Genomic DNA, 428,861 nt, shown 5'->3' with positions numbered 1-428,861 from the left:
TCAATTAAAAGGGAAGGATAGAATTAAAATATCACCATTCTGTGACTCCTGATGACTGAATAGATGTAAACATTGATGGTCAACAGCTTTCAACATGGAGATAGCCTGGTGTTATTCGTCACCAATAGAAAATCACAACCCCATCTATCTAGTAGTCTAGAAAGAAAAATCAAACCTGAATTATTATCAAGACTCTAAATCTAACTTCTAATTTTTAGAAAGAGACAAAGGAACCTATTAAATGACACCACTGGAATACAAATGGTGAAATTCAGACTATAGAAAATTCTACAGAACAAATGACTCAACTTCTTCAAGAAATAAATTGAAAAATATAAAAGGGGGGCAAGGAAAGAAAGAAGGAGGGGAAGAGAGGAAAGAAGAGGGGAAAAAGAAAGAGAAGTGAATCTATCAATTGAAGGAAACTTTACAGGCATGATATACCCCATCTTTTTAAAAGAACAAAAAAGAAACATTTTTTTAAAGAACTTTTTTTTTCTTTAAGAACATTTTAAAAGAACAAAACACTTTTGAAGTATCCCCTGTGAGGTGAGAAGAAAGAGTGAATCAATCACAAATAAACTTCTATGCCTTGGGAAGAAATTGCATAGTCTGACAGTTTGGGGAATTATTTTTCTGTTGCTGAGGTATAGTTAATGACTGGTATAAGTTACAGGTGTACAATATAGTAACTCATAATTAATTTATTATGAAATATTGGTTATATTCCCTGTGTTATTCAATATATCCTTGTAGCTTATTTTATACGTAAGTTTGTACTTCCTTGAGAACTATTTTTTGAATAATAAGAAAAAAAAATGTGTGAGCTTGTAATTTTCTGGCCCTTGTAAAAGAAATGCTGGAGTTCCTACTGTGGTGCAGGCGAAATGAATCCAACTAGTATCCATGAGGATGCAGGTTCAATCCCTGGTCTTGCTCATTAGGTTAAGGATCTGGTATTGCTGAGCGCCTCAGTGTAAGTTGCAGACGCAGATTGGATCCTGCATTGCTGGTAGCTGCTGGCGTAGGCTACAGCTCCAATTTGACCCCTAGTTTGGGAACCTACATATGCCTTGAATGCGGCTCTAAAAAGCAAAAAAAAAAAGAAAAAGAAAGAAATGCTATCCATGCCCAACTTAAAGAATAGTTAGTATAAAATAATAGAGTTAGTTCTTGGAACTCAGATGATATTAATTAGTGATACTTTATTTTCCTGTTTGTAAAAATGAAAGGAAGTGAAAATGTCATTAATAAGCATTTTTCTTAGCCTCATATTTTTTAATGTTACAAATGTAGTTGGCTAGAATATAGACAAAGCAAGCTTATCCTCTGTGTGAAAGATTTGTAATTATTATCTGCTGCATTTTTTTAAAATATAGTTTGCCAGTATGCAAATATGACTAAAAGATATAGTTTCCCGATGTGGCACTCAAATTTAAGGCATGAATAAAAAGTCTCTCCTCAGTGGGTGCTGTGGACAAGTTTCTGGGTAATCTCAAGGCAGGATTGCTTCCCCCAACTCCCCCAACCCCCCACCAGGACCACGCAGAAAAGGTCTTTCCACCTGCAGCATATGGAGGTTCCCAGGCTAGGGGTCAAATTTGAGCTACAACTGCCAGCGTATGCCACAGCCACAGTAACATGGGGATCCAAGCAGCATATGTGATCTACACCACTACCAACACCAGATCCTTAACCCACTGAGCAAGGCCAGGGATCCAACCTGCGTCCTCATGGATACTGGTTGGGTTCATTACTGCTGAGCTACGACAGGAACTCCTAGATCAGTCTTTTTTTTCACTTTTCTTCATAGTAATACTCAACCCTCATGATGTCCACAAGAACACAGCTCCCTCAGGGTACGCAACTTATACAACTCATTTAGGACCATAGAATCATAGACTAAAACATTTAAAAAGGCTCAAATTCTATTACAGTGAGAAAAAATGTCAGAATACAAGTTATACAGTGTTGAGGTAATTTGTAAGTACACAGTCTCACATTCCTCAATAAACTTGGCACAGGTTTAAAGCTTTAAACAGTTTGTTCTTGGATGACTTCACTTTTATTCCCCTTAGAGACAGCTGGCCCCTCTTTTGGCCTTGACTCAGCATCACTGTCCTTTCTTGCTAGATCTACATTATTCTGGGCCTCCTCTGAGTTTTACTTCTACAGATTAGCTAGACCCTTAGAGAACCAGGCTCCTTTCCAGCTCTCTGCACTCACATGAAAACTGTTCTGGTAGCTCCAAATGTGAACTGAGAATTTTCAAACAACCTTCCTCTTTGGTCTGGGCAATGACACAGTTTCCCTGAGCTAAACATCATCCCATGATCAAAATGTTCTGGGTTTCCTCTTAACTGTTTTACTTTTTTCCCACTCTCCTTCCGTTGCTTCAAAAAAAAAAAAAAAAAAAAAAAATTGGCCATACCCTCAGCAGGCATGTGGAACTCCTGGGCCAGGGATCAAATCCACACCCAGCAGTGACATTGCTGGATCCTTAACCAACTGTGCCACAAGAGAACTCCTAAGCCTTAATTTTTTTTTTTTCTTTTTCTTTTTAGGGCCGCACCCATGGCACATGGAGGTTCCAAGGCTAGGAGTCTAATCGGAGCCACAGCTGCTGGCCTACACCACAGCCCACAGCCACAGAAATGCAGGATCCTAGCTGTGTCTGTGACCTACACCACAACTCATGGCAATGCTGGATCCTCAACCCACTGAGCAAGGCCAGGGATCAGACCCACAACCTCATGGTTCCTAGTCGGATTAATTTGCACTGCGCCACAATGGGAACTCCCTAAGCTTTAAATTTTTAAAGAACTTGTATTATCCCTTCCTTCCACTCCTGATCATGTACACCCAAGGATCCCTCAACACCACCGTCCACTCCAAATTCTAATTACAGTACCTATGAAAATGCCCAAGCTCTAAATGCATCCTTGGACTTATAAATTCAGCCTCACAGCTGACTCCTTATCCGAAGTGTTCTGTTCCAGCAAAACATGGAGAATCACATTGACAGCCATGTATTACACACATCCCTGGGGATCACCCAGATCCCCTTGGATCCTCTTTTCAAGAAGTGACCTCAAGGAAATTCCTGTAGTGGTTCAGCAGGTTAAGGACCTGATGTTGTCTCTGTGAGGTTTCGGGTTCAATCCCTGGCCTCACTCAGTGGATTAAGGATCCAGAGTTGCTGCATAGGTTGCAGATGCAGCTTGGATCCTGTGTTGCACTGGCTGTGGCATAGGCCTCAGCTATAGCTCCATATTACATATGCTGTAGGTGTGGCTGTAAAAAGAAGGAAAAAAAAAACCTGACCTTGAACTGCTGGAACCCCTTCTGTCTTTGTTCTTTGAAGTTCTTAAGAAGCACTAAATTCCTGGGAAAACCTATAGCTAAGTACTGACTCGCATGGGAGATTAACAGCCCATCCTTTGCCTCAAAGTGGACAAATCTCAAGTAATTTATGATCTGGAGTGCCCTCTGGAATCCAAGGCTGAGAAGTCACTGGAAATTTCTCCCTTGCTTGTCTTCTTCCCACTTTTTAGTCCTGCTTGCTCCATCCACTTCTCCTGAGAGCACTTCCTTAATAAATCTCAAATATTGATAACATGAATCTTTATCTCAAGGTCTGCTTCCAGAGAATTCAAACTGAGTCCATACCATAAACATGCCAACATTTAATTACAAACAATCCCCAGAATTCTACAAAACTGATCATTCCAGATTTACCAAAATATGAGAGGAAAAAGTTCGTACCTCCATTCTAGCCCTGTAAAATCTAGAGACAAAATTATCCCCTGCTAATTTTTTATAGTGTATTACTTTCTTGGGTATTGGCTTGTTTGAAAACTCGTGTTCAATTTTCATATTTTTAAGACTCATAGTTTACCTATGTGGAGTTTTTTTAGTATAAATTGGACAGAAAAATGATGGATTTATCTTATCCGTATAGTAAACTGAATATATCTCTTGACCTGTATCTTTGCTACCAAATATTTTGGATTATTTTCCTTTACACCACATGGTTCAGAAATGCGGTCAGCTCCAGAAGCCATCTCAAACAATTGATTTGGTTTATATTTCAAAACTTAATGCATTTCCAAGTTTATTACATAATATTTCAACCAGGTAAACATGTATATAAAAGTTCACAATTTGAATTTTTTTTCACTTATATTATATCCTTAAAGTTTTTTTATGTTACATATACATTTTTAAATGCATCAAAATCATATTATGAACACACATTTTTATGGTGAATAAATTCATTTTAATTTTAATCATTCCAGTTTTTCTGCTATGAATATAATAGAATATAAACATTTTTAAACTATGTCTAAAAAATCTGGAAGTAAATACACTTAAATATTTTTATGTTAGGATTTTTTTTCTACTTGTCTATATTTTTGGGATTATTATGAGAATATTTTATTTTCATAATGATAAATGTTAAATACAAATGGATAATAAAATCAAAGAAAATAGAAATGTTTAAAAAGCAAAACTTGCTAAAACATGTAAGCTCACATAATTTTTATAGATTTTTTAAAGACATCTCCTACACTAACCCAGGAAGGAAAAAATGTCTGCATCTTGACTGTTTATATTTAAAATCAAATGTATGCTTCTCCCATCTAGTAGATTGCTTAATATTAGAGCACAATTCGTATTTGCTGAAAACATATTTTATGGTAAAAAATAGCTTTAATTTAGCTTTGTGTTCATTAACTGATTAAGTGAGATATTTCACAATGAGCATCGCTACAATATGAGGCAGGTTTTCTAGTGCTTATACAACAGATCAAGATTCAGAATTCATATTCCCATGTGAAATCTTTCATCAAAAAAAGAACATCTACTTACATAAGCAGGTTGAACATTAAACAGAACCAAGATGCAAGAATTTAATATTTGATTCCCTATATGCAAAGTAAAGATTTCTGTTTGAGATTTATACTTATTGGTAATCTGGCTATTATTTTACATACTTAGTTACTACTTTTAATATCACAGTTCTAAGGAAAGCTTTTATCCTGGAAAGTGCTTTAAATACTGTTGAGCACCTTTGATTTCAATTTCAGACTCCTCATAGTTCAAATGTGAACTTTTCTTAATCCATTGGAAAGAATGTAGAGATTTATGGAGCTAATTTAAGAAATAGAGCACTTCTACTGAGAAAAGAGTTTTCTTGTATTAACACTAGGTAAAAAAGGACTTTGTTATAAGAATTTCAGCCATTTGTCATTAGTAGGAGTTTCCACAATTATTCTTCCCTTAAATTTCTTTCAAATAAATTAAATATGTGACATCTCCATCTCAACACTCAAAAAGCATCAAAGCATCTAAAATAGTAAAGTATCACCAAACTTTAGCTCCCACTCAATTTTCACTCAGTAATCGCTGTCATAGCATTTCTTTTTTATCCAGCTGTTCTGTCTGCCAAGAGCAAAACCATAGCAAGAATGAGTATAATTATTAGTAACAGAAATTAGTCATCAGATAAAGTTTCATAGAACAGATGACCAAAAAAGGGGGGGGGGCGGTGGGGGAAAGTGGTGATTAACACGAGACAGCTAATCTACTATAGCAAGAGGCACTGGACAGTTGGTCTCAGGGTGGGCGGTGGGGGGTGCTGAACAATAGAATAACTGTCACTGTGTAGTGGACCCATCTGGATTCAGGCTGAACTGTGTCATTTCTTGAAGACCTTTCCAATAGCATGAGCTTGTGTTTATTCATGGAGGAAACTTTTGTGTCATCTACAAAATTTGACCTCTACAGCTTTAGCTTTATGGAAAAAGTGAGACAAATTTATTTTCCACGTAATGATTTAAGAAAGAAGAATACTGATGAGGTACTAGGTTGTGATGTCTTGCAATTTTAGGTACAATAAGTTTTTTCTTCACCAAGGAAGTATTTTCATTGATTCAGATAAAAATATATAAGTAGTTAAATACACGTGTTTATTTATATTGAAAGGAGAGTTAACATTTTCAGAGCAAACGTAATTAATAATGTCTTGCATGAACTCAAAGCAAGAAATGTCAGTGTGAATGATCTTCAAATTGAAAAAAGGCAGGCTGACATGTCCTCAGTAACTATTTTGACTGAATAAAATCTGAAACAATGAAAGAGGTTTCAGAGTTCTTTTACAGAAGCCATAGGCCTCAATATAATTAATATAATTGTGCAGTGAAATCTTGGGAAGAATCATGGGAACTTACTTAGATTAAAATATAACAACTAGTAAAAACAGTATTCTAGCATTCATGCACAGCCCACCTTTGCCAACTTTGTGAAGCAAGACTAAACCAAAATCTTGTTCAGTATTTATTCGAGTAATTTTCATAAGCTATAACTAGCGTATGAGAACATAAATTTTTTTCTAAGATATTCTGTCATGCCCTTTATTTACCAGCCAGTAAATATTCCTTATATTTACATATCAAATAATCTTTTCCCTTAGTTCTCAGAAATATGAAAGTAACTACACGGACCAAAGACAGTGCCAACCTTTTCTCACTGTCCCTTATTTATTAATCACATATGAAACATTTAGGGCATTTTGCTAGTGAAGAGTAGCACTTAGGTTGAAATCCTGGCATGGTTCATTGCCACAGGGATGAAGTGCAGAGCACCCCAGGGACCAAGCATTTCTCCCAGCATGTTAAGGCCTGCTGTAGTATTCTTTCAGCTTTCACTATTTATTCGATATAAGCAAGTATATAAGCAAGTAGTGAATAAAGCTCATACTTGTCCTTGGCCAGTTTCCTTTGCCCTTTGCTGCTCTCTGCTTCTTAGAGATTCACCCCATCTGCCTCTTCCAACTCTAGTCTGAGGAGTGCCCTTTGTTGCCCTGGCTGCACACCAAATTTACCCAGGAAAGGCCAAAACAAATAGCACCATTGACAGACATTACAGAATGTCTGTCACCTTGCCAGGAGCTTCAGCAGACTCACAAGCCCCCCCCCAAGGGGGTTTCCAGGGGTGAGCTGAGTCTAACATACAAATCTCCAGACTTTCTGGAGCTCTCTGCTGCTCTTCTCATAGATGGGAGGTGGTAATGATTTAAGGATGACTTTTCTGACTCATTTACAGGTTTGCCCATGGACTCTGAGTAGAGGGAGGTAAAGACAATGTCCCTTCAAAAGGAGGCAGGTAGGTAAGTAAATGGCTGTCTAGTCACATCAGGAAAGCAACAACCATTCAAGCTATGCCTGTCCACTAAAAACCCATGGTATAGTATTTTTAAGTAACATAGGACTTTACTAACAATGGAAAACCACTGAGGGCTTTGAGAAGACGAGATGTGTTGTTAAAAGGTTATTCTGACTGCTCTATAGAATATAGACTAAAGAGGGTAAGGATAGAAGTCCAGAGTCCACTGCCATGGTGTAGGGAAGAGAAGATGGTGACTTGGTTTAAGTTACCGGCATGTGGGCAGGTCTATAGGGAAACAGTGTTCCAGTTTAGAAGAGTTTATCTGAGGATCTTCTTTTTGGCAATAGTTGTATAGCAGAGTTTATCATGAAGGTTACTTCTAGTACCCCAAAATACAACTGTGTCATCTCTATGTAACAGTGAGTCTATTAGTTAATCTCTCTATGCGTCAACTTGTTCTTGCCTAAAATGGGCTAATAGTACTACTTTCACCTATGAAGTTATTTTGAGAATTAAAAGCATTAATACCTATAAAGCTTTTAGAACAGTTTTTGCACATAGACAGTACAAATAAATACAGCTAATTATTATTAACTTTCTACTTTCTGTATTACAGAATGACAAGTGGGAGGGCATAAATCACAGTCTTTCAGTCATTATGATATAAAGAGATGGACAAAAAGTCAGCCTTGCTTTATCCCACTGATAAATATTATCTGATTTATGATGAGCTAGTCCTTCTACTTACTGACTCAGGTCTTGTAGTACTATGAATGTCTCTATTGAACAGAATTTAGTTTAGCTCATGGCTGATTCCTGCCCTTAGAGTCAAAACACAGGAGTCTTTAAAAGACATAAGCAGGATTTTGTTATTGTAACAGAGTTTGCCTTACAGGGAGAACATGATATTTCTTCCCTTCTCCCTTGTAGCCCAAGGAATCTGACAGTGCCCATGTCTCTTCCATTGGCTCCAGCTCCTGCTAATAGTACCCTTACCCCTGGTATCCGTGATCACTGGTCTACTTCTCATCATGTTACTGGCTCTAATCTGAGTCCAGCTTCTGGTTTCTGGTAACCACACATTCATCTGCTGTCCTTCTGGTCTGAGGTTGATCAGAGATTCTCTGAGTTGCCTTCAATAACCCTTGTCTAGCTTCTCTGTTTTCCATCAGCTGGGTAGTCAATTCCCTGTATTCTCTCTCTTTCAAAGATTGAGTGTAGTTTCTGTCTTCCTGGCTAAATACTAAATGATAGAACATTCATAGAGTTGATGTATTCATGGAGTTGATAAGGTAGAGCACACTATTCACACAATTACATAAACATTTGGAGGCAGGAAACTTGGGAGGAGGATACTTTACCTACCAGGAGGTTGTGCAATAATTTTAAATGATGCTTAAACTTTTGTTAGAAAGATTATAGGTGCTTATTTTAGGAAAAAAATGGAAGTGTAAAAATAAAAACTTTTTATTAGTTGTAATTAATATACTTCTCTCTTGTACTTGTGTACTTCATGGTAGTATTTGCAGTAAGGAATGGGAGAAGCAATATTTCTATTTAACCAATTAAATTTCAGTTTGTTACATCTGAGCTATTTAAGGTAAGGTAGATAGGAGTTTCTGTCATGGCTCAGCAGAAACGAATCCAACTAGGAACCATGAGGTGGCAGGTTCAATCCCTGGCCTCGCTCAATGGGTTAAGGATCTAGCCTTGCCGTGAGATGTGGTGTAGGTTGCAGACGCGGCTCAGATCGGATCTGGCATTGCTGTGGCTCTGACACATAGGCCGGCCACTACAGCTCTGATTCGACCACTAGCCTGGGAATCTCCATATGCCGCAGGTGCGACCCTAAAAAAGATAGCGTAGATATTAATTTAGTGATGATCTATGATAGCAGAGTTTAATCAAGACTCACTTGACCACCCCCACCCCCCACCCCTGCTAAATGGAAAACCAGCAGGAGGCAGTAACAGTTACTAAAGGGGAACAAGCAGGCTTTGTAATCCAGGGGCTTTTTGCAAGCCTGGATCAAGAAAACAGGGAAGGAGGGAGAGAGAGATTCCTCCTTCCAGGGGCAGAATAGATAAATTCCTTTGAAATACACTGAGGTATTCAACCTCCTACTCCAACCTAATTCCTAAATAATCTCTCTTCGAAGACATATCTCCTGAGCTTTCTCTTTCTAATAGAGAGCGCAGTTTGTACACTGCATCTAAGATACCAGCTCATGTTGACTTTAATTAAACATTAACAAACCAAATCAATTATATTCTACATGGTAATTAATATATGCCAAGGGTCTCAAAATATAAATTAAATATCCAAAATCACTCAATCTGAAAGAATTTACTTCAAAATATAAAATATTCTAGAATTTGGAGTTTCTGTTGTGACTCAGCGGTTAGAGACCTAACTAGTATCTATGAGGATGTGGGTTTCATCCCTGGCCTTGATCGGTGGGTTAAGGATCTGACATTGCCATGAGCTGTGGTGTAGGTCACAGATGTGGCTTGAATCCCGAGGTACTGTGACTCAGACGTAGGCCAGCAGTTACAACTCCAATTAGACCTCTAGCCTGGGAACCTCCATATGCCGCAGGTGCGGCCCTTAAAAAAAGACAAAAAAAAAAAAAAAATTCTAGAGTTTGAAAGAATATAAAGAGTTTATCCCATCTATCAGGTAGCCAACCAAGAAAGTTTATATCCAAACCAACAATCATTATCAACTCATCTACAAAACTCATCATTAAGATGCATTCCTTAATTTCTCCTCATTACATGCTTTCATTAGTCAGTATCTATTCTGTCACCTTAAGATTCCAGGAAGGGATCAAATAGCAGATGAAGGTCTTTTCCTCCAAGGGAAGAACTAACTTAAGTTTTACACAGGCTGCAGACAGCCCGCCTTCTGGGCTGGAGCCAGAGAAGAGTGAAAAAAAAAAAACTCACTCCCCTGTTGGTAAGGCGGAGTTGGCAGCTCTCTCTTAACAACTGAATCCCAAGGCCAAATAGCACTGCAACTTCTTGTTGCATCAGCTTCAATCCCATGGAGCACATTTGGAATGTCCTATTTTTTAAAAGATTTAAAATGATAATAGATTTTACAACTTTCCGCCTATAGTGGTTTAAAATCTGAACGTGTTATCAAAGCCCACTTCAGTTTGAAGTTGATAATAAAACATCAAAATTATAAATTAACCAAGAGAAGGCTGAGAAAAAAAATGGTATAGAGTATTGACTGTGTATGAAAGAAATTGGTTTAATTATATTTCTTTTCTGCCTGAAAAAATACATTTTAAATTCTTTCCACATTAATTCCTAAGTAATTTCTCTTCAAAGACATATCTCTTGAACTTCCTCTTCCTATCAATAGCACAGAGCACTGTTTGTATACTGCATAGGAGAATACAAGGAAATTACTCACATGTCTTTAATTAAATATCTCCTCTTCTCCTTTTTATTTCATGTATCTTCCTTTCCATCCCCCCCACTTCCTTCTTCAAATTTCTTTATTTAGCACAAACCTGGTCTCAAAATTCCTCTAATTTCCAACCCCAGACCTGGCAGGCACACTTTTTTTCTTGCCACACAATACCTTAACTTTTTTTTTTTTTTGCCTTTTCTAGGGACGTACCCGAGGCATATGGAGGTTCCCAGGCTAGGGGTCAAATCAGAGCTGTAGCTGCCGGCCTATGCCAGAGCCACAGCAACGCAGGATCTGAGCCACGTCTGCAACTTACACCACAGCTCATGGCAACCTACACCACAGCTCATGGCAACGCCAGATCCTTAACCCACTGAGCAATGCCAGGGATTGAACCCGCAACCTCATGGTTCCTAGTCGGATTCGTTTCCACTATGCCACGACGACGGGAACTCCATACCTTAAAATTTTATCTGCATCACTCTTTAAACTGCTTGAAATCAAGATTTTATTACCACATTTTAAAATTTCAGTTATTTGTGAGAATTAGTGACAACATCCCAGTATCACTACCAGTTTACAAAATTGACAATAACACTATTGTAGTATCCCTAAGAAAATTCATCAGCTATTGGAAACCAATTTTGATGTACAAAATCCAAAATGTAATCTACTTGCCTCCATTGCATCACTCCCTACTTTTTTGTTGTTTTCTTTGAGACAGTGCCTGGTCTCAGTTGTGCAATGCATAATTAGGAAAAGATTATGGAGTAAAGGGGTAGTGAGAGCAGCATTTCTCCCCACCACTAACCCCCCACCTCCACCCCAGTGTGGAAATGGGCAGAGTGGCAGTCTCAGCAGCATCAGAGCACCTAGGGGAAAAATGAGGAGACTTAGCAGATGAACCAACCAGAGAGCCTTGTTTCTAAGCATCCCTAAGGCGAAAAACTGTGAAATTTGCAGGAAGAGCTAAGGCAGCTGATTTTGATAGACTCATTGGGAGCGCATATCAGTATGGTTTGGGTTACACGTAAGTCCCTAACAAATATAAAGAAGATTAAAACAAATTCATATACAGCTCAGATAGTAGAAAACTATACAGGGATTTTTATGAATTTTAATCAAACACGGTAAACATTCATTCAGTGTTTTTTTGTTGTTCTTGTTTGTTCGTTTGTTTGTTTTAGGGCTGCACCCCCAGCATGTGGAAGTTCCCAGGCTAAAGGTCGAATTTGAGGGGCAGCTGCCGACCTATGCCACAACCACAGCAATGTGGGATCTGAGCTGCGTCTGTGACCTACACCACAGCTCACGGCCATGCCGGATCCTTAACTCACTGAGCGGGGGCTCCAGAGGCTAGGGGTCGAACCCACCACTTCATGGTTCCTAGTTAGATTCATTTCCACTGTGCCACAATGGGAACTCCCCTTTCAGTGTTTTCTCTGTGTAGGGAAGGAAGGAAGTTATGGACTATGTTCTTAAGAAACTTACATTCTATAATAAAAATTCCAAATAAAAAGAGGAAATCCTAAGGCCCAGAAACTGGTATTTCATGGGAGTATAGAAGAAAGAAAAATGTATTTCTGAGATGGGCATTCAGGTAAAATTTAAATGGATCCATGAAGGATGCAGTGATGATGTAGTCTAAAGGGGAATCTGGGTGACACAGAGCCAGGTACAAAACCCCTTTCCATCATGCACTAATGAGGAATTGTGTTCAGGTATAAGCAACAGAAAACAGAAGGTATAAATTAAGCAAGTTAGGCTTTCATGTTTTTATCCAACAAAAATTTCTGGGTGGGTGACAGTGCAGTAGCAACCACCTAGTACCATCAATGTCCCAGGCTCTTTTCACTGTTTTGATTTACTGATTTTAGTGTTAGACTCTCAATCTGATAGTTCCAAAATGGTCCCTGCCTCCCCAGGCATCTCAGCTCTGCTTCCTACAGAATAAGGAGGAAGGAAGAGACATGGAAGAGACAATACAACATTGCCAGAATCCCCAGGAGACTGTCACGTAAGTCTTCCAGGCTAGAACTACATCAAAAATTCACACTTTGCTATGTGCAAAGTTGAGATATGTATTTTTTTAATTTCTTTTTTGTTTTAACTGGCCACACTTACACTCTTCTAAAATAAATAAATATATAAATAAATAAGGTTCTACTAAAGAAAAAAAAGGAAGGAAGAGTATTAAGTTGGTAACTACCAGGATGTGTCACATACCTTTTACCTATTGTGTAGCCTAGGGCACGAGTCACTAACACTTCTGAAAGTCAGTTTCTTCACCTGTAAACTGGTTATCATTCTATCTTCCTAGCAGATATTAGGGTGGGGATTAGAGTTTATGTATTCAGGATGTTCAGTATTATCCTGATGTGCTAGGAGCAGAGAATAATATGTAGATGCTTTTATTATTTTATTATTTTTTGGTTGGTATGTTAGTTGCTTGGTTGATTAGGAATTGAAGATTCAGATTTCAATAAGTAAATATTGGAAGAATATAGTTTTGTTTGTTTAGTTTTGGGTTTGGTTTTTGTTTTTGTTTTTTTGCTCTTTAGGGCTGCACCCACAGCCTGTGGAAGTTCCCAGGCCAGGGGTCGAATCAGAGCTACAGCTGCTAGCCTATACCACAGCCAAAGCAACGCTAAATCCAAGCCAAGTCTGTGACCTACACCACAGCTCATGGCAATGCCAAAGCCTTAACCCACTGAGCAAGGCCAGGGATTGAACCTGATTGACTAGATACTAGTCAGATTTGTTTCCACTGAGCAACAGCAGTAATTCCCTGGAAGAATGAAATTTTAGACGAAGAAAGTAAGATTCTGAAAATATAGAATTAGGAAAAATATGCACTAATAAAATATGCACTCTAAAGAAATTTAGAGTGTGCTCAGAAAGTTTTGTATAGTTTAGGAAGACTGTCATCCATGTGAAAGAGAATAAAAGGGATGGTAAAACTAGAAAGTTAGGTTGGAATTGGGTCATAAGATGAATGTTGGCCTGGGAAGATAGTGAGGAATTACTGAAGGTTTCAATGCAAGACTAAGTCTGAACTGTGCTTTGTACTGACCACTTGGATAGCAGAGCATAAGATATGCTTGGAAGCTGGAGAGGAATCAAAGCAAGAAGAAGAGTAGGGGAATTAATTTATATCCAAGTAAAACATAATAAAATCCTGAAGCAAGATAATGGCAACAGAATGGAAAAGGAAGACTGATTTTCATTTTCAAACTATTAAAATGACAGAATTTGGCATCCAATAGAATAGAAAAGGTCAGGGGGAAAAAATGGTGCCAAGGACGTGAGCTAAACTTCAAGTTTAGTGGTGTCATTACACAGGGTGGAGGGTAAAATGCAGGCCAGGGAGAAAGAGGATGGAATTAAAAGGTAAAGGAATAGAAAGGGAAGTTAAAAGGAGGGGAGAAAGAGAGAAAAATACTAAGAGTAGAAATGTTTATCCATGTAAAGTAAGATGTATAAAAATGGTTATTTTCTGGAGTTCCCGTTGTGGCGCAGTGGTTAACGAATCTGACTAGGAACCATGAGGTTGCGGGGTTCGGTCCCTGCCCTTCCTCAGTGGGTTAACGATCCCGCGTTGCCGTGAGCTGAGCTGTGCTGTAGGTCGCAGACGCGGCTCGGATCCCGCGTTGCTGTGGCTCTGACGTAGGCCGGCGGCTACAGCTCCGATTCGACCCCTAGCCTGGGAACCTCCATATGACGCGAGAGCGGCCCAAGAAATGGCCAAACAAAAGACAAAAAAAAAAAAAAAAAAAAAAAGGTTATTTTCTATGGGGTTTTTTAATCTGCATGAAGAATTTTCCCAGGCAAATTAATGAATTTGCCTAAACTAGATGCCTAAACCTAGTTATGTGCTAATTTAGCCGTGTGGGGAACACCCCCCCATGCACACTTTAGAATGTTTACTTGCAGTTGCATCTGCATTAGCATAGAAATAGTCAAAAGTATGCCAATGAGTTTCTGAAGAACTCCTACTCATTAGTTTTTCACTCTCATTAGGATGCAAAATTATCCCTCCGGAAATATTTGGGCACGGTATGTCCTTCCTAGAGGCAGAGGGATGAGTTAATTTACCTCTTTGGTATCACTTGCAATGTTCATTCAGATCCTGTCATTACTGGTTCTGGGCTCAGTTTCAGCAGTTAATGGTCAAGTGGAAATCCAAGGAGAAAAAGTCCTGGGGAATCGTTGCTGGAATCAAGGCACATTGTCACTTTGAGAACATTCAGGAACACAAGCAGTCTATTGACATAATTGTTTGCTTATCAGTTTTAGCACCAGACACTTAAAACTGGGCAGGAAACACCTTTGAAAAACGATAATCCCAGGTTAGAATTAATAGTGTGCTTTCATCTCTATTTCTGGAATTTGGGGTTATTTAGATGTTAATATTATATGTAGCCTCAAATCATCTAAATACATTCTTAAGGATGCAGAACTAGATTCTAGAATCATATTTTTGAACTTATTCTGAAAAGTGATTTTAGTGAAATCTTTATACAGACATAATCCTTTTAATTAATTATTCACTATTATTTTAAGTAAAGTGTTGGTTCATTTTAAACTTCAGAAACCCCTTTTTAAAATGTCATCATATGTTTCTTCCAGTGTTTTGACTTACTTTATTTTTTTATTTTTATTTTTTTGTCTTTTTTAGGGCTGCACCCACGGCATATGGAGCTTCTCAGCCTAGGGGTCCATTTGGAGCTACAGCCACCAGCCTATATCACAGCTCACAGCAATGCTGGATCCTTAAGTCATTGAGTGAGGCCACGGATTGAATCCGTAACCTCATGGTTCCTAGTCAGATTTGTTTCCGCTGTGCCACAACAGGAACTCCTGGTTCAGTTTAGTAATAATCATTTCTCCCTAAATGAAACTCCACAGGAATTTACTACAGTATTTAATTTAGTACTTGCTCTGCCTCAGGCACTTAATTAGCACTGATATAAAAGGCATAATTTTATTATCCTAGATCATCTCACTTGTAATGTTTGATTAGGACTAAATAGTTTCAGGAGTCAAAGTGATTTTAAATAAATTCATATTAGAGGGCTGACTAATGAAAAATTATGTTTTTCTCATCTTTTTGATGTTTATTACATGAGAGATTACAGATCCCATGAGCTTATGGCACTTAACCTAAAAGCAGTGAAAGCGCGAAAATGGGTATTATGTGGTATTCGTAAATCAACTTATAATAATAAAAAAAAAGCCTAAAGTTGGCAGTCATCTGCAATGAAACTAAGCAGTCTTCTTTCTGCTTCCAGATTCATGGAAGTACTCTCTTAGTCTTTGAATCTCACTCTGAAGTTCCCAACTGCTAAAGTAACAATGTCTGAGTATGTATAGGACCTTCCTTGTAGAGTTTCTGGCATAAATACTAATGAAGGAAATAGAAAATATCTGTTATAATCTTCTTCTACAGTGCCTTAACCACATATTTTATAGACTTAAAAAGTAAGGGTTAAATCAAGGTCATCCAGTTAGAGATTAATTTTTTAAACACACAGTCTAGTGTTCCATTCATTACCTTATCTTTATTACCTTAAAAATCACATTCAGCATGTATAATAAGTTTAAACTTTGTAAGACACAGATTGGTATCTGAACCAAAGTATCCTGCCTTACAAGTAGTTTGCTTATTTAATAAATCCATTTGCTCAGCACATAATGCCAAGTTAAAAGAATTCAAAGAACTCATATTTGGTTGCTTTTAGTAATTCTCATTATGACCTACTAACTTAAATTACAAATTGCAATGCAGCTGAAATAACTCTGTAACCAGTGCTGTTATGGCTAATGAAAAGGTTTCAATCTCTAACACTCATCTCCAGAACATTTATTTCCATGAAAGTGTTCCATTTGCCAAGTACTAATGAAACATGTGTAGGGCCAAAATCTTGCCTCTGAATTTTTAAGAAAAATCACAGCACCAAACTTAAAGAAGTGTGGGGATACAGATGGGGCTCCAATTAGTGTAATTCCAATTAGCACTGATTTCAATTAATGCTATTAACCTTCAACTACTTGCCAGAGACTGTGCTAGGCCCCTTCATGAACACTATGACATCTAATTCTTTCTCAAACTTGGTGGGGTAGGAATGGCAATCTCCACCTCACAAATGATGAAATTTCAGGATCCTGAAACATAGTTTGGTGTTTTGTCCATAAGCTTCAGAATAGCAAATAAGTTGATATTGTTTGCATCTGGCATTGGGGCCCACATGTAAAACAATATATAATGAAATTTTAATATTTATCATGAATTGGTTAATTCATTTATAAATTTGGCTGATATTATTAGCAGACAAATGAATTTATACTTGAATAAAATGAAACCGGTTGGGCTGTGGTAATGGAACATATTGTAGAACTTTATATGTTTCTATATTGTATAAATGCTTATTAGAGTAAATATTAATTATAACTAAAACAAGTAAAATATAAGAAAATGGTTAACTTATTAGATTTCTTTAAAATATGGCAATATCTACTTGTTTTAATTAGATACTGCATCTTCCTAATATGTGTGATGGAAATTGATAATAATAATAATAATTGCAAACATGTATATTTTACATGTTTATATGCACACATATTATTACATATGTTCCTTATTTTATTAGTTTTGGGTTTTTTTTTTTTTTTTTTTGGTCTTTTTGCCTTTTCTAGGGCCACTCCCATGGCATATGGAGCCCAGGCTAGGGGTCGAATCGGAGCTGTTGCTGCCGGCCTACGCCAGAGCCACAGCAACACGGGATCCAAGCCTTGTCTGCGACCCACACCATAGCTCACGGCAGTGCTGGATCCTCAACCCACTGAGCAAGGCCAGGGATCGAACCCACAATCTCACGGCTCCTAGTCGGATTCGTTAACCACTGCTCCATGATGGGAACTCCTACATATGTTCTATATATGTCAACTCATTAACTTTTTCCAACTCCTTGAATTGGAGATTACTATTATTTCTATTTTGAGATGAGGAAATTGCAAACACAGAAAAGTTCAAGAACTTTCCATATTTACACATGTAGCAAGTGACGCACAAGCCAAGCAGTATGCCTCCTAAATACAAAGGTTTTATTCTTTTTTTTTAATTTAATCATCTCAATTTTTTAATTAGCCTCAAGACTGTCAAGGTTTATTGCATTCACATTTTATTTTGTTACCATTTTCCCCACAGTTATTTAGACTTAAGTAAACTTTTTTTTTTTTTTTTTTTGTCTTTTTAGGGCTGTTAGGGCCATGCCTGCAACATATGGAAGTTCCCAGGCTAGGGGTTGAATCCGAGCTGTAGCCGCTGGCCCTACACCACAGCCATAGCAACACAGGATCCAAGCCGAGTCTGCAACCTGCACCACAGCTCACAGCCATGCCGGATCTTTAATCCACTGAGTGAAGCCAAGGATCGAACCCCCATGCTCATAGATACTAGTCAGGTTCCTTCTCACTGAGCCACAACAGGAACGCCCATAAACCTTTTACTCTTTATTGCCATACCTGTTTGAACTCCCCTATAGTGTAGCTCAATGACTATAAGTTAGGAGATCATTTTGATAGTTGTGTTTTGGCAATGAAGTCCTGAATTCCTACCCTATCAGATTTAGTAATTAGAAAACCAAATTACATTCAGTTAATTTCAACACATATTTGTTGAGACCTGTCAGATGCCAGACAGTCTTTTGGATACTTAGGATGTGTCAGCTACCTTTGGACAATTGAAGTGGTAAAAGACAGGAAAAAAAAAAAATTCTTCACCTTAATTCCCCATAAAGCAAAGCCCATGACCAAGGGTTAATTAAGTATAAGTGCTTAATTTAGAAGTATGATCTCAGTGAACAGGAGTTAGAAACAGAATGGGATAGAATGAAAGAATGGTGGAAGAATCAATTAATGGTTGCAATAAGTTGGCCACCACTCTGGTTGACTTGGTGTTCTATCCCAGGGATGGTTTGTACAAAGCATCCAGGAACATTGGCTTGAGGGAATAAAATGCTCTCCTCCCATTGGCTCAGGCTAGCCCTGCAGGATTAACTCCCTCACCTTCAAGTTACACTAATTTTGAACCCAGAAGGTTCCTAAAGACTGCAAAGAAGCCCTTAGGCAGGAATTTAAAATGTGAGTCTGCAGTGAGGCATGAGGCACATTCAGATTTCAGACAAGCCACTTGAAGCAGGTCAAAGCCCTCAGGGAACCAGTGTCCATGGCCAAAGCATCGTAAGTGAGGCCAGCAGGATGGAGAACTTTGCACAAGCTGTGTTCATTGCATCAATGAGCAAATATTAGTAAATTATATAGTATTTGAGAAATTGACAAATGCTAATGATAAACAAAAATTAAAATAAAGCAGTTTAAGGAGATTTGGAATAGAGAGAGTGAAAAAAAGTTCTGAAACTTGAATACATTGGTCAGAGTATTCCCTCCTTAAGAGGGAAATAATTGAGGGATGAGTTAAAGGAGGTAAAGAAACAAGTCACACAGGTAAATGAAATTTAAAAATAACCTGAGTACTATCAATTATTAAGAATCATTGAATAATTTCCATCTGTAAACTTTTTACTTCAAGATCTCTAGTGGGGGGAGGGGCAGATTTTAAGTGTTCATTCAGATCCGTTATTAACCAAAAATTTTAGTTTGGTTTTCAGGGAATCCATTAATTTCTTTCAATTTTACTCTGGTTTTGTTTCTTTCCTATCAAATAAGGTAAGCTTTTATTACTCTTAGGTAATAAATTAAGACATACAGTAATAACATAAAGAATGTTTCCAAGCCCAACCTCTCCCTTAGATTCCAGACCTACAGATCCAATTGCTGACTTAATATCTCCACTTGCATATCTAATAGACATTTCAAAGTTATCATGTCCAAAGTTAAGCTCCTGATTGCCTCCTCATCCCAAATGTACTCATTTTATTTTCAGTTCAGTACAATTCCATTTTTTCAAGTTTTCTGTACCACAATCCTTCCTTCTTCTTTTACTTTCCATATCTGGTTTGTTATCAAATAATTTCAAAATATATGTTTCCATATTTCAAACTGTATCCAGAATTCAGCCTCTTCCTCATAGCCAGAGGCCTGATTTAAAGCACCATCATCCCTTACCTGTATTACTGCAGTCACTTCCAATAGTGTCCTTGCTTCCCCCCATTACTCTCCTACAGACTATGAAAACCTGCTTCAGATTACGCCATTCCTCACTTAAAAAGCTGCTGTGGCTTCCTGACCCACCCAGAGTAAAAACCAAAGTCCATTTCTGACCTGCAAGGCCCTGTATGTTCTGACTACTCATTACCTCTGTGACCTCATGGCCAATCCTTTCTTGTTCCAAGCAGATACACTTCCTGCCCTTAAGTCTTTGAACTTGCTATTTTCTTCTGCCTGAAATGGTCTTCCCCAGATACTGGATGATGAAGTCTTTCAGTTCCTTCTGATTTTTCTCAACTATCACATTCTCAGTGAGGCCATCCCCCAATCCCATCTCACTTGACCCCATGCCTACCCCCACCCTGGAGAACAGCACAACTTCCTCACTCAAGACTTCAGTTGCCCCTCTTTGCTTCATTATTCTCCTTAGTATTTATTGCTTTCTAGTACCTTCCTTATCTCTTTGATTTATTGTCTGCTTCTGCCACTAGCATGTCAAGCACCTGAAATAGTGCCAAGTGTGAAACACATGCTCAATAAATTTTTGTTGAATGAAAGAATAAACAAATGGTTTCAGAGGCATCCATTTGCCTTCAGGATAGTTATAATGATTACAGTAGAAATCCAGAGGAAAAAAAACATTCAGCTGTTGACACCAAGGTATAATTTTTTAGCTCGTGAATAGGATTGAATGTCAAAATTTGTTGAGAAACAAAATATTTTCCAAATTTCTTTAGCTCCCATTAATGTATTAAGAACAAAGTTGAGCAAATTAGATGGCAGGCTTTTATTACAGACCACAGGGAAGAGGAAACCCATGATTGGCATAATTAGCATTAGAAAGCAGGAAGAAGCAGAAAGCCTTTCTCTTCCAGGAGAGGTGATACTGGGAAGGAAAGGGGAGACAGAGAAATCAATCCTTCAGATGTATATTATCATCTACGTACACCTCTCAGGATTAAATCATTGATTAAGTACAATATTAGTTCAGTTGAAAAGGAGAACTGGGAGCAGGAGCTTTGGCCCCATCTCCCACTTCATACTCTTGGAGTAGATACCATGAGACCATCCTCACACTGGGGCAGGGAGAGGGCAGTTAACAGTGATGAGGCAGTGGATGGAAAGGGTTAAAAGGTGGTTACAATGAGAAAATAAAAGCAGTCCTTATAGCAAAGAGCTTTAAGGCAGGCATCCAGACCAGAGAGCACACCCTGAGAACTAGAATCAAGACAGTACACAGAGGGAAACCAGTTAGGTTCTGCCCTAGTCAAGATAAACAGACCATAATTTTCTTGCCATAGATTTCAATGATGAACACTGGCAAGACACACTCAGACTGGATTAGACTGGATCAGAAAAGTCACTGGATGTCATTCATCAACCACTGCAAATCCAGACCAGCACAAAAATCATAATGAGATCCTCCTTCCCTCAAATGACGACCCTAAATTTCCCCTCCATCTAGCTGCCTTCTGATTAAGGAAGCAGGCACAGGACAAGTAGTCCTCATTTAAAAAGTTGATTTGTGAGTTGACTAAATGTTTACCTAATCAAATTGTTTTTACTGGAAAGAAAGTGTCTAAGCTGAAAGAAAACAATATACCTTTAACTGGCAGGTTGAACTTTTGCTCTCTACCCCAATTATCCCCACTGAGTGAACTGAAAGCTCAGAAAAAAAAATGTATCTGTAATAGATAAATAAAAAGCCACATTTTTTTTTTGCACATCTGTATAATAATGAATTTTCAACCCTACAACTAAAGTAGATACATTATCCCTTACCACCCCAACCAGGAATTAAAATATTGTGGTTGATCTGAAACCAACCTAATTAATCAATTCTTCACATGTTACTTCACATGGATCACTATAGGGACAGAGTAGAAATTCAACTCTGTCCAAGGTCTTAGGGTTTATACTTCTGAGAGAAGATATATGGACAAGAAAAATAAGCTTTTGTAATAATGGAACCGTTGGCTCTCAACATAATATGGAGTGCATCAAATATAAAAATATGTATGTAGAAAAAATATATATATAGATATATATATAGTTTAGTCTACTTTCTTCTTCTCCCACAGTTCCAGTGAAATTCAAGATATATTTTCCTATATATTCATCATGCAGTCAACCAACACCCAGCTTAGGAACTGACACACTGAAGTGTTTCCAAATGGAATAATGACCAAGTATACAGTCATGTGACTGCAGGTAAAAAGTACAAATCAGGATATCCCTTAATAAATGTAATATTTATGAATATAAAATATTAAAATATTTTATTGGAAAACAATGTAAAATGTCTTTTTTTATTTAATGGCGGTTTCTTCCTTTAACTCTATGTTTACCTGGGAAAGACTAGTTCAATGACATCTAAAACAGGATCTCGGCTTTTGCATTGATATGTAATAAATAAATTTAATGTATCATTTGCTGTATTGAATTGCTATTTTTGAAAACAAAGTAAGAAGTTATATCCTGTTGTTGTTTTTGTTTGTCAGTAACTGCTTAGGAAGAGTTTCCTGGCTGAACAATTAAGCTAATAACATAGTAATTACTTAAATTATAGATTGGTGTCTAAGACTTACTGGGGAAAATTTATGGTCATGAAGATGTATTGACTAACCAAGATCAACTATCTTATTTATTCATCTTATAAAATCTCTATCCAGAATAAGGCAGCAAGAATAATTTAAATATTACTTGACAATACATAATTTGATCCAGGTATTCAAGTCTTTTAAAATATTGTACTGTAACTGGTTTTATTGTGTACATAACAATGAAAGACATTCTATAAAAATTCTAAAGGTAAAGCAAAATGTATACATATTTCACTGTTCTTTTTCCATGTACAATTTACTAAAAATAGTTAGCTCCTTTTCCCTATGAAAAGTAATTTAAACTTTAATTTCTTTCTGTTACCAAATCAGGTTCCTGCTGCTCGCTGCTTACAAAATCAATACTCAGAAATGTCGATAGAAAGGAAAGTTGCCTTTAACCAGAATGCTGGCAATGGGAAGATGATGGACTCAGCATCCCCCCAAAACCACTTCTGAAGATTCTACTCAGCCAGGAAAGCCAATGAAACAGGGAAGTAACCTCAGGTAATCATTAAGATGGAGGTCAGAGTAATTACCATCCTCAACAGTGTTCAGGCTTGTCTGTTCCTCCTGATCTTTCTTTAGATGCTATCTTGTTCACACAGCTTGCTCGTGAGATTACTGAAGGGGAAGCTAGAGAAGAGGCCTGGTCAGCTATTACCTATTCTTCATTTCTACTTCTTTGATCTACAGGGAAAACTAACACGTTAGGCAAAGTATTGTGTGGTCAAAAGATGTGAAAGCTGTACTAGGGCTGGAGGGGTGCCTGGTTTAAGGTTAGTGACAAGACAAAGGGTGCCTGCTGCAGAGAGAGCTCTTTCCCACAAAGAGCTTTTTCTTGCCATAAGTTGCTACATTTTCACTGCTACATCATTACCTGCCTATTGCTCCTATTGACCACATTCAAAACTCAACCTTGATATTTACCCCTCTTTCTCTAGTACCAGCTCTCACACAATTACAGTTGCTCCTAAATAAGCAGCATATCATTCTCAAAAAGCATGCTCTCTCATTTTTCTTTAATGTAAAAGTGGCTAGAAGAGAATGTTGATAGCAAAGCAATCGGTGAATTTACTAATTAGAAAATACTGTTATAAACTTAAGACAAGTAAGACAATGATAAATTAACAAGAAATACAACTGGTGATTTTTAAGTTCAAACAGAGTGATAACCTATGTTAGCCAGTCGACTTAGAGAAACACAGTCTTTTCATCTCATTTAACATTACAGAAATTTCCAAATGCAAGGCAATCATCAAATTACAGCACTGTGTTTCCTTTAAGATTTTAAAAGCTAATGGTTTAAAAGTTAGAGAAGTTAAACAATCTTTATGTTGGAGTAAAATCTCAAAGTTAAAAATTATAAATCAAAATAAAATTTTAGGAATTCCCTTGTGGCACAGTGGGTTAAGGATCTGATGTTGTCACTGCAGTGGCTTGGGTCACTGCTGTCTCATGGGTTTGATCCCTGCCCCATGAACTTCCACATGCCATGGGCAAGGCCAAAAAAAAAATAAATTATAAAAAGTTAACTGTGAAACTTAAAGTGGACTTAATTATATTTTTTGATAATGTATCATTTTCAAAAAGTTGAAAAGATGACTATAATACAAATATAGTATCAACTGAAGAAAAATGCCCAACCTAGAAGTTGCAAATTATGTTGTATTCAGGGACCTTATTGAGGACTATAGCCCAGGAGAGAACCTTTCAGATAGCTCTGAGGAATTGCGCCAAAAAAGCAAGGGGGAGCTGAGATATATAGATTTTTTGCTGAAAAAGCAAGACAAAACAAAACATGTAGTGAAACACACAAAGATTACTGCTAATCACAAAAGACAGACATCTCAAGTTAGTGATTTTAGTGCTTTTCTATATAAGGGGAGAAGCAAGAGTCTAGGCTAATTGAAATTATGCCTTAGGTATGCATCTGAACCATCTAGGACCACTATCCTTTTTCCTCCATCTTGAATTCCCTCCAGGGCTCACCATCAGGGCTGGCTGCAACAGCTAATTGGCTTGATGCTGAGCAACATTCATTGTTTCCTGGAATGGCAGGCAACTTTTTTTTTTTTTTTTGAGTCCACAATAGAATAAACATGTGTCAAAGATTTATTTAGTTCATTAATTAAGGAAACAAGATATTAAATCTGGTTCCAGGGGCAAAAATACCAAAAATTACCAAATCAGATCTCAAAAACATCTTCTTTTAGTGGGTATAAAATATTTTCCAACTCATTTGAGCTCACAAATATACAAACAAACAGAAAACAAATAATCCGCCCAAATTATTGCTGGAAACAAAATAGGGTTGTCTCATTATATTTGACATGTGGCTATAGCAAGAAATGTTAATTAACTAGCTAAGCCTCCTTGCTGAGGTCAGCTCATCTAGAGCCAAACAGCAGTGAATAACTACCCAGGACAGAAAATTAACTTTTCTAAACACTTCATAAAGAGTCTAAATTGCATTTTCAATAGCCTCTATTTCCAGATACAGTCTTGAAATTTCTTTTACTGTTTTATTTGAGGCTATGAAACAAAACTAAGAAATTCATCTCAACAAAGTTCAACCTGTAAGATCTGTAAATTCTTCTCTTCTCAAGGTCTCTAAAGTACAGTAGTATTTCTGACCTACCAAGGAGTTACGTTATTTACAGCCTGTAAGCTCTAGAATGCATATCAGACCAATCTTCTGGGACTGTTTTATGGGTATTGGTTTCACCTTTGTTCTTTCCTGGTGGGCTTGCCAGACCTAATGAAGTAAGGTTTATTCTCATATATGACACTTCCAAGTATGGTCTTGGTTGCACAATCAATTTATCCAATTATGTCCTGATAAAAAAGGACAGATTTTTATCAAACTAGTACAATTAACTATCATTGACATGATAAATGCTAAAAGACTTAGGAAAGTATTTGTTCCTGAATTCCAAAGCCTTAAGAAAGTTACCAGTTAAAGAATGTTTCATTTCAGTTTGCAAAAGCATAGTCTGCTAAATTGAGGACTAGGGAAAGATCAAGGAAAAGAAAAAAGATGTCCTTATATACTTAAATGGAGGAAAAAGAACGCTAAAAATAATATCAACAATTAGATTTCTTTTCTATTTGAATCTTAGGTATTAGGTCACAGCCAGTCAGTGTGATTTCGTGCAATTGTCCTCTTCAGAACTAAAAAGAGTATTGAGAATTCTAACATTACATTATTTTTTATAGTCTTTAAGTACCATATGACAGTTGTCCAAATGTTGGCAGTTTAAGATCCTGCACCCAGAAGTCTATATCTTGAAATATCAACAGTTAAGATATGTGTGCAATCTATATTCATCTTCTGTTGCTGTGCAAAAAATAACCACAAATATAGCAGCTTAAAACTTTCTGTTTGTAATCTTACCATTCTGTAGGTTAAAAGTCCTGGTGGGCTTTATCGGGTTCAAGGCTCAGGATCTTACAATGCTGAGATGAAGATTTTGGCTAGAATTCGCTCTTAACTGGAGGCACTGGGGAAGAATCCTACCTAGGTTGTTGACAGAATATAGTTTCATCAACTGTAAGTCAGAGGTCTTGTTGGCTGACAGCCAGGGTCCACTCTCTGCTCCTAGAGGCTGCTTTATTTTCTTTGACCTAGTCTCCTCCAGCTTTAAAGCAACAACGAGTTAGTTGAATCATTCTCACTCTTCAACTATTCCTGATTTTCCTTTCTTCTATCAAGTAGAGACAACTTTCTGCTTTTTTATTCATTTGACCACACCCAGGGATCATACATATGCCACAGCTTCCGACCTGAGCTGCAGCAATAATGACACTGGATCCTTAACTCACTGAGCCACATGGGAACTCTGAAAACTTCCTGCTTTTAAAGAGCACCTGTGATTTAGTTAGGCCCAACTAGATATTCTCCCTATTTCAGATCAACTGATTAGTAACCTTAATTACCACTTGCAAAATCCCATTTGTCATGTAACATAATATAATCACAGATCTATCAGTTCATCATTTTCATAGTCCTGAGGATTAAGAGGGGAAATGAGGGCTGGTGGGGAGAGGTAGCATTTTAGGATTTTAACTACCACATAATCCTTTTCACAAAGCTCTGAGACCTTTTTATCTAGCCTATAGTTTAGAGAAGAACCTCCAGAGAAGGAAGGTAGGAATGGAGAAGCCACATGTTGATGATATGCCTGAATGCTTGAGGTTAGTTTATTATAATAACGAACAATGTCCCAATAGAAGAGTAAAATTCTTTATTGGGATGCCACTTATAACTATTTCTATGGATTTGACCAAAGTTTCTCTTAAGAAAAAGAGCACATTATGGACAATGTGGGAAATGACAATTCTACATTTAAATATTCTAAGTGTTACAAATAAATAACTACTTCATAATTTCACATTCATACTCCTTATCTATCCTTACCTAAATGATATTTTCAGGGCAATTGGAGTCATTAAAAATATTAGTGTGAGATTTTTATGTGTTTCACATTGTTCTCAAATCTCTCTCAACTTCATGGAAGATGCTGAGTTTGAACACCAACCTCTTTCCCAATTCACAGCTTCCTTCCTCCAGCCTCTTTTCTGCCACCTCCACCGAAGACTTTAAAAGAGAAAAAGCAGTCAAAGGTTTAGCTACACTCCATTTTCTTTTTCTTTGAGTTTTTGATATTACGGTCACACCAAATCATTATTTTCTTTTGAAAAACCAACCTAGTAATAACAATGTCTGTTCTAGACCAGCTTCTTTGTTAAAAGGAAGAAATGTTGCCCTCCAAACTCCTATTTGGTAGTCTTTTGTTCTGTTCTTTTCTTGTCAGTGTCTCTCCTTTTTAATTCACAATAGTATTATCCTTTCACATCATCCCCAGAACACAAAATGCCCTACATTAGGATAGAACAAATATTATTCTATTATATTGCATATATTATTAAAGGCATTAAAAACAAATTGCTCGTATTTATTGAGAGCCCACAAAGTAAGAGGTGTTTCAAAAAAGGTGTCATCTTTGTTTTCATCTTTGTTTATTAATACTCTCAGTTGGACAGTCAACAGTAAATTATTACTCAAACAGTGCTGATGAAATTACACAAATCCATCTACAGTTTTATAGCCTATATTTTTATGACTGCTGTCCAGAATTCTCTGTGAAGTCAAAGATCATGAAACAAGGTGATCCATGTGAGGTAGAATCTGTAGCCTAGTAAAAAATATGCAGCACTGGATGAGTTCATTGTCTTTCCCCAGAAAAGTATATTCCAAGCCATTCTGTCTATGAAATTTTTTAAAAATCAGATTTATAGAATATAAACAGTAAAGAGGAAGTTGCTCTCATGGCTCAGTGGAAACAAATCTGACTAGTATCCATGAGGACGCGGGTTCAATCCCTGGCCTCACTCAGTGGGTTGATGACCTGGCATTCCTGTGAGCTGTAGTGTAGGTTGCAGATGTGGCTCAGATCCCACATGGACGTGGCTGTAGCGTAGGCCGGCAGCTACAACTCCAATTCAACCTCTAGCCTGGGAACCCCTAGCCAAACCACAGGTGAGGCCCTAAAAAGCAAAAAAAAATAAATAAATAAAAAATAAATTACAGAGAAAATTTGTTACGACATATTGGTATGATAATTCACTATAGCAGATATTGGCAAATTTTCTGAAAGGAGATAGTGAATATTACAGGCTTTGTGAATCATACAGTTTCTGTTACAGCAGCTATTTGACTCCATTTCCCATGAATGTTGCCATAGACAATATACAAACAAATAAGTGTGGCTCTGTTCCAAAAAAAAACTTTCTTTAAGGACATCGAAATTTTAATTACATGTAATTTCCGCATATCACATTACATTATTTTTTATAGTTTTCAATTATTAAAAAAATGTGAAAACCATTCTGACTTACATTTTGTTGAGCCCCCCACATACCATGTATTAGGCAAACTCTAAGTGTGCTTCTCGAGCTAGCATCAAGGAATCATGGTTAGAAGATGCTCTCATGGCACATTGCAGCTACAAAACTCAACCTCTCTTCAGATTTAGGTTTAAGAACAAATTTAGGAAGTCTGTCACTCCATTTCTTGGGTCTTTTTTCTTGTATGGCAAATGTTAGCCATTGCTATTACTATATTTGTTATTTATTCCTAAGTATTATTAGCACTTACCATGTACAAATCACTATGGTATGTTCTTTGCCTATACATACCCTTGGTGTGTGTATATATATATGTATGTATATATCAAAAAGGAATATGGGAAGTACAAATAAAGACAGGACCAGACATAATAAACTGAGAGACTGGCAGCTAACAGGAAGGCAAGAACTCCTCCGTTTGTGATGAAGGCTGCCTGAAGGAGGTATGATTTGACCTGGGCATATAGAAGTGAACAGTATCAATATTAAATATTGAAAAAGGACATTCTGTTTATAATTTAGCTAATGAAGTCACACAAAAAACCCTGTACAGGAGTTTCCTGGTGGCCTAGTGGTTAGGGATCTGGTGTTGTCACTGTTGTGGCTTGGGTCACTGCTGTAGCACAGGTTCAATCCCTAGCCTGGGAACTTCCGCAAGCTGTAGTCACAGTAAAACAAAAACAAAAACAAAAGCCTGTGCATATGTCCAGATCCCCTCTTTTCTTGACAAATAGTACTTACTCACTAATAATCTATGAACTCAAATATAAAACACAAAGAAATATTCCAAGTTTCCTAAAAATCCTAAAAAGCCTTTGTCTATTTATAAAAGTTACTAGTGTTTACTAATCATAATACCCAGAAAAATCTATTTCCCCTCTAAATTCAATCCAGTGTCTAAACCAATAAATTTCCATCTGCTCAACACTTCCACTGTGCTTCAATTTGCGTTGTGAATATTTAGTACATAAAAAGCTCCATGGGGATATTTGTACCAAGAAATATCAATAAACTAGGTGCTATGTTAATAGAAAATCTTTTTCATCTGTATATTATGTATTTAATTTTGCTTTATAATTAGATAAATTGAATTAAAAATTCACAAAAAATCAAACATCTGGGTATAATATCACCTTTTTTTCACTGACTTATAACAGCATTTCAGAGATAAACACTAAAGAAAATTTATCCCCAAATGTTGTTACAACACATTTAATCCTAGCATTTATTTTAAAAATCCATCTTTACTTGCATATTATATATATTCTCAAGATTTGCCTATATTTCTCCAATTTAGAGAAAGTAGCTATCTTTTGAAAAATCCAATGAAAATCAATCATCCTAAGTTATGCAACAGTAGGTAACAACGTTAATTTCCTGTATACATGTTAGCTGCATTCAACAAATATTCATGTGATATATTTTCATTAACATAAAGTTTAAAACATCTTCTAATTTCCCCAGTGATTTATTTTTTTCACCCATCAGCTATTTAGAAGTGTGTTAATTTCCAAGTACTTAAGATTTCCTCTAAATATCTTATTGTTACTTATTAATTTCTAGCTCGATTCCACTGTAGAGTATACTCTGTATGACTGCAAATCTTTTAAATATACTGAGGTTTGTTTCATAGCTCAGCAAATACTTGATATTGGTGAACGTATGCACTTGGAAATGGTATTTTGCATTTGCTGGGAATTTTGGGCTATAGATGTCAACTAGGTCTTAATGCAGTATTGTACAAATCATCTATTTCTTGATTGTTTGGCTGGATCCACAGCATGCCCAAGTTCCCCGGCCAGGGATCCAACCTACACCACAGCAGGAACAACGCTGAATACTTAACTGTTAGGCCACCAGGGAATGACAGATCATCTATTTCTTTATCTATTTTTTTTCTACCTAATTAGAACTAATCGTGATACATCCCCCTCACTCCTTTTGCCCAGGTAAATTCTTATAGGTGCCATGTTTTCTTTTCTTTTCTTTTTTTTTTTTTTAAGGGAAAAAACAATATAAGAGAACAAAAACTAGCTTTAGTCAGAGTTTAGAAGAAAAAAGAATGATTCATAAAGTTGTTGAAAAATGGCATTTTGCTTTTGTGGTTTGGTTTTTTGATAAGAAGCTGGCCACCATTGGAGTGTTTCTTAACTAAAAAAAGTTTAACAACTGAAGATATCAGAGAGAGCCACCCTCGTCTTGTCAGCCAAATCCTTCCTCCCAGTTTACAGCCAGCCAAAACACATCAAGTTGAAAGAGGATAGTTTTTAAAACGAGGGTGAGGATGGAAACAACTACACGGAATCAGAAGTTTGGGTACCAATTTCCTTACTCCTTTTTTTTTCTCTCCAGACTGAAGCAAGTGGTAATTGATCATCCCTTCAGCTGCCCTGTGAAGAATAAGTGCATTCTGTTTGATGCCTCTGTGTGCTCAGTGGATGGATGACTGAATCATTCTCATCCTCATTAGCTCCCACCTCTGAGTGGCATGGTAAGAAGTGGTGAAGTCATCATGCTGCTCCATGTATCATTTTTAAGTGATTCAGTCTCTTTCAAGTAAATGTTCAATTTTTTAGATTTCTACCTCTACCATGTGGCTTCTTGGCATGTAGGGCCTTATGTGATCTCGTGGCATAAAGAGATAATGGTGCCAGAGATCCACCCATATGCAGTCTCCTGGATCCTACTGGGTCAGGATGATTCCTATACCTATTACCACGATGACGTAACAGGATGCTTGTTGCCTTTGAGGCATTCTCACTTACTAGCACTCTGTCCATACCCCAGGCCAGCCTATATTAGCCCTCTGGGTCTTTCAACAATTTCTAAGACCTCCTGGCCAAGGAAACTGGCATGACGGAAGGAGTGCTGTGTTGGTCTTACTTACCTCGCCAATTCTCTTCACCCATCCTTTTCACCGTTGCACCAAAGGCCTCAGGATGCAGGCCATAGGCTTTTATGTCCTCAGGTTATCTTACACTTACCTGATTATTTCTAATATATTCCTTTTTCTGGTCTTTGCACCCTTGAAGAAAGGAGATGAAGATATACAGAGCCCTCTGTCATTTTTTCTTACCCACTTCCTTAAATTCCAGGTGCTCACTAAAGGAAATTGGAATGAAGCTGATGGAGGGAGACCAAAGAGAGGAAGATATGGGAAGGGGTGATATCCATAGCAATACGGAATTGATTTATCTCTTTTGTATCCCAGACTATGAATTCTTCTACCCTATCAAGGGCCGGGTCTGGGGCCACAGAGAAGGGGCAGAAGACATCAGAGGGTACTCAATTTATGAAAGAGTGATTGACCCTGTTGTTATTAGGCTTATTTTATAACTATTTTTGTATAAATGTTCAATCATTAACATTAAAAAGAAACCTGAGATACACAGGAGCTTGTAGCCACCTAATCTGAAAAGCAGTTTTCTAGTGACACTGGCTGTTTCTGCTTCATTGGTTTGTTGATTATTTCATCTTTATATATAACAGCACCGTTACATAATCACAAGTCCTAAGAGTTATCTAAACTGTAAGTCACCTTCTCATGTGTTTGTTGTTCTTTTTGTTACAAGATAGAATAAATAATTGAGCTTAAAACAAGATAAAGGATCTAAAAGTTGCATGTATACTTATATGCCATATATATTCCATATGTAATATATTATAAATATATATGGTATAAGCTACTCGTCTGGTTTTGGCTGAATAAAATCTTCAGTGTTATTCCTGAAGAAGTAAGTTAATAACTAAACAATGTGGGTAATTTTTACACAGGAGGCTATTATCCCAAACTATAGTTAAAGTTATAACAGGGTTAGCTGTTGGCTGTATTAAAGTCATTTATGGAGTAAACATTTTCATAACCAGAAGGCAAACAAGACAGGTTTTCTTGGTACATATGATACATATCAGACTTGGCCTGTTTTCCTTGTGTGACTTCTCATATTCTGAATCATGATTATTCATAATTATGTTAAATACCGTAATCATAAATTGGCAGGTATAAATAAGTAGTGGCATGACTATGATTCATTTTGATGTGTGACTTGCATATAGCAGGAATCTTTTGGTGGGAGGAAATGTTTGAGTTGGCAGAGATACAGGGTATTAAACTTTAGTCAGAAGCATCTACCTGAATTTATCACTCACTTGACTTTATTCTTAATCTTATGAATAAATTTTGGGAGCTAGACATATTTGCTTATTTATTAAGTATACAATAGTAAATATAAAATCAAACAAGAGTTGTACGACTTGGTTCTCTAAAGTAGATAGTAGATAAATATCATATTGCTGCAATATAACATGGAGAAAAGTTACCATAATCTCTCTCAAAGAAAGCTTTGTCTCATATATATATAAAATAACTATACATGTACAGTCATTTTTCTTGAATGAATGTTACTTTTCTTAACAGGAAGAATGATTACTCATTTCCTTAGTGAAAATAATTAAAAGAAAAATAAAAATTACAATTAAAAGAGAAGGTATTGGAAGTTCTCACTGTGGCACAATGGGTGAAGAATCTGACTAGTATCTGTGAGAACATGGGTTTGATTCCCAGCCTCACTCAGTGGGTTAAGGATCCAGCATTGCTGCCAGCTGCGGTATAGGTGGAAGCTGTGGCTTGGATCCAGCATTGCTGTGGCTGTGATGTAGGCCCACAGATGCAGCTCTGATTTGACCCCTAGCCATTGGAACTTTCATATGCTGCTGTAGTGGCTCTGGTCACTGTGAAGTTTTGATCCTTGGCCCAGGAACTTCCATGTGCCATAGATACAGCCTTAAAAGAAATAAAATAAAATAAAGGAGAAGGTATCTACATGGCTTTTTGTGTGTGTTAGGAGGAAATCTGTAAGTATAGCTTATATTTATAAGCTGTAATAAAAGGACATAATTTCCTGTAATTGTACAGGTCCAATATGGAGATATGTGAATGAAATTTAAGACAAATCTTGATAACACAAGTCCAATAACCCCTATCTTAAGTTGTAGGTTTTTTTTGTTTTTTTTTTTTTGTCTTTTGTCTTTTCAGGGCAACACCCACGGCATGTGGAGGTTCCTAGATTAGGTGTCTAATCGGAGCTTCAGCTGCTGACCTACGCCAGAGCCATAGCAATGCCAGATCCGAGCCATGTCTGTGACCCACACTACAACTCACAGCAATGCTGGATCCTCAACCCACTGAGCGAGGCCAGGGATCGAACCCGCAACCTCATGGTTCCTAGTCAGATTCGTCTCTGTTGTGCCACGATGGGAACTCCCTTAAGTGTTAGTTTAAAAAGACTAGGCCTCTCTAATAAAGCTCAACAATTTGAGTAATAAATCAGTGCAAATAAAGATTGCTCTGATAGTCTTTAAAAGTATCTTTGGACAAACTTTAAACGTATACTGTGGTAAAATTGTACAATATGTTCAGTAAAAATCAGAGAGCTTTAAAACCTATCTGAGGGCACTAAGACCAGAATTACACAATAAAAGTTCATTTACTTATTTAATTCAAAAATAAGGAGTTTCTGTTGTGGCGCAGCAGAAACGAATCCGACTAGGAACCATTAGGTTGTGGGTTCGATCCCTGGCCTCGCTCAGTGGGTTAAGGATCCGGTGTTTCCATGAGCTGTGGTGTAGGTCGCAGACGCGGCTCGGATCTGGCATTGCTGTGGCTCTGGCAAGGCCAGTGGCTATAGCTCTGATTAGACCCCTAGCCTGGGAACCTCCATATGCCATGGGTGCAGCCCTAAAAAAAAAAAAGAAAAAAAAAGGAAAAAATAAGTTGGGAAAGAATAAATGTCATTCTTTTCCATTTTGTCTACCAACACTTGTTTTATTTAAATATCTTATGTAAAGGCAATCATGGATATTTGCTAAAAAATACAGTTGAATGAGCGTGAGACAGAAATGAAAAAGACTAGTGAAAGATCTGTCCTTTATTTGTCTGTTATGGGCCATGGTCTTCTTTTCTTGGATGTGAAAAGCTGTGAGTCAGTATTGCTATTTATATAGAAAATAAATAGCATCTTCTAATAAGAGCCTGTTATAGTGCTGTGCTACCAACGTTACATTCGTGAAAAAGATACTAGTGGCTCATCCTTTTTACACTATTAGACTGTATTGTGAAGTGCTTTTTGCAAAGATGACCATGAGTTTTCTCATCAATAAAAAGAAGGTAATAATGTTAACTACACTGTGTTTTTACAGCTCTTAAATAACATCTACAAAGTGCTTAAAATAGTGCTGGGAACCTGCTGTCTTAAATATATGGTGATTAGTTGCTATTGTTTTCTTGGCATCTCTGTAGAAGACTTGAGATCGTTTGTTTGAAGAAATCCAAAAGAGTGCTTAAAAAATGACTGCAAAGAAGCCAATTTAGAAGATTTAAATACTCTTTAGAGTTTAGAGATATTCTCCCTGGTGCTGGCAGCACTATCTATTACACTTTATTATGCACTTGTATTGTTCAGGGTTGCATCAGAGCTGAATGTTTCGACAAGCAACTCTTTCAAGTGCAGAACCGGAGTTCTCTGAGTGCAGCCACATCACTGAGCACATAGCTGGCCAAGGAGGCAAGTCTGAGTTCTTTAATAGAGGCACAGCTGTGACATATAAAATTAGTTAAACTGAAATAGAATTGTCTTAAGTGAAAATTCTCCATTATTTTTTTTCCAGGTTTTTAAATATGTTAAGACCATGCTAGCTAAGAAATAAGACTTTTATGAAGACGGCTTTGCTTTCTTTCCTTAAAACTTTCCACCCTAGGAATCATTGTATAACCTGGGTCAGAAACTAATATGTGCAGGCTACTGCCTCTCTTAACTTCAAGTTCATCTCAATTTCAAGCGAGAAAAATCTTTGTAGAGTCTACATAGCTAGTTTTTAATATGTTGTGGTAAAGAAAATGTGAATTTGTACCTTCAGAGGGTCATCTTATGGAGTAGTTTACTTAGGTAGCAGTCAATGATGATCCAGAGATGAGAAGTAAAAGGGTGAATGTTAACAGTGGCAGAGACATTGAGGTAAGGAAAGACCTAGAGTGTGTGAAATTCAAAAACATTATGGAGAATATCATTTTCTATTTTAAGGCACTCTAAAGAGTACTTTCTTTTCATTTCAACCAAGACTTATATAGCAATGAAAATTCATTTTTTTTAAATTTGTTGGCCACACCCACAATATGAGGAATTTCCAGGGCCAGGGATCAAACCAGAGCTGTAGCAGTGACAATGCCTGGATAGCTATGCTGTAGGCCACCAGGGAAGTCCAGAAATGAGAAAAAATTCTGAATTTTGTCTCACCATTAGTGTACACAGACTAAAAGGGCAACATTATTATACTCCCTCCCAAATGCCTGCCTTGGGAACCTGGCAATTTTCCTTTGTCCTCTCTTGGATATGTGTAAAACTATCAAGACTATCTCTGAATACTGGCTGTTAACACTTTCTTAAAAGTATCACTCATCAAAGGAACTTGGCCTTTTATGTGATATATATACATCCCATCATTGAATTCAAAGTTCTCTTTTAGTTTTGACAACATTTTTTTTCAGTTCTCTAACAACAAATGCCCTTCTAGAATGGGCCCACAATGGCTCTCAAACTGAGTTTATTCCAATCACTACACATTAGGCCAACCTGTTTTCACAGTGAGGAATACTCCTGCATCTGTGTTTTATCTATCTAAATTTACATTTATCCAGGCCTCTCTCTTCAGCAAAGGCTTCCACAGATTTCTTCCAACTCAGAACTTCTAGAGCACCTGGTTTCTGAGCCACCTGTTTGCAGGTAGGGATATATGTGTATTGCTGTCATTTTAAGTGTATACATTTAACTCCACCCAGAAAAGGCAACACACTGCTAGAAGGCAGGAATCTTGTTTTATTCTTTTTTTTTTTTTTCACTTTATCAATTCAATTAGTGTATGATGGTCCTTGGGCACACCAAACTGTGCCAAGCCCTGGGGATACTGAGTACCTTGAGAATTTCTATGTACAGTCAAGAATCTCATAATTACTCAGTATACCCCCTCCCTCCATTTTTTTCTCAGTAGAGACAAATGAGGGGCAATTTTTTGTTTTACTGGCTTACCTACAAGGTTCTCATATTTTGAGCTGTACTTTATACTTGGGCTGGAAGGGCAGGGGGGTAGAGGATGGGAAGACTAGGAATCAATATTTGTAACATGTATACCAAGTGATTATGCTGCTCAGCCAGTGTAAAATCCTCTGCCATTGAAAAAGACCAAATCCTAGAAATGTCACAGAATTACTGAAATCCATAATTCAGCCTTTTCTATGTACTTTTAACCTCTAGCTTAAAGCAGGATTTTAATAATATAATTAGTGGTAGAACATTTTGAAATTAAATACTGGTTCTATCCCTTAAGCTAGGGGTTTGGGCATGAAATCTTAAACTCTTGGAGAGCAGTGAAAATGGGGATTAGACTAAAAGAAGTCCTTCAGGATTTTTGTCAAGTCTGTATATGAATTTTGATATTACTTATTGATATAAATAATTATAGTAGGCATTTATCAAATATTACATAGTATATATTATTTAGGTCTGGATATTAATTTGCTTTAATATATTTTCATTTAACACATAAAAATGGTAAATAAAAAATGTAAGTAAATGTAAGTAAATAATTGTATAATGTTAAATAGTAAATATGTAATATTATAATAATTAAATTTATAAATAACATGAAATGTATAAATTGGATAAATACATAATACTAAATAATAAGTGTATATTACCAATAACATAAAAATATTTACCAGACTCTGCAAATATTTCCATTCACTGTTCACCTGGGTATTTTTGTCTGTCTGTTTTTGACCATATCTGTGGCATGTCGAGGTTCCTGGGCCAGGAATTAAACCAACACCACAGCAGTGACCCGAGCCACAGCAGTGGCAGCACTGGATCCTTAACCCACTGAGCCACCAGGGAATGCCTAAAAATAATGTTATATTCCTTAAGTAATTTAAAAATTGTTCCTGGAGTTCCTGCTGTGGCACAATGGTTAACAAATCCGACTAGGAACCATGAGGTTGTGGGTTCAATACCGGCCTTGCTCAGTGGGTTAAGGATCTGGCGTTGCCATGAGCTGTGCTGTAGGTTGCAGATGCGGCTCAGATCCTGCATTGCTGTGGCTCTGGAGTAGGCTGGCGGCTACAGCTCCAATTCAACCCCTAGCCTGGGAATCTCCATATGCCGCGGGAGCAGCCCAAGAAATGGCAAAAAGATAAATAAATAAATAAATAAATAAATAAATAAAAATTGTTCCTGGATTTCTCATTGTGGCTCAGTGGCAGGAACTCAACTAGTATCCATGAGAATGCAGGTTCGATCCCTGGCCTCTCTCAGTGGGTTAAGGATCTGGCATTGCTGTGAGCTGTAGTATAGGTCACAGATGCGGCTCAGAATCCAACTTGCTGACTGTGGTGTAGGCTGGCAGCTGCACCTCTGATTGGACCGCTAGCCTGGGAACTTCCATGTGCTGTAGGTGCAGCCCTAAAAAGAAAAATAAATAAATTAATTAAAATAAAAATTGTTCCTGGTATTAAGGAAAGCTAATGTATCATGTTCTTTACTGAAATTAGGAGACTCGAATACTACTCTTCCACTGATTTGTGTTTCCTTGGGGCAATCCTACAATAAATTTGAGCTATATTTTGTTCATCTTTAATGATGATTAATTATGCCTTCTCATTGCCTGATAAACATGTTGCAAGAATTAATTACATCTTTTAAATATATAGAGCCCTCTACCGCTTTGCAAGTAAATATAACAAATACCAAATATACGATTATTATAATATTAGCATTAGATTTTCTTTCTTTATGGTATGCTAAAAGGTACCATGTGTTGTATTTGCATTCTTTTTTTTTTTTTTTTTTTTTTTTGTCTTTTTGCCTTTTCTAGGGCCGCTCCTGCAGTATATGGAGGTTCCCAGACTAGGGGTCTAATCGGAGCTATAGCTGCCAGCCTGTGCCAGAGCCACAGCAATGCAGGATCCGAGCCACACCATAGCTCACAGCAATGCCGGATCCTTAACCCACTGAGCAAGGCCAGGGATTGAACCCGAAACCTCATGGTTCCTAGTCGGATTCATTAACCACTGAGCCACGAGGGGAACTGCTGTATTTGCACTTTTTTTTTTTTTTTTTTTTTTGTCTTTTGTCTTTTTAGGGCTGCAGCTGAGGCATATGGAGGTTTCTAGGCTAAGGGTCGAATCGAAGCTGTAGCTGCCAGTCTATGCCACAGCCACAGCAATGCCAGATCTGAGCCCCGTATTTGCATTCTTTTTTTTTTTTTTTTTTGTCTTTTTGTCTTTTGTCTTTTGTTGTTGTTGTTGTTGCTATTTCTTGGGCCGCTCCCGCGGCATATGGAGGTTCCCAGGCTAGGGGTCGAATCGGAGCTGTAGCCACCGGCCTACGCCAGAGGCACAGCAACGTGGGATCCGAGCCGCGTCTGCAACCTACACCACAGCTCACGGCAACGCCGGATCGTTAACCCACTGAGCAAGGGCAGGGACCGAACCCGCAACCTCATGGTTCCTAGTCGGATTCGTTAACCACTGCGCCATGAGGGGAACTCCCGTATTTGCATTCTTAATGCAGTCTCTTTTATAGAATTTTAAGATATTTTATAATTTATTTTATTTTATTTATTTTTATTGAAGTATAGTTGCTGTACATCATGTTATAAGTGTACAACAAAATGATTTACAATTTTTAAATATTATACTCCATTTATAGTTATTATAAAATATTGGCTATATTCCCCGTGTAGCTTATTTTATACGTAACAGTTTGTACCTCTCACTCCTCTACTCCTATATTGCTCCTTCCCTCCCCGCATAAACCCTATGTTGTTCTATACAAGATCTTTTATTTTTTTACCATGTTTTCTTTTTTTTCATATTTCTAAGGAGTACTTTTATAAAAGAAAATTATAATTTGGAGTTAGCTACAATTACAACTCTTTCTAATTGCTCTCAAAAACAAAGATTCTTAGATTTGGGAGTTCGCATTGTGGCTCAGCAGGTTAAGGACCTCACCTTGTCTCTCTGAGGATGCAGGCTCATCCCTGGACTCACTCAGTGGCTTAAGGATCTGGTGTAGGCTGCATCCAATCTGAACTCTGGCCCAGGAATTTCCATATACCACATATGCAACCATACAAAGGAAAAAAAAAAGGATTTTTATATTTGGAGGGTATCTAAAATTTTGATCCAACTTCCCGCTCGGTATAAGTATCAGCTTTATAACCCGCCTGATAAATTAACTTCTAACCCCAATTTGACCTTTTCCCAGTAAATACTTCACAAAGCAAAGCACTGCATTTAAACATCTTGGGGAAAAAATGGAAATAAACATTCAGGATATCAACAAAACCAAAAATTGCTTATTTCAAAAGTTTTATAAAATTGACATAGCTCTGGCAAGATTAACAAGAATAAAAGAGAGAACATATAAATAAACATCTTTGGTATGAGACTTAATTACAGCTTTTTAAAAAGTCTAAACAAATAGGATATTATAAACTTTATGTTCATAATTGTGAAAACTTATGTGAGATGATTAAATTATAAATTTACATGAAAAGGGTAAATTTACTCAATGAGAAATAGAAAAGCCTTAGTAAGAACTTTGGGGCACATGCCCTCACTAAGTGGGGCAACTCAAGAGCCCTGCCTCAGTTTCCAGGAAGCCTCCATGTAGCATGCCTGTCTACCCCTCTGTAACTGAAGATGTTTAGTGTACCAACTCCTCAGTGCTATTTAAGCCTTGGATTTGTTGGAGTTCCCATTGTGGCTCAGAGGTAATGAACCTGGCTGGCATCCATGAGGACACAGATTCGATCCCTGGCCTTGCTCAGTGGGCCAAAGGACTTGACATTGCCTTGAGCTGTGGTGTATGTAGAAGCAGTTTGGATCTGGCATTGCTGTGGCTGTGGCATGGGCCAGCCGCTACAGCTCCAATTCAACCCTTAGCCTGGGAACTTCCATATACCATGGGTGAGGCCCTAAAAAGGCAAAAAAGAAAAAGAAAAAAAACCAAAAAACAAAAAAACCAAGCATTGAATTTATGTTACACACAAAAATGAATAAAGGTAGCTTGTGATGAGAAAAATATAAGTGATCATCTAAAACATCAATTTAGATCAGGACAGAGCTATAAAATGGTACTAACATTCTAATTCTTAATTGTTCAGAGCTAAGATTTCATGACACTTAAAAATTAATCCTGACTAGATGTATTCAGAAAACATGCATAGAGGAATAACTGCTATTCAGCTCTGGTTAACATGTCTTAGCAAAAATAAAAAAGAAACACTGATTTTCAATGTGAGCACTTTTCAAATTCTAAGAGAATGAAGTAATTCAATAACTAGAGTCAACAGATTCAAAGGTTTCCATTTCAAATGATGATTTTTAGTTTCTTATAAAATTATGGTTAGGGTATATGGTTATTTTGTTTTCTAAAACATTCTGCTAAAAACTTAGTACTTTGTAAGAGTTTTCTGTAAACTCCTTAATTATTTAGATTCTATTCCTCATCAGTGTATAGTTAACTGCATACCCTTTGAAAAGAATTATGATACCTCTCTGGGTAGGGTTGTTGGATAAAATATAGGGCACAGAGTTAAATTTGAATTGCAAATGGTAATAAATATTTATTTAGTATAATTAAAATTTACATAGGACATACTTATACCAAAATCATTGTTTACCTGAAAGTCAAACTTAACCTGGCATCTTGCATTTGTTTTTATTAAATCTGGTAACCCTATTTATGTCTGTTTCTAATAAATATAATTGATGGTTTGAGTGGACAATCCCTAAAGTCTTTCTCAGAGTTAACATTGTATAATCTGTATCTATTACAGTCAGACTTAAAAAAAATTTATTCACAATTTAAACCTTGCAACATAAAGTATCATATTAATTTATTACCATCTTTGATGATCAAACTAAAAATTACAAAATTATTTTCCAAATTTTCCTTCAGATATGGAATTATGAACTCCCACCAATAAAACTATGATAATTATAAAATAACTAGTTTCACTGAATTGACTTAAAGTTTATATGGAAAGATTGTATTCCAAAACTACCATTACCATGTTAAATTCTTAAATTCCTCAACTTCTTCTAACATTGTGGGGGAAGAAAGCTGAGATAATTCAGAAAGAATTGGAATGAAGCTCTTGGGTGTTGAAATAGTATTAGCAATAACTCAACTTGTTCTATATCATTGACAGATTGCAAAATTTATAACATGCACAAGAATCATGCTGGAGTTATGAGGCAACACTTAATCCAAATCAAAATATATAGAGAGAAATGTAGGCTTACATTTGCCGGTATAAAACTATGTTTTAGTAACACCAAGTAAAAGGTCCCTATGTAATCAGGGAATTAAGAGGTTAAAACTGATATGGTTGTATGTCATTTTCATTAGCATCCTCAGAAAGAACATCTTAATCCCATTTTTATGTTTTTATTCCAAAAGTAACTTCATAGTTATTTAGAGCATTCCCAGATCTCTGTATGAGAATATTTGTGCCTTTCTGACCAAAGCCATCCACCATATTACAACAGAAAACTGTAAAGATCTAGAGAATACATATTATTATCCCTGAAATTTACACAGTAGCTCCTATAAATATGTAATCATATAAAACATACCAAATAGGAAAATAACTTTACTCAAGTAATCTAATTTGCTCTCTACTTGTCTTGTGATGTGTGATAAATACTGTAAGCCCAGGAAAAAATATTTCAATCAAAGGTGACCTGCAAAGTTCTTTCTAGTTCCATTTTTGGTTGTAGACTTAGGCTAGTATGGCCAGATCTGCTGCAGCATGTCCTCTGTATGTTAGACATTCTACTAGGTCTGTTAATGAAATAGGCATTATTTTTTCCATCTACTAAGTAAGCCTAAAAAAAAAAAGACAAAGTTGACATACTCACCTGTATCTAATTAGTTTATAATCCCATCCTTTTCTGTTTCCCTACCATATTTTTCCACTTCTGCTATAGTCACCAGGGTGTAAGAGCTAAAATAGGCAATAATTAATGTTCAAAAAATGTTTTTAAATCCCTGATATGTGCTAGACACAGTAATTTCTATACATGAGATGGACTTTTGGTAGTGTGTGCTTTCTGCCACACTATCAGTATCCTAAATATACATTTTGTGATTATTTTCCTTGTCTGACTTTCATGTTCCCAGATAAATTTTTATTTTTTGTAAACATAAGAAAATATGCAGTATAATTAATTTAGCTGAAAATCTTTCAGAGGATGGTTCTTGATAAGAATACTGTGATCTCACAGTAGAGCATGCATTATTAATAACAAGATTTTACATTTTAAGCAACTTTGTTCTTCATTGGTCAAGGGTACCTCACTCCAGAATGCATCTGAATTTCTGATCATCCTTGAATTTTTGTGTTCTGCCTTCCAGACCTTCATATTCTTTGGCTAAAACTGGAAACATCCACAATCTCAAAGTCTCTCCAGACTAAAAGGGGTCCTTTGGGACAAGGCAGGGTTAGGTAACCAGTACCTTTAAAGCTGACCTAGAGTTCAGAGATGGGAGAAGATATTCAGCATAATGTTTACATAGTAGCATTAATTCGCTGTTGAATAACTTTTTTTTTTCTTAAGGTGCTATCCTTGTAGCAAGATAGCTGTAGTGTCACTTTATTTTTTTTTATTTTTTATTTTTTATTTTTTTTGTCTTTTTGCTATTTCTTGGGCCACTCCCGTGGCATATGGAGGTTCCCAGGCTAGGGGTCAAATCAGAGCTGTAGCTGCCGGCCTACGCCAGAGCCACAGCAAGGCAGGATCCGAGCTGCGTCTGCAACCTACACCACAGCTCATGGCAACGCCGGATCGTTAACCCACTGAGCAAGGGCAGGGACCGAACCCGCAACCTCATGGTGCCTAGTCGGATTCGTTAACCACTGTGCCACCACGGGAACTCCTGTAGTGTCACTTTAAAAATTACAAAATAGAGGAGTTCCCATCATGGCTCAGTGGAAACAAATCTAGCTAGCATCCATGAGGACACAGGTTCGATCCCTGGCCTTACTAAGTGGGTTAAGAATCCAGCATTGTGGTGAGCTGTGGTGTACATCACAGACAGAGCTTGGATCTGGCGTTGCTGTGGCTGTGGCGGAGGACTGCAGCTACAGCTCCCATCCGACCCTTAACCTGGGAAGCTCCATATGCTGTCAGTGTGGCCCTAAAAAGACAAAAAAAAAAAAAAAAAAAAAAAAAAAAAACAAAATACAAAATAGAAACCGGAAGAAGTGACTTTTGAACCTAGTTTTGTCTCTTCACTCATATAGTAGCTTTGGGCAAGTCATTTGCTTTAGTTCCCAGAATAGTAAAGTAGAGATGTGGTGTCTATCTCTGCAAATTTTGAAGGGCTCAACGCATACTCAATAAATGAAAGCATTTTGCAAGGCGTTACAATGAGAAGTCTTGTTCTTAATCATTCACACATAAATATCTGATAGTTTTCAACACAATGATCTTGATTATTCTACATAGAGACAAAAAGAACTCTAAGATCATAGAATATTTATAGATAACATAATTGAAGATTCCCTAGTTGAATTTTTTGACCAAGAATATGATAAGCACAAGGAGCCAGAACTCTCAGGAGAAAAAGATTTCTGCCTCAAAAACGAAGCCATAACCAAGACACAGGTGGCTCCCATTTGTAACATTATTTAAGAAAAGGGTCTCCAGGAGTTCCCATTGTGGCTCAGTGGTAAAGAACCTGACTAGTATCCATGAGGATGTGGGTTTGATCCCAGCCCTTGCTCAGTAGGTTAAGGATCTTTAAGGATCTGGCATTGCCATGAGTTCTCATGTAGGTTGAAGATGTGACTTGGATCTGGCGTTGCTGTGTCTGTGGTGTAGGCTGACAGCTACAGCTCCTATTTGACCCCTAGCCTGGGAACTTCCACATGCCATGGATGTGGCCTTAAAAAGACAAAGGGGAGAAAGAAAGAAAGAAAAGAAAGAAAGAAAGAAAGAAAGAAAGAAAGAAAGAAAAAGAAAGAAAGAAAGAAAAGGGTCTCCATTACCTTCACTGGACACTTATTTTATCTTCACTGGTGGTTTTTCTTTGCTAGGAACGTTAATGTCACCCAGATAGTAAGTTGCCAAGCCAGGGATGTGAACTCAAATCTACCTATCTCCAGAGCCTGAGCTCTTAACCACGGTGGTACTTAGTTAACCACACCCATGCTCAGCCTTCCAAGAGAAAAGGCAAGCTCTTCAAGAAGGAAGTATGCTGAGGCATCTTAGATTTATGCCCGGAAAGCCAGAGTCAGTGGCTGCCTGGCTCAAAGTTGTACATTTTGATACTCAGAAACTGATAAGCAATTAAGAGTTTACCAAGCTCTTTAAGACTTAGAAAGGGAGAAATGTAGCTCCCAGTTATAGTTACAATTTAATAGGCAGTATTAAAATGCTAAATAAACACCACAATTTTGTTAATTGTTATATCAAATAGATATAATTTAAATTGGTTTTTCATCCTTAGTCTTTATTTATTTATTTTTTTTGAGAGGAAATATCCATTATTTGAATAGTGTTTTAAGTCACAAGGGTATTTTTCACAGTGCTGAAACTTTAATGTTATAAAAGGGCTTATTCTCTTCCAATGAGTAAGAAACCTACTGCCAACCAGTAACAGATTATATAATCCAGAAAAAGAAATTCATTTTGACAAACAACTTAAAGAGGAAAGAAGAAAGTGGATTTTAGACAACTTGGTGCCGACATATCAGAATCAGTGTCTTAGAATTTAGATGGGCACTGAAACCTCGGCCCCCTGCATGCCCATTGTACTAAATATTTTACATGTCTGCATGCCCATGCATGTTTCTTTAGGGCTCACTTTTATCCTGGAATGTGTGCATGTTAATAAGAGAGTCTGCCTAGAAATGTATATGATGATATAGAAATATAGTGCCATTTATAAAAGACATAGCTTATTAAACAGGCATTTCTTCTTTTGATCATTTGAATTGAAGATACATTTGACTTTATCTTTTGAAAGAGAGATAGAGGATCCTACACTGATTATTGACCAGTTTCCTTTAATTTCACTTTCTTGAATACCACAAAATTACTATTGATTCCAGTGGTCTGAGCCCCTTCAGGGTAGAGGCAGTATCTTTGCTATCTTTGTTTCCTTAGCACAATGCTTGGTATTGAAGACATGCAATAAATATTCCCCTTATCAAAATAAAATTTAATTCATGAATGCATAATATATAATCTACTTGGGAAGTCTATTGTAAGAAAATGTTCAGTGATTATCCAAGTTTCAAGATATAAAATCTGATGAGTTAAAAGCTAATTGAAATTTACCAGAAAGAACATTTTTCTATACTTTTAATTTTTAGAAATGTGATTTTTTTCCATTTTAAATAATAAACCTTTTCTGTGGCACTTATACTTGAACAAAAGGATATTTAGGTATTTAAAAGGTTTTCAGTGTTCCAAACAGTTTACAAAAATATTTAGACATACCCCAATTTCATATTCTAACAAATTTTGCATTCCCACTTGAACCAATGTATGTTTCTTTTTATATAAGTGCTTATATATTTAGGTGTGTAAACTGCTTTCCCTTTTAATATTCTCCAATAGAAATCTGAAACCTAGATTGTCATGCAAAGAAATGTATAGCTAGATAGACCTCTCTACTTGGTGTTTTTTGTTTTTATTTTTTGCCTTTTCTTGAGCCGCTCCCGAGGTATATGGAGGTTCCCAGGCTAGGGGTCTAATTGGATAGCCACTGGCCTATGCCAGAGCCACAGTAACTCGGGATCCAAGCCACGTCTGCCACCTGCACCACAGCTCATGGCAACGCTAGATCCTTAACCCATTGAGCAAGGGCAGGGATTGAACCCTCAACCTCATAGTTCCTAGTCGGATTCGTTAACCACTACACCACGATAGGAACTCCTTTACTTGGTGATTTTGAAACTAACTCCATCAGGTAACCATGTAGAGAATAAATCTCTCCTTGGTAGGACAAATTCACCTCTTATCTGTTCCATTTTAAATGGTTAACTGCCCCCTTTGGATTGAAAAAGACTTCCCTGACGTGAGGTCCCACTTGCCTCTTAAGTTCCCTGAAGAGTGGAGTCCTTAAGGATTCCCTCACTGCTTAATTCCTTCCGCAAATATGTGCAGAGAGCTTCTTGTGTTCTAGGCTATGCTTTAGGGACATAAAGGATAAGAGGCAGTCCCTTAAACCCTCCAACACTGTTATTGTGTAATGAATAAATGAAACAAAGTGTCTTGAGGCCTGGCCTCACCTCATAGACTTCTAAGGGGGATAAGAGAGGGAAGAGCTAATTCTCCAAGTGCAGTATGGAAAGTCCTCCAGAGGAAATAACACCTAAGCACATAAATTAAAAATGATTGGATGGAGTGGGCAAGGGAGAGTTCCAAACAGACAGAAATTGAGCAGAATCTTGGAAACGTTGACAATTTTGCAATAGTTAAGCAAAGAGGGAAGGACTGGGCAGGGGGCAGTTTTTCACTATTGTGTACAAAGATTTATAGCAACTTGATTACTATGTTGCTAATGAGCTGGGCAACCATCAGAATAGGGGTGGGGGGGGGAATAGTTTAGTAATTACCATGTGAGAACTCTGAGCTTAGCCTATTAGAGATTCTGAAAGTCATCAAATATAATTACAACTAAAAGGAGTTCCCATTGCTTCTCAGTGGGTCAAGAATCTGACTCTATCCATGAGGATGGGCTTTTGATCCCTGTCCTCTCTCAGTGGGTTAAAAGATTTGGTGTTGCCATGAGTTGCAGTTGTAGGCCTCGACGCAGCCCGGATCCTGTGTTGCTGTGACTGTGGTGTTGGCCAGCAGCTACAACTCCAATGTGACCCCTAGCCTGGGAACTTCCACATGCCACAGGTGTGGCCCTAAAAAAGAAAAGAAAAGAAAAACAAAAACAAAAACAAAACTAAGGCAGGCTAAGAAATGCTGGACAACAAACCACTCCAGTATTTTAGTAGCTTAACCCAACACAAGTTTATTTCTTGCTTTATGCTAATTCTGTTGTAGATCCTGGGGCTCTCCAGGGCAGCTATGCCCAGTGTAATAGTACAGCATCCCAGGATCTTTCAGTCCTATGACACCTCCAGCTTAATGTAAATCTTTGTGATTGCAGCAGCAAGGGAAGAGAGCATGGAAAGTCAGGCACTGGCCCTTAAGGAATTCTACCAGGAAATGAAATATTTCGTGTCTGCTTACATTTACTTATCAAAACCAGTTACATCACCATACCTAATTTCAGTGGGGTGGAGAGTGTAATCCTCTTCCACACCTAAAACCAGGAGGAGGATAGGAAAAATTGGTAAGCATTCAAAAAGCCTCCAGCAATTATGAAATGTTATGGTAACATTTTATGTTTCAGATTAGACTAATGGAGTCAATAAAATTACTAGCATGTCATAAATTAAGGTTGAAACTAAAGTTTAATCTTCATTTGGTGACTGAAATTTATAGACTTTAGGTTTCACTATTACTCAATGTTTACATTATTGTCTGTGTGAGCAACTGTAAAAGCTAGTCATTTAGAGGTATAACTGGTTCATGAAATTGTTTGAAGACTAAAATCCAGATGGATTTAACTGAATTGACTAATATATTAAGTAAAATATTAAACAGCAACTTTTTCTGATATGACTCCAATATTGTAATCCAAATAAGCTACTTTTTCCCCTTTTCATATGTAGAAATACAATGAAAGGAATATATTATGCATAGGAAGGAATAAATAGTAATTACGGTCCATAAGAGACAAAAGGCATATTGGGTATTTAGTATGTTAGTTTCAGCAATCCTCTGGGTTGCCACAGTGGATATAACTTAAAGAGCCTTAGTCAAACTTTGGTTTAGTCAAATGTTGGTTCTAAGTATCAGTTTAACCCACCTACCAAACTTTATTCTATCAATAGGGTGAAGTGGTTAATACAGATGGGTTGTTTTTAACAGCGCAGCAGAAGCCTCCTAAAAGATGGTCTTTCGTCTAATCTCTCTACTGGTTTATTGAAGTATTTCCGTTTTAAAGTGTAAAGTTAATTTCTAATTTCAAGTTGTATTCCTGAATGTAAGCTTTTGGACCAATCAAAAATGGCTTGCACCTTACAACAACTGGCACACAAGATATGCAAATATACCTGTTTGTCAGGTGTAAAGGATCATCTAAAGGCCTTGCACGTGGGAAAACGTGCAGTTACACAATTGTGTCTGATTTCTTCCTGTAAAACTTTCGAGGTGAATAAAACCTATCATTTGAATCTTAGTTCATAGATTGTCACCAGATATACGTCCAGGCCTCACGTCACAGTTATTATAGGCTTAAAAATAAAAAAAAGAAAGAAAGAAAGAAAGAAAGAAAGAAAGAAAGAAAGAAAGAAAGAAAGAAAGAAATATGCCTCTGAAGACAAGGCAAGCTTAAACATGCCACCGCGTAGAAAAATCACAGTGTCACGGGTATGCTTTTAACAGAAGAGCAACTTTAGAAGTCAGGTTGGAAAAAAACAAAACAAAGCAAAAAAAACCCACCCTGGATGGGGGAAGGTGAGACTGGAAGGGAGGGCAAGCTGCCGGCCCGGTTCTTCGAGTTTCTCCCGGCACTTCCACGGCTCCTGGATCCTCCCCTCGGCTCCTTGCGGGGCAGGTACCCTCCCTTCCTCCCCACCTGTCCGGCCCAGGCGGGCCAAGCTTCCCAAAGCGACACCCTAGCGGTGGGAATGAGAACACACTGCGCAGGAGCCTCCTTTCCGTTCGGCTTCCCCAACTGGACCCCAAAGCCCTTAAGCCCCAGGGGAAGGAAATTACCACTCGGTCCTCGCCCACCCCCCACACTTTTCTCTCTCCGGCTCGCTGCTCGTTTCACTCCGATGCCGCCGAGCCCCGTCGCCACTTCTGAGTGGCCGACTGGCGGAGGCGGCTGCTGGCTCCCGGGCTCTGGTCAGGGAAATGGGGCAGGGTGAGTGAGCCGGCCCGGGGAGAGGCCAGGCGGCGCCGGCACCCGCCGGTGAGGTAGGGGATGCGAAGCTGCGGTCCGGTCCGCGCTGGACTGAGCCTCGGAGAGGCAGCCGCTCTCTCCTCAAGCCCTGGCTGGAGAGCCGAAAGCGAGCGCCGGGTCTAGAGGAGGGACATGTGGGAGAGGAAGCCGTGGGAGAGAACAGGGAGCTACTGTCTCCTTTTGAAAAGAAAGTAGGAGCCCTGGGTGGGAAAAGAGAAATGAGCCCTCCCAGCTTTTTCTTCGTGAAAAGCTTCCCCAGGGCGTTTTGTTTGTGCAAACTTGGCCGAGGGGGCCCGGAATCGCACTGCCGGCGTGGCGACGGCGGTGCCTGTGCGCCTCGCCCCTCGTCCCGTTCCTCCTCCTTCCAGCCCGGGCAGCTCCGCTCCCTCCCCGAGAGGCGCCGAATGGCTACCCAGTAACCCCAGGGGCGGGGGCTACTGCGCCGCCTCCCTCCGGCCGCTAGACCCAGCGGCGCGCCCACAGGCTGGGAGCCCGGCCCGCAGGTGGAAGCGCACCCGGGAGGCGGGCGGTCTAACCCAGGGCTCGGGCGACTCGGGCGGGCTCTTGACGCGCCGCCAACCCTGCTCAGGCCTCGGGAAGGCGTGCGTCCCGCCCTGACCCGCCGGCCTCTCCCACTACAGCAGTGACGCGCCGCCTCGGAGCCAGAGCCCGCGCAGCACCCAGCAGGGCGATGGACGGCGGAGTTCCGAGCGCGCAGGACGCCCTGGCGGCGCCTCAGCCGGCTGCCCCAGCAGGGTGAGTCTCCAAGGGCCGACCCGGGAGGGAGAGGACGAGGTTTGCCCGGGCTCCAACCAGTTACCTGGCTAGCAGCTCGCCACCCAGTCGGCGGCCTGATTCACCCGCAGTAGGACACGCGGCCAACGAGGCGGCTTCCTCCAGGCTTCCTCGGAGGCCGCCCGGGGACGGGGCTCGGGTAGTTTTTGATTGCTTTCCTACCGGGGCTTCTCTGAGTAGCTGAAGGGCAGCTGAATGCCAGGCATTGGGTAAGAAGTCCGGGAGCAAAATGGTAACAAAGGGCCCATTGTTGGGGCTGTGGGAGAGAGGCGGAGGATACCTGTAAGTGAACTCCTGGGAAGGGGAAAAAAGTTTTCTTGGCCAAGGGCTGAGGCCCAGCAGGTGAGCACTGTCAAGGTGACTGTAGGAAAGGGGCCTTCGGCGACCGGGTGGAGGGCGACAGGAAGGTGTGCCAGCTGTCAGTCCGCATGACAGTTCCGGGACGGGCAGGTTGCGCGCCTCGGATTGGGGGTGTGTGTGCCTCTAGCCAATTGCTGGTGCCAAAGCCTAGCGCAGAGTCAGACTGCAAACACGATACTTTTCTTTGTATTCGTACACGTTTAAGAGAGGTTGGAGGGGAAGGGGCTGTCACATGGTGAGTTAATATTAAATGGAGCACGTCTTCTTGCCAGATATGCTAATAATCACCTTGCTCTGTCTTTGGGTAAACAGTAACGAGAACAGGTAGTTCTGCAAGAGATGGGGAGCACCGGAAAATAACCTTCGTCTTGGTAAACAGTGAAAGTTTAACACAGGCGCTAGTTGAGCTTGTGAAGTGGGAAGCCCTTTTGTAGAAGTGTAACTTTTTCCTTCAAGTGTCTCCCCCCAGCTCAATTTCTTTTCTGATAGTTATTCTGAACACAGAAAAGCATCCAAGAGAATATGAACAGACACGCTAAGGAAGAATCGACTGTGTAACTAATGAATGAGAGTTGTATAGTTTTCCTCATTTAGGAGTAGAGAAATCATTTTCCCCTGGAACATGACATGCGTTTCCTTAGAAGCAAGTCACAGCATGTTTATTCATCAGAGACCATTTGAACATTGGCAGTTGTCTAGAGGAAACATGGAAAAGTCTCAAAGCAACATGACTAATATAAAAGATATTTAGTATAATGCTTACGTAGAGGAAACATGTAGTGTATGAATTAATTCTTTCATTTTTTTGTTTCAATTAGTTATCTTCTCCCCTTTGCAAATAGTCATATTTCTGTTGACTTCTGTTTCTAATCTTTCCCCAGTTTTTTTATTTAAATATTATCATATATTCTTTCATATATTGTCACGTTAGGATGTATGAGGAAAGAAATACATTGTCAGGAAGAAATTAATCATTAAAGCGTGGACCTCTCAATGGAGCTGCAGGAATACAGAAATGTACTCAGGTACCCCCCAAAAAAGATAGTATTAAATTTGTGGATTTGCAAATGGATTAGATGTTCAGAAATCAAATAATATTTGTGGGTAAAGTAGGTGAGATCGGATGGCTCTGAGATGAAAGAAATAGAACTTTCTAGTGTTAAGCACCACTGTAGCAAGATACTTCAGATTTTACTTGTGAGAATGTAAAAGTTAAATGGAAATTCTGTTTAAAAAAATGTACAAAATTGCTTTAGCTGATTTCTCAAATATGAGGAAAATACTTTTTAGGAGTTTTGCCCTGCCATCTCCAAATCTAAAGAAAGACCCGGAAGAATACTTCTGCATCTCATCTAAAATAAAACCCCTCACTATATCATTTTGCTTTGGATTATTCTATTCAGAGAAGTTAAAAATATCTGAAAGGTATAAACATTTTAAAAATTACTTCTTTGTCTTCTTTCATTTGTTTGTATTGTTCCTGGGCATATCCCAAGTGCCTATTATATAATACCTGTTGAATATTTAGTATTCAGTGTTGCCTTTTTTTCCCCTGAAAACCCCAAAACATTTTTTTAAAAAAGGTTTTAATTGTGGGAAGAAATTATCCTAGATATGTGAATTTGGGAGGTGGCAGGGAGCAATCCCAATCAGTATGTTATAATAAATTGTTATATCTGGAAAATAAATTCTCTACCCTAAAAGTAATTAAATCATGATTTGTTATTCTTTTTTTTTTTTTTTTTTTTTTTTTTTTTTTTTTTTTTTTTTTTGTTGTTGTTGTTGTTGCTATTTCTTGGGCCTTTTTTTTTTTTTTTTTTTTTTTTTTTTTTTTTGTCTTTTGTCTTTTTGTTGTTGTTGTTGTTGCTATTTCTTGGGCCGCTCCCGCGGCATATGGAGGTTCCCAGGCTAGGGGTTGAATCGGAGCTGTAGCCACCGGCCTACGCCAGAGCCACAGCAACGCGGGATCCGAGCCGCGTCTGCCACCTACACCACAGCTCACGGCAACGCCGGATCATTAACCCACTGAGCAAGGGCAGGGACCGAACCCGCAACCTCATGGTTCCTAGTCGGATTCGTTAACCACTGCGCCACGACGGGAACTCCCCATGATTTGTTATTCTAATAGCCTATGAGGCCTTAACTATGGATATTACTGCTCTAAAGAATCCCTTTGTATGTAATTTTCCAAGTTTTACATATTTGTAACAGGTCATTTTAAAGAAATGTAGTACAACTCCTTATAAGAATCCAGAGATCAGATACTGAGTGATTTTACTGAAGTCCCAGAGCAAATTAGTGGCAAAATCTGAAGGACTTTAGTTGCCTAGTTTATTGCATTAATTGCTTTTAATCTTTTCCTGACCACAGTATGAGAAATTTTAGAGTCCGCAGGATACGTTATCTTTAGAACTATCAGTACTGGTGTTCTTGCTTGATGGAACAGATATATAAAATATAAATTTTCAGGAATGGTTAGGGTGAAAAAGCCTATTTCTTTTGTAGCTTTGGAGCTATGAAGTTAATTGAAGGGTAGTAAAAATTAAATGATTAAGCAGCTGCCTTAAGCTTTTATTTGGATGTGTTATTGGTTCTCAAATTTTGCTGATTGTATAAACTGAGTTCTTGTTAGCTAACATTTATTTATTGAGGCTGCACCTATGGCATATGGTGATTCCCAGGCAAGGGGTCTTATTGGAGCCACAGCTGCCAGCCTATACCACAGCTCACGGCAACGCCAGATCCTTAACCCACTGAGAGAGACCAGGGATCCAATCCGCAACCTCATGGTTTCTAGTTGAATTTGTTTCTGCTGTGCCACAACGGGAACTCTTTCACTTATTGACTACTTAGAAGTTGAATGCTTTTGCTGAGGTTTCAACGTAATTACCCAGGTGTCTTTAAAACTAATATCCAAGCTCTCACACCCCTACCTATTCTAAGTTTAATTGACCTGGGAGAGGATAAGGGCAGAGAGAGGTTTAAAATGCTGTTAGGTGTTTCTAATATGCGTTCAGATCTGCAAACCTTTCATTAAGTGTCACCAGCTGAGATGGAGGTGAAGCCATAAATGGAATGGAGGCTGTTATTAACCATTTTTAGGGAACCCGATATCCTAACTTTCACCTCTATTTTGCCTTTTGAAAGTTTCCATGAAAGTATTGTACAGTATTTAAATTGTTTTTCCTGCTTATTTTTAAGGAAGTATATAACTCCGTTTTAAAATTTTGGAGCTGAGACTTAGAGAACTTAATTAACATACTCAAGGCTATATAGCATTAAGGGATGCAAGTATAATAGAGATAGAGTTGATTCTCAATATGCTCTTCGTCACTAGGCTTGTTACCCAGGATATTTGCTACCATGGATTATACCTAATGGATTAAGTCGCTTTATGGGTGCATTGTCTTAATTCTTCTTACAATTTTGTTTACAGTACACTTAAAAAAAAAAGCTTCTATAAATTCAAATGCGAATGAAAAAACCCAATGTCTAGCATTTAAAAGGAACTTAAATATTTGGTTTATGTCTTTAAAGTCATATTTAATACTTTCATGATTTAATTTAACTCATAGTAAACTGACCTTCTTTTGTCAGATGACAGATGTCAAATCTGTACTTATTTTCTGCTCTTAGGAAACTATTGAATTTATTATAGCATAATTTCAAAAGTAGGGTTTTTGACCAAATAAGAAAAATACAATTGTTTACTAAGATAATGCCAGACATTTTGTTCAAAGTCTGATTTCCTCTGAATATGTTAGAGAATAATAGAATAACATCACCTAACCTTATTATTGAAGCACCAGGTGTATTTATATAATAATAAATGTCAAGCTTCATGTTATTGAGACAGGTGTGTTGATGTAATTAATTAGTCAAAACTTGTGAGCCCTTATTTTATATAAAACACATTTTTTTTCTAGGTACTGGGATATTGACTTTTGATCTTAAGAGCTTTACTTATACAGTAATAGTGCAGAAAAAAAAATGAAGGAAGGTGATATTAGCATAGATATGGTACTTTGATATATTAACTTTGAAACATTCTGGATATGCTTAGAACTTAAAATGCGGTATCCTAGCTCATTGATCAGCAAACTTTGGCTGAGCAAACTATGTCCATAAAGTTGAAATGAGTCCTCCACCTCTTTGGCTTTTGTTTTCTTTTTTCTAATTTTTTAAAATCTTGGCATAATACACATAAAATTTCCCATCTTAACCATTTTAAAGTGTACAATTCAGTGGTACTAAGTACATTCATATTGTTGTGCTGCTATTATCACTGTCCATCTCCAGAACTCTCTTCATCTTGGGTAACTGAAACTCTGTACCCATTAAACAGTAACTCCCCAGTCCCTCCCCCCAGCCCCTGACAAGCACTATTCTACTTTCTATCTCTGATTTGACCACTCTGATTACCTCATATAAATGGAACCAGACAGTCTTTGTCTTTTTGTGACTGGCTTATTTCACATATCATATCCTCAGAGTTTACCCATGTTATATCATACGTCAGAATTTCCTTTTTGAGGCTGCATAGCATTCCATATTTTGCTTATCCATTTATCTGTTGATGGACACAAGTTGCTTCCCATAGTTTAGCTATTATGAATAATGCTGCTGGAAACATGGGTCTTCAATATCTCTTTGAGACCCTGCTTTCAGTTCTTTTTTTTTTTTTTTTTTAAAGGGCTGCACCCCTGGCGTATTTAAATTCCCAGGCCTGGGGTCAAATCAGAGCTGCAGCTGCTGCCCTACACCATAGCCACAGCAACTGGGATGTGAGTCGCATCTGCAACCTACACTACAGCTCATGGCAACACCAGAGCCTTCACCCACTGAGCAAGGCCAGGAATCAAACCCACATCCTCATGGTTACTAGTCTGGTTCCTTACTGCTGAGCCACAAAGGGAACTCCTACATGCAGTTCTTTTGTAGTAGAATTGATGGATGATATGGTAACCCTATTTTTAATTTTTTTGAGGGCTGCCATGCTATTTTCCATAGCTGCTATTCCCCGAAACAGTGCACAAGGCTTCTTTCTGGCTTCTCCACATCCTTGCCAGTACTTGTTATTTTTGTGTTTTTTTGACAGGGCTGTCCTAATGAGTGTGAGGTGGTATCTCATTACAGTTTTGATTTGCATTTCCCTGATGATTAGTGATGTTGTATGTAATTTCATGTGCTTATTGGCCATTTGTATATCTTCTTTTGAGAAATGTCTATTCAAGTCCTTTGCCTTTGTTTCAATTGGGTTGCTTTTTTGGTTGTTTAATTTTAGGAGTTCACTTCATATTCTGCATATTAATCCTTTTTCCTCTACCAGTTTCTGTAGAGTTTTGTTGGCACACAGCTGTGCCCCCTTATTTACGTATTGTTTATGCTTGCTTTCATATTGTAGTTGGCTAGTCCAGACAGAGATATTATGCTTCTAAGCTAAAAATATTTACCCTCTGTTCATATGCAGAAAAAATTTGCTGACACCCCCATAGGCTAACTTATGACATTGGTAAAGGAAGTAATGATTATTGAATTCAAAATTTATTTACCAGGGGAGGCATCTAGGTACTGAACTTAAATATAAATTGTAACAAAATGACATTTTATTTGCATAAAGCAAGATATTTCTTATAGTAAGAGATTTTGTAGAATGGTGATTAGTGGTAGTTGTGTTCCCCCCACAGGCAAACAATATAGAATTTTAACATTTATATGATATCAGAATATATTTTAAAGAGAAGTTCTAAACTTGTGTGCTGGAGACACTTTCATCAATAAATGACTGAGGCATTTAGAACCAAGGAGCTGGCCCAAGGTAGCAGGAACTCCTAGCTAGTTTTTTTTTCCTTCCAGTTTATACCTATTTCACGAGTTACACAAACCGTCTTTACAATTTTCAGCAAATGTTTTTCTTATTGCTGTTAAATATGCTTCAGGCATACCCTTGTGGTGCAATGGGTTAAGGATCTAGTGTCACACAGTGGCTTGAGTTGCTCCTGTAGCTTGGGTTCAATTCCTGGCCACGGAACTTCCACATGCTGTGAACAAGGCCAAAAATAGAAAGATATTTCATATCCTTAAGGTTTTAGTTCTCTAACATTAGGGTGACAGTTATTATAAGACCTTTTTTTATGACTTCGCTAAATGTTTTCCCCATCTGTTACAGTAAAAACAAACTAAAACTATGGGAGAAAGAAGTTTCCCATGACTATTTATAAAGGGCCAAATGTCTTCAGTTTTGCATACAAACTTCATATCTGAGGAATGAATCCCTTGGAAAAGACTCTCAAAGACTGACTAGTCTTTGGAAAAAATGCTTGAGTGAGCTTGGTTTTTGTTTTTTTCTTCCTCATATACTTTAAGTTCACAATGCTGTTTATAAGTGTAAAGAAGTTAAACCTATTTATTGACTTCAGACATAAAAAGAGCTGTGGAGTTGAATTGCAGAGTAGTTTGAGAAAAAAATAATTGAGGTGGCCATCTCATTATTAAGATGGCGGAAGAGGGGAGTTCCCGTCGTGGCGCAGTGGTTAACGAATCCGACTAGGAACCATGAGGTTGCCGGTTCGGTCCCTGCCCTTGCTCAGTGGGTTAAGGATCCGGCGTTGCCGTGAGCTGTGATGTAGGTTGCAGACGCGGCTCGGGTCCCGCGTTGCTGTGGCCCTGGTGTAGGTCAGTGGCTACAGCTCCGATTAGACCCCTAGCCTGGGAACCTCCATATGCCGAAGGAGCGGCCCAAGAAATAGCAAAAAAGACAAAAAAAAAAAAAAAAAAAAAAAAAAAAAAGATGGCGGAAGAGAGTTTAAGTTCAACTTAGAGAAAGCTGAAAACCTAGAATTATTTGTAACTTTTAATATATTTTAAATCGTTACACATCTTTACAAAGATGACACTTTCCAAGTTTCATAGGGAATAAATGAAGGTATTTGGGTTTCCAGTATGTATGGTGTCCTGTATTGGGCAACATCTTCATATCTGTGCCTTTTCATGCTGCAGAGCTCAGGGGTGTAGCTCAAGGCAGGTCTTCAGGGATTTGAAGAGAGGAAAGCACAGTACATTATGGGGCTGAGTCATTTTCTTCACTGTCTCCTCTACAGGAAAAAAAAAACAAAACTGTAGTCCCATCAAGGTTTTCAGGTTTGCGGTTGTGAGGCAGTGAGGATGGAGGTGCGCCGTGAGCAGAGAGAAGAATGACCTCTGAATCCCTCACTTTAACTTCCTGTGGGGACTCTTGTTCCCTTCCTATTGAGTGCCCCTCCCCCACTGAAGTCAGAGCTTTAGAGGTAATACAATTATTTTTTTAAAGAAGAGTATGGGTTAATAGGACAAACGTTTTCCTTTGTCATTGCCTCAGGCTTGTAGAAAATTACTTTGGATGGAATTAAAAGAGTGAAAATACCATCCATATTTGGGGGGATTTGATTTTTAAAAATAACCAGAGTGGTTCAGAGGCAAGACTCTGAAGTAGGGTTGAAAAAGAACCTGAGATAAAATAGTTTGTGTCCAAAATGTGGTTGTGCTTTTAAAAGAACGACTCCGATTTCTTGTGTGGGGATGTAGGTTAATTTTAAATAGGGTTGAATGCCATAGGAATCAGGTTGTTTTTTAAACGATAATATCACTAGAAAAAGTGCATTGTTTTGCAATATAATTAATTTGAGAGATTAGCACTAATTTGTATGTATTTTGGTGTATTTTTTAAGAATTAAATACACCATTTCACTCTGTAGCCTACCATTGCAGCTTCTGTACTTAGACCAATATATGTTTGTAAGGAAGTAGAGTTAAGATGCACAAGTCTGGGTAGGATGTTTATCACCTCCTGGAGGAGGACTTTTGTTTCTAACCTTCACACCTGCTATTACATGCACATTCACACATGCTGTTATTTCTGGAGAAATGGAAGTGAGGAAGTATTAGATAACCCCAAAGGGAATAGCCAGAGTTTTAATAGCTGCTACAGTCATGTATCAGTTCAGTTGTGCTGGAAAAACAGGAAATTGAGTTGCTAAATCTGAAAATGGCTACCATCTTGTCATTCCCAGATCTGATGGATGTGCTGTAGTTTCTAGAGGGATTGCTCCCACAGTAGTCAAGATGATTATACGAGCCATTGAACTGATTTTCTTCTTTGTACTAAAGTGGATGCATGCTATACACAAAGCAGAAGTGGCAGGGAAAGGAGCAACCCTTTGTTTCTCTCTTCTTTTGCATCTGCTAATCAGGTATCTCTGCTCCGGTAGAATTAAGAGGCAAGGTCCTTGTCTTACAGGACAGCATCTGTGTTTTCTGGTTTGAGGCAGCTCTCAATATTCTCAGGTATTTGTAATTCAGTTAGTAGTTGGCAGCAAAACTACTGAGCAAAATGTCTTTCCAGATTATGGGAGTGGTTTCTTCCTGTCTTTGGTTTTACATAAGGTGCCCATTCCCAGGAAGCAGTTAGATGCTTTAACTTAAAGCAGAAATTGTTATTTGCTGGGCTTCAGTAGAGTAAAGATGAAAGTGGCAAAGAATGTTAGAAGGTAGAAAGAAAATACAGTCTGGTATGAAAGGAACAATGTCCAAGAGTAGTTCATATTGTCTACTCGTGATCCTATATGTATGTAGAAGTACATAGGAAATTCACTTTTAGATGCTGCTGAGAAAATGCAGTCCCCAAATTTGTGCTGGTAAATTTGTGAAGGCTAGGAACGTGTTTCCACCTAATTTAGTGCTTATAAGAAGTATAGCCTAAAATATTAAATGAGTATAGGAGTTCCCGTCGTGGCGCAGTGGTTAACGAATCCGACTAGGCACCATGAGGTTGCGGGTTCGGTCCCTGCCCTTGCTCAGTGGGTTAACGATCCGGCGTTGCCGTGAGCTGTGGTGTAGGTTGCAGACGTGGCTCGGATCCCGCGTTGTTGTGGCTCTGGCGTAGGCCGGTGGCTACAGCTCTGATTCAACCCCTAGCCTGGGAATCTCCATATGTCGCGGGAGCGGCCCAAGAAATAGCAATAACAACAACAACAAAACAACAACAAAAAAGACAAAAGACAAAAAAAAAAAAAAAGGAGTATAAAATGTATACACTTCATGTTAAGTACCACTCATATTAAAGGAGTATAAAATGTATACACCTATGGGCTTTTTTTATTTTTTGAGTTTTCTAATCAAATTCAGGACTACGTATGTATGTAATATATGTGTGTGTGTGTGTGTGTGTGTGTATTTGGTGTGCAACACTGGGATTTTCATCTTTCTGTGTGACTCACTTATTTAGGACAAAAAGCAGATTATCCAATCTAGATTTAGTGGCAATTCTAAAAGTTATCTGATGATGTTGAATGAATATTTGCTGTAATTTTTGTATTCTTCCAGGTACTAAGTACATCAAAAGTTGAAGTTGGCAGTAATGAATATTTGAATATTGTGAATCTGGGGCATTCACAGTTTCCTTATATCACTGTAAAACCTAAGCAAGGTAAAGACCAAGTTTCTAGAACCCACAGATAATGGTAATGGTGTGAACACAAAAATATCTGAAGTACCACTCATATTAAAGGAACAGCTTTGGGTCACTGGGAAATGATGGGTCATGCTGAAACACACATGGTTTAGGAGGCAGGGCATAGTGTAGCAGTAGCTGTTTAATTCCATCCTTGATACCTTTACCACTCGTCGGTCTTCCCAGGGGATATCATAAAAGTTCCTGTCAAGAAACAATTTTGAAAGAGTCTGGCACTTAGCCATTTTGTTTTTATAGTTCAAGTTTATTTAGAATGGCTTGTTCTCAAGTCAAACCTAGTCAAAGCTTCTGTTTATTGTGATGAGCCTTCATTCTGGTGTGTGATTTGTGTGACTGGTGGGGGCCTGTCTCAGGGGCTGAGCTTTGCACACATTATCTCTGTGATGCTAGGAAATTTTTTCCTCAGAATGATAGTCACCAGCACAGCCCTGTGTCAAACGTCCTTGTGGAAGTGGAAAGAGAGTGAGTGAGAAAAGAAAGGGAGTCCTTAGATGTTGAGAATGGAGGCATTTTCCTTCCTGGATCCTAGAGAACTAATTAGCTTAAAATCAACATTTCTAATGGGGAACACTGAAGCTGTGGTTTCGGGCCACGGGGAAGTTCCCAAACTAGGGGATCAAATTCACGCTACAGCAGAGACAATGCCAGATCCTTAACATGCTTGGCCACCAGGGAACTCTGACATATGCATTTAAAGTTCTAAAATTGGCTATATCAAAGCAGAAAAAAATGTTCAAGGTGTTTTTTCTTAAGATAAAAAGGAGGAGTTCCCATTGTGGCTCAGTGGAAACAAACCTGACTAGTATGCATGAGGACTCAGGTTTGATCCCTGGCCTTGCTCAGTGGGTTAAGGATCCGGCATTGCCATGAGCTGTGCTATAGGCCACAGATGTGGCTTGGATCTGGCCTTGCTGTGACTGTGGCGTAGGCCAGCAGCTACAGCTCCAATTCGACCCTAGTCTGGAAACCTCCATATATCATGGGTGCAGCCCTAAAAAGACAAAAAAAAAAAAAAAAAGGAAAAATTTGGGAGAAATGGTAATATCCTGTACATACGCAATTTTATTTTTTATTTTTTGTTTAAATACTTCAAGTGTACCTCAGCTGTGTATACAATACTCATTACTCACTTTCTTTGACCCCTTTGTAATTTGCTTATATTTTTACAAAAATTTGCTTATATTTCATGGAAAAGTTGAATTTCATGGATTGGGAAGGGGAGAATTTTCCTGATATTTTTTTTTCTTTGATTAGCCAAGTAGATGCACTCTGTGCTAAATGGATATGTAAAGTTAATTATAATTTTATTTATGGATGTAAGTGCACAAAGGAATAGGAAAACAGGGATAATATATTTAGTGACCAATAAATGAAAACCAGAATAGTCTCTGATGGCAGAAGAGGCAGTGGGGCAAAATTGCTAGTCTATGTGGACACTAAACTAGCAGTTTGAGGTTTGAATTTTTTAATCTCTCATGTTCAGTTGGTAACTCTAGCACCATTAATTTGTGAAACACTTCTGTGATCTTAGGTTATTAGAAAGCATTTTCTGCCCCAAACCATATATAACCTCTTCAAAATACCATGTCTGCTTTTTTTGTGGGGGGAGAGTCCATCCAAATTTAATTGGTAATTATGCCAATGATAGTAATTCCCTACAGTGGTGTTTATATAAGACGCATCATTTTAGTCATTATTTTTCTACTTGGCAATATATTCAAATGGCTCAGAATTCAATAGGAAGAATGACGGATAATGAGAGATCTTCCCCCTCTCCCACCCCACCATGCCCCTTGGTTCCCATTCACCCAGATTTCTCTCCAGGGGCAATCAGGGTTATGATTCTTATAAATCCTCGAAGGATACTCAGTACCAGTACTGTCCAATGGAAATACAATGCATGCACAAATGCAATTCAAAATTTTCTAGGAGCTAGATTAAAAAATTCAGTTTAGGAGTTCCTGTCGTGTTGCAGCGGAAACAAATCCAACTAGGAACCATGAGGTTGCAGGTTCTATCCCTGGCCTTTCTCAGTGGGTTAAGAATCTAGCATTGCCGTGATTTGCGGTGTAGGTCGCAGATGCAGCTTGGATCTGGCATTGCCATGGCTCTGGTGTAGGCCCGCAGCAACAGCTCCGATTAGACCCCTAGCCTGGGAACCTCCATAGCCACAGGTGCAGCCGTAAAAGGCCAAAAGACCAAAAAAAAAAAAAAAGAAAGAAAAAAAAATTCAGTTAAATGATATATTACCTAATGCAGTGGTTAACATGCTTCTAATTCTACAAAACAATGAAATTGTGTTAAACAGAAAAAAAAATTTTTTACATGGTCAGATTTGAAATTTAAATAAATTATGTAAAATTTAAATGTCAGTTTCTTAGTCACATCAGCCACATCTGGTTGGTGGCTATTTCATTGGACAGATTACCTCCTTATAGCCAGGAGCAAAATGGCGTGTGTGTATGTATAATTGTTTCTTACTCTTATATACACAGCTGGTGATGCTTCGTACCTTGCTTTTCTCCTTAATGATATATCTTTTATTATTACCTTATTATATAAAGGGCTCCATTCTTTCCTCTATAGCTGTGTATTATGTCTTTGTAGGAATGAATTATAATTTATATAACAAGTCACTTATTGATGGATAGTTGGATTTATTTCTCCCTCTCCTCCCCCTTTGCTATTATTAAGTGATCATTTTAGCATCCTTTAAGCTATATGTACCATCTGTTGTACTAATATTTATTTTGGTGTGTTTGATTAAATTAACTAGATTTTGAAGCCCTAGAACACAGAGACCACATTCCTTTTTTTAAAATTTTATAGGACTTAAAAAATTATACATAAAGTTCAGAAATCGTAAACAGCTCAATGAATGTCTACATATGTAAACATGTAATCAATCAGATCAAGATACAGAACACCTCTAGGACCTTATAATCCTCCCTCTTGCTCTTTCCTAGGTCAGTACTTCCCAAAGGAATCCACTGTTTTGACCTCCATCGCAATAGATTAGTTTTGCTTGTTCTTAAACTTCATATAAATGGAATGAAATCATTCTTTCATGATTGGTTTCCTTTCCTCAACTCTTCTGCCCATTTTTTGATTTTTTTTTATACTGAGTTACATAAGCTCTTTATTTTGGATATTAACCTCTTATTGGTCATATCATTGACAACTATTTTCTCCCATTCAGTAGGTTGTCTTTTCATTTTGTAGATGGCCTCCTTTGTGAGACTATATTCTTAAACATTGTTCTTGTGTATACTGCTGAGTTTAATACATGAACATACCTAGACTTATGCTCACTTATTGGATGGTTATTATTTGAATTGTTTGTGTGAATCTGAGCAAGAGGTCAGTGTTGGGGATACAGACCAGCAAATTACTTGTCTACTAGAGTGGTAGAACTTTAGGTATGCAAGAACTGAGTAGTTAACCTTCATTTGTTAATTTGAAATCCTCCAGTGATTTTAATTGAAGTGTGGTTGAAGTACAATGTCATGTAAGTTACAGGTGTACAATATAGTTAACATTCATTTTTGTAGCTGTTAACCAATGAATTGTTGCTATACCCTTAAAAGTGCTATTGTAAATCTCTCAGCCCTCCACTATAAAACTCTGCTCTTGGTTTGAGCGTCTGTTTTAGCATTAATCCTTACATGGTACTTATGAATGAAATATGCATTTCATTAGTAGCATAAGCAAAAATTCTAAGTAATGACACTTACATCTCAAACTTCCATGGAGTTCCCGTGGTGGCGCAGTGGTTAACGAATCCGACTAGGAACCATGAGGTTGCGGGTTAGATCCCTGGCTTTGCTCAGTGGGTTAACGATCCGGCGTTGCTGTGAGCTGTGGTGTAGGTTGCAGACGCGGCTCGGATCCCGCGTTGCTGTGGCTCTGGTGTAGGCCAGTGGCTACAGCTCCGATTGGACCCCTAGCCTGGGAACCTCCATATGCCGCGGGAGCGGCCCAAGAAATGGCAAAAAAAAAAAAAAAAGTCAAACTTCCAGAAAACAAAAACTTTGGCCATCATGGGTGGAGTTGTTTAACAAGACATAAGTACTATATTATTATTTGCAGCCTAAATAATCCTATTTGAATAATGATAGAAGAGTAACATTTGATTTACAGCATAAGTTTTAGGTTTGGGATGTTAAGCAATTAATCATTAATTACATAATTAATTATTATGCAAGAATTCTCATTTGCATCAACACCCCTGAAATCTAAACTGTCAAGAGCCTTGCTATTTTTCTATTGGTAGAAGAAATTAGCCTTTTTTTTTTTTTTTTTTTTTTTTTTTTAAGGGCCTCACCCACGGCATATGGAGGATCCCCGGCTAGGGGTCAAATCAGAGCTGTATGACCTCTGCCATAGCCATAGCAATGCAGGATCCAAGCTGCATCTGTGACCTATACACCACAGCTCACGGCAATGCCAGATACTCAACCCACTGAGCAAGGCCAGGGATCGAACCTACATCCTCATGGATGCTAGTCAGATTCGTTAATTGCTGAGCCATGATGGGAACTCGGAAATTAGCCTTTTGATGTGAACATTAATAGCTAAAGAGTAAGACCAAATAATAGAGGGCATATTTTTCCAGCTCATGAAAGAAGAGACTGAGAATTTAGAGGTGTCATAAATGAAAAAAATTACATTGTTAAAATAGTCACCTAGGAAAGAAAAACCAGTGAGTGCTCCTTCTCCCAGTGTTTTTGACAGTTGCACTTCAAAATGAATACAAAACTGCAAATATAGTGGAAAGCAAGTTCATCAATTTTTGGTTTCTAAGAATGCTTTTAGCAACAAGTTGGCATTTTACATTGTTTCAAATAAGATGAAATTCTAAGCCAGAATTAATTTGGGAAAAAAAAAAAAACCAAACCTCTGAAAAGTGATCATTTGGGAGTTCCTGTGGTGGTTAGGCAGTAACAAACCTGACTAGGAACCATGAGGATGCAGGTTTGATCCCTGGCCTCATTCTGTGGGTTAAGGATCCGGCATTGCCATGAGCTGTGGTGTAGGTCGCAGATGCAGCTCGGATCTGGTGTTGCTGTGGCATGGGCTGGCAGCTGCAGCTCCGATTCGACCCCTGGCCTGGGAACTTACATATGCCACAGATGTGGCCCTAAAAAACAAATAATAATGATAATAATAATAATAATAAATAAAAAGTGATCATTTAATGCATGGGCAGGCAATAGAACATTCCATAAAGCATTTTAAGCGAGCCTGATACTCTCCATTTAACTCGGCAGCCTACCTTCCTGTAGTCTGATGCAGTGAACCAGTATACTTGGCTCTCTGGCATTTAACAGCATTTGGTTTTGGTTTCAAATAAAACTGGTCCAGCCAGAAGTTAGAATAAGCATTTGGCAGGCAGCTGTAAAAGGGAGCTGGAGGCAGAAGACCTGGAACCGAATCTCTGCTCTGCCACTTGCTGGCTTAGCTACTTCCTTTCCTCTTGCTGGGCCTCAGTTTCCTCCCTGGGGGAAGAAGATGAAAACAGTGTGGAAACAACACCAGTGCATGGCAGGCATTCAATTTATGTTTGTTAAATTTTAAATATTATCTGCTTTGTTGGATAACAGCTTTTGTAATGCTGGCATCATTATTATATGTGGAAACCCCCAGAGTGAGGGTGCAGGCCCCGTTCTTATTTTTCTCTCCCGGGACGTGGATAATGGGGTTGGTTTTCTTCCTAAGTCCTACTGTGAAAGTCCCTGTGCCAGATGCAGGGAAGTTATTCTTGAAACGCTGAGTACAAAATGGGTACTAATCATAATGAAAATCACATTCCCTTTTAAAGGAAAATAATGCCCCCTCTGAGATTCAGAATATGCTACCAAGGTAATTATAATGCTGATTGTTCCCTAGCTTCACCATTGTGGGAATTGCCTTTTAGTATTTTACTTTTCTTCTAAGATGAGAGTAACTCTTAACTGCATTTCTTTGATTTTATTAGGACTGATATGTAGTGACTGACAATTTTCAATTGTAATATTATACACAAGAACATCATTATTGAAAAGAGAGTTGGAGCATGAGCACCATTCTAATCATAGGCTGTCATATATAGAAGATAACTTTTTTTTAAATACATTAGGTTAAAATAAGATCTTTTGCCTCTTGTAAACAAGAAATTGATCAATTATACACTACCTCAAATGCTGTAGAATAGACGTGGCAGTCTAGAAACTAACTTTAGTTATTGATAAGAAAAGAAAAAGAAGCATCTGTAACTGCTGACTTCTTCATCCTTCAGGATGCTCTGACAGTATCATTTAGTACAGAGGCAATGGCTGGGCAGTATTTGTCCCAATGTGTAAAGTTATAACTCTTTAGATTCTGGTGGCAGCATGATGGCATAGTCTGAAAATTAATCCAGCACACCCTTGACTAAGCTTTCCTTATTTATCTGCATTTGCTCTTTTATGGTGGAAGAATACTTTCTGTATTTTGGAGTTAAGTTTTAATGTCAGAGAGGAAAGACTAATTTAAACTTTCTTAACATAATTAAGATCCACTTTTTCTTAGTATAATGAAAAATTTCAGGCAGAATAAATTATACCTGCATGCACAGACTCTGCACTTGGAAAGTTTCTTGAGCAGTAAGGTGTCCCTGGTAAATTTACTTCTAAATAACATGTTTGACAAGATAGTATGTAAAATCATATGGAGCCTTAATTGCTTCAGTGGTTGAATGCATTTTTGTAAATTTATTCAAATTTCCACTGCTTAAAAGGATCAGGGTCACAGTTGTTTAAGAACACTGGGTGATGGCTTGAGTGACTTTGGTTATACAAGCAATGAGCATTTATAGAACACTGACTAGTCACAGTTCTGTGTTAACGTGCTACTGCATTTAATAGTCAACAGCCATTCTATAGAGTCAAGGTAGTTGTTTTCTAGATTGTGCAGAAGAGGAAGCTGAGGCTAGCTGAGCTGCGCTGAGGGTAACCTCCCAGGGTCGCATGAGCAGGCAGTGGCAGATCTGAGGGTGGAACCCATTACTTTGATCACTTTACATTATACTTTCCTCCCCCTTCCTCCCTCCCTGGAACTGCCAGGGGTGGCAAAGCCAATATAATAAATAATAGTAGGAGTGACATCAAGTGGGACTAAACATTTTTTTTTGTATTTTATTTTATTCTATTTTTATATTATTTTGATTAGCAAATTGACATCCTTGTTACAGAATATTTGAAAATAGGAATATATGTAAAGAGAGATAAACATTATCTAGGCCACCCGAAATAACCACTGTTAATGTGATTTGCATTTTAGCATTTCCCATTTAGCTCTTCTAAATAAGAAAGAAGTTACCATGATTTTTGAAAAAACAATTTCCATGGTCAAATAATTTTAGGAAAGTCTGGGTTAAACAGAAACTGTTTTCCTTCCCTAAAGCTCTTCTCAGAGATTTTACTATGCCAATATGCATAATAGTCTTCCAATATGGAAACATGGAAAGTAATATTTTTCAAACTTACCTATCAGAAGAACACTGATTTATATTTAAAAACCAGTATTCCATAAGGTATACTTTAAGTAGAATGCATCCTTCTAGATGATTTTTTTTTTTTCTTTTTAGGGCTGCACCTGCGGCATATGGAAGTCCCCAGGCTAGGGGTTGAATTGGAGCTGCAGCTGCTGGCCTACACCACAGCCACAGCAACACCAGATCCTAGCAGCATCTGTGACCTACACCACAGCTTACAGCAACACTGGATCCTTAACCCACTGAGCAGGGCCAGGGATTGAACCCACATCCTCATGGATACTAGACGGTTTGTTAACACTGAGCCACTACGGGAACTCCCGCATCCTTCTAGACTTTTAAAGAAGCGCTTAGATTTTTAACTGCAAATATTATTTTTCTATTCCTTTTCTCCAGGATTGTATTATAGGTTATTTTGGTTATTTAAAATTCATTTTAAAATGCTTTTTGGAATATTGTATATCAAATCATATATGGGTCTCATATGTTTGCATTTTTTTGGCGGGGGGAGGATCTGAATACATGTTGTGTCAGGGACACAGGGGCAGGGGCCACTTCACTGCAGTATCCTGAAACAGTGCCCAGAGCCTTGGAGCTGGGGAGGGAAGGTGGGAAATCTGTGTTTTCGGTTTTTTAATTTGTTGTTAAACCTTTGGGCTATTTCCAATGAAATCATTAACTTTGATAGGTTATGAGTTTCAGGCTTGGATGAATGAGATTCCAGAATTGAAAGACTGCAAAGTCTGCCACAGCGAGAAAACCAGCTCAGGGTTTGTTACAGCTAGAAACTGTGAAAGCCGTTACAAGTTTCAGAGAAATCTATGTGGGATGGCCCCATCTGAGAGAGACATGTCAAAGAAAGGACATTCTTAGGGGGAAATAGGAGTAGTCCGTTATTAGAACAGGCTGAGAAGTTAGGTGTCTGAGTATGTAATTACCCACTTGGTTTGAAAGAATGCATTTCTTCAGATGCAGCTTGTGTGGTCCCCAGGCCAGGCCTGTCTCCTCCGAACAGCATGGGGAAGCCTGGACATGTGGGGAGTTGTGGTTGTCAATCTGCTGGGGTCAGGGGGGTGAGAGGGTTGGGGCTCTCAGGCTCCACTGAGGGGTGACGAAACTGGGCTCATGGGCAGGTTTGGATTTTGAGAAGGGGGGTTTTAAACATGGATTAGTTGGGAAGGATTGGGTTTGAATCAATTTAATAGATAACCCATTTTAATAGCAACAAGAATGAGAAATCTCCCTCAAAGAATCAACAGTTCATTGATTTTTTTTTTTTAATTCAAAAGATGCCTATCAAAGGCTAATTATGTGTTGGGTATCATGTTGGGCATTGACAGCTAATTGTATTGAAAATGTATGTACATGGACATTATATATTCATGGAATTAAATCACTTTAGTTGGAATGAAAATGTGATTCAATCTTATTAAAAATACACATCTTTGAACAACCTCCAAGGCAGTGTAAACAATACGGTCTCTGTTTTAAAATAAGGAAAGTCCAAACCTCTGAAATGCCAGTTCCTATGCAGTTTCAAATACTTTTTTTTTTTGCTTCGGTTAACATAACATCTGGTTCCTCATATGAACCTTTTTTTTGAATATAGAATTTGTAACTGTGTATGTGCCCTGCCCCTACTCCCATTTAAATTCTCCTGAAATTAATTCTTCTCACTGGACTCTGGGAAGTTGTTAGCCTTGACTTTTCTTAGTCAGAACCAAGTATCAAACTGTCTTTCTCAGGCTGGGATTGTTGATGGCAAGACTAGAGAATGCCACCCTCACTGGGGCTGTGGATTGCAAGGCAGTGAGGTGCCAAAGGGAAAATTCCTAAAGGGAATATCCAGCAGCCTTGAGGCTTGCAGATCGTTGCCATAGCAGCAAGAGGTGGTTGGCTCTGGCCTGTTCCTTCCCTGCCTGGGGCTCCCCAGGCACAAGGACAGAGCTGCCAGTTTGACATCAGGCAACAGTGGAGGTTATTCTTTATCGGACCAGACTCCAGCAGTCACCTTTGTAGCCTCAAACTTGTAACTTATATCTATGTGAAGTGACAATCAAGAAGCCCTGGGAATAGTCTAAGGGACACAGACTTGGCATTTCAGAGAGAAACCGTACCCTGGTATTGTACCCTGGCTTAGCCACTGACCAGTTGTTAGGAAATTTTGGACAAATTATCTATCTCACCCCTTTGCACCTGTTTTCTTTTTTCCGTCTGAAAATGAAGCTAACTATTTTTTTGCCTGGGATTAAGGGGAAGTATTTAAATGTGAAATCATGCAATATTGACAGAGGAATAAAAATCACTGACTGTGCTTTAAATTTTACAATTAAATGTCTGTACCTAATTTATTAAAGCTTTTGAGCATTAGCCATATGAAAGGTTCACGAGATTGATTTAAACTGCTGACTCTTGGTGTTTAATAAGTAAAGTAATATTTGATATTTGGTTAAGAGTTACTATTTCCCAAATATAAATCATGCTGTTTTGTAATTTGTTAGTTCATGGAATGTGATTCTCTGCAAGCAGGTTTGCTGGCCCTTTACAATCATTAGAGAAGCCTCTACCTGGTAAGATGTAGAGATAGTGAGCACACAATGTGTGTATTGTAAACCTTTATTCCTCTTTCCTCTGAAAAAGAAAATAACCAACCAATCAAATGTGTTCTTTCACTGGGCTTTATTGTTGGCAGTGTTTCTGACTGAAAAGAGCTTATCTTTGAGACTCTAAGACAGTTCCCTCACATGTAAGAAGACTAGTTTTTTATTTTGGACCTTCGCTGACCACTGCTCAGGTTTCATCCCTTTTTCAGGAAGCTGCAATAGCAGAAGACAGGCCAAGAACCTCTTACTAGGTGGTCACATTTTTGCACATCTGTACACTATCAATAACCCCTTTTCATTAAAAATGTATGTAAGATGAGGACAGCTTATCAATTGTTTGTTGATGATATGTCTTGAAGTGATTTGGTTGAATGGGTTATATATTTCCTTCCTAAATTCTTGATGAGGTTAGTTCATTTGACAGCCTAAATTCTCTTGGGTGTGGAGTGTGAGGTGACATCTGCATGAGGTGGAATTTCTCATCAAGCTTGCTGGTGCCATATTCATGTCATGCCGGTTTCATTTCCATGTGCGTACTCATTAAAAATTGTCAGTGGCATTTCTAAAGAAAGGCAGATTATTACTTTGATCATAAAGTGAATGGCTACATTTTTTTCTCACTAAGGTATCCCAACCAGGTTACCATCACTATGGAAAACTGGTGAGAACCCTCAAGGCATGAAAAAAAAAAAGGGATGGTCATGAAAAAGGGTAATACACTGTGGTGTGTTTTCAAAAAAATTACAAACATTTTTATTGAAACTGGCCATTATTTGAATGGCATGAACACTTGCCATACATTACTATTTTGTGATTTCAGAGAAATAGGTATTCTTAAAGATTGATCAAGCATCAGAGTTCCCTTCATGGCACTGCAGAAATGAATCTGACTAGGAAACATGAGGTTGCAGGTTCAATCCCTGGCTTTGCTCAGTGGGTTAAGGATCCGGTGTTGCCGTGAGCTGTGCTGTAGGTCACAGATGCGGCTCAGATCTGGTGTTGCTGTGACTGTGGTATAGACCAGTAGCTCCAATTCGACCCGTAGCTTGGGAACCTCCATTTGCCATGGGTGCAGCCCTAAAAGGACAAAAGGACACACACACACACACAAAAAAAAATTTGTCAAGCATTGTTGAGTTTCCTGGTGGAACTTGTATGTTTTATGAAAACAACAGCATCTTGTTCTTTTCACCAACCTATTCTGAGTAGAGAAAGTGTTCATAACATTAAAAAACTCAGTTTTAAGTGGAGTGTAATCTATAAAGATACTGAATTGCTATGTTGTACACATGAAACTAATGTAGTATAAATCAACTCTGACTTAAAAAAAATCAATGGGAAAAACTTGCTGTTTCTTTTTACCCCTTTCTGAAATAACCAAACAAAAAATATTTAAAAATCTTTGATCTTTTAGAGTCAAGGACACACTTTAAATGAGGGTCAGTAGAAACCTGGCCTCAAGATTACTAACAGTAGACACATACCCAAGTTTTTGAACAATTGTTTCCTTCTCTACTTAAGATTTACTTTGTGTTTGACAACTTGGCATCTTTCATGATGTCCCTGAGCCTTTACTGCATTTTTCCAGTTTTCAGTTTGATTAAAAAATTCACTTTTGGAGTTCCCATTTTGTCTCAGTGGTAACAAATCCGACTAGTATCCATAAAGATATCAGTTCGATCCCTGGCGGCCTCGCTCAGTGGGTTAAGGATCAGGCATTGCTGTGAGCTATGGTGTAGGTCACAGACACAGTTCAGATCCTGTGTTGTATAGACCGGCAGCTGCAGCTTGGACTCAGTCCCTAGCCTGGGAGCTTCCATATGTTGTGGGTGTGGCTGAAAAAGACATTAAAAAAATCTTGGTAGTTCCCAGTTTAATAAGGTATAATATTTTTATTATTTTAAATTTGTATTTCTTAGATCATTCATGATGTTAGAGGAATTCTTAAAATGTTTTTTTCTCTTAAAAATGTATTTCATAACCTTTATCTCATTTGTTTCTATGTTCCTCATATTGAAAGATTTTGTGAAAGCTTTTCTATGTATTTTGCTCTTTTTTATTTTATTTATTTATTTTTACATTTTTTTATTACTCAAATGAATTTATCACATCTGTAGTTGTATAATGATCATAACAATCCAATTTCACAGGGTTTCCATCCCATAACCCAAACACATCCTCCCACCCCCCAAACTGTCTCCTCTGGAGACCATAAATTTTTCAGTGTCTGTGAGTCAGCATCTGTTCTGCAAAGTTCAGTCTGTCCTTTTTTCAGATTCTACATGTCAGTGAAAGCATTTGATGTTGGTGTCTCATTGTGTGGCTGACTTCACTTAGCATGATAATTTCTAGGTCCATCCATGTTGTTAAAAATGCTGGTATTTCATTCCTTTTAATGGCTGAGTAATATTCCATTGTGTATATGTACCACATCTTCTTGATCCACTCCTCTGTCAATGGACATTTAGGTTGTTTCCATGTCTTGGCTATTGAAAATGGTGCTGCAATGAACACCGGAGTACATGTGTCTTTGCGAGTCATGGTTTTCTCTGGGGAGATGCCCAGGAATAGGATTGCTGGATCAAATGGTAATTCTATGTTTAGTTTTCTGAGGCATCTCCATATTGTTTTCCACAGTGGTTGCACCAATTTACAATCCCACCAACAGTGTACTAGTGTTCCTTTTTCTCCATACCCTCTCCAGCACTTACTGTTTGTAGACTTTTTGATGATGGCCATTCTGGCTGGTGTAAGGTGATACCTCATCGTGGTTTTGATTTGCATTTCTCTAATAATGAGTGTTGTTGAACATCTTTTCATGTGTTTTTTGGCCATCTGCATGTCTTCTTTGGAAAACTGTCTGTTTAGATCTGCCCATTTTTGGATGGGGTTGTTTGTTTTTTGGTATGGAGCTGCAGAAGCTGTTTATAAATTTTGGAAATTAATCCCTTGTCAGTTGATTCACTTGCAAAGATTTTTCTCCTACTCTGTGGGTTGTCTTTTCGTTTTGTTTAGGGTTTCCTTTGCTGTGCAGAAACTTTTAAGTTTGATTAGGTCCCATTTGTTTATTTTTGTTTTTATTGTCAGTGCTCTAAGAGGTGGATTTGAGAAGATGTTGCTGTCGTTTATGTCAGAGAGTGTTTGGCCTATGTTTTCCCGGAAGAGTTTTATAATGTCTGGTCTTATATCTAGGTCTTTAATCCATTTTACGTTTTCATGTATGTGTTAGGGAGTGCTCTAATTTCATTCTTTCCCATGTGGTTGTCCAGTATTTTTGCTCTTGATATGGAAAACATATTGACTTTTTATGTTTTACGTTCTATTTCCTCAGTTTTATCATTTATTATGCAGCTATATGGAAGCATTTTTAGCATTCTATTATTATTTGAGAGGCAATTCCATGTGTTTTCCTTTCTTGCTCAGAAATACATGTGCTTGCTTAGAAATGCAATGTAAGTCTTTAAAATATTCCCTTATCTTAAATTTATAATCGATTTTTTAAAATAACATAAAGTTTGTTCTTTTGTATATGAAGATAGGCTCTCAATTTTAAAAGTAATTGCTTCGATGTTATCTATTGAACAATTGATCTTTTCCCACTGATGTGAAATGGCACCTTTACATTAAATTTATTTTTCTTTTCTTTTTTTTTTTTTTTTTTTACAGCCACGCCTGTAGCATATGGAGGTTCCCTGGCTAGGGGGCAATTGGGAGCTGCAGCTGTAGTCTATGCCACAGACACAGCAACACTGGATCTGAGCCACATCTGTGACCTACGCTGCAGCTTATGGTAACACTGGATCCTTAACCCACTGAGCAAGGTCAGGGATAGAACTCATCCTCACAGAGACAGCATCAGGTTCTTAACTCACTGAACCACAACAGGAACTCCTTAATTTATTTTTATTTCTATGTTTGTTAATGGGCTTTCTATTCAGCTCTGTTGATTTTTCTGCTTTTCTATCAATCCAAAATATTTTACTTTAATACATTGTGTCTGTTAATATATATTAATGATCTGGTAGAGAAGTCATGATGGTCAGTTTTCTTTTTAGAAATTCTCCTGGCTGCTCTCAGGCCTGTTTTTCCATTTTGAATTTAGAATTGGGAGTGAGAATTGATTACTTGCATTCAGTTTCCATGCAAATTTTTAGGGAGTCAGTATTGCCACTATATTGAATTTTCTCATTCAGGAACATGTCCTCAGCACTATTTTCTTTTTCTGTTGTCTCACCTTATGTCATACATAGGACAGCAGATTTTACTATTGGGAAGGTAAGCCTTCTTAAGTCCTCTCTGTTAAGAGCAAATCATCCTGAGGGCAATTGAATTAACCAGATATCTACAATTAAGTAACTTACTTTATCATTATGGTATAATGTTGTGGGGCCCCTGGTTCGCAGTGTCACTGTGACTGGGAACTTGATAGAAATGCAGATTTTCAGACCTACTTAATCACAAGGTCTGAGGGTGGAGTCCTGTTTGAATAAGCCCTCCAGGTGATTCTAGCCAAAGGAAATGTTGAGAGCTGTAGACATAGTTTTGGAATCCTACAGTTGACTTTGAACACAGGTTTGAACTGAGTCCACTTATATGTGGATATTTTTCACTAAATTCATTCTGTAGTCATACATGATACCTGGTTGGTTGAATCTACAATGTGGAACCAAGGATACAGAGAGCTGGCTGTAAGGTATACTTGGATTTCAAACTTTGTGGAGGGTTGGTGCATCTATCCCCATATTGTTCAAGGGTCAGCTGTAGTATATAAATTCCTACATTAGCCCTTTACTTCAGTGAAATTTCAGGGTAAGTTATTTGTATATTTAAGTCTACACATCCTTATCTGTAATATGGGTTGTTAGAATTATATGTATCCATAAGAAAAGGGTATAGATACTGAGTAGCTATTATTGTTACCAGATTGCTTTCTAGTGCACAGTATGAGTATTAGATAGTACTGGTGCTGTCGAGGGGAATGGAGGGAAAGTTCTGGAAAGCAAGGGGTGTTGATGGGTTCTAGATAATGGGTGATGCCTAGAAGGGCATAAAAATTCCTGGTGTGAGACAGTGAGGATAAACAGTTTTAGTCTTGTTCAGGGTTGGTACCTATTAAGTGGGCAGACACAATAAATAGCCTACTATTATTGAAGTCCCTGAATTCCATCTTAATGAAAAGGCTAAATTAATGCAAGGCTAAATTATTGCAGCTTCACTGCAATAATTGAGTTATTGGATTCATTGTATTCAATATATTTGAAGTTACATCAAATGCAATAAAAAACTTCTGTCATATTGCTCTAGTTTTAAAAAACCAAATTTCTAAGAAGTTGATGGGGGATAACTAGCATATGCAAGTGAAATAAGGATTAATATCTTCATTCAAATGGTAAAGATTAATTACAAAAGTAAAGAAATACATAATGCCTTATCCAGTTACTGGGAAAAATTGGAAGAATGTTAATTTACTCAACATATAGATGAATTACTTTGTCAGAAACTGGGCTAGTAGTAAGCATAAAATAATAATTAAGATTTAGATCTAGCTTACAAGTGGTTCATAATTGGGTGGTATAAATAGCCAATTGACGTGATATTATTGGTTGTAAGCCTAGGAATAAAGGCACACAGGGATAGCTGGGAGGGCCCTAAAAGTTTCCTGGAAGAGAGAACTCTGGAGCTGATCTTGAAAGACAAGTAAATCCTTCTCCAGGAGAGGTATGTAGAAAAGAACTCACCTAGTGATTAGCTCTGGTGGATAGCACTAGAGTTTTTATGGTGGAGGTGACTTAAAGGATGAATGGGAGTTGCCAAGCCAGGAAAGGAAGATGGATATGTAAATGGAGGTGAACATACACCAAAATGCCCTGAATATTGGAGAATGCGGAGTAGTCCAATGCGAGCAGAGGTGAGGCTACTAGTGAAGCTGGGCCCAGTTTTGCAAGTTCTCCTAAGGTATGGTGGACTGAAAGACTTTTTGTTTTTAATACTTATCTTATTTTTAGATAAAGGCATTTTATCTCAGTGGGTGTTAGGTCTTTTTTTTTTTTTTTTAACCTATGCCATTACAGTAGTATCACATTAGAAATTTAGGTTAGGAGTTCAGAAAAACATTTGTATTATGAGTTCATGTTCATATAACACAATTTTAGTTTGGATCTTATTTGGCCTTTCTCAGTATTAAAGACTTTAAGCTTGTGGGTTCAAATGTTGGTTGGTTTATTCAGGCAAAGCCTCTTCCACCCTTGGTCTAGAATTATCCATGCTACCCAAAGTGCCACTGTTAAGTGTGCTGACAACATCCATCTACTCAAGCCTTCCCCGGTGAGCCTGCAGATGTTTCTTATGCCTCACTGGAGTCCTGCCTTGAATGGCAGGCCATTTGGCTGGGCCCTGACTCCCCAGTTAGCTAATCTTTTCCTCTTGGATTTCAGTGTCCTTAGTAACTAGTTTTGAGCCTATTATGAATCAAAGAGACCCATCAGGAACCTTGACCATATCCCCAACCTGACTTCTACACATACAAGTAACTTGAGTGATACCTTGGCTATAGCATTTCATACACCAACGGATACCCCTCTATTACAGTATAGATCCTCTTATAACCAGTATTGAACCTATATTTAGCAACTTTTCGGGGTTATTTTGACTTTTGGTCTCACATGCTGGTCAGCCCCTCTCATTCCAGCCCCACTTAGCCTACTTTTAACTTTTATCCTGAGTGGAAGAAATGTATTTATACATTACAAGGATTAGAAATTACTGAATCCTTTGGACTCTTACAATATCATATCCTTTTAATTTTCCATTTTTTGATGTTCTAGTTTAGGCCTGGGCTATTTTGATAGCCCCTTATTGCTCTAAGTTTTTATGTTTTAGGATTTAACATACTCTAGGGATATTTCCAAAGCTTGAGTCTGTTCATTTCAAGCTCCCTTGCTCTCACCAAAAAGGTCTTTGCTGCCTGTATAGTAAAGGTCAGACTGTACTCGGCTTTGGAAATGCATGGATGCCTGGTCTGAACTTTCCTTTCTGGCCTCATCTCCCATCATCTCTCTCCACCCACATTCTTTTCAGATCTGGGAGACAGACTATGGCATCCCAAAGTACTGGGAAGTTTCACCTTCCTTGCTTTTGTCTCATGTTTTTCAGTGTGGAATTCTACTGGCCCAGAGGAATCCACACTTTTTTTTTTTTTTTTTAAGGCCCAGTCACAAATACCACCTTCTCCTTGAAGCTTATATAGATCCATGAGCCAGATATATTTCTTTTTCCCTTTTGCTTTCATGGTACTTTAACTCTGTCAGAGCATGTATTACTGTCTGTCTTCTATTTTTGTTTTGTTTATAAGGTTGTTTCTCACTAAGTTGTAAGCTTCCTAAGAGCAAGATTTAATCATCTTTTTATCCACAATAGCACTAGCTCACATTTTTTTGTTCACAGTGGATTTTCAATTATTGCTTTTTCCACCTCAGGATTTTGGTGGTCTAAGAAACTTTACTTTTTGCAAAGAGGGGTGCAGTAGAAGAATTTGTATTTTTCCAATAGCTGCCTATTTCTTCCTGTCCTTTCCCTTTTCTCTTTCTTGTACATGTCAGATACAGGAATCTGGGTGAATGCTTGAGGTGGCAAAATGAATGTTTTGGGAAGAAACACTCCCCCTGGGCCTTTAACTGGTTAAGGTGATTGTAATGTTTTGTTTTTTTTTTTTTGAAAGTTGCTTGAAAAAACATCATAATCCTTATCATCTATTGATATTATTAAAACCAAGGACTGTGGCAGCATTTTCACCTACACTGGCTCACCTAGTCCCTCTCTCCCAACAACCCTGTGGGGTTCTTGTTTTATTGCCTTTTACACAGTACACTCTAAGGCACATATAGTTTTCTTAACTGAGATTAAATAAAGTCTAGAACCAAGTTTTCACATCAGATCTGATTCCAAAGCCTATGTTCTTCATCACTGTGCTGTCCTCCTTTACCTGAGCATTTGAAAAATTTGCACTTCTCACCCCACTTTCCTGCTGTAAAGAATCAAATCAAGATCACTGGGCAATGGAAAAAAATGATTCCAGTGTGTGCCCTTCCCCAAGCTAGTGCTTAAAGTGTCAACAAGGTAGATTAATCTATCAGATTGAATTATAAAGAAGATAAGTTAAAAATATAAATATTAACTCAAAGACATTTATACCAAGTAGAGTCAGTGGACAAACACAAAAAATTGATTTTGTCTCTTCCTTCTTTGCTGTATGATTTAGAGGACTGGTAATTAGATCCTATTGGAGAGTGGTAGAAGATTTCAGAAGATAATGAGAATTTATACATTTTTCTAGAGTTCAAGGTTATTACTTTTAAATGGAGGGAAAAAAACTGAACTGAGATCTTTTTCGCATGTATATCTGCCTGGGTTTTCTTTACATGATGTATTGAAGTTCTTGGTTTTGTTGTTTGTTTGTCCCTTCCTTCCTTCCTTTCTTCCTTCCTTCTTTCCTTCCTTTTTCTTTTATTTTTCCCTTTCTCCTTAACCAAGTAGGACTTCCTATGAAGAATCATTTGTTCTCAGAGAACTTTTGAATCAAGGTATCATTGTGAGAAAAAGAAATCAGCAAAAAGGATAATTTTAATTTTACTGTCCATTCGTATTTATGCATTGAGATAAAAGTGAATGGAGGGAATTCTCCTGTGGTGCAGTGGGTTAAGGATCTGGTGTTTTCACTGCAGCAGCTTCGGTTGCTGTTATGGAATGGGTTTGATCTCTGGCCCGGGAACTTCCACATGCAGTGGGCATGGCCAAAAAAAAGTGAATGGAAAATTATTAGATTTATTTATTCAATGACTGTTGAGCACTGACTGAATTCCATGCTCTCTATTAGAACAGGGAATAGGAAAGACCCAGTGGCTTCCTCTGAAACCTCACAGTTGATGACCCAGCAGAGAGTAAAGATTTATTTTACACATGGCAACAAAAGTAATGTACAAAAATTGACCAACATTGGGGAGTTCCCATCATGGTGCAGTGGTTAACGAATCCGACTAGGAACCATGAGGTTGCGGGTTCGATCCCTGCCCTTGCTCAATGGGTTAAGGATCCGGATCCGGCATTGCCGTGAGTTGTGGTGTAGGTGTGGTGTAGGTCGCAGACGCGGCTTGGATCCCCCATTGCTGTGGCTCTGGCGTAGGCTGGCAGCTACAGCTCCGACTAGACCCCTAGCCTGGGAACCTCCCACATGCCGCGGGAGCAGCCCAAGAAATGGCAAAAAGCCAAAAAGCCAAAAAAAAAAAAAAAAAAAAAAAAATTTGACCAACATTTATTAAGACCTTATTAGATGCTGGGTCTTATGCTAAGTATGTTAAATATATTAGAGTATTTGTCTTTCTAACAACCTTTTGTGAAAGATACTACTATCTTTTTTCTTATTTATCATATGAAAAAACAAAACAGCAAAACCTGGGACACTGAGAGAGAAAGCAACTTCTCTAAAATCATACATATTTGGTACCTTATTGCTGTGATCCTTCCCAAGTGTGTGTGATTTAGTATAAACCATGTGAAAGACTCCCCCACCCCCCCCAAAAAAAAACTTCTTAAAAAATAACATTCCATCTACCTATTCTTTTTTTTTTTTTTTTTTTTTTTTTTTTTTTGCTACACCCACAGCATGTGAAAGTTCCTGGGCCAGGGCCAGGGATCAAACCCATACCACAGAAGCAATCTGAGCTGCTGCAGTTATAGCACCTGGCCTTTTACCTGCTGTGCCACAAGGGAACTCCCTTCCTCTGCATATTCTGACTTTGTCATGTGGACTCAAGTCTGAATTGAAGAAATGCCATGTTCTTATGGGGTAATCTTAGGCAAGTTACTTAACTTCTCAGAGCCTCTGTTCCCTTGCTCATAAAATAGAGATTAAAACATATTTCATGTGTGTTAAAGCACACGGTAGTAGGACCCTAAACTCTTAGTTCCCATTCCTTTTTCTCTTTTACTTTTCCATAAAATGACTCAAAACAATCATGAGACTATATAAAAAAGATATTACTAAATTTTTAGCTTGACCACTAACAGTTTTCTTGTAAATAACTTGAGGAGTTCCAGCAGCCCAATAAGTTCAGTTGTGATGTTGGAAATTAAACATTGGACTTGAAAATTGCAGGTCCTGTGTTTAGTGTGCTACTTTGTTGTCCATTTCTTATTTTAGGAGTGGTGGAAAAGCTTTTATTTAATAATTACCTCATGACTTTTTACTACTTGTTGATGTTTGAAAGGGCTACCAACTCTCCAGTCAGGCAAAGAGAAATCATCTACGCCCTCCATGTTCCATTTGGATGGTGAGAGTCAGTTACATGATGGGAATGGTGCTGTTTCTATCGCTTAAGCTAAACTAAACAGCTGTGATTCTCGATAAAATCTCACCTTGGAGTTCCCGTCGTGGCTCAGTGGTTAACAAACCTGATTAATATCCATGAGGATGCAGGGTTCAATTCTTGGCCTTGCTCAGTGAAGGCTCCAGCATTTCCCTGAGCTGTGGTGTAGGTTGCAGACACAGCTTGGATCCCAAGTTGCTATGGCTGTGGCCAGGAGGTACAGCTCCAATTCAACCCCTGGCCTGGGAACCTCCGTATGCCACGGGTGCAGCCCTAAAAAGACAAAAAGACAAACAAAAAAATCTTGCCTCACATTATGATAAGCTTCTTGAGTGCCCAGTTTGACTTTAATAATTTTGAAACATTTGGTTACCCCCATGAGGTCTTTTGAAAGCACATGGTTGTTTATCCAATGGTTAAAGCAAATGCGTGACTACAAAATCTTTGTTGTTGATTAAACAAAGATTCATATGAGAGTGTGGACTTTATTTAGGGTGTTCTGTTTAGCTGTGCTCAAACACTAGATTTAAAGTAGCAAGTGACTGCAGTAAAGATGTGTAATACTGTATTAATTTAATGTTTCCACATATATCAGTCCACTTAATGATATACCTATATGCATCATAACTAGAAGTATGTGTCACTTTTTAAAATATAATTCTGTAAAAGTTGTTTAAAATAGTTTTTTTTTTAATTTGAAAATTTGATTTTTGGTCTTAATATGTACTGAAAGAAGTTTTATTTAAAGAAATCAAATTAAAAATTTTGGTAGGGCATGGAGTTCCCGTCGTGGCGCAGTGGTTAACGAATCCGACTAGGAACCATGAGGTTGCGGGTTCAGTCCCTGCCCTTGCTCAGTGGGTTAACGATCCGGCGTTGCCGTGAGCTGTGGTGTAGGTTGCAGACGCGGCTCGGATCCCGTGTTGCTGTGGCTCTGGTGTAGGCCGGTGGCTACAGCTCCGATTTAACCCCTAGCCTGGGAACCTCCATATGCCGCGGAAGTGGCCCAAGAGATAGCAACAACAACAACAACAACAAACAACAACAACAAAAGACAAAAAGACAAAAAAAAAAAAAAAAATTTGGTAGGACAGATAATCAAGCTCTAATTTATTTGAATTTGTGTAGATGAAACTTATTGGTTTATACCACATATAGAGGGAAAATACAAAAAAGACTTTCTGTCTTGGTACACACCTGGTTACCACTGCATAATAAAACTTAAACAATGAGCTCTTAAAAATAAGGTCCATTCTTATTAAAATTATGAAAATGAATCAGGGCCCTACATCTTTTTTTTTTTTTTTTTAACATAAAACCCTGGGGTTCCCATTGTGGCTTAGTGGATTATGAACCTGGCTAGAATCTATGAGGTTGCTGGTTCCATCCCTGGCCTTGCTCAGTGGATTAAAGAATCTGGCGTTGCCTTGAGCTGTGGTGTAGACTGCAGACACAGCTTGGATCCCACATTACTGTGGCTATGGTATAGGCTGGCAGCTGCAGCTCTAGCTCAAGAACTTCCATATGCCATAGTTGTGGCCCTAAAAAGCAAATAAAGAAATAAATCCTGGCTAATAATTATGGCGTGCTTACTATGTAAGCCAGGTATTGCACCAAGAGTTTAACATGCATTTTATTTTTGTAGCAACTTAGAGATGAGTGCTAAGGTGCTTATTTTACAACTGGAGGAATTCAGGCAGAGAAAGGTGAGATCTTGGCAACGTTAGAGACTTAGAAGATGGTGGGAGCAGCAGTGTGAACCTGTTCACATTCACATTCTCTTAACCATTAGTCTACCTAGTCTTATATGATATTACAAAAATGTTCCCTTTTTTACGAAGGTTTTTTTTCCCTTAAATGAAATTTATCGTTAATATTTTATTCCAGAATATAAATAAATAGTAGATGTGAACTAAATAGATTATAAAAGTTTAGGAAAACAGGGGCAATGTTTGCCTAACCTACTTCCTTACATAGATCACAAATGCCTGGCACACAGTAGGGTAGTTAATTCATTTTAAAAATTGAATTAAAGGAGTTCCTGTCATGGTGCAGCAGAAACGAATCCGACTGGGAAACTTGAGGGTGCAGTTTCTATACCTGACCTTTCTGGTTAAGGATCTGGTGTTGTGGTGAGCTGTGGTGTAGGTCACAGAGTTGGCTCAGAGCTGATGTTGCTGTGGCTGTGGTGTAGGCTGGCAGCTGTACCTCTGATAGGTCCCCTAGCCTGGGAATCTCCATATGCTGTGGGTACAGCCCTAAAAAGCAAAATAAAATAAAATAACATTGTAGTATAGAGATATGAAAAAATTTTGTCTGTGAAACAGGCGTTCATGATAAACATATTCAGTATTCTTGACTGACTGATATACATGTCAGAAATTATAACTACCATGAGATACCACCTCACACCAGTCAGAATGGCCATCATTAATAAATCCACAAATAACAAGTGCTGGAGGGGCTGTGGAGAAAAGGGAACCCTCCTGCACTGTTGGTGGAAATGTAAACTGGTACAGCCACTATGGAGAACAGTTTGGACATACCTTAGAAATCTATACGTAGAACTTCCATATGACCCCACAATCCCACTCTTGGGCATCTATCCGGACAAAACTCTCCTTAAAAGAGACACATGCACCCGCATGTTCATTGCAGCACTATTCACAATAGCCAGGACATGGAAACAACCCAAATATCCATCGACAGATGATTGGATTCGGAAGATGTGGTATATGTACACAATGGAATACTACTCAGCCATAAAAAAGAATGACATAATGCCATTTGCAGCAACATGGCTGGAACTAGAGAATCTCATGCTGAGTGAAATGAGCCAGAAAGACAAAGACAAATACCATATGATAACACTTATAACTGGAATCTAATATCCTGCACAAATGAATATCTCCTCAGAAAAGAAAATCATGGACTTGGAGAAAAGACCTGTGGCTGCCTGATGGGAGGGGGATGGAGTGGGAGGGATCGGGAGCTTGGGCTTATCAGACACAACTTAGAATAGATTTACAAGGAGATCCTGCTGAGTAGCATTGAGAACTGTGTCTAGATACTCATGTTGCAACAGAACAAAGGGTGGGGGAAAAAAATGTAATGTATACATGTAAGGATAACTTGATCCCCTTGCTGTACAGTGGGAAAAAAAATAAATAAAAAAATTATAATGGTTTTATTCTCTTTTATTTGTGTTGCTACATGTTGGTGAAAATAAGTCCCAAAATACAGTTAGGTAGTTGTGCTGTCTGATAAAATGCTACCACAGAGGATTATAAATTTAGATTCACAGTTGTAGGTAGATTTCTAGAGTTTGACCTGGAGAATATAAGCAAAAACTTTTTTTTCCCTCAACTTTTACAAACTTTTGTTCAGATTCTTGATTTATTCTTAGCTTTAACTTGCTGACAGAAATTTAGACTGACTTTTTGGATGTGCCATATTTTTTAAACTTCTTGTTGATTTTCATCCTTTTATCTGTTTTTCAGATAAGAAATTTTTAAAATGTAACTTTGATTTTTTTTCTAGAATATCTCTTCAGAATTTCTTTTAAAAGTAGTTATGAAATTGAGAGAGAAACTAGTGCACATATTTGCATTTGGGTATGGAAAATCTTAACTAATATAGAACACTGGTCACACATGATAGATTTTAGCCCTCTAATAGACAATCTTTAAATGTATTACCTTTCATTGAATCTAAAATGCCATCAAATTTTAGATTCGTCATTACTTTATGTACCACTAAAAGAAAAAACACTGCCAGTTAAACTTGTACACAGTTCCTAATTTTTTTTTATTAAGGTACAATTTATATATGGTAAAAGTTACGTAGTTTAATATTTAGTTATGCAAGTCTTGACAAACAAATGCAGTCATAACACCATCCCAACCACCATCAAAACTGAGATATAGAAAAATTCCATACACAATCTATTACTACTTAGTTTTTATATTATATTTAAAGAAGCTTAAATGGATTTTAAATAAAGTTGACACATTGTCATTATATTATTTTTGTGCAGTCATAAAAAGGAACATGTAAACAAAATAATTTTTTTTCTTAAACTTCTTCATATTCTGTGTCTGATTCTCCTTTTGAACGCAGAGTTGTCAGTGACTGTTATTTCACTGTCTTGTCCTCTGCAGTCAAGACTGTGAAAGACAGTATAGCATTTCTGGGAATATGTTCTACTATTGCTCCTAGAATTTTCTTTCAAGTTGATTATATCCATTAGTTAAGTTTGGGCTACTATTTTCTTATTTGACTAACTCTAGGTTTTATGTTTCCCTCAGACGAGTCACTGGAAGTTAAGCATCTTCTGTTCAAAGTCAGTAGGGACTTTCTCACACATCGAGGCTGTGTCAGTCTTGCTTGGATGCTTTGAGTCACTGGTCTCATCAGCTGTGTGTTGCTTTCAAATATCTTCATCTACTCTAGGGCATTTGGTAGTTTCTTTGCCTCTTGTTGTTTTGCTTGGTTGGCAGTACCAAATGTGTAGCTGCAACAGTGCACTTAATTCTCTGGGGTTGATGACAACACTGGACCACATGTGGACATGCCTGCCTGGCATCGTGGCTGTCACCAGGCCAATAGCGCGTGTAAGGTGTCATTGAGTATAATACACAACTAGATTGCACACTTGTTAAAAAGTGAGGAAAATGTGGATTAGAATTGACAAAACGTGGTTTTATGTCCACCACTGCACAGTTTTATGCACGAGGAAATCGAGGTATGCAATTGAGGTCATAGAGCTCTTTGGGAGAAAGGCCTGGAGCCAGACCTTGGATTTCTGTCTGCTAGTTTGAAGTTCTTTTCATAATACTCCTGGGAGAGATGTTTAGATCTGACAGGAAGTTGGTGTGGTAGCAAATGTATTGGCTTGGTGGTCAGATAGGTGGGTTGTTTGCATTTCCATTCTGTGCTTACAGACCTGTGATTCTGGAGGTTATTCGCATTCCCTGTCTTATTTTTTTGTCATCAGAGAAATGGAATAATGATGATAGCTGGCTTTGGAGAATTGTTAAAATTAATGAACACTTGCATAAAAAATTGACGTATTACTTCTATTTTTTTTTTTTTTAGTATTGAAAGAATATTATTCTTTTCTCTATACTTTCTTCCTTTGTATAAAATTAAATCTATGGTCCCAAAATGTATGGTTTATAACTCTTGAGACTTTTAAGTTTCTTTGTCATCATCTAAAATGCTGTAGTTTCTGCATGTAAATGCTGTAATAGTGACAGAAAAGTCCATGAGTTTGACCATTCACATGAAATATACACTTGGTAGTTCCTTCTTCAAGTCATAGCAGCTACTTGATTCACTAAGTAAGACACATTAAAATTTTCACCACTCAGAAATCATTTAGTATTTTTTATATCATTTTACCATCCTTTTTAAAGACAGAAATCATTACAGGTAAGTCCCCTTTAACCACCAGTCCTGTTCTAGTTACCCTGAAGAAATGCTTTTCATATATTTCTTTATTTTTCTTTATATTTCTTTTTAGACAACTTTTGTTTAGGATAGTTTTATTCTTTAAAGATCCCACTGTGAACTACATTTCTGACATCTGAATTCCATTTAGGGAACTGAATAAAATTCAACAGTAAGAATTTTGAGCTTTGGTGATTTTGGAGAATTATTAATTTTCAAAATCTATTCTTGGCATACATAGGTAACAGTAAACAATTAACTTCAGTGTTACCATAGGAAAAAAAAATCAAATATTTTGATGTTAGGGTATTTTCTTTAACTTTTAACATTTTAGATCCTGTATTTTTGACAGTCATAAACTCTTCTATACTGCTACAATAGTAATTAAAATTTTAATATCTACCTTATATTCTGTTGTGTTGCTGTGTCATTTAACTTATATGGTACCTGACTCATTATATAGTTACTTTTAGATTATACGACTTGAATTTTTAGAAATCAAGCTTTAAAAAATTTTTTTCCTGATGGAAATATGCTATATGACATACTTATATCTTGGGAATATAATTTCTCCCCATCCCAACTTCAGTTTTCAAATCTGTTTTAAAAATATTGAATATATCCCAAATATCAGAAAAGGAAAATATTCATTAGACAGACATCCAAAAATATGTTTATTTTATTAGAGGTATAGATAATGAAAATCTTATGATATGGATTTACATTGAGATCTATAAAAATGAGTAATTCATTTTTTCCTTATCCAGCTATTTTTTCTTTCATTCATATGAGACTATATCTAGTGATATGAATTTGATATTTTACTTTTGCTGAGATAAGTAAAATTTGCTGAGCATCTCAAAGTAGAATGAGATGATATGTAACGAATTGTTTGGGATTTATTTTAAAGAGAACTTTTTTGGTTAACATGATTTTCTAGAGCATTTAAGTGAATGTTACTAGAATTTTGACTCTTTGGATACAAAATGTAAATATATTTATAGCATGAAATTTTGAACTGAAGTATAGGTAAAGATACCTATATTAGATTATATATCATGATCAGAACAACTTACAGTACTAGAAAGATACTGACTCTAGGTGTTTAAAAAATAACAACTGATTTTGTGGTGTATTTAATGAAAATGATTATTATAGTCTTTAATCCGATGAGTTAGATACTTCAAAAAATTTTGTATATCATTGAAGGTCAATTATATAACAAATAATATGCTATGTCCTCTCTGTGTAAAGTTGATAATAAGTGACAGATCTCTGAATGAAAGGGTTGCAGGTTTGTTTTATCACTATTTATGTTATTTAAAGCCCCAAATCTGAAATTTACTAACTGATAAAGTCCTTAGTAACTGGTAACTTAGAGGTTAAATGTTGTTGTTTGTTAATACTCTGAGATTTGGCTATTAACTTTCCAAGGAACAATTTTATAGTTTTGAAGTATTTTACCTTTCCTTTGGGCAACTAATCCTGTAGAATTTTAGACCACAAAATTATTTTTAATATTAAAACTTCTGATCTTATAGATGAAGAATAGAGATGCCCAGATGACCTTCTCAGAAACAAGAATTTGCTGTTTAGAGAAATTTTATTATATAATATAGAAATAATTCATCATTGTATTTTTTATTTAATAGTGAATATTTATTTCCTTTGTACTTAGGTATTCATACCACATGGTTTATATGAATGTTATTAAACATACCTCCTGGAATAGTAAAATATATAAGCTGTATATATCTTTCAACTTTGTAGTTTCTATAGAAATATGGGAATAGGTTACTTAAGGTTAATTCTTTTCTCAAAATTTTGAGTGTAAATTTTATTCATATCCAATTAAAATGATGGAATTTATTTGCAAAGTCAACAAAATACTATTTTAGACAAGATGGGAATATAAACTACTTAATATATTGTTCTTTGAGGATGACATAGTCTGATGATTAAAGAATTATGTAAGTGTGGTATAATAATGTTCTCTAATGTAGGTACATTGAGACTATTTAGTGAATGTTGTAGAAAATGCCACATTGTTTAGATATAAAAAGGAACATTGTTCTTTCTTTATAAGGCTGTGTGAGTGGAGCAACAAACCAGCTATTTCTAGTTGAAATGACTTCACTTTACTTAGTGATGATCTCTTTCAAAAGGCAGTGACACAGAAGACACTATACTTTTCAAAGACTGTGGACTTCTGTGCTCTGTACTTAACACAAATTTTAAAAGATAGTGTGTAGTATTTTATTTTTTAATGTACTTAAGTACTTTTAAAATCCTTAATAATAAGATACATAAGTACTTTAAAGTATTTTACAAATCTCTAAATACTGGTTGAACTTACACTGAACCTTGGAGAACTAAACTGAGAACAGGTAAGTAAGTAAATAATATAAGGTCAGAGTAGCTAAAGTGTATGTCACAAAGGTCAAGCATTTTTCTCAAAGGGCACTGACAGATTCCTTTCTCAAACCTTATCAGATTTTATTTAGCATCTATTCCTAACAGATGGTACTATTTGATTTCAAAACCAAAGGGAGATGCTAGAAATGGTGTGTAAAATAGTGGAGCTAAACTACTATAAGTATGACACACTAATAGCAAGTAGTGATGGCAGAAAGAAAGAGGCAGAGGAGTTCTTGTTGTGGCCCAGTGGAAACGAATCTGACTAGCATCCCTGAGGACACAGGTTCAATTCCTGGCCCTGCTCAGTGGGTTAGGGTTGGTGATGCTGTGAGCTGTGGTGTAGCCCAGCAGCTACAGCTCCAATTCGACCCCTAGCCTGAGAACCTCCATATGCTGTAGGTGTGGCCCTAAAAAAACCAAAAAAGAAAAGAAAAGAAAAAGAGGCAGAAGAACTATTAGAACTAGATTCAAGGACTCTGCAGACCTTATCATGGGAGCCCATGCATATTGATAATCCCCTAAATATTATATAATCCAGCAAGGACAGAGCACTGAAAATAATACTTACCAAGTTAAAAGAGACCATAAGGCATCAAACTAAGATAAAAATATGCTTTTTATGTTTAAGAAGGTTGTAAAACTAATTATAGACTGGGCCAGAAAGAAAACGTAGTTTTATTTCCATAAGTGTGAGTTGGACAGTGACATTCTTTGACCCAAAGATATTATTTAAAATAAAGTTCAGACAAAAACTGCTTAACTACATGGAAATAATAAACGAATTCTCCTAAGCTCTTAGGGTAACAAAGATGAAATCAAAATAACAATTATAGACTAATAATAAAACAGTGCTAATAGAATAATAAGCTATATTCAGAATAAAATGCATAAGGATATATACTGTATTTTCATTATTAAACTGGAGAATGAGAGATCATGACATAAGAACTTCAACTCATGATACTAAGACAAAGCAGAAGGAGAAGTAAATAATACATTAATAAGCAGGAATTAATGATTTAACAAACACAAAATTGAAAAACTATTAAGTTTTTGTTGGGGTGGGCAACACAGCTCTCCTGCAAATTCAGTGAAAAGGGAACAAATATGTTATAATAGATTCCAAGAGTTTTTAAGTTATAAGAATAATAGATACAGTAGTAGTTTAGAAATTCTAGATCAAATGAATGATTTTCTACATAATATGTAAACTAAAAGTTAAATCAAGAATTAGAGCTGTTGAATCAAAGTATTATAGAAAAAAATATGAAAAATGTTATCAGAGGACTATCCTTCAAAAGACTCTGGGATTAGTCATGGAGGCAAGTTTATAATAAGATCACTAAGGCTTTAGGTAGTGAAATTTTTTCCTTATATTTAAGGAAATACTTATGTCATTAAACCTATATTGTAGGAAAAGCTGCATGGTTAATGACTGGAAAGTAAATATAGGATTTGAAGGGGTAGGTTATTATCTGGGTTCTACAAACAGGAATGGACAAATGGACAAAGAGCTGGATGTTTCATTTTCTTTGCCAAACCCCTTTTCCCTTACCTTGATCTTTTCAGGAAAGCACTCTCTTGTGTATAAAAGTGGGACCTTACTCAAGACTGTTTTCGAGTTTGGTTCTTCTTGGAGCTCTTGGCACAAACTTGCAGCAGTAGGAGCTGCTGCCTTTTTTTTTTTTTTTTTTTAGTGGCTGCACCCATGGCATATGGAAGTTCCTGGGCCAGAGATCGGACCTGAGCTGCAGCTGGGACCAGTGCCACAGCTGTGGCAATGCCGGATCATTTACCTCCTGCTCTGGGCCAGGAATTGAGTCTGTGCCTTCACAAGGACTTCAGCCACTGCAGTAGGATTCTTCAGTGTTTGTTTACTTTATGTTCACACCTGTAGCATTCAGAAGTTCCCAGGCTAGGGGTCAAATAGGGGCTGCAGCTCTTGCTTACACCACAGTCACTGGATTAGAGCTCCATCTATGATCTATACCGCATCTTGCAGCAATGCTGGATCCTTAACCCACTGAGCCAGGCCGGGAATCAAGCCTGCATCCTCTCGGAGACAACACTGGTATTTCAAAGAATGAAACCCGCTAGTATTGAAATAAAACTATCTCAGAATTTTACTTTAATTTCTTGCAAATTTCCTATAGCCTACACCCCTGGACATACTCACACCCTAACGTCCTTCATCATGTCATCCAATGGATCTTACTTGAAAAGTAAGTGTGGTCTGATGAATGGTGCAGTGGAAGCTGAGTGTACAACCTCCTCTTGACTTCAGTAACCCCCACCCTCGCTTTTTCCTGCTATGTTGGACCAAATGAACACAGTTTTTCCACAATTAAATCAGTCCCTGGCCTCACATTTATTACTGGCAGGTTGTCCCACGTGTTTGTATTCAGTGCAGAGGTACATGTTTAGTCTGTGGGCCTTATGGCGGATTTTCCTTTTTATTCAATGATAGTTTACAGAATTAAGAGTGTTTCCCACATGCTAGATAGTCTGCTGAATGTGAGGTCTACAGAAATACAAGTCTTTCATTTTTTTTTTTTAAGATTCTTAACTTTCATTTCCCCACAGATAGGCTTTTCTTTTTTGTTATGAGCATTCATTTGTGAATGTTAATCTCATGTTATTTAGTTGCTAAACTCTGTATTTCCAGGTTCTAAGCCAAAATGAACTTAGTTAAGTGTAACTACAGATAATCAGGACAATACATTATTATGTTCCTTTCATTTTTCCTTCTGAATTCTCAAGAAATAAAACATAGTTCAGTTGACTAGCTGAACTAGTATGTACTATAGTCCAATCTCCCTTCAGCCTCTAGAGCTCATCATTCTGCTAGAAATGTGCTATACACAGAGAATGGAAATTAATGTATATTTCTTGTGCAGTTGCATTCTCTTGTCATGGATATTTTTACTTTAGAGTTGATGCAGGAACAAATCAAAAATTATGTGATAGTCTGGGTATCAATAAAGGCCATTCTATTAAAAATTTTTCCATTAACATAAATAAAATGTGTACTTATTGGGTGTACAATTCTTAGAATTTTGACCCATGCATAGATTCATGAAAACTTTACTACAATCAGAACACAGAGCAATTCCATCCTTCCAGAAAAAACTTCTTTGCAATCAGACCCCATCCCCAACACTGACATCTAGTGACTACTTATCTATTCTCTCTCATCATAGTTAGGCTTTTTAAGAATGTCATAAAAATGAAATCATAACCTATTGATACCATCTTCTTTCACTCAACATATTGCCTTTGAGACTCACTCAATTTTTATGTGTATCAGTAGTTCTCTTTTACTGCTTAGTGTAGTATTGATGTACTACAGTGTGTTTATCTACTCATCCATTGAATGCTATTGGGTTGCTTCCAGTTTTGAGTCACTATGAATAGAGCACTCAACATACAGCTTTTTGTGCAAACACTAGGTTTTCATTTCTCTGCGTCTAGGAAAGTGATTGTTTGGTCATATTGTAAGTGTATGTTTAACTTTGTGAGAAGCTTGCAAACCATTTTCCAGAGTGGCAGTACCATTTTGCATGAGAGTTGTTTCCTCTGCATAATCACCAGCACTTGGAATATCTGTTTTAGCCATTCTGATAGGGTGTGTAGTGATCTCATTTTTTAAAATCTACATTTCCCTTGTGGCACTAGGTGTTGAACTGCTTTTCATGTGCCTTTTGTTGATCTTCTTTAGTGAACTAAGTGCTTTGTTGACTTTTAAAATCGGGTTATTTAGTATTGTTGAATGTTCAGAGTCACTTATGTATTCTGGATAAAAATTCTTTGTCTAATGTGAGTTGCAAATATTTTCTCCCAGACTCCGATTTGTCCTTTCATTCCCTTAATGTGTATTTTATACAGCAAATTTTCTTATTTATTTCAATAGGGTCCAATTTGTCAATTATTTTCTTTTATGGATTGTTCCTTAGTGTCTTATCTAAGAACTTGTTGCCCAGCCCCAGATCATGTTGTCTTTTTTTAAAGCCTCATAGCTTTTCCTTTGTAATTAGATCTGTTATTTGAGTTAATTTTTGTTAAAGGTATAAAGTTGGTTCTTTTTTTAGTATACAGATGTCCATTTATTTGAACATCATTTGTTGAAAAGACTACACTCTGTCTACTGAAATTTAATCTGTGTCAAGAATGAGTTCTTCATAGTTGTGTGATTTTCTTTTTAGATTCTCTGTTGAGTTTCATTAACCTATGTGTCTATCCATTGTCAATACCATACTGTCTTGTTTACTGGAGCTTTATAGTAAGATTGAAATTGAGTAGTGTGTGTTCTCTAGCTTTTTCTCCTCCTTAAAAATCCTTCCTATTTTCATTCCTTTGCCTCACTATGTATTTTACAATCAGCTTGTCTATCACTAGACAAAAATTCTACTGGAGTTTTAACTGGAATTGTATTAAATGCATGGACCAATTTGGGAAGAATTGACCTTTTTATTTTTCTTTAACTATGTTGAGTCTTCTAGCCAGGAACATTGTATGTCTTTCCATTTAGTTATGTCCTCTTTGATTTCTTTTAACAGTGTTGTGTAGGTTTCAGAATATAGATTCTGTGTATATTTTGTTGACATTATAAACAAGTAGTTCATTTTTGTGTTGTTTAAATTTTTTTTCTTGGCTGTTATGTAAACATACTTTTGAGTTTTTTTGAAAGGGAAATTTAAAATATATTTTTCTTCTTTCTATGCATTAAGAGACCACTTTCCTGCTCTTTGACCCTGAACTACAGGGTTTCTCTTTGTATCTATTTCCTGCTTCTGAGTTTGAGGCTGCCTTGAGTCCTGGCTGGGGTATACTGAAGGACAAAAATGGTTAATTCATCACCAATTCAGGGGCACATTAAATTCTGGTTCTCTTCATTCCACTTGCTCTAATTTACTCTGAGTTCTCAAAGTGTTGTGTCATGCTTTCTGTCCAAGTTTTGTAATTGTATTCCATTTGTGAGATAGAGTGTGCTTACTTCATCTTTTCTACAGCTACAACTAAGAACAATCTTTTTGCAGTGACCGTAACTAAGCCTTTTTAATCATACCCCAAATTTTGTTTATTATTAACAGTTAATCCACCTATGTGTTGGGATCTTATAACATTTCTCCCTTGTCTGCTCCCTGTCAGGAAAATTACATTATAACTCTTTCTTAACTCTGAATATGCAACTCCTATTTATAGTTTTAAAGTATTTATTAAAGGAAAATATAACATTTTTTTGGCTTGAGTAATTGGAGTTGAATGTATGATGTCAGAATGAAATATTTATGACATTTTTCCTTAAAGATGAAAAGTCATGAAAAATTATGTTTGAGTTACTTAAAACTGCTTCTGTGGTAGCTTTGGCACATGTTACGATTGGAGAATTGACATTTTAAAAAAAATCTATATTAGGAAATAAATTGTAGGAAATTTGATGTTACACATTTAAAAAATCTTATACTAATGATGACGGAATGTAGAGGCAGGTATTTTAAAGAGGGAATAAACTTCCTTAATTTGCATAGGAGTCTGAGGTTTTAGTTATTATTTTTATTCACTGCTGATTTATCTCTTTGGAAAGTCTACCGTGAGAGCATTGACAATTTTTGTGTTGAAGTTGGGGTAAATACACTTTCTTTTAAATTTGTTGGCCACTTTTGTGTTTAAAGTTTGTTTCAAGAGAGTTCCTATCATGGCTCAGCAGTAATGAACCCGACTATTATCCATGAGGATGCATGTTCAATCCCTGTCCTTGCTCAGTGGTTAAGGATCCAGCATTGCCCTGAGCTATGGCATAGGTCTCAGACATGGCTTAGATCTGGCATTGCTGTGGCTGTGATGTAGGCTGGCAGCTGAAGCTCTAATTCAACCCCTAGCCTGGGAACTTCCATGTGCCATAGGTGTGGCCCTGAAAAGACAAAAAAAAAGTTTGTTTTAGGTATGCTAAGCACAAGCCAATATAACCATCAATTTCTGACCTCATCTCTGGTAATAACTTATTCTTTCAATGTAAATTTTAATAATTCTATAGCCAAGCATAATCATTTAGGGGTAAAATTAAAGAGTTTCAGTTTCAATCTGGTTTCCCCGGGAACTGAAACTATTCAGTAACATTTGTTATCTGTTATAGCAGTTCTTACTTGGGTGGGGGCAGGGAGGAAACAAAGGAGAGGTCAGTCCTTAGTAGTGGAAGAAAGTACTCACTAGCTTTTTCAAAAGTGGGCAAAGAGCCCTCTATATTCCCTCCTGTTTTTCTTGGAAGCAAAATATACCTTCATTCAAAAGAATATAATCAGAACATCTGGAAAAGACTAGCTGACAAAATATTTGAGTTATACCTCCTTTTGATGAAGGACAGGCATCTGAAGGGAGGATGGTCATGATGAAATGAAAGAGCATAGACTCTGGGATCAGAAAGAGCCCATAGAGGATTTATTTATTTGGGCACATTTGTCTTCAGGTGAGCTTGTGAAGGTATTAGACTAAGAACAATAAAAAGTAATAGGTCAAATGGTGGGAGTCCTCCTTGTGGTTCAGTGGGTTAAGAACCCAACCAGTATCCATGAGGATGCGAATTTGATCCCTGGCCTCGTTCAGTGGGTTAAGGATCTGGCATTGTCCCAAGCTGTGATGTAGGTCACAGATGCAGCTCAGATCTAATATTGCTGTGGCTCTGGTGTAGGCTCCAGCTGCTGGTGTGGCCCTAAAAAGAAAAAAAAAAAGTAATAGGCCAAATGATGATTATATGAGTTTATTGCTGCCTGTGCCTGAGAAAAGTGACCATATTATTCAGTATCTGTAGTCATCTGGGTCTCCTAAAGAGATAGAAACCACACAGGTTAAATGGGAAATTTAATATAAAGATTTATTAACTATGATAAAAAAAGTAACTATAATATAACACTACATAGTTTCCTAGGGCAGAGGGAGAGTGAAGGAAGGACAGACTCACAAAGGGTTCAGTTCACCTTAAAGATGTGGATCAGTCCCCGAGAGCAGAGACGCTTGCTGGCTTAGCCAGGCTAGGGCTGCTCTGGAGCTTCTACGCAAGCGATGGGCCACCCTCCACAGTGTAGGCCTGGAGCAGGTGTAGACCTGCAATGTGAGTGATGGAGGATGGGGGGGCATAGATCCTTCCTAGTACATGGGATGGTGGGAATAGGGCCAGAGGGTGTGGTGATGTGGTTGGTGGAATGTAGATGAGCTTAGAGTGACTTTCTGGGCCACAGGTGATGGTGTACAGGCCTCAAAGGGCCCTTGCTCAGTATAGACACCAGCACAGGCAGGAGCCTTTCAGGGCGTTTGGTCATGGCGGAGGCTCAGAAAAGTTATTTTCAGGAGGAGGCAGCAAGATCACCAGGAATGGTGTTCTATGCCTCTGGCTAGGACAGAGTCTACCAGATGTCTTTACTCATACACCCCTGGAAATTCCAAGAAGCCCCTTCCTCTTCAGCGTCTCAGTGCAAAACCTCAACCTCATGCCTACTCTAAGGAAGGATGCTCAAAGGAATTTCATCATTTTTCCCAGGGCCTGTATTGAAGGATGCATTTGGAGCTAAGAGGCAGTGAATTGGTGCCTCACACAGCATCTCTTGTGAGGGGTTATGCCAGCATACCCAATCTAGAAATTATGTGAAATATAACCTGATACTCATTTTGCCTTGCTTACAATTTCCTATCTTCTAAAGGAATGATGTATCAAACTTATGAGAACTGAAGTCATACCAGTGGTATATGAAAGGCTTGCTGAACTTTGATCATAACATCCCTTAAATCTGCTAGAAGCAATTTAGTTTTGTAACAGCTTGTCTCAAATTAATGATGGTCATCTTGGTGGCAGAGGTCGTTTTAGGCTGCAGTCTAAGAGAAGAAGCTGCAGGCCATGTCTCCCTCTCTGTTACCCTTTATCACTCCTTCTCCCACATTGCCTGGCAGATTTTAGCCAGCAGGGACCCAATGTTAATACCTGCACACGAAAGGACTTTCAGTTTCATTGATGTTTTACCCATGACTGATGACATCAGCAGGATTCCTAGAAGTAATGTCTCATTTTCCTTCTAGCTTTATGAAGAATGTTGACTTTTAGAACCTTTATGGGTGATACTAGATGTGAAAGGATTTCAGTTAATTTTTTTCCATCAGACTGTTTTATTAACTAAGCCCTTTTCCGTTCTTTTTGGAATGCCATAACTCCATCTGTCATTACACACCATGAAATTTTATGAGATTGCTTACCTGGACAGAAACGCAACCTCTTTTTAAGGTTTTAAATTATAAGATTATGTTAATATTACTGTATCAGAAATATCCATTATAGAAAGCTAGAAGATATTAATAAGTGAAAGTAAGCTAAGGTGGCATTCTCTCTTTTTTTTTTTGACATTCTCTTATCTAGGTATTATCTCTATTTACTCTTCATGATCAAAATATGTTTATTCCCACACACATTTGTTTTTACCCAAAAGAAAAGCTATTCATGCTGGTTTATCAACTGCTTTTTTTCTATTAATGCTCTTTATCTTTCCACATCAATATATTTTCATTTTATGTAATACTTAGTCCATTCTCACATTGGCTCATTTGCCTCTACAACATTTATAAGTACTTTGTTCTAATTAGGCTCTAATCTGGGACTCTGCATCCAGTTATATCCTATAACCTTCTCAAGTGATAACAACTGGCTTTTGAAAGTACCAGGCTATTTGTCCTACAAAATACTGCACTTTCTAGATTTTTTCCATTGCTTCCTTGTGGTGGTGTTAGCTTGTTCTTGGATCCCTCTGTATGACAGAGTTAGATCTAGGCAACATGGATTGAGGTTAAATGGTTTTTGACTAGAATATATTGTAGATGTATATTGTATGGCAAGCTGCATTAGGAGGCACAATGTCCAGAAGGACTATCATTCTTGTGGCATATGCTTTAGATCATAATGTCAGTGTTGCTTTCTAAGTCTGCCAAGCTTCTATTTCTTTAATCTGGTATCACTGCATATTGAAGTTCACAATTTTTTCACCCTGATTAAAAAAACCTTATGCATTTCCTTTAAAAGTTTTTTTTTGGTCATCTTGAGTGAAAGTTTGAAATAATTTTTAAGGTTGTCAGTACACTATTTGCTTTTCAGAGCTCTCCTCAAAATTAAGCATGTATTATTTTAAACTTCTTCCTGTAGGATCTTTGATCTCAGCAAAATAGTAAAGTATCTTAGATGTTTTAGGTGTATGTTCCATGCGATTTTTTTAAGAAGAGATATAATAAGACAATTTAAAGCTTTTTTTCCCCTCCTTTGTGACATCTTTATTTTTTCTACTTGGTAGATGAACAATGTGAACACAAGTCAGAAAAATCAACTACATTGAAACACTGAGCCCAATTGTAAAACAGAAGGGGCCATGGAGGGGGTGGGGGTAGCAGTTTTACACCAGCTTTCCCCAGAGGGCTTATGGTCCAGGCCCAAAACCAAGGGTGTTCCACGCAGGACTTGCAGTGCAGGCTCTGGGCAGGAGGGACAAGAAGAACGAGTCACAACAGGGAATGCAGACAGGCATGAGTTTCTTGGCTTCTGGCCTCATGCTCCTGCCCTGATAAAGTTAATCAGCCCATTGGTGGAAGAATCATGAGAAGTCACTGGGCTTCTGCCATCAAGCTCAGGCTTAATTTTCTTAGCATGCAATCCTAGATGGAGCTGATTTAACTGGAAGGTGGTAATTGGGCAATTTATCCACTCCAGGTACAAGAAAGGTTTAGAAGGTATCTACAGTGGTAAATTTGATAAAGTGTGATGAATAAATGGAAATGATTAGTAGTAATGTCATGAAAAAAATTGTGACATTTAATTCACTTTAATTTGCTAACTCCTGAGGGAATGCATATTTTTATCAAAAATAAAAAGTACCACTTTCCCATTACAGTTTCTTCTCTCTGCCTCTCTCTTTCTATGTGTATATGTTTGTGCATTGTATATATTAACATGCATATGCATATATTCCTCTTTTACTGAAGAATTTTCATGAGATATCCTTTTAGCCTTGCGAGTGCTCCAAAATAGTGTCACTTAAAAAAAAAAAATTTAAGCATGTTATTATAAAGGAGAAACTTTAAAAGAAACAGCTAGGGTAGTTTCCCTTTCAAAATAAACATATTTGATTACTTGATATGTGGAAGCAACTTTTCCCTAGAGATAGAGATGAGAAGAGTCCTAGAAGGAAGTGGGCTTAGTGAAGACTGGTAACTGTGATAAGTATTTCTCACAATTCACTTTTGTTTGTTTTGGCTCTTGCTGTTGGCATTGATTTAGGAGGCTTAAAAATTCATATTCTTGACTTTTTTGAACAATACCAGGTCTTAAATACTAATACTTGTTGGGTGGGGAAAGGATTTTGTGAGTTTAACAATGTCTTTTGCTTTTATGTATAAAGGGTATTGAATTAATGAGAAAACATTAGAGCAACCAAAAGCAGAGAGGGTGGAGTGCAAGGGGAGGTGTCTCTTTGAACCATCACACTTTGTATAGGGGATGAAATTTCCTTGTGATTCCTGGGAGCTTAAGTACCTGTGCCATATCTTTTCTAAGCCTGGTCAGTCCTATTCTTTCTCCTCCATCTCTGACTGCACTATTCAGGAGTGTGCACCTGACTGAACAGTGGAATTTGCCAAATGGTATGACATTGGTTGGGCCATCACTATGGCTAAATTAAAGGGTCACTGAAATGTCAGAGTTCTAAGTATGGCATCATAGGATTTTTAAGGACTTCAGCATTTTCCTCATCTGATTTTTGTCTTCCCTACCCACCCCCTCTCCCAAATCACCTGAAATGAACTTTTATTTGTATACTTCTGAAAATTCTCCCAGGACCTCCCCCAGGTTTAAGATACCTCTGAAACTCAAGAGGCATTCCTTCTACCCTTCATATGTAGCATTTAGACAAGTGCAGGTTTTTTATCTTACATCTATGGAATGATTTGGGTATGCATAATTTAAGTCTTACAATAATGTTAAGAATAGGTACTATCACCAGGATACAGATGAGAAGGCCGTGGCTCAACTTCAGTTTTGAGATTTGGATTTTTCCTTTCAAAGAAATTGGCACGTGAAAAAGGCAAACAATTCTTTTGCTTAACAAAGAGTTCTGCTGTTACTTCCTTAAAATTCATTCTGAACTGGTGCTTGTAAATAGAAAAACCATATGATTTGGGGCAGGGGGAACCCTAACCATGATTGAGTAAATAACTTATGTAAAAGCTGTTTTAACAACTTGAAATTAAAAGTCTCATTAGCTAAAATATATCACATTTGTAAAAGTTTTGGTTTTGATGATGCTGTAATGTTAAGTATAAATCACTTCTTTCTTTTGTTTTTTAAAGAAAAGTCCAGAATCTTTCTCTAAAAAGGTTTATAAACCACTGACCTGGAGCAGAGTTTTGTTCCACCTGCAAAAGCGTTCCATTTATTTCTGTAATTTAAATAGTGTACAAGTCACCCCAGAAAGGAATAAACCGGGTGTTCCAAGACCTTAAACACATTCTACTTGGGGTGGGTTTCACTCATAAGGATAAATTTAAGAGTTTCTGCCCCTTGGTGGGGGGGTCTAGGAACTTATTACCCCTAGACTGCTTTTGGAAATAAGAAGCAGAACGTAGACTTCGTGATTATTTTTCACCCTGGGCTGAGTAGTGATCCCTGATAGGAAAGGAGTTTTGTGGTAAGAGTGTTTATGGGTGGGAACTGCAGGGTGTGTCTTCCCATGGAATGTCCACTCCAAGGAAAGACCTGGCAGAGAGTAGGCCATGGAAGGGATTAACCCTGGGGTGGAGCAGCAGCAGGTCATTTAATCTTCCCAAATACTGATTTCAGGGCAGGAGTTTGCGGAGGGCAGGATCTCCACAGAAAAAGAGTATGTGCTTAAAGTGTTCTCTCCATACACAAAGCACTAGTAAAACATGGACATTTCAAAACTTTAAATATTCCTGAAGGTTCTTTTTTTTAGGGCCGCATCTGTGGCATATGGAAGTTCCCAGGCTAGGGGTCAAATCAGAGCTGTAGCTGCCAGCCTACACCACAGTCACAGCAACGCAGGATCCAAGCTGCGTCTGCGACCTACACCATAGCCCACAGCCACACCGGATCCTTAACCCACTGAACGAGACCAGGGTTCGAAACTGCAACCTCATGGTTACTAGTCATATTTATTTCTGCTGTGCCACAGTGGGAACTCCATTTTGGAAGTTTTATTGAGCCAAAAGAATCTTTAATTGACTTGAAAAGAAAATTCTTTTCCTTCCCATGACATCTAATATTTAAGGGACTTTACGTATGTAATTTTAATACATAGTGTCGAGTAGTGTTTCTGTGTGGTTAGTGCTACTCTACTTGAACACTGAGGAAATCGAGGCTCACAGAGATTAAATAATTTGCCCAGGGTCACATTGTGAGTAATGGAGTCTGAATTTGGCCCTAGGTCTTTTGAAGTTGTGTGTTTCTTAGTCCTGTTTTTAAAAGCTGACCACTTTCAATTATGAGATAACTGAGACCCTAACTCTTCTTTCAGGAACCAGTGCAAATTGGCTTGGAAAGTGAATCTGCTCCTGAGTTAAAATAGCCTCTCTCGTGTGTTTATTCAGGAGAATTTGGGATTAAAAAAAAATTGAGCACTTTTCTTTTTAAATATCTTAATACTAATGTGTATTATCAATTTTCAGGTTTAGAACATGAAAGAAAAACTAGCTGTTTTAAATAGGAAAGAAAAGGGAATATACTTGTAAAAGTGTTGGCAGTTTAGAGACTCAGGACCTAGGCTAGGCCTTCAGGTGTTGGAACACTGTTTATCTGGCCTGGTTGTGGGGTGGGGTGGGACACTGCTGCCTCTGCCACAGTCTGGAAGGTGGAGAAGCTGCCCTTGGAGCATAGCTGTAGTCCAGGAAGCACAGTAACCTCACTGCAAATGGTTGCTCAAAATCCTCTCTCTGTATATTGGATTCATGTTAGCCAAACAAAAACAAAAACAAAAAAGCTTCCTATGCTTTGCTTTTTAACACCCATGAAATTAGTTACTGGATCATGGGTGTTGTGGCAGCAAATCCCAATGTCTCAGAACCTTGCCGAGCCCACTTTCTCCTTCCTAACCTCATGTCTGAGTACCTCACTAGTGGCCCCTTGTTGCAAGGGATCCTGGAAAAGAAATGCATCAGGTTCTGTCATACAGGAAGAGAGCTGGTGTGGAGGCTGAGTGCCATTATATCTATCATACCATTAGTACCATTAAAAAAGGATCACCGGGGTGAATGAGATCTTGCTTTGTGTTCCATGACCACATTTCCTGACCTTCCTCGCTCTGACCCTCATTAAAATATTCCCTTGGGCCTTTCTGGTCCTGTGTCCTGTGGAAGATTTTTTTATGATCTTTCCAGTGTTTTGAGAGGGTACATATACAGGTGACAAGATTTTTTTTTTTCTAACAATAATTTAATTTCTGAGAAACTGCCATCATGTATAATCAGTTTCTGGATATAATTTGTTTGCTGTTAGGGTGTTTATTCATTGTTTTTCCTTCCAATTTTATTGAGATACAGTTGATGTATAGTACTGTATTAGTTTAAGGTGTACAGCATAATGATTTGACTTAGATACATCATGAAATGGTTATCACAGTAGATTTAGGGAGCATTCATCATTTCATAGATATATATATATGTATAAAATAAAAGGAAAAGAAAAAATATTTTTCCTTTTGATGAGAACTCAGGATTCTCTTTATAACTTTCATATATAACATAGAGAGACATTAATTATATTAATCATGTTGTACATTACATCCCTAATACTTATTTATCTTGTAATTGGAAGTTTGTACCTTTTGACCACCTTTACCCAATTCCCCCCTCCTCCCACCCCCACCTCTGATAACCACAAAGATCTTTATTTAATCATGCCTTTAAAGACTTTCAGTGAATAAATACTTTCAGAAGAAATATTTGAGGAGTTCCTGTTGTGGCTCAATAGGTTAGGAACCTGACACATCTCCATGAGGATGCAGGTTTGAACCCTGGCCTCACTCAGTGGACTAAGGATCCACGCTTGCCCCAACCTGTGGTGTAGGTCACAGGTGTAGCTCAGAGCTGGTGTTGCTGTGGCTGTGGCATAGGCCTGCAGCTGCAGCTGCAATTCAACCCCTAGCCCAGGAACTTCCATATGCTGCAGGTGTGACCATAAAGAGAAAAAAAAATTTTTGATTAATAAGTGCAGTTATACTTTTTTTTTTTAATTTTGAGAGGTTGAATATTACAACAAGGGGAACAAGGGATGCTAGAGCTAAACTCTAGTTCTTAATCCCAAAGTACCAGAAAAAAAGTAGTTAGCGATATATCTCTAGAAGTGTCCTAAATCTGTTTTATCTCTAGGGGAGAATTCTTCAGAGTAATTTTTCAGAGGTAAACTTCAGAGAATAAAGTGTGTGTACAGTATAAACTTGCTTATTTATATACCTTTTTTCTCTGAATGGAAAGTAATTTAGATGTGAGTTTTCCTAGAGATTTCTGTTGGGAGTTATCTTTTGGAAAGTGCATTACAAGGCAATAGTTTAAGTTATGCAAAAGTGTGGAAAGGAAGTTATTTCTAAGCTCAAATTGTGTCTTTTGGCATTGTTTTCAGATTAAATGCCTAAAACTGTCAAAAGCTGAATTGGCTTCTAGAGAGAAGTAGAATGTCCTCCAAGACTTTCTCTCAGTGATGGATGCTGTGTTATATAAGCCATGTTTTCTTTTCTGGAGTTCCTTGTGTAGTCTTTCCATTTTTTTTTTTTTCCTCTCTCTTCCTAAGAGAAAAAATTGAATATGGAGTCTTTGGTTCATGTTTAATTATAGAGAATTTGTATTCATATTTTTATCTTGAAATTTATATTTTTTTCACCTTCATCTGTTTCCTTTCAATGCATTTGAGTATAAGAAAAAAACATCTGGTAAGCTAAAAAAACAGCTGGCTGTTTTGGAAGTATTCACAGTTATGTAATTGTCCCAATATGTATAAAATATCCATCAACTCAAGGGCAGGAAAGTAAGTAGTAATCTTAGCAGAGAATTATCAAGTTGCACTCAGTTATTACTTAGTTTCAAAAATGTCTTGTAAAAGGAGTAATTGCAGAGAGAATATCTGCAATTACAATCTAGATTTTGATGTGAGGAATAGGCTTGCTGATTACAGGTTTTCAGGTAGGTATTTAAGTAATAATTAAATTAATCTTCTCACCTATTCTGAAATCTGAATAGAAGTAATATGATGCTAAAAATATATAGACTTTTGGAGTTCCCCTCGTGGCTTAGTGGTTAACGAATCTGACTAGGAGCCATGAGGTTGTGGGTTTGATCCCTGGCCTCACTCAGTGAGTTAAGGATCCAGTGTTGCCGTGAGCTGTGGTGTGGGTCGAAGACACACCTTGGGTCCCGTTGCTGTGGCTGTAGTGTAGGCCAGCAGCTACAGCTCCGATTCAACCCCTAGCCTGGTAACCTCCATATGCTGCAGGTGCGGCCCTAGAAAAGACCAAAAAAAAAAAAAAAAAAATACACATGTACACGCACTTTTGAGAATTAATGGATCAGCTAAGTATTCAGCTGTACCCTCTGAACCTGTCTGCTTGGTAACACATACAACTTTATACCTTCTTCTACTTGCCACATTATTCGTGTTCTTGAAGAGCATTGCATTTCCTTTGGAAGACAGTCATTCGCCTGAGCCCAGAGGTCATATTCATATTAGCCTTTCCCTGTGCCCTATTTTTGATTCATATTATTCTATATTCTTGTCAGAGGGAATATAAAAAATCAAGAAACCTCAGTGCCTTGGAGATGGACACCAGTTTCCACCACCTTGCAGATTGATGCCATTTGGCCAATCACTTGACTACATTTATAGTTGCCCATTTCCCACCAGTTTTTTCTCAGTTCCCTCTAAGCTGTCATCATGATCTCTATTAAGATGGTGTATTTGACTCATCCAGCACCCTATTTTAATGTTTTGTGTCTTGTTTTAAATTTTAAAAACAAAAATACCCCCTCTCTCATAGTCCTGCCAACCATCTCTCTTGTTGCTAACTGGTATGAGCATACCTCTGAAAGGATAAATACAGAAATTTCACTCACTCTGTAGATTCTTATCCTCTTCTCTTTCCTACTCATCTCTTCTTCTGCTCTTTACATCTCTTGAACATTTTAATACTTTTTTAGTTATCTGAGTTCTTATGCATTTCTTTCTTTGTTCTACCTAAACCCCAGGGTCAGTCACTTTAACTCCCTTCAATAGCTGTCTCCAGTTTTCTCTTCTTCCTAGACAAACATTTGCTCAACATGCCACCAACCATAACACTGAATCAGCCCAAATTATAGCACCTCCTATCTCAGTCTTCCAACCAGTGGGTGCTACTGGAGGGAGAAAGTGGGCTCAGGTAACCTGATGGCATATTCTCTGCGTCTATCTCATGTAATTTTCCTAATCTCCATGGAAGTTACTGTTATCTTTTTTTAGATTTAAAAAAAAGGAAGGTAAAAAGTTGATTGGAACCCCAGCTTTCCAGTGCATGGTAGCACAGTGGATGCAACATTTCAAATGTCACATCTGCACATCAGTTTTTCTTGGGGAAGAAAGCCTCTTTTCCCCTGATTGTCAAAATGACTCCTGGGCTTCACTCTGGACCAGCTCTAAGCCATGGTCTCCACAGCAGTTCCTATGGCCAGAGTCACACCAGCCTCAAATTGGTTTGGGCCTGAGTTATTGCCAATCCATAGTAATAAGGTTGTGAGATTTTGCTACTTGTTTTAGGCCATTAAGGCCCACTTACATGGCTAGCTGTCAGGAATCAATCCCATCTAGTCACCAGAACTGCTTAGCTTAAACTGTACAGAAGTATGAAGTGGTTACTAACAAAGCCACTAACAAGAGTCTGTTACAGTGGCTGCTATTTTATTCCATGTGAAGAAAGGGCTTCTTACATTTTCAAATTCTAATAGTTTATTTCAGATTTTGTTATAGAAATTAAGCCTACATCATAAGAGAGGATACTCTGAAATCAATAGTAGAACAATTTTGCAGGGTTTACTTTCTTCAGAAGCCCCTACAGGAGTATAAAGTATTATTATAGTAATTCCAAATTGAGATTTTATGAGCCATAAGCCAGGAGATCAAGGATGCAAAGTAATGGAGATTGTAGGTGGAAGTATAGTTCATGTGATTCACCAAGAAGTCTATGGTGGGAGTTCTCATTGTGGCTCAGTGGTTAACGAATCCGACTACAAACCATGAGGTTTTGGGTTCGATCCTTGGCCTTGCTCAGTGGGTTAAGGATCCGGCATTGCCGTGAGCTGTGGTATAGGTTGCAGATGCGGCTCAGATCCCGAGTTGCTGTGGTGTAGGCCGGTGGCTACAGCTCCGATTCGACCCCTAGCCTGGGAACCTCCATATGCCACGGGAGTGGCCCAAGAAATGGCAAAAAAAAAAAAAAGAAGTCTATGGTGATGGCAAGTACATGAGGCTATAGCATTTATTTGAGGGATTAAGTTCACAGAGTGGGGGACTCAGCAGTAGAAGAGTTATAAGAAATTATAATCATCGGATAAGGTATTAAAGTATATCTGATGGGTCAATCTTTAAGACAGTGATGAGTTCCTGTGGTGATGGAGTACGGGTGTAAGGAGGCTGGTGTACTAGAGTAGGATGTTGAATGAACCATCACTATGGGCACTGACATTTACAGAGAGCTGACAGCAAGAGGAAGGGCAAGTTTACTATGAGCCAAATGTCAAATTTCTCAGGAAACATGGAGAAATGGATAAAGTGGCAATACACCTAGTTGGGAGAAACTTGGAAGAAGAGGCGTGATTGTTAATGAACTAGAGGAATATGTTGGTGTTACGTTAGTGTAGAAGCTGCAGAAGGGATTCAGGAAAATGCTAACTCTGGTCCCTTTTCCTCATCTACAGAGTCAGGGAGAGAATCAAGTTTGAGAAGTTTATGGAGATGGCATAGTTGGGGAAAAGGGAATATGTGTTAAGGCAAAGAATTCTCTCTAGAAATTGATGTGTGGAAGATATTAAGAACGGTGTACTGTGCTCCTTGGGAATTAATTAGATAGCAGTTCCCAAAGTGCAATAGAATGGTGTCTGGCTAGGAATTGATAAGAACCTGGGAGAGTGACATTCAAGCCACTCTAGGTAGTGATTATGGATTATGGGCCTGAGAGAGATGAACCTGTTAAATAAAGACCCTTCGTTAGGTCTCTCTGGTGTGATTCAAGACTAGTTATTATTTTTATGAGTGTTATCACTAGCTGTTGCTTGAACTCTTCCTCCTAGACCACCCCATAAACAAAGCTGATTGCTGTTCTCCAAGCCCCATTTATGCCTGCCTCTGCTCATGCCTAGGACATCCATTCAGTTTTCAAAAGGTCTCCCTCAGTCAACCTCAACGTCTCACATTCATATCTAGTAAGACCTTGTCAATCCTCACCTCCTCCAGGATGTTTTTCTTCATACTTCTACCCAGACATATACACTGTTTTATTTGGCATGACTTTTAAGATGCTTTGAGGTCATGTTATTTTGTGCATTTATGGCAGGACTGCATATTTTAATATACTTCCTGTACTCTCTAACGCAGTGCCTCATCCTTTGCATGTGTAAAAATAACTTTGTGAATATGACAGTTAAAAGGGACACCAAATGTAGCGTAGAGAGAGCCCTCCAGATTCGAGGAACCATAATCCATGTGTTCAAATATTCTTGATTCCTTTCTTCATGCAGCAAGGTCGACTTTGTTAACTAGAATTATTGCTATACTTAGGAAAACGGTAAACTGAACTCAATATATTATATTCCTCTGAAAAGTTATATTTATTATCTTTTTTAATGTTACTGCTTCACTTCAGTCCCTTTATCACCCTTAGCTTTCTCTCTTATCCTGGCTGGTGTGAAAATTCCCCCTTTTGGGAAGAGGGGGTTAGGATGTTCTCTAGCTATTTTTAATGGAGAAAGGCCTCAGCTGTGGCCCGTATATCAATTTCCTGTTTTCTGGAAGAAAGGAGAATAAGCTTCAGATGTTATTTTTCCTTTCTTAGGCTCAAACACCACTGAAAACCCCCCATCAAGTAGGGAGCATAGTTAAATGATGACTGGACTATCTGTACAAGGTTTATTTTTGCTACCATAGTAACTACTAGCAAGTACATTGTCTCTCACTGTTGGAGCTCCTAGCTCACATAATAATGTTTGGTATAACTTCCCCTGCTAGAAGTGTCTCTCTCCCTATTTCATCTGAAAGAGCTTTGCCCATTGTTTTTGTTTTTATTTTCTGGTTTTTGTTTCTTTCTAAAAAAAATCCTAACAAAAACCCAAACAAAAAACCCAGCTCTCTACTTCTTTGACTACTTCATTCATGAGCTTCTCTAGAAGTTTTCTCATGAATGTCCAAATACCCTTATTTTTCTGATACCAATAGAATTGAAAAATGAAAATGACAAATTTCCTGCCCTAAAGGTATCCACAGTGTAGGAAGGGAAGTAGATAAATGTGTAGTAAGTATCATGTAGAGCTTTTGCACTCTGATCACCAGTGAATGGCCTCCTCAAAGTACTTAGTAAACACAGGACAGGGGCCTACAATCTTCCAATGGGAGGGAGGGGGTGAGATTAGGGATGTCTTTTTAGAGGAGTTAACATTAGAACTGGTCTTTTAGAGATCCAGCGCTCTGGACAATGGTTATGCACACATCACCAAGGAATTTACGGAAGCGGCTGTGCAAAGTAATTATGTATGTGGATTGAGCACCTCCTGTATGCTTTAGCAGTGTGTAAGGAACTTGGGGAACTGAATTATTTTTAAAGAACAGAACTAAAATTTAGTTAGAGATACAAAATGCAGACATGAAAATAGAACAAACAGTAAGACAATCTAGGATTATAAACATTGCAAGTGCCTATGGTGTGGCTTCTACACGCTGAGGCTGTGGTGATAGCACTGTCTTCTTTAAGGGTCTGAAAGTCTATTTGAGAATATAAAACATGTAGAAATGAAAGCTTAGCATTTTAGTCAGTCCTTAAAATTAAGTGCTGTGAGGGAGTTCCCACTGTGGCTCAGTGGAAGTGAATCCAACTAGTGTCCATGAGGACACGGGTTTGATCCCTGGCCTTGCTCAGTGGGTTAAGGATCTGGCATTGCTGTGAGCTGTGTTGTGGGTCATAGACTCGGCTGGGATCCCACGTTGCTGTGGCTGTGGCATAGGCTGGCAGCTGCAGCTCCAATTCAACCCCTAGCCTGGGAACTTCCATATGTCACAGATGTGGCTTAAAAAGAAAAAAAAAAAAAAAAAATTAAGTGCTGTGAATACTATGAAATGAAAGGAATCATGAATTGAGGAGAGAAAAGAACCCTGAGAAGATTACAGTGGTCCACTTGGACCTGCTGCTTCTCCTGCCTGAACCCAGGTCTTGCTGTCTCCTCTTCATGGCCTAGCTTGGCACCTGTGGAAAGAATGTGACAATATCCATTTCTATCAGTAGTGTTTGATGGCTTGAACTTCCTTTTTATTTCTTGCTTACAAGATTAAAGTGTCTGATGCTATTATCTCTGAATCTTGGATGTGTTTAGAATGTTTGGGAAGGAGGACGAGATTTTAGTGTTTGGATCTGGCCAGCCCCACACAGGACATGTGTTTCTGACACTAATTGACTAGATGGCCTTTGTCAGGGCCACAGCCCACCGCCAGAGAGGTGTACATCCTGCTTTTTTGAAACACCTGTGAAATTTTGGCATTTGTCGTTGGATTATTGCCGTGGATGTCCAAAAATACATAGTCATCATAATCACATACTAAAAGCTTAACCTTTGTATAACATAAGGAAAAATATTGGAAAGTAAACAATCTACTGAACTATTGATAACATTTTATTTTTTTATGTTTATTTTTTTGCTTTTTAGGGCCACACCCGCAGCATATGGAAGTTCCCAGGCTAGGGGTCAAATTGGAGCTATAGCTGCTGGATTACGCCACAGCCACAGCAACACAAGATCTGAAATGTGTCTTCGACCTACACTGCGGCTCACAGCAATGCCAGATCCTTAACCCACTGAGCGAGGCCAGAGATCAAACCCACATCCTCATGGATCCTAGTCAGGTTCTTTACCACTGAGCCATGATTGGAACTCCCTGATAACATTTTAAACTTAACCATTTTATTTTAAATATAACTTCCTTTGGGATGTTGTGATTTTTTAGGAGATAAAACCTGCACTCGCAGTGGATTTTCTTACTATTTCAAACATGCTAGTATGATCAACTTTTGTTAAACATTATTTAATAAGTGATATATTAATAGACATATAACTTATATCCTAATTGCTGTTATGAATTATAAATCTTGTATCAGGAATCTACTTGTTATATTAACAGTCTTAAAATATTTGGCTGCTTTTTTAAAAATTGTAATGAAATACACATAACATAAATCATATTTTAACCATTTTATTTTACATTATTTTTTTAGGGCTGTACCCACAACATATGGAGGTTCCCAGGCTAGGGGTCAAATCAGAGCTGTAGCTGCCAGCCTATACCACAGCCACAGAAACTTGGGATCCGAGCCGCATCTGTGACCTACACCACAGCTCACAGCAACACCAGATCCTTAACCCACTGAACAAGGCCAGAAATCAAACCTGAATCCTCATGGATGCCAGTCAGATTATTTCCACTGAGCCACAACGGGAATTCCTGTTTTAACCATTTTAATGTGTAAAAGTATTGTAGCATTTAATACATGTACAGTATTGTGCAACCACAACTATCCAGCTCCAGAACATTTAATCATCCTCACAGGAAACTCATACCCATAAAGCAGTCATTCCACATCCTCCCTCCTCCAGCTCCTGGCAACCCACTAATCTGTTTTCTGTTTGGTTTTTGAGGTATACACTTTGATGTCATACCTTGCAAAATAATGGAAAAACTCTGGTTTGATCTTTATTGCTCAGTTTATATAGTAGTACAGTAATACTTTTCTATTCAGTTTGTTAGACTCATTTTCTGATCAGTGAGTATTTTTTAAAAAATATATTAACCAACAGAAAGTTTATTTAGGGATGGGAAGCTCTGCCTTAGAAATTTTCTATAATATTAAAACAGTAATTGTATTAATGGAACAAAAAACTCACAAAATTGGAAATAAGTAGGCCAGGCATTTTCTTAAACTTTTATAATACTGAGCATGAATGGCTATAACCATGCTTCCCATTAAGATTATTCACACTCTTGTAATCTGTGGAAATCTAAAATTGTAAAACATAAAAGTAAAAGGCAATGCAGAGTAACAGAGGAATTAAAAGTATCATCTAAATGAAAAATGTTCTAAAGTACAAGGATAAGCCCCTCGCCCCCTTTTTTTCTTTTACTGGATAGTCTTCTGAATACCTTGCTATGCTCTTGAGATTTATTGAAAAGAGGTCTATTGTATTGGTTTTCTCTCTGTGTGTAGTTCCTTTATGGTTTCTTTCTTTCTTTCTTTCTTTTTTTTTTTTTTTAAAGTTTTGACCATAGAGTGCTTAAAGATAAGCTATCTCACAGAGAAGCCCTTTGAAACAAAATCAGGTTGGAAGACTTAATTTGGAGCACATTTGGAATTAAATCTGACTTTAAGTTTAGTGGATAAAAGTATAGGTCTGGAGTCAGACCGCTTGGGTTCAAATCTGGCCCCTTGGTCGTACTACTTCACTGACACTTACCCCTGAGCATCTTGCAAATAAGCTGAATGCCCTTTTGTGGGTGGTTGTAAGGAAGAATGAAAGTGGGCCAGAGGTGCACTCTGCAAAGAACCTGCTCTGCAGTCAGTGTACAGTGAATGTGAGCTGCTGCTCAGAGCCATGGTGAAGCCAAAGCATCCTTTTATCTGAAAATTAAAATGTCAGTCCAACACTTCTGCAGCTCATTAGGAACGATTTTATTTTCGACCACCTTACACAAAACTGTTCCTACCCCTCTCCTTAAGTATCCACATACTTTGTTCCTTTGAACATGGGCCACTGTTGTGATGTTTTTGTATATGGATATGAGGCACCTAAAAGAAAAGACTTTTTTTTTTTTTTTTTTTTTTTTGTCTTTTGTCTTTTTTTTTTTTGTTGTTGTTGTTGTTGTTATTGTTGCTATTTCTTGGGCCGCTCCCGCGGCATATGGAGGTTCCCAGGCTAGGGGTCCAATCGGAGCTGTAGCCACCGGCCTACGCCAGAGCCACAGCAACGCGGGATCCGAGCCGCGTCTGCAACCTACACCACAGCTCACGGCAACGCCGGATCGTTAACCCACTGAGCAAGGGCAGGGACCGAACCCGCAACCTCATGGTTCTTAGTCGGATTCGTTAACCACTGCGCCACGACGGGAACTCCAGAAAAGACTTTTTGATTTTAAAAAAGTCTAATAACTTTTTTTTTTTTTTTTGTCTTTTTGCCATTTCTTGGGCTGCTCTGGCAGCGTATGGAGGTTCCCAGGCTAGGGGTCTAACCACTGTAGTGCCCAGCCTACGCCAGAGCCACAGCAACGCGGGATCTGAGCCGCATCTGCGACCTACGCACAGCAACACCTGATCCTTAACCCACTGAGCAAGACCAGGGATTGAACCCGCAACCTCATGGTTCCTAGTCGGATTCATTAACCACTGAGCCACGACGGGAACTCCCAAAAAAGTCTAATAACTTAATGCAAGGAAGATAAATGGCTATTCTCTCTGCGTTATTCATGGCGAACTACATAGACGCTATTGGATCTTACTTTCATGTTTTTGATTTTAAAGTAGTGGAAATTACATTTACAATTAAAATGCAATATTATGAGATTCAGGATATTATAGAAGAAAACACATTACTCACTGCTGGTGAAATTCTGGAGAAGCATGTGTCTATTTAAAATTCTCCCAAGGGGAATTCCCGTCAAGGCGCAGTGGAAGCGAATCCAACTGGGAACCGTGAGATTGTGAGTTCTATCCCTGGCCTCTCTCAGTGGGTTAATGTTCCACCGTTGCTGTAGCTGTGGTGTAGGCCAGCAGCTGTAGCTCCGATTAGACCCCTAGACTGAGAACCTCCGTATGTCATGAGTGAGGCCCTAAAAAGCAAATAAATAAATAAATAAAAATTAAAAAAAGAAAATTCTCCCAATATGAAAGAAAGACCCAGGTGAAAATATGCACAGCACAGGCAGGGTATTCTTAAAGGGTGTCTGTTCTGGAGTTTGACCAAGTGGAAGAGCAAATTATTGACTGGGAATGATATTTACCTCTTGCCCAGAGACCTCACAAGGTGACAACGTGTCTTCAGGAAAACACAACATCTGCACTGTCTTTGCTTACCCTGCCTTTGGATTTCCACTTAGCCCAGCAGAGACACTGGCAGCACCACCCAAGGTAAACAGTATTTGGCTTCTAAATAAGGCACAAAGTTGAAAATACACAAAAGTGGAGTGGTTGCTAAATCAATAGGAGTCCTGCTTCTCCTGTTCATGCTTTATGCTGACGACACTGTTGTTTTTGTAAAACTCATAACCCAGTATCGTGGGAGACAAGGAAAATAATTTTTAACTTTTCTACTAACGTTTAATTATTAATTATTTTCCAAGAGGAAGCCACACTAAGAAAGTTGGTCTAGAAAAAGTCCTCATGAAAAATCTCAAAAGTTTTCCATGTGGCTCTCTCAGAATCCTTTACACACACACACACACACACCCACACACACCATTTGTGTATCTTTAAATTGACTAATAGCTTGCAAATTAAAATATTTTAACTGATTTGCCTTTTTTAAGGGAAGGATTAATAGAACTAATTTCACTTTCTAAATTGTTTACTACAAAGGTCTCCTTATGTTCTCTTTGAGGCATTAGAACCCTCAATAAGTGTAGCTATTTCAATGCTGCAGGCATTGTGCTGAGGACTTTCTCTATATTACCATTAAATTTTCCCAGAAAAACCCTTGAGTAAGCATCACTGCCACCCCATTTCACAGGTAAGGATCTAAGACAGAGTGAGGGTAATTAACTTGCCCTGGATCACATAGCCGATTACTGACTAAGCTGGGAATCTGCCCAGGTAATCAGCTGTATCTTGCTAGACTGCCCACATTTTGCAAAAGCGGCACTTTGCTTGGATTGTAGGACAGGGAAATGATGCTGTAATTATGTATCTAAATTGCAAAAGGAATAAAAGTAATCATACATAGTTTTACCTTTTAATATATGAAAAGTGCACAAGGAGAGCTTTGCTCTCAACAGGCCTTACCTAGGGCTCAGTGCAACATACAACTTTCCACAGGTGGAAGCCTGACCAATATTCACCACTTGCAGATCTCCTACTCTGCTTTTAATTTTGCACATGAACTGGTATCACTCTATTCCCCTAAGGTCTTCTTTCCTCTCAAGGAAAGAATTGCTGGGACAGTGGCTTTTGGAAGAGCCCTAGTCTGTGAGGTCTCTGCTGAGAAGCCAATGGGTTTTGTTAGCAAAGGTCCTCAAAGGGAACCCTTCTGCTCTGAAGGGTCAGCCTGTCTGGGCCCCATTGTCTATGGGATGCTGAAAGATATCCTGTAGTGAAAAGACCCACACAGTATCTCTTCTCAGAATTTAAATTCTGAGGGGAGCTGGCTTTGGAGAGGACAGACAGACCAACAAAATACATAAGAAAAAAATAAACAGTGATAGGTGCTTCATAGAGAATTAAAATAGGGTGATGTGATAGCAACTGGTTTGCTCCTAAAGACAAGATCCCTGAAAGTCTTTATGGATCTCAGTGATGAGGAAAGCCGAAGGGGAAAAGCATTCCAGGTCTTGAGAACAGCAAAGGCAAAGCTGCTAAGCCTGGGAGGGCTCGGGGATAACATGCCAGGGTTGTGAGAACACCAGAAAGCACTGTGAGAGCCTGAGAGGGTCAGTCTTATTGAGCTTCATTCACCAGGATGAGACTTTCAGATTCATTCTTAGAGCCATAGCAAGCCTTTGGAGGACTTAAAATGTAATCAGTTCATTCTCAGTTTTTTTTAAATGATCACTGTGGAAGTCTTTGGAAGTTTTGGTTGCAGTGTGAGCACAGAGGCAGGGAGACTGTAATGGTAGTGTGGGTGGGAAGGGCTGATGGGTTCACCTGGAGTGGCTGCAGTGGAGATTAAGTATATGGCTTCAGCATCTATTATGAACTAAATGTAGGCAATGAGGGAAAGAGTTTAATTCTTAGATTTTTGGCCTTAGCGAGGTTGTTTATTGTGATGGGAAAGACTAAGCAAGGAGAGACGAAGATTTCACTTAGGCATTGTCAGGTTTAGGATGCCTAATTAGATAGCAAACAGATGTAAAGAAAAGGGCAAATACCCTGTAGGGTGACCAAGCAATTGATTGTGCAACTGGGGATGCCTCTGAGAATGAAAGGAGGGTGGAGTAGGATTTGGGTTTTAAATACTAAAGCTGGGACAACAGAGGAAGATTGGGGCTATCTTGGCAAACAGGAATGCATGATATGTGGGAATTTGCTTCCAGGCAAAGATTTCAGGATTGACATCACATGTTTAGAATATTGCTAAGAAGTCAAGTGAGATAAGAACAGAGAAGTCTCTTCTCCAATATCCACAATAACATGAGGGTCACTGCTGATAATAAAAACACAGGACGGCCTTATCTTAGTGGGATTTGGGGATGGCAGTCAGATGGGTGTGAACGTCTGACTGGATATGAAGTAGGAAATAGAAATGGAAACTATAGATACCCTTTTAAAGATTAGGTTTTGTTGTGGGGAGGGACATGGGTGAAAAATACCTAGAGCTCTTAAGAGACCACTGAGTATCATCAAAATTGGAAAGGAAGTCCCAGTGGAAGTTCTTATTTTACTTTAGGCTGTAGCTGTATCAGATTCAATATTGCACACATGGAAGAAGAAATAATGCTTCTTCTTAGTGAAGAGAAAGGGGCATATAATTTGGGATCAAAGTTTTATATTGTTTTTATTTGAATAATCTGTATTTGGTTTTGAACATCCTAGAAAAATCTGTGTTGTTGCCAAAGATGAGCTTTGATTTATAAGAGGACCAACTGTGAAATCCACTCTTTTGATTCCACTTCATTCACATCAGGGTTCATATCATTCTGGACCAGTGGGGCGAAGCCGTGTCACTCAAGCATCAGCTTCCATTGGCTGTATCAGGGTTTCCATGGTAGAAAATGGTGCTTGCCTTGAACAATTGGAGTATCTGCAGGGAATTGACCTGTTTCATTTTTCCTTCTTACAAAATTAAATTCCTAGTCTTTTCTTTAAATCTGATTTTCATATACCCAGCTTTCTTCATACTATCTACAAATAATTTTTCCTTTAATATTATATAGATGTGTTTCTTAACACTAGCATTTAGTGATAAACTAAATTATCTCGTGAGATGTTGCTTAACATTTGCATAAACTTATGTTGAGAATCTGAAAGCATTTATAACTTTATAAAGGTGACAAAAGCATTGAATTCTCTAGTTTTTAAATTGCTTAGAAAGAAGTTAATTTTTAAAACTACTATGTAAAATATATTCTCTTCAGAAAAAGGACCTGTGAAAATGTTAAATGGTCATTCCTGGAATGATTTTGTAAGACCAGTGAATTCCTTCTTTTACATATTTGCCAGAGGTTAGGAGTGCCTGGCACTTACAGACATGAAAAACAGTAGAGTTAGTAATAGAACAGGATAGTTGGTTTAGCATTTTCCAAGTATAAATTGCCAAAGGAACTGTACTGCTTCATAGAGACTTCTGAAAGAATTGTAAGTATATATTATTCATAAAACTTTTAAAATAATTTCACATTTTCTAATTGTCTGCTTTTAAAAAGTCTAATATTTTCTTTTGAACTATTATTACTCTTAGAATTTTTTTAACATGTGTGAAAACTCAGTCAGAATTTTATAGAAAAACTGAAGAATTTATGGTTTTTAGAATTGATATTTTGGAGAGTAAATTACATAATTTATTTTCCTTGACACATTAAATATATGCACAATGATGTAATTTATGCTTGCTAGAGAAAAATTTTAGTATAATACTTAATTCATTAAACTGTTTCTATGTAAAATTAGTTACTGCTCTTCATTTCTGTCCTTATTTGGTAACTTTCAGCCTTTAAAATGGGGTGAAAGTTTCTTCAGATTATCCTGAACTTTTTTTTAAATCTTTTTTTTATCATGGACATTTCAATAAGCAGTATGATAATTACACTTATCTAGTGTCTTCACAAGAACACTGTAAAGTAGACTTTGGATGTTTTCTTCATTCAACATCAGTAAAACAAGAAAGCTGAGATTCAGAGGTGTTAAGTTACTTAACAGAGAAATTCAAACTAGAGTGAAGCATTTTGATGCTTAGATTTGTGCTCTTTCCCTTATTCCATCCTGGTGTGGGTCCTCTCTGTATCAATAGCCATTTTTTAGGTGGTGAGTAAAAACAACATTTAGTCAAATTTACATGAATTAAAACACACACAAAACAAAACCAAAAAAAAAAAAAAAAGGTTAACATATTACTTTTAGAGCAGACCCCAAATTAACTGTCAGCATGTAAGTGAAGAAGTTGCTAGTGGAAATTCTGACTTGGCTGGCACTTGATTACATATCACTTTGCTTGCTTAACTAACCAAAGAATGCAAACTGATTTATCACTTTGCTTAGAATACTATGTTTCTTTTGTAAAACTGTGTGTCCCAGAACTTCATTCTGTTTTTAAAGACCAGACTAATCTTATCCCTTAAATAGCTGCTTGATATTATGTAATCTTAGGTGAAATATGAGAATGAGTCTTCTTGTGTATGCTAAAATTTGGGGGTGGAATATCTGTGGAGGTTTGGTGACTTAGAAAAAAGTAAAATGAAGAAAAAATGTGAGCTAGCATTGCCTTGCGGTGGAAAGTATTTTTTTCCAGCTTTATTGAGATACAATTGACATAGAACATTTATAAGGTTAAGGTATGCAACATGTTGATTGGAGGCGCTTGTATATTGCAAAAAGATTACCACCATAGTTCTAACTAACACCTCCATGACATTGTATAACCACTATTTCATTTTTTATGGGGAGAACATTTAAGATCTCTCTTAGCACCTTTCAAGTATACAATAGAGTGTTATTAGCTATAATCACCATGCTGTACCTTAGCTCCCCAGAACTTATTCATGTTATAACTGGAAGTTTGTACTCTGGCCATCATCTCACATTTTCTTCACTCCTTAGCCACTGGTAACACTGTTTAGTCTCTGTTTCTCTGAGTTTGACTGTTTTAGGTTCCACATGTAAGTGATCATACAGTGTTTGCCTTTCTTTGATCTGTTTCATTTAGCATGATGCCAATATGGTCCATTCATGTGGTCACAAATTGCAGAATTTCCCTCTTTTCTCCTAGCTGAATTATATTCCATTCTCTCTCTCTCTTTCTGTGTGTGTGTGTGTGTGTGTGTGTGTGTGTGTGTGTGTGTATGTGTGTGTTTGTATACCAATCTTCTTTATCCATTCATCCATTGATGGGTTGGTAGACACCTGGGTTGTTTCTTAGCTATTGTGAATAGTATTAAAATGAACACATGGGAGTTCCCATCATGGCGCAGTGGTTAACGAATCCGACTAGGAACCATGAGGTTGTGGGTTCGGTCCCTGCCCCTTGCCCAGTGGGTTAACGATCCGGCGTTGCCGTGAGCTGTGGTGTAGGTTGCAGACGCGGCTCGGATCCCGTGTTGCTGTGGCTCTGGCGTAGGCCGGTGGCTACAGCTCCGATTCAACCCCTAGCCTGGGAACCTCCATATGCCGCTGGAGCGGCCCAAGAAATAGCAACAACAACAACAACAAAAAGACAAAAGACAAAAATAAATAAATAAATAAATAAAAATAAAATAAAATAAAATGAACACATGAGTACAGATATCTCTTTGATATCCTCTTTTTATTTCCTTAGGATATATACCAAGAAGTGGGATTGCTGGATCATATGGTAGTTCTGTTTTTAATTTTTTGAGGAACATCCATACTGTTTTCCATAGTAGCTGCACCAATTTACCTTTCCACCAATGGTGCATAAAAGTGTTCCTTATGATATAGATATTCAGTATTTAAAGAAGTCTTCAAAGACCATAGAAAGTAGAGAAGAAATAACGGTCGTTTGTTCCTAGGAAAGATTTTGTGTGTTTCAAATTATAATTCAACTTGTTATCATAAAATGTACCTTAAATCTGGAAAAGAATTTGTTTAATAGAATCAGAGTGGTTACATTTTTTAAACAAGGGCTATGTTTCTAGGTAGCATTAGAAATACGCCTTGCATAATTCAAATTTAGTATTTCTATAGAAATAAATGTTATATATTTTTTCCAAATTTCACTTGCAAAGAAATTTTATTTTACTTTAAGGTTCACATAGGTCAAAACAATAGAAAATGCAATATCGTCATATTTTATTTTAAAGATCAAAAGATATATCAAGTTATTATCTCCCTCTGGTTAATTGCTGCTAAGCACACGCTGAGGATTAAAAACTAAACAAATCCATTTATCCATGTAGGCCATGAGGTTAGATAGACGAGACTATAAATAGGCAGATTTAATGATGCCATTAATAAGGAAGAGGAGAATGTACTTCTGGGGTGTCTTGTTTACTCCCACTAAGCATATGTTCTTTAGAAAGCAAATTACTGAACCAGATGGAATAAGGAAAAAACTTAAGGTGAGTAATAGAATTATTTTACACAAACTCATTATACACTCAATAGAAAGAGTATAATTATATTCCATTTTTATATTTGAATGATTATGTATTAATCTTCAGAATTAAATTTGGGTGAGTGTTTTCTGCAGAATCTTGGAGTTACCTAGCTATGACTTTTAAATGGAGTGTGTGGATGCCTTCGAATCACACACTAACCCTGTCAAGGATAGTTATTTGTACAGACACAGATTGAGGTGGTTAGTCTATAAACTATGTATATGGAGATGGACAACTAGACCTACTGTGTCAGCCTTCTCAGAGAATTGGTACTGACCCATCTCCTCCACCCCCATCCCCACCCCGACTTTTTTGCCTCCAGCCTATTGTCACGTCGTCGTTAAACTCTCAAGACATAAGGAAAGTTCACTCTGATGATTCTATTTGTTGGGGTAACTTGTTAATGGTTTTCATTTTGTAAAAATGTACCTGCCCAAACTCATTCCCCGCCCAAGAGAAACTCTTTAGAAAACAACATATAACTGTTGTTAAACAAAAATTGAATGGAGTATTAAATTGCTGACTGGTTACATTTGATTGAGGGCTTTTGGGGGTTTTGTTTGAGAATTACTCTTGTAGAATCACATGAAGATGATCTTCCAGTTTTCATAGTGAATTGTAAAAAACGCTGTTGGTTAAAATTCGCTGTTATTTCTTAAAGTACAGATGTATTTTAAAATATCGCAGATACATTATAATTCATGAAAATATGTAGTAGTCCATCAAAAGGAAATAATTAGAATAAAGGATTAATTTGGCTTTTGAGATAAAATATAAATAACTTTATCTTTTCTAGTTTTTATTTTTTACTTTGTTTTCCTTAAGAAAAGTGGTATAAGGAGATTGAGAAAATAATGATGGGAATGGTGCTTATGAAATTTGGGGGACAAAAAGGAGAATGGAATGAACTTTCTGTGAGATCATTGCAATACATATATCTGATTAGTTTTTATTTTAGGGTCAAAAAGTGAATGTGTCATTATTATTTTAGCTTCTTTATCTTGGCATTTATAAAAATAGGACCACACCTATTATACCAGAATTCTTGTGCTATAAAAGAGTTGTTTTAATGGCTTTGATATTCTAAGAGCTATTTTTGAACAAAATCTTTGCTAAGACTTATGCTGTATTGACCATCAGTACTTGGCATGTTATATGTGCTTTGTTTCCAGTTCCACCTATTTCCTCAAGGAAAGTTTATATAAATGAGACTACTGTATATTTCTTTGTCATTTCCTTCTGTTGTTTCTTGGGAGGAAGAATTGTACAGTATTTCTACACTAGATTAGCTACCTTTCTGTGGAAATGAAATACATGGTAGTTGGGAGGGGCAGGAATAGTATTTTAGGTAGCTTAAACCAGACAGATGACACAAAATATACTTTTTAGAATGTAGGTGATTTCCTTTATTTGAAAGGACTGTAGATTTATAGAGCATAAAGCCATGGGTCTGATGAATTTGTCTTTAGCATATACATGTCTCACGGTTTTCTTCTGGTGAGTCAGTGCTTCTTTCAGATACTGTTCCAGAGAAAATAACAATAAATTATATTGATTAGATAAGTTCACACAGTGTTGCTTTTTTTCTTTCTGATGTGTCACTACAAATAGAATTTTAAGATCTCCATTTGTGATTTCGCCAGTGCTGGATGCACACAGTAGGAGATTAAGCAACAGAATGGTATTGGGAAAAGGAGATAGACTTAGAAATGAAATACCTTGGATTAAAACTTAGATCTGCAGTTTATGTGACTGAGGACAAGTCAATTCTTCTCTTGGGAATTTGTTCTTTTTGATGTAAAATACAGATAATTGCAGCTCACAAGGTTGTTAAGAATGCATACATAGCTTGTAGCTTAATAGATAGCATCGTTGATATTAATAATGGGTGCTCATTGATTGATGAAACTGAAGACACCTAAAGAGAAAGGGAGAACAAGGTAACATTTGGGACTTTTATGTGTGGTTGAGTAAAATTGTACAATAATTATTAATTTTTTGAGTACAGGAACTGATGTATTTTTTTTCTCTATCCAAAGTTAGTTTAGGTGCTGAACGAATGCTTGGGGTGGGGCGGAGCGGTGAGTAACCAGTGTTTCATTCCTTTTGGGTTCAGAGTTCTTTCTCAAGTATCACTACCTTTAACTCTGTATGATTACTCCATTAAGGGAGCTCATTTTAATTAGTCTATAATTTGACCTTTTCCACAAACAGAAATATAAAGCACTTTCTTATTTGCCAAAGATTGGAGGAGAATATATATAAAATAATTTCTTTGAAAGTTGTCTAATAGTGTAACTTTGGAAGCTGTCTAACAGTACTTTTACTAGTGTGTAAAAGGTAAATGACTTTATGTTAGATGGGAGGAGGAAGAGAAAACTGTTTTAATGGGTTATAGATGTTAAGGATTCTAATGGTTGGTTATTTTTATATATTGCTTAAAGACAACCGGATTTTTGTATGACTGAGAATAATTTATTCCTTGTGCAAGTTTTCCTTGTTTTCTGAGAATCAGGGTCAGGTCATGAAAGGAAACTGTCATTTTGTACCAAATACATCGAATGTCCTATCCTAGAGTGCTTCCAAGAAATTAGAGGCGTTTTCTTTTTTTTTTTTTTTTTTTAATTTAATTGAGAGAACATTTGAGGACCTAACTCTATGTATGTGTGTGTATCTATCTGAGAGAGAAAATTCATTCATTTAACAATATTTTATTAAGCATCTTCTTTGTGCCCCAAAATATTCCAGATCCTTCAGGATATGGCACTAAACCAAAAAGTTAAGGTGCCTAGACTCAGTGAGCTTCCAGTCAGTAATAAGAATTCATTAACCCAAACTAATCATTAGTCACTTTGCAATAAGCCGCTTGAACATTATTGTCACTGTATGAAAAGTATAGAGTATATAAACTGGGATCTCTTATACAGTATATAAACATTGTCACTGTCTGAAAAGTATACAGTATATAAACTGGGATCTCTTTGTTTAGTATACCATTATGTGCTTGCAATAAATAATACCTAAAGATCATTAAAGAAATAGGAAGGCGGAGTTCCCGTCGTGGCGCAGTGGTTAACGAATCCGACTAGGAACCATGAGGTTGCGCGTTCGGTCCCTGCCCTTGCTCAGTGGGTTAACGATCCGGCATTGCCATGAGCTGTGGTGTAGGTTGCAGACGCGGCTCGGATCCCGCGTTGCTGTGGCTCTGGCGTAGGCTGGTGGCTACAGCTCCGATTGGACCCCTAGCCTGGGAACCTCCATATGCCGCTGGAGCGGCCCAAGAAATAGCAACAACAACAACAAAAGACAAAAAAAAAAAAAAAAAGAAATAGGAAGGCCAACTCTTTCACAGAGATTTTTATTTGTCAGTATTCATTGTTAATAAATATTATTTGGTTTTCAATTTCACTGTGATTTTTTAGTTACGATTGCACAACTAAGTTTTTAAAAAGGTTTTTACTTCCTTTTATTAACTTATTTGGGGATTGAAAATAGTCATGAAAGCATTTAATTAATAAAAATAGATTATGTCTAGAAAGGGATAAATTGGGAATTGGGGATTAACAGATACACCCTACTGTGTGTAAAGTGGATGGACAGCAGGGACCTGCTGGGTAGCACAGGGAACTATATCCAGTGTCTTGTGGTATCCTGTAGTGGAGGGGAATCCAAAGTAGACTAGATACATATATAAGTGTCAGTGGTTGAGTCACTTTGCTGTATACCAGAAGCATTTTGGGTCAACTATACTTCAATAAAAAGGTAGGGGGTGGGGAGAAATGTATTGTTTCAAGTCATTCTTCTTTGGATAAAAGGGACTATTTCTATAGAATGTTAAAAGTGATGGTTTTTGGAGACATATGTTTATGCATTTATATCTTACTACTGCTTAGGTTATTATTCTATTGAATTATTAGTATCATTTTTGACATGTGAGATCTGATTCATGATGTACCCTTTTTTTTTTTTTTTTAACTATCTTATAAAATTAAGAGGTAAATTAAGAGGTAGCTGGTGTGTGTTTTGCTTGGCCTGCAATTGTTGTTTGGATGAACTAACAAAATTGAATTTTGGGGCAACAATTTCTTAAAAAGATTTATCAGTGTATGTATGGATCACTGTTTTCCAGCAATCCTATGTCTAGTCTAATACTGTAGAAGCTCTTAAATTTCATTCTGTTCATTCACTGGGTCAAATAAAATTGCCATTCCCTTAGTAAAACATGCTAAATGCCTGTCCTTGGCATAGTGAACCCCTCAAATCAAAAATCTGTTATGAATATTTCCCAACCTGTTAAGACCTGTTTTTATAATTATTGTAATAATGTAATTAACCTAAGTATTATAAGCATATGATTTGAATTCAATAAGAGAGTTGTTCTAGAAAAGCAGAGTTAAATATTTCCAAAAAAAGCTTTGATGAGCTGGTTACCTCAACCCCCTCCCCCCAAAAAGGTAACATTGAATTATGTGTGAATGAGATACTAAAATAAATACTAAAATCAAGGAATTTGCATTCAAATTGCTTGTGTCAAAATCCTTGGCTTACTTAAAAAAAAATGGAAGTGGAAGGCAAGTCATTATGTGCTACTTATGCCAGAAGTACAAGGTGAAAATTCAATCATCAGGTACAATTGCAAATATAGAGATTTCACTCTATGTCAAACATCAATGAATTAATGTATGTGTATTTTAAGTTAAGATGCTTAATGTTTTCTTGAGATTTTGATTTCCTACTTTAAATGGCTTTTTAAAATAACCTATTGATTAAAAATATTAGTTTTGTTTTATTTGCATTTCTTTCCTAAACCACTATTTGCAAACTATTTTTTGTAAGGTAATATTAATATCTATTCTGTTTATAGGTTTAAAAACAGTAGATTTTTTTCTCCATATGAATTTATTTAAATTTATAGGAAAAACACTAAAAACACTTATTTAGTTTAAGTAATTAAAACAAACTGTTTAAAACTACAGTTTTGAGCAGTTCCCTTGGGTCTCAGCAGATCAAGGATTTGGTGGTGTCGCTGCTGTGGCTCGGGTCGTGTGGCATGTGTTCAGTGCCTGTCTCAGGAACTTCTACATGCCATGGGGGTGATCAAAAATAAAAATAAAAGTACAGTTTTGAAAAACACATTAATATATAAGCAATGCTTATAGGGGAACCTTTTCTAGGTTTAAGTAGTGAAGTTAGTATAAATTAAATGCAGTTATGCTGTGTTTTCAATTATACTGTCTATCTTGTCCTTTGTTAGATAATGTTAGTCTATTCAGTGATTGCTATTTTGTATCTTATCTTAAAACAAATATGTTTAATTATTCATTATGGTTATTGTATATTTAATATTTCTATTAACCCATTGATCTGTAGTTGAAAGAAGAATGGCTTACTAGAAAAGCAGAGTCTTGTGCTATTTTAAGTATAATCAAAATGTTTCTTGGATCATCAATTTGTGTATGAAGCTATGTTTTATATAATCTAAGTATGACATAACTCTTGAATATGTATTGGTCTTTCATGAATATGCAGTAATTTTAAATGCCAGTGACTTCAGATAACTTTGGGGAATCATGATTTTAAACTATTTCCATGTACCTGGTGAGAGACAGAAGGATTATTTCATTGGATACTAGGAAGAGGCTATATTAGTTTTGTTGTGGGGTATGAACATGAATGACATCCCAAGAAGGGATGTGTATAGACTTGCATGTAAATGTTCATAGCAGCATTATTTACAGTAGCCAAAAAGCGGGAACAACCCACTGTCCATCAATTGGTGAACAGATAAATAAAATATATTCGTACAATGGAATTTTCTTGGGTAATAAGAAGTAACAAAGTATAAATACATATTACAATGTGGATGAACCTCCAAAGCATTATGACAAGTGAAATAAGCCAGTCATGGAAGGATATATATTATATTATCTCATTTATATGAAATATCCAAAAAGACAAGTATATAGAGAAAGAAGGTTGATTAGTGGTTGCCTAGGGCTTGAGATGGGTTAGAGTTAGGGCAAAGATATTAGAAAGAAAAATGGTGATTTTTGCTTACTTGAAGCACTTAATTAGGAATATTAGAGTGGAAGAGGTAATAAGGACTTTTGTTTTTAAACCTGCCTCCTGTGGTATTATTGTACCTAACAAAACTAACAATTCTTTCTGACACTCAGTTTTTATTTAAATTTCTCTAACAATCACTTTGTCCAAATTTGATTCAGTTTTGCACATTACTTTGGTGGTTATGTTGCATAAATGTCTCATTCTGTATCAGTTCCTACCCCCTTTCCTTCAACCCCACCCCTCACCTTTTTCCCCATATTGTCAATTTGATAGAGAAACCAGATAATAGACTATCCACATTCTAGATTTTGCTAATTATTATGTTTGATAATTATCACAAAAAAACAGCTAAACTGTTTGAGCATATTCAGAAAATAATTAATTTTTCTTCCAAAAGAATTAATTTTCCACAGAGCTGAGAGCACATGAATGAGCTAGCATTTAAGAGCTTGTAGCAACTGTTTAAGATAGAGATTAGCAGTCTTTCAGAAACTGATAGAGATTCAGCAGCCTCAGGTGTTCTAAGATTTGATTTATTCTCTGTCATATTGCTACATTTCTCCTGGTAATAAGATGAATGGAAGGCAGTGCGAAACTGTGACTCATTCCTCAAAGAGGAAAGGTCAAAGAGGCCTAGTAGTGTTAGGTGCTTGTCACAAAGACCCCGCAAGGTAATTGCAAATATGGTAGGTCTGGGGTTTGAAAGTTGTGCCACTTAGTGAAGGGCTTCTTGGGAGAAAATAATTGAAGGAAGTCTTAGCAAACTTCCTGAGATTTAATTCTTATTTTGTTGTATATGAAGTAATGTCTAGGTTGATCTTTTAATAATTTCTTTCTTTTTTTTTTTTTGTCTTTTTGCCATTTCTAAGGCTACTCCTTTGGCATATGGAGGTTCCCAGGCCAGGGGTCAAATTGGAGCTGCAGCTGCCAGCCCACTCCAGAGCCACAGCAATGTGGGATCTGAGCCCACTGAGCAAGGCCAGGGATCGAACCCACAACCTCATGGTTCCTAGTTGGATTTGTTAACCACTGAGCCACATTGGGAATTCCTCAATAATTTACTTCTAACAAAAGAAGCTTTTAGATCAAATGCCTTCATGCTTGTATTTATGTGTGTAGTTTCCCAACAACAGTGATTTTACGTAGATGCACAAGTAAGGAACTTTAATAAACATTTTAAAATGTAACCTTTGTTTCTTACTGAGAATGTTTTTTTCTACATGCCTTTGTTTTAATAACATTTTTTTAAAATCAGCATTTTCACTTCTGTACTGATGTAACATTTGTGTCATGAATAATGGTATTTGCATTTTTAAAATAGATGAAAAATTTTCATTTGTGTATCTTTCAGTGAGTCTCTTGGCTTAGCAAGATAGTCTATGAATAAGGGTCTGTGTAGGTAGGACTTCTTTAGTAATTAGCCAGCCATTAAATAGAACAATATATATTGATGGAGATCATCATTTTTCTTTCTAATACCTTTGCTTTTATTTTAGTCCACTGGTTCTCAAACTGTAATGTGCTGATCACTAATACATATTACCTGGACCACATATGCAGATTCCTTTTAAATAAGTGGGGCCACCCAAGCAGATTTGTATTAGTAACAAGTTCCATAGGTGACTCTAATGCCCATCGAATTTTGAGAATTACATCCTTACATAGATTTTTATTGTGTTCTATTTCTAAATGGTTTGATTTGGAATAAATTGCAAAAAGAGTGCAGAGTTTCCCCTCTGCCTTCCCCCACATTTCCCCCCAATAATAGCATTTTACGTAACCATAGTACATTATCAAAACCAGAGAAATGACTTTGGTACAATAAGTACGGACCTTATTTAGATTTCATTGACTTTTACATGCATTCTTTATTAATTAAAAAATTTGTTTTGATTTACCATTCTTTGAAATTTTATTCATGTGTAGATTTGTGTGACTTCCCATCAGAGTACAGAACTGTGGCATCCTGCAAAGGAACTCTCTTACTTTACTCTTAATAGTTACACCCTGCCTCCAGCCTTGGCAGTCCGTGATCTGTTTTCTATGATCTTAAGTTTGTCACTTCAGGATTCATAAATAGAAGTCTACAGTAGCCTTTTGAGACTGGCTTTTTTCACTCAGCATAATGCCCTTGAGATCATCGAAGATATTGAGTGTATCAAGGCTGGCTTTTTATTGCCGAGTAGTATTCCTTTATATGAGTGAATCACAGTTTGTTTACTCATTCTCATGTTGGAGCACATCTGGGTTGTTGCCTGTTTGGGTTTGTAACAGAGAGCTGCAGTAAACATATGGGTTTGGTGCAACATAAGTTTTCATTTCTCTTGTGTGAATACCCAGGACTAGATTGCTGGGTTATGTGGTATGTGTATGTTTAGCTTCATATTACGCTGCCAAACTGTTTCCCAAAGTGGCTGTACCATTTTGAGTCACCTTGTTCAAGCCGCACATGAGAGATCTAGTTTCTCCGCATTCTTGTTTGCACTTGAGCTTGTAGTTTTGATTTAGGTGTGCAGTGGTATTTTGTTACAGCTTTAATTTGCATTTCCCTAAGTGGATAATGATGTTGAACATCTTTTCATGTGCCTGTTTACCATTCTTACATCCTCTCTGGTAAAGTGTTTAAACCTTTGTCCATTTAATGATTGAATTCTTTGTTTTTGTAATATCAAGTTGTTTAGAGGGCTCTCTCTATACTCTGGATGTAAGTCTTTTAATTGGCTATGTGACTTGCAAATATTTACTCTCAGTCTGTAGTTTTGTCTTTTTAATCCTCTTAACTGGGTCTTTCACCGAGCAAAAGGTTTTACTTTTTGATAAATTTCAGCTTATTGACATTTCAAAAAATCTTAAAGATTGTTTCTTTGGTATCATGTCTGAAATCCTTTTGCCTAAGCTTTGGTCTCAAGGAGTTTCTCCTATGTTTTGATCTAAACATTTTTTTTAATTTAAGTTTTACATTTAGACCACCTTTAGGTTAATCTTTCTATAAGGTACAACTTTAGATTTTAATATTTCTGTACTGAGATACTATTTCCAAGTGGGTTTTTTTAAGCCAGTATTTGACAAAACTGTAGCTAGGAAAATTAATTTGGAAAGTTCTCTAAGGAATTTTCTTTCAGAGTGCAGTGAGTGTTATCCTTTGAATATGGCTTATTCCAGCACATACCACTCCCCAGCATATATTTAAAACTTTAATAGAGGCTAATTGACTAAATGCTGTTTGGTATTGACCAAAGTACATATTTGTGTAAATTAATGAGATTGTGACTTGGAAGCAATTTTTGCTTTCATTTTATCATTGGTTAATCCAATAATGTGTTTGTTTGGCTGACATGTATATTCTCACTAATATATGTGTGTGCGTATATTTTAATAATTATAACATCCACATTTAATGTTTTTCACTTACCTAGCAGGCTTTTGAAAAATTGAAAAAACATTCCCACTAAGAACTCTTTTTTTTTTAAGACAATGTTTTTAGAGCAGTTTTTTAGGTTCACAGAAAAATTGAACAGAAATTACAGATTTCTCCATATATGCCATGCTCCCCCACATGCATAGCTCCCCCACCCCCATTATCAGTATTCCCCACCAGACTGGTACATTTGTCACAGCTGATGAACTTATACTGACACGTCCATAACCATCCAAAGTCTACATTAGTAATCACTCTTGATGTGGTACATTCTATAGGTTTTGACAAATATGTAATGACAAATATGTAGTATCATGTAAGTTATTTTCACTGCTCTAAAAATCCTCTGTGCTCCACCCATCCATCACTTCCCAAACCTCCTGGCAACCACCGGATCTTTTTATTATCTCCATATTTTTTTTCTTTTCTAGAGCGTAATATAGGTGGAATTACACAATATGCAGCCTTTTCAGCCTGGCTTCTTGCACTTAGTCATATGAATTTAAGGTTCCTCCGTGTCTTTTCATGACTTGGTAGTTCATTTCTTTTTTAGTGGAAAAAATGAAAATAATGGGGTAATATTCCATTGTCTGGATGTACCATAGTTTGTCCATTGACCTACTGAAGGATATCTAGGTTGCAAACTAAGAACATTTTAACTTCCTTCTATAGGTGAAAATTTCTTTTTGTACATTTACTGTTTTGTAGTTTCAAAAAACATAAATAAAACAATACAAATATGGATGATTTTTTTGTCTTAAATTTAATAAAGTATTTAACTTCTTTTGAAAAAAAAAAAGGAGGTATAACTTTATAGGGTTTTTTTATATTTACTTTTAATGTGGCAAAGAAAAAATAAGCCCAAGAAGTTTTGCATAGTTCTCTCTCATATTTTTGTTAATCATTTTTTAATTTTTAAATAGTAGTATCAATCACATTTTTTAATTTACCTTTCAGGCTAATTTTCATAAACTGCACTGACTTTCCCATACACATTGCCTGCAAGGCCATAAATACAAAGTTCAAAGGAATCTTCCAGTAGATGATGCCGAGTCCAGTTGCCACTGACATTTCTTAATGAGCAGAAGGCCATGCACAGAGTGAATGGAGCAGAAGTGAGCACTGGATCATGGCTTTGGAGTTTCAGTTCGTTTTTGAGAAAAAGTATTTATTTGCTAATCTCTATAAATGTTTATGAATGTAATAAGATACTTTTTTTTTTTTTTTTAAGGACTTGTTAAGGGATTATCTATGTAGAGCATTTGCACAGTTCCTGGAACTAGATAAGTATTCAGTTAATTTAGCTTTTGCAGGGTCCATTTAGGATAGCGTGACATTGTTTGGTTGGAGTCATTTTATTTTTAAGCTACTGGTATCAGAGGACCTCATGTGGTATTTCTTTAATTTACTCAGATTCTTTCTATAGCACTGAGCACACAGTGGGTACCCAATAAATGTTGTTGACTGTCTTATGACTCATTGTTTATATTGCTTTGAGATCTGTTTTTTCAACTTCGCTCATTTGTTTTGATGAATTTTTGATCTTCTCCTTTGATACACACTTTTCTACTGAAGGCTTTCCTCATCACTCTTCTTGTTGACATTTGACTCTCTTAACAGTGCATAAAATAAACATCATACATAAGAAAGCCCAGAGACAGACTGAAATTGTAACATTTATGGTACAGATAGGAGAAATTTAGCATTTAATTTTTAATTTATTAGATACATTTTCCTGCTCTTTGTGTGGTGGGTCCTTGAGTGTGTATATATGTGTAAAAATGTATTCACTTACATTTGTAAGTGTATAAATCATAACTCTGTATAAATTGTAACTCCATGAAAGATAAGAGAAAGTTATATTTTCCTTCCCTCCATATGGAATTTCCTTCTTAGGTAAAAGGAAGCCAAATATATGTGTGTGTGTACACACACACATACATATATATATACACATACATGTATATATAATATAGTTTATATATATATACATACACACATATATAATTTTTATATATATATATAAATTTGGAAAAGTTATTACTAAGCTTTGGGTTTACATTTAAGATTTGTTATCTTCAATGATTCTGAGACCTTTCTGAATGTATACAAACTTGATTGACCTAGGTAGCAACCATCAGGCAGTGTTCCAGAGTTTACAAAGTTCTTAGGAAGGTAAATCATTAACTCTAATTGAATACCTCCTATCTATCAGCCGTTATGCTAGACCAGTGGTTCTCAAACTTGGCTGCACTTTAGAATCATTTGGGGAGATTTAAAAAATCCTTACAAGCCAGTTAAATCAGAAGTTCTAGGAGTGGGGACCTAGGCCTCAGCATTTTATAAAACTCCTCAAGTGAGTCCATTCTGTAGTCAAATTTAAGCACCGCTGGGTGAAGTATGGACTGAGATGTGTGGAGATGGGCATTGGCACCCTTTCTGAGTGTTCAGAGAATACCTCTACAAGGAGGAAATATTTGTTCTGAAGTCCGAATGAGCGGAGGGAACAGAAAGTTTGAAGGTCGGTGGTTAAGGACATTTGTGGCCGAGGGAACAGTTCTGCGTGTCCCTCAGGTGGGAAGGAAGGGAAAGAATGCCGGTGTGAATTACATGGGGAGTGAAACTGAGTGGTAAGCAGGGGCTCAGAGGTGGGCTGGGGCTGGCTCGGTGATTTCTTAGACTTGAGCACACATCACAGTCAGTTGAATTTTGTCAAATGTGAATTACAAAGCTCTATCCTCAGTGTTTCTGATTATCTAGATCTGGGATAGGGCCTGAGAATTGCGTTTCTAACAATGTCCCAGATGCTGCTGCTGCCCTGAAATCACACTTTGAGAACCATCAGGCTGACTCGTGTAGGGCTTTCTAAACCAAGGACAGGAGTATGGGGTTTTATTCTCAATGCATTTGGAGAAGAGTGAAGGGTCAGAGATGTAATGTGCTCTCATTTAAGTGTTTAAAAGATCACTCTTGACCACTGTAGAAAGTGGATTTTATGGGACAAGAGGAAAAAGGAGAGAGACCAGTCAGGAGGCTATTGGAGCAAGCAGTCCAAGCAAGAGATGATGGTTTAATTGCCAGGGTGGTAGAAGAAGAGCTGGTGGAACATTCAGGAGATGTTTTAGTTAAAAGCCCCTAAGACTGGATAATAGAAGATAGAAGTAGAGAGGAATCAAAATATACCTACGGTTTTTTGCCTTAGTTAAATTTTTGCTTTAGGGTGGTTTGTGTGAAGCCATTTGTAGAGATGAGGGATACTAGGGGAGATTTGGAGTTTAGGGGTAGAGGGGAGAATCAGGAGTTTTGATTGTGAGATACCTATGGGACATTGAAATGGAGAAGACCATGAGATGATTGGGCATATAAATCAGAGCTCAGTAAAGAGGTCAGGGTTGAGGTGTGAGTTTGAGAGTCAACTTGTAGTGGTATTTAAAGCCATGGAGTTTCATGAAATTACATGGAGGTGAGTACTGTAGAAGGAGAAGGCAAAGGAGCAGACAAAGAGCCCTGGGTGCTTCAAGGCTTAGACATCAGGCAAGGAGATGAGGGCCTTGAGATTGAGGAGTGGCAGTGACAATTGTGATTGCGTTTCCAACAAAGAAGCCAAGGGGGAGAGAATCCCAAGTAGAGGGATTGGGCAACTGTGAAATGTGTCCTTATTGGAATTTAGGAGGTTACTTAACTGTGTCTGAGATGAGATGTATGGTTGTCTATTAGGTTTGAACACACATAGATGATTGGTGACCTTGACAAGAGAAACATCTGAGAGTCATATAATGCCTTGGGTCTCCCCTTGTTGCCTTTCATCACTGCTTATCCTTGAAAGCCACTCTGATATATTCTCGCTGATTAGATATAAGGTTCATCATGAAAAGGAACCTTTTGTTGTTCTTAATTGCATTCCCTCAAGCACATAGCACCCTGTTATGCCTACTTTGGAACAAATTTTTGTTTAATAAAATCTTTCCTTGCTTCATTAAACCCAGAGAGAAACACTAATAAATTATTTTGAGGAACTGATCTCCACTTTATAGTTGAAATGCATAGGTTAAGGGCCATCAAAACATTTTCAGCTATTTTGAAGGACTACCTTGTCAATAGTTATTACCATAAGGCAACTAATGTTTGGTAGCCCTCTGTACTGACAGAGTGGCTGTTAAATATCTTTTTGGGTCATTAGAATGTAATACTTAAAAACCTACTGTTTTAAGACTTATTATTCCTTTCTTATATTTTGTCTTTAATATCAAAGCTGTATTGTATAATATTTCTCTAAGTCTACAGGATATCATATAAGTATAGCAAACAGATGAGATTCCACTGGACTTGAATAGCTTTTTAAGGATGCAAGTATATCTCCTATGCAATTGAAAGCTTTTTCTTTCAAACTAAAAGGAATTATTTGAGTAAATCTCTATTGTTTTGCTGAGCTTCTCTTTTATTACTTTTCATTTATTTTAAGGATATTAATATTGACAATAACAAAATTAAATTAATGTCACCCAAAGCCAAAGATAGTTTTTAGCAAAGAAGTTTTTAGCATAACCTAAGCATAGGAAATTCTTGTACTGCAAAGTAACATATCAACATGCAATAACAACTATAATTTATGGCCTAAGAACACTAGTTTTCATTAATATATTAATGCCATTGAAGTCCCTCCATTCCTTTTAAATAGGCATGATGTTGGAGCCAGTTTCCTACTCAAGGGATTTTTACATAAGCTCCTCTTCACCAGTGGCCTAGTTTGACTTTCTGTTTCACTTTCTCAGAGGCCACTACCTTCAACAGTAAAACAGCTAATTTATACAAGAGTGGTAGAGAGAAGGTTATACTGAAAAGATATTTGAGATAGGAAACATGATTACAATGGACACAGGATTTGGAAGTGCTTTGTGAATCAAGTGATAAAAAGATCTGTCAGTTGGAGTTTTAGTATATCATTTGAATTCTATGTTAAAGTTAAGTTTGAGTATTTTAAAGATGTTGCATGATGTGAAATTGTACCTTAATTTTCATTATGAAAAATTGAATATAATATTGAGATCATGAATAAAATAATGCTTTACTTAAGCAATAATTTACTGTGGCTGCTTATTTTTAAGGCCTGATGAATGAATATTTGCCTCATCACAGAAAAGTTTCCTATCTCAAATATCTTTTCAGTATAACCTTCTCTCTACCACTCTTGTATAAATTAGCTGTTTTACTGTTGAAGGTAGTGGCCTCTGAGAAAGTGAAACAGAAAGTCAAACTAGGCCACTGGTGAAGAGGAGCTTATGTAAAAATCCCTTGAGTAGGAAACTGGCTCCAACATCATGCCTATTTAAAAGGAATGGAGGGACTTCAATGGCATTAATATATTAATGAAAACTAGTGTTCTTAGGCCATAAATTATAGTTGTTATTGCATGTTGATATGTTACTTTGCAGTACAAGAATTTCCTATGCTTAGGTTATGCTAAAAACTTCTTTGCTAAAAACTATCTTTGGCTTTGGGTGACATTAATTTAATTTTGTTATTGCTTCAAAGCATCTCAACTAAAATTTTAAAACATTGACAGAAATGTGAGTAGGTAAAGGTATTTAAAAATTTTTGCTGGTCAAGTAAGTTAAAGTCTTAAAACTATTTAGGATTCAGCTCAAATCCAGGCCCCTACCTAGTATTCTTTTCACTAGACTACAGATGTAAGAAGCAAACTTTAACTAGATAAACACATTCCTGAGTTTAATGTAAATGGATCACAGTTGGGAACCAACATATAAATGACCATCCAGGCTCCACCTGCCTAAAAACTACTTTTGTTTCAAGAACTGAGTCACTTATCTCTTCTTTTTGAAGAAGATACCTTGATACCTGCCTTCATACTCCCCACAGAGTTCATTTCAGCTTGCTCTCATTGCTCTGAATTTTCAAGGTTGCCCATTTGTTTAAACATACTTCCTCTTTTTTTTTTTTTTTTTTTTTTTTTTTTTTTGCTTTGTATTTGTTATTTAATTACTTATATTTGCATCTTCCCTGTTGGATTTCTAGTTCATTGCAGAAGGATCTTGGTATGGTTCCCAATACACTTTTCAATTTTCAGGACCAAAGGTGACAAATGCTTTATTATAATAATAGGGAACACTAAGATGTTCTTAATAGACATTCTATGGAAATAATATTTCAATTAGTGCTTTGTTCTGCTTTCCTTTTTTTTTTTTTTAAAGTCGGCTTATCTCTCATAATTTAAGATGGTTTTCATCATAGACTCAAAGTACCTTAGGAAATAAGACAGTCAATCATACACAAAACTTTACAACTGTTAGAGTTCATTGTAGTGTGCAGTCAACAGGGAAAATGTCCCAAGGAACTGTGATTCACTGCAGACCTCAAAGGATACATAGTATATGTAAAGGCAGAGAGAATGGGGAGGGCTTTCAAATGGAGACCAGGAGGACCAACACTTGGAGATGGGAAGGTGCCCTCAAATATAAAAGCAGGGGATGGGGAGGTGACAGTAGCAGCATGCATTCTATGGTGCCTCTCTTCTTGAAGTCCATTGTGGACAAGGTTGTTTTAGATGTTTTATCTCCCTGTTTGTGATAGGCTTGTCTTCTGACCTTCCCCATGAAATTCTTCTAAAACCCTAAGGTCCCCAGTTACCCTTTGTTAATAAACCGAGTGTGTGCTTTTCAATACACGTCATCCTAAAAATAAAATATAATCAATTTCTAAAATCCAACATAGGTAGGTACTCCTGAAATACCTTGGCAGTGAGGACATTTTTCCTTCATAATTATATGCTTAGGAACCTCATATGTGTGGGATCTATTCATTGAATTCATTCATTTGGTAAATATGAGTGCCTACTGTGTGGCAGACATTGTTGCAGGGATTCTGTACATTAGCAAATATGTTTTGTGTTCCACAAAACAATGGAAACAAATCTCTATACCCATGGGATTAATTACTCTGATGGAAGGAGACATGATAAACAGGTATGTCAGTTGCTAATAAGCCCTCAGGCAAAAGTAAAGCAGGGAAATAGAGGTATTATCTTAAGGTCTGGAACAGATCCTGTAGAGGGATCAGAGTCAGGATTGTTCTAAGAAAAAGGCAAGAGTCAGTCATAGGACTGGAAGGCAGCGAGCCTAGGGAGAAAGTGGGGGAAGGGAGACTGGTGAGGCTAGAGGTAGGGAGGCCAGATTATAAAATTCAAGACCTCATTTTGGGGAAAATCGGAAGCCATGGGAAAGGATGTTCTGTGACCAGTCTTAACATTTCGAGGATCACTCCAGCAGTTATGTTGAGAATAGAGTGTAAAGTGACAAGGTTGGAAGTTGGAAGACCAGTTAGCAGCTTGAACAGAGGTGTTCAATAATCAAGGTTGTTGATAGATTCTGGGTCTATTTATAATATAGAGCTGGCAGAATTTGTCAATGGATTGGATTGTATGTGTTTGAGACAGAGATTTTTGGCCCAGGCAACTGAAAGAATTGTGATTTACTGAAATGGGAAATCTTGGAGAGGAAAAAATTTGCTTTGGAGGAGCTTGGAAAGAGGCATTGAAAGTTAAATTAAGCTGGAGATTCCAGTTAGTCATCTGAGTCAGATGTCAAGTAGGCGTTGGATTTACAAATCTGTAGTCGAAGGGAGAGATCCAAAATGAATATTTGGCATTTAAGATTTTCTTCATATAAGTTTTGCAAAATTCTTGTTATATTTATTGTAGCAATTTAAAAAATTCCTTTTTGTTGCTAAAGTTTTTTCTTTCATTATATTTGGTAAGTTTTTGCTTATGTTTACATAGGCTATTGACATTGGCATGTTTACTTTGTCCCAAGCCACCTTGCTGAATTCTCTTATTTATAAAAGCTTTTAAATTGATTCACTGATTTCTCCTTTTACTTCCCTGGAATTTTACCAGATTCTTCAATTCTGAGGAGTACTACTTTCTTTCATGTCTTAATTTGCTTGCCTCTGCCTAAAATATCAGTTATTCCTTGTCTTTTCCTGTGAGTTTGTATTTGTTCTCCAAAACCCAATTCACGTTTCCTATCTGTCAAAAATTTCCATATTCTTAGGAAACTTTCTCTTCTTATGAGCCTCAACTGTACCATCTACGTACCTGTATTAGAACAATCATCAAACTTTTAACTTTGTATGTACCTGTCAGTCTTTCAGGGGTAGGAGACCTGGGTCTTACTGTCTTTACCTCCCCAGTATTTATTGTCTGTTACGGGATAGATATTTGTCGAATAGGTGAGTGGTCAGTTTTGGCAGGTGAAAAACATTTGAAAATTGGATAAAGTTTTTCTTCATATAGATTTCTTAAACTTGTTATATTTATTGAAACACTTAAAAATCACCTTTGTTGCTATTCTAAAAGAAATCTTTTCTAAAATATAAAATAGCTTGCAATGATACTCCCAAAAACTAAAGGCCTATTATTTTAGAAAATTAATATACAGGGTACAAAACTTGTTTCTGTTTTTTCACAATACTGAGTGCAACATAGATGCTTGGATTTGTGAGAGCTTAAATTTTGAAAATACCAAATGGCTGGATGTTACATATTTACTTACAAAGAAGCCCTTTTATCTCGCTTGGTATTTATTCTTGCCTAGGAATAGGAAGAGGGAGAAGTTAAAATTCGTATTTTTCTAAATAGAAAGCAGAAGTATTTGTTCTTCCAAAAGCAATCTGGGGGTGGGCAAAATAGGTGAAGGGGATTAAGATGTGCAAAACCTCCAATTATAAAATAAATATGCCATGGAGATGTACTATATACCATAAGGAATATAGTCAATAATATTGTAATAACTTTGAATGGGGACAGATGGTTACTGTCCTTATCATGGTGGTCATTTTATAATGTATGTAAATGTCAAATCATTACATAGTATATCTGACACTAAGATCATGTTATATGTCAACTATATTTAATAAAAAAGTAAAAAGTAACATTTTCATAAGCTCTAATTTGCTTTTGAAATATGTATATGTGCTTATAGTTACTTTATTTTTTATTTTCATGTCTCTTTTTTTGAACTCATCAAATCATTGAATTGGCTCATGTGACTTTTTTTCAGAATATCTGCCATTGTTTCTATTATAAATCAGTTAAGGGATGGTGCTAGTGACACTGAAACATATTTACTAGAATACTTATTTGCAACCTTTTTTTTTTTTTTTTTGTCTCTTGTCTTTTTAGGGCTGCACCTGCGGCATATGGAGCTTCCCAGGCTAGGGGTCTAATCAGAGCTGTAGCCGCCGGCCTTTGCCAGAGTCACAGCAACACCAGATCTGAGCTGCGTCTGCGACCAACACCACAGCTCACGGCAACGCCAGATCCTTAACCCGCTGAGCAAGGCCAGGGACTGAATCCACAACCTCACGGTTGCTAGTTGGATTTGTTAACCACTGAGCCACGACGGGAACTCCTGCAACTTTTTTATTGAAACAGAAACATAACTTTTAAAATAACCAATCACAGTTTGGGGTTCATTGCTAAGCACAGTGAGAAATACAGCATACTTCTTTCTTACAGGGAGTAATGAATGTAGGTAGAGAGAAGAAACTGGTAGGTAGGAGAAAAAATGTTACATTTATGGGAGTGCCATATAGAGAGACAATGGACATAAATGGGAGGAGGGTGGCTTCAGCTAGACTTTGAAGGTTAGGTAAAGTTTATCTAGATAGAGAGGCAAAATACACTAGAATCAGGGAAAAAAATAGAATAAAAGGTACAAAGTAAGAGTTATTATGAGGTGTAGGAATGAGATACTGATGTCTACTCTGAGACAGTAAGGATTTTTATAGTTTATCCCATGAAAGGAAATGCGATATTTTTGCTATAGTGAACACACATTAGTTGCATTTAATGAAGGCCGATATCTAATCTCTGTTATCATGTTTCTTTGTATTACTAAGTAATGTGGGTATATTGTTGAAAACAAAAATACTAATTTTAATAGGCAAAAAAAAAAAGCTTAATGCCATCATCTGTAGTAAACTAACAACATTTTGGTGCATTTTTTTTTCTAGGTGTGAAAAACATTTATACTCACATTTTGTATTTTTGTTAAATTTGATAATATTAGCAAGTTATTTTTAAGATGTGTATATTTTATTCTCTGTGTTTTGCTTTTATTTTAGGAGAAAACCAAAAGCCAAGGCACCACTTCCTCCAGCTGAGACCAAATACCTTGATGCTTCTTCAGTTGATGATTCTGTAGAATCCTCTGCTTTTATCATGGAACAGAAGGAAAACATGATAGATAAAGACATTGAACTCTTAGTGGTTCTACCTGGGGATATTATCAAATATACTACTGTTCATGGCAGGTACGATGGGGTGAATGAAATACAAGGACTTCCCTTTCTTCTTCTGTAACTGAAAACTTCTGTTGTGTATTTCTTGATTTTTTTTTTTTTGATAGAATATTTCATTCATCACTCAGTTTGGTTATCTATTTAAAAATGATAAAAGGTATTAAAATTTTTCTAACAATGTTTTAAATATTAAATTTATGAATTCTACAACCCCAGTGAAGTGACTCCTGAAATTGAACTATTTTACATTTTGTTAGTCATTCGATAAGTCCTTTTTAATAGGTTTTCTCAGAGGAACAGTCATGAGTTTTATTGATTTTTGTAAGTCAAACTCACAAAGCAAGCCAGGGACTCATAAGAAAACCCTTTCTGTTCTTTTCCCAATTATTCTTTCTCTTTTAAGCTGCTTTTCCAAATTTTATTTTGTAGAAGTAACTAACTACTTTTAAAAGGTAATACTCTCTTACTTATCAAAACAGATAAACTATCTATAAAACTAGCTGGATTTTTCACATCATTGAATGATTTAATAAATTTATTAAAAATGTGGATAAATTTAATAGAAACATAAAGTTAAACTTTAACTCAGCAGAAGGAACAGTGTGATTTAGGAGACTGATTATTTTTTAATACCTGAATAAAAATTGGAAAAATGGAATAAAGCCGAGTGTAATTTTCCATCTCATTCTGAAGTGGAAAGTTACATGAGTTATATACGTGGTCTTGTTTCACCTTTCACCTTCAACTACCCATTTGTTGTCAGGAGTCCTGTTTTAGAAATTTAAGCTGTTTTTAACATTAGAGTTTTGTGTGTATGTGTGTGTGCAGAACAAAAGAATAACTAAGCAACATACTGGGTATTACCTTTTTGTAATATGGTTTTAAATAGAGGAAACTCAAAAAGATAACATTAATCTTAGGATTTATCTTTATGAATTTAAAGTACAGGAAAATAGAAAAGTTGAGCATCAGCAAACAACACATAGTATTGTTTACCAAATTCTCATTAAAGTAAGTTGCAATTTGCCATTTATTTTGTATTGAAAGTAGTTTTGGAGGTCACACCTTGAACCATATGTAGAAGGTTGGGAACCCCAAGACTGGCCTTGTGGGATTCCACCCCAGACGCAGGTAATCACCTTGGTTGTGCCTCTTCTGAGTGAGGGAAGGCATCTTGTAAGTTAGAGACAATGGCCATCATAACATCTTCAAGTCTTGAAATCATACCATTAGCCTGGCTTTGAAATAGTAATGATAACAGATGTGGCTGGAGTCAAAAAGGGAAGTCCTCTTATGTTCCCTGAATTTAAGGTAATTTTTTGTTAAGTCAGTATTTTTCTTAGTTCTTCACTGATGCTCACAGGTAATGGCATCATCAGTACTCCTCGGAATTTTTTCTTGAATCTACCAGTCATCTGTTTATATTGCCATCTTCTCTACCGTCAGCCTTCTGGGTTCTTTAGTTTTGTACTTTTTTTTTTTTTTTTTTTTTTTAACCTCAGTGGTTTCAGTATTAAAATCATGGGTTTCCTCTCTATCCTGTCACCCATCATAATTAGTTAGACTTTCCCACATGCTACGCTGAGCTAACTTTTCTTCTGTTTCCTGTACTCTGGGAAACTACATCCATAGTCTACTGCCCCATCCACCTGAGGGTAGAATCATTGCTTTGAAGTTGTCCCAGTACTGAGGTCTTAGGGTTCCCTCTTTGATTAAAACCTTTTTGAATAACTTATCCACTTTCACTTTCTTGATTGGATTGGTTCTTCATCCTCCTTATAATTCTAATTAAAGACTTCTTTTCCAGTTGTTGCATTTTTCTGCATATTTGGCTTGGATTCTGTGTCAGTCAATTCTACTGCATTTGTACTGACAAGGACCCTAGATTTTCCCCACCCTTTTGAAGTTCCAGCATGTTTACCTCCCAGGTTCTTAGAGTAATTTTCCATCAGTCCGCTTTTTGTTTCTGGGCTGACAACTGTTGAATTGCCTCAGTCTTCTTATCTATAAATGTGTTTTATAACTGAATTGTTGTTGGGATTAAATGAAATACTATCAGTGCCTAGCACATACTGGCCCCCCTCCATTTTCTGTTGAGAACTGTTTTCCGTCACCCCGGGCTCTCTCCATTCATTCTCCACCCTCAGGTTAATCTGGGTAAAACATCCCTCTGTTTGTGACACTCCCTTTGATAAAGACTGCAGGGGCGGCAATTCAACAACAAAGTAAGGAAGTCCAAGGTACCAAGCTTGGCCATTGGGTACCTTCTTTTCTTCTTCCTTGAAGTTATGCAGGCTTCCCCTCACTACTCCCCTTTGACTATTTTAAGCATCACCCACATGACTCTTTCCTTCTACAGATACTCTACTTTTTCCACCCCCATACTTTTTTGAAAGTTTCTTCATCTGCAGTACCTTACCAGCGAAATTTTCTCCAGTTACTGTATCTCAAGTGATGTTTTTTATATAAAAGCTCCCTCATCTCCCCAGAATGAACTGTTGCCCCTGACTTCCAAACGCTTCTGACACTTTATATCAATAATGGTTATCACACATTGTTCTATGCTACAATTTATATGTATGTCTTATCTTAAAACTGTAAGATCCATGCAGGTATCATGACTTTTCTTTGTGGTGCTTAGCACTGTTTCTGCAATGTTGTAGGCATTTAGTAAATTCAGAATATTGTCTCCCTAATTCCTAATATGTTGATGGAAGTAGCAACTTCAGTGGTGTGTCTTGAGGCATTTGGATAGGCTCTGGTTGCTTTCCCAGGATCTTTTGTTTATTTTATTTTTTTGTCTTTTCAGGGCCACACCTGCAGCATATGGAAGTTCCCAGGCTAGGGGTCAAATTGGAGCTGTAGCCTGGCCTATGCCACAGCCACAGCAATGCCAGATCTGAGCCATGTCTACGACCCACACCACAGATCAGGGCAATGCCAGATCCTTAACCCAGTGAGTGAAGCCAGGAATTAAACCCGTATCCTCATGGGTAATAGTCAGGTTTGTTACTGCTAAGCCACAATGGAAACTCCCCCGGGATCTTGTAAATAAAGATATTTCCTTCAGGTAGAGAGCAAGGCAAGAATGCCTTAAATTCTGATTGCTTTTTAAGATTTTGTTTGTGACTGAAAAACTTTTCTGAGAATAGAATTTGTTTTGTATCAGTGTTTTGACTAGGGTGTTTGATTTAGGAACTGTGTTTTATCATTGAGGAATGACTCAAGTTGTAGATATGAAGACTAATTTTTTAATATTAAATGTTTATGATGAAAAGTGGCTTTGTGATTCTGAATATTTCAGGAGTATGATTGTGGATATCTTAAGAGTGATTCCAGTTATTTTAGAGTGTGATGCAGAATATCTTAAGAGTGATTTAGAGTGAAGGCTGCAGCAACTTCTGGCTCATTGCTTTAGAAAACAAAAACAAACAAAGAATTTCCAGGTAGCTCAGCAGGTTAAGGATCTGGCATTGTCATTGCTATGGTACAGGTTTGATCCCTGGCCTGGGAACTTCCACATGCTATAAGTATGGCCAAAAACAAAACAAAACAGCAAAAAACAATATTTAACAATAAAAACAGAATGTACAAATAGAAAGACATACTCTACTTTTGAAAAATGTTAGCTACCTAATGTGAAGACCCATGATTGAACTTAAATTTCTTCCTGGCTTTGTTACCATAAGTGAAATAGGAAATTTTTCAACAAAATGATCCTGAAATTTAGTGGGGCACTATAGAAGAGAAATTTTAAATAAGACATAAAGTTTTCTCAGCTAAATCAGAGTGGCGCATATCACTGTGAAGGGTCTCTAATATAATTTTTTGAGACCAATCTATCTAAATATTCTTTGCATACTTTATTTTGATAGTATTATTTATACATATTTTTTTCTGAAGAATAATATCAATATTAGACAGAAATAAATATTTAGAAAACATCATATACTTCATTTAATTTTTCAGAAAAGTTTTTATTTCTCAAAATATATTCTTGAGGAAGATTTTTAGAAAGTTCCCCTTTCTCTTCTTAAACAACTCATGCAGAGGTATGCTCAGAATGTTCCATTTTCAAGAATGTAACATACAGCATTATCTTCAGAAGAATGCATTTGTTTGTACATTGATTTTTCACCAAAGAGCTTATTCAGATTAGGGAACACAATAAGGTTGGAGGTGGTAGTCGACTTTATGCTCATGGGGAAATGGAAAACTCGTTATCTTTCTGCAGGCTTACCAATCTTTTGGTACCAGAGCTTAGTAATATTGCCTCTTTAGTGACCAGAAGTCACACAATGTCTGTCACCCGATGTTTGTGATCCTTTCCTTACACTAACGGAAGCTGCAGTGTTAGCCTGAAAACTTTTGGGCATTTCTGTGTCTTCTGCTATCATGGATGATTGTATTGAAAGGAGTATAAGATATGTGTACGTATATGTGTCTCTGTATGTATATCTACATAAGCCTGTGTGTGCTAGTTGAGTAAACAACCTTTTTCACAAGGCAGAGCAGCTCTGTGCCTTACTAAAAGTGAACATTAAAGAATACTGCTATTGGAGGCAAGCTACCCAGGGTCTCAGCTTCTCAGAAAATGCCACGTTGCATACGCCATAGCATGAGTGGTGGTGGCTACCAGTACTTGGGGAAAGTTAATTTTTAATGAAAATGAGTTTATTAGCTAAACTGTTATAGACACTACAGAGAAAAAAGAAATATGTGGATATGTTTCTATATCATGCTAGGTCCTAACCTTGTAGTCAGGTGTCTGTCCAGTACCTAATTATTCCTCATCGAGGAAATACTTATTTCTTTTTCCTCTCTTCTCTTTCTCTGGGGACACTTGGCAGTTTTCATTTGGGTTAATTTGATAAAAGATTGACATTAATCCTCATTGTTAGCCTATAGGGAGAGCATCCTATGGCTATATTAGCATACTTTCTTTCCTATAACTCATGATATTTTATACCCTGAATACCATAAATAAGATTTTTTTTTTTTTTTTTTTTTTTTGTCTTTTTGCCATTTCTTGGGCCGCTCCTGCTGCACATGGAGGTTCCCAGGGGTCCAATCGGAGCCATAGCCACTGGCCTACGCCAGAGACACAGCAACACTGGATCTGAGCCGCATCTGTAACCTACACCGCAGCTCATGGTAACGCCGGATCCTTAACCCACTGAGCAAGGCCAGGGATCATGGTTCCTAGTCGATTTGTTAACCACTGAGCCACAACGGGAACTCCAGAATTTGTTTTAATTTGAGCAAATCTTAGAGTACCAGAAATGGAAACACAGATAAAGAAACTATAGAACTTGAAGTTAGAAATCTCAGACTATAGTTTATTCCATAACTTTCTATATGACCTCAAGCAAGTCACTTTGCCTCTCTGGCCTTTATGACCAGAATTTTGACTGGCACAGAGAACTAGTATAGGAGCATTTTACATGGATTACAGTGCCATCTATTGGGAAAAAAGTAGACTGAAAAATGACAAGCTACTACTGAATCAACATGGGTCAATTTTGTTTAAACGAAAACAGAAACAGAACAAAACAACAAAACAAAACACAAAACCCCAAAGAACTGGTAATACCATAAACAATATGGATCTCAGAAGAGTTTCAGAATTTCATATCATGATTATGTTTATTGAAAAGTGTCAAAGGTGTGGTAAATACAGATGTGTGTATAAATACATTATATAAGAAGCTGATAGATTTCAAAACACACTGCTGAAAATCTATTGTATGGGACACTCATACTGAACTCCACAATTTTGGTAACCATCTTGCCTGAGTTTTTACCTAGCTATCATCCTGTACTCTAGGCTTTAATATTGCCCCTGTCAGCCCTGAGCCAGGGAGCACGTAAGCCTCTGCTGGCTGATCGCTCTCCTGGTTGGGAAAGGGTAACAGAATATTAGAAAATGCTCTCCAAGTGTCACTCCTAGGAAGGCCACCCTCTTCCCTTTCCTTTCCTGGCATTTATAGCAATGACCCTGGTTAATTTAATTTTTAATGCCTATAAATGTTTGGATATTACAGAGAGTAGGAAAATACAGACAAGCCAGAAAAAGTATTTAAAACACCATGTCACTTTTTTAAGGAGACAGATCAAGCTATTAACATTGTAGTATTTAACCTTTTACTCACACAGGCATATACACAGACACATACCGCACATACACACACAAGGGTATATCTACACACATACCTATATAGGCACCTTTTCCTCTTTTGCCAATATAGCATCATACTGCATGTGCTATCTTGTAACCTGCCTTTTTTTTCAGTGAATGATCTCTAACTTTCATGTCAATAAAATTTTATTTTATCCTTTGTTCATATTTGAATTGCCCCAATTGCAGTGAGTTATATTTGTAGTATTTCTCTTTTTATAGGCGATGTATATGTGTGTGTTTAATAGATATGTTCCTAAATCACAGTTTTTATAAAGGTAATTTTTCATAATTAGCTTTGAATATAACATCCAAGATATATGATCAAGTAGAGTTTAATCTAAGGTGGGGAATTTCAACTTTTTTTTTTTACTTTGAGAAATATCTATTTTCAGTATTTGATATGTCTTTTAAACTATTTAATACCATCCTGATCTTCAAATTTTAATTCTGTGTTACTTTCTTCAAAACATTTCCTATTGCATAATTCAGTAAGCACTCTCAACTTAGAGATTAGGTTTATTTGTTTTATGTTCCTGATCCACTTCATTTCATGCATACAAGCATAGTTTGAGAGCATTCCTGAACTCATTACTCAACTCATCGTGAACTAGGTGGGTTAGCTTCATTCCTGAATTCATTACTGAACTACATGGGTTAGGTTAAGATAAATAAACATCAGTAACAAAGGGGAATGTTCTAATGGTTCCTATATTGTCACCGGTAAATTTAATGGAGTTGTTGGTATGCCTTTGTAAGGGACACCTGGAACCAATTTAACTCTACTCAGTTTTGAGGATGCATTGAAAATGAGTAAAATAGTCTGTTGGATACTGGGGCAGATTTAAAGAATCATGCTAAGGAGGAATCTTATTCACTAGAGTTCAACTCCTTATTAGATGCGTGAAGTCAATCTAGTCATAATAAGTACTTATCATCATGCATCCTTATTTTCCTCTGACAGTCCCTGTTTGTACCTGTCATTCCAGAGTAATAACTGGTAGTGCCACCTTTCGCTCTCAGTTGTCCCAGATGGGATGATAAGTTATATAACAACGCTATTTTTTAAATTATTTTTATTTTTTCCATTATAGCTGGTTTACAATGTTCTTTAAATTTTCTGTGGTACAGCAAAGAGACCCAGTCATACATACATATATACATTCTTTTTCTCCATCATGCTCCATCAATAAGTGACTAGATATAGTTCCCAGTGCTATATAGTAGGATCTCATTGCTTATTCATTCCAAAGGCAATAGTTTTTATATATTAACCCTAGATTCCCAGTCCATCCCACTTTCTCCCTGTCTCCCTTGGCAGCCACAAGTCTGTTCTTCAAGTCCATGAGTTTCTTTTCTGTGGAAAGGCTAATTAGTGCCATACATTAGATTCCAGAAATGTGATATCATATGGTTTTTGTCCTTCTCTTTCTGACTTAGATTTCATTTAGTATGAGAGTCTCTAGTTCCATCCATGTATATAGCAACCCTATTTGTGACTTTATTTATGCACCTCCAAGGTTGGAAAATTCACTAAGGCAGTTGTTGGAGATCATCTAAAAGCTCTTTGATAAACTGTGATTTGCATGTTTTGTACCCAAGTGGATCAAACACAAAATGGAAGTTTTTATCTTATCTAGCAGGTAGTAAAACTAGGACAAGAGTACCCTTAATATGTGTCATGAATGCAGGGAGGGTCACTGGAGGATTTTGGGGAATAATTTATTGATGTCATCAGTCTATGAAGTAAAATGCAGCAGATAGCCTGTTGCAAATCATCCACCCTATCCTGAATCCTGATTCATGGGATCATGAGGCTAAAATGTAGCTGGCTTAGTAGTCATGACATTTTCATCCTAATTGCATCCTAATTCTATTCTTGCTCTTCATAATTCATTCTGTTCATATAACTTCATTCTGTTCATATAACTTTTCAAACCACATATTTTTCGTTCATAAAGTGGGAGTAGCTTTTGTGGTTGTAAGCTCAAATGAGATGATACATATGAAACTAATACAAGGGATTTTTGTTTATTTCTAAAAGGAGTGGGAAATCTCATTGGGATTTCTTCATTTCAAAGAAGAGTTTTTAAAGGTTTTTTTAAATTTTTAAAATTTTTTGTTAATCTGCCCTCTGGGAAATCATTATTTTACAAGAGAAAAAAAAATCTGTAAATAATTTAATGCAAGGCAGATTCTGTTAAATAAACCAAAATTCAAAGTAATGTGGTAGCATAGAGGGAGAAAATATTTTCTTATTTAAATGAGAATAGGATAATCAAATTCAGCCAACCCTTTTCAACTTTTAATTATTTGGCTCCAGTTTCAGGTGGACTGCTGGCATGTGCTCCCATCTTAACAAGCAGGAAAACAAGTGTCCTTCCTGTTGTGATCACGTGGTTGAACCTTTCTGCTAACTGCTGTTAGATGCATCAGTTTAGGACAATTATCCTCAAACCAAAATTACTGTTTTTGGTAGAAGTAACTCAGCATTCAGGTGGATAATTCTAAACTACAGTCACGAGATGATTCCATTTTCTGTGGGAGCACTTTGTGACTAGTGAAGCCCCAACGCAGCCCCTTTGCATGCAGGAGCTGCTTAAAAGTTATGCCCTGCTTTTTTAGTATTATGGTTCCTTTATGGTAGAGCCTGACAGTCAGTAATTCCCACCCTCAAAATCGGTTAGGTCAGGGTCATCTTTTCTGAGCTTTTACTGCTTTTACTGCTGAGCCTTCAATTGAATACTTCAAGCAGTCAAACTGGTCTGAAACTGTTTTTGGAAAAGGTCTTGGCCCAACTTAATGCTTACATACTACTTCTGTGTAAAAATGTACTGGCTTTCAATACAACAAAAACTGAAACTGCTTTCTCACATGTGAGGTGTTTTTTTTTTGTTTTTTTGTTTTTTTTTTTTTTTTTTAAAGCATGTAAAACTCCTTTCAACAATTTCACCTTTTCATGCATCAGACACTGAACAGACATATCAAATACATCTTGTCTGCTATGTATTTGAGCTCATGGATGTTTAAGCAGAATTACCAAAGAGATCAATAATCATGGGTTCCCATAAATTCCTCATTCACTGACACTGACCCTACTATGTACCTGCATTGTATTAGGACCTGGAAAGAAAGACTGCTGAGAAGTGGTCCTGCTAGAGAGGAGTTCACATCTAGATATAAATGGAATCCAGACAACATCATTAGGTCATTCTCCTCTTTAAAGCCTCTGAAAGATTGGCCTGAACCCTATTCCACAAATACCCTTTATAATATTATTCTAAATTCCCAAGGGTTTATGTTCTTCCAACCACCTCTGTCTTGGACTTATATTTTTCAACTCTTATTTTTCAGTCTCTGTGTTTAAAATTTCATTTCTATCCTTGATTTAACCCCTCTCAAAGCTACCAGCACCATTGTGATGGTTTGTGAACCACCAAAGGAGAGGTTAGTAAGCATATCACATACCAAATAACTTAAATTAGCATTTTAAGAGTTCCTTTGTGGCTCAGTGGGTTAAGAACCTGACATAGTGTGAAGATACGAATTTGGTCCCCGGCCTCACTCAGTGGGTTAAGGATCTGGTGTTGCTGCAAGCTGTGACATAGGTCACAGATGCAACTCTGATCCCGTATTGCCATGGTGGGGTGTAGGCCTGCAGCTGCAGCTCCAATTCGACCCCTAGCCCATGAACTTCCCTATGCTGCAGGTATGGCTATAAAAGAAAAAAAAAATGAGCATTTTAGGCCTGTTGAGCCTTTCAGCAGCCTTGCCTCTTGGTAGTGTCCTTGCAGTCTTGGCTTCTTTCCACAGGCTGGCTCCTCTTTCTGTCTCTTGTGTTATTTTACCCTTTTCTTCCCGCATTAGATTTAATCCTATTACCTCCTTACAAAATATCCTGGAATCTGAATAGAGACAGTCAACCACTGTCTCTCACCTAAATTTTTGCAATAACCTTATAACTGCTCCCCCTAGGCTATTCTGAATACCACAATCAGAATACAATCCTTTTAAAGTAGATCACATCACTCCTCAGACCCCTTCTGTGGTTTTCTCACTTCATAAAAGTGAGAAAAAGCACTAGTCCTATCAGCCCTGTAAGAAAATGACTCTGATATATCCTATCTACTGTTTTCACTCTGTCAGGCTAGTTTCTGTTTTTCCTTAAACACAAGGAGCATACTTCTGCCTCAGGGCCTTTGCACTTAGCTCTGCCTGGAATGCTCTTTCCCCAGTATTCCATTCCATTTAGGTCTCCATTCTAATATCATTTTTTTCAGTTAGGATGTTTTCTAATCTCCTTCCCTGTCTTATTTTTCATCATAGCATTTATCATCATCTGATATATAATTTACTTCTTTATCCTCTTCTCTTCAGATCACTGGTGAGAAAACTATACTTATGTTTCAGCTGGAGTCCTATGCCTCATTCCAGAGTTTCTGATTCAATGATCTGGACAGGCAGTTGAGAATCTGCATTTCTAACAAGTTTCCAGTGAAAATGATGCTGCTGATCTGTGAATCACACTTTGAGAATCAATGCACCAGAGCTACTCTGTCCAATATAGTGGCCACTTACCGCATGTACATTTAAACTATTGAAATTGAATTTAAGTGAAATGAAATGAAAAATTAAGTTTGTGAGTCTATTAGCTTAATGTATTTCAAATACTCAGTAGCCATATGTAGTAAGTGGACACTGGATTAGACAGGACAGATACAGAAAACTTTCTTCACTGCAGAAAGCTCTACTGGCCAGCACTGTCCTAGAACATAAACTACATGAAGATGGATTTCTTTTCTGTCCCCCCCATCCCAGAGTTATAGTCTCACATCTATATAGCTATAGTCTGCTCAGGCTTACTTTAGTGTAAGGAATAAGGTAGACATATAACTTTTTATTTTTCATCAGATTTTCCCCAATACCAGTTGGGAAATTCACTTCTTTCCCCAGAAATCTGAAATATCATTATCATAGACAGTATTAAATCCGCATCTGTATTTGTGTCTGTTGCCAAACTTTCTGGTTGGTCTTTTGCATTTATCTGTCTGGGAATAGGAATATTTTCTAGACAAGATTGGCTTCTGGAATTATTGAATAAAAAATTGAGACTGGAATTATAGAATGAGAATAAAGTCATAAGGAAGATCTGTAACTTTTAGTTGCCTTTCCAAGAGTCATTTTTATTAGAAAATGTTTAGGCAGTAAGTTCAGAGGTTCTAGTCAGCATGCAACATTTTTGCTGTGAAATCTGGTATAGCATGCAAAGATTATAGATGACCATATTGACTAAGGGAATAGGCTATATTTATAATATTTTTGGCCCATTATCCATCGGCTTTATTAAATTAGAAAATTTATGTGTCACAAAAATACAGTAATTCATTAAGGCATATAAGAAGGATTAAATAGAAGTATACATAAAGAGTGTCGAATTGTCCTTTAAAAAGTTTTTAAATATCTTTTTCCTTAAAAGTTTATGTTTATACATAATGATGAAAAGTGTTAGCATGAGAGTAGGAATTAATAAAACAAAACCAAAACTTGAAACGCTCATCTTGTCTTGTTGACTTTTAGTGTGTATTTCTGGCAGAGATTCTAAAGAACTGAACATTTAAGAAGTAAAAGATGTTTGAAGTGAAAAGTTTAGAGTTTTTACATATATTAATTGGCACATTTACATATAAAGAGAAATGTGATCTGAACATATCACCATTTACTCATAGACCACAGTGGACAGCTCTCCATTTAGCTGGCAGTGAAAATTCTCTCCTCTTCCAGCTTAACTGTATTTATAATTATATTTTATTTATCTAGACATTCCCTAATCTTCTTAACTTTATTTCCTATCAGAGGAAGAAGTACCATTTCCAAATCTAGGATTGGTATATAGCATCAAGTTGCTATCATAGTGTATATATACTATGTTACCAAAAAATGAACTTCAGCAATACCATATGCTAGTCTTTCTCTGGATGAAATTAAATGTGTACTATCCAAAGCCAAAACTGGGGCAATTATAGACAATTTATGTGTGAGCATACCAGGTAGCTCAACTAAAACTCATAAATATTACCATGCAAGCATTTATTAAAAGCATAAGAAACATATTTAAGAGACCAATTTTACTGAGGAACTTAATCTTTTATTTCTTTTTCTTGGTATATGTGTAAGAGGTACAACCTGTATATGGAAGAGAGAAGGGAGGTGAGTGTACCATTACGAATGGGCAAACAACCACAGAAGGTAAGGGTGAGGTAGAGAGCTGAATGCAGGGAATGGTGTGAAAATCTATATAAAGTGTTTGATCTCAAGACCACACAGCATCCGACAAAAATCCTTCCCCAACAGGTTACTGCTTTTCTGGAAACTCTGAACCAGAGAGGCTACAGACCTGGGAACTCCATTTAAGAGAGTGAGAATGAGGTGCATATGAAAACACATGTACTAAGTTAAAAATAGCATATTGAACAGTGAGATTTTTAGCCTTATTTCCCTGTTTAGTTTCTAGAAAACTGATAGCCATGTTCATATATCTAGTCAAGAAATTGGAGAATTGTTTTTATTGACATTTATATCTCCCACTAGAAAAAAAAAGTTGGCCACGTAATTATCCTCAAATGAAGCCTACCAACCCAAATACCTCATCTCATGAAAATAGGACTTTTACATGGTGTATTAGGGCCTTAGTCTTAAATAAGAACGAATAGCTTAGCATCTCTAGACTTTTGAGGAAAGCACATAATACAAAAGATTTTTTGGTGTACTTTCCTTTTTATTTTTTTAGGGCCACACCGCTCCACATATGGAAGTTCCCAGGCTAGGGGTCAAATCAGAGCTGCAGCTGCCAGTCTATGCCACAACCACAGAAACATGGGATCCAGGCTGCATCTGAGACCTACACCACAGCTCACAGCAATGCCAGATCTTAACCCACTGAATGAGGCCAGGGATTGAACCTACATCCTCAAAGATACTAGTCAGGTTTATTATTGCTGAGCCACAAGGGTGGCTGACAAGGAAAGAATTGGAGACCACATGTTCTATAGATGGTGTGAATGCAAACACAAATCTGTGTCAACAGTTGGGAGTCTGTAGAAAGGGAGGTAAAAAATAAGAAGTGTCTCTGAATCTCAAGTTGGATTTGCAATTCCCTCTAGAAATAGGCTCTGTATTACCAGTTAGTATTCAACACTTAACCACTATTGGAAATTGTCTCACACATTTTCTTGGTTATTTTTTCATTGTCTACCATGAGTCTATAGCATTTTCTGTCCAGAATCAGATAGCAAATATTAGGCTTTGTGGGCTATACAGTGTCTGTCACATCTGCTCAAATCTGCCATTGTAACACAGAAGCAGCCCTCCATACTAGTAAACAAATGAGCATGGCTGTGTGTCAGTAAAACTCTGCCTATGTAAAAACAGGCTGTGGGTCCATTTTGACCTGCAGATTGTGGTTTGCTGATACTTGGTCTAGTCCCTCTAGCAGAGTATTAGATCTATGAGAGAAGGTATGCCTAACACTTGTACTGTGTCTTTAGTGCCTAGAATATAGTAAATGTTGTTTGAATAAATTAAGAAATATGTACGACACTCTGTAGCATTTTTTGGGGTTTCCTCTTGTAGATACTTTCTATGCTATCTAAAGCCCAAAGGGTGGTGGTCATTTTTAATGCTTCATTCTTAGGAGAACTTTGAAATATAACCAGTTCCTAAGCTAAATACTGCTCATATTCCAAATGGCATTTTAAAGGATCATCTGCTAAACTAAATGACTGCTTTTGCGTAAGGAAAGGACTTTCCTTTCTCCTGAAATCTATAATATGAAGACAGTTTGGCAGATAAAATATACAAAAATTTTAAACCATCACAAGGATCCAAGCTATCTTGAATACTATTCAGAGTTTTTAAACTATGATAATTTTGTCTGCTTAAATATCTTGTTCGATTTTTAAACTGCTTTCACAAGTAATATTTTGTAGCCTTGTTTTATCTACTGAAGATGAGAGGCCCTAGGAAAAATGCTTAAAACAATAACTTTAACAGTTAATGAAATTGTTCTATGATCAGAATTACTCTTGCTTTACAGTAAACCTATGATGGACTTGTTGATATTCCTCTGTGCAAAGTATCACTTAAATCCATCAAGTCACACAATTGATCTGCTGTCAGCTGAAAAGAACCCCATTAAATTTAAGCCAAATACACCAATAGGAATGTTGGAGGTAGAAAAAGTCATTTTAAAGCCAAAAATTTTGGATAAGAAGAAACCTACACCTATAATACCAGAGGTAAGATTTTTCACTGTAGAGTTTGACATTTCACAGCCAAAATACTGGGTTGATTTTTTTAGTCATTATCTACAGCTCACTGTAAATGAAAAAAAAAAATGCCTTTTCTCATCAAATTCGATGTACACATGGCTATCATGTTTTCCTGGGTCACTTTTTTTAGGATTCACTTGGTTGTTTTTCCTTGGATAAGCTAGAATTGGGGGAGTACATGAAATTTTAGATGTTCTAAAGTGATGTATATGATAGTATCAGAAACTGACGATTATGAATGATCTGTATTTTAAGCTACTCAGAGTATTTTGCATTTTACAAAAGGCTTTAGAATCTTTTAATACAAATTCATTTAAGAATTTATTAAAATAATTTTTTGGCTACTCTGTATTTGGTAAGTAGTAGTTGTAACTGATTAACTTCTAAATTGTTTGAGCTATACAATGGCTCAGTTTTCCTTTTTTGTTTCGTCTTTTTGCCTTTTCTTGAGCCGCTCCCGCAGCATATGGAGGTTCCAGGCTAGGGGTCTAATCGAAGCTGTAGCCACTGGCCTATGCCAGAACCACAGCAACGCGGGATCCGAGCCGCATCTGCGACCCACACCACAGCTCACAGCAACGCCAGACCCTTAACCCACTGAGCAAGGGCAGGGATCGAACCCAAAACCTCATGGTTCCTAGTCAGATTTGTTGACCACTGCGCCATGATGGGAACTTCCTAAGTTTTCTGTAATGTATTAATTTTGAGCAAAAAAATTTTAACCACAGTGATTCTAATATCATTAATTCTCCTTTATAAATTTTTTGTTTCTATAAGCAATAGGGATACAAGTTTATGGGTTTCTAGAAATACTCTTTCATTAGGAGCGACATCAATCATTTTTAACTTCAGAAAATATATAAAGGTTTATATATTCATTTGTATATGATTTACTTAGTATATATATGTATTCTTTTCTCCATGTTGTTATGAAGCTTTTTTACAAAAAAGTTAACTTTATTAAACAATGCTAAAACATATTTTACTTTCTACAAAGTGTGATTTTGTATTAAATTTTTTTTTTTTTTTTGGTCATTTTGTCTTTTTAGGGCCGCACCTGTGGCATATGGAGGTTCCCAGGCTGGGGGTTGAATCGGAGCTACAGCTGCTGGCCTACACCGCAGCCACAGCAACATAGGATCCGAGCCATATTTGCGACCTACACCATAGCTCAAGACAACACTGGATCCTTAACCCACTGAGCGAGGCCAGCAATTGAACCCACAACCTCATGGTTCCTAGTCGGATTCTTTTCTGCTGTGCCATGATGGGAATTCCTATATTAAATATTAACTGGGCTCTTTTCTATCAGTATATGTATACTACTTATCTAGATGGAAATAGTTATGCTATAGCATGAGATTATATATGGTCTTTTAGTTTTATGAATACGTGTTAAACTTTGAGGATCTACAATCTGTAGGCTTCATCTAGCATGGTCACATGTTTCTAAATTCCCCATTTATATCCAGGATTTAATTCAATTACATTAAAATGTTAAGGTGCTTAAAGTCTTCTCAATAATTTTGAATTAGTGTTAAATACCTAAATTTGGAATATTTTAATATTCTTTGCTAATATATTACAATTAGCCAGAGTACTAAATAATAGTGGCAACAACAACAGGTAGGCATAATTGTTAATATTTATTTATTGATAGTTTACAATGTGCCAGACACTGTCTTAAGTTCTTTGTGTGGATTAACTCACTTATCTCAAATAGAGAAAAGCTCAAACTTTCAGTGTTCCCATTAAAAATCCCTTTTTTATTGAGACAACTGACAAACCATTAGAAAGATAAATATTTCTCAAGCTCCCGTTGTGGCTCTGTTGTTAGCAAACCCTACTGGCATCAGTGAGGACACGGGTTGGATCCCTGGCCTTGCTCAGTGGGTTGGGGATCTGGCGTTGCCGTGAGCTGTGGTGTAGGTCACAGATGTGTCTTGGTTCCTGCATTGCTGTGGCTGTGGCACAGGCCGGTGGCTCCAATTGGACCCCTAGCCTGGGAACCCCCATATGCCTCCTGTGTGTTCCTAAAAAGACAAAAAAAGACAAAAAAAAAAAAAAGACAAGAAAGAGAATGAAAAATACTTCTCAACTAAAAAATAGAATAATAAAACATGATAAATCTATTACTATGTATGCTTGCTAATTTTAAAGTAAATATTTTAAGGAATAAAGGAAAAACATTTGTAGGACTAGATATGAGGCTAGTTTCTATTTGGATTTAAATCTTCTTACTGCTTTACAAGACTTATGGATTTAATATAGATTATTTAACAAGCAAACTGCTTCTAAGAATCTGGTTTGGATTTAGGGAGTAACAGTAATAAAAAAAAATTTATACCAAAATAGAAAAATACTGTTTATTATGTGAATATGTACTGATAGATTATCTCATTATTCTAGACATCACTGTAGAAAGTTTCTGTTAATTACAGCATAACTCTGGCTTTAATCTGTGTTTCAGAAAACTGTGAGAGTAGTGATCAACTTTAAGAAAACACAGAAGACAATAGTGAGAGTTAGTCCACATGCGCCACTTCAAGAACTTGCCCCCATTATATGCAGCAAATGTGAGTTTGATCCATTGCATACACTGTTATTGAAGGACTATCAGTCTCAGGAGCCTCTCGACTTGACGAAATCTCTTAATGACCTGGGACTAAGAGAATTATATGCCATGGATGTCAGCAGAGGTAAGTAAGATTTTCCTGTTATTCATTTGACAGGATGTGCACATACGTGTGTTTATGTATAAGGGTTCTTAAGTTCATAATGGCATATCAATGGATCCTATAAATAGATGTCAATACATGTCATTGGAGATAAGAAAAAAAAGTAATAAAATTTAACAAGTTCAGTTATTAAAATTGGAATGAAAACTTGTCTTCTTTAGCTGTGATCCACATTTTATACTTTCTCATCCACCTATGAATATTTTGGGGTATAATATAACTTAATTCTCGTGGCTTCGAGATATAAACAGAAAATTAAAATTTACATGGAAATTCATTCTTGTTCTATGAAGTCTGAATTATGATAGACTATCAATGGTTTTATGAGTCTTAATTATCTTTCAAATTTGTAAGTTTCTTGACAATTTTTTTCTAAGTTCAGCACTGAAAATAAAATGGCTTATGAAATAAATCAGTCAAATTATAAAAATCTTCTAAGTAGGAACAGCTTAGAGCATTAATCTATAGAAATAATGTATTAAAATTTGGAAAATTCAGATAATGTTGATTTCTATGATGTCTAATAGATAAATGCAAGCTTATTTATTCAATAGAATAATTCTGTTTTATTAGAAATAAAATTTTAGTAAAGAAAGATACATCCTCTGTGTATAAAGAACTTCAAACTTTATCCTGAGATTGTGGCTTTCTATAATCCATAGACAACTGTTTCAACTCTGATGTTTTATACTTGAATAAACAATATCTTTACAGTCAATTTACCATCCTTTATCCCCTCCTTCTGTAGCCACTTCTGTTACTGCCTTCAATAAGTCATCTTTACAAGGTAAGATTTATGAATCAAGAGAAATAAATTGTAATGTGAACTCTCCATTGGGCAAAGTGAAAATAAGCTGTTAATTTTACATGTTTTCTTAACATTACTAATATGTATATTCTATGTGAGTTTTGTTTTTGTTTTTGTATTTTTAGGGCTATAACTGTGGCATATGGAAGTTTCCAGGCTATGGGTCAAATTGGAGCTATAGCTGTCAGCCTAGGCCACAGCCACAGCAACACCAGATCTGAGCTTCATCTGCGACCTACACCATAGCTGACAGCAACGTCAGATCCTTAACCCACAGAGTGAGTCCAGGGATCAAACCCACATCCTCATGGATACTAGTCGGGTTCATTACCACTGAGCCACAATGGGATCTCCTCTCTGAGAGATTTTAATTTTGAAAATTTTCGGTTTTTATTTCCTGAACAATAGTTTAGGAGCCCACTTTGATTTCCAAATTTAATACAGTAATTACATTTCAATAATGGTTTGAAAATTAGTATCATTTTAAGAATGAGAAAAACATATTCTTGATTTTTAGACAAGAAGAAATGATTTTGCTAGGATCTTTATTGGATACATACACTGATAGTTAGGCGAGTCCATGGAAGGGTCTCAGATTATTTCTTTGGAAACAATTATTCAGAATAATCAGGGTGTACTCATCATAGGAAATTTTTGCATCCATTAAATTGCTTATGAGTATTTTGTAATAACACCAAAAGTGCTTATGCTAAAATCAGCTTTTAAAGCATTTAAATGTTTAATACAGTAAGGTAAAAAAAAAAAAAAAAAAAAAACTTTTACATGAAATTTCTGAAAAGAAATATAGAACAATTTTAAAAGTGGATACCTTGGGTGGTAGGAGTGACTTTTTTCGTCCTTCTTTATGTCATAGAATTTTACATTGGAAATGTATTACTTTCATAGAAGAAAACTGTATTAAAAATTAACCAATAATAATAAAGTCTGGAAGTCTTTCCACCATTTAAAGGGATAGGCCTAGATAATTGATTACTATAATAATTACCACCCTACTAAAAAAAACTTAATAAAATATATACATTATGTTATTAGATTATTGGAATCTTCTTTACCACTTCCAATTTTTTCATAACCCAATGAGCCTCTCGATTCCACAAATTAAGTCCATATAAGTAATAGTGTGATTATTTTTAGTGCCTTTTATGAAAACTAGTCTAATCAAGAGAGTTGAAAATTTTTATGACTGTTAAGTGTACACTGGCTTATAATGAAAAGATAGGTGTTTTAATTCTGACACTACATTGCTGTTCAAGCATATTTGGTAAGCTGATAGGGCAAATGGATCTATCTGCCTGGATCTTACCTTCCACTTCTACGGTAATAAAGAGATGGGGAAAGGCTGTTCTCTGGTTCTTTCCAACAACATTCTTTTTCTTTACTTGGCTTTTGCTCCTAATCTTGCCACTCTCTACACATATAACCCAAAGCAAATTCCATAATTTTATTGGCCTCATTTTGAAGGTATTGAATGCACTGATTTCTAATATCCTTTCCAGCCAAAAAAGTTGTGGTTTATGCAGAGTATTAAATATTGTGAATGTAATCTTAAGAGATTGGAATAGGAAATTTAAAAAGCCCCTTTCTAGGTCTTCCCTTGTAGCTCACAGAATAACTACCTGGCATTTCTCTGCAATGGCTCTGGTTCGATCCCTGGCTGAGGAACTTCCATATGCTGTGGGCCCAGCCACATGTTTAAAAAATAAGCAAACAAAAATAAATAAAAAGCTCTTTTTACAGTATCAGAATCTACTAAGTCAATCCACATGTTGTAAATTCTACTGCCTCCCTATTTTGTCTGGTATTATCAGAAGGCTTAGAACTTTGTGTGAAATTATTTACAGCCTGTCTTTAGGAAACAGGAAACTACAGAATCAGAGTTACTTATTTCTAAGTAAGCTCAAGTGTTGCTTGACTTAGTGTTTGACTTACAGTGAACCCTGAAATTGAGCTTTAGTGAAAGTGAAGATTTAGGAGGTGACAACTGCAAATGATGCCTAGGTGCCTGGAAATTGCTTTACCAAAAATAACTACATGAATACTCAGGTTATAGTTATTGCATTGCACCACTATGTAAATTTTCTGTCTACTGTCCACTAAATTTAATCGCATATCTACATTCGATTAGTGGAGGAGTCTATCTTAAAATGAAATAGTAGCATTTCTTACAAAAAAATAAAAAGTCAGTATACCTCTCCTTAAATGGATGTTTGACTTAATTCTACCTTTTAATGTCTGTTTTGGTACAAGTTATTCAAACTCTCTAGTGATCACCACCAAGGCCTTGGATGTGTAAAGAGACAGTACCATCTGCTTCCATTTTTTTACATTCCTCAACTTAGAAAAAGGTCTCAGAATAATAACTTATGACACCCACTTCACAGGATTGTTCTAAGAAATCAATTAGGCATGTGAAAAAATCTTTAACCATAAAGGGCTGTCCACATGTCTATTATTATTAGTTGTAACATTGTCAGCAAACTCATTGTATAAAATGCATAGTGCTTATTTAATATTTGAAGCATCTAATTTAAGAAATTTAATTTGTGAAATATAGTTCTCTTTAAAGTCTCACTGAGGCACATTGTATTAATATATTTATTGGCATTAACTATCTTTGTTTCCCTGGAATAATCCTTACTTTGTCATAATGTATTTAATTTTTTAAACATTTATTTTAAATAAAAAGACTATAATTTACTCTCAAGAGAGGGATATATATTTATACATTGAGCTGTAAGTTCTGCTATGACTATATCCCACAAATTTCAACATACAGTACTTAGTCTCCAGTGTCACTAAAATTATATTGTGGTTGATCATGAAACCCATATGTGTTTAATAGGAGAAATATTTTTAAAATTTACAGATCCCCCCTCCTATATCTATCTTTTAAATTTGCTATTTATTTATTGAAGAAACCAGGGCATTTGTCTTACAGTATTTCCTACATTCAGAATTTTGCTGATTCCATCTTTTGTGCCACTTAACATATTTCTTTATCCTATTTCCTATAAACTGATAAATCTAGAGACTTAATTAGATTTGGGTGAGATATTTTTGGCAAGAATACTTCATACATGATATTGTGTATTTCCATTAACAGACATGTAATAGCAAGTTATCTTTTTTGATGTTAGCCATCAATAATCATTGCCTATGCCTATGTTAATTAGGAGTTAGGAAATAATTATAGTGTTGCAAATATGCCTTTAATTATCAGTTGATATATTTCTAAAAAAAAATCAAATTTCTTTATGACAGCTATTTGTCTACCTAGATAGAATTCATTCAGAAAATACAAGACAAAGAGTGTGGTTCTTTCCTTCAATAAGTTTTTAAACAGTGGAAAATGAAAATAAGGCCTTTTGTTTGTTATCATTATGATCTCACATAATTAAACATAAGTGCTATGTTTCATTTGGCTAAGTTATTCTTATGATGCCCCAATTATCCTGACTTTGGCCAAGGAGAAACCATATCAGACTGGTTCCTGAGACGGTTCCTGGATTTTTTTTTTTTTTTTTTTTGGCTTTTCATTTTTTTGGGGGCTGCACCTGCAGCATGTGGAAGTTCCAAGGCTAGGGGTCCAATCAGAGCTGTAGCTGGCAGCCTATTCCACAGCTACAGCAACTCAGAATCTGAGCCACATCTTCGACCTACACCACAGCTCACAGCAACACCAGATCCTTACCCCACTGAGCAAGGCCAGGGATTGAATCTTTGTCCTTGTGAATGCTAGTCAGATTCGTTAATCACTGAGTCATGATGGGAACTCCCCCTGAGATGGTTCTTTATAGTGGAAAAGGGTATTTAGAGCAAGACAGTCTGGGCCAGGGTGACTCAGCACTGTTGGATTTGTCATTGTTTGTAGGCCCTTGCAGGTAACATTAGGAAGTAGTTTTTGGAAAATGAAATGTCATGTATGCAACCTTGAGGTTTGACATTTCCCATTCCGATTAAAGTATGGTTTCATTTCCGCACTATTGACATTTGGGCCTGGATGTCTTTGCTGTTGGGTGGCTGTCCTGTGCACTGTAAGATGTTAGCAGCATCACTAGCCTGTACCCAGGGGATGCTGGTAGCACAGGAGCATCATTCTGCTCCTAGTTGTGACAACCAAAATTGTTCCTAGACATTGTTTAAAGTGTGTCTATGCAAAATCCCCTCGGTTGAAAACCACTGGATTAAAGAAATATTTTAAAAACATTTAAGACAGCACTAAGTAATTATAATGAATCATGTTTTGGAGAATTAAATATTTCATAATAGTTTAGTTCTGGAACAAAAATTATAATTCAACAAAGGGAATACTGTATGATAGCAACTTCATACCTCATTTAATTCAGAGTCATTTTTACTTCTGAAATATTGGTAATTGTGTCTAAAACAGACTTTGAGTCACAAAGAATTGGGTTTATGTCCTAGCTGTCATTTCCTGTCTGTTGGCCTGATTATGTATCTTAGTTTTTTAAGCTTCAATTTCCTCTGTTGTATAACAGGTACAATAATACTACATTTGCTTGTTGCTTTGAGAATTAATTAAAATACAAGATGCCTTGCAGAGTGCATGGTTCATAGTATGCCGTACTTCATAGCTTTTATCATTAGGTAAAGTTATCAAGGGAAAGAAATTGAGAGAAAACTTGAAGATGAACATATAGCCTGTGAACAAAAGTAAGGTGCTTTTCTTCTATTTTTAGAGTCCTGCCAAATATCACAAAACCTAGACATTATGAAGGATAAAGAAAATAAAGGGTTTTTCAGCTTTTTTCAACGCAGTAAGAAAAAGCGGGAGCAAGTATGTATTTCCTTATGCAGCATTTTATAAGATTCTTCTCATCTGTTTTTAATTGCAATGTGCCGTTAATATTAAAATTACCTGTAGATTTTTCCTTTTCATTCTTTACTAGACTGCAAGTGCTCCTGCAACTCCTCTAGTAAGTAAACATCGTCCAACTTTTCCGAAGTATAATACCGTTTCCAAGCAGTATATTTCAAACACCCTGCCATCCGATGCACCCAAGAAGAGGCGTGCACCGCTGCCTCCAATGCCGGGGTCTCAGAGCGCCCCCCAGGACCTTGCCCACATCCAGGAGAGGCCAGCTTCCTGTGTGGTGAAATCCACAAGCCTGGATGAAACAGATGAGGTGAGTAAGTCTCTATTGTCATTTTAGGATGGGGCAGGGGACCATCCATTTTTCCTCTTCCTCACTTGTCTTTTTCCACATAGGCTGCTGATAAGGTTAGTAACAGTTACTAATATGTAGTAAGATGAGTAACTAGTTACTAGTAATGTTGGTACTATGAAGAAATTCTCTATATAGGTACAATTCTGCAGTGCATGAAAAATAAATATGTCCATTTTAAGTAGCTTTTATATGCAAACGATAAACCTGAAAGTCCTGGTTTATTAAGGCCCAAGCAAAGGTTCTTGCTTGATACATACATTAGGAACGGAAATTATTTTTTTTTTAATTTTTAAATTTTTTTTCTTTTTAGGGTTGCACCTGTAGCATGTGGAAGTTCCCAGGCCAGGGGTCCAATCAGAAAGGCGCTGAAGCTGCCCACCTTTGCCACAGCCATGGCAACACCACACCCAAGCTGTGTCTGCAACCTACGCTGCAGCTTGTGGCAACACCAGATCCTTAACCCACTGAGCGAGGCCAGGGATGGAACCTGCATCCTCATGGATACTAGTTGGATTCTTAATCTGTTGAGTCTCAATGGCAACTCTGGAAATTCTTATTTTTGAACAGTAATACATCCTTTATATTGCATTCATGGGTTTCTAACTAGATACAGTCTGGTATTCTTGACCTGATTCTCAGATTTTCAGGGAAGAAACCCTTGTGTCTGCCTGATGCATACTCTATATTTAAAAAAAAAAAAAGAGGAGTTCCCATTGTGGCTCAGCTGAAACAAATCTGACTAGCATCGATGTGGATGCAGGTTCGATCCCTGGCCTTGCTCAGTGGGTTAAGGATCTGGCGTTGCCCATGAGTTGTGGTGTGGGTCGCAGATGTGGCTTGGATCTGGTGTTGCTGTGGCTGTGGTGTAGGCCAGCAGCTACAGCTCTGATTTGACCCCTAGCCTGGGAACCTTCATGTGCTGCAAATGAAGCCCTAAAAAAAAGAGACAAAAGACAAAAAAATGAGTCTTTTTATACAGAATATATTGCAGTTACTATCATATACTTATATGTTCAAGGCAGTTCTAGATGTCCCTTTTTACCAAACATTCTCACTGTTACGTCTAATTCCAAATTTTCCTGGAGCATGCTGCTTTGTAGAAATCCATTTGCAAACAACTTTTCATGCCTATAAAGTCTGTACATTCCTTACTTTATTTACATGACTTATAAATGATTTTAAGTAAATGTGATTGAACGTGAGACCATATATTTTGTTGCCTGTAATCAGATGATTTAAGTAACTCTGAGAGCAAATTTTATTTTGAGATATTTGAGACTCTGGAAAGTTTTCTTGTATCTCGTTGAAAGGTTTTATTCCTCCCTTGGAAACATGAAGTAAATTCATCAATGCTTATATAAATTAATCCTCCCTAACCAACTCATAAACATTTTTATACTTCTTTAACCTTAGAAAAATTTTAACTGTAGTTTTTTTAATTGTAATATATAAGCTATCATATGTGTCTTTATGAAGTAGCAACTGGAGTAGATAAAAATGAACCCCCCCCAAAAAAATGCTGAAAAATGCTAAGTAATTACTTGGAAAATCATCTATTAAAGCTGTCTTCTTATTTCTGTTGACTTTCTTATCTAACGGTTGTGGTGTAAAATCTTGTCTTACCAATCAGGAAGATAGTTATTTTTTCAAATGATAGAATAATTTACTACAGAGTTTTCCAGGGTGACTGCTTGCTAGTCGGGTTCAGTCTTAAAAGCCGTGTGGGAGTGCATCAGTTGGGAAGAGGAACCCTTCGAAAGATGCAGAGAATGTGAGGTCTGTGGCAGGCCCAGGCATGAGCTACAGAGACTGAAACTGAGCGAGTGAGAGAAGCAGAGACCAAGTCGGGACTCCAGGAATTTCATTTTGTGTCCATAACTAGTTTGCATTTCTTCCTAGTAAGTCATTTAAAAGACAGCACTTTTAGGATTGTTTCCTATTTTTAATTACCATAAAACTGCATTATAAGAGTATAAATTATTATTCCCTGGAGTGGTTACCAGGGTCTTTTTCTTTATGTAGGTATAAATCTTAGCCCGGCTCACAAGCTTTTGTGCCAGCTGACTTCATCCAGTCTATTCCCGTAAATGTCCTTTGTGTTTGGATTCCGAAGAGGTCTGAACTATCTTTCTAATAGTCAGCTTCTTAAAATTCTGGGCCATGCTACCAGTGACCTCACCCAAAGCCATTTCTTTTGAGTCTCACCCTCTGCTCTATGACCAGTTGATGCCCCCAAGTTAAATACTAATCCTTTGCTTTTTAGTCTGTTGCCTTTGGCAAACTAGACATTTATATAATTTTCTAATTATTTTTTCCTTTGATCTGGACATCTGGGTAGTTCTTTGATGTATTGTTTAGTAGGACCCGGAATTATTTGTTTTTCCCTAGAGCAGCTGAAGAACCATTTTAATAAATGTATTCATTACAAAAATTCTTAACAATTAAGCTGTAGTTCTGTATGTGATTGTGTGTGTGTGTGTACACACAATGTACCTGTGTGCTTATATGAATTCATGCTTCCTAGGCATCCTAGCACTTATTTCCTTGACTTCTTTGCCGTATTTGGTGGGGTAGATCAACCTTTGATTGTGATTTTTCTCTCCTCCTTGGTCTTAATTCTCTTCTTATATCTCACCTTTCTTCCTTTTTTTTTTTTTTTTTTTTTTGCTTTTTTTTGGCTACCACTTCCTTTACTTATTTTATAAATTTAGAAGTACCTGAATCCATGTTCCTAGCCTGTATTTACACTCTCAGAGACTACATCTGTCTTTGTTGAGCTCTCAACTATAGTGTTTTGAATAGTGTCCTCCCAAAAGATATGTCTAGGTCAAGGATCTAGAGATGAAGTAATGCTGGGCTTAAGTTGGGCTCCAGTCCCATGCTGGTGTTGGAATTAGAGTGGAGACACAGGCACAGAGACACAAAGGAGAAGGTCATGTAGCGGCTGAAACTACAGTGATGCTGCCATAAGCCAAAGAGTGTAGGAGCTGCCTGAAGCAGGAGGAGGCAAGGAAGGATTTTCCTTCAGAGGAACACAGCCCTGCCGACACCTTGATTTGAGACCCCTAGCTTCTAGAGCTGTGACAGAATAAGGTTCTGTTGTTTGTTGCAGCTCAGTCCTGGTAATTTGTCATGTGTTGTGGCAGCCCTCGGAAACAATACGTCCGCTTTGTAACCCAGTTGCAATGTTGTTCCACTTGCAATTTAAACCCACAGTTGTTTATTGACTCATCACTACCTGGAAGTCAGTGTATTTAAAATCAAACTCACTTTTTTCTTTTCCTCCCAGATTGAAAAGCTCAAGATCGTCTTTGATGTTTTTTTTCTATTTCTTTCCACATCCAATTAGTGACTAGCCCTTCATTCAGTCTCCCTTCACAGTGTCTCCTTGTTCCTTTTTTCCATTCCCTCGGCTCAAGTCATGCCTCAGGGAAGCCCAGGGCCAGGAGGATAAGGAAATTTGTACTTAACTTGTCTTGCCCCTTCTTGTTGTCAGAATACAAGAACGTGGCAAGCTGCTGCATTTATATATTGTAATTATCACTTCCCAGTTCAGAAATTTTGGATAGCTGGCTGGTATTTTCTGTGTTCAAGGCTCTCAGCAAACATCACAATTGGGGGTGTGCGGAGAACTCTACTTTCCTTCCTTCCCTTCTTCCTTCCTTTTTTCCTCCTTCCCTCCCTTCCTTTTCTTTCTTTTTAGCTTTATTGAGATATAATTGATAAAAAATGTAAGCTATTTAAAGTATGCATTGTGGTCATTTGAAATACATACAATTGTGAAAAAATTCCCCCTAATTAACACATCCATCAGTTCGCATATTAGTTTTGTTTTTGTTTTTGTAAGAACATTTACATTCTACCCTCTCAGCAAATTTCACTTATATAATGTCGTCAGCTATACTATGATCCTATACTCACTGTACTCACATTAGATCCTCAGTTCTTATTTATCTTATAGCTGAAAATGTATCCCTTTTTACCAACTGCACTCTATTTCCTCCCACCCCCTCGTCACAGTCAACCTCTTCTACTGTTTCTATGAGTTTGACTTTTTTAGATTCCACATATAAGTGATACCATGCAGGAGTTGTGGTTGTGGCTCAGCGGTTAAAAACCCGACTAGTATCCATGAGGATGCAGGTTCAGTCCCTGGCCTCTCTCAGTGGGTTAAGGATCCTGCATTGGCATGAGCTGTGGTGTAAGTCGCAGACACAGCTCAGATCTGTTGTTGCTGTGGCTGTGGTGTAGGCTGGAAGCTACAGTTCCAATTCCACCTCTAGCTTGGAAATTTCCATATGCCCTGGGTGTTGCCTTAAAAAAAAAAAAAAAAAAAAAGAGGCGTAAGTGATACCATGCAGTATTTGCATTCTTTGTCTGGCTTATGTCATTTTGTGTAACACTTTCAAGGTCCATCCATGTTGTCACAAATGGCAGGATTTCCTACTTTATCATGGCTGAATAATATTCCATCATGTGTGTATCACATATACATATTTTTAACACTGCACATCCTTCTTTGTCCATTCATCCATGCATGGACACTTACATTGTTTCTGCATCTTGACTATTGTGAAAAATGCAGTAAACATGAGAGTACAAGTATCTCTTCAATATTCTATGTTTATTTCCTTTGGATGCATACCCAGAAGTATAATTCCTTGATCATATGGTAGTTATGTTTTTTAAGTATTTGATGAAACTCCATGCTATTTTCCATAGTGGCTACACCAATTTATATTCCCACCTGGAGTGCACAAGAATTCCCTTCTCTGCACATTCCTGCCAGCACTTATCTCATATATATATATATATATATTTTTTTTTTTTGTCTGCTCCCACAGCATATGGAAGATCCTGGGTCAGGGGAATGAATCCAAGCTGTGGCTGTGACCTACCCCCCTACTGCAGCAATGCCCGATCTATAACCCACGGCATCAGGCTGGGGATCTAACACTTGCCTCCACAGTGACCCATGTAGTCAAATTCTTAACCCACTGTACCACAGCAGGAACTCCTCAATTCTGCTCAGTTTTGATTGCACTCCCATAAGTTTCTCCTCAATCTTCTGCCCTTTCCTTCTTGGAGGACATGAACTGATAAAGGGTTCTGTCGAGTCCATGAGAAGATGCTAATTTCTGCTTTGTTTTCCCTATAAAATAGACCCCAATACCATACAAGGTTTTGTTTTTGTTTTTGTTTTTTTTGTCTTTTTGCCTTTTCTAGGGCTGCTCCCGCGGCATATGGAGATTCCCAGGTTAGGGGTCTAATCGGAGCTGTAGCCACCAGCCTACACCAGAACCACAGCAACTCAGGAGCCGAGCCACGTCTGCAACCTACACCACAGCAACGCCGGATCCTCAACCCACTGAGCAAAGCCAGGGATCGAACCCACAACCTCATGGTTCCTAGTTGGATTCATTAACCACTGCGCCACAAGGAGAACTCCTCTTATATTCTTGATGATAGCCATCCTAAAGGTATAAGGTGGTATCTCATTTCAGTTTTGATTTGCACTTCCCTCGTGACTTATGATGTTGAGTACCATTTCATGTACCTGCTGGCCATTTGTACATTTTGGAAAATTATTTATTCATTTCTTCTGCCCAATTTTTGTAAAAAAAATTATAATTGATTTACAGTGTTTTTCCAATTTCTGCTGTATAGCAAAGTGATTCAGCCATGTATGTACACACACACACATACATATATACACACAATCCCTTTCTTATATTATCTTTCATCATGGTCTAGTCCAAGAGACTGGATATAGTTCCCTGTACTATATACAGTAGGACCTCATTTCTTATCCCTTCTAAATGTAAGTTTCCTCTGCCCAATGTTTAATAGCAATTTTTTTTTTTTTGCTATTGAGCTGTATGAGTTCTTTATATATTTTGCATATTCCCCTCATCAGATATATGATTTGCAAATATTATCTCCCTTTCTGCAGGTTGCTTTTCATTTTGTTGATGGTTTCCATTACTGTATAAATGTACAATTTTATTTTTAAACTTTAATTCCTCATCATTTTCAGTATGCTTCTAACTCTAACCAGATTTGACACCACTTGTGCAAAAATCCTGTTTCCTGTCCTTTCAGAATAGAATTATCCCTCAGCTCTGTCTCTTGCATTCTTACCCAAATTATACTTGTTTTTTTACTTGCTTCATAAAGAATTTTCTAAACATGCCAACAAAGTGATCTTACTTTCTCTGAATTTGTCTCTCTTGTGCCTTTTTATTTTAATTCACATACGTGTAGGTATTCATATGATATGTATTTCTAAAGATAAAAAGGTAAATACAGTGATAATTCTCCTTTCCTACCCTGCCCCCAGTCAAATTCTTCTGCCTGTGAGCAACCAGTAACGGTTTCTTGTGATTTTTCCAGACATAATTATTCATATTTAAGCCATTACTCATCTTTTATATGATTTTTTCTTAGATGATCATATGTTTCATGTACTTTTGTTATACCTTGCTTTTTAGAACTGTAAGATGTATTTTGGATATTTTTATCAGTATATAAAAGGCTTCCTTCTTAAAGGTTGCATAATATTCCATTGATGGATAGAACATGCCACGTCTGCAACCTACACCACAGCTCACAGCAACGCCGGATCCTCAACCCACTGAGCAAAGCCAGGGATCGAACCCACAACCTCATGGTTCCTAGTTGGATTCATTAACCACTGCGCCACAAGGGGAACTCCTCTTATATTCTTGATGATAGCCATCCTAAAGGTATAAGGTGGTATCTCATTTCAGTTTTGATTTGCACTTTCCTCGTGACTTATGATGTTGAGTACCATTTCATGTACCTATCCTCTAGAGATAAACATTAAGGTTATTTTATTGCTTAAAGCTTATAGCATTGTTAAACTCCCCCCCCCCGGTTTTTTTCTCCCCAACCAGATGGCAGGAATTGTGTTTGCCAGAAAAATTCTTAGGATAAGTAAATTTTAACTACAGCTTTCACACAGTCAGGTAGTGTGTATACATGTGGGACTCTGTCCCACAGAATTTTAGCATTTCATATGTGGATCTGATAAATTTCCAGAAGTACCTGAATACCTTCAAAATTACATACATTTTTTTTTTTTTTTGTCCTTTGTCTTTTTGTCTTTTGTTGTTGTTGTTGTTGCTATTTCTTGGGCCGCTCCCACGGCATATGGAGGTTCCCAGGCTAGGGGTTGAATCGGAGCTGTAGCCACCGGCCTACGCCAGAGCCACAGCAACGCAGGATCCGAGCCGCGTCTGCAACCTACACCACAGCTCACAGCAACGCCGGATCGTTAACCCACTGAGCAAGGGCAGGGACCGAACCCGCAACCTCATGGTTCCTAGTCGGATTCGTTAACCACTGCGCCACGACGGGAACTCCTACATACATTTTTAATAGTAATTAGTCCAGGTGGTTCTTGGCAATATTTTCATTAAGCTTTTACAGAAAAGCCAGGATTTTGGCAAGGTTGTATTGAAAGCTTAAGGACCAACAACTAAAATGTAGCAATCATTATGTAATGCCTATAAATCAAATTGACCCCTAAATTGAAATTTCTTATATAGCCAGATGAAAATATTCAGGAAATACAGCAAAATATATATGTTTAGGGGTGAATTTTACTTATTTTACTGCTGGCTTCTTTTAAATTTAAAATCAAAGATAGTCATTATCACTGTAGACATTTTATATCTGTTTTAACAATTCAGTTTTGAATTAAAAAAATTTTTAAAGGCACTGTTTTTACCGATTAAAAGTAATACCAAGTTGGGAAAAAATTACTGGGGGAAGGGGGGAAACAGGACAAAATAATTTACAAGTCCATGAAGAATTTTGGATACATTCTTACCCTGTAACTTTTACAGTTTAGGAGATAAAATAAACCACAAGGGTGCGCTGTTTAACAGAACTACAGCATCCAGATTTTTCCAGGTTTTTTTGGTTTTTTTGTTTTTTCTTCTTCTACCCGAAGCATCCTTTCAATAAAGCAGAAAGAAAATATTGGAAGTAGTTACACATTAGAACTAGCAAATTCTTATATCTAGTGGGTAAGTTCCAGAAAACAGAGCTAGAGAAATAAATATCAGAAATGCATGTGATTTATAATAGCACAGTTTTATTCATTTTGAGCTTTTATTTTAATGTTTTTTAAGTAATCATTGATATTATATTTGCCTTATACAGGCTTACAGATAAGTCAGTCTATCTTCAGCTTGGAAAAATGTTGTCAACCACATTTATTTTATACTTTTGGGCTGTCTATATTTACTAATTTGCCTCATTCCTCAAAGGCATTTCTCAATACTGGCAAATTAAGGTATCTGGGTAGTGACTTTGGAGCTTCAAAATAAATGTTCACATAAAAGGCTGTTGATTTTCTGAGCTAATTGTGGCAACCAATTGTGCAGTTTCCAAAGAGGATTCAACAATGATCCCAGTTAGTAAAATAATTTATCCTAATCCTTTTGGAGAACATTTCTGCATCTAAAATTATCTCTGTCCACCTAAAGAATATATTTTAAAGAATATGTAGTTTACTGTCATTGTGACAGTGTCTTTTGCACTTCCCTGAATTTTTTTCTATTCTTTACACATGGTTTCAGGTCTTGTGTCATTTTCCTTATAAAGGTGATTATACAGTCTTCTATGGAAATGTTCATTTGGAAGAGAAAACTATCCAATTAGAAATTTTTTGGCAGTTTTTCTTGGTACTTTCAAAGCATTTTGTGAATATGGTTCTGCCTGAAGATGTGAAATGCCATTTGTGCAACAACATATGTAAGAGATGGCTCCTGCTGTCATTTATGTGGACTAGATCTCATGTATTACTGCATAAAATGTGGACTGTTTTTTACATAAGACTGTCATTATTTTATACATGACAGAAGTCAGAAATGCATTGACTTAAAAGTGACATAGAATTCTGGGATTGAAACTAGGTTCAGAAATCCAGTTTCTATTCCATGTCTGCTGACCAAGTACCTGTGAAGAGCATGTTTAATGAAATCAGTGGCCAGAGGATGTCCTAGTATTATTGACAAACTAGCCTTTTAAGCCTATTTTTTGAGGAAGAAGAGTTGGACAGAAACTGTGTGATCTTGACCATAGAATTTACAATCCTTTTGGTGAATTCTTCATTTTTGCACTTTTGCTGTGGCTTTGTTGCTTGGAGTTATGCACATATACAACAGAGTACCCCTTTTCCTGGGCTACTAGCATGGCATCTTGTTTTCTTTAGGATATTGACTTTTGGCTGAAAACACAAAAAGGAATGCTCTTATTTGGGCATTTCACTTGGTCTCATTTTGCATTCTGCTGCAGAAAACACTCAAGTGTTGAGAAATTGAAATTCTTTGCCATACAGTATTATGCAAGTGAAATTTAATACTTAGAGTGTTAGTTTTTTAACAGCTGATTTTTTTTAATATTTGGCATTATTCATCTTTTACCCAATTTTATCTTCTAATATTTATCATGCTTTATGAACAGATAAGATGATAGATTGTGATATGTTTATGGAATGTATAAGTACATATTTGGTCTTAGCTTCATTTAATGAGTTTAGCAGTTATATGTAGAGTCATTAAGGTTGTCATAATGAAGCATGCATTTGCAGTTTTTAAGAAATATACCTCCTTTTAGTTTTTTCTACAGGTTATCACATAACATTTCATTTTCACCTCCACTCTCCAGTTATATTTATTATATAGAAAGTGGACACACACATAATTCTACAATTGCCTAGGAACAGTGGTTGCCATGGCATCTTCAGCTTGATATACGGGATACAGCTGTCTGTTCTTCCAAAAATATGACTTATTTCATTCAGTAGAGAAATGCACCAGCACAGTATAATATTTAATGTGCTTCCTTTTTTAAGGCTTTTCCAGATATAAAACATAATTTGTATTATAGTCTTCATCAGATTTTCAAAGGTCCATAATCACACAAGAGCAGAAGTAATGACTAACGTTTCTATAGCACTTATAATATTTCAGACAAGGCTCAATCACATTATGTATTTTATACTCACAAAAGTCCTGAGCCCTTACTTTTTAAGTTTCTGCCAGCTTTACCTCTGACCTAAATGTAGAGAACTATGCTCATTATAAAGTTGTTAAAATTTGGAGGAGTTCCTACTGTAGCTCAGCGGAAACAAGCGGGTTCGGCACCTTGCCTTGCTCAGTGGGTTAGGAATCCAGCATTGCTGTGAGCTGTGGTGTAGGTCGCAGACGTGGCTCAGATCTGGCATAGCTGTGGCTGTGGTGTAGGCCAGCAGCTATAGCTCCAATTGGACCCCTAGCCTGGGAACTTTCATATGCCACAGGTGCAGCCCTAAAAAGCGAAAAAATTAAAAAATAAAAAAAAGAAGAAAAATAAGTTGTTAAAATTTAAAGAAGAACAGGAATAGGTTATTTACAGAATTAGTATGGATTTCTATTCCTTATATAGTAGTTTATAGAAGTGTACCTCTCTGAAGTACATTAGTTAATAAGATATCATTGAAAATACTCAGTGTTAGGAGTCTTCCTTTACAAGTTCTCAGAGTATGAAGTTTACTTAGTCTTTCTACTACTGTGACCTTTGGGACCTCATGGTCCCAAAGACATGCCTTTCTGGAGTTCCCATCATGGCGCAGTGGTTAACGAATCCGACTAGAAACCATGAGGTTGCGGGTTCGGTCCTTGCCCTTGCTCAGTGGGTTAACGATCCGGCGTTGCCGTGAGCTGTGGTGTAGGTTGCAGACGCGGCTTGGATCTCGAGTTGCTGTGGCTCTGGTGTAGGCCGGCGGCTATAGCTCCGATTCAACCCCTAGCCTGGGAACCTCCATATGCCGTGGGAGCGGCCCAAGGAATAGCAAAAAAAAAAAAAAAAAAAAAAAAAAGACCAAAGACATGCCTTTCTCTGGTAACCAGAATTTACCAGAGGTCAGGGCCGAGAGAAGCAGGCTTCCTTCCTGGAGCAGCAGTGAGAAAATTGTCAGGTCGCTTGGATAATTCCTGCTGTTAGCCTTGACTCTTTTTCTGGAATGAACTGAGTTGGCTCCAGTTTGTTCCTTTACTCTGGTACAGGCTCTAAATCAGTTACCTGTGGATGTTGAGTATCCTCCTGCCCTGCCCCCAGATACCCCTCTGTCTGGATCACTGTGACCTCAGAGAACCAAGGTTCCCGCCATCATCTGTCTTTTTAACTTGAGCCTGATCTCTGATCTCTGCCTTCTTCTGGTTCACCTTGTCTTTTTTTCATTCAAGTCATATCACTCAGGCCCTCATCTTTGGGTATTTAAATAATGTTATAAGTAAGGAATTAGCACTAGCAAGACTTGGTTATATGCTTTCTCAAAGTATGGGAGTGTTGATGAAATGAAAGCAGACTGCCTCAAGAAGAGAAATGTAAAACCCTGTGTTACATTTTGGGTTATCTATCATTTAAAAGAGGCAGAAGATATGAAATGTGTGAAGAAGATATGTTCAGGTCAATGAGTTTGTTAACCAGAGAAGACAGATGTTATCGTTCACTAAATGGTGAGTTTAAAACTAGATAGTTTTGAGAGAAATTAGTGAGAAGCCTGGCCACTCAGAATCCTCTGAAGAGATTTAACTTTTTCTTAGTAACCCAAAACGTCTCAAATTAAGAGTGGTAGTGGTCATTTAGATAACTATTAGTGAATCCCACTCTAATTTTATTGCTTCTTCTCATAGAATTTGTTTTAGAGATTGATAGAAACTCTTAAAATTGGCAGAAGAGATGACTGCTTTCACAGTGTGGCTTAAGAACTCCAGGCTCTGATACTGCTGCCCAATGTCTCCTTTCCTTAATTACAGTCATTTGGCACCTAAAATTTGTTATAGCCCTTCACTGATAATGACTTTCTAAAGTCTAGGTTGACTTAAGGAGGATAAGACTTTCAGTGCTAGCAATGAAGGATCTTAAAACAAGCTTATGGAGAGAAAAAGAAAAGAGAATATACAAGACCTAGAATTTTAGGACTAAGGAGTAAGTGCTGCCCAGGGGGAAAAGAGTGTAGAACAAGGAAATTCAGGGCAGCAAAATAAACTTGCTTTAGACCCACTAAAAGACAGCATGCTATGTGAGAAAACATCATAAACAAAGAAACTGGTATGTGCGCTTTCATCCAATACAAGTCAAAACACGTGTGCTCGCGCGTGTGCCTGTGTACAGGTATAAGGAAAAAAGTTAGACACCAACATTTCTATGAGGTGACCTATATTTGCTAGGATTTAGTGATTTTCCTTTCCCTTTTTCCTCATCAATGTATGTTCGAATGTCATAGGAGATTGTGCTAATTTTATGATGAAATCAGTAATAAAACTGATTTCACTGTAATAAAAACTTAGCTTCAGACCTTTGCCTACTTTGACATTCAATAGAATATATTCCACTTCTATATTATGTCCACTGTGGTATAATATGTTTTGAAGCTTAAGAAAACTGATTTGTTGTTTAAGTTGTAAAATTATTTTAGAATTCTTCCATCAAAAGTTAGGAGTTCCCATTGTGGCTCAGTGGGTTAAGAACCCGACTAATAACTATGAGGATGATGGTTCAATCCCTGGCCTTGCTTAGTGGGTTAAGGATCCAGCATTGCTGTGCTGTGCTGTGGGCCGGCAGCTGCAGCTCTGATTCAGTCCCTAGCCCAGGACTTCATATGCTGCAGGTGTGGCCCTAAAAAGAAATAAACAAACAAACAATAGTTAAGAGTTAAAGCTTGATCTTTAGTTACATGAAAGTTGGGTCATTAGGATACAATTCACTGTAAATTAGGGAAACCTAATGTTAATTATAAGATATTTTATAATACTCTATAGCATTTATTGAGACTGTCCAGGATGGAAAAGGATTATGGGCGTCTGTCCCTTAAGAAGAAAAGAAAATTATATGAGTTTTCAGACAATTTTAAAAGGTTTCTTTGGTTCTTTTTAACCTCATTACCCCCCCCATGGAAATCATATTATAAACAAATGAAAATCCAAAAGCTTCTAATAGAAACATTTAATAACATCATTGAAATTGGGCCACTGTATTTCTATCCTTTGAATCAGTCTTTTAAAAATTATTTTCCTATTTGTATTCTTTTAACCAGAATTTATTGATTTCAATGATCCATATCTTATATTTCAACTATGATTAATAACTGATCTAATAACTAGCACAGAGCTAGTCCTAAATAAACCTACTGAATGCCATTCAATTCTATTTCCTTCAGGTAAATTTAGTTCCTTTTTGTTGTTGTTGTTGTTGTCTTTTTGCCATTTCTTTGGGCCGCTCCCGCAGCATATGGAGATTCCCAGGCCAGGGGTCTAATCAGAGCCGTAGCCACCCGCCTATGCCAGAGCCACAGCAACGCGGGCTCTGAGCCACGTCTGCGGCCTACACCACAGCTCACAGCAACGCCAGATCCTTAACCCACTGAGCAAGGCCAGGGATCAGACCCGCAACCTCATGGTTCCTAGTTGGATTCATTAACCACTGAGCCACAACAGGAACTCCTAGTTCCATTTTAAACCAGTGAATTTTGATCTGGATATGAATTATGAGGGATTAACTATCTGTCATGTTTTTCACCTTGACCTTGCCACTTTCATTAGTGAATTCTATTTCTTTGTGCAATATTTTTCTTTTCACAGACCATAAAATTCAGTGCTGTACATTCCTGTTAGAGGTGCAGTTTTCACTGAAGGCCAGCAGACTTAGTGACTTTAACTAGAGTAAATAATTGAATATGTCTAATCATTAACCAAAGTGTTTTTAACATAGTAGAAAGAAACCTCTCTGTTTTCTTGTTTTGTAAATCCTTTGGACTTAAATATAATTTGATCTAAACGCCTTTTAAAAATTTTAGTCATAATTTGACTAGAGGAAATGAGCCTTGCCTTGGCAGTTCTTTCATTTTAACTGTTCACCTTAAATTTATGAAAAATTTATGAAATATTCAAATTTGTATAGGGAGGAGCTCCCTATACTCCTCACTAAGATTTAACAAGCTACTATTAAAGATATTTAGCTTTTATTAAATTCCTTTAAGGTAACATGAAGCTGCCTGAGGTGACTTAAAGGTGGGGTTTTAATACACAGTGAATTTGGTTTGTGCAGTGGACTAAGCACACATTGCTTAAGTTGTTTAAGATTGATTATAACTGAGGTTGACTCTAATAGGACACCCACTACCACTATCACTAAAGAAAGTACAGTCTTAGAATTCTTAGAAAAAATGTCTTAAGAGTGAAGAGATATTTAACTCTTAGCTGTCTCCTTTTATCGTCACATTTTACTCTAACCTCTACATTATAACCATCATTTGCTTATTTTATTTATACTTTCATTCACTTGAAAATAGGCCAATTATATGTAATTAACATTAGCTACTATTTATGGAGTGTGTACACATGCTAGAGGCAGCACTTAGTGCTTTACCCAGGTCACTTCACACAAGCAGCTGGTCCCTATGCAGCGCATACTCTTACTTTTTCCTATGTTGTGGAGAAGAAGGCAGAAGGTTGCAGGGACAATAAAATAAATGCCACATTCCCTGGTTCAAGCTCTGGCATCGACCCCAAAGTTCATGTGGTTGGGTAACCATTTCGCTGGCTGTCGTCCAACTTGAAAACCCTCTGTAAGCTCCTGTCCAATTAGACAGACTCAGACTCAAAATCCTGGTAGCTCAGCCCTGACGAATGCAAGTATAGAACTATTGGTTGCCTGTTAGGGAGCATATTCCTGAAGTGCACAGAACAAAACAGAGTTTAGCAATGCATTGGTGGCCTTCCACACCTTTTTTTTTTCTTTTTTTCAACATTTATGTGGGAACTCATGATATGTTTACTTAATAACGATGATAGTTTAGTACGTCTGCTTTTTAGCACACTTGTGTGCTTGATCCATATATTCTACACGCATTCCACAGAACATACCAGTTTTCTTGGCTACAGTCTATTTAGGAACACCTAGATCTACCTTAAAATGCCCCCTCTCTTCCTGCAGGCTTCTACCCTAGAGATAGATGTTTGCAGTAGATATGAGGTCCCAGGGGTTCCTCTATTTTAGACTTAATAGTGATGTTTTAGTTATCACAAAATAACTCCAAGTTTGATTTTCTCTAGGCTGCTGCTTAGCTGATTAAAATTCTTAAGTCTCTTTAAAAAAACCAAAAAACAAAAAATAAAATTAAAAACACTTGTCTCTCTGTCTTATAGGAAGCAAGAAGTGTATATTAAGGTATTTCCTCAAATGCCAATACTAATGTCACTCACATCTCAGAACAAAACTTAGATTCTTATCACTAATCTGCTGATTATCCAAATTCACCATTCTCATTCCTGCCTTGGCCCATCTCATGTCAGTTGTTACATTTACGTTTCTATCATAAAGTTAGTAAGTTCGAACCATTAATTACAGCATGGAATCTAGTTTTGCAGGGAACAAAGTTGACCTGGTTGCACTTGGTGGCAGTCATGTTCTCTTCAAAAGTCTTTGTTCTTAGTCTTTATGGTCCAGTTGCAGGTCTGGAAACATAAATCCATTTTCTTTCATGACCCACCCACATGATAGAGTAAGGGGGTAAATTTTAAAGAGTTAAGGTTATACAACATGGGCTCCCCCCAGGATGTTCATGGCTTTGCCCTTCTAACATGAATTCCCTCAACTATCTTCACAAATGCTATCAAAATATTTTAGCATTTTTAACATTGAAATATTTGTACTTTGAAAAAATGTTAATGCTTTGTCCATAGAAATATAAATATCCTGTACCAAAAAAAAGTTAGCTTATTTTAAGACCTCTAGAGTGATAAATGAAATATATGAGTTTATTTTTATCCTGTCTTTGAGTTATTAGGGCCATATAAATGTGTGAGCCCATGTATATACATTCCTCCCTTTTTTATTTCTTTTCTATCTGCTCTATAATATCTCAACCAAAATTTAAGAGCTCCAACTCCTAGACAGATACTGTTGTCTGGGAAACTCATGTTGTGGTTTATCAGGTCATAGAAAAGACCAATAAATGTTAGCGGCTGGGACTCTGACCTACAGAAGAACCGAGTTATCACAGGCTACATGATGGCAATCAGTCAAAACATAGGAAGCACATTTTAGGCATGGAATTAGGAGGAAAATCAAATGCTACCATGACTTCATGCATTCACAGTTACTTACTGATCACCTACTGTGTTCCTACTGGTAATAAATTAGGTCTGTGATAGCAACATGGCATGCTTGAATAGGGCTTTACAGAAGTAAACTCATCAAGAAATAAAATATTTTCTACTGCCTTTGATGTTCTAGATCAATATTTTAAAAAATGGGGTGTCACATTGTTTCAGGAGAGTTTTTGCTCTTCTACCTAATGATCCCTAAATTTCTTACTTTTTTTAGATAGCAAGTGAAAGTTTCTGAACACAGAGACGTATCATCGGTATGAAGGTTTTTATTTAAACTTTATGTTCTACTCAAAATGATATTTAGATATTGCCGATCCACCACTACATTTCTTTCTCAGCTCTTTATCGCTGAGGGTGCTTCTCAAAGTCCAAATAGCAAATGAGGACCCACCTATACACCCACCCAGGTGGGGTGGGGAGAACCCTCTTATTTAATCAGAATTGGCTTTAGTGACTGAATCAAAATCTGGGTTTGAGTGACAGGCTTTAACTCTTTTCATGCTGGATTATGGAGATGTCTGTAGGAGACACCAGAGCAATGAGTGGAGCATGATGGCTGCAGCTACTGACCAGCTGGTATGGAAGTTGTTTAATGTTTTGACTACTGATAAGGCTAGGCTGGTGCCACCCTATCCGACCCCCTTAAAAGGTGAGTTAACCTTGGTGAGAGGTATGTTCTGCCAGGTGCCTGCCACTGTGGGCCCAACTCTGCTTCTGTCCCTGTGAGATGAGCTGCCTTCCTCATTAGTGCTTCACACAGCTGGCGGTGATGACAACTAACTCAAACTTGTCTCTGGGAGGGCAGGCTTCCTTTCTTCTTTGGCAGAAATATTACAATATTACAAAATAGTAAATTTGCTAAATTTTATGTAGTGTGTAGCAGGTCATAATGACTGACAAATACCTTATGAACTATGTCACTTCCCTTAGTTATATGTACATTGTCTCATAAGACTGAAATGGCCCAAGCTTTACAATAACTCCCTAGTCCAAGTTTATCAAGGCTTTTATTGGCAAAATAAGAAGGAAATATTTTGTTCATCTCTTTCATTCACTCAACAAATATTTATTGAGAAACGTCCATGAGCCAGACATTGTTCTGGAAATACAGAAATGAGCGAAATAGGAGGGGAAAAAAATCCTTGTCTTTAGAGTCAAACCTGGTGGAAGCAACAATAAATGAGGTAAATAAGTCATCTCTGTGTTAGAGAGTGATTAAATCCTGATTATAAAGATCCATTTGGGAACAGGGATAGGGAGTATTGGGGGGGGCAGTCAAGGAGGAGCTCACTGAAAAGGTGACAATTGCGAAATGACCTGAGGAAGATTAGGGGGTAAGTTATTAGAAGAGCATTTCCAGGGACAGGGAACAGCAAGGGCAGCCAACCTGAGGTGGGAAGACTCCTGGCACATTTGAGGAGCAGCATGAAGGCTATCGTGTTCAAGGACTAGATGAAAAGGAACCAATACAGAAAACAGAGTTTAGATCTATACAGAGTTAGGAATAATGCCTGGAAGTAAGAAAAAGTAGATTTTGCAGGGTGGTTAGCTCTGTTTAGTGCTGCTAATAGGTAGGATAAATGAGTTCTAAGAAGTAACCACTGATTTAGTCATGGGGGAGGTCATTGATGACTTTGATCATGTAAGGGGAAAAACTCAGTTTGTACCCATGTAGGGAAACACCCAGTTGTTCCTTACTCTGTGTTTTTTCCCTGTGAGTCGTCTTTGCTACTCCCACAAAACATTTCACTTCTTCTCACCAAACATGGGGAGGTTTTTCCCCATCCTCCTAGCAATCTTTAGGCACCAGCAAAGTGTCTAAGAAATTCAATTAAATTCCAATACCATCTACCCAGAAACAATCAGATTCCACAGGATAAGGTCTCAGTTCCACAGGACTGCCCTCCCTTTCCCATGCACACTGCAGACATTAACCATGAGTCCAGGTTATCAGCTGTGCTCCTGACCTGTGGCTATTGATTAGAGGTTCCAATGACACCCCTCCTTGGACTTGAGATACCAGTCACAAGCCCAGATTGTTTCCTACTTCTGATCAACAACTGGCTATAAGTTAGAGGTTCCTTTGACTCCCTCCTCAGGTTCAGTTAAATTTCTATAGCTCACAGAATTCAGGGAAACACTTGCTTACATTTACCAGTTCCTTAAGGGATATGCCAAAGGATATAGATGAACATCTAGATGGAAGAGATGTAGAGGGCAAGGTAGGCAGGAAGGGTCATGGGGCTTCCACAGCCTGTCCAAGTATGCCACTCTCCTAGCACCTCCAGCTGTCCAGCAATCTGGAGGTTTTGTGAACTCCATGCACTTGTGCTTTTATGGCAGCCTCACTTACGCATGACTCATTAACTCCATTTTCAGCCCTTCTCAAGAGAATGAGGGCAGGGCTGAAAATTCCAAGCTTCTTGTCATGACTTTCCTGTGAATAGTCTTCATCCAGGGGCCCATCCAAAGTTACCTCATTACAATAAAAGATATACTCAGGGAATCATAAAAGTTTCAGGAGCTCGGTGTCAGGAACTGGGGTCCAAGGCTGATATTAGAACAAGGGATACTTCTAGTTTTCTGGCCACTTAGGAAAGAAAAGGGTTTTAGGGGCTCTTTGTCAGGAATGAAGGCAGAGAACTTTATATATTTTCTATTATGTCACAGATAGGAATAGTTTTAACAGATCAAAGGCTAGGAAAAGTCTGATTGGAGGGGGTCAAGTGGGAGATGAGAAATTGGAGACAAAAACTATGAATAACTCTTTTAAGCAGCTTTGTTGTTAAGGGAAAGAGCAAGGTGACATGGCAATGAGCCAGGAGGCACCAGCCAGCCAGCTGACAGTCACATGCTCTGAGCATTAGATGTGTATAGAGTCAACGACCTCAAATGACCTTGCCTTGGGTAGACATAGATTTTTGAAATGTTTGTCATTGACATATTATGCTAAAAAGAGATCCTTCAAGCCAGACTTAATGTACAAATATTCTTCCCTTTTTCACATTTTACTTTAAATCCAGTATTTTCTCCAGATTTTTCTTAACTGTGTTGCCTCTGAGTCTTCCACATTTTAATTAGCTGTTTACATGCTGGCCTCCCATCCTAGCCTAACTTTCTTGAGAAGGACCATATTTTATTGTTCTTTCCATATCCATCTCTCGCATGTGGCAGATACTCCATAAATGCTTTGTGAATGAATGACCTTCATGTTCCATACTGGCCTGTGATATATCTGATGTAAAGGTCAGTGTCTTCAAGTTTGCTGTGCATTTCTAAATAGAAATTATGTTGGGTCATTTTGCTTTCCGTAGAATTCCTGCGGAGCAGGCATAGTGAGGACAGGCTCTCTGCAGCTCAGTAGCAGATCCACTGGGAATTCATCTTTGAAAAGGACAAAGCGAAAAGCACCTTCCCCACCCTCCAAAATAGCCCTGCAACAAAGTGATGAAAACAGTCACGTAACTGGTAATGTCTCTTTTCCCGTTAACATTATATTTGTGTTGTCTTTTTTTAAATATAGACAATAAAAATGATACAGGTTATAAATCTTTTCATTAAATAATAATAGTATTTAGGCTTTTTTTTGCTGTTTAGGGCCACACCTGCAGGATATGGAAGTTCCCAAGCTAGAGGTCAAATTGGAACTGTAGCTGCCAGCCACAGCCACAGCAATGATGGATCCGAGTCACATCTGTGACCTCCACCACAGCACATGGCAATGCTGGATTCTTAACCCACTGACCAAGGCCAGGGATCAAACCCATGTACTCATGAATACTAGCTGGGTTCATTACTGCTGAGCTACAACAGGAGCTCCCTAAACTTAGGCTTTTGATTAATTGATTATAACAATAATACTTAGATAATCCCTGATAATTCTACCTATAAACAATCTGTAACTTAACAAAATAAAAAATTTTACAGCTCCTTTATCCTAAAATGAGCATGTTATAATTTTTGAATCTATTCAGAAAGATACTACCTTTCCAGGATTGACTACACCTAGGAATGGGAATCTAAGTTGATTTTAGTTGTGTCACAGCTGGACAAGTAAAATAACAATTTTAGTAAGGTTGGTGCTCTTTCTGAATTAAATAAAAATTGCTAAATTAAGCCACTAAGGAATTGTTTCATTTCTGAATGTGACTTGCTTATAAGCTGTGTTTCTTCTGTCTTCTAGCCCTGCAGTCAGTACCTGCAGTTCCTCCAGACAGTGTTTTAGAAGCAAACTCTTCCGAGGGCCTGTCCAGCCCAGGTATGACACCTCTATTCTGTATCATGTAACTACTGAGAAAGAATTTCCAGGACAGTTTAGAAATGAATCTAGTTCTAAAGTGCTGTATATGAAAGAAATACAGATGCTTTGACTTCTCAAATGTTGTGTAGTATGAAATGACAAGTATACCGTATCTTTTGAGTTTGGAGTGTGAAACACAGAAGTCAAAATTTTAGTTCTGTAATGATACCTTGATTACTTTTCCTACTAGGTCTCCTGCTTTTCCTTATGCAATGCCAGGTTTTCCATTTTTCAGTCTTCTTCCCAAGAAGAATGGCATATCTTAGTTAGGAATGTCCCTTGGTGTGTTCAGAAGAAAACTTATATGAAGGTGTAAAGTACCATTTGGATGCAGCTGTCCTAGGTGTGTTCATATTGTTCTAATCCAATGATAAAAATTTATTAGGAAATATTTTCTATTAAATGATTTTATTTTGGATTCTCTCCAAATAAGTGAATTTCCACTAAAAATAATTAAATTTAATATTGCTTCCTAATGTTTAATAATAGCTATTTAGTAGCTATTGTAAGAATAAATGTAAAATTTCTTAATCCCTAAAGTTAGTTATACATGAATATGAGAGACAATGTTTAATCAAAAATATAATATTACTATATGTTGGTACTTTAGCATGGGGATAGTTTGATAGGTATAAAAAAATTGCCTAATGTAACTACTAATTTTTATAATTTATATTCACAAATACAGGAAAACTCAGAAGCACCCAAATGCTCCTGAATCTTTAATCCTTAGGTGATATTTAGGAATTTAAGATTTTGACACAGAATTCTTTTCCTCTGTGATTAAACACACTACCACTAGATAACCACTACCACTAGATAACCAGTAATGATTTTTCTCAAGTCTTACCCAGAATATCAATGATACCATTCTGTTTCACAAAGAAAATTAAATAACATCAAACTATATAAATGAAATGAGAAGATTCTGAAGTATTAGAGAAAAGTGGCTGCTATTCAAACTTTGCTTGTTAGCTCTTTCTTATCCTATTTTCTCCTTTTAGCTCTTGTTTAATGCATAGCTAATTGTGAGCTCACAAATCTGATTTCTTCTGAAATGCTTCCTGGTCTCTGCTTGCCTTAGCCCTGTTGTTGAAGTGCCATTTCTACAGATTGTACTTTTTTGGCAGAAGTGTCCCTTGGCCCCGGGCTCCCTCGTCCTGAACAGGGCACTGTACCTGAGCTGCTGGCGGGAGCACCTCTCTCAGAGCGCCCTGCAACACCTGAGGCAGCCGCCGCATCTCTGCCATGTAGGTGACCTGACTTTCCTGCCTGCTGCTTTGTTTAAGGCAGATTGAGATGTCTTCACACATAGATTTGGTTACTTGGTAATTCCTTGTGTAAAAATGTCTCATAAGAAAATAGCAGGGAGTTTCCATCACGGCTCAGCAGTAACAAACCCGACTAGTATCCATGAGGACCCAGCTTTGATCCCTGGCCTTGCTCAGTGGGTTAAGGATCGGGTGTTGCCGTAAACTGGGGTGTAGGTCACAGATGCGGCGTGGATTCCCTGTTGCTGTGACTGTGGTGTAGGCTGGCAGCTGCAGCCCGGATTCGACCCCTAGCCTGGGAACTTCCATATGCCACAAGTGTGGCCCTAAAAAGACAAAGAGAGAAAGAAGAGAAAGAGAGACAGACAGAAAGAAAGAAAAAAGTAGTTTCTTATCACTTGAAATTTTTAGAGTTTGAGGTTTTTCTCTAATCACACAGTAGATGAATATGGCAACATGTAAGATGAATAAAATAAGTGGCTCTGAAGGATTTCAGCTTCTATTTGGCTTTCTGCTTTTGGGCAATACTGTTTGAACTTTATTATTTTCAGTGTACAAATATAAAAGAATATATATATTTTCTTTATTGAACTACTCTTTTGTTATCTAAACATGCTTATTTTCTATACCATTGCTTTTGATTGGGATTTTTATTTTTAAATTAATTAGAATTATTTTGTTACCAGATGACAAAACTTCATAGTTAGGTAAAGTTTGATCTGAATCCTATCAGAAATAATTTTACTCAATTTCTCAGTGACTCAGAGTCCTTATCACCTCAAACCAGTTATTGAAAATTAGTATACTATCACACACTACTTAAAGGAATGAAACATCATGTGGCCGGTTTGGGAAATATTTTAGCAAGTTTTTTCTTTTTTTTAATAAAAACAAGGATTTATTTTCTGTATGACCTAGAAATCCCACTCCTAAGAATTTTCTCAAGAAAAATGAAAACGAATGTGCATACAAAAACCTGCATATGAATTATTATAGAATTTTTATTTATAATTGCCAAAAATAGGCAACAACTCAATGTCCCTAAACTGAGGAATGGATAAACAAAATATAGTCTGTCCAAACATTAGAATACTATAACTTAGCTATAAAAAGGAACAAGAAGCTAACACACAAAACAGCATGGCTAAACCTTAAATACATATGTTAAAGGAAGGAAACCGGGCTTTCCTAGCTTGATGCTGGATGATTTCATTCATCTCACATTCTTGCAAAGACATAACTATAAGGATAGTTGTTGCCAGGGGCTGGGGTTAGAGAGAGGAGCTGATTACCAAGGAGCATGGGGGATTTGGAGGGATGATGGAATTGTTCTACATCTTGATTGTGGTGGTAGTCACACAAAGATAGATCAATCGATGTCAAAACTGAACATTGCTGAATGTATTCCAAACATGATGAATTTTTCCTGAATGTAAATTGTATCTCAGCTTTTAAAAGGAAAGAGAAAACAACTCTGGCAGCAGCTACAATGGTGTCTGACACAGTGAACATTTTTTTGAATGAATAACTTAAAAAAAAGGTATTTCACCAGAATAGAACAGATTTAATCTAATAAATTGTTTTAGCAAAGAATAGTATTTATCAATTTTGCCCTTTTGACCATCTCCAGGAAACCTACAAAAAGCATCTTTGAAAAATTTAAATTTATTTTACACATACCACACATTTTGTGGATTTTAAATAATTTTAAAATTTATTTTTAGGGAGTTCCCGTCGTGGCGCAGTGGTTAACGAATCCGACTAGGAACCATGAGGTTGCGCGTTCGGTCCCTGCCCTTGCTCAGTGGGTTAACAATCCGGCGTTGCCATGAGCTGTGGTGTAGGTTGCAGACGCGGCTCAGATCCCGCGTTGCTGTGGCTCTGGCGTAGGCCGGTGGCTACAGCTCCGATTCAACCCCTAGCCTGGGAACCTCCATATGCTGCGGGAGTGGCCCAAGAAATAGCAACAACAACAACAACAAAAGACAAAAAGACAAAAGACCAAAAAAAAAAAAAAATTTATTTTTAAAGTTAATTTTGCAATCTTTAGAAGGAGTTAAAAATTAAAATAAAGTGTTCAAATTATATAGAGCTAAGGGTAAAAAATTTTAATAATTACACTTTCAAATTATGTTTTTTATAACTTTTAAACATAGTTTAGTTTGGAAGTTATTATATCTAAAAACTACACTAAGATTTTGCATACTCTTATTTCTTGAAAGTGAATTTTCTTAGAACATATGAAGCTGAAAAATAATAGTTGCAGTATAACATTTGTGAAAATTACTCATTGTTCACAGCCCCCAATTCATTTGTTGTTGTTGTAATTCTAAAATTTGGACATAGTTTAATTGTGTTAACATATATAAAGCAAACTTGATTTAATATTTAAAGCTTGGGAAAATTGGTACTAGTCAAACAAAGTGTGAGAGTGTTCTTGGATGATTAGAATTTTTTTAAAAGAATCACAGTCTTTTCTAAGACTTTTAACAATAGGAATGCATTTCAAATATATATATATATTTAAGGACTTGTAACTATTAAGTTATAAATAAAACCCCAGAAAAATAATTTGCAAAGATTTTTTGAAACATGTGACTCATTCTTCATACCTTAAGATCAGTTTCTCAGCAAGTACCTCATACTTAAATTTGTGTATCTCTGAAATACTTCTGATGGTCAAGAGAGAATTAGGAAGATCAGTAGTTTGCTAAATGTTACCTTAGTTAATGTAATTGCCAAAAGAGCTTAATATATACCAAAGAGCCATATATAAAATACACTTGCATATAAACCATAATAGCCTTTCATTTTTCTCAATAGTTTTCAGATCATGTAAATATACTCTAACTATATAGATGTAATATGCTATTGTAAAGAAATAATATTGTACATTGGCATCAAAATGACTATTTCAACATGTCATGAGATAAAGCAAGATTTATATATATAACATGTAAATTAAAGTCAAATTATTTTTTCTGTAATAATTTAAATTATATTTTTAAATTTATAACAAAAATGTCATTAAATTCCCTATATTTGTATATTAAAAAGCATAAATAGCCTATATGCTTAAAGATAAAATTAAAGAAATACATTTTAAATATTTCAAATGTTCTTTAAATATGTTAAATCCTGTATTAAATTTGTAGATGTGTTGATCACTATAATCCAATGCTATACTACCTTCCCCCCCCTCAACCCTGGTAAAATTCAACTACTATTGTATAAGTAGAAGCACTGGATTATATTTAAATAAACAAAGATCTGGAACCTCATTCTTTGGTTTATATTTGCTGTCACAGCTAGTATGGACACCAGCTGCTTAGGATGTCTCCTCCTTCTTTACCGTGTTGGCCATTTGTTGTCTGTGCTAAGGAATAATAAAACACTTTTATACAATGAAATACTAATGGACAGCTATTGAAAAGAGTCACACATATACACACTCATATGTTGATATGGGACAATCTTTAAGATATAGTTAAGCGGGGAGTTCCAGTCGTGGCTCAGTGGTTAACGAATCTGACTAGGAACCATGAGGTTGTGGGTTCGATCCCTGGCCTTGCTCAGTGGGTTAAGGATCCGGCATTGCCGTGAGCTGTGGTATAAGTTGCAGATGCAGCTCAGATCCCGTGTTGCTGTAGCTCTGGCGTAGGCCAGTGGCTACAGCTCCGATTCAACCCCTAGCTTGGGAACCTCCATATGCCGTGGGAGCGACCCAAGAAATGGCAAAAAGACAAAAAGACAAAAAAAAAAAAAAAAAAAAAAAAAAAAAAAAGAGATATATTTAAGTGGAGAAAAAAAAGTTAGTGGAAAACATCAAGTATATGCTTTCATTTACATTAAGTAAACCAGCAAGAGAAGAGAGGAGGAAATGGGAGTATGCATATCCACTTATATGGTATATGTTCATTATACCTTATGATAATACAGAGAAAAAAACTGTTAAGAGAAGTTATCTCTGAGAATCTAAGTGAGAATTAAAATTAATTTTCATTGTGTAATACTTATTCTGTGTCTTAAGTATATTAAGCATCTAAGTACAATAACTTACTCTGTATCTTAAAAAGTATATTAAGCATTTAAGTAAATGGCTTTTAACCCTGGTTGCACCTAGAATCACCTGAAACCTCAAAAATTCTTGGTCCCACCATTAGAGATTCTGGTTTAATAGATGTGCAGTAGTGTGAGCATCAGTATTTTTAAAAGATGATCAGATAATTCTCAATCATAGTTGGTGCTAATAACTACTGAGTCAAACTTATAAGTACACTTGTAGCCAATATAAAAATTTTGTGTTCTTTTCATTTACAATTAAAGCTATCACATTAAGGTAGAAGTCATTTAATTGAAAGTTGTAGTCTTAAGTGAAATATATAACTTGAAACCTAAGAGCTTAAGTAACTTTTTTCTAGCATGAATAAAAACCTGTAGTGATATATTATTTTTAGAAATGCCTGTCTGCGATAGTCTGATTTTATGTTAACGTAATTATTCACCATTAGAAAAGTATTTTACTATTAGCTTTGAATCAGAATTTTTAAAAGTCCAACTAATTATTATTTTGAAAATTCCTTCCTTGCCAGGATTTCATAGGATGAATGAAGCAAATTAATATTTAGGATTGTATCTTCATTTCTTTGCAGCTGGAATAAGCTCTGATTATAGCCTTGAGGAGATAGATGAAAAGGAAGAACTGAGTGAAGTGCCTAGAGATGAGGCTGAAAATACTTCTCTGAAGTCACAAGATATTCCTATTGGTTCTTCTGATATAATAAATACACTGAAAAATGATCCTGACTCAGCCCTTGGCAGTAGTACTGGAAAGTCCTCACAAAACTCCAAAGAAGAAAAACAAGAAAGTAGAAACACAGATGGACAGTAAGTAGTCTGTATGCCAGAAGTGCTGGTGCTGGTTTGTTTGACTGATACTAGTCTTCTGAAATACAGAACTGTATTTTAAACTCAAATATAGTCATTTCTTTATACTTTATCCCTTTTATCATTATAAAAATGTTCATAAAGTATCTGTTTACATGGGATTGTTTTTAAACCATAACACATAGGTACTTGGTATGGCAAATAGGGCTTTTGTTTGTTGTATTTGGTTTGCCTATTACTTTTTTGGCCTAAATGAAGTATTTAATTTTCAATTTTCACCAAATGCTCCTGAAGAATTTTTACTAAGTGGTATATAAAACAATTCCGCATATTAGAATATGATGTAAAATCACTAATATTTTTGTAATCAACTTCATGATGCAGAGAATGCACTTTCCCCTTGGTCCTAGGAATCAAAAGTCATAGTGCAGTACACTTCCGTTAAGTTAGAAATGCCACAGCATAAATGAAGATGAAATCAAGTAGGCAAAACAGACCATTTCTATCAAAGTTTTGCTTTAATTTGCATGGGACTGTCTCCAGGTTAAACTCTTCTATCACCAAAAAGACCCAATGAGGTCAATTCAAATTCTGACTTGTCAGAAGCTGACCTTGCCAGATGCAAGAAAAAATGTCTGAGAGTAAATTTCATGTAGTTGCTTTTTCTTTAAAAGATAATAATTGATAATAACTAAAGACACTGTTTGGGGGAAGGTGTCTATTTTACCAAGCTTCATACCTCTTTCTTTGTAATGGGGCCACAGCATTTCCTCTCAGTTGCATTTTTTGTTGTTAAATTTGCAGTATTTAGCAAAAAAAGATGATTATTCCAGTCCATCTGTCTTTGGAAATTATTGCCTTTTTTCTCCTCGTGTGTGTGTTTGAATAGTATCGATATATAACATACAATATTATATGAATAGTATCAATATATAACATACAATATTATATTTTACAGAGGACCACACATTATGGTATATAATGCAAGCAACGAAGAGAGCATAGTTGATGGTGTAAGAAACTTGATGTCACTGGACCCAAGCCAAGAGAAAGGTGAGTTATATAAATACCAATAGGCAACACTTTCATAGCACTTACTATGGGCCAAGGACCTTTCTTAAGTTCTTTATATGTGTTGTCTCATTTGTGGGTATTATTATTTTGCAGATAATTGAGCCACAAAAATATTATGTAACTCACCTGAGGTCCCACAATTAGTAAGCAGTAGACCTCAGATTTAGACTTGGGCAATATGTGTTCATTCCAAAATGTGCTTCTAACCACCATGTACTCTAATTTTATTGTTAAATTTTAGAGGTTATTTAACTTACATCTTGGAGCTTGAAAATGGATACTCTATGTATACTTGTGATCGACTTCTTTTTTCTGTCTGACTCCCTAGGCCTATTTAACTCCACAGTCAGTTTACTATATCTTGGGTAAAACTTGTCTGATTTTACAGGCACAAACCATCTAATTATGCAACAGTATTTACCAGTACTTCCCATTACCCACCCCCAACTCTAGACAGTTTATTCTCCTGCTAATGATATATGTCACTCAGTTCTATCATTAGGGCTATGCTCATTTTTATCTTTGCCTGGAAAATAATTTTCCATCTATCTCAACTATTCAGGTATTGTCCAAATCATGCCACTTATTCTGTTACTTGATTTCTAGAAGCCATGCAGTTCTCTGATCTTGACTCAACTAAATTGGAAAGTCTTGGATCAGAGAAATATCTGGTACTTTATTTGAATTCCTTATAGCACCTAGCAGAATACTAAGATACTATTAAAGTATATATTTAGGGTTGCATTTCAGCAAAACATGATAGTATACAAATAGAAGAGGCAAGGAATGCACAGTGGTATTTTAAGGTGATATGAAGGAAGTGGCTTATTCTCATTGTCTAATATGTTAATATATAAAACTAGGTTAAGATTCACAGAAAATAAAGTTTATATATGTATATATATATATATCAATATATGTATTATTTATAGATATGTATGTTCCATTTTAAAATTATATATTTACTATAGGAACCTTATAAAATAATAGAAAATAATAACCACTGTGATCAAATAATTGTGCAGTTAGGGCAAAAGCAAGAAAATATTTTTTAAAAATTGTTTATAAATTTACCTGGCAACATGATTTTTTGGCATGCATATCTTTTTTTCTTCTTCTTCTTTAACAGAACTATTTGAAATAGCTTATGACATTTGGGCAGTGAAATTTATCTTATAGATGAAAATGAGTGATTATAAAACTATAGAGGAATGCTTAACATCCTATCACAATTTGATTTCCAAGGGCCACATTTCACTTGAACTATGCAAACTATCTTATTTGAAAGGAGAGGCCACCAAGGCTAGCTGGTTTTTCAGGAGAAATGATTCTTTGTGGCATATGACTAGAGGAGGACAGTATCTAAGTCACTTGGCTCCATACAAGACATGTGGTGTACATTCATAAATCTATTTTCTTCAGGATGCTTCATTCCAGCTCTTTGCCATCATTTTGTTGGCTGGCAATGGCTGCTTTGTTAACCTAGGCACTGGCAAATGGTTTTCAGGAGGTCTGAATTAGAATTAAGAGGAAGGAGTTCCCTGGTGGATCAACAAGTTAAGAATCAGGTGTTGTCACTGCTGTGGTTCAACCCCTGGCCCAGGAACTTCCATATGCCACAGGCATGGCCAAAATAAAAAAGAATTAAGAGGAAAAGTAGTGCTGGGGAGAGGGGGGTTGTTTTCCCTACCTGGATTCTGACATGAGAAATATAAGGATGTCTTTTTCTCAGAGGAATAGCAAGCCCACATTAAGTGTTTTTATGTAGTTCAGATCACCCATATTATGACTGAAAACAAAGTTTTCTTAAAGTATTTAGCAAAAACACCTAATTAACAAGACAGCCAACTTTGGTTCTATTTTTACTTCAACCCTTAAAGGTAAGATTCTGTTGTCTGCTTTAATTAAATTGATAGAATCTTCTGAGATTATTTCTCTTTTAATGTTAGGTATGAAATATAAACAGGGTAGGGGTTATAGAAAGACAGAATCAATGCATAAACAATAGGACAGGTATTTTGTTTGAATTTGCCAATGTCTCTGGTCATTCTTTATTTTTTTTATTTTAGGGCTGCACCCATGGCATATGGAAGTTCCCAGGGTAGGGGTTGAATCAGAGCTGTAGCTGCTGGCTTACGTCACAGCTCACAGCAACACTGGATCCTTAACCCACTGAGTGAAGCCAGGGATTGAAGCCATGTCCTCATGGATGTTAGTCAGATTTTTTACCTCTGAGCCATGATGGGAACTCATCATTCTCTTTATTTTCGGATTTTTTTATGTCCACTCCCACAGCATATGGAAGTTCCGGGGCCAGGGATTGAATCCAAGCTGCAGCTGTGGCAACATCGACTCCTTTAACCCACCGCACAGGGCCAGAGATCGAACCTGTACCTCCTCAGCAACTGCAGTTGGAATCTTAACCCACTGCACCACAGCAGGAACTCTCCCTTTTTCACTTTGGAGGAGGAAAGCATTGAAAACTTAAGGTTTTTCCTTTTTTTCATATACCTTGTTATTTTTTTTTTCTCTAGACCAAAATGAAATAATTGTCATTCCAACAAACACAGAAAATAATATGGAAAATGGAGTGAGAACAGAAATCAATGTAGGAGGTATTGCCAAAAATAACAATGTGGACATGCAAGTTGACAGACTACCAAATTATCAGGCATATAAAACTGATACTGCTAGAAGTTACAAGGAAAATCATCTTGCTACTTCATCAGCACCAGATCAAAAAATGAGTGAACCTAGTACAGAAAAGACAAAAATGCAAGATGCAGCAATTCAGACTATCCCTTCCTGTGATAGTTTTGATGGGAATCACCAAGATCATAATTTGTCTGATGTTAAAGTTGATGAAAGTGTGCAGACTTCAGGTAACAACAAATCAATTCAACACTCATCTTTAAGTCCACAGGATCCTATAGATACCTCAGGAGAATTCAGGAGTCAGGCCCCCTTGCCAACTGTATATTCAGAAGAGCTACTCCCCAGAAAAGATCCAATTTGTGCACATGGTAATGATGATCTTCTGTCTCCTGTAGATGGGACTGATAAAAATTCAACAGCTTCTTACATAAAGAATTCTCCACTTTACAGACAAGACTACAGTCCCAAGCCAAAACCTTCCAATGAAATTACAAGAGAGTACATACCCAAAATTGGAATGACTACTTACAAAATAGTGCCCCCCAGATCCCTGGAAATATCAAAAGATTGGGAATTGGAAACCACAGGGTATAAAAATGATCAGGAGATAAAGATTTTAGGAAAAAAGGACACTCAAGAGAATGTGAAAGAAACTGCAATCCAAACAGAAGATCTTGTCATTTCTGAAAGCCTGAAGGAGCCACGAGAAGACCTGAAACCAGAGCCTACCCTGAGAACAGAGCATCAGGTGCAAAGGGAGGAGAGCTGTACCCGAGGCACAATAGTGAATCCTCTGAAACCTACTCCCAGAATGACAAGAGACACTGGCACGGCTCCTTTTGCACCAAGTTTGGAAGATATAAACAATGTTTTGGAGTCTAAACTGAAATCTCGAGTTTCAAATCCCCAGACCAAACCAAGTTCTTTTTTCTTGCAGATGCAAAAAAGAGTTTCAGGTCACTATGTGACATCTGCAGCTGCCAAGAGTGTTCAAGCTGCCCCTAATCCTACTCCCAAGGAATTAATAAAGAAAGAGGTAGAAAGTGATACAGTACCTCCTCCAGAGCCAACTCTTTCTCCCTTAAGTAAATCTCCTCCACAGCCCCACATTAAAAATACTGATGATGACAGCATTAAGAAGCCCACAGAAACCTCTCCCCCTCCCTTAGCCTCTCCCCCACCAGTAGCCCCTAAACCTGTTCCTCTTCCCACAAGTCAGTCAGCAGCACTAAATCTGAAGACTCTGAAAACTTTTGGTGCCCCTCGACCATACTCCAGCTCTGCTCCTTCACCATTTGCCCTCGCTGTGGTAAAACGGTCACAGTCTTTCAGCAAAGGCCGTACAGGCTTATGCAATGAGGAGGTCGACAGTGCATCCTCCCCAACTCCGACTGACACACAGGAAGGGAAGATTCCTTCTGTAAATACATTTGTGGACATCCCACAACTAAGTGTGAGTCGTAAGGTAAATGTAACCTTCTAAAAGTAAGGGATTCTTACATAACATGGTTTAAATGGGGTTAACAAGCATGTCCGTATGTTTGTGTGTTACTTAACTCTGAATTCATATTAATCTATTGCCAAGCTACATAAGATAAAAAGAATGGCAGTACATGGCATCTCATTATTTACCCTCAGAATATTATAATTAATATAACTTCATCAGGTCATCATTATGAAACTGTACCATTAGCAAATATTTTCATTAAGTTTCTTTGCTTATTGGAGTTCCTGTCATGGCACAGCAGAAACAAGTCCAACCAGGAGCCATGAGGTTGCTGGTTCGATCCCTGGCCTCGCTCAGTGGGTTAAGGATCCGGCATTTCTCGAGCTGTGGTGTAGGTTGCAGACGCGGCTCGGATCTGGCATTGCTGTAGCTCTGGCGTAGGCCAGCAGCTGTAGCTCCGATTCGACCCCTAGCCTGGGAACCTCCATATGCCACAGGTGCGGCCCTTAAAAAGACCAAAAAAAAAAAAAAAAGTTTCTTTGCTTGTACAGTTGTGTAGTGTGTTATTTTATAGTTCTGACTCTAGTTTTCTGCGAATTGCTTATCTCAATTTGTTTATAACTTTTCTGGATGTCTTGGTTTATTTTTCTTCTCCAATCCATAATAGCAAAATAAATAGTTTTAATTATATAGAATATAAGCAGTATCAAAGACATGATAAAATAACCAAACATCTCTCAGTTATGCATTTTCTATTACATATACTCAACCTCAGCTTACCAAACATTGTTACACAGAAATAATTTAAGTTGAACCCAGAGTTTACATATGTAATTTTCTTAATATCCCACAACATCCCATTTTATTCAGTGTCAACTTTAATTATATTATGTTGATGAAAATATCACTTAACCATCATTTAACCTTAATCATGTACAAGAAAGGGGGATTTGTTGACTCTTTGTTTAATCAACTAAATGATATATAGTCAAAGGAGAGAATGAAATTCGGTGTGAATTATGATAATCTACATGCAATTTAAAAAAAATACATTGTATACTTTTACTCTGATAGTGTTTAAAGAATACATTCATATTTGTATGACAGTTCCAAAAGTATTTTATACTATTTTTCAAACATTTCCAGAGTTAACAGAACATTAACCACATTTCCAAGTAAATATTTTTCCATAATTTTAAAGCAGTATTTACCTTAAAGAATTTCTTCATATATTTCACATTTACGTTTATTACTTTAATATAATGTCAGAAAGAGATAATAGAGAAACTAATTTTTTTTTTTTTTTTTTTTTTTTTTTTTTTGCTTTTCAGGGCCGCAGCCATGGTGTATGGAAGTTCCCAAGCTAGGGGTTGAACTGGAACTAGAGCTGCCAGCCTATGCCACAGCCATGGCAAGTGGGATCCGAGCTGCATCTGTGACCTACACCACAGCTTAGGACAACGCCAGATCATTAACCCACTGAGCAAGGCCAGAGATCAAAACCACAAGGATGCTCATCAGTTCGTTTCTGCTGCACCACAAGACCTCCTGAAACTAATATTTTACTTAGGAACAAAGCCTGTTTTGTTTTTTTTTGGTTTTTTTTTGGTGTTTTGTTTTTTTTTTTTTCTTAAAATGAAATACCATTTCTAAACAACAAGAGCTTGATTTAGATAATAGTTTTTATTTTTTGCTTTTTAGGGGCCACACTGGTTGCATATGTAGGTTCCCAGGCTAGGGGTCAAATCAGAGCTACATCTACCAGCCCACACCACAGCCACAGCCATGCCAGATCCTTAACCCACTGAGCAAGGCAGGGATTGAACCCACAACCGCATAGTTCCTAGTCATATTTGTTTCTGCCGTGCCACGACAGGAACTTCTAGATAATACAGTTTTTTGAGCCATTGTCTGAAGTCTGTTTAGCTCACCTTTTGTGAAGATATTTGGCAGGTTGAAATAGACATTTTTAAGATGGTTTGAATACAGCTGACAGTTAAATCAGTAAATATCCCTTCTAAGAAGTTTAATTAAATTTTGATTCTTAAATTTGGAAATTTCTAATATTTATTTTTAGTCTCGTGGGAAAAATAAACATGGCCATCACTTAGTACCTGTGACTTCCAGAAACAAAATAAGCTGCTACATGTAACATAGTCATTGATAGAAGATATGTTAGGTTCCACTGGCATGAAATTGCCAATATTTCGTCCATTTGTACTATCAAATATAATAATTTCACAACCCTTATATATTGGATCTATGAAAGAAGTTTTCAGTCTCTGAAATTTTTTATTATTTGGCTCTGCTAGCCAACTCCAGTGGAGAAATCAGTGTTATTTGACTCAAAGGCAGTAAAATTACCACCATATTTATGAAACAAAGAAAGGTATCATTTTTCTTCCTTAGCCTCCTGAGTTCAAGAGCAGGGAAAGTAATGCCCTCATCTTCTAGCTGATCTCTGGCAGTAGAGATCACTGAATAGATGAGGAAACAGCTGTCTAAAACACCATTGTGGTAAATGGTGATTCTTGAAGAGCTATTGATGATGAACATGTTTTGAATAATGGCCCATTCTTCACTTAGTATTCATACAAATATTTCACATTTATCTTTATAGGAGAATAACTCTGTACATAATGAACAGAATCTCCAAATACCATCTCCTACCGACTGCCCATCATTCACCCTTAAGAGACAAAGTTCTTCCACATTCCAAAGCTCTGACCCAGAACAGATCCGACAGAGTTTGCTGACTGCAATCCGTTCTGGAGAGGCTGCTGCCAAATTGAAAAGGGTAAGTTTTCTTTATCAGATGGGTGACAGTGGGTTTATTTTTAACATTGTCCAACTAATACTTAGGGGAAATTGTTTTCTGGCTTTTAAATTTGAATAGGGAAGATGCCAGAAGTTACTCTTTTATGTCAAGGGTCATTTTTGAAGTATGAGCTGAGAGAGTCCAGAGTATTACACAGACTTAAAAATATGTCAGGTCTATTTTCCAAAACATGGGCCAGGTGCAGAGCACGAGTTTTGCTCATTATTATATAACTATATATAGAAAGTGCCCTGGACTCTCATTTTAAGAAATTGTGTTAGCATAGCAAGAAAGATTTTTTTGAAAAGAAAGTCCCTCCTTTATTCCAGAAAAGCTGCACTATTGTAAGAGCCTGAAAGTTTTAGTCATAACTTCTACAGTGATCAATTCATACATGGGATTGAGTGGCTGGGGGAGGAGTTTTACAGGTTAAACCAAAAAAATATAGGGAAAATCTACATAATTTAGAGGAAACCTAACACAGAAAGAAATTCAGATCTTAATAAGGCCCTGCCAGAGTCTAGCTGCTCCTTGCAAGGAGGTGTGCTCCTCAGGCAAACCCCAAAAACATCATGGGGAATTATTTGTAGATGAATTTCCTCCCTTTGTCACCTTCATCTGCTGAAAGAGGATGGGGTGAAGCCCTGAGCCTGGCATCATTACTTGGGTTTCCTAGAGGCTGCAGTCTCCCTAAATGTCTTTATTGTTCTTTCCTTAGTTGCAAGTTCTTGGACATCTAGAACAAGAAAAGTACTCATTCTTTTAATGACTCCCTAGTCATTTCATTTTGTGAATTCCTTCTCTAATCATTTTGGAAGCTGTTTAGAGAAGAGTAAGAGACTTGTTGAGCAAAGCACTGAACTTAACAAAAATCAAATCTGCAAAGGAACAGGAATGCTGCAGAGATAGGAAAGGGGGAAGGCCACCAGGCACATCCAGCCTTGCCTGCCCCAGCCAGCATCCTGGGTGCGTCTCAGTGGAGCTGTGAATGACAGCCATTCCCACAGAGGGCTTGGTGCTCCCATCTGGGCACGCATGGAGACAAGGCAAATAGTGTGTGCTGTCAGGAGTGAAGGAAACATGAAGGGATTTAAGTTTGAATTTCATGGATTATTTGTAGAGTTTGAATTTACATACCAGGCAGCAAAAAATATACATTTATATTAAAATTGGCATTTCACAGGCCATGACATTTATTTTTGAGAGAAATATGCCCCTATAAGTTGTACATTCTCATTTATGAAAATACTTCTATTTCTAATCTTGTAAATTAAGAATGTTACAAAATTCTCAAATTCTCAATTGGAAGCATTTTTTTTTTAATTGAAAAATACCAAACATTGTACTAAATACTGGGAATACAGAATTGAATAAGGCTCTGCCTTCTGAGTGTTCACAGCCTGGGACTGAGAAAGTGGTACATCAGGCCCACAGGAGAACAGAAAATAATTGCAGTGCCCTTTGTACTAAGGCAGTGGATATATTAATGAATTTCAATGGACTAATTGCAAAAAAACAGTGCATTAAGTTGGAAATGCCTTTAGGCCAACAGAATTGTACAGGCAAGCAGCTATATACTTGGTATGTTATGGGCTCTGACTTGGCAGTCTCTTCACATATAAAAGTCTCATTGCTTCCAGGATGAGTTGGATGTGAATCAACACAGAAAACAACCCTAAATGATGATCCTATAATTGTATCCTGTTTATAACTCATTACTTTAAGGTTCTAGTGAGTCTAAATTTTCTTTTTCAGTAGGAGGTTATTTATTGATCGCTCTGACTATAGTGGCACCTCATAAATTTTGTTTAATGAAAATTTCTTATATAATCCTTTTTCTTCCATTAAATTCAGGCCCAGGGTCTAGTAAAGTTCATGATACCTACATTCCATGATCAGCACCTTCACTTCTAATTATATGTACGAAAACATGTGATTCTTTTATGTACCAAGACTCAGAATATTCATGGAATATTGTTTGTAATAGCTCTAAATACATATAACCTTCATATCCAAAAATGGTAGAATAAATAGAAGTATATTTAAAGAATGGACTATCAAATAGCAATAAATTGAACAAAATACACTAAACACAACAATGTAGAGACATACAAAAAATATGTTTAAAGGTGACAGCATGCAAAACTAAATTATATTTTTTGATGATGCATATGTAGGTGGCAATTATTTTTAAAAGTGAGGAAGTAATTATAAAAATCACAAATGGGGTTACTTCCAGAAGGGAGGAAATGGGGTGGTTGGGGGGCTTATTGGAATAAGACACAATTTGAGAAGGAACCCCTCCCAAATTAGTATCAAGATAAATATCTTAATGCAATATTTTTAATTTTTTTTTTTTTTTTTTTGGCTTTTTGCTATTTCTTGGGCCGCTCCCTCCGCATATGGAGGTTCCCAGGCTAGGGGTCGAATCGGAGCTGTAGCCACCGGCCTACGCCAGAGCCACAGCAACGCAGGATCCGAGCCGCGTCTGCAACCTACACCACAGCTCACGGCAAGGCCGAATCGTTAACCCACTGAGCAAGGGCAGGGACCACACCCGCAACCTCATGGTTCCTAGTCGGATTCGTTAACCACTGCGCCACGACGGGAACTCCCAATATTTTTAAATGTACAAATAAATGCAAAATGATAAAGAAAATGTCAATTTTAAATAAAGATCAATAGTTGGAAGTAGTTTTGACCTGGGCGGTGGACTACATATATATGCATGTTTGTTTTCATTGAGCTGTTTAAGTTCAGTGCACTTCTCTGTACATGTATTATATTTCAAAAATTACAAAAGGCAGTACAAATGGTCACATGAAGGCTCTAATTTCTTGTGATCTTTGCTTAAGTCCCATATTTCTGTCCTGAACATTTCTCCTAGTTTGTTTTAAATTATAACATTTCTTTTATAGAACAACAGTTACAGTGCCAAATAAAATCTCCAGTGATTTTGACAGTGGGTTTGGATTGTTCATCAGAAAGTTGGCTCTGTGTTTGCCTATATTTTGGCACCCAAATGTTTAATTTAGCTCCAGGTACCAACCTGCCTTATGGTTCTTGTTCATACCCAAGCAATTAACCTTCATTATAGTAGTTGGTTCACACTAGAACAATTATCTAGTTGATTGCTCTACTGTAAATGTAGTCATGAACATGCCATGTTTTTTTCATGTTTAAGGCTTTTTTTCCATACCTTACCCTCACTTGACCCCCATGTAGTCACAGTGACTTGTCTTCATATAAAGTGTTAATAAATCTAGCACAGTATTTTATAAAATGTGCTGGATGTTAAGATGTACATATGAAATCAGCAAATTGTTTGCAGAGAATAAGACAGATTAAGTCATCTATCATCATTGATTTGTGTTGACATTAAGAACTTCTCTGGCTGCTTTTGGTTCTTGCTGGCGCTTGACTTACTAAGATTATTACACCATCACAAGGAGAATATAGGTTTGTGAAAATAAACTGAGAATGATATTTAGTACTTGGTATTAAGTGTTTCCTCAGAAAGTAAATTTAATCTTTAGCTAGACAGAAATCTGGAAGGAAGAGAAAAACTGGCTAAGTCACCCAGAATCTTGCAGGCTTGTTTAATTAGTCGGCTTTTTATTCATATTTCTTTGGTTTGAATTTGAACAATCCAGGTGTTTCAGGTTGGCAGCTCTTTCCATGTATTTTTAAAGTAAAAATAAGTGATGGTTTCATAGTTAACACTCCTTATAGGAGTAAGAAAGCTATGTGACTATTCCTGAAAATTCCTTAAATTTCAAGGGTAGGCAGTCAACTAGTAAGATGCTCACATCAGTAAATTCTTAAATGTTACTTTTTAAAGATCACTTTACTATGAGTGGCCTATGGTCATTGTTCAAAAAATTTAAGCAATACTTTATAAATGTTTGTAAAAAGTTACCATGTTTCATTCAAGAAATAGTCACTGAGCTACACTGTGCCAGGAACTAAAATAACCATAATATAAAGTGGTTATAAAGTGGCATTAAAATAGACAAAGTCTATGACCTTAACAAATTCATAGAATAGTATTCTAATGATTTCTTCTTATGTTTGAAATTTAACAAATTTTTAAGTATCACACAAAATACCATTTCCTCCCAAAGTAACTGCTCTGGGTAGAATACAGTGTAACCTTTCAAATCACTTTTGTAGCATGCAAATGTTTAATATTTCTAACAAAAATGGAATCCTCTAAAATATTCATAAACATATATGTCTCTTAGAAACTATTTTTTACATACATATCTATGCTATTCTTTTTAAGACTGCATAGTATCTGACTAGATAAATTTATTTGCTACCTTATTTGCTCCTTATTACTAAACATTTAAATAGAATCTAAATGATATTAACAATGAATATGTTTTATTTGCAGACATTTAGAACCATCAGTGTGTTTTTTAAATGCTTTAGCCAAATTTACTTTCTTTTACTTTACAAAGAATATGAGAGCTGCAATTTTGGCAGGAATTGGAAAAAAAAAAAATAACCCCTCACATGCACAGACTTTTCAGACCAAGGTCACATAATGAAAAGTCATTACCTGTTTGTTGGCTGTACATGGAAAGAAACCCCACATGAGTACTGAACAGGGTGCACTTAAGTGTTTCTTCCCCAGTTGCAACTTTTCTTCTCAGCTGTTTTATTTCAGGTGGATGGTGTCAACCACTCTATTCCATCCTGGGTTCATAAGACAGTCAAGAAATCTGATTTGTTTAGATGAGCTATATTTAATAAAAGGCAAGAAATGAAGCACCAGGAAACAAAGCCAAACTGAACTTGCCAGTTTTATCTTCCTTTTCATTTATGTTGCTAGGCAGAACCTGTGGCCTTTTCTACCTCAGTTCTCTTCTTGGGAGGAGATAATGTTGATTAGGAAACTAAATTTGTCAAATTATAATTGAGAAATAAACCATTTTCCTAAAATATTGTCATATATGTAATATTTCAAAATATAATTATTTATGATTGAGAATCCAGATGATTCTCTTTTACATTCTTGTAAGTAATGTTAGAATTTTAAAGTATTTAGGAGATTTTGTTTTAGTGTTTTTTTGATTCACATACAGATTGTAAATAGGAAATTTTGCCATAGACTTTTGGAACTCAGAAGTTTATTTAGTAAGAGGGAAAAATCTACTTTTCATTCTGCAGTTGTTTTGACAAAACAATCATTGGTTTCACTTTTTTAGCCCTTCATATGAAGTCATTTTAAAAACCAAAACTACTTTTTCTTATAAATAAGGGAATAACTTCAAGTTAATCTATATTATCAATACAAAATTATAGAATTCATTGCTTTGTGGAATTGACTTCATTCTTCTATATTCTCCAAGGTACTTTAAGGGAGCCAGAAGTAATCTAGCTAAAAATGCTCTTTAACAGCTTGGCCTACAGTCTGTTTATGCTCTTGTACTTTGAATTGATTTGGTAATTTTGTAAAGACTAAGATGTGTTAATGGATTATTTAACTTGTTTGTTGTGGAAATAACGCTAAAGTCATTTTTAATTTCATGGTAGAATGAACATTTATTCTTGGATTATTTGAAATTTATTGAATAATAAATACTAAATGTTAGCATTTACAATTAAACAGAAGTTAATGAGGTAATTGTTGTAGACTGAAAATTTTACAGCCATCCCATTTAAAATTAATGGGTGCAAAGTGTGTTTCTGTCTCTTAGGTTACGGTTCCGTCAAATACAGTATCTGTGAATGGAAGGTCAAGACTCAGCCATTCCATGTCCCTTGATGCTCAGGATGGCCACTGAATGTTGCCCTGCCATACCGCACTTCACAGAACAACTTCCTACTAATGGAGAATGTTGGCAAATGTATATTCAGATGTATACTAATATATTATCTATTAAAGCATAAGAATTTGTGTGTGCCTTTTAATGCCAGAAGAAGAATTATCAGAGTTTATAATTTATAATAATATTTTTGGCCTATTTTGCCTTGAGCTGAATATGCTGCTTCAGAACTTAAAAACAAGGTGTTAGTGACTTTCATTATTTTCAAATGAGAAATAGTCACCTTTTGTTAATTTCACTTATCGACACATTCTCTATAATGGTGACTTAAGACAAAAGGCTAAGATTCATAGACTTATATTTGTGTGACACGTAAATAGCTAGGCAAACAGATCTGACATTTGCTGCCTCAGTGTTACAGTTTAATTGGAAATATTTAAGTTATATTAAAGCCTGTTTGCTCTGAAATTAGTTATGATATCAAATAAATATATTCAATTTAACAGTTAATTTCAATGATGAATCACTTAGTGTTCAAGTCTTATCTTGTGTATTCTTTATGAAAGCTCATAGTATTTTAATATTTTATTAACATGGACACTTAGTTTTTTAATCTTTAGAACTTAAATTGCACAAGGAGAATTTAAATATTTTTGTATATAATTATGACATTATTGTCACACAGATATTACACATTTTATGTGCCAGAAGCCTTAAAAAATCTTTCTGTGAAAATGTTGATATATTGTGACAATTATTTCAAATTCAGTCTGTAGACAAGAGTAGGGGTTAGTTTATGTCCATATTGGAAAACTTTAAAGACTACTTGGAGGTTTCACAAATCCTGGTTTTAATTAAAGTGATAAAGTCATTACGTAGTTCAGATGCTAATATTCTCAATAATAATTTATATTTACATTAAAATTGTTAAGCAAAACAATGCCAATTTGTTGGCTGATAACTATTCTGGGGTCTAGAGCTTGTTGATATTCATTTCTACTTTAAGAATTTAATTGCTCACTTACTCTAAAAGCTTTGTCAAACAAGCTGATGTTAAGTTGGTTTTTACTAAAGCTACTGAAATTATCTGCCACTTTGGAAAATGTGTTGATTCTTTCTCCCCCAGTTTAATAAAAGCAAGTTATGTATTTGGGATACTTTCTTTAAATGCAGTTTTGTGTTAATCATCATATTTGTGTGTACTTTATCTGATCAACAACACATCTCTATGAGCCAGTAAACAAGTAATAGTAAGACAAGTAATAGTGTTTCAGGGCCCAGGTATTTAATTCCATGACACATGACAAGTACACATTAAAGGTTAAATATTGCTACTCTTTGCTTGAATCATATTTTTTTATGATTTTTATTTTTTTCCATTATAGCTGATTTACAGTGTTCCGTCAATTTTCTACTGGTCACTTACGATGGAGCATGATAATGTGAGAAAAAAGAATCAGCTTTGAAGAGACTCTCATACGGAAACCTAAGTCAAGTCATAAAATAGGGAAGAGAGTGACTAAAAAATTGTGTTAGATTATCTGCTTGGAAAACAAACTTGGATTCCTACCTCAAACCATAAATATATTCGAGTTGAGCTTTTAAAATATTTTGAAACTGAGATGAATATATTCAATACTTCCCAGACCTCAGCATAAGAAAATTATTTAAATAAGACAAAGGCAGTCATAAAATATATTAATTTTAAAATATCAAAATTTAAATATAGTACATTAAATACTATAAAAGTGAAAAAATAAGCCACGAGAAGATGTTTTTAATATGTATGAATTAAATTTGGTGGGTTTTTTTGGTCTTTTTAAGGCTGCACCCATGGCATATGGAGGTTCCCAGGGTAGGCGTCGAATGGGAGCTGCAGCCACAGCAACGCGGGATCCAAGCCACATCTGTGACCTACACCAGAGCTCACAGCAATGCTGGATCCTCAACCCACTGAGTGAGGGCAAGGATCGAACCTATGTCCTCATGGATACTAGTCAGATTTGTTTCTGTTGAGCCATGACAGGAACTCCGAATTAATTTATAAGAGTAAAAATTCCTAAAGCTCATGAAAAGACTACCTAATAGAGAAATAAGCGTACACTGAGGTGGGAGGAATCTGAAGAAGAATGAATATACATATATGTATAACTGAATTACTTTGCCGTACACCTAAAACTAACACAACATGTAAAGCAACTATATTCCAATAAGATAACAAAAGTATTTCTTTTTATAAAAGGAAATCTAAAAGGTTAACAACATGGCAAGAATACTCTTTACTAACAAAGAAATACAAGTTAAAAACATAAGACAGTGTGCCACATCATACTCATCAAATCAGTAAAAATCTGTTTTAAAATAGCAAGTGTTATCAAGGACAATGAAGTAATAGGAACTCTTACTGTTGGTGGGAAAATACATTAGCACAACCATTGCATTTACAATATCTGGTAAAACTGAAGATCTCTTGCCATGTTACCTTAAAGAAGTACTTATGTGTGTGCTTAAGAAGACATAAAAATGTTCCTGACAGCCTTGTATATGATGGCAGAAAGCAGTCCTAACCAGCACTCAACCTTGATAGTATATTCATATAATAGACTTTTGTACAGTAGTTAAAATGAACCAACTAGAATTATGCACATCGACATGGATACATCTCAAAAATAATGAGGAAGAAAAGCAAATTGTGGAACAATGCTTGTTTTATGATGCCAGTTACATAAAATATGCAACATGATACTATGTATTATGGCTCTAAGTAGAAAAAATACACAGGTTTGCTGATGAGAATCAAGAAGTGAAGACTGGGTTGGGGGAGAATTACAGGAGGCATCAATTGTGTTTGGAATATTTTCTTTTATAAACTGATTTGAAAAGTTTTACTCCAGATTTTAGAAATAGTTTGTATTAAAATATTTAATGGTTCATATTTAATATGAACCATTAAAACACATTCTGAAAAAAATTGCTTTATTCATACTATTTCAGGGGAAAAGTATATGCTACTCTACCTGCTTGGGAAAAAAATTTGAGACACAATTTTCACTAATCATATGCTTAAATAATGGCAAAATGAAGCTATAGGAATGATTTAGAACAAATTTCCAATTTTCTTTTTTGTCTTTTGTCAGTTTAGGGCCACATCCACTGCTTGTGGAGGTTCCCAGTGTAGGGGTCGAATCAGAGCTGTAGCTGCTGGCCTACACCACAGCAACAGCAACATCAGATCCAAGCCGCATCTGTGACTTTACACCACAGCTCATGGCAACGCTGGATCCTTAACCCACTGAGCAAGGCCAGGGATCGGACCTGCGTCCTCATAGATACTAGTCAGGTTCATTAACCACCAGGCCAGAATTGGGAAATCCCCAATTTTCATAGTTAATTTTTGGCATCTGGGCATTTTCCTTCTTTTCCCCCATCAGGTTATTCCTTTATGATATGTATTTTTAAATTATCCAGGTTCTATATAAATTACAAGGTATGAAATGAAATATGTTCTCTGTCTCCAGCATTCCACTCCCCTCTTCAGAAATGACCCATGTTAATGTTTTGGTATGAATCCCTAAATGTATTTATATCCAACACATATGGGTTTGTTTTGGGCTTTTTTATTTTTTCAGTTTGTTATTGTTGTTACTGTTGTTTTTAAGATTTAAAAAAAGTCACGCTCTAATAGTATTTAGGAACTTGCCTTTACACCAGCAATGTTTTGGAAGAACTTTTCTTTTTGCACATATTTACCCTACCATATTTCAGTTTGCTATTCTCTTATTGTTTCTTGATGTCATACACAGTTATGCCTAGAGTCAAGATATTGGGTTCAGAGTTTCCATTATGGCTCAACAGGTTTAAGAACTCATCTAGTATCCATGAGAATGCGAGTTTGATCCTTGGCCTTGCTCCGTGGGCTAAGGATCCAGCGTTGCTTTGAGCTGTGGGGTAAGTCACACACCCCTAACCTGAAAACTTCCATGTACCACAGGTGCAGCCCTAAAAGAAAAAAAAAAAAAAAAAAGATCCTTGTGTTCAAATCATAGGTCTGCCACTTAAGAGTCACAGAATCTTGAGCAATTTATTTTATCTGTATCTCATTTTCACCTTTGAAAATTTGAATTAATACACTTATTTCATGGCAGTAGTTGTAAAGATTAAATCAGTTTTAAAATTGTTTGGCGCACACACACAACTCATTTTTAAAAGCTACCTATTTTTACATACTATTAAAAATATTACTATTGGGAGATCCCTTCATGGCTCAGTGGTTAATGAACCCGACTAGGATCCATGAGGATGAGGGTTGGATCCCTGGCCTCACTCAGTGGGTTAAGGATCTGGAGTTGATGTGAGCTGCGGTGTAGGTCACAGACATGCCTTGGATCCTGCATTGCTGTGGTTGTGGTGTAGGCTGGTGGCTGCAGCTCCAAGTCAACCCCTAGCCTGAGAACCTCCATATGCCACGGTGAGGCCCTAAAAAGCCAAAAACAAACAAAAAACCCTATTACTATTAATGAACAGGTATTGTTTTAAGACCACATCTGGCCTTGGCCTGAAACACCAGAATCCACAACTGCTACTTGATCCAGACCTTGAATGAACCCAGTCATTTTCCTAAGAACTATCATTGCTATAATTGAAACTTAAAGATTTCCAATTGATAACAATTATTTATCTTGTGCCAGTTCATTTCCTACCTACTATTAATAGAGACAAAAAGAGCTAAGAATCAAACCCATCATTTCTACTACCAATTGACTTTCATAAATGACTTGAAAGGGAACTTGCAATTAGGGGTCACGATGATTTCCACAAATAGAATATTTTTTAAATTGTTTATTCCCTTTTGAGATTATTTTAAAATGATTTTTATATTTTCCATTATAGTTGGTTTACAATGTTCTGTCAATTTTCTACTGTACAGCAAGGTGACCCAGTCACATATATATATATAATTTTTTTTCCTCACATTATCTTCCATCATGCTCCATCACAAGTGACTAGATATAGTTCCCAGTGCTATACAGCAGGATCTCACTGCTTATCCTGGAATGTTTTTCTTAAGATTATTTTTGATGTAAAAATAGCTAATTTACTTGGTGTTTTAGAGTTTACACAGAACTTTTATATTATTTGATCCACATATGGGACAAGAAAGTACACAAAGTCATTGCTACTTTACAAAGGTCATATAACCAAACAAGTGGCAGAATCCCACATCTGACTTCCAGTCTGCTTTTTCTAATGGCCAGACTTTGCAAATGATGGAGAAAATGGTGCTAGATTTCAAGGGACACTTAAAAGAGTAATCTACTTGTTCTGGGTCCTCAACTGTTCTTCCTTTTCTCTGAAATGTTACCACTTTCCTGCAAGTTTTTGTCCCTAACACCTCAGACTCTTCATATGGATAGATATATTTTGTTTATGGCAAGAAAAAAATGCCACCATGTGCTCTCACAAAAGAACTTTTCTGACAGGTATTTCGAGAGAAATTGTGAAACATTCCGATAATTTGTGTAAAATTGTTGGCATTTCTGCTTCACAAATTGGAGAAATTCATTTGGAAGTCTTGCAAAGTACTCATCTTGAAGAAAAAGTGCTACAACTGCAAACTTAGAGTCTTCAAAACAAACCATTTCTTTACCTCCCAATTTATCCTTATGTTCCTACCCATTACTTGTGGTAGAATATAGTGATGGCCCCATTACCTTACCTGCTTCCACACTTTTTGCCACATGACTGTAATTCCTCTCACTAAGGAGAGAGAACCCATTTCCCCATGCATAGAAACAGGTTTTGTGACTAATTGAGATGAAAATGACACAGTGCCAGTTCTGAGACTAGATCTCAAAGTTTGCATGTTTTTGCTGGCTCTTCCTTTGTACCTGAAATGTAGTTATATGAGAAAGACACGAGTAGTCCTTAAAAAAAGGATGAGAGATGCATGGAGCAGGCCTTTCAAATGAGGTCACCCTAGAGCATTTAACAGTCAGACACCCCTACCCCACCCCAACCAGAAATGATCAAGTTCAGTCAAGAAGGGCAGGCAACATAGCCACCCCTAACTGACTCTCGTGTATGAGCAATCAATGCTTACCCCCTAGCTAGGCCCTCGAGATTTATGGTTGATTATTATATAGCATTGATGTGGCAATAGATGCAATACACCCTCTCAAACTCATACACATATGAATCTACCCAAATTATAAATTCATTCAAATGGTTCAGGTCCACATACAGTATTTCCCCCAGAGTTCCACAGACTATTTATTAACTCCAACACAAAAACACCTCAGACTCTCTGTTTAACTCACAACTAGCTCAAAAAATTCTAACTTAATAATTCCTTTACAATTCATGATGCAGAAATATTTTATTTCCTTTTTCTTCTCTGCTGTTTTATCTTCAGAACAGGGAGCATGAGAGTCCAAATATCAAAGATATCCAAAGCCCTCTTAGAAGCTCTTTGAACTTGCCTATTTCATAGAGCTGCCAGTTAAAATACATATTTCTCAGCTGAATTCAAATTTCAAAGATAAACAATGAATTAATTTTTAGTATAAGTATGTCCCATGCAATATTTGTGATATACTAAAAAAGAAAAAATCATTTAACTGAATTTTAAATTTAATTAGCTGTCCTTTTTTATTTTTATTTATTTATTTATTTATTTTGCACCAAATCTGGCAACCGTATTATTTCATGAAAATCTGAAAGGAGTAAATGAAGCAAGAGGAAGCATCCAACATGTGGGGAAAGAGAAGAGAGAGCAGGCACAACACCAGGTAAGTCAAGAAACCAGGAAGTGGCATTTTGGAAGCACAAGCTTTGTTCTCTTTGATAGCTCACCATCAGAGAAACCCTCATGTAATGAATAAGAAAATGTTTATTGAAGAGTTTTGCAACAAAAAAATCTTTGGACCATTTCTGTTGGTGGGTTTTAGATACCATCAAGTCATCAGGATATACTTAAGAAATTCTGCTAGGGATCACCTAAGATGGTGGAGTAGGAAAACACTGAGCTTACCTCTTCTCACAAGGACACCAAAACCACAACTGTCAACAGAACAATCACTAATGAAAAAGATTGGAACCTACCAGGAAAGGCCTTATACAACTAGATTCATAAAGAAAGCAATGAGACAGGAGAAGGAGAACTACAATATAATTAAGTCCCACACCTCCAGGTGAATGACCCGCAAGTTGGAGAATAGTTATATTGTATAACTTCTCCCATAGGAGTAAGTTCTGAGCCCTTTGTTGGCCTCCCCAGGCCAGGGACCCTGCTCCATGCAAATAACCTGCAAATAACCTGCATTTGAATTTGAAGGCCAACAAGGCTTAATTTCAGGAGTCCCATAGGACTGGGGAAAAGAGGGGCTTCATTTTTAGAGAGCATATGCAAAATGTCACATGCATTGGGACCCTACAATAATTTGATAGTAGACTAGGCCCAACCTACATGCTGATCTTGCAGAGTGTCCTAGAGAGGCAAGGGGCAGCTAAGGCTCACCCTTTGGACACTGGCAGGAGCTATATTTGGGAGCTTTGGACATGGTTGCTGGGGGGAAACTTGGGACCCTTTCTTTGGCTCATTAGCACCAAGACCTGACCCCACCCAACAGCCTGTAGCCTTGGACACCCCAAAAAAGGAAAAAAAAAACCTCACTGGGTGGGGTCACAACTCTACCCATCAGCAGACAGGCTGCCCAAAGACTCTGAGTCTACAGCCACCTGCAGAAATGCCCATAGACATGGCCCTATCTACCAAAGGGCCAAGAACCACCTCCACCCACCAGTGGGAAGGCACTGGCCTGCCCTCCAGGGAGCATGCACTAGCCTCTAGACCAGCCTCATCAATCAGGGGGCAGACAAGAAATAAAAGAAAACCATAATCCTGCAGCCTGCCAGTACCAAGCCAACCCTTACACTGGGACCAGCTGTGCTACCCAGTAGCAGGACAACATAAGCTTCAGGATACCCCAGACCCCAGACCCCATACCCAACCAGTGATCTGACATCAGCTCTGGGACCCCTTGGCCCTGCAGCCAGACTTGAGGACATGGAATCTTCTACACCCTTACTCTACCCACCAGCGAGCCAGCAGTACTCCAATGTTTCCTAGGGTTCTGCAGCAAGCCATCTCATGACTCAGACATGCTAACCACCAGTCAACAGGATCTGCACAAGGCAGAACCTGGCCACCAACGAGGCTAGGGGCCAACTAAGCCTACCAAATAGCCCATACAACAAACCTGCCACAAAAGAAGGACCCACACAGTCCTCTTAGGAGGAACCCCCTAGAGCATATACCTTGTGTGACGAGTGGGGAGTGTGCTTCTGCAATACACAGGACATCTCCTAAAAAAGGCCACTTCTCCAAAGTTGAGAAACATAATTAACCTGCCACACACATAAAAATACAAATAGCAACTAAGACAAAATGAGGCATCAGAGGTACATTTTCCAGAAGAAAGAACAAGATAAAACTCCAGGAGAACTAAGTGAAGTGGTAACAGGCAATCTACCCAATAATGAGTTCAGATTAATAATTATAAAGATGATCACAGAATTCAGAAGAATGGATGCACAAAGCAAGTTTTAAGTTTTTGACACATATAAATTGAAAGTGAAGTGATGGGAAAGTATATTTCATGCAAACAGAAAAAACTGGAAAGCAAGAGTTGCAATACTCATCATACAAAATAAGACTTTAAAACAAAGGCCATAAAGACAAAGAAGGACACTATTTAATAATAAAAGGATTCATTCAAGAAGATGATATTACAGTCATCAATATATATGCCCCTTATAAAGGAGCACTCAGCTACCTACAACAAATACTAACAGACATAAAAGGAGAAATTGATGGGAATACAATAATAGGAAGAGATTTTAACACCCCACTCAAATCAAAGGACGGATCCTCTAGACAGACAATCAATAAGGCAACAGAGATCCTAAATGACAGAATAGGAAAGTTAGACTTCATTGGCATTTTCAGGACATTACATCCAAAACAAATAAGAATATACATTCTTTTTAAGTGCACATAGAACATCCTTAAGGATTGACCACATACTGGGGCACAAAAGTAATCTCAATGAATTTAAGAGTAGAGAAATTATTTCAAGTATCTTCTCTGACCAAAATGGCATGAAACTAGCAATCAACCACAGGAAAAGATATGAGAAAAGAACTAACAACATGGACACTAAACAACATGCTAATAAAAAAATGGGCCAATAAGGAAATCAAAAGAGAAATTTTAAAAATACCCTGAGACAATTGATAAGGAAAACACAAGCATTCAAAATCTATGGGATGCCACAAAAGCAGTGCTTAGAGGGAAGTTCATAGCAATACAAGCCTTCCTAAAAAAAAAAAAAAAAAAGAAAAGAATAAAAATATCAAATCCGTAACTTAATCCAGCACCTAGAAGTATTAGAAAAATAAGAACAAAAACCTAAAGTCAGCAGAAGGAAGGAAATCATAAAGATCAGAGAGAAAATCAATAAAGCATAAATTCAAAAAAAAGAAAAAAAAATCAATAAAACCAAGAGCTGGTTCTTGAAAGGGTAAACAAAATTGACAAACCTCTTGCTAGACTCACCAAGAAGAGAAGGTAAAGAACTCAAAATAAGAAATGAAAAAGGAGAAATCTCAACGGACATTGCAGAAATACAAAACACCATAAGAGAATATTATGAAAAATTATATGTCAACAAACTTGACAACCTAGAAGAAGTGGACAACTTTCTGGAGACATACAGCACACCAAAACTGAATCAAGAAGAAACAGATCAACTGAACAGACTGATCACTAGAAAGGAAATTGAATATGTAATAAAAACACTCCCTACAAATGTCCAGGACCAGATGACTTCACAGGCGAATTCTACCAAACACACAAAGAAGAACTTATACCAGTGCTTCTTAAACTTTTCCAAAAGGCTGAAGAAGAGGGAACACTCCCAAAGACATTCTGTGAAGGCAATCCATCACCCTAATACCAAAACCAGACAAACATACAACCAAAAAAGAAAATTACAGGCAAATATCTTTGATGAATACAGAGGCAAAAATTTGCAACAAAACTTTAGCCAACCAAATCCAACAACATATAAAAAAGGTCAGACACCATGACAAAGTGGGATTCATCCCAAGTTCACAAGGATGGTTCAAAATATGCAAATCAATCAACATCATACGCAACATTAACAAAAGAAAAGTCAAAAACCACATGACCATCTCAATAGATGCACAGAAAGCATTTGAAAAAGTCCAACGTCTATTCATGATAAAAACTCTTACCAAAGTAGGTGTAGAGGGAACAAACCTTAACATAATAAAAGCCATTTATGACAAACCCACAGCCAATATAATATTCAATGGAGAAAAGCTGAAAGCCTTCCCACTAAAATCTGGAACAAGACAGGGATGCCCACTCTTATCACTTTTATTCAACAGTCTTAGAAGTCTTAGCCACAGCATCTGACAAACAAAAAAATAAAAGGTATCCATTGGAAGAGAAGAGGTAAAACTGTCACTCAGTGCAGATGAAATGATACTATATACAGAAAATCCTAAGGACTCCACACAACAACTACTCAAACTGATCAATCAATTCAGCAAAGTAGGAGGATTCAATATTAACATTCATAAAGCAGTTTCATTTCTGTATACTAACAATGAAATATTAGAAAAGGAATATAAAAATACCTTTCAAAATCACACACCCAAAAACCAAATACTTCAGAATAAACCTAAGGAAGTGAAAGATTTATATACTGAAAACTATAAAACATTAATCAAGGAAATTAAAGGGGATTCAAATAAATGAAAAGATATTTCAGGCTCCTGGATTGGAAGAATTATTATTGTTAAAATGGCCATACTACCCAAAGCAATCTACAGATTCAATGCAATCCCTGGTCAAATTACCCATGACAAATTACCCATGACATTTTTCACAGAACTAGAATAAACAATCAAAAAAATGTATATAGAACCATAAAAGACCCAGAATTGCCAAAGCAATCATGAGGAAACAAAACCAAGCAGAGGTATAACTCTCCCAGACTTCAGACAACACTACAAAACCACAGTAAACAAGAGAGTGTGGTACTGGCACAAAAACAGACATACAGAACAATTAAAAAGAATAAAGAACCAAGAAATAAACACAGACACCTACAGTCAATTAATCTTCAACAAAAGAGGCAAGAATATAAAATAGGAAAAAGTTTCTTAAGCAAGTGGTGCTGGAAAACCTGGAAAGCTGCAAATAAATCGATGAAACTAGACACACCCTCACACCATGCACAAAAATAAACTCAAAATGGCTTAAAGACTTAAAGACACTATCAAACTCCTAGAAGAGAATGTAGGCAAAACATTCCCTGACATCAACCTTACAAATGTTTTCTTAGATCAGTCTCCCAAGACAATAGAAATAAAAACAAAATGAACCAATGGGACCTAATCAAATTGACAAGCTTTTGCACAGCAAAGGAAAGCATGAAAAACCAAAAAGACAACTTACAGAATGGGAGAAAATAGTCTCAAACAATGCAACCATCAAGGGCTTAATCTCTAACATATACAAACAACTTATACAACTCAATGGCAAAAAACCCAACAACCCAATTGAAAAATGGACAGGAGGACTGAATAGACAGTTCTCCAAAGAGGATATATAGGCATATGTAAAAATGCTCAACATCACTAATTATTAGAGAAATGCAAATTAAAACTACAATGAGGGAGTTCCCGTCATGGCTCAGTGGTTAACAAAGTAGTATCCATGAAGATGCAGGTTCAATCCCTGGCCTTGCTCAGTGGGTTAAGGATCTGGCATTGCTGTGAGCTGTGGTGTAGGTCACAGACATGGCTTGCATCCCACGTTGCTGTGGCATGTGCTGGGAGCTACAGATCAATCTGGTTTGACCCCCTAGCCTGGGAACCTCCATGTGTCACAGGTTCAGCCCTAAAAAAAGACAAAAGACAGGAATTCCCTTTGTGGCTCAGTGGTTAACGAACCTGACTAGGATCCATGAGGATGTGGGTTTGATTCCTGGCCTTGTTAAGTGGATTAAGGACCTGGCGTTGCTGTGAGCTGTGGTGTAGGTTGCAGATATGCCTCAGATCCCGCATTGTTGTAGCCTAGGCCAAAGCTAGAGTTCCAATTTGACCCCTAGCCTGAGAACTTCCCTATACTGTGGGTGTAGTCCTAAAAAGCAAAAAGCAAAAAAAAAAAAAAAAAAAAAAAAGATAAAATATAAAAACAAAAAACTACAATGAGGTACCACCTCACACCAGTCAGAATTGCTATCATTAACAAGTCAACAAATAACATGCTGGAGATGGTGTGGAGTAAAGGGTACCCTCCTTCACTGTTACTGGGATTGTAAACTGGTCCCATCACTATGGAAAACAGAATGGAAGTACCTCAAAAAACTAAATATGTAACTACCATATGACCCAGCAATTCTACTCCTGAGCATATATCAGTACAAACTTTAATTGAAAAAGATAAACACACCCCTATGTTCATCGTAGCACTATTCACAATAGCCAAGACATGGAAACAACCTAAATATCCATTGACAGATGAATGGATTAAGATGTGGAATACATACATAATGGAATACTACTCAGCCATAAAAAAAGAGCAAAATAATGCCATTTGCAGCAACATGGATGGAACTAGAAACTTTCATACTAAGTGAAGTCAAGTCAGAAAAATAAAGACAAATACCATATAATATCACTTATATCTGGAATCTAATATATGGCACAAATGAACCTATCTATAGAAAAGAAACAAACTAATAGATATGGAGAACAGACATGGTTGCCAAGGGGGAGGGGGAAGGAATGGGATGGACTGCGAATTTGGGCTTAGTAAATGCAAACTGTCACATTTAGAATAGATAGACAATGGGGTCCTGCTGTATAGCACAGGGAACTATATCTAGTCACTTGTGATGGAATATGATGGAGGAAAATGTGAGAAAAAGAATATATATATATATCTCATTGGGTCACTTTGCTGTACAGCAGAAATTGACAAAATTGTAAATCAACTATAACAAAAAATCTTTAAAAAAAGAAGTACTAAGTTTTTAACAGAAAATATAAAAAAGACATAAGGTTTTAAGAGTTAGAAAATACAGAGCAATGAAGAATACAATAACTGAAATGAAAAATACACTAGAAGAAATCAAAAGTAGACTAAGTGAGGAGTTCCTGTTGTGCCTCAGTAGGTTACAAATCAGACTAGTACCCACAAAGACACAGATTCACCCCTGCCTCAGTGGGTTAAGGATCCAGCATTGCTGTGAGCTGTGGTGTAGGTCATAGATGTGCCTCAGATCCTGCTTTGCTGTGGCTGTGGCCTAGGCTGGCAGCTGCAGCTCCAATTTGACCTCTAGCCTAGGAACTTCCTTATGCTGCAGGTTCAGCCCTAAAAAAGAAAAAAAAAAAAGTAGGCCAAATGATAGAGAGGAATGGATCAGTAAGCTGGAAGATAGTAGCAGAAATCACTGCCACTGAAAAGAAAATGAAAAGAAATGAGGACAGTTTAAAAGATTTCTAGGACAATGACAAGTATACTAACATTCAGATTATAGGACTTGTAGAAGAAAAGAGAAAGATACACATAGAACATATTTGAAGACATAATAACTGAAAACTTCCCCAATTTGGGAAAGGAAACAGTCACCCAAGTCCTGGAAATACAGAATCCATACAGGATTAACTCAAAGAGGAACATACCAAGACAAATTATAATTAAAATGAAAAAATTAAAGAGAGAATATTAAAACCAGCAAGGGAAAAGCAGCAAATAACTTAAAAGGGAGCTCTCATAAGGCTATCAGCTGATAATTCAGCAGAAACCCTGCAGGCCAGAAGGGAGTGGTACAGTATATCTAAAGTGATGAAGGGGAAAAAACCTACAACAAAAATAGTCAACTCAGCAAGGCTCTCCTTCAGATTTGGTGGAGAAATCAAAAGTTTTATAGAGAAGCAAAAGCTAAAAGAGTTCAGCACTACTAAATCGGCTTTACAATGAATGTTGAAGGAACTTTTTATGGAAAAATAGCCCAAAGAAACAAAAAAATTATGAAATGAAAAAGCTCACCAGTAATGGCAAATATACAGTAAAGGTAGGAAATTATCCACATACAAAATTAGTAGGGAGGTTAAAAGAAAAAAGCTATCACGCACTGTAGATAAGAAACACAGCTCAGGGAGTTCCTGTTCGGCAGAGTGGGAACAAATATGACTAGTATCCATAAGGAAGAGGGTTTGATCCCTGGCCTTGCTCAGTGGGTCAGGGATCTGACATTGCCATGAGCTGTGATGTAGGCTGCAGATATGGCTCAGATCCCACATTGCTGTGGCTATATGTAGGCCAGCAGCTATAGCTCTGATTTGACCCCTAGCCTGGGAATTTTTATATGCCATGGGTGTGGCTCTAAAATAAATAATTTTTTAAAAGGAACACAGCTCAGAAATAGATCTGGCGGCTTCTACTCCAACAACAAGGGAAAAGACTCTGCCTTTGACAGGGAAATTACAACCACAGAGCAAAGGGAAGAGCCCATTAATATGTAGTATAGGCTTAGATCACCACAACAGTCACATCTCTTATGAAAGGGATAATGGCCAGCATACAATGAGGAAAGAGGTGGCAGGTATTCATTGTAAAAATAGCCATTATGCAAAAAAAATTAAACCTATGTTGACTAAACAGGGAAGTTCCCACATAAAAATAGCCCTCCAAGACCACTGTAGATAATTGTTTCTCTTAAACTCATAGAGCAAGAGAAATGTAAGCAAAATTAAGAAGCAGAGGAACAACTCTCAATTAAAGAATCAAGAGAATTCACCTGAAAGAATGCACAATGGAACAGACCTCTGCAGTCTAATATTGGGTTCAAAAAGGAGATAAAAATACTTAAGGAATTAATAAAATCTATTGACAGAAATGCATGCTACTGTAAAAAGTAAATAGAATCTACAAGAAGGATCCAAGAAAAATTAGAGAACTCATTTGAGGAGATGAAAATTGATTTAAATGCTATGAATAGCAAAATGAATGATAAGTGAACTGGAAGATAGACTAATGGAAATCGCTCAATTAGAACAACAGTCAGAAAAGCCCAGATTTAAAAAAAAAGAAAGCAATATGAAACTTATGGAATAATATAAAGTATACTAATCTATGCATAATGGGGATCACAGAAGGAAAAGAAATAGAAAACAGGAATGAAAATATATTTGAGGAATGGATGGATGAAAATTTTCCAAAGAAGGAAAGAAGGAAACAGATATCCAGATACAAGAAGCACATTGGGTCTCAAACATAATAAACACAAATAGGTCTACACCAATACATATTATAATAAAAATGGCAAAAGTTAAAGATAATGAGAGGATTCTAAAGGCAGCTAGAGACAAACAAAAAGATAATTACAAGGGAACCCCTAAAAGGTTATCAGCTGATTTCTCCACAAAAACATTTCAGACCAGAAAGGAGTTGCAAGATATATTCCAAGTCCTAAAATGGAAAATTCTACCACGTAGACTTCACACAGCAAGATTATCATTTAAATTAGAAGAAGAAATGAGGAATTCCTCAGATGAGCAAAAAAATAAAAGAATATAACAATACTAAACCTTTCCTAAAGGAAATATTGAAAGGTCTTCTTTAAATAGAGAAGTAAGAATCTTTAGAAAGAAAAAATCACAATTGGAAAGTAAATTACTTAAATAAGCCAGTACACAGATTTTCAAAAATCAAAAAAATTTCTGTGACACCAATGATAACCATAATAAACAGGAAAAGAATGAACATGAAGGTGCAAAACAGGACATCAAAATCATAAAACATGGGAGAGGTGAATAATAAAATGTTAAGTTTTTCCTAGAATGCGTTTGTGCTTATATGACTACCAGTCTAGCAAGCAGATATAGGAAGAGGTTAACATTCTTGAAAAACAGGGCAACCACAAGTCATAAATATACAATAGATTCATAAAAACTAAAAAGAAGAGAACATATGCATAATAGAAAAGAAAATCATCAAACCACAGAAAAAAAAAGGAAGAAATATAAAATCAATAGGAAAACTAAGTTTAAAACTGCAATAAATAGATATCAATAATTACTTTAAATTATCTTGGACTAAATGCTCCAATCAAAAGACAGAGAGTGGAAGATTGGATTAACAAAATAAAACAAAAACAAGATCCTACAATATGCTGCCTATAAGAGACCCACTTTAGGGCAAGGGAAACATATAGATTGAATGTGAGGGGAAAGAAAAAGATATTTCATGCAAACAGAAATGGCAAGGAAGTGGGGGTCACATACTCCTATCAGACAAAACAGACTTTAATATAAAGGCTATAAAAAAGAAGAAAGGGCACTATGTAATAATAAAAGGATAAATAGAAGGAGAGGCTATGGCACTCATCAACATTTATGCACCCAATATAGGAGCATCCCACTACATAAAACAAATACTAACAGACATAAAGGCAGAAATTGAACACAATAATAGTTGGAGATTTTAACATGCCAGTGATATCAATGGACAGATCTTAGAGACAGAAAAATCAATAAAGCAATAGAGATCCTAAATGACATAATAGAACAGTTAGATTTAATTGATATCTTCAGGGCATTACATTCCCCCCCGCCCCAAGAAAGAATACACTTTTCAAGGAAACGTGGAACATTCTCTAGGACTCACCATGTAAGAGGGCACAAAATAAGCTGCAACAAAGTTAAGGGTATAGAAATTTATTTCGAGCATCTTTTCCTGACCATGACTGCATGAAACTGGAAATCAACCATAAAAAAGAAACAACAAATAATTACATAAGGAAAACAACATGCTACTAAAAAAAACAATGGGCCAATGATGAAATCAAAGAAGAAATTTAAAAAAAAAAACCTTGAGGCAAATGACAGTTAAAACATCACCTTACAAAATCTATAAGATGCAAAAAAAACAGTTCTTAAGACGTTCATAGCAATATAGGCCTTGCTCAAAAAGCAAGAAAAATCTCAAACAACCTAACCTACCACCTAAAATAATTATAAAAGGAAGAGCAAACAAAATCTAAAGTCAGCAGAAGGAAGGAAATATAAAGACTGGAAAGGAAATATCTGGTAATTTATGATGGAGCATGGTAATGTGAGAAAAAGGAATGTATACATGTATGTGTAACTGGGTCACCTTGCTGTACAGTAGAAAATCAACAGAACACTGTAAACCAGCTATAATGGAAAAAATAAAAATCATTACAAAATTAAAAAAAAATCTTTTTTTCAATATTACAGCAAAAAAGCTCTTGATTCTCCTGTGCAAGATGATGTGTTTAGCACACTTTTATTTCCCTTAATTCTTTCCCTTCCACTCCCCACATCCTGCTATCTTGTGTTTTGTTCATGCAGTTTGGGCTTTTTGACCTTTTGTTCATGAAATTTGACCTTGATTATTCCTCTTGGAAAAAATAAATTTCTTTTGCTACATTATGTATTTTCTCTTATGAGAGTTATTTTAGACATTTAAATAAAGTTCTTTTATGCATAAAAATATTTTTAAAAATCAGAGAGGAAATAGAGATCAAAAAAAGTAGAAAAAATCAATAAAACAAAGAGCTGAGTCTTTAAAAGGGTAAACAAAATTAGCAAGGCTCTGGCCAGACTCACTAAGGAGAGAGAGAACCCAAATAAATAAAATAAGAAATGAAAAAGGAGAAATAACAACCTATACCACAAAAATACAAAAAAAAAAAAGCTAAAATGATACTATGAACGATCTATATGCAAACAAATTTGACAACCTAGAAGAGATGGACAAGTTTCTAGAAACATACAGCCCACCAAAACTGAATAAAAAAATTATATATAATTTGGACAGACCACTGTAAGTAAAATAGACTCTAACGAAAACAAATTACCCCCCGCCCCCAATTCCCAACAAAATTCCAGGACCAAAGGGCTTCAGAGATGAATTCTTTTTTATCTTTTTTTTTTTTTGCTTTTTAAGGCCTCACCCTGTGGCATATGGAAGTTCCCAGACTAGGGGTCAAATAGGGGCTACTGCTGCTGGCCACAGTCACAGCCATGCAAGATCCAAGCAGTGTCTACAACCTACACCACAGCTCACAGCAATGCCAGATCCTTGACCCACAGAGCGAGACAAGGGATCAAACCTGCATCCTTATGGATCCTAGTTGGGTTCTTTATCACTGAGCCATTATGGGAACTCCCTCACAAATGAATTCTAACAAACACATAAAGAACTTATGCCAATTCTTCTCAAACTCTTCCAAAATAATGAAGAGGAAGAAACAGTCTCAAAGGCATTCTATGAAACCACTATCACCCTGATACCAAAACCAGACAAAGATATTACCAAAAAAGAAAATTACAGGCCAATATCTTTGATGAATATGGACTCAAAAATTCTAATAAACAAAACATTAACAAACCAAATCCAACAACACATTAAAAAGGTCATACATCACTACCAAGTTGGATTCATCCATCCCAGGATTACAAGGATGGTTTAACATATTCAAATCAATGTGATACACTGCATCAACAAAAGAAAGGACAAAAACCACATGATTATCTAAATAGAGGCAGAAAAGTCACAGATAAAATTCAACATCCATTTACGATAAAAAAAAAAAAAACCCTTATGAAAACGGGTATAGAAGGAACATGTCTCAACATAATAAAAGATATTTAGGACAAACCCACAGCCAATATAATACTCAATGGTAAAAAGCCAAAAGCCTTCCTTGCTAAAATCTGGATACAAGGATGTCCACTCTCACCACTTCTCTTCAACACAATATTGGAAGACCTGGCACAGCAATAAGACAAGAAAAAGAAATAAAAGGTATTCAAATTGGCAGGGAAGAGGTAAAACTGTCATCATATCCAGATGACATGATATTACATATAGAAAACCCTAAGGAGATGGACCAAGATAGTGGAGTAGGAGTGTGTGGAGTTTACATCTTCCCACAAATATATCAACAATGATTTAATGAATCAAACAATCCTCCCAGGATACCTACTGAACACTGGCAGAAGAACTCAAACACTTGAAAGAACAAGAGGGATCTCCACATAACTGGATTAGGATGAAAGGGAAAAAAAAAAAAAAAAGAGGTGGAAGAAGGCTGGGATCTGTGCCCTGGAGAGGGAGCTGAAGGAGAGGAGAGGTTTCCACACATGAGGGAGTCCCCTCACCAGCAGGGAGATGAGTTAGGACAGAAAAAGAGCTTTGGATGCTTGGAAGAAAATAGCTGGTCTATGGTGGACAGGACAGAATGAGGCATACAGAGATGGTCTGTGCAACCATCCTGAGCACCCAAGCCAGAGATGAGTGTCCACATATGAAGGCAGGGGCTGAGTGCTGGGAAACAGAGCTTGGAGTACAGACCTGGGAATAGAATGGCTGTTGGTTATGCAAGACAGCCTGGAGGAGTAGAGGGGTGGAGGGCCACAACCACAATGGTAAGGTATGGGTGTGCTGTTACAGTTTCCTTCCCCATACAGACCACTATTTTTGCAGGTTCTAAGGGAGGTTCCCACCTGAGCTGGACTGTGCCTCCCTATTGCAGCCCCACCACTGTCCCACCTGTAACAGAGCTCTGTGCATCCCAATTGCTGACCCATCCCACCAGAAAAGGCCCATAAACATCCAATCATGGCTTTATCCCACCTCACTGCCCAATGATTGTCACCCCACCCCCCTGTATACCTGCTGCCTCAAGAACAGTCGCTGGTGGTTACTCACACATAGAAGTGCAGATGAAACCACAGCTGAGCCTGAGGGATCATGAGACTAAGGAGGAAGAACTGAAAACTCTCCTCCAGCTACACAAACTGTGGATATACACCTCCACTAGTGGTCTGATAAATTTAGCACTGATGGAACATCCAAACATATAACAAGTGCTCCCAGAGCTGAAAGAGTTCCGGCTTTTAGCAGCTCTAGGCTTTGTGGGTTTGTACACATGGGGAATTAAATCCATAGCTCCCACAGTAGGCCCAGGTACATGAATACTGGAGCCTGGGTCCTGAGCTCAGTGGATCTGCATGGGTAGCCAGGGGAAGACAATGCCTGAGCAACACCAAGGCCTATTACTGACATACTCATGGTCAAGGTGGCACAGCCAACAACAGTATACTTTGAGAGCCTGCACAGTGAGTGAAAGGTAACACAATAGAGCACACGTGCAAATTAAGCGCTCTAGAGGAGGAATACTCAGAAGCTCCTTTTCCAGTGAGAGTGCTGCAATCCCTTCTACCTTGTACCACAGGAAAGGAATGGCTCAGAAACAGATCTGGGGGTTTCTACTCCAACAACTAGGGAGAAGAGCCTGCCCCTTACAGAGCTGTGATAAATGCAGAGAAATAGGAGGCCCTGCTCAACATCCAGTGCAGGTTCAGGTCACCACAATATCAGTCACATCTCCTATCAAGGAGAAAATGGCCAGCATACACTGAGGAAAGAGCAGGCATCCAAACTAAAAACAGCTCTCACACTCAAAAATCTTAAACACACACAGGCTGCCTAAAGTCATACTGAGCTGATAACCACCTCTCAACACACTCTTTAATATGGCCCTGACCATCAGAGAAACAAGACCTAACTCCACCCACCAATGGGAAGAGACCAGTCCCTCCTACCAGGAAGCCTGTACAAGCCTTATCTACCAGAGGGCAGGCAAAAGACACAAGAGGAACTAAAAACCTGCAGCCTACGGTAAGACCACAAACATAGAAAGTTAGATGAGATGAGCGAGAAATATATTTTGGACACAGGAACAATATAAACACCCACAAAAACAAGTAAATGAAGAGGATCAAGTAATCTACCTGAAAAATAATTCAAAGTAATGATAATAAGGATGATTCAACATGTCAGAAAAAGAATGATGCACAGATCAAGAAATTATAAGAAATGTCTAATGAAGTACTAGAAGATTTAAAGAGCAAGCAATTATGAACAATAAACTGAAATGAAAAAACATACTAGAAAGAATCAATAGCAGAACAATTGGAGCATAAGAATGAATAACTGAGGTAGAAGACAGAGTAGTGGGAATCACTACCATGGAAAATAATAAAGAAAAAAGAATGAAAAGCAATGAGGACAGTCTAAGGGACATCTGGGACAACATTAAATGTACCAACATTGGCATCAGAGGGGTCTCAGGAGAAGAAAGGGCCTGAGAAAATACTTGAAGAGATTACAGACAAAGACTTCCCAAATATAGGAAATACTTGCTCAAGTGGAGGAAGCACAGAGAGTCCCATACCAGAGAAACTCAAGGAGAAGCATGCTGAGACACATAGTAATCAAACTGACAAAAAATGAAATTCAAAGAAAAAATATATAAAGGAACAAGGAAAAAGCAAAAACTAACATACAGGGGAACCCCCATAAGGCTATCAACTGATTTTTCAGCAGACGCTCTGCAAGCCAGAAGGGAGTAACAAGATATATTTAAAGTGGTGAAAGGAAAAATCTTTCAGCCAAGAATATTCTACCCAGCAAGGCTCTCATTCAGATTCTACAGATAAAACAAAAGCTTTACAGGCAAGCGGTTGAAAGAATTCAGAACCAACAAACCAGCTTTAAAAGAAATGCTAAAGGAACTTCTCTAGGTTGAAAAGAAAAGGTACAAACAACTAGAAGAAAATTACAAGTGGGAAAGCTCACCAGTAAAGGCAAATATAAAAATGAGAAATCATCCACAGACAAATGTGATATCAAAATCAGCAATTGTGAGGGGAGGATGCAAAACTTTGAAAATGCATTTGAAATTATAAGACCATCAACTTAAAACATATTTGTGTGTATACACACACACACACACACACAAAATGCTATGTCAAAACTTTGTGAGAACCACACACAAAAATCTACAATAGACACACTCATAAAAGAGAAAAAGCAATTCAAATACAACACTAAAAATAGTTATCAAATCACAAGAGATGAGAACAAAAGAGGAAAGGAAGAAAGAATTCCAACAATAACAAATCCAAAACAATTAAGAAAATGGCAATAAGTACAGACATATTGATAATTGTCTTGAATGTAAATGGATTAAATTCTCCAATCAAAGGACATAGACTGGCTAGCTGGATACAAAAACAAGTCCTGTATACACACTGTCCTCAAGATCTGAGAACCACTTCAGATCTAGGAACACATACAGATTGAAAGTGAGGTGATGGAAGAAGATATAAAAATGGAAATAATAAGAAAGCTAAAGTAGGAACACTCACATCACACAACAGATTTTAAGATAAAGAATGTTACAAGAGACAAAGAAGGACATTACCAAATTATGAAGGGAGAAATTCAAGACATAACAATTGCAAATATATATGCACCCAACATAGGAGCACCACAATATATGACAGCTGCTAAGAGCCATAAAAGGGCAAATTGACAGTAATACAGTAATAGTGGGGGGCTTTAACACCCCCATACATCAACAGACATCATCCAAATAGGAAATTGATAAAGAAATACAGGTCTTAAATGGCACATGAGACCAGATATCCTTAGTTGACATTTATTGAACATTCCATCTGAAAGCAACAGAATATAAATGCTTCTCAAGTGCACACGAACATTCTCCAGGATATTGGGCTAAAAATCAAGCTTAAGTAAATTTAATAAAATTGAAGTCATACACAACATTTTTTAAACCACAATGCTATGAGACTTGAAATTAACCACAAGAAAAAAAAAAAAAACTACAAAAAAAAAACCCCCACAAACACTTGAAGGCTAAACAATATTCTACTATACAAGCAACAGATCACTGAGAAAATCAAAGAGGAAAGTTTAAAAAATCTAGAGATAAATAACAGTTAAAACACAATAATTCAAAAACTACTGGACACAGGAAAATCGGTCCTAAGAAGGAAGTTTATAACAATACAATTTCACCTCAGGAAATAGGAAGAGTCCCAGATATACACCCTCTTTACCCCTAAGGCAACTAGAGAAAGAAGAATAAACAAAACTCAAAATCAGTAGAAGGAAAGAAATCATAATGATCAAAGCAGAAATAAACGAAATAGAGACAAACAATAGAGACCTATGAAACCAAAAGTTGGTTCTTCAAAAAGACCAACTAAATTTATAAACTTTAGCCAGATTCATCAAGAAAAAAAGGGAGAATGCTCACATCAATAAAATTAGAAATGAAAAAGAAGTTACAACTGATACCACAGAAATACAAAGGATCATGAGAGACTACTACAAGGAACTATATGCCAATAAAATGGACAACTTAGAAGAAATGGAAAAATTCTTACAAAGGTACAACCTTTTAAGACTGAACCAGGAAGAAATAGCAAATACAAATAAGCCAATCACAAGTACTGAAAGTGAAACAGATTTAAAAACTTCCAGGAAAAAAAAAAATCAGTCCAGGACCAGATTGCTTCACATTCTATCAAACATTCAGAGATGACTTAATACCTATCCTTCTGAAACTCCTCCAGAAATTTTCAGAGGAAGGAACACACCCAAGCTCATTCTATGAGGCCACAATCACCCTGATACCAAAACCAAAGATACCACCAAAAAGAAAACTACATGCCAATATCACTAATGAACATAGATGCAAAAAAATCCTCAACAAATTATTACCAAACCAAATCCAACAATGTATTAAAAGTATTATATGCCATAATTAAGTGGGATTTACCCCAGGGATGCAAGGATTCTTCAATATCCATACATCAATCAATGTGATAACACCACATGAACAAACTGTAGGATAAAAACCATAGCTCATCCCTTAATAGATGCTAAAAAAGGTTTTGACAAAATTCAACACCCATTTCTGATAAAAACTCTCCAGAAAGTGGGCATAGGGAGAAACTACCTCAACATAATAAAATCTATATATGACAAACCCACAGCTAACATCATTTTCAATGGTTAAGAGTTGAAAGCATTTCTGCTAAGATCAGGAACAAGATAAAGATGTCCACCCTCACCAGTGTCATTCAATGTAATTTTGCAATTCCTAGCCACAGAAATCAGAGAATAAAAAGAAATAGAAGGAATCCAAATTGGGAAAAAGTAATAAGTCTGTCAGTGTTTGCAGATGACATGATACTATACATTGCAAGTCCTAAAGATGCTATCATAAAACTGTTAGAGCTCATCAATGAATTTGTTAAGGTTGCAGGATACAACATTAATACACAGAAATCTCTTGAATTTCTATACACTAAGAAATGATCAGAAAGATCAGAAAGAGAAATTAGAAAAATAATCCTCCTTATCATCACAGCAAAAAGAATAACCCTACCTAAAGAGGCAAAAGACCTATATTCTGAAAACTATAAGACACTGATGAAAGAAATCAAAGATGACACAAACAGATGGAAGAATATACCATGCTCTTGGAATGGAATAATCAATATTGTCAAAAGGACTATACTACGCAAAGTAATCTACAGATTCAATGCAATCCCTATCAAATTACCAATGGAATTTTTCACAGAACTAGAACAATTTTTTTTAATTGTATAGAAACACCAAAGGCGCAGGCAGAATAGCCAAAGCAATCTTTTTTTTTTTTGTCTTTTTTCTTTTTTCTTTTCTGGGGCTACCACCACGACATATGGAGGTGCCCAGGCTAGGGGTATAATTAGAGCTGTAACTGCCAGCCTATGCCAAAGCCACAGCAACACAGATCTTTAACCCACTGAGCAAGGCCAGGGATCGAACCCACAACCTCATGGTTCCTAGTTGGATTCATTAACCACTAAGCCATGACGGGAATGCCACCAAAGCAATCTTGACAAAGAAACCAAACCTACTGTCTCAAGCGTATTCGCAAGTGGAGGAGTGCTAAGCAATTTGAAAGGATGATCATAAAGTGAGACTCTTCCCCAATCTTCATTTGTACTTTCTACTTGGGGGAAGTCTTTAGTACATTTGTACCAACTTTTGACCAGAGGGACTGCATTTAAATGCATGCATTTTGCCTTGAAATGGAGGTATTCTTCTAGTTGGGATTTCTTCTTTGTATTTCAGCTAGCTTCTGGATTAGTTGGTATATCTACTTTTATTTGAATGAGGAAATCCTATGTATCAGGCACAAAAACAGCAGTTGGGGGTGGGGGGATGTGCTGGGGTTGTGGGATGGAAATCCTACAAAATTGGATTGTGATGATCACTGTACAACTATGAATGTAATAAATCATTGAGCAATTAAAAAAAAAAGGAAATATCTATCAGTGAAACAGGATAGAAATCCAAGAAAGAAATGCATACACCTATGGTCAACTAATCCATGATAAAAGAGGCAAGAAAATACAGTTGAGAAAAGACAGTCTCCTCAATAAGCGGTTTTGGGAAAACTGGACAGCTACATGTAAAAGAATCAAATTAGAACTCCTCAACTCAAAATTGGTTAAGGACCTAAATGTAAGGGTGTATACTATAAAACTCTTGGAGGAAAACATAGGAGAAAATGCTTTGACATAAATTACAGCAATATCTTTTTGGATCCTGGAGTAAAGAAAATAAAAACAAACCAATGGGAGCTAATTCAACTTAAAAACTGTTGTACAGCAAAGGAAAATGAAAGGATAACCCACAGAATGGGAGAAAATCTTTGCAAATGAAGTGACTGACAGGGATTAATCTCCAAAATATACAAACATCTCATGTGGCTTTACATATATATAAAATATATAACCCAATCAAAAAATGGGCAGAAGATCTAAATAAATATTTCTCTGAAGACAGATAGATTGCCAATAGGTACAGGAAAAGATGCTCAACATCACTAATTATTAGAGAAATGTGAACCAAAACTACAATGAGGTATCACCTCACACCAGCCAGAATGGCCATCACCAAAAAGTCTACAAACAATAAATCCTGAAGAGGGTGTGGAAAAAAGGGAAACCTCTGACACTGTTGGTGGGAATGTAAATTAATATAACCAGTATGGAGAACATTATGGAAATTCCTTTAAAAAATAAAAATAGAACTACCACATGATCCAGAATCCCACTCCTGGGCATATATCCAAAGAAACCCATAATTTGAAAAGATACATGCACCCCAGTGTTCACTGCAGCAATATTTAATATAGCCAAGACATGGAAGCAATATAATATCTGTCGACAGAGGAATGGATAAAGATATGATACACATATACAATGGAATATTTTCCAGCCATAAAAAAATAATGAAATTATGCCATTTGCAACAACATGGATGGACCTAGAGATTATCATAGTGAGTGAAGTCAGTCAGAGAAAGATATCATATTTCACTTATATGTGTAATCTATAAAATGATGCAGAAGAACTTTTTTTTTTTTTTTTTTTTTTTTTTTTTTTTTTTTTTTTTGCTTTTTAGGGCTGAACTTAGGCATATGGAAGTTGTTCTAGGATAGGGGTCAAATTGGAGTTGCAGCTGCCGGCCTACACCACAGCTCATGGCAATACTGGATCCTTAACTCACTGAGGCCAGGGATCAAACCCACATTCTCACTGATACTAGCTGAGTTTGTAACCTGCTGAGCCACAATGGGAACTTCACGAAAGAACTTATTTATAAAACAGGAAAAATCTCACAGATTTCAAAAGCAATCTTATGGTTACCATGGGAAACTGGTGGGTGGGAGAGAAACTGGGAGGATGGGAATAATATATACACACCACTATATAAAATAGATGATTATCAAGAATTTATCATATAGCTCAGGGTAATCTACTCAATAGTTTGTAATAACCTATATGGGAAAAAAAAGAATGGATATATATATCCATTTCTTTGCTGTAGACCTGAAATTAACACAACACTGTAAGTCAACTATACTCCAATAAGATGAAAAAAAATAAAAGATGCTATAAAACAAATTGCATAGAGCTAATATGGATCCCTTTCTTTAAGCTTTGGAGAATACTATTCATATAACTGTCTTGGCTTCCAAAGACTCCCACCTCTCAAATCTCCTTTCTGCAAGATTTATAGAAGACAAGTTTTTTGGCCATGCCTATGATATATGGGGGTTTCCGGGCTAGGGATTGAACTGGTACTACAGCAGCAATGAAAAGCCACTGCAGAAACAATGCCAGATCAACACACTGTGCCATAAGAGAACTATTACAGAAGACAATTTCTACCTCAAATTTCCCTGGCCAAGTCTTGGTACAGCCCTAAAACAGGCAGTATATCTCTTATCCCCACCCTTTTTTGGTAAAAGAAAGATTTTAATTTTTTATATTTTCACTCACAATAAGAAGGCAATTCTACATGTCAGAGACTGGTAACAGTGTATGCAAGGACTAATCTTTATTTAGTTTCTGGTCTACTTTCAAATAAAATTTCTTGTTTTATTTTCACAATGGATTTTTAGATAATTAATATCTAGTTACCTCACATCTTCACCTTCCTCTAAAATAGACAAACAGCACATTTTTCCATTGTGTCCTCCTTAGTTCCTTCTTCCCATCATGTTTGCAGTAGAATTTCCTCTGTGAGAACCAATAAGTTGTTACCTTATTAGTAGAGATGTTATTACTGAACTGAGTAAAATCTGTGTTTACTTAAAAAACCAGGAGTTCCCGTCGTGGCGCAGTGGTTAACGAATCCGACTAGGAACCATGAGGTTGCGGGTTCGGTCCCTGCCCTTGCTCAGTGGGTTAACGATCCGGCATTGCCGTGAGCTGTGGTGTAGGTTGCAGACGCGGCTCGGATCCCGCGTTGCTGTGGCTCTGGCATAGGCCGGTGGCTACAGCTCCGATTCAACCCCTAGCCTGGGAACCTCCATATGCCGCGGGAGCGGCCCAAGAAATAGCAACAATAACAACAACAACAACAAAGACAAAAAGACAAAAAAAAAAAAAAAAAACCAAACCGAAACACATATTCACTCACAACTTATTTCCCAAGAACAACTGTCATGAATTAATGGATGGATGAAGTGACTATGACCAACTAAGTGTTCTTATAAGACCCTTAAATAATCAACATCAAAAGTGAAATTGAAAATAAGATAAAATCAAAAAACAAACAGCATAATCAAAAGATGGTCAGAAGATCTAAACAGATATTTCTCCAAAGATGACTGATAGCCAAAAACACATGAAAAGATGCTCAACATCACTAATTATTAGAGAAATGTAAATCACAAATACTATGAGGTATTGCCTGACACCAGCCAGAACGGCCATCAACAAAAAGTTTACAAACAATAAATCCTGAAGAGAATGTGGAGAAAGGGAACTCTCTGACACTGTTGGTAAGAATGTAAGTTGGTGCCACCACTACGGAGAACAGTATGGATATTCATTTAAAAACGAAATATAGAAATACCACATCCTCATGATAAAAACTCTTACCAAAGTGGGTATAAAAGGAACATACCTTAACATAATAAAAGCCACTTATGACAAACCCACAGCAAATATAATACTCAATGGAGAAAAGCTGAAAGCCTTCCCACTAAAATCTGGATCAAGACAAGGATGCCCACTCTCTCCAATTTTATTCAACATAGTACTGGAAGTCCTAGCCACAGCAATCAGACAAACAAAAGAAATAAAAGGCATCCAAATTGGAAGAGAAGAGGTAAAATTGTCACTGTATGAAGATGACATAATACTATATATAGAAAACCCTAAGGACTCAACCCAAAAACTACTTGAACTGATCAACAAATTCAGCAAAGTAGCAGGATATAAGATTAACATTCAGAAATCAGTTGCATTTCTGTATACTAACAGAATGAAATATTAGAAAAGGAATACAAAAATACAACACCTTTTAAAATTGTACCTCAAAAAATCAAATACCTGGGAATACACCTGACCAAGGAGGTAAAGGACTTCTACGCTGAGAACTATAAAACTATAAAACAATTAATCAAGGAAATTAAAAAGGATTCAAAGAAATGGAAAGATATTCCATGCTCCTGGGTTGTAAAATTAATATTATAAAAATGGCCACCAAGAAGATAACCCCCCAGGGCATGGCCATACTACCCGAAGCAATCTACAGATTCAATGCAATCCTTATCAAATTACCTATGACATTTTTCACAGAACTACAACAAAAAATCCAAAAATTTATATGGAAACATGAAAGACCCAGAATTGCCAAAGCAATCCTAAGGAACAAAAAACAAGCGGGAGGCATAACTCTCCCAGACTTAAGGCAATATTACAAAGCCACAATAGTGGCTAATCAAGATAGTGTGGTACTGTTACCAAAACAGACATATAGACCGATAGAACAGATAGAGAACACAGAAATAAACCCAGACACCTAAGATCAATTAATCTTTGACAAAGGAGGCAAGAATATAAAATGGGAAAAAGACAGTCTCTTCAGCAAATGGTGCTGGAAAAACCAGACAGCCTCATGTAAATCAATGAAACTGGAACACACCCTCATACCAGGCACAAGAAATAAACTCAAAATGTCTTAAAGACTTAAACCTAATATAAAAAACGATCAAACTTCTAAAAGAGAACATAGGCAAAACATTCTCTGACATCAGCCTTGCAGATGTTTTCTCAGGTCGGTTTCCCAAGGCAACAAAAATAAAAGCAAAAATAAACCAATGAGACATAATCAAACTGACAAGGTTTTGAACAGCAAAGGAAACCATTAAAAAAAAAAAAAAGACAACTTACACAATGGGAGAAAATAGTTTCAAATGATGCAACTGAAAAAGGCTCAATCTCTAAAATATACAAACAACTTACACAACTCAACAGCAAAAAAAACCCAACAACCCAACTGAAAAATGGGCAAAAGACCTAAGTAGACATTTCTCCAAAGAAGATATACAAATGACCAACAAGCACATGAAAAAACGCTCAACATCCCTGATTATTAGAGAAATGCAAATCAAAACTACTATGAGATACCACCTCACAATAGTCAGAACAGCTGTCATTAATAAGTCCACAAATAACAGATGCTGGAGAGGATGTAGAGAAAAGGGACTCCTCCTGCACTGTTGGTGATAATGTAAATTGGTACAACCACTATGGAAAACAGTATGGAGGTACCTTAGAAAACTAAGCATAGAACTACCATACGGCCCAGGAATCCCATTCTTGGGCATATATCTGGACAAAACTCTCATTGAAAAAGACACATGCACTCACATGTTCATTGCAGTACTATTCACAACAGCCAAGACATGGAAACAACCTAAATTTCCATCAACAGATGAATGGATTAAGAAGATGTAGTATATATACACAATGGAATACTACTCAACCATAAAAAAGAATGAAATAATGCCATTTGTAGCAACATGGATGGAACTAGAGACTCTCACATTAAATGAAGTCAGAAAGAGAAAGACAAATACCATATCACTTATTATCTTGAATTTAATATACAACATAAATTAACTTTTCCACAGAAAAGAAACTCATGACCATGGAGAACAGACTTGTGATTGCCAAGTGGGAGGGAGAGGGAGTGGGATGGACTGGGAATTGGGGTTAATAGATGCAAACTATCGCCTTTGGAATGGATAAGCAATGAGATCCTGCTGTATAGCACTGGGAACTATATCTAGTTACTTATGATGGAGCATGATAATGTGAGAAAAAGGAATGTATATATGTATGTGTGACTGGGTCACCTCGCTGTATAGTAGAAAATTGATAAAACATTGTAAACCAGCTATAATGGAAAAAATCATTAAATAAAAAAATATAGAATCACCATATGATCCAGCAACCCACTCCTGGGCATATATCCAGAGAAACCCATAATTTGAAAAGATACATGTACCCCAATGTTCATTGCAGTACTAGCTAAAATAGCCAAGACATGGAAACAATCTAAATATCGATCAACAGGAAGTTCCTGCTGTGGTACAGCAGGAAAAAATCCAACTAGTATCCATGAGGATGTGGGTTTGATCCCAGACCTTGTTCAGTGGGTTGGGAATCCAGCATTGCTGAGAACTATAGTGTAGGTTGTGGGTACAGCTTGGATCCCATCTTGCTGTGGTTGTGGTGTAGGCTGGCAGCTGCAGCTCTGTTTCGACTCCTAGCCTGGAAATTTCCATATGCCATGGATGTGGCCCTAAAAAGCAAAAAAATAAAAAATAAAGTAAATAAATAAGTAAAGTAAATAAATGCATAAAGAATATGTGGTACATATACTCAGGGAATATTACTCAGCCATATAAAAGATTGAAATAATGCCATTTACAGCAACATGGATGGACCTAGAAATCATACTAGGGAATGAAGACAAAGACTTATGGAGTAATTATATGACATCACATATGTCAAATCTAAAAAAGGATGCATATGAATTATTTGCAGAAAAGAAACAGATTCACAGACTTTGAAAACAAACTTATGGCTACCAAAGGGAACGGTTTGGGGAGGGATAGATTGGGGGTTTGGGACTGGCATATGCACACTGTGGTATATGGAATGGATTGGCCAACAGAGATTGATTGTATAGCACAGGGAACTCTACCCAATATTCTGTGATAATCTATATAGGAAAAGAATCTGAAAAACAATAGATGTATATATGTAACTGAATCAATTTGTTGTACAGAAGAAATTACCACAACATTGTAAATGTTTGTTGTACAGCAAAATTATCACATTGTAAATCCACTATACTTTAATAAAGCTTAAAAAAAGAATGAAATAATGCCATTTGCAAAACATATATGGACCTAGGTATTATCTTACTAGGTGAAGTCAGACAGAGAAAGACAAATATCATATTAGATCACTAATATGTGAAATCTAATTTTAAAAAGTGATACCAAAGAACTTATTTACAAAACAGAAACAGACTCAAAGATTTCAAAACCAAACTTATGGTTACCAAAGGGGAGACACTGGGAGGAGGGATTAATTGGGAGTTTGGAATTGAAATATACACACTTCTATGCATGGAATGGATGAGTAAAAAGGACCTATTATATAGCCCAAGGCAATCTACTCAATACCCTGTAATGACCTATGTGGGAAAAGAAATGAAAACAAATGGATATATGTATATGTATAATTCATTCACTTTGCTGTACACCTGAAACTAACATAACATTGTAAGTCCACTATACTCCAATAACATTAAAAAATAAAAAAAATTACTAGAACTGATAAACGAATTCAGCCAGGTAGCAGGATACAAGATTAACATACAGAAATTGGTTGCATTTCTTTATACTAGCAATGAAATATCATAAAGTGAATGTAAATAAACAATCCCTTTTAAAATTGCATCAAAAATACTTAGGAATAAACATCAAAAAGGTGAAACACATGTTTATAACTACAAAACATTAATAAAGGATATTAAATGATTCAAAGAAATGGAAAGATAATCTCATGCTCGTGGATAGGAGGAATTAATATTGTGAAAATGGCAAAGCAATTTGCCATTTGTCATTTTTTAAATTTGGCAAAGCAATTTGCCATTTTTTAAAATTGCTACCCAAAGCAATTTACTAATTTAATGCGATTCCTATAAAATTATTCATGAAATTTTTCAAAGAACTAGCATCATCCTAAAAGTTATATGGAATTATAAAAGACCCACAATTTCCAAAGAAATCCTGAGGAAAAAGAGCAAAAGAAGAGGCATAACATTCCCAGACTTCAGTCAATACTACGAAGTTACAGTAATCAAATCAGTGTGGTCTGACACAAAAACAGACATATGGATCAAAAGGACTGAATGGAGAGGCCAGAAAAAAATTCACACACCTATGGTCAACTAATCTTTGACACAGGAGGCAAGAATATACAATGAGGAAAAAATAGTCTCTTCAGCAAGTGGTGCTTGGAAAGTTGAACAGCTGCATGTAAATCAATGAAGTTAGAATACACTTTCACACCATGCACATCAACTCCAAATGGCTTAAAGACTTAAACATAAGACATGACACCATAAAACTCTTGGAAGAGAACTTAGGTAAATCATTCCCTGACATAAATTGTAAAGTCAGTCTCCCAAGGTAATAGAAATAAAAACAAAAATAAACAAATGGGATCTAATTAAACTTACAAGATTTTGCACAGCAAAGAAAACAATAAACATGAAAAGACAACCTATGGTATGGGGAAAAAAAAAATCTTCAAACAACATGACCAACAAGGGCTTAATTTACAATACAAATGGCTCATACAACTCAACAACAGTAAAAAAAAAACACTCCAATTAAAGAATGGGCAAAAGACCTAGATAGATATTTCTCCAAAGAAGACATACAGATGGTCAATAGGCACACACACACAAATGTTCAACATCACTAATTATTCGAGAAATGTAAACCAATGAGGTGTCATCTCACACTGGTTAGAATGGCCATCATTAAAAAGTCCACAAATAACAAATGCTGGAGAGGGTGTGGAGAAAAGGGAACCCTCCAGCACTGTTGGTGGGAATGTAAATTGGTGGAGCCACTATGGAAAACATCATGAAAGTTCCTCAGGAAACTAAATATAGGGTTGTCATACAATCCAGTAATCCCATTCCTAGGCATATACTCAAAACTAAATTTGCTAAGATATACACAACCCTGGGTTGATAGCAGTATTTATAATAGCCAAGACATGGAAAGACTCTAAATATCCATCAACTGAGGAATAGACAAAGAAGATATGGTGTACATACACACACATACAACAGAATATCACTCAGCCATCAAAAAGAATGAAACAATATCATTTGCTGCAGCATGGATGGAACTACATATTATCCTACTAAGTAGAAAGTCAGAAAGAGAAAGACAAGTATCATATGACATAACTTATATGTGGAATCTAAAATATGACATAAATGAACTTATCTATGAAACAGAAACAGACTTGCAGACATAGAGAATAGGCTTGTGGTTGTTAACAGGGAGGAGGAGGGGAGGAGGGAAAGAGTCAAAGTTTGGGATTAGCAGAGGCCAACTATTATATATAGGATGGATAAACAACAAGGTCCTACTGTAAAGCACAGGGAACTGTATTCAATATCCTGTGACAAACCATAATGGAAAAGGATATGAATATACAGAAGTCAACACATTGCAAATCTATACTTCAATAAAATGTAAAAAAATAAAATGAAATTTAAAAACCACACACAGAAAAAAATACAAACTTAAAGACAAATACAGACTTAAAACCATGTCTCAAAAAAAAGATATAATTCAAAAAATGAATAGGCAAGGCATCGACTGGGAAAAATATTTGCAACATATATAAAAAAGACTGGTATGCATAAGCCGAGACCTCGGCTCCAGAGGTTAGTCCCTGGGAAAGGGCTGGGGGACACCTGAGTGGGGGCTGGGCACCGAGACCTCGGCCCAGGAGGTTAGTCCCGGGGCTGGGGGGGCGGGGCAGAGCGGAAACTGCTTGGGAGGTCTAGAAACCATTTGATGGGGCAGACTGCCTGGGAGACTAGAAAACAAAGCTGTCGCAGAGGAAGGGAACATTACTCTAGGGGTGGGGAAGTGGAAAGCCGCATCAGAGGGAACCTGGGAGAAGAGCCTGGTCTGCGCCTGTGCTGGGGAGGGGAGAGAAGGGGTGGGTCCCCATAGAATACCCCCCACGCCACAGCAAGCTTACAGGCCCGCTAGCCAGCAGAAAGCTGTGCTTCCCAGTGCATTCCCTCCCCCCAGCCCCACCACCCCCTATGCTCTCGCCGAACCTGGGGCTGCCTGCCATCCAGGAGGGCTGGCCTCAACAATTGCCTGAAGCCTACCACCGCAGGGGCTGTCCCTGCACAGGCCTGCTTGCCCTTTGGAGGGGCTACACTTCCGCAGAGCAGCACCAAACACCACCAGCCCCCGAGAAAAGGCCTGCAGCCCAGAAAAGCTAGAACAAGCCTAGCCAGGCCGTGAATAGATTGGCCTAATTCTTGGATGGTTTTTCTGAGTCGGGCTGCCCCGGGGAGGAGCCTCTTGTGTCTCCAACGGCCCTGCTACCCGCCCAAGCCCCCAAGGGGTGCTGAGACATAGTGGACCAGCTGCATAGGACTGCCAGCTCCAGGAAGGACCCCCTGCAGCCCAGAAAAGCTGCAACAAGCCTGGCTGAGTCGGGAAAAGATCTCAGACGGTTTTTCTGAGTCGGGCTGCCCTGGGGAGGAGCCTCTTGGGTCTCCAACAGCCCTGCTACCCGCCCAAGCCCCCAGGGGGTGCACCACTCCTGCGGAATAGCTGCTCAGCACCACCAGCCCCCTGGAAGAGCCCCTACAGCCCAGAAAAGTTGCAACAAGCTCGGCCAGATTGTGAAAAGATCCGCCTACATTCTCAGGCTGTCCTTCTGAGTTGGGCTGCCCTAGGGAAGAGCCTCTTAGGTTCTCAGTGACCCAGATAGCTGCTCCAGCCCCCAGGGGGTGCTGCACTCCTGAGGAACAGCTGCCCAACACCACCAACCCCCTGCAAGAACCCCACAGCCTAAAAACACCAGAGCAAGCTCTGCATGACCAAGTGAAATCTGCTACCATCGTGGTGTGGACCTCCCAGTCCTGTCTTCCCTCAGGAAGTCCTCCTTTGCTTCAAAGAAACACTGTTAGCCCCATCAACACTCCAGAAAAGCCACACTGCCTCAAAAAAGATTGACCAACAACGCCAGCCCTCAGGAAATATTCCACGGCAGTGACAAGGCAAACACCGCCCGATAACGGAGAGTACAACTCCCTCAGGAGACAGAAAACAACAAGCAAGATGAAGAAGCTGAGAAACCACCCCCAGTCAAACCAACACGAGAACTCACCTAAAACAGTCAGCAATGAAACAGATCTCTGCAGTCAGACAGACCTGGAGTTCAAAAGAGAAATAGTGAAAATACTGAAGGAATTAAGAGAAGATATGAACAGTAATGCAGATACCCTCAGAAAGGAACTAGAAAATATAAGGAGGAGCCAAGAAAAACTAGAACATTCATTTGCACAGATGCAAACTGAACTAGGGGCAGTAAAAACCAGAATGAATAATGCAGAAGAACGAATCAGTGATATGGAAGATAGAATAATGGAAGTCACTCAATCTGGTCAACAGACAGAAAACCGAATCAAAAAACTGGAAAGCAATGTAAGAGACCTATGGGATAATATAAAGTGGGCCAATCTACGCATAATAGGAATTCCAGAAGGAGTAGAAAAAGATAAGGGGATGGAAAATATATTTGAAGAAATTATCGCTGGAAACTTCCCAAATCTAAAGGATACTGGATTCAAGATACAAGAAGCACAGAGGGCCCCAAACAAACTGAACCCAAATAGACCCACACCAAGATACATCATAATAAAAATGGCAAAAGTTAGTGATAAAGAGAGGATCCTAAAGGCAGCAAGAGAAAAACAGAATGTTACCTACAATGGAACCCCCATAAGAATATCAGCTGATTTCTCTACAGAAACACTACAGGACAGGAGGGAATGGCAAGAGATATTTAAAGTGCTAAAAGGAAAAAATATGCAACCTAGAATACTCTATCCAGCAAGAATATCATTTAAAATAGAAAGGGAAATAAAAATTTTTCCCAATAAACAAAAACTTAAAGAATACAGCAACACAAAACCCAGGTTAAAGGAAATATTGAAAGGGCTTCTCTAAACCAAAAAGAAAGGAAGGAAAGGGAAGAAAAAAGAAAAGAAAAAAAAAAAAGAAGAAGAAGAAGAGGAAGAACTAGGACTGAGGAAACTGCAATCAGAGAGCAGTCACTCAAATAAGCCAGCATACAGATTTAATCATGAACATGCTTCAAACAAAATAAAATTAAAAAGAAAAAAATAAAAAAGAGTCATCAAAACCATAAAATGTGGGAAGGGATGTTAGGAGGTAAATAACCCTTTTTGTTTGTATGTATGTCTCTCTTCTTAATTTTAATATAGTAATGAAGTGTTTGAACTTACAGGACCATCAGGCTAAAACACACAATTATGGGAAGGGGTTAGCATACTTAAAAAACAGGGCAACCACAAGCCAAAATCAAATATTGCATTTGCAAAAAATGAAAAAAAAAATACACTCAAGCAGATAATAACAGGAGACCATCCAACCAAAAAAAAAAAGAAAAAAAAAAAAAAGGAAGAATGGAGAACCATAGAATCAACTGGAACACGAGGTTCAAATGGCAGTAAATAATCACCTAACAATTATCACCTTAAATGTCAATGGACTGAATGCCCCAATCAAAAGACACAGGGTGGCTGAGTGGATAAAAAGGCAAAAACCTTCAATATGCTGCCTACAAGAAACTCACCTTAGGACAAAGGATACATATAGATTGAAAGTGAAAGGGTGGGGAAAAATATTTCACGCCAATAGACATGACAGAAAAGCAGGAGTCGCAACATTCATATCAGACAAAATAGACTTTAAAACAAAAGACATAAAGAAAGACAAAGAAGGACACTATTTAATGATTAAGGGATCCATCCAAGGAGAGGATGTTACTATCATTAACATATATGCCCCAAATATAGGAGCACCCAGATACATACAACAAATATTAACAGACATAAAGAGAGATATTGATGAGAATACAATCATAGTAGGAGACCTTAATACCCCCCTCACATCAATGGACAGATCCTCTAGACAGAAAACCAATAAAGCAACAGAGATCCTAAAGGAAACAATAGAAAAGTTAGACTTAACTGATATCTTCAGGACACTACATCCAAAAAAATCAGAATACGCATTCTTCTTAAATGCTCATGGAACATTCTCAAGAATTGACCACATATTGGGACACAAAGCGAATCTCAATAAATTTAGGAGCGTAGAAATTATCTCAAGTATCTTCTCTGACCACAACGCCATGAAATTAGAAATCAACCATGGGAAAAGCAAAGAAAAAAAACCTACTACATGGAGACTAAACAACATGCTACTAAAAAACCAATGGGTCAATGAGGAAATCAAGAAGGAAATTAAAAACTACCTTGAAACAAATGATAATGAAGACACAACCTCTCAAAATCTATGGGATGCTGCGAAAGCAGTGCTCAGAGGGAAATTTATAGCAATACAGGCCTTTCTCAAAAAAGAAGAAAGATCCCAAATTGACAACTTAATCCTCCACCTAAACGAATTAGAAAAAGAAGAACAAAAAAGTCCTAAAGTCAGCAGAAGGAAGGAAATTATAAAGATCAAAGAAGAAATCAGCCAATATCATTGATGAATATAGATGCAAAAATTCTCAACAAAATCTTAGCCAACCGAATCCAACAACATACCAAAAAAATTATACACCATGACCAGGTTGGGTTCATCCCAGGTTCACAAGGATGGTTCAACATACGCAAATCAATCAGCATCATACACCACATTAACAAAAAAAAAGTCAAAAATCATATGATCATCTCAATAGACGCAGAAAAAGCATTTGACAAAGTTCAACATCCATTCATGATCAAGACCCTCGCCAAAGTGGGTATAGAGGGAACATTCCTGAATATAATCAAAGCCATTTATGATAAACCCACAGCAAATATAATCCTCAATGGGGAAAAACTGAAAGCCTTCTCACTCAAATCTGGAACAAGACAGGGATGCCCACTCTCACCACTGCTCTTCAACATCGTTTTGGAAGTCTTAGCCACAGCAATTAGACAAACAAAAGAAATCAAAGGCATCCATATAGGAAGAGAAGAGATCAAACTGTTACTGTATGCAGATGACATGATACTATACCTAGAAAACCCTAAGGACTCAACCCCAAAACTCCTTGAACTGATTAATAAATTCAGCAAAGTGGCAGGATATAAGATTAACATTCAGAAGTCAGTTGCATTTCTGTATACCAGCAATGAAACATTAGAAAAGGAATACAAAAATACGATACCTTTTAAAATTGTACCTCACAAAATCAAATACCTCGGAATACACCTGACCAAAGAGGTAAAGGACCTATATGCCGAGAACTATAAAACCTTAATCAAAGAAATCAAAGAAGATGTAAAGAAATGGGAAGATATTCCATGTTCCTGGATTGGAAAAATCAATATTGTAAAAATGGCCATACTACCCAAAGCAATCTACAGATTCAGTGCAATCCCTATCAAATTACCCATGATATTTTTCACAGAACTAGAACAAACAATCCAAACATTTATATGGAACCACAAAAGACCCAGAATTGCCAAAACAATCCTGAGAAACAAAAACCAAGCAGGAGGCATAACTCTCCCAGATTTCAAGAAATACTACAAAGCCACAGTCATCAAAACAGTGTGGTACTGGTATCAAAACAGACAGACCAATGGAACAGAATAGAGAATCCGGAAATAAACCCTGACACCTATGGTCAATTAATCTTTGACAAAGGAGGCAAGAACATAAAATGGGAAAAAGAAAGTCTATTCAGCAAGCATTGCTGGGAAACCTGGACAGCAGCATGCAAAGCAATGAAACTAGAACACACCCTCACACCATGCACCAAAATAAACTCCAAATGGCTGAAAGACTTAAATATACGACAGGACACCATCAAACTCCTAGAAGAAAACATAGGCAAAACACTCTCTGACATCAACATCATGAATATTTTCTCAGGTCAGTCTCCCAAAGCAACAGAAATTAGAGCAAAAATAAACCCATGGGACCTCATCAAACTGAAAAGCTTTTGCACAGCAAAGGAAACCCAAAAGAAAACAAAAAGACAACTTTCAGAATGGGAGAAAACAGTTTCAAATGATGCAACTGACAAGGGCTTAATCTCTAGAATATATAAGCAACTTATACAACCCAACAGCAAAAAAACCAATCAATCAATGGAAAAATGGGCAAAAGACCTGAATAGACATTTCTCCAAAGAAGATATACAGATGGCCAACAAACACATGAAAAAATGCTCCACATCGCTGATTATAAGAGAAATGCAAATCAAAACTACCATGAGATACCACCTCACACCAGTCAGAATGGCCATCATTAATAAATCCACAAATAACAAGTGCTGGAGGGGCTGTGGAGAAAAGGGAACCCTCCTGCACTGTTGGTGGGAATGTAAACTGGTACAGCCACTATGGAGAACAGTTTGGACATACCTTAGAAATCTATCCATAGAACTTCCATATGACCCCGCAATCCCACTCTTGGGCATCTATCCGGACAAAACTCTCCTTAAAAGAGACATGTGCACCCGCATGTTCATTGCAGCACTATTCACAATAGCCAGGACATGGAAACAACCCAAATGTCCATCAACAGATGATTGGATTCGGAAGAGGTGGTATATATACACAATGGAATACTACTCAGCCATAAAAAAGAATGCCATAATGCCATTTGCAGCAATATGGATGGAACTAGAGAATCTCATACTGAGTGAAATGAGCCAGAAAGACAAAGACAAATACCATATGATATCACTTATAACTGGAATCTAATATCCAGCACAAATGAACATCTCCTCAGAAAAGAAAATCATGGACTTGGAGAAGAGACTTGTGGATGCCTGATGGGAGGGGGAGGGAGTGGGAGGGATCGGGAGCTTGGGCTTATCAGACACAACTTAAAATAGAATTACAAGGAGATCCTGCTGAATAGCATTGAGAATTATGTCTAGATACTCATGTTGCAACAGAAGAAAGGGTGGGGGAAAAATGTAATTGCAATGTATACATGTAAGGATAACCTGACCCCTTTGCTGTACAGTGGGAAAAAATAAATAAATAAATAAATAAATAAAGGTCAAAAAAAAAATGAAAAAGTCAAAATTACAACTAAAACTGCAGAAATACAAAAGAACATAAGAGACTAGTATGAACAACAATATACTAATAAAATGAACCACCCAGAAGAAATAAATTATTAGAAAGATACAATATTTTAAGACCGAAGCAGGAAGAAATAGAAAATATGAAACAACCAATTATAAGTAATGAAATTGAATCAATAGTTTTAAAACTCCTAACAAAGTCCAGGAACAGGAGACTTCACAGGTGAATTCTACCAGACATTTATAGGTGAATTAACTCCTAAACTTCTCAAGTTGTAGCACAAATTAGAGGGGAAGGAGCACTTTTGAACTAATTCTATGAGGCTAGCATCACTCTGATACCAAAATCAGATAAAAAGATCACAAAAAAAGGAAATTACTGGCCAGTATCACTGATGAACAGACGCAAAAATTCTCAATAAAATACTAACAAACCAACAGCAATAATACATTAAAAGGAACACACACCATGATCAAACTGATTTATCCAAGGGATGCAAAAATTTTTCAAAGGAATTATTTTGCTCATGGTATGATCATGTGGGATTTACTCCAGGGAATCCAAAGATTTTTCAGTATCTGCAAATCAATCAATGTGATAAATCACATTAATAATTGAAGAATAAAAGCCATATGATCTCAATAGAAACAGAAAAAAAGCTTTTGATAAAAAATCAATATCCACTTACGATAAAAGTGGGCATAGAGGCAACATACCTCAACATGATAAACATATCACAAACCCACAGCTAACATGATACTCAGCAGATGCTAAAAGCATTTCTTCTAAGATCAGGAACAAGACAAGGATGTCCACTCTTGCCACTTTTATTCCACATAGTTTTGGAAGTCCTAGCCATAGCAGACAATGAAGAAAAATAAATAAATGAATCCAAATTGGAAATAAAGAAGTAAAACTACTACTGTTGTTTGTGGATGACATGATATAGAAAATTCTAGAGACCCCATCAGAAAACTACTAGAGCCCATCGACAATTTAAGTTGAAAGATAAAAAAATATACAGAAATCTGTTGCATGTCTATACAATAATGAACCAGAAGAAAAAGAAATGAAAGAAATAATCTCATTAACCATCACATCAAAAATAATAAAATAACCTGAAAATAAAACCCACCTACAGAGGCTGAAGACCTAGCCTCAGAAAACTCTAAGACACTGATAAGAGAAATTCAAGATGATGCAAACAGATGGAAAGATGTACTATGTTCTTAGATTGAAGAATCAATACGATTAAAATGAACAGGCTAGGGAATTGTGATCTGGACTTCTAAAGTTAGATAGCAGTTGGTAACATGAGCACAAGGAGGAAAAATATTTACATTGAGAACAAGAGAGCAAAGACTTTGAGGGTGTGCTTATGGTGGATTTCATTAAGAGTGTACATTATTCTAGAGCTGCAAATTTGTTCCTTTACTCAACTGAACATGTATTTGTTAATGATTTTCTTTCCACCAGGCACTGTCCCGGGTGAAAGAAAAACAAATATACATAATTCTCGTCTGCTAAGAATTATAAACTAATGAGAATTCATGAAACATGGTCATAAATAAAACTATACTAGAAAATTAAGTTGTCCATTTTTCTACCAGGTCATTTGTCTTTTTCTTTTTGATTTTGGGGAGTTATTTACATATTTTTGATACTAGCCCATTGTTGGTTATATGCATTCAAAATATTTTGTTCATGTTTGTAGTTTGTTTCCTATCATGTGTTTTCAATGAAAAGTTTTTATTAAAGAACTGAATATAGCAATATTTTATTTTACAGTTAAGCTTTTAAGCTTTTTGTATCATATTTAAGAAGTCCTTCCCTCTCCTGAGGCCAGAAAGAGATATCCATTGATATTTTATCCTGAAAACTTTAAAAGTTTTGTTTCTTAAATTTAAGACCTGAATACATTTGAAGTAGATTTTTGCTTGGTATGAGATGGTAATCTATTTCTCCTTTTGCTCCCTACATGAAGAGTCAATGTTTTGCAAGTCTGTTTGTTAAATAACCATACTTTCCCCCTATACCTAATGTACCATCTCCATCATTTTTGAAGTTTTCCTAAATAAACAGATGCCCTAAGTCTATTTGGGGGCTTTTTCTGTTCCATTGGTCAAGATGTGTACTCCTGCACCAAAATCACACTATCTTCATTACAATAGCTTTATAATAAGGAAATCAGTTCTTTAGAAACATCTTTGGCTATTTTTGGCTCTTTACTTTTCTATGTAAATTTTAGAATAAATTTAAGTTCCTCAACACTTGACTGGGAATTTTGCAGAAGAATTAATGTGTCTGGCTAGTAAACATGAAGAATAGCTCAGCTTCATCAGTAATTGTAGGAATGCAAATCATAACCACAAGGAGATATCATTTGAATCTACAGACAAAAATTCAGAATTTTAATACTACTAAAGTGAAAATATGGATCAAATGAATCTCTTGTATACTCTGGTAAGAGTATAAATTGGTACAAACACTTTGGGGGAAAAAGGATGGAATTATATAATATTTAACATTTGTGTATATCTTTTCACTTCTGTAGATCCAATCACTAGCCTTCTACACCTTTTTCTGTGTTTTTAAAGCTGACCTTTAGAGACTTTAATCAATCGGTACCTGGCATTCTGGCTTCTGGTTGGGTTGAGCCAATGAGATTCACTGGCAAAACACTGGAGAGAAGGGTTGAGAGTGAGGTCAGGGTTTTTAGTGAGATCAGGTCTCTCTCTCTCTGCGAGGCTCTTGATTGGCTGAGTTCTGCTGAAAGCTGGAGCTCTATTGGGTAATCCTCTACTATAGCTGGAGCTGCCCTCTTCGGGTTCCAGGAATTCCTCCCTCTCCCTACCTTTTCAGGGATGGGAATGGTTATGGCCCTCTGCCCTTGCTAGTGCTAGCATGCTTCATTATCCCATAATTGTTCCTTTATTTAACTTTACTCAATTACACAATTTGACCTTGTTCCTGCCAGGACTCTTATTGGTACAATCTACAACTCAACTATTTCACTCTTAGGCATATACCCAAGAGAAACCAAAGTAGGAATGCTTTCCAGGAGACATGTTCAAGAATGTTTGCAATACACTTGGCACACTCTGGTAACAGCAAAAAAAAAAAAAAAAAAAAAAAGAAAGAAAGAAAAGAAAAGAAAAGAAAACCTTTCCCCAAAATGGGGGTGGGGGAGCTCAAAGCCAATTGTGATATATTTGCAACATAGTATTATACAAAAGTGAAAAATCAATCAATCATAACCACATGCAGCCACACAGATGAGTCTTAACCAAATATTTAGGAAAATTTTTGAAACCATAAAAGGTAAAATATAGCATAACAACTTTTTTAAAAAATAAAATTGAAGATTATTTAAACATACTAAATCTTTTTAAAAGTGAGGCATGACAAACACCAAACTTAGGACTGTGGTTACTTCTGAGAGGGAGGAAGAAGGGTAGAATCAGGGTAGGCAAGGAGAACAGGGGTAGGTTATTGGTATTATTAGCCTATGTTATGAATTAGATGGTGAATTCGGAGGATAAACTTAATAAATTAAATAAAAACAAATATATAATTGATTCATGTTAAAACATAAAAGCACGTTTAAGAAGTCTGGGATTCCACATTATTAGTTTCAAATTTATCCTCTAAGTAATCCTCTGAATTTTTTGAGCAGAAAAGTGACATAATTATATATATATAATTTGCTGAAAGCAAACAAAAGCAGAAATTCAGAAGCTAAAAATGCTTTGTGAACTGATAAAGTTCTGGTTTTAGTGTCACGACAGTGGCATGGGATGAGAAAGGGAAGGAAATAGAAACAGGGCTAAGTATTGATACTATTCTTGGTGGAAATACAGAAGGTGAAAACAAGAAAGGACTGAAGTACAAGGCCAAGAGTTAATTATCCAGGACAGGTTTTTCATAACAGAATTTTTTTTTTTTTTTTTTTTTTTTTTTTGTCTTTTTGCCTTTTCTTGAGCCACTCCCGCAGCACATGGAGGTTCCTAGCTAGGGGTCCAATCAGAGCTGTAGCCCCCGGCCTACACCAGAGCCACAGTAACTCGGGATCCGAGCCGCGTCTGCGACCCACACCACAGCCCACGGCAACGCCGGATCCTTAACCCACTGAGCAAGGCCAGGGATCGAACCCTCAACCCCATGGTTCCTAGTCAGATTCATTAACCACTGCGCCATAATGGGAACTCCACTTAAAAGAATTTTTGAAGCCAGCATTTTAAGTATAGTCTTTTAAGAAGATATGAAGAACTTAAAATTGCTTGATGCTGTCTCCATAGTGACTAAATTTACCCTAAGTAAAATGAATGCCTCCATTCCTTGGGCTCTTCCCAGACCTTACTATTCATGGGGAATTGAAATCCAGAGCAAAGCTGTGACACCACAAATTACTGCTGGATTTTAGCTATACCTGCCAGATCAGTTATGTCTAGCTGATGCATATTATCCAAATATGGTGGGGTTTTTTTGTATTTTTGTTTGTTTTCATAGTGGGAGGAGTACCATTAAAAGGTTATAAAGGGACTTCCAGTGTAAAAGCTAAAAGAAACCCTATTCCAAATTATAGGATGAGTTGTCACTGCTCGAATGCCATTCTTAAATTCTGAACACTTTCATAACCAACATTTCTCTGAAACATATAAATGGTATCTCATTTCCTTATTCAATAAAAATAATTATTGAATTCAATCCTGTGAGTTGAGTTGTTGTTAATCCCAGTACTCTATTTATACAATTATTTTCAAGTTTATTTCCTATTTTTATCTTGTCCTTCAACTGCAGTATAGTTCAGGGTTGCTTATTTTTAGTGCACTCAAGTACCACAGGGCAGAAATGCTTTAACACTTGACCATATAACCGCAGCAGTCCTGGACTGCACCTTCCTTTGCAGCAGACGGCCTGTGCTTATGTTATCTGTGTCCTCCAACTTAAAGGGTGAGTTCAGAGTTTCACATTCACCTATCATAAAGGATATCCATTTGTGGCAAGAAGAAAAAAAGGGCAACAAAATATTTTGATGACCCCTATATTTTAGAGGAGACCTCACAACCTTGAATAAAACTATGACTTTTAAAACATGAGCTGAAGATCAAGTCAGTCATTTTTAGTAACCCTGGGACTTTTGGCTCACTGTATCTAGTCTTGATTTTTGGGAACCCTAATATGAGAATCATTTGTTTTATTAAGGAAAAAAATCAGATGAAGCAGCCTGACTTCTTAAAGAATCTGACAACTTTCTTCTTAAAAAAACCCTTAACTAAATGAGACATCTGTGGAACAAGCTGATCTTCATTTAAATATGAACTGAAAATCTGCCTCAAACATCTGAATGGGGGCCAAATGCCAGGTGTATTTAGGGGTATATGGTTAATACTACTTCAGATTATCCAGATCAGCTCACTTCTAGAAAAAAAAAAAAAAAGACTGTAATTATGACAAGGTGTTGTATAGTGGGACAAGGATGGTTGGGTGAATGGATCTCATGTCTCCTCCTCAGTGCTCGGGCTGTCAATGCCATCTGCTGAAGAACGGAAGGAACAACTGGGTTCCTTCTCAACACACACTAGCTAGTAGTTGGTCTTTTCATTTCTTTCCGGAAGTACTTGTCTCTATTACAACAAAGGTCTCTGGAGCATCACAGAGATTCATGCCTTAATAAATGTAGCAAAATGAAATTAGGATTGCTTTCTGCAAACTTTAAATGGTGCTAAAGAAATAAGAAAAGTAGAAAAATAAATTATTCTAAAGATATCTGTCCAATGCAATAGCCCTGATGTGATATCTATTTGCTACTCGCTTGAAAGGGCATATTTATCCTAAAGGCATCTAAGAGTAAGACTCAGTCATCAGGGAGGGGGAGAGTGGCAAAGTGAAGTGTGGTTTCTCTTGGTTGCAATAGAAGAAAATGACACATGAACATTTAGAGAGATGTTATATCATGTGATACTATTCACATTATGCTTTCAGAGTTGTCATTTAAAAGTTATTTATCCAAGCAATGAGATTCTACTGTATAGCATAAGGAACCATATCCAATCTTTTAGGATAGACCATGACAGAACATAATATAAGAAATGAAATGTATTAATATGTATGACTGGGTCACTTTGCTGTAGAGTAGAAATTGGTACTACATTGTAAATCAACTATAATAAAAAAGTTATTTATCCAATTATTTACTGTTTTCCCAATTTTTGTTCTCCATGAGGGAAAAACCACATCTATCTCGTTTACCCTCCATCCAAAGCACAAACAGCAGCAGCTAACATTTTGCCCTCATCATTCGTTCTTCTAAATGCTTTGATACTAATCATTTAATCTATAACAATGTATTATTACCTCCATTCTTACAAATGAGGACATTGAGGAACACATTACCCAAAATCACATCTAGTAAATAGAAAACCAGAACATAAGTCCAAGTGCTTTGACCTGAGTCCTCATTCTTCTATATTACCTGTCATATTTAGTCATGCAATATAAGTATTTGTTGAAAGAATGAACAAGCAATTCAGTAAATTGCTTTTTAAAATCTTGGCTGATAAATGGGTCATTTTAGTTTTTCTTCTCATTAGAAATATTGATCCACCTCACTAACAAATGCAAGAAAGTAGTGATAGCTCATTGTATTGATAGCAAGATAATATAACAATAACCGAACATCAATCTTGATAAAACTATTATAGAATCCCCTCAAATCCTAAAAAGATAAAGAAAATTTGGGTCATTTAGGTTAACTTTGCTCAGAGTTGTCTTGATTTCCATATAAACATATTCTGTCAGAAATATACAAACATATTAGGAAACATAGAAACCTTTTATAGTATTCGTAAAAGTGACTTACAAACTTAGACATTTATATGAGTTCATTTATAGATGTTAAAAATCCTCATTAAGTGCCCATTCTCTAATGTACTATGGTTCTAATCAAGTCATCCCCTCTTCCAAGGCCACTTTCTCCAAATTTGAATTCATTGGTGTATTTTAAGCTAGGCTTGACTATTACTTGTTTCCATTTTAATAGATTTTCCAAGGGAACAAATTTGTTTCATAAGTAAAATTCTTTAAGAATAAGAACAATTACATGTACTAATAAGTATACTTGCTCATTTCATACTCTCCTTCATGATAAAAGTACAGTAATGTTGAAGTGAGGAGAGATTTTATTGCTTTTGCTAAAATCAGTTTCATTCAGGAGTGCCTGCATTCTGGAGGAAGGCAGTGAGGTTTACATTCTGGACTGGGACACCAGAGAGCTGGATTCTAGTCCAAGTCATGCTGCAAACTTTCTGGGAAAGCTTATCTAAGTCATTCCAACTCCTTCACTAACACTGAGGTGCTAGGACTGACCCTCCTCCAGAGACCATATATTTTAATAAATCATTACAGAAGTACTATGAATAGTAACATTTTAAGGTAGTCCTTTTTAAGGAAGCACAAAACCATCCTTTCTTGAAATCTAGATTTCATCTAAGTGATACTGTTTCTCTATGAAGAAATGAGCTATGGTGAAGTGACTTGTCTAAATGATCTCATTCAGGAGGTACTGAGGGGACAGAGACTTGTCATTGCCAAGTAAGTCACATTTAAATTCCCTCAAGCCTTGAGAAATAATGTGAGGGAAAGTGCAAAAATAGCACAGTCATGCCTTTGGATCAAGTCGACTCCTAGGCCTCCTGAGAGCACCGCAGCTGTGTGTTCATTTACATGTGAAGAGAAATAATAAGAGTCATCTGAATGTGGCTCATGGTGCTCACCTATATCCCAGTGTTCTCATCTATCAATACATTTTAGGCTGAGCCTTTCAATTAGCAAAGATCCACCATGCACACTGCCTTGTGCACAGCTACAGACACATAGTGAAGATGCAATTTTCTACACTGGCAGGAGAAAAAGTGAGAGCACACAGCCACACTGAACCAACCAGAATGAAACTAGAGGCAGCTGTATCTGATTGAAACCACAGCAAGAATTGAGATTGACAGAGTTGCAGGGCTAGAAGGTTAATGAGTCCATAGTCCTGCCTCCAGGCAGAACTGTCCTGAACCATTCCAGGCAAATGACAGCTCAGCCTCTTGGGGAAAAAAAATCTTCATATCGTGCTTCAGTAACATACCATTGTCTAAATGTCCTTTTCTTCATAAAGTCCTGAAAGCAATATTAAGTCCACATTCTTCTGTTTAAACTCCATGTTGAGAAATATATAGAATAAATTGACAGAAACAAAGATAATGAGAGCCTTAGAGATGGCTCAGAGAATTGGTTATCATCTTCTTTCCAGAGACCTGAGGAGAGAATAATTAGCAAATCTGCAAACTCTGGTTCTTGTTCCAATAATATTATGGATTCAACTATTTGTTTTTATAGATCAGCTATAAAAGTAAATAAAATTTTGCCTTGCACTCCATAGCAAGGATTATAGGTTTAGCAGATACTATCCAAGTTGACACGTAATCAAAAATAGACTCTTACATAAAAAAGCAAGGGAAGTAGAGACTGGTTTGCAAATAGCCCCATACTTTTTTATTTACTAATTTTTTGTTATAGTATTCCAATTTATGGATATATTCTTACAGACAATACTTCTAATAGATTACTGCCTCATACTTCTGGGCATTAGGAATGATGAATGTGTTGGCAGCATTATATAAAGTGTAGGACATTTGGGGACCAGGACAAATCCCTTGTCTTTTACCTATCATTTGCATGTCTTTGAGTAAGCTGCTTGATCTGAGCTTTATTGCTCTTATCTGTAAGGTGGGACTAATAATACCTATTTCACAATGATCTTGGACGACAAAAATGGGATAATACTGGTAAAAGCATGTAGGACCAGGAGGCATCAGAATAAGTGACCACTAGCCCTGAATCTCATCCATCACACACTACCTTTCTTTTCCTCCTCACCATTCTTTATAAGTTCTGAGAGAGAAGTGATTGTGGGGAAAAACCTGCCTCCTCTCTGTGTCACTAGGCTGTGTTTCTGCTTCCATTTGGCCTCTCTTCTCTGTTGCTAGTTCCAATGCAAACCTGTCAGGAAATTTCCCTTAGGGGCATAAAGAATAAGAGCAAGGAGAGCTTCTGACAACAAGTTAAAGGCGATGCTGGATTTTAACGTGAATTTTAAGAAAATCTGTGCATGTTAACATTTGTGCTAAGAACAAGTAGGTGGAATTCAGATTCTAAGACAATATTCATTTTTCGAAAGCTATAGTAGAATTGCTTTGTGCAAAGGATAAAAAGTCTGATTCAAAGACAGATGATGGTTTATTTCATGGGAGTGAGCAATAAAAGTAATTATTATTCCCTGTGAGGTAGAAATGCTAATATCTACACAATTTGAAAGATTTAAACAATTTCTTATTAAATTGTTTTTATTACATAAAACAGATACACATAGAAACATTTTAAAACATCACTGCAGTTTTATTATCCAGAGACAATCACTGATAACATTTAGGTACATTTTCTCTTTTTCTGCACATATTCTGACTGGTAGGACTGCTTTTAAGTTCAGGTTCTGTCACTTACTAGTTTGTCTTGGGAATATTATTTACTTTATCTGTCACTTTAAAGTAAATATTATTTACTTTATCTGAAAACTGGTATCATCTTCAGAGTTACTGTGATGACTCGTGAAATAGTGGATACAAAAGCACCTCCTGTGTATGGTACATAGCAAGCATTCAATCATATCAGCTATTGTGATTATTCTGTTATATATTATACTTTAAACAGAAAAATGACAACTCAAGGAGAGGAAATGAAGGTCAGTAGCAAGCTATTTTGTCTTGGGCTCCTGGAGCCAGTATAGAACAGAAAGTCAGATTTATCATGTAACAACAACATCATAGACAATTTACTGAATGCTTTACTATGTGGTTCCAGAGAAGAGGATATTATAACTGATTTAATCCTCACAACAGTACTGAGATAAGTGGTATTATCCACATTTTACAGATGAGTCAACAGAGTCAAAGACAGGCTAAATAACATGCAAATTCTCAGTTAACAAAGCTGGGATTTGAGTGCAGTCAATCTAGCTCCAGAGTCCATTCTTATAAACTGTTGAGCTGCAAGTCCAGTACTTGCTCAGCCTTAAGAATGAGGAAAGAGCCTGGAGTCAACCACAGAGACATCAGTGGTTTAATGGCTAGGGGGGATCTTAAATGTTTGAAGCAAGGCCCTGGAGCAACACCCCTCTAAGTGTGGCAGACAGTGAGAAGGAGAAGGCAGCAGTCTTTGCTAATCGGCAGGGGTAGAGGAGAGGAGGCTACGAATTGACACGAGGTTGGCTCAATTACTAGGGAAACAGCCAGCTAGGGCATGTGGCAAGCACATAGGCAGTTCATCAGGCCCTATAATTAAGAGATTGGATAGTCATGTGAGAGAAGCAGGACTGGCTGAGCAGAGTATACAGGGTGCTACAGAACAGCCATCTTGAATTCACTCCTACGTACCCTTCACGACCCTTATGACCTTGGTCCACCTCTCTTCTCCAATATTTCTGGGGTCAAGTATGCAGAGGTGCACTGCAACCAAGTATCACATATGCAATACAGACAACTGCAGCTAAGAGTATCAGGAGTCAAAGAGGTGGGAAGACTTTGGAGCCAGGTGCTCAGTAGGTCAATTTTTCATGAAGTCCAGAGGAGGACAACAACATAATCTCCCTACAGTGACCAGCAATCAATCTCATTTTACAGTGAGGGCACCCTAGTCACCCAGTTCATTAAGAGATTCCTTCCACTCAAACTAAGGATGAAATATAAGATGTTTAATAGCACTATACAGAGAAGATCATGACCATTAAGCAAAACACAAGCAGTAACAGCATTCTGAGATAATACTGGCCCTGCTGTGACTTTTGTCCTGGCCTGCAGTACCATCCTGACTGTCCACCCTCAGTCCCCACAACTGGGTCCAATACTGGAGAAGCCATTTAACAATGGCCCACAGGGTTAATATAATGGGGCTTTTTCTGGTAAAGGGCCTGGACTGATTAGTTTGTTAGGAGGGAAGAGGTAGAAGATAGATGAGATCTGCAAGTCCCTTTCTAATCCTATTCACTATGGGATGGCAAACCCAAACTGCCTGGATTTACCTGCTAGTCTCAGGGCCATTTTATAATGTGTTCCCCTGGGGGTAGATCCTGTGGTAAGGGCAAAAGTGAGCTATTCTCCTGATAGTTGCCAGAGATCCTTCTGTTCATCCTGCCAACAGTGGAACTAGGAATGTGTTGACTAATCACCTCTGGGTTAACATGGCATCAGCACTGGGACAATAGCTCCTGGGATATGTCCATGGGTTGAGAGAGTGGGTTTCCCATCTCAACTCTTAAGTAGCAGTTGTTGTCATTTTACTGGCCCATTCCTGAACTTCATGGTCAGTAAAAGGGATTCCTTAGTTGTTACTGATGTCTGTGGTGGTGGTGGTGGGAGGAGGCATCCTTGTATCATGCAGAGCTGTTCTACACCCCAAATAATGGTTTGTTGGGTTGCTAGAGGACTTGGGTAGCCCTTTTGTAGTGGCTTCCACCTATTGTAACTCACTGTAGATTGCATATAGCTATTGTTCCATCTTACTACATCATTATTCTGTCCCCTTCCATAGCTGCAACCTGAAACCCAAGGGTACTCTTACTATTTTGCCATTGCCACAAGCCCCAAACAAACCTTTCTGGGTAACTGCCCATGTTCACTTCACAAGCCTGTCCCTGAATAAAACAGCCAAGTATTAAATAGACAATCCAGGTCTTTGCATTTTGTCTGTATTCGCCAGCCATCCCTGTGCACTCAGATGAACCACAAGCATGGGGCTGCTACTTTTAAATTGGAAAGAGACCCTGAGCTTAACTAGATTTCATCAATATAATGGAAGAGAAAGACATCTCTCATGGTGGACAGCTCCCACAAGGCACCACATTCTAGTGGACAGCCTTCTTCCCCTGCACAAATTTCTGTTTCCAGTCCTTATTACCTGATATCCCAGAACTCACTGGAGTTTCCTCAGCCGCTTGCCAATTGTTGGGCTCTAACCCCAGTGTTTGCCCAGCCTCAAGACTGAGAAAAGAGTTCAGAGTCAGCTGCAGAGATATTAGTGATTTAATGCATAGGGGGATCTTGTTTGAAGCAAGGTCCTGGGGTGACACCCCACTGTGTGCAGCAGACAGTGAGCAAGAAATGGCAGCATTCTCCCTACCAGGAAGCGGGAGCGGGGGAAGGAAGCTACCATTTATAAGGGGAACTTACGTCAGGTTGGCTCAGTTACCAGGGAAACCAGCAGCTGGGGCATGGGGCAAGCATGTAGGCAGTTAATCAGGCCCTATAATTAGGAGACTGGATAGTCATGGGAGAGAAGCAGGACTGGTTGAGCAAAGAACATACACAGAACTGCTCCAATACTGAGGAAGCAGAATGACAACAGCTGACAGGGTTAACATAATGGGCCTTTCTCTGGTAGAGGGCCTGGACTGATAACTTTATACCTAGGTTTAGTCCTAGGTGGGGAAGAGTAGAAGATAAGTGAGATCTTTTAGTCCCTTTCTAATCCTGTTCACCACAGGATGGCAAACCCAAACTGCCTGGATTTATCTGCCAGTCCCAGGGCCATTTTATAATGTGTTCCCCTAGGGGTAGATCCTGTGGCAAGGACAAAAGTGAGTTATTTTCCTGATAGTTGCCAGAGATCCTTTGTCCTTTGGTGGCCAACAGCTAAACTAGGAATGTGTTGACTAGTTGCTTCTGGGTTAACGTGGCATCAGCACTGGTACAATGACTCCTGGGATGTGTCCATGGGTTGAGAGAGTGGGTTTCCATCTCAACTCTTGTTTAAGCAGTGATTGTTGTCATTTTACTGGCCCATTCCTGAACTTCATGGCCAGTAAAAGGGATTCCTTAGTTGTTTTTGATGCTTGTGATGGGGGAGGGGAGAGGTGTCCTATCATGCACAGCTGTTTTAGGCCCTAAATAATACTTCTCTGTGTTGCTAGAGGACTCGGGTAGGCCTTCTGTAATGTCTTCCACCCGTTTTAACTCACTGTAGATTGCATATAGCTATTGTTCCATCATACTACATCGTTATTCTGTCCCCTTCCATAGCCGAGACCTGAAACCCAAGAGTACTCTTACTATTTTGCCATTGCTACAAGCCCCAAACAAACCCTTCTGGGTAACTAGCCATGTCTAATTGATGATCCTGTCCCCGAGCTGATATCCCTAAAGCCTGCGTCTGTAACTCCTTAGGGGTGGTGGGTCAGAGATATGCTTATTTTACCCAACTAGATAATGACCAAGTCTTTGATAGATAATCCAGGTCTATGCATTTTGTCCTATCCCTGTGCACTCAAATGAGCCAAGAGCATGGGGCTGCTGCTTCTCAACTAGAAAGAGACTTTAACAGGATTTCATTAATATAACGGAAGATAAAGACATCTCTCATGTTGTTCAGAGCCCTACATACTAGTTGACAGCCACCTTACCCCCACAACTTTCCATTCCCTGTTCTTATTTCCTGACATCCCAGTATTCACTGGCGTTTTCTTGGCCGCCAGGGTGGCTCCCAATTGTTGGACTATAAGCCCTCTACTTGCCAAGACTTAAGACTGAGGAAGGAGCCCAGAGTCAGCCACAGAGACATGAAGAGTTAATGCATAGGGGATCTTACCTGCCTGGAGCAAAGTCGTGGGGTGACACCCCACTGTGTGCAGCAGACAGTGAGCAAGAAACAGCAGCAATCTTCTTAACCAGGAAGGGGGTGGGGGAAGGAAGCTACCATTTATAAGGGGAACTGACATCAGGTTGGCTCAGTTACCAGGGAAACCAGCAGCTGGGGCATGGGGCAAGCATGTAGGCAGTTAATCAGGCCCTATAATTAAGAGATTGGATAGTCATGTTAGAGAAGCAGGACTGGATGAGCATAGAGAGCTAGAGAACAGCCATCCTGAATGGTCTAACCATACCAAAACAAACAGAAGAGTTTAATGTTGAGCAGATAGTCTTGTAAATATTACAATTTAAGTCAAACATTCTAAAAAGCACATAATTTTTTTTACAATAACTTATAATTAATTAGAAAAGGACCAGATAGATAAATATCAAGAAAAGGATTAGAAAGATGCCCTATTCTTTTAGAAAGAATGTTTTGCCATGTTCCCAAGTGGCTTATTATGCCCAAGCGGCAAAGTTACAGAGCCTCGCATTCGATCCATTTCCTCTGAACTTTGTAGGTAGCTAGAAATGGTTAGGCAGAAAACAGTATTCTTGGAAAAAATAGATTTGTATTACCCTTGGAAACAGACTGTGTTGCAAGAAAGTTTTTGGCATGAAACAAGGCTGAGTATACACAGTTGTCTCTCAGATGGTGTGGGTTTGGAAACATAAGTGGACAAGCCAAACCCTTTAAGTCTTCCTTTTCCTTTGAATTCCAGAATGTGTTTCTTATGTTACCATGAAGCATTTGTGTTTATCCTTATTTACTCCTGTGTAATATTTCACTGAGTGGATGTAACAACGGCTATTGAATGACAACAAGTCGCTCAGTTGTTTCAAACTGAGAAGGTTAAAAGTTCCCTGTTTTCAAGTTCATCTACTCATCCCTTTTGGATAGTGAGGAAAATAATCTCACAGCATGGGTGTTGTAAATGATAAAGCATAACTGCTGTCAACTTTGGGGGAGAACTGATAGGTTTAGATATTGCTGATGAAGGTGTAAATTGGTTATATTCCTTTTAGAAAACAATTTGGCAACATTTACAAAGTGCACTATAAATGCTCATAGTTGGCACAGTTCCCCCTATTCCCGGGAATTTATCCTAAGGCAATAATTAAAAAGAAAAAAAACCCATAAATGTAGAGAGAATCCAAATGGTGTGTTAATTATAAATAAAACCTAAGGAGCATACTGATTGTTCAACAATAGACAAATAGATGAGTAACATCCATGGTATATTTCGTTCCCTGAAATAATTATAAACATGAACTGTATAATAACAGAAAAAAAAGACATGGAAAAGCAGGGCACTAAAGATTTATGTACTTTGATTATACTACATGATGAGAATAAACTAGAAGGTAATGTTGAATAATGGAAGCAATGGTGTTAAAGCAGGGATATTTAAATTTCTTAAATATTGCCTGAGATAGGCAAAAGAATTAACAAATAAGATAAAAAATAAATGGATGAAGGAATTTCTTTGTCATTAGAAGAACAGGTAGATCTTCCTTTTCTCACCCCCAGTGACAGAAACCAACCAACCAAAGCCATCAAAAATGAAACTCTTTGCCATTTGCCCTCAGGGAGAGCTGCTGTGTCTACAGCTTACATCTCTGCTAGTGAGAAAAGGGACTGAGAATGAACTTCTGGAGTAGGGTCTTCAATTTTCAGTAATTCAAAAATTAAATCATACTTCTCCTTTTTTCTTTCCTTCCTTCCTTCCCTCCCTCCCTCTCTTCCTTCCAACTTCAGAAGACAGTTACATTGCCCCTTTCTTCCATCATCTTACAAATTTCTTTTCATGACATCAATGTGGCTTTAAGGCTCCTTTTTCAGCACTTTCTAGTACACTTTTTTCTTTACTTTCTATCTGGATATAATTGTTTTACTCTGTATTTCTATTTGTTATTCATAGTTGATTCACACTAATGTACTTTTTCTCTCACCTTACTTTTTCTTTTTTTTTCTTTTTTTTTTTTTTTTTCTTTTTTTTGCCTTGCTTGCAGCATAAGGAAGTTTCCAGGCCAAGGACCAAACCTGTGCCACAGCAGTGGCCCAAGCCAGCCACAGCAGTGACAATGCCAAGTATTTAAACTGTTGAGTCATCAGGGGACTCTCTATTTTGTGTTTCTTTTGAAGATACTCTAGCTGACTAGCTATAATTTAATTTTCAGTTGTGGCCATAAATAAAGGTTAACTCAACTCCAGCTCTCAAATAGCAATTTTATGGTTAGATGGTGATGGTGAAGTTAATGGTTATGGTTAAACAATTTCTCAGAATAACTAGATGATAATGGCTTTGTGTCATTAAGAACATCTAATTATTCCTGTCTTTTATTCAAATTCTCTGTTATAAAGAGAGAAAATGCTTTAAGTTTCTTTATATATACATAATATAAATAAATGTCTTGTGGGGAAATTAACTGTACCTTTTCACGTGTTTTTAAAATGGTTTTTGTCACTTTGTGTACATGGTTTTTCATGTAGTTGAACAGTATTTCTATTTTTCAGTCGTGTTGGAGTAAACTAGCTAGGTATATACTGCTTAGTCTGTTTGCAGTGATTATATCCTCATTTTGTACTGCTAGTGATTTATTTTCTGATTAATTCATATTGAAACAGTTTCTTTCCAAGTGGATCATTGCCCTAAAACTTAATAAATATAAGTATAAATTAGGCTTTTCATTTTATTGTGAAATCTTGTTTACAGGCAGATACTCTAATTTGATTCTTTTTTTTTTTTTGACTTAGTTCTTTTAGTCCTTGAAAATGCCAGATATTATTGCAAAAACATATGCTTCTCCAAATGAGAATGTATTTCCTATGTTTTCATAGGTGACAAGTAAGGGCATTTCGAGGCTTAATTTAACCCTCATAGGTGAGCACTTGAGTAGTGTCATCATGAAATAATACACAAATGCTTCACCTTTACTCAACAGTACTTACCGAGAACATACTGTGTATCAGGCTCAATATGAGGGCCTGGGATACAATAGGGAACAGAACTTTACCCTCTGCATCATGTGCTCTTCAACTGCAAAATAGGAAACTGATACTTTATAAGGTTTCTTTTAGGTGTAAAGTCTCTAAAAATCTGATTGTTTTTATTTCAAGAATCATAAAAGATTATACATACTAGTAAAAGCAAAACTAAAAAAAATTAAGATATTTTAACTGATACTTCGTTCAATATTTAGAGTTTACCACGGTATGCAACAGCTGCTGAATGTTTGGGTTATCTTTGAATAGGACTATAGACGTGTGTATTTATATTTTCAAATATGTGTGTATTGCACAAAGAAAATTCAATTGTAGGTTGCCCTATATGCTCAGAAAATAGAATAAAAGCAATGAAACATGATAAACACAACAAAACAAAACAGAATTTAGAAGTTTTTACACATAGATTAAACCCATTTCCTGAAAAATTCAGTGCATATGTTAAATATTTCTACTACCATAATACTGAGATGAAAGAATGGCCTTATAATATTACACACTGACTCTTCAGACTATCCAATATTAAAAATTCTAAATGGATAAGAGAAGTGAGAGTATTAGTTCCATGTTATATGAGTCATTTGTTGGTTTTCTTTAAATGATCCCTCCAGTAGTACATTTATAACATGATTCCATTTGCTAAATTTCCATTTCTGCACAGTTTCTCAGGAACAAAACTATTGTGTAAAGCATGGTCCACTTGTAATCTTCTTATACCATACTAAGCAAGGCTGAATAGCCTCAAGGTCATTCAGACCGGTTTTGGCTCCTGTGTAAAGACAGCCCCAAGCTATTTAAGGAATATCTGGCTGCTGGAGAGCTTCAAGCCAAATTTGCTGCTCATCACTAGCAAGTGTATGCTTTTTAGATACTAACTTCACTCTTGGCTCCATCTAACTTTGACATTCTTATTTTTCCTTTACTTTGTTTAAAAATAGTTATTAATTAAAAAGTGTTTTAAAATTTTGCATATGAAAAAACCCTCAATAATACCCTCAATTGACTTTGATACTTATCTGGATATAAATAGGGTCTAAATAATTTGTATGATTGTTGGTAAACCCAAATGATCAGAATTATGAAATAGCCTATTGCCTTAATTATGTTTATGCTAAAATATCCAAAGTGAATAACCAATAAAAAAGCATCACTTTTTTATCAGACAATAAGTCATGTGTTAGTAAACACAAATAGCTGGCATAGGTAAATGACATTTAAATACATGGTTTTACTTGAAGTAATCCTAAGAATACTTATCAATAAATTAAAATCTAAACAGCATATGGATCTGCATAAATAAACTATGATATCTTGAAAACTGCTTCAATCTTTAAAATGGTACATTAAAGTTGATTTACCACATGCTCCTCATGAAAATACCTATGACATCTACGTTAATACACAGTGAAAGGATAGTAATCAGTGAAATGTCTGTGATTTCCACATGAATCAACAGTGGTGCATTGCTAATGTAACACTCAATTACATCATGTTTAATTTATGTGGAAATGTTTGGATATGCTTAAAATGTCTGCGGTAAATCATTTTGGGATCTTAATTGAACATTTTTCTGTGATAAATTACTTGGTAAACACTAGATAATATTCTTACATAACTACCAATTTATTTAATTTTGAAAGACTCCAACAACCCCAAATCATTACATTATTTTCTTTGTATGACCCAAAGCTTGTATCCTTCAGGAATTTATTTCCCTGTCCTGAAGCAAATAATTCTAGCGTTCATGAAGTGCTTATTTCCACCTCAAAAGATTGGTTATCATTTTTTAAAACACAAAATATTTTTATGTTATTTTAATATATTAAGTATCATGGTAAACCTCAGCCTTTTCAATAATGAAAAATACTTAGAATGAAAAATTTTGACACTCTTTTCAGCAATAGTAAGCTACTTAATTTAATACACTAAAGTTGTAATGCTTTATTTCCACACTCAATTTCTTTACAATTAAGAATATTTAAAGTGTTCATTTTTATGGTGGAGACTAGTTGAAATGTCATTATTATAGTTAATACAGACAAAATTTTATATGAAGTTGAGAAATAAGTATTTTTAATCATTAAAATACCATGATAGTAAAAATTAATAATTTCCATGTCACTACCATTCACTACCTGGTGAAATGTTTAAATGAATTATTTAATTCAAATAAATGCTATTTTGACATTTTTAGATTCCTGTTTACTTGAAATATAGTAATTATTCCTAGAATTGTAATTAAAGTAATATAATTTAATTAAAATTGATGCAAATTTACATTACCCCAATAGTTATAAACTTAAATTGGACTATGCTTATTCTATAACTTTCCAGAAAAATCAGTCAAAAACAAATTTGGAGACTGTATCAGTCAGAGTTCTTGGCTGCAAACAAAGAGCAGTAACAGCAAAGCAACATGATACAGCATAAGGAATCACAGGTTCTTTAGCTGCGGCCTTAACTGGATTTTGTAACTCCCTTACTCCACTACACTTTCCTTCACCTCTAGTTTGAATGTCAATGGGTCATGATTATTTATCCAATATGATGAGGGATCTGAGCCTCTGGTAGCCTTGCTTAAATCAGGTTGTGGTATATTGGCATTTTATTTCTACCCACAAGTGTTTCAGTAAATTTAGTTTACATAGTAACAAAATAACAACAGTAATCATCTTTTCTCAGCAGGTTTTTGTTTTTGCCTGCTTACATAGGGCATGAAGAACACAAGTTGATTAGGTGCAGCCTTAGCTTCCAATTCATGGAATTCCTATTCTCACATACTACACCATCAGAATCCAAAATCAAAAGTCTAGAAAGCACACGACTGATAAGTAAGTCAGTAAATATAATGCTGAGAACCTCTATCCCTAATCTCAAACCCTACAATTCCAGACTTGGATATTCTGATCAAGTGGAAAAAGAACTCCATGTGGTAGTCATTTGCTCAAAGCATAAACCATATCCTGCAGGACAACACATCAACCCCCCAACTTGCCAACTGTCAGGTGAAGCACATCTGTACCAACGACTAGTTCCTTCTGGTATGCAATAGTACCAATGCATCTTTTGAACACTTACCCATTGCCTTCCTTGTTTTTTTTTTTTTTTTTTAAATATGTTCCTTTTAAACTGAAGCTATTTTGTGTGGGGTTCTATGGCCTTGTGTAAGGCAACCAATTAATCTACAGATGGTGTAATAACAGAAAAAAATGATCAGGGAAAGAAAAAACAAATCCAGTATAAATATCTACTGTAATAAGGAAAAATTGCTGCTTCCTGTTCCCCATCCCATAAAGATGATGAGTATCCTGTGTAGACAATTTGACATCAAATAGTTCTTTGGTCTCTTTGGCTATAACCCACTCTCCTTAGAAGCCCATGATCAGTAACTGATACTAGAAAATGGAGCATTCAATGTAGCTGGATGGCGACTGATGAGAACTCCACGTTATTAAGCCATGGATAATCTTCATTCCCTCTATATAAACATTTGGTTCATGAATCCACTGGGATTGCTGAGAAAAGAGAGTGGGTCACCTTATCCACACTAGAGGTTTTGTGGTAAACATGTAACTTCCCAAGAAATGTACTCACATTATGGAGAATGGAGAGCTCCCACCCATTCAATATACCCTTTCCCCAAACTCCTTCCACAATCCTCCAACCCTGCTCTTCCCTACTGTCTGGTCATTCAACCAGTCCATTAGCCACTGAATTGGTATAGGTTCTTGTTCTGGTTATCTTTGCTGCATAAAAAAATTAACCTACAACTTAGTGGCTTAAAACAATCATTACATTATGATCATGGATTCAGTAGGTAAAGAATTCATGGGGAATACTGGGGATGGATTTACCTGCTCTATGATGTCTGTTGCCTCAGCTAGGAAATCTTGAGTCTGAGGATGATTCAATGACAGTGGGCTCCTTCACTCTAAAAACTCCTCACTCACATATCTGGTACCTAGAATGGGCTGACCCAAGGACCAGGACTGGTGACTGGAGTAATTACATATGGCTTCTCTTGGCAACCACACAACATGACAGCCACAGGGTGACAGGATTTCACTCCTAGTGACTGCAGGAAATAATTTAATTAGCTGTTTCACTTTTGCATATTAGGGTAAGGCAGATCTGAATTCTATTTCTAAAATGATTAGGATTTAAAATTCCTTTGCCCACAACAAGGTGAGATAAAAGCTCTGGATTCTGCTAATTTCATTGAGATTCTATACCACACCTCTCTACTGGAAAAAAATTCTGTTTAAATTGGGGTCTTAGTTGTGCAACAGAAACTGCCTCTGCTCCTACTAAGCAGACAAAGACTTCTTTGGAAGAATAAAGGGTTAGCTCAGATAGTCTGTAGGAGGGCTAAAGAACCAAGATCAAAAAATGGGAATGAATTTGAGACTGGGAAGCAGAGGATGAAGCCAAGCACATATCTCAGGACCAGCCTGAATAGAACATTACCCACTAGTAGTGCCACCACTGGATCCTGGCTGCTGCTGCAGCATGAAAACCTACCATCACTGTGACTGACTTAACTGCTTAGTTGCCTCTAGGACAACTCCTAACTACCCCTGATTTTGCCACTTCCCACAGATCCAGCATTGCCATATAGAGCTTCCTGTTGGCCAAACCTAAGTGTCCTGTCTACATCTTAGCTCTTGGGTGAGAAGAGGGGATGAATGCTCCTTCCAGTTCCCTAGAGGGAAGTGGGGCGTTTTGTCTGACCGCATTTACACATCGAGATTCCTACCAAAGAGACAGGGGGCTTAGATTGTGGGCAGACAGAAATAACATGCTTAATCTGATTATTTAATAATTAAAATGAATGAATGGATGAATTAACAGTAAAATTTAATTAGTTCAAACAATTAAAAAGAGCCCCATGCTTCTAGCCTTGGTGTTGTTGTGTGACTGGGTAGATCATTTAACCTCTCTAGTTCTCTTTTCTCATATATAAAATGAGGTTTGGCCTCTGATCCCTATTTTCATTATAACTAACTTCTTTTTTAAAAAGTATTGTCAGTGTTATTTGCAGAGGCTCATTCACATGGTGGAGCCATATGCCTAGGACTTGGCAATACCCACTGCACTAGTTTGGTAATATTAAAGAAACTCTTAGTGAACAAAGTGGGCTAATTTTTTGAAGTGACAATGGATTTCTTTGATGTGTATATATCATGGATGATTATTGAATAAAGTTGGTTAAACTTAATGACTATGCAATGAATTTTCCATTATGTGTGCAGAAACTTGGGGATTTTTTTTTTTTTTTTTTACATAGCCTCAGTTTGCTCTCTGCACTCCAACACAGCTTTATTGTCTGGAGATAGCCTATAGCCTGGAGGACAACAAACTCAGGAAACATCTTCCCCAAGAGAGTGTGGGTTCTTGGTACAGAAATCTTTTCACAAGAGACTTGGTTCCAAGGTTCTCCATGAGGAAATTTGGGGACTTTCCATTTAATTCACCTCATCTGAGTCATTACTTCAGTGGCCTACATGTCACCTCTGAGGATGATACAACCTTCTCAAGACAACACAGAATGTTTTTTCCTCCCCTTTGGAAAAGATCACAAATATGCTTTGGAGGAAAAGATGATGGCACTTCAGACTGTCTGGCTCCCCCTTTCACAGTGCTTCTAATAGGGAGTTTCTCAAGCTTCCAGGGAATCCCCCCTGGATCTATCTCTTGGCAGCCAATACTGAACCAAAACTCAAATCTTCAGCGATCTCAGTCTTGGTGGCTCCCATGTCTCTCCCACGTTAATGACAGGGAACTTTCACAATAGAGCAATGGTTTATGAATTTTGAGAAGCATGTTTGCCTTTTGGAGAAAAATATATAACTGGCCAAAATTTTGCACAGTGTGCTATATCATAAGATGGATCCCAATGTCCAAACAGCGTTATGACAGAGAAGTCAGACAATTGGAATAGGCATTCAGAAATGGCTGCTCATCCAGCAACATGAAATTCCCATACTTGGGGACTTTTGGTTTTATTTACCGGATCTGAGTCATGCCTGTGTAAGGGAAATTCCTAGTGAGGTCCTGGATGTGACCACTGGGTGTGCTCCAGTCTCCTCAAGCCAACACCAGATCAAAACAGGACATCATTCAGTGAAGCTTACAGTCACACTGGCTCCCACAATCTTGCTGTGGTACTGGCTCCATGGTTACAGGAAAATTCATGCAGCAGGAATAAGTATTCAGAAGTTGCTTTCTGACCAGTTACATTAAATCTCCATATTATAGCAGACAATAATTGTTGTATTTTATCAAATAGATACAATTAAAGATTGCTGGTTAGTTGAAGATTTACTACAAACAGATGATGGGTAAATTTCATAAGTGACATAATGTTGTTTGGAACATTTTCATTCTCACCAATGTTACAAAAAAAATAATCACAGCTGAAGAGACTAGCAATAATGATATACTTCATGAGCTGATGGAAGAAAAATCAAGATGATAAATGTTCATACTTTATTGTATTAAAAATTCTTCCTAAAGGGCCTGCCATAAAGTGATCATAGCAATGAACCAACACTTATGTTAGTTAACTTTATGACATGGACATATTATTACATCTCTTTCTAGGGAGAGAAATCAAGGTGTGACAAAAAAAGTTAGTTCCTCTGCCTGAGTACACCCTCCTAGTTAGAGATGGGTGGAGGTCTGAACTCAGGTCTTTTCCTACTATAGCCCCTGGTTTTAGCCACACCACTGCCTATGATGGATGCAGGCTGAATAAATTTTTCTTTTTCTTTTTGTCTTTTCTAGGGCCATTCCCGTGGCATATGGAGGTTCCCAGGCTAGGGGTCCAATCGGAGCTGTAACCACTGGCCTACATCAGAGCCACAGCAACTTGGGATCTGAGCCGCATCTACAACATACAGCACAGCTCACGGCAACGCTGGATCCTTAACCCCGCTGAGCAAAGCCAGGGATGGAACCTGCAACCTTATGGTTCCTAGTCAGATTCCTTAACCACTGAGCCATGATGGGAACTCCTGAATAAATGCATATTTTTAAAGAAATAAATACATTAAACACATAAATTATAGAACATGTAACTCCTTGGATTATGATTTTTTAAACCTCTTCTTCATTCTTATATAATTTTATTAATTTATTTTATGTGTCTCAAGTTCATTTTAGCAAAAGATATTCTTCCTGAACTTTAATAAAATCTGCCAGTTCATACAGACATAGCCTGCTTTGTATTAATGTTTTATACATGAAATTGTGTTGACTTCTGATGTATATACTGTATAGTTGTCTCAATGCCCAAGTTTAAGTATACATAAACAAAAGCAAAAGCTCTTGTAATTTTTTAGAAGATTAAATGAAGTAACAGAGTGCATCGATGACCTATGTAAATATGATAGATTTGCTGAAGGGATGGTTTCAGTGGCTTTTATATACAGGGGTGAAGTTCAATCTAACATGGTTAATTTGTTCCAAAAATACATGTAATTCTTTAGGGGTCACACTTACTGCTGAAAGGACATTCTTATGTGCTATAAAAATGATAGTTATTTTATGCAGACTCCTTTATTCATTTGCCACTATTCTTTGTTCTTTTTTGGGATTTCTGAGGATTTTTGTTTTCTATTGTATATCCAAACCAACCTCATTATGTCCCTTAAAAAGGACTTTCCAGAGAAGCATCCAGGAATTCATAAGCCAGAAACAGAATATTTTAGGTAAATTTTACAGACTGTTCAACTGCCACATATGCCCCACCAAAATCAATGTTTTTATAAAGACTGGTAATTGACCTGATAATCTGTGTAGGAAATAAGTTGTTTTATTCACTTACATACTTCCATATTATGTCATTAAATAGCCTTCTGAATTTATAATGTGTTCCAAGTCCACTATCTTTTTTTGATCTTGTGTTCTTCAAAACTTGCATTGATTTGCTATATTCTTATTATTTATAATGTCATTACAATTATTGAGATAATTGATAACAAAGACTATATTAGCTTCTTTTTCTTTCCCCTGGTGAAAATTATCATTTTATATGTTTTCAGGTTTTCATAAATGCAACCTTCTTATTGATATAAAATTTCCTTCCCTCATCAATTTCTTTATGATAGATCATCTTTAAAGTATGGCAATGTACTATGACAATTTTGGCTATTCTAATAATAACAAATATAAAATGGAGATTGATGGCTATTAGTAAGATTGGTCCTGAACACTGGCCCTGGTGGAAATGGTCAGAATATGGAAGAGCAGAATGAAAAGTTGGGTGAAGACCTAAAATATAAACACACACGGATAATTGTTTTAATGATGAGGAGGTGAAGATATTGAAGGAGAGTTCAAAGCTTGGGGATACATCCAAGGAAAAAGGACAGGCACATCATGAGAATAAGTGATAGAAGTTCAAAGGTGTCTTTTTAGAGATGGAGTAGGCCACCAGATAAAACTAAAAAGTACTAATTAGTTGACACTTTAATATAGATTATGGGTAAAATTCATATACAACATAATGTTTGAAAAATGTCAGTTTTATCACAATGTTATCAATGTTACAAAAAAAAAAATCAGAGCAGAAGAGAAAAGATCACTACGTATGAACAAGTTGATGAGCTGTGGATTGGTATAAGCTGATAATACAGATCCGGAGTTAGAAGAGGGCAGAGTTTTTCTTTCTTTTTTTTTTTTTTTGTCTTTTCTGGGGCCGCTCCCGCGGCATATGGAGGTTCCCAGGCTAGGGGTCTAATCAGAGCTGTAGCCACCCGCCTACACCAGAGCCACAGCAACGCTGGATCCGAGCCGTGTCTGCAACCTACACCACAGCTCACGGCAACGCCGGATCGTCAACCCACTGAGCAAGGGCAGGGATCGAACCCTCAACCTCATGGTTCCTAGTCGGATTTGGTAACCACTGCACCACGACGGGAACTCCAGGGCAGAGTTTAGAGGTATGTGAATGGCAAGCATTACAGGGTGAAAAGCCTAAGTGTAGACATTGGCATACAAAGGATGATAACTAGAGACAAGGTAGAAAAGGGTTTGTGATCAAGGAAGATTTCACAACCTGGAATCTGAGTCATCTATCAAGGATAGATTGAAACTTGCAGGGAAACAACCTGAATTTTGAGTTCCTGCCAGAATTAGAATAGTCACAGATGAGGTTCTTCTGCTGAGAAATTAGAATTGGCAGGAAAAAAGAGAGAGAGGGAGAACAAGAGGGAGCTATACTATAAACAACATAGGGTAGAATGAAGTAACACCACAGTTTGGTTACATATTTTTAATAAAGTACAATTTATGTCTTTCAATTTATGTATTTAAATTATATTACCATTAAATTATGTCTCATCAATTTGAGATTAGTTGATGCTTAGGTTAGTCATTTTAATGAAAAAAACCATTGTCATGGAAAATGTATATTTGATTGTATACATCTAAAATCTAGAACTCACACCTGTTTGTAGAAGTCCATCTGATCACATACTTGGCCTCACACATTATCAACACATAACTCAGTCCTATTTTTAGCCCCTGAACATCTCTCTACTCATCTACTTCTTTCCTTACCTATAGCATCAACTTAGTTCATGTCTTTGGTTTATTTCAATTGGATTACTGAAATGTCATCTCAAATTCTCTCTTCACTCTCAGAAAAATCTTTACAAAACAAAAATTACATCATGTCGCTTTCCATCACATTTAAGAACCCAGCTCCATTAACACCCAGCTGGACAACTTTGCTAAAGTACTTTTAGTCTCTGTGCTTCAGCTTCACTATCTAAAAAATCAGGAGTAAAAACGGGACTCAGAGTATGCACCAATTATGAAGACAAAATGAGATAAGTTTAGAACAAGAAGACCATAGTAAGCACTAGAAATGCATTACATGTTAACTCATTATTTAGAATGATGTCCAAATTCCTTTGCAGGGTATTCTGCACAACTCATGATCTTGCTCTTGCTTTCCTGTCCAGCATTAACCCTCTTCACTGTCCATACAATTCCCCTCCTTGTACCAGCAAAATTCTGCTCTAGCTACACTGAGTTACTTGCAGCTATTTTGAACCTTCCATTCTTTCTCTTGGACTAGGGTCTTTGAACATCCAGTTTTTCTATTTGCAAAGTACCACCTGACACAATCTGCCTAATTATGTTATATTCTTCTTTAAGACATAGCTTCATGGTCATCTTTGCAAAGACTCTTCCGGCCTCCCATGCCTGGACCAAGTGCTCTTTCTGCCTAGATGTCCTGTGGTACATGTGTTTTTACTTGCCTTCATAAAACTTCATTATAACTGCCTGCTTCTTTGGCTACGTTCCCAATTAATCTATAAGATTCAAGGAGGCGGAATTTTCTGAGGGCAGAGCCTATGACAGTTCCCGACACATAATGCACACGTAATAAATATTTGCTGCCTCTATGACCGGATAGGATGGCATGATATGACTGTTATTTCAAAAGTGAAACAAAGCAAAGCATATTGGTGGCAATTATATAAATGTCCTATTTGTTTCCTTCCCAAAATATTCAAGCACACTGGAAATACATAAGTAAACATGGCATTTGGGATATAAATGTCTTATGAAAGTTTGCAACCATTATTATGCATTTTTTAAATGTACTGCAAAAATGCACTTAATCTTACAATCTACAAATTATTGAACCAGATAGAAAAAATAGAATTGGCAAACTGATTAATTATGTTTCTAATTATTTCTTACTTTTTTGTATTTCAGTTGGGGCTTCTCCTGCAAATTTGAGATAAACATGTTCACTAAGCTTGACTTACTGGACTGTAACCCAGGACTGACTGAATTGAAGCACACTGGGGAAACACAAATATATTTTTATTCCTCATGGCAGATGCTCTTTGAAACTTGAATTGTGAGAACAGAAGTTCAATTAGTGTGTTTCTCATTTGTTCTTCACAGATGCCAAATGACAAAGTGGAAAGATCCTCGACTAAGTGTCAAGAGAAAAACTTGTACTCTAGTGTCCTCTTTGCCACTTAAAATAGCCTTGTGACTGTAAGTGCGTCATCCAACATCTCTGAGGTTTAGAAATGGAAAAGAAAGACATTTTGTAAGCGGCGCAGCACAGGTGGTAGAAAGGCTCTGATATGGATGTGCCTGGGGAGTCCTGGTTTTGGTTACTTAGGTGACCACTGAACCATCTATTTTCATTTTCTCTTTCACTCATTTACATATTATAAAGGCTCAGCATCCACTGACACTTTGCTAGGGGATTCAGAAATGAAATATGTGGTTCTCCTCTAGAGAAGCTCAGAGTTCAGCATAAAAGACAGAGATCCAAGTCTCTGATAATCTCATCTTTAGTCACAAATCCCAAACATTTATGTGCATAAGAATCACCTGCAGATTTCCTTAATATGCAGATTGTGATTCAGGAGGTCTGGGCTAGAGCCTGAGTTTCTACATTTTTCACAAACTCCCAGGCTATGGAGACTATGGACCAATGGACTACAGTTTGAGGAACAAGTTCACTGAGATATAAATAGAGATACTAAAGGAGCACAGAAGAAAGGAAACTAACTCAACCAAAAGGGTTCCACAGAGGGAGATGGAGATGACAGATGAATTATAGAAGGTGAAAAGGGAAGTATACGTACATTCGAGTAGAGGGAATATCTTATATAGGACACAGAAGTGTGAATGGTCATTCTGTGGGTGTGCAAAAAAAAGGTAGCAAATTGGGGGAGGCATGTGGCAGGGAGACGAACTTCCAGGAAGTGTAATGGTCCACGTGGGGGATGGTGAGGACCTTTGAGGATCATTACCTTAATGCATTCATCTGATTACTTGTAGCTCAATTTTGAAAACGAGTTGTGGAGGCGAGGGCCTCATGAATGTGGGGACAGTGAGGATGAAAATGGAAACATTTCTTCCAATATATTTATGAGGTCAAAGATGATAGCACCATATCCCTGATTGAATGCGGTTGAGGGCAAAGGATGAGGTATGTAGGGATGTTTTCATAACTGGAATATAAGGTAGGGTTGTTTGTTTGTTTGTTTGTTGTTTTTTTAGGACTGCACCCAAATATGGAAGTTCCCAGGATAGGTTGAATCAGGGCTGCTGTGCAGCTGGACCAGCCACAGCCACAGGAACGCAGGACCAAGCCACATCTTTGACCTACACTGCAGCTCACAGAAACACCAGATCCTTAACACACTGAGCGGGGCCAGGGATTGAACCTGCACCCTCATGGATACTGGACAGGTTTATTACCGCTGAGCCACAATGGGAACTTCCAGAGTTGTTTTTAAACTCAGAGACTCCAAAAGAAGTATGTCTGGATTTGGTGGGGGGAGAGAAAATTGAAGCTGAAATGAATTTTGAACATGTAAAATTTAATGACTGGGGACAGACTTTCACATTCATTTAGGTTGAAAGATCTACTATTGCCCCTTTTCATTAAATCCATTGTCCTTAAATGATGCATAACGTTACTATCTTCTATTTAGTAATAAATAAAACAACAGCTCTGAGAAAGAATTAACATTTTACCCTCATCTCATGAGGCCCTTTTCTGGGATTTTCTTTTCCCACTTATAAATTTTCTTTATGTATCTTTAAAAGTTAACTATTAAAGTTAACTAAAAGCGTTAATTTTTTTCTGAATATAGCACCTTTTTATCTTGCCCATGGGTGGGTCATGAAGTACATCTCATTTTCTGTGTCTCTTCCTCTTAATTACTGCTGCATCATTTCAGCTGTTTTTGTTGAAAAGTGATTGTCGGGAGTTCCCGTCGTGGAGCAGTGGTTAACGAATCTGACTAGGAACCATGAGGTTGCGGGTTCGGTCCCTGCCCTTGCTCAGTGGGTTAACGATCTGGCGTTGCCGTGAGCTGTGGTGTAGGTTGCAGACGTGGCTCGGATCCCACGTTGCTGTGGCTCTGGCGTAGGCCGGTGGCTACAGCTCCGATTCAACCCCTAGCCTGGGAATCTCCATATGCCGCGGGAGCGGCCCAAGAAATAGCAACAACAACAAAGGACAAAAGACAAAAAGTCAAAAAAAAAAAAAAAAAGAAAAGTGATTATCGGCCTTATTTTCTCTGTTGACACTACCTTTTCATTTCTCATGGACCATGTATGATTACATCCCAGACTTTTAAAATAAGCCATTCTGAAACAGTCTGTCATGAATAAATTCCTTTTGGGAGTAAGCAATATTATACATTTAAAAAAAACTATACAATAAAATGAATTTAGTGAACTTCTACCCTATTTGTAGAGCTGAATTTTTTTATATATAACAGGAATTACAAAATCATAAATCATCAGGGCCAGAGAGGTTACGTGGCAGATGAAATGGAATGAATATAATAACTCTGACATTTTGATGCTGTCATAATTAATACTCAATACTGAAGATGAAACTTGGATTTGGTTTCAACTGAAGTTGAAACTTGGCCAGGGAGATGTTAGTGATGAGTAGGGAGTGTGGCAAACTGGACAGCACAGACCCATATGAAGGGGAAGATACCTGTTAGTTCCAGGGGATTGATGCCATGGGGGAAGGTGTCTTTCAAGATCTTATTTTTTTTTTAAGAGAAATAGAAAGCTATGTTTTTATTTCAAGTCCACTGATCTTATGATGGCTCAAATATTTAAAAAATACTATTCACTGTTGTTATCGTTTGATTTGTTCTCTAACAAGTTATGTTGAAGTCTTAACCTCGGTGGCTATGGATGTGACCTCATTTCAAAATAAGGGTCTTCTCAGATATAATCAAGCTGAGGTCATTAGGGTGGATCCTAATATAGCATGACTGGCGTCCTCAAAAGAAAAGAAGGGAGAAATACACAGGGAGGAGTTCCCGTCGTGGCACAGTGGTTAACGAATCCGACTAGGAACCATGAGGTTGCGGGTTCGGTCCCTGCCCTTGCTCAGTGGGTTAAGGATCCGGCATTGCCGTGAGCTGTGGTGTAGGTTGCAGACACGGTTCGGATCCTGCGTTGCTGTGGCTCTGGCGTAGGCCAGTGGCTACAGCTCTGATTCGACCCCTAGCCTGGGAACCTCCATATGCCGCGGGAGAGGCCCAAAGAAATAGCAAAAAGACAAAAAAAAAAATAGATGCAAAAATTCTCAACAAAATCTTAGCCAACCGAATCCAACAACATACCAAAAAAATTATACACCATGACCAGGTTGGGTTCATCCCAGGTTCACAAGGATGGTTCAACATATGCAAATCAATCAGCATCATACACCACATTAACAAAAAAAAAGTCAAAAATCATATGATCATCTCAATAGATGCAGAAAAAGCATTTGACAAAGTTCAACATCCATTCATGATCAAGACCCTCGCCAAAGTGGGTATAGAGGGAACATTCCTGAATATAATCAAAGCCATTTATGATAAACCCACAGCAAATATAATCCTCAATGGGGAAAAACTGAAAGCCTTCTCACTCAAATCTGGAACAAGACAGGGATGCCCACTCTCACCACTGCTCTTCAACATCGTTTTGGAAGTCTTAGCCACAGCAATTAGACAAACAAAAGAAATAAAAGGCATCCATATAGGAAGAGAAGAGATCAAACTGTCACTGTATGCAGATGACATGATTCTATACCTAGAAAACCCTAAGGACTCAACCCCAAAACTCCTTGAACTGATTAATAAATTCAGCAAAGTGGCAGGATATAAGATTAACATTCAGAAGTCAGTTGCATTTCTGTATACCAGCAATGAAACATTAGAAAAGGAATACAAAAATACGATACCTTTTAAAATTGTACCACACAAAATCAAATACCTCGGAATACACCTGACCAAAGAGGTAAAGGACCTATATGCCGAGAACTATAAAACCTTAATCAAAGAAACCAAAGAAGATGTAAAGAAATGGAAAGATATTCCATGTTCCTGGATTGGAAAAATCAATATTGTGAAAATGGCCATCCTACCCAAAGCAATCTACAGATTCAATGCAATCCCTATCAAATTACCCATGACATTGTTCACAGAACTAGAACAAACAATCCAAACATTTATATGGAACAACAAAAGACCCAGAATCGCCAAAGCAATCCTGAGAAACAAAAACCAAGCAGGAGGCATAACTCTCCCAGACTTCAAGAAATACTACAAAGCCACAGTCATCAAAACAGTGTGGTACTGGTATCAAAACAGACAGACAGACCAATGGAACAGAATAGAGAATCCGGAAATTAACCCTGACACCTATGGTCAATTAATCTTTGACAAGGGAGGCAAGAACATAAAATGGGAAAAAGAAAGTCTATTCAGCAAGCATTGCTGGGAAACCTGGACAGCTGCATGCAAAGCAATGAAACTAGAACACACCCTCACACCATGCACCAAAATAAACTCCAAATGGCTGAAAGACTTAAATATACGACAGGACACCATCAAACTCCTAGAAGAAAACATAGGCAAAACACTCTCTGACATCAACATCATGAATATTTTCTCAGGCCAGTCTCCCAAAGCAATAGAAATTAGAGCAAAAATAAACCCATGGGACCTCATCAAACTGAAAAGCTTTTGCACAGCAAAGGAAACCCAAAAGAAAACAAAAAGACAACTTACAGAATGGGAGAAAATAGTTTCAAATGATGCAACTGACAAGGGCTTAATCTCTAGAATATATAAGCAACTTATACAACCCAACAGCAAAAAAACCAATCAATCAATGGAAAAATGGGCAAAAGACCTGAATAGACATTTCTCCAAGGAAGATATACAGATGGCCAACAAACACATGAAAAAATGCTCCACATCGCTGATTATAAGAGAAATGCAAATCAAAACTACTATGAGATACCACCTCACACCAGTCAGAATGGCTATCATTAATAAATCCACAAATAACAAGTGCTGGAGGGGCTGTGGAGAAAAGGGAACCCTCCTGCACTGTTGGTGGGAATGTAAACTGGTACAGCCACTATGGAGAACAGTTTGGAGATACCTTAGAAATCTATACATAGACCTTCCATATGACCCTGCAATCCCACTCCTGGGCATCTATCCGGACAAAGCTCTACTTAAAAGAGACACATGCACCCGCATGTTCATTGCAGCACTATTCACAATAGCCAGGACATGGAAACAATCCAAATGTCCATCGACAGAGGATTGGATTCGGAAGATGTGGTATATATACACGATGGAATACTACTCAGCCATAAAAAAGGATGACATCATGCCATTTGCAGCAACATGGATGGAACTAGAGAATCTCATACTGAGTGAAATGAGCCAGAAAGACAAAGACAAATACCATATGATATCACTTATAACTGGAATCTAATATCCAGCACAAATGAACATCTCCTCAGAAAAGAAAATCATGGACTTGGAGAAGAGACTTGTGGTTGCCTGATGGGAGGGGGAGGGAGTGGGAGGGATCGGGAGCTTGGGCTTATCAGTCACAACCTAGAATAGATTTACAAGGAGATCCCGCTGAATAGCATTGAGAACTATGTCTAGATACTCATGTTGCAACAGAAGAAATGGTGGGGGAAAAAATGTAATTGTAATGTATACATGTAAGGATAACCTGACCCCCTTGCTGTACAGTGGGAAAATAAAAAAATAAAAAAATAAAATTAAAAAAAAAAAAAAAAAAAAAGAAATACACAGGGAAAGGCCAATTGAAGAAGAAGGCAGAGATTGTAATGATGCACCACAAACCAAGGAACAGCAAGGATTGCTGGCTGTCACCAGAAACCAGGAAGAGAAGCCTTGGACATGTTCTCCCTCACAGACCCCAGAAAAAAACAATCCTGTTGACTTTGAGCCTCCAGTACTGTGCCACTGTACACTCCTGTTGTTATAAGCCACACAGTTTGGGCTACTTTGTTACAACAACCCTAGAAAATTCATAGAATAGTGAATAACATCCCTGTGGGTTTTATATGTAGTTTGCCACATGTAGTATTAAGTGATTTTGTTACTGATTTAAAAAAAAAAAACCCTAGGAATTTGTAAAAATACATATTTTTGGCTTTCCTTTTCTGGAATATGGCAAGTCACTTCATATCATTATCAACACCCCCATTCTCCTCTCCCCCTCTTTTCTTTTGCTTTTTTTAGGGCCACGCTTGCGGCATGTGGAAGTTCTCAAGCTAGGGGTCAAATCAGAGCTGTAGCTGCCAGCTTACACCACAGCCACAGATACAAGCAGTGTCTGTGACCTACACTACAGCTCAGGGCAATGCTGGATCCTTAACCCACTGAATGAGGCCAGAGATCGAACCCTCATCCTCATTGATACGGGTTGGGTTCACTACTACTGAGCCACAACTGCAACTCCAATACCTCGATTTTCATCCATAGTCTCAACACAATAGATAATCAGAAAGTTAGGTATCTGAATTTATTCTCTCAATAAATATTAAGTATTTACCAGGTACCAGATACTGAACTAGGCACAAGGGGTAAAACTGAATAACAACCAACTTTTCCTCAAGAAACCTACCATTATAACAGTAGCTGTAGCACAATAATGGTGATGGTGGGAGAGCAGCATAGACTGCTATGGAATGTCAGGTGGGGGGGCACCTAATGCCAACAAGTGATCAGGAAAATTGTACAACTGTGATGTGTGTAATTTAATTGGATAGGAGTGATAATCAGCTGATCTGTCTTACAAGTAAGTATATAACAGAACTGAGATCCCAATCTAGGACCTCTGACCCAAACTTCTTTCTCACCACACCACTTTGGTGTGGATGATCACACTCCTTACAGCTTTTGTGAAGATTAAATAAAACTTACAAAGCATGTTAGCCCGAAGCCTGGTCATGGCAAACCTTACTAGTGCCCACCAGAATCTGTCCTGGATGCCTGGACGACTCTGCTTCCCAGACTCCTTGCACTGAGGTTGGGGCCATGTGACTGGTTCTGGCCTGTGGGTCAAAGCGCATAAGAACCAGTGTGTGACTTTACATGCCTTCTTCCCCTGATGCTAGGACCAAGGAGACCATGTGTTCTAGATGGTAGAGATGCAGATGAGGATGTTTCTGTCAGCCAGGGTCTCTGAGCACCTATTAAACAGGACCTCTGCCATTCCATGATGGAAATTAATTTTTGTTTTGTTAAACTCCTGGATTTGAGACTAAATTTTTTACAGCAATTTATCTTAGTCTATCCTGACTAATACACTGGTCCATAACATACACTCCACAATTTTTTTTTCTTTCCTTTGACTATAATTTAGGGCACAGAGTGATAGAAATAAACTTTAAATTAAAAATAAAATAAATTTAGTGCTTTTATTACCCAGCTGCAAGTAATATATATTTTTTCCAGGCCCTGAGACAAACCAAAAGCAGCTTATGATAGTTGAGAAAGTATCCTAAGACCAACTGAAATGAAAAATACATTCGCTGTCAGAAAAAGTCACCTCTCATTAAAGATCATTTCCCTCATTCCTCCAAACCAAATTATTTAAGGTTAAAAATAGTAAAAGAACCTTATGAAAAAACATATAAATGCTAAAACTCCTGGCTTGAGGTTTCAGCAACTATTCTTAACATACCTTCAGAGGGTTCTGACTGTCATTACTACAAATAGAAGACTTCCAGGAAGGAATTACTCAACAAAAAGAGGTCTTTTATTTTCTCTACAAATTTGGGACATGGGGAAAAAGATGAGAGTAAATATAATTCCAAGTTTCTGCTCAAACAAATAGAAATGCTTCTGCCTAGCATTCAACGTCTTGATGATATGTTCTCATTTGCTAACTCACCGCAATTCCCACTTTTTTTTCAACATAGGCTCCATTTTAATCAGGTCTCCTCAGAGTCCACAAATAAGCCATATTCATGCTTTCTTTATGCCTTTATCCATTTGCCTAAAATGCCCTTCTCTCCTCCTTGGAGAATGGGCTCTAGGTCTGCCTCCTGTAGTTGTATTTTTCCTCTAAGATTCAATGCTTCTTAAAAATGTGTTGATTTTATTTTACACCTTTTTAAAAAGTTGAGATATAGTTGAAATATAACATTATATTAGTCTCAAGTACACAATAAAATATGTTACAAAATGATCACAACAATACATCTAGTTAACATTCATCAACACTTTTATAATGCCTAGTAATTTTGTCTCTTATTTGGACTATAAGTTCTCAAGGACAGGAATTATTTTTTTTATAGTTCACCTCCATCTCCTCAAAGCTCTGGCACAGTACTGAGCACACCATCAGCAGTAAATAAATACCTCTTGGTTGATTGGTTTGTGAGTACCTGTGGGGGTAATGCACTCCCTGGGGGTAATGCACTCCCACAGTAATGGGCAATGCAGTATGTGCAAGAAGAACAGAAAGTTGAAGAGGTTCTCGCAGAAGGATTCATGACTGAAGACAAAAATCAGCATCTAGGGACGTGGGGCAGGCCTTGAACACCATCCTCTGTGGTTTTTTAAAGTGAGTACTAACAGTTAGTGCTGTTAGAAGTCTACTGGATGGTAGACTTACCACAACCACCTCACAGAGAATGAAAGCAGGCGATAAAGCACTTCAAAAACTTTCCTGCTTGGGAATAGCTCCGTTGGCTAGAGTAAGAGGCCCTAAGAATGATACTGTTTACATTTTAAACATTAGACATTGCATTCTCTGCTAAGGTCTCCACTTTTGAGAATCAGATATATGAGCAGTAGAAATACTTATGTGCTGTCATTTTACCCAAACTGTCATCTAAGTTACAGATGCAGCACAGAGATGTTTTATTTAGCAACAGAAGGTCAAGTAGTTGATAATGTGATACATACTCATGTGAAGTGTATTAGCACTAATAAATACAAACAAACATTTAAGATGTTAGGATAGGTTTTTTCCAGCTACTTAGTGGTACTGCACTCTTCTGTATCCGGTTATGAAAGTGGTTTTCAGATATATTACACTGAAGTGGGTATTGAGTTAGATATGACATTCCTAAAAGGGAAAAGTAGACAGAGCCGCAAATTGAGAGGCCTGAGTAGTAGCAGAGGAAGGTGGGACTGAAGTAGCTTTTACACTGAGCTCAGTTTATTCATTTGATAAGTATCTCTTGAATGCCAGGCACTGTTTCAGACACCCTGGGTAACCACGGTGCTTATGTTCCATTTGGGGTGATAGAAAAGCAATAAATGAATCAAGATAGATTCAGAGAGTGATCAATGCTATGAAGAAAATAAAAGAGGATTTGTAACAGAGTAGTGAGGGAAGGGGTGGCGAGGAAAGACTAGGGAGGTGACATGTAAACAGAGGCCTAAATGACACAGGGGAGTGGCTCTACCCTAATGCAGGGAAAGAGTGTCCCAGAAAAGGCCTTCAGGCTGCAGTGAGCTTAGTACTTTTGTGTCTGAGGAACAGCAGGAAAGCCCATGTGGTAGGGGCTTGGCAAAGAAGAGAGGAGAAAAGGGTGTGGGTAAGGACTGCAGGACATGGGGAGGAGCTGGGTTTTAGTTTAATGAAAGACTGGCCCCTCACAATTGTTTTAGTGATGCTGGTAGTACCTGCACGTACTCCACCTGCTCCTAGGCATAGCTTCAGGTTCATATTCTCTGCTTTCTCTCCTTCTGGCTGCTGTTCTGAGGACTCCACCATCTTTCAAACAAGACTTAAGTAATGTCTTTGACAGATCATTTAGAGAAAACACATATCCTGTGAACATTAGTCCTTCCTTATAAAACATACTTGGTTCTTATGTGTGGCTACTTTGCAACAAATGGTGTACTAGCTATGGCACTGAAATCTGAATGTGAAAAGCTGTATTTTATCTCTTAAAGTGTTGGTGTCAAGGCCAACTTATCCATGTGGCACAGGACCTAGGTCCCATGAAACTTTATTTAAAACATAAAAATGTTTTAATTTGTCTTAAAAATCATAAGAAAAAATGAAATTTTAGGTTAGAGATAAGAAGTAATATTAACATATTTATTTGTATGCCAATGCAGTCATAAAACATAATTTAAAATATTTTCATAGAAGAAGAGGCCCAGGAAGGCAAAGTGCCTAGGGCCCATGAAAGTCATAATGCAGCCCTTGTTGTTGCTTATGTAATAATAGATACTAAGGTACTGTTTACTCTTCAATAAGATTCTTACTCTCACGGAAAAACATTTTATTTTGTTCATTCTACTTTATTAATAGAATAAACTCTAAACTATTTGAATAGTAAACCTCTAAAAGTTAACAAATTTTGTGTATCCTATAGGTATATATTTATTTAGGAAATGTATATATCTATACTACTCTATTATTGTATGAAATACCACATATACTTAGTTATAAGTATATGAGTAGAAGGTTTTAAACTCTAGATTAAAGATGAAATAATGTTTAAATAATTTTAAAGCTACTAATAATAAAGTCTCTGCTTTTAAAAATATTGATTATTTTTAATGAAAGCAATATAATTGAATACAGTGAATTTCTATGCAAGTCATTTTAATATTTAGTCAACTGAAAGTCAAGTTAAAAGTTCAACTTTTTAAACTTGGTTTTAAAGGCTAACATAGCTGAAGAAGATACTTGACAAAAAATATTGTATTCCATCTAAATGACATCAAGGGAAATACTTATTTTCAGTCTCATCTACCAATTACACATTTTTTGAAATTCAGCAACTTCCTGTCTTCTTGAGTATAAGGTACTTGTTTTTGACACCTAATCAGAAGTTGTTGTTGTGTTGTTATACTCTCAGCAATGAGTTCTAGATCCACTGACATTTTGATTTAGAAGGTTTTTAAACAGACTATAACAATGTTAGCTTTTTTAAAAAAATAAGAAGCAATCATGACCGTATCTGTAGATGTCACTCACATTTACATCTGCTGTTAAAATGCAACAAAATCACATAACAATGGAAACATCTCTGAAGATCCATTTTCAAAATACTTTCTCTATATTAATGAGTTTCAAAAACAATTAGTAAATCACTCATGTTAAAACATCCACTTTATCTTGATGGGCTGGATTCAAATGTGTCTTTTTAAAAAAATCTATAAAGTAGCATTCTATTGAGACCCACCTACTACTTGCAGCCAAGTTCAGCAAATTTGAAGCACTTACCTAATCTATAAAAGAAAAATGTGTAACTCAAATTTTATTTCAACAACCACTTCAAGTACTTCAAGAGATAATTAGTGAATGGCTTTGCAGTTCAAAATTTTGTGGTCATTGTCTTTCTACTTAAAATAATAAATTTTGAAATTCGCCTAATGGGACAAAGAAATTGAAATACATAGCAAAATGCTGAAAGGGAACCCAGGAGTGGTGGAGCAGTGCGGGATGTCACAGTGAGCTCTCTGTGTACCTTGCCCTCATTTTATGATCCATGACCTCCTGATATGCATGGCAAGTGAGGTGCCAGTGTAAATATCTATATTAATGATTAGTACAACTGAATTTCTTTTCTATTTTTTAGACAAGAAATAATTATAAGTAGGAGGCTAGATATTTTTCATCTTCCAAAATGAATTAACTGCCTTTGGAGAACACTGTTAAATTGCCATTGAGTGTTTCTCATCTTTTAAGAATTTTTATTCTAGTTCTCTTCTCCTAACCTATTTACTATGACATAAATTCTTTTTGAAAAAAATTTGCCAAGCAAAATATCCTTTAAAAATAACCATAACAAATAAATAGAAATTACCAACACTTTCTAAACGGTCTGGGTAATTACTAGGATTCTTTTTGGAATTTCTTGTATCGATTGAAATTAAATTAAGACATTAATTGAAGAAAAAATTCTGTCTGCAGTTTAACAGCAATTTTCCAAAGCTTTTATTGATTTCTTAAAAAGAAAAAACCTACATTAGCAAAAATATTCAGAGAGCTACAAAATGTGCACATTCTTTTTTTTTTTTTTTTTTTTTTTGTCCTTTTAGGGCCATATCCACAGCATATAGAAGTTCCCAGACTAGGGGTCAAATCAGAGCTGTAGCTGCTGGCCTATACCACAGCTGCAGCAATGCCAGATCTGAGCTGCATCTGTGATCCACACCACAGCTCACAGCAACGTCGGATCCTTAACCCACTGAGCAAGGCCAGGGATCAAACCCACATCTTCATAGATATTAATCAGACTCATTAGTGCTGAGCCATGACAGGAATTCCTGAATTATGCATATTTTTATTAAGATTGAGCAAACGCAGGAAATAGTCAATACTTTACAATAACTTTGCATAATGTGTAATCTACAAAATATAGAATCACTATGTTGTACACATGAAACTAATATAATATGTTAAATCATGTATACTTCAAAGGAAAAAAAAAGACAGCAAATAAGTTTTGATCTTGAGCAATAAAATTATTTTTTCACTTTTTTTTGCTTTCTGTAGAAGCATCACATACTGATACAATAGAAATACACTGGGTGTTTATCGACTCCCCCCCCCCAAATCTGAATATTGAAGAGTATTTCTGTGGCTTTAGCACTATTAAAGTTTAGAGAAGAAACTGCACTTATGTCAAATTGAAATTTTTAAAAAGTAAAATGTTATTATCTAACTTACTAAAGACTGAAAACCAGAGGGCAAAGAGGGATTAGTATTTCAGATACAAAATACTAGAAAGAGAAAAGTGTACATTAGTAGCTGAGATAAAATCATTCAATTAACTGACTATTTTTGATTCAAAGTCTACTATAAAATCAATTGCTAGTGATACAATTCACATTTGAAACAAGTTTAAAACTCAGCAGAATATTCCTGAATGTTTAAAAAATTTATCAGGAATTCTTTATCTACTAGTAGCGCCTACTACTTTTATTTAAAAGTGTGTGGGGGGATACCTGGGAAAATAAACCAATTTTGAAGTAGCATTGTAAAAAGAAGTTTTAAAAGTAAATGGCTGCAAAAAATTCTATTCAGTGCATCAAATTTGCCTTGGCCTAATCCATATTTACCAACTTACTTCCTCCTAGCTATTTCCATCATTTTCTATCATTAAACTAAGACAGTAGTTCTCAGTCTTGAAACTAGCAGAAATAACCCCCTGAGGGAAGTAATAACTACCTACCTCTTTGACCCCACCTTCTCTGTCTACTTTGAGGCTTCTTCTTCCTCCTTCTGTCCCCTAAATGTTCCTGCCTGAGGTTTATTCATCTTTACTTTTCACTTCTCATACCTTTGCTTCTGATAATCTCATCTACCTTATGATTTTCAATTATTGCCTACCTGCACAAGAATCCCAAATAGGTGATTCCAGCCGAGATTTTTCAAGCGAGTCTCACATCCCAACTTCCTGCCGGTCATCTTCATCTGGATAAACTGCAAGCGAAACAAACTTAATGTGTACAAAACCAAAAGCATGATCTTCCTACACCAGCTATTTTAACTCCTCCATTTCTGTTAGTGCTTCATTCTTCTACCTATGTTGCCTCGAGACTCGGAGCTCTTTAAGTGATCTGCCTTCTCCCTTGCTGTCCCATCCTTACTGTCATTATATGCAGTATATTCACCAATATCTTAATTAGTCTCCTTACTTTCAGGTGAAGAACATGTCAACTTGAATCGTCACGCTAAAGTATAGCTTTAATCAAGTTTTATATCTTCTGTAAAAACCTTTTTACTTCCTATTTACTTATAAAAGAATGTTCAAATTCCTCAGTCTGTCATTCAAGAATTTAATGCTCTGTCATACTTTTCTAGATTCATTGTCCATTATCCTATAACTTAAAGCCTATACACTTAAGTTGAACTTTATTACTCAATATTTTCCTAATATAACATGTAATATCTTGCCCCTCCACCTTTGCTGATACTGTGTTGTTGCACGACCTCCAAAACTTTCAAATTAAATCTTTTCCAAGAAGCTTTACTCGATAACTCTCACTTAGCTGTGATCTCTGTTGATTTATTCCTATAGGCACCATGATGCAATGTAAAGGGTATGGGCTTTAGAATTTTCTACATCTAAGCTCCAAAGTCATTCTGTTAGCTCTGCGACAGTAAGCAAGTCATTTTACTAAGTTTTTGTTTTTACATCTATAAGATGAGAATAATATAGCTTACCAAAAAGTCCAAAAGAAATCTTTCATAGTGTGATTGATGCCATTAGGAGAGAGTCCAGTTGAGTAGCTGGTTACCAATAAGCCTGAGAAGGTAAAAATTTTTTTTCATCCAGATATATCAAATGCCAACTAAGGGCTAGGTACTTTAAAATAAAGAGCAATGGAAGTTCCTGCCGTGGCTCAGTGGGTTAATAAACTGACTAGTATTTATGACGATGCAGGTTTGATTCCTGGCCTCTTTCAGTGGGTTAAAGGATCCAGCGTTGCTCTGAGCTGTGCTGTAGGTCACAGACATGGTACAGACCAGTGCTGCTGTGGCTGTGACATACGCTGGCAGTTGAAGCTCCAATTTGACCCCTAGCCTGGGAGCTTCCATATGCTGCACCTGCAGCCCTAAGAAGAAAAAATAAAATAAAATAAAATAAAATAAAATAAAATGTGATGAACAAGATAAACACAGTCTCTACCTTCAAGGAGTTAATAGTCTTAGAGTCTAAATTCACCTCAGCCCAGAGTCTAATCATCTACTCTGGAAATAAATATGCTGAACACCTAAAAAAATGATCTGGAATTGATTGGATTAATGTAGGATACTTGCTAACAACATCCTTAATGCTGGTATATGAAACCAGAATAAACAATTTCTTATTTACTGAAATTTTCTAATTTTCTTAGTTACTGAAAATGTAACTGTCAAACAAACTGACATCTCAGCATTGTCTAACCAGGTAGCTATATGGAATCAGAATGAGAATGGAAAAGATTCAAATATTTGATGGACTTGGGTTCTGACAGCCAGACAGACCAATCTCTAAAACAGGAAGATAGACTTTCTTTCCTAATACATGTGCATAAAGAGATGATGCCTGGAAAATCAAGTTCAAGAGAGGCTACAGAATGATATACCTCTCCTATTTTCCTCAATTGCCTAAAGAATTTGCAGAAGAGGTTCCCAAATATTCCTGTAGATTCTAAAGGTAGGGATGGAAATGTTTGCCACGAATCTCTGCAAAAGGTGTTATCTCATGGTTAGGCTGAGGGTTACGCTGAGGAAATGGATAGAACTCTGAACTAAATTCTGACCAGAACATCCGAATCCTCATAAGGCAGACAGGAATCACTAGATAAAAAAGGATGAACACAACTGAGTAGCTGCCATTAGGTAAGATAACAGCTCAGGGCCAAAAGTTAGATTTCATTACCAAGCCAAAAAATGTCATTATTTCCACACCGATTTTAAGTTGTAGATTGTACTTCTAAAAATTTATGTGTTTGCTAACATGTTTTCTACATTTTTTGAAGGCTGAGACAAGGCCTGGATTGGCTTTCTATTAGAACACCATACCCAACAAGAATACACTCTAAAATCAATGTTTAAGAAAGGAATAAATGACTCATCTTATCCTTAAACAAAGGGCATACGTATTATCTAGGCATCATCTGCACATGAAGTAAACTTGCTTATGAGAGAGATGTTCGGTGATTAGAAGAGGACATGTGAGACAGGCTTTAGATGGCATGAGACTTAAGTAGTACTAGGTTGGCACTAGAAAGGAGACTGAAATCTCTCTCTCACTTCCCCATATACCTTTGGTGTTTGAATGTCCATTAAAAGACAGCCTTCAAGACATATTGGCTAGACATGATAGAAAGGAAAATAAGAGAGTCAAAACAGCTTACAAAATAACATTTCTTCTAGTTTTGTCCATACCTACTCTGCAGGTCTTTTAGTTCCTCACAAAACTGCTGAGTGATTAGTAATTATAAGCTGTTAACTATTGTTATATATCTATCCACCCATTACTAGATTCATTCCAAAGACTATTTGAGGTGGGTAGCCCACATATAGCAAGATAATAATAAAATAACAGCAACAACCAAAATATACAGAAGGAAGTCAAAGTCAATTCTGAGCATAAGGAAAGGAAAATAACCTCCAACCAAGCATAGTACTCATACAGAGAATGCAGGCTTTTTGGATCTGCATTCTTGCTGTAAATGGACTACAGTAGTGACACTGAGCTTTCTCATACAAGCATTTGAAATTTGCAGGTATATTCTGATTCTCTTGGAAAATCCAAGTTCCTTAGAATATAAACAAAATGAATTTTGGGGGAAAGAAGAGTATAGCAGCATTTGTTTAGGATATACTATCAGATTTTCTCAGGCCTAAACCCATGGCGCTTTGCTGGTTTAAAATCTGAGACCTGAGATTTCAGTTCCTGCAGAATGCTCCCTAAGTGAATTTTCTTTTTCTTTTTTTTTTTTTTTTTTTGGCTTTTCTAGGGCCACTTCCTGCGGCATATGGAGGTTCCCAGGCTAGGGGTCGAATCTGAGCTGTAGCTGCCAGCCTACACCAGAGCCACAGCAACGCAGGATCCAATCCACGTCTGCAACCTACACCACAGCTCAGGACAATGCTGGATTCTTAACCCACTAAGGAAGGCCAGGGAACGAACCCACAACTTCATGGTTCCTAGTTGGATTCGTTAACCACTGCACCAAGACGGGAACTCCCCTAAGTGAATTTTCATTGAGTGAACTTTCATTGCTACTATCTCAATTTTTTTTCACTTCTTTTTTTCCCTCTCTCTCGTCCTAACTTTAAAAATCTAACCCTGATGGTCACCTAAGACATTCATTCAAAAAGGCTAGTCTTTGGCTTTGCTGACATTGCTATTTAAGACGAGATACTTAATTAGTTTATACTTTAAAAAATTAATGAGAAGGGAACTATATCAAGACACTGAAAGCAATAAAATTTGAAATATAAAATATTTTATACTTTCCTACGAAGAGTTGGTGGCAGAATCTCTGTGAGCCATCTGGAGCTCAGAAGTCTGAGAGAATGCATATTTTTGATCCAGTAAAGGCAGGCATGCACAGGTGTGCTGGTAGGTACTCATTAAACATCATGCTTCCAGGACTGGAGAATAAAGCATGTTCCCTGGAGTATTGCAGTTTTCTTTTCCACTTAAGTGACGATATTTTATGGAATGTAGCTCATAAAAGTGTTTGATAGTTTTACGGCCTCAAATTTCTTCCTACAAAGCAAGAGCAACACAGGCAGGATTAGTACAAATTTGCTCAAACATTATTACTAGTGGGACTTAACTGGGGCATTATAGGAACTTACAAGCATGCCAAAATTTTTACATGGATCAGGTTGAGCATCTGAAGGTTGTAGATGAAGATGAATAAATTCATAGGAAGTACAGGAAGCTTTTGCAGGTCAAGTCAATTATTGCTCCTACGAGTTTCATTTTTAATTAGGCACAAAGATTATTTAAAACGGCCATTCATGGTAGAGGGCCACTTAACAGAAGATAATGGGATCTGCAATAGATTGTGCTCCTATAAAATAAGTTCATGCACTGGCTGCCCATCCTCCTATCTTAGAAGAACTTAAATTGTTACTATTATTCTCCTGTGCTTTATATTACTCATGCATGGACTTTATCTTGTAGAAGCTACTGAAAAAAATGAATGACTCCGAAATCAGAGAGAAGATGCTTAAGCTTTTCCCACAATTACTAATTGCTTTGTTAGCATAGCTAGCTATAAGCAGGGAGGACAAAAAAGCCCTGTTTTAAAGGAATAAAATACAGAATTGGTTAAGATTTGATGATGAAACTGCTTTTGTCAATTCTAGAAAAGAGCTGAAAGGCTGAGCAAATTTTATACTCTTGTGAGGGCTATGACAATAGGGCACTATCAAGGTAGAGAAAGGTGTCCTGGTTAATGCCCCTTGATTTGGGATGGGTCACCCAAAAAATGTCCTCTAGCAGTAATGGCAAATCTGCAGTAGTAAGTCTTTACAGGACTTAGAGCTCAGCTTTGAGTCATCACCAGATGAGATAATTCCAGAGTGTTACTGCTTCCAGGAAGCATCAGAAGCAATAATAATCCTTTCAAAAGGAAGCTAGCATCATCCTAGGGTGCCAATTATTTCTAAAAGTTATTTTGCAAATCGATGTCAGGAAAACCAAAAAATAAATAAAAGCATAGCTTAAAGAGACACTAAAACATGAATCAAACATAACAATAGCAGACAATTGACACATAGAGGGTTCGAATATTGGCATTATCAGACACATATTCTAAATAACACCTATTATTTTCAAGGAGATTAGAGACAAAACTGAGACTTTCAACAGGATTTTTAGATTCTAAAAAAAGGATAAATTTACATGAATTTATGTATGAATGAACAGACTTAGCTTGAACTCAGCTGAAGAAAGATATGTCAGAAAAAAATACCTACAATTAAGTATGGAAAAATAAAAATTTGGTGATGCATGAGAAAAGCTAAAAGACAAGAAGAGCACAGTGATAAGTTCTAAAATGTATATAATTAGAATCCCAGAAAGGGAGAAAAGAGAAAAAGGGGAAGGAGCACTATTTGAAGAGAAAATGGCAAAAAAACATTTCCAAATTGACAAAAAATATTGTCATAGATCCAAGAGCACTTACAAACTGTTAAATAAATAAATATCATCACCTAGGTATATCACAATAAAATTGCTGAAAACCAATGGAAAAGGAAACTTTAAGAGTAAGGGGGTAAACAAGACTCAATTTACTTTCAAAATAAATGACAATTAGACTGAGTTGATTTCTCAATATAAACAATTAAGCTCAGGCAGTGGAAGGATACATCCAAACTGTTGAAAGAAAGCAGTGCCAACCAAGAATTCTATAGCCAGCAAAGTATCCTTTAAATATGAAGCTTAGCAGAAAAGAACATTGAACAAAATCCTATACTTCTTCATGATAAAAACACTCAAAACTAGGGATAAAAATTAACCTTTTCAACTTGGTAAAAATCATATATGAAAACACACAGTTAATACCATATTTAACACTGAAAGATTGAATTGTTCCCCCTACAATAAGAGTCAAGATAAGTATCTATTCTCACTACTTCTATTCAATATTGCACTGGAAAAAGAACAACAATGACAACAAAAGACAAAATCAAAGGTATCTAGATTAGAAATGAAGAACTAAAATTGTCTCTATTTATAAATATGATCTTACATACAAAAAAATCTTAAGAAATTAAAAAAACCCACCCCAAACCTATTGGAACTGTGTTTGGTAAGGTTGCATGATACAAGATCAATATGCAAAAATTAATGTTATTTATATAAACTAGAAATGAATAATCCAAAAATGAAATTAAGAAAACAATTCCATTTACATTAGCATCAAAAAGATAAAGTAATTAGTCATAATTTTTTTAAAGTCATACAACATTTATAATCTGAAAACTACAAAATATTATTGAAAGAAACTAAAGAAGACCCAAATAAATGGAAAGATATCCCAAGATCATAGATTGGAAGACTTAATATATATTTATTTTAATTATAGTTGATTTACAATGTTGTGCCAATTTCTGCTGTACACAAAAGTGACTCAGTCATACATACATACATATATATATATATATATATATATATATATATTCTTTTTTTAATATAATTTTCCATCGTGATCTATCCCAGGAAATTGGATATAGTTCTCTGTGCTATACAGTAGGACCTTATTGTTTACCCATTCTAAGTATAATATTTTGTGCTACTAATCCCAAACTCCCAGCCCTTCCCATTCCATTACTCCTGCCCCTGGGCAACCACAAGTCTGTTCTCTATGTCTCTGAGTCTGTTTCTGTTTTGTAGAGAGGTTCATTTGAACCATATTTTAGATTTTCCTCATATAACTGAGACTATACGGTATTCGTCTTTCTCTTTCTGACTTACTTCACTTAGTATAAGAATCTCTAGTTGCATCCATGTTACTGCAAATGCATTATTTTGTTCTTTTTTATGAATAAGTAGTACTCCATTGTATATATGTACCATATCTTCTTAATCTAGTCATCCGTTGATGGACATTTAGGTTGTTTCCATGACTTGGGTACTATGAATAGTGCTGCTATGAACACATGTATCCTTTGAATTATAGATTTGTCTATATATATGCTCAGAAGTGGGATTACTGGGTCATATGGTAGTTCTATTTTTAGTTTTCTGAGGGACCGCCATCCTGTTTTTAACAGTGGTTGTACCAATTTATAGTCCCACCAACACTACAAAAGGGTTCCCTTTTCTCCACACCCTCTCCAGTATTTGTTATTTGTAGACTGAATACATACATGGAGAAAAAGGTGGATTCCTTTTTCACATCATTCATAAAAATGTATCACAGACTTCAATGTAAGTGCTAAAACTCTATAACTGATAGAAGAAAATATAGGTGTATATATTTGTAACCTTGGACCTCTTAGATATGATACCAAAAGCACAAGTGCAAAAAAAAATTGGACTTTATCAAAATTTAAATGTGATTAAACATATCATCAAGAAAGTGAAGAGATAACCCACAAATGAATAAAATATTTGCAAATCATAAATCTTGTAAGTGACTTCTATCTAGTATACATAAAGAATTTTAACAAGCCAGTAATAAAAAGACAAATGGCTCAACTGAAAAATGGGGAGAGGGTTTGAATATCCATATCTCCAAAGAAGATATTCAAATGGCCAGTAGACACATGAAACGATGTTCAACATTGTTAGCCATTTGAGAAATGCAAATCAAAACCATAATGGGAAAGCACTTGGCACCCACTGGAATGGCTATACTCAAAAGACAGAAAATAACGTGTTAGTCAAGAGTGGCGCAGACACTTTGGAAAATATTCTGGCACCTCCTTAAATGATTAAACACAGAGTTACCATATAGCTCCACAACTCCAATAAGAAGTGAAAACACATGTCCACACAAAAACTTGTACTTAAATGTTCACTGTGGCACTATACACAATAGCCAAAAAGTGGAAAAAATCCAAATATCCGTCAAGTGATGAATGGATAAACAAAATGTATATACACACAACAGACCATTATTCCTCAATAAAAAAGGATTAAAATACTTATACATGCTACAACATGTATGAACCTTGAAAGCTTATGCTAACTTAAAGGAGCCAGTCATAAAAGACCACACATAACAACTATGTTGAGATATAATTCACGTATATGATTTACCACTTAAAATTAAATGGATATTAATACATATGCAGATTTGTACAACCATCGTAATTAATTTTAGAATATTTTCATCACCCCCAAAAGAAACACATAACCATTAGCATTCACTCTCCATCTTCCTCCAACCCATACAGCCCTAAGTAATGACTAATATACTTTCTGTCTCTGGAGGTTTGCTAATTCTGGACATTTTATATAAAGGTACTCTAATATCCTTGCATTGTCTGGAAAGACAGCAAAGGTAAATAAATATAATTTGATAAGTCAGGTATATATATATTTTTCATCGCTTTTTTATTGAGGAATATGGACTAAAAGTTGAGAAGAAACTATGAATTGTTTTTAAGAGATAAATTCCTAAACAAAGCTACTTATAAAAATCAACACTAGAAGAACTAAAATTTAGAGCAGTCCTATATCTATTAAAAATGTTGTTATTTATTTAAAAATTTCCTGTAAAGAAAATCATGTGGCCAAATTACTTTATAAGTAAACTGTATCAACTATTATGGAAAAAAAAAAAACCACCAATGTGATACACATTCTTTAAGGAAAGATGAAAAGAAGGACACTCCTCACCTCTCATGAGGCCACCATAACCTTATATCAACACCTCATAAGAATCACAAGAAAAATCTGGAACAAGACAGGGATGCCCACTCTCACCACTGCTCTTCAACATCGTTTTGGAAGTCTTAGCCACAGCAATTAGACAAACAAAAGAAATCAAAGGCATCCATATAGGAAGAGAAGAGATCAAACTGTCACTGTATGCAGATGACATGATTCTATACCTAGAAAACCCTAAGGATTCAACCCCAAAACTCCTTGAACTGATTAATAAATTCAGCAAAGTGGCAGGATATAAGATTAACATTCAGAAGTCAGTTGCATTTCTGTATACCAGCAATGAAACATTAGAAAAGGAATACAAAAATACGATACCTTCTAAAATTGCACCTCACAAAATCAAATACCTTGGAATACATCTGACCAAGGAGGTAAAGGACCTATATGCCAAGAACTATAAAACTTTAATCAAAGAAATCAAAGAAGAGGTAAAGAAATGGAAAGATATTCCATGTTCCTGGATTGGAAAAATCAATATTGGAAAAATGGCCATACTACCCAAAGCAATCTACAGATTCAATGCAATCCCTATCAAATTACCCATGACATTGTTCACAGAACTAGAACAAACAATCCAAACATTTATATGGAACCACAAAAGACCCAGAATCGCCAAAGCAATCCTGAGAAACAAAAACCAAGCAGGAGGCATAACTCTCCCAGACTTCAAGAAATACTACAAAGCTACAGTCATCAAAACAGTGTGCTACTGGTATCAAAACAGACAGACAGACCAATGGAACAGAATAGAGAATCCGGAAATAAACGCTGACACCTATGGTCAATTAATCTTTGACAAAGGAGGCAAGAACATAACATGGGAAAAAGAAAGTCTATTCAGCAAGCATTGCTGGGAAACCTGGACAGCTGCATGCAAAGCAATGAAACTAGAACACACCCTCACACCATGCACCAAAATAAACTCCAAATGGCTGAAAGACTTAAATATACGACAGGACACCATCAAACTCCTAGAAGAAAACATAGGCAAAACACTCTCTGACATCAACATCATGAATATTTTCTCAGGCCAGTCTCCCAAAGCAATAGAAATTAGAGCAAAAATAAACCCATGGGACCTCATCAAACTGAAAAGCTTTTGCACAGCAAAGGAAACCCAAAAGAAAACAAAAAGACAACTTACAGAATGGGAGAAAATAGTTTCAAATGATGCAACTGACAAGGGCTTAATCTCTAGAATATATAAGCAACTTATACAACTCAACAGCAAAAAAACCAATCAATCAATGGAAAAATGGGCAAAAGACCTGAATAGACATTTCTCCAAAGAAGATACACAGATGACCAACAAACACATGACAAAATGCTCCACATCGCTGATTATAAGAGAAATGCAAATCAAAACTAACTACCATGAGATAACACCTCACACCAGTCACAATGGCCATCATTAATAAATCCACAAATGGCAAGTGCTGGAGGGGCTGTGGAGAATAGGGAACCCTCCTGCACTGTTGGTGGGAATGTAAACTGGTACAGCCACTATGGAGAACAGTTTGGACATACCTTAGAAATCTATACATAGAACTTCCATATGACCCTGCAATCCCACTCTTGGGCATCTATCCAGACAAAGCTCTACTTAAAAGAGACATGTGCACCCGCATGTTCATTGCAGCACTATTCACAATAGCCAGGACATGGAAACAATCCAAATGTCCATCAACAGATGATTGGATTCGGAAGAAGTGGTATATATACACAATGGAATACTACTCAGCCATAAAAAAGGATGACATCATGCCATTTGCAGCAACATGGATGGAACTAGAGAATCTCATCCTGAGTGAAATGAGCCAGAAAGACAAAGACAAATACCATATGATATCACTTATAACTGGAATCTAATACCCAGCACAAATGAACATCTCCTCAGAAGAGAAAATCATGGACTTGGAGAAGAGACTTGTGGTTGCCTGATGGGAGGGGGAGGGAGTGGGAGGGATCGGGAGCTTGGGCTTATCAGACACAACCTAGAATAGATTTACAAGGAGATCCCGCTGAATAGCATTGAGAACTATGTCTAGATACTCATGTTGCAACAGAAGAAATGGCGGGGGAAAAAATGTAATTGTAATGTATACATGTAAGGATAACCTGACCCCCTTGCTGTACAGTGGGAAAATAAAATAAAAAAAAAAAGATAAAATAAAAAAAAAATAAATAAATAAATAAAAATTAAAAAAAAAAAAGAATCACAAGAAAGTAAAATTACGGGCCAATCTCATTCATGAGCAGGGTGCAAAAATTAAAAGTTAGTATCAGAAAACATCAAAAATATATAAGAAAGAATGAGTAGGGTTTATTCTAGGAATGCAAGTTTAGTTTACTATTAAAAAAAATCTCATTACTTCGATAGGATGAAGAAGGATAACTATATAATCAACCCAGTAGATACAGAAATGCTTTTTAATAATATTCAATATCAATTCATGATAAAAATTCTTAGCAAACAAGGAATATGAGGGAACCCTCTTTCCTTATCTGACAAAAATATATATGGTAAGGGTAGGACAATATTATGTTTAACACATCCATTTGAGCTCAGAATAAGAAGAATCTGTGCTATCAACACTCATATTCAACACTGTACTCAAATTCCTAAGCAGTGTAGTAAAACTAAAGAAAAATATTAAAGATATAAAATTAGAAAGACCTGAATAAAACTTATTATTCATAGATAATATAATCACATACATAGAAAATCTAAAAATGTTTTCAGGAAAAATTTTAGAATTAATGTGTGAAGATAATTATGTGATAAAGAGATAAACACAGATATCAGTTGTTTTCATCAACAACAAATGATAGAAAATGAAATTTTAGAAAGGTATCCAAAATAGTGTAAAAATATCAAATATCTAAGAACATGTTTAATACTACATGTGCAAGAATCTATGCAGAAAACCATAAAACATCATTGCAACATATTAAAGGTACAACCAAGTGGAAAGACACCAATTTCATGGACCAGGCCATTATATTTTTTTAATATAGTTCTCCTCAAACTGATTTATAGATTTAATACAGTCCAATCAAAATTCCAGCAGGTCTTTGTAGAACTTGTGACTCTAATTCTAAAATTAATAGGCTGATGAAGAATAAAGTGAAAAGCCTTGTTCTATGGAATAGTAAGACCTTTTAGAAATCATAGTAATCAAGGCAGTGTGATAATGGCATAAATAAACCAAAGGAATGGAAGAGAGAGAGGCCAGAAAAGACCCAAGGATAGATTAAACAATTGAATTATGACAAAAGAGGCGCCACAAAGTTCTGAGGAAAGACTAATCCTCTTAATGATTAAGCCTGTGATAATTATCGATTTATGGCAACAAAAATAAAACAACCTCTATACCTTCACATGCTCATACCCCAAGGGAAAAAAAAAATCAGTTTGGGGCGGATCACAGATTTTAATGTGAAAAGCAAAATGACAAATTTCTGCAATATATAGGGGAATTTTCTAAGTGGGATCAAAACATAATCATAAAAAGATAAATCTGGCTATATTATACTTAAGAACTTCTGTTTCGCAAAAGATACCACTTGGTGATCCAAGATATAAGACAAAATGTCTTAACAAAACATAAGTAGCAAAGAGATAGTGATTTCAAATATTAGAATACAAGAATATCAGAAGAATAAGAAAAAAACAATTTATCATAAAATGAGCAGGAAATGTGAATTGGTACCTAGCAAAAGGGAATGTCCAAATGGCAAATAATCACATGAAAAGGTGCTCAAATGTCATCAGTCATTAAGAAAAGTCAAATTCTACCATGAGATATCACTATATGTGCACCAGAATGTCTATTGTAAAAGTTCTGATAATATTCCAATTGTCAAGGATATGAAGAACTGGGGAAATTTATTCATTGCTGGTCATGGTGAAAACTAGTAAAATCGATTGAGAAACTGGCAGTATCTACAGAAGATAAGCACAGACACACCATAACCTCAGAATGCCACTCCTGTACACATGCCATGCAGAAATGTATCCACATGTGCATCAAGAGAAGGGTGCAAAATATTCACCGCCACACTATTAATAACAGTCCAAAGCTGGAAATAGCCCAGATGTTTATCAGTAGTAGAATGGATTAAAAAATGTGATATTTACATACAATAGAAGAGTTGGGAAAACTACAGATAATTGTAAAAGCATGGGAGACTATCATAAATATTGTGTACTAAAGGAAGCAGGTCAAAAACTAAAGGGTCATACTGCATCATCCCATTTATATTAAGGTGCAAACCAGACAGTGTACTCTATTGTGAGTAGAAACGGATACTTATGGGTAAACTATGAGGTGATTACTCTGAAAACCTGGATTGGAGGCCGGGCTTTTAAGGACTGACAATAATGCATTCCATGACCTGACATCAGTGTTTGCCTTGTGATAAGTCATCACAATTTTGTTTGTGAACTTCTTTTCTGTACCCGTTTTCTCTTTCCTAATATAAAGGGTTAAGAAATTTGATTCAGTGAGAAAGGGAGAGATAAGCAAGGAAGACACATTTTTCATAAGGGTAGGAAGGCTAGGATCCCCGGAGACAAAGGGGTGGAAAAAATTCACAAATAGGGGAAGGAGCCAGGAGACAAACTGCTTCCTTTGCCTTTTTATAGGCTCAAGTCAAAAGGGACACAGCACTAGGAGAGGACTTGTTCTTTGGTACCAAGATATCTCCCTATTGTTTCAGGTATCTTTGTTAGTTATGGGAAGGAAAATCTCTTTTTTTAACTTCCCTTTTGACAGAAAAATGCCTCTGTATACTTTTAGGTTGTACTAGGTCCAACAGTATTCTGTATCTACATAAAGTTGCATAGTTCTTTATTTAGAATCATTATTTTTTGGTAAATCTTTGGTATGCAAAAATTAGTTCTTTCGTTGTCTTGCTTCAAAATTTGAGTGAGTGGGGAGTTCCCGTCGTGGCGCAGTGGTTAGCGAATCCGACTAGGAACCATGAGGTTGCGGGTTCGATCCCTGCCCTTGCTCAGTGGGTTAACGATCCGGTGTTGCCGTGAGCTGTGGTGTAGGCTGCAGATGCGGCTCAGATCCTGCTTTGCTGTGGCTGTGGCTGTGGCCAGCAGCTACAGCTCCAATTAGACCCCTAGCCTGGGAACCTCCATATTCTGTGGGAGCGGCCCAAGAAATGTCAAAAAGACAAAAAAAAAAAGAAAAATTTAAGTGAATTCTATCCTTCTTGATATAGATCCTCAAGGTGTCTGGGAGTAAATTCAGTATTAATGTTAATCTACAAGGCAAAACTATTTAGATTCTCATTCCTCAGAGATTTGTTCTTTTCCTTTTTGCCTCTGATGCCTGCAGGTATTACAATTTTTACCTATGGAGGTTAGAGGAGGAGCATAAAGCCTGCAAATGGATGCTCTCTGGATTTCCACTAAATGAGAAGATACCCAGAGAGGGAAGACACAATTGAGACCTCAACTTCACCCAACAAATACTCTTTCTTGAGGTTAAAATTTCCGCTGGGAAGCAGAGCAGTATACACTATTGGGAAATAGTATTTCCAGTGATTTCAACAAAATATTTTCCACTTAATCTCTTCTCTCCCAAAAAGACAGCCTGCTGTGTTTGCATGCTCGCACACACACGTGTGTGTGTGTGTGTGTGAGAGAGAGAGAGAGAGAGAGAGAGAAGGAATTGTCCAGAGTAGGGAGGGGACAAACTTCAGCCACTGATTCACTTTTCTGTTAGAATGCTCAAACTATATCATTTTTAGACAGGAGCAATGGCTGCAAGGCTTTTGGATAAAAACAGGTATGACTTATGGAGTTGATGACGATGAAAGTGTATTTCTTTCTTTATGTCTCTAGCTCAAGGTATCTGCAAATACATGCCTCTTTTTTTATTTTGCTGGGATGACCTCAACCCATCTGTAGGTTTTTATATTAAACTCTCTTAAAACCCACACATAGAATCCAGACCACACTTCAGGGAATCGGATGTGAATGAGGGCTCTGCTTGGCACACAACACACAACACCAATACATTAGCTATCATCATGATTAGTATTACTAATTTGTCTTGGCTTAGCCATTGTATTGTTATAAGTGTCCTGGAGACCACATCTATTGTGTGACCCTGCCCAGTGCTGCTTTTTGTTGGGTCTTAATTTTGACTTCAGGACAACGGAAGACCTTGGATTCTGTAAGCTCTTTGATTCAAAATTTTTCTGTCTCCAGGAAGTACTCCAAGTTTCTCACAGGCTGGGGGTTAGTGACCCCTGGGTGTCAGCAGTGGTTGGTGCCAACGTGTGTGTGAACACACGGATATGGAGGAGGGGGTTGTGCCAGTTTCTTTAGGAGGCAGTGTTTGCCTTTCCCTGGGCAGTGGTTGTGAAGGTTAAGAAAACCTGGTGAAACAGAAGCCAGGAACAGATGTTACCTAATTTGGTCAAAAAACAAAGAGTGTATAAAACATTTGGAAATCTCAAATAGTGAACTGGGCTGGGGGCACTTACAGGAAAAGCAGAAACAGAATTACCACCCAGAATTCAGAGCAAGGTTGCTCCATCTAAGACGGTGAACGTAATGTAATTTCTACTTCAAATAGTCTGGATTTGGGAGGTGGAATCTTCTGGGTTAGACGCTTGACTGCACCAATTACTAGTACTGTTGTACCAGGTACTCTATGACGTTGAGCCCCAATTTCCTTATCTGCTAAAAAGGGTAAGCATCTAAATTTATGAGGTTGTTGTGAGGTTGAACAGGACTAGGCAGAGTGAGAACTCGTTAAATGATAGCTAGTCTTATCAGAAGAAAATTAGTAATTTTTCTAATTCTCAAGACAGTGTCGGGTTTACCCATACCTTATTAAGAATTCTCAAACATCTCAGGAGTTTTCTACACTGATTGCACTTCCTGCTCCCCGATCGTCCATCCCCTTACCCCCTCCCGTGTCTTTAGTTGTGGAGTGGAAGGAAGAAGAGGCACGTGGGGGAAGGACTGGGACAAACCTGGCCCCCTGGCCTCCCGGCACGGTGGGGCCTGTCATGGCGGCCCGGCGACAGCTGAGGTGATCTGAGATAGCAGAGCAAGAAGAATGAAAGGTCTAGGGGGGTCAGCGCTGCCCCGACCCCTGCTCAGCCGGCGGTCGGCCAGGTTACCCCAGCGGGAGCGTCGGCTCACATGGGTCCCGCCTCCCGCAGCGCGGGTCCGCCCGGACCTCGGGCTCAGCCTCGCGTTCGGGCTCCCACCTGGGGAGGTGGCGGCCGGGGCCTCGCGAGCTGGTAGCCAGGCCCGGGCGCGGACGACAAGGGCCCCAAGCCAGCGCCCCCCCAGTGCCCCGGGCCTCGCGCGCCGCCCGCCCCAAACCCGGCGCCCTCCCCGCCCCCTCCGCGCCTCGCCCCGCCGCCCGAGGCCCCCACCCACCGGCCGCTCCTCCCCTCTCCCCACCCTCCTCCTCCGCCCCCTCCCCTCCCCCGCCGCCTCGCCTGCTGCTCGGCCCCGAGTCTGAGCCGCCCGGGCCCGGAGCGCAGGCGGCGAGGCCACCGCACCTGCAGCGCGCTCCGGCTGCCGAGCCGGCACCTCGCCTCCAGCCGCCCGACCTCCTTCTCCCCCCGCGCCGGGTCTCCCATGACGCCTGAGCCCCCCGACCGGCGACAATGACCACTTCCCTGCAAGATGGGCAGAGCGCCGCGGGTCGGGCGGCTGCCCGGGACTCGCCGCTGGCCGCCCAGGTGTGCGGCGCTGCCCAGGGGAGGGGCGACGCCCGCGACCTGGCGCCGGCCCCCTGGCTGCACGCGCGGGCGCTCCTGCCCCCTCCGGACGGGACCCGCGGCTGTGCTGCAGACAGGTAGGCAGCCCTCGGAGGGCGCGGGGGAGTGTCCTGGGTTGGCTGCCGGCGAGGGGGTGAGGAGGCGGTCCTAGGGGGTGAGCCATGTGCCCAGAGCTGGGCCAAGTTTGTCAAAGTCTCTGAAGACAATTCCCTTTGAGCTGGCTCCTACCGGATCAGCAGGACATTGCGATCTCCCAGCGCCTTATAAATAGCATCACCGTTTCATTGAGAGCTCCGGATTTCTCGCCTCTGCCGGTCCGTGTGAACTAGGAGGCCAGGCTCCAGGCTGACCACCCCCACCTTTCTTCTTTCTTCGTGGTCCTGCATTAAAAAAAAAAAAAAAAGCAAAAAAACCTTTTTCTGTTATATATTAAAAAAATCATAGAATAAATGAATTCACCTCCCACATAGAGTCTTACAGCGACCCTGGAGAGGCAAAGCACGGATTGACATTTGAGCAGTCTTGCTGTTCAGCAGGAAAGAATAGAGGCTTTAAAAGGTTTCCCAGTCTCCACAGCATTCAGCACTAAGTGCCTCTAGAGTTCACAATCTTGCACATACTTTAAGAAAGAAAAAGGCTGCAACAATACAAAAATCTATAGTCCTTTATATTCATACATTTTAATGGTACTTTTTTCAGATTTTCAAAGTGCTTCAACTTCACTGAAGTTAAAATTACTCTGCAGTGGACTAGAGTACATTTATACTAGGAAGTTATATTCACTTACCTCCTCAGAAACACTGCCTTGCAGTTTAGTATCTATAAGCACTTGAAAAATCAACAGACTGTGTGTGGGCAACATTGTGAATGAAATTTGAAGTGAAATGAACCACAGCTATAATTAATAGACCATAACTTCGAAAAGTGATTAGTAAAATAGCATAGGGAGAAATTCACTAAATGTTTATAGACTTTATCAATTTAATGGATGCAAAACAATGTCCAACTTCTCGGGATGATTTTTGCATCAATAATTTTGTAGTCTGTATTTTAACTTCAAGGAAAATTATCAAAAGTGCTTGAAATGGGGTTTCCCGGCCTGGTGATTTTTTTTTTTTTAAAGTCCCCCTCCACAGATGGAATGCTATAGAAGATTGATTTATATCAATTGATATATTTTATTTTGATGTGCAGAAAGTACACCACAGACCTTTGCTGTATACTTTATATGATATTAATGTCACAGAGTGGTGCATGCTGGCCTTAACTTTTCAATCCTGACAGCAATTATATTTTACATTCTGTTTTATGTAAATTACATTCTATGTTCCCTTGGTGTAGGAGAAAAAAGAAAGATCTTGATGTTCTGGAAATGCCATCTATTCCAAACCCTTTTCCTGAGCTATGCTGCTCTCCATTTACATCTGTGTTGTCAGCAGGCCTGTTTCCCAGAGCAAATTCAAGGAAAAAACAGGTATGCATTTAAAAATGTTCTAATTAAAAAATCTTAGGAGTTATACATCCCTTTAATCTTTAAGATACTCAGTAACTTACAGTATTAACAAAGGATTATCATGGCCTATTTTAAATAACTCTGTTGACTGACATAGTTCTTTGCCATTAGTTTCCTTTAGGGTCTCAGTTTTCACATCCGTGTAATGCAAATGTTAAAATTTACCTGTCAGGTTTTGGGGATGGATTAAATGAAAGAATATATGTAGAGTTCAGAGCCTGTGAGCTATAATGGCTCATGTAGATGGGAGAGTTATATATGATAAGAAATGATCAATTTTAAGTTGTCAGTAGGAAGAGCTGGCAGTGGTATTGGGGTAAAAGGGGGTTGATTTGTTCCTTTAAAACCTTCTTCAATCTTTCACATTTGCAACCCAAGCCAACCCTATTTGCTAAAGGAAAGTGACAATAATGAGTCTGGTGAAATGTAATTGGAGTTTAGGACTCCACAGGTTTTCTTTCATTTCAGCAAATCCCTCAGTTTGGAGGCATTTGGCCTCAGGGGGCAGATGACTTCTAAGTGATGATTAATTTATGGACTTAAATTTTTTTGGTTTTCTTTTTTTTCTTTTTCTTCTCTTTCTTTTGTTGCTTTTTAGGGCCACATTTGTGGCATATGGAGGTTCCCAGTCCAGGGATCTAATTGGAGCTACAGTTGCCAGCCTATGCCACAGCCACAGCCACACCATATCTGAGCCTTGTCTGCAACCTATACCACAGCTTAACCCACAGAGCAAGGCCAGGGATCCAACCCGCAACCTCATGGTTCCCAGTTGGATTTGTTTCCGCTGCTCCACGACAGGAACTCCTTTTTGATTTTATTTATTTTCAAGTTTCTAGTTGGGGACTGACTTGAGGAAATTAGACTTCAAAGACCAAGCAACTATGGGGAGATCCATCATGATTATACATTTTTTTGAAATGGACAATCTCATCTCTTCTGAATGTACTTCCTCCCAATTTTGAATCAACAAAACAGAGAGAAGCTTTACTAGGCAAAAATGTACATTGTTCTTGTAAGGATAGAAACAACAAATTTAAATAGTCCTATGCGTGCAGTGAGGACAGGGGTAATGAACAGAGAGGAGGAGAAGACGGTTATTTCCCCATCTTTTTTTTTTTTTTCACTTTTATTACCTGTGATAGGTTCATTAATGCATGATGTGTGCTTATAGCTTTAGGACTGAAGAAAATACCCAGGAAATAGATGAATTCTTGATATCATACGGCAATAATAGAGACAGTAGAGAAATATGGAATGTTGTGTTTTGATGGACGTCTGGTAAAATAAGGCTTATACACTTGTTTTTTTGGGGGGGAGAAAGGGTTGAAGTTTAACTGGTACACATGCTTTTTGGATAAAGGTTGGAGAAAGTGGGAGTAAATATTCCCAGAGCAGAGATATGTTCTGAATTAGAGTCTTTCATTGGGGAGGCATATCCTTAAGTGGGTGGGACGGAGACTTTGGGTAGGGGGTGATCAAGGAGGAGACCTTGTTATCAGGATGAGATTTAAAGTCAGAGCCCAGGGGAAAAACAGCCCTGCTGAAATGTCTGGGCCTTTTAAGAGCTTGGCTTTTGAGTTAAGATGTAAGATGGGGATATGGATGATAGACTAGTCTGTGCATCATGGTGGTGGAAAAAATTGATTCTGACTGCCCCTGTGATTCAGAATGGGAAAAGGACATGTCTGATGATGGCATAATAGCCATTTGGGGAATTTAACACATTGTTTCCCCTTTTATGGAGGGAATTTACCAAGGGGCAGCTTTGATTTAGTGTTGAGTTAGAGGTTGAACAGAGGACAGGGAAAAGAGGAAGAGAGGACTGAGTTTACTCTGACTTTAATTTCATGAATGAGCACTGGGAGAATGCTCATGTCGACCAGACGTGTCCATGGGACAGGGTTTGTTTTGAATTGAGACAGAATGAGTGTTTTGTGCTAAAGGTAGTAGAGGAAGAAAAAAGAAAGAGTAGATGTGAGTATCAGGGTCAAGTCAGAGTGTACCCTGAGTATGGGGAGTTATCCTCCAAGAGGTAGACCTCTGATCTGTAGGAATGATAGCATTTCTTGAGATCAGGTTTAGGAAATGGCAAAATGGGAAAAGGGTGCTAGGCTGCCCATGACTCCAACTGGTTTTCTGCTGGGCCCTGTGTCCTGTTTGCACAGTGACCTTCTCAGAGAGTGCTGCGCCCACACAGACAGCTGTGCTGTTTCAGGAGCAGAGTTCTGGCCTGACTCCTGGAGACCAGTCCCAGAGGGGTGTTCCCACCCAAGCAGCGCCCTTCCTGCTGATCTCTTCCTTGGCGCTAGGGTTGGAGTCTCTGTGAAAAGAAGGATGTCCCAGGTTTGGGGAAGAGGAAGGTTTCTTTTCCCATTCTTTTTTGTTCCCCTTTCCCCACCTAGACTTTGCATTTAGAACTGATCCTTTGTTTTTATTCCTTTGTATATGCACAGTTCTTTGGAATGGGAGGTTTTGGGAGCAGATGACTCTGTGTCAGTAATTTCCCCATGCTCAGTATCTTTTGTGACACAGACTTCCCTTTTACAAGATGGTATTTCAGGCCTAATTCTCTCTGACTTCAGTTGAGATGATGTAAATGATTATATGTGATAGGTTTCGATTGACCATTATTTGTGGTTGAAACATTATGGGAGACAATATCACGATGTCTCGTTCCTTTATAATCTCACTTTCATTTGTTTTGTTTAATCATTCCAGTCGTTTTAGCAATCTTTTCTCACCATAGAAAAAATGAAGAATTGCACTTGTTACTTATAAGTAAATGACCAGAAAGTTTGAAAGAATCCAGACTGGAAATGTTAAATTTCAAAACCACAGTCAAAAATCATTTTACAGGCCATAAATATTTTCTTTTACAATTTGAGATGTCTACATAATGCATGAGTGGTAAAATGTATTGAAGCCATAAATAGGATATGCTTTATCTCTTTTTTGCAAATAAAATGTCTCAAAGTGTACAATACTGTAGGCTTTCAGTACTTCTATTTTAAAATAAGAGCTAGAATGAGATAAAATCTGGACTCTTTATTCCCTCTCCCTTTTTTAAAAGTAATACTGGCCAGATATATTTCTTAGGCATATATCTTTGTGCTTACGAGTAAAGCAGATTTAAAGTGTCCTTTCCATATACATGGTCCAGAAAAGTTGCTTGTATTTTTTTTTTTTTTTTTTTTTTTTTTGGCTTTTTAAGGCTGCACCCTCGGGATATGGATATTCCCAGGCTAGGGGTCTAATTGGAGCTACAGCTGCCGGCCTATGCCACAGCCATAGCCAAGCCAGATCTGAGCTGTGTCTGTGACCTGCACCACAGCTCACAGCAACACCAGATCCTTAACCCACTGAGCGAGGCCAGGGATCTAACCCACAACCTCATGGCTCCTAGTCAGATTCGTTTCCACTGTGCCTTGATGGGAACTCCTACTTTAAATTTTGTATTAAAAGTGACTTGACTTACGCATTTACATATCTTTCTTTCTTTCTATTTCTGATGGAGGTTTACCAGGAAATCATGTTATAGCACTTACTACTTTAAGAAAGGAAAAGAATTAAGATATCTTTAGCCCTTGCAAAAGAATCAGTTCTTTTCTCAAGTTTGTTTCCCCCCAGGTAATTTTTGTGCTTAAACCCAGCTTGTATTAGCGAACACAAGCTGGGTTTAAGCACAAAAATTAGCTTTGGCTCATTCCTTTGCAGGACTATGTAGTAGAGCTAATACAAAATAAAGCTCCAAGGATTTTAAAGATAAACAAATCACCAGTGGAAATCAGTGCGATATGAAATGTTCGAGCTGGAAGAGATCTTTGAGATCATCTAGTGAAACACTCTTCTTTTATAGATGAGTAAGCTGAGGCTAAGAAATGCTATGTGGCTGATGATGTCATAGCTAGGACCTGAAAACTGGATTTCTTGAGGTTTTGACAGCCCTTTTTAAGGAAGGTCCAATGTCTGCAGAAGTCGAGGACACTAAGGGTAGCTCAGGAATAAACCTATATCAGTGTTGTTAGTTACAACTCTGCCCATAATACCAGGGAGGGATAACAAATGCCATATGATAATCTTCACCTAAGAACCTGGATCCTTTTTTTTCCCCTTCTTCAAATATAACTGTCTCTGTGTTTTATTTCCCTCCAGCTTTCTTTTCTTCTTCCTAAAATTGATATGGAAAATCTATCCAATAATTGGAATATTATCAAGTAAGACTTATTAGTATTATTAATAACTAGAATTTGTGTGTGGTGGGTAGTCCACAGTCACACTGAGGCCAGGAAGTGGGTCTGTCATGCACATTTTAAGATTTTTTTAAAAAGTACAAAAACTGGAAGTGATTTGCTCATGCTTTCACAGTTTAGAGATCAAAAAGAATGTCATTTCTGAGTGTGCTTTACCCCTCACCATACTGTTTCTGGTCTCTTCTGTATTGAATTAAAGCTTTTTATATACCTCAGGAAAATGAAAAATATCTTCCAAATAATTAAGAAATTATTTTCCACATGCTCTGCCTTTGATTTCATTTTCCTCTCACTTATCAGGGACTGTCAAAAGGTAAGTTCATCTCTATCCCCAAATTAAAGGGCTTCTGTTGTCTTTCCTTTGTGGTGTTGGTAATAATCCTAATTTGTATGGTGCCAAACTTATGTGTGGTTCTTGTGTGGCTGCTGCATTATCCAAACTCACACACTTATTTCTTCAGTGTACACAGAAGTAGAAAGCAATGAACTATACCGCCATATTCTTATTTTCCAGATTCAGCAATTATCAAGATTTTTGCCTCATTTACCCCATCTATTCCTTTTTGAAATTTTTATTGTATTTGTTAAAATACAATAAGTTACTTTAAAAGAGTAAATCCTGAATATCCTATCATTGCATCCCTACCTAGTTTTGTAGGCATTGCTGAAAAGTACATTTTCTTATTTAACTAAAATGCCATTATTCTCTAACATAAATAATTCCTTGGTATCATTTAAAATCATTGAGTCATATTTTCTTTGTTGTAATGATACATGAAATCTTCAGGTTACACACTGGTTATATTTCAAAGTCTGTAAATTAGCTCTTTGGCAATTTAAATTCGTTTTAAATGGAAACAGGATATAAATTGTATTTAGGCACCCCTCCCCCCCACAGGCCATCTTACAAAATCCTATTTAATGTGAAATGAAACGCGAATTTCATGTATATGCAGAAAATATAACGGAAACAATACTTTTCCCTATTAGGGTTTCAAACAAATATGTGTTTCCAACAACAGTTTGCTACTTTTGAATGTTGGCACTTAATGAATATCATTTTTCTTAGGAGGAATTTGAAAGTACACAGATCTTTGTAGCAAGAATGAATGAGGCTTTAGAGCAGCACTTCTTAAAGTGTAGTCACTGGATCACCTTCCTCAAATTCAACAGGAATGCTTGTTAAAAACATAGATACTTGGGCTTCTTGCAAAACCCACTAAATGACAATGTTTTGGTGAAGGGCATAGGAACTTGACTTTTTTTTTTTTTTGGCTCTTTGCCGTATGCACAATATTAGGGGTACTCTTATTCTCTGCTGCTTTCAAACTCTAGGGCAATCTGATTTTTCAAAATTACGGAAAATTTCCTTTAGTTGAGGAAAGGTAGGAATATTACCAGTGGACTTTAGTTGGTATTTTATCCAGATATTGATTGTTTGGTGGAAACAGAGCTTCACGTGAACTAATCTGAAAGGTTATGTTATAGGACCTGAAGGCCAAAAGTTCATTGGTCTTATGAGAGATTGCAATTGGGAATCAAAAAGTCAGCAAAAATCAAGGTAGCAGCTTTCTCCATTCTCTCTCTCTTGTTTTCCCACAAGCATAGCACACAGTCTCTGTTACTTCTAAATCCATTTCATTCTCTGACATGTCTCTGCAGTCTTGCTTGTCTTGATTGTGTGTCAATGCCTGTAACCCCATATGGCCACCCCATTGGAATAAATATTTCCTCCTATTTGAGGTTGAGCACTTGGTAACTGACTAGAGTCTGTATTTGGAGAAAGCTCTTAGCCCAGTATGCCCAGCTTTTATTCAGTCAGCTGTGGCCAAGGGGACACAGGGACCTGGACCACTGCTCATTCAGCAAGGGTTATGGAACAAATTCTATGAGTAGGAAGTATGGGTTCAGTAGGTAGGATGTATGGAGGTCAGGAAGAAACAATGGAAAACTAGTGCCCCAGAGGAAAAAAAATCTCAAATAACTGGACACACAAACAACTTATTATATGTGAAATATGGTGACCCACCAATTAATTTGGCTCAAGTCATTTAATTACATTTGAAGGGCTCAAGTCACTTAATTCACTTAATTCATTTATTTGTCAGTGGTTGCAGTTGATGCCACCCTTCAGTGATGGTCATCTTCCTTGGTCCTTGTTCTGAGCTTGCATCTTCGTGAGGTCCCTTGGCCTCTGATGACAGATGCTAACAACTCAGGATCTTCCCTACTTCATGCTAGTAACCTTCATCTGTAACAGATGACAGTTATCTCTTCCTATTTTAAAACTTAAGTCCTCTAGCAGATCCTCTGCTTGTTAATGTTTTATTTCCAGTTTGAAGGTTGCCTCTAATTTTTAGTTAATTTGCAGGATATGTTTGCAGTCCAATCTTTATCTGCAATATGACTTTAATTTTTTTACTTCTTTGAAAGCTCAGCTTTTGGTTGTTTTTCCCTAGAGGCATATATTATGTTCTATCAAGAGAAGGAAAATTGGAGTCATTCATGGTTCAATATAAATGTGGATCTTAATTAATATAAAAAGCTTTCTGCATCTTATGGACATTGCTTTGAAATATGTCAGCCTATATAGAATAGTAAAAAACTTCACTGTATAATTATACATGATGTGTATTTAAACAACAACAAGCTGACTTGGGAATTGTCCTTTTGGCACTCTAGATAAGGGAAAGTTTGATGGAGAGAACCTAGGAAATGGCCACAAGTCTTTGCTAAAGAAAGGGAATGGGAGTTCCCATTGTGGTATAGCGGAAATGAATCTGACTAGTATCCATGAGGATGCGGATTCAATCCCTGGCCTCACCCAGTGGGTCAGGGATCCAGCATTGCCATAGTTGTGGTGTAGGTCACAGATGAGCCTTGGATCCATCCTTGTTGTGGCTGTGGTGTAGTGTAGGCCAGCAATTGTAGCCCTGATTAGACCCCTAGCCTGGGAACTTCCATATGCCTTGGGTGCAACCCTAAAAAGGAAAAAAAAAAAAAAAAAAAAAAAAAAAAAAAAGAAGAAGAAGAAGAAAGGAAAAAAAAGAGAGGGAACCCAAAGGGATTCTTTCAGAATCAACTTAGAAGAGAAACAGGCAATTTGATGTAGGGAAAACGTCCTTACTTCTTGTCCTTCCCTTTGGTTTCACTTATTTAGTATTTTTCAAAGCCACAGAGAAAATAAACACAAGTAGGAGGATTAACATTCTTAACTAGTTTACAAATTCTTGTATCTATTACAAAAATCATTTATACGTTGGCTGTTTATTCACATTTTTTTTTATTTCCATAGATATAATATTACATGTGGTGATTAGGTTGTTAGAGCAGTCAGTAAATATTTTTTAACCTACAATAACCCCCCAAAATGATAGATTTACGCTTTCTTGTGCACCATTTTAAAATATGGTTTCTGTAGAAAGACGTGGGGTAATATGATGTAATGGAAAGATATTGGACTGGGGATCCACAAACCTAGTTTTTAATATGGTCCTGCTGCTACTGAGTGATATAATATGAGCATAATGCCAACAATTCTGGGCTGAACTTGTAGAGAATGCTACAATTTTATTTATTACTAGGGCAAATGATTCTTATGGCTCTTGAAATCTAATGATTCCATAGTAGATAGGTGTGTTAGGAGGCTTTTTTGGTCCCACTGGCACCGGACATTCCCTTTTAGTTTGTTTAGATATTAGTTACCACACCTTTGATGAGGAGAACATTTGGGTGCCCATGGGGCAAGATGCACAGGAGCCATCTTTATGGAGATGATGGAGGCAGGAAGGGGCTAGTTAAACTAGAAATTTTGCATCAAAGTCTACGTCCAAATAAAGGGAGTCAGAAAAGGTATCATATCTGGGAGGGACCAGGTTTGGTGGTGAAATCGTATTTAAACTTAGAAATAAGGGTAAGAGATTAGATATGAATATTTGAGCATGGTATAGGTTCAGTATGCCCTTGGCTCTGCTTGCCTTAAAGGATTTGAGGTGGTCATAGCTTCTAGTCCTTCTTTAAACTCCCCTTGCTCCACCCTCAAGTTATGCATTTAATCACTCAAGGAAGAAACCAAGGCCTCCTCTTTCTACTCTTCAGTTAAACACTGCTACATCTTTCATCACAATATACTTGAATCTATACACTTCTCTCCACCTCCACTGCTACCATTCCAACTTGAGCTGCTGTCTTCTGATGTCTAGGAGCCTTATGAATAGCCTCCTTGATTCTACTTTATCCTATTTTGGTCTATTTTCCATACCCTTTTTAGAAGGGAACTTTTAGAAATGTAAATCACATTATGTCACTCCCTGGTTGAAAACTTTTTGATAGCTTAGGATAAAATTCAGAATTTTACCTTGGCCTACAGGATTCAACATGGTTTGGCTTCCGTCTATGTCTTAACCTCACCTGCATTCTACTCTTTATTCATTATACTCTAGCCACAGTAAAGGGACAGTCCTACCTCTGTGTGAACTTGGCTAGCTTTTTTCTACCTTAGAGCCTTGGGCTTGGCTGTTTTCTCTGTCTGGAACCTTTTCTTTTGGTTCTTTGCAAAGCTGACTCCTCTTTATTCTTTAGGTCTCACCATAAGATCATTTCATCAAGGGGGCTGTTTCTGACTAGTCTACCTAAAATATCCCCCTACTTTAGTGACTTTTTTTTTCCATACTATTTCCTAGTATACTTCCTTGGTTGTACTTACCATAATCTGAATTGTCTCATTTATTTATTTGGTCTAATTACTGTTTTTCCTCTCCAAATAAAATGTTTTAGTTTCACTGGAACCAAATGGGTTCTTTCTTTAGAAAAATTAATGAGTAAATGGATTATTGAAGATAAATAGTTAAAACCAATTCGACAAATTGTATTTTGACATTTTTTTCATAATCATGATCACTCATCTTCATCCTCTTCATCAAACTTTAAAACATATTTCTAATTTTATTAACAGAATTTTTATCAATAAAAATAAAATTATATACTATGCTCCAGAACTAGTGGAATTTTAGCAATGTATGTCTTTGCTTTCATTACCCATATAGGAAATTTTGATCATGTGTTATGAAATTAATGAATATATTTCTGATTTTAATCATTATTCTTATTTAATGGAATTATAAGTGAAAAGTGCTTGGTGGACTGTTATACTTCCAGCTTACTATGTGTTAAAAATTCACGTTTAGAAAAAATTAAGTGGGAATATCAGTTGGATTTATAATATGAGTCTCTCAGAGCAAGGGGTAGATATTAGAAAATGTTTTAATTATTACTTATTAATGTCATTGGTGAGTGATGTAGGCCAGTGCTCATGATGTAGAAATGGGGAGACATATACCCCTTGGATATACGAGAAAACTTACCAAGAGAATTACAAACTCAGAGATTTAAGATAGCCAGTTTCCAGATCCTCATCTTCCATATATACTTTTTTCTAAAACTTAACCTTCCCAAAAACCCACTTGTGTTCACAGTAACCTTCTTACTTGGTGCATTACCTTGGGGCATGCAGATCTCCAGGGCAACGCACACATGAAAAACTTCCTTTAATGATGAATCAAAGTACCACAAATCAGAAGGGGGTTCTTGTCTTTTTACGCTTTATATTTCTGTTAAGGGGAGACATGGTTAGAAGTGAGGATTTTGGCTAGAGTTAAAACATTCTGAATTCAAATATATGATGGTTTGATGGTAGTAATGACAATTTTCATTTCTTATAGTTCGATTTTCATTTATTAACTTCACTTCTTCCCTCTCCTGACTGTTGTCAAAGAATATGTAACCTTTGAGGAAGAGTTTCCTAAGAAAAGCAAATGCACATTAGTAAGAAATACTGAATGGTGAAAATGGCCGCTTGTCATGTATTTAAGTGTACTTTACACTATTCTCTCTCTGTCTCTCTGTCTTTTTTTTTTTTTTGGTCTTTTTAGGGCTGTACCCCCGGCATGTGGAGGTTCCCAGGCTAGGGGTTGAATCAGAGCTGTAGCTGCTGGCCTACACCACAGCCACAGAAATACCAGATCTGAGATGCATCTGTGACCTGCACCACAGCTCACGGCAACACGGGATCCTTAACCCACTCCACTGAATGAGGCCAGGGATTGAACTTGTTGCCTCATGGATGCTAGTCATATTTTTTTTCTGCTGAGCCTCGATGGTAACTTCCTTTCCACTATTTTTAATACTTGGGGCACATTCATAGCTGCAAGAAAATGTGCCTGCAAACACCGGATATTATCTAGGTTAGTGCTGAGGGTGAGGAAGTTCCCTGGGAAGCCAACTTGGAGTCTCCGTTTGCCTGCAGGAAATTTACTGGGGCTCAGAGCTCTTGGAAACAGTGCCTGTGGGAACGGACAGAGTAACAAGCTGGGCTGCAGTGCAGTCACAACAGAGGTCTCAGTTGATCCTACAGGAGCTCGAGCTGGGATGGCCCTACAGAACTGTTTAGAATTAGGGGAGAAAGACTGGGCCTCTTCAGCTGAGTGCAATGGTGGGCGGGAGAGACTTAGCCTGATCTTAGTGCTGAGACACTAATGGCTAGGAGAATAGTGATTCAGTCCTAAAGGGTGCAGGCTTGGATGTTTTGCTGCAGCATCTATAATAGTTCATAATTCTGATTATTTTAAATGAAAGAGAAGTCCTTTTCGAGACTACAAGTGTTTTGAAAGGAAATTGTATAAAACTCAAGGATATAATTTGCACATAAATCCTTTCAGATTTTACATGTCTTAATATTGTGGTTAAAACCTATTTTATCAAATTATGTAATAAAATATTTATTCCAGTCAGTTCCCATCATGTTTTATCATAAAATACTTTAATATTTTCCACTTTCTGTAAATAAGATACACTAGCTGCTAGACTAAGTTCTAAAAAGTATATGCTGTTTGCTTTCATTCAAACTGTAAGAAATTTTTACCATGATGAACATTTTAATTAATGAAGTTTTTTCTCATTTCATACTTAATTTAAAAAAATTACACCCAAAAATTGAAAGTCATGGTGGAAATGTACACTTACATAATTACCAAGGGAATTCCATGCCTTTCCTCTCAGAATTCTTAATTTTGATTGCTTTTAGTTATTTCTCTTAAATTATATAGTCCATAATTAATTTTTAGCGGCTTTTAAAATATTTTTCCTCAGAGTACATGTTAATACCTTTATTTGAACTGAAAAGTAAAGTTGGGCCTTTTTTGATAGAGCATAAGTCTAATTTGGCTGATTGATTTGAGAGTGAGGACTAACTTTTCCAATTATGTGACATTTTTCTTTCTTTTTCTTTTTTTTTTTCTTTTTGTCTTTTTAGGGCTGCACCTGTAGCATATAGAGGTTCCCAGACTAGGGGGTCTAATTGGAGATGTAGCCACAGGCCTGCACCATAGCCATAGTAACACCAAATCTGAGCCATGACTGTGACCTACAGCTCATGGCAATGCTGGATCCTTAACCCACTGAGTGAGGCCAGGGATCGAACCTTCGTCCTCATGGATACTAGTCAGATTCATTTCTGCTGAGCCATGGTGGTAACTCCGACATTTTTCTTAAATTTAATAAACTAAATTTACAGCTATAAAAAAATTTTTTTGGCCACACCTGCGACATGTGTAAGTTCCAGGGCCAGGGATGAAACCTGCGCCACTGTAGTGACACTGCCTGATCTTTAACCCACTAGACCACCAGGGAACTCTATAAACATCTTTTTAATTTTTAACTTAAAAGGATTTAAAACATTTTTTAAAATTTAAAAATAGTTGACCTATAATGTTTTATTAGTTTCTGCTGTACACAAAAGTGATTTGTGTGTGTGTATATATATATTCTTTTCCATTCTGGTTTATTACAGGGTATTGAATATAGTTCCCTGTGCTTTACAGTAGGACCTTCTTGTCCATTGATTTTATATATAGTAGTTTGTATCTGCTAATCCCAAATTCCTAATTTATCCCTCCCATACCTCCTTTCCCCTTGGGTAGCAATAAGTTTGTTTTCTATATATGTGAGTCTATTTCTGTTATGTAGATCAGTTCATTTGTACTATATTTTAGATTCCACATATAAATGGTATTTTATGGTATTTATCTTTTCCTTTGGCTTACTTCACTTAGTGTGATAATTCCTAGGTCCATCCATGTTACTGCAAATCATTCTTTATGGCTGAGTAATATTCTATTGCATGTGTATGCATGTGTGGGTGTGTATATCACATCTTCCACCCATGTGTGTGTGTGTGTCACATCTTCCCCCCATAGTTTTCTGAGTGTTTTACTTTGAATAAAGTGCATTTAGGTGGAAGAGTACCATAATGGTAAAGCCTTGTTGATTAAACCATCCAGAAATTGAGAAAGTGAATGAATCTGATTGAGTAACAAATCTTTTCCAAGTCAAGTGGCTTACGATTCATTGTTTTCAGTTACATTGAGAGACTCTAATTGATTTACTGAATCATGGATCATTAAAAATGATTTTTAACTCAGATGGAGTTAAAAAATATTATTGCCTTCTACCACCTCTGCACTCTTTTCTCCCTTACCTAGCTTAATTTTTCTCTCTAGCCACTTATATCATCTGGCATATTATGTGTTCATATATATGTCTTTTCTCTGCCTTTTCCCACTAGAGCATAAGCCCTCTGAGGGCAATATCTCTGTTTTGTGTACTGCTCGATATCCAGCAGATAGAGCAATGCCTGCCATGTGATAGGCCCTCAGTAAAATTTCTGAATAAATGAATGCATGAGGAAGTAGTTATTATTAAAGGAAGGAATGAGGGAAAGTTTGAGAATAATAGTTTAATATAAATGGAAAAGAGTTTGGAAGAAAATTTAGCAAAGTGAAATTTAGTTTAGTTACTGGGAGGGGTCTGATATTGTTAGCGTTAAAAGAGATCCTCATCACAATAAACATTTGAGTATCGATTTACTATTATTAGCACATTCTAAATTTGGAATACCCTTGCTCAGAATAAGTGCTGTTCTTTGTCTCTTTGGTCCCTTTGTAAGCATTTTCAGTCTTACCAGCCCATGTGTGCCAGTTAAAAAGGACGTATGCTTTATGGGACTGAGTCCAGTAAAAGCTTTTCAGTCAACCCACATTCACAGTGGAAGATTACTTTCATTCTTGGGAAGGGTGACATATGCATGTGAAGCCCAGTATTCAGATGAAAGGGGTACTTTGGTATTATTTAACTGCATATTGGCAAGACTCAGGCCAGTATCTAGTTTCTCTTTAGAGACATTTTGCATTATATTACAGTACTCTTACTGTGCTCTGCCAGGGAAATTAAGATCAACTGGAACACTCTGTAGGTCATTGGCTTAGAATCTTAGGGCACTGGGAACTTGATGTTTTGTTTCAATGACCTAATTTAGGCTAAACCTGTCTTTGTCCCAATGGTATAAGGGCCTCTTTACCAAACCATGTTTGCACCTTGGGAAATATAGGGGCGAGGTTTAGAGAAAAGTGATTTGAAAGTATTGGGTCAACCTCCATGGAACAAGTACTTGATAAACTAGGGCTCTTACACTCAAGAAAGATGAAAGTGTAATTAAAATTCCCTCAATGTGGATGGAGCCATCAAATTGCATAATCTGAATCATGCTTTGAAGGTTGAAGAAGGCAGTTTTAGGAAAAATGAAAGGGAAGAAATGTTTATAGGTCATGTAGCTGTTCACAGTTCTTGTGCTCTGGCAGATGCTCTCTGCAGAGATTTCCAGAGGGCTCACTCTTGTGGAATAAAGCACCTCCTCCGTGTTTCTCACAGTGGGAGTATATGGTGTGTATATACATATGGGGTGTGTGAGGATGGTGGGAGCGCCATATGGGAAGTTGCATGATAAACATGGAACACCTTTCTGGAACAATAATTTTAATTGAAAATGAGGGGAAACACTTTTATATTAAACATTCTTGGTTTTGAGTAGAATGCATAATTTACATGGAATTTTAGGAACAAATTATGTACCTTAGAGTTATTGCTTACCCTGAGATGGCAAGGGCTGTGCATTGGCTTTAATTTGCAGTTGTGGTAGTTCTGGTGGAAAAATTTGAGAAATACTAGTGTGGTTTTCAGGTCTGTGGGAAGCGGCTTTTTGTAATTCTCAGGAGGATTGGCTGTCATCTCTCTTTTCCTTCTCAATTCTTCTCTCTAAAGCTTCACTGATTTTATTGGTGCCTACATCATTAATATTGAGGATATTGGGTTGTTAAACATTTGAAGTGTTTTTCCTACTCTACTTTCCTGCAGTTTGGCAGGAAATTGCTCTCACTAAAATCTCTAAAGACCACCATTTTCCTGAAGAACTAATTTAGAGCTTATTTTGATATCTCAGCAGTTTGGGGCATTTTTGACTACTCTTTCCTTCTTGAAATATTTTCTTGGCTTCCACTTCTTATAGGTCTCTGTTGGAGGACCTTAGTGTTGATGTTCCTTAAGGTTTTATGCTACAGCTTTTTGTTTTCATTTTATTTTCATTTTATTGCCAGAATGATCTCATCTACTCCCATGGCCTCAATTACAGTGTACATAGAAGTCTAGACTAGGTTATCGTGGTCTGCTTGCTAAATATCTTCATTTGTACAGTCCATAGACATTGCATGTTCAGCCTATTCCAGACTGAATTAACACTTTTTTTCTTAAACTTGCTTCTTCTCCTATATTTCCCTTCATTGGGACTGGCATGTTCTCTACTTAACAATAGAAATCAGAAATCTTTGTTCTATTTTGGCTTCTCACTATTCCTCTATCTCGTCATTTACTTGGTTACAAAGTCCTCTTGGAAGAACAACTGTTGAATTTATTCACTTTTTTATGACCTCTCTGCCATTGTCATAGTGCAGGCCAAATCATCGCATAATTACTTTGAGAGTCTCCTCACTGATCATGCTATTTTTAGTTGTCTTCTATTCCTAGAAGTGTAACATACTTAAAAAATTTTTTTTTAATTGAGGAGCTAAAATTCATATAACATAAAATTAATCATTTCAAAGCATATAATTAATTCAGTGGCATTTAGTACATTTACAGTGTCATGCAACAGTTACCTTTATTTAAATCCATCACCCCAATGGAAACCTGTATCCATTAAGCAGTCACTTCCCATCCATGCCTTCCCCCAGCCTCTGGCAACCATTAATCTGCTTACTGTCTATGCATTTAGCTAATTCTAGATAGTTCAGTAAGGGAATCATGTAATACATGATCTTGTGTGTCTGGTTTCTTTCACCTAGCATGTTTTCAAAGTTCATCCACATTGTAGCATGTAATAATAACCTTGTAACCGTGAAATGATTCTAAATGTGTAGGGAAGAACATATTTTTTCTTTTTGAAGAAAAAGGAAGTTTTTTTATCCAGGGTAGCTTTCCTCCTTGATCCTTTGTTCTCAATCCTGTTTTGTCTCTCCTTTCCGCCTACTTCGAGTAAAGCACTGTTTTGAGGTTGGTGAGGGTCTTTTCCTTCCATGTTTTTATACTTTTGTTAATGTATAGCACTGTACTCTGTTTTAATGATTTATTTAAAAATACATGTTGTGTGTATATCTCTGCAAGTGGCTATTTCATTCAACACTTTTTTTTTTTTAAGCATATGGCTCAGGAATGTTTATTTTTTTGTTAGCTGCAACACGCTACCCTCACATGCTACCCAGCAGCATATAGAAAAGATCATACACCATGGCCAAGTGGGATTTATCCCAGGTTCACAAGGATGGTTCAACATATGCAAATCAATCAACATAATATACCACATTAACAAAAAAAAAGTAAAAAACTGCATGATCATCTCATTCAACATTTTTGATTAATCCAGGTCAGTAAATGTAGACCTAGTTTATTTTTATTTCATTTTATTGTATGAATAGATTACATTTTATTTATCCTTTCTTCATTGAAGAAAACCAAGAATATTCTTAATTTCTGTCATTAAAAAACACACTCTAGGCATTCCCACTGTGGCTCAACTGAATCAGCAGAATCTTGGGAGTGCTGGGATGCAGGTTTGATCCCTAGCCCAGCACAGTGGGTTAGGGATCTGGCATTGCTGTAGTTGCAGCTTAGGTCTCAGTTGAGGCTTGGGTCTGATCCCTGACCCGGGAGCTCCATATTCCTCAGGGTGACCAAAAAAGAAAACAAATAAGCAAAAACTGTAGTGTACATTTGTGTGCCCATGTGCAAGGGCTTCTCTATTGCATGGACTTATAAGTGGTGTTGTTTGGCTCTAGAACAGGTACATTATCAGTTTTACTAGATATGCCTAATTGTTCCTCTAAAGTGGTTGTACTCACCAGCACTCTATGTGTCTCCATTTCCACACTTTCGCATCAACAGCTGGTATTTTCAGATGTTAAAGTATTTGCTAATGTGGGAAGTGTAATGAAATTTAATTATGGTGTTCATTTGCTTTAGCTTGACTACTGGTAAGGTTGAGCTTCTTTTTGTTTGCTTCTGGCCGTTCATCTTTCTTCTTTGTGAGTTATCTGTATTTTTCCATTGTGTTTATCCTTTTTAAAGTTTGTAAGAGTCCTTTGTAGTATGGATACCAGTCTTTTGTAATCATAAATGTTCTTGTGATCTTTTCTCTATAATTGTCATGTGTCTTAACTTTGTCTATAGTGTCTCAGGATACAGAATATTTTTTTGTTTTTAGTTAAATCTAGTCATTTTAACATTTTGTAGTAATTTTAACGTTTTACTTCTCATACTTGGGTCTTTAACAGCATAACTTATTCTTATAGATGATAGGATTGTAGTTTTTTTCTAAATGAGTATCTGCTCATACAAGTAGCGTTTATTAACCCCCTCTTCCTTCCCAAAGCATTTTAGCATTTCTTTGATTGTGTTATCAAGTTCTCTTTTTTATAGTAAAGTGATAGTTTTAAAGGGCAGATCAGGTTATTTCATTCTTCTCTTAAACAATTCCATAGATCTCCAGTATTCTTCAAATACTTATTTTAATAAGGCTTTAGGGGTCCTGCATAGCTGGACCCCCTCTCCAATCCTGTCACCGACCCTTTTCTCCTTATATTCTGTATCTTAACTACACGAAACTCCTTTTAGTTTTCTATTTAAGTACATCATTCTTTCTCTTATCTGATCCAGTGAGGATCAGATCTTTACATAAGATATTCAATCTTCCTGCATCTCTTTTCTCCATAATCTTTAAAAAGCTAGCTTCTGGAGTTCCCGTCGTGGCGCAGTGGTTAACGAATCCGACTAGGAACCATGAGGTTGCGGGTTCGGTCCCTGGCCTTGCTCAGTGGGTTAACGACCCGGCGTTGCCGTGAGCTGTGGTGTAGGTCTCAGACGCGGCTCAGATCGCGCATTGCTGTGGCTCTGGAGTAGACCGGCAGCTACAGCTCCGATTTGACCCCTAGCCTGGGAACCTCCATATGCCGCAGAAGTGGCCCAAAGAAATAGCAAAAAGACAATAAATAAATAAATAAATAAATAAATAAATAAATAAATAAATAAAAAGCTAGCTTCTAATACATCTCTTTGAGGACTCAGCTTAGATTCTTCACATCCCGTCCTAGGTCTGTGGTAGGTGTGTTGCTACCAGGTCAGTTACGTTACATTATCTATTTACCTATCTGTTCCACCATCCAGGAAGCTCTCTGGGGGGCAGTAGAAACCAAGTTTGCCTTAGAGAGCAATGCATTTCCAGACCCCAGCATCATTCCTGGCATGTTGTAGACCCTCTGTAAATTCTTGCTGAATTGAACAGATGGCTCAGGTAACGTTATTACCTAAAGTAGGATTTGCCTTTGAACTATCTGATAGATGATCCATGTAGTCTCCTTAAGCATTTTCAATGATGAGCTTAATTTGCTTGTGCCCTGTAAAATCCTGATGCAGATGCTTTCTTATGGGTTGCATGTAAATAAATCAAGGTTGTGTGTAATTGTTAGAAAAGAATTTTATTGCAGAGTTTTTGGTAGGATTTTACTTTTCCCTATTTAAATCTTAATTTTGATTTAATACTCAAGCATGTTGGATATTATTGAATTGTATTCTTTCATTACAGTAGTTGTCCCTCTCAGTTTTGCTTCATATGCACACAGATATAGATGACTGTGTGTCTTTATCCAAGAGTGAAAAGCAAAGCTTGCTAGTCTAGCCTGTTTTAGAGGTGATGCTAATGGATTAATCAACTCTTGAAGTTTTCTCAACATGTTGCTAATCCATTCAATCAATATTTATTGAGTGTCTGCTTTGTACTAGTCATTGTGTTTGGTGATGTTATAATTATGTCATCATTCTGGTCTTATTCTCATTTTGTCTATCAGGAGTGTCATGAGATATTTCTTATTTATTCTTTATATATTAAGATATTTTTAGTCCTGGATATTCCTTGGACCTATCAGCCTAGAGTTTTATTTAAAGGTAATAACTTGGCAGTTACTACTGTTACCAGTAATTTTATTCAGTCCTTACAGTACACCAGGTGTTGTGCTATGAAGATAAGTTTTATAACATCTGCTTTTCCCCATACCTCAGTGAAGTAGATGTTATCTTCATATCCATCTTGTCAAGGTGGACTTTGGGGTTAAGAAAGATTATATTATTTGATCAAAATTACACAGATGGGAAGTGATAGGGGTGGGATCCAAGCTCAGGCTGCCCTGTATTAGTGAGATTTGCAGACTCTTGATGACTTTTCCTTTCTTCCCCTTCCCTCTTTTTTTTTTTTTTTTTTTTTTTTTTTACCTGCTTAGCATTTTTTTGAAAACAAAAAAGGAATATTTTTGATAGACCAGTCCCCTACTATAAATAGGTGTGCTGGGTAAAACTCTAGAGGAAGGCATTGCTGAGACCGCTCCCTTACGTGGTGTAACCAATGTGTCTGATGGAACAGAACCAGTTTTATGTTTACCCAGAGGCTCCTTTCATTCAACATTAGCTTAAACTTGCTTAGCTTATTTCTAGATATGTAAAATTTAATAATCATCCAAAATTTAAATATGAAAATGCTTTTTACTTCTTTGAGAAGAATGACTTCTCAGAGCTATCAAGACCAGATCCTGGATCGTGGAGGTCCAAGGAGTTTAGAGCAGTGTGACTTCTCTAATGCCAGTTACTAAGGGTACAGAGAGCCTCCTGCTTCTGTATTCATGATGATAGTGTCCAGGATCCTTTCAGATGTGTTAATCACTTTCATTCTTTTAACATCTGAATGTTGTAAGTAGAAGAGTTGGTGTTATCTCACTTTTACAGATAGAAAGAAACATGGCTAAAGATCAAGGATTAAATCATATCGTTTTGCATAACCAGGACTTGAGCCCAGAAATTCAGATTTCAATTTTAGCCCTGAGTGCCTAACACAAAATTGATAGGTGGCATTCTACTTAAAAACTACACACAGAATACCTTCATCGTGCTTTCAAGATTGCGGATTTTTATGTAGTGAGACATAGATAGTGATAATAATAGCGTTGTCCTTCGAATTCCCACTGTGGTGCAGTGGGTTAAGAATCCCTCTGTCGCTGTGGAGGCATGGGTTTGATCCCTGGACAGTGGGTTAAAGGATCCAGCATTTCACAGCTGGCCTATAGGTTGTAGCTGTGTCTCTGATTCAGGCCCTGGTCCGGGAACTTTGATATGCTGTAGGTGTTGCCATAGGGAAAAAAAAAAAAAAAAAAAGACTTGTGCTTTAAACTGCATGGAAAACCCAACTGACTATATTCTGATCTCTTTCTACCTCCGCTATTGTTCCTGTGGTATTGGTTTGTTACTTTCAGGAAATTGAAAAAGAAAATTCTTTTTATTATGGTTTCAAAAAGTATCAGAAATCATTATTTTTTAATTTTTATGATTTTTGATGATTTTTAGAAACTAGTGAGGAAATTGGATCATTCTCAAATCAAGATATAGTCTGTCCAAAAGAACATAGCTGGGCTCGGCTTTGTTAAACTGATTTTTATTGACAGACCCTTGCCTGGGATTAATTGAGATTTAAGTTAGTGAAAATCCTGCCCTGTGACCTGTGAGCAATTGGACAAAGTGGATGACCTGGAGAGGAGTAAAGTTTCTCAACCTTTTTGTCACACTAAACAGAACTCAGGTTGCCTGCAGAGATGGTAGAGATTTGGTAGTAGACCTGTCCTACCACTACATGGTCACCTTTAGCAAGTCAGGTACCCATTATTAGAATAAATGTGGGACTGTAAAAATCAGTGCAGAGAATATTGGCCTTTAAAGCATGGGTTCAAAGAATGAGTCAAGTCTTTAGAGATCAAATTACTTTTTTTTAAAAAGTTAACAATTCTTCATTTATTAATAAGACTACTCTCCAATCTCAGAAATGTTGTTTTATGTATAATGTGTTAGGCAGTTCTCAAATCTCATCGGGCATGTTTGATATAAACGTACATTTCTGGGTCTTACCCCTGAGGAGTCTATTTCCATAGGTCTGGAGTGGGGCTAAGGTATTAGAACTTTTAGCAAGCACCTATCAGGAGATTCTTATGGTTCTGGTGCATGTTATCTGTAGACCACTTTCAGGGAAACCTCGGTATCATCTGATTGAATCAGGGGCTGGAAGAATTAGGCAGTCCACTAGTATTATGGAAGCATTAGTCCACATGTACATTCACACGCTTTACATAAATTTGTGGTTCTTTAATGTATTTTCTAAAGGATAGCACTCATCTAAATATTTTTACTTCATCTCAAAGCTGATTTGAAATTGTATTACCTTTAATAATAAAGTGTATTTATGATTTAATAAAGACCCTCTATGGCAATGGGAATTGTCACAGCTCTGTGACTCCTGAAGTGGTTGCTGACACAGATCACACAGGAGGGCGCTGTTGAGATATTTTTGGTATGTATTTAGTTCCAAAAACAGACGGCAGAGGGGGCGCGCTTTAAGTGACCCAAAGAACTATGACCTGATTATTTTAATATGAATTATTTAGATTCCATCGTTAATTCACTTGTTTTCGGTAGAAAAGTATCTTTTTTGGAACAAGTGGTCTATTTAAGAAAGGACCATGTGATCAGAAATTTTTGTAAGTTAATTACTTTAGGAAAATATTTTAATTATGTATTTAAATAATTTTTGTTTCTTTTCATATTTTCACATTAGGTTATGAACACTGTTTCTGGCTAGCATCTCTTACAGTTAGGGTTTTTTTAGAATTTAGAATTTTAGAATTAAGAGTCTGATAAGCATTTTAAATGGTTAGTCAATTATAAAATTAGAATTGACAGATACCTCCTATAGATTATTTGTTGAATAAAGTTTCATAGTGTTTTGCCTAGGAATTGAAGATACATATCATTTAGATTATATCATTAAAAAATTAGAAATGGATCCCATATCCTAAAACTTTTTTCTTTTCTTTCATATTAATACATACATGTAGACATTTTGTTTATAACTTGGTGGGTTTTTTTTTTAATATGGTGTTTTCTCATACATGATTTTATCAATTATAAATTAATGTTCTGTTAGTAACAATAGAATAAATCAACTTGAGTTATGTTACTAAGCAGAAAAAGAATGCATCCTTCGGCATCTTTTTTTTGGTCATATTGTGACCTTTTTTGAAGCCAGGGACTGTTTGTTCTTTTTTATCTTTTAGTTTCTACTTTGAAACATTGGACAGAGTAATGAATGTCACTGTTGGTGACAATTCCTCTGCAGGCTATGCTCTATTAAAAATGCCTATAGATTCTTTGATAACCCCCTAACCCCACGCCATTGAGAGGTGAAATCTATATCTTGTCCTCTAGAATCTTTGAGGAATCTGATTATTTGACCAATGTAACATAATGAAAGTGATACTGTGACAGTTTCTGATCCAAAGCTTTAAAAGACTGGTAGTTCCCATTTATGGTTTCTTGAAATACTCTCTCTGGGGGCCTCCAGCTTTCTTATCTGATCCCAGTCGGACTATATTGAGACAGCATGTTGGAGAGGCCTTGTTTAGGCTTTGATTGATAGTCTCAGCTAAGCCCAGCTTTCTAGGCATCCCTGCCAAGGTGCTATACATGAGAGTGAAGCAGTCTTGAATCCTTCAGACCTGCCCATCCTCCAGCTGAATACCTTGTGACCTTTATTGACATTATATAGAATTGAAGAATTATTTAGCCTAGTCCTGTCCTGATCCACGAAATCAGGAGATACAATAAAAACATTTTTGTTTTAAGTCACTTGTGTTTTGGGACAGTTTTTTATGCAGCAATAGGATAACCAGAACTTTGGAGAACAAACATCTTATTTAACCACTCACTTTTGTAAGGAAAAACTCCATCCCAGAGAAACGAAGTAACATGTTCCTTTCAAGGTCATCTAGGCAAGCATGGTCGCAGAACTCTAATCTGACTTTATTACATTTGCCACTAGAAGATCCTAGAAGATCGTTTATTTTGCACTTTACAACTGGTAAGCAAAGACATATGGATATAGCCTAGGGACTCCTGAAGAAAATAACTTGACAGAACCTTTGCAACCTTAAAAAGGACCCCCAAACAGTGTTTGTTCCAGGAATACTTATGTACCATTTTGTATGATTTAACTACTGTTTAAAAAGTTACATTCTAGTGTAAATGGATATTTCACTTAGTATTCAAATATAGTAAATAATGCTAGAAGAATAAGCATGCACAAATAATGAATGCTCATTTCCTATAGAGGCAATCTCAGCATTTATGCAATTTGTATTCCAAAAATTCTCTGGTAAATTTGGGAACTTTGAATGCGTTTTCCCATGGAAACAATGATAATCAAATTTCAACTTACCATATAATATGCCTAATATATAGTACTTTAAATAATCACCATATTTATTCATTTTCTATGGGAAAATGCTTTCCAAATTCCAGCTTTGTATCTGTGAACCCAGTAGTCCAACTTATCCCTTTATTTAACTTTGGCTGAGGGACTGAGTTCTACTCTTCTCATGAGCCATGGGAGTGAGCACATTATCTTGCTCTTAGCATTAGCAGGTAGCAGACGTCTTATGCAGAAAAAGGAGTAAGAAAAGATTCTGGGGGCTTTATGCTGATGGAGAGTGTGCTCTACTTGGTGATAAAGAGAAGAGAGGGAGCAACAGCATGGCTCAGGACTTCTTGCTGGTTAAATTTCTTAGTTCAGCTCCTGGTGCTTTCTCAGCCCTCTTTCTTCTAAGTATCGTAGAGATTTGTGTACTTGCTTTCCTTTCTATCCTTCCTAATAGCTTCCTCCTTTCAGGATATCAATTCTTAAACTTACTAGAGGCAGGATGAAGTCTTTCCATATTTCTATACTTTCTATTTCTAAAGATAGGACAGCAATTTTCTTTAATTTTCTATTCTTTCCTAATCTTCTCTTCTCTTCCCTTCCTGTCTCTCTTTCTCCCCTTCCTTCCTTCCTTCCTTCCTTTCTACCCATTGTCTTATTTCTCTTAATATCAACCTAACTTCCTTTATGCCTTGGAATTGTTATCTGGTATAGTTAATTAAATCCTTTGGTTTCTTTTTAGATCTGGGGAAGGTGAGTGGCACCTTTACTGCTTATATAAGTAAGACAAATTACAGGTGTTTCTTTTGGATTATAAACCCTTGATGGAAGAGACTACATCTGATTTTTCTCTTAATCCCTTTCCACATAATGTTGAAATACTTAGAAATATTTACTTTATAAAATAGTAAAGATTAAAGTTCACAGTTATGACCTCTATGATTTTATATCTATGCAATGAAAAAGGGTGAAATTATTTTAAAATCCTGTGAATGTTTGCATATTGCCCACATTTCTAGGCTGTGTGTTTAATGCAAGGGTATGTAAAGATTTAAAGGGAAATTCGGCCTTTGGTTTTCTCTTTTAACTGTATTACTGCTTGACTTTCTTGTTATGATACCATCAAACAGTGGACCTATGCAAAGCCATAGATGAGATGTGGTTAATTCACTAATAATAAGGATGGTTTCTGACATTAAATACTTCTGTTCCTTAGAGTAAGATTAAATAAATGAAGCTTTTGTAGGTTACCTCAAGGATTAAAGACTGTAACTAGGAATCATTTATTTTTTTTTTCCAGCTGGTTTTTTGATGACAAGTGAGCTATAGTTCTTTACTCAAACAGAATATTTTGTACTGTGACAGTTCTAGTTTTCCTCAAGGATAAGACAAAAACTGTGCTGAAAAGTTCAAGGTAATTTTTGCATTTTATGTTTCCTTGAGCCTGATTTGAAGTGTAAAAATAAGATGCCAGGAAGTCCCAAATTGAAGAACATATTATTCTACAAAATGTTATCTTTGTGCATTTATCAGGTTTTTTTCCCTAACCATTCTAAACTATTTGCTATTTTTAATCTTCTTAAACTTCATGTTCTTTAAATAATTCTTCAAGTAATCAAAAACAGAACTTATGAGAAAATCTCAAATAGTAATTTTAAGAGAAACTTAGAATAATATGTAAAGAGACTTTTTATTAAGCATGTTGGTTAGTGCTTAGTCTTTTTTAAAAAAGAAAGTTGGCATTTTATTGTATTTTATTTTTTTCTCTTTTTAGGGCTGCACCTTCAGCATATGGAAGTTTCCAGGCTAGGGGTTGAATCAGAGCTGCAACTGCCAGCTATGCCACAGCCACAGCAACAAGTGGTCCAAGCCGCGTCTGTGACCTTTACATACCACAGCTCGTGATAACGCCAGATCCTTAACCCACTGAACAAGGCCAGGGATTGAACCTGCATCCTCATGGATACTATTTGGGTTCATTAACTGCTGAGCCACAACAGGAACTCAGGCATTTTAATGTATTAATTTGTATTAATCACTAACTTATTATGTTAGGGTTCAGGGTTCTTCAAACATCCATCTGGGCACAAGTTCTTTAGACACTCAGTAGTTCAAAAGATAGAACTTAGCTGTATTTAATTTGCTAAAACTTGACTTTTGTTGGTATAGATTTTATAAAAATTAAGTCCCTTCTATGACTACTGAATCACTTATGTTGGGGAAAAATTTATTTGTAATCATTCATGGAGTAAGTAGAATACCTGTGGTACTATAGTTCCTAGGTACTAGTCCACAGCTACCAGTTACGAATACCAGTGTCCACGCTGAAGTTTATATGTAGGCCCCAAATAATAGAATGCAGCTTTTGCCTACATTTTCCCTGAGCATTTTATTTATTTATTTATTTATTTTTGGTCTTTTTGCCATTTCTTGGGCCGCTCCCGCAGCATATGGAGGTTCCCAGGCTAGGGGTCTAATCTGAGCTGTAGCCGCCGGCCTCCGCCAGAGCCACAGCAACGCGGGATCCGAGCCGCGTCTGCAACCTACACCGCAGCTCAAGGCAACGCCGGATCATTAACCCACTGAGCAAGACCAGGGATCGAACCCGCAACCTCATGGTTCCTAGTCAGATTCGCTAACCACTGCGCCACGATGGGAACTCCTTCCCTGAGCATATTTTAATAAGACTCATGACCTATTTCTGCACCATTGCAATAGTCTCTAAGTGCCATCAAGTGGTCTCCCAGACCATATCTTTCTTTTCTGTTTGTGTTAATGCTAGAGTACTTGTTCTAAAAACCTACATCTGAATAAGCATATATTAACCCTTGAATGACTCTCCACTGCCTATAGAATAGAGCCCAAGTTCCTTACAGGCCTTCTGTGATCTGACTTTGACAACCTCCCCCTCGCCTGCTGTCTCATCTCACTCCATATCTTGTGTTCCCATCCAGCATAGCTTCCCATCCCAGAATAAATTATCACCTTTAATAGGGCAGGTCCCACTATCCCTAAGAAGCAGGGATCACTTTCTCCTTAGGCCCCACTTTATCTGTGCATTTGTTTCATAGTGTTAATAACATCTGTGCCCTTATGGTTTTTTACATCTGCTTCTTTCAGTCACTAGACCAGCCAAGTCTCAAAAACAGGGATTATATCTAGTTCATCCAACAGAGCCCTTGACATAGTAGGGCTTAAATAATGCTTATTGAAGAAAGAATGAGTAGCCTTACCAAATTTAAAATGTCTGTTGGACTACGAAAACATCAATTTATTATAAAATCTTTTTCATACTCTCAAGTTATTTGATCATCTGGGCTTACTCTGGTTTTTTCATTGATTTATCTAATAAGTGCATATTTTGTTCCCTGTATAGATACTGAACTGAACTCTGGTGAGTGAAACAGACATAGACATATTAATGTGTCTGATATAGATTCGGCATGTGAGGGTTAAAACCATTTTCATGAAGAACTTTGGCTAAGCCTGGTAGCCACTGATTTTAATGTTTAGTGTGAAGTCTGATCTTGAAAACATCAGGAATACTCTTCCCCATTTCCTTCTCTAAACTTATTTTTTACATTTGCAAATATCTTTTTGCTATAAAAGTTGACAGGAAACTATTGAGTAGGTAGGTTAAAATATGTATAAAGTATTTGGGGTAGAAAATGTATAGCTGTAAAATCACTTAACAAAGGAACATAAAAAAATTGATTGCTTCTTTCTCCTTAGGTATGGCTTTGTCAACTAACACCTTGGCGATTATCAAATTAAGAGTAAGTCCAAAGTCCCCTGTGCATTTGTGGTAGATGATGAGCATTACTTGAAAGAAAGAATAGAGTGGACAGCATCCTGGAGTTAGAGGCAAGAAGGTTGATTCTGCCCATAATTCTGATTCGCTAGATAGTTTTTGAGTAAATCAGAAGACACACTACCTGTTTCTTCATCGGTAATACAAAGATGATGATACCCATCAAATTTATCTCCCAGGGCATCATAAAGACTAAACATGAAAATTAATCATGTGGACACATGAACTTCTTTTGTTCAAATCAATACCTACATAATAGCATAAAAAGTCAAGAAGTAAATCACAAAAAAGAAAAAAAGTCTCTATGTCCTCTACCCCCGGGGTGGCAAATCTCCCAAAGGATTTAGTCCTGTTTTCTGTTACTTAGTATTTTTAGTATGTATATATGTATGTGTACGTGCGTGTGTGTGTGTGTGTGTGTGTGTGTGTATATATATATATATATATATATAATGTCTTGCGAGTCAGCACAAGAGAGGTTTTTTCATTAGGTAGACAATAAATACAAGATAATTTAGATGTCATCTACTGATTTCCTCTCTTGGCAGCTGAAGATCTTCAGTTCTTTGGCAGCCTCTCCTCCCCTCCTTCTTTACCAACAACATTGTCACATCACAAATTTTTAGTAATTTCCTTAATATGACTGTGTAAATATCATTCACTGCTGCATAGTATATTATGATTACATTTCTTTTATTGTGAGAAATTTGGGTGTTTTTTTTTTTCTGAAATTTCTAATTGACTTGTGTTTTCATTTGCTAAGTTTTCTTTGGTCTTTGACTAAATCTATTCACCCCTTCCAACAAACTAGTAAAATACTCTTAATACAGCCTTCCACGTGGTCAACTGTACAGGTCTTTTTTTTTTTTTTTCTTGGCTGTACCTGCGGCATGCCGAAGTTCCCAGGCCAGGGATCGAGCCCATGCCATAGCCAGGACCCAAGCCACTGCAGCGACAATGCTGAATCCTTAACCAGAGGACTACCAGAGAACTCCTACAGGTCATTTATTAGTCCCTTCCCCCAACTCAGGTGTCCCGCTTGGAATTTTCTATTCTGTTTCTGTGTTCTATTCCTGTCTGGAAGAGTTACCCACTGTCACTGTCTTGGAGTTGTCATCACTTTGAGATATTGCTTTGCTTTTATTTTGGTAATTACTTGTTTCTCTTTTCTGTATTGGGTTCCCTATTTCCTGGGTCTTATGACTTCTACCCCCGCCCCCTTTTTGAGTGGTGGTGTATATGGCTAAGGGAGGAAGGAGCAGTTTTTTTGAGTCTTCTCTTCTAAAAATACCTTTATAATTAGGTTTACAATTTAGCATTGGTTTTGTTAAATATGGAATTCTCATCACTTTCACATTTTTTCTGTATTGTCTTGTATTTTTAGATTGTTGTTGAATGTTCCAGTTTTTTCAGAATTTCAGTCCTTTGTGACCTGTTTGCTCCTCTCTAGACACTTTCGGAATGGTCTCTTTATCACTGGTGTTCTAGAATTTCATAAAATGTCATGATGCCATTTTAAACAGATATTTATTATTATAGGGCCCTCTGTAATCTGAAAAGTAATACTTCTGTTTGTCTCTTTTTCCTGTCATATTACTGTGGTGTATTCCTGCTCCCTGTTTTCTCTTCTCTATTTTAGAATTTTGTTAAGTCAGATGTTAAGCCTATTGAATTGATCTCAGCCTATTAAATCATTCCTTCCCTTTCATCCTTTTTTTGGGCCTTTTTGTTTTACTTTCTGGGTGATTTTTCAATTTTTCTTTCCATTTTGAAGTAACCATTTTTGTTTCAGTAATTATATCTTTAATGTCTAAAGGCCCTTTTCTTTCTAGGTATCCCTTTTTAATTTTTATCTTGATGCAATTTCTGCTGTCTCGCTTTGGATATCATTTGTACTTCTTTGAAGTTATCTTCTATCTCAGTCATTGTGTTGGATTTTTTTTCTCTGTCTATTTGTTGTCTCCTTTTTTCTATGATGAAGGTACTCATCAAATGTCTGTTGACTTTTGGCTGCTGGTTCATATTTAAAAATGAGGTTCCAGGTATAAGAGATATAATATGGTATTTGTCTTTTTCTTTCTGAATTACTTCACTCAGTATGAGAGTCTCTAGTTCCATCCATGTTGCTGCAAATGGCATTATTTTGTTCTTTTTTATGGCTGAGTAGTATTCCATTGTGTATCTATACCATGTCTTCTTAATCCATTCATCTGTCGATGGACATTTGGGTTGTTTCCATGTCTTGGCTGTTGTGAATAGTGCTGCAGTGAACATTCAGGTGCGTGTGTATTTTTCAAGGAAAGTTTTGTCCAGATATATGCCCAATAGTGGGATTGCTGGGTCATATGGTAGTTCTATGTATAGTTTTGATATCACTTATATCTGGAATCTAATATATGGCACAAATGAACCTTTCCACAGAAAAGAAAACCATTGACTTGGAGAATAGACTTGTGGTTGCCAAGGGGGAGAGGGAGGGAGTGGGATGGATGGGGTTCTTGGGGTTGACATATGCAGACTGTTTTCTTTGGAATGAATTAGCAATGAGATCCTGTTCTGTAGCACTAGGAACTATGTCTGGTCACTTATGATGGAGCATGATAATGTGAGAAAAAAGAATGTATACATGTATGTATAACTTGGTCACCATGCAGTACAGTGGAAAATTGACAGAACACTGTAAACCAGCTATAATGGAAAAAAAAATCATTATATATAAAAAATGAGATTTATAAAATCATTATTGAAAACTTTGTTGGAATTCTCTCAGTAGAGCAATGTTAATCAAGCTTATTGGGGGAACACACATGACTCTATAAGTCTTACATCTGAGGCCATTTAGTTTGTCCAGACAGTGATCCTCCAGTATTTTGCTTGGAAATATAAGCCTGACAGCCAGTGTGTGGGAGCAAGCTGAGGACAGAGTGTTTGGAGAGTGTTTGTCCTATTATTTGGGATATAGATTTTCACCTTCAGCCTCCTCTGACCCAGCCCTGCTTCTCCAACTCCATTTCTCTTAAGACTATATCGCCCCTGGGGCTTGATAGAAGTAGTGACCTGAATCTGTAGCATGAAGAGGGAGGATGTGGGGGTATAAAGACTTTATACAAAATGTCAGGCCATAACTTTTTTGTATTCCTGCCAACAGCCCCTCTTTTGTACACTCCTTATAGTTCTAGTTTCTGAACATATCAGGGGTTTGCAAGATGCAGTGGATTGCTTCTCATTGCTTCTGCTCTCAGGTTTGACCTCCCTCCATCTTCCCAAGTCATCTGCTATTCTTCTAGCTATTTTAGGTATTCATATATTAAAGTTTGTGGTTAAATCTGCTCTTTGATCTCTTTGTAGTTGGAGTATTTTTGTTTATTGTTCTTATTTGGTGGAATTTTAAAAGGAGGAGAAAATGCATTACACCACAGTCTTGAAGCTTTAAATCCATTGAAAATTCATTCGTTCATTTATTCATTTCATTTTTAATTTTACTCTCTTGAGTTGATTTACATATAATTCACAATATAAAAGTATATTAAAATTATTCATCAAGGAATCTTGCTCTTGTTCTTGAATGCATTTGTTTAGACTATCTCCCCCAAGGCCTATGGGGATTCACTTTTATTAATGTCTCTTATGCATCCCCTTGTCTTTATTTATATAACTGTTAATAACTGTAAAATATATTTCTTTATAGGTATACCCTATTTACTTTGCCTTTTGGCTTAATAGTTTCTCTGGTTATCTTTACATGAAAACACTTTAAAAGGTACAAATGACTATATATCATAAAGTGATCTGTATTAATTTAGAGTTTAGAATTAGTTCTTGTACACCTGCAGTCACATTTTTATGAAGTTCAGGAATTATTATGGGGCTTGTATGAAAGATTGGAGGATAACAGATCAAAGAGGTAGGGGCATGGAAGCAGAGTTGAGATGGTGAGAGAAGCAGCACAGTGTTGAAAATAAATGAGGAGAATGGAAGTGGGCATTTAGAGCAGCTTTCATAAACTGAGGAGTTTTTCCACATGTGGTGAAAATAGTTTAGATAGTATAGTGCTCAACTACATGCAAAGCACATACACAGTAAGCAAGGAGAAGAGGGTAAGTTTTACCATAGCTTCCTGAAACATTTAGTGAATAGCAAAGTTTGCATCAGAAAGTCCTGCCACTTCTAAAGGAGAACATCTTTTAGAGAACATCTGTGTACATCTTGAAAAGTTTTGATAGACTTGAGGCTATTAAAGGATTTCTGTGACTTTTGGCTTGTGCATATATATTCAGCAATGAATATGCATTCAGTGATTCAAAATGAGGTACCTTCAGGAATTTATTTCCCGAGCATCTGTATCAACATTATACAAAAACAATTGCTCAAAGACTTTGTCTCTTGTAATTCAGTTAGTGATGCTAAATAAGTAGTTCCATCATGCTCTGTGTATGTGTGCGTAAGAAAGCTCTTAGTAAGCAGCTTCTTGGCCTACCCAACTCAGAAACTGTTTGATGATTTGGAAAAATCCTGCCTGACTGAATTTAAACATCAGTCTTTATTTGGGAAGTAAAACAATTTTATTGTATATTTAAAATTTAATACAGATATTTACATTTATGTAATTTATTTAAATTAAACATTTTGCAAAATTATAAACTATACAAACAAAAGATAACACTAAAACCACTGAACAGAACTGAAAAATACAATCCTATTGCTTAGCAATAACTCCTGCTGAAGTTTTGGATACCTTATCTTTTTCTACCTTTTTAATGAATCCAAACATAATTAAAATTTTTCAATCAAATACTGTATACCAGTTTAGAGTCATAAGACCTTTAGCAGAAAGGGTCCTATTAATGATTTTTTTCTTGTTTTACAAATGTAGAGTTCAAGACCCAAGTGAATTTAAATTACTTGCCTGTACTTGGCCGTGATTCTTTATCTAGTGAAGTGGAGGCAAGAGGAGACCACAGGTTTTCTGATGATCCCTCCACAGCGTGACTAAATGCAAGTCACACTCTTCCTTTAATTTTTCAGATTGTTAGCAGGTTGCCATGCACACGAATGCCAGACTGTAAAGACGGAGTCTGCTTGAACACAGTGTGCCCAGTGGCTGATGCCAGCCACCTGCTTGGATCCCAGCCTGGTGATGCCCCAGAGGCAGGGCCTCCGAGTCAGAGCTGGCCTGTCCAGGGTTGAGTCTCAAAGGCCTCACTGAGATCAGTAGCCTGTGAAGCAGAGGCTCTGAGCCAAGCTTTCCAAGCGTGTCCACTCAGCTGCCCAGAACAATAGATACTGCTTTGGAGAAGGCAGTGGGATCAGGAAATAGTTTCTGAGGATTAGTGGAGAATGATAGGGAAGTACACTGCCCTGAGGCCTATGGAAATCTCAGGTTTCCAGACCAACAACCCAGAGGACTGGAGGAAACCAGACCTTCCTATATCTGTCCTTTAATTCTCTGATAATTAGCAAAATAAGAGGATGGTGTTTCAGGACTCAGTTGGACTTGGGCAGAAGAGCCTTTTCTTTTTCCCCCTTTTATTGAAGAATGTAATTACTACCAAGGCACTTAGGACCCAAGGCTCTGCTGGAGGTGTTACTGATATGGGGGAGAGAGTATTGAAGGCAAGAGGAGGGTAAGGAGGAAAAGATTTTTTAACTCTTGAAACATTCTAAGACTTTTTTCACTCAGTAGACACTTTGAATGCAGTGTTTTGGTCAAAGCTATTAACTTAATGGTCTAGGAGGAAGGCATCTTAGCAAGATACTGACAATAGAAGCAAATGCTGGAATAATCTCCCTCTGTACTCTTTCCATTGCTAGTTTTGGAAAGTCTATGTTCTACACAGAAGACTACTGTGGAAGAGTTTTTATTTTTTAAGTTTCTTTTCATGGCTGTACCCGTGGCATATGGAAGTTCCCAGGCCTGTGATTGAATTGAATCTGAGCTGCAGCTGCAATTTATGCCACAGCTGTGGCAATGCTGAATCCTTTAACCCACTGGGCTGGAGAGAGGATTGAACCTGTACTTCCACAGTAACCTGAGCCACCACAGTCAGATTCTTAAACCACTGCACCACAGAGGGGACTTCTGGAAAGGCTTTTTGTTTTTTGTTTTGTCTTTTTTGTTTTTTAATTAGGACTGCACCTCCAGCATGTGGAAGTTCCTAGGTTAGAGGTCAAATCATAGCTGCAGCTGCCAGCCATAGCCACAGCCACAGCAATGCCAGATTTGAGCCATGCTTGTGACCTACACCACGGCTCTTGGCAAGGCTAGATCCTTAACCCACTGGGCGAAGCCAGGGATTGAACCTGCATCCTCATAGATACTAGTCTGGTTCTTAACCCTCTGAGCCACAATGGGGACTCCTAGAAGAGTTGTTGATTATTTGTTTCATTTTTTTTTTTTTTTTTTTATCTTTTTAGGGCTGCATCTGTGGCATATGGAAGCAGGCTAGGGGTCTAATCGGAGCTGTAGCCACTGGCCCACACCACAGGCACAGCAATGCCAGATCTGAGTCATGTCTGCGACCTATACCACAGCTCAGAGCAACGCCGGATCCTTAACCCACTGAGCAAGGCCAGGCATCAGACCTACATCCTCATGAATGCTAGTCAGATTTGTTTCCTCTGAGCCATGACGGGAACTTTCTAGAAAAGTATTTTTAAATGCCAGTTTATCCCAGAAAATGTTAGATTTTAGAGGAACTCTTAAATACACAGAAATTTCTGTGTATTATTTTGAATTAGCTTAATATTAGAACTGAAACCAGTTTCTTATGGCTGATAGAAATTCATTAGGTCAGATAATTTTACTAGGTTAACAAACTGCATAATTGATGTAAGGATTACAGCCAAGTATTGTTGTGTTATTACACATGCGTTGTAGCTGTTTGCAAAATAGATCAAGTGACAGTTTTGCAAATATGGATTAAAACAGAACCAGTGTAGTTGTATATTTAGGGCACTTGTAGTACCAAAATATTGAAGTTGATATTTTCTTTTTGTATAATGAAGAATATGATTGTGTTTTGTTTTTGAAACTTAATAAAAGTGAAACTACTTCTAGAAAGCACTGTCAAAGTAGTTTCAGCCATAAGTTCAGATGAAATAATACTTTAGAAAAGACATGTGTAGTCTTTTAGGATTTATCCAGTGCCAGTGTGCTATGTACTATATAGAGAGCACAACTTAAATGTCAATTTGTAGTAGATTATAATCCAAATGTTAGTCTTGTTGGTTTCTTCCCCTCTGAAGTATTGGATTTATCTTCATTTTGATGTGGCTTTAAATCATGCAGTTTATTTATTTATTTTATCCTGGAGTTGATTCACCTGAATGAGTGTAGTCTCATTCAGCATAATCACTGGGAGATGACATTGATTCTAGTGATGGTGTTTGTAACGACTGACTTGTTTTTAGAGATTGATAGCAGTCTTTTAGCTATTCTCATTGGTGACTGATCTTAATTCCTTGAGCATGACTGATTTTGAGAACTCACAAAAAGGTATTTAGAACCAGTTCTAGAGAATGATGTGAACATTTGAACTAGGAAATATCTTAAGAAGGTAGTGAGGTTCTGAGTTTCTTGCTTGACATGAACACTTTGGTATTCCTTAGGAAGAATATAAAAATTACTTGTGGGAAAAAACCTTGTTAGAATAAAGATATAGGCTGTCTAAAGCTTTTACGTGACATTTTCTTTGGAACTGCAAAGTAGAATATTTAAACTAGAATAGTATTTTTTCTGAGGGCAAGGTATTATTATAGTTGTAATTTGAACTAAATACATCCTAGTAGAACAGTATTGTGAAAGCAAAAACGCAATAACCATAAATCACTATAAATAGCAGTGGGATACAGTCTTATATTTTAGTGACTATAAAATGCCTGTAAATGTATACACTGACTCCAGGAAAGACTTCTGTGTACTGTGATGTGCACATTCATCGTACCAGAAGTGTAATTCTACCACATCAACTTTGTCATGCAACTAATATGCACCATGAAATGAATCCTATTCAGAAGAAATTTTTGGAATGATTTATTTGAATTGGGAATTTTAATAAACATGTCTGGGAGGTTTAAACAGTAACCATCTTCTCAAAATAGCTTTCTCTGCAGCAAGCTGAACATTCAAAACTACTGCATTGACTTTAGAACCATGTTACTTAAAATAGCTTGCAGCTCCTCCCCATTTATGCCAGAAAATAATGGTCTCTCCTTTCTTAATAAACTGCCAAGTGGATAAAAGTGTTTGAAAATAAAAATATAGGTTTCTTTTAAACAATTTGGGATTAAGCTTCACATGATGAGATTGACCTGAAAAACTTCTGAGGTGGTCACTTTTGAAGAATTTTACTCCTTTGCTGCATCTCTATGTTCTGATATGTTTGTTAAATCAGGATCATTATCGCATAGTCACACCTCATAAATATTTGAACTTGGGGGTCAAAAAAATGCAGATTCTCCCACAATTACAGTTAAGAATACTTTTCTCTCCCCACCCACATACGACTGTATAACGATGTCCACATTTGCTTTCTCAAAGTTTCTGCTGTGACCACTGGCAGAAACAGCATAACGGACCAGATGGTCTGTTGATTTGAGTAGAGAAATTCTTTGGCCCTTATTTAATTCAGTAGTTCTTCTCAATCTGCTCAGGAGAGTCTAATGAGAGAACATAAGGATGCTGCTGTTAAGATGAGGTACATTGGCAACATTTCTGCATTTCTTGTCTACCCTTGGCTGGGCGTTGTCTTTAGTTCTCTTATCTTTATAAAACCGTTAAATGAATCATTTAAATAATAAAAACATTTTCCCATGTGGCCTATTTTAAAAAGGTGGCTCTACATTTAAATCCTATTACCTACCAAAAGTCTGTGAAGATTGGAAACAAATTTATCTGTTAACAATTGATAAGCAGGTTGACCATCTCATTTGGCTTCAGAAATATTTTGGTGACCACTGTGGTTCTAATCTGTGGAGTGAGTGGGAGTGAGGTCCTAACAAATACAGGGACTCTCTTAGGAACTGTGTGTTTATATCAGAAGCTGCCATGATAAACACTGTCTCTGAAAAGTTCCTTCATAAACTCACCTCCTTCTAGTGTTGTCTACAGTGATTCCACAGTACCCCCTTCTGATGTGGTGCTATTACTTGTATGAAAAAATTTTTATGTCACATGCAATTTTCTTTACAGTTGGTCCTGATATCTAGAGTGAAAATTAGATTTGGAAGATAAATCCTAAATACCAGTTTCTGTTTGGTGAGATTAGCAGACTCTGAATTGGGAAAACTAAAAGTGAGTACAGATATTTGCCTTGAATTATTTGTTGGGCTTCCAATTTACAGACTGCCTGACTGATGTGCTCCTTCTTTCCTTTCCTTCATTGTCAGTAGTCATGTGTTATTTGTCTGTCTATCATAGGAAAGTTGGCAGATATAGACAATATGGCATTACTGTGTCAATTCCAGTATTAAAAATTAGCTCATTTATAGAAACATTAAGCATGTTTGTAGAAAATAGGGTTCCAACAGACTGAAATTTTTAAGTTAAGAAAACTTTTTTATGCCAAAAAATTGTTTTGGACAGAGTAGTTCACCTGAGATAATGAATGTCTGGCACTATGCCTGAAACAAAAAGGGTCTTATTCATCTATAATTAATAGAGAAAAGGGCCCTATTTTTAAGGATGTTTACACTTGACCCTCACTCTTGTTTAATAACTTGGCTAGGTATAGAATTCTAGGTTCAAAAATAACTTTACTCTTAGAAATTTGAATATATTACCCATTTTCACTCAGCATCCAGTTTTGAAGATAAGAAGTGTGTTGCCAATCTGAGTCTGGTTTATTTCTAAGTAAGACTTTTAGCTTTGATTTGTTTATTGGTTTTTAATCTCCTCTCTGGAAGTTTTGTAGTTTTTCTCTTATTGCTGGGGTTATGATAGTCACTCAAATATGTTTTTAAATTGTCTTTTAAAACTCCCACTCTTCCTTCTATGTACTTGGTAGGTTCACTTCATTTCAAGCTCATAGTCTTTTATTCAGCTAAGAGAACATTATGTGTTTCACTATATTCTCTCTTCTGTTTTCCCCTTCTGGGCCCAAATTTTGCCAAGCATTATGCCAGCGTTGTGGTTTTGAGCTAGTTAACCTCTAACATCTTTGATCATCAATTGCATCATTATACAGTGGAAATTATAATCCCCAGGAGGCCAGTACCCAATATGGTAATTATTCTTTCTCCTTCAGATGCCTTGCTCCTCTAGGCTTATCGTTTTAATCAAGGCACTTGAATCTAAATATAGATTTCTGGCTCTTAAAGTGATGTCTGGGCTGTTTTTAGCATGAAGGTTGTTGGACAAGACTCTGGTCTTCCTCAAGGTAGCACTGGCTCATTTCTGAAGGCTCCTTTGGATACTGTAGCTTGTGTTATTTGCCAACTAAGGAGACCAGCATTGAGAATGGGAGATAGAATGTTCAATAACAAGGTGACCCAGTTAGTTATAAGGTGGAAGTCTATACAAGAAAATTGTGGGATCTACAGTATTTCCATACGGATTCAGCTGGAGAATGGCTGCCAGATTAATCTTCCCAGAAGAGCTCTGGTCCTGTCATTCCTCCTTAAAAATCGTCACTGGATCTCCACTTCTACACATTTTTTTTGTCCATGCCTGTGGCATGCAGAAGTTTCTGGGCCAGAGATCGAACTCAAGCCATGGCAGTAACAATGCCGAGTCCTTAACAACTAGGCCACCAGGGAACTCCTCTACTGCCTACAAAATTCATATCAGGTTCTTAAACTTAATTTTCAAGTTTTCTAAAAGACTGACTCCAGTTAAAATTTCCAGCCTTGTATCCTGATATTCTTTATATATTCACTCATTCTAATTAAAATATATTATGCTGTTTTCCAGATCTGTCCTGTGCTGTTCCCTTTGTCTGGAATTCTCCTTACTTCTCATTTATTCTAGTGAAATCCTTCTCTTTTAAGGTCCAACTCCAGAACTTCCTTCTTTATGAAGCCTTTGGCAGTCTCACCCTTTCTCTGTATGGTCCAAAGCACAGGATTTGTACATCTCTTAATAGCATTTAAAATATTGCACTGAAGTGACTTTAGGTGGAAACTATGTCGTAGTCATCTGTAATTTACTAAGGTCTAACAGTGTCTCTTTTGGAACTTTTTCTTAGTAAATACAGTTGAATGAATAAGTGAATGGGTACATCGAAGTCATGCTGCATTGTAATGTTAAGTTTACATGAAGTAAAGTAGATTTGGAAGGTTTTTATTGTTGCTGTTGTTTTTACTGGACCTGACTGGTAACCAAAATTGTGCTTTCTTAACCACTTTGATTAGAGGATTTTATATCATTTATATGATCACTTCGTGATTTTTATGAATAGCTGTATTTGCTAATCACATAGGAATATTGTCAGATCTTTGTGAAATAGTTACTCTGTTTTTAGTGCTTTTCCTTTTAAGAGTCTGTGAAGAAAATTGAAAATCAGACATAATACTGCTTATGGCTAAAATATTGTGCATTTTAATGACATTTCTTATAACATCTAACTTGTTTTGGCTGTGGACATAGTTTGGAAATAAACTGACTTATTGCTTGGGATTGACCGTAATAAATCTGAGAGTTGAGGTCTATTTCAAAAGGTTTTCTATGTTCTAATATCTTTTCCACTGATAAAAAGGAAGATATGAAATATTAAGTTGTAGCATTCCCTGTAACTTTTATAAAGGCACTGTAGCAGTTTCGTGATGGATATGAAGAGGAGGAGTAGAGCAAAACATTACATGGCAATTTGTTATGTATGATTTATAATGTTTGGGAAAAGAGCAGCTGTAGTTTTGTGTCTTTAGTCAGCAGGGTGGCAGGATAGCAAATATTCCTTTGTATTGTTGCAATGACAGTATTTAAGAGAAAAATACTTAAGTCTTATGGAAAGAAATTTAAAATTGTAGGAACCTACTTCTGATCATCTCTCTGATAAATATTCAAATACTTATCAGATATTTATCAAATATTTTTATTTCAGGAAATGAGTGTGTTTTCAAGTTTATATTAATGTCCCTCCCCCATTATAAATGAAAAAACACTTAAAGACCATTTCGTACAAATACCTCATTTTACAGAGAAGGTTAAATGCTCTGAGAGTTGGTAGAGGACCTGAGACCAAAACTCAAGTCTTCCAACTTAATGCTAGCAATATTAACAAGGACAACAACACCACTAATAATAGCAGCTAATATATATAAAGCATATTATTTCCATATGTGCTCACGGTAGGGAAACTGAGACACTAAGTTAGGTAACTTGCTCAAGATCACACTACTAAGTGGTAGAGTTGGAGTTTAAATACAGGTCGTCATCTTTTACATCTCTCAGTATAACCCAGAGATGTGGTAATCTGTGGTTTCACTCTTAAAACAAAGTTTTTTTTTTATTATTAATCAATGAATTTTATTGTTTATAGTTGTGCAATGATTATCACAACCCAATTTTTAGCATTTCCATCCCAAACCCCCAGCTCATCCCCCCACTCCCCAACCTGTCTCATTTGGAAATGGTAAGTTTTTCAAAGTCTGTGAGTCAGTATCTCTTCTGCAAAGAAGAACATTGTGTCCTTTTTTTAGATTCCACATGTAAGTGATAGCATATGATGTTGGTGTCTCACCATCCGACTAACTTCACTTAGCATGATAATTTCTAGGTTTATCCATGTTGCTGCAAATGCCATTACTTCTTTCCTTTTAATGGCTGAGTAATATTCCATTGTGTATATGTAACACATCTTCTTTATGCACTCCTCTGTTGATGGACATTTAGGTTGTTTCCATGTCTTGTATATAGTGCTGCTATGAACATTGGAGTATGTGTGTGTGTTTTTTTTTTATGATTGAGTTTACAAAGGTAATTTGGAAAGTTATCATGGATTATTAAGCTGAGATTTTAAAAAGGGCTTCTTTAATGATATAAACTTCTTTCTTTTTTTAAAAATTTTTAAATTTTTTTTATTACTCAAATGAATTTATCACATCTGTAGTTGTATAATGATCATAACAATCTGATTTTATAGGATTTCCATGCTACAACCCAAGCACATCCCCCCACCCCCCAAACTGTCTCCTCCAGAGACCATAAGTTTTTCAATGTCTGTGAGTCAGCATCTGTTCTGCAAAGAAGTTCAGTCTGTCCTTTTTTCAGATTCCACGTGTCAATGAAAGCATTTGATGTTGGTGTCTCATTGTATGGCTGACTTCACTTAGCATGATGATTTCTAGATCCATCCATGTTGCAAAAAATGCTGGTATTTTGTTCTTTTTAATGGCTAATATTCCATTGTGTATATGTACCACATCTTCTTGATCCGCTCCTCTGTCGATGGACATTTAGGTTCTTTCCATGTCTTGGCTATTGTAAATAGTGCTGCAATGAACATCAGAGGACATGTGTCTTTGAGAGTTGTGGTTTTCTCTGGATAGATGCTCAGGAGTGGGATTGCTGGATCAAATGGTAGTTCTATGTTTAGTTTTCTGAGGAATCTCCATACTGTTTTCCACAGTGGTTGCACCAATTTACATTCCCATTAACAATGTAATAGGGTTTCTTTTCCTCCATACCTTCTCCAGCACTTATTGTTTGTAGACTTTTTGATGATGGCCATTCTGGGCAGTGTAAGGTGATACCTCATAGTGGTTTTGATTTGCATTTCTCTAATAATTAGTGATGTTAAACATCTTTTCATGTGTTTTTTGGCCATCTGTATATCTTCTTTGGAGAGTTGTCTGTTTAGATCTTCTTTTAAATGAAGCTTTTGAGTGCATTTAGGTGCTCTAAGAATACTTTAATTATTATATCACAGCATTAGAAGTACTAGTAGTTTCCCAAGTGTCATTTTGTCTCATTGTAGAACATACCGAAGTCACAGTTAATAGGGAAAAAAATTATTATTGGGCTGAATAAACATTTTTTATTTAAAATAAAAATATGATAGAAATTTGAAATTGGGTTAAATTTTTCATAGTATATAAATTGAATTCAATGTAATTCATTTCAAACTGTGGGTACTAATATAGAATTTGATTATGATACATAAGTACATGAGGTTACCTAATCATGTATATTTACAGAGAAACAAAACAAGTATGACTTTTAGTACCAGTAAAGAAGGAACCTCTCTTAGATAAGAAAAGCTCATTTTGTTGAACTTATCTAGAATGTTTATTAAGTCTATTAAGAAATTACGTCAATTTTAAATTAAAAATGACGAGTTCCCGTCATGACTCAGTAGAAACGAATCTGACTAGCATCCATGAGGACGCAGGTTCGATTCCTGGCCTTGCTCAGTGGGTTAAGGATCCGGCGTTGTCGTGAGCTGTGGTGTAGGTTGCAGACGTAGCTCGGATCTCGTGTTGCTGTGGCTGTGATGTAGGCCAGCAGCTACAGCTCTAATTTGACCCCTGGCTTAAGAACCTCCATATGCCGTGGATGTGGCCCTAAAAAGACAAAAAAATAAATAAAGTAAAAATGAATAAAATGCTTTACAATTTCAAACAGTATATTATTTTACCATTTTATTATTTGTCCTATTTTATGCTCCTTATTTTTTGCTTCTTTCTTTCTTTTGGATTAATCAAGTCTTTTAAAATTATTGAACTATTTCACTCTATTAGCTTGTAGCTTTACACTTCTTTACTATTCCTTCTGTGATTATTCTTAGGCTTTGTAACATATGTCCTTGACATTTTGAAGCAATACTGTTATCACTAGTTAGGCCAGTTAACTCTATTATTGCCCTTTCATTCATTGTGTTACTGTTGTCATATATTTTAATTCTTGTAACATATTTTAAACTTCATAAGGCATTAATATGTCATTGCTCTTCCTTGCATTGTGCACTTTAAAAAATCTGGAATCGAGTTTCCTTTTCCCTAAAGAATTCCATTTTATATTTATTTTAATGCTCTCCTGCTAATAACAGATTATCTCTGGTTTTCTTTCTGAGACTCTGGATCTGTAGTCCCCTGAGCAAAGCCAGGGATGGAACCTGCAACCCCATGGTTCCTAGTTGGATTCATTAACCACTGAGCCACAATGGGAACTCCTATTATTATTATGTTAAAATATTATTTTAAAAAACCACCTGACATGAATAGTGCTTCTTTTTTTTTTTTTTTTCTTTTTTCTTTTTCTTTTCATGGCTGCACCTCCCACAAGTGGAAGGTGGGCTAGAGGTTGGAATGGAAGTTCCAGTTTCCTGGAAGTTCCTGGGCTAGAGGTTGAATTGGAGCCTCAGCTGTGGCTTTCACCACAGTGACTGCAATACCAGATTTGAGCCACATCTGACCTATGCCACAGCTTGCAGCAAAGCCAGATCCTGAAACCAGTGAGCAAGTCCAGGGATTAAGCCTGCATCCTCACAGAAACTATGTCATCCTTAACCCCTGAGCCACAATGGGAACTCTGCATAGTGCATCTTAATTCTTTGACTTCATGGCATTTCTCAGTTTTAGAATATCTTGACCATATAAAGAAAGTCCTTTAAATAGCTCTTCCAGTTCTTTTTCTGTTGCCTCCTTAGTATTTTTTCCTGCCTCAAGTGTATCTTATGCTTTTTCCTCCTTTTTCTGCTCCTCTTATATCAATCTAAATGTTTTTACTGAGATATTTCGGCTCACTAATTTTCTTTTTGGCTATATCCAACCTGCTATATTTTGAGTTTTTAACCATATTATTATTCTTTTAAGTTCTAGAATATCTATTTTATAGATTTAAGTTCTTCTGTGAATTCTTTATTTCTTGAACACATTACTTACAGTTATTTTGAAGTCTGCATTTGATAGTTCCAACATCCAGATCTTTTTTTATTGTCTTCCCCCCACCTCAGCCCTGTTTTTTTTTGTATGCTATTTGATTTTTTAAATCAATTCTTAGACATTATGAATGAAAAATTAAAGCTATTTTTAGAAAAGTCATCTTCTTCCTGAGAATATTCACTCTTGTTCTCTGATTGCATGAGTAACCTCTGTCCATTCATGAGAGTATCTGAGATGACCAAAGATGACTGCTACAAGGAAGAGCAATGGATGGTATAGTTTAATGGTAAAATATTTAAAGCTAAGCAAATATAGAAAAAAGGAGGAAAATCTGTCTAAAAATGGCAGTAAGGAACAAGAAGAACTACTGCCACCTCTGGGCCATGAGACATGTGGAACCGTGATCTTTAGTGATAATTAGGGTTTGGTTAGAATAAAGGATAAGTTGAGAGAGAAGAGGTTAAATTTTATGGGATTTTGTTCATGATTAATTGTGTGATCCAGAGGTATAGTACAAGGACCTCAGTAGTTGGGGAAGTGTAGGTGATGTGCTGATCCTAAGTGGAGAGGATGGATGACCTGGTGTTTGGTGTTTGGGGCTTGGGTTAACTGATGTAAAGAGGGAGAAGGGCATAAGAGATTTGCCTTGAGGGACTCAGATAGTCATTGTGAAACTGTAAGGATTAAATATCTAGTAGGACACAAAGTTCTGAGTTCTCTTATTAGCTACTCCAGTGGCAGTGTGGAAGGGGAGGTGTGTGGCCATGGAGATCTGAAGATTTTACTTAGTTCCTGGGAACTAAAAGAAATGAAAATTAACTCCAAGTAATTTTGGAGTTACTTGCAAAGTAAAATTAGCAGGATTTCAATGGATATAAGGTATAGAACCATGAGGCAGATCCAGAATTACTCCCAAATTCCTTGCATTTGCACCTGAATGGATGGATGGTGGTACATTCACTGAGCTCGAAACACTGGAAGAGGACCAGGCTTGGGTGTCAGATAATGATTGTGTGAGTTTGATTTGGACTTTTTGAGTTCAAGATGCATTTGAGTCATCCAAACAGGGATATCAAATAGCCAATTAAACATATGGGGCTGTTGCTTCACAGAGATATCTGAGGAGGAGATGTGAGTTTGTGAGCATCTGCTTAAACGGTGGTGACTGAAGCCCTTGGACTGAATGAGGGGGCCAAATGAGAGTCAACAGAGAGAAGCTAGCCAAGAATGTTCACATATACTGAAGGAGTTAGAAAGAATGAAAAATGTTTATTTTACTTAGCTTCACAGACATCATTGATAAAAGGGTTGGATTAAGTCCTTCAGAATAGAAGCCTTAGATTATATTTCGAGAAGTTTGTTGGTAAAAGGAAGAAAAGGTAAATACTTTAGCTGGAGAGAAATTTTGTCTTTTGTTTTTAAATCTAGAGGCTTCATTTTGGGAGTTCTGGTCATGGCTCAGCAGTTTAAGAACCCAACTAGTATCCATGAGGACTTGGGTTTGATCACTGGCGTCCCTCACTGGGTTAGGGATCCAGTGTTGCCATGAGCTGTGGTGTAGGTCACAGGCACAACTTGGATCCTGTGTTGCTGTGGCTGTGGTGTAGCCTACCCAGGAACTTCCTAGAGCCACGGGTTCGGCCTCTAAAAAGCAAAGCAAAGGAAAAAAAAAAAAAAAGCCAGTGAGGAATCTGGCTGAGAAAAGGTTAAGTATCTGAAAGAGAGAAAAGAGTATCAGGATCAAGTAGGGCTCCTAAGAAGCTGGAGGGAAAGGGGACTGTATTAGTTTCCTCTTATTGCTGTGACAAATGATAACAAATTTAGTAACTTCAGATGACACACATTTAATATCTTACAATTTCAGAAATCTGAGACCAGTTCCTTGGACCAAAATCATGGTGTCAGCAGGGACTTAGTCCTTCTGGAGACTGTTTACTTGCCTTTTCTAGAGTCTAGAGGCTGCTTGCATCCCTTGGTTCTTGGTTTCACATCACTCTGACCTCTGCTTCTATTTTGACATCTTTTTCTGTTTCACTGGCATCTTCTCTGACTTTCACCCTCCCTGCCTTCATATTATAAAGACCCTTGTGAATACCTTGGGACCCCCTGTATAATTCAGGATACTTTTCACCTCTCAAGATCCTTAACTTAATCACATCTCCTTTTTACCATGTAAGCAAATATATATGCAGTTGTAGCTTCTAGGGATTAGGACGTGGACTTTTTGTACTTTTTTTTTTTCTTTTTTTGATGGAAAGGGGGCATTATCAAGCCTGCCACAAGGGACAAAGCATAGGTAAAGGGTAGAATCTAAAGGATAGAAAGGAGCATTTTCTAATTTAATTGGAAACAGGTAAGCTACAACATGGGCAAATACAGTTATGTTTGGCAGTAAAAATATATTTTTGTGACTCATGTCTCCTATTTCCTCTTTAAAATGAAGTTGGTTTCACTTGCTTGAGGGGAGAGGGACAGACAGGGAATTCAGGGAAGAAAGTACCACCCTAACAACTAGAGCACACCTTCATTTAACCAATAGTTAATAAGAACCTCCTGGAAACCCACTGGGTGCAGGGATACAAAAAATATGAACACAGCTGTTATTATCTCTCTGTACACAGAGGTTTTCAAGGTGTACTAAATGATCTTTTGACCAGAGGAATTTTACTAAGTTACAAACAACCTCATAGACAATTCTAATATTTACTATGTGTATAAGTAATTTGTACTTCCTAAATACAATGTATTTTAAAGAAATGGGTAACATATAGAATGCATTAAATGCTAATACCAGAGACAGTTGCTCAGAAGAATATTTTAAGAATCCTTAAGTAGCCCTTGTCAATATTTGAGCAGTCAGAGCTCATGGCAACTCTACTTTTAAGTACTTGACCTTTAACTTAAGTAATCTTAAGGCTTTTTACATTTTAATTTTTACATGAATAGTAAATGAATTATAAAAGTAAGTACATTAAAAATAACCACTTCATGATCACATCTCTCCTCAATCTCACTTTCCTCTCTAGAGATCAAGACTTAAAATTTGGCAGGGATTCTTCTAGGTTTTTCTTATGATCTTACCTACACTGATGTGTAGATATGAAAATATAGGTAGGTATTTTCTTTGTTTCCACACCAGTGGGGTCATACTAAATTATTGTTCTGTGATTTTTAAAATTTTATGTTTTTACAGCCTTTTTTTGTTAAACCATGCCTTAGTTCTGTCAATTGCTACCTACTATCCCATAATCTGAATATATTTTATTAATATGTAACTGTTGTCAATATATCAGTTGTTTCTAAATGTTTCTGTTGTAAACAATGCTACAGAGAATATTCTTCCAGACATCTTTTTAAATATTTATGCTAGGAGTTCCCACTCTGGCACAACGGGATTGGTGGCATTTTAGGAGTGCTGGGACGCAGGTTTGATCTTCAGCCCAGCACAGTGGGTTAGGGATCTGGCCTTGTGGCTTAGGTCACAACTGCAGCTTGGACCTGATCCCTGGCCCGGGAACTCCACAACTGCAGGATGGCCAAAAAAGAAAAAAAAAAAAAAATTTATGCTTGTTAGTCTAGAGAACCAGGAAAGGCAGAGTTACATTAAAGGATGTGGCTTCTCAAGATTTTTATAGATGCTGCCAAATTTCCTTCCTTAATGCCTATTCCCATTTATTCTACTTTCATCCATGTCTGATGGTACCACTTTCTTCCTAACATGTGTGCCAGCATTTGATATTATTGATATTTTAAATTTTTGTCCAGGGAGTTCCCTTCATGGCTCAGCAGTTAACGAACCTGACTAGGATCCATGAGGATGCAGATCCAATCCCTGACTTTGCTCAGTGGGTTAAGGATCTGATGTTGCCTTGAGCTGTGGTGTAGGTCGCAGAATGTGGCTCAGATCCTGTGTTGCTGTGGCTGTGGCCCAGGCTGGCAGCTGTAGCTCCGATTCAACTCCTAGCCTGGGAACTTCCATATGCCTGAGGAAGCCTGAGGTTCAGCCCTAAAAAGCAAAAAAAAAAGAAAAAATTGTCCAATAGTGAAACTGCCTTATTTATTTATTTTTTATCAAAGTATAGTTGATTTACAATGTTGTGTTAGTTTCTGGTATACAGCAAAATGATTCAGTTATACATATTTCTATTCTTTTTAGTATTGTTTTCTGTTATGGTTTATTACAGGATGCTATATGTAGTTCCCTGTACTATTGAAAGTTCCTTATTTTAATATACATTTCTCTTATTATTAATGAGATTGAATATTTTTTCAAGTTTTTGTATTCAGTAGTATAATATGTTTTACATGTGTGTGTGTGAATAGTATGTTCATATTTGCCTTTTGATTCATTTTTATCTGGAGATGTATTTATTTTTTCTGTTAATTTTTAGGAACTCTTTATATATTCTAAATATTAATCCTCTCTTAAATGTGTACCCATATTCTCTCAGTCTGTGCCTTGTGTATATGGAGTCTGTTGTACTATAAACATTAAACATATTCATGAGCTAAATTTTTTGAATTTTTTATGGATTATAAGTCTAGATTATTAAACCATCCTTTGATTTTTTTTTCTATATATAGGTTAGTTAATTTTTAGAAATTCCTCTTTAGTTTTCTAACTTTGGGGTCCATTTTAGTGTATCAGTTTAGGTAAAGTATCTATATCCTTTGTCTACTCAAATGGGTATAGTTAGTTTTTCTGAGTATTTCATCCTTTCTCCCTTGATTTTCAGTACCAGCTGTCACATGTACACATGGGTCTGCTAGCACCTTTGTAAAACCTGGATGACTACCCTTTTAGATTATGTTAGGTATATCAGGTCTAGAAAGACATTCCTCATTGATCTTGTTCTAACTTTCTTGATTATAATTACACATGTTCTTTACTCTGAAACAGTTTGAATATCAAAAACATTATCTGTTCCTTAAAGGTTATGTAGAATTTCTTTATAAAACAAATGGTGAACTGGCCCACCTTTTTGGGAAATATCTCTTTGACAACTTTCTCTCTTTTTTCTGTGGTAATTGATGTCTTTGAATTTTCTGTTTCCTGGATTTTATATATTTGCATAAAATTGGGGGAAGTATTTTATTAATATTCTTTTAATTGCTTCTTCATCTCTTTGGTATTATTTTTTATTTTATGTATTGTAACTTTCCCATTTTTCTCCTCTAGATTTTTTCATACCTGTTTTATTTTTCCTCCCCTGAAGAAATATCTTGGACTTATTTATTAGTTTTACTGTTTTGCTTTTTCCAAGTTTTAATTTCTACTTTTATGTTTAAGTTTCTCCTTTCTGCTTTCCTCAGATTTAACTTAAAGATGTTTTCTAAATTTTGGATGTTAGTGAATTTATTTTCGTAGATACGTGTTTAAGACTATGAATTATAGTGTGAGAACTATGTTAACAATATAAGATGTACATATAGTGTTTTCATTAAATTCATTACTGTTATTATTTTGTAGATAGTCTGCAATTTCAGTTTTTTTCTTTGAAGAGTTTTGTGAAAAATCTTAAAACTTTTCCTAACTCCAGATTTTATTAGTAATTTTTCATTTTATTATATCGTGATCAGAAAATGTTGTTTGCATTCCTGCCACTATTAAAATTTATTGGAGTTTTATCTGTAACTTAAAATATGACCAGGATTTTTAAAACTCTTCTTCAAGAAAAGTTATAGTCTCTGATAACTTAGAATTCTATAACCTTAGAATTCCGTATGTAAGAGTTAAGTCTATTTTATTATTTACATTAGCCTATATGTTTTTCATATTTATATCTACTTTTTAATATACTTGGTTTGAGAGGGTTGGATGATAGTCTATTAATAATATGTTTCTAGGAGTTCTCCGGTGGCTTACTGTGTTAAGGATAAAGCACTGTCATTGCTGTGGCTTAGGTTGCTGCTCTGACATGGGTTTGATCCCTGGCCTGGGAACTTTTGCATGCCATAGGTGTGTCCAAAAAGTAATGTGTTTCTATCTGATTTTCTTTATATATCCTATAAGGAATGCTTTACAAATGTGTATTAAATGACACCTAGATATTCACAATCAGTATTTTTTTATTGTGAATCACATCTTTTAGCATTAAATTTTCTTCATTGCTTGTTAATGCTTTTCTGTCCTGAGTTCAATCTTGCATGTTATCGACTACCACATTCTTTCCTTCCCTCCCTCCCTCTATTCTTTCTTCATCTCTCCTTCCCTCTTTCTTTTTTTCCTTTTCACCCCCACCCCCACATTCTTGGATTTCTTTCAAACTTTGTCAGTCACTTGGCTACAGGGGTCTCTTTCCCACAGGATAGAGTAGCTTGTGCCATGTGATTCAAATGGGAAGTTTGTTCCCTTTCAGTAGGTGAATTTGGCTAACATTTATTGAGATAACATAAAAGTTTGGTGTTAATACTGTTTCAGTATTTTATATTATGTGTTAAAATTTATAGGTTTTGAAAAAAATTTACAATATGTTCTGCCTTCTTAGCATTGTGTTCTTCCAAGTAGAAAGTTTTATATTTCTCTTATCATTATGACTATAACGTATGGAAACTTTAAGCCTCTTATTTCTTTAAATGTTATATATTAATCTCCTCTAAGGAGCAGTAATAAAATTAATATTTTTCTTCCTCTTCCCTTTTCTACCAGCTGATTTTAGCATTATAAAATAATTTAATTTAATAATTTAAATTCTCCTGTGATTTATCCATTTCAAATAATATCTTTTGATCTCAGTAACATTCCATGTTTTTCCTCCAAGCTTTTATCTTTCTATGTTTGTTTTATCATTTCTGCATTTTTAAGGTTTCTATTACTTATATTTTATTATAGCAATATAATCACATAGGGATTTAGTCCCCTAATTAGTTTTGGTATTTATTATAGTCCTTTTACTCCCATTTTTCCTGCCATCTCTTGGATGATTATAGTTTATCTTCTAGTAAATTCCTTAAGGAAGTTCCATGGGAATAAGATTTTATGTGCTTTATTATGTTCAAAAATTTTGAACATTGCCTGTTACATTTACAGTCAATGGCTTTTGCTAGATTTAAAAGTCTCATTTCTATTTTTCTGTTTTCTTTCCCTGAGGATTTCATGGGCATTACTCCATCCAGTAGAGAAACTAGAAGGCAGTAGTGTCCACTGAAATTTGGTGAATGTTATTGCGGAGAAATACTACAACAGATCAACAGAGCTATTAGAGCTTTTCGTTGTCTTTTGATGTCCAGAGGACTCTTTAAATTTCAAATCTAATAAAATAGGGTGTTTTACCATTGACTATTAAAATGCATTTGGAGTTCCTTGGTGGCTTAGTGGGTAGAGGATCCAACATTGTCACTTCTGTGACTTGGGTTCGATCCCTGGCCCAGGAGCTTCCACATGTCACAGGTGCAGCCAAAAAGTAAAATAAATAAAATAAAATGAGTTTTTCTGGGGGGAGTGTGCCTTTCGATAGGTATTTTCTTTTAAGCATTAAAATTTTTAAAAAGTGTTTCAACTTTGTGTGAATAGTAAATTTGGAATAGGGAAATCAGTATAAATCGTAAACAAAGCTTGAACTTTCTAGTCCTTTCCCAGCTACCCACTCACTTTTCAAACAAAATAGACCTTGACTCTCATATCTAAGTGACATGGGTCTGCAGAATCTTTTAGGGAATGATAGAGTACCAGCAGCCAACCTCAAACCTTATCAGGTCTGAAAATAAGATTACAGAAAGGAAATAACATTTCAGTCGTGTCTTAAGAGGCAGATCCTGGGTTCAGTTACAACTGTGTTTGTCATGTGAGGGTAAAGAGCTTAGTGTCCATTTACTGGTCAATGTGGCAGGCAAGATATGCAAGATCGAGCCAGTTGTTTGAGCTAAATTTATGTAGTTTTTTTTTTTTTTTTTTTTAACTCATTGTTACCTGTTTAGTAATTCACTCATTCTTCTCTAGGGGCAAGAAAGACTGTAAGAAGAGAATGAAGAGATTCACTGAATATAGTAAAGTACATATCCCTCAATAGAAATATAAAGAATGAAGTAATAATTGTCACTCTTTTTCTAAAATCTTGTTTGAAATTTCCTGTTACACTACAACTGAAGCTTTTACACCACTCAATATGGACTTCTACCTTCTGTATTTATAGCTAGGAAATATGCTAATGAATATTTACAAAATATCACACATGCTTGTTGTTCCTATTGGAGTGCTAAATATCTCTTAAGCTATGGACAAATTTATCAATGAACATTACATGAGTAGCTTAATTCCATATGTTGGGAGAATAGACCAACTCACTGGACAATTCTATTCTTATTTTCAGACTATAGGTAGAGGTCTTATTATATTGCTTTTCCCCAAGGTATACTAAAGTATTTTACCTTCTTAATCACAATCTAGACAGAAACCAGAATTTAGAAATAAGATGAAATCAGCAGAGTATGGAACAAGCCTAATACTTCTTAAATTTAAAAATTTTTCTTTCTTTGGTTACAATTCCTATATTTTTCATCTGCTTACCTTGACTTTGATTTTACTGTAGATTTCAATATGTAACAATTAAGTCTCAAGCTCTGCCAGCTGTTTCATCTCCTCTTATTGTCTTGGTGTTTCTCATGCTTTTTAAAATTTTTCTGCTTTGTATGTGAACAGATACGATTTTGCTTCATTAATTTTTATTCTTGGTTTAACGTAGGATGTTAAATTTTACCTGTTCTTTGACAGTACTTTTCTTACAAGTAGTCCTCATCTGCCACCTGTTTTTCCTGTGCCTTTTTTCCTTTCTTCACAGTCATCATATGTTTGTACAGATTCAGTCATGGCTCCGATTTATTATCCATCATCAAAGCAATGGGTTTTTCTTGGAAAGCATTCATGGGAGGTTCATGGGGAAGACAGTCATGGTTCAAGGACTAAGTTAAAAAGACTTTTCCTTTTTTGCATGTGAAGTTTTTTCCCCAGTCTTTAATTCTTCTAAGCTAAAGGGAAGGGGAAGATGTGAAAATTTTCCTTTCTCTTTTTTAGGGCCACATCCACGGCATATGGAGGTTCCTCGGCTAGGGATCAAATCAGAGCTGTAGCTGCTGGCCTACTCCACAGGAACACAGAATACAAGCTGCATCTTCGACCTACACCACAGCTTATGGCAACGCTGGATCCTTATCCACTGAGCAAGGCCAGGGATTGAACCTGTGTCCTCATGGATGCTAGTTGGATTCGTTTCCATTGAGCCATGAGGAGAACTCCAAGTTTTTATGAATATAATGACTTCACACTGCTACAGAGATATGGGGTTGCTGAAAAAATGGATATCTGACGTCCTCCAGTTTCTATTATTTTTTTTAAGGATTTTTCTCATCATAGGGACATCGGTGAGAAATTGGATAATATTGTGATGCCATACTGATTCTCATACTGTGCAGGTAAACAACAATTTCTCTCTCAAAAAGTGTTAGGAATCTTATGTTTTCTCTGTGAAGTTGTCATATTTCACACTGTTTATCTACCATAGTTCTTTTTCATTCAGTTTACTTAACCATCTGTGGGCACTATTAGTTTAAAATTCGTAACTTCATTCAGCTCAGGGAACTTCTGACTTTTCTTTCTTTCTGTAGCTCATCTTCTAGACTGTTCCTCTATGGTTTCTTTTTCTTTTTCTTTTTTTTTTTTTTTGAGTTTTCCTTCACATTATGGGAGACAGTTTTCTCAACTTTATCTTCTATACCATTTATTAGATTTTAGCTATATTATAATAAGGTTTGGAAGTTCTGAGTTTCCTCAGCCTCTGCATTCCTTTTCTCTTATGTATTAATATAGTACTTAAAATAAACTTACATTTTCTCTAGGTCTACCCTTAAACCTAAGTTCTCCAGATCTGCCTTCACCATCATTTCTCTTATATACAAATTCTGGCTGTAATTTCTTATACTTTTATTAATCTAATCCCCAATGACTTTCTAGCTTCTAGAAATTCTTTTAACTATGGTCTACTGAAGGTACTTTTCTTATATCCCAACATGGTTAAAAAAAAGAAATGATTTCTTCTTCCTTAGCAGGAAATGACCTCTTCTTTTCCTCCTCTTCTTCTTGTCATTTGAAGGTTGGGGAGGGCATGAAGAAAGTTAGATGCTTATTTTCCGTATGCTTTTTTTTTTTTTTTTTTTTTTTTTCCCTTTTTCAGTCACACCCAAGGCATAGGGAAGTCCCAGGCCAGGAATCGAACCTGAGCCACAGCTGCAACCTACTCCAACCCACTGCACTGGGCTGGGGATCGAACTCACACTACCTCGGAGACAATCCTGGGTCCTTAACCCACTGTGCCACAGCAGGAACCCATTGTGCCACAGCAGGAACTCCCTCTGCTTTCTTGATCTAACTATTTTTAAGAGGACCTTAAAGTATATAAAATTTAAAGTGTAGACAAGACATTTATGTTTTAATAGCCTATACTTTTGCTAATTATAATTTATGTTGCAAACTCACATTATAGGGAAAAATGCAATTTTACTTATAATTGTTAATGTATTTGGCCACTTGATCCTGTATTGCTATCCTACTATCATCTTTGAAGTCTTGACTTCTTTCTGTTCTAATTATTTCCATTTCTCCCTAGGACTTACTTAGGAGTCATTCTTTCTTTCTCTTTTCCTTCCTTTTAGTCACCCTTCCACAGTTTGTCTTCCACACTGAAGTAAAATTCCACACTTAAGTAAAATTCACATCTTATCAAGTATCACTGCCCTTGAGGATGAGAGTCAAACTCAGCATGACATAGAATGACCATTCTTGTCTGACCCATGTTTTTCCAGATTCATATATGTTTCCATTACCTGGAATTACCTTCATTTTTGCATCTTTTGTTCACTTGGGGAACTTGTCTGCTATCTTACAGTGAAATTAAGCTCTTTTTCTTTTATGGTTCCAGAACTTTATATTCAGTTAAAGAACATAACACACTATTGTTAATTATTTTTAAGTGTCCATCTGCCCTCTTATAGTACAATACATTATACCTCCTTGGTAGATAGACATAGTGTTCCTAGAAAACTGTGTCAGTAGTGGAATACATTGACACTTTAAAAATAGTTGAATGAGCTATGGATTGGTAATATTTATGACCATGAAAGCTTATGTCATTCAGTAATTTCTTTAAAAAAAAAAAGAAATTCATTCAGTCATCTCTTTAAAAGAAACTTTCTATCAGAGTTGAAATCCTAGACATTCTTGGTGGAAGGAAAGAGCGTCAGAGTGGAAGGGGAAGAATAGGCTGGAGGAAGATCATTGAGTGGAAAGACTGATGCCATCTCATACACCTGCACCTAGATAAGCAAAAGTCTTTGAGTAAGATGAGCTGATAGAACTAGAGGTTCCGGGTTTATGCCTAACATCTAGACTGTTTATGGCTATTAAATGCTATAACCTGATAGTTTTAAGATATTTCTGAAATCAGTCTTCTTAGAACAACAGTTATATTTAGTGTTGACACTGCTGATCACCAATAGAACCATGTCACATAGCAAAAGAGTATCCAAATGATCCTGTGAAGAAGACTATGTGCTTTTGTTGAGAATAAATCATAAGGCTAGCAATTGTTACTATGAGAAAGGAGGCTTAACTTCTGTGTAACCAGAGTGACTAGTCTTTCCACATTGATTGTGAGTGAACATAATGCCTACTGTGTACAGAGAGTACCCTGCTAGGTGTTCTAGGAGCAGCAGAGGAAATGAAATCCTGGGTCCCACCCTTAAGGATTATATTTTCATTAGACAAGAAAAACTAGGGCCTATGAAAGGATTCATTAGTTATTGAAGCAATGTATTTGTATGTACAAAGAAAGACAAATAAGAAATGGAAAAGTGTAAGTCCTAAAAAAAGGTGTAAGTCCAGAACAATGACTGATATAACTTTGAAGGAGGAAGGATGGAGGGGGTTGAATTTTAATCAGTCTTTGAGGGAGATAATGAATCTGGATGGGCTGTGCGCTACCTCAGATACGTAGCCCAATAGCACAATATACGGGGGGAGATGGGGGGGGCAAAACAACTTGTGTTTTGGGTAAGACAGGAGATTGGTCAGTTGGTTGGCTAATCAGGTATTTTTGTAGGACTCAGTAATCAAGAAGAATTCTTTTTTTGTTGTTTGTTTGGCTTTTTAGGGCTGCACCCATGACATGTGGAGATTCCCAGGCTAGGGGTCGAACTGGAGCTGCAGCTGCTGGTCTACGCCACAGCCACAGCAACACCATACCTGAGCTGCGTCTGCGACCTACAGCAGAGCTCACAGCGACGCTGGATCCTTAACCCACTGAGCAAGGGCAGGGATCGAACCCGCAACCTCATGGTTCCTAATCGGATTCGTTAACCACTGAGCTACTACGGGAACTCCGGAGTTCCCGTTGTGGTACAGCAGAAAGATTTATGAGTTTTAGTGAATGAACATCATGAACAGAGACATGGAAATTGAACATGCTCTGGGGAGCTCTAAGAAGGTTTTATTGATATTGAGTAGAGAAGGGGTTTGAAAGTCACGCTTGAGGAGTTTCCTTGTAGTGCAGTAGGTTAAGGATCTGGCATTGTCACTGCCACAGCTCAGGTTGTTGCTGTGGTACAGGTTTGATCCCTGGCCTGGGAACTTGTACATGCCATGGACAAGGCCAAAAAAAAAAAAAAAAAAAAAAAAGAAAAGAAAAGAAAACAAAGAAAGTCAGGCTTGGCACCTAGAATTTGGCATATTCTTTTTCTGCCCAGATTCCACCTTGTACACTGACTTGACTAAGTGTTTACCTGTGTTGCCATGTGTCCCCTCCTTTGGTAGACAGGAATTAGCACTTACCAACTTTGATTTCCCCATAGCAAATATCATAGTACTTTACACATACCAAGACCCTCAATGCCTATTTATTAAATGAGTTAGTAAAACAAATGCTTAGTTAATCAGAGACAAGGAGGGTATGAAGATGACATTTTATGCTAATGTTATCTCCATTTATATAGTACAATGTAGAAGAGACTATTGTGAAGTGGGGTAGTGGAATGCTTTGGAGAGGACCAGATGTGGTTTTCACCTTGACTGATTGACTTAGGTACTTTGTGAACTTGGGTGCATTTTTGCAACATGTACTTATATCCGAGATCATTTTTAGCTGTTTGCTCTTCTGGCCTTAGTTTCCTATCTGTTGAATAGCTAAATCTCACTTCATAGAGTTGTCATAAGGATTCAGTGAAAATTAGCTCAGTGCCTGGCTCATACTTGGGTGCTCACTTAAATATTATTAGTTGTCATCATAATATTGATTGTTGTATGTTATGTTTTGTGTTATTCTTAATTCACATTGAAACCTTGATATACATATTTTGAGTGGCAGAATTCACCCTTGTTCTGTGAAAAATTGAACAAAAACCAAAATAATGTACAATGCTATCCTAATGAAATAGTATTTCATTATTGACCATGCTGTATTGAGTTTGTAATCTTGCAATATCAAAATTTAACTTTGGAAACAATGATCAAGTCCAAAAGAACGCATAGGCCCAGTTCTTTGCAGAAGCAGTTAAAGAAGTGTTTTTCAGCACCTTCCTTGGGCTCTTCCAGGCCCTACCCAAAATTAATATCCTTGATTCTCATAGCAATCCAAATTGCTGGTCATAGCTTTTTTTTTAGGGCCGAACCCATGGCATATGGAGGTTCCCAGGCTAGGGGTTGAATCGGAGCTATAGCCGTTGACCTACACCACAGCCACAGCAATGCCAGATCAGAGCTGCATCTGAGACCTACACAACAGCTTATGGCAATGTTGGATCCTTAACCCACTGAGCGAGACCAGGAATCAAACCCTTATCCTCATGGATACTAGTTGGATTTGTTTCTGCGGTGCCACACAGGGAGCTCCTGCAAGCCATAGCTTTTATCCCCATTTAGTGGCAGGTGAAGAAATTAAGTCTCAGGTGATATGATTAGTGAGTATGCAAGTCATTTATAATAATGGTTTTTAAAAAAGCATAGGCTAAAGTTAAGTTTTGAGGCAGTGTCTACAGTAACTAGGAAGTAAGATAAAGCACAAGAACACTTGGAAAGGATCACTGAAAAATGAGACTCTGCCCATGTTATTAAGTGTGAGTGTCATCTCATTAGTCTTTCAGCCTGTTGACTGTGAAGTGTATATGAGCTTTTTTCAAAGACCATTTCAGCAACAAAGTCACATTTTTGTCCTTATGGTTTTCACTGAAAATTTATGAACTTTCATTCTCAAGAGTTCCAAAGAGATGACCTATCATAATTCAGCAGTTCGTTGTTTCTCAATGTTTTTTTTTTTTTTTCTTGTTTCTTTTTTGTTTTGCTTTGTTTTTTAGGGCCACACCTGTGGCATATGGAAGTTCCAAGGCTAGGGGTCTAATTGAACTGCAGCTGCCTGCTTACAACACAGCCGCAACGATGCGGGATCCAAGCCACGGTCTGAGACCTACACCACAGCTCACGGCAATGCCAGATCCCTGAACCACTGAGCGAGGCCAGGGATCCAACCCTCATCCTCATGGATACTCCTTAGATTCTTTTCTGTTGCCCCACAATGGGAACTCCTGTCAATGTTTTTTAAGGGCATCGGATGTTGTTTTGACTTGAAGGATTCATTATAGTGTGATGTAAAACAGCATCTCTGACTTCCCACTCACCTAGATTTCAAAACACACAGTCTGTTTTAAAAACCTCACTCTGTATCTTCATTCATTATCAAATTCTACATATTTTTTCCTCCTAATTGCATTTCAAAGCAAATGTCCTTTCCTCCTTGAAGCCTGCCATGATCTCACCTCTTCTACCTTGGTACACCCCTGGTACTTGGCTTTTAATCACAATTAGACTCAGCCCACTACCAAGAATGATTTTTAATTTAATAATGAGTATCTCTATTCCACTCTGAGGCAACAACTGTATCTTACTCAGCAACATGTTCTTAGCGACTGACACATCGCCTGGTACATAGTGGGTATTTTGCCTCATGATTTAGTGCAGTGAATTGCTTTGATTATGGTGGCACTTTTTGAAACCAGAGATAATACTTCTTTTAATATTCAAAAACGAAATTGAGAAAAGAAGAAAAAGCCAAAAGTTATAAGTAATAATCTTGAAATTATGTCGTTACTTTGGGCTTTGTTATCATCGTGTGCTTGCCAAAAAAAGGGACTCAAGGTTAACCCAGAATCTTTTACTTCGCAAATGGTGACTCCCCTCCCAGTATTTGTAGATTTTTGTTGGTGGTTTTCTTTTAAAAGACCATGATAAACCTAATAGGATAAGTATCCAATGAATGCCCCAAAACTAGATCTGTCTGTGACTTTTTTATGAAGTGAATGCCCGCCCCAGCTGCCATTGTGAGGAATCTGTGTAGGTTTTGAAATTCAAAGTAGGGAACCCTAGAGTTTGTAGTGTTTCTTTTTCTTTTGAGAAATATGAGATCACCATGCATATAAAACACACCCAAGCGAACCCTGCCCAGTAGCAGTTTAGATAATGAAATGGAAAGTTTGTGTCTCCGTCCCTGAGAATCTTCCATTTCACCTTGTTACCGCAACAACCACGTTGTGTTTGAGAAAGTGACGAGGAGTTCCCCTCATGCCAGATGCAGTGGGTCATTCTCTGTGCTCTGGTCAAAGAGTACTTGAGTATGTCCTTATTAAGATGTCAGTCCAGGAGGGGTTTATAATTATAAAAACTCAGATTAGTTTTATTTAATATTACAATACTTTTATCATTTTTGAGTGTTTCACTTGATAGACCTTACTGAAAATTTAAACCAGAAATGGACCCTTCTCCAACCCTCAAAAGTGTTAGAATACAATTTTTAGATATTGTAAGAAAAAAGGCAAAATGGTTGTTAAAATTTTGAGTATTCCTTAAGCATATTATTTTTTAAATGCTTTGAATTGAATGAAATATGCTCAGTTACACAGATCTGTGCTTTTTAAAAACATAACCTTTTGCAATTCATGTATTATAGTTTAAGGCATCCTTTATATTTAACATTTTTATTTAGGTTGATTTGTTAAAGTAATATTTAAGAAGAATATTTAGGCGTGTGACTTCAAGGATAGCTGAAAAGCCCATAATACAAAATTTTAACTGTTTAGGAGATGAAATGCATAAATGCGTATTAAAATCCTTTTATTATAACTTATAACTTAATACTTTTGGACAAGTTCTAAACTGAGGATTATTTTTTGTGCCTTATAAACTTTGTTTCAATCTACCCATTTATCAATTTTACGAGTAGCATAAGTAAATTTAGTGCATCTGCATATTTATACTCTTTAAATAGACCAATGTAAACAGTTTCTTATCTGCCATATGTTGAAATGTTTTAGTAAAGACGTAACTGCCTAGTCAACAAAGAATGGCATTGAATTGCACTGTTTTGGAAAAAAAGTTAAGTGAACTAGATGCCTGTTAATCTGGTTCTTTAAATATCATAAACAAAAGTATCAGAATGTGTTTCCAAGGACAAAGGCGGAGTTTTCTGGGCTTTGATTGGTCACTGCCTTGTCCTGTCCCACAGCCATCCTTAATTGGCTTTGGGTAGATTGGAATCACATAAGCAGAGTGACATTTATTACTTTACTAGTAGTCTCTTCGCACTGAGCCCCGAGATTCCCAAGGACTAACTGTAAAAGATTTCTTTCATTTCGTCCATGATCTCCGAGAGGGGATCATTCTAAGAGCAGGCATGAGTTTGAGTGCAAGAAGAGTCACTCTGCCTGCAATAACGCCAATAGTTCTACAGAAAAGGGTATGTGACTTTTGCTTTTTTTTTCTTTTTCTTGCTGTTTTTTTCCTTCCTGTTACTGTGTTTATTAATGTGTTAGAAATTTTCATTACATATTCTGAGAGAGACTAATTCATTGAGGCTATAGGTGATTAAAGGATAGATTATTGAAATTAGACTAGGGAGAAAAAAAAGCTGGGCTAGAACATCCCTGTAGTAAAAAAAGCTCCATGTGAAAGCAGTCTGGTCTCAATTTCAGGGCATTGTGATTTAGAGACTGTATTGAAGCCTTTTCTTTCTGTTTTTCCTTCTACTGTAACTTCAGGCCTCTTTGCCTTTAGTTCAATAGGCAATCTGCTAGCTATTATGTTTTACATTTGTTTACTAAGGAGCTGTTTCTTTGTTTCACTATAATTCATAATGCATCCATCTTCATTGTTGAATGGACTATATAATTGTCTTACTACTTAAACATATGGCACCAATTTATTATCTTCTTGTTTGCTACCCATTTGTATTGAATTTCTGCTTACTTGCTTAAGAAAAACTTTCCATTAAATTCCCTTGCGGAAAAAAAAAAACTCTTCCTGTTAATTATTAATGCAGTTAGTCCTGTGTGTGAAAATATTTTGTCTATTAGTTTTTTGTAAAATTTATTTCTATTCCTTACTTGCAACATTGTATTTTATATGGTAATAAATACACCATGCAATGTATGTAACATTTAAGTAAAACTGAATATACTAAGCTAACTTGCAAATACCCCAAGAACAATATATTGAAATCCTTAAAGAATCACATCTGTTGTATAGAAAAAGAAAGTACCAAATACATTTTGGCACTGTGCTTTCTGAATGGTTTTGGTGACACTAGAAACTGTAACATTTATTTCCATACCTGACTGTATTCAATATTTAACTATTAGTGTATTTCATTAAAAGTCATAGTTTATTTGGAAGTGACAGATTTTACAGTAGAGTATTTTTTTTTAAGAAGCGTGTCTTTTTGTTTTTAATTTTTAGGTTTTCAGTTTCTTTTCTTATCCAATTGGCTGCTTATTCACCAGAGACGTTTTACTTGGCAGTGAAAATATATATGATAATTTTGCCAACATTTGTTCTTTATCTGTCTTGATGCCTTTGTCTCATCTTAGGCAAATTTAATTAAAAATATTTTGCTTTGAGCTGAAATCTTTATTTTGATTAAGACTTTGCAGTTTTTTAAAGATGACCATATAGATTCCATGGCCCATTGGTAATGTGAAGAGGTATACTAGAGTATATCAGATCTAAGGCCTTATGTTTGAATTCTTCTTTATCCAGTTAATTTTGCAGTTTGGATTAACTAAGAAATGTTCATCCTATGGGTTCTTTTTTTTGCTTTTTTTTTTTTTTTTTTGCTCAACATGTTGGTACAGTGAAAAACCTACCCACCTGGATTCTCTGTTTCATAGCTGTGTAACCTTGAGCAAGTCACTTAAGTCTCTGTCATTATTTCCTCACCTGTAGTGTAATAGTTGAGAGGTTTTCATTCAATGTTCTTTTCTGTCTTATTTGTGTCTGTAATTCTGTGAATCAAATAATACATTTTTTAATTTTCCTAATTTGAATAAAATATTTAAATCATTTCTTATTATCTTAGAATATAAAACATTAGAAAAAGATGCTGTCATTTGCAAGGACTTGGAGCAGTTAGTCTAGGGAAATTGGTATGAGTAAAACTTGGCTGGAAAATAATATCCAGCATGATTGGTAAGTAGCAAAACAAGATTACTCTGGAAAGCTGTGATTATAATTGATGTTAGGTCTGAGCTGCCAATGGACACATCATTGTGATTTCTTTTGGTCTTTGTTATAATAAGCTTCTAGTCAGGTTTCTATTATAATAATTATATAAGTCAGAATTCCCTAAGCCCAAGTCCATGTTATTCCTTCCCAGTGAGTACACATATTAAATGTTCATATAATTTGGCACATCATTTACTGAAAGTACTTACGCTATTTCTTTCTCCCAACATTTTAACCCTCAAAGGATGCATTGTCTCTAAGATTGTGTTGAAAATCTTAGTATCTTATTTTGGGAACTGGGTATTTTTCTGACGAAAAAATACCTATCTGCTCTGGTCACACCATGATTTTTTTTTTCTAAGATAGGAAATTATTCCACACTTATAATTAACTTGTTGTTTTCTAAATGCACCATAATTTAAGATGATACAAATTAATACAAGCATTTCTCAGAGTATTTGGGGGGCAGTTTCTCACTGACCAAGAAGGCAGGTACATTTTCCACAGATTTGGCATAAAGTTTGCTCATCCTGACTGAACAGTTCTTGCAAAAATAATTTGCCAGCTGGAAACCTAATCATTTGAAAGGCTGAGGGCATTTCTGAAAATGCTTAATAGTGCTAGGGAATAATATTCTTATCGGCTAGTGTAGCTGATCTAAGGGGGCATGAGATTTGCCTGAGATTGGTTGGGAACTTGAACTTTGGACATGGCCCTTACTTAACATGGTGTGGGTCTTTTTTGTAGCATATCATGTATATTTTGATCTTTGAGGAACATCAAATTTCATTAGACTATCAAGTAAATTGGAAAGACATTTGTGACTTTCTCTAATTCTGTTAGGAACTGATTTTCTTGATCTAGTTAATCAAGATTCTTGTGAAGAAAGTTTCATCCTGTCTCTCAGAAATGATCACATACTCACCAAATGTGCTGAATGAATCCTTTAAGTCAGAACATTTTTGTCAGATTACTACTAGGTTATGCCTTTTTTTTTTTCCTTCAGATGAGAAGACTGAGTCTCTTGGGTGTTGAGTGACTTTTGCAAGGTCACCCGGAGGTCAATGGCAAAGCTAGAAATAGAATCTTGGTCTTGTGACTTCCAGTGTGTTTCTCTTATTAGATATGTGTTACCTCCTGAAATTAATGTTAATGAAATTGCCTTATGGTGTGTATAATTGCCATTCAACTTCTAGTCTAGAATTAGCTTAGGCAAATCCTTTCATCTTCCTCTGCACCTCCACCAACTCCCATATGCTCTAGTGTAGAAAACATTTTATTCAGGGAGTTCCCGTCGTGGCGCAGTGGCTAACGAATCCGACTAGGAACCATGAGGTTGCGGGTTCGGTCCCTGCCCTTGCTCAGTGGGTTAACGATCCGGCGTTGCCGTGAGCTGTGGTGTAGGTCGCAGACGCGGCTCGGATCCCGCGTTGCTGTGGCTCTGGCGTAGGCCGGTGGCTACAGCTCCGATTCAACCCCTAGCCTGGGAACCTCCATATGCCGCGGGAGCGGCCCAAGAAATAGCAACAACAACAAAAAGACAAAAAAAAAAAAAAAAAAAAAAAAAAAAAAACATTTTATTCAGAAAGCAACTGTAAGCAACAAAGTGTGTGTGTGTGTGTGTGTGTGTGTGTGAGAGAGAGTGAGAGAGAGAGAGAGAGAGAGAGAGAGAGAGAGATGGAAAGATGATTTTACTCAGAGCTCTAATTGGGTTCATTACATCAAGAAACTATTTTAAGGTCCCAGAGAGTTAACAAAAGATTCGAGCATTGTAAGGCTTATACCAAGTGCAATATAAAATTCACATTCTTTTTATAGAAAGGCTGCAAGGTCAGAAGGCCAGATGTCCTTATGCTGATTCTGTGGGTAGGAGGGTTTCTACATCTATCAGATTAAATTGTTTTGCAAATTATGTTTATAAGCCTTTCTACATTCTTTATCCATATGACAGGTATGAGAGACTTTCATGCGCACATAGAATCCTGAAGTGTCTTCTAAAATCTAAGAGAAAAAAAGGGATACTTTTTAGAATATATTTTTCATAGAATTCAAATCTTTTTGAAAACCCAAAATTCATGATTATAATATGGAGCAATGTCATTTATCAAAAGACTCAGTTCTCCATCTGTACAAGAGAAAATGTTATATTTCCTTCTTCATACAATTAGAATTATTGCTATGAATTTCTAAAAAACAGTTTCGTAAAGAGTGAAAAAATACAGATCATCATATCGCTATTTTCCCCAGAAACTTTAAAATACACACGAAATCAGTCCAAGCAGATGTAGCCTTCACTGTGCTTCAGGGCCTGGATGCATGGCAGTTTTCCCAGCTTCACTAAAGCCTCCACTCTAGCACATTTTTCTCCTTGTGCTCCAACCAGGGTTTGCTTTTGTCCCTCTGTATTTCCGTCCCCATCATGTGCTCCATGGCGTATAGACAATTCCAGGATCCTGTTGGCTTTCACAAAGGGCTGTTGTCCGTGTCCCAGCTCAGGTTGTGGTACCGTCCTGAGGCCTTATGAGACTCTTTCTCCTCACGTCTATCCTAATAGTGTTTTAACTCAGGTGTCAATGGATACACCTTTGTTACTCATCTCAAAAATTCAGTAACTGCTTAAAAAAAGAAAGAATTCCCATTGTGGCTCATTGGAAACGAATTTGAGTATATCCATGAGGACACAGTTTCGATCCCTGGCCTTAATCAGTGGGTTAAAGATTCAGTGTTGCTGTGAGCTCTGGTGTAGGTCATAAAGGAGGCTCGGATCTGGCGTTGCTGTGGCTGTGGTGTAGGCCAGCAGCTACAGCTCTGATTTGACCTCTAGCCTGGGAACTTCCATATGCTGTGGGTGGTGTGGCCCTAAAAAGACCAAAAAAAAAAAAAAAATTCAGTAACTGCTGCCTTGTGACATCAATTTTGTTTTTACCTTTTATGATATTTAAGTCTTAGTAGTTATTCTTAGGTGTGTATCTTAAACTTTCTGGCTTCTCAAATTTGACTTTTCGTTTTCTCTGTGAATCTTATGTATTTTTATGTATCATTCAATATTTGGTTTTCAAAGTTTGTCATTGGATTTTTGCTTTTGTTTTTTGTCTTGCAGCAGATCTTACATTTCTAAGGGAGTGACCCTTTAAATAAAGTGCTTTGTCAGTTGCAGGCTGAATTTAATTCATGTAACCGGAAAACTCAAATGACAGCATATTAAACATGGGAGAGATTTGTTTTTCTTTCGCTTTACGAGAATAATCGGTCCAAAGCTAACGTAGCTATCCTGCTATGTCCCCAGGCAACCACCCTTCTCTTGCTTTCTATTATATCTTCCTTAGTGTAGGTCCCTTTTCCTTTTATGGAAAGATAAATGCAAATCTCCAGTCATCCTGCTCACATTCCTGGCATACAAAATGAAAAGAACCAAGGGCATAACAGCTAGTTCAGATGTTAGAGTGCCACAGGGGAGTAATGGGGAACTTCTGCTTACATCTTACTGGCCAGGATTGTGACACGTAGTCGACTCTGGCTACAAAGGAAGCCAGGAAATGTAGGCCTGGAGCTCCACATGCTGCCCTCCTCATCAGAATCAGGACACACGGAGGATGGTTCTTGGTGCGCAACTAGTCATCTCCAGTGCAAGTGCCTCCAACATCTTAGGCATTCAGAAAATGTTTGTCCCTTAGGTTTTTGTTATTGTTATGCCAGGTACAAAATGTGCTTATGCTTTTTGAACAAATGTATTGGATTACTTGATTGGAGATAGTAGAAGGTGCAGTAAGCTGAGAGAGAACAGATTTCCTGAGTAGGGAAAGGTAATGGACATCACAGGTGTGACCTGAGTTTAAGTGGCTGGCTTGCTTGGAAGGTGGTTGTGACATGGTGGGGAGTATTCTTATTGCTTTTTACCTACAGTTCTCATTCTTGATAAACTTTTATTTTTCTTCTGCCTTTTTAATTTTTATTCAGGGTAATGTAGTTGCTTATTTACCCAGGAAGGGTATCACATAGATGAATGGATTTTCATATTTTTACAAAACGCTGCCTTTCCCTAGATGTGAGTTTTTAGGAAGAGTGATATACCTGAGATCTTGTGGTTTAAATCCTGGAAGCCCTGAGTTTGAGTTCAGCTCTGTCACTGATCAGTGGTGTGACTTTAAGTGCCTTCTTTTATATCTTTCTGAGAATCAGATTCACTTTCTTGGGGATAATGATGCTTCCCCACAGAACAATTGTAAGGATTAAATAGGATAAATATTTAGAAGTACTTGACACATAGTAGAAGCTCAACCAGTGTGAATTCCTTTTTTTCCCCACTCATCTGGGGAATGGTGTGTTTTACTAGTTTCATAAAGAGTTTAAAATCTCCCTATTGTTATGATTTTAAACTTTGGGGACCCTATCCTATTAAGGTAATTCTCCAAAAATTTTCATTATAGCAAATGAATCAAATAAAAGTCAGGTCCTTGATACAGTGCAGTCAGAGAGAAAAAAACCATTATGTCTTTCAAATTCATGTTCCCTTTGCTTACTTTCTGTATACAGACTCTAATTTGAATTTGAAAAACTTAACTCAATTATTATATGCTGGTAAATATATATTTTTTTAACCTGGGAATGTAGATTTAAATATATAAGACAGTGGTTAGATAACTTCTCCTTTTACTATTCTAGGGAGTATAAGACACAGGCTTATGGCTTATATATTTGAAAAACGTACAGTTGTGCCTAGTGTTAGGAAGTTGTTTCAGTGGACAGAGGTGACAGTACAGGAATGTGAACCAGATGATGATAAGGGCTGTGTCACTTTTGATCATCACTGGATTCAAGTGGCCATCACAGGGATCAGACAAAGTTGGTGTATAGTCACTATTTGTTAAATAAACACAATTTTTGAAAAAAACAATTGGGCTTTTTTTATACTGACCTGTCATTGGCCTTTTCTTCTCTGCATTTGTCTCTCTGTGAAAAACATTCATTTCTTTTTTTCCTGGGTTCTATACCTTGTGGTGGGAAGCCATGCACTCAGGGCCCATATCAGCTAGTCCACCCTGTGTTTTCATGACCTGTTTCCTCCACGTGTTGCTGTAGACAATTTAGAGCACTCTCTGCCCTCTATGCACACCAATATAAATAAAAACAGCTGTCCTATGTCCAATACTGATTACAACAGTCTCGTTAATCCTTGTAAGGATCTGGCAAGATTGGTGGAAACCTGGGATAGGAAAGTGAGGCTTGGAGAAGTTAAGTATCTTACCCCAGGTCCAGTGCTAATGAGTAATAAGCAGAGCTGAGCCCCTGGTGGGCCTCACCAGTGCAGGGGGCTGCCCAGAACAATTGATGAACACCCATGTACTGCAGAGCCGAACTCCATTGTGCAGCTGCAACACTCTTACCTTGTATAGGCTATTCATCCTGCAGATCTCTCTCTCTCTTTTTATTTTTACCAACCTGTCTTTTGACCCCATAGTTATTTTCTCCTTGTTGAGCATGCAATCTTGCCTCAAAGATGTAGTGATTACGAGTTCCCACTGTGGCTCAGTGGGTTAAGAACCTGACTTAGTCTCCATGAGGATGAGGGTTCCATCCCTGGCCTCACTCAGTGGGTTAAGGATCTGGTGTTGCTGCAAGTTGCAGTGTGGGTCACAGATGCGACTCGATCTGATATTGCTGGGGCTTGGCATAGGCTGGCAGCTGTAGCTCCAATTTGACCCCTAGCCTGGGAACTTCTATATGCCGCAGGTGTGGCCATAAAAAGAAAAAAAAAGATATGGTAATTAAACCATATGTCCTTGAGGCTCAATAGGAATCTCTTGGGCCTTACTCATTTTGCTTTCAAAAATGTGTAATAGTCACTATTATGAATCGAGTGCTATCAGCTTGCCATCATTTTGCCCATTTTGCAGGATGAGGATTCCTAGACTCATTATCGATAAGCTGATGGTCTAGGATCTGATCACAGAGTGGATTCTGAAGTCCACCATTGCCATAAGCCCCTGGACTGAACCTCCATAAGAATGAGGGCCATGCCTCATATTAGTTTGCAAACTACAATGTTTGGTCCACACTTGGCAGTGAAGGCAGATTAAAAATAGCTGGGCTGATTAACAGTCTAAGACTCTTGCTTGGGGCGGTCTTAGGGCTGGCTCTCCTGGCCGTACCCCAGCACCCTCAGCCAATTCTAGAAAACAAGAATATCTTTTGGCCAGAAAAAATAAGTAAGACCTTTTGTACTTTTGTATATTAAACCCTCTGATAGGATAAAGATTTTATGCCTCTGTAAGATATTAAAGATCCTTGCTCTTAAGACAGTTTCAAAAGAGGAATTAAAAAAACATTTTGGCAAAAATGGATTTGTCCTAAATTGCTTATAGCTTCCTATTTGGACTTGCATATTTGGACATATACATTCAGTTGTGTTTGTGAAAATATCATAAATATTTTACAGTTTCAGAAGTCAAAATTAGTTTGTATAGTTCTATCAGGATTTGAAGAAAAATCTTGACATCACCTCTTAAATGCCAGGGAGGATCTCCAGCTTGAGTTCTAGGAGAGGTGGCTTTTATACCACCTGAAGTGACATATATGTGTATACACACACATACACACTCATATACCACCCTGCCCCCGATCTTTCTTATTAAAAATGTAAATGTGATTGATATTAAAATTTAATAGTTAGGGATATTTAAAAATAAATTTAATTTGTTAGCAGCTTACAATTATATGAAGCAGAACTTTCACAGGGTTAACGATGTTAAAGTAATTTTCAGAGCATCAGGTTTTTTCTCTATTGGCACTGAGAAATAATGACTCCCTCTGCTGGCTGATTCCATTTATGCAATTTTTCCAGCAAGTCATGCTGAGAAAAGTAAAACACAAATAACCTTTTTTTGACATTCAAAAAGCTAGGTGCTTTGGGACATACATACATATTTATGTTCAGGTTTTTGGTTCTCTAATACTTTTATCCAATATGTTGTGTGGAAGCAGCAGCTTAAAGCAGCATGAAAGTTAGGTAAGCAAATTAAAAAGAACAGGGTCCTGTAGGAGCCCAGGGATGGGATTCCCAGGCTGGTTCTGCCTGTGGCCAGCCTGAGATACCCTAGCAAGTCAGTTTCAGCTTCTTCACTTGTAAAATGAAAAGATTTCATGGATATTTTCTAGGAGTCATCTTAACCCTTAGTATTTTATTTTAACAGTGTTGATTCCATTTCTTTTATAGGAATAGACATATTTTACACTGATACACAGTTTTGCATCGATATAAAATAAGTATTCAAAAAAGTGAAGGAAAGGTAAAATTACAAAAATTGATATAAATCAGTTTTTCTAGTGCTGTCATAGCATGGGAATATTAGGGCTAGAAAGTGATATGTTGCATGGCATGATAAGTTTGTAAAATAATACCCCTCAAATGCACCAGAAAGACTGAATATAGCAAATTTCATTGATTCTGTGGCACCTTAAATTACAAGAAATATCATTATTTTTTGTGCTTCCAATTAAACAATGGCATACCATTGATGGTTATTTATGTCTGAGTTTCAGAGGCATGAAATGTGAGTTGTGCTTTTAAAAATCAGTGACATAAGGTAGTTCCTATAAGTGCTTCAACTGATGCAAGGCAGCTCAAGAATTACAGTAAAAATCTGATGTGTCCTGGGCTATACTCTCTTTCCTCTTCTTGTATTTTCCCCTCTTTTCCAAACACTTCTTTCCCCACCCCTCCCCAACTTGTCCTTCTTTCTCATTATGTGAAACAGTTATTAACTTTTTCGCTTAGACATGTCTTATGGTTATTCTGGGAACAAACGACTGCTGAAAAACTGAAATGAGATACTGGAATAACATTGTGTCCAACGTAAGCATGACTGGTGGTTTTCTGCTTTAAATATGAATAAACATTAGCACTTGTGAAGTTTTTTGTTTTTTTTTTTTTTTTTTTTTTCACTTCAAAGATGAACTAGCCAGCACTGGCATCTTCACAGGAATTACATGAGTTTTAAAAACACTGAGGCTTCAGAGAACACTCCTTTGATGAACTCACTGGAAACATAAGTGTGAGATTTATGATTCGACCCTCTTTATTATTCGTATTGGATTTAGGTCCTAAAATCATATGAATATATACATATATATATGTGTATGTCCATGGTTTGGGATATTTTTAGACTTAGTTTTTAATGTTGGCCTTCTTTTATAATGAAATTGAAGCTGTTTCTTTTGACTTTTTTTCCTAGCCCATAACAGCACACTGAAAGGGCTTCTGGTTTCTCACGTTATAAAACTGAACCCCTGCTTGAGTTAGGGTCTTTCTTGCTGTCCTCTAGGAAGAAAGGAAGCCCAAGGAAGGAGCCGTCTGCAGAGCTCTTGGCCTGAGAAGAGGAGCAGAAATGGTGAAGAACAGAGTAGGGGAATGAAGTAGAGCAGAGGGGCTACAAGGGGACTTTCTGCGCCTCCCTTTGCCTGCAGACCGGCTTTCTTCACTTGGTTGGAAGCCTAGACACAGCATGATGGACAGTGTCACTGAAGCAGGCTGTCAGGTGTGGCAGGGCTGAGTCACTTGCCATGCCAAGTTTGGTGTATTTCCAGCAGTGAGGCCACACTGGGCCTCTTTGGCATGATGCTGAATGGGAAATAAATTCATATAGCATGAAACTTCATCCTTGCATTTTGAATTCCTATCCAAAGGTCCCAGAAGATCTGTATGGATTCCCCAAGCAGCACACTCCTTTAATTCTGAATTATTTCATCTCTTTATCCAGGCTTGCCCTGTAATTTTCCTGTTGAATGTAATAACCTACAAATATATACAGGTTCGGAGTTTTTAAAGAGGCAATGTGGGGATGATCCATTTTGTGCTCTTGAGGATTGTGGACTGACAAACCCTGTCCATGGTCACTTCATGGAACTGCCTCACCAAACCCTAAGCTGTCTGTCTCTGGTTTCAAATGTGAGGGGGGCAAAAACCCTTCAATTTGGTTAATAAGCCATTGTAGGGTAGATATTTCTGTTACCTGTAGCTGAACTTGTTCCTAAATGATTAGCTCACCAAGTGGTTATCATCATTCTCTTACAACCTTATAATCTTATTCTGGTAAGACTGTCTTCCCAAAACTTAATTCTCTATTTCCAACCATTGGAAAAAGATACTTTATCATGTGTGTACCTTAAAAAGGGTCCCCTCTTGTGGTGGCCCCCTCTCTAGTTTGCATGGATGAGAAGCCATTGTCCAGCAGAGCTGGGCAAAGGCTCGCCTTCCTTAGGTCTCCCAGCACCTGTACTTCCTCGTAGCTCAGTCCCGCTCACCTCAGACAAGTGGTCTGTCTACTGCTCCCTGCACATTTTTTATTTCTTTAGTTCTCAGTATTTCTGTTCATGGTGTTTGTCCCACTCAGATGTTCTAACTTTATTTTTTTCAAATTCTCAGAGAGTCCCAGACTTAAAATGGGCCGGAGGTCACCTTACCCACCTTTGTTCGGTCCGCAGATTTCTTGCCATCTTTCCTATGGTTTCTCTTTCATCCCATGTCTGTCCTTTCTCCCCGCAAGGTTTGAAAGTTACTGTTTTAGAATCCCTAATATTGTCTCGTTCATGATGGTTTCAGTCATCACTCAAGGAGGATTTACACTGTGCCAGGCACTATACTGACTGCTGGGGACAAAATGGGAAGCACATATTGACATCGTCCCTGCTGCTGCGTTGTGAGTAGTGGAAACTGATGGATAGTAGTGACATAGCTGCACATATGTACACATGAAACAAAGGGCCTGAACCTAAACTGCGAGAAATGTTAAAAACTTCCCCACAGACACTGAGTTCTGCTGTACAGCACAGGGAAATATGTCCAATCTCTTGGGATAGAACATGGTAGAAGATAATATGAGAGAAAGAAATGTGTATATATGTATGACTGGGTCACTTTGCTGTACAGCAGAAATCAGCACAACATTGTAAATCAACTGTCAAAAAAAAAAAAACCTTCCCCACAGAAGTAATGGTTTATTTGGGGGATGAGAAGTAGAAGGTGGGGCACAGTGCTTTAGGTAGCAGTGTAGTGGGTACAAAGGCCCTGGGTCAGGAAGGAGCATGGCTATTTTAAGAAACAGAGAAAATACAGTTAAAATGAGAGAATAAGGAGAGGACTATAGAGAATATAGTTGTTTTAAGGGGCCACAGGGATATGACATGGACCTGTTTATGTCAATCAATTCCTATATTTCTGATATTGGTGACAATATCTACTTTGAGTTAATATCTAGTAACTAATTGAATATATACTGCTCATGCTCTAATAAAATATGTTGTTGGATTTCCCTTTCAATGGAGAGAATTTAAGCCTCCCTACTACCTGGATTCTCTAAACTATGAACTATTTTGCTTTTAATAAATATTTGCCAGCTAACAAACTAATAAAGGATGACAGAAAGGAAGCAACAGCTTTTCTTGAGCTGTTGGATCTTTTAGAACAGTTTCTGTTTTTAAATATAACATTTGTTAGAGGTTTGGAAAAAGTAATAATGAATATATTATTTTCCATTTCCTTCAAGGGAACACATTGAGTTGCTTAATTCAAAATATCTAAGACTGCTTCATCTTATCTTAGGACACTGCATTCCTTATTTAGAAGAATGACAAAATCCAGGGCTACTCTGACCTCTATATAAAAATATTTCAGTGATTTAGGTTCGTTGCTTATCTGTTAAAAATACTGGAGAAAAAAACTGAAACGTTACAAGATAGCTTTATAATCCTCCTTTATAAAGGATGATAAACTTACTTGGATGATAAACTTTTAAAGAGCTGTAGAAATAAGCTTTGCTTTGGGACCCAGTTGAAATCAAATTTCTGTGGGTCTTGTTCCTTATTTTCTGTTAATTATATAAAAGCATGTATAATTAATAGATATAATAAATGCATTTATTTTTCTGCTGAAAAATTATATACTTTTACAGTAAGAGCTTGGTATTTAAATAATGATGTTTATCTTAAATTAAATATTAACAAGAATTAATATTTAATTCAGTATTAAATGTGGTATTAAGTATAGTTAATATAAAAATCAAATCTAAATTTTTCCCAAATAGAAACTTTGACAGGGAAGATAACCATGCTCAAAGCTTTTTTTTTTTTTTTCCTTCTCTTTTGCCCTTTCTTCTTTTTATTTATTTTTTAAAGCTTCTACTTCATCCTGTGGATTCTTAATCCTTAGTTATATGTAATCTGTGATCTTTTTTAACCTGCTGAATGATTATCCCTTTTCTCTCCTTCCTTCTCTGAAGAAATAAAGGGTAAGTGGGGGAAAGATGTCAAGTAGCTACTTACCGATGGGTCCAATGCTCCTGTCTGCTCTGTGGCATTCCCAAATGACCAGATGACAACCCTGAGATTTTTTTCCCCACATATTCCAGGATAATCTAGTCTGGAAAGGAACTAGCTCTCCTGTTCCATCACTTTCTAGGGTCTGCAGGGAGGTGGAGAAAGGCTGACTGCTTCGCCCCTGCCCAAGGCTTTCCTGAGGCTTTCCACACAGTCTTTTCTGAGAATCGGAATTTCCAGTGATTATAGCAGATGAATACTATGTGTGCTTCAGGGGCAAGGCAATACATATTGAATTGATTTTGAAATTCAATCTCTATTTTTTCAGAAATGGCCTTTGTCTTATATTTTAAATATTTCATCTCTTTTAGTCCCTAGGCTTTAGAGCCTCAAACTTATTTTTCTGAAACATTAACCATTTCTTGCTGTCTCTGTGTATTTGAACATTGTTGTGTCTACTATTTTTAAAATGGGTTGTGTTAATTTTTTAATCTCTTGCCTCTATTTATTTTTTATGAAGGACAGTCTAGGGGAGTTGAGGTATAAATTATATAAACTGCCTTGATAAAGATGTCAGCCAAAACAGAGATCTGCTCCACCCACATTCCAGCATATCCTCTGCAGGGGCTACTGTACCTTTGTATTACATTTTCATTGCTAGATGCCATATGCTCTGAGAGCAGTTTTTGAAGCTGTAAACCACTCTAAAGGCCAAGGTTGCTCCGATTGTCGGGATTACAGTGACACTGAGGGTGTCCTCAACACAGCCTGTGTGTTCAGTACTGGTTGTCTTTGGGAGCACCCTCTGTTCGTCCTGATGGGATATTATAGACAGGTCTTATCAGTGCATGTCTCTTGCTACTCAAATGTCTGCTTATTGAGAAAAAAAGAAAATTCCTATTCTTGTTTAGGGTCTAGGCAGGATTTCTTCCTGCTGGCGTACAATTTCAAATGGTCTTGTAAATCAATTGATATGAATTATTCTTCCTCTCTTTTTTTTTTTATTTTATACAGCAAAAGGGATTTAGGCCACTGAATTGAAATGTATAATATTCTTTTATTAAATAGCATTATTATATGATCTTCAGATCTCTTTTTACCTTTCAGTCGAAGGTAAAAAGAAGAAACAGGATACCACTATTTTGCTCTATTGATTCTTAAGAACGGCCTTGCTATTTGGTTTTTACACTCACAAAAGTTTGTACCTTAGTCTTTTTGCTATTTCTTGGGCTGCTCTCGCGGCATATGGAGGTTCCCAGGCTAGGGGTGGAATTGGAGCTGTAGCCACCGGCCTACGCCAGAGCCACAGCAATGCGGGATCCAAGCCGCGTCTGCGACCTACACCACAGCTCGCGGCAACACCGGATCTTTAACCCACTGAACAAGGGCAGGGACCAAACCCGCAACCTCATGGTTCCTAGTTGGATTCGTTAGCCACTGCGCCACGACGGGAACTCCATGTACCTTAGTCTTAATCACACTAGTCATGTAGCTTTTGTTATGTCTTGACTTTTTTTTCCTAAATAGGAAGGTTTAGTGTAGTAATATTTTCGGCAACGGGCATATTCAACTCTACTGGAGAGTTAAGGCTTAGATTATCTTTCCCTTTTTCATGTATTTCAAGGAGAAATGAATAGAAATAAAATGCGACTTTTTAGCAAAGGTTCCCCTTTGGTAGTATAAGAAATTTTTTCATAATTACTGAATAGATCTGAGAGTTGACAGGGACTTACCGCTGTGGAATACCAACCAAAATATAATTTCATCATTTGTAGATGAATGTGTATTTTGGACACTCAGCAATAAATGAGTTTTTTTTTTTTTTTTTTAAAGAAGGGTTGGAAATGGAGCTCAAACAAAAGTATTTTCTCCTCGTTTATTTTAAAAAAAATGAGAACATTTGCTTATTCCAGTAATTTAAGTTAGCCTTCTCCTTCTAAATTTATGTCTTAATTCTTGTGAACTATTTCTTTTGAATTTGCAGCAATATCAACTGAAGAAATTAATGGTTTTTCCTAATTGGATAGCTATCTTTTTCATTTTTCCCAACTTTACCTCTTCCTTTCTTCTTGCCCTCTTTTTGAATTTGGTTTAGACTTCAGAATGTCTGCAGATTTTCGTTTCTTAGTTCCTCTGACTGAAAAGAGCATGAAAAATAAGAGGCATGCTTCTGTTACCCCAGGTGATGGGAATTTACCATAAGAAAACACAAGGAAGTCAGCAAGTCCAGGGAACCTGTTCAGAGACCTCCAGGTCATTCCCAGTTCCCTGTTTCTCGGTGTGGAATGGGCAGTGGCCCCTGAGGGCACTGAAACAGCAGCTCATCATTGCTCCACATGAAGGAGCAGCCAGGTCAGATCTCCTTGTCCTCCCAGAACTGATTGTCCTCATGTTGCTTTTGGCAAGAGCACCCACTAGTGCTCAACCTAGTCAGTGTTAACCATGGCAGCACAGCTATAGAGTGGATGGCATCTCATCAGTTGTCTGGCACCGAGATCTGTCTGAAGACACAAAATTAAGAACAATAGCCTACTCAGATGCAGTCATGGGAAACACTGAGATTCCAAAGAAATCTTGGGAGCTTAGAGAACCACATGTATTAACCAAAAAATAAAGGAATTGGATTAAGAGCACAGACACTTGCATTTGATTTTGGCAGTATATTTTCGTAGCCTTTTGCGTATGTCTTTGTAGCCACCTCAGTGACACCAAAGCTCACAACTGCCTGCTAACAGCAATATTAAGTCAGTTCTTACCTAGAATTATTTAGAGGAAAATTTGTTTTTCTTTTGCTTATTGAGAGGAATTTGAATTACCTGGGCATTAAAATTTGATTATTCATACACTTCATGGCAGAAAAGATTTTTAATTTAGAATTTACAAATATGTATTGAGTATCTATTATGTGCAGAACATTTTGATAGGCTTTGTAGGGTACAAAGTTCATTTGCTCCAAAGATCTTTATTAAGCCATACCTTGACTTGGGCCAGGTCTCTAGGATAGGATGTCAAATGGTAAATAAAATAGAGGTTTTCCTGAAAGGAGCTTACTAGTACAGTTGAGGAGAAAGATATTCGAATAGAAAATTGCAATATAAGAACACCTAAGAAGGGAATATTACAAAGCCAGGGGCACTCTGGGAGACTTTCTGGAAGAAGTACTGAGGAAATTTGGGTCAAATGATAAGTAGGAATTTGCCAAATAAAGCAGATGATTGGTGGTTGGAGCATTGATTTCAAGTAGAGGCTACCTCACATGCAAATAGAAAGAAGAGGTTGCAAATGTTTATCATATTTGGCGAAAGTCAGAGGAACCTGTTCCATAGGCTGGTTGGCTGGGGAGTATGTATGCTGAAGAGATTGGGCTTTATTTCATGGAGCCCCACTTCCCTAATTCTCCTTCTGTCTCACTTTATCTTTCAGACTTTCTTGCCTCTAACTGACCATTAAATATTGGACTATCTTGGGGTTCAGCCCTAGATTCTTTTTTTTCCTCATTCTTTTTACTTTTCTCCCAAGTTAGATATATCCGTGTCCACAAGTTTGTTGACCACCTATAAGCTCAGTGACTCCTAATTCCACAGCAATGCAGGATCCGAGCTGCGTCTGTGACCTATACCCACTGAGCGAGGCCAGGGATCAAACCCACAACCTCATGGTTCCTAGTTGGGTTTATTTCCGCTACACCACAATGGGAACTCATGATTTTAGGATTTTTCATCCTTGTTACCACCATCATGCATACCGTGTCAGTTTCCTTAGGATTAGGCTCCCTGTTTGCTGCTCCTGCCATTCCTGACTCTGCCTAATCCTTGGAACCCCTGAAGGTTCTTCTTTCCGCAAGGACTTTGCATGGCTTTTGTTCCCTTGGCCTGAAATGCTCCTACCCTCTTTTGCTCAGGAAGAGGAGGAGGAGGAGGTCTTGGCCCTAATATCATTGAATATTTCCTTTAGGTCTTGGCCCAAATATCATTGAATATCTTTCGGGCATCTCCTAACCCCATTTTATGACTTAGTAATATACTGCATTTTTATGTCCTACTTTGTATTTATTGTTTTTTAATACTGCTTTCCCCACTATGCTTTAGCTCTCCAAGGGCAACAACCAACTCTTTCTATGACAGTCTTATATTAAAACACTTAGCAGAGGATGTGGACTTTGCGTAGGGACTTAATAAACACAGTGAACTGCTTGAATTAGGACAATGAGGACCAGTGAAGAATTTTAGAAGAATGACCCTATTTGATTGGCTATTAGAAAGTTTATTCCCCTAGCAGTATGGAGAATGGGTTGGAGAAGGTCCATGGCTAGAGCAAGGGAGATAAGTAGGTGGATATTACCACTAGAAATTTTAGCCTTATAGCACACATATGATAGAAACACAAAGAATTCACATGTTCCTTGTTCAGGGGCCCAATGATATTCTCGGGACTTTTTTCATCTCTTGGCATGGTTTACTCCACGTGGGCCCAATTTTCCCAGTCTTTCTGTTTGTGCACAACAGCAGCTTCACCCTACATCTACCCAGTGGAAAAGAAGGTCCCCTTTGTGGTTATGTTAATACGTGTCCAGATTGGCTCTGCCTGGCTCCGATTAGGTCATGTGCCCATCTCTAAAATAATCACTCTTGCTAGGGGGATTCTGGGTGTTGATTGATCAATCTGGATAACATCTTCTGTGTGGAACTGAGGCAGTCATGAACAGATAAACTGGCTCTAAAAAAATTTTTTTTTAAAGGAAAGGCTTTGTTTTCAGCATTTGCCATTTTTTTTTTGGTATACGCTCTCCCACCTTGGCTGATTTTAAGAGGCCTGGCTTGCAAAGTTCCTGAATGTTTAATATCAGCTCTTACAAACCAGTTCCAGCAGGTCCAGTACACCTTTGCTGAGCTGCAGGCAGAGCTGCCAGAATCACAGAGAGTGATGGTGAAGAAGGAGTGGTTCTCTCAAAGGTGATCAAATGCTTTTAGAAAAGGGGTAGGTGCCTGGTCACCAATCCAACAAATGAGTCTGCACTGTACAGAGTAACGTGCTTTGGTGTTGTGATTTTATTTTACTTCAGATTTTTTTAAAGTTTTTATACCATTTCCTTGAATAACATTTTAAGTACCTTATAATATTCCATTTTGTGAAAGTACTATAACTTATCATTCTTTTATTATTGAATATTTAGGTTGAAAAAATTACTCATAGTGCTTTGGCAGATGTGTCTATGCCTAGAGCTGTTTTCCACATTTAGGATGATTTATTGAGATAGTTTGCCTAAGTAAAATTACTGGGTCAAAGGAATGGACCTTGTAATGCTTTCGATAAATATTTTCTAATAGGTGTACAAAATAGTTTTGCCAGTTTATATCACTGCTATCATTGTAAGAAAGCAACTCTTTCATTCCACTGTTATTACCTGTAATTAGAAAAGTAATTGATAGGCGAGAATTGATACATCATTTCAATTTTCATTTGTTTGAATTACTAAAAATATTAAAATATCTATATTTTTATAACAGGTGTTTTTCTTATATTGAATGTTCTTACCATTCCCCACTTTTGTGTGTGTGTGTGTTGATCTTATTACACTATCTTCATAGGTATTTAGCTCATTATAATTAATTTAATTAATATCTGCTACTACCATAGTTAGTGGTAGAAATTCTAGCACAGAACATAATTTGGTAAATGTAGAGGAGAATGTTATAAATGAAACTCTCTATTTTTTTGTCATTTATTTATATATTTTTTTCTACTGTACAGCATGGTGACCCAGTTACACACACATATACATTCTTTTTTCTTACATTAAGTGTTCCATCATAAGTGACTAGACAGAATTCCCAGTGCTACACAGCAGGATCCCATTGCCAATCCATCCCAAAGGCAATGTTCTGCATCTGTTTGCCCCAAGTCCCAGCCCCTCCCGCTCCCTCTCCTTACCCCTTGGCTAATTCTGTATGATTTACGGTAATGCTAGCTGCCATAATAGGTAAATACAAATTCACAGTGAGTTAACACAGGAAAAGTTTATTTCTTGTTCATGTCAGAGCTCCACATGGGCATTCCTAGTTGGGTACCTTCCATGTGGTCATTCGGAGACAAAATCTTCTTCTGTCCCATGGCTCTCCTTTCCTCTAGGTCCTTGTCATCATTTCCATTCAATGGGAGGGTGGCATAAGAGAATAAAGGGCAGTATGTGGGAGATTTTTATGGATTGGGCCTGGAGGTGCAACCCTACATGTGCTTATTATATCCCATTGACTGAAACACAATCCCATGGACACAACTAGTTGCAAGGGGGAAAAGAAAAAGGATTTGGTAAACATCTAGTCACTGTTTACTAAAATTTCTATGACCTGAAATAGAGAAATCTTTATATTTTATTTACTGCTGTTACAACTTGTGTATATCTGAGAATAAACCACCTATGTAACTTGGTTTATTTACAGATTTAAATTTGGAGTGGAACATTTTAAATATCGATTAAGAGAAGTGTAGCTTTTTAATAGATCAAGTTGTGGGAAATGACATTGAATGGTCATTGGATGGGCTCCAGTTTTGACACTGAAGAGAGCAGAAGTGGTTGGACAAGGTAGCTTTGACACATGTTATCAAAGTCTTGCATAGGCAATGTTCACTCAGTGTATAAGAAAATTAAGATGTATAAGGAATTTGTAATTAGCTCAACCAGTAAGTTTGATAACATATTAGAATGATATTTTTCATAGACAATTTTAGCTTATTTTCTCATTTCTGCTTATACAGGTAATTAAAGTATACAGTGAAGATGAAACCAGCAGGGCTTTAGAGGTTCCTAGTGACATAACTGCCAGAGATGTTTGCCAGCTGTTGATCCTGAAGAACCATTACATTGATGACCACAGCTGGACCCTTTTTGAGCATCTGCCTCACATAGGTCTAGGTAAGGATACAAAATCAGAGTCATATTGATTTTCTGTCCCTTATAGCTTTGATCATATGGCAGAGATTTTCTTCACTTGTAGAAAAATAAAGGACAATGATGAATAGTCCTTTTCTTTGATTTTTATTTTGTTGGTTTTGAGAAAATAAAGTAGCACAAAATGGAAATAGGGATAGAAATATTAAAAATTTGCCACCCCTCACTGCTTAAATAATGATCTGTGAAAATTTGGGAGCTAACCCATAGAGCCTAAATTGATGGAAAGAGGAGTTCCCGTTGTGGCTCAGTGGTTAACAAACCTGACTAGGAACCATGAGGTTGCGGGTTCGATCCCTGGCCTCGCTCAGTGGGTTAGGGATCTGTCATTGCCATGAGCTGTGGTGTAGGACACAGAGGCGGCTCAGATCTGGCATTGCTGTGGCTGTGGCTGTGGCTGTGGTTGACAGCTCTAGCTCCGATTAGACCCCTAGCCTCTGTGCGGCCCTAGAAAAGACAAAAATAAAAATAAAATAAATTGATGGAAATATACATTTCATAATAATCTTTAGTAGCATGGTGAACAGTTTTTTTTTTTGAGAGGTTTGTAGAATACGCTGTTATTTGAATACTTTTTTACTTGATTATAGTACAGACATTGGAGGTGTTCCTAATAGTGGTTCTCTTAATGGGAGTGTACACCCTAAATATTTCTTAAAGAAATAAGTAATTCCTTTATGTTTTAAAAAAATCCTATTTATTTTCAGTTAGAAATGCATCTCTGTATTGTGAACTGTAAAGGCTCCCCACCGTAAATCATTTAAAATGTTATAAAGAATTTTCGTTCTCTGCCAGGAGGAGAAGGAATTGGGCAATAATTTTATCTCTCCCTTCTTATTTTTACAGATATTTCTGTTAAAAAAAACATGTCTTCATAATAAGTATTGAGAAAGGAAGGAGTTTTTTATGGCAATGCCATTCAAGTCTTTGAATTCTGTATTAGTTTTCGCCTGGCTGCTGTAACAAATTAGCACCAACTTGAGGGCTTAAAACAACTGAAGTTTATTCCTTCACAGTTTGGGAGCCCAGAAGTCTGAAACCAGGGTCACTGGGTTAAAATCATGGTATCTTCAGGGATGAGCTGTCTCTGGAGGTTCTAGGAGAGAGTCCATTTCTTGCCTCTTCTAGCTTCTTTGTGCTGCTGATATTCCTTGGCTTGTGGCTGCATCACTCTAACCTCTACCTCTGTGGTCACATTGTGTTCCCTTCTGCCTGTGTGCAGTCTCCTTCTACCTCTGTCTTATAAGACTAGTATCATTTAGGGTTTAATCAGAATAATCCAAGATAATCTCCTTATTTCAGGATCCTTAAATCAATCATATCTGCCAACTTTTGTTTTTGTTTGTTTGTTTTACCATGTAAGAGTACATTCACAGGTTCCAGGGATTAAGATATGGATATATTTAGCCTACCAGCAGTTCTTTTGCTTTATATATCAAATGACTTTTGGTGATAAATAATCAAAATTATTTAAAATAATTCATCAGTGACAGCACAATTTGTTCTTTCAGTTTGTTTTAGGAATTGAGGAATTTATACCTAGTCATGAGAATAATTCACTTCCTTGCATAGCTAACTACCAATATATAAAACATTTCCTATATTGAAACATAGAGGGTTTATACCCCAGAGCAATATGCCAAAGTAAGGTTCAGTTCAGATAAGAAGTCTTGCTTTGTCTCATGAAATATAATAAAGAGGATGTTGGCAGAAAAGGTATGTTCTTAAGAGAATCTGGCTGGTTTTTTGTTTGTTTTCTGTTTTGTTTTTTGTTTTTTTTGTGTTTTTGTTTTTGTTTTTTAATGCACCTGCAAAATATGGAAGTTCCTAGGCCAGGGATTGAATCTGAGCTGCAGCTGCAACCTATGCTGCAGCTGCAACAATCAATGCCAGATCCTTCACCCACTGAGCTGGGCCAGGGAGCAAACCCACACCTCCGCAGTGACCTGAGCTGCTTCAGTCAGGTTCTTAACTCACAGTGCCATAGCAGGAACTCCATGGAAGGTCTGTTTTTAAAAGATTTTGGAAAGTGGTTCACTGAAAGTGCTTGCATTTCCTGAACCATTCAAAAAGTATATGTAGTGCTTGCAGTTTGAAGACTGCTGTCCTAGGATGTGTCAGAACCTTGGGGAGCGGATAGAGTGAACCTGTAGAAAAGAAGCTTGGCTAGTTTGACAGTCTCCACAGGGATTCTGAACCTCCACCCGCTCTCCCACTCCCCTCTGTGATCAGTGGTATGCTACAGCATGTCAGCTCATCTCCACAGCTGAGCACATACATGCCAAGAAAACCCTGAATCCTGAAGGTATGCTATACTGGTCTGTGTGACTTGCTGTCTCACTTCAGAAAAAGTTCAGCATATGTTTTCTTCATTGCCATTTGTGATTAATTTAACTTCTATTCACCATCATCAGTCTCTTAGAAGTATGATGCTGGAGTTGGAGTTCCCTTCGTGGTTCAGGAGTTAACGAACCTGACCAGGATCCATGAGCATGCAGGTTCAATCCCTGGCCTCCCTCAGAGGGTTAAGCATCCAGCATTGCTGTGAGCTGTGGTGTAGGCCAGCAGCTGTAGCTCTGATTCAACCCCTAGCCTGGGAACTTCCATATGCCGCAGGTGTGGCCCTAAAAAGCAAAAAAAAAAAAAAAAAAAAAAAGTATGATGTTAACTTTTAATAGACCCTTGTCATAATTCCAAACTATTTTGTTTGCTGATGCTTATAGAAATAGTCCTCGTAATTAGCATAATATATAATTACAGTATTTCGTAGCCTAAATTTTTTCTCTTGGTGAGACTTTAAAAATCATTAAATGTTTTTTGGGTTATAGTCACTGCAATTTATTCCTAACGAATAGCTTGAAGTTTAGTAATAAAATCTACTCTCTAAATCAAGCAGCAGTTTTCACGGAGACCACTACAAGTTATGTTAAGGAATAAAAAGACTTGTGCAAGTCTTTTAATGTAGAGTCTTAAAATGGAACATTGAGAATTGAGCTACATACTAAATTTAAACTTTTAGCCATAAAATAGAAATATATTTCTTCATTATTGTATTTTCTGGAAACTACTGAAATAAAATCAAAGATGTGAGAGTATTGTCTCATGGCTTAATTAACCAATGCATTTGACCAAAGCTTAGGAAGAAGAAATTTAGTTCCAGAGCTTTTTTGTGTCCTTTTTTTTCTTTTGTTTTACTCAGATGATATCTCTATACAGTAGAAAAAAATGCAGACATTAATGCTATCCAAATACTAATGTGTATTAGATTTACTACCTTCCATTCCTTTTTTTTTTAAATCTGCTTTGTCTCTGTGAGAATACTCTGAAATGTTAGATAATATTAATGAATATCCAGCCAAATGCTTGAGGAACAATTTTGTTTTGTTTGTTTGTTTTTTCTTTTTCTTTCTTCTACTTCTTTATTTCACAGTATATAATAATACAATAACCACTATTGAGATATTGTGGTCTTCCTCAGCATTAAATATAAAACCAGTGTGTTTCTGAATTTTATATGTGTGTATAGCTTATAAATACATTTGCAGTCTATTTAATCCAAGAGTGGTATTGAGTAACATTTTTGCCATTTGTGTGTTAAAATGAATGAAAAGAACTGGAATGGGGTGTTTCTGCCCCGTAAGTATGATATACAGCCAGAGATGCCCTTGGTCAACAGAGTGTAGTACTAACACCTTCAACTATAAATCTTCTTTCCCTGCTGTTGACATAAAGGACTAAAAGACAAACCATTTGCCCTAAGTTTGGTGACTAGCTAGTGAGTTCTGCATATTATTCAAGAGATATTGTACACCTCTTTGATAAAAATAATGAGTTTCCAGCAAATAGAATTCTAAAAGTAATGATGTGGTCTATTATTTTAAAAAATATATTTCTGGGGTTCCTGTCATGACTCAGTGGTTAACAAACCTGACTAGTACTCGTGAGGATGAGGGTTTGATCCCTGGCCTCACTTAGTGGGTAAGGATCTGGCATTTCCATGAGCTGTGGTGTAGATCACAGACACAGCCTAGATCCCATGTTGCTGTGGCTGTGATGTAGGCTGGCAGCTAAATCTCTGATTTGACCCCTAGACTGGAAACCTCCATATGCTGTGGGTGGGGCCCTAAAAAGAAAAATATATATTTCATATAAAAATAATTCAGCTCATTATAAATAACTTAGAAACAAAGATGTCAAGAAGTAAACAATATTATCCATAATTTCACAACATGGAGGTAACTTTTTTTAGTTTCTCTATTTTACTATAATCCCTATCCTGTGTGTTCATTTGTGTGGAGTATCTTATTTTGTGTGTGTGTGTGTGTGTGTGCATTTTTTTAAAATCCTGAGTATTTTAATTTACTTTTTCTTTTCACTTTTAGTATTCCACAAAAACTAGCAACTTTTCCCGTCTTTCCCTATTACTTTCCTCAAATGGTTTAGCAAATTGACTGTTGCACCAAGCCTATTGTGTGTGTGGATCCTGGGGGTACAGTGTGAACACAGCAGACAAAAAGCAGTGCCCTCATGAGTTTGCATTCTAGTGGGAAGAGAAAGATGAGCTGTGTGGCTAGCATGTGTAATCCCTTAGGTAATGATTAGTACTGGGGAGAAAAGGAAGGCAGGGAAGAGGGACAGAGCTTCAGGTGGGTTGGAGATGCACTTCGCGTAGATCAAGGAAGGTTCCCTGACTGCATGATGTTTGAAGAGGGCACAGGACAGGAGCAAGTCTTACCCTTAAATGGAAGAAGATTGCTCTAGACAAAGGGAACATCAGGTGGGAAGACCCGGACGTGGCAACGTGCTTGTGTTCAGGAAGCAGCCAAGAGGCCAGCTCTTAGGGAGTGGAGTCAGTAGGGTGGACTGTGACAGGAAGGGACTGCATGGAGCTACCGCAGAGCCAGCTTAGGCAGGATCCCAAAGCCAGGGAGGGGACTTGACTTTCATGTGAAGTGAGGGGAAAAGCAAGCGGAGGTCTTTGTGTCAGAGAGCAGTATGATCTGACTTAGTTTTCAAGTCTGCTACTGAGAAGACCCGAATGCAAGTTTTGACCATTTGGAGGCTAAGCAACTTTGTTTTGCTTTTACTGCAAACTACCTGTGACTTCTTGGCTTGATCCTTGCCCATCTCTCATTTCTGCTAGTTGTGCACACCCCGTTGTACCGTCTTCCTCTTATGGTCTGCACACCTATGAGACTTAGTGTTTGTGAAATCCTGAAGTCTTGGAGGCAAGAACATTTTGACTTATGGAATAGATGAGAGTTGGGAGTTTTCTGTGCTCTAGTTCACTTTCATGTCCCAGAACAGCTTAGGAAAGTTTCAGAGACATTCTATGTTGTTGATAGATGTGCTACTATTGTTGCTTGTGATCTATTAAAGCACACCAGAAATTACCAAATTCAGAAGGAGGAGCACAGAACATTCAAAATATGGTAGGGTTATGGAATCTAAAGTCTGTTTTCAGAGTGATACTTTCCATGCAAAGAAAACTTCAATCTTGTCGGCATTTTTTTTTTAATCACTGAATCTGCAGTATATGGAAGTTCTCTGCGCAGGGATTGAATCTGAGCTGCAATGGTGACCTATACCGCAGCTGCAGTGATTCCAGATCCTTTAACCTACTGTGCTGGGCTGGGGATCAAACCCATGCCTCTACAGCAACCTGAGTCAATGCACTTGGACTCTTAACCCACTGTTCCACAACAGGAACTCCTCCATTTGGTATTTTTAATATGAATGCATACATGTAATGGCTAACATACATGTGCATCTTCTACACACAGGGCACTTACATAGAGGTTTCACATTTATCTTGATAGATGCTCTCAATATTTAGCCTCATAGCAACCCTACAAGGTACATTTTTAAATCTCCATTTTACATACAAAGAATCAGTAATAAAATACCTGGCTCAGAGTCAGACTTGACACACATCTGTCAGATTCTCAGGTGTATTCATTTTCTGTGGAAGCAGGTTTGCTTTTTCCTCACCCCAGCCAGTCAGGCACATGTTTTCAGGATTCTGTTCTCAATTTGTCTCTCTTACATGCTCCATCTCTCTCTATCATGCATGCTGTAAATACAGATTTAAATTTTGAACCCTCAAGAACATTTTCAGATAAACCTTCCTTAGCAAGGTAGTTTTTAAATTATTGGGATCAAACTGATCCAACCTAGTCCACGTTATAGCAGAGCCTGATGTTTATTTTGGCTGAGCAAAAGGATCACTTTGGAAATGACTTGTTCTTGAGTTTATACACAATGTGAATGGTAATATGACATTTAGAACTTTGAATACAATATCAATATTTAATTCCTCTCTCCATAATTATTAATAATACATATTAACATGCTTCCCAGAATTTCCATATGTGGAGTAAATCATGGAAGGCTGCTAAACATCATGATTTTGTTATCAGTCGCTGATTTGGCTGATTTTAGGTTGTGTTATGATGAGTTTCTACTTAGAGACACACTTTTAGAGACACCATTTTCTAGTTATAGACACACTTTTAGAGACACCGGTTGTCAGTATATCAACAAGTATTTTCCCTTCTCTCATAATACAATAAACCAAATTTTGTAACTTGGTGTGTTTTACTTCATAGCCACTGGATGTCACTATAGTTCCCCAGATGGAGTCCTCTGCTTTTATGATCATTGTATGAGGATGGTGGAGGGGGGAATAACTTCAGTTTTAAGTCTTCTGGAACTTAATGGGATCCATGTTTGCCTTGCTCCCATTTTGATTCCTAATTGAAGCCATGGAATGAAGCAGCAGCAATTAACACAGTACCTCAAGCGCATACCTATGGACTCCTCGGGAAGTGGAATTAATTGTATTTTAGTGTCATTGCTAGGGACAGCTGAGATTTCCATTGTGAATATCATCGAGGAGTGGCTTTAATAAGCAAAATGAATGACTGGAGGCTTTTAATGAAACCATTTTTAATGTGTGCAGCTATACCCACGTGATCTCTTTAAGACTGAAGCAATGCACAGCCACCTGCTTTGAAGCTGCTCCTTCACTTTTTTCTCTTTTGCAAAAGGAGCACAGATGTCTTTCGGATATCTGTTGTCTGGAGCTGATGCTGATACATAGTTGTACTTGCTGTGCTGTTTGGAACCTCCCAGCCATCAGAGTTGTGACCACCCTTGTCACCAGCAGAAATAATTGTGAAGCCCTTAGGACACATGTGCTTCCTTTTCTACTGAGACTTAGGTAGCCCTGACCTGAGCTTTGAGGTGACATGTATTCTGGTAACACACTAAGGCTGGGGGTGGAAAAAATGTAACTAACAGAGTATCATAATAAACCTGCCTTGTGGTCCAACAGATTTTTCCTTTTCATATTCTCATAGCCTGAGTTCAAGTCTGATCATCTCTCTCCTGAGGAATTCCTTTAGCCTTACAGTTCGTCTTTCCTCTTGCCTCTGGTCATACCAGTTATTCATCAGAATGCAGAACCAATTCACATTGCGTTAGGGTCCAAGGTCCTTTGCAGGGCTTGTCATACTTATGACCTGACTACTCCTCCTATCTCCAGCCTTGTGTCTTGTTCTCCCACCCTAAGTTGATACATTAAAGAACCTCCTGTAGTCACCTGCATTCATGCTGCTTGGTTTCATTGCTCATGCTGTTAAGATTCTCAGGAAGTCCTTTCTTACCCATCTTTACCTGGGTAACTGCTGTGCATCCTCCAAGGCTTACTTGGAACGTTAGCTAAAAATGGCAATAAAGTATAATTGTATAATAACTGCTAGCCATTTCCTAAAAATACTTGTAAAAACAAAGTAAGGTGAAACCCTTCAGCTGCTCAAGCTGACTGATAGCTTACGTAGTACCACAGGCTAGGGAGAGGAGAGAGAGAAAAGCAGTTGGAGGCATCCCACACTCAGTCTTGTGAAGTTTAGTCGCCCTTTCCACTTGGGAGCAGGTAGGAAGACACATCTGCTTCTTCCATATGCCTGGTGCAGACTTTTGCTTCTCAGAAGCTAATTGTTTCTTGAGACAATCAGTGTACTTGCTGGCACCACCTTTTCTCATACATCCATTAGGAAGGCATAGTCCCCAAAAACAGAGTGGCAAGGAGTGATGGAGATAAACTGTGTCCTTGGAAGTGATGCTCCCAGAAGTGCACGCTGTTGTGGGTGTGGGAAACAAGCAAATCTGGATAAGAAATAGATTTAAGGCAGGATTATATACAGTATCAATTAATGAGAAAAATAAAACCTAATGTTCTGATAAGGAGGGATGTTGTAAATTACAGTACATTCATAGGATATGAGTAAAGCAGCTTTCGATCATGTTTTTGGAGTTTTTTCCTTTGAAGACTGATGTGGGCAAATGTAAGATTGTAATGATTATTGAGTCAAAGAATATGTCTTTCACAAAATTGAGAAAACATTGTACGTGTGTTTATATATGTTATCTATATACAGTGATCTAATTTAGGCCCCAGGGAAAAGACAAGAAAGGAATATACTGAAATGTAAATTGCTTATTCCTGATTGACAGGCTTAAAGATGGATTGTGATTGTCAACTGGATACAGACTTTTGCTTCTCAGAAGCTGGTCATTTCTTGAGACAATCAGAATACTTGCTTTCACCACCTTTTCTCATACATCGACTAGGAAGGTACCCGGCTTCCCCTCCCCCCCCAAAAAAAAACAGAGTGCTGCAGGAGTGATAGTGTGTTATTTATTTATCGGCTTTTTTTTTTTTTTTTTGTCTTTTGTCTTTTGTCTTTTTTAGGGCTGCTCCCGTGGCATATGGAGGTTCCCAGGCTAGGGGTCCAATCGGAGCTGTTGCTGCTGGCCTACGCCACAGCCACAGCAACGCCAGATCCGAGCCACCTCTGTGACCTACACCACAGCTCACAGCAACACCGGATCCTTAACCCACTGAGTGGGGCCAGAGATCAAACCCGCAACCTCATGGTTTCTAGTCGGATTTGTTTCCGCTGTGCCACGACGGGAACTCCTGGCTTTTTGTCTTTTCAGGACCACACCTGATAGTGTGTTTTTCAGTTTTTCCGTAATGGAAATGTGTAATTTTAGTAATCAGAAAAAAAATCACAATTTTTTTAACTTGTTAAGAGATTTTTAAAGACAACTCAGACTTCCTGAAGCCCCAAGTTGGATCAAGTACCCATCTTCTGTGCTGCTGTGACATTTTCTGCACTTGTCTTAATAGCGATCATATTAAAACTAGTCCATAATTCCATGAGAGGTGGAACTCTGTGTACACGTACATCTTTGTAACCCAGGATCTAAGATAGATAAATGGTTTTTGAACTAAGCTGTACCAAATTCTAAGTATGTATATAAACCCATTCAAAGGATGGATTACAAAGTACATAGAAGAAAGAGACTTGGGGAAAAAAGCCAAAGAAATCATATGCCATGCCCAGATGGAAATGTGCTCTCAGTCCTTAAAGGATACACTGGGTAACTTAGGATTTATGGAAGCTGTTTCTTAGCTTTTTAGGTATTTACAGTCAGCTTGAGAAAATATATATGCAAACATTTGGTAGAAAAATAAGGTTTTCTTTGAGTACAAATTGTGATTATTGAGTCTGAGCTAATAGAGGACCGTTTCATTTTGTTGAAGAATGACCCACAAGGCCTTTATACCCATCATCTTAAGTGTCAAGATTTTCCTATTATTGCCCTTGGGAAGCTGAACATGGCAGTGGCAATTTTCCAGGGGATCTTGCTGGTATTAAGTAGTTTCCTTAGGGTAAGGAACCTTTTAGAAACTGAGCCTTGTTTTATTCTTTGCTTCTCCAGTTTTTGTTTTGCTGGGTTAGAGGCTGTTCATTTTTATCTTAAAATAAGATTGAGAAAATGTATGTAGTTTCTGCCTAGCACAGAGAAGTTACAAGGACCATTTGTCTCCTGGAGTTTCCTGTAACAAAGGTGTACAAAGAATTGTTTTCTGGGTGAATTAGAGCTAAAAGCCACTTTTGTTTCTTCTCTTATCAAGTGATGAGAAGAGTAGGGACTCTGGTTTCTATTTGAGTCCCACGCTGTACTTTCAGTAGATTCAGTGAAGAAATCCAAGCAGAAGGTCACAGGTGAACACTTTCCATTCTGGGAGGATTGAGGTTTTTTAAAAGACTTTGAAGTTAAATCAACAGTTTCAGCAGGAACTTCTTTCTTCTCTTCTTTTTCTTTCTTTCTTTCTTTCTTCTTCTTCTTTTTTTTGAAGAAAGAGTTTCTGAAAATTAAATAGAAAACAGAATTATGTGTAGTTACCACTATTTGGTAATATTTCATTCTATTAACATAAGACTTCACTGATCTGGGAATAATACTTAAAGTGAAATGAAGCTCTTGCTTTTGTTTTAAGAAAGCTTTTTTATCACTCTTTTGGAAGGCTTTTTCCCTTTTTCCTCCTTTTCTGTTGTTGTTTTGAGGTTATTTAAGATGGCTTCTCCTGTTTTTCTACCTACACGTAAGTGGTATTTGATCACTTTTCGATACCTGAAAAATACTTCAAAAAGCTTTTTTTTTTTTTTTTTTTTTCCGCTTTTTAGGGCTGCACCGACAGGCTAGGGGTCTACTCAGAGCTGTTGCTGCCGCCTCCACCACAGTCACAGTCACAGCAATGTCAGATCCTTAACTCACCACTGAGCAAAGCCAGGGATTGAACCCGCCACCTCATGATTCCTAGTCGGATTCGTTTCCACTGCGCCACAGTGGGAACTCCCAAAAAGCTTTTCATGTAGACTTATCTCTGTAAAGTTTTAATAACATATCTTAATATAGTATTTTAGATGAATTTATGAAATTTTCAAAGTAAGGTTAAAAAAAAATGCTAAATTTATGTGAATGATACCCAGGGTCATTTCTCAAATAGTAACTCAAAAAGTAGTTGAGTTCATTCTAGGTGACAACTCCTAATTTTTTTTTTTTTTGGAACATTGCAGCAAAGAGCTCTAAATATAGAATTAATAGAATATTACTTCTATATTCTATAATAGAATTTTTGTGATATTTAAAAACTGTAAGTTACTCTGTTAAAGTTGGCTTGGTTTTAGAATGGGGCTATAGAGAAAGAGTCAAGAGAAAGTTTATTAGACTCCATCTAGACAAATGTTTTGTTTTGCCTTTCTTAGGTGTTGGTGATGATGTCTTATTTTATGCATAGGCCTTGGCAAAGCAAAGCTGGTCTTCAGCCACTTTTCACCTCCCCTTTAAGCATTTTTCTTTTCCTCTCAAAGTAATTCACCAAGCATTGTATCTTCATGTTGAGCTTTCTCCCTATTAAGATCTGTGTTTAGTTCGGTATCTACATTTTTTTAAAAAAAATGAAATTTCTGTAAGATGTGATTAACTGATAATCATCAAGACCTCTTGCAGTTCTTTTTTTTTTTTTGTCTTTTGTTGTTGTTGTTGTTGTTGCTATTTCTTGGGCCGCTCCCGCGGCATATGGAGGTTCCCAGGCTAGGGGTTGAATCGGAGCTGTAGCCACCGGCCTACGCCAGAGCCACAGCAACACAGGATCCGAGCCGTGTCTGCAACCTACACCACAGCCCACGGCAACGCCGGATCGTTAACCCACTGAGCAAGGGCAGGGACCGAACCCGCAACCTCATGGTTCCTAGTCGGATTCATTAACCACTGCGCCACGACGGGAACTCCCTCTTGCAGTTCTTTTATTGCAGCATTAATCCTTTAATGTCATGGGACTTGGCTTGGGGATGGTATATATGACAGCACATCTAAATGGGGATCCCAGTGATTTATCAATGTAAAAAGAATATTTAATGTAATTTTAAAAAGCCAGATTCTATAATAAGTTTTATCTCCATTTCCAGATGAGTCTAAGTGGTAGAAACCTATAGCTGCATTTGATCCTCTGGATTTTGTTTGCTTTTTATGTTTTCTAAATTTTCAATAGAATAGTGCCATAAATCGTCTTTGAAGGAGTGGAAAGTGTGTCTTTTGCTTTGCAGTGTACTTGAGTTTTTGCCAGCTTTGTTTGAAGACATTTTTTCTGCTTAAGATTACCAGACTATTGTCCTGAAGCCAGTAATTGCATTATTTAAACATTTGGTATTATAGTTCCATGAAAATTTCTGCAAATGTTGTTTCCCATATTTTTCCATTCTAGATTGGTATGCTGGGCTTTATTTGTGTGTGGCTAACAAAACCACAACTGGACTGCTGCTTTTTTGGTGACTACACATACGATACTAGTTCTTTTGTGACCCATTTGACATAGCTTTTCAAATAAAGCTTGGTTTTTCCAGTCTTTTTGTCTTACTCTCTTTTTTGATGAAATCCAAATTCAAATGGCTGTGGGGTTAAGATTAATAATAATTTGAACTATTGCCCAATTAAATTCTTTCCTCTTATACTCAAAATGTGGTTGTTTATTTTCATTAATTAGCAAATGATTATCGAACACTTTTCAAGATAAAAGAATTTGAGGCAGAAACTTGAGAGAGATTTAGCTGATATAGAAAGAAGGAGTAGGATATAAATAGACCCAGCAGAGGTGGCAGAGGATGCCCTTCCAGTGGGAACTGTAGTGAAGGCAGAGGCTGTGCTGTGCAGAGGAAGGAGCAGAGACTGGGGGTTACACATGTGGCTGCCATTCAAATCCTGAGACATTTGCTATCCTCAAGTTCAGGTTTATAATCTGTAAAATGGAAACAGAGTTTGCTCATTAGATTATCCTTTTAGTTTCCTAAGGCTGCTTTAACAAATAGTTTGCTCATTAGATTATCCTCTTAGTTTCCTAAAGCTGCTGTAACAAATTACTGGTGGCTTAAAACAGTAGAAAGGTAATATTTAACAGTTTTGGAGGTGCTAAGTCACCAATGAATTTCACTGGGCAGAAAACAAGGTGATGTCAGGGCCACACTCCTTCCAGGGATGCTGTAGGGCATCTCTTCCTTGCCTCTTCCCGCTGCTGGTGGCTGCCATCATTCCTTGGCTTGTGGTCACATCACTTGAACCTCTGCCTCTGTGGTCACACTGCCCTCTCCTCTTCTTTCTCTGTCAGATCTCCTTCTGTCTCTCTCCTAAAAGGATACTTGAGTTTGGATTTAGAACCCATCTGTATAATCCTGAATAATTTTCTAATTTCAATTTCTTTAAGTTAATGACATCTGCTGATGCTTTGCCATATAAGGTAACATTTATAGATTTGAGAGTTTAGGACCTGATGCCTTTGGGGCCATTATTCAGCCTACTGCAGATCTTATAAGAATTAAATACAGTAATGAAAAAGGTCTTAGACTGAGGCATGCAAAGATGTAACTTCCTTTATTTCTATAACTTGAATTAATTTCTGACTCTGAGTTTCCTGACCTCTTAATGGCAGACAGTTTAATCTTCCATTATTGGTTTGCTTTATGGATTGTTCTTAGTTTTGTTTGGATAAATAGTCAATTTAGTTTAGTTCTCTACAGGTTTAAGATACTCTCAGTTGAAGGTTCAGCCCTACTTTCACTCTTCCAACTCTGGTGGAGCATTTAAGTCCCAGGAGGTATTTGTCTAACTCCTGAACAACTCTTCTCTCATGTTCTAGAAACTCTTTTCCTCTCAACCTTATTGTCTATCCTGTAAAGCCCCCTAAGTTCATGGCCTTCTCTTAGCCCTCCCACACTCCTTCTGAGGGACCTGACACTGCAGCACTCTTTCCTCATCCTGACTTGCTATGGACCCATCTTCTTTGATAGTACACTTAGCTATTGCTTTTCTGCCATGTCAGATGCAGGGCTTCTACTTGAGGCTAGAAGCCTCCTAAGACTACACTGATTTGAGCCACACAACACTATTAAACATGATGTGGGGTTTTATCACCATCAACTCCTCATCCTGAAAGGGTCTTAGTTCTGGAAGGGGCAAGCTATGGACTCATTGGGACCTAACCCCCCCACTTACTATCTAACTCCCTCTCAGTCTCCACTTCATTTCCTCCACCTACCTATTTTTTTGGGGGGGTGGGTGCACCTGCTGCATATGGAGGTTCCCAGGCTAGGGGTCTAATCACAGCCATAGCCGCCGGCCTATGCCAGAACCACAGGAATGTTGGGATCTGAGCCACGTCTGTGACCTACACCCCAGCTCACAGCAACGCCGGGTCTTTAACCCACTGAGCAAGGCCAGGGATCGAACCTGCATCCTCATGGATGCTAGTCATGCTAGTCGGGTTTGTTATTCACTGAGCCACTATGGGAACTCCTCCACTTACCTCTTAATTCCAGATCCTTTCCCAGATTACAAGATTGTGGGAGGCAATGGAGGATTCTCCCCAAGCAGTTATATTTGTTGAGGATTGGTAAGGTCTAATTTGAGGCTCTAAAGAAAAGAAAATGCATCTCTGTCATTGTTTCCTCTCGGTATAGTTTATCTTCAGGGCAGAACATATGCTATTTCCTTAGTGGTGGAGAGAGGTAATGGGTACAATGAAACATATGTTGGTAAGACAACAAGCACACATTTTTGCTTAATATCTTGCAGTGTTCTCCCACTGTAGTTTTAGTGAATACAGACACAGTGCTTAGCACATCGTGTGTTTAATAATGTGAATATATGCTTCAAAAGATTGAAATGATCAGCTGGGGTTGTGTGAGAAGCAGACAAAAGTAAAGATGATGAGGATTGTTAGGGGTACAGCTTCCCACTTGTTATCTCAGGAACCTCTGGATCTCCCCGAAAACTGCTTCTCTTACAGTTTTCTGAGCTCATTAATGAGAGCACAGCCCTTCTACGTGCTTTGGCAAAGAATCTTGGTGTCTTCCTTAATTCCCCCTTCTCTTTCATGTCCAGGTTGTCAGCAAATCTTGTTTGCCGACTTTTTACATGGCTACTGCTGCCACTCTTATCCAAGCCACATTCCTCCCCTTAATTGCCATATTCTACTAGATGGTCTTCCTGCTTCCTACCCTTAAGCCTTTTGAAATCAGTTTTCCACTCAGCATCCATTGTGATCCAGTGAAAAACAAAGTCAGCCCATGATAGTCATCTATTCAAAGATGACTTCTCACCTAACCCAGAGCAAAAGCCAAATCTTTATTCTGAACTGCAGGGCTTTATCCAGTGGTCCCAGCTCATCACCTTCACTTCCCTCCCCGATCCTGGTAATCCCCTCCCTTTTTCCCACTCAGCTTCATCCCCTTTAGCCTCCTTGCCCTCCGTCAGACATGCCAGCCTTGCTTTTGCTCAGAGGCTCTCTTCTTGTTCTTCCTCTAGATTCTGCTTGGCTCATGCTTCCCTCTGCTTTGGATCTTTGTTCAGACATTCCCTTCTCAATGAAGCCTTCTGTAGCAAGCTCTGGAGGGTAGATTCCTTTCCCCTGTGCCCTTCTCTCTCCTTCCCTGCTCCATTTCTCTCTGCAGTGTTCATTGCCACCTTTTAAGATTTACATTTTATTTATTGTCCATTAGAATGGAAGGTCCATGAAGCAATGATTTCTGTCTTGTTCACTACAAAATTCCAAGTCCCAAGATAAATATATGACACAGGGTAGGCCTTCAATAAGTATTTATTGAATGGAAAGATTAATGAATAAGTTAAAACTGCCAGATGATACGGATTTATCTCATAACAAGTAGGAAGTGGCCAAGTGTTTGAGCAGGGAATCACATTGATAGAAATGTTTTATGAGGTTTCCTATGATATCAGTTTCCAAGTTGGATTGGAAGAATGAGAAAATAGAGGTTTGGACATTAGTTAAGAAAAGGTAGAGATCTAAATTGGAGTGGTGATAGTGGGAAGTGGTGGGGAGTTGCTGATTGTGGAAAGACATCTGGAGGAAGTCTGGTGTTTAGGGTAGGAACAGTGGAGGATTTGGGAGTGGACATAGAGAAAGTTGTAATGGACACAGGAGAATTTAGGAAAAAGCAGTTTGACAGAGGAAAATGTAGACATTTTGTTTCATTTTTATATTTTTAAAATTTTTTGATAAAGTGCAAAATAATTTTACCATTTTATGCATTTTAACGGCATAGTTCACTGGCATTATGCATGTTCATACTGTTGTGCAACTATCACCCCTGTCCATTTCTAGAAGATTTTTATCTTCCCATTACTGAAACTCTTAACCCATTTAACAGTAACTCCTCGTTCCTCCCTCCCACCCTGGTCCTTGGCAACCACCCTTCTACTTTTCTGTCTCTACAAACCTGTTTGTTCTAGGTACCTCATGTAAATAGAATCATGTAATAGTCTTCTTTTGTGGCTGTCTTAATTAACATAGCGTAATATCTTTAAGGTTCATCCATATTGCAACATGTGTCAGAATTTCATTCCTTTTTAAGGCTAAATATTCCACTGTATGTCTTTACTGCATTTTGTTTATCCATTAATTTGTGGATGGACATTAGGATGTTTTTATTTTTTTGGCTATTTGTGAATGGTGCTACTGTGAACATTGGTGTATAACTATCTGTTCTGGTCCCAGCTTTCACTTCTTTTGTTTATAGACTCAGAAATGGAATTGCTGGAATTGTTTAATATTTTGAGGAACCACCACACTGAACTTTGGTTTTAAACAAACTGTGTTCAAAGTGGTGTAAAGTCCAGCAGTGGATTGGAGTTGTGAGTGAAAGCAACTGTAGCTGAAGATTTCACTTCCAGAAATTTGACAGATGTGATAGCTGAAGAGGGGAGAGTGAATTAGTCGAGAGAAGGGAAAGAAACGAATTGAGCCAAGGACTGAAACTTAGGAGGGAGAAGGAGCTACCGTAGACAGAAAAAGTGCAATCAGTTAGAAAGGAACCTGAGTGTTGATACACACATAGTTCCAACTCATCCATATTCATTGCGAGCTCTCACAGGAACTTCTTTTCAGATGGATAAGCTTCTATTTAAGTATGACATTACTTTCAAGGGTTTGGGTGTTGTAGGTCACAGATTACCCCTGAGTGTTGAATTTCTAAGACACAGATACTTTTCAAAAAGGCCCTAGAAGCACCTAAAAAAAGCATAGGATTTCTGTATTTCTTGTTTGGCCATTCTCCATTTCCTACTTGGCATTAATAATTTTGTGGTGACTTTTCTTTAACCTTTTTTTTTTTTTTTTTTTTTTTTTGTCTTTTGTTGTTGTTGTTGTTGTTGCTATCTCTTGGGCCGCTTCCGCGGCATATGGAGGTTCCCAGGCTAGGGGTTGAATCGGAGCTGTAGCCACCGGCCTACGCCAGAGCCACAGCAACTCGGGATCCGAGCCGCGTCTGCAACCTACACCACAGCTCACGGCAACGCCGGATCGTTAACCCACTGAGCAAGGGCAGGGACCGAACCCGCAACCTCATGGTTGCTAGTCGGATTCGTTAACCACTGCGCCACGATGGGAACTCCTTCTTTAACCTTTTACTGAAGTATGACATACCTTAAATTAACATAAGTGAACAAAGGTGGACAACTTGATCAATTCTCAGATATTGTATATTCCTGAGTATCCAACACCCAGATTAAGAAGCAGAATATTTTCTATACCAAGTGATTCCCTCAGGGCCCTGCTCAATCACCCGCTATCCCCGTTATCTTGATTTCTAATACTTTAGATTTTTTTTGTATCTGCGCTGAACTTATATAAGCGGATCCATGTAGTATGTATTTGTGTCTCACTTATTTTATTTAATATTATGTTTTTGGAATCCATCCATGCAGTTGTGTGTTATTGTTGTATATATTCCACTGTGTCCTTTACACATTTATTTATTCATTCTCATGATATATGCATTTGGGTAGTTTCCAATTTGGGGCTGTTATGAATAGTACTGCTTGAATAATTTTTTTAAGAAAAATTATTAAAATTGGAATCTTGCATGTTACGTTCACCTCTTTAAAGTTGTCATTGCTTTTTTCATTTAAGTACCTTTCCTCCTAAGTGCCATCCCACCCTACCTAATTACCTTCATCATTAATACAAACTACATTCGCCTGAACATTACTTTTGAAAGTATAAAGTACCACAAGAAATTTGGTTTCTTGAAAAAATTGTATGTCCTTGGAGTTCCTGTCATGACGAATCAGAAACGAATCTGACTAGGAACTGGTTGCTGGGTCGATCCCTGGCCTTGCTCAGTAGGGTACAGATCAAGCATTGCCATGAGCTGTGGTGTAGGTCACAGACGCGGCTTGGATCTTGCATTGCTGTGGCAGTGGTGTAGGCCAGCAGCTACGCTCCGATTAGACCCCTAGCCTGGGAACCTCCAAATGCCACAGGTGCAGCCCTAAAAAGACAAAAATGAGGTACCACCTTACTCCAGCCAGAATGGCCATCATCAAAAAGTCTACAAACAATAAGTGCTGGAGAGGGTGTGGAGAAAAAGGAACCCTAGTCCACTGTTGGTGGGATTGTAAATTGGTGCAACCACTGTGGAAAACAGTATGGAGATTCCTCAGAAAACTAAACATAGAGCTACCATTTGATCCAGCAATCCCACTCCTGAGCATCTATCCAGAGATGCTCATGACTCATCCAGAGATGAGTCATGACTCGCAAAGACACATGTACTCCAATGTTCATTGCAGCACTATTTGCATTAGCCAAGACATGGAAAGAACCTAAATGTCCATTGACAGAGGAGTGTGTGGTACATATACACAATGGAATATTACTTAGCCATTAAAAAGAACAAAATACCAGCATTTTTAGCAACATGGATGGACCTAGAAATTATCATGCTAAGTGAAGTCAGCCATGCAGTGAGACACCAACATCAAATGCTTTCACTAACACATGGAATCTGAAAAAAAGGATACAATGAACTTATGTGCAGAACAGATGCTGACTCACAGACATTGAAAAACTTATGATCTCTGGAGGAGACATTTTGGGGAATGGGGGGATGTGATTAGGTTATGGGATGGAAATCCTGTGAAATTGGATTGTTATGATCATTATACAGCTACAGATGTGATAAATTCATTTGAGTAATAAAAAAAGACAAAAAATTGTATGTCCTTGCATTAAAATTTTCTTTTTAAAGCATTTATTTAAATTTTCCTCAACTGTCCAGATTGTGTATCTTAAATGCATATTGAACCTGTCAAAATTTTTCATGTCTTAATAGGGTGAATTGCTCAGCCTTGAGGCAAATATTTTAATTTTGGCACCATGATAAGTTGGAGAAAAAGCATAGCTCTCATGTTCTTAATGTAGATTTGTTATCAAACTTACATTATAATTTATATGGTGGGATTGTAAATTGGTGCAACCACTGTGGCAATAAAGGAGATTGAGAATTAGTAAAAAGTGCATGGTGATATCTCATATCATTTTTCTCTTTGGATTACGGTCAGCTTTGATATAAAAATCACTATTATTAACTCAAACTTGATTTTATCAATCTGGCTATTTCAGAATTGAGTTGAAATTTGCTATATTTAATAAATATGCATACATGATATATCATATAATCATATGGATATGCATGTACATATATATTTTTGTCAACCTACCTATCTATCCACCCATCTATCCATCTATCTGTTTTCATGCTCACTGGAACATTCTTTACAGAAAGAACAATAGAAGACCATGAGCTGGTGATTGAAGTACTATCTAACTGGGGAATGGAAGAAGAAAATAAGCTATACTTTAGAAAAAATTATGCCAAATACGAATTCTTTAAAAACCCAATGGTAAGTGAAATAGCCATTAATAGTTATGAAAAGTAAATGAGTTAGTTAAATTTTATTTTATTTTATGTGAAGACAAAAGTCACTATAAATAAAATACAATTCCCTATTTGATAAATTGTAGGTAAACATTCTGGTCCTTCAAAATTATAATAACATTTCTTCTTACTCTAACGATAATTAGTCGATATCATCACAGAAGTTCAAATACATGGTTTTCGGGAACTGTTGCTTCTTTTTCTTGTTAAAGAAAACAAAAAACAACTCTACAGTTGATTTGGGGAATGAATTATTAGATATCTCCAAGCAAGCTCCAAAATATTATGGTTTACCTCTTTTCATAGAATTTAGGAAATTAAAGAAGAAAAATTCTAAAGGAAAAACAGGTTGATGTTTGTGAGGAGTGTTGCCAGAAGTTTAAGATTGACATGCATCTTGCTTTTCCAAATTATTTTGCTTTCAATGCAATAATTACTGAGCTAAATAGAAATGAAATAAAGAACGGTGCATTACCTAGTAAATACTACTTCATTATAGTTATTTTTAAAAGAAAATAAATGCATGTCACATTCTAATGAAGACTAGCGATCTAGAGAAGCCAGAATAGCCTCTGGGCTCATTATTTTAAATTGTTTTTGTCTTTGCGGCCTTAGTGTATTTTTACACTAAGTTTTAGATAATTGGATTGAAATGATACTTTATGAAAAATATGTGATACATACCACAATAGAATATTTTCAAACCCTGAAAGACTTCTTAAGTTCTCTCTTATTTGAACCTATTAATAGAAGCATAATGGGATGATCTTTGACAAAGAAAATGAGTCCTAATAGAAATTAAATAGAATTAGAATTTGAAAGGAAACAATTTTCTTGTGAATCTTTATTAAAAGCAAGAATTTAAAAGTCATAGTTAAAGACCTATGGTTTAGTTCTTGTTTTCGGTTTTATCTATTTTTTCAGAAAAATTTAAACAAGGATGTAGATTTGTTTTGTAGACCCAGAGCAGCGGTTCTCAACTAGAGGAGGTGGTGATTTGATAATGTCTGGAGACATTTTTGGTTGTCATACTGCGGGGATGGGGAGGGCTGCTAGTGGGTAGAGGCCAGGGATGCTCTAAAAATCCTACAGTGCACAGGACGGTCCCGCACAACACAGTGTTATTCGACCAACATCAATAGAACCTCTGTTCGAAACCTGTCCTAGAGGAAGGATGGTAGAATATATCTTAAACTTGTCTGGTCATAAAAACTTCCTGGGGAAGGGAAATAGTGCTTGCGAAAAACAGAGGATCCAGGTCCTACCCAGACCTACTGAATCAGACATTCCAAGAATGAAGGCTGGGAAGTCCTATTTTAAACAGCTGTCCTGTTTTATGATTAAACAGGTTTGGGAAAACAGTAGTTGGGAAAGACTACTTTTGGCTCCCTGGTCCTCTCATTTTAGTCCTGGCTCCTCTACACTGTGGGGTGTGACTTTGGGTTTATCCTTTACTTCTTTGAGCCTTGACTTTATAAAATGGATCTGCAAGTCCTTCAGAACCTGCTAGAATGGTTGCAGGACCAACGGAAGCCATATGGGAGCTGGCAGCCTGTCAACCTAAGGGCAGTGTTTTGTAACTGGAAGTGCATGGATCTCTGTGTATCGGCACCATCAAGAGTGTTTGGCTAATCTTTGAGCCCTGCTCCTACCTTCTCATTAAGATACCTATGGATGGAATAAGGGACTGGCACTTTTAAAGGTGCTTTGGATGAATTTTCAGCATACTGATTTAAACAGCTTTTGCTTTAATTACTGTGTTAATCATAGCTCAGTCTTTTCTGACATGGCTTTTGGGATAATGTAACATGTATCTTTTTGTCAGTATTTTTTTCCAGAGCATATGGTGTCTTTTGCAACTGAAACCAATGGTGAAATATCCCCCACACAGATTTTGCAGGTAAAAAATATTTTTATTAAAATATGTAAGTAATAAATAGTAAAGGGAAACTTCAAAGTCCAGATTTATACAGCTCTAGGTTTTGGAATGTTATGCCTTGAATGATTAATTTTTGCTGGAGGTAAAATTAAACAGGAAAGAAAAGAATAGAAAGAAAAGAAAGAATAAAATCTGGATGAAGAATTCCCTAAATCAATAAAGACCCCTAACTCTGTTATTCTTCCCAGTTTTGGAAAATTGTCAAAAGATATTAAGCATTTAAAAAACATGTATCATGAAAGGAAATTTGCAGAGTTTTGCTCTGTGATGTGTTTAAAGATTTTATTAGTCTTTGAAAAAAAAAATTTCGGTAAATTTCTAGACATTTTACAAACAGATATTTGTATTAACTTTCATAATAACAGCCCTCAATCCTATTTGTGTTTAGCAATTAAGTGAAATATTATATATGATGGAAATACTTGATTGATATATGAAATAGCTGAATTAAGAATATTAGTCATTTAATTAAAATTTTCCTGTTTTACATCTCTTGGACTTATTTCTTCCAAATTGGCAGTGGTTTTAAGTGATCACTTTCTAAGACATTTTCATTGCGATGAAAGATTTAAGTTATTTTATTTTATTTTTTGATAGATTAGAGAATTCCACATCAGAAGCCCAATTGTTAGCAAGTTAATGGTAGCTCTTTGATCTAAGCCCTAAGCATCCCCCAAACCTCTCAATATTCTCTTATCTTTAATGAAAAAAATTTAATAGTTTCATTATAGATATTACTTTAAGTATATTGGTGTTTGAAGATACTGGTAAATATATTGAGTATTACAAATTTATTTCATATAGGCTTTTTATTTTTTAATTTTTATGTATGTGTTATTTTATTTTATTGACTTATTTTTGGCCATGCCCATGGCATGAAAATTTACCAGGCCAGGGATCTAACCTGCACCACAGAGGTAACCAGAACCACAGCAGTGACAACACTGGATCCTCAATCCACTGAGCTACCAGGGAATTCTGTGGGCTTTTCATTTTTTGCTTTAAAATATTTTATAAATATGATTAGTCAGTCTTGAGATTTTTCTAAAAGCTTGTATGCTACTGAGTTTTTACAGACATGCATTAGAATATTAGGGTGAGTAGCAGTGGCAATGCCCCAGGACCCCCAGCTCTCAGGCCTCCTAATACTTTTCCATTCGATTATGACAGGATGGTGGACTGGAGTTTTTCTTCTGCCTCTTTTCCGACATTCTCCTATAATATAGTTATACTACTCCAATGTTAAATTATAAAAACAAGAAAAATCATAGCTTTGGAATTAGATAGTCCTGCATGTGCCTCTGACCTCTTCTCTCCACTGAGGCAATGTTTCCACATTTTAAAACGTTTCTACTTTTTCTAATGTGACCTCTGTGACTTCCTTTTTAAAATTTAATTGGTTTGGTTTAATAACTTGGAAAGCACTCAAAGTAAAAAACCTACTTGCCTGTTTTGCATGTCAATTAATTAATATCTGTGGCTTATTAAATTAAAGTTTTTTTATTAATTTACTTAGAAAACATAGATATCTACTATCAGCATTTCCCCTAGTAGCCTTTTAAAATATATTACATTGTTTTACCTGATACTTTCTCTTAGTTTCAGTTTTTCCACTTTGCATTGTTTAATCATAGGGTTTTTGTTTTTTTCTTTTAGTGAGACGCTAATGCATTTTCACTGTCTTATTAAGGATGCTGGGTACAGCCTCTCAGAACTATTCCATTTCATTCTAGATTTCCTGACCAACAAATGGCCACTGTCTCAGTTAATTATCACTAGGTAACAGTTCCAAACATTGAAAGACCCGCTCTCATTTTGTCAACAATTTTGTATGTCAGGATTTGGAAAGGGTTTAGCTGGGTGGATCTCTGAGGCAGATTGACTCCCAAAGAGGATTGTAGAACTGCTTCTTCTAAGACGTTTCTTCACTACATGTACCTGGTACTCCTTGGTGTCTCTCTTCTCCCTCCTCCCTCTTTCTCTCTCTCTCCCCCTTTCTTTCTCTCCCCATAGTGTCTCATCCTTCAGGGTTTTTCCAGTTGCTTTGTGCTTCTCACCACCTAGTCATCTAAGGATTGTCGAGTTTCTTATGTGACAGCTAGCTTCCAGGAGTTAAGGAGTGAAAGCCATGTGCTAGTTAAGGGACTACAGTTAGAACCAGCAGCTGTTGCTATCATTATATCCTGTTATTGGTCAGAGCAGTCACAGGCCTTGCCCAGATTCCAGGGGATAGAGGAGCCACCTCTTGTTTTAGTGGCAGAATCACATTTGCAGAAGATCAGGTGGAATGAGAGATACTGTTGCAGTTCTCTTTGGAAAACACAAACTGCCAGACTCACCCACAACTGAGAACCATAGAGGACAAAGAAGAGATTGTTTTCTTTACCTTTATCACAGAGGTGAACTTGGCTCAGTTTCTTTAATAATTGAATAATGGAAGTCAGAATCGTCATCTTACCTCTACTATAATGAAGTTGAGGTGGATAGATCAATCTGTCATCTCAAGGAAAATCATAGAAAGGGATGAAAATAAGACTTAACTCTGTAGATGAAGTTCAGCTTTTCAAGTGGACATTCTAATAGCCTATAGTTTTGGTGTTAGACTGATCACTTAGAATGTATGTGTTGTGATCATATTTTCATTTGGAACTTTCCTCAGGTTTTCACAAGACTGTTTATTTTCTGTTCTATATATGTTATTTCTGTAATGATATATAAGCGATATTGCCGTTTGACTTTGCACATTTCTATTTGAAATATAAAGGTACACTGTCATTGGTTCAGGAACTGTATGAGAGTATCTAATTTTTCTTCCAGATGTTTCTGAGTTCAAGCACATATCCTGAAATCCATGGCTTCTTACATGCAAAAGAACAGGGAAAGAAGTCCTGGAAAAAGATATACTTCCTTTTAAGAAGATCTGGTTTATATTTTTCTACTAAAGGGACATCTAAGGTAAATTAGAAAATCAATGATGTGTTTTGAATTAAACAGAAGTTGTAAGTTAAAGTGACTTTTACTTTGTTTTATTCATTACTTCATTACATGATGTTAACATTTGGTAAATTTTTTAGCTTCCAAACATTCGCCATAGTCTATTTAAAAACTAATTATTCAGTTTTATGTCCCACTAGTTTCAATATACATCCTCTGATGGGATCTGGATGAGCTTGTTTCAGATCCACATTCCTTGCCCATTTATTCCTGACTCAGAATTTACCCCCTTTCTCCTTACCCAGACTGAGGTTTTGAAGCCCAACGTAGTTTACAGTATTTTTTTTCACCGCAGGTCATACCACTGATCTTGCCCACTTCTGAATGTCTGTTAATGTTGATGCACTTGGTAACACTAGGCTGAGTCCGTAATTGCTTATTAATTCCTTTGAGTGTGTTAGTTTTGTCTTCTTACCTATATTGTAAATTCCTAGAGGAAGTTATCATGGTACGATCGGGGGTGCATGTATGTGTTTGTGTGCTTGTGTATGTATACCTGTGTACACGGTTACCTAAATGCGTTTGTGCAGATTTTCATGCACACATGCATAATCACTTATGCATATAATTCCCATAGCGCTCAGCACTGTCTGTAGCCTAGTTGTTGCCGACTGTGCCATATACCTGTTTTATAAGTGTTGACATTTTATGCAGTGCATCGATATCTTTCAAGTAAAACTACTTTTAAGAATTTTCATGAGAGTTTAATTCTGTTTTCATGCATCTGTTTTGTCAGTGATAACATTGTTGCTTCTTTATGGGTAATATGTCATTTTTCTCCAGCTCTTTCTCAAATTTTGAAAATCATTGGTATTTGAAAACCCTCATTGGTGTTTAGTAGTTTTCTGGCCATATTTCTAGGTATGTTCAGATATATTCTGCTAAACCTTGTTTGATTATCAACATACACATTCAGTCTGCAAGTTCACATTTTTCTTTTTTGCTGAAAATATTCATTATTTATTTCTCATTCTCAATATTTGTTTCTTTAAATTTGTAGTAGGGTTTTCTGCCCTGGCTAGTCATGGCTCCAGGTGTCCCTTTGTTTGTGGCTGCTTGACTCCAGTCCCTGCCTCTGTCTTCTCACAGCCTCTCCTTTCTCTGTGTGTCTCTGATAAGGACAGTTGTCATGGATTTAGAGACTACTTGGATGATCTAATCTAGCTCTCATCTCTAGATCCTTAACTTAATTACATGTGCAAAGACCCCTTTTTCAAAAAAGTTACATTCACAATTTCTTCAGGTTAGGACATGGACAGATATAATTTTGAAGAAAAGAGTATAATGATCAAGTTGTAAGAAGATTAGTGTGGCCATAGGGAACAAAAAAATCAAATAGAGAGACAGAGAAATGGAGAGGGGAAGGGGGCAAGGGAAACCAGGAAGGTGGAAGTAGGGAGGGGGAGAGATTGACTGACTGATTGATTGATTGGTTCAAGACACAGATGCTATTAGATGATCATTTCAGTAATCCAGGATGGAGGCCATGAGATCTAACCTAGGATATGCAGTGGAGGAAGAGGAAAGGGATGCAGCGCAAGATCAAATGTCACATGGTTAGGTTTGGTTGACTGATTGATATGAAAGAAGAGGAGGTATTTAATGATCTTAGAGAAAGAAATAAAGAAAATAAAGAAATAGAAAATGATAGAATAAACAGGAATGGATAGGAGATTTGGTAGAAAGTCACTGTCTTAGAAGAAAGATAATGATCTTAGTTCTAGATACATTGTGCTAATGATGAAGTATCCAAATGGAAATGCCCAGGACACAGCTAATGATGGAGACTAGCCATTTGGGGCAGGCCTAGTGGTCCTAACAGAGTTGCAAAGGAATGATAATTTCCATATTTTTCCTTACTATTCTCGCATACTTTCTTCCCCTTCCTCATATGGTTTTCCTTTGTTACTGTTCACACATGTGTGCATACATACGTGCAAGTGTGTGTGTGTCGTTAAGGCTTAAGTAGTGGAATATATCATAGAATAGGGCTTTTCTTATTTAGTAATCCGTTCCTTTACAGAAATCTTTTATTTTTAAGTATATATATTTTAACTACTAGTATTCTATCATGCGGATACATTTAACTAATTTTTCTTGAGGATTTAAAACTTTAAAAAGTTTTCAAATTTTTATATCACAGATAGTGTTAGGATGAATAATCACCCATTTTTGAGATTAAGGTTTTAGGCTTTTTCTTAACCTTTGTAATGAAGTTTCTCTTTTCCCAGTGTTCTTAATGTATGAAATAACATACGATGTTTTTTGAATAAATATGTGCTGGGTCATCTTTTTACTTTTAACATCAGAGAAAAATGGCTTCTAAATCCAGTAATCATGTTTCTTTCAGTGTCTTCCCAGTGATTCTTCACTGGGAGATATGACAATATCTCCTTAATTTCTAAATTCTCAATTCTTTATTTAACAGATTTCTCCTGAAAATCCATGGCCCATTTTCTTTTTAACTCACCCTTCACCTCCTTTCCTTTCTCACTCATTATTTAACAAGACAGCTCTTATTCCATCTACTGAAGCCATTCAATAGTCCCTGCTTGGCTAGACAACATTATAAGCATCAAACCTCTATTCCCAGACTGTACCTTAGTTCCTCAACATGGTGTCTGACTTTGCTGTGCATCATACATAAGTCTTTCTACCCTGTGCTTGATGAGCTCATAGTCTATACATGAAAATGACTTTATGTTTATCCCTCAAAAAAGAAATTTGAGATATTAGACAACCTCAAGGATTATGACCTTGATACAAATTATGTAGGTTATCTAATGCCTAATATGACATTTCTGCCTGGCAAAGTGACCTCTTCCTGCCCTTTTTCTATGAGAAAGGTCTTGATTTGTTTTACTTTCTAAATATTTAGGCTATCTAAGTACCCAGTTTTCTAACACCCCACTGATACACATGTGTATACGCTTAGCTTTTGCTAACCACACCAACTCAGCCTGAAATCTTAGTGTGTGCAGTAATGGAACAAAAATCATTCAAGAGAAGAAACTCCTCATGTCTCTTGTGGCCTTCCAGTGTTTCTAGAGCTGACTTTTCCTCACACTGGAATGACTTAGCTACGTTGACTTCTACATTATCACTGAACAGGGATGGTTTTATTCCATCTTTAGAGAAATCAAACTTTTTTTCCTAGCAAATCAGTTTCTATCAGAGAATAAAGTTTTAAGGGCCATGCCAACAGCAGTACCTTTCTCCCTCCTCCTCCCTTTTCCCAAGAACCCTAGGCTGGGTCTCTTTTAACAGTTTTCTTTTCATGCCTTTTTTCTGCCATGGAGTTGGAAACTATCATTAGATCAAAGTGTCTAAAGAATAGTGACACACAGAGAAACAGTTGCATACACAGAAAGTCTTGCTTTACTAGTCATCACTTATAGAATAGCCAGCCTAATGGCCAGTAACTGAAATATTTTTGGAATTGGATTTGAACAGATTACTAAAATTACTGAATATTCTGCTTTGTCTTTTCTTTCTTTCTTTCTTTCTTTCTTTCTTTCTTTCTTTCTTTTTTTTAAGAGCACTGTTTCTCAAATTTCAGTTTTGGGTTCTTGTTAAAATGCAGACTTTGATTTTGAATGAACGGGTCTTTGGTGGGCCCTGAGATTTTGCATTTCTAATAAGCTCCCAGGTGATGCTCATACTGCAACTCTGGGACCACACTACTGGTCAGCAAGGTTTTAAAGAACAAGTGCATTTTGGTCAGTTTTGATTATACATTCCAGCCCAGAATTAAGCATTTCTCCAAGTTATTAACCTATCACAGAATAATATGACCCAGTGATTTCCCATGACCAGCTCTAAATCTCATGGCTTTCTGGGAAAGAAATAGCCCTTCATGATTCCACTTTGCCTTGAAAATCAGACACATTGCACTGCCAGCTAATTTCTCTGAATTCATCTGTACAGGCTTCCTTCCTTTTGTAAAGGAAGGTAATCATGCTGCCTGTTTCATTGCTTGTATAAGGCAGCACACGGATGTGAGGGATGGTCATTTCTGAATGAAGCGAGAATCGTTGCCTGCTTCTTTTTCTTCTTTTTTTAAACTACTGCAGAAGCTCAAACTGGCCTTTTTCCCTTTGTGGAACTAACATTACTTGAAACCCAGACAAGGAAAACATTTTCAAAAGCCATCTTTGCTAACTTCTCTCCCTTAGATTCCTTGAAATGGTGGTTAAAGCAAGCACTTTTGAAATGGGAAGACACTTTTTTTTTTTTTTTTTTTTTTTTTTGGTATAATGGAAGTTAAACTATAAACAAATTGCCACTTCTCAAATTGAATAATTTCGTATTCAGTTTCTGGTCATTTAAGGATATAGTGACTTGATTTTCCTTTCCTTTTGTTTCTGTGACATTGTTTGGAATAATTTTTGCCAAGGTATAAATTATGTAATGTAATAGAAATAGAAAAGGTAGTGTCAAAATATGAATCCATTTCAACACACACGTGTATTTTTTTAAGGAACCACGGCATTTGCAGTTTTTCAGCGAATTTGGCAATAGTGATATTTATGTATCACTGGCAGGCAAAAAAAAACACGGAGCACCGACTAACTATGGATTCTGCTTTAAGGTACAGGCTTAATATTTTGATAGATGAATAAAGCAAGCCTCAGCCTTTTAGGTAAGCTTGAGTTTCTTTTAATTTATTTTAAAAAGAGACAGCTTTCTCTTATATATAGGAGAATTTTAGTGGCTTTTATTTCAACAGGTGTTACCTTCAAGATATGCATTAACGATAAACAATGTGCTGTGGCCTTCTAGCCTAACAAAGCGGGAGGGCCCCGAGACCTGAAAATGCTCTGTGCAGAAGAAGAGCAGAGTAGGACGTGCTGGGTGACCGCGATTAGATTGCTTAAGGTAATCTCGCTGCAGGCGTGAATTTCTATTAAATGCTAGGAGGACCATCAAAGTTTCATAATAGCTGTATTTCAAAACTCAGAAAACTTACTGTGAATCCATGTGGATATGTGTGAGAAGGAAGAAAAATAACCACCACCAAATGTGTGTATTTTATTTTTTATCTAAAGGATAAATACTTGCAGAGTGGAGTGGAATAACCTAATACATTTATCTTGTGTATGTGGAGTATTCCATTTTTAGAAATGTTCTGATTTTTATTTTTTGTAGAAGTATTACATATGTAGCCAGGATAACTGATGGAAATTTCTGCTGTCTGTGACTTTGCATTTAAAAACATTGCCATTGTTGTCATGGCTGTGGCTCGGGTTCTATCCCTGGCCCAGGAACTTCTGCATGCTACGGGCATTGCCAAAACCTTGCCATCCATCCAATGTGAAGTGTATTTTAAAATATGCCCACCTGGATATGTTTAGTGCAGTTGTTTTATATTTCATCTAAGCATTATGTAAATTGCTTCCTAGTTTAATGCAAATTACTTTATATGTTTTAATATAGCTGTATTATTAAAACATTTACCTTTGTTCTGTGTAAAAATCACAATTTCCATAAGCAAAACGTATTGGTAGGAATTTTGACAAGGACTAAGAATGTTCTAAAGGTAGGTAGGGAAGAGGGACACAGAACTGATTTCTTCCAGAAAGTATGGAAAACATTTGTATTCAAAACTTGTATGCTAGCAAATTTAGCACAATTTTAAATGTATAGTTTTAAAACTTATCATCCATTTCTTTTTAAGAAGGGCAGAATAATCAGGATCAGAATTATTTGTTGTCATACCAGGCTTGGAAGAAACTTTTATTTTCTGTTCATTTAATTTTTTTTTAATTGAGGTGAAATTCACATAACAAATTTAATCAAATTAAGTTTTTATTTATTAATTTTTTTTTTTTTTTTAGAGCTGCACCTTTAGCATATGGAAGTTTCCAGGCTAGGGGTCAAACTGAAGCTGCAGCTGCCACCCTACGCCACAGCCATAGCAATGCCAGATCCCAGCCGTGTCTGTGACCTATGCTGCAGCTTGCCACACTACTGGATTCTTAACCCACCGAGCTAGGCCAGGGATCAAATGTGCATTCTTATGGATACTAGTCGGGTTCCTACCCCACCACAATAGGAACTCCAGTTTAAGTATTTTTAATGTGAACAATTCAGAGGCATGGTGTACATTCAAAATGTTGTACCACTACCACCTCTATCTTGCTCCAAACATTTTCTTCACCACAAAAGGAAACTCCGTACCCATTAAGCAATTACTCCCAGCCCCTGGCAACCACTGATCCATGTTATGTGTCTATGGATTTACCAATTTGGATGTTTCATAGAAATGGAATCACACAATATGTGACCTTTTGCTTCTGGTTTCTTTCAGTTAGCACAATGACATCCACATTGTAGTGTATATCAGTACTTAATTCCTTTTTGTGGCTGAATACTATTCCATTGTATATATGTGTATGTTAAATAAACCGTTTGTTTATCCATTTATCTATTGACGGGTATTCAGATTGTTTCTGCCTTTTTACTGTTGTGAATACTGCTGCTATGAACGTCTGTATATGTATTTGTTTGAGAAACAGTTTTCAGTTTTTTTAATATATACCTAAAAATGGAATTGCTGGTCATGTAATTCTGTGTTTAACTTTTTGATGAATTGCCAAAATATTTTCCACAGAGGCTAAACCATTTTATATTCCCACCAACAAGGTATAAGAATTCCAATTTCTCCATATCCTCACCAACACTTATTTTCCATTTAAAAAAAAAAAAAAGTATCCTAGTGGGTGTGAAGTGGTAGGAAGAAGGTTTTTAAAAAGTACTTTAAAAGAAGTTTTTGGATTAACTGTGAAATTTTCTTCCTTTTGCTATTATGACAGAAAGTCGCTATAGCTGCCTATTTATTAGAGGTTGGTTTGTTTCTCAAATAGTCTACTATTAAAATGACTGTCAAGATTTTGGTTTCAACAAATCTTAGAAGTCTAGATCTAGATTCTTTCAAACCCTCATAGTAAGTAGTCACTTCTGTGTTGCCCTCATTGTATAAAATGTAAAACAAACAAGGTGAAAAAAAGTCCTTCTGCAGATAAAGAAGCTGGAAATCTTTGGAAGACTTTATTGCATCACAGTTATGGTAGAGAAAATACCTTGAGGTCTCTGATTTTCTCTCCCCTTCCAGCCAAGCTCTGGAAATCAGGCTAGGCTGGTAGAGGAGAGTCTTTCCAACCTTGTTAGCTAAGTATTTCTCCCTTCTAACTTGGGCTGAAATTCAGACACTCAACAGGGAAGCAGGTGGTAAACCCACTTCCTTTAATCAGTCTTTCAGTGACTCTAACATGACATTGATATTGTGGGGATGCTCCATTATTTTTTGTGTAACTAGAAAGAAAAGAATTATGCCAATAAACTTGTGATATGAGGTTTCCTATCACTTAAAGTTTTTAATTTAACTTAAATAGATTTATTTAGGCGTATAGCCCTGATTTTCTTTTTAGTTGATGTTATCAATTTTGTGTATATACACAGGTATATGTATCATGGTGTGTGTGTGTGTGTGTGTGTGTGTGTATGAAATAAATTAGTTGAGGTATTCTTGAAACTTCTTCATGTCTAAATCTGACTTTTCCAAATCATTTTCATCTCAGAGTCATGGATACTCATACTTTCTACAGATTGTTGAGCTCTGTGCCTTCAAGAGCTTTGGGGAGGTAGCGCCCCTCAGATGAGTACTCCATTACGGTCTTTGGGGTTGTCTTTCTAGCCACTGGCATCCCTTTGGTAAGGTTTGATGCCAATGATTTATTGATCACATTAACTTCAGGCAATGGCAAGTCACTTGGTTCACAGTGAATACAAGATGCCATAGACTATAATACACATTTACAGATGTTAAAGTTTGAAAACAAATGTGCGTCTAAGAAACTATGGAATATACTAAAACTTTCTTTGTTCTTTCCATATCCAGAATACTCAGTTTTTGGAAGATTGTCCCCTTCCCCCCTTTTTTCTCTTGTCTGACTCTTCTCAAAGCCTCTTTTAAGTCACAGATGCCAAGTTTAAAGATGCTCTGTTGTATTAGTTTTCTATAGCTGCTGTATGTAACACATTACCATCAGCGTGGTGACTTAAAACACAAATTTATTATTCTACATGTCTGAAATGGGTCTCATTGGCCTAAAAGCAAGGTCCCAACAGGGCCTCATTCTCCTTTGGCAACTTTGAGGGGAATCCATTTTCGAGCCTTTTCCAGCCTTTAGAGGCTGCTCATAGCACATTCCTTCATCTTTAAAGCTGGTAATATCCAGCCAAGTCCTTTCCATGTTGCCATTTTTGGGGTACTCTCTTCTCACTCTACATAAGGACCACTGTGATTGCATTGGATCTACCAGGAAATCAAAGCTAGTCACTCAAAGTCATTTCAAAGTTAGCTGAATAGCACTCTTAATTGTATCTTCAGCCTTATCTCCCCTTTTTGCCAGGTAGCCTATGTTCAGGGTTCCAGGGATTAGGACATGAACATATATATAGGGACTGTTATTCTGCTCCCACATCTATGTTCCTTGTTTGTTTCACTTATGGCAAAGCTTTCCCAGATGAGGCTGGAGAGGAAGGCCAGCATCAGATCCTTTATCCTGGAGCCAATGAGAAACCACCAACAGTTCCTGGGCCTGCCAGCATAGGCACATTTGAGGCTTGCTAATAGAGGACTGGCAGCTTGTTGTCAGTGGGATACCTGTTCAATCCCCTAGGCTGGTGCACCTAGGTTCACCTCGTGATAGAGGTATCTTTTGATCATCTCCTTTGGTTGTCTATTGTGTTATCTACAGAGTTTATCATTGTACCTAGTAGCAAAGAGCAGGGAAAGACTAGACTGTGTTGGTTGGAAAACAAATGCCCTTCTTGTTTTCATTATATACTATTTATTAGATATAGCCTCCCCCTAGATTGGCCTCTTATTTTTTTTTCCTTTCTTTGTCTGAGACACGTATTAACTCTTCATGTAGCATCAGAGATACTCCCATTCTCTCTGGAGAAATTCCAGTTACAGACAGAATCATAGAAAGTCAGAGACTTAGAAAAGGGAAGATTTACCCATGTTCAGTCTCCTAGTTACATGTTGTCTTTTCCCCTTCCCTTCAATTACAACTCTGCTAGCTTCTCTCTAACACTCTTTGGTCCCTTATCTGCCCCTCCATAGGACAGGGAAATGTTAAGGTGACCCATGCCCTACCCCTTGGCCAGAGTTAACTGCCTGCTAAAGACTTCCAGCAGCACAGAAGCAACTACCTAACACCACAGGTACCAGGGACAATACATCTTTGAAGAAAACAGTCTTATTAGTAGGTAGCAGGCTTTTCACTGCAGGTAAATAAAAGGTGTTCAAGCAGCATGTACCTTGTGAAAGTGTTGGTTGGAGGCTATTGTATGCTCTCCAAAATGAATTTGACTAGGAATTAAACTCCTCTGTCTTCTTTTTAAAGTTATTGTAAGCTCGGAGTTGATTTAAAATAGATTTCATTAGGGCCTATTAATGTCAATCAAACCTTAAATTAAAAAATAATTTTTAGAAGTTGGGAAATAATTGGATAAAGAAGTCAACACAGAGAATCTTTAATGACTGGGTTTGTATTCATGTTAAAAGCAAAATCTTGAAAACAGTGACTCCCCTCGCCCCCCTCTGATTTTCTGCCTAATTACCAAATATATCCACTTTGCTGGAATTGCTTTTAAGAAAATGGTTTTTAGTAGAGAAACAGCTCTGTTGGAATGTTTAAATGGAATTCATCCTAAGGGTAAGATTGGTTTCCATGGTGTCTTCAGTCTCTTTTTTATAGGACCTACTTTTAAGTTCATTATAGCTCTGTGAAATGTAGAGAATAATAGAGCGTAGTGGAGAAAAAAGAAGCCTATCATTTCTTTGCTTGCTTGCTTGCTTTTTTTTTTTTTCCTTTCTTCCTTCCTTCCTTCCTTCCTTCCCTCCTTCCCCTCTTCCTCCAACCCTCCCCCCTCCCTTTTTCTTTCTTTCTTTCTTTTTTTCTTTCTTTCTTTCTAACAAAGTGACTTAAATCTAGGGATTATCTTCCAGTTTCAGATGAGGGTTCCTGAAAAATAAATTTGGCCACAGAAGTTGGCATTCTTAATGTTTCTCAAACTAATAATCCAGTTATTATCTAGACCCACTTTCTAACTGTAGCCCATCAGTACAGTTCTCCTGAAAGTAAAGATACTATAGTTCTTACCTACTGCTCTTTACATTGTATTCTGTGACACTTTGTCTGAAATCAGCCTGATTCCCCTGAATTTAAAGCCAAATTTTGATTTCTCTGAATTTAAAACCAAAAATTAAACAATGCCCCAAGAGTATTGTTACCAGAGGGTGATTGAGTGACAAGAATCTTTAAAATAGGATCCAGTTTATGGATCATAAAAGACTATGTGATTCATCAATCAGTCGTTGAAGAGTTATAGTAAATTTTACCCAGTTTTGCTAAGGTTATGTGCTAGAGTCTCAGAGCTTTTGTACCATAAAGCCAGGCACCCTTCCCAAGTGAATTTTTTTTTTTTTCTGTCTTCTTAGGGCTGCACTTGCGGCATATGGAAGTTCCCAGGCTAGGGGTCAAATCAGAGCTGCAGCTGCCAGTCTACATCACAGCCACAGCTATGCTGGATCCTTAACCCACTGAGCAGGGCCAGGGATCGAACCTGCATCCTCATGGATATGGTCGGGTTTGTTACTGCTGAGCCATAACAGGAACTCCGCCAAGTAAGCTTTCTTATCGCTAAGTGATGTATCATTCCAAATTGTCTTGGTGCTGTTGACACTAAGAATAATGAGTAGGAATGTCAGTTCCAGATCTTTTTTGTCTTTTTAGGGCCACACCCAAGGCATATGGAGGTTCCCAGGCCAGGGGTTGAATCAGAGCTGTAGCTGCTGGCCTACACCACAGTCACAGCGATGAAGGATCTGAGCCACGTCTGCGACCTACACCACAGCTCATAGCAACGCTGGATCTTTAACCCACTGAGCTAAGTCCAGGGATCGAACCTGCATCCTCATGGATGCTAGTCAGATTCATTTCTGCTGAGCCACAATGGGAACTCCCAGTTCCAGATCTTTATGGATATACACTATGCTGTACACTAGATCTTAGGTGCGAGTCCAAATAGAAAACACTGTCTTTTATTATTATCTGGAATCTAATATACGGCACAAATGAACCTATCTACAGAAAAGAAACAAACACATTAGACATAGAGAACAGACTTGTGGTTGCCAAAGGGGAGGGAGAGGGAGGGGCTGGGAGTTTGGGGTTAGTAGATGCAAACTATTGCATTTGGAGTGGATAAGCAATGAGATCCTGCTGCATAGCACAGGGAACTTGTATACTATCACTTGTGGTAGAACATGATGGAGGATACTATGAGAAAAAGAATGTATGTATATGTATAACTGGGTCACTTTGCTGTACGGCAGAAATTGACAGAACATAGTAAATCAACTATAATAAAAATTTTTTGAAATAAATAAAAGAAAACTCTGTCTTTTAAACTGTACTATTTAGGGCACTAAAAGTTTATCTTTCAAAGTTTTTATTGCTATACTTATTTGTTTTAAAGAAGACTAATTTTTATTTTGTATATTGATGATGTATAATTAATGGAAGTATTGATCTTCATAAGCTATCTATGTAGTTAAATGGTGAGAATGAATCTTTATTTATTCTGCAGTATGGCATGCAGCTGTACCAGAATTACATGCATCCATATCAAGGTAGAAGTGGCTGCAGTTCCCAGAGTATATCACCCATGGTAAGGACCAAGTTTTTGAACTTAAATTTTGTTTTATTATTACATTACCTTAACTTGCAACCTTACATTATAAATGTACAATACATTTCTCTTCTTTCCTTTTGGTCAAGTAAAGTAACTTTTCAGCACCACCCTATTATCATGTTATATTGAACTATTTGTTTTTATACTTTATATGATTGCAACCTATATGATAAAATCACAATAGCATATACATGAAATATTCAATTAAATAATGTGTTATGTTAAAGGTAAATTTATATTTAAAATAATTGTGTCATTACAACGTTTGAGGATTAGCTCTTAAGATAATTTATAGAACATTTTACTTGAGATTGTAGATCTTTCTTAATTATTGATTTGATTGTGGGATTATTTATTTAAATATTAATTCTGGGATTATCATAGCCTTGTATAGAGATACCAACGTTTTGGAATTTTTAATGCTGTCCTATACCCATGTGAGCTCTTTTGCATTCGACTTTCTAACAATAAAATTTTTAAAGTTCCAGTTCCTTGAAAAGCATACTGCTTTCCAGGAAACCCAAAAGCTGCAAGCCAAAATATAGGTTGTACATTACATTAAGACTCTTATCATTTCTCAGATTTATACCAAATGCCATTTGAATATTTATACACAGATAAATCTTTTTCCTTCTTTGGGGCCTAATTTTAATTTCCTGTGGATTAACACAAGAAATTTATTTCTGAACTTAAAGTTTATATACTGCTATTTTTGCTTGTGCCCCTTAATATGGAGTATATTAAAAATTCAGACATATGTGCCTGTGTTACAAATCAGGTAACGTGCCACAATTCCACTTAGGTTAAAAATATGCGCTTCATGGCTGTGACCAAGGAAGGTGCATTTCCCCACATGTAACATAGGAGATGAAAACTCAGTTCTAGGAATGAGGCATGAAATAATATTGATTGTGAAATCTGATAGACTAGTATGAAAAAGAACTCCAATTCTGTAGATATGTTGCTTTAAATTATGGAAGAGTAACTTTTCATCTTTGTATCATATTACTTTTTTTGCCCTAAAATAAGACACTAAGGAATGTAATGAATTTTTATAAAAGCAATAGCTTTAAGGTGAGTATTTTTACAATTTGTCAGTTACCCTTTTAATTCATATATATATATACATACATATGAATAATGAATTTTATTATCTTAATCATTTCCTAAAGTCTTCTAAATTTCTTTTCAAGTCCAAAGTTATTAGAATGAGCATGTTAGTAGCAGCTGATTATTGTTTAATGTCCCCTTAGTCATAGAAAAAATGTTATAAAGTAAGTATTTTCTAGTCTCATCACTGTCATTAGTGTACAAGTATGGTATTTTCCTTGCCTCTTTCCACAGGAAGTGATCCTACTGTTTATCATTATGTCTGTCACAGTTTGGTTAATGTAGCTTTATTTGGTCAGCACCTTGTATAGGAAAAGACAAACTGCTTGAGTGAATTTGGCTGTAAATAGTGATTGAAGGACACAAGGTTTGTACTATGTAGCAAGGTCCGGTCCTGTATGGCAGTTGACATGGTCAGAGAGAATAGCATGGAGAGTTACATTGTACTCTTCTAAAATTTCATGAAGGAAAGAAACTAAGTGGTTGAGGAGGTATTTGTGTTTACTTTGGTGTTATGCAGAATCCCATGATAATTTTCTAGATTATTTTGAAAGAATCAGTGACCTATATCCTGGATGCCAGTGGCCCTCCTGGCCTCCGCTGTTTTTCACTGGGGCACCATGTTCAGGGAGCAACATAGAAAACTTTAGCATAGTTTATAGTTTTAAAAGAATAATTTTGTCTTCTAGTCCAGGGATTCATTTTGAGAAGGGAAATAAGAAAAAAAATTATCGTATCATAATGAACAACATCACAGTATATAGCATATAATAGCCACCCTATCAGCCTTGAAATGAGAATCATCAGCAGATATTTCAAGAAGCCAAATATATTTGGCCCTTTTTAGGGCAAACAAAAGATTCATTTAAAGGAGCATCTGTTAATATGACCTGGCTGTAGTGAAGGGATGGGAAAAACAAGTCAAGTTCTTATTTCTTACAGTTGACCGTGAACTAGACATTCCGAACTGCATTTTCTTCCCTGTACCTCCCATTCCATGGTATATAAAAGAACCTTAGATGGGGTCTGTTACCATTTTTACCATAAGCTGTTTATATGATCTTGGTCACTGGCTTCCTGCAGTATAAAATAAGGGGAGTATTTGCATGATCTCTATAATTGATTACATCTCTGATGTCCTTTGGCTCTGAATGAAGCTGATGAGAAAACAGTATCTGGAGTTCCCATCGTGGTACAGTGGAAGCAAATCCAACTGGGAACCATGAGATTGTGGGTTCGATCCCTGTCCTCGCTCAGTGGGTTAGGGGTCTGATGTTGCTGTGAGCAGCGGCTCGGATCTGGCATTGCTGTGGCTCTGGCATAGGCCGGCAGCAACAGCTCCGAATGGACGCCTAGCCTGGGAACCTCCACATGCCACAGGTACGGCTCTAAAAACACAAAAAAATGCACACACACAAAAAACCCAATATCTGAGGAAATTCTGTGCCCTCTCACTAAGGACTGTGCTGCGCATTTATGTTGGTCTTTGAAATAAGGTGACAGGGAATGTGTAGCTACTAGTTGCTAATTAGCTAAGCGGCCTGAAAACCATTTCGTGTCCCAGCCTCACTAAAAGTGTTTGGATCTGATTTCAAGGAGTGGTCTAGATAATCCAGGGTATACCTATGTCTCTTTTCTGCCTTAAAAAGAGAGGCATGCCATTAAAATCATGCACACTTTTTTTGGGCTTACCCTGTTTATTTCACCAGAAGAAAAAGCTAGAATAAAAGCAGCAAATATTTGAGATATACATTGTTTCTGAATGCTATCAACATTGCTTTCCTATGTGAAAGAAATTGAGCTGAAAATGACCTTTTGGTTCAAGTCAGATTTTGCTTCACTTCCATTTCTTTGTCCACCAAAGGTAAACTATTAATTTTTCATCCACCACCTGCCATTCAGTAGAAAACATTTGCTATATTCCTGTGTTTTCTCCTAGTGTAGCTAATGCAGCAAATGAAAATACTTATTTGTATCATAGACTCCCTACTTTAGGTCAAGTAATTAGGGGACAATGGGCTCTTGTTTTACATTTCAGCTTGCATTATAGGGGGGGAAAAGGAAAAAGGAATAAGAACAACCGATTATATTTATTTTTCCTTTCCTAACAGTATTTTTATGTTATCAGGACTTGGCAATTACAGAGCCCATCTTGGCATGTGAAGGCAGAGATATTATAAGGATAAAGCTATCATTATGATTGAGATTAGTTACTCTGTGCTTTGGGCAGGTGGAAGCTTTTCATTAATGTCGGCAAAGCAAAAGTATATCCGACTGGTCCACAGCCCAGCACAGAAGATCACGGGGTGAGAAGGGCAAAGTAAGGTGTGACAGCAAATAGAGATTACAGAGACAGCATCTGTCTGGAAAGAGCAGCTGTCAGTTATAAAGGCTCCTGTAACAAATGAAAGATTGCACACTGGATCTCCAGAAATAAAGATGAACCATAATAAGATTGTGAACCACTACAGCAAGGTTTCAAGAGGAAATAACAAATGCTAATAAAGTGGGATGTGTAATGCAGTGATAAATGATTCCAATCCCTCCTCCATTTTTGTTTGTGGATCAGGTTTGACCAGAGTTTGTTAGCAAGCTGGGTATGGCCGAATACATGGAGAGAGAGAAAATGCTCTCAAGCCATATGTCTCCATGTGTACCTTGCCTCATCCTTTACCATGAGGTTATGTTGCTCTTCTATTAATGAAAAGCAGGGAATAATTATTAAACAATGTCTATGCTGTTTGGGGATTTTTTTTCCTGGAGTTTTTTATTTATCTATTTATTTATTATTTTTGGTTTGGGGGGGACCAAACCTGTGGCATATGGAAGTTCCTAGTCCAGGATTCAAATCAGAGCTCTAGATGCTGGCCTACACCACAACCACAGCAATGCGGAATCTAAGCCTTGCCTGCAGCCTACACCACAGCTTGCGGCAATGACAGATCCTTAATGCACTGAGTGAGCCCAGGAATCTAACCCACATCTTAATGGATACTAGTTGGGTTCATTACCACTGAGCCACAGTGGGAACTCCTGAAGAGTTTTAATTATTATAAATTATAAACTGAGTGACACTTTTGACTGGAGATTTTTTTTTTTTTTTTTTTTTTTTTTTTGCTTTTTAGGGCTGTACTCAGCCTATGGAGGTTCCCAGGGTAGGGGTCAAATCAGAGCTACAGCTGCCGACCTACGCCAGCCATAGACAGCAACTCAGGATCCAAGGGGTGTCTTCGATCTACCCCACAGCTCATGGCAATGCCACTGAGCAAGGCCAGGGATTGAACCCGCAATCTCATGGTTCCTAGTTGGATTCGTTTCCACTGTGCCACAATGGGAACTCCTTGACTGGAGATTTTGACAGTTGTTGTTTTTAGGATGCATGACTTGGGATGCATACAAGTAGAGCCCTAACAAAGAGAAAATAAAAATAAGGTTCCATGTTTGGGATGTTTTATTTTCACCTTCAGAGATTGTGAATAAAAAAGTAATTGGCAAAAAGACAACTTCATTACTTGTTTGAAATTGCGTTTGTTTTAGGATGTCTTCCTTTTATATCAGTTCTTTTTTCATTCAGACTTATTTTTGCAGCTCTCATTTTGCCATGTTTGTGCCTACAAGATGAAAAAAATACATATTAAATCATAGTAATTTTAATATTATGGAGGTATCTGAATTATTTCACTAAATTTCATTTTCTAAATAAGAGGAAAGTTGATGTGATGTGTATGTGTATTTAAAGAGTACATATTGTATTTCATTAGTTATAAAGTATGAGTACTCTTTCTAAAAAAGTGATGTTAAGTCAATCTGTTATAGTGTTAGTGGATTTTGCATCTTAATACATAGCTGTTTTATAACTATAGATTTCACATCTAAGTGATAACTGACGAATCAAAACATAATGGAGAGATGAGTTTGGAAGCAATAAATATTTTAGCCACATGAAGGGTTATTCCCTTCTAAATCATTTTTGTGTTTAAATAAAGAATATGAAAAGATGGGGTTGTTTTAGGAGAAAGAAGGCTTTTGTTCTCTTTGTTCAACATTTAATTCAGTGACCTTTATAAATAACTGTGTAACTTATTTAGCCAAAATATAGCACTATTTTCTCTTGAATATGTATTGTTAACTTTTTAATTTCCTGCTAGCCACCTTTGGAACCACATCCTAAAATGGAAACGTATTTCCAGCAAAGCACTGAAAGGTAACTTCAAAGATCTTTTCAAGGTAAAAATGTGTTTTTTCCCCCAGAGAAGTATATCAGAGAATTCCCTGGTAGCAATGGACTTCTCAGGCCAGAAAAGCAGAGTTATAGAAAATCCCACTGAGGCCCTTTCAGTTGCAGTTGAAGAAGGACTAGCTTGGAGGGTAAAAATTAGCTTCATGTTCTTCAAAATATTTATGATGTGAATTTGTCTCACCCCAAAAGTTGAAATTTGTTTCCTGCTTCCTTGCACAGAAAAAAGGATGTTTACGCCTGGGCACTCATGGTAGCCCCACTGCCTCTTCACAGAGCTCTGCCACCAACATGGGTATGTCTGTGCATATTCACTGTGATGAAAGAGGTGGAGAGATGTGCATTTAGATGAATCACTGAGAGGTTAGGGTGGAAAGTATGTGTAATTAAACTGTGATCATTTGAAACAAATCTTTGTATTTCTTTATTTCTTCAGCTATTCACCGGTCTCAACCATGGTTTCACCACAAAATTTCTAGAGATGAAGCTCAGCGATTGATTATTCAGCAAGGTCTAGTGGATGGGTAAGTTTAGTTTTGAATACCAGTGATTTTTGATCCCTCCTGTAATCAGTAATGACTTCTTCAATACACACACAGGGTTTTGACTTTGGCTTATTAAAATTGAAGTGACTTTGTTCTGTAAGGATTTTTGCTGTTGAATCCTAGCAATCCCTGTACAGTTCCTGTTATGCAGTATATGCTTAGTATTTGTGCATAAAGGGGCAGATAACTGAAAAGGATACTCTGCCCCAACCAGTGATCACTAATATTATCCATTCTCTGTATCTCAAATTCAATTGATGGGCGGGGGTGGGGGATGGAATTTGTTCTGGGGTGTCAGCATTTTGATTTGAACATATAATTAATTTGCTTGTAAAGTATGGTTTATATCATGACACCGTCTTACATGTTATACATTTTTTTTAAGTTTGACGCAGGGTGTGTTAAAAGTAGAAAGCTGTTTTCTTATGTATTTAGAACTGCTTTATTGTTTCTTTCTGTTCACATCCCTATTTTCCTTTCTCTAAGTTTTAACAGTTTAAAGTAATATAAACCTGTGAAAATAGTACTTTTGACTCTTCTCGTGTTATCTTTTAGTGGGATACCACAGAAGATACAGGAGAAGTAGAAAATGTTATGCAAGATGTATGTTCTAAAGAATTTTCTTTTCCTCAAATTGTTCAGTATTTCAGATACTTCCCATAATACTAGCTAAATTCTCTTCCCAAATATAATACAGATTAAGAAGGTTGCATTGAAAATTGGATGATAAATAAAACCAGCATCAATTTAAGCAAGTGGTGATGGGGTCTTATATCTTCAAGGGTTGGCTTAAGATGATAACAAGATTTCAAGGTGATTTAATACTGGCATTTGGATAAAAATGAATCTTCACATGGAAGATTATTAATAGCAAGTCAGCCTTTAAGTAGACTCTATATAAGAAAACATTGCAATATACTTCTCTACATGGAACACCATCTTTTTAGATATAAATCAGAACAATCAGCAGAATTACAATCTGCTAAGATCAAGAAAGGAAATAAATCACAAAGAATTGTCAAATGTTTTGGAGGATTATATATAATTTCCCTTATTTGTGAGCCCAGTTTTTTTAATTAAATGAAATAAGTGCATAAAGAATGACAGTATCTTTATTTTTCAATTTTTTAATTAAAAACATTTTTTTTTTTTTGGTATTCCTCTGGAAAGATGTGATGATGCCAGGTAATCCACTAGGTGGTAGTGGTGATCTACTTGGGAGTGGGAAGAGAATTACAGCCTGATTTACCAGGGAAGCTCCCTTTTGTCCATCTCCCAGAGATGTAGTGTCGGAATCTCACACAGCTCAAATGAAATGGATAATCTCATCAGACATCTGTGATGGCTCAAATTTGGCTGTCTCTTTGCTCAGGCACAGTGTGATTGGTGTTGGGATCACCAGTGGGGACTGTTTGCACAGTCTATTTGCCAACAATTAACACAAAGCTGTTTTTGCACTGAATTGCCAGTAAATAAGACTCCATGCCTGGAAGCATTTTTCTCTCAGGCCGTTAGGCCATGTCGTGTTTTTCTAGCCTGTTATAGAGGCTTTTCTGCTTCATTCTTCAAGGTTAAAGTACATGTTGTTTGGGTGTTTCTTTTACTTAAGCAATTTTGCCCAAACATTTAATAAATGACTTCAGGATTGATTTTTTTAGAATATGTTCATTTCTCACTTTCTGTTGTGTATGTAATAGTAGCAACCAGAATCAAAAGAAAGGATCCGATGTTGAAGAGGGCGTTAAAAATTAGTTCTTTCTGGAGTTCCCGTCGTGGCGCAGTGGTTAACGAATCCAACTAGGAACCATGAGGTTGCGGGTTTGGTCCCTGCCCTTGCTCAGTGGGTTAACGATCCGGCGTTGCCGTGAGCTGTGGTGTAGGTCACAGATGTGGCTTGGATCCCGTGTTGCTGTGGCTCTGGCGTAGGCCAGTGGCTACAGCTCTGATTCGACCCCTAGCCTGGGAATCTCCATATGCTGCGGGAGCGGCCCAAAGAAATAGCAAAAAGACCAAAAAAAAAAAAAAAAAAATTAGTTCTTTCTAAATAATTTTCTTTTCAGGGCTTGACATGACCCAGAAGTTAAAACAATATGCTGATGCTTCATTCTCTGTGACACAGTTACATGTGGATACCCAGTTTCCCAGTAGAAAAAGGACAAGCGCTAATATTGATGCCAACACAGCATTATATCAATTACTGTGAGCAGACAACCTGACAAACAGATGTATATTTATCCTATTAAAATTAAATTAGCTCTGATGATAGTTTTATAATAAGATTGTATTATATATACCATGTTGGATAATCCCATCATTTAATATACAGTAAAGGAAGATTCTGGCTACATTTTTTAATACAATACCTGGATTTGGTACAGGCTATATTTCTATGAAACCCATGAGCAAATGTAGCAACATATTGAAATTGCTTCTTTCTCTTTAGAGTTTTCTTGGTACGGGATAGTCAGAGTAACCCTAAAACTTTCGTACTGTCAATGAGTCATGGACAAAAAATAAAGCACTTTCAAATTATACCAGTAAGTAATTTGTGACTTTATGTTCATATATTAGAGATGATCTTAGTGCATATGCTTTTGGAAACTAGTTTTCTTTGGTTCTTTTATTAAATATAACTTGGAAAATTATGCTTTGACTAGAGTTAAGTTTGGCAGAAATGGTTTTATGAGTCTGAATTAACATAAGAAATACAAGAATTATAAAAATCAAATTTTCCTTTTCCCATGAAATATGATTTGATAAAATTATATAGACCCCATGCCACCTTTTGTTAAAAGGCTACTAGAGATTCTTGCTCCTAAATTCTACTAGCGATTCTTTAAAAACCATTATTTTAAAGCCACTTCTCTCTTGTCCCCCCCATTTTTTTTTTTGAGTTTTGTTTTTGATCATTATAGTACTATGGGACTGGAGATCATTTAAGCTATTCTGAGCACATTTTAAAATTTTCTGTAATTCTGCTTCTAGGCACAACTTGCTTTGGGATTTTTTGGTTGCTTCTACAACTTGTATGTGTGGGGGCGGTACATGTATGTATGCATATGGTCTGTATATTGGAACAGATAGTGTGGAACAGAGATTCAGTATACTTTCAGGAAAGTGTTACCTGACACTGCTAAGTTGCAAGTGTTTTCTTTTTTTGAATGACCTCTTTTTGGAATTATCCAAAGTCCATATGAAATACCTTGCCTACTTCACTGATTATGTGAGCAAAGTCCCTGGCAAGTATGACTTGTTTAATGCCAGAAGATCTCACTGAAAAAAAAAAAAAAAAAACTGTCATTCCATTAACATAATGTTTGATTTCTCCAGATCAGTTTTCTGATACAAATTACGATGATATTTGTATTTAATATACAAGCGAGGCTTTAGGTAGACAAGTAGAAATAGAAATTAATTTCTGTAGGTGGTACACTGAATAGAGAAGATTTCTCAGTGTATGGTGTATTGATTTAGAGGAGTCATTCTGTTACAACTACAGAGCGTTAAGAGAATTAGAGGTAGAGAAAGTAGAGCCAAACTGTTTACCTTAGGATCAGATGATATTTCTTTTAAATGCAGGTAAAGTTACAAAAAAGAAGTGGACATGCCATAACATTCTTTCCACTGTCCTTTAGTATTATAAATATGTCAATTTTGGCATTTAGAGATGCAATATGCAGTAGGTTATGCTTGTCTTTCTGGGTATTTTGCCCTTCTTACCAGTTTGTTGTTTTTCCTATTGCAGGTGGAAGATGATGGTGAAATGTTTCACACCTTGGATGATGGCCACACGAGATTTACAGATCTAATCCAGCTGGTGGAGTTCTATCAACTCAATAAGGGAGTTCTTCCTTGCAAGCTGAAACATTATTGTGCTAGGATTGCACTTTAGCCAAACCAGAAGTGACTTGTTAAACTGTTGAATAAAAAGGACTCAAGAAAAAAAAAAAGACCATGAATAAGGGTGAAAGCATTGCCGTGGTAAAAAGAATCTGTTTCACCAAAAGTTACAAAAAATAGTTTGCATATTACAAATAAGATTTGGATTAATATTACTTTCATCATTTAAAAATTCATTAGTTAAAATTAAACCTCAGAAAAAAAAATGATCTGCTGTGTTCTTGTGTGATTTTACACTACCGTAATATTTTCTTCAAATATGCATATTTTGAACATCTTTCTGTCCTTATTTACTATCTGGTAGCATTAGAATTCTCAGTCACAAAATATGAAAAAAATATTGGGGATTCAGAATGAATAATTTATGGACTGAATTTCAGTGACACTACTGTTTTTGTAACTCAAAAAGTTTGATAAAATTGAAAGAAGCTACCCACAACCTGTTAATAATATTAAAAACTATCTTGAATTATATAATTTCTGTTTATTTTAACTTTAAAATCAAACCATATTTTGAAATAGCAGCTTAAAATTATTTTGAAATGTATTTTCAGGGTGATTTTATTACATATTAAGTTATTATACTATTTACACTGGTATTATAGTTATTAGTGGCACATTATCCATTGCACTTTTTTTCATTCATTTAAGATTTTTTGTTTGTTTCTTTGTTTGGTTTTTAGGGCTGTACCCAAGGCATAATGGAGGTTCTCGGGCTAGGGGTTGAATCAGAGCTGTAGCTGGTGGCCTACACCACAGCCACAGCAATGCCAGTTCCGAGCTGCATTTGCAGCCTACACTACAGCTCACAGCAATGCCAGATCCTTAACCCACTGAGTAAGGCTAGGGATCGAACCTGTTTCCTCCTGGTTCCTAGTCAGATTCGTCTCTGCTGCGCCATGACGGGAACTCCTCACTCATTTAGGATTAACTGAAACTATCTACTTGTTTTTAAGAAAATGATCCCAAATCATAGGGGATTTATATAATTTGCATATGCTTTCTCATGGCATGTAATCTATGATAGTGTAACGTTTTCACCTTAATATTTCACATTTATCCCATGCTGTAACTTTCAGAAGGTTCTTTAGATCCTTATCCATCTAAATCATTAACCTGATCAAATCTATTAAAATCACAGATGCAAAATCTATTAAGATAGGTAAATCCATGCTATTCTCTTTGCCTATTCCTTTTCAGTTTCTTGGCAACATAAGTATGGAAGCCAAA

The 428,861-nt window shown here is 37.1% G+C and overlaps 2 protein-coding genes and 3 long non-coding RNA genes across 30 annotated transcripts; 2 read left to right on the top strand and 3 right to left on the bottom strand.

Annotated features, from left to right (window-relative positions):
• Positions 1-48,870: 48,870 nt before the first annotated feature.
• On the top strand, positions 48,871-203,786 carry COBLL1 (cordon-bleu WH2 repeat protein like 1). Of its 14 annotated transcripts, none has more exons than XM_084999257.1 (17): positions 48,871-49,330; positions 50,011-50,125; positions 112,688-112,803; positions 138,781-138,969; positions 153,228-153,429; positions 155,933-156,161; positions 156,949-156,987; positions 161,730-161,827; positions 161,940-162,176; positions 181,720-181,873; positions 182,589-182,663; positions 183,839-183,955; positions 188,629-188,863; positions 189,822-189,916; positions 192,472-194,057; positions 196,660-196,836; positions 202,563-203,786. In XM_084999257.1, exons 1-17 carry the CDS (start codon positions 48,909-48,911, stop codon positions 202,647-202,649), a joined length of 4,173 nt encoding a protein of 1,390 aa, XP_084855383.1. In that variant the 5' UTR covers positions 48,871-48,908; the 3' UTR covers positions 202,650-203,786. The 14 variants fall into 14 exon arrangements, 11 of the variants coding, with proteins under 11 accessions (XP_084855383.1, XP_020931068.2, XP_020931070.2 ...); XM_021075409.2 differs by having other exon boundaries at positions 183,836-183,955; XM_021075413.2 differs by having other exon boundaries at positions 49,260-49,560; positions 183,836-183,955.
• On the bottom strand, positions 155,367-162,046 carry LOC146395957 (uncharacterized). The gene is made up of 2 exons (XR_014829469.1): positions 161,909-162,046; positions 155,367-155,495 (listed from the first exon to the last, which is right to left on the bottom strand). It is a non-coding gene; the product is annotated as an uncharacterized LOC146395957 (long non-coding RNA).
• LOC102164208 (uncharacterized) lies at positions 169,824-285,225 on the bottom strand. Its single transcript, XR_002339174.2, has 3 exons — positions 285,136-285,225; positions 284,299-284,391; positions 169,824-170,200 (listed from the first exon to the last, which is right to left on the bottom strand). It is a non-coding gene; the product is annotated as an uncharacterized LOC102164208 (long non-coding RNA).
• On the bottom strand, positions 249,346-280,732 carry LOC146395956 (uncharacterized). The gene is made up of 2 exons (XR_014829470.1): positions 280,629-280,732; positions 249,346-251,711 (listed from the first exon to the last, which is right to left on the bottom strand). It is a non-coding gene; the product is annotated as an uncharacterized LOC146395956 (long non-coding RNA).
• Positions 285,226-300,281: 15,056 nt separating the features above from the next.
• On the top strand, positions 300,282-427,681 carry GRB14 (growth factor receptor bound protein 14). Of its 13 annotated transcripts, XR_014829466.1 has the most exons (15): positions 300,282-300,663; positions 301,928-302,060; positions 381,299-381,455; positions 400,981-401,102; positions 402,963-403,037; positions 405,894-406,031; positions 410,551-410,661; positions 410,853-410,948; positions 417,735-417,815; positions 423,201-423,317; positions 423,409-423,481; positions 423,623-423,710; positions 425,792-425,930; positions 426,175-426,268; positions 427,477-427,681. XR_014829466.1 is itself a non-coding variant. In XM_021075426.2 (14 exons), exons 1-14 carry the CDS (start codon positions 300,473-300,475, stop codon positions 427,621-427,623), a joined length of 1,623 nt encoding a protein of 540 aa, XP_020931085.1. In that variant the 5' UTR covers positions 300,282-300,472; the 3' UTR covers positions 427,624-427,681. The 13 variants fall into 13 exon arrangements, 10 of the variants coding, with proteins under 10 accessions (XP_020931085.1, XP_084855387.1, XP_020931087.1 ...); XM_021075426.2 differs by lacking the exon at positions 425,792-425,930; XR_014829467.1 differs by lacking the exons at positions 300,282-300,663; positions 301,928-302,060 and adding an exon at positions 361,292-361,469.
• Positions 427,682-428,861: the final 1,180 nt, after the last annotated feature.

This window comes from Sus scrofa, chromosome 15 (assembly GCF_054392235.1).
Source record: "Sus scrofa isolate SSC_HxYL_T2T_F1_AM1 chromosome 15, Sscrofa_HxYL_maternal_Yorkshire_Landrace_v2.0, whole genome shotgun sequence".
NCBI lineage: Eukaryota > Metazoa > Chordata > Mammalia > Artiodactyla > Suidae > Sus > Sus scrofa.
The sequence above is the reverse complement of the archived record's forward strand: the minus strand, read 5'-3'. Positions and strand labels throughout refer to the sequence as shown.

Coding starts and splice junctions, on each gene's coding strand:
- COBLL1 (XM_021075409.2), top strand. CDS start 48,909: ATGGGGGAAGGTGAGACTGGAAGGGAGGGCAAGCTGCCGGCCCGGTTC. Junction 156,162..156,948: donor TGCCATGGATGTCAGCAGAG/GTAAGTAAGATT, acceptor CTCCTTCTGTAG/CCACTTCTGTTACTGCCTTC. Junction 156,988..161,729: donor CAATAAGTCATCTTTACAAG/GTAAGATTTATG, acceptor TTCTATTTTTAG/AGTCCTGCCAAATATCACAA.
- GRB14 (XM_021075426.2), top strand. CDS start 300,473: ATGACCACTTCCCTGCAAGATGGGCAGAGCGCCGCGGGTCGGGCGGCT. Junction 381,456..400,980: donor TCTGCCTCACATAGGTCTAG/GTAAGGATACAA, acceptor CATTCTTTACAG/AAAGAACAATAGAAGACCAT. Junction 403,038..405,893: donor CCCCCACACAGATTTTGCAG/GTAAAAAATATT, acceptor TTTTTCTTCCAG/ATGTTTCTGAGTTCAAGCAC.